Below are 576,716 nucleotides of genomic sequence, written 5' to 3'. Positions count from 1 at the left end.
ACAGATTGTACGATTGTCAAATCGATCTCATACCCGGTGCACAACCCCCTTGTAGCAGGATCTATGCCCTTACGGAACCTGAGAACCTTCACCTACGACAATACTTAGACCAGTACCTTGCCAATGGCTTTATTCGCCCATCCAAGTCCCCTGCATCTTCAGCTTTGTTCTTCGTACCTAAAAAGGAAGGTGACCTCAGAATGTGCATAGACTACCGCGCATTGAACCAGATAACTGTCAAGAATCGATACCCGTTGCCTCTGATCCCTGAACTACTAGACCAAGTGAAGGATGCTTGTACCTACACTAAGTTAGATCTCTGAGGGGCATATCATCTGGTACGTGTAAAGAAAGGCGACGAATGGAAGACGGCCTTTTGTACCAAGTACGGATTATTCGAGTATCAGGTGATGCCCTTTGGGTTGTGCAATGCACCAGCAGCCTTCCAGTATTTTATGAACGATGTCCTTCGTGAACTCATTGACGTCTGTGTTGTCGTATACATAGACGATATTCTAGTGTACTCCTCCTCAGAATCAGACCATGTTAAGCACGTATGTGCAGTCCTTGAGAAACTATGCCAGCACAAGTTATATGCAAATTTGGAAAAATGTGTTTTTCATGTTACAGAAGTTGAATTCCTTGGTTTTATCCTGACTCCGAAAGGAGTCTGAATGGACTCACGAAAGGTGGACGCAATTCTAAAGTGGCCATCACCTAGTTCAGTTAAAGGGTACAAAGCATGCTCGGATTTGCCAATTTCTACCGCAGATTCATTCCGGACTTCTCACATGTTGTACATCCCATCACAGCACTTTTGCGAAAGAACAAACGCTTCTTGTGGACCGAAGAGGCTGAACAGGCCTTCCAAGAGCTGAAAGCGAAATTCACGTCTGCGCCTGTCTTAAGACATCCACGCCCAGAGCTTCCATACATAGTGGAAACTGATGCATCCAGTTTAGCCATGGGAGCTGTCCTGTCCCAGAAGGATCCTGAAACTGGTCAACTTCACCCAGTGGCATTTTGGTCCAGAAAGTTCTCGGCACCTGAGTTAAACTATGCGGTTACCGATAAAGAGTTATTAACCATCAAATCCGCCTTTAAGGCTTGGCGACACCATCTTCTCTGTGCCAGGCATACCATTACTGTAATCACCGATCACCGGAACTTGCAGTATCTAAAAACAGCCAAAGCCCAATCATCGCGCCAACTTCGATGGGCATTGTTCTTTGCCGAATTTGATTTTGTGATCACTTATCGACCAGGCTGTAAAAATGGCAAGGCAGATGCCTTATCCCAAATAGGAATGGAAGAAGCATGTGCGAACCCGGAGCCGGTGCCTATAATTTCTGAACAAAGAATTCTTGGCATAACTACTTTACAGACACTAGAAGAAATTCATTTAAAAATCCAACAACTCTTCGATCCAGCAGCCCTGCAGGACTGGGTAAAGAAAGGCCCAGATTACTCAGTCATCAATGATCTACCCTAATATCAAGGACGACTATTTCTACCACACAAGGAATTACACGAACTTGTCATCTCCAATTATCACGATACCCTGATGGAAGGTCACCCAGGTATCGCAAAAACTGAAGGTGAAATTAAGAGACAATTCTGGTGGCCCACCTGGCGAAAAGATATAAAATCATTTGTGATGTCTTGCGGCATTTGCGCCCAAAACAAAAGTCAGAAGAAAAAACCAGCTGGCCTTTTACAACCTTTGGATATTCCACCTACACCATGGCACACCTAGTCTTTAGACTTTATTACAGATCTACCTCCATGTAATGGATTTAACACCATTCTAGTTATCGTGGATCTTTTTTCCAAGATGGCCCACTTTATTCCTTTGAAGGGATTACCTTCAGCTTCAATTCTGGCTAAGGAGTTCCTCGAAAACATCGTTCGAATACATGGGTTTCCTTCCATATTGGTCTCTGACCGAGGTAGTCAATTCATTTCACATTTTTGGAAGAAATGTTGCCAATGGGCGCAAATCGACATAAGGTTATCAACCAGTCACCATCCCCAGACCGATGGTCAGACGGAGAGGACCAACCAGACCCTTGAACAGTACCTACATTGCATGCTTCACCAGACCGAAAGTAATTGGAAAGATATTTTATGGATTTCCGAATATGCATACAATAACTCTGTACATTCAGGAACTGGACAGAGCCCCTTTTATACCATATATGGACACCACCCCCGAACCTCAGAACTCGATTCGCCTCAGCACTTAGAAATTAGTCATTTGCAGTTAGTCATTTGCATTCTACTATTACACAAGCCTTCAAGGAAGCAACAGAACATTTGAAGCAAGCAAAAGAGAAATACAAGAAAAATGCTGATCTACATAGAAGTGAAACTCCACAGTACCAAATTGGAGATCAGGTTTGGCTAGCTACAAAACACATACCTCTGAAAGGAACTCAGACTTTTAATCCTAGATATTTAGGACCTTACACCATTAAGGCCATTATCAACCTAGTGGCAGGCATCATGTTGCCTTGAGAAAACCCAGCAACCCCTGCTAGGGGCTGTCTGGGTTCAGTCCTGGCGCCAATGGCGCCAGGCTCATATGGGACATCAGTCTTGGCGCCATAGGCGCCAGGCTCATAAGTGCACACTTACCTGTTGCAGACCATGCTGCAAGAAGATCCAAGCCCATGTGAGGCCTGGAAGGGACTACTTTACCTCAGGGACTATTTTGTTACTCGGGTGTGGTCGGGGAGGAATACCTACCTGGGACTACTTTGGAGGCTATTTAAACCACGCCCAAAGAGCAGCACACGCTTCGCGTTATTCTGCATCCAGCAGCGTAGAAGCATCCAGCCTTCTGCCACGCCCGCCTCGAACCTGGAGCACCTAGAAAGAAGGAAAGAAGCAAAGGTTAGAACAAGAATATTACCTGATTTCTTACCTGATCCCGGATTCATCGCATCGTCAAACCTGAGGAAAGACTTTTTTTTAAACGCGTTGCATCGCCAACAGCAGCGCCGCGCCATACTCACTGTTCCACGCAGCATCTCTTCGATCCGGTGCTGTCTCCATCTTTACATCGCCGAATTCCGGCACCTAAGGGGGACAAGAAACAACAAGGTGAGCAGAGAGAACAGACAGAGACAATCTCTTTAGCCGCCATATGCTTACCTGATTTTACCGCCTGAGGTATTATTCATCAGCACGCCACCTCTTCTTATGCCGCACCTGTGAGAAAAGGAGAAAGCAGCAAGTTTAACCCTGGGCATTATTTACCAGACAGTGTTGGGTAACACAGACCTTTACCGGAGCGCTTTCAGTTGTCAATCTTCTTATTGGGTCAAAGCTGCAAGATAAAAGAGGAATTGGACAGGAATGAATTCCAGACATTTTGAACTTTTTGTCACGCTCGGCCGCGGTTGGCGACTGTGGAGACGCTGGCGATGGGGCGGCCATTGAATTGGACGTCACGCTGACGGCGTCCGCATCCAGCGGTCTAGTTTTTTCCGCGCTTCCCCGGCGGAACCTATGTAACGTCACCTAACCCGGAAGCCCGCGCGTTGCAACCTTCGCGTCAGGCTTCGGGTTGGTACGCTACAGTTTTCCTTTCCGTGGCTTCGCCACCGCATTCCCCCTGCTGCTTCGCTCCTTCCTCTCTTGTTCCTCCTTCCGTTCCTCGTCCTCTCCCTTTGTCTCTCTCTCTCTCATTGACTACTGAGAACCCCTCTTTAGCACTCTCGTTGGGTCGCGTTCCCTACTGGCTCCTTTCTCTGCTTGCCGTTCTGCCTTCCTAGGTAGACACTCCTGTCTCTGCCCTATTTAGCGGGCGCCTCGAGCTCCATTTCGACGTTATCCTGAAATGCCCTGCAGTCTTGACCAGAACCACTACTGACCTGCAAAGAAGGGGTTTTTTGTGCCTTTCAGGCTTTTTCCCCTACTCCGGTCTACCCCGGTTCGGGGGCCCCCTTTTTTGCCCCGAGTTTGAGGGGCAGGGTGGCTTCCTCTCGGGGTAGGTCCTCTCATCATACCAGAGAACAGGAAGTCTGGAAAAGGAGATTCGGAGCTGAACCGGAAGAGATACCCCAAGGTGAGCAGGAGGGTATTGAAGATAGAGGGGGATCAGGGGTGAAGTTAGAAGAAAGTGGGAGTACACTTGACACTTTTACGAACTATATACTTATGGCTCTTCGCCAGGACCTTTTAGAGTCAGGATTCGTCTACAACTCTTCCAATACCTTCAGGCCAGTGCAGTAACTGGTCATCAACACGCCCCTGCATACTTCGCAGGATGGAGGGCTCATCCTTCAAGAATATAAGGTGAGATTGCTGAGATGGCACTTCAGTGGTGATTAGAGGGGAGGACAGTGGGGGTGCTATCACTTGAATCCACAAGTGGCTAAATCCATCTCTCCACTTGTAGGAGAATATTTCTACGAGTCAAGCAAACAAGAATTGGTGGGCAGATCCAGTCAGTCACCGCTGCACTACGCATCACGTGGGTGGAGGCCGCAGCAGTCCGGGTCCGACCGACGCCCCTGTGGGAGCCAGGTGAATGTAACAAGGGTAAGGAAACAGGAATTGGCAACAAGGTGGAACGTATGGTAGAAAGTAGCAGAGGCCAGAAACTCTGAGAGGAATCACGGAGCGAGGAAGGACAACAGAACGTAAGGAGAGAGAAAGCAGGTAAGCGTAAGCGAACGGAGTAGAGGCCCCGCAGTGGAGATAAACAGAGAAATGCGGTGCCCCATGAAGGCCAAACCTGCGGGGAGGGACCGGAAAGGGAAACGAAGGAAGGAGAGGCAAGGAACACAGCATTGTAGCAACCGAGGGGAAAAGCACAGCCGCAGAAGAGGCTGACCGTAGCGGGTTGCAATGCACAGTAAACAGGGAGGGCATGGCTAATAAGCCTCCCTGTTCACTGCTGCAGCAACACTAGACCGCTGCTCACCAAACATTGAGAAACGTGGCGGATCCCTCAATGGCGGCGTACAAGCCGCGATCGGGACCGCAGAGTCCATGGCAGGCGGCGCATGACAGTATGCCCTCCACCAACCCCACACCAACACTTGTGTATAGGCGCGTTACAAATGTCATATCATATCACATCCCCCTGGCTTGCCGGGGGGAGCCCTATGAAACTTCCTAAGCAAAACAGGGGCTCTGAGATGAGAAGAAGGTTCCCATGAATCTTCCGCCCTGGAATATCCTTTCCAATGTACCAGATATTCCAGGCGACTCCGCCTATAGTGGGAATCCCAAATTTGGGACACCCCGTATTCATCTTCAACCTGAGGCAGGGGAAGTAGCGGAGTAGATCTGGCAGGAGAGCCCTGAACTGCTTGTTGAAGTAAGGAGGAATGAAAAACCGGGTGAACCCGTTGCAAGCTAGGGGGCAATTTTAAGTGGAAAGCAACTGGGTTAATCCTAGCCACAATCGCATATGGACCAATGAAGCAGGGGGAGAGTTTGGACAGGTGAGTCCACCGAGGTAAGAATTTGGTGGAAAGCCATACCCTGGTGCCCACCTTCCACTCTGGCACGTCCGTTCGGTGACAATCTGCTTGAGTCTTGTATACTACTCGACTTTCTACAAGACTGCGTTTTGCAGTCATGTGAGCCTCCTGAATCTTTGACAGAGTCTCTACCACTGTCGGCAGGTTAGAGGTAGCAGGGATGACTGGGAAAATAGTATGAGGATGAAAGCCATAAGTACAGAAGAACAATGTGAGACTTGATGCAGAATGTCAAGAATTGTTATACGCAAATTCCGCCGTCGGAAGGAGTGACACCCAATTGTCTTGTTCGTGGTTGATGTAACAGCGTAAGTACTGGTCGAGCGTGCCATTTAATCGCTCAGTCTGCCCATTGGTCTGAGGGTGAAAACCTGAAGACAGTGCTCTTTCGATACCCAAATGACGGCACAAGGATGACCAAAATTTAGAGATATATTGACTGCCTCTATCAGAAGTGATTTTATCCGGGAGGTCGTGAAGACGAAATATATCTCTAAGAAACACTTCTGCAATTTTCAGTAGCTGTGGGCAATCCGGAAAGAGGAGAAAAATGGGCCAATTTTGACATGGTATCAATGGTTACCATGATACAGGTACAGGCTTGAGAAACCGGGAGGTCCACAATGAAATCGGTGGAGATGTGACTCCACGGACGTAATGGCAAGGAACTCTGTTCGAGCAAACCCAAAGGCTTGGTGGTGCAGTGTTTACTGCTGTTACAGATTCTACAGGACTGTATATAATTCTTTACCTCTGACCGAAGACCTGGCCAATAAAAATATCTCTTAATCAGGTCCACAGTACCTGAGGGACCCCTATGTCCGGCCATTTTGTGATCATGACACCACATCACGACGGTATCAGGTAATAATATCCCCATATATATATGGTCGCGGTAAATAATATAGCCGGGAAAATGTGGCGATATTATTTGGGTGACCATATATATGGGGACAGGGGCAAAAACATTAAAAAAAAAATAAAATAAAAATACAAAAAAAAAGTTCAGGGGTTGCGGGGGTGTCCCCCGTATGTTCCATGCAATAATATTGCCACAAAAAACGGCCATTTTTCGGCGATATTTTTGCATGGCGAGATTTTTATGGCAACATTATTACATGGAACCATCACAACTTGCTGTCCCGAGGGAAGTTGAGGGTATGTATAGTCGATGATCATAGAACAAGAGACCATCCTTTTCTGTGAGTTTCTCTTTTTCTTCTCCCTGCTCTGATAAAATCGTAGCCTCCTTAACCTGTTGGAGAAAGCTGGCCGCCTGGATTAACACTCGAGTCCTGGGAAAAAATCTTTCTGGGGGCTGTAGACGTGCTCCTCCCGACACACCCTTTCATGATAATGCGTCGGCTAGTAGATTCTGACTGCCAGGAATGTATGTGATTCGAAAGTCATACTGGGCAAAAAAGAGTGCTCATCGGGCTTGGCGTGAATTTACACAGTCCATAGTTTGAAGCACCTGTAGATTCTTATGGTCCATCCGGATAGTGAATGGATAACTACTCCCTTCTAATAAGTGCCTCCATTCTTCACATGCCAGTTTCATGGCCAGAAGCTCCCACTCTATGTCTGAATAATTCTGTTGACTTGGAGTAAGGGTCTGTGATAAATAAGTGATGGGATGTTCTTCCCGATTTTGTTCTTGCAGCAATACCTCTCCCACAGCTGATGCCGAGGCGTCTGTTTCAAGTATAAAAGGTTTACTTTGGTCTGGATGGCGCAAAATGGGAGCCTTACAAAACAGTTCCTTTAACTGAATGAAATTCTCTTCAGCCTTGTCATCCCAACAAAAAGGAACGGAGGACGTCTTCAACAGACGAGTAATTGGAAATACCACCTTTGAAAATGAGGGTATGAAACGTCTGTAGAAATTCGCCACTCCCAGAAATGTCTGCACCTCCTTCACAGATGTGGGGGAGCGCCAACTCAGAATGGCCTCCACTTTAGTTTTATCCATTTGGATGCCTTGAGGGGATAGAACGTACCCCAGATAGGGTACTGAGCTGACCCCAAACTGAATTTCTCCCTTTTGACCAAGAGCCTGTGTTTCTTAAGATGGTTTAGGACTTCGGTGAGATGAATCTGATGTTGCGCTGGGTTTTTGGAAAATATCAGGATATCATCCAGGTATACAATAACGGATACAAACATGAGATCTGAAAATACCCGGTCCATGAACCTCTGAAACACTGCTGGTGCATTGACCAGCCCAAACGGCATTACGTGATACTCAAATAACCCAAACGGAGTGCAGAATGCCGTCTGCCATTCATTACCGGATTGGATCCGTAAGAGGTGGTAAGCACTGTGCAGGTCCAGTTTTGTGAAAATCGTAGCCCCTTGTACTGCATCCAGGATGTCTGTTATGAGGGGCATGGGATAACGATCCCTGATGGTAACTTTGTTTAATCCGCGATAGTCAATTCATGGTCGAAGATCAAGGGAGTCTTTTTTGGAATAAAGAACAAGGGTGCCCCAGCCGGAGATTTAGATGGACGATTAAGTCCATTTTGTAAGTTTTCATCCAAATAGGACCTGAGAGCCTTCTTTTCAGATTGAGATAAAGAGAACATTCGACCAAAGGGGACTAAAGCGTTAGGAAGGAGGTCAATCGAGCAGTCCTCTGGCCTGTGTAGGGTTAGCTCCAGGGGGTTCCTTTCAGCAAAGACCATTTCAAAAGATGAGACGTCCATGGGAATGGAATGTACACCAATGGTACTGACGGGTGGAACAGTATGTGCCTTTGCTTCCATGTAAAGCAAATCTTTCAAACAAGCCTTTTGACAAAAACCTGAATCAAAACTGATACTGTTCGTGGACCAGTTGATCTGTGGGTTGTGCTTGCATAACCAGGTAATGCCTAACATAAGGGGAAAGTGTGCTGCACGAATGATATCGAACTGAATCTCTTCCAAATGTTGTTGTATGGACATCTTCAAGTATTCTGTAGTCTGTGTGATGGGTCCAGAACTAAGCGGATTCCCCTTCCACCTTCTGATCCTCTTTCCGGTCGATTCTACGTAGACCCACCTTATCTGCCCATATGGTATCTATGAAATTGCCTGCTGCCCCACAATCCAATAGGGCCAAAGCATCAACTTTGCGTTGATCAATAGTTAGTAGTACCTTGAGTACCATAAGGTGTGGATCCTCCAATGGGTGAGCTGGACCAACCGATAATGACACATAGGGACTGGTAGTTCTCCCTCGGCTTCCTGTCCCTCCTAGGACCGAGGGTTCTCATTTCCCAATTTCCAGGAGGGAATCTCTGTGCAATTCCATATCTGATGCTGGTCTGAGCCACAATACGCGCATAACCCCAAATCTCTCTGTCGCTTTTTTTCTTCAGGAGTCAAAGAAGGACAAGTAGTACCAATCTGCATGGGTTCTTCGGAGTGCATAGAAGTAGAGGATGAGGAAGGAGGGAAATTGATAGGGAAAGTTGATAGGGAAAGTCGGATTGCGGATTCTTCGTCTTTCTAGTCTTCGTTCATGAAGCCAATGTTTGATCTCTAAGGCGGCTGCCAACAATTCAGAAAAAGATGCAGGTCTGGGAGACCTGGCCAACTCATCTTTTATGTCTTCCCAGAGCCACCTCCGGAAAATGACAAATTGTGCTTGCTCTTGCCACCCAGCTTCTGTGGCTAAGTGCTTGAAAGTAGAGATGTAAGTGAGAACGTCTGTCTGGCCTTGGCGCACATCCAGAAGGTCTTCACCAGCTGCGAACGTTTTTTCAGGCCTCTCGAAATTCTGTTTCAGTCTTATGACAAAGGCCTCGTAGTCTTGAAGTACCAGATCCGCTCCGGTCACCAACGGAGTAGCCCATGGTAAGGCATTTCCGGACATATTGGAGATCATAAATCCCACCCGAGCGTGACCGGTGGGAAAGGTGTTGGGACGAAATGTGAAATGGATACTGCAAGCCTCCAAAAACTCTTTTAACCTCTTAGGTGTTCCGTCATACTTCCCCGAGGGTAGTGCCATGGGTGGCAAATCTACCGGTCTGGGTTCTCTTGCAGTCATCATCTGTTTTAGTACATTGTTTTCCATTCTTAATGTCTGTACCTCAGCGGATAGATTTCGTACCTCAACTGAGAGGTTTTGGACAGCTGCCACCACCTCCTGTAATTGTTCAGCAGTAGCCATCCTTGGAACTGATTGGCGTTGCAAACTGTCAACCTTATAAGGCTGAACTTCCCAAAGTTCCAACTTTCCCTCCTCCTCTTCCTCCTCACCTGACAAGTCAGAGTCTAGAATTGATGATATCTGGGGTCTCCGGGCTCGGTAGTCCTTCTTCTTTTTCTTTTCTTTTTTTCTGAGCAAGTGTCTCTCTCCCGGAAGGAAGCCACCGTGTTATGCTGTTAATAAGCACTACATGCGCCCCTCTCCCGAGAGGGACAGAATGAGGAAAAAGCCCAAAAGGGCACCAAAAACCCCAACAGCAGATGTGCATTCTCAGGCGTCAGACCACGTAGTGACAGAGTGGAATTTGGGCTCCAATGGCTTCCAGAGGATGTTAATACCAAATAGCCCAACAAGCACAGCATAAGAAATGGATCGTGGGCAGTGTTAAGGAGCACTGTGATATGCAGAGCCAAGGGTAAGGAAACAGGAATTGGCAACAAGGTGGAACGTATGGTAGAAAGTAGCAGAGGCCAGAAACTCTGAGAGGAAACACGGAGCGAGGAAGGACAACAGAACGTAAGGCGAGAGAAAGCAGGTAAGCGTAAGTGAACGGAGAAGAGGCCCTGTAGTGGAGATAAACAGAGAAATGCGGTGCCCCATGAAGGCAAACCAGCGGGGAGGCACCAGAAAGGGAAACGAAGGAAGGAGAGGCAAGGAACACAGCGTTGTAGCAACCGGGGGGAAAAGCACAGCCGCAGAGAGATGCTTACCGTAGCGGGTTGCAAAGCACATTGAACAGGGAGGGCGTGGCTAATAAGCCTCCCTGTTCACTGCTGCAGCAACACTAGACCGCTGCTCACTGAACGTTGAGAAACATGGCGGATCCCTCAATGGCGGCGTTCAAGCCGCGATCGGGACCACAGAGTCCATGGCAGGCGGCGCATGGCAAAACTCTGCAAAATGCCTTATGTCCTTAAACTGGTTGGACCAACCAGTCATCTGACCTGGTCGAGGTACATCACCTCATTTTAGTCATGAGAACGAGCATCTTTGCATTTCCTCTGCTGGAGCTAGCTGTGCATCATAGCGAGGATGTTCCGCTGGCCAAATGGCTGGAACTCTTTGTGGGCGTATTTGAGGTTCTGCTGAGACTCTGGAAATCCGCTGTGCTGCTTTTCACCAAGAGACGAGCCTCCAAGAACACTGATGTTCTACCACAAAGATGAAAAGTGCCTCCTGACTTCATCCGGGGCCAATGCAAGATGTGCATCTGAAAAGTGATCTTGTTTTGTAGAACTGAATCTGATGGTCCCCAATACAGTCTGACATCTCCAGAGGAACCTAACGACAATTGGCCATGATCGCCCGCGATCCGACAACCTCATATGGTGACCATGACAGTGAGGCTTGTCTTCCCCAGTGATTTTCTGTTGCCTTGATCTTTTCTACCTTTGTAGGGGCTTGCAGGCCTGAGCTCCCTTATTTCTCATGAACATCCCCCTTCTGATTTGAATTTACATTGGGCACAAAGTCCTGCTTACCGTAGTATTATCTGGGGTTGTCCAGGACGCTGGTATCTGGGTCAGTATTTCTGTGGGTTATCCTTGTGAGCACCAGGGGTGGTAGCTGCACCCGCTTTCACTGGCACTAGACTCAAGACCCTTAAGTCCTTATTACGCATGTCACATTTTCCTTGCACTATCTTTCTTCAGTACTTTCCGTGGACTAGCTGAGTGGGCCCTCCTGGACTACTCATCCCTCCCCTCAGGAATCTTCTGGGACACCTAATGGACTAACAGATGTGGCACAGGCGGTATGCAGTCATAAAATTGCAGCGAAAATATCACCTTTACAAAAAATCACAGCAAAACTGCTGTGGTTTGACCCGTTAAAGGTGTACCCCATTACACCATTTAAGGGTTGCGGGGGTGTCCCCGCTCCCTTTAAATGGCATAATGGGTCCAGGGGTTGCAGGGGTGTCCCCTGCATCCTTTCCATGGATCACCGCAGCAAAACCACAGCCTTTTTGCCACGATATTTTGTGTCCACTGCCATTTTTGCCGCAATTTTAACTCATGGAACCACACAGGCTAGGGCTGGACTTCTGAAGTTTTAGTATATGGTGCTGCATGTCTTATAATTGTAAGGCCTATGCATTGATATGTACTTAACATCTGTTCTCCCTACTTTGGTGAATACATAAATTGTGTAGATAACTGCTTGCGATTCTAAACAAGAATGTAACCCAAACTGGGTTACCTAACTGTAATATAGTATTTTTGTACTGAAGTCATTTTACTTATCTTATAATATTTGAAGTGTGCATTGGTGTAGTATTATAATACATGAGTGTTATTATTATAACGTACCTTTGTGGGTCATTTACTCATCAGTTCTGCTAAGTGTTAACTGTACTACACAACAGTTCCCCTTCCTCCTTTGTTCATCCTTGCTTCTTGGCCAACGCTACTTACGAGAGTGGCTTCGCTGAACTCGGGTTGTGAATAATTTTGCTAACCTTAGGTTGGTTTTCCAAGCTCTGCCCCCAGTAGTGACTTTCGTCTCGCTAACTCCTCTGTTAGTCGACCCACACATTCAGCAATCGAAGGGACTCCCAGACATTGTCCCAAACTTCGACTCCAGCACTTGCACCTTTTCTTAAGCACAGCAGTCTTTTCACAAAGGAGCCACCTATTACTAAGTATTTCTGCACTTTGAACAACTCCATCCAGTGGCCCACATATCCCAACCCCCTTGCTGATCTCCTTGGTCCACAATTGACCTGTCCCCCACTATCAGTTGTGCCCCCGCCCACAATGGGAGTTTCTGGAACATTGTCAAGAAGGCTGAGGTATGAACAGGTAAGAATACGTCATTGTACAACACCTATGGAGGCCCCTACGTCAGCCACGTCTATCTTGGATCTCCTCTCGCCTCCACCTCCCCAAATCATTTCTACCCACTGCCTTCATTAGCGAGTCCCCCAGTCACTTTTCAAGCCACATCATCAGGCTTGACTTGAAACCAGCTTCCAGTGTTACATCGCCAGGTATAAACACTACACCAGGTCCGTGAGCCCCATGACAATTGTTGGAGCCAACTGGATAGGCTAACAGGTACTCAAAAGGAGTTGCAGAAGGGAAGGAGCTCCTGCAGATTTTGTCCTGTTACCTCCATTCAAGTCACAAACACATCATGCAAATAAAGGATCCAGCTGGCTCAGTCTTCCTCTGATGGGACTCCCTTGACCCGCATCGGTTCTGCAGGCGATCTGTGGGAGTCCAAGCAGCATTGGGCGCCCCTGGTGGAGAAACACCTGAGCAAGTGATGTTCAGGCCCTGCAGGGTCCAGGCCGCCTTGAGGCCTGCGCATCTAAGCCATGGGAGCATTGGTGTGTTGACTGGCTCTCAATGAGTTGATCAACTGTCATAACTGCAAATCGAGTTGTTTCGCCATCTTTTTGTCAACTAAGTAAATCAAAGTCATACAGGTTCTAAACAACAGCATTCCCTAAACTTACCATTGACATGTGATGCTGACATGACTGTGGGCCACTGTTTCGCCCATTCATCGGGTTCCGCCTGTGATGTCATAGTCGGACAGAGCGGCACATACCTGGATACCTACAGAAAACTACAGACATAGATCCTGTGTAAGTATAAACTGTTATAGCTCTCTTATCTGTTTCTGTCTGGGTGGGTGAATGCTGAAGGAGTATGGTGTCCCAGAGTGCGTGTAATGTCATGAGCGGAATGTGTATGAGCATGAATACTAGAATGCCCAAGCCAAGGTTTCTCTGGGAGTGAGCTGGAAATATGTAACCTGGGTGGTGGGCACCGGTGGGTCCTCTCTGTAACATCTTATGAAGACTTACCTCAGTCTCTGGAGAATGTTTCCTCATAGCAGAAACAGCATCAAACAAATCATGGAAGGGTCACACGCAAGAAGGGGAGAAATGACGGAGTAGTGAACAATGGCATACATATGTAATGCAAGCACTGCCACTGTCCTGTGCATCAAGATAATTCCCCCCTATGCCACACCGCATAATAAAACCTACACCATCGGGCATGCCTGTCCATGACAATGTGATGCCACGAAACCTACGCATAGTCCCACAAGTACCAAGATTGGACTGCAGGTACCGGAATGCATAAGGTAACCATTCAGACACACTACATGGCACAGATCTCCAGGGTAAGATGGATGAGACTGCACAACAGACTGGTACAATGTAGTGTTTCCAAGGCATAACCTCATTACAGGCTAAGTTCATAACCACAATCACTAAGTGAACTTAATTTAAAAAAGCGTAATAGAGCTAATTCATGAGCTGCACTGATAAAATGGCCATTACAAATCCACCAAAGGTGTCTGTAAGGGTTCAGTATGGTGGGTCAGTGTTGGTACAAATGGGGGTTTCCCCTATGTTGCCTATTATTTCTTGACCTTCAACATAACTGAGGGACACAAACCCAGTAATGCAATTTCCCATGTTGCTACACGTAAATTGGCTCAAACTTTGTCATGCCATAACTACCGACGACGACCACAAAAGTGATTGGTGGAAGGTTTTGAACAAATCTGTACCACTGGCAATGCTCTGGGCAACCTTCCACACCACTGTTTTTTAGCCCGTCTGTGCCATTGCAAAAGGGGTCCAGCCATAAGCAAATCAGTCAGGTACTGCCACCAATGGTAGCAGCCCAGCCCGAACTGCTAGGCCAGGTCCCCTCTGCACGGAAACACAAGCAACCCCAGACATGTTTCCGCCTTGTTGGGCCTCCTCAGTGAGGTGCAGCTTGGTTCCCTATGGCGCAGCGAGCAAGCGACCCACGTCTGGGCATACCCTCTCTCACATAGTGAGACAAACTGTGACCACAAAAGTGATGGGTGGAAGGTTTTGAACAAATCTGTACCACTGGCTGGTTGTACTACATCTTTCATCCATCCACATTGTTTTTGCAAATGACTCCGGCTATCCTCTGCTCCTGTGAGTAATGGCACCAGTCCGATCGCTCAAATGACACAGGAAGTGGCATATAATGGGGGACACAACAGGACAAGTCTCCATCTAGAGCAATCAAAATAGTCGTTGTGTGTACCATACTACACAACATGTGTACCAGGAGACATAGCCCAATGCCCCCGGCTAGTGAAATGGCATCCCCAGAAGAGGAGGATGACATACATGATGGGGACCATATGTTGCCACGCACAAGCTTATTGGGAATTGTTTCTGAAGACATGTGGTAACACCTCCTGCACAATTGTAAATACTGGAAAAAATGGCTTGAACAATTCCACAAACTCTGGGAAAAACGTTTTGTTCTGGAATTTTAAGACTGCAAGTGGATCCATTGAAGGGATGTCCCTGATTCATCCCTCGACCTAATGTAGGCTCCCTCCTCCCTAGATCATGCTCCTCATTGTCCCTAGTGTTGTGATATAGCTAGAGATCAGAATCCCTACTGTGTAAGCTATCAGAGATCGGAATCCCTACTGTCTAAGCTATCTTATTCTGGTGGAGAGGGCCTAAGGGCCATAGCCCTATCTACCTTGCTCCCGCCAGCGTTTTTCTAAGGATTGCCTAATCTCCCGGTGTCCCACAATGTGAATAATGATGTTCTAGATGGTGACTGTTTCTACACATATTTTCCCTCTCACGTTCTTGCGCTTCTTTCCAAGCTCTTTCTTACTCTCTTTCTTCTCACCATTCTGTCTCCCTCTCTTTCTCGTTCCCCACCACTGGTCTTCCAAGTTCCTCGCTCTGTTTCTTTTTGCCTTCACTTCATTCTATCTCCTCTCTCCACTACTCCTTCCTGTCTCTTTCTCTCTCCTTTTCTGTTCCTCTGGTCTTCTCATTCTCTTCCTCTCCCTCTCTATGCTCTCCTTTCTCCTACTACTCCCTCCTGGCGCTGACCTCCCTCCCCTTTTCACTCTCACCATCCCTCTGTCATACATATTTCCACTCTTTACTCCCACTCTTTCTTTCCTCTCACAACCTGCTTTCTGTCACACTCCATCATACACTCTCACAACCTCAATCTTTCAGGTATGGTACCACTCTCTTTCACACCCAATACTCACATATAGCAGCTCCACAAACCTTTTTAACACTCCACGTTGCCTTCCACCTCGTCTCCCGATCCACCTTCGCACCACCTGACCTCCTTTCCCTCTGTCCCACGAATACAGGCCATTTATATCTCTGAGCTCTCAGTACTCCGGTGCCCCCCTTCCCTTTCATGCCTTGCTTTACCTGACCGTTTGTGACAATTATGCCCTAGGCTTTTCCATGGGGCAGGTTATCACAGTGCTCATTTAAAAAATAAATGTAGGGCATGCCCCCTTTTCGTTCGTGTATGTCCGTGGAATCTCGGTGGTCCTGGCAAGTTGGCGTGCATCGGTCGTCTTGCCTTCTGCCGGGAGCGATTCAAAATCCCCTCTGACGGGGTCATACCACTGACCCTGTCACAATACTCAAATAAAATAAGTTTGACACCCAGTCATTAATGACTTTCTTCTCCTCAATTCACAATTAAATGTGTCTTTTTTTGTTTAACCTAACATCACCCTTGCACATCTGCCATTCTCTTCCCCAACACCCTTGCTCTTCCTTCTCCCTCCTGCCCTCCCTCCACCCTTATCCCCAAAACCCTTGTCCTCTGTCCACCCTCATCCCCAAGATCCTTGCCGTCACTCCATCCTCAACCTCAACAGAAATGTTGCTGCAAAGACAGTGTCAGGAAGCAGGAATTTGCTGATGCTTGCCTCTTGCAGATCTTTCTATGCCAAAGGGGGCCAAGTAAAGATATTAAGCACTCAGTTCCTCTTTTGTGAACTAAACGTTTGGGAGGAATATGAATACTCACAAGATCCTTCCCATAGTAGCCACAAAAACAATGTAATGATTAGCACAAGCACACAGCTAGAGTCAAGCCTTGAGGACTAATAAACACAAATAACATGTCCTACTTAAATGTAGAGGACCAGCAGTCTGTTCTCCGATAGAAAAAGTGGGCCTAGAAATGGAGGTTTGGGCCGTTCAGAAGCTAGCAGTCTCTAATTAAAATAGCAGGAGGCCTGCGGGGAGTAAAAGGGGGTGAGTTGTCAGCAACGACCATAGTATTCACGTGTTAATACAGTTTCCAAACTTCCATAAATAGTTAATCACACAAAAGAAAAACAAAGTTCCAAGCCACTCCATAATATATAATGACAGTTATCCAAAACACAAGTTCAATTCCAAGCACCAGAACGACTAGGCAGCCAGTGAGTATAGATGTCCAAAAGTGCTGATACACAGTGTATCCAATCAGGAAACAAAATGCAGACAACCAAGGGTGAAAGGTCAGGCAGGGAAGGGAAAGAACACAGAAAGAGAAGGCCACAATAAAAATAGGACACAAGATAGACGTGGGATAACAGCCCTGAGTATCAAGGCAATACTCCAAGGGAGCCAAGACAGTAATGGGCTGGATGACGCAAAACGTCCCAGCAGAGATCCATTGAGTAGCACCACCGTTTATTGCGTTGGCTACACTTAATGTGGCAGATGTCGATTATGTGACACAGCCTGCTGAGAGTAGTAGTCGTTCCATATCTCTAATGCAATATGAACCTCACACTGCCTGTTTTCCAATCCCACCACTATCAGGACAAATGTACACTGTACGATATGATCCAAGTGTAGACAAACAGCCTGTGATTCCTGACAGTATCCCTCTGCCATGACTGTGAAGGGCAGTGTCTGATGAAAACAGGGCACTACGTGAGGTGCATGGACATTTGTTGCTGGCTCTCAAGAGCAGTTCTCCGTGCCATATCCCTTCCAGGGGATTAGATACTGTAGACAATTTTGATAACATTAGGAATCAAGGATTTCTGCAATTTCATATTCTGGTTGGTTGCCCATGAGTATGGGACGGCCGGTCTCCTTGGTAACCGTGTACCGAAAAGATACTTCTTCAGCAAGAATATATAAAATACTTAATGGATCCACCAAGTAGAAGGGACCTGCAAAACTGCAGTGACAGGATTAATGATCCTGCTTACAAGATATGATCCCATGTAACTTCATTTCAATTTGTACCAACAGCAGGTGGTTGGTAAATAACCACACAATCTCTGGCACTGTGCTCTTTCCCCGGACGTTTTGCGTTTGGCTGCTCGCTTCTTGTAAACCTGTTGTGCCTCTTGCAAGGGCTCCCATACCTGTGCATGGACTCTTGGCAGGTGCTTAGCAGTCTTTATTGGTGGCATAAATTCAGGAACAGTAGGTGGTTGTATCGATAACATATGTGGAAATATCCGTATGAAACAAAAAACAGAGAAACTCGGGTTTAGGTGTGGTCTGGATTATTATATGCTTATTCTGTGCTAGGTAGTAAAGTACATCAGTGATCCTGTTGTTGCAGACAATAGCAACATAAATACAGCTCAAGTGTAATGTTTAGTCTCTCCATTTGTCTATCAGTTTGGGGATGGTAGGCCGAGGACAAACACACCTCCACTCACATTAGGTTTGAGAATGAGGACAGAATCAAAAAGTGAGTTGGGGTCCCGAATCTGTTACCATGACAGAAGGGAGACCATGCAACTGGAACACATGGCAGAGAATCAGCAGCACAGTGGTCTAAGCAGCTGCGGGTGTTCCGACACGTTATAAAGTGGCCCATTTTCAAGAATGAGTGTACAACAATCAGAATGGTAGAACAGGCCTAATCCATCTGGCATTCGTCTATAAAGTCAAGGCTAATGGTGTGCGATGGATCAGGGGTGAAAAGGCATAATCTGGAGCAGACTATGATTCTTTTCCATTTTAGGGTTTTGCTTGGGCACAGACTGAAAATGTGGATATCTACTCTTCAACACCTTTATAGAGACCTGGCTAGCAACACCAGTGGCATAATAGGTCACAGGTCTTAACTGTTCATACATGCCCTTGTAGTCAACCATTGCGACACCAGGCCCCGACATTATGCTTGATTTCAGGGTATGGCAAGAACAATAATCTTGAAAGTATGTCAGCCCATTCTGGAAAGTAACGCTGGGTGGGCCTGTTGTTGCAGTTCCCACCACTTTAGTTACTCACGCTCTCTTTTGGGTGAGGAACAGAAACACACTACCCTTTCCACAGCTAAGACAGCTAAGATAGTAGTATGGTCTAATCATGTTCCTTTCTCCAAATCATACAAATTGGCCAGGGCATCTGCCTTAGTATGCTCCCGACCCAGCCACCACACGTCTGTTTTGTGTCACGGATGGCTCAGAGAATACTTCAATGCTCTGAGACGGTTCAAGGGTTTTTATTTAAGACTTCAATAGGCCCTATGGCCGTCCCTCTCATCTAGAAAAACACATCAACCCTAGCCCAGGTGTCCCTAACCCCAGATAAGTATATAGTGATTATTTACCCCCTACTGCCTAGCGTCTGATTTATATTGGAAAAGACCTAAAGGCATTGTTCCTTCTCTGTCAAAACTCCCTCAGGAACTTCTTAAGAGGCCCCTACTCTATACAGAATTCAGTGATTTAAACAGCTATTGGATTGTGCCTTACAGACAATCAGCCCGATTCAGTTTCCTTCCTATCACAGCCACTTATTACTTTCCCTCTAACTGCCTGGTGTTCTCCTCTCACTACTCTCCTCCTTCAATCACACTCACTACTACTTTCTGTAACACTTACCTTGTACCTTGCAGGAGCGCTGGGACTCTACAATGTCTCTTGTGGCCTCGCTGTGCTGGTCTTGCTATGCTGGAATACACCCCACCCTGTGTGTTGGAGTGCGACTGGACTGTATCTGCGGCCTGGCCTGTACCTTCCAAAACAAGAACACGTGTGTTAGAAGTGTATTTGACCTTTCAGGATACCTCTTCTCTTGGTACCCTTGCCCCCCCAAGGAGATTGCTTACCTGTTGTATTAGGATTGGTGGCTCTCCTTCCTGCTGTCTGTTGCAGGGGCTCTTGGGTTCTGGCTTGGTATCTCTGTTCTCTGTTCAGTTGCCTCAATGGAGAAGCCCAGGCCTGCTGTGGCTTATAGAGAAGGATTACCTTTATGTTTGTTCATTGTTTTGTAATGTTCTTTTAAATGTCTTTGAAGTTGTCCGTAATGTTGTTCACATCCTGTTAATGTCCATAGTGTTGTTCACAGTGTCCTTATAACTGTGTTCTTTCATATGCACGTGTTGCCCAGTGCTTTCTGTGTGCTCTAGTTGCCTTCTTACTTGTCCTTTTTCTTGCAGGTGCGGCAATGAGGAGCTCTGGAGCCTGCGTCCAAGAGGAGCTGTGAGGCGGCGGACCCGGAAGAAAGCTGCAAGCCGGACCGAAGGGGAAGCTGCTGGCAGGTGAGCCAGACCAAAAAGGAAGCCGCGAGCCAGCGGACTGAGAAGTAAACTGCAAGCCGGACAAGAGGGGAAACTGCTGGCCGCTGGAGTAATGGAGGAGCAGCGGTGGAGCTCGAATTACTCTGACTGAATGCTGTGGTCGCAATCGATGAGAAGCATACAATCTGGTGAGTGGTTCAGTTTTATAGGGGTTCTAGGTACTTCCTCCACTAACCTCTTATCTTCTTCTTGTTTTCTGCAGGTGCGGGCATGGTCTGGAAGATTCGGTAAGCGTTATGCTGGTTGGGCAGAAATAACGCAAAGCGCTGAAACACAGCAGCCTACCCATGCGTAATAGACTGCATCAACTTGAACGTGCTGGCCAGGCTGTCAGCCATCTTGAGTGAACTCAGTTGTAGGCACTTACCATGCCAGTTGGATGACCCGATGTGCACCAAGCGTGCCATTAGGCGGTCCAGCCCGCCTTTTCCCACCGTACTGGCCCTCAGTATGAAATGAGTGTGTACGGACGCGTGTGGTGTGGGTGCATGAAAGTGGAATCCCTGTGGTCATGACACTTTCTCGACTCTGTTCGTCATCCTCCTCTGTTCCTCCAATGTCTTTCGCTACTTCTTAGCCTTCTCTCCACCCTTTGATGTTCCTTCTGTCGTCACCAGACTACAACTCCCTCTTCCACACTACAATGCCCTCCTCCACACTACAACTCCCTCCTCCACTTTTCATGTCACTCCTCCAACCTCCACTATCACTGCACCCCAACTCCTACTCAGACACTTTCATTTCACTCACTTCACATACACTTCCTATACTTTCTTTCCTAGCCACGTTCATAGCCCTCTCCTGCACCCTCACAACATAGTACCACTTACACTTACTAACCAGTACCTCACCTGCTCCAGACATCACCTCCACTTCTCCTTCCTTCCTCCTGCTGGTCTCTTGGTCTGCCAATTCCTCCTCCAGGGGCGTAGGAGATACACACAATCTGGGGAGGGGAGGCCAGGGGACACCTTGGGGACCTTTGTACAGACACAACCTAACCCGTTCCAAACTGCCTTGGGAAGAGTGACAATCCTTAAAGCCCCTATGGAGATGTTTTGTTAAATATTGGCAGTTTAGAAACAAAGTCATACTTCAATAAGTTGCAGATGTCTCGTCTATTGCACAATATTGAAAGATTGTATTGGCATTTTAATTTTTGTATTTTATTTAATTTGTAAAGCGCTTTCGCCAAAACGCTGAATACAACAAAGAGATGGTTCAATTCATAAAGTAGTCAAAAAGGAAATAAAGGAACACATGTCTAGTAGATAGAACAGCCGCAGAGCAATACAAATGAGCCTGCAGAAGAAGAGGTTAAGGGTCAGAGTTAAGAAAGAAGGGTTTCAAATGAGAGCAAAATAAATGGAGGGTGGTGGAAGATCTGATGTCAAGAGGAAGTGAGTTCCAATGTTTAAGGGCGAGGAGAGAGAGAGTGAAAGCGGGATTGAGCGCACAGTGGTTTTGGGTCAGAGAAAAGGAACTGGGATGCTGATTGGAGGGGACGTGATGGGGTATAGAAAGAAAGTAGAGAAGAGAGATAAGGGGGTGCTAGACTATGGGTGCTTTTGAAGACAGTAGAGGAAGCGGAAGAGGAAGCAACGTTCAAATGAAAGCCAGGAAAGGATGGCAGTATGGAGTAATATAAGTGCAAGCAAAAAGGCAGCAAAGATTGGGGACAGCAGAATTAAAGATAGAGTAGAGTGGGATGAGACGATAGGCAAGAAGACCAATGACGAGAGAAGAGCTGTAGTGAAGGCAGGAAAAGACAAGTGTAGGAATGAGTAGTTTGGTAACACGTAAAGTGAAGAAAGGTCGAGCTTTCCAGATGTTGTACAGTTGGAATCTAGATGAATGCAAACAAAGTTTAACGAAATCAGTGTTAGAAATAAAGTATTTGTGCACTGCAAGAACAACATTTCAAACATTTGAGATGTTACAGCAGGGATTTTAAGTAATCAGTTCTCTTAATCACTTTGAAACTCTCAATATAGTTTTAGGTGGGGCTTTGATATTTGTCAATATACGATTGTTGTACTTTAATGTTTTTAAGGGTTAAAATAAAAATGGCTTGTCTTTCATATAAAAAAAGTGCAAAAACAACATTTGAATAGGGTTGCTCCAAATGAGGCAAAACAGTTCAGACATATGTTCCTGCCTTGCCGGATTCCTGTAACATTGGGTGCCATAGAGGGAAGCTTATGGTTGTCTACAAAAACAGCTTTAGAGCATTATATCACTGACAGTACATTAGTAGAGAAAGCCACACTGACGGTGTCCTATAGCACTATGGCGGCAACGTTTGAAGAAAGTGTGTTTTCTGTTCTATTGCCATGCCACTGCTGGGGCCCCAGAGCACTAACCTGGCACTACTTGTGGAAGCTCACTCAAAATGCTGGCAATAACACATGGTGAATGAAAGGAGACAAACACAGACACATCCCCACACCATTCACATGCATACACCATTGACGCTCTCACACAACATTCACAGGCTGCATTAAGAGTGTGGTTATTGATTAAAAATCTCACTTGTCCATAAGCAAAACATAAACCAAAAAAAGCTGTTTTTCGCAATATATTTTGTTTTCATACATACCACAAACTGATTTGTTTGTAAAGGTATGAACACACTTAAGTAAGCAATACAGTTTTATGAAATACATACAATATGACAAATAGGATAAAATGTAAGTCCACCTAGACCCATCAGCCCCATCTTGCTTCGTTGACTGCACTGCTGTTTCCCTCTCTTTCACAGTCTCTCTTTAGGGGTATAGCCACAGGGTAAAAATTGTCAATTATTTCATTTTCAGTGATAATCATGCAAATGTGTTTTTAAAAATCTGATTTTATGGCGTCAATCAGTACACCTGACAAATTATTTCACTATTGTTCGTATTGCTTCCAGATCATGATACTTTATGTATATTGCATATGGCAATAGGATTCAGTATATTCTGAGACATAGGCTTTAAGTCATCGCAAAGCATTAAAGCTTCTCTCAGCCTCACAGGAAGAAGCTGGAAACAGTTAAGAGGCTCTGTAGTAGCTATTCCACCTGTGCCCTTTCTATAGGAAACATCCTTCAAAAAATGTCTACCAGTTCTGAGAGTGAGGAATACTTGTAGACGCTTGATAAGGTTGCTGTGCAGAGAGGAGGAATTAATCCATACATGTGTATTTAACAATCATTTTGGAGCTGCTCCCTGGTTGATGGAAGAGTGGAATGGAAGAGATTGGAAGGTGGGATTGTAGGGAGCGTGAAAGAAGGGAGTGGACAAGTGGACAGTTACAGATTAGAGTGAGAGCATTGTGTTCACCTTGCAGGTTCCACATTCTGGAGCATTGAACATGAAGGCTGGAGGGAAGTGGCGCTCTAGAAGGATGCTTAGATGGAGCAGCTTTGGAGGGTGTGGGACCCTGGAGATGTATAGCAAGGCTGGACGTCCCTTGAACAGGCTGCAGCAGTCTCCTTTTTTTATTCTCGGGATAAAATAAATTTGGCGATGAGCCATTTACGGAGAGAGCCTGTGTGTTGGTGCAACACCAGATCTGCTGAATCACTCTTGCACATCTCTGCCACAGTATGCAGCTTTTGGATTAAGGTAGAAATAGCAGTGTCCCGCGAAAATGAAAATAAGGAAGGAGAAATCAGAAAAGCTCATTGCCCACGCAGCAACCCAGCCAAATGAAGCATGAAAGAAGGAGTTTGAACAATGTAAAAGGTTGCCTGTGCAACCCAGATAAACATTTTTTTATTAACCGGCGTTGCAAGATGTGATGAAAGAATCTGACGTGCAGTAAAACATATGTGAGAAGAGTAAACAAAATAAAAATAAAATGAAAGTAGAAAACACAGAGAAGCGTCCACAAGGATAAAGTTGAACTGGACATGCAGGCCACAACAGAAAACGTCCCACCCAACCCAGGACAACCTTCCATTGCATAGATTGAATGGAAAGAATACTTGACAAATTATCTCAAGGCCGAAGAACATGATGGATTGACAGCTGAAAAAAAGAAATCATTATTGCTCCATGATCTGGGCCCAGTATTATGCGCAATGGATCTAGGAGAATTGGATGAGCATGAAAGGACAATTAAACAACTGAGTTTGCATTGTACCCCTGAAATGAATGTAGCTCGAAACAAATTTATCATTTATTCAAGAATAAAAAAAACGGATAAAAAGATAGAAGAATATGTTTCTGCTCCTAAGACGCAGCACGCGCGCAGATTTGGGCAGGTTTCACGACAGAAGAATTGAATAGAGACCAAATCATCATAGATATGATTGCCATCACTGTGCAGAAAAGACTATGGATGTGTGGTGACCCGTCTTTGGCAGAAGCAATAGGGATTGCAAAGAAAATGGAGTACATGCAATTGTGTTCCAGAGAAATCTGAACGAAGAAGAAACATGCGATTCAAGATAGAGTGGAAAGTGAAAAATGTAGAAGATTGCACACAAGTAAGCATAGTCAAAAAGAAGTTTGATAACATGACAATGAGAACCAAGGATATGAGGTAGAAGATGTCAGAAAAAGAATGGAAGAAGCAGTGGCGTTCAAAGACTAACAATGAAACCCAAGTTGACCGAAAAGAATGTTATTGGTGTGGAAGAAGTGGTCATTTTGCTAACTCTAAATGTTGCCCTGCATTAATGCAGCACTGTGCCATTTGTAATATGAGAGGACATGTCACTGTAGTGTGCAGAAACAAGAAGGTTGCAGTGTTGAAAGAAGAAAGCAGCTCGGAATAGGAGCATGTTATGATCATCAGAAAACATGAAAAGTTGGAGCATCCAAGTTGTCAAATCATTAAACAGCTGAAACATGATGATATGATAGCCAATAGGGATCCCCCCCAACCATTGAATAAGGAAGCAGTCAGGTAATTCTTAGGACAGGCAGAATATTATAACCAACTAATTAGGCATTTAGTGAGCATCACACAACCAATCAGGATGTTGTTAGTTTGAGAGGAGTGGTGACTGTGAGGAAGCTTTGAAGGAAATCAAGGAAGGAATTTACAAGGCACCACATTTTGGAGGGTTTGAGATTGGCAAGACGGTCAAATTGACTGTGATGCCAGTGAAAGAGAATTAGAGGTGGTCATTTCACAAATAACTGTTGGAGAGAATAATTTGCCAAGCAGCAAGGGCGATTTCGGAGGCAGAGTGGAAGTGTTCTGTGATAGAGAAGGAATTGCTGGTTTGTGCATGGGGATTACATTATTTCATCAAGTATTTGTGGGATAGTCCTCTCATAATATGTACTGACGACAAACCGTTAGTTGAATTGCTAAAGGGATGAGCAAGGAAACACCTTGGTTGACAATATTAAGCTTCAAATTACAAGAATATGATTTTCAAACAGGGGCGAACCAGGTAGCTAATTTCCTCTCGCGATTGCCATGAGAAGGGCCAGTAAGGGGAAACCAGGATGTGTAAGAAGAGGTAGTGGCTTTGTTACAGTAAGCACTGTTGCAAGAAAAGTGGAATAGAGAGATGATCTCAGACAAGTTGTTGCTGCAGGTAATGAATTAAACCAGAGGAGGTTGGTACAAGAATGCCAGCTTAAGTAAGGCCTTGATTCCATTTTGGGAGGTAAGCAAGGAGTTATGGAAGGAGGAATGTTAGTGTGAGGACAAAGGTTAGTGTCTCCAATGTTATGGAGGAACAGGTAGATCAGGTTGGCACATGAGGGACACCCTGGAATAACAGCAACTAAGCATAAGATGCATGCAAGATATTGGTGGATGGGAATTGATTTCAGTGTAAACAGGATGGTTCAGAATTGCTGCCCATGCCAAAATGTAGACAAAATCTGCAAGGTGAGGAGGGAAGAGATCACTCCTGTGGGACCCCCTGGGGGAGCATGGAGGCAAGTGTGCATTAGTCACACTAAGGAAACACACAGTTTCTTCATTAAAAAAGATGATTTTAGATGAGCACATGTGTCTGGCTTGGCTTTCAAGCGCATGTGAGTGCACTGTGTCATGCTAAAAAACACATAATGTGCCACACTGGGTGGGTTATGTGTCTACTGCTTTCTAGATGAAAAGAACTGAAATCTTTAATAGGTTTTCTCTGTCAAGCAGGTGCAGAAGTGTTCTAAAAATAAGAAGAATATTCTTCGGTAAATCCTTCTCTTTCAATTATTTCTTAAAGTAGGATCCTCAGGGTTCATTGATGTGGGGATCCTTAGTCCGAATGCTCTGACTCTGTATGATCTTGTTATACTTTAGGTCAGGGCATTTAACAGCCAACCGGTTTCTGTGGTAAGGGGTAATTAAACCTCATTCATCAGGGCTTAATTGTGGGCATGTAACTAGAAGCCCTCTTCTTCAATATTGCAGCATTGTCTGCATTACTACGATTCATCTACCTGTAAGGATGACAGGAGGGGAGGGGGAAGAGAAAACAGGGGAAAAGTTCCCAATTTACGACCTTAGGTATGGATATTCTGTAACACACTGCATACGTAGTATAGTAAAGGAGGGGGAATCTTACCCTTTCCATGTAGTTAGTAGTTTTTGCACGGACGGGTGAGGCGGCCTGGGACCTAGGGGCCAACTATAGTATTCAATACATTTTGTACTAGTGCATGGTCACAATAGACGAAGCAGTCACTAATGTTCTAGCATTGAGAAAACCAGAAATTGCAGTTACATCACTGCGGGAGTTGCCGCGCACTGGCGTACCAGCTCCCGTTGCAAATACACCTCGCGGACGGGATCCGATCATACGCTCCCGTCCGCGTTCTCATCTCCGTCAAGCGGTGGCTGTCTCCCGCTATTCGGGGACAGTGCCGACTGCAGGGGCTTACCAGCCGCTTGTGTCTGCTGGGTCTGGAGGCCGCGCGCGAGGAGTTCTTGACGCTGCGGCTCGCCATTCCCTTGTGTATATGGTTGTCATGGCGCCGACACAGCGTCACGTGTGCATTCCCCGAAATGGCCGACCCGGCTGGGACGTCCGTCCTCCATTTTAGGGTCAGGCAGAATTGTGAGTGTGTGAGGCCATCGTGTAGTAGGCCAGCATCTGTACAGCATAACAGATGCGCAGATGCGCAGATCCTGGCAGATCATGCCTCACTGTGGTGCATTTAAAACACCTGATTTTCTGCTGATCATGTTGTGCCACCCCAGTGGCGGGGAGGAGGGGTTGATTTGGGTCGAGTGATCAGAATCCTGCAGCAATGGGGAACACTCGATTTGTGTACAAAAAGTCTTGTTGTTCCTCTTCTTCATAGTGTGGCCAGAGTTTGCCAGCTAGTTGGTTCATTAAGGCCAGTCTTGTCCGTCTTCTAAAGAGAAGGTCATGGATGTTGCCACCCCTTGTGGGTACTTTTATTTTTTCAATAATGGACCATGTGATGTCTGATGGGTTGTGGTGCTGTTCAAGAAAATGTCCCACCATTGGAGCAGTGGTTTTTGCAGTTCTTATGCATGACCTGTGTTCAGCAAGGCGTGTTCTAATCGGTCTCATGGTCATGCCTACGTATCGCTTTTTGCATGGACACGTAATGATGTAGATGACATTACTGCTATTACAGTTGGTAAAATTCTTTTGGGTCCATGGCAAATGCCATCCAATATCTATGCTAGTTGTTCCTGTAGTGCTGGAGCATGCACTGCATTACCCACAGGGTGTATGGCCAACTGCTGGACTCTGGCCCCATAAGGTGTTGAGTCTAGGTTCTGTGTCCTTATAAGAGTGTACCAGAGAGTCTCTGAGGTTTTTACGTCTTTTGATGGCAAATCTGGGGGTGTCTAAACATGAGTTGCTGACGTTCAGTATGGGCCAGAGTTTCAGGACCTCCTTTTTGATCTTATTGGTCAATGGTGAAAAACTCAATACAGCTGTAATTTGGTTAGCGGATTCTCTCTGTTTAGTATGGTGTTCCAATGTTACTTCTCTAGGGATATTCCTAGCTCTTTTGCGAGCTAGTTTCACTAGATGTTTTGGATAGCCCCTCCATCTCAGCTTGGTGGCCAAGACCGACGATTGGCGGTTGGAATCCGTCAGTTGTGAGCAGTTCCTGCGAAATCGGAGTGACTGTCCAAAAGGTAGGTTCTTTTTGAAACTGGCCAGGTGGTAGCTCATGTATGTGAGTAGTGAGTTTCTGTCTGTAGGTTTGTTGAAGAATGTGCTTGTGATGGTCTCCTTTCTGATCTCCAATGTCAGATCAAGGCAATGCACTGTTCTTTTGCTGTGGGTTTCAGAGAATTTCAGAAAGGGATTTTGGGTGTTGAGCCACGCCATGAAGGAAGACAGATCTGTTTCATCGCCTGTAAAGATCAAAAGAACGTCGTTGATGTAATTTGACCAAATTTTTATTTTAATCAGCCAGGGGTTATTTAGGTTATAGATTTTTTTCTTCTTCGAAAGTGTGCATTGACATAGTTGGTCCATATCACAATTTGAAATGTGGGATGAAGTTCCTATTAGTGATGGTTGATTATTCTTTTTAATGGCCTGAGGTGATGTTGGTGAGTAATGTGAACATGAATAAGGTGATACAATTCTTAGACCAAGTTGTCAGGACGGATGGTATAATGCATGATAATGGTGCTCACTTTAAAGGAAGATCCTCCGTGGGATATGCAAGACAGGTGGGCATAAAATGCACATTTTCAGCTAACTATATGCCAGAAACAAATCGGTTAGTAGAAAGGTTAATAGTTTCATGGTAGAGACAATAGTGCAGGCTGTAGGGAATCGTTTAGAGGTCAGGGAGGCTGTGGAGGACTGATTGTGCAATGTGAGGATGTCTGCCCAGAACCTAATGTGAAACTTAATGCTAGCTTGGGTAAATGCTAAGGGAAGAAATGAGAAGCTAAATATTCTAAAGTACAAAGGTCTACAACACAGATTGATGATGTCAAGACCGAATTTCAAACTGGTGAATGTGTGAGAAAAAGGAAAGTACAACTAGATAGAAAGAGATTGTCTAATTTTTCAGTACAAGGGAAGGTGAAAGAGGTGTTCCCAAAATCTGTACAGAATTTTAACAGCATAGCTAAATGGACGATTGATGTCCTCATGCAAAGTTTTGCGTTAGAAAGAGAGACAGTGTGAGCGCAAATAAAGACTGGTGCTTTCAGTAAGAGGGTGCAATAGAGGGAAGAACAAGTGACCCAAGGGGAAGGGAGGTTTTATTTTTCAGGACAGAGCCAAGAAGGAAGGAGAGTGCGCAAAGAACTGGTGTGGACTGAGGACTATTGTATGCATTAAGTAAACTTGGGTGCAATGTGACTATGGGTGGTGGCAGTAATGTGATGAATATTTTCAATTTATTTGATAAGAATTGTATGTGTTATTTTAGACTATGTTTTGTAAGTTGTGCATGGAGTTGCTACGTTGACATGTTAGGTTTAATTGATTTAAATATAAATAGAGGATATATTTATAACTTTCTTTGGGAGGTGGAAAGGTTACTGGTCGGTTACATGTTTAGAAATGCTGGAGGGGTGTGGAGCTAAAAAAAAGGACAGTTACTTGAAGTGGCTTTGGGGGGTGTAGGACACCACATATGTATAGTATTGAAGTGAATAAGGTTGGACTTACCTTGAATCGCCTCTAGTAGTCTCCTATCTTCTCCTCAAGATAAAACAGATAGTGGTGGTAAATGAAAATGATCAAGGTGTAGAAGCATATGAATGGAGGAGTTGGGCATACATATGTACACCATGACCGCAATATAGGTCTCCAGATCCAATTACTCATTTGCCTATTAACATGCTTGCTATAACACTTTAGACTTCACTTAGAACATGCATTGATAAAGCCAATCGATGTTGCTCATGTATATGCATCCTTATAGGCATTGACTTTGTAACTCTAGGCATGCATGCAAATCACCAGATATTTCCACCATAAGCTCAGAAAGTATCACAATTTGTCAAGTATTGGCATTGGTAATCAATAACAGGTAATGCCATCAAAAGCCTGGGCCCTCCCATTTCAAGGTTTTGTTATCAAAATCCGGGGGAATCATGCCTTGACTAGGTATTGCGAACTATACACTGGGTTCTTGCACCATTACCATCCAATGGAATTCACTCTGCTATTGACACTAGGCACAATTAGCAATCAAGTGTTTCCACAATGCCCAAATAAGAGTCGGATTCCGTTATTTCCAATTAGGACATTATGCCTAATTAGGACACCAATGGCAGGTTTTGTGATGTCCACTTTGCACAGAACGGCTATACCAATATGCCGAATTATCACATGCAATGAAAGATTCAAATAGGCCCAGCTTACACAGTAAGTACACAATCCATTAGTTGTAGTTGTCACAGTAAAGCAAGGCACTGTTATAACCATCATCACAGTAAACTCAGTCTTCAGTATGCTCAGTTAGCACTGCACTGCAATATTCTGTAAGAGCTCTGTGTGTGATGCAGCAGGATGTATGTGTGTAGTGCTTTCTGAGTGTGCATTGTGTATGGGAGGCATGGTATCACAAGTATGTACACTGACACAAAAGGTACAATTTGTAAAACCTTTATTAAAGTTTCTGGGTTTGAGAAAACTCCTACGTTACCCTATAACTAGGATGGGAGTAGTCTCAACCATCAAACAATAAATAAAATAGTCTTAGTGGAGTCTGTCAAATCAAAATGGCCTATGCTAACAAAACCTAATCCCTTCCCTATCTCTTGTACAAAAGGTGTATAAAGGAGATATGTATGTTCAAATATAAAGAATAAATGTGGCTGGATCAGCTCTCCTCCCATGTTAGACAGCACGGAGTAAGGCAGTCCCCGTAGGCAGGATGACACACTCTGGCTAGGGTTTTTAACACAATAACAGTTCAAAACACGGATCAAGGCCCACCTGGCCTTTCACGTTAAAGTCTCTCGTTCCAGTCTTCCAAACAACGTTCAACCAAAGGTTCACGCCGGTCCCCCTCTGTCGGGCTGAGACCTCTTCCAAAACAAAAGTTCAACAATACTGTTGGGGTCAGACCTTTCACAAAAAAAGTTCAACAATACTTGCAGGGGGGCTCCCTTCCCCAAACATATTACACTTCGGGTCTCCCTCTGTCGGGCACAGACCATTTCCGGATGTTGAAGACTTTCGAATGTGCGTGGCTTTCTCTACAGACCGCTGCAGGACCCCTTCGACTCAAACTTCTACGTTCAGCTTTTTACTCTTCCCTTCTCTCAGGGTTAATTTTAATCACTTTGCTTTATATAGTTCATTCACTTGATCGCTACAAACAATTCACCTTTCACAGAGACTTTCAAGTGGGCTACTTCCTTTTGCCGGACCATTCCGTTACTCAGTACAGCTGCTTTCACAGCTGTCCTTACTTCCAAGTTCATTCAAAGGGCTGCCTGTCTTCGCGTCTCATCCACACGCATGCAGCATTCACTTGCGCTATAATGTTGCAACTTCAATCTTTCATGAACACACACCGGTCTCTCAGATTGCTTGCCAGCTCACTGGCTGTGTGCATTTCTTTCTTGTTTCACGAGTCAAGGTTAGTACCACAGGCTTGGCCTCACCTCCCCAACTCTGCCGTTCCCCCTGGGGGGTCGCTTGCATCCTTGAAACACAATGCAACCTTCTGCTTTGGCCTTCTCCACGTGTCTTTTGCAGCCTTTAGGAGGCAACAACCTCTTGTAGGGAACTCCTGCGGTTCTCGACATTCTGCTCTCGTCCCTTGGTCCATCGCTCTGCTCCAGTAGGTTTGCCTTTGCCCCGGAAGTTCTGCTCTTACTCGTGCTCCACCTTGCTCAGAGTGCGTCTCTATGTTCCACCTTTTATCTGTGTGAGAAGAGCTAATGGGAATGAGATGTATGCACTTAAAAGTCAAGTGCCTGACCCAATTTGTGGGACTTGTCCAGTGTGATGTATAAGAGTTAGTCTTGTTACTCTCAGTCACCCTCTTCCTCAGCCCAGTGATTGTGTAGAAAGGGGGGGTTGAGACATCAGAGAATCCTAAAAAATAGGATGGGTTAGGTATACAAAAAAGGGGGGAATACCACATTTCACCATCGGCTGCCTCACCCCCAATCCCTGACGACCCCTCACCCAGGTGATCCTCCTGCACTGGTCCACCCCCAGGGTCTGGATCCAAAGACGGTGGCTGTGCCCTGGCCACCTGACAGAAAGAACCCCGGGCACTAGTAGGTGAGACACCCTTTGGTTTCTCACAAGTGGCACCGTGGGTACACCGTGCTGCTATGTGTGAAGTGCAGTGCTGGAATTGTGTGTGCATTGCAGTTCCGAGAGAGAGAGAGAGAGAGAGAGAGAGAGAGAGAGAGAGAGAGAGAGAGAGAGAGAGAGAGAGAGAGAGAGAGAGAGAGAGAGAGAGAGAGAGAGAGTTTTTTGCATTGCGTGCAGGGCTGTGCGCCTGCATGTAGTATGGGGATGGTCCAAGTACAGTAAAGTGTCAGAGGCAGTGTGTGCATGCAGTGTAGGGCGTGCTAGTCTAGAGCAGTGCTGGAGGTAGTGTGTGCTAGGCAGTGTTTGGGTTGTGTGCATGCACGCACTGCAGGGGTTGTGTGAGCACAGGGTTAGAGACAATATGTGCAAAGCAGGTTTGGAGTTGTGTACATTCGTGCAGTGTGGGGATTGTGTGAGTGCAGAGCAGTGTTGGGGTTAGTGGGCATGCCTGCAGTCCAGTGGGGCGGTTTAAGTGCAAATCAGTGTGGGTGTGCAGTGGGGTAGTCTGTATGTGCAGTGCTGAGCAGTGTGGGTGTACAGTGCAGTAAGATTCTATTACAAAAGCATTCAATTGATTGAACAAATTAGAACATTACAGCAATTTTTGTGTATCTCATCACGTTTCTACTCTGAATCATAGTGTATGATGCAACCTTTTGGTGTTAACGCTCAAATCTTTTCACTTTCTTTGAAAAGATGCCCTGCAGATATTCTTTGGAGTTTTGGGATTTTTCCCTCTCGTGTCTGACAGGAAGGTGGAAGGGAGTGGGACAGCACCCAGCTGGGCACCACTCTCTGCCTGGACAATGACGTAATGAGCACTGCAAGTTAGAGAAAGCTTTGTCCGTTTACATTTTGACCACTTGGAAAAGGAGTGTACATTTCTATAAATAATAAAATGGCCCTGCTTTGCAATTGAAAAAACAAACAGCCCTTCTTGCCTCTTGCTCAGATTACAGGGGGGTGGGGGGATCATCCTGTTTGACATTGTAGAAGGGTATTATCACCCCTGTCCGCTCGTTTCCTATGCAGTGTACTCCTCCTCTGACCTCGCACTAACAACCTATAACTTCCTGCTGCCCTCTTTATGCTTCCCCCTCCTCCTGCCATTGGATTACTTGCCCTGATCAATCTGGTTTTGTATTCCCCACCGGAGAGGTATTGAAAGCAACACTGTGAGTGGCTATTTTCTTCCATGACGGTGTACCTGAACTGCCTGGCGGCAGGGATGGTCTCAGGACCCCGCTCTTAAAGAAAGGTTGGTAGGTTTGTGTAATCCTGACTCCACCCAGAGGCCCAGGCAAAACCTTAATCCCCGTTTTATATTTGCTACAAAAATAAAACAACTAAGTGCACTTCTAAGTATATTGAGTCTATTGATCCCTTGACTGTGAATCCTCCCTACTAGTACTAGAGGTAGGATGCCCCTTTTATTTCTTGCGGCAATGTCCCTTGCCTGACCCTTATGGTGTGCGTGTTGGCGACCAAGAGTCCAGGCCCCACCACAAGCTAGTTGATGTTGGGTCTTGGGTCAGGCTGAGGAGGAAACTCTGGTCTCCCCCACAGCACAGGGTTGATTAGCAACACATTGGCAGATTGACAATGCTGGCCCTTTGAGTAATTGTCTGGGAAGTGTCATCTTAAGCACGGTGAGCCTTTTAAGCACACACCTGCCCTATTACAGTCACCATTCTAACAATGTGAGGTTTAATGTTACAGACTACTGAGACACATTCTTACTCTGTACATCCCAAAAGAACAGGTAGGTAAAGGTCCCACTAGCTCCACTTGCAGAACCATTGGTGTGTTCGCTTTAGCACACATGTGCGAAGACTGCAAAACAATGGAGAAAAAGGAGGTGGTGAAGCAGGAGAGGGTACAGGAGGCGGTAAATGAGGAGACGTTGGGGGAAGTTGAGAAGCAGGAGATGTAAGACAAGGTTAGACAAGGTGAAGATGAAGCAAGGGTTGGAGGAGTAGAACAGGTTGGAAGATATGAAGGAGAAGGATGAGGTGTGAAAGCAGAGATTGGAAGAGGTGAAGATGTTGCAGGGAAATTAGGTGAAGCGGCAGAGGTTGGAGGAGGTGAAGGTTCAAGAGGAATGGTGAAGGAGAAGAGGTTGAAGGTGAAAGTGAAGAGTTGGAGAAGGTGATGCAGGAAAGTTTATAACTCTTACCCACAGTGGTGCAGGCCTGGGAGATCCTTTGAATAGCCTTATCAAGGTTGTAAGAGCTTTCAAAAATACAAAAGATGACATTGACATAAAGGCACATGGTGTGGTGGGGGGCTTTTAACCTAAAACTAGGTGATTGTGAAATGGAACAGCAGGTGGCCAGAGCTGAGAATCTAGCCTTTGGCATTCCAATCCCAGTTATATTAGATTAGAACTCAAACCATCAAGAGATGTTTGTGCTCTAGTCTGGTGGAACTTGAATTCCGATCAGTAAATGGAAGATTTCCTTCAGACACTCCAGGGAGAGTGACCTACTGTAATATGAGATCTAGATCCACCATTGACTATTTTTGGGTCGATGTGGGTGTCCAGCCCCAGGTGGAGGACCTTTTGAAATCAAGGCTAGATTAGAGAGTGACCATGACGCAATTATATTAACATTGCAGGTTAGTGGTAAACTCAGGGAAATGGTACAACGTAATACTTAGAAGAACATAGACCTGTTCGCAAGATAGTGAAGTGGGAATTGGTCGATCATGATTCAATGCCATCACATATTATTACACAGTCTCTAATTATAATTGTTCTTTTATAATGCGCTTAATACTGGGGACCAGTTTCTAAGCGAAAGCCCGGGGTTCGAACATGTGTTGCTATGCGTTGTCTTGCTTCCAAGACAAACGAGTTGCCTGTGAGGTATCCTCGCGGGCTAGCATGATATAGAATGTGTACTAGACTTGCAGTCTTCACCGGGAAAAATACTGTTTGTACTGGGGAATATTATGAGGATAGCTTCTCATGATTTTACTATCTGTAGTAAGGTTAATAGCCATCGGGTAAAGAACGAGAGAAAAGATGCCGGTTAGGAAATAAGATTCTCGGGACTGCATTAAAATAAATATGATCCGGGTGAATACCCAAGTAGTATGGGCTAGACAAAACTATACAAATGCTGTGAAAGAGAGGAACTAAGCAGTACAACAAGAAAGCTGGTCAACCTTAGAATAGGCTGCTCTTTCTAACATTCGAAAGGTGTTTTGGAACATATCAGCAAAAGGCATGCACCGATCAACGGGTTCTCTTGTTCCAACTATAGTTATTGTTTCATGGAGATGCTTAGAACACTAAGGGGCTGATTACGAGGTGGGCAGTGATAACAGCGGTAATTCAGCCGAATGGAATTACTGTTACTCGTGTTGTGTTCGACGGAATTACCGCCACATTACAAGGGGATGGGAGTGCACATAGACCATCGGCAGTAACGGTAATTCCGCCCAGTGGAATTACCACTGCAAATAAACTTCAAATGGTTATTCCACCAATCATCGGCAGAATTAATGTTATCGCCAGGTAACTCAGTGGTAATTCCCCCACGGAATTAGTGCCGGCGGAATTAACGCCATGCCGAAAACAGCAAGTCAGGCAGGGGCCATCTTTAAAAATCCAATCCATCCTGTATCCCCCATTTCCTGTTGCCATCCGAACACTGCCACGATTGGGAAGATGCCACAGAAGAAAGGCAAAGCTAAGGTGGCAGACATAAGGCTGCGTAATCAGAAGTTCAGTGAGGCTGACCTGCAGGTCCTCACAGATGATGTTGTGACCCATGCCGATGAGCTATATGGGACATGCACCAAAAGACACCTGTGCAGAGGAAGGCTGACATCTGTGCCAACATCAGGGACAAGGTTGTGGATGTGGGCAGGTTCCCACGGGACTGTAACAATTGCTGCAAGCGCTGGAACGACCTGAATTCCAGGGTCCGCAGCCTCCTGGCAAAACACTGCTGTGAGACATCTGCCACCTGTGGCACTGTGGAGCTGCTTGTCCTGACCCCACGAGTGGAGAAAGCCAGCAGCATCCTCCATATGGATGGGAATGAGGGTGTTTGGAGTGCAGAGGTCAGAGCCAGCAGCCACGGTGATGCTGGTGAGTATGAATGTTCACTCTCCCATGAGAATGCACTGGCCAAATGCACTTCCCATGTATGTGTCCCCCAGCAAAGAAGGGCCAATGGACAGGGAAACGGCAAACCATGTGGAAATGTGTACATGGTTACTGCTACCACATGCATGTGCAATGGCAGGAGGGAGACTGTGCAAATGCACATGCACTGTAGGGGAATTGTTCATGTGAGCCCATGCAACCCTGATAAGCACCCGTGTGTGCTGTGAAAGTTCAAGTAGCAAAGTGAACCCCCTGAGCCACCACATGTACATGCCATATGTCCAGCCCTACGGCATGTGCAGTGTACACCCTCTGCAGACACTACTTCCACCATGCATTACTAATTCTCATTGGTCTGCACGTGGACAGCGCGCCATTGTCTACCCAATGGATTCACAGTCTACTCAGTGCGATGAAGCAACCTATTAGCATCCCAGAGCACGTCCTCTGGCACAAGCACATCAGCCTCCATTGCATTGCGCTGCACTGCTCAGCCACCAGATACAAAAAAAAGGGGAGAAGAGCAGGAGCGATGCACCAGGGCCAGGGAACAGCAGCTCCAGGGCAGCTGTGCCAAGTGGATACACTGCCACTGCCCCCCCCCCCCCCCCCAAGTGTTGCAAGAAGCTCCTCCACCAGCAGTGCACAAGCCACTACTGGCACAGCGCCTGATGATGGCACACCACACACAGCAGCAGGTGCTGAATCCCTGGCAGCTGCAACCGCCACTCCACAGCCGGCCCCTCTGTTGGTTTGGGATTATAAAGAAAGTGAAACAGGGGGATTGCCCACCCAATAAAAACAAATTTAAAAAGTCTTCTTTTTCGTTAACATTTTTTGGTAAAAATGTTCGTTATTTTCCATTCGGTAAAATCACAAGTAACCACTTGAACACATGCAAGGACAATGCTTTTTATGTGAACATGAAATATTTAATACCTAGCTTCAAAAGAAGTGTGCAGCAGGTGAAAAGAAATGTGTCTAGAAAAAATGGTCTATTAGTTCTTGCCGCAGCAGACGACTGTCCCTGCCTTCCTCACATTCACTGTCTGGCATCACTACACCTACAGAAAATGAGTCGTGTTCTGGGGAGACATGTCGTCATCAGAGGTCAGGGGGACATGTCGCCTGAGGCAGATGTTATGCAGCATGGCACAGACGACAAAGATTTGCCCAACCTTCTCTGGCCTGAAGATCAGGGCGCCTCCAGTATGGTGGAGACACCACAAAGGTCTCTTCAGTAGGCCAAAGGTCTGCTTGATGCAGAGCCTGGTCCTGACACGTGCCTCAATGTAGGCAATCTCCTCTGGCGTATGTGGATTGCACATTACCTTTTCGTGCATCTCCTATAATTCATGTGGAGGTGGAATGACTCATATCAGTCTATATAAGGCAAAGAGACAACTAGATCTTTGTTCTAACGTCCTGAAGAAGTTGGAGAATCTGAAGGATACATTTGCAGTCCTTAAAAATACAGAAACATATGTTGACTATCATAAAGTGTTCAAAATAAGAATGAATAGGGAACAACACCTGTATTTCTGATTGGGTTGAGATAATTACATAGATTACTGTAACAGTGATAAAAAGTTACGATATCAATGAAGAATTGAAAAAGAATTTTTGCCAATGTGGACTCTATGGGAACATATGAGTGACTGAGAGAGAAATGTGTGTATGAGTGAGATGTTGTCTATGAGTTGATGTAAAATGTCTATGTTTATTAGAAATTGGTGAAATGAATTATGAGAATGGTTTTAAACATGTAGAGATTTTTTTGTATTATACTAAATAAAAATTATTTTTTGAAAACGTTAAAAAGATGTTCTTGTCATCCTGTACCCTCTGGTTAAAAACCCTTTATATATTATGCTACTGCGAGGTCCTGTGAGGTGGTTGATGTCATGTATGGGGTAAGGGGGCAGGTACTGTGTGCAGGGCCTTGACAGGGCATGCATTGATTAGTAGTTGTAATAGTCCCTCTCCCTCTTCATGTAGAATTTCACTTGTGATAATTACCCAGTATCCATGTCCGTTGCCCTCTGTGGCTCTCCATGTCTACAGGCAGTGTGCTGTTCCGCAGGACCATGGGTAGACCCAGGGAAAGGGGGTGAAGTAGTGTGTGATGGTGGGGTCAGCATCGCAGTTCACCTATACATTCATCGAATGATACTTCTTCCAGTTGCGGTATACTTCTTCTGCTGCCTGAGGGGCAGGGGGGGCAACCAACACCACATGGGTGCAGTCCAGATCAGTAATTATGTTGGAGAGGTGGGCTGCCGAGTAAAAACATGCCTAAGTGGCATTCATCAGTCCAGCCGCCTGCCCAAGCACAAGCACAACTGCAAATGTGGGCTGAGACATGCCATATAGCATGCCCACAGTGCTAGGAAATGAAGCACTGACTCCAGCTTCAGCAGCGGGGGTAAGGCCGTTCTAATGTTGATTCTGCTCTGGATGTCGTCATCGATCGGGGTTAGTAGCTCTGCAATGGTCTCCCTGTGCAGCCAGTACAGGGTTATCAGCTGGGCTTCAGTTAATGCCCAGGGTGAGGGCCAGACCCAGGGAGTGGGTGCTCGCCTTGAATGGCGTCTCCCCTTCCTCTCTGCTCCATGTACTCTGTGGTGCTGTTCCTGCCTCTGCACTTCCATGTTGAGCGGGAGGTGTTGCATTTCCCAGTTTGCAACTGCTAGTGGCAGCATGTTGTTGGGAAATGTGTGCGGGTCAGGTGTGGGCTTTATCTACCCTTTCTGAGTGGATTCAGTGAATCTGTGACTTGATTTTCATCACCTGTTCTGCAATTAATATAGCACCATCTAATGTGATGCTTGCAGTGCGAGTATTCCTTCCGAGTTGGAAGGAAACCATCTTGGTTCCATGTCTCAAGAAGAGAGATCAAAGCGATCCTAATTGTTATCACCCAATCTTGCTTCTTGATACATCAGCAAAATTGTTTGGCAGAGTGTTAGACTCCAGAATATAAGATTGGGCAAGAGAGTATAAGGTTTTATCACATTTTCAATACAGGTTTTGCGAGGGAAAGGTGATCGTTGACCAAGTCCTGATCTAAAACTGATTCTTGAGTATGTGTATGGTTAGTCCAAGATTTATTTGGGTATCATGGACCTCTCTTCTGCATTTGATTGTGTCAATCGCAACAAGTTTTGGATCATCCTGCGTGAAGCAGGAATGCTTCTCTCACTATTATCATCATAATTGAAATAGAGGTTTCTCAGCAAGAGTTTTCTGTGGCCAGAGAGGGGAACGTACTCCCACATTTTCCCCTTTTGTCAGGATAACACAGAGCTCTGCGCTGGCTCCATTACTGTTTAATCTTCATGTTAACTCTTTATTTGAGAATTTAGGCAAAACTACATCTGATAGACCATAAATTGGGGGTCAAAATATTTGCGCTCTGGCTCACACTGACAATGTGGTCTTAATTGTGGAGACTCATAAACCCCTTCAAAGCCTCGTGAAAGGGTACACATCTTTGACGAATCAGAGGGGTCTTAAGCTAAATGTGGCCAAATCAAAGAATGTGTGTAAGTCTAAACGTTTGTTACGTACTGTAGTGGTGGCTAGAGCACATCTTGAATGGGTTAGTTAATTGAACGACCTAGTAGTAACCATAAGTGATGACTTAAATTGGAACACACAGATTAGAAATCAGGCCACAAAAATAGCTTATATTATGTCAAACTGCACCTGTCATGGTGCAATGGTTTTCTAATGTGTCCCTTTGGTTGCAACATATGGAAGCCCAACTAACGACTGTGAGATTGGCACATTTTTGGCATAATCCTGTAGCCATGAACATAGAATCCAAGGTCGTGGTCAAGAATGCCTTCATTATAATGTGTAGGGCAAAAGCAGAGGAATCATGTCCTCGATTAACTGTAGGCTTTTCCTGTTGGTTACACAAAAAGGATTTTGGGTACGCAGACTATTTGGGCTTCGTCTGCCCTGCAGTTGCACGTTTTTTGTATATCAAATTTCGCTTGGGAACTTTGAACGTCGCAAGGTTCACTAGTTCATGAAACAGCCGCAAGGTAGCATAGGCCCAGATTGCACTGAGGTAGATGAGACCCTAGAACATTGTATTTTATGCCCAATTTCTTTTTTTATTTTTTTATTGTTGTATTATTAGTTTGCATAAAACCTTATACAACATATAGCACAAAAGAAAAAGACATTTATACCTTTCATACAACCAATACATAAGCATATAAGAATGCACTGATATATAAGATGGAGACAAAGTTATCATACCATACAAAAAAAAGAAACAGAGAAAGAAATTTCATCTAAAACATCTAAGACGTCAGCATTTTACAAAATTCTTAAAAGATTCCTTCCCAGCCCTAAAATCAAATTACATAGAAGTTATATGCCTTGTTAATATCATTACCCGTTTTTACCCTATAGGTACCTACACAATTAATTCTTTATTTTTGGCTTCCAATTCCTCCGTTATATTTTTATGCCCAATTTATAGAGACCTCACAACTGTCTATTTAATGCCAATTTTAAAGCACTATAACGACTGCACCTTACGATGCCATGGCAATATTCAAGTCAACATACGACAATAACCTGGTATTTTTTGTGGCAAAGTACATACGCAGGGCCTGGCTGAGAAGACGCACAAGGGCCAGGCATATCACACACACAACTTCCTAGAAGAACCAACTAGAATGCTGATTTGACCCCATTGAACTTCCATAGATACACTTGAACTCTATACTGATATTATTGTCCAGTCCTCCGTGTGATCTCCTAGATTCTCTAGGACTTTATTTTACAAACTACGCAGATGACACTCAGCTCCTTTTGGAGATGAGTGGTAACTACGAGAAAGACGCTGAGCGCATTTCTTTCGTCTATGACTCTATCAAGTCATGGATGACTAAAAACGGATTCTGTCTAAACAGTTCCATTACTGAACTGCTGATTTTTGGGTCTGTTAAATCACAAGCCAAATTAGACGTACAATTCTCAAGAGTTCACATCGATCAACATATGATCAAAGTGGTGCACCAGGTGAAGACACTTGGCCTAATACTAGACTCAACACTTAGTACTGATGCCCAAGCTACTAATGTGATTAAATATTCCCAGTACTTTCTAAGACTCCTACGTTTGATGAAACCATAAGTATCTTCCACAAACTGGGGTACTCTGGTTCGAGCCTTGATCCTGCCGAGGCTGGACAACTGTAAGGCCTTACTGCAGGCTGCTGGAAAGGGCTGTGTAAGGAGATTACAGATATTGCAAAATGATGCAGTAAGAATTGCAAAAAATATACCTAGAAGAGACCCTAATATACCTAGTAGAGACCCGATCTCTGAATACCGTAGGGGGCTTCCTTGGCTACCGATGGAGGCAAGAATTCAGTTTAAAATAAACCTCATCACCCATGGATGTTTGTTTGGTCAAGGCCTGCTTTATCTAAAAAAAAAGAAAAACGCATCCTGGCTCGAAAATCAGTCAGTACCCGATCCACAGACATGCTATTGTTAGTCTGCCCGAATATAAAACGTGCTAGAGGAAATGGACGCTCATTCCCTGTGTTGGCAGTACATTTCTGGAACAAGCTCCAGCTAGGATTACGGTTAGAAAAAAATGTACTCACCTTCCGGAAGTAGGTGAAGACGATCTTGTTTATCTAGACAATTCTCCCTCCTATTGACGGTTGGGAAAGGCTCGTCGGCTGATATGTTTCTGGTTGACTTCCCGCCCCCAGATGCCTGAGGGCTTTTGGCGTGTAATAAGTACATACATAACATAGTATGCTTGGCTATGTATTTTAAAGCGGTTGGTCGGGGCCTATCCATGCACAGTCCCTTTAGTGCCGAACCAGGTGGTTACATAAATGTGAATTATTTCAAAGCCATCAATTTAACTCTAATAAAGGCAAACAGAACCTGAGGTTAAAGGCAGTCCACTAATGTCTCCTTCCCATGTTGCATGAATTGACCACAAGATGAATTTTAACATACATTTTAGCTTGACATTTGCTTGTACTATGTAGGTTTTGAGCAAGTTATCAATGAAGCACATTGTGATGTTATTTTTTATTTTTTTTATTTTATTGGCTTTATTTAGTTTCAAATATATACAAACTTTTAGCCATCATTTTCAAAAATATATAAACAATACTCATCATATCTTTGGACCTACTCGCCCAGTTGTCTTCCTTCACTATTCTAGTTCAATTACAGTTTCATTCGGTCCTTTAAAAATAATTAGCAAAAGTTCACCAATGCCAAGGATAGTGAGATATGATTTCCTCTCAAAGGTTCCAACCACCGGTCTTCAATTGTTCTCCAATTTGTGTTTTGTCTCCAAGGTTTTATCAATTGTTCACATGGCCGATATGTACGCATGCATGGTTTCAAAATATTTGATCGTTCATATTTTTATTGTATCGCTGAAGACTCAATCTCGAATAAAGGTTATTGAATCGACAGGTGTCCTGGTGTTTTTAGAAACAGGGCCACGTTCACCCGAGCACTGATACTGTGCAACTTTGCAAGTGCAAAGTTTCTGCGATCTGGCATTGCTGCTATTTTTATCCCTTTCATTCGGATCATCAGATGGACGCACTGCAGAGCCCTACGGTCTCTCCTCCCTTCTTACCATGCACTTGCACCGCAGAGCCCTACGGTCTCTCCTCCCTTCTTACCATGCACTTGCACCGCAGAGCCCTACGGTCTCTCCTCCCTTCTTACCATGCACTTGCACCGCAGAGCCCTACGTTCTCTCCTCCCTTCTTACCATGCACTTGCACCGCAGAGCCCTACGGTCTCTCCTCCCTTCTTACCATGCACTTGCACCGCAGAGCCCTACGTTCTCTCCTCCCTTCTTACCATGCACTTGCACCGCAGAGCCCTACGGTCTCTCCTCCCTTCTTACCATGCACTTGCACCGCAGAGCCCTACGGTCTCTCCTCCCTTCTTACCATGCACTTGCACTGCAGAGCCCTACGTTCTCTCCTCCCTTCTTGCCATGCACTAGTAGAAATGCCGTCTGGCCTAGTCTGCTAGTTATTTTTTGTTCGATCATTCGGAAACTTCAAGGCCCAAGAATGACTACTGTATGCCCTTGCTGCGTTCCCGCCTTGAAGCACTTCACCTGTTTATAAGCGCTGTACCACTATACAATAAATAAATAAAGCGGTCCGCAGTAGGGAGCAGCATTTGCAGCAAAAGGGGGGAGTGGGCTAGAGAGGACCCTTGGCATCAGGGGACGAAAGGCTCCTCCTTTGCATGCGCGGCGTGGCGCGGCCGCGAGCACGTTTGCGCAATATATCGCAGGGACAGCTGTGACTCATCCCCCTGCCACAGACGCGATCAGATGTTCCTGTGGGAACCGCGCCAGGAAGCCCTGGATGACTCACGCATTGCAACGCCAACGTGCGGAGATGCGGTGAAGGGCACCGCAGGCCTCCAGTGCGTCGGCGCAGGATCTTTATCACCGGGGAAGTGGGGGGTGGAGGGAGGTGCAGGTGGATGGGGCAAGTGAACCCGCGCCTCCGTGCGAACCTGATCGCTTCTGTGAACGTCTCGCTCACTGGGCAGAGATCAAGACCCACAATGCCCTCTGTTGTTTAAATGCATTTCTTTAAATAATAAAAAGTAAACACTTGGTGCAGGAAGTCACTGAGCAACCTCATACACTTTACACTTTACAAGACGCTTTTCACTGGAATTTTCCCCAAACCATGCCCATTGTGCGTTTCCTACTCGCACAGGTCTCCAAATAATATTTTAATTCTGACTGTTTTAATAAATAGTGAATGTAATGAGTAAAGTAGATTTTTACAGAAGAGCAAAACATAGTTTAATTCGAAAACAATGTGAAGCTGTAGTATAATGAAGGAGATTCAGGCTGCTGAATTTGACAACGTTATTAGTTGTTCTAACAAACAGGTAGTTAACTCTGAAACTGTGTCCACAAAAATGTTCATGGACTGGGACAGTAAATGATGAGGGCCTGCGGTGTCCTGTGCTGCTTTCGGGTGGAATGGCAGTCTTTAATTCCTTATTAAGAAGAGCGCCGGGAGTGCGGCCCGCTCCTGTGGTTTGGCGCCTTCCGAATGTCTTTTCGCCCACTTTTTGCGGCAATCGCACTGTTTTATGGGAAGTCTCGCGAGACTATGTATTGCCGCGAGTGCGCCAGGAGCTCATGTTCCATTGGGGTGTAACGTTAATGGAAGGCATAAAAGCCTTGTGTAAGGCTTTTATGCCTTCCATTAACATCACACCCATTTTCATTGATTTGTATGCCGGAGGGAGAGGAGGGGCAGAACACAGCTTGCATTTCGGCTGCCTCCCCTCCTCTCTGCTATACAAATGCCCCAGCACTTGCAGCGGCATGCATTTTCATGCCGATGCAAATGTTGGGGATCCCTTTCGAGCCTGTCGGCTTAATGCGCAGGCATAAAGCAAGCAGGCTCCATAGGGAGTTATTGCAGGCAGAGTTTAATTGTAATTGTAAACGCTGCCTACCATGCTTGCACGGAAGAGTGCAAATGTGCAGGGCAAAAGGTGGCGTACATGTGTACATCAGGAGCCAACCAATACAATGCATACAAAATGAAACTGAAGACAAAATTCAAAAGATAACCACCAGAGAGGACGAAGAGCAGAGGATATGGTGGAATCACAAGGAGAAAGATGGCTTTTTAGATAAATAGAAGAATTAAAAATAGAACAGAATGGGATTAGTTGATAAGTAGGTAGGCTGAGAAAAAGAGAGGAGCAATAGTCAAGATGAAAAATAATTATACTGGAGACAAGGAATTTTGTGTCTTTGAAGATTAGAAATGGCTGGGCCTTGCGGATTTTAATTAAATGAAAAGGGCACAAGCATGCAATCAGAGAAACATGAGAAGCAAAAGAGAGCGTACGATCAAAAGTAACACCAAGATTGCAGGCTTTAGTGGGGAGATGTATTTAAGAAGGAGGAAAATAAATAAAAACGAACGAGAAATAGAGGGAGGAAAGAATAGAATTCCAGTTTTTGAGCAATTCATTGAAGAAAATAAAATGTCATCCAAGATTACATGGAATAAAGACAAGCGGGAGGTTAGAATTAAAAGAATCTGAGAAGGATTAAAACATTAGAATTGTGAATCATCTGCATAAAAAGTAATAGGAAATGTGAAAAGAGGACATTATAGCTGATAGAGGGATGTTGTAGAGTGAGAAAAGAAGAGGACCAAGAACTGAGCCCTAAGGAATCCCATTTTCTAGTAGAAGTGCTGAAGAAGAGTGACAGGTCCAAGAAACCAAATAAGAGTGATCAGCAAGATAGGAAAGAAACCATTCGTTAACAGAACCAGAGATGCCTTGCAAGGAAAGCCTAGAAGAAAGAATAGCATGGTTGACCGTGTCGAAAGCTGCCGATAAATCTAATAAGATAAGAAGAATGTTTATTGTAGCCAGCAGAAAGAAGAGAATGTGTGACATTTAGTAGAGCTGTTTTAGTTGAATGAAAGGGATGGTGTCCAGATTGAAGAGGTGGAAGCAGAAAATGAGTATTCAGATAGGACACCTGAGAGCAGACCACTCTTCAAAGAATCGTGTTCTTCTTCGTGGTTGGTCTAAGGTGATCTTTCCTTGGACAAACACTTAACTGAATGGCTGTTTGTGTGATGCAGAGAGATTTAAAATGGATTGTTTTCTGACTGCTAGCTAGTTAAGAGCACTTAGTGCTGGTGTTAAGTGTTCCCTCCTGTCGAGTCCGAGTAGGATTCTTGCTGCTGTGTACTGGAAGCATTGAAATTCCCTTGTAAGGAAATCCATTATCCAACATGAAAAGATAGCATCAATTTGTGGTTTCAGGGTAAATCCACTGTCCGTAAGGATCCTGTGATTTTTGGGCAGGTGCCCATTACAGTCGGCCAAGTTATTCTTGCTTCTGGATCAACATTAGGTGAAACGATCATGATTTCGATCTTGTCAGGTTGAGTTTTAAGTTGTCACTGGTTATCCATGTACTCACTTGTGCGAGGTAGTAGGCGTGGGTGGGATTAGTGTCCTTATTGTTGATCATTTTGAAGATGATTTGTATGTCAATCACGTAGTTGTTGTAGGAGGCTGTGTTTTTTTTAATGAGCCTCAAAAGTGGGCCATGAATATATTGAAAAGCAGAGTGTGCATATAAAAAAAGAGGTTGAAACAAAGTGTAGGTGTATTATTGCAAGAATATCTTCTGGAAGGCAGAAGACCTTCCTCCAGCACCACTATGCCCAGAATGTGTAAACCGTGTTCATGAAGTGGTTAGGTGAAAAGTCGGGAGGTATTCTTAATAGTGACAGGATTGATGATTCAACTTATTTTATAAAGTCTGACAAAATCAGGTAGTACCTTTTGTATTCCAGTGATATGAAGATGTCAGGTAGCAAGCCAAACCAAATCCCCCTCCGTTATAGGTAGAGGCTGCTTGCCGCCGAGCATCGGCATACAGCTTGGAAGGTTCTTGTGCAATATATAAGTGTGGTGAGATGGTGGGTCCATACTGTTGGGGGTTTAGGTTCCGAGATGGTGGGTGTTGAAACCACGAGATATACGTATGTGACCGCCCACCCCTTAATTGCTCTGGTGTATGAAGGTACTGGTTGTCAGATAGACACTTTGGGATGAGCAGCATTGGAGGGCATAAGGACTCTAGAGGTTGTGAGCATGGCAGACCTAAGGCTTTTATAGTAGGTGGTGGGGGGCCAGTCTCAGCGGTCAAGTGTTTTGGAAGAAGGGCTGTACATGATGAATAACCCAGAGGACTACGAGAGGGCATGGGGGATACCATAGCCAATCGCCCTCTAGGTATCGATTTCATTCAAGATTATTTGTATCACAATGTTAGATTTGAACTCCATATTAATACTATCTAATCTCTCATAGTCTGGATAAAAAACCATTTCAATATCTCTGGACTCCAGTAATCTTAATTGTGGAATTTCATGGAATAGTTTAAGGACATTTGATCTATTCATAGTAACCTCATACTGACCGATCACTATCCTTTCTAGAAGGAATTTCGAAGGTACAACAGTCGTGGAGCTCACCTCCCCCATTTGATTTTTGATTTAGATGCCTGAGGTCAAATTGGATGGAGACTTGGGTGCTACTATCCCAAGAACGAGGGGGACAAGCAGTCGATAATGGCCTACTTTCATAGGGTCTCACTATATCGCCACTGAATGGCATTGTTTTTCCCTGATATTTTCTTTATGTAATATTAAACCTCTACCACTGCCTTACATTGGCTCGTACCCCATTTCACGGGGGCTGTTTGATAATGATGTGAATGTGGTGGAGATTGTAAACAAACTCTTGTTCATTACCATTCTTTCTCTTTGTTCGAACAGGAAGATTATCCAATCTACTCATTCTTGGGGTAATCAAGTTAGACATAGGGGGAGAAATACACCTTTTTTCACAATACACACATTTAGATCCAGTGTCTTACAAATCCCATTATCTGACAAATCACAATTAAATCGCCTATGAGTTATAATATCCAATTTCATATGCATATCTTTCTCCATGTTCATTATATTCTCTGGGCAATTGGAGGTTGTAAGCAGTGATTCACCAAATTGCTTTATCATTAGAGCCAAGTTAGGCACACCGACATCTGTTCTCCCGATTTCACTAATTTCACAAGTAATTAGTGTATTTTCATTTAACTGAGCAACCTGAGACCCCGAACCAACCCCCATATCAATTGGTATATCACAGACATTGACATAAACCTGGTCAGTTGAAGCATCCTGTTTAATCAACTGCATGCTCTGATTCAGCCGAACAAGACTGGTCACCCTTTCCACATTTTTTGTACCGCATAAGCTTCAAATTCCTCCCACTGCATTCACATCAATTATTTCAATTAGGTTTTGTTCTAAAACAGATGGTGATGATAATAAATGGAAAATAGGAAACAATTTCTGTGAGCACTGGCCCTGAACAGCCACTTTCTTTCTAATTCCTGGCTGTTTAGAAGCTAGAGTTCTTTTATTGTTCATGCCCATCGCTAGAATGGGACAATCTGTTATTTTCTCAATGGTAGTGAGGCTACCACTTTCCTCTTTCTCAGGGACAGATGTAGGATTATGCGGTGCTCCCAGCCCTCTGTTTCAGGCCTTTGAATCATAGCAGGCGTCTTAGCTCTGGTCACATTTATTGATTATTCAGTGAAATGTAAATATCTTCGAAATGTTTCGCTTTCAGGGATTTCTTCCCCTTTTTACTAGATTTTTTTTAGATCCCGATTGATTGGCACTTTTATGTTCTAGCACAATTTGTGCTACTTCTTCCTCCTTATCTGGCTCAGAAGACATCAAAGCAACGTTTTTTGAATTTCCGAATAGTTCAACTGCTCCAGCAACATCCCAAACTGAATTGTGCAGCATTTCTAGGTTTAACTTAATATTGCTTAAGTGCAGCGTATGTGTGTATTCCAAGTGCATACTATCATATAGTGTAGAGAAAGAACTCACAACCATATTCAACGCTGACATTTCTTGTGTAGTTAGTCTGATCTGGTTATCTAGTTCTGGAGAATATGGTACATTATCTGTTGAGGGAGACCTGAACTATTTTCATGGTTTTTCCAACTCCTTGTCCTGAATACTAGTCTGGTGTTCTCTTAGACGTGAAAGGTCAACTTCTTCCTCAAAAGGTTTGGAGGGATTAGGCAATGATTCTCCCTTGGATGGTAAATGTATCAAATCTACTTGTGGAGTCAATTCCAGAAGGCTTACATTACTAATGGAGACTGATTTCAGTGGATCAGAAAACTTGTCCAAGCGGGCTAGCTTTCTAATACCCGTACTCATCATTGACTGTAATGAACACAAATGAATTATGTTTTTGTAGGGTTTAGTTTCAGGTAGGCACTTGACATCCAGGCTCGGATGAAGGAGCAACAAACAGTGCTTGAGTGCATGAATATTATTGCTGCAATTGATCTTCTGATGAAGTTGTGTTTCATCTGCATATTTGTGTATCTCGTTGTCGGGGCTGGAAAGGAATTGGCCCAGAAAACCCTCTTATAAAAATCATGCAAAGGAACTTCAAAAGCATTAAGAAAGAACAACTTGAATCCTGTATAAAAGACTTTACAACCAGTATTGAAGAAGAGGACTCTTGTGACACATTGAGGAGTACCCTCCTTGACCATCTAAAAAAGCTAGTAGATCAAAATGCTCCCTTACAGACCAAAACCTTTAGAACCAAAAGCAAATTGCAAGAATGGTTCTCTAAAGAACTATCCCAGTTGAAAGGAGCCAAAAGAAAACTGGAAAACGCATGGAAAAGAAAACCCACAGCAGAAAATAGGGAAAAATGGAAAACCACAGAAATGTGCTACAAAAAAGAAATAATAGAGGCCAAAAAGCAGTAATTCAATAAACAAATCTTGCCAGCAGACAATGTGTCAAGCAAACTATTCAACATCTTGAAGTCCTTAGACAAACCCCTTGCCATCTGGCCACCTTTCTCACCCTCGCAACAGGAATGCGATAAAATCCAGAAAGCATTTTTTGAGAAACTAGAAAAGGCTAGAGACAAAAATCACAAAAAGCCCAACTAAGCAAACCTAAAACCATAAAAATGCCGGCAGAAAAGCCTCTTGAAAACATACAAACTTTCAACTTCTCGAATATCACCGCAGAAGAGCTGAAAAAAAACACTTGCCTCTATGAAACCAACATCCTGCGCGGAAAACATCTTACCAGCCAAAATAATTCTCGAACACCCAGATATTTTCGCCCCTATACTGGCTAAAATTGTTAATACCGCTTTCAGGGACCAGTTAGTCCCTCAGTCCATAAAAAAGGTCACTGTAACCCCCTTGATAAAAAATATAGGCATGGATCCGAGAGATCCAGGCAACCTAAGACCAATCAAGAATTGTAACTTCTTGCTCAAAATCATGGACAAGGTAGCTACCGCTCAATTACAGGCACACACTGAGGCCTCAGACTCACTTCACCCCCAACAGTCAGGGTTTAGACCAGCACACAATACAGAATCAGCTATGCTGGACTTACAGACAAAGATGTTCAGCATCATTGACAGGGTAAAAACGGGACTTCTTATCCAGTTGGATCTCAGCGCCGCATTCGACCTACTAGACCAAACTTTAAGATTGAAGACACAAACATCAAAGTACTTAAGAAGGTGAAAACCCTAGGTATGATGATGGAAGCATCCCTAGGAGCTGAAGCTCAGACTCAGTACATAAAAAAAAAAACATGCAATTACTATCTGCAACTCCTTAAAGCCATTAGACCCTATCTTTCAGAGAACAACTGTGCCACAGTGGCCAGCGCAACCATCCTATCCCGATTAGACTACGGGAACGCATTAATGGTAGGAGCTAACAAAAAAAGCCTACAGGCGTATCAGATCATCCAAAACAATGCGGTTAGGATAATCAAAGGCAAATCAAAATCTGACCACATCAGCAACTCTAGGAAGGAGCTACACTGGCTTAAAGTGGAAAGCAGAACCCACTTCAAGGCTCTTACAATAACTCATAGATGCATCCACGGGAAAGCCCCTGGCTACCTGAAATCCAAAATACGGTTTTATGCTCCAAGCCGCACCCTAAGATTTATGGATCAAAATAGGATCACAGTAGCGCCACACAAACGCAAGCTGGGCCTGTGTAAATCCTTTCCTGTTATCACAGCAGGTATCTGCAATAATATGCCAGTCAACATAAGGAAAGAACCCACTACCTGCGCTTTCGTGAGCTAGTGAAAACCTACCTCTTCGACTGATAACACCACCTATGACTCACTGATCCTTAAGATATCTCTAGTTGAATTGTCCCGTTACATATACGTTCAGTCTTTCGTGTCCTTGTTTCTGCGCACCGATACTCGCGAGTTACCGGCGCATTACAAATAAATAAATTAAATAAATAAAAAATGAATATCATTGCTGCAATTGATCTTCTGATGAAGTTGTATTTCCTCCCTTGGCCCTCTTCCTGCTCCCACATGCAAGGCTAAAAACCTTGGGGTCATCTTCGTATCCACACTCTCCTTCGCCCCTCACATCTCCGACTTGTGAAGTCACACTACAAGCTGCACCCCTCAGAGGTATTCTTCCTTTCCTCTCCTTCCCCCAGAAGCTCACTGTCTCCAGAGCTCTGGTTCTCTCTAGACTGGACTATTTCAACAGCCTCTTTCTAAATCTGCCTGCTTCTACTCTCCGCCCTCTGCAACTTATCCCGAACAGGACTGCGAGACTTGTCCTTGGCCTCAAGCCCAGGGATCGTATCTCTCCAGGATTGAAATCTCTGCACTGGCTCCCAATGGCTGCAAGGATTAAGTTCAAAACCCTCTGCATCGTTCACAAGGCCTTCTGGGGCCCTGGGCCTCCATATCTTCAACTCTCTCTCCCTAAATATCTTCCTTCTCGAGTTCTCCGCTCATCCACCTCCAACTCCCTAAGAGTCAGTCGCTTCTCTAAGCAACGAGTTGGTGGTAGATCCCTTTCTTCGGCTGGGGCCTCCCTCTGGAATAGCCTCCTTTAAACTTGAGGAGAACCATCTCCGGTTCCAGAAGCACCTCAAAACCTTTCTCTTTGCTTCTGCTTTTTCTCCTCTTTCCTCTGCTGACCTCCTGGGTGTTACCGGAACTGCACCGGCTACCTGGACACCCTCTGATCTCAGACCCAGGCCCCCCCCCCAGCCAGTGTCACATACCTGCACTGCCCACCTGACAACCCCCTCACTTGCAGACTGTTTCTGTATCCCTACAGTCCCCCTACCAGCCCTTGACACCTGATGTCTGCACTTACCCATGCACTTGCCACATGATGGCCATTACCTTACTTTATTGTTTATCTATTCCCATGTACTGCAATGTCCCTGCCACCTTCCCATGCACTTGCGCGATCTGAATGACACCTGGCCTAGTAGGATCGATGTCTTTGTTCCCCTCCCTTGCCTCGTCGCGCCTTGAAACACTTGTGTACAGGCGCGTTATAAATGCCATATATCATTCCTGCAGTAACCATGTTAATCTTTGGTGAGGAAGCACCAGCTTTTTTCTCCGCCTGCCTTAGACTGCTTGTCCGATATAAGTCTGGCTTCACCTTGAGTAACTTTATGCCCTGGGAAATCTTTGGTAAGTGCCCAAGAAGATCAGTGCTTTGTTCACTGGGAATTTGGGGTTTTAACGTTCCTCTGGGGTAGCACCCACTGAGAATTGTTTGGGTGTTTATTTGTGCGTATTGAGCCTGTGCAGCTCCACAGCACTTACACAAGCTGACTGCAGGAGACCTGTGAACTATGCAACACTCACAAACCTGAATTGATCTCCAGGTCCTTGTAATGAATCTGTGTAAATAAAACATTGTGCCCTTAAAAGGAGAAGCTCTCGATTCTCACATCAGCTTTTGGGGTTTGAGCAGGGGAAAGAACTGGGATGTCCTCATTAAGGCCATGACAATTCCAGAGAGTTTCTAATCTCTTCCCTTTTCCTTGTAGGTTGCAATGAGGGGCGAGGGCAAGGCTGTTAGGATCCCTGTGACTGTCCACTGCCTTAGGGTGGTGAGGATGGTCTGGGGCCACAAAGTTAGACACAGGACTTTATCACATAATGCATAAAAACATGTATATTCACTGTGTCAGTTTAATTAAGGTGAACTTAATTTTATCAAAATAAATGCATTTGATAGGTGATAAATAATCACAAAAAGAGATGCATAACATCAACATCCAACAACCCACAACCATCCACAATTGCTCCCACATTTACATCAATCCCATTTACCATTCATGGGTCAAGCTTTTAAAAAAAGAAGTTATTCCTTCATAAGGTGTTAAAGTCTAAATAAACCAGTCTGTATTTAGCAGAAAAATATTATGTTGGGTGACCAAGCCCTCTGCCAAGCCTGGAGGACTGACAGTAGGGTGGCCCAAGGGAACGGGGTGCCATCCCAAGCTAGTAAATTCTAGACCCGGAGGACGTAAACTGGGGATCCCCAGACCACCTCTACTGAGTCCCCACTCAAAGGCATAGGGCAATCACATGAGCACTGCCACGCGCACAAATGTCACCCATGGTAACGCGGTTAGCAACAAACCCCTTTCCTAGCATTAGCTAAGATAGTGGAGTTTTTGGAGAGCTAGTTCAGCCCCCTAGTCGGACTCCGACACAAACAGTCTGCATAGGAATTACTGCAATTCTCTGTCAGGACTTTGAGTTGCAGTGTTTTGAATGCACTAGTTACTGCAGAAGTACATTTCTTTCCTCGCAAAATCTGCCAGAACATACATTCACAAGAATGAGTCAGGCTGGCACAGACCAGGGTCCAGCAGATACAAAGTTGTACTTAAACTAAATTAATGATCCGCACGTGCATTCTCTACAAGGGGAGCATAATAAACACTGTTCTCACATTCCTTCTAGCATTGCAGGATTACAAAGTCACCCCTTCCCCACGACAAAAGCTGTAGATTGGCAACTAACAGCTTCCGTTGCTTACCAAATATTTACAGGCTGGACAAACAGGGGACCCAGTTTAAATCATACATCATTAGGGATCCAACTATGAGGGAAAGAAACCTCACACATACCTAGGGTTGCTTTAGTACCCACGATGGTGGCAGGTCTTAATAGAAGTTCAGGACTGCTCTATTGACCACAGACACATGGCTCAATTACAGAACAACCCAGCCCACACTACACAAGTTCAATCCAAGCCGTTAGCACCACCAAGGGGGGAAGAGACCAGATTACAAAAACAAGCTTGCGCACAGGGTTGGAGGAAGAAGTTTGGTAGCAACAGAACATAAAGGCTGGAGTGAAGAGAGAATTGTTTGGAGGAAGGGGAGAGTTGTTATCAGAGAGAATCATTTGGAAAAAGACAGTGGTTACCTTCAGAGCGAAAGATTTTTGAAGGAAGAGGAGGGGTAGAATTGTTACCATCAGAGGGCAAATTATGTGAAGAGAAGGGGAAGACTTGTTACCTCCAGAAAGAAAATCATTTTGGGATGGACGATGAAGGTAATCGTCAAGATGTTGCGATAGCATGAGATAGTTGCCTTTAGGTAAGCCGCAGAGGAAGAAAGAGACGAGGTGGTTTATAGACAAGGACTCACTAGCAAAATGAAATGGTGAGGACCCAAAGGGGGAGAACAGAGCAGGGGGTCAGTGAGACTACCAGAGGTCATAAAGGCTCAGCTCCAACAATGCGAGAAAGAACTGGCCCAGGAGAAAACACCCTTATGGGGAGAGCTCTCTGGCAGCTAGCAGTGATAGGAAAAGGAAACTGGGGGAAGTTCTACTGAAGACAAGAGAAGGAAAACTCTTACCACCTGAAGAGAAATACTGAGGAAGTTGGAGGATGAGTGCTGTTACCATAAGGAAAGGAGTGTTGCGAGGAGGTTGGATGATCATTTTTGTTCGGAGGAGGGAAATTGCTTGGAAGGGAGAAGTGATGCTTGTTGGCTAAAGGGAGAGACGGGAACAGACCATTAAGAGTTGGCGAGTGGAGGACAGATACCCCTAAATAAACATTGTGACCAGGGAGGTTTCACCTAACCAGGCTAGCCCAAGGCAGATTATAGGCTTTGGAGGAGGAACGAGGCAGTGATGTTTCACCGATGGGCAATGACAAAAGGGGAGGGGCTAAACTTGCGATCGAGGCCAGAGTGAAGGGAGAAAGTCTGCGGATAAGGATACCCCAAAGCCACTGCCTGGAGGAGCTGGCCCTTAAGGTGCAAAGTTCAGCTGTTCTTATTCAACCTGCTGTAACCTACGGGCATTTACAAGAGAGAGCCCGCTGACAACGGTGGGTGCCCAGCGTGGAGCGTCCACCACTAGGTTAAGAAAACCTGTAATCTGCAGACAAGGATATTGATACAAACTACATCCCAGAGCCAGAAGAGGCCAGGGCATTGGCCATTCTAAGAGATTTTCAGTTTTTTGTTACCACATCTTTGAGTGTTCCCAAACCCCTCTGTATACAGAAAGAAAACAATTGTGAGAACTATATATACGTGTCAGTCCTTTCGTGCCTCCCACCGGCTGCCCTGTCAAAGCAGTTAGTTCTGTTATGTAGAATCCCACTGTGCACTGCTGCCATTTGCATGGTCTCCAAGTGCTTGCCAACCAAAGTTGTTTGAGCTTTCTTTTACAGTCCCATTTTAACAACCCGTCTGGTTTCGACCATCCGACACTTGAAGTGATTTGTATGGTGTGGTCTTCATCAGGGCATTTCGTTGTCATGGTTGGATGGGTTTCATATAATACATGGCAGGGGTTATGGCTATTTTGAGAAAAGAAATTATACATAAAATCATTCAATTTGTAATATTTTAACGTGCACATACTGAATTTCACTAAAATCCAATGGATTTTAATATCCACACACCCATATTCTGCAACATTTTTTAATGGATGAAAAACCAAACTTGATACTAAGGTGTATTAATTAACCTAAACATCATACTCGGTGAGATGAGAACAATACCAAAAACCTGGTATTCTGCTTAACCCGTCACATGGGTGACAGGGATCAGAAGTAAGACCCAAGCGAAAATTCCAAAGAGGAATTAACACAGGATGTACCAAAACAATAAACTGTGTAAGGTACATGGATTACCAACTCAGCCTTTAGCGTTTCTAAACTATTCAAAGTATCACAAAATTCCTGTTCCAGACCTGTTGGCTGCCTTGAGTGTTTCCCCACATTCTTCTTTTTGCCAGTCTCATGCTTAAGGGATTCCTGCACCCTTCTCCTCTGAGCCAGTCTCTGACATCCGCTTCTGATTTGATTAATTCTAAGGTAACCTTTTAGTTTTAGGCACTGTGGTGTCACTAATTCCCAGTGGAATCCAGAAGACCTCTCCAGGAACATTCAGAAGGGTGGAGGAGGCTTACCTAGTATTACACTTCCCAGTACCCCAAACTGGTATCTTGGTTCTCTCCAAGCCTCTGAGGGTCTCACCACGTAGACACCTCATTGATTCACCACCTTATCTTTCCTGTTCCCACCATGGGTTCAACATCTTTGGACTGGAGTCTTCTCTGTAGCGACTCCCCTGGGCTACCTATCCCCCTGTTCCTCTCCCACCTCTTCACCTATCACTTCCTTCTGATGCTCACAGAACATATTGCTCTCCTCTGTTAGTTCCACCAGACATTAACTACCAACCTCCAGATAGACATTGCCACCTCCTCCTGGTGCCCACCGACCTTGACTTCTTTCGCTACATTTTCCTGATGATCAACAACCTCTTCCATATCTTTTCTCACACTCCTCCTCCTATGTATTGTTCTCATATACTCTCCCCACATCCTGCAGATCTCCTCCATCTTCCTTAACTCTTCTGTTCACCTCACCGTCCAGAAATGTATCTACCTCCTGTTGATGTTTACTACTCTCCTCATTAATTCTTACTTCCTCCTCCTCTGCTGCCTCCTTCTCACCCTACAATGTCCTTCACATTTCTCCTCTGTCCAACCTCCCTCTACTCTCCAGAGTCGTCCTCCCCAGTCTCCTCTCTACTTCCATGCTCCTTCTCTCCATGCATCTTCAAACTCTTGCTAGTAGCTCCTTCTACTAACACCCACAGTGTCTGAGAGTCTAGATTTACAAAGCCCTGAAACCCCTCCTTCTGGCCCGTACTCAATCGCAGTGTCTGAACCCTCCATGATAAAATGGTGAAGGACTAGGAGCGGCTGATATAAAAAAAGTCACCATGGCTCCAAAACTGATTGGGAAGACAATCTAAGTCTTTAGATACCTGGTCCGCCATATTGAATTTTGTGTGCCTTTTATCTCATCTGCAGGGAGCCTTATTACTGGAGTGGTCTGCAGGCCTACGCAAATTTGCACAGGATATTTTCACAAATTCTTGCTGCCCGTAGGCAATCATTTCATGAGTCCCTCTTTCTTAAAGACAGAGCTGCCAGCAGGGGTCTTCTAGAAATAATGGCAATGTGCTGCAGGCAGAACCCAGAGATGCTGTTAATGGAGAGGGATATGTGAGGGTGACCAGGAGATCCTCATCATACCACCTATGGGGCCACCACGCTTTAGTTTAGGAAGTACTAGCCCCCTTGGTCACACCCCTAAATTTCCCCATAGTTAGGCAGGGGGCTTCATCACACCCTTTACAGACATTTATCACAAGGGAACAGGTGTGGGAGAGCCTTTCAAATAAGGTATCAGACTCTTAAAACATATGGATATTCCCCAATATCCAATATGGTCACAAGGCAAAGACATACCGCTCAACAATCCCAATCGTGTCTTTACTGATAAAGTAGGAATATTCAAAACCAGATCATAAAATCAGCAATGAGTCAATGGCAGGACAGAACATTTTAACAACTCTCACAAGGATTGTGTGAATCGAAGTCAAAGTTCCTCCGAGTTTGTAGCCTAGAGCTAGAGTGTGGATCACTGTTTTAGAAGGCAGTTGTCTCTTAATGTTGTTTGGTTAGGAGTCCCAGACGAAATCAAGGATTGTTTTAACTGGTGGCTGAGGTATTAGTTATATTCATTAAAAGACGGCCAAGGAATAAAACATGTTTAGCTATATGACAAATAATGTAGGCCATGTTACAATATAGTATTAGTCAGGCTTTAAAGTAAAATGGAAACCCAGAGAGTTATTGAAAATAATTTCCTTTATCTCATTTTCTGAACTTGAAGCTTCGAAAGTCAATCCTTCATTTGTTATGCCTAGAGTTGTGGGGTAAACTAGTGCATGACATCCATTTTTAAATGTGGCTCAGCCCTCGATTCCAGAACATAATGCCATTTGAACTCACAGCTAGTCATACAACAGGACTACGCTGCATCAAAGGGCCACCTCCAATGTGCCGAACTAGATGTTAAAGGTATTTGTACCGCACACCGTCACCAACGGAATTGGTCCCCAGGCGCTCTGGCGGATCTGTAAATGATAAGGTGGGGGTGGGTTAGTAAGGTGAAGAGGGAGTAGGATAGTGAGAGGAGTGGTGTTCTGTTGGCAGCTTCAACTCGGTATACACCAGATGCCGCGCTTTGGTGCGGGTATCGGGTCTGTGATAGGCCGCGTGTGCTGTTGGTCCGGCTTATGTGTTGTTGCAGTGTTGTGAAGTGCGTGCGGCTTGTTGTGCGAGAGATGGTTGTTTGAGTGAGATAAATATGCAGAGTTTGAGCTTATATTGGTTAGTGGGTTACCTGACCTTTTGCATGCTAGCATTTGCAGTTATGTCCCAGTGTGGTACCAGTTGACCCCCACAACTCTATCTGGATGCGGCGCGGGCCAATGTCTAGAATTCTATCTGGGCGTGGGCAAGCCAACATTCACAGTCCCGTCCAGATGCGGCGCAAGCTAGCGTCTAGAAATCTGTCCAGGTGTGGGCATGCTGTTATTCGCAGCCCTATCTGGATGCTGCGCAGGCTGGTGTTCACAATTCCAAGTGTGGCCCACGCCAATGTTCAAGTTTCATCTAGGCGCGGGCTTGCTATCCTTCAATCAGTCCCATCTAGATGCAATGCAGGTAATGTCCACAATTCTAGGTGTGGCCTGTGCTAGTCTTTAGGTTTCGCATAGGTGCAGGCATGCTAACGCCCGAAGTCCTATCTAGATGCGACGCATGCTTATATTTCACTAATCTATCTAGGTATGGGTATGTTAGTATTCAGCTTTCACCTAGGTGCGGGCATGCCAACACTCAAGGTCCTATCTAGATGCGATGCAGGCTGACATTCTCAATTCTGTCCAAATGTAGACATGTTAATATTCACAACTCCATCCAAGGGCGGGCATGCTAGCATTCAGAGTCCCCTCTAGATGCGACGCAGGCCAATGTCCTCAACTCCATCCAAGTGTGGCCATGCTTATATTCTCAATTCTATCTAAATGCATCTGCCGGTCTGGATATGGTGCGTCCGGTACGTGTGAGTGGGCTAGTCACTAGAGGGCTTTCGTCTGTGTCCAAGTATGTGTTCAGTCTCTGGAGCCTTCCTTTTGTGGCCGTTTTCCATGATATCTTTATGCTCTGTCGGGTGGTTAGTTCTTTGGTTTGAGTGTTTGTCCAGGTTGAGAGTGGCCGGGATTGGAGTTATTTACATTGTTGTTTTAGTGTCTGCGCATTCTGGTGCGTCTCCGTTGTGGTTACCCTGTGAAGAGCCATGATTTGTGGAGTTTCCTGAATGCTAGGTGGTTTGTTGTGTTCCGTATATTCTTAGGTAGGTCATTCCAGGTTTTGGGTGCCTGGTGGGAGAAAGAGGATCTTCCAAGATTTTTCCTGTTGTAGATAGTGACATACAAGCTATGTCACTACATTGAGAAAAGTAAAGTTTGAGTATATCTATTGTAATATTGCCAAAGTGGAATTTAAAGCCATGTGTGCAACCAACACGGAACAAACAAGCTGGAGTAATTTTGCATTTGATATCCCTTAGGATCCTTGGGTAAGTTACATGCAGGCCAACACCACCTAGGAGGGAGGTTAGTGTTGTTTATGCGATGACTGATCGGCACAAGCTTTAGGCCACCAGATCACACCCTCAGTGTAAATCTAGGCCATAGCAGTCTGTTCTAGAGGTCCAACAGCCAGGAGGGTCTTGCCATAACAGTGCACATTACTTCCAATGTTCAGCTTTACGATCTTAGTACCAAAAGGGGGTTGTTCGGGGCTAACAATACAGGATTCTGGCAGATTGAGAGCTTGCTAGTGCCCGCTGTTCTAACACGTTTGCAATCTAGAACCCACTGCAGCAGCATTTGCCAGTACCACGATGGATTTAAACTGAAGGAATTAAACATTTGAGTTTCACCACTGTTTGCCTTTTGAGAGAAGATATTGAGTGCTAATGTCCCTTGTGTCTCGTTTATTGGCTTCCATTTTGCATAGAGTGCTCCACCAATGTAGCTGGTGCCTGGCTCTGGCGTATTTTAGAACGGTGTTAACCTATGCATTCTCAAACTTTTCTCACGTATAGCCGTTACATGGACAGAAGGTACCATGCGTTACATATTCTGCTTGTCAATTGGTATGTCCATTTGATCTCCAACAAATGTCATTGTATGTGTACAAGTGGTTTGGATTGAGTGCAGGCAGGACGCACAATTGCCACAAGGAAAATCTTCAAATACAGGTCGTCATTGCTATGCTGCTGTGATGTGATAGTACTTTTTTTTTACATAGTAAGTGGACCAATTACGCTCTCAGGTATTTACGCCTTCATGCGCAAAATAGGTTTGTTCGTAAGTAGCCCTGAGCTTTCAATAAGGTGCTAGTTGTTGAAAAATCAATTCTCTCAGGTCCTCCGAGACGGTGGAAGCACAGACTATGCAATCTTCCTTTTTTAACTCTTCAAGCATACCCTCTTGTTGTTCATCATCGCACAAGTCTGTGGGGATAGCCCTGATAGCCAAAGCCGAATAGCCACAATGGCCAAAATGAACCTTCTGCCCCAAATTTAAATAAAAGAAATTAACATTTGAACATCTAATCCCGCACTCCATCACCTGCTCTGCTAGGATCGAAAAGAAATCTGTTTGTCAGGATATTTTAAGGCATAACTTTGAACTACCTAGATTGTTTCTGTTTGCCAGTTGACAAGGGCTTCCAATACTTCCTTTCCACGCATGTACTCTACTTACTGTCAGCGGAGCAGCAATTACTACAGGCTCTTCTGAACCGCAATCTACACCATACATCAATGAACAAGAGGTAGCCACCTGCCATATTCAGACCAATTTCCAACAAATCTCAAGGAGACCATGGTGATGCTGGCAAGATAGCTCAGTGGTTTTAGCACCTGCAGATAATAGGTTAAACCCCTGTAGGAGTAGACGGTCATCTTTTGACGGTCGATACAATAACCACTATTGGCTCAGGCAATGATAACACCTACTACTCCTATTGGTCTGTGATGTTTGCTATACGAATAGTCCTACTCTTGACCAAATTACTTAGAAAGCCTTCTTTTGATCCACTGCAACTCAAGATAATTCCTGCTCTATATCTCCTGTATCCGACATGCATCGGGATAAGGGACTCGGGCAACAAATTAAAGTCTTTGGCTAAACTAATAATTTCCTTGAATCATCTTTGGTTGGATTTTTTTGCAGCGTCTACCTTGATGTACTCTAAATCCACTTCCGGGTGCTAGGTCCACTTTAGCTTTACTTTATCTACTTATTCAGTTTTGGGAACTGAAATATGAGCACCTTTAATTTGTATGAACACCTCACTTATAATTGTTCTTTTAAAACACGCTTAATACCAGCAAGTGGTTTCTAAACGCGGGATCGGGATTCAAACCTGTGTTGCGCTGCGTTGTCTTGCTTCCAAGACGAACGCGTTGCCCCCGAGCTATCCTTCCTCACCAATAGTATGTTTTTGAGGTCACAAAATTTGCAAAGGAATTCCTTGGCAGAATTTCATGGACAGGCATGCATATCAGAGTTTCGCTTTGTGTGGCACAAGCTCCTTTTCTGAAGAATATTTAAGTAGAACGGCTTCTGGTGGGTTGTCCATTTCTGAAATTCCAGCTTGAATCTTTGTTCTCATACTCCATCCCCTGTACTCCTTCACCTCATTCACCCTTTCCCAATCCTGAACTCCTTCCGGCACATTCTGCCTCCTCACCCTTTAACTCTTTCGCCTCTCAACAGCAGTTCCTCCCCTTTCTACCAGTTGAGCCAACTCCCTTTTCTTGAGCTGCCGCCTCCCACTTTCTAAGAACCATTGTGTGCCCCCTTCCCACTACTTCCTTCTCTTTTTGCTGCAACTTCAACAGTTTTCCCTCTTGAAGGATTCCAGGCCTTGGAGGGAATTTATAACAGATCATATAACTATCTAACACCATCATATAACTATCTAACACCATCTAGAATTGCTAAATAAACAGTGACAAATATAACAAGTACTAGTCTAATCTAAAGTAGTGTAGCCAACTTTAAACATTATTCGTAGGCGTGGGCAAACTGGGGTGTCTAATAAAATTCGCAAGGATATGCTTTACTTTCCGTTCCTAATATCACCCTTTTTATTCAGAGCAAATATAATAAATTGTTCAAACACTGTCTCTTTTTTAACATAGTGTTTGTAAGGGAACAGCCTCTTTTGTGGAGAGATTCATTGGTTAATTCCGGCTCAAAATGAGGTTCTTTTAGCAAGATTTTCCAACTTTACATTTGGTTCCCAATTCAGTTCTGGTTCCGCAGAATAGTCAGAAATTACACTACTCTCCCCTAGCCCACATATCTTTAAACGTTCACTGCAGGGGCCATTTCTTTTTTTTTAAAAAAACTTTATTTATAAAGATTTGCATCGTGGACAGACAATCCAAAAGAAGAACGGATAAGGTAGAAGCTACTGCACAAAAAAAATACTTCCGTTCCATGCAACATAATTTGGCTCCATTGGAATCCAAACGTAAATGAAAAACACAGTGGCTCTTTGTCAAATACAAATATACTAAGTCACCAGTGGCACGACACTTTGTGTCCATGAGACATAACATATCACAATTGAAATGTACTATATTCTAGTTGGTGCATAGGCCACATACTTTGGCAATATTGGTAAGAAATTAAACCAAAGAGAGCTCTACTGGATAGATAAGTTGGACAGCCTTACCCCAAATGGAATGAATGAGGATTTTCACCTGGGATGCTTTCTGTAACTGCTAGATTTTCTCGATTACTGCTATGAATGTTATATTGTGATGTTTCAGACATTGCTGTCACTTGCTTTTACAGTACAATACCACAGATTTTGGGCATGATTGGCTATGGACTTGTTTAAGTGGAGAGGGCATATCTCCCATCATCTATACCCCATTGAAGTCTGAGGTTAGCAGACACCTTTTGCCATTTAGATGCCGGCATATCATAGATTGAGGACTAGTCAGCAAGCCCCTTATGGTATTTGCATTACACTTAGATCCAGTATTGATTCTTCCCCACACGGCTTTATATATAAGCAATGGAAATGCGGTTTCATTATTGTTTTTAATATGATTGCATACGTTGTAAACAACATAGGCACAACTGCTACATACATAACTGATGTTACATCTAGGCATCCTTTCACTGTTTAACTTGGTAATTCTCCCATTCACATATCAGGACGCACCCATACATACTCCCGTGAGTCGGAAAGAATGATGACTTCTACTGAGCACTGCTCAATTTGAGTTATAAGCAAATACATCTCTGTACAACATCTTTCGTTACAGATGCTTGCATGTAATGTGCAATGTTTACTGATAAGATCATCCGTTAGCGCTCATCCCCGGATGATTTCTACTCTAATCCAATAACGGGCGATTGTACACAATGTGCATCGTTTACATACAAGGTCATCATCCGTGAGCGTTCACCGTTCACGCCCGGATGACTTCTAGTTAAATAGTGGCTATTGCGCTGCTATGAGCAGGACGGCTGCACACGTGATAAGCAGTACGGCTTGACCGTGCTCTCAGCAGGTAACTCTATAGCCCTTTTGTAAGCAGGTATTGTGTGGACTCTGGATAAGGGATTCTAGTTGCATGCACGGTGAGGCTCGCACTAACAGCACCTTTGATATTTTGGATTGAATTTCAGAGCCACGCTGGTTTCCTGAGATTAAGGCTAGTGAATGCTGCTTTCTAACCAGAACACTCCAATTCCTGAAGTGTGTCCTTTCAATATTGTCTGTACAGATCCTAGCAAGGTAGGGTTTTCTGGACCCCCTTTACAGTTTTGTAATGATTTTGACGTAGTTCCTGTTTTATCCTCATGGAATCTATGTCAGACTTTGATCATGGCCACCTTTTTACGTTTGGAAGGGTACCAGTTCCCCAACATAGGATTTGCTTGAGTGGTGTATAAGTTGAATATCATATACTTACAGACTTGGAAAGGATTACCATACTAATCATGACAGATTTATACCTGTATGGGCATCATACTATACTGATGTAAAAGTATTAAGAAAGATTCTAATATGATATAAATGTGTTTTTCAGATTCTATCATAATAGGAAGAATATTGATGACTGAAGGAAGATTGATTGCTCCTGATGGAGGGGATTTTCTTTCACGAAATACTTTGGGCTTATGAAATTGGACTATGTTCATTGATTTGCTTGTGTGCAATATCACTATATGTTTGAATACTTTCATGTACCACATAAGCAAGTAAATATACAGATTCTTCCCCAGTTTTCTTGCAAAAACAGAGTGGGTGTGATTATTTAAATATATATATCTTCAAGATAGACTAATTGTTGTGATAAAAAGTTTGGGGTTCCCATTTGGGGGATCACACATTCAATTTCTTCACGTAGAAACTGAAACTTTGACTGGTACCCAGTTGTTATAGGTGTACATGGGACACGAGTGTCCTACAAACACTGTGCATTTTTGTATATTCGTATTGTGCTCAACCCAGTGCTACGGTTGTTTTGCTCCCTTGCACAGATCACTATTAGTAATGTTTGACCAATATATTTATTTTAGGTGTTTAGGTAGTTTTTAGACAACAGAAACCACTCTTCGCAAGTTCACCATATTAATAATATATTTTGGGATTGGAATTCAAGCCGGTTCCAAAGGGAATTACAAAGACCAGGCACAAAAAGAGGCTCGGAGCCTGTAGTACTGAAATGCTAGCTTGAAGTCACGACCAAGCTTTGCCTCATCTTGCTCCCAGGAGACAAATACCCTATCCGGGTAAAAATCATACAAATGGTCTATCCCTAATTTTGACCAATAGGACTGTAGGTTTCAAGCCCCGAATCCCCCAAACACACAATTCTGGTGTGTACAGTGTCTGTATCTGCAGGAACCTACACAGTCTTCCCCCATGCGAAGTGTGTGCACGATAAAGGGTCAAACCGACACTGGTCATTAGCCTTCCCGGTAACAAGGACACCCTGTAGAGAGTAGGGATGAATCAACCTCGTCTCTGTTCGAACATGTGGAAAGGGCTGCGAGTCAGGCATCCAGAATGATGCAAACAAGACCGGAGCCACCAGGTAGTATAGTTCCATGTCAGGAGCATTTAATCCCCCTCGGTCATGTGGATTAGTCAGAGTTTGCCCTGTGGTTTCAGGTGCCAAGCAAGCTTTATCAACCATGATCTAAGTTCTTTGAAAAAATGAACCCCAGACCACACTGGGATATTTTTTTTTAAAAAAAAAACATCATTTAGGAAGTATTACCATTTTTATGACAGCAATACGACCTACCAGGGAGAGTTGAAGAACAATCCAGCGCTTAAGTTGCTCAGCATATGCCAGGTGATCGTCTTTCAACAACGTAGCCTGACGTCTACCGACTTTAACACCCAAATATTGAACCAACGACGTTTCCCACCGAAAAGATCCCACCCCTTGTGGCGTACGAGTACCATCTGTGAAGGGGAACAAAATAGAATCCCCCGTTGCAAGACACTTTAAAGAGCAACACCACACAATTTCCCAATTGAAATTTGTAATTTTGAAGATAATTACAAGACCAGCCAGAGGAGGTAATCTAGAACAAATATTAACACGCAGAGAAATTTTCTGGGTCCACAAGTTAGATGCCTTGGAACCTAGAGGAATAAATGAAGAATACTGTCTGAATGCATTTCTATGAAGTGAACTACCATTAGCACACATGGACCAAGTAGGTGAAATAAAGTGACATTTACCACTCACAAAAATGGATACTGGGGTTGTAAGCTGTATCCCCAGAGAAGGGAGAGTAGGAGAACCAAATTGAATGTACTAACAATATGAATGTAAATTACGTTGTGATTTGATGGAAAGATGATCTAAATTCATTACATTTTACATAACTCCAATATACCACAGATACACGACCTTAGACTATCCAACAGAAATACTCTTTCTGATTTATTCTAGATCATAAGGGAGATAGAAAGTAGTCAGATGGAACATCATTAATAAAATACGGAGACACTGGGCCTATGTTAAAACTACGAGAGAGGGAATCTAGCTCAAAGTACATAACGATGAGAACTATGACCAGTGGTCTCGATGAGTAAATTGAACTCTTCGACCAACATACGAGCATTACATACGTAATTTTGCCATACATAATGCCAGAACCGTACATATACAGAAAGTGCATTTGAAACTACGACTCCCACAATTCATAGTTGTCATGTGACTAAATCACATGTAATTATATGGTGAAGTAGCTAAGACGGGTTGACCAGGAGTAAGCAGGACCTTACATATGCAGAAAGTGCAATTGAAACTACGACTCCCACAATTCATAGTTGTCATGTGACTAGATCACATGATAATATATGGCCAAGTTGCTAGGAAACGGGTTGACTAGGAGTAAGCAGGAAGGAGGAGAAACAGGCTCGCAGACAGCAGAGTACATAACTCAGGTACAGCACAGAGCTTTTTCTACTTGGGGAAATATCTCAAATAATTAACACGCTGAGCACAGCGTTAACTCAATCAGTCAACACGCTGAGCATAGCGTTAATACATAGTATCTCCCAATAGGTAAACACGCTGACAGTGACCCTGCGATACGATAGGAAGCAAGAAAGAGGATAGAGACGCCTGCGGCTGAAAACAGTCACCATTACAGGTAAAAATATGATGTAAAGTCACATTAACCTAAAATTGACTTATTTAAGAAAATGGAAATGCAATACATCGCGCTAATTCGATTATCGATACAAGGAAGAAACTTGAACTGACCATGGCACACTTCCATAAATTCTGAATGTGACCCCATGTCAAGTATAAACCGGTGAGTTTCATAGATAACATTACCAATATTGTCTGGCCAGTGCAAGAAACATGTATAATTATATTGTGAATACTTACCTTTTAGGCCACCCACTTCCAAGACTCCCTCCATACTGAATATTCGATTTGAAATTTGGAACAGGCTTGCACTTCAAATTGGTGAATAGATGAACCCACAGGTACAGTTGTGCACTATTCAGAGTTACAGACAATTATCTATTGCTTCATCAAATTGTTAATACACACATTATACTATTTACAGATGACTACTAACGAATTGGGAATCATGAAAAGATGACGTTTCCATAATCTCACAACGGAATAGTTGTTACAGAAAAATCCTGAGGATACATTTATCAAAAAGGATATATTGTATTTACTCCACATTGAAGAATTGTTTTGACTTTACAAAGAAGAACTGTTGAAACTATTGATTACTGTATTAGTTAGAAATAAGTTGCTGCTCCTGAAGAAGAGAGGCAAATCTCTCGAAACGTGTTGAGCTCATTAGTAATTACTTGTTTTAAAATTTGTTTTAATTTTTTTAAATTTTGTTGAATTGTTTTGAATCTGTTCTGCTTTTGACTATTTGTTAAATTGCAATTGAGTTATTGAGTGAATAGAACTCAAAGAAACGACAATATTATTTTGTGTAATACTGAGAAATACTATTAGTAAAATAATTTGAACTTTAAATTGTGAAAATTTGTTGATTGAACTTTACATTCAGTGTTTGTCTACTCTGACTGCTGCCAAATAACTTTTGAAATACTGAGACAACTAATATTTGAAACCACTAAAAATACTAAGACTTGTTTCGAAAGTGTTCTTTCCACTATTGAATGGTGTGCAGGGGACGGGAGTTCCTATTACTGATAGGAACTTCATTTTTTTCATATTGTTGTTGACTTATTGATACCAGAGTCAGTTTTCTTTCTCTCCGGCACCCAGAAAAAACTGATTAATAGAAAAGGGTCAGTGAATCAGAAAAACAAGGAATACTGGAAGTACTTTGTACAGAACATACATAAGATAGGGTGTGCTTTCCCTGCTTTTTTCTTTGTTAAGGGGAACAAAATAGACCTGGTCCATTTCACCCGAAGGCCAGAAGCTTTGCCAAAACGTTCTCCCGGGTAAGTGGGGCTAGATTAGATTCAGGATCTTTGATGTGCAACACAATGTCATCAGCATATAGTGAAATTAACTCCCTTAGCCACCCAACGCGAGACCACGTTGCAGATGAAGTGTCCTCAAGCGGACCACCAGAGGTTCCATGACCACCCCATACAGCAGCAGTGATAACAGGAAGCCATGCCGCATGCCACGTCCCAAAGAAACCGAGGCACAGTATCTTCCAAATAAACCTATCCATGCCGACGGTGCATAGCAGTTTTACACAATTCAAAAAATACTGGGGAATCTCCACTTTCTCCAAGATCAAAAAAAGATATTCCCACCATACTGAATCAAATGCCTTCCTCATATCCAACAGTGCACCTAATGCCTGAACTTTAGGGTCAATTTGTTCCAGTATTGCAAAAATCCGCCTTAGATTAAGGAACATGGAGTGACCCGGAACAAAGCCAGACCGATCCAAATGTACATTCGAGGACAATTAAGGAAGTAATCTATCAGCCAGAATTTTAAAGAAAGCTTTGGTGTCAAGATTAATCAGGGAGATTGACCTAAAGGAAGTGCAATCTGAAGGATCTTTGCCGGTTTTAGAATCAATGCAATATCTTCCTGCATCATGGGGGCCAAACACCCAGAACTCACTACTCTTGCCATACTTTCACCAGGTGCCCTGGAACACATGATCCAAACTCTTAAAAGAACCATGGTGATGCCATCTGAGCCCAGGGCCTTAGACGATGGGAGGTCCTTGATCGCCACAAGGATGTCATCAGTGGTGATGGGAGTACCTAGTGCAGGGGTCTGCAACCTGTGGCGCCCCACATGTTTTAAACTACAACTCCCATGAGCCTGCACCACTGGCTTGGCTATCTAGGGCTGATGGGATTTGTAGTCCCAAACATCGGGAAAGCCAAAGGTTGCAGACCCCTGATCGAGTGCATCTTTGGCTGTGCTGTCAAGAGTTGCTAAAGGGTCTAGCATATAATCTCTCATAGCATTTTTGGAACACTCCCAATATTAAGTTTCCGACTGTAGGGACCCATCCTCTGCTTTAATCATTACAGCGTCCAGCATGGTATTACCCAAATTGTTCGTTTACAATTGTTCGAATGAACAATTGACCGAATTTAAAGGGTCACAATTGACCTTTTCACAATTGACCGAATATATATATCGGTTTGGTTATATATATATATATATATATATATATATATATATATATATATATATATATATATATATATATATATATGGGTTTTGGGGTGTTTGGCGTTGGGTGGGGGGGTTCCCCCCACATATATGGTACAATTGACCTTCACAATTTGGTCAATTGTGAAAAGGTCAATTGTCATTCGAGCAGTTGTAAAACGAACAATTCGTATTCAACTGTCCAGCATAACTCTTTCACGCAGCAAGTTAGCCAAATGCCTGGCCGTCGTACCCTCTTCTTCATATTTATATGCCATCTGAGGGGCAACCAGATATCTCACCTCTGTCAGTCTCGACCCTGAAGCGGTCTAATGCTGTTTTTATAGCAGCTAAATTAGTCTCCAGAGAGTGCTCAGCACCTTGTTGTAAGTGCTTCAATTCTGCCTCCAACGCCTGTAATTGCCTACGGAGTGTCTTGAGGACACTGTTTTCCAAGGCAATGCAACATCCATGTAGGTAAACCTTGAACGACTCCCATACAGTCCCCATCAAAGACACAGATATCACGTTGGTTGCAAAGAACGAGTTGGTAATGTCCAAAATGTCACCCACGAATATCACATCTAGTTGTTGGGGAGAATTCTCAGAAATGTGCTAATTCCCTTATACCTTAAAGAACCCCAGCTCTTTTGCTGGACTTTAGTCCTTTTAATTTCTAACCTGGAGAGAGCGAGACCTTTTTCATACTCTCACATCTATTTTTTCTGTGATTTGGACTCTGTTTCTTTTGACTTTGGAGACTGACCAACTCCGGAGGCATCATCTTTGCACTGTGACACACAGCACCTTCAGTGCAGTGGCACATTGAAGTGTTAGATTTCCCAAAGGTTTAAATACTTTCTCTTGGTGAAACTACTGTTTCCAAGAGCAGTGAAGTGAAATTGACTTTACTTACATTGTGTAACTCTTTAGTCCCAGCACACACTATTTTACTATAAGGAGCTGGAGGGGTTACTTAGTATCCCCTTTGTCTAGTTTCTCATGTAACATTTTTATGTTACCCTTTCTAAAATTAATGGCTGGTGGCAGTGGTTTACCTTTTACTACCATTGTGTGTTTTTACTGTGGGCTGCGTTTGCAGCCGCAGTAAGGCACCCATGGGTGCCCAATTTGTCAAAATGGCCCGGTCTTCTTATTTTGCCATTTCTTGTTAGAAAGGTCCTTCTCGAAGATTTACTCTGTGCGCCAAACCAGGTTTGGTCCCTTTGTTTGTTTTGTCTTTGGCGGGATACAGGAGTGAAGCCGGCCTCTGGCTCCAGTATGTCTGGCAGGAGCAGTAAGTGAGGGAGGTGCCTGAAACTCCCAGTGCTCAATCCCCTAGGTTACAGGAATGCACCCAAAGGCGATTGGCCGGCTGGCTGTTCTTGGAGGACAGCCACCCTGCTGTGCGATTGACAGCTAGGCTGGAATGAATGGGAGAAACCTGCATAAAAGGCAAGGCTTTTTGGCTTGGAAGGCAGTCGACGACTGGACGAAGGAATCCGAAGAACTTGGAAGCAACGCCTGCTGCAACTCCTGGACCGTTGGTTTGCCAGTGAAGCCCTGCTGCTGTGCTGAAGCTCCAAATTCGCAAGGACGACTTCTCCCCTTGGGTTGGTGGAACCAATCAACCCCAAAGTGAACTCGTATGGACATCCTCTCGAAGCTGGATGTACTTCCACTGCTGCTGGAACCGAAATGCCAGGGAGAGGAACACCAGATCGAGTGCGTTGCTTTTAAGTCGTACTTGAGCACCAGGCAGATCCTACGGACTTCCCTGAAGCAGGACTGACCAAGCCTGAGCCACCTCAGCAGAGTGCTGGACCCCAGATGCGATGAAAGTCTGAAGTGGTATCCGAAAATCATGGTTTTGCTATAGACAAGAGGAGCTGAAAACGCAAAGTGCCGCTGAATTGAAGTTTGCCCTTTGCTGCCGCCGACCTTCCCATTGTGTTGCAGGAGTCCCCAGACGTCCTCCCTCCTGTCCCCACGACTGAGGCCCAGGAACAGTGGGATCTGCAGAGCCACACAGGAACAGAAGCCAGCTGAAGCCATTTCTTCTAACCAAGGGTACTGCAAACCTAAGAGGACTTACCTCTTGTTGTGTAGCCTTACTTGTTCTCAGTTGAGACTTGTCTTGGTTGCCATTGCAGAGTTGCTTGCAGCTTTGCCCCTCACAAGCCGCCCAGCTTGTGGCCCTTCAAGTGAATCTTATTTCTACAAACTTTTCTAAAAATCCCTGAGACTTCTACCTCCAACCTCGTGCTTTAGCCTTTCCCCCAGGAAAGGGTTAATTTACTTTCCATTGGAGGGTTTTAAAAGTACTTACCAGTTCATGAATTATTTCTTAACTTGTTTTTATTCAATATCTAATCCTTTACACTAAACTCAGTATTGATCTAAATGTACCAGTGATAAATAAACGTCCACAGTGTCCTAGCTATTTAAGTAACCTGAGGGTGTAGGAAGTGTCTGTGTGCCATCCCCAATGGGTATCATCTGATTTAGAGAAACAGAGTGCGTTTTTGAAGTATATTTTAATTGTTACATGTTTTGCTCCCTTCTGAAGGCTTATATAACTGACTGTTAAATAAATTAATAATTGTTTAATCAAGAAACCTTGAGCGCAAGTGTTTATTTGAATAACTATCACTCTGAAACTCTGTGTTACAACCCTACTGCTCACATTGACCCCTCTTGAGATAAGCCTGGCTGCTCAGCCACACTACCAACCTGTGCAGTACAGACTTATACCAAAGGTTGGGTTCCTATTGCCAGGAGGTCAAGGTTGCTGTAGTCTTCCAAAGGATACTGCACACAATCTTGCCTAACACTGGTAATGCCTGCACTTTGAAACACCAATGAGGTCTATTAATCACCAGACTCTCCAACCCGAATTCCCATACTGCCGGGGAATGATCAGATAGTGTTCTAGGGAGGAGGCATTCCCTTGTAGCATGCACTAGGTCAGGCCCTACTAAAATGTAATCGATACAAGACATCATATCATGGGCCGAAGAATAGAATTAGCAATCTCTGGTCTCCGGGGTTGGAATGTACTCCAACGATCCACAAGACCTAAATCAACCATGCACCCCTTATCTCAGAGTGGGGTAGTGGGCGTGTGCCAGTCACAGATCTATCTAAGTCGACGTCTGTGCTATTGAAGTCCCCAACGATCACCAGACTAGTATGGGAGTATGTAATGCACTTGTCTAATATGGTCTTGTAAAAGGGGGGATTGCCTACATTTGGGCTGTAGATATTAACAAATGTTATCTCTTTACCGGCTAGTACCCGAGAGACTAGAAAATGGCGGCCCTCCAAGTCTGTTAATGCTGAGGTACTCCGAGTCCTAGGGACTTCTGTAGAAGAATAATGATACCCCTTGAATATGAGAAAAGGGTATAGAACCTAGTACCACCCCAAGATCTTGCTACCGCCTCATTGCCCCCCCCTATCAAGTGTGTCTCCTGGGGTACTAATATCTTAGCACCATGGCACTCATTGTGTATACTGATCATGCACATATTAGCATGGTTGTTAAAACCTCTCACATTCCAACTAAGAAGTGTACAAGTGTCAGGTAACCGTCCCTCGGAGTCCATCATTGCAAAAAGAATAGATCCATTTCAGAGTCATTTCTTTACTGCCACATGCCCCAATACTTCCAAACAATGGCCACCACAATGCAAACCATTTTTTACATATAATAAACACCCACCCGACGGTCCACCACCACCAAACCCCAATTTGCAGTGACATCCCCAACATTAATTGTGGAACCCCAAGAACTTAACAAAAATGGGTAACAACCCAGAGACGCCAAGAGCAGCACCCAGCTACTCCCACGATTGGTGGGGGCGGGTGGTGTGGGGGTTCGGGAGGAGCCCTCACCCAAACACAACATATAACTATGCCAGGATGGACCAAAGTTACATTCTTGAATCTATAAATCAATCCTCTGGTACCCTTGTACAATACGACGCAAACATTCAACAGATATACGTTGAATTGATTGATTAGAATCAACAAAACAGTCCAGAAGACAAAGACAAAAGCTATATACTAGACACAAATGCACACTGGCCAATAGCGCGATATATTTTCGGTCTCATCTTTTAGGCAAGGGCTCCAGGAAAGAGGACTTCTGCCTGGTGAGTAAAAAAGTGGTCTATTAATGTGAACAAAATTGAATTGTTGTACACTAGGAAATATTGCGCTCACCCAAATAATTATTTCAGATGTTTAATAAAAACAAAAATTGACCTTATCAAACAAAGCTGAATATTTTACTTATTAATCAAAAGAATTGCTGTACCAAAAGAAGTTCAATCTCCACTTCTACTGATCTGTATGATTCACAATCTTAAGATACATATGACTAGATATTATGTTTATGTTTATTTATTTGTATAGCGCTCCAAACCCAGAGGCAGAAGGGCGCTTAAAGAAGATGGTTACATAGTGAAATATATACAGTTTCAATATACAGCAATTTACAGAGTTCACAAGCACAGTTGAGCAGACGGAGGTGTATATACATCTCTGGGGAGTATGTGCTATTCTTTATTCAAGAGCCAGCCGATGACATGTTTCCTGAAGACTTGGAAGGACTCAATAGTTTTAATGTTGAGTGGTAAGGTGTTCCAGAGTTGGGAGGCAAGGACTGTGAAGCTGGCACCTCCCGCTCATTTTAAGGAGAATCTAGGCACTGTCAGGCATAAAGTATTAGAGGATCTAGTGGTTCTCGTGGCGGGTTTCATGGTAAATTTAGTAGTGAGATATGGTGGGGCTAGATGGATTAATGCCTTGTATGTGAGGCAGATGGTTTTCAGATACATTTTTTTTGACGTATGGCAAGCCATTTGCACGATTTCCTAACAGTGGAGATGTGCTCTCGCTTGGGGATGTTGAGTGTTGCACGTAGTGCGTCGTTTTGAAGTACCTGTAATTTGTTAATGCAAAACAGAGGGGGGTCTGGGAAACTCTCTACCAGCACAAACACAGCCCATTGACTTGTTCTTGGGTGGATGGCCCCTGGGAGAGTCTCAACCAAGTCTTTAGCTCACTGTTCTTTTCACAGAAAAGAAATTTCCCCACATATCAGTCTTTGTCCTGCCCAGGGGCAGTCCAGAACTATGCGGGTCTTCTGAGCTAAATCTTGAAACTGGAGCTCTTCCTGGTGGGCTGGCAATAGTCAGAATGTGGTCTCAATGTCCACTTTCACCAATAGCGTTCATATGGTCGAGTGCCTGTTAAAATGATGTGTACCACACTGAGCATTGGTCTGGGTCTAGCCCGCTATTGACAGACACTCCCTTAGTTAAAGATGGTGAATTAATCGGAACTGTCCTTCTTTCTTTGGCACCACCCCTTGGAGGGAAACTACGAATTCTTCAAATGGGGCAAAATCGAAAGGCCCATCCATCCTCCCTAGCTTCATCTCCTTTTACATTTTTTCCTCCACTATATGTCTGGTTTGGTGGCTGCTTACTCCAGGTGTTTTGGGATCACCCCGCTGAGAACATTGTGGCTCGGTATCTTGAACTCCTCTGAAAAACCCCTTAAAAGTGTCTCAGCTGCTACTGTCATGATATATGATCAGCAGTGGCTGCAATGTCTCGAGCTTGATCGGGGTTGGGACTGTTTCCCACAACCTAGGTCCCCTCCTTCTGCTTTGATTACCCCGCTGCTTGGAGACCTGTTGCTGCTCCTTGTTTCCACACCGTGCGGGCATGTGGTCACTGCCCCATTTGCTGCACACGTACCTGAACTTGCAGTTTGTTCCCCAAGTGCAGCCCCCCCCTTATCAAATTTCCAGCAGGTGGTTTTCTCTGACCCGAAACCCCTAGACCATGCACCACCGCGCCTCGAAAGGGCTGCCTCCCACTTTTGCTATACTGATAACTCTTGCCCCTCCAACTCGAGTACTGCCTTCTGAATGACTGCTGCTCCACCTCTGCATTGTTCTTGTCCCCATTGCTGGATATCATCTTGTGAATGTATGCCGACACATCATCCCAGTTCATGCTGGTTAAACATCTGCATTTTTAGCCTGAAACCCTCAATGTACTTGAGCCACGCATCACCCACATACTATTCATGTGCCTCGTCGAAGCGCTGCTCATATGTTATCAACGTATAAGCGTCCTCCAGGGACCTCAACCATTATGGATGTGTACCTCCTGAAGGTACACAGCCAGATCATAATGATCCTCTCCTTCCTTACTCTTTCCTGCCTTCCTTCCCATCATCATCCTTCTTGGCCTCTTTCACTATGTCCAACCAAGTCTGCTCCAGCGCTAGCAATGTGTACATATAAATAAACACTGTATTCCATATCTTCTTTTACTTCCAAGGGTACGTGCCATACTAGGTCTGCTGCCCTCATGGCCATGGGTGGGTACCCTGGGTCCCTTCTAACCCCTACTGCCGAAGCCAGTGCGTCTGCTCTCCCTTCTCGAGACCCCAGGCTTCTACAGGGAAACCCGCTGCTAGAGGACCGGCCCCATCCTTTTTCCCTTGGAGACCCCCCGATAGAGCACTGAGTAAGTCCTTTTTTCCTTGTTCTCAACTACAAAGTACAGGAGCTGCGGTCCTTTCTTGCGGCATCTGGCTCCGTAACCTCTGTCTTCCACCTGTGCACCCGTCCCCACAGTCGCTACATAATTTCCCACTTTAGCGACCCTACTCTCTTCTGCCAGCTCTAAGTTAGCGTTGCCTTCTGGTCTAGAAGGGTTTGAGAAGATTTGCAAACTGGTCCCGTTTATGTTAAAGGTATTTATATAGTGCACTGTCACCAACAGAATTGGATCCGCAGGCGCTCAGGCGGATCTGTAACAAGAGGGCAGGCGGGTCAAGTTAGTCGAGTGAAGAGGGAGCAGGAGAGTGAGAGTGAGAGAAGTGGTGTGCTGTTGGCGGCTTCAGTTCGGTTTTCACCGTGCGCTGAGCTTTGGTTTAAGTATTGGATCGGAGCAAGACCTTGTGTGCTGTTAATGCAGTTTGTGTGTTTGTTGTTGTTGCAGTCTGGTGAAGTGTGTGCGGGATGCTTGGCAAGAAATGGTTGTATTCGTTATGCAGAGATTTGAAGTTGGGTTAGTGGGTTGTATGCACTGGTTCTAGAGAATCTTGTTCTATTTAAATAGCATTCCTGTGGGTACGCTTAGTAGCTGGTTACATTTCTTGGCCCTCTGTTAGGTTAGATGGCACAGGGCGTTCCCTGTTGTGTTGTATGGGCCTTAGGTTGGTGGGGCCGGTAATGTCTATTCCCCCCCCCCCTCTGGTGTTGGTGCTGTGGATTGGCCGCCTGCTATTCCCTGGCTGTCTAGGTTGACGGTGATCTGCTGGGTTTGGGTGTGATTCGGGGCCAGAGTATTATTGATGAATCATCCTTGACCTTTCCGTCTTGGTCGAACTATGTATTCGGTCATTAGTGTCGTCCTGTTATGGCTGGCTCTCAGTTTGTAGTTTGGTACGTCGTAGAATGTCTTCATTAGATTCTGGTTGTAGTTGATAGATTGTTGCGGTCCGGGATTGGTGTCTTCACTCATCATTGTCACCAGGTATGTTATGTTAACTTATAGAGCGCACGGTCGCTGAGGCAGCATGGCGCTAAAGGGGAAGCCAAACATGAAACACCACTATAAAGACAAGAAGCAGACAGCTCAGAAAAAATATGCTTTTAACGCTTTACGAAAAGCAAGATGATTTGACAGCAGCTTCACATGACAGGAGAGAAAGTTCCACAATTGAGCTGCTGCAATCGAGAAGGCGCGACCGCCCACATGAGTCCATCGAAAAGAGGGCACACGCAGCATGCCTGCTGCCGCTGACCGCAGAGAGCGGTTAGGAACATAATGCTCGAATTCAGCACTCAGGTACTCTGCACCCTGATCATGTAAGGCACTGTTTACAATGCATAGTTCCTTAAATTGAATGCATTGGAAGCCAGTGCAGGGAACGCAAGACAGGCGATATGTGGGATCCATACGGGGCCACCCTGGCAGACAGATTCTGGAGACGTTGTAAAAGGGCTACCAGCCCTCTGGGCTGCGCTAAGTACAGGGAGTTGCAGTAATCTAGCCTACTCAGAATCATAGCCGCCACCACCGGGGGGCGTAACCTTGTTGGGATTAGGTGGAGCACCTTAAGTAGGATTTGCAGTTGAAAATGCCACATCTGGCACACCACAGAGACCTGTGCCACCATGGACAGATCATCAGACATGATAACTCCCAGATCTTTTACCTTGGTCGTAGGTACTGGAAGCAAACCCGGTACTGGCAGAAAACCTTGACTTTCTCGCCATTACCGAGTCATGGTTGCACGAAGCGGCAGGACCAATTGCTCTCATTAGCAGTCCCTGACGACTACACAATACTTAGACAGGACAGAGATAAGGCACGAGGCGGAGGCATTGCCATTATGTCCAAATCCAGCCTCTCTATGAGACTCGCTCCCTCCCAAGTTACCCAATCCTGTGTAGTCCTCACAGCTAAACTTCCATTAGTCAACTCGCAGACCCTTACTATTCACCTTATCTATATACCCCCGGCCCCATCAGGACCTTTGAGGAAGGCATCTATACAATACTCTCCAATTATCTTAAAACCACCTCACAATTACTACTTTTAGGTGACTTAAGCTTGGTTTTCAATATATCACATCCACTGCCAACATCCTGTCTGAACTTGGCCTAACCCAAAAAATCAGCGTACCTACTCATAACAAAGGGAGAACACTTGACTGGGTGGCCGATTACAACTGCACTGCCAACATCACCTCCATCTCCCCCCAACTCTGGACAGACCACTTCCTCCTGTCTTTTGCACTTACGACTACTAGACCACTGCACCCCCCATTGCCCCCACTTGCCCCACCTTGCCTAATGAGGAACAAAAAAAATATTACAGTGGACAAACTTATCCCGGCTATTCTCCCTACCCTCAACTCGCTTGCAGACAATTTAGATCCAGGAACGCTTGGTAAGGAGTACAAAAAAAATCATGCTAACCTCGCTTGATATTATTGCCCTAGTCAAACTTAGACCAAGCAAGCCCAAATCCCACCTGAACAAGTGGTTCACCCCACAGCTAAAGAATCTATGACAAATAAAAAGGAACTGCGAAACCTCCTGGAGATTTCTCCCTTCAGAAGCTAACAGAATCAAATTAACGGAATTCTCATCCCAATACAAAAAGGAAATTTGCCTGGCCAAACATAATTCTTACAAACAACGTATCTCTCACGCTAACTCTAGCATGAAGGAATTGTTCACAATACTAAAGGAATTAGAGTCTCCTATCCCCACACCTGACATTTGTACCAAAGACAAAATCTGGTGCTCAGACATCCAACAGGCACCCTCCAATAAAATAACCACCCTCCAAAAAAAATAGCCATAACAAAGCATCCCTAAACTAAACTCTCTCTCTATCACTGTCACTGTCTAATAACACTACTCTTGACCTCCCCCCTAAGGAAACGATATCCGACTCCTCCCCTGCCCGTTTCAACTTCACTAAAACCTCCATTCTTGAGGTAGAAAAAGTTATTCTTTCACTCAAGCCTTCTAATTGCCAAGGCGACCTCTGCCCAGCCCAGTTCATAAATGATGCTGCAAGACAACTTGCCGCTTTTATCTCCAAGCTTATCAATGCCTCACTTGCATCCGGCACCAACCTCAAACAATCATGGGTGCTCCCAGTGCTAAAAAAGCAAACCCTCGACCCACTTATACCAACCAACTACTGTCCCATTAGGACAGTACCCTTTCTGTTAAAAAATACTTGACAAGGTTGCTTACCTTCAAATCCAAAAATATCTGGAACTTCACCAACTCTTAGGTGCTCGACAATCAGGCTTCCACCCCCAACACGGAACGGAGACTGCCCTTATTGACCTGAAGACCTCAGTCGATGAGTTAAGAGACAAGGGGAAAACAGCCCTCCTTCTCCTGCTTGACCTCTTGGCTGCATTTGACCTCGTGGACCACAACGTCTTATGCAGCCACCTAGACTCATCCGCCCACTTCTCCAAAGAGGCCATAGTCTGGATCAAGTCTTTAAGTGACAGGACCATGAGGGTCTTCTCCCCTCAGCAGGGGCAGACCCCATCCCTATCACTTGCGGGGTGCCCCAGGGTTCCTGTGTCTCCCCTACATTGTACAATATATTCACTAAGCCCCTTTTCGATGATCTGGACCATCTTGGTATCACCTACACTAATTATGCTGATGATACTCAGATTCTCCTCCCACTTTCTGGGGATTACGTTAAGGATTTGGCCTTGGTGAATAGAGTGTACCTCATCATCCAGGCATGGATGGTGACCCACGATCTATGCCTGAATGATGACAAAACTGAGCTCATCATCTTGGGTACCCCCATTAATCTCAAACTAGGCCAGGATTACTCATCCTTCATAATCGATGATAACCTCATTAAAGTGGCCAAGGAGGTAAAGGCCCATGGGTTCTACCTCGAATCCATTCTCTCCTTTACCAAACAAGTGAACTCCATGGCCTGTGCCACCGCCTACCCTTGTAAGTTTATTAGAACCGGCAAACCCTTTCTCTCTGACGACAGCTGCATTATCCTGGCCAGAGCCCTCATCCTCTCTAGGCTAGACTATTGTAACACCCTCTACGTTGGTGCCAATAAATCGACTATCCAGAGGATCCAAATCCTCCAAAATAATGCCCTCAGAGCGGCCCTCGGTGTGGCTAGAAGAATCCATATATCTGAGATTAGGCGCCAAAGCAATTGGCTCTCGACCTATAACACAATCCAGCTAAAAACTGAATCCCTTATCTACAAAGCACTGAATAACGCTGCCCCCAGCTATCTCACGGATAGATACTGCAGAAGAACATCCAACAGACCCATGAGACTAGTTAACACCAACTGCCTCACCATCCCCAGATTTAAGTTTAAGGTTGGTGGCTGTAGCTGCCCCGTCAAAGCGGCCCAGTTCTGGAACTCCCTGCCTCCTTCAATTAGAGAAGATCAATCCTACCTGAACTTTAGACTTAACTACATCAACTGGCTCAAGTCTACTGATCTGGCTCAAGTCTACCGATCATTAAGTCCTGCTCGCCCCCCTCCTGCTATACCGACCAGCCAATTTACCCACGGCTAACTCACAGCCTGCTGGTTTTCGATTGCTCTTCAGTGCTTTCATTGATTTTACTTATTTACTGTACCTGTATATGTTCTTCAGTGTACTTATTGACTTATACATGTACTATCTCTGCTCATCATGTTTAACTTCTTGTAATCTAACCCTTGCATATCCTTGTAACTTCTGCACCCTGATACCTCCAGGTCTGGTGCGCAATACAAATGAATAAATAAACAAACAAACCCAAGGAGGACGGCCAGAAAGAGGAAATCTAGAGTGAGGGATCAGGATAGGAGCCTACCACCAGCACCTGTTCTATCCCCATTCAGTTTAAACCAGTTGTGTCCCATCTACTCCCCCACCGCAGTCAGGCACTTATGCAGACCCAACGACACCTGAGACTGATTAAGATCGAGGCGACTCAGTAATTCGGTATTGTCAGCATATGACTAGCACCCGACGCCGAAGGGGAGAATGAGATGAAGCAACAGAATTGATATCGATGTTGAAAAGAATGGGGGACAGAGCAGACCCCTGGGGAACACCACAACTAAGGTGACAGGAATGGTACGTGAATGGTGGTAGAGAAAGAATTTTGGATCTATCGGCAAAAAAAGAAAAAAAAAAAAAGAGCCGAACCAGGCCAGTATCTCCCCCGAAACCCCAATATGAGCGAGGCGGGCGAGCAGAGTAGCATGGTCCACGGAGTCGAACACCGCTGGAAGATCTAAAAGAATCAGGGCACCGACACCTCTCTCATCCACCAGCCTGGCCATATCATCCCGTACCGAGACAAGAACACTCTCCGTGCCCCTGCCAGGGCAGAACCCAGACTGGGCCGGGTCCAGCATCCCGGAGGATTCCAGAAAAGAAGACAGAATAGGAGAAACCAGTGATTCCAAGAGGTTCATCCAAAAGGGAAGAAGAGAGATAGGGCGATATCTATGAGATATGTGTGTGCCCCTGTGGGCGTTCTTCTAGTTATGCTGTTAAAAGCAAGAATTTGAGCAGTTTCCTGAATAGTAGGTGGTTTCTTGTGTTGCTTATATTTTTCGGTAAGTCGTTCCACATTTTTGGTGTGAGGTGAGAGAAAGAGGATCCTCCGAGTTCTCTTATTGTAGGGTTTTGGTTCCAGGCGAATGTCTTTGCTTGATCCGAGCGTTCTTGTTTGGTGATGTAGGTGTAATTTGTCTCTCAGGAAATCTGCGCCTTGGTTCTGGATTGCTCTGTGCATGATGCACATTGATTTGAATTCGATTTGTTGTTTTATTGGTAGCCAATGTAGTGTTTTTACCACATGTGTGATGTGTTCTATTCGGGGAAGTTTGAGGAGCTGTCTGGCTGCTGCATTTTTTATGCGTTCTGTTTTTTTTTAAGAAGTCGTCCACGCATACCCAGGTATAGGCTATTGGCATTATCTACTCGGGACGTGACGAGAGCGATGATGGTTAGTGTTTTGTTGGAAAAAGATAGTAACAGTAGGATCCTTTTTGCCGCTCGCAAATTATTTCTTGAGTATAGCGTTTACTTGTGGCTCGAGGGTACGTTTGTTTTCCATCAGGACTCCCAGGTTTTTTTTACAGTCGACGATGGGGCTGGGGTTGTACCGAGTTCCCTTGGCCAGGGGATGTAGTGGTTGTCTCCTCCATTTTTTGTGAGGATTATTCTGTTTTGCCTGGGTTGAGGTAGTTAGAGTTCATCCAGTTGAATGCATCACAAAGGCAGCTCTGTAACGCTCACCTGACTCCCACGGAGGCGCTGGCCTGGTTCGCGCTGCTGTGACCTCTTCTAAGATGATGCGCAGGGTTCGGAAGACGGACTGGACCGGGCCCCCAAATCTGGCTTGTCTGGCTCGCAGAAGTATCCTTCTTAGGGTCTGGAAGGACGAGCTCTCCATCCTGCTTCTGATGCAGGGGCGCGTTGGTATCCAGTTACTTCACTGGATTTTCGGATTGGTGAGAACCAAACTTGCTTGGCTACCGCGTAAGTTGTTTGATAAGAGGTGCCCCTTATGTCCATGCATTAATGTACTAATGCTAGTGTCTTTTTCCCCATAGGGGCCGGGGTACGGAATGCCGGGGAACAGGCACCGACCCGAGATGAGAGGTGAAATCCTTGTAGAAATCAGGTAAGTCTTTAATGAGCGTTTTTTGGTAATGTCTTTTCATTCGCTCATTAACGCTGATGTCTTTTTCCCCTTAGGGGACGGGGTCCGGAAATGCCAGGATGCGGCGCTGAATCAACAGGTAAGTCTTAACATGGAGATTTAGCTTTCCTTATTCCCTTCTCTCTCTCACCTTTTGTTCTGGTCTTTTTCTCCCTAGGCGCTGGGGCGTGACTGCGAATCCGGATGATCGCTGCTGAACATGGAGGCGCCCTGTAAAGGTGAGTGGAATGCGGCGCTGCAGCGATCGACCCGATGAGCTTTTAAATAAAAGTCTTCCTTTTCAGGATTGTCGGCGAGATGTCTCCGGGATGCGGTTTTAGCTGGTAAGGACTTTTCCTTCTTCTGTTCTCTTCTTCTCTTCCTTTGCAGGTGATCCAGGATGCTGGCAGGCGTGGCAGAAGTCAGGATGCAGGAGCAGACACGGTGAACGTCCAGCTGCTAGATGCAGAACAACGCGAAGCACGTGTGGCTGTTCGGGTGGGGTTTAAATAGCCTTGGAAGAAGTTCCAGGTATGTATCCTTCCCCGACCACGCCCGGATGGTAAATTAGTCCCACAGGTAAAGTAGTTCCTCTCAGGCCTCAAGGAGGCCGGGATCCTGCAGCATGGTCTGCATCAGGTAAGTGCACCCAAGCACTTCCATAATGAGCCTGGCGCCTATGGCGCCAGGACTGATGTCTTTTATGAGCCTGGCGCCATAGGTGCCAGGACACTGTCCAAAGGGCCCCTATATGGGGTTGCTGGGTCCTTCCTTGGGGACTGGATGTCCGCTTTCGGGGACGCAGGGCTTGAACCGGCTCCCCGGGAGCGGGCATCATGACAGCTCTCAAGTGTTGTGTTTTCTTCTTGAGGGTCTTGCATTTTGAATACTATTTGTGTATCGTCGGCGTAGTTGTAGCAGGTGAGGCCATGTTTATTTATGACTCTGATTAGCAGAAAAAGGTAGATGTTGAATAATAGCGGGGAGAAGGATGATCCTTGTGGTATGCCGAATGTGGATTATCTTGTGTTGGATTTCAAAGGTTTCATCCGTATAGTTTGTTCTGTTTGTTAGGAAGGATTTGATCCGCAGTATGGTGGTGTTTGTTATTCCCAATCCTTTTAGTCTCGTGATGAGGGTGTCGTGGTTAACTGTCAAATGCTGAAAGGTCTAAAAGTATCAAGGCCGTACTGTTGTCTGAGTCTGCGTTTGCTTTTAGGTCATCCCATATTGAGAGGAGAGCTGATTCCGTTCCTCTCGGTGGTCTGAAACCAACTTGTGCCTGGTCTAGTAGGCAGTGCTCTTCTACAAAATCTTGGGTTGTTTTGTACATGTACGTTTAGAGCAATTTAGCTGTATACGGGATGTTGGAGACAGGCCTGTAGTTGGAAAGGTCCTCTATATTTCCAGCTGTGTCTTTGAGTAGTGGTCTGATGTATGCTAATTTGAAGGATTGTGGCACTTTCCCTGTTGAGATTGAAAGGTTGAGGAGATTCCTGTGGTATTCCAGGGGGGTTCCTTGTGTGAGGATGGATTTGTATATGTCTGGTGGGCAAGGATCCTCAGGAGAACCTGTTTTGTTGCTTTGATTTACCAGTTTGACGAAGGTCTCTACTAATATTTCGGGGACGTTTCGTAGTTTGTTCAGGCGTTCCTCGTAAGGGTCGGTCCGTTCCGTAGTCCAATCAAATGGTCCATTTTGTATGGCTCGTTGGAGGGTGGTGATTTTATTTTTGAAGTGGTCTGCTAGGTCATTGCACAGTTTCATCGATGGTATTGGCGTGTTGTTGCAGCCTGGTGGATTTTTTATTTCATTTATGATTTTGAAGAGTTCTTTATTGGTCTTTGGTGCTGTGAGGATTCGGTTGTCGTAATATATCCTTTTTGCTTTTTGTATTTCCATTTTGTAGAAGCGGATATGTTGTTGAAATTTAAATTTATTTCCCATGCCATTTGAGGTCCTCCATTATAATTCTTGTTTTCGGTTCTTTTTTTCATGAATCTGTTAAGGATTTCAATCAGGCACACACCTAGCTCTCGCCTAGCATGTAGTGCGCAATGAGACCCTTATTTATTTGTGTCTATAAATTCAATATTCTGAATGATATACCGCTCATATTACACCCTTCTCAAAATACCCCCCAGGTCACAGTGTACCAGGAATCAGGCTAGTTTGTAAAGGTAAATATTTATTTAGTTAATATTCAAATCGCACATCAATTTTAATATATATATATATAGCAGCAATCACCAAGCAGTGACAATACAAAATAAGTAAAGCAATTGAATTCACTTATATTAATGTAGAACAGAAAACACAGGAAAAAGGACAGTTTTGGTTTGTGAACAGACAGCGTTTAGGTTAATATTTCCCCCCTGCAAAGTTATTTAAGGTACACATGAGCAATCCTACACAGATGTCAGTAATCAGCAGATATTCAGGATTGAAAGACGAGGTCTATAGTTTAAAGGCAATCTTCCCTCCCCAAACAAGAGAGAAAACCATTTTTGGAATTTGACACTTTTAAACTGACAGGTGAAAATGGCTTTGAAAAATAATGCAAAAGGGTGCAAAAATGCTTAAATGGAGAAATTCTTAGGAAAGCATCACTAAACAGGTCCTAACAGACATGAGATACCATATAAACAACAGTACACACTTTAGATCAGGATGAGAGTTGAGAAACACTTTGCATGGGAAAAAGGCACATGTAAACTTTTGAAAACTGCAAATTTGCGGCAAAATGTCACTATGCGATATTTGAGAAAAACGGGTCAAACACACTGTTCTGTGAGGCGGTTTTTGGTAGTGGATGTATCTAAGGGTCTTAGTTATCAGTAAGAGTTGAAATTCCGTTTGTATCTATAAATTGGAAGGAGTTATGGAGGTGTTAGCGAGAGGCTTTTTTGCAAAATAGGCGCGAAAATGAAAACAGAAATTCGGTTTTAAAAATGACAGATTGGTTTGATTACACTATACTAGGAGTATGAAAAAGAGAATGCCACACATGAATCTTCACAGTTACGTGGCCAGAGTAACCCTTCACGTGGTGAATACTCGATTTCTTTCTGGGATCTACTTTAGTTATTCAAAATCACTAATGACTTAGGGTTTGGTAAAACAAATGAGGAAAATCAGGGTAAGAATGGTTTTGACAATACTAGGGTTCTGAAATTAAAGATGGGATGGGTTGAGATGGTATAAGACAATGCAAATATACTATGGGTCACTGTTTTTCCTATTGATACTTACAGTCCCTTGTAATTAAAATTGGACCGTCGTGGTTCTGGTCATGGATCGGGTCAGGTCTACCGGCAGCAGGGCACTTCTGGAGGGATTGGATCAGCGGCGCGGTTCTGGTCAATTTTGGACTGCACCTAAGACTGGATTTTGGATGGGCCCTTCTGGTCACTACACACGGCAGATTGCAGGATGCAAGTTTCAGCGGGCAAGCCTTAATGGTAGCAAGCCAAGCTGAATCAGAATTATTCTTTTAAGTTTTGGGCTGGTTGAATTTGGGCCTAGCTAAAAAGAGTTCAGCAATGCTAAGGCCTGGATTCTGCAAAGAAATCTGGACTCCGCTGCAAGGTGAAGAGTTCTGGACAAGATGAAGAAGTAAGGAACAAAACGCTGCGTGGAAATCTAGATGTGTCCTGGAAGCAGTCTCTTATGTGTGGTGAAGTTCCTATATTTATACTATCAATATGACATCACAAAGTTTATGGTGTGGGCAGAATTTAAAAACACACCCCCATGGCTGTGAGTGGCCACAGGCACTTGCCTTGTTTTGGTTGGCAGTCAGAACAGAGCTGTCATCTTTATGATGGAATTTAGAAACTCCCACATTGATTTTGACCAAAACGTAACTTCTGCACAAATGTACATTTCTAAAATTATGTACCCTAATAAAATTGGACATATACATTTCATATTTGATGGGCTATATTCACATTCAATCCCCATCTCTGTGCAAGCTGTCTCTCCTTCTATGGAATTTTATCAATTTTAACCATAACAGTTTGGATTAATAATTTCTAATTCGGTACATCTCTGGGCATTTATCAGTGGATCATGTACATACAAGCTTAGGCTTGCAAAATTAGTAGTTCTGCTACCATGAGGGTTTTTTTCTTAACTTTGCTTCCTTAAGTGGTACAGGTTTCATCAATGTCTTCAAAGCAAAAGCCTGAAATTAGGTTAACATCTACCAATTTTCAGATTTATCCTTCTTTAGTTTGCACAGTTAAAGAGTTTCAAACCTAACCACAAATCCATATTTAAACACCAAAAATGTCCTTTGAACAGAGTTTTTTTTCCTCTCCTTTCAACAGACAACAGCTGTCAGATCCCTTTGATCAGGGTGGGGTGTAGAGGGAAGCATCCTGCCCCTCCCCAACAGAGCTTTGTTCTTGGCTCAGCCACAAGACGAATGTCTAATGAAGTCTATTGTGCTCCGTATGCGAAAACCTCCAGTAGCTATTAGCCTTCCTGTAGCAAGGGGTTGCCAAACAGAAGTGTCAAACTTTCCCAGGCTGGCCACGGTCCAATCAGAATTAAGCAGTTAACTCCAATACTGGGTTGCTTTAAAATTCACAATAAAGTCTTCTTTAACACATATAAAAAATAAGCACAGTTCATTAGGGATTTGGACATTTAAAAGAATTAAGCCCTTCACAAACATGCTTTAAATAGGCGAAATTTGCACTTGAGAGAAAAAGCACTTTTAAACTGGGTTTGACATCTAATTTTCTTATGCAGCTGTCAGGCAAGGAGGCCTGGATTCCTCGAACTGTACTGGATGATCTGTGGTTTCAGCACACTTTAATTTCAATAGTTCACTTGGAGAATGCCTGAAATCAGCACCAAAACAGCACTTTGAAGGTTGCAATTGATTAAGAGAACTGTATGTTAAAGGCATTTTTGGATTTTAGCCCACTTCTGTGGCCTTTGACATCAACTTTGCCTGTTTGTGGCATGGTGATGCAGCCTTTTTGTGATTTATGCACCATGAGCAGTTTTGCAGATTTGGTGCGCACAGGAGTTGGCACATCCATTTTTGGCAGTTTTCTTTCCCACATTGGCAAAGGGGTGCAGTGTGGTGCATTGGCATGGGTTGAAATATCCCACAGTGCTGAGTAGTGGGGTGAACCATTTTGACGTTGCTCTTTTACATGAAGGGGTGAAAGGTCTTTCTTTGGTGATTTCGTCGATTGTTGATGTGATCCAAATGTGGAGTAGAGCTACTTTTTTGTCTAGGTCAGCTTCTTCCATAATTGTTGCTTGTGGTTTGCTGAGTTCCAGAAGTTCAGATGGGTTGGAGTTTATGGTTCTCCAATTCCTTTTCATGGTGAACGGTAGTTTGTCTTGTCGCTTGTTTGTTGGGATGGTTAGTGTGATTACGAAGGGAATGATGAGGTGGCTGCTCCCGAGTATTTGGATTGGGAGTGCTGTGGTAATTAGTTTTTGTAGATTCATTGCTGCTAGTTCGCTGGTTAGAGATTTTTGTGTGGTTCCGATTTCTTCATCGAACCAGATATTGAAGTGTCTAAGGACGATCAGATGATTGTGCTTGATGGCTATGGTTGGGATTGCTACCGTGAAGGCATCCACGAAGGTTGCATCGTATGTCGGCGGTCTGTATATCATTATGAATTTCAGGTTTGTTTTGGGGTTTACTGATCGGCGTAGGATTAAGGATTCGCATTAATCAATGTTTAATGGATCTTCCACTTTGATAGCCAGGTGTTCCTTGTGGATGATTGCCAGCCCCCCACCCCTTCTTTTGGTTTTTCTGTTTGCTTGGACGAATTTGAAGTAATTAGGCAGGCAGTTGTTGAGGGTGATCTTGTAATTGTCATCTAGCCATTTTTCAGGTATAAATAGGATGTTGATACCCACGTCACATAGGAGGTCGTAGATTTTGGTGCCATGTTTGGACATCGATCTTGCGTTGATTAAATTGCAGTGGATGTTTTGGGTGTGGTTTTGTTGATTAGTTGGTCCTTGTTTTGGTTTATAATTGTTCAGTCGGGGTGTTTCTGTATTGACGTTGATTGGATGAAGATCAGCAAAGGCTGTTTCTTCATTGAGGCTGTCTGCTAGATTGGTTGCTTGGCTGTTCAATCGCAGTGCTTCTCTAGTGATGCCGATTGGTTGAAGATCAGCGAAAACTTCTTCAATGAATCGGTCCATTAGGTTAGTGATTGGGTTGTTGTTTACTAGAGCTTCGCCGTCTTGTGTGGTCTGTTGTTGATATCAATAGTTTATGGTCAAATAACCATCTGCTCAAATATAAAGAGGCAGTCTTTGATATTCTCTCCCAGCAAGGGAGCAGCTCTCTGAAGTGGGTTGTCGATGTGAAAAGTTATTTGGGACAGCTGGGTTTGGGGGAGTATTGGTCCATCCCCTCTGTAATAACATCTACGTCTAAGGAAGTGATCAAGAGTGCAGTGGGGGCTAATGCCCAGCGTGATATCCTGGGGAAATCCAGGGTCTCAGAGCAACTGGACCAATACCTTGCTATCAAGAAACGGGTCAGTTGTGAAGAGTACCTGGATTAGGTCACCTCCGGGTGGGAAAGGGCTGTGTACCTAAAACTCTGCATTGTCGTTTTCCCCACAGCCGCACTCTGGCACCAATTAAACAATGCTGTTCCCGCAACATGTTTTCTCTGCGGTGAGGCGGCCGACACTGTGCAACATTACTTATTCCTCTGCCCAGTGACTAAGCCCTTGAAGCGTTTTTTGAAGCCCTTGTTTTCAAATCACGGCTGCAGGACACTAAGAGAAGCAATGGCTAAGTGCTTGGATTCTGCAGACGTTTTGGCAGTTTCTGCTACCAGCAACTATCTGAGCTGGGCAGGAAAAATTCACATGAGAAAGGCTAAAGGTATTAGCTCAATGTCCTGTTGAAGAGGAATCTACTTGCTATCAAACTGCTTCTATCATGTGATACGATGAATTTGTTCTTGAATGTAAGTTATGTGATAAGTGAATATGATGCATTTTGTTTTTTTTATTGGGTACCACTTTTATGACTGTCGAAATAAAGCTGCTGAAATTAAATGAAAATGCAATCTTCTTCAACATGTATTTCCACTAGCCCCCAACGGCTTCTTAACTTAAAGAGTTAATCTGCTGCCGCTGCTTCGGTGATTCCCACTTGCCATTTGCTTCTACCGCCCTCACAGAAGCCTTCCTTGCTCTTTGAGATCTCTTGGCTGCAGGAGAGTCATGTTCTTCTTCTGGGCTTTTCCTTTTTAAACACAGATTCCAGTCTGTGTGGCGCTTCGTAATACTCCATCACCTCGCTCTCTCTTCTCCTTTGGCTGCGAACAGCCACTCTCCGGTGGAGTGTCTGCGATAAAATCTTCCCCCAATGTTTCTTCCAGCAATACCATGCCTTCTTGCTCCCCCTCATCCCTAGTTGTTGCTTGCGCTATGGGCCAGCCCATGCCTTTGTCTCTTGCAGCTGCTCTGATTCTCCTCAGTAGGTCTGCCATCTTCTCTGTACTTACCATTATCCTCTATTTCACCATTTGCTGAGCCCCTGCAATGCTGTTGTCGCAGAGTGAAGCAGCAGTGTGTGACTCTACTCGCCTTCCCCTGGCAAATGTGTTCCTTCCCACTTGCTGCCGATTTTTCTTTTTTTTCTGTTTTTTGCCAAATGCTGTGCTGTCAAAAAACAGCAATTCAGTCCCACGCGTTCTTGTTTCTCTTCCTTCTCCAGTTTTTAAATTTTTTAATTTTTTTACAGTACTTCCACGCCACTTGATACCCCCCCAGCACTAGCGCTCCTCACTGCTAACTGCCGCTTTTACTTTGTCCTTTATGCAAGGTGCAGTGCTGCAACAACCACAACAATTCACTTTCTTGGCTCCTATTGTGCTCCCAAGTACTGCGAAGAGGAAGATGCCTCCTCCGATAGGCTCTTGTCAGTCACCATGCTTTTCTTCCCTAAAAATGGGCACCACACAGGCACTATGCTCTAGGGTTCTTTTTTCTAATTAGTGGTCTATTGCTAGTTCTCGGCCAGAGGCTGTGGATTTCTCTTGCTGCCTTCCCCTAAAATGGCCACCAGGTTGCCCCTCATGCTCGTGTGTCCTTTTTTCTTAATGATGTCCCCCTGTTCAGGCATCCGTTGCTTAACAGGGCATTAGGGCCAAACCCGCTTCCTCCTGCTCATCCGAACAGTCACAGGAAAGCGGGGTGCCGCAGTCACTCACTGGATCCTCTGCATCTTCCAGGGATGATGCGACCGCTACCCCACCAGGACCATGCACCGGGTTCTGCTACTGGGCCCCACATGGCCCTTTTCTCTTCGCCCATGCAAATGTGCTCTGTGTCTGCTCCTGCTTCCAGACACTCAGCACACGTCGGCTCCAGCGAGCTGCTTTGCCAGAAAGGACTTTGGCACGATCTACCAGGGCAACAGGGCTGATGCACTGCCCCTACGGTAAGCTTACAAACTGCTGCTCGACAATCACAGGTTCAAAGTTGATCCTGCTGCAGGGGGAGCATGTATGGAAAAAGACTACTCCCCCTGCGCAGGAACTAAATATATGGGCAAACATTTATTGTCCCATTTCCCCTTCCTGAGGTTCACCGCCTCAGTGACCCGCAGCTCCATGTTCCTTCTTGCCCCGGCAGAAGGCGGGGGCTCAGCCCCTGCACCAGGTTATGCCTTGCCCCCTTAGCCCCTTTGGGGCCTCACCATGGCAATTTGCGTGAAAGCTCTCCAGGCACACAAACTCAGCCATTTCACAAGCCTGATGTGAACAAGTGTCGACACTTCACTTTCATTTATTGTAGTAGTCATTAATGTGGATCCACACTTTGTCCACTTCCCTTTGCATTGTTTCCAGCTTCGCCTACCTTTCAATCATACATCCATCATAAGTGAGTGAAAAAGCTTATACTGCAAACACTTCACCAAGGATTCTTTTGGCGCAGTGGTTCTGCTAGGAGTGTCTTTTACTGTTTCCTAACGTACTCTAAGGACTGAACATACCGGTGATCCAAGTGGAGGGAGTTCCACATTAGTGGTGCTTGATTAGCTAAGTGTCTGACACCGCAAGATGCGATTTAAGCAATGGGAGAGGCAAAAGGGGGCAGGTGTACTTATTACTGCACCACTCCATACCTGGGCGATATTGGATTATCCCTCGAGCCGTATGCAAAATCCTAAGGTACCTACCTTTCAAGACAAAGAAACACTGACTCCCTACTCCTCACCCGACAAGCCAACCAGGACCATCAATAGCACTACCGGAGTGCACCCCGCACCAACCCTCACCCAACCAAGGATGCACACCAAAGAGCCTTGATAAAGACCCACACGGTCGAAACACGTGTCGGCACCACACGTTAATCAATGTCTAGAATATCTGCCACTAGATGGAATAGTGTCCAGTGAAAAAAGATGGACAGTGAAAAACATATGAAAAAATAAACAAGTGTCAAACAAAGAACTTAGTGGATTACATCTTTTTAACCCAACTGAGTGGGCCAAAAGCACTCTTACAACCATAGCAGCGCCGATGCAGTAGAAACTAACACCTAACTACTACGACACAACAAGCGGGCACCACGAGCACAGGCCTACTAGCTTCTACCGACAGGCTGCAGGTACCATTAAGAATAAAATAATAAAAAACAAAGTGCAGCCACCCACAGTTCCTAGTGCTCTTGAAACTCTCCCATTTACTCATTATATAACATGTGTGTGTAGACACCTGGGTAGAAGAGACCCTTTAGTGCCAGGGCCCCCTATAAGAGACCACAGTAACTGGCAAAACTCATTTTCCGTGTCCAACAAATATGAGTAAAACAAGAAGTAATTTCCTGCTCAGCATAAGTATCACACCAAAAGCAAATCATGTCCACATTGCTGTTCATGACTTTTTTATTGTATATGGTTATAAAAAAACCTTTCACAATTGACAAATTCATCTTTTGTAAACACAAATAAAACTTAAGAAAACATTTTTTTCCCTTCAATCAGCTTAAAAAAAACAGTCAAACAATCAATTTTCTATCCATATAAAACCAATATCCTTTCCTTTCAATGTAACCATTTCAAGTACTTAACAATCCCCAAAGAAAGTAAATAGTGCAAGGGGAAGAGGAGAGAAGGACAATAGGTACATGAGCGACAGTAATGGAAAACAAAGGGAAGAGGACAGAAGAGCCAGATAATCAGAGCACGAGAAGACAGCAAACAAGCAAAAGAACAAGTTACTTTCTTACCTGGTAACGTTCTTTCGATGGGATGGTCCGACGACGTATTCCATATCTATGACATGTAATCACCACAGCTGTGCTGCTTCGGAAACTTTTCCGGCGTCTGCGTCCTGCGTCGATGACGTCGATGCGCCGACGGCGAGGACCTCCTCCGACGTCCGACGTCATCTGATGTGATAAGTAGGACGCACGACGCCCGTAGCCTCAGTTGTAGTTTTTTCCCCCCAGAACGTGTGACATAAGTCAACTGCCAGTCAGACACAAAGCCTTGCTGAACGTAAGCTGCAATCGCAAAAGAAATTCTGCAGCGGGGAAGGCAGGGCGGGAGCGATATGGAATACGTCGTCGGACCATCCCATCGAAAGAACGTTACCAGGTAAGAAAGTAACTTGTTCTTCGAGGGGATTGGGTCCTCCGACGTATTCCATATCTATGGCAGACTCCCAAAGCAGTACCAAAACAAGGAGGAGGGAAAGAATTTAGAAGCAAAAATTTAGAATAGCCAATCAAATAGCAGAGCAAAGGACCGCCTTGCCAAAGGCCAGATCCTGCCCTCTGATGGAATCGAGGGAATAATGCCGTACAAATGTATGTACTGAAGCCCAGGTGGCTGCATCACAGACGTTGCGAATAGGAACACCCCTCTGCAGGGCAGTAGATGCAGCCACACCCCTGGTAGAATGGGCCCGCAAGCCAGCCGGTGGGTCCTTACCCGCCAAGCGGTAACACTCCGAGATGGCCAAAATAATCCAGCGGGACAAAGTCTGTTTCGTCACAGCTTGCCCCAAACGCTTTCCAGCGTACCCAATAAAGAGTTGATCGTCCACTCTGACCCGGGACATGCGTGAAACATAAAAACTTAAAGCTCTCCTAGGATCAAGCCTATGGAGCCTCTCCTCTTCCTTACCAGGATGCGGAGGAGGATAGAATGCCGGAAGAACAACCTTCTGGGCTAAATGAAATTCCGTCACTACCTTCGGAAGAAAAGAAGGACGAACTCGAAGGACAACCCTGTCCTTGTGAAAAACAGTGAAGGGTGGCTTAACTGAAAGTGCCTGTAACTCACTCACTCTGCGAGCGGAAGTAACCGCAACTAAAAACACAGTTTTCAGAGTTAACAGCCTCAAAGGGCAAGAATGTAAAGGCTCAAACGGAGCACCCATAAGAAACCTAAGAACAAGGTTTAAATCCCAACCGGGCACCAGGAAAGGTGACGGAGGGAACACATTAGTGAGCCCTTTCAGAAACTGTGAAATTAAAGGTATTTTAAAGTAAGAACACTCTTCAGACGAGCGCTTAAAGATGGACAGCGCCGCCAGGTAACCTTTAATGGTACCCACTTGCAAGCCCCTGTGGGCCAGAGAAAGCAAAAAGGACAGAACCATGGGGATGTCACATGCAAAAGGATCCACATTCCGAACTCTGCACCAGTCGCAGAACTTACGCCAACGGCACAGAGACTTCGTTGCTGGCCTACGGGCCGAAAGCAACACCTCCATCACGTCTTCAGGGAGGTCCCAATCCATATACCTCAACCTTTCAGAAGCCAAGCGTGAAGGTTGAGGGATCCGACCTCTGGATGGAGAACCTGACCCCCCTCCCGTGAGAGCAGATCGTCTCGGTAGGGAAGACGACGTGGAGGGCAGATGGACAAGTCGAGAAGGTCCGGGTACCACGTCCTCCGAGCCCACGCCGGAGCAATGAGGATCATCCGGGAACCGAACTTCCGTAACCTCCGCAGCACTTGCGGGATGACGGGGACTGGAGGAAACGCGTACATCAGCGGGAATGACCACTCCACCACGAACGCGTCTCCCAAGGCTCCTTTCGGAGGAAATTCCCGCGAGCAAAACCTTTCGCACTTCCGGTTGACACTGGAGGCGAAGAGATCCACTAGAGGGGTCCCCCAAAGGGCGAAGATCTCCAAGAGAATCTCCTGAGCCAACTCCCACTCGTGAGAGATCGCGCTCTGCCTGCTCAGAGCGTCCGCCGTCACGTTTTCGTCTCCGGCCAGATGAACTACCGAGATCGAAACTTCCTGCTGGATGGCCCAGAACTCGAGCTGCATCGCCTCCCTGCACAGAGGAAGTGACCCTGCCCCCCCTTTTTGTTGAGGTAGTGCATGTCCACTGTGTTGTCCGTCAGGATCAGGACATTCTTTCCTCTCACAGTCGGCAGAAAAGCCTTCAGGGCTAGCCTGACGGCCCTCAGCTCCAACAGATTGATATGGAGTCTGGACTCCGACGGAGACCAACGACCGCTGACTGTCAGCCCGTTGGCATGAGCTCCCATCCCGTGAGGGATGCATCCGTCACGATCGTCACCTCCGGCCAGGGAAGCCAAAATGGAGCCCCCTTCATCAAGGTGCCTTCGACGGCCCACCACAGAAGGTCCCGGGCGACCGAGGGCGGCACCTGAACCAGGTCCGACATCCTGCCGGAGGACTGCGACCATTGCGTCTTGAGTGCCCACTGCAAAGATCTCATTCGCAGGCGAGCCTCTGGCACCAGAAGAATGCAGGATGCCATGAGGCCGAGCAACCTCAAGAACTCGAACGCTGGAAGCGTCTGGGCATGCTGAAACTTGTGCACCATCTGCTGAATGTGAAGAGCCTTCACCTGGGGAGGAAAACACTGCCCCAGGGAAGTGTCGAGCACTGCTCCGATGTACTGGAGCCTCTGTGTTGGCGTCAAATGGGACTTCTTTAAATTGAGGGAGAAGCCCAGCCTGTGAAGGGAGTGGCAGGTGACGGACAGATGATCCAGGACTTGCTCGGGAGAGCTCCCCCTGATCAACCAATCGTCCAGGTAGGGGTAGACGTGAATCCCCCCTTGCCTGAGATGCGCTGCCACCACCTCCATGAGCTTGGTGAAAACCCTCGGGGCGGAGGTCAATACGAACGGCAGGACCCGAAACTGAAAGTGCGAGTCGCCAACCGCGAACCTCAGGTACTTCTTGTGCTTGGGATGGATCGGCACATGCAAGTAAGCATCCTTGAGGTCGAGTGACACCAACCAGTCCTGAAGCTGAAGGGCCTGGAGGACTTGAGAGAGAGATACCATCTTGAACTTGTCCTTCCTGAGGAGTTTGTTCAAACCACGCAAGTCCATGATGGGTCTCAATCCCCCGTCTTTCTTGGAAATCAAAAAATAAGGGGAATACCATCCCTTGTTCCTCTCCGCTACAGGCACCAGTTCTATAGCGCCTTTCTCCAGCAGGGCTTGAATTTCCTGCGCAAGGAGCGGATCCGGACACTTCAAAGAGAGGTTCCCCGGTGGATTGTCGCGAGGCCTGTGCCGAAAGGGAAGACAGTAGCCGTGGGTTATGATCTCCAGAACCCACACATCTGAAGTAATGGCTTGCCACTCTACAAGATGCTGCGCCAGCCTTCCCCCAACCGGCGAACCATGGGACATGGCCTCATGACTGAGTAGGAGCGGCTGCGGCGTTACCTGAGGGCAAAGAGGCAACTGCCCGAGCGGCCTTGGCACCACGGGTACCCTGTCGTCCACCTCTGGTACCCCTGCGTTGGCCTCTTTGACTGCCAGCTCCTCTCGCTTTACTGAAGGACGAGTAATAGCGAAAGGAACCACCCCTCCACTGCTGTCCCCTAGGACGAAAAAGCGGAGGTTGGCGAACTGCAGCGCCCAACTACTTCGCTGCAGCTTTTGAGGTCTGCAACCTCTCAAGGCTCTCGTCAGCCTTGCTGCCAAAAAGGTGTTCACCGTCAAAGGGCATGTTGAGGAGCCGGGACTGCACATCAGGAGCAAACCCCGACTTCCGCAACCACGCAAACCTGCGTATCACGGTGCTCGCCGCCATGGACCTACTGACGCATTCAGCCAAGTCCAGACCCGACTGAACGGACTCACACATGGCATCCTTACCATCCTGGACCATAGCAAGGAAACCATCCCGTTCATCCCCTTCGGGAATATGTTCAGCCGCTAATGCAACACAGTTCCACAGAGTGTGCGTGAAACGTGACAAGGCACAAATGGAGTTGGCCGCCTGAAGCGCCATACCACCAGAAGAAAACACTTTCTTCGCCCAGCCATCAAAAGGTTTGTCGTCCCTATCAGGAGGGATGGTAGGGTACGACGCCTGCTTTGCCGGGGCCGTGGCCGCCTGCACCACCAAACTTTCCGGAGTGGGGTGCCTGGTCAAGTAGCAGGGGTCGCTACTGGCTGGACGGTATTTACGCGACAAGGATCTGCCCACCGCCGGGAGACTCTCCGGAGCAGTCCAAGCCGCTGCCACCCTTCTCTGTAAAGCCATATGGAACGGCAGTACTGGGTCAGTTGGGGGACCAACATCAAGGATGTCCGTCAGATCATCCTGCACAAACTCCCCTGGGGGAGCAGACCATCCCAGATACTCAGAAACCCTAGCCATAAGGCGCCGGTACGAGGAATCGGCATGGGAGCCAGGCTCAGGCCTACAAAATTCCACCTCCGGAGAGGTGTCCAGTCCACTGGCATCATGCAGTGACTGCCTCAAATCGTCAAACTGACTATGGCCCGAGACAATTTCATCTGGCACCTGACTAGGAACCAGGCCATCAGAATCCTCATCCGCCTCTGAAATATATTCCAGGTGGCGAAAAGGCACCCGAGAGTGCTTGCTCTTAACCAGAGCCTTCCTAGGGGGCACACCCGTGACACGGGGCACCTCCGACACGAAAGGAGTCGATGGCGTCGAGCGAATCGGCGCCGACGTCGAGAAAACCGGCAACGGCGCCGAGAGGATCGGAGTCGAGGAAATCGGCGTCGACGTCAGATGCAGGGCCTCCAGTATCGGCGGCGTCGACACAGCCCTCGAAGCCGGAGCCCCGAGCGTGTCTCTCGACGACCTGATCGTCGACGGCTTCGACGACTTCCTCGAAGCCGGAGCCTCGAGAAAGCCTGTCGACGCCCTCGACGCCTCAGACGTCGATGTCTTCCTCGAAGACTTCACAGGAGCACACGGTCTCGAACGCGTCGAGGACCGGGACCTGGAACGGGTACGGCGAGAACGAGCCTCCTTGTCCGAACGGGACCGCTCCCGTGACTCGTGCCGACCACTCTTGCGAGCGGTGTCTCGACCTCTCACGGCCGACCCCACTCGGGGGCGCGGACGGCTGAGTACCCTGCGACTCAAGAATCGCCAACATTTTCTTCCCGAAGGAAGCCCATTCCTCCGGCATCGCACGGCTGGTGGGGTAACCGACGTGCCGGGCAGAATCCTCGGAAGAGGACCTGGAAGGCGACCGGTGTCGGCGCTTCCGAGAATGCCTCGAAGAGGCTGAGGAGTGGCGAGACCCACTCCTAGAAGAAGACCGACGAGACTTCCGACGATGACGCGGAGAGACACCCCTCGAATCATCCGTCGAAAACCCCGCCGACTTCGACTTCCGGGGCTTGGACACCCGACCTACCGACAACTTCTTCTTACGTTCGCGTAAGGCTTTGGACGTGAGCGACTGGCAGTCGATACAGTCATCCGTGTCGTGGGCCTCCCCGAGGCACCAGAGGCAGGCGTCGTGCGAGTCAGTCACCGACATCTTGGACCCACACTCCCCGCACTTCTTAAAGCCCGGACGCGGGGTTGAAGACGAAGTGGAAGACATCAACGAAGGAAATTCACAAACGAACAGGTTCGAAGAACCAGAAAGAACAGAACTCCAAAGAGTCGAGGCTTAGAACCGAGAAACACGAAGCAACACGTTCGCGGAAAAAACGGAACTGAGGCTACGGGCGTCGTGCGTCCTACTTATCACATCGGATGACGTCGGCGCATCGACGTCATCGACGCAGACGCCGGAAAAGTTTCCGAAGCAGCACAGCTGTGGTGATTACATGTCATAGATATGGAATACGTCGGAGGACCCAATCCCCTCGAATTACAGATTTCATGTCAGCAGTTTCTCCATTACCAAGAAACAAGGTCGCCTTTGTACCCAGGGCCTAAAGCTCCAGCTTACAGTACTCCAGCATTTGTATCACCGTAATAGTCTTTTGTTGGGACTGACCAACTATCAATATTTCCCATAAATGATTTTGTACCCAGTATGTTGATTCGGATACAAATTTGCCAAATAATTGTTGTCTGGCACTTCTAGTTCCTTCACAATCCATCATTAGATGTTTGATTGTTTTTCTGGATTTTTGCAAATATGGCAGAGGTATAGCCATCTCCCCCTTCCCTCTTTTTGCCAACAATTTGCCTGTATGTAATAAATTCAATTGCAACCTTAGGAATGTATTCCTAATTCTCCAATCGGGAAATTTGACCAGGTATTTGCTTATGAAACCCAATTTTCGATCATTTTTTTGTAAGGGTTTGGCATGAGGACCTGATCTTACTTTTCCAATGGTCTGTATCCAATCCCATTCCTCCCATTTCCTTTTTGCCTTTGTTGGGTTCACTCGCAGCAACTCGATCCCCATCTCTCCCTCTGCAAGTAGATCTTTCACCATTGAGTTCAATTTACCCAGAAGTTTTGATCTCCCCCCTTCTGAGTGTTTTCTCATGTCTGTAAACAATGAGTTATCCCGGGCTGTGGCAATTTGTTGATCAATTTCCATCCAGCTTGGTATTTTAGAGATCTGAGACCGAGCTCAAATCTGAGATTGTCCATTGCCAGATTAGAGCCTGTTTACACAAAAGGCCTTCCCATTTCTGCCACATGGAATTCCATAGCTGTGGTTTAGCTTCAAGACCATAAAGCAGGACTGGGATTACCTTCACCTGATACAATTTCAAAACAGGGATGATGGAAAATGTTCCAAATTTCCATAGTTTTTTTGTTCATCTGCGCTGCAAGGTGTTTTATTTTTAATTCAATGTCCAACTCTACCTTGCAGATTGCTGGGTGCGTATAGATTTTGTAACCCAGGTAAACCAGATCCTCCACCTTTGTTATCACCCCACCCCCCCCCATTGACCAGCTGGTGAAGGCGATGTCTGTTTTTTTGTCTGAAAATCATTACCTTGAATTTGTTTGGGTTTAGTGAGAGCCCATTTTCTGCAGCATATTGGTGCAGGCCATTGAGTAGATTTTGTAACCCAATTGCCGTTCTATCCAGTACACCACGTTAACCACATATGCGAGCCAGTGCATTATTGTCCCATTTAACACTGGACTCGCGAACAGCGCTAGGTAGTTCCCCCATGTCTGCTGTATACATATAAAAGAAAAAAGGGAGCCCCCAAGCACCCTTGTCCTACCCCCAGTTCACTCTAACTTGTTCGGACATGTGCCCCTCTGCATCCAGTCTCACTCTGATCTCATTCTTTCTGTGAAACTCAATGAGCATCCCCAATAGACCATCCGGTAGGCTCTTTGCACTCAACTTACCTGAGAGCCTTTCCCTGTCTACCTGGTCGAAGGCCCTGGAAAAGTCTACCCATGCTCCATACAGTTGTTCCTCGCCCCTCTCCTGCGGCCTCTCACTAAGATTTATGACCATACCATTTATTGTGGTTGATAATCCCCTCCTGAAGCACGTCTGACACTTGGATAATACCCCAACTCCTCTCTCCCAGGTCTCCACCTCTCCCGAAAAATCTTGCTGTCTGTGTCCAAGAGGGCAATGGGACGGTAGTTCACGGCCAGCGCCCTATGGCCTCCCTTGAATAGGGAATGACAGTAGCAGTTTGCCATGATGGTGGGAGTTACTTCTTTAACAGGATTTCTCTGAAGAGCCAATTGAGCAATTTCACCCACAGACTCGAGTTATTCCTTAAAACCTGGTAGGTCAGACCATTTGGCCCTGCTGCTTTCGAGGTCAACCCTTTTAGGATTAGATCTTCAATGTCTGGTTCCTTGAAGGTCAGGTGCCAAGCTACCTGCGTATTGTATTGGCAGACAGTTTTTTCCAGCTTGCCAAAAGCTGATGTTAGATAGTTAATCCAAACTTTCTCTGGAACCAGATTACATTGTTGGAATGTATTTTGTTCCTTCCAACTCATTTATTACGGACCAAAGACCCTTTGCATTCCTCTTGGCCAGTAGCTCTAATATGTGCTCCCCTTCCTGTTGGTATCTTTTCATGTTCCTTGACACTGACCATTCCTTGTATGACTTTAGGGCTTTTCTTTGCCTCCTCATTTCCCAGACTGTTTTTTTTTTATCTGTCTTAAGTTCTTATTAAGTTTCTTTTTCTTTTCTATTGTTTCCTCATCATACATATGTCGGTGTACTTGTTTTGCTCCCCCGCTATTAGTCTTTGCTGGTTGAGCCAGCCAAATGAACTTTACAAAGCTTAATGGGGAACAGCTCTCTTTTTGAATATGTTCAGGCAGCGCTGATAACCTCTCATTAAGGGCTTATCCCCCTGCTTTATATTTAAATTGCTGAACTTTTCCCTTCTTCGCTTCCAAACACTGGCTATTTATTACTTGAGTTCCTGATGTTATTTCCGAGAAAAAGAGCTCTAGACGACGGTGGTCTCCCCCACCCCCTTCTACGATATTCAAAGTGGCTATTTGTTCAAAGAGCAAGCCAGAGAGAAACAGATAATCCAGTGTTGATATGGAACTGCCCTGGATTATAGAGGGTTTGGCTGGGGAATCTCCTGGCAGATTTCCATTGGTCATTTTAAGGTCCCAATCATTTAGGAAATATACCCATTGGTGACCATTCTTCGAGATCCTCTTCCCCTTTGACATTGATTGATCCCTTGACAAATTAATACATTGTGTGTTCAAATCCCCTCCCAAAATGATGTCCACACCCTAGTATAGAGTTTTCATAGGCCCCAACAATCTGGCCAACTGATTCAAGAAGACAATAAGGTCTGTCCAGGTCGGGTTCCAATAAATGTTACAAAACAATAGCACTCCGTCACATTTGTCATTCTTCAGCGTTGCTTTACACCATTGCAAGCCCTGCATATGCAATTCTACAGTGCTGATAGCCTTACATTTTGCACATTTAAATGCTAAAAACATCCCCCCACTCGGCCTCCCTCTTGCTTTCTGGGAGGCACCTTGCACCTCTATATGGTAACCCTCTACTGCAATTTGATTTGTTGTCCACGTCTCTTGCAGCATTAAGACATCCCCCTCACTAACAAGATAGTTTTTCATTGCCCTTGATGAAAAATGATTGGGCCCCCTAGTGTTCCAACAAATAACCTTCAAACCTCCATTTCTAAAGAGGTTGTTGACCTAGCCCCAATTTCTGCAGAACTTCAGTGAGGATGCCCGGAAGTAAGGCCAATGTACTATCCTTATTATTATCTCTTGAAAACATACAAGGGCTAGTCGAGGTTTGAGGTAGTGTTACATAGTTATTCCCCCCCCCCTCCCTGATTTTGGGAGCACTTGGGCCCCGCTTGCCTCTTTGGTTGCAGTGGTTCTGGTTGGGTTTTTGGCACTACCATGTCCCACTTCTTCAGATCTAATTTAGGTTCTTCAATAGCCACATACACCTCTCTTGAGGCGCAGCCCACTTCTGCAACCAGGGGGTAATTTGAGTCAGGGAATCTTACAAACTCTACATCATTGCTTTTGATTAGGAAATGACTTGGAACTTTCTTTAGCACTGAAAGGATCACCCCTTCCCACCCCCCCCCCCGATTTAAACATTTTGTTTGCTTGTTATTTGTAGACATTAATAACCAGATTATCGGCATTGCAAATGGAGATACTGTTCTGCTCTCACTTTATTCTTGTGCTCCTGAATCGTCCTTTGATGCTGTGATGCTTAGGTCTGTCTTCATTACCTCTTTTAGTTTCTTGGGTTTTCCCCATTCAATCCCAGGTTCTTCAATCAATCTAAATTTGCCTTCACCAATTTTTATTCCTTCCACAGGATTAAGTTTTTTTTCCTGTGCAGGTGTAATTTTTAGAAATATCGGGGCAATACTCTGGTTTGTTTTCACTGCTCCAGTGTTTACATCCTTTACTGATTGTTTCACGGCCCCTGCCTTAGTCTTAGCATTTAAGAAAATCGGGGCTATTGTGAGAGCTCTCCTTAGATTAGGTGCTTCCAAGTCCCCTGCAGCAGTCATCTTTACTTTTTCCGTTTGTGAGCTTCTTGAGGTCCTGGTTGGAATAGACTCCTATGATGTACATGACATACTTAAACCTTCTTGGGCTTCTATACTTCCTTTAGCTCAGGGGTGCACAACTGATTTTGACAGAGGGCTGAAAGTACCTTACATGATGACTATAGTGGGCTGAAAAGTAAATGTGGGCGGGGTGGTAGGCGCAGCAGGTGTGGTGTGAGGCTTTTTCAACCCCCAATTTTTATTAAACACATGGAAAAAGAATACGTTTTTGAGGTAACGATTTTTATTTGTATTTCAAACTTACATTTTGTACTACACATTATTCATTGTTATCATTTATTTATATTAAGCTATTGCATATTGTCTGTATAATTAAATTATATGTTTTATTGACCCTTGATTGGACATTCCGTTATTTTGGTCTGCTATACTTTGCTGTTTGGGATGCCCAAGGGGAGTATAGCCTTTGTTGAGTCAGGTTTCCACAAAAAGTGTGCCTGTTTTAGCTTTATTATTGGGTTCACTCTTGGAGTGCGACACTATGCCCCATGGCCCCCACCCCCCAACCAAACACTATACCCCATGGCCCCCACCCCTCAACCAAACACTATGCCCCATTACACCCACCCCCAACCAAACACTATGCCCCATGGCGCCCACCTCTCAACCAAACACTATGACCCATGGCCCATTACACCCACCCCCAACCAACACTATGCCCCATGGACCCCACCCCTCAATCAAACACTATGCCGCATGGCGCCCACCCCTCAACCAAACCCTATGCCCCATGGCCCCCTGCCCCCAACCAAACACTATGCCCCAGCCCCATGGCGCCGACCCCTCAACCAAACACTATGCCCCATGGCCCCCACTCCCCAATCAAACACTATGCCCCATGAACCCCACCCCAACCAAACACTATGCCCCATGGTGCCCACTCCCCAAACACTATGCCTCATGGCACCCACCCCTCAACCAAACAATATGCCTCATGGCACCCACCCCTCAACCAAACACTATGCCCCATGGCGCACACCCCTCAACCAAACATATGCCCCATTGCCCCCACTCCCCAACCAAACGCTATGCCCCATGGCACCCACCCCTCATGCAGACACTATGCCCCAAGACACCCACCCCTCATGCAAACACTATGCCCCAGGCCCCCACCAACCAAACACTATGCCCCATGCCACCAAGCATGCACCATGCATACATACTCATACAGACCCGTACCCCCACCCCCAACTCAGCACACAAATTCACAAGCATACACCATGCACCCATATAGACCCGAACTCCCACCCCCCAACTCAGCACACAAACCCATAAGCATACACCAATACACTATGCACCCATACAGACCCGAACCCCCAACTCAGCACACAAACTCACAAGCATACACCATGCACCCATACAGACCTGAACCCCCCCCACCCACCAAACAAACTCACAAGCATGCACCCATACAGACACGGACCCCTCACCCCCGCATCTCAACATACACTGAACGTGCACACAAAAACAAACAGGCAGACCCGAGTCACACCCCATAACCGCATCTCAACACACACTGCACTTGCACACTAACACATTCAGGCAGATCGGACACACACCCCACCCCCGCATCTCAACAAACACTGCACTTGCACACAAACACATTCAGGCAGACCCGGCACCCCCCCCCCCTCCCCCTCCGCATCTCAACACACTGCACTTGCACACAAAAACAAACATTCAGGCAGACCCGACACACACCCGCATCTCAACATACAAGCAGCACAAAGATCCGAGAGAGAGACACACACACACACACACACACACACACACACACCCCCCCTCCCCCCCATAATAAATCTAGCTGGAACGCTGGCGAGGTCCAGTACTACGGCTGGCGTGGGTGCGGCAAGGCTGAAATGCCTTCCGGCATCAAGCCTTACTGGCCACGCCAGCTGTAGTGCTGGCCCTCCATTGGTGCAGCACACATGCACTACGTGGTCGTAAGGAGCTACGTGGTTCGTGTGCCCTGAGCCAATGAGAGCCAGTGTTTTGTCCGGCTCAGAAGACAACAAAGACTTTTCCTAATGGAGGGCGGCCGATGCTGCTTGCGGGCCACCATCCATTAGGAAAGTCTTTGTTGCTGGCGGGCCGGACAAAACGGCATTGCGGGCCGCAGGCCGTATGTTGTGCACCCATGCTTTAGACTGTACTTTTGTCTTCTTTCTTGTAACCTCTTTCACCTGCGGGCCATCCATTGAGTCATTTGAATAGACTCCTGATCCCCCCGGTATTTGAGGCTTGTACATTCACCATGTTCTTTAAGAATGAGTTGGTGCCGGAGTTCTTGTTTCTTTCCTTTCACCTGGTTCTTTGATTTTTTTTTTACCCCATTTCTTTTGACAGGCTTTCTCTTTCCGTCTCTTTTGCCTCCTTACTTCCTTCCTTCCTTCTCTCCTTTTTCCCACATGGAGGGCCACTTGGTACAGCTGCTTCCCTCTTACCTTCCACAGGGTTTTCCGTTTTACAGGGAACAGTACCTACTGAACTTTCTTGGTCCGTGCCATCCTCTTGAAAACCTTCCCCTACGTTAGCCAATCTGCGGAACACCTCTAGGACTGATTCAGAGAGGTATCATCCACCTGGGAGTGCTGAACCTCTTCCACGTCCTTTTGGACTGTGTCCTGTTTTTATTTGGTTCCGGATATACAGTTGTGTTAAAATCTCTCGTTTCACAGCCATGCCTGCCTCTTCATATTTTTTTTGGAGCCACCAGTGACCATTGGATTGCTGAGAGATCTAAACCTTGCTTTACTGATTCCAACTTCAGTTCTTGTAGTTTTTGTGTAACATTTGTATTGATGGCATTACTGCAGCCAACTACTGCCCCATCCATAGCGGCCACCTCATTTGTAATTTATATTAAGGAGCCAGTTTGCAGCTGAACTTCACTCTTCAGTATTTCAAACATTGAGACCAGCGAGTTGAGTAAATAATTTAAAGCACTTAGTGTGTTGTTATGTGGTTGGTTCTTATCACATGCTTTTTCTGTTTGATGGTCACTAGCTTCCAAAAATACCGGCTGTTTCCGCCAGACTTTTTTCCTGGCCAGGGATCAGTGAGTCTTGGTTTCCCTCCAAACCGGAGAGATTTAGTTTTTCCACTGACTGAGTGCTTTTGTCCAAGTCTATTATTGTGCTTGCGGAATCACTATTTCTTCTAGGTCTTTCATTTATATTTGGCCTGTTGCTCTTGCTGGGTGTAGGCTCTTCTTCACTTAATGGTCTCTTTTTCCCCAAAGTGATCCTCAATTATTCTTTGTAGCTTACTCATTATGGTAAATTCTAAACCTCTTTTCCAGTTCTCTGACAATGTGTTTCCATTTTCCCGCGGATCGTTTTTCTTACAGGCATCTGGACCACTGGCTCTGCATGGACATGGGCTTGTATGTGGTGTCTTTCTGTTATATCTGCCATGGCCCCCCGCAGTTGGATCAGGGAGAACTACAGTACAACCAACTTGGGGACTACTGACGACCCTTGGCTCTTCCCATTCTGGGGCTCTTATGTCATCCAGGATCAGGTTGCTCCGCAGTTTCATTGTTTATTTGTGTTTTGAGTTTAACTTAGTTGGCTAGTGAGCCAAAGTCTGAATCTTATGGAATTGCTTTCACTTGTGTTGTGCATAAGCAACCTTAAGTACAAGTCTTAATGCAGCCCATCCAAGGGTACCAAAGATTTTTAGATTTCCTTGTATTCTTTGGCCTTAAAGTGGGTTAGAGACTTCCCCAATGCACTTATGTGTTCCCAAGAGAACCTCTTGCCAGCAGCGGGATCTAAGGGCAATCGACCTAACAGTCTCCCGATGCGTTCGGTTGAATAAAATTTCAATGTGCACGTTTTTGAGGAAACCCCCACTGTGACCTAAGCAACCTTAACGTGAATGACAGTGGTTTCCCCTTTAGACGCCGCCAAGCCCCACGGTGTCGTTATAATGATATCACGTTTGGGCTCCGTTAGTGGAGGCGCAGCCGCAAGATCAAAAGAGATAACCTCCAACAGTCTCTGGTGCCGCCTCAGGTTGAAATTGATGCCAATAAACAATAAGAGGTGCAAATTTGTACAGATCTGCCGAGGCTGCTTCAATGTTGTTGTAGTGCCACTCACCCACGCACCTCAGCACAAAAACAAAAGAGCTTCAAAAAGTCGCGTTTCCCTTTTCGCGTTCTGGCTTCTCGCCGCAAGGGCTGGGGGCGCAGCTTAAGTCCTCCACTTCCTGGTGGGCGTGTCTTCCCCCCACAGGCTTCTTTTAAAGATGCATGCAGCCATTTTGAAAGAATGCTTTTAGGGCACCGTCTGCCGTGTGTGTGCCGTACGATAGGAAAATCCACATGCACTAAACTCTCTGCACAGCGAGTGCAGGGTCTGGACCACTTCAATCCGATCACTCTCGCCACAATAATTCAGCAATAGAACAGCAAAACAGCTTCGAAAAGTCGCATTGGCCCTTTTCGCGTTCGGGCTCCTTTTGTAGACATTTTACTGTTAACGCGAGTATGGCGACAAATGAAAAAAGAAGCCTACTATACTCAAAATACTTGCATGCTTACATCATTATCAGAGATCCAGGCGATATTGTGTGATGTATCCTCATTCCCCTTCCTATAGGAGATATATTTATAGAATGAGGGCGATTTACTCACTGCGTGTATGGTTTATACACTGAGTGAGAGACGTAGTGGTTTATAAATAAAATATTACTGAGGCAGAAAAATGTATTTACAATATGCAGACTGGATGCAAACAAGACCACCGAAGATCATGCTGAGTGACCCAAAATACATGCTTGCAGTGTTGCACAATTTCTTTTTAATTATTAGGGTATGTGAGCATTGATCTAGCTTCGGTCAGTAAAGGAGCACTTTACAAGTCAAAGGGGGAAGAAAAGAGTGAGGGAAGCAGATTGCAGGGGATCAATGCAAGGCAGCAGCAAACTAACAGGGACCGGGGGGGGGGGGATTTGGCACAAAGGGATCTACAAGTAACGAGGGATGGAAACCAAGGCGAGCAGATCGTACAATCTCAGGTTATGTGGCAGGAATGGTATGTGGATTTGTGCGTTGAGGAGAAGCCATTCCTTAAAGAGGTGGTCTTGAGCGCCGCCGTTCTGAAATGTAAAAGCAAGGGGGCCCATCTGGTTTTGACAAGGAGTCTGGAGGCATAGACTGAGAAGGCTTGCCCGTTTCCTTCCTGCACTTGCAGAGTTAAAGTCTATAAACATCCATGGTTCTCTTAATTGTGTGGGTATGCGGAATGTCCATGTGTTTGGCAAGAGGGGGCTGCACCAATGAAGTTATTGAAGAAGACCCTGCTAGCTTATAGTGTTTGTGCAACATCATCCAATTTGCTATATTGGGAATTGGTTGGGACTGCAGCTTCATCAACGTGATTGACAGTGACCATACAAGCCAGGATTGTGTTTGCAGTGACCACAATTGGCATAGATGGTGGCCAAAAATCAAAGTTCTTTACACAGAGAGTGTTGGCATTTATTATGGACTCATGAAGTGATGTACACTGGCATATGTTGTGAACCATGAAAATGTTGTCAAACACCCCTGTTTTTTCAAGCATTACCCTTGAGAATCAATTGCAAATTGCAACACTTTATAACACATTTTTCCCAAAATAAGCTGTAAAATGGACCATTTCAACAGATTTTAAACATTTTCTTGGGAAAAACACCCAATTTTACCTACATTACTTTCACATACTAAATTTAAGATACTAATGACCCTGCACTAAAGATATTCCCCTGCCACCACTGACCTTTGAATCATTTAAAACTCTAGTGCCCCTCGGGAGCTGCACACACCAGACACAAAAAGCAGTCTCTGCTATTGCCATATGCATAAGGTAACTCGCCACATAATGGCAGCTGAAGCATTTGGGGGCCAGGCATCACGACCCCATGTTAGATGTAAGATTGGATCAAACCCCTTACTTTCTCCTAGTGCAGTCCACACCACGTAGTGGAAGCAGCAGGACCATCATAACCATTAGGCATGAGTGGTGGTCCATGACAGTCAGTGTGGCACAGAATACACTTTGAGAAGGGCTGTGCCATCAGCAGGGCTTGCAGGGGGTCATCATTTTGTGTTACTCCACTGTGCATAGGGTGGTCTGCTGCACAACCAAACTTGCAGCAAAATTGTAGAATTCCAAAAAGGGTTTATTATGAAATTGAAGAGTAATTTATGTTCCCAGATAGCCTGAAGCAATTGCTCTGCCCAAACTTCAATAAAATGATTTAACGCTAGAACAAACCTAGGCATTGACCTTCCATAGCAACATGCAGGAATGTCCACGTGTATGTCTGTTTACATCATAGTGGGCCTGTGCAACGGGAATGGCTTAACATAGGAGCTGGGAAGGTTAGTCCAGAGTTGAGCCTCATGTTGGCATGATCCTCAGGATATGCATGTTCCATAAGCAATACATATTGAATTTTAGGTGGATGGACTGGAACCAGGCTTTCTTCAAGCCTTTGGTTGGCTGACATCTTCATGATGGTGGGGTGAACTTTGTTCCTGTTGAATCCCACTTCTAAAACCATTTTGTGATGCTTTTATGATGATGCTCGAGGTGAGAGATTGCCTGGGTTTTAATTAAAACGAATGTCGCGCTTGTTATCATCGACAGTCTTATTTTAAATAGGTGTAATTTCCCTGTATTGGCTGTTAACAACAACTCCCAGCAAGCACATTCTTACTCTACGAGTCTGCAGTTGTTTCACACTACAATTTGCATGAGGCTGCATGCTAACTTTCAATATTCTGTGGCAGTATTGTGACCCCCCCAATACTTAACATGGCATTTAACCAGGCAATCATTTTCCTCTCAACTTTTCTCTTACATGCACTCCAGCACAAATACGACTGCTTATTTGACAAAATATAATATTTGTAGCCTATCAATGTTCAGTCCTTCTCCATTAAGTTACCATATCATGGCACTTACCATGTGGGATCCATTAGTTTTCCTCCTACCGGGGAGCTTCCTCAGAACCTTTCCTTACCCAGCATCTGCTCCAGAACTCCTTCTGCCTGGCTGCAAGGCTTGCACTTCTAGCGTCAGCTCCGGTTCAGTGTTTCTGACTGACAAGTGTCTCCAGTTTGTTCACGCAGTCTGGACAAGATTCACACACCTCACCTACCTTCCGTCTTGCAAGATGTACTCTATTTCACACTGTTGAGCACCTTGATAACATCTGCATCAAACTCCACTATGAAGTATTTCATTCCAGCCGTCTCACCTCTGGTGCCTCTGTAGGCACATTGCAGGTGGATGGGCTTCTTCCTGTTCCCCACAACTGGGGTCTTGCAGATGGCCTCACATGTAGCTTTTTCCTCACCCTGAAGGCTTCCAAACAGTTCAGTCGGGCACAAGCTGCCTGGGACTCACTCCATGATGCCTTAAATCTCCACAACCGTATAGCTTCACCTAATCAGGTTGACACCCAGTTGCCTCTTCCTGTGCTCTTTTCGGGTGCTGCAGGTTCACTGTGCCAACTGATGAAGAATTTTAAAAAGACTGCTCAGCTGGTTTTTTTCATGTGTTACATGGAACAATCAAACACCCCAGCATGTTTAACCTCTGACCATTCAGACCTACTTTCTTTAAAAAAAATAAAAAAAAGACCCCCTTCCATTCACACTTTAGCTTAGTCACATGCACTTCATTCCCCATACAACACTTCTTGCTCAAATATTATATAAAACCTTAGGAAAAAAAAGTTATTTTCTCACCTCTATTTCAGTTAAGGACCTGTCCGCAATAAAGAATATGGCACATGTAGGGATCCTGCAAAAAGCAGGAACAGTTACCATAAATGGCTTCCTGGCACCAACTTTCTTTCTCCATTGACCAACTATATGCTTTTTAAAAGAAATCTTAGCAGCAGTGTCTTAATAGTTTATCTACCAACCATACAGATCAATTTCCATTCTCTGCACTTTACCAAGTTTCTGAGCGTTCCATCCCCTCAGCAATGGTTATGGCATCTTGCATCAATGGATTTCATCAGATTGAAGTGCTCTTATATTTACTACGACCAAACGTTACGATTTTCACATTCTAGTGAAAATCTGACAATTCAAAGCCCCCAAACAAGTCTTTGGAATTGAAGAGCCACATAACTTAAATGTTGCAAAGATACTAGGCTCTGCATTTGGTTCTCAGTCAACTGTCTTTCTGAAATAGCATATTTCAGCAACTTTTGCAGAATATTGTGAAACACCACTACCAACTTTTACACTACATTTTGATGGTTTCTTTGCTGTTCCACCAGAAGCTATTTGTACCCAAGACATACAATATGCAACAATACAGTGTTTTTGTGCATCTCTGAAGTAAGACAACGATGAGTGTCTGTAAAATGTAAAGGATAGCTGCATAAATAGATGGGATAAAAAAGCTCTGCAAACAGTTTTCAGTGCAGCTCGGTGTTGTACAGGGGAGTGCCGTGTATATTGTATGCTTGCCCCATCATTTGTTGTGTAAGGAGTGTTTCCAACTCCTCCCAGGTTTGCCTTGGGCCTCTACATCTCGGCCCCATACCATCTGGACCAGCTTGCTACCACCATCAGCATCGCCGCTAGGACACTGCTCCCCCCCATTGCCAGGCAACCGCTGACAGCGCAAGGCCACGCACACCTGCCTCGCTTTCATCCTGCTCGCCGCGGCTTGAACAACAAGCCAAATCCGCGGCGTAGTGGGACAAGTGAATTGCAATCGGACTGCAGCCCTGCAAGTGTTTCCAGCTCCTGCCAGGTCTGCCTTGGGCCTCTACATCTCGGGCCCATACTATCTGGACCAGCTTGCTACCACTATCAGCATTGCGGCTAAGAGAACGCCCCCCCTATTGCCAGGCAACCGCTGACAGAGCAAGGCCATGCCCACCTACCTCACTTTCATCCCGGCTTGAAAAGCCAGCCTTCAGACGAAGTGGGACGTCACCGTCTGCAGCTGTTCGTGAAATACCCCTATAGACATGACCCTGCTGGCCCCTTCTCGTCTCTCATTATCTGCAGTCTGGACCACCAGAAAGGTATAGCTTATCCTTGCAATGACTGTCACAATACCTACCACCCCGCCACCTGGCCTGCCTCACTCAAACTGTCACGCTAACACCACACATCCAAACCCTAACCTTATGTACCCACAAATTGTTGATACCTCTAATACGATTAACCTGGGCCTATAGAATGCAAGATCACTCTGCAATAAAACAGTTGCAGTGCTGGACCTTTTTCTACGCTTACATCTCCACTTATGCATACCTGAAACTTGGATTCTTCTCCACAACTATACAGTAGCTGCTTGTCTCACTTCTCCCCTTTCAACCTTTGCCCATGTACCTCATCCCAATGGAAGGGGTGGTGGTCTTGGAGTTCTACATCGCAATAACTGTGTGTCTATCCCATCACTTATCCCCTTACCAGAATATTCCTCGTTTGAGTTCCTGTATAAGATCTTCTCTGTTCCCTGTGCCATATCCTTTCTTATTGTTTACCGCCCACCTGTCCCATTCTATGAGGACAGCGACCACCTTCTTGGTCCCATCCTACCTAGTCCTACCCCACTTTTTCTGCTTGGAGACTTTAATCTCCATCTCTCCTCTACTCATTCCACCTCTCCCTTCCTCAGCATACTTGACTCACACCTGCTCTCCCCACTTCCTACTCCTCCCACTCATACTTCTGGTTCCACTCTCGACCTGATTTTTATTTCCTCATTCACTGTTTCCTCTTCCTCTGCTCTACCTGTCCATCTTTCTGATCACTCTTTACTCTCTGCATCACTGCTCCCACTAAATTCTCCTAGTATCTCTAGTCCTTCCTCTTGCAACACATTCTTTAGGCGTGACCTGTGCAACTTCAATCCCTCCATCTACCACAATACCTGCATTAACTCCCTTCACTCGCAAACTTTTCTTCCCTCTCTGCCGACGAAGCTGCCTCCACCCTTTCTTTATCTCTTGCCTCCAGCCTCGACCAACTCTATCCTCGTTCTCCTTTTCAACCCACTCGCAAACCTGCCCAACGCCAGCTTTCTCCCTATCTCTGTGCTATGTGCTGCTTTCTTTGTCGCCTAGAAAGGGACTGGCTCAAACTCCATTTTCCCAACAATCACGCAACATACTCTCCGTCAAGTGTATAAACTCTGCCAAACACTTATTTCTTTGACCTCCCTTTGTTCCTTATTATTAGGTGTGGTGTGCTGTTGTAGCCAGCTCCTGTGTGAATGCCTATGTTTTCTTCACTATTCTGTAATCACTATTCCTACTTGACTCTTCAGGAGTCTTGTGTATTAAGTAATCCTCCCTTTGTTGTTATAGCCTTTTTGGGTCTCTGATCAACAGGGTTTGCTGGCGGTAGCCCTCCAGAAAAGATGCGTATTGCTCCATTTTACGCATGTAATTATGGCCATTACGGAGCATTTCATTTTCTTCTGCGTACCGTTTACGCTGTATATATTTTCATTAAAAAGCATACTTTCCTCCACTAGAGTGCAAAAGGTTTCTTTGATCTGCACTAGTCTGCCGTGCTGGGTCTCAGAGTTTACGGAACAAGCCCCTAAAAATGAAATACAGGCCATAGGTGTCCTCCAGGGAATGTTTTGCTGTATTCCCTGACTTCTGGTAAGATTCCCATGCGGTCCAGGAGCTCCGCGTGAGAGGAGTAAAACCTAGAAAAAGGGAAACAAAGAATTCACCCATTTCATAAGAACAGTAATCGTCTGTGGGAAGTGCATTTATGGATCAATAATGTCTTGCTTGGTCAAGTGCTCGGGGAGGAGGAACCTTTATTGATTTGATTGGCCAGAGTAAGCCAGGGACGTGGAGGTAAACATTAAATAGCAGCGTGAACAGTGAATAGCAGTCTGGACAACTACTGGGAAGGGAAGACTTAAACTTAAAGTACAAGGTGAAACCAGGCTCACCACCAATCATGCTGTGTCAAGTTGTGAACGCTTTCTCCACACCTTGGACCTTCCTGCAGAGCTAACGGAAGAACACATTCGCCCATGCTCCTTGGCTGGTGCAACCTGCTGGCGAATTTCAGGCATTTGGAGTTCACCGCTGTAGCAAACTGATCGATTTGGGGTCTGCCCCACTTGAAGAAGATGCGGTCCACCTGTTCCTGCCAGAATTCCCACTCGTTGCAGGAATGCAACTCCCTCCTGAGGTAGTCGGCAATGGTGTTCTTCACTCCCGCCAGGCGAAAGGGGATAAGCAACATATCTTGGTCCTCCCTGCTTCCTGATGTAGAACATTGTGGTGGTGTTCTACGTGAAGATCCTCACCACTTTGCCCTTCAGGGACAGAAGGAATGACTTGAGGGTCCAGAACACTGGTCACAGTTCCAGGATATGATGTGGAGAGCCTTCTCTTCTGGCAGCCACAGGCACCTGGCGTACAGACGTCCAGTGTGGGCTCCCCAGCCTTCCAGAGAGGCGGATGTGGGGACCATCTCCTTTTATAAGGGATTCTGAAATCCTGTGCCCCGGGCGATGGAGTGGAACGCCCCACCACCTTATCGCTCGACGGAACTCCTCATCGAGACGGAGCTTGTCTGCAAAGTTTCTGGACACTTGTATCCAGCGAGCGTCCAGGAACTCCTGAAAAGCCTGCATAGCCCAATAAAGTAGATGCACGAAGACATCATGCCGAGCGGCGACTTGATGGTCCGCACCGTGGTGGTCTTTAGTGACAAAACTTTCGGCATCTGCGTCTTGCGTCGATGCGCCGTCCCCAAGGACCTCCTCCGACATCACCCGATGTGATAAGTAGGACGCACGACGCCCATAGCCTCAGTTGTAGTTTTTTCCCCCAGAACGTGTGACACCAGTTTACTGCCAGTCAGACACACAAGGCCTTGCAGAACGCAAGCTGCAATCGCATAAGAAATTTTGCAGTGGGGGAGGTAGGGAGGGAGCGATATGGAATACGTCGTCGGACCATCCCATCAAAAGAACGTTACCAGGTAAGAGTAACTTGTTCTTCGAGGGGATTAACAGCCGGTGTATCTTCCCCAGAATCGCTGATACCCTCTCCCACGAGGGCGTCCAGGCAGGAAGCGTGTTGAGCCTGGCTCCCAGAAACAGTGCATTGTGCGATGCAATCAATACTGGATGGTCCTTTCCATGTGTCCAACTGCCACTTCTCTTGACTTGGCACGGATCAGCCAATCTAGGTACGGGTACACGTGTATCCCCTGTAGACAGATGGGCCACCACTGGTGCCAGGCACTTCATTAACACCCTGGGTGCCAACTTCAGGCCTAAGGGGAAGGCTTTGAATTGGTAGGGTCTTCCTTGCACCACGAAGCATAGGAACTTCTGATGCTTCCTCCTATGTATGGGGACGTGGAAGTACACGTCCTCCAGATCCAGCAACGTTAAGAATCTGCTTCCTCCAGTCAGGAGAGCACGTGCTGCAACGTGACCATCCTGAATTTTTGGGACTTGAGGCAGTTGAGACGCTGCAGGTCTAGAATGGGCCTCCAGCCCCTGGTCTTTACCAAGAGGCCGGAGTAGATGATCCTTCTCCCCATGCGTCCAACTTTTGTCCCCTCGCTGTCTGGAGGACGAAGACAAGGGGTTAGATGATCTCTTCCTCGCAGCCGCCGACAGTACTGAGTCAGGCAATGAATGCGTCCGTAGGCACCTGGGTGCACACTCCGGCACCCAGTATTTTTTCTCTAACCTATCCGGCTTGGCTGGGGCCAGGTTCTTCATCAGAGCCAGGCCGTCCTCCCAAATGTCATCCAGGAGGGGTACCGCCATGATGGTCTTCCTCTTTGCTTCTGGTAGAGGAAACCTTCCTTTTTGGTCTCTTCAGGCGTCAGCTGGAAGAGCTTGGATGCTCTGGTGACCGTGGCATGAAACATTCCCACCTTGTCTGGAGAAGACGCTCTCGGCTGCTGCAAGCCATGTGCCATGATGATATTGTCCGTCGTCACTGTGTCCGTCCCCTGGTCCTTGAGTGGTGAGGGAGCAAGGTGCACAGGTTGATGAGGAGTTGCTGGGTGGAGTTTCCTCTTTTACGTCAGGGGTTGATCCAGGGCCACAGGAGCCACTGGGGTTAGAGGCATCCTCTTGTGAATTTCCGACACTGTGTGGAGGGTCGAGTGTGTCCAGCGATAAATCTCTTGGAGCTTGTTCGGCAGTCCTATTAGGCCCGTGCCGCTACCATTTCCATCATTGCCCCCGTTTCCACCATTGTCCCCCACGTCCTCATGGATCCTGTATATGCCTCTGAGTAAGACTCGTCCTGAGGACTCCTTGGCACCCCCGCGTCCCTCTTTATTGCATCCCGAGGGGGTCTGATTTAGGCTTAGCTCTGGCATCTTTTCTGGTGTCTTGGCCCCGGTAGAGGCCTTCCGCCTCGGGGGCAGGGACACTCTGGGTGCAGCCAGGGCTACCTTGACCGGGTCAGCCTCTCTGGCCTTCAAGAGAGCAGCCGCTACCATCTCGGTAGTCGACAATGACTGATTTTTCCTGCGCCGCCTGGGCATTCTTAGGCAGGTCGATCACCTTTTATTGCACCTTAGGCTTCTCTGGCTTCTCCCCCAACTTAACCGGGTTGGCAGACTTCCTCTGAGGAGGAGCTGGATCGATGGAGGCAGATGGTGGAGTTGATCACACCCGGCCTATTGCGGGACCCGCTTGTGCAGCGACCCCAAAGGTAAACAAACTTGTTGTGCTTGGCCTGGTCTTGGGCCCCCACGGATGGCACGCCCTCAAAGGACTTAGAAGCCCACTCCTCGGACCAGCCAGTCCTGGGTGTGGCATGCCACACAGCCAGTCTACTGTGACGTTCTTTCATGGTTTTCTTGCTGAACCCGAGGCAGATCTCGCAAGCTCCTTCTCAGTGGTCCAGGTGGAGACAGAGGCACTGAAGGGGTTTGTCCTCAGTCCGCAGCTGGAACAGAGCTTGAAAAGGGAGCTTCCCTCTTTCTTCTCTTCCAACATGGTCCGGAGTGTGGAGTAGGTCCGATAGCCGTCTGGAACTTTTGGCCAAAACCTCAAACGATCCTTGTCCTGGAGGGTGCCGAAATTCACTGACAAACTGGTCCCCGCTTGTTTGCCGATGTAGAGAAAGAGCACACAGGCTCTGTTTGACAAAACTAGGACTTTTTCTCGAAAAAGCACGAAAAACAGAATAGCTTACGGAGCAAAACTCAATGACTCCCAACACTTGAATGTGCGGTACACATCTGAAGTTGGCTGCCAGAGGAGGGGCTTAGGGAGAGGGCAGTCATTGGCCAGGGGCAGTATGACCGAGTTCAGTAATTGGTTTAGACGAGAAATACAGTTTGTACATGAAAGTGAAACAGCCTTTTCTTTTACCGAGGATTCCCACCCCGATACTGGCAAGGTTTTTACCCAATATAAGCACATGGAATTCGTTATTGACCTCTCTATCAATCAGAATGTTCACAGGGCAGTAAATATCTACTGGTATTGACAGATTTCTTAACATTCAGACTTCAAAAGCAGACGGGGAAACAACGTAGTTTCCAGGCAAGATGTCTTAACTAAGACACTTCCTCTATAAGTGAACTTTTTTATTTTAACTTCAACATCCTACTTAGCACACCAACGAGAAAGCTGAAACATGGGAAAATGCTTACGCTTCTTAATAAACTGTTTACTTTTACATGACCCCCTAATGCAGGTTCATGTTAAATCTGCTAAAGTTTAACCAAGTTTGCAATTGAAATGCTTAACGTAGCAAGACAAACTTGTTAAATACTACAAAACACTAATTTACCAACTCACTTTGTCTATCTACTTTCATTATTGAACAAAAGTTTCCTACTTCAGCACTAAAGCATGTATTACAATTACTATCAAGTGCGGATAGCCTTGTAGACCTTGGGAGGGGTCATTATTGCTTGGGATAATTATCCTTTCCCAATTTATCGGCCTCAATGAACTTGGTGGCAGGTCATTATCCCGCAATAACGACCATCCCTGGTTCTAGAAGTCTATAGTGTTGCACTACAGTGCTAAAATACAAATATCCTATACATGATGCATTCAAATGTCTTTTAATCGAACGTACGCTACACTGTGTATGAAGCCAGTTAACATTGCATTGAATTCTTGGTATGCAATTTGTAGTAGATGAAGAGGTAGGCTACACAGTTTTGCAAGATCAATGGTGATAGTTGCACTTGTAGCAGCATGCACACTGGGCCAAGTACACTACTCGTATGTATTTTGCAAAGACTAGGCAGGAATGAAGACAGTAAGCCTACATTTAATCAGTGCCACTGTTCCGACTAAAGCTATACACTCCAACTCCCTGGTCTACCAATATCAGTAAAATACAGATGAAGCAATCTTACTGGCGAAAAAAGGCAATGCGAACAGAGGCCAACACAGGCTGGCCCTCACAGTTGGGTGATATGTCAAGTAGGGTTATTCTTTAACGAGGCAGGCAGAAGGCAATTTAGGAATGTTGGAACGCATGCATGCTGCTACTCAAATTTATAAAATAAGCTGGCTTGGCCTTTTCTCCAGAAGTGTGACTTTGCCGATGCAAGGTGTGAAATGCCAGCTGCTTTTTGGCATTGGCAGCTGAAATATGTACTAATAGAAGGAACTAGATTCTGTCAAAGCATGGAAGAGCACAGGGTGTGGAGTGGGGAGTTAGGGACATGAGTTATAGAAAGGGGAAGGAGAGCGAGAGGACGTGTGCGAAGCGCAGGGTTACACTGGTACAAACTAGATAAAAATAGGCCTGGCAGCAAGAAAAGGGGTCTACCGCAAATCACTTTTGGTAAATATGTAGCAAACTGCACAGCAACGTAGAGTCGGTTAACATTGGCAAAACTACCATTTGCATAGTGCATTAGGTAATTAAAATGGCCAATATTGTTCCACGAAAATGGGCCACGCTAACTAAATAGTCCTGCTCTTCAGGCATTGCCATATTGGCCAGTCCGGGTATGATGGGGAGGAAATGCTGGAAGGCGGGAGAGAGAGCACAGAATGTATGCAGGGAGAGTGGATAAGCAGTGCACAAGACAGACTCCCACGGGGCAGGTTAAATACAATTAACACCAGCTGTACTGCACACTACAGTCATAGCGCTTTGTTTTTGCAATTAAGTGGCACTTAAGCAATACTTATACGCCGAAACTTCTTCATTGGCATACAGCTAGGAGGGCGATGACATCGGAGGAGGGACACAGCTGGTGGGTGTTATTTACCCACCTATTAACTGCCCAAGACACATGCTGATTCCTACGGCCAGTCCACACCCTTTACTTGCCCCTCCCAAAACACATCGCCCTGGGATTCAGAGCTAGCTGTATCTATCAGGAATATCAAAATTTGGGCTGCCAGTGTTATTTCTATAGTCTGCTGAGAGTAATTGCTTAATTTCAGCAGTACATGCACTACTAGTGTAATAAAAATATCTTAACTAAGTGTGCCTTCAGCAACACGATATACATCACCGGCTTGTACTGTAGTGCTCTTAAAAAATAAGCATCGCTAAAGCCAACAGTTTTGCTTGTTATTAAATATGCATTAGTCCGGCACTGCAATCATAGGATCTGTTAATTACACAATTTTTCAGCTGTTGCCATCTGATGGCAAATGCCTATCCTATGAAGACACAAGATCCAAAACTGTTGGCTTTGCTAGTGCTGGTCTATTTTGCTACCACTTGCCCAGCCACAGGACATGCAGATCCCCGATTGGGTCTACACATAACCGTGGATGTCTACACACCCGGTTGAGATACATGTGACCTAGTAGGGTCTTTCAACATGTCAAGGAGTGGCACCTGACATATCCCTGTATGCTGTGCTGGGAGATCCTCATTTGATTCTTAATATGGTGGACGTGGATGCAGATTTCATTTAATACCAACCACATATACTAATGAACACAAGGTTTCAAGACAATCCTTCAGCATTGAGGGTTGCTGGGAAGCACAGACGATAAGTAGCCACCCATGCAGTTTTACCTTGTCTCAAGTCGCTCCGTCCTGAAGAGGGCTGGTCGCATTATGCTGGTGAGAATGTGGACCCCTACAAAGGCCCGAAACTCTTGAGTCGACGACAGAATTCTTTTGGGTGTGGTTACCCATTTCGTGTTGACGGATTGGTTTATTAACCAAATTGGTTCTCCTCCTCTTGAAGTATATGCGATTGATTTCAGTTTATGACGTAGTTGCACTTCATTCCCTAGTGTATGTTTTCCATACATCTCTTTGCTGTAATGGTTACATTGCACATGCTGTGTGATTTGTATTAGTTTTATTTATTTTTCTTGTCAAGTTCAATTTGCGTTTTGTGTACACGTGTTTGCTTGATGTTCTATGTACACAAGGTATATCTGTTGTGGGTGCGCACCCTTAGATGCCCACTTTATGATTCTTGTTAAGGTGGTTTATTTAATCAAACGTACAATTTGTGGTCTTATTGAAGTCCAAATTAAACCAGTTATGGGCAGCATTAAACAACGACATTTATGCGTGTATGTATTTTTGTCGATTTGTCGAGGCTCCTATAGGACCTATGTCCAGAGCATCCAAATTCATTTAACTAACGTTCTGTTTAATCCATGAAACTATGATACCTGTATTGCTACCTCGGCCACTGGGCGATTATGGCCGTAATAAAACCTGTAGAGCCACTACAGAACAAGGCCAGCAACTGAAACGAGACTTCCTCCTTGGCCCCACCCCTGTACACCATTGGCAACAGTTAGGAAATATGCAGTGTAAAAACCATAACGAGGCAACCGGACTGAATACAAAACCCTACCCCCAGTATTTGGGGGCTATGTTAAAAAGTACATTTTTCCACAGACATCAAATGAGAAATAATGACAGCTGGCTCCAAGGCAGGATTAACTCATGCTGCCTATTGAATGGGGAAGAATGGAGAACCCAAAAATAGATTCCATATCTTTCTCATCAGCCCTAAACTGGGGCCTTGCAGCAGCTCATGCCGGTTATAGGCTGACCCAGATAAAATTCATATATAAAAAATAAAAATAGGTTCAATTTGTAGCAAGATTTTTTTTAAACAAATTTAAAAAAACAAACAATTCATTCACCCAAGGAAGGCATACATACTATGGAAAGATCCTTGGCAAGGACAGAAAACAAGTTTTCGCCAGATATCAGATTCAGTTTAATGCATGCAGTGTAGTAGACAATTCTTAGGCACTTGGCATATACAGTAATCCTGAGTCAGTTATAGCATTGACAAACCGCTCCCCAGCCACACAAGATGAGTTGTATTGAAGAAATATACTATACGATAAAAATGACTGGTTTGTACTCAGATTTCAAGTAATATTGGAAGATGTTTCCCATAGGGACTTTTCACAGCAGCAAACAATCCACCAGATACATTTCATTAAAAAATGGGAAAACCCTGATCCCAACTTCTCCACAGAGGTCGAAGCAATCTGTGTTCGTGAACACCTACCTAAGCCGATGTCAAATCGACCAGCAACTTGGAGGAAATGGAAACGTGCTCTACTTGATGGATTCTTTCAGGTGTGGTTCACTCATGAATTACTCAACAGTGTGTTCTTGCCTTCTTTCACATTAAATTATTACCTAAGCCACAGATGCACGGTAGATGGGACGTGCAAGGGCACGCACGAAACGTGCTACACCAAACCTTTTTGCAACTATTGTGGCCAGTGACAGGAACGTGTTCACGAAGGGCATCATGATTTGGTGATCTTATTAAAGTCTGAAAGTGTGCGATTAAGGCACAGCTATTTTGTAGTAGGTGTGTAGAAATTGGAGTATGCGTTTAGACAAGAATCAATCTGATTCAATTACAAAGGGAATACTACATTTTAGTTGAAAACGCCCTGAGATTTTTTAAAGCTCTGGCAGGCCTGGGATCGGGAAAGCCCCAGCAAAGGCTTCCACTTCCGCTTTGATAGTCTGAACGGTGCCCTTGTACTTTTCATCACATGCAAGTTTTTCTTTGAATTCCTTCAGGGTAGCTTTGGCCGGCATGTCATTCTGTATCTGCAGAGTCAGCTCTATGCCTGCAAGTAAAACGGAACAATTAGCCCATAGCAAAACTACATCAGCATTAAACAACAATACTGTTCAGATCTAAACCTCGCTGCCAAGTTTCCCAGTTCCATTCATGCCACCTCGAGCCAGTCCTGGTTTTTGCTTCCAATTGCATGCTGGAACTTGTGGTTTTGTTTTTCACATTGCAAGGGTGGGTCTACAAGTTGCAGCATGCAGTGTGGAAAAAAGACTGGCTCAAGTTTGTGCGTCATAAATAGCATTATGAATAGATGTTTTGTTTCGACCTATACCTGTTAAATTCAAAGTATTTCTCCAACTTAATTTCTCTATTGTGCAAACATTTGCCTAATGTTTTTCTACAATTTATCAGCTCCACATAATTTTTTGCTCGTTATATCTGTTTTGAACAGTTATTTTTTTTGCATTATCTAATTTTGCGAAGAGATTTTTTGTTTGATCTATTGGAATAATAAAACATAGCTCTGTATCTGTTGTAGATTGTGTCAATAATCACAATTCACTTATTGCATTTCTGTAGTAGGTCAGGTATCATACTTTTACTAAAAACTGATTTATTCAATATAGTCAGTCTAATAAACGCTGGTTGTTTACAAATTATTTTTACAACCTTATCTACACGGGAACACTCTACTGTTCACTTTTGGCTCAAAGATTCTGCATGGAACAGAGAAACTTGACAGCTATGTCTAAAACACATTAAATCTGCATTATACTGCAGTGGTGATTCAAAGCACAGTTCTCACTACTGCAATCTAATTAATTAGGGTTATGGTCTCAAGTTACTGCTCCAGCACATATTCTCTCTCAACTATCACACCACAAGTTGCATCCCTTTCTAAGGCAAAATTACCCAGGAATGTATTATGCACGTTACACAGTAACTACATGCCATACTAAGTCTTACTCAACATAGGGCACTACATGCTTTAACAGAAACTGTTAAGAAATAATCTAAATTCCTTTACTACAGGACAATATTGCAATATTGTGGTAATCTGGGTACTGATGTTAGCACATATATGGGTACTGTATCGCGAGTGCAAACGTAAGGCATGAAAAGCAAGGTGTTCACTATTTACGCCTTACTTCTACATGTCCGAGCCGTTTGCAGCGGATGTATGTGATTTCTCCAAATATATTTCTTCTAATGGAGATTTCACCGGAAAACGAAATCTACTTTTTCTACTATTTTTTTATGCGGTGAGAGACCCCCGCCGCCCCTCGCCCTCCCTACCCCAACTTATAGCCTTAACCCACCTATTATGCATTGCACATATACCATTTCCCCTACCTTTTTCAGTGAACTATATTCTGTGAAATCTCATTAGGAGAAATGGTATTCGAAGAACTTGTTTGCAGCCATTTACATTCCAACCGGGCAGTCTTCCTCCGCCTTCAAAGGGAACGCGCTTTGAACGACTGCAGGCATAAAAGGAATGGCTTCCCATGGAATTTCTAGCACTTGCTAAAACCAAGCGTATTTCATAGGAATCCACAGCCATGTGGCCTATAAAGCGTCATTTTCAGCAGCATTTACATTTTTCGCAAAACAATAACAAGACCAGTAAAGACCATTTCATCCGATTTTCTTTTCAACTTCTGCATTCCGTTTTGTTACAGTTAAAAATTGCAAGTAGGCGACTCAACATTAGTTTAGTCTAGTTTATTGTTTGCTTATCAGGTGCTTATACAATAAGAAAATACTGTTTCAAAGTGCCGGCATGGAGGGAGCAAGGGTGAGAAATACATTAAAAAACAATATTTAAGGAGCAGTGGGGCAAGTGGGAGAGGGACGAACCTACTATGCCTTGTGAGTATTCAGGATGTGCAAGTGCAGCAAGGAAGAGGGAGCAAGTGCTGAGGAGTCTGCGCTTGTGGGTGAGCCACAGATGAAGTGATAGGAATGTTGAGTGCTACACGGACTGGCCGCAGAAGGTGTAAGTGTGTCATTTCCTGAGTGGAGGGTGTGCAGATGCAAGTGCTGTAGATAGACAGTAGCCTGGGCAGAATTGGTGTGGGAGGTCGGGCCCTGAGGATGCATAAGGGCCCAGGACACTGATTCAGCAACTGTGGCATTAGCAGGGAAGAGAAGGGAAGGAGGAGGAAAAGAGGAAAGTCTTAAGGAGCTTTTGGAATTTAAGGCACAGGGGGAGGCTGTTCCATTGGAGGGAGTCCGCAGAGGAGAGTGAACGACCCCCTGCCAACATCACCTAAGTGCTGGCAGTCCCCTGCATGCAATTGGCACTAAAAAAAAAAACTCCCACATGTCTTACTGTTGGGTAGGATATTCCGAAATATGAATAATCTTCCTCACCTCTGTCAACCCCAAGATTTTTTAGCTTGGACTTGGTGATAATTTGTCCCTGTCCCTAGGTGAGTGGGAATCGTCTCCCCCCACTCTCATCTGGTCCTTTAGCCTTTTAATAAGTGACCTTTATACATCTCTCCACAGTGTGTGATTGGATTTGTGGTTACCTTTGGGCTGCAAGTGTTGCAGTGTTGCCTTTGGTCTTCCCATTTGAATTTCCCTTTAATGTACTTGGATGAATACTGTTCCCAAGGGGTAAAGTGGGATTTCCATCCCCTTTACAATTTACCCAGTGAGCCAGCACAACCCACTTTATGTGGAGTGCAGGGGAGATACAGTGTATCTCCCTTCTCACTTGGCTGGTAACATTTTTGTTACATTTACAAGATAACTTTAATGGCTGGTGGTAGTGATTCTACTTTAGTGACTTAGTCAATGTTACTTGCAGGCTGTCAAATTAGCCGCTGTGGTGCACAGAAGGGTCACCATTCTCAGAATGGTGGGCTCCTTCACCCTAAGCAGGAAGGATCATGTTTGGATTTTTGTATTCGATGGGAACTCCTCAAAAAGCCTGCCAAGGATCCAGAGTGTCTGGGAAGACAGGAACTACGGGAGGAGTCTGAAACTCCACAGCCCTTTGTCTTCTGGCATGCCTGCATGCAACCAGTTCCAACTGGGAGGTTGTCTCTCCTGAAAGGACATCCATCCCCCAGGTTTGAATGATAGGATGGGTTCCATTATAAAGTTCAGATTCTGGAAGCTGAAGAGGTAGTCAGCCACTGGACAAATTCGAAGAGTAAGAAGAAACACAGGCTGACTTTTTCCAGCGACCAGACAGCCTGCTGTGTAACCAAAGCCTGCTGTTAACCTTCTTTCCAAGCGACTTGGGGTTCCTGAAGATAACGACTAAGAGGCTGGTGAACCCCACTTGTCTCAAGAAGACCTGCAAACGAGCCATCGCTCCACGTGCTGTGAACTTGTTGGCTGCAAACGCAATAACAGCGAACCTCGAGCCCAGGTGCAGTGCAATGTCTTCCGAAGTCAGATTCTTGCTGAAACGTCACTGGATGTTTCGTGGTCCTTCAGAAGCAAGATTGGAGTCCTTGACCAGATTAGCGAGGAGAATCCAATCAGCGGCGAACAACTTTTTGGCACCTGCAGAAAGGGCACCAAATCAGAGTAGCTAGAAGCACCAAAGATACCTTTGTTGGGAGCCTTCACCATTGATCCCTGGTTCAAGATCCTATCCAGTGTCCTGGCTTCAGTCTCCTTGACCAAGAATTCAAGGACTGGGTCCTGTAATGCTATGTCCTGAAGGCGCCCATCTGCAAACTTCTCTTCTCTGCTGAGGTAATGTGCTGGCTTGGGTAATACCTAGTTGAAGTCTTGTGTGAATCCTGTGCAGCTTTAGGGGTGACTTGTGTTTGGGAGTTCGCCCATTCCGTTTGCCCAGGCCCAACGCTTCGAAGTCCCTGTATCCTTTTTACCAATTCTGAAGAAGAAACTCGCTTGTTTGTCGAGATATCCTTTGGAACGGACTTTTCCTGCATTTGTTGCGTCCCTGACCTGCCAAAAGCTGGCCACTAGACCATGCGTGTCCTCCCTTCTGGCACTGAGATTACTCATGCTCCAAGAATAGGGAATGAATTACAAGGCATGGGTCTTTGCCTTGAAATATAACCAGTACTTACGTGTTAATGAGTTGGTTTGGTAACTATCTCTGAAATGTGATCATTTACAAATATTCTTACTTCTTTGAAGGTGTTCTGCCATTCTTAAAAGTAAAAGGTGGTTATTTTACTTACCTGTGAATTGTCTTGCACTCTAACAAGTAACGTAGTTGGGTTCACTTTATCTCTGTGTAGAAAAAGTGCATCGTTGGTTTGGCCTTACCTGAACTGCGTTAGAAGACTTCTAAAAAAAAAAAAAAAAAAAAAAAAAAAAAGTCTACCTTGCGTTTACCTACCTCGAATAGAATGTGCCATTCTAAAAGTGTATTGCTGGGTTTTGCTTTCCCTGAACTGCTTTAGAGCACTTCTAAACGAGCTTGAGTAATTGCTTACCTTAGCTCTGTTTCACCGATCTTAAAAGCAACATTGGTGCAACTGTAATAGTTGATTACCAATAAGCTTTTACTCACCTTGTATAACTTCAGGTTATCCTAAAAGTAGTTGTGGATTCCTACGGTTCCATGAATTGTGTTTCACTATTCTAAAAAGTATCTGGGTTAGTTACATATCTGAACTGTGTTCTAAAAAGTAATCTGTAACTAGATCTATTCTTGAGTGAAGAAGGTTACATCTTTTCCAAGGTTTCCACCTGTAACACTGTGGTATAACTGTTTTATTCTTGTTGCAGATTACTGAAAGTTATGACCAAAAGGGTCTACACTGCCCTTGAATTACTGAAAGTAATCACAATGTAACTAACTCCCCATGAATAGCTTTATTGCTATTCTAAACGTGTAACTTGAATTATTTATTGTATTCTGAATAAGGTTTATGCTTTGGTTTGTATACCATAAGTATTGTGATGTGCTTTTAGAATTGTGTTTATGCTTCATGACATAGAACTTACTGTCCACAAGAATTATCTTGGCCTATTTGTATTTAAAAATAACCCATTTATTTTTTTACAATAATTCTGGGTGTGTTTCTTTTGAACCATATGTATGCTTCAAGTTATTTGTACTTACCTATAGCCCTCTCTCTTTACCAGAATAAGCCTGGCTGCTCTGTCAATGCTACCAACATTTTAAGGTGGTACAGCCTTATACTAAGAGTGGAGTTCTGGATTGCCTCAGAGTACAGTTTTATAAGGCCCTCAAGTGGACTTTAGAAAACTGGCCCCAACACTTAGCAACCTGTGAGCATCTTGGGTTTACGAAGAGAATCTTCTGTTGAAATATTTAGCAAGGTACACAGACAAATTCACGTTTCTCTGCATACCGTACAGCAGAACTTCAGATAAGTTACTTACCTTGAGTACCACTATGGGCCATAGCCGTGTCAGGATTTCCGACTGTCACTGGGAAGGGAGAAGCCCATGGACCATAAAAGGTTGGTTCATATGCATAAAGCGAGGGACATTTTGTGCTCATATTTGCAGCTCTGATTATAGACGTGTGGGAATAATGTATCAAGTAGAGAACACTTACAGTATGCCACTACAACAAATCCAGCATCATACAGATTAAGGGTTGCCAGGTGAGTGCACATTTTACACTGCATGCCTGCCAAGGCCTTATAACGGTTTGCTTTTTCTGGACTGATTTACCGGCTTCCTGCTTGATGTGCCCCAATCAAGGAGTCATCAATGAAACGTGACCACATGGTGTTCCAAAGATAATGTCCTTTGCGAGATTTCCTTCACACGTAGCAATGTGCTTACCTGGGTGGTGGTGATTAAGTCGATGTTGGAGGCTGGGCGATGGGTCTGCCTGGATGTTAGAGGTAAGATGCTACCAGCCACTCCATGATGTAGGACCCCAGACGGAGGATGCAAAAGGTTAAATTCACACGCCTGCACCAACAAGTAATTTAAGGATCAGTACCAACTCCTTTCGTGTACCTCAGGTAAATAGATTATAAGCCTGGGAGAAAGCCAGCTCAGCAGGCCCCCTCAGCAGCTCAGAGAAACCCATTGCTTATTAACATGACCAGCTTATATACACGCATGCCATGGAGGTTTCACTGGTCCCCTGAAGCAAGAAATTCCCAATGCGGATCAAAGAAGCTCTTAGGAGAAATGTCCCTGGCTTAATACAGTAAGAATGGCCTGTTGATTCTTCAGAAACCCACATGTGTGACAAGCAACAGATTTGCACAGGCGCCTTGCAGACCCAAGGGACATGGAGGACTTGTTTAAACAAAGATGTTAAGCAGCAATCAGTAAGCATGTACGCTGACGTGAACCCACACTGCTGGTGTTCACGGAAGCCTGCACAAAAGGAGAACTCCCTCACGTACATACCAAACCGAGAACCACCCCAGGACCAAAAAAGTGCCCACTACAAAGCCAAATGGGAATCCAGGACGGCAGCCCACATTCAAGAAAGCATGGACCCGCCAGCAGATTGGGAGCAAGAAGGCCCACTGTTAGGGAGAATTCTCAAAAATGTGCCAATTCCCCCTCTACCTTAGAGATCCCCAGCAACTTTGCTGGATTTTAGGACTTACTTTATTTTTGACCTGGAGAGAGCGAGACCCTTTTTCCCACTCAATGTACGTTTACTGCAATTTGAACTCTGTCTCTTTGTTAAAGTATGGAGTCTGACAATCTCCATAGGCATCATCTTTACATTGTGTCACACAGCACCTTAAAGTGCAGTTATTCAAGCGCAGACTTTCAGATTTCCCAAAGGTTTAAATACCTTCTCTTGGATAAACTACTGTTTCTAAGAGCAGTGAAGTGAAATTGACTTTACTTGTATTTGTAACTTTCTAGACCCAGCACACACGATCTTAACAATAGGGTGCTGGAGGGGTTACTAAATATCCCCTTTGTCTAGTTTCTCATGTAACATTTTTATGTTACCCTTTCCTCGATGAATGGCTGGTGGCAGTGGTTTACTTTTAACTACCGTGGTGTGCTTGTAGCACAGGCTGCATTTGCAGCTGCAGTAAAGCACCCACAGTGCCATTTTTGTCAAAATGGCCCTGGTCTCCTTTTTTCGCCATTTCTTTGTGGAAAGGTCCTTCTTGACATTTACTCTGCGCGCCAAACCAGGTTTGGTCCCTTTGTCGTTTTGCCTTTGGTGGGATTCACGAGCGAAGCCCGCCTCTGGCTCCGGGTGTCTGGTGGGGGCAGGAAGTGAAACTCCCTGTGCTTAGTCTCCTAGGAGACAGATGCATGAATTGGCCGGCTGACTGTCCGGCAAGGACAGCCACCCTGCTGGGTGACTGACAGCTGGGCTGGAATGAATGGGAGAAACCTACATAAAAGGCAAGGTTTTTTGGCTTGGAAGGCAGAGTCGACCACTGGACGAAGGAATCCGAAGAAGAACTTGGAAGAGACACCTGCTGCAACTCCTGGACCGTAGGTTTGCCCGGTGAAGCCCTGCTGCTGTGCTGAAGTTCCGAATTCATCTCGGCTAGAGAAGCCCTGCAAGGACGACTTCTCTCCTTGAGTTGGTGGGACCAACTGTTAGGGAGAATTCTCCGTTTAGGCTGAATTTCCTGACCTAGTGAGTCCCCCAGCAACTTTGCTGGATTTCTGGAGTTTGTTTTTTTCTCCTGCCAAGAGTGAGACTCTTTCTCCCACTCTTGGACATGATTTATGGTGTTCCTTTGACTGTTAATGTGTTTTATGGGCTATGGGGTCCTTTACTCCATAGGGTCTCATGTGTTTTTACTATGTGTGTTACACAGCACCCTCCGTGCAGTGACACAGGGGTGTCATAGTGACACCCCACCATAGACTCCATACCCTAGGACTGACTACTGTCTCCGAGGGCATGTAAAGTCACCATTGGCTTTACTAGCCCCAAATTATGAACAGAAACCAGTACAAACCATCATATTGTGGACGTACTGGTCGGGGCAATTCGATTGCCCCGGGGTCTGTTATTCGAGGGGGCACGTCTTCGTCCCCCCTGATCGAGTTTTGGCTGGTGGCAGTGGATACTACTTTTTATATTCGAACGCGAATATATCCCTATGGGATTTTCCCATTGTTCGAGGCTACCAACTTTATTTAATTCTCATAGCCTCGAACGTACCGCCGGTTTATTTATTTAATAATTTGCCGGTTGGTATTTTTTGCCAGGACTCGATTCTAAAATGGCGTTTGTGTTCTCTTCTGTGACTCCAACCCAAGTCGAGCCCTTTGTTCCACTTTTTGGCGGGCTTCTCCACAGAAGCCTCCAAAAGTGGTGCCACTCTGTCTGGGTACCACAGCGGGTGTGGGAGGGGGTTTAGGCACCCTGGACTGAGTTACCTTGGTAACTCAAGTCGCACTCTTGTGTGATTGGCCCAAGTGGTGAGCCGGCCGGCTCACCACTTCGCATGTTTGATTGACAGCTAGGCTGAGTGAATGGGGGTGTGCTGCATAAAAGCAGGGCTTTGGGGACTGGAACTTCAGAAGTCGCCATAGGACCTGAGAATCCGACGAGGGAGAAGCTGAGCCGACCTGCTACGACGAAACCACCGGTGGAGCCCCGCGGAACCGACTCACCACTTCCCGACGACAGAGAAGATCTCCCGGCTGGAGAGTCTTCTTCCCCTAACTGGTGGGCACAACCAGTTTACCTTCTTTTCCTCGCATCCCAGGACGTCTTGTGGTCGAATTGCCCGTACCAAGCACCCCGGCAACCGGATAGCCACTTACCACTGGACCACGAATAAAAGGACTGCTCCTTTTTGACCTGAGAACTCCGCGGCTTGTTTCTTCCCTGGCAGTTCAACGGACTCCTGTCTTCCTCCCCGACGAGATCTTCTCTTCCCCCGGACGAAGCACCGACTTTCATCCGCTGCCAGGACCAACTGCCCCCGCTGGAGTATTCTCACCACTTTAAGGTACCGTGTCCGCCAGGCCTCCCTTTCTAAAGATGGCTACAAGGTAATAATAATCCCTTAACCTTCTGGACTGGGCTGGCCGCCTTGACCATCTAACTGGTCCCTTTCTTTTGGTCCAAATCTTTCTGAACCTTCGAGACTTTTGTGCACTTTTCAACCATGTGACCTTGGACACATTTCGTTCTGATCCTCTGAAAGTGGATCCGGCTTTCTGAACCCTAACTTCACGGTTTGACTCTGCCTTCCTCTCTTGCTGTGTTCTTTTGAAAGTGTTGGGATCTGTTTCAATTTATGCTCTGCTTTTCTCTCCCTTTTAAACCAAATTATTAGAGTGCCATCTACGTTAAGCGCTCACCACTGTCTGAAAATAAGTGGGGCTTTACTTAAGACTTGTCTAATATTCTTTTAAGGGAGTGTATATCTTTTAGTGACCGTGTTTTTGAACTGCCTAATATTAGTGCCTGTGTGTTTTATTACATGTGGTTTTAAATAAATAATAATTATATCTCTTTTACACCAAGCTCTGGTCAGTGTTTGCTTGTTCCACTGTGTTCTTTTGACCTATTGTGAATACTCTGTATACTGCCTAACTCTTCTTGAGGGAAGTCTGACTGCTCAGCCACAGCTACCAAGTGAATCTGTGTGGTACAGACTGCTACCAAGTGGGTTTACTGCCAAACACCTGTAGTCTTAAATCTTTTGCAGTGGTCCCAGAGGGAACTGCACAGGTTTCTGCCTAAAACCAACCAACTCCAAAGTAAGCCACCTGGACATCCTCTCGAAGCTGGTTGCATTTCCACTACAGTTGCTGCTGGAAACCGAAGAGCTAGAAAGAGGAACACCAGATCGTGCGTTGCTTTTAAGTTGGCCAAGAGCTCCAGGAAGATCCTTTGGACTCCCAGGAAGCAGGACTGACCAAGCCCGAGCCACCTCAACAGTGTGCTGGACCCCAGATGCAAGGAAAGCCCATCTCAACTGCCAGGAGTTCGCGGTGGTGCTATTTGCTGAGACGCGAGGAGCTGAAACCGCAAAGTGCCACTGAATAGAAGCTGGTCCTTTTTCTGTCGCCGACCGTCCCGTTGCAGTGCAGGAGTCCTCCAGACTTCTTCCCTCTTGTCCTCACTATTGAGGCCCAGGAACACAGGATCTGCAGAGCTGCACAGGAACAGAAGCCAGCTGGAACAGTTTTTCTTCTAACCAAAGGTACTGTAAAGTCTAAGAGAACTTACCTCTTGTGTAACCTCACTTGTTCTGAGTGGAGACTTGTCTTGTGTTGCTTCTGTAGAGTTGCTAACAGCTTCCTTACCTCACAAGCCTAATCAGCTTGTGGCCCTACTTTGATTTCTTCTTTTCTACAAAGACTTCCAAAACATAGTGCAAGACTTTTACCTACCTACAAGAATTGCTTCAGCTCACCTAGACTTTCATCCAATTGACTTTGGCCTGGACTGGCTCCCTGAACTGTGTCGGTCTTTCTTCCATGATGGGATTAACTTACTTGACTTTTGGTAATCCCAAATGCAATTACCTGCTTCAGAAATGTTGTGAGATCTCTTGTTTTCTTCTAATAATCTTTTTCTTTGACATACTCTCAAGTATTGCCCTAAATGCAACAGTGATATATTAATGTCCAGTGTCCTAGCTATTTTAGTCACCTGAGGGTGTAGGAAGTTTCCGTTTACCATCCCAAATGGGTACTTGCTGATTTAGGGAAACACTGTATTTTGGAGTGTATTTATGTGGTACTATTATATTGCCCCTTCTGAAGAAGGCTTACTCAAACTGACTGTTAAATAATTGTTTGATCAGGAAACCTTGTCTGTAAGAATTTATTTGACTACTTGTCATCTGTGTAACTCCCCTAAAGCTCACATTGACCCCTCTTCAGACAAGCCTGGCTGCTCAACATGCTACCAACCTGTGTAGTACAGACTTATAACACAGGTTACCCCCCCAGGCAGAGTAGCAAATCACAGCACCCACTGGCCACATGTGCCCACATGAAATCGTTCAAACACTTAACAGCCCTTCAAATGATTCTACTCCAATATAAAAGGAGAGTGAAGCAGAGAGCAGTGTGTGAGGTTAAGGATTGTGCGTGTTGGTGCAGCATGAGAGAAAGGCAGTGGAAGAGGTGCAGAGGAGCACAGTGGAGGAGGGTGGAATGAGTAAGAGCGGAGAGAAGTTATGGATGAGCAGCAAGAAGGGGGGGGACGTCAGAAGGTGAGAGGAGGTTAAAAATTGTAGTAGGAAGGAAGGTGGAGTGAAATATACCAGAAATGGAAAGGAGCAAAGGTGAAGGGAGGAAAGAGGAGCAAGAAAGGGTTGGATGGAGAACACAATGAGAAGAGAAGACCAAGAAAGCTGAAGGAGAACATTAAGAAAGGAGAAGGAGGAAAGGGTACATAGGTGGGGAGAAGTTAGAAAAGAGTGGCAGAGAAGCCAGACGGGAGGGGGAGCAGTGAAACAATAAAAAGAGGAGATAAGAGATGGAGGACCAAAGCAGAGCATTGGAAGACATCAAGAGGAACAGGAAGAGGGAAGCAGAGAAGGGAGCTAAAGGCCAGAGAGGAAGGGAGTGATTAAACCAGAGTAAATGTCCTGGAGCGACTTCTGAGCTGGTGGAGGAGCAGTATCCAGAGGGGTCTGACATTTAAGCCCATAATGAATCTTGCAAAATGTCAAAGTGTCCAACGTCAAGACGACCCAATGCACTAGTGGTGGTGCCCATTCGCCTGAGAAGAGACATCCCAACATCATCTATGAAAGCCAATCAATCAACTTCATTGGCCAAGAAAGAGGCTTTGGTGGCCACTTAAAACTCCAAAAACTGAGCAACGTTTTACCTGCCAGGGTACACATTCGGGAGGGAAGGAAGGACTGAACCACAGTCCTATAAAGAAGCCAAACTTGTGTTTTATTAATTTCCCACTAAGTGACCTCAGTTATATATAGTTCCTCAACTTTCTCTTTGTATAGTAAAAAAATAAAATAATTTAAGCATAGAACTTTGCTGCGAGTTGTCCGTTGATCCCTCTGCCATGACAGGTGGGCACGTTAACCTTAAGTGGTGGGCAGTCGATTAAACCTACTGATCCCTATAAGGAAGGCGTGGTTTCAAACGGTGAAGACAGACATGTGACCACAGTTCAAGGGTGTTTATTGAACTTCAATGGTTTGGTTAAATGCCTTTCTAAACCTAAATCCAAGGATGGGAGCTACTACCATCAAATAATAACGCAGTCCTAGTTGAGTCTGTCAAAATAAAAGAGCCTATACTAATAAACCTGTTGCCAATCCTTACTTCTAAATTATGATATGGGATCTATAACACGCATATACACAAGTGTTTCAAGGCGCGACAAGGCAGGGGAGGGGAACAGAGGGAATACTGACAAAGATCTTACTAGGCCAGGTGACATGGAGATCGCGCAAGTGCAGGTGAAAGGGGGAAGTGCAGTACATAGTATAGACAGTAAGGAACAAGTTACTTACCTGAACTGTTCTCCAGCATGGGTCTGGCATGGATTCACATGCTCATGAATATTCCTCGTCGTCAGGCTGCGAATCATCGGTAAAGAAAAAAATCAGTTTTGTTTCTGAACTGTCTTTCACCTAATAACCAATCACTGGTCTCTGGGTCATACTGCCCCCAGCCAATGACTGCCCTCTACCCAAGCCCCTCCTCAGGCAGCCATCTTCATATTTGGTAGCACGTAAAGTGGCAGTAGGACCCAGAGAAGAGCCGCAGAGGGGTAGGCGGGAGGGTTTGCATGTGACTCCATGTCAGACCCATGCTGGAGAACAACAGTTACAGGTAAGAGACTTGTTCTTTCTCCAGCACTTGAGGGGCCATAATCCGTAGAGGGTTTATCTTCTGTGCACGGCACCAGACGGTAAACCTCTTCCATTTATGCCCATAGCACTTAAGAGTCGAAGAAGCCCTGGCCTTGGCAAGTACCTCCTTGCAGTCTGCTGGGATCTCGTAGCCTCCAAATTCTAGCACTGCAGGAGCCAGGCCTGCAGGTTCAGCGACCCCAGGTCGTGGTGTAGACTTGGGCCTCCTTCCCTGGCGAGAACAGCTGCATCCGCCGGAAGCTAGATTGGAGGGAACGCTGACATGTCCAGAAGGTCTGGGTACCAAATTTGCCTCGGCCACGCCGGTGCGACGCGGATCATCCTGCACCGGGGCCGTCTGAGTTGACTGATGAGATGCAGGAGCAACGGCAATGGAGGGAACGTGTAGAGACAGGCCGTCCCAGGGGAATGAGAACGTGTCCCCTATGCACCCTGGCTGGGGAAACCTGCTGGCGAACCTCTGGCACTTGGTGTTCGTCGCCGTCGCAAACAGATCCATCTGGGGATTGCCCCATCGTCAAAACAGTCGATCCACCTGGTCCTGCTGAAGCTCCCACTCATGGCAAGAGCGCAGCTCCCTGCTGAGTCAGCAACAGTGTTCTTTACTCCTGCCAGATGGAAAGGCACCAGAAACATTCTCTGGGTGACGGCCCAGTGCCACAGATTCTGCACTTCCTTGGAGAGCTGGGGATCTGGTGCCCCCTGCTGCCGAATGTAGAACATTGTGGTGGTGTTGTCCGTGAAGACCCGCACCACCTTGCCCTTGAGGGATGGCAGGAATGACTTGAGGGCCCAAAACACGGCTCGGAGCTCCAGGACGTTGATGTGTAACAACCTCTCCTCTGGGAGCCATAGGCCTCTTGCGTGGAGATGTCCTGCATGTGCGGCCCATCCCTCCAGGGAGGTGTCCGTCATCACAGTCTCCTAGTGTGCTGGGGTTTGGAAGTCCGTGCCCGCAGTGAGATGCGCGCGGACACCCCACCACCGATCGTGCGACGGAATGTCTCGTTGAGGGCGATCTTGCCCTCGAAGCTTCCAGTCATTTGAATCCAACGGGCATCGAGGAACTCCTGCAGCGGCCGCATCCGCAGTCTGCACAGCCGAACGAGGTAGATGCATGGCATCATGCCGAGCAGGGACTTGATGAACCTCATCCTGGCATTTTCCAAGGTCAACAGTCGTACCTTGCCCAGGATGGCTTTTATCCTTTCCTTCGACGGTGAAGATAGGCGCGCCACCGGGTTGAGTCTGGCTCCCAGGAACGGAGCATCCTGCGATTGCTCCAAGCAGGATGTTCATCGATAAACCAAGTTCCGTGAGCAGGCGGACGGTCCTTGCTGTGTGTTCGACAGCGAGTTCCTTTGACTTCGCTCGGATGAGCCAATCGTCCAGGTAGGGGTATACGTGGAACCCTTGCAGGCGCAGGCGCGCCGCCACCGGTGCCAGGCACTTGAAGACTCTTGGGGCCGACTTCAGCCCGAAGGGGAGGGCCTTGAATTGGTAGTGCTGCCCTTGGACCACGAAGCGCAGGAACTTTAGGTGCCCCTTGTGTATGGGGATGTGGAAGTAGGCATCCTCCAAGTCCAACGACAACAGGAAGTCTCCCTCCTCCAGCTGCCCCAGTACGTGCTGAAGGGTCACCATCAAGAACTTCTGGGATTTTAGGTCTTTGTTGAGGCAGCAGAGATCTAAAAAACAGGCCGCCAACCGCCGGTCTTCTTTCAGACGAGGAAGTACTAAGAGTATACTCCAGCGTCTCTTGGGGACGAGCTCTATGGCACCCTTTCTCAGCATTGCTTGTACCTCTAGAAGTAGTTGAGGGATGTGATTTTCTTTCCTGGACACAGGTGGAAAACGGGGACACTTCCTTTGGAACTCCAGGGTGTGTCAGTGGGCCAGTGCTTCCAGCACCCAAAGGTCGGTGGAGATGGTCTTACACGCGCCGATGAAGCTCACCAGCCGGCCTCTCAGCGGGGTGCTCGGGTGGGGGCCAGACGTCACAGTCTGTGGGGTTCAGTCTTGCTTCGCCGAGGCCTTACCACCTTAGGCCCCTTGGCGACGACGATTTCCTCCGGCCTTGCTGCGGCCTCTGTAGGCTTCTTGGAACGACAAGCAGGCCGCTTGACGGTAGGACGAAGAGCTGCCACCAAATCTTTTGCAGGCACCGTGAGATTTGCCTCCGGCGGACCGAAAGGACGGCCGTCGAAGCGTGCCCAAGGCATGGACCGTCTCGGTGTCTGCCTTGATGGCCTGCAGTGACTCGCCCACTGCCTTTCCGAACAGGTTGTCCCCGTTGAAGGGCATGTCTAGTACCCTACTCTGTACGTCTTGACGTAATTCGGTGGCCCTGAGCCAACCACGCTGGCGAAGGCAAACGCCATTGCCCATCTGGCGAAAGCCGGTGTCGGCGATGTCTGTGGCCACCGTGACTGCGTGGTCCGAAGCCACCCCACCTTCTTGCAAGATTCCCAGGGCCTCCACCCTCTTGTCGTCCGGGAGGAAGTACAAGCAGGGGGCGATTTTAAACCACAGCTCCCCATCGTAGCAGGCTACGATAGCGAGATCAGTGGCCGCCTTAATGGTCATCGCGGCTGAGATGACCCGACGCCCCATGGGGCGTCCAGCTTCTTCCCCTCGCCGTCCGGCGGGGAGGTGGAAGTCGATGCCGTCGCCCCAGCCGATTTCTTCTTGGCCGTCGCGGAGACCAGAGTCCGGGGACGGCTGCGCCCTGAGGCACATAGGAGCAGAGTCTGGGACCCGGTACTTCTTCTCGTACTGGTCTCTCTTCACAGGGGCAGAGGATGTGTTCTTCAGAAGGGACAGCCCTTCATCCGAGATCTCGTCCAACAGCGGGACTGAGAGTACGGTTTCCTCTTTGCACCCGTCGTTGATAAAGGAATCACTCCTCCTCCTCCTCCTGCTCTTCGGGGCATAGCTGAAAAAGCTCTGAGGCCGTGGCGAGGAATGAGCCAATTTCGAGCCCGTGGTGGGGGCGATGGGAGATCCGTTCCGGCCTCACCGTCCTCGTCATCTCCGTCTCGTCTCTCGGCCGAGAGGATGGAGGAGAAGGATGGAAGGGTGGTGGCGGATGGGTTCGCCTCCGCTTGGATGGAGGGCTTCCCGACGGTCCAGGAGCCGCCGGATCGTCCGCAGGAGGCAAAGGCAACCTATTCCGTGCACAGGGTGTGCAGGGCAAGAATGATGTCCTCCGATCCATCAGTCGGTAGTGGTTGCGACGGGAGCGTCGGCGTGGTGTCCTCCGGTTCCTCTTCGATCTGCCGTTCCTCGTCTGCTCCCCCCGTTGCTCTCCACGTCCGCCTCGGCGGGGTCCTTCCCGTAGGACCCGACTTTGAACTTCTTATCAAGGACTGCGTTGAGGCCAGACAGCTCGTCCTCGGAGGAGATATCGGAGTCCGGTAGGACTATCGCACCCCCCCTCTCAGCTAGTGTTTTCATGGGGGTCGTTTCAATGGGCAGAAAAGACGATTCCCTCCGGGTGGGCACGGAAACTCTTGGCCTGGAGGTAGTCTCCACTGGTGTCGCCTCTGCAGGCTTCGCCAGGGATGCCGCGACTCCCTCAATCAAGGCCTTAGCCGGGTGAATCTGGGCCTTCACGACCTTCAGCGCATCTGAGGCCATTACCGTGGGGGGAGGGTCACTGCCTCGATCCCCCTTGGCGTTGCCAGCCGGGGCTTCCCCCGAAGCTTACCCGGATTGTCCGACTTCCTTTCCGCCGAGCCGGAGCATTGGCTCGTGGTTGGCTGCGTTGGCGATGTTACGCCCGGCCTGGCAGCCGAGGAGCCCATACCAATGTCACTCCCGGTGCCCGTGTACTCGCAGTGCTTTGCCTTATGTTGGGCCCCCCGTCGCCGGAGCGCTCTCAAAAGGTCTTAGAAGACCGCTCAGATGACTTCTTCTCACCTGCTGCCGGGCTCTTCGCCTCCAGCCAGTAAGCGAGTCGTTTGCGACGGTCCTTCATGGTCCGGACGGACATGTCCTTGCACAACGCACAGTCCTCCTCCATGTGCGACTTGTCGGAGTGCAGGTAGTAGAGGCACCGGGAGTGTTCATCCTCCTTGAAGACGTTCTGTAGTCCACATCCTGGGCAGATCCTAAACAGCTTGGATCCAACGGGTGTCAAGTCTCCTTTGTCTTGGGCCATGTCCACGCGGGGTAAGCCTCAAAGATCTTCCGGAATACTCCAAGAAGTGAAATTCGATGAGAATTCGCCCTTGGGGGGCGTAGAAATTTCCGAAACGTGCCCCCGTTAATCGGAAGAAGAATCTGTGGAGCTTGGGGCTTAAATTGACCGAAAAATAAGAGTAAACTCTCTGGAAAGAGCACAGTACGCAGTCAAAACTCAAGACCTAAGCACGAGGACTCCCAACACTTGAACGTGCAGTAAAAATCTGAAGATGGTTGCCTGAGGAGGGGCTTTAGGTAGAGAGCAGTCATTGGCTGGGGGCAGTATGACCCACAGACCAGTGATTGGTTATTAGGAGAAAGACAGTTCAGAAACAAAACAAACTGATTTTTTCTTTACCGAGGATTCCCAGCCTGACGACTGGGAATATTCATGAGCATGTGAATCCATGCCAGACCCATGCTGGAGAAATAAATAAAACAATAAATAAGAAGTGCGGCCGGAAAGTGGCAGGTGGTGCAAAGATAAGTGCAGAGTGCTGGTAGGGGGCTGTAGGGATAACAGCCCAGAATGCAAGGGTTGCCAGGGGGCAAATACAAAATGTTGTGGGACAATAATGTATGCACCAAAGAAAGGTGTTCAAGAAATAAGTATGTCAGGATAGTTGAGCAGTTGGCTTCCCTTCCCCACATTTTCAGCATAGGGCAAGGCAGCACGTTCAAGCTTTGCACACACTCTGGCTTCTTCTCCCATGAGGATACAGTTCAAAGCATAGGTTTCAGGGCCTTCTGCCAAAGTCTCTTTCTCAATAACAGTCTCTTACAGCAAGAGGGCCTGTCGAACCAAACAAGCATCCAAAGTTCCTTTCTTCTCAGGAATTCTACATGCACAAGTTCTAGCTTCCAGTGTTCATCATGGGTCTCCCTCCAGGCTCGGACCCCTTTTTACCACAATATTCACAATTGGTCTCCCTCGTTCGGGCTTGGATCCCTTTAGCACAATATTCACACTAGGTCTCCCTTGTTCGGGCTCGGATAACCAATCTCACTTCCCATGAGATATATATATAAGAATACTTTTGAATGTGCAATGGTTTTGCGTCAACTGTTGCAGGTCCACTTTGATTAATTTCACACAATGTTCTTGCCAATCTTCTACTTTTGTTGCTGCCACTTCTTGGCTGGATACCTTACAGAAACCATTCGATTAAGTACCCTTGTGGTGCCGGACCACTGTCACTGGTATTGTATCTTCTCCTTCAACGTTGAAGCATTCATCAGCAATTAATCTTTCCTAGAGTCTTTCATCACACGCATTTCAATCAATGTTGCCGCTTGCAACCCTGACTTCAACAGACCGGTCTTGCTCTCCCCAACTCACCGGCTGCGTTGATCTCTCTGGCGCGGCCTATGATCTTCGAGCCAATGACGGTACCATAGCGGCTGCTGTTCCTCCCCGACTTAAGTCAGTTGTGCAGGAGGGCCACAGGTATCTCCGACACACAATACAGGATTCTTCTGTCTGGTTTCCTTGCCTTAAGCTTTCTAATCTGTAGGGTTCTGGAAAATAACGGCTTCTCGATGAAAAGGTCAAGGGTATATCCCCCCCCCTGGTTTGCAGTCTTCCTTCCTTTGTTCAGCTGCTGTCGGGAAAGTACTGTTGCTTCGTGTGCTTTGCCTCGCTCAGTGCGCTCTCGTGCTCCGCCTTTTATCCAGGTGGGGAAGTTTAATGGAAGTCAGGTGTGAGTGATTACTAGTAATTGCCTGACCATTGTAGTGGGACATGTCGGGTACACTGCTCGGGTGAGCGTTTTCTCCTAGGGTGGGCTGTCCGTGTGAACGTTTATGTAGGGAAAGGGGTGGGGGGGTCAGAGTTCCTAGGTATCCTGGGGAAAAGTTGTTACAAGGAAGGGGATACCATCTCACCCTACGGTGTCCCACTCCAAGACCCCTCACCCAGGTGATCCTCCCGCACTGGGGCACCCCCAGGGTATGGAGCCAAAGAAGATGGCTGTGCCCTGGCAGAGGGAAAGGGAAAAGGAAAGACCGACCCCTAGGGACTAGCGGGTGAGGAACCTTCCAGTTTCTCACATCCCACATAGAAGCAAATATCTGCCTTCACTGGAAATATGATGTCCGAGATTCTTGAACTGAGGCCATATCAAAGTTTGAATGGAGCAGCCACTAGTTATTGGGACACGGTTCAATGCTTCAACCCTCCTAAGCGCAGTTTACGCAGATAATATTTCAATAAACAGGTCCTTTGTTCCATGTTAGGTCTAACCTTGGGAGGAATCTGGAAGAACGTAAACACCAAACTGAAAGCAAGAGAAAAAGATAGAGAGGAAGCTTTGCTGCTGCAACTTAGCAAGACCCATTTGACAGCAAAGCTATGCCTTTGCCTTGATTCGAGACCAGAAGGGTCCGCAGATCAGGGCTCCCCCATACAGAGAGAACAAACTGGGTTGAAAGACTAAAAAAGCCTTGCTGCTGATTCCGGTTTGGATCCGTCACAAAGATGGGCACACTAGTAATTGATAGAATCCAAGGTCCATTACTGAACCACGACAAAGAACTTGGCAAGTTTCCTTGGGCCTTGTGCTGGACCAACCAACACGGACTACGCGATTTAACCTCATCAACAAGGACTTACTTATTCATTTTATAAAAACATGGGGGGTATACTGCAGTATCAGGACATCAAGATCAGCCAATCAGTCCATCTCTCCCATTAATTTCTATGAAAGAATGACATCCGGTTGGGTGGATTCAAGGGCACCCAGTGACCCTTACCGTTAAAGCCAAACTTGGAACACTAACACTTCCTTATTACAGGGCACATGTACCTGTATGCCAAATTACCTTCACAGAAGCTTGTCCATGCAAAGAGGTTCCCTTTGCCCTTAACTGCTCTACCACTAGACTGGCTAAGGAAAAGCTTGCGTGACACCCAGTTGTCTAGCTGAGGGTCAGTCTCCTGGCACCCTTGGGCCCAAGCAAGAGTAACACCATCATAATAATAGGTATTATGAAAGTATACTCAATAGTTAATAAAAGTTAAGATATTGGGGTGCAGGCTAAGAAAATTTGATTCAAAAGGCCCAAGTGTTCTTCGGTATAGAGCCTACTTGTTACAGTCAACTGCCAGTCAAAGGTTAACCTGACCTCTTGGACTTGTGAGGAAAACAGTTGCAGTTTGCAAGAGCCAGGCCTTGCAATGGGGACTCATTTTCCCATGCACAGGTGCTCACCACTCACCCAAACACCAGCCAGCTGCCACAGATAAACTGGAGCACAGTATCCCCGCATGTAGAGCCACGAAGCAAGAATACTTCCACCAGACTTCAAATGTCGGTTCGACCTCTTAAGCACACTTCCCCTGCTCCATGTGTGAATGGCCAAAAGGGAGCTATATCAGAGGCCAGTCCAAAAAGTGAGCATGCGCTAAATCCCAGAGACTAGATTAGGAAACCCTGGGAAGAGTAATTTCCCTTAGTTAATCACTGAGGCACATTAAAGTTCACCCCCATCCGGACACTTATTAGATTGCTCTGAGGGCAGAATATCCAGGTTTCTTGTGAAGAGATAGAAGAACACCAACGGAAGTTCATCCAGAGCTCATCTTGACTTACTTACATAAACCTCCACTTACAAGACGCCTGGTTGAAGCATATTAACGGAGTCTTGCCCCCGACCTCTGGACAATCCTGTGTGGATCAATAATATAGAACAAGGAATTCAGGCCTCGATTGGGCTAGCACGGAACTTGAGCACTTGCTAAGAAGGGACTATGGGTAGCAAAAACACTATTTTGAGGCACGCATCTATTTGTGTCTACCGTTGCATGTGCCACGACTACAAATCAGAGGGAGGGCTAACAGGGGATGTTAAGTCCACATCTGTCTCTAAATTATGATATTTTAAGATTAGCTGGAACGTTGCTGGCGTCAGAAATAAAATGCATGACCTAGGGTGGAGGACTCCAGTTTAAAGAAATTATTAAGGGCTCGATATGCATTCAGTAAATGCAAAAAGGTCACCTAAGGAACACTGAAGGGAGGGCCTGGCAACATTTGTGCAGAGCTCCCTTTCGGTGCAAGTTTTGAGATATAATCAGACAAATTGAGACTGATGATCATCATGACAAACACAAATTCCAGGTCTAACTAAATATTGTTAGTAACCAATGTTTACATCCTGCCCAAGTGAAAGTAGAATACTACTAGGAGATTTTAATGATAAACTAGGGTACACCTATGCTCAATCTGAGATCAATGTAATAGAGGAAATGAGCGGAATACCAAAAAGAAGCAGTCTTAATACTAACCAGGACATAATGGGCAAATTATTGACTGCTTTCTCAATAGACATTTGTTGGTGAACTAAACAGCAAACGCAAAGTGGATATCTCGCCTAAATCCACTTTCAAATTAGGAAATCTGTCATTGACTATGGCTTTGTGGACTGTTTCTCGTGTCACAGGATGAACAGCTTTATGATCCGAGAGGTCAGAGAGCAACCACAATCCACTAGTTGAAGAGTGGATGATGCAGGGCAGCCGAGCCTCAAGTCCATATAAGCAGGATGGGCTTATGCACTTCCTGCCCACAAGACTAGGTGGGAAAGAAGGTGGTGAACATCTTTCAGGATGCAGAAACACAGGGGTTATTACTGTGGCAATCCTGCTGAAGGTGCCGACCCTGGTGCACACTTCAGACACTCGAGGCTAAGGAGGGTGCTCTGAATGCTGGTCACTTGCATGTAAAAAAGTAAGCATTTAAGAAACTGTTAAAATATAAAAAGCTACAATTCATTGAACAATAATGGGAGCAGCAGGATAAGGCAATACATGAAAATGTTAAAGCATTCTGGAAACTCATCAAAAGGGTACGGTGAAAAGGGGGAGGGTTGCCTGAGCACTATCCCCGCCATCAGTTTGGATGGCACATTTCCAGACGGTTCTGTTCAAGGATGAACCGGACTATGTATAATCTAAAAGATGTAAGGCCTCATGAAAAGTTATTATTCAACACCCTCTCTCCCTGTGCCTAGAGATACAAAAAAAATGGTCTGTTTTTCTGAGTGGTTCAGTCTTTTGAAGGTAATACACATCTCGGGTGTTTAGGCTTCTCTGCTGCATTCTTTGGGTTTTGGAAGAAAGCAGGAAGTTCTATGGATTGGTTTATGTGAAACTTCGAGATGAATTTTGCAGAAAAAAAAATAAAAAACGAGAATGTGTGTGCACTACCACCTTGTCCTTGTGAAAAATGACAAAAGGATCTTGTACTGAAAGTGCTTGTAATTCACTAACTATTGATGTTATAGCAACAAAAAAAGCAGTTTTACATCTTAGATGTTTAAGACTGGCTTTGTGCATGTACTCACAGGGTGCCCCTATGAGCTTTGTAAGCACAATATTCAAGTCCCAACCAGGAGTTGGATTTGAAACTGGTGGGTATAACTTTAACACCCTCCCTTAATGCTTTTACCACAGACACCTTCACCATAAAACTTTACTTTGTGGTGTGGTGTAGGCTGAGAGAGCAGCTAGGTGCACTCGTAAGGAATTGGCGACTAAGCCGGAGTGTAAAAGATATAATAAATAGCGTACTATATGTGACGGTGATCAGTCAATTGGATTGATGGTACGCGGTTTACACTAAAAGACAAACATTTCCATTTGTTAAACCAGCAGTGTCTTGTATTGGGCTTGCGTGCTTCCTTTAGAATGTCCATATAGCTTTGGGTTAGATGACCAAACTATGACCTCGAGAACCAAGCAGCTAAGTTCAGGGTCTGAGGGCATGGGTGGAGTGTTGTCCCTTGGTTCTGTGACATGTCATATGAGCGTGGTAGTTTCATTGGGGCACAAAAACATTTTCAGTAGGTGTGAAAACCATGTTCATTTTGCCCATACAGGAGCCATCAGGATCAAGGCTACTTGTTCCTGGTGTAGCTTGTGGACTAACGTGTTGACAAGTGGAGTTGGGGGAAAAGAGTATGCACATTTTCCTGACCAGTTCATTAACAGAGCGTTCCCTTTGGATTTTGTCTGGGGAAACCTGGATGCGTAGTCCTGGCATTGTGCGTTTTCTTGTTTAGCAAAGAGGTCCAAGACTGGAAACCCCCAGTTTGCGAAGACGACGTGTAGGACATCTGCATTCAACTGCCATTCTTGTTCCGATGACATTCCTGCACTTCTGCCTAGTACGTCTGCTAGAGGATTGTCCCCCCTCCCCCGCCTGGAACATGTGCCAGGATAAACATGTGTTTTAGTGCCCACAGCCAAATGTTCTGGGCTAGTTTGTACAGCCTGGAGCGTGTGTTCTTCCCTGCTTCTTTGTAGAATATCGCTGTGGTGCCATCTATTAGTATGAGCACTGTCTTCTATACTAGCTGTTTGAATGCGTATAGAGCTTTGAAGACTGCTAGCAGTTCTAGAAGGGTGATATGTTCCTTGGTTTATGCTTGTGTCCACACCGGTGCGCAGTGTGTTGGAGAAAATGAGCGCCCAACCGTGATAGCAATGAGTTTGTAGCGAGTGGCCTAGATTGCTGGGGTGTTGAACGGCTTGCCCTTTAAAAGGTTTTCCTTTGTCCACCAATGCATAGATGGAACAAGAGGATGTAAAACCACCACTAGATCATCTCACTGACCGCTTGCTTGCAAACATCATTTTGTTAGCCACGCTTGCATTGGATGCATGCGCAACCTGGGCGTACGGCACAAGGTAACTGCAGGAAGCTGTAATTCCCAGAAGGCGCATGGCCTTTCGCACCGTTACCTGATGACAACTCTGTATTGAGGGATTTGAAACAGCATGTTTTGCACTCTTTCAGAGGGGGAAGACTAGGCAGTCTTCTGTTCAAATAAGTGCCCCTAGAAATGGTTTTACCTGACTTGGCACTAGACTTCACTTTTTCTCGTTGATTGAGAAATCTTACTGGAACAGCAGATTGACTGGTGTATTTTGCTGACATCTGAGATGCGTCTCCTGTTATTAGCCAGTCGTCTAGGTAAGGGCACACTGGAAAGGACTGCCTCCATAGGTGTGCGTCCACCACTTACAAGGACGTTTGTTAACACTTGTGGTGCTCAGGCTATGCCGAATGGTAGCACTTAGAATTGCTAGTGCTAGTCTCACTTTGAATTTTAGGTATTTTCTGTGCATTGACAACATTGAAATAAGAAAGTATGCATCTTTCATGTCCAATTTTGCCATGCAACCCCCCTGTTTTAACAGAGGAATTATTTCCTGCAGAGTTGTCATCCTGAATTTCTGTGGCTCGACAAACGTGTTTTTAGGGCCCAGGTTTAAGACTGGGCGCACTGCTAGTTCTTTCTTTGGAACAAGGAAGTACACCGAATAAATAGCTTGTTTTTTTTCCTCCCAGAGGTGGAACCATCTCTATTGCTCACTTCTGTAGTAGTGTTAAAACTTCTTGTTCTAAAAACATTCTTCTTGATAGGAATTCTACAAACAACCCCTGGCCACGTTCATTAAAATCCAGCGATCCAATGCTATCCCCTCCCATGTTTGGATGAAAGAGGTTATGCGATCCCCTACTGGGAAGCATGGGAGGGTACTTGAACTGGAGTGTCATTTGCTGGAGGGGCAGTAGAGGCTGCAACTCTGCCTGACCTTTACCTCTCCTAAACCCTCTTTGCGGACTGCTTTGAAAAGGGGAAGCTTGGTTTTGGGGATTGTACCAAGACGAGGGGACTCCAAAACCAGACTGAGGCCCTTTAGAAACCCTGGCTCCGAAATTAACGCAGAGTATCGAAGGTGCCTCGATGGATAAAAGGTTTATTAGAAATTTACCCTAGTGTTTTTAGGGTTACATGCTTTTTTTGGTTGTCTCCAACTGGTCATCTACTGCCTTGCCAAAGAGGATAATCTTCAATAGGCATGTTTATTAAAGTTGTCAGTCTCTGGGTTGAACCCTGAACCCAACGCCATGATTGGAGTTTGAGCAAGGCGCCATCAGCTATCATACTACCAGAAGTGTACTGAATCTAGTCTTTTTTAAAAGATTCTGGGCTACTTGTTTCCCTTCAGTAGAGATTTTAAGCAGGGTGGACAGAACTGGTTCGGGGAAGGAATCCAGTGGTTTGTGTATTTCATCCCACTGATTATCATCATAGCTCACAAGTAAAGTAGTACTATTTGCTATGTAAGTGACATGTGCCCCAGAGGTGGTCACTCTTGCCCAGAATACATCATCCTTTGCAATCTTTATTGGGTGGTGCTTCAACACTAGACAGTGGAGCGCGCGCACACACACAACCTCTTCCTAGTGGTGGTGACAACTAGTGAATCAGGCTTTACATGACGTTCAAAGAAAAGAGTGAGTGTGATGGCTAAAAAAAAAAAAAAAAAGATTCTCTCCTGTGGTTGACTGTACGAGTAAGTGAAAGTGTAGTTCGAGATGGAACAAGTTGCTGCAACTATTGTTCTCCAGCATGTGTCTGGCATGGATTCACATGCTCATGAATACTCCCCGTCAGGCCGGGAATCCTCAGTAAATGAAAAACACTCACAATTTCTCCTCTAAACCAACCACTGTCCTCTGAGTCATACTACCCACAGCCAATGACTTCCCTCCCCCTAAGTCCCTCCCTCTGGCAACCAACTTCCGATTTGGTAAGCACGTAAAGTGGCAGTATGACCAAGAAGAGCCGCAGAAGGGCAAGAGGGAGAACAATAGTTACAGGTAAGTAACTTGTTCCTTCTCCAGCATAAGGTCGGAAATGGATTCACATGCTCATGAATAAAGAATACATAGCAGTACAACATTACACAACCACAGGAGGTTGCAGGCTCAACAGAAGCAATTACCCTTACCTCTGAAACAGGCTCACCTCAAGCTAACAGGCTGCATAGCACTGCTTGGCTGACTGTGGACTCCTCCCTGGAATACCGACGATGCAGTAGAATAGTACGAAGGTTTACGAGCAGCCCTGCAAATGTCCAGCAGAGGCACACCAGACAGAACGCTGTCATTGCAGCGATCGCTCTGGTGGAGTGGGCTTGCGGACGGCCGGTTAGCAGTCGGTTCGCCACCGATGACAACGCCTGATGCAGCCAGAGAGCCACCTTGGGATGGAAGCCTTGGACAAGGCCTTCCCATGGTTCACAGGACCGAAGTTCACAAACAGTTGAGAAGTCTTCTGAAAACTTTGTGCGTGCCATGTAGAACTTCCGGACAGGAGCAATGTCCATCGAGTACAAGGCCCTCTAAGCGGGTGACGAAAGTTTCGGGAAAAAAAACACTGGTAACACTCCAGGTTAGCTGAGGTGGAATTCCGAAGGAACCTTTGGCATACTCGAGGGGGGCATCCGCAGCACCACCCTCAACTCGTGGAAAGTCAGATAGGGTGGTTTTGCAGGATAGGGCCTGGATTTCACCTACCCTCCCGACACAGGTGATGGCCACAAGGAAAGTTTACTTCCACAAAAGGAACGAGAGGGGCCTGATGCATAGGCTCAAAGGGGGCCCCTGTAAGCCTCGTCAGCACCACGTGGAGTTCCCACACCTGGACAGGAGCCATCACCGGCAGGAAAGAGCCAAACAGTCCCTTGAGGAATTCCTTGACGAGATGGTGGGACCAAAGAGAAGACCTTCCCGGAAACCTGGTATAGCCGGATGCACCTTGATAGAGGCGTGCCCCAGTCCCACCCTGGCCAAGGGAAACTAGTATGGAAGAATCTGCGGGGCCGTGGCTCCAAGGAGTGATCTTCTGCGACTGGCATCAGGTAGCAAAATGCATCCACTTGTGACCGTAGCACTTAAGAGGCGATGACGCTCTGGCCTTGGCAAGGACCTCCCTGCAGTCCGCTGGCAACTTGTATCCACCAAACTCTAGGGCTGCAGGAGCCAAGCCCTCAGGTTCAGCGATCCTAGGTCGTGATACAGGATTGCCCCACCTCCTCTGCCGAGTAGATCCGACCACCAGCAGCTGGACCGGAGACAACGGCGACATGCTGAGAAGGTCCTGGTACCAAATCTGCCTCGGCCACACCGCAGCAATGAGTATCATCCTGCATTGGCACGGTTTGAGTTGATTGATGACTCGCAGCAGGAGAGGCAACGTGGGGGGAACGCGTACAGAAACAGGCTGTCCCGCGGGAAGGAGAACTCGTCCCCATGCCCCCCGGTTGGAGGAATCTGCTGACCAATTTCTGGCATTTGGAGTTTGCCGCCGTCGCAAACAGATTGTTCTGGGGCCTGCCCCACTTGAAGATGCGGTCCACCTAGTCCTGCGAAGTTCCCAGGGAGTCGGTAATGGTGTTCTCGACTCCCACCAGGTGAAAGGGGATGAGAGACATCTTGTTCGACGGTCCAGTGCCACAAGGCATGCGCCTCTATGCAGAGCGCTGGGGATCGAGTGCCTCCCTGCTTCCTGATGTAGAGCATTGTGGTGGTGTTGTCCGTGAAGATTCTCACCACCTTGCCCTTCAGGGACGGAAGGAATGACTTGAGGGCCCAGAACGGTGCCCGCAGCTCCAGGATATTGATGTGAAGATCCTTCTCCTCCGCCTGCCCCAGTCCTCTCTCGTGCAGGCGTTCTCTGTGGCCTCCCCAGCCAAGCATCCATGGTGACAGTCTCATGGTACGGAGGGCTTTGGAACCCTGTGCTCTGGATAACTGAGTAAATGCCCCACCACCTTATCGTCCGACCTAACTCCTCGTTGAGCAGGACCTTGTCTGCAAAGCTTCCAGACACTTGTATCCAGCGAGCGTCCAGGAACTCCTGAAAAGGTTGCATCCATAACCCGCAGAGCTGGATCAGGTAGATGCAAGACGACATCATGCCGAGCAACGACTTGATGGTCCGCACCGTGGCGGTCTTCAGTGACAACAGCTGCTGCACTTTCCCCAGAATGGCCGCTACCCTCTCCTCCGAGGGTGACACTAGGCAGGAGAACGTACTGAGTCTGGTTCCGAGGACCAGCACGTTCTGCGATGGTGTCAAGCAGGATTTCAGATAATAGATGGAGAACCCCAGATCCGTCAGCAGCTGGACGGTCGTCTCCATGTGTCCGGTGGCCAACTCGCGCAAACTGGTCCCAATGAGCCAGTCGTTGAGGTACAGGTACACGTGTATCCCTCCATAGGTGCAGGTGGGCCGCCACTGGTGCCAGGCACTTCGTGAATACCCTGGAAGCAGATTTCAGGCCAAAGGGGAGGGCCTTTAACTTGTAGTGCCATCCCTGCACTACGAAGCACAGGACCCTCTGGTGCTTCCTGTGAATGGGGACGTGAAAGTAGGCGTCCTCCAGGTCCAGTGGACTGAAGAAGTCTCCTTCCAGTTGGCCAAGCATGTGCTGCAACGTGACCATCCATAATTTTTCATACTTGAGTAGACTCGGGAGCCCCAGAGTAGTCGTGGAACCAGCTCTATCGCCCCCTTTCACAGCCTGGCCTGTACTTCTCCAAGAGTTGAGGAATGTGTTGCTCCTGCCAGACCACCAGAGGGATCTAAAGACACTTGCTGAAACTCCATGATATGTCCATGGGCGGGAGCATCCAGAACCCATCTGTCGGTGGAGATCTTCTCCCACTCGCCGACTTATCACGTCAGCCACCCACCGGGCTACATGGGTGGGGGCCCGACGTCCTGTCCAGTTCAATCCTGTTTCGGTGCCTGTGTTCTGGCTTGGGGGCGACGACAGCGCCGGCCACCTCCACCGTAGGCCTTGGAATGGCCTCTGTAGGCCTCCTGGGTCATGGACCTGAGGGCTGACAGTACGACGAGGAGCATTCTTTCGTCAATCTGTCACTTTTCTCCAGAGGAGCGAATGGAAGAGCAGTGTTGCTGGAGAGTGCTCAGTGCACGAGCAGTCTCCGTATCTGGCTTGCTCCCCTCCAGGGACTCGTTCACGGCCTTCTCAAAGAGGTGATCTTCGAAGGGCATGTCCAGCATTCTCGTCTGGATCACTTGATGGAAATTTGTGGGCTTCAGCCAGCCTTGATTACGGAGGCAGACATTGTTCCCCATCTGCCGGAAAACTGTTGGCGATGTCCAACGCCACTGTGATGGCATGGCCAGAAGCCACCTCTCCCCTCCTGGAAGAGGGCGATCGCCTCCATCCTCTTGTCCGGTAGGAATTCTAGAATCGGCCCTGCTTGCACCACAGTTCCCCGTCATACCTGGCCAGGATTGCCAGTGCGTTGGCCGCCTTGATGGTCTATGCTGCGGTGTAAATAACCTTCCTCCACACAGCGTCGAATTTCTTTCCTTAGCTGTCCGGGGGGGGCGAGGAGAGGGGGGGACTGATGACGACTAGGATTTCTTCCTCGCGGTCACTGAAACCACAGAGTCCGTTGACGGTTGAGACTGCAGACACCTGGGTGCAGACTCCGTCACCCGGTACTTCTTTTCCAGTCTATCCTGTTTGGCTGGGACTGTGCAAGGATTCCTCAAGAGGGCCAGGCCTTCCTCCCACATGTTGTCCAGGAGGGGCACCGCCATGATGGTCTTCCTCTTGGCCTCACGCCTCTGGTATAGGAAACTCTCCTTATTGGCTTTCCTCCTGCATAAGCTGGAAAAGTTCAGAAGCTTTGGCAACCATGGCATGAAACGATCCCACGTCAACTGGTGGGGACACCCTCGGTTGTGGAGATCCACCCGCTGTGACTATATAGTTGTCGCTGTGCCCGTCCCTGTGTCCTCTGGGCGTGAGGGCACTTGACGTGGGTGCGGAGGTAGATACGGGTTCATCAGATGGCGCTTCCTCTTTCTTGCCATAGGCTGATCCGGGGCCACAGGGCCCAGAGTCTGCATCATCCTTTTCTGGATTTCTGACACCAACGTGTGTAGGTTCGAAAGGATGTCCAGGGATACATTTCTTGGCTGGGCTAGTGTGGTCATAACACTAGGCCTGGCACCGCCATCCTCGTGGACCGTGTGCAGGCACTCCAGGTCCTCGTCGTCCGTGGACGAAACTTCCATGGCCTGTGACTTCATTGCACCCCCCTTTTTGCACCCAGAGGGGTCAGAGCCGGGCTCAGGGATGGCATCCTCTTCTCTGCCACCCCAGCTGAGGCCTCGTGCCTCAGAGGCAGGGACACCCTGGGCGCAGTAGGGGGGTTCCATGTCATTTTGTCGCCTGCAATTTCATCCCCGGTCATTTTAACGTGTACATTCCAACGAAAATGCTCATCGTTTTGGGGGTTGAGGGGGTTATGGTAAACCCTCCCGACCCCACCCAAAGCCCCCTCCCACACTTATTTTTGGCTATTGCCTACACGCCCAAACCCTTATCTGCCCTTTCCCACCCCCCTAAAAAATTCGATGAGCATATTCGTTGTAATATGCACGTTAAAATGCCATGGGCTGAAAATGCAGGCGATGAAAGGACGTCGTACCAAGTAGGGGCTACCTTCACAGGGTCTGCTTCCTGGGCCTTCGAGAGAGCAGCCGCCTCCAGCTCAATCGAGGAAGATTTCTCCTGCACCACTTGGGCAAGTCAGCCGCCTTCTCCTCCGTCCTAGGCTTCTCTGGTTTCTCCCGCAGCTTAGCCGGGTTATACGACTTCCTTTTTGAGGAGGAGCTCGATTGCTGGCATGTGATGAAGGCAGATTTTGAAATTGCTCACGCTCTGCCTATCGCGGGACCCGCTTGCACGGCGACCCCGATGGAGCAGACTTGTGGTGCTTGGCCTGATCTTGGGGCCCCCATGGATGGGGTCCCTTCAAAAGGACATAGAAGCCCGTTCTGGGTGAGGCATGACCCTGCTTGGGCAGAAGCCTTGGCACTTAACCACGCCGCCTGTCTACTGAGTCGATCCTTCATGGTTCTCTTGGAGACGCAGAGGCAAATCTTGCAATCTCCTTTGTGGTCCGGGAGAAGGCAGTAGAGGCATTGAAGGTGTTTGTCCTCCACAAGCATGTTCCGCGGTGCAGGTGCAGGTGCAGGTGCAGGTGCAGGTGCAGGTGCAGGTGCAGGTGCAGGTGCAGGTGCAGGTGCAGGTGCAGGTGCAGGTGCAGGTGCAGGTGCAGGTGCAGGTGCAGGTGCAGGTGCAGGTGCAGGTGCAGGTGCAGGTGCAGGTGCAGGTGCAGGTGCAGGTGCAGGTGCAGTTCCTTCCTTCCTTCCTTCCTTCCTTCCTTCCTTCCTTCCTTCCTTCCTTCCTTCCTTCCTTCCTTCCTTCCTTCCTTCCTTCCTTCCTTCCTTCCTTCCTTCCTTCCTTCCTTCCTTCCTTCCTTCCTTCCTTCCTTCCTTCCTTCCTTCCTTCCTTCCTTCCTTCCTTCCTTCCTTCCTTCCTTCCTTCCTTCCTTCCTTCCTTCCTTCCTTCCTTCCTTCCTTCCTTCCTTCCTTCCTTCCTTCCTTCCTTCCTTCCTTCCTTCCTCGTCATGGTCGGAGGTGTGGAGTAGGCCTGATGGCCTTTTGGAAAATTGGATGAAAATTTGACGATCCTTGCCCTTCAAGGATGCTGAAATTCACAGACATATGGGTCCCAGATTGTTGGCACATGGAGGGAAGAGCACACAGGCTCTTTCTGACAAAAATAACTTTCAATTGAAAAAGCATGAACAAAAACATAGAATAGCTCACGGAGCAAAACTCAAGGACTCCCAACACTTTAACGAGCGGTTAAAATCTGAAGATGGCTGCCAGAGGAGGGGCTTAAGCAGAGGGCAGTCATTGGCTGGGGGCAGTATGACCCAGAGTACAGGGATTGGTTTAGTGGAGAAGAACAAGTTACTTACCAACTGGTAACAATCTTTCGACTGGATGTTCCTCCATCGTATTCCACATCTTTGACATGCAATGTCCACAGCTGTGCACTTCAGAAACTGTCAGCAGAGGGCGTCCTGCGTCGATGACATCGGGTCGATGTCCCTCAAAGGCCTCCGTCGAGGGAGACGTCATCAGATGTTATAAATAGGACGCACGGCGCCCGTAGCCTCAGTTTACGTTTTTTCCCCTCAGAACGTGTGGCACCAGTCTAATGCCCGCTTGACTGCACATAGCCTTGCGGAAACGTAAGCTGCAATCGCATAGGAAATTCTCCAGCCAGAGTGGCAGGCTGGGAGGGCGATGTGGAATACGTTGGAGGAACATCCAGTCAAAAGAACGTTACCAGTTGGTAAGTAACTTGTTCTTCGAATGGATTGTGTCCTTGTTACGCTCACCTGGGTTCCACAGGGGCGCCGAACGAAGCTGGACTGCAGCGGTTTCCACCAATGTGACTCGTAGTGTAATGATGAGTGACTGCACTTGCCCACTCAGTTTCGTCTGTCTGGCACGTAGGAGGATTTTCCTAAAGTAGTAAAATGATAATTAGCTGACCATGGTAAAAGGAGTTAAGTTTGTCTTTTCTGAAACCACCTTGTGTTCCCCTGATCATGTCTCACCTTATTGTTAGGAAGGATGGGCTCTGCATCCTGCGTCAGCGTGCAGGGGTGCGTAGAAACCAGTAAACTTCACTGGTCCGTAAGCTTATGGCAGAGTTTTCAGACAACGATGACTCTGAGGTAAGTTTTATGCCAATCCAAAGTATAATGCAAGTCTTAGAGGTCGATTGTCTTATAGTTCACTCTTGCTCCTTTTATATATTTCTTCCCTTGCAGAATGACCCAAGGTGAATGTTCCGTCTCCGAAAGGATTGAGGTAGCGACAAGGTAAGAGTCAGTTTTGCACCAAGCACTAATCTTAGAAAGCGATATTGTTCATTAAGAGATTAACCAATTGTCCCCTCTATATTTTGCAGGTGTGGAGCTTCTCCGGAATGAGGGACATAGGATGACTAGTGACACCTCGAGCGGTAATGTACCAAGTAAGTGTCTTGCGGTATGAATTTGAATGTCTTTTGCAGAGCGCAGCTCACCCGTTTCTTTTGCAGATGCAAATGCAGATGCTCCAAGCGGCGATTCCAACAGCGCCTCGCGGGATCGTGTGGATGAAAGGAGCATTGGTGAGTATGCCGCGGACCTGCTGCTGACAGTGCAGCTCTGTAACAGATGTTTTCTTTTCCTCACAGGTGCGGCAACTCCCCGATGAAAGCGACAACTAATGGTGTTGCTCCTGTTCTAATCTGCTTTTCCTCTTCTCTTTTGCAGGTTCGGTTCACAGAGAACAAGAAGGATGTAGCTGTAGACTCGATGCTGAGCTGCAGGCACGGTGAGCGTTACGCTGCAGAGATGCAGAATAACGCGAAGCGTGTGCTGCTCTCCGGGCGTGGTTTAAATAGCCACCATAAAGTAGTTCCCAAGTAAAATAGTTCCAGTACCACACCCAAGAAAAATAGTCCCTGGAAGAAAGTAATGCCTTCAAGGCCTCACGATGGCCTGTACATGATTTCTCTACAAGATGTCCTGCTTAGTTTTTAAAAAGGCAATATAAGCCTGGCGCCAACGGCGCCAGGACTGAGTCCATAAAGCCCCTAGGCGGTCCCTTGAGCCTCCCTGAGTTCTCATGGGTGCCTGTACTCTGGGCAGATGGGTCTGCTCCCGATGTCTGGGGGCAGGCATCGTGACAGTCCTCCAACGTATTGTACATCTTTGACAGACTTCCAAAGCAGTACCAGTAAATGGAGGAGGGAAAAGAATTTAGAGTACCCAATCAGATTGCGGAATAAAGACCCGCCTTTCCAAAAGCCATATCCCGACCATGGATTGTATCCAGGGAGTAATATTGAACAAAGGTGTGGATTGAGGCCCATGTGGCTGCATCACAAATATTCCTTATTGGAACCCCCGCTGGAGGGCTGTGGAAGTAGCCACTCCCCTAGTGGAATGAGCTCGCAACCCTTCAGGAGGGTCCTTACCTGCCAATCAGTAACACTCCGTAATGGTGAGGATAATCCACCTGGACAAGGTCTGTTTGGTAGCAGCCTGGCCCAATCGATGTCCAGCATTTCGTACAAAAGTTGATCGGCCACTCTGACCCTGGACATCCCAGAAATGTAGAAGCTCAGCGCTCTCCTAGGATCCAACCGATGGAGTCGCTCCTCTTCCTTACCAGGATCAGGAGGAGGGTAGAAAGATGGAAGAACCACCTTTTGACTCAAATGATATTCAGATACCACCTAAGGTAGAAAAGAGGGACGTAAACGCAGTACAACCCTGTCCTTGAGAAACACAGTAAAGGGTGGCTTAGATGAAAGTGCCTGCAATTCACTCACTCTGCGAGCGGAAGTAACCGCAACCAAGAACACAGTCTTGAAGGACAGTAATCTCAAAGGACAAGAGTGCAAAGGTTCAAATGGAGCACCCATGAGAAAAATTTCAAAACCAAATTCAAGTCCCAAACCGGCACCTGGAAACGGGACAGCGGGTATACATTAGTCAGTCCTTTAAGAAACTGAGAAATCAAAGGAATCTTAAAGTAAGAACATTCTTCAGACGAGCGCTTGAAAGATAGACAGCGCTGCCAGGTAACCCTTAATGGTACCCACTTGAAGGCCATCGTGGGCTAAAGAAAGTAAGAAAGACAAAACAATAGGAATGGAGCACTGAAAAGGATCAACATTGTGACCTCTGCACCAGTTGCAGAACTTACGCCAACGGTACAGGGATTTTGTTGCAGGCCGCCTGGCCGAAAGCAACACCTCCATCACGTCATCCAGGAGGTCCCAATCCTTATAGCGCAACCTTTGAGATACAAAGCGTGAAGGTTGAGAGTCTTGACCTCTGGATGGAGACCCTGACCCCCTCCACTCTGACTCCCCCCTCCACCCCTTTTTCGGTAGGGAAGACGGCGTGGAGGGCAGATGGATATTTCTAGAAGGTCCGGGTACCACACTCTACTGGCCCAATCCGGAGCAATGAGGATCATGTGGGAACCGAAACCCCGTAACCACCGCAACACTTGAGGAATGACGGGGACTGGAGGAAACACGTACAGCAGTGGGAATTATCAATGCACCACGAACGCGTCTGCCAAGGCTCCTCTTGGAGGAAATTCCCTTGAGCAGAACCTCTCGCACTTCCGGTTGACACTGGTGGCAAAGAGATCCATTTGCGGGGTTCCCCAAAGGGCGAAGATCTCCTGAAGGACTTCCTGAGCCAACTCCCACTCGTGAGAGATATTGCCCTGCCTGTTCAGAGCGTCCGCCACCGCATTTTGTCTCCTGCCAGATGAACTTTCGAGATCGAAATTCCCTACTGGATGGCCCAGAACCAGAGCTGCTTTGCCACTCTGCACAACGGGAGTGACCCTACCCCCCCCCTTTTTTTGTTGAGGTAATGCATGGCAACTGTGTTGTCCATCATGATCAGGACACTCTTGCCCTGTACAGAAGGCAGAAAAGCCTTCAGGGCTAGCCTGATGACCCTCAGCTCTAAAAGATTGATGTGGAGTTTGGACTCCGGAGACCAATGACCGCTGGCTGTCAAATCGTTGGTATGATCGCCCCATCCTTGGAGGGAAGCATCCATCACTACAGTCACCTCTGACCTTGGTTGCCAAAACGGTTCTCCCCTAATCAGGTTCCCTTCGTTGTCCCACCACAGAAGATCCTGGGAGACCGAGAGTGGAATCTGAACGGGATCAGACATCTTGCCTAAGAACGGTGACCACTGCATCTTGAGAACCCATTCCGGGGATCTCATCCGCAGCCTGGCCTCTGGCACCAGAAAAATGCAGGATGCCATGAGGCCGAGCAACCTTAAGAACTCGAAAGCCGGGAGACTCTGGGCATGTTAAACCTTGTCCACCATCTGCACAATGTGATGAGCCCTCACCTTGGGAGGCGAGCACTTCCCCAAGGACGTGTCTAACACAGCCCCGATTTACTGGAGCTGTTGGGAAGGTGTCAGATGAGACTTCTTGAAATTCAGGGAGAAGCCCAGCCTGTGGAGGGTGCGGCAGGTGAGACAGAGGTGATCCAACACTTGCCCACTAGAGCGTGCCCGGATCAGCCAGTCGTCCAGGTAGGGGTAGACGTGAATCCACCTCGCCTGAGGTGCCACCACCACCATTAGCTTGGTGAAGACCCTCGGGCGGAGGTCAATCCGAATGGCAGGAACCGAAACTGAAAGTGCGAGTCGCAAACCTCAGGTACTTTCTGTGCTTGGGATGAATAAGCACATGAAAGTAAGCATCCTGTAGGTCCAGAGAGACCAACGAATCCTGAAGTTGAAGGGCCTGGAGGACTGGAGAAAGAGTAACCATCTTGAACTTGTCCTTCCTGAGAAGTTTGTTCAACCAACGCAAGTCCATGATGGGTCTCAATCCCCAGTCTTTCTTCGGGATCAAAAAATAAAGGGGAATACCATCCCTTGTTCCTCTCTGCTACAGGCACCAGTTCTATAGCGCCTTGCTCCAGCAGGTTAGGATTTCCTGCGCAAAGAGCGGATCCGGAAGCTTCAAACAGAGTTTCCCCGGTGGATTGTCGTGAGGCCGCTGAAGGAAGGGAAGGCAGTAGCCGTGGGCTATGGTATCCAGAACCCACACATTTGAAGTAATGGTTCGCCATTCTTCGAGATGCTGAGACAGTCTGCCCCCAATCGGTAAACCATGGGACATGGACTCATGACTGCCTGGAAGCGGCTGCAGCAGCTGCCTGAGCGGCTTTGGCACCACGATTTCCCCAACCACCATGGGTACGTTTTCGATGCCCCCTTTGACTGGCGGCCCCTCTCGTTCTACCAAAGGAGTAGTAACGAAAAGAACGTCCCCTCCATTTCTGTCCCCTAGGACGAAAAGGCAGAGGTTGACGCACAGCTGTGCTTCAAGATTTAGCAGCAGCTTTTGAGGTCTGCAGCCTCTCAAGGCTCTTGTCAGCTTTGCTGCCAAACAAATGTGCGCCATCAAAGGGAATGTTCAGAAGACGGGCCTGTACATCCAGAGCAAAACCATACTTCTGCATCCATGCAAATCTGCGTATAACTGTGCTCGCAGCCATGGATCGGGTAACACTGTCAGCCGTATCCAAACCAGACTGAAGGGAATCGAACATGGCATCCTTGCAGTCTTGCACGAGAGCAAGGAACCCATCCCTTTCTTCGCCCTCGGGAATATGCTCAGCCCCTAAAGAAACAGTTCCACAGAGTGTGTGAGAACCTTGCAAAGGCACAAGTGAAGTTGGCAGATTTCAAGGCCATGCTCCCAGTAGAAAATGCCTTCCGGGCCCAACCGTCGAAAGGCTTGTCGTCCCTATCGGGGGTATGGTAGGGTACGCCACCTGCCTCGAGGTGGCCGTAGCCGCCTGAACCACCAAACTCTTGCGAGTGGGGTGAGTAGATAAATAGCTGGGGCAGCTAACGGAAGGGCGGTACTTCTTTGTCAACGATTTATTAACAGCCGGAAAAGATTCCGGGGACTGCCAAGCAGCTGCCACCCTTAACTGTAAAGTGAGATAAAATGGTAATACCGGGTCAGAGAACGGACCTTGATCTAAGATGTCCGTTAGATCATCCTGCACAAAGTCTTCAGGAGGACTGGACCAGCCCAGATACTCCGAGACCCTGGCCATGAGCCTCCTGTATGAAGACTCTGCATGAGCCCCAGGCTCATGCCCACCAAATTCCACTTCCGTAGAAGTGTCCACACCACTCGCATCATGGAGGGTCTCAACTCCTCCAACCGACTGTGCCCAGAAAAAAAGTGGAGCCACATCAAGTTCACCAGGGTCCTCAAACTCAGACCTTTCTTCCTTTTCATATAGGTCATCCAGAGGGAGTTGAAACCGAGGTCTTGTGACAGGAGGGTCTGGAGTCCAAACCTGGCCTCACAGACTACGCCGTAGCCTTCCTAGGAGGATCCACCACATCGGTACTCCAATGGCAAATTTCAGGCAAAAATCCCAGAAGGTGCCGAGAGCGCCGAAGACTTCGATGCTGAGAGCGTAGGCAACCTCGATGTCATGAGCGCCGAAGGCTTTGGCGCCGACGGTGCCGTGGGCTGATAAAATGGCAACGCGTCGAGGTCCGAGTCGGATGGACACGGCACCAACCGAGTTGACATTGAGCCCTTAGTAGGTTGCCGGGGACGAGGACCGAGACCTAGAAGCACGTCTCTTTCTACTCTCCGAAGCCTTGTCTGAAGGCATGCAAGCGACAGTACAAGACCGATCCTGGCCAGCTTTGTTAGAAGGCGCAACCGCACCCGTGCCCTGCGATTGAAATATCGCTAACATTTGCTCCTTAAAGGCAGCCCATTCCTATGGAGTGGAGGACTTCATCGGGCATGCCACTTTCCTCACGGCTCCCTCCTCCGAGGACGGGGAAGGCGACCGGTGACTGCACTTCCGCTAATGCCGCGAAGAAGAATGGCAGGAACCACTCCGGGACCGAGAACCCCAGGCCACAACCCGACACGGAGAGTCGCCCCTCGAGTCGTCGGTGGACACCTCTTTGGACTTGGATTTATGGGACTTCCTGGGCTTAGAACCCCTACCTACCTGGAGCTTCCCCTTCCGATCCCGCAATGCAAGGTATGTGCAACAGGTGTCCACCTGTACGCCTGAATGAATGAGGTGCACCGAAAAGGAGAGCCCGTCGTCCAAAGTGTAAGCCAAGGGGTCAATTCACTGGAGTCTGCCCAGTGGCAGAATCTGGTCCATTTGTGTTTGTACTGGGGCCTGGTGGCTTTGCTCCTGGCACCTTGTATGATCTCTAGATTGGCCTGCGAGTGGCTAAGGTGCTGAAACGTTAACTGCTCAGGTACCATGCTGTGAGGGCTAGTTTCCCTGTCGCAGGGTGGATGACGCTGCCGCCCCGTTCCGCCAGAAGATATGCTGGGCCCGTCGGAAGGTGTATCAGGGGCACCTCCGAGAGGCCGAGTAGCTCCGAAAACCATGGCCTGGCTGGCCACCACGGAGCTATCAGAATGATGAGGAGTCGGCGAGACTCCTTGATCTTGCAAATTACCCTGTGGATCAGAGGAGTGGGTGGAAAGGTGTAGGCTTTCATGCCGGTCCACTGGAGGTGAAATGCATCGCCCAGAGAGTCGGGGCCCCGACCTTGCCAGGATGCGAACTGGGGACACTTCTTGTTGTGCCAGGTGGCAAAGAGATCCACGTGGGGGTGACCCCACCCATTGAAGATCTCCTGAATAACAAGGTTGTTTAGCTGCCACTCGTAATTGTCCGCTCCCAGCCTGCTGAGCTGGTCTGCTTTCAGGTTTGATTCCCCGGGAGGTGGACTGCCGAGAGGTGAATGTCGTTTTCCAGGGCCCATTCCCACATGCTGATCGCCAGTCTGCACAGCGGAGGGGATCTGGTGCCTCCCTGCTTATTGACGTAGTACATGCTGGTTGAGTTGTCTATCTGGATGAGGACAACCTTGCCCTTGAGAAGTGGTAGGAATGCTCTGAGCGCTAGCCAGATGGCGTTCAGTTCCAGCCAATTGATGTGGTATTCCTCCTCCTGTCGAGTGCAGGTGCTGTGGACCGAAAGATCGTCCAGGGTGGCTCCCCAGCCCTCGAGCGAAGAGTCTGTGGTGATGGTGGACTGCGGCGAGGGTAGCCGAAAGGGCTTGCCCGTCCTTGGGTTGCAGTCCATGAACCACCATGTTGGGTCCGGGTGGAGGGATGGAGAAACATTGATCTCGGATTGCAAGCCCCGCTTCTGATTCCATGAGGTCGCGAAGTGCAACTGAATCCTTCTCATCCTTAGTCTCGTTTGCGGCACGGATAATAGGACCGATGCCAGGAGACCCAAGAGATGTTGGTACCACCATGTCGAGGTCACCTCTCTGCTGAGGAAGTGGGCTGTGGCCCTCTTGATGGCCGAGATTTTGTCCTCCGACGGGAAGACCTTCTCAGAGCACAAGTCCCAAATGAGTCTCAGGAATGTCAGTCTGCGTAGGCTGCAGGTATGATTTCTTGAGGTGGAGCGAGAAGCCCAGATCATGCAGTGTGTTCATAAGGGCATGGGAAGAGTGGAGAAATGCTTCTGGAGATGTAGCCCTGACGAGCCAGTCGAGGTATGGCTAGATGTGGAGGCCCTGCACGAGGAGGGCCGAGTTGAGGCCAAATGGAAGGACTTTGTATTGAAAATGGTAGCCCAAGATCCTGAACCATAGGAAAGAAAGATGGGGCTGCCAAATCAGGACGTGTAGGTACACGTCCTTCAGGTCCAGGGAGCACATCCAGTCTCCCTTGTCCAATGTCTCCGCAATAAAAGCTGGCGTAACCATCTTGAATTTTTGCAGGGAGAGGTTGAGGGTGGAAAGGTCCAGCACAACTCTCAGACCCTCCTGGTTGTTCTTCTGAATGGTGAAAATCCTGGAGTAAAGGCCAAAGCATCACTGGGAGGCTGGAACTTCCTCCAGTGCCTGGCTCTCTAGGAGCGACCGGATCTCCACCAAAATAGTTGCTGAACCAACCTGTGGGAGTGGAGGGGAGTAGGGAGTAGAGGCTGGGATAGGAAGGCGGTACCCCGTGGATACTACGGAGAGGATCCAGGGGTCCGCGAAAATCTGGTGCCAGAAATGTGCATGGAGAGCAAGCCTGCCCCCCACCGGAAACACGTGGACCCGAAGGGGCGTGTCATGCCTTCTTTCCCTCAGAGGCCGATGCTGAGGAGGGGAACTGGAAAAAGCCCTTACTCCCCCCCCCCTTTTTGTTGTTTGTGCCGGTTCTGAGACGGCAAGCGGTCCAGCTGCCTGGATCTGCGTTCCTGGAAGCTGCGGAACCCGCCATCTGTATGACCCATTTCCAAGCGCTGCTAAGATTGGGTGTACAATTTGGGCGTGATCTTTGTAAGAATGGATAAAGACTTTGCAGTTTATAAGCCTTTTTTCTTTTTGTCTAGCTCGTCGTCTGTAGAGGAGTGGAAGAGGTTCCCACCCCACCCCCCCTCCCAGATTGCGCTCCTGGACATCTGGGTTGAATTTCATTGCCAGAGCCAGGCTGTTCGCCTCATGTCCGTAGCAATGCAGATGGCACGGCCTGCGGTATCGATACGAGCCACTGTGGATTCCATTAGGTCATGCGCCACCAGCTTGCCTTCAGCTAGCCCTGCCCTAAAACGTGATTGGCACTGGGTGGGGAGTTCCGGGAGGAAGTCCACAATTTCCTGCCATAACCTTTGGTTGGCGGCAGCCAGCATGGCATCTGCATTGGCCTGACGAAGGAGAAAGGATGCGTTGGGAGTAGATTTTCTTGCGGTACGCCTCCAAGATATTCTCCTTGCCTAGCAGCGCTGTAGAGGAGGCGGCTGAGGACGACTGAGGCTTGGAGTATAGTGATGCGGCAGCGATCACTGAGGAGTGTGGCTGAGGATGGGTCGAGAGCAAGAGTGTATCCCCCCCTCCATCTGCCTGTACTTTGCGTCCAGGCGTCAATTGACCGGCTGGGCCGAGTGGGGCTTGAGCCAACCCTTCTTGGCCAGGGAGACTACATCGGTTTGCAGTGGAATCCCTGTGTTGGCAGAGGGGCGTCGCGTGAGGACTTCAGCCAGAACCCCTCTGCCGGCTGCTCGACCTCGGGTTGAGGGGGGGCAGGGGGGTTTGGGGAAGCCCAGGTACTTCGCCAAGCCAGCAAGACGTTTGTGGAAGGCCCTGGCTGAGGATGGCGTGTCTGGACCATCCCCCTCGTCTGTATCCCGCATATCTGGAGGATCTTGTGGAGGAGGAGTAGATGGTGCCGGAGGGTGGGGTACAGGGACCGCAGCTGGAGGATGAGGAGGTGGCAGAGGTTGCAAAGTTGGCTGTGGAGCCGGAGGAGGCGGCTGTACCGGGGCCAGGCAGCCTGATGGAGGCGCCTGTGGTGCCGCTAGCATGGCAGGGAGGACTTCCCTGATGGCGTCTTTGATAACCCCCATCTGAGGAGACCTCATGAGGCCAAGGAACTTCTCAAAGAGCACTTCCTCACTGGCCAAAGAGGTGGCAGGAGTGCCGACAGGGTAGCGGGGGGGGGAGGCTGGGGGGGGGTGAGCTGCTGCATACCCTGTATATATGGACGCAAAGGAAAGCTGCCCTGTGCAAATGAGAGGTAGACTGTAGGCCACGTACCCTGTTGAGGCCAGTCCCACCTTGACACTCGTCCTTTGCTGAATTACAGGAATGGCGTCGGACAGGTGCCTTTTTCTGGCGCGGCAGCCATTTTGTCGAGCTGCCAGCCACATGCTTGCGACGTGGTGCTCAGCCCGCTGGGCCTGCCCTTGTCCAAGACTCTTGCGTGTGGATCACAAGGCCTACCCTGCTCCTCGGCCCGGTAGGTGTGACACCCTCGACCTAGGGGGTCGGTAGAGCTGCGTTTAGGTGCCTCCTCAGACGTATTGCTGGTATTAGGGTGTAGCCCCTCGGACGTATTGCTGGTATTAGGGTGTAGCCCCTCGGACGTATTGCTGGTATTAGGGCAGAGCCCCTCCTGTGTAGACCCGGTAAGAGAACCTTCTGGTGCCTTAACACTGCGCTCGGGAGGATCCGAGGATCCCTCGACCCAAAGGCCGGTAGCTGTAGCAGCCTCGGTGCACGTGCCGGTAGAAGGACCTGGCCGGACCCTCCCGTGCGGGAGAGGACCTGGGAAGGAGTCTCTCCTTTGCGGGGTGCGCTGGAAAATATCTGCCCTACCTTGGGCCTGGAACTGTGGTCTGGGCCAAGGCAACGTAGGCAGAGGGCGTGGGGGTCTGAAGCTGGGAAGAGCCTTTTTCAGGATGGACACCTGCTGAACCCTGTAGAAGTCGACATGCGCCGGGGAGGACCGAGTACCTGAATGATGGATATGACAAAAAAAAAAAAAAAAAAAAGAGAGAGAAGTAGTATCTGCGCGTGGAATTACATGGCCGAAGCCAAACCCAGGAGCGCTGGTGAATTCGGCCCGTTCCCGTCGACGCGGAAAAGGGGACTGAGGTGTGGCAGCGGAGTCAGGGCAGCGCATGCTCCGTGGGCCGTGCCTCTAAATTTAAAGGGGAAGACTTTTTTGGGTGAAAAAGGTTCAGTCTCCCGTCCCTTGGTTGGGACGCCCATACAGTATGGAGGAAAGGGGACGGGACGTAAGAGTACCTACAGTTCTTAGAGAGATGCTTAGTATCTTTCCCAAACTTTTATAGTCTGAGAGATTGGCACACACCACCTTATGTGGAGTGCCAAAGGGATACTTAGTATCCCCCTTCTCTTTGCTCCTGTGACACGTCACAGACAAACTCTTAGTTATGGCTGGTGGCAGTGCACGTCTTACCAACTATTGGGTGATTTTTCTACCGCAGGCTATGTACATAGCCTCAGTGGTGCACAATAGGGTGTGTCTCTCTCTCTTTGGCGGGAACCCGTGGGTGTCCCTGCCTAGGCTCCAAAGTGTCTGAGCAAGTAGGAAGTGGGGGTGAAGGGGAGGAGCTGTCCTTTGTCTGCCAGAGTGCCTGAATAGGACCAGCTCCCACAGAGGGTCCGGCTATCCTTATTGGACAGCCAAACGTCCCTTTCTGTAAACTGCTGTGGAAGATTGCAGAGGAGTGAGTGCCGGAACTGTATAAAAGGTGAAGCTCCTGGAGTGAAAAGCAAGTCTACCACTGGAAGCTGAATTAACCGAAGATGACTATCAGACGCCTGCAGACCCTTTGCAACACCGTGAACCGATTACTGCTGTCCTGATCCCGTTTTCCGTGCGACAGATTAACTCAGAAGAGGATTCCTTCCCTTTGACTGGTGGGACAAACCAACTCCCAAAACACGCACTTTGCTTTGAGCCATCTCCCGAGGTCCTGTGAGTTCCCAGAGCCGAGAAACCCCAATACCAGGAGACCCAATGCCCACTCTGAGTGTATCATCGTGGAAAGGCTGAACTCATCCAAATCTCTGCTGAGGCCTAAGGACACTCCATAGATGCAATCAAATTCACCCAGCCACCCTCAGCAGAGTGTGGGACTACGAGAAGCGGAGAAGATTGACTGGGCAAATTGTGTCCTTTGTTGGTGCTGCAGAAAAGGCACCAAATCCACAGAGTGACCAAAGAAGTTTATGAAAGCCGTGCCAGAGACTGCTGCTGCGAGATCCCGTCCATTGTCCTACCTTTCGTAGTCAGACCAAGGAATCCGGAGGTCGGGTCCAGCGCTGCAACATCGAGGAGAATCCAGCCACAAAGTCTTCTTTAAACCTAATTTACTGTGGGGAAAAAGGTACTGCTCACCTTGATCTGTGAAGTCCTTCCAGAGCATTGGAGTGCACCCAGAGGTGTCCAGGGTAATACCCTCTTACCTTCGACTCAAGCTGCTGCTTGTGTCCCTTTTAGTGGGCCCTTAACAGGATCTCCAATGTTGGTTGAATCTTGCTACATCGTAAAGACTAGAGACTTAAGTATCCACAGGAACTTTTCGTATTCTGTGCTTGTCAAGACTTTGATCCCTCTCCGAACTGCCTTTAGCTAAGGTTGAGTTTTTGGACTTAAAAGACTTGCTGTGCAAAGAAACCATCTCTAGAACCTTAAGCCTTGCTAGTATAATACTAACCGGCTATTTCCCTTCCCAAAAGTCACTATCTTATATGTGTATGCAGAGTAAATGTCTTTACCGTATTTCTGCTAAACTTCACGAGTGCATAGGTGTGCTGTTGCGCACACTGCCGGATGCAGCAGCTTGTGCGAGCTCCGGTGGAAGCGGAGGCCAAAGACGCTATGATTCTATAAAATATAGTCAGATTCCATGTAAAAATATACTGGTGCTCTTCTGAAGAGCTCCACTACATGTGGGCAAATAATCAGCATAATCGGAGTTCATTATCTGGACATAGATCGAGCGACAGGAGAGCCGCGCGTGAAACGCCCTCTGGGCCCAGAAGCGCGAGAGACAATGTTGAGCCCGGCGCAGAAGCCAACGCGCCATCTTCGCTAGCCGCCTTGCATCTGCTGTCTGGGAAGCAGCCAGAATACGGAACACAATAGGAGGCCAGAGGCGACACGTTTGTACTCTTCACCCTTGGTCAAGACTGCTGGCGCTCCGGGTTCTCCCCGTCAAGTGCCTGCTGACAGGAGGGCCTATCCAGCTCCAAGGTCCAGATGTGGCGCAGTACCGATCGCGCAGCCGGTCAGACACACGCAGCGAGGGGGGAGGGGGGGGAGTGGTCCTACATCAGACAAACTCGTCCATTATGCAATAAATCCACCCCATTGACATTAAAGTTACGTGGCGTCCCCGCAGGAGGTGACCCAACTGTGCAGAACACAGCGACCTGTGTCTAACGGGATGATCATCCCTCCACCAAATAGCACGTTTCCCGACCCGACTACCAGGAAAAAACCCCTATAACAGTGCCCGACGGTGGGGGCAAGGACGGATTTCAGCTCCAGAGACCGCCACGTTGGTGCCGGGGGACCCACGGAATACGCTTGAGCTGCTACGAGGCCTGCACACATAGGCCACTACCGGCCCATCCACCCGAGGTGAAGCTGACCTGGGGACACAACGCTGCGCCTTCCCAGTGTGCCCAGGTGGGTAGCCCAGGACGCCCGGTCTCAAGCAAGCACTGTGTCACAGCACATTGTAGAGACAATCATGGCTAGAATAAATTAACAACGCTGAGTGGTAGTATACCAGTCTATCAACGCTCAGAACTACATGATGAATAGATCCACGCCGTAGACATTAAAGTTAAGTTGCGTCTCCGCTGGAGGTACCCAGCCTAGCGGAATGCAGCGGCCTATGTCGTGCGGTATGGTCATCCCTCCATTCAATAATATGCTCCACAGCCCGACTACCAGGAGATATCCGTGGGGCCCCCTCTGCGCTAACATCCATAACCGTGCCCGACAGTGGGGGCAAGGACGGACTTCAGCTGCAGACACCGCCATGTGAGCACTGGGGAAACCACGAAGTACGCTTAAGCTACAACGGGGCCTGCACACATAAGCAACTACAAGCCCACCCACCAGAGGTGAAGCTGACCTGGGGGACACTCATCGCTACGCCCTCCCAACACAAACACCACATAGTGCCCGAGTGGGCAGCCCAAGACGCCCAGACTCTGGCAAAAGCTCAGTGTTACAGCACAACATGGAGGCAATTACGGCTAGATTAAATCAATCATAACGCACCTCCATGAGTGGTATTACTCCATACTGTCACCGCTCAGAACTACGTGACACCATACTGGGGATTAGAAGACCCTGCCCTGACCTGTATGTTATTGGACGCGTGAGGAAGCGGGGGCACGGGAGTCAGTAGAGTGCCACCACGCCTGCATGGTGGACGCCTGCTCGCTGCGCTTGACGGTTATTTCGTAAAGAAATACTGACTAGCCCCCCCAAAGAACCCAGGTGCTGGGAAAATCACGAGAACTTATAAAACTTAACTATTGGAGTGTGAGCTGGGGCATTAACGGCAAATACTGAGAGAACCCCCAAGAGAAGAAGCAGCAGAAAAACTTACATCCATCAACTTACATCCATCAACTGGGTGCTATACAGCTGTACCAGTATATCCTGAACCTCCGAGTGATCAGAGAATCCTTAGTTACATTATCAGGACAGGTCGCAGACAGATGGCAAGCGGAGGAAATATCACAAAGGCAACGCTAATGACCGGCATGCACCAGGGGACCTACACCGCTTAAATTTTGGCTTCCCCATTGACATACGATGAGCAGAGAATAAGACTAATATCATAGAGAACCGCGACAGAAGATCCTGCAATCTGCATAGGTCACATCTGTCCTGTGAAGTACAGGAGGGACAGGAACAGAGCCCGGAACGGGCTTGAAAGCACGATTGCACAACCCAATATCACCACTGTGCACATTTGCTACGCTTGGCAGCGCAGTGGGAAGATATACAATGCCCAAGGGGGCACCGTCCAAAAAAGTGAAAGGCACAATAGAAAAAGTACACAACACCAACAACCAAAGGCAGTGACGGGAGTAACTTGGCCCTCGGATCAACCAAGCAGAACGCTGTAGGAGCCACGTCTGCCACTATGGACCCACAAGCGGTCTTTTGCTTCGATGCAACAGGGCTTTGCGACTCTGAATGACAAACTAGACGGCATCAACGTAAATGTGACTACGATAAGAAACCAGCTGGAAAAGGCCACAAGTCACATCACCAGAGGTGGAGACCCGGATCAGCACCATGGTGGACATGCTTCAGGCACTACAAAGCACTGACACAAATAGATCTGGGAAACTCAAGTGTGAAGACTTGGAAGCTAGATCCCGACGCAATAACCTGCGAAAAGTCGGCGTGTCCGAAGACGCGTTGAAAGGCCAGATGGAGATAGCTGTTGAGGAATTGCTCAAGGAATTTCTGGGTGACCCTGGCTGGTCCTCAATGTTCGTCGTCGAAAGAGCACACAGATCTCTCGCACCTCGCCCTAAACCGGGCGCTTACCCCAGACCTATTATAGCCAGACTAATGAACTACAGGGATAGGGACCAGGTGCTTCGTACGGCAAGAGGCAAGCAAGAACTGAGGCTGGGTTCCAGCATCATGCGGCTCTTCCCAGATTACACACCGACAGTGTAGCAGGAACGGCGCTCGTTCACGGGGGTAAAGAAGACGCTTCGCGAGAGAGGAGTCCTGTATGCAATGCTATACCCAGTGAGGCTACGCCTACAGCATAACAACAAGACATACCTATTTAACTTTCCCTGAGGAAGCTGTCTCCGTCGAAGCTAGTATCCCGATGCCATCCAAACAGGCAGCTGTCACCACAGGTGACGACAGCAGAGCCTCACCACAGTATGGACGAGATGACCAGACCATTTGATCCGACACTACACTTCAAACATTGTACATGAGACTACAGCGACATAAACCCATGATTCATACCTTATACCTATATATTTGTCACTGGCGACGCATTGTCACAATACTGAATGCCACGGTTTATAATATGTGCTGGAAACGAACATGTGGGCAATTTAAGGGCAGACAAGTCAATCTCCTAGGCCTCGGCACCCGTGGACGCATGGCTTTATTAAGTGGGAAAAGGTTTGGGTGGGTGAAAACTGCATAGTCAAATTTTGGGGGACTAGGAGGGAGGGGGAGTGGGGTAGCAAGACTAGGTTGGGTGTTAATGGTGAAAACTCACTGACAAACACAAGATGGTCACATGGAAATAACACGGGACACTTGATCATTATGGTTTCTATTATTGAACACTGCGCAGCGTATGGCTGAGGGGGACCCAAAGGGACTTCAATGAATAAGTTGGAACGTAAGAGGTCTGGGGATGCCAGTGAAAACTCTTAAAATAATGTCATATATTAACAGATCTGGTGCAAAGATGGCATTCCTCCAAAAGACGCATTTAATGGGTCACCAGGCAGACAAGATAGCACCCGGCTGGGGCAGTCAATGCTTCTACACGTCCTATTCAAGCCGAGCATGGGCGGTACTCACGTTGATACATAAAACATTACCATACATGCACTTAGCGGCTGAGTGCGATCCAGAAGGGAGCTATGTGACTGCACACAGAAAATTAGCTGAGATGGAGGTGCTCCTCATTAATCCGTACGGTCCAAATAAGGATGAGCCCGACTACAACAACAGTGTTTCGCAAATGCGCCAAATATCCCATCGCTCACATAATTATGGGTGGGGACTTTAACACAATATTAAATACCCGACTGGATCGCACATCTGACAGCCCCAGAACACTCACACAAGCTGCATGCACGATACAAATTCAATTGACAGAACTAACTATGCGTGACATCTGGCGCTCCCTGCACAGTGAGAAGCGGGTGTACACCTTTTACTCATCAGTGCAGGACATGCACTCAAGGATCGATATGTGGCTGGCAACTCAAGAAGTCCTGGGGTGGGTGTCTGACCACCCACTCTCCCGTGGTGTTGACCTTACATATTCCCGAAGTCTCCCCACGGAGACCCCCCCCCCTGGAGATTTAAAGCTGTCGCTCTATTAGATCATGTTTATAAGACTAATCTGACCAAGCATCTGGACGAATACTTAAAAAAAAAAAAACGAGGGCACGGTAGAGCCAAGCGACGCCATAGCAGGCGTTCAAGGTATATATTAGGGGAATCGCCATGTCAACTGAGCTGGGAGTGCTCAAAGACATTCACAGAGCTTGGGAGGCTTGAGTGAGATATAGCTCAACTGCAAGAACAATACGCCGCAGACCCAACTGCCCAGACAAAACTAAATATTATAACAGTACAAGGAAGCAGCAGAACGGGAAGTCCGTTATTTTGACCGGCCGGTGACCGTTAGGCAATACGGAGAGCAAGAACACCCAGGCAAACTCCTAGCTCGGATGGTGAGAGGGGAACACGGTAATTCCAGTATCCCATGTATTACACGGCCAGATGGGGTGGTAGTCACAGACCAGGAAGTAGTAAGTAAAGTCTTTTATGACTTTTCTGCATCCTTGTACTCCCCTCAGAGCGTTGCCATGGAAGAAGAAAGACGTATATCTGGCACGGATTCCGACCACCCTATTGTCCCCAGAGAAAAGAGAAGCACTAGAAAACCCTTTGACTCAGGCAGATAGCAGAGGCTATCAAATCTCTACCAAACGGAAAGGCACCAGGGTTGGACGGACTGGGGGCTGAATTTTATTACGAATTTGCTACAATCCTCATACCTTGACTTCTAGCTGTCTGGTCCGAGGCCTTGGAAACCGGTGTGCTGCCAGAAACAACCTGAGAAGCAATCATTACCCTACTCCTGAAACCTGGGAAGAGCCCTGAGGACTGTGGCTCTTATAGGCCATTTTCACTAATAAACACAGATGCAAAGATTTTCGCTAATTTTCTGGTCACGCGACTGAACCCTTTGATGCCCTACATGGTCCATGAGGACCAAGCCGGCTTTGTACTGGGCAGATCCACAGCGACTAATATCCGTTGCTGCTTCAACATTCTTGCATCGATACCTTAGGACGCTCAGGGAGTGGCACTGGCACTTGATATGCAGAAGGCCTTCGACACGGTCTACTTGCCCTTTTTATTTAGGGTCCTCAAGAATTACAGATTCGGCCCAAACTTTGAGAGAGGGGTCCAGATACTGTACACAAGACCTTACGCCAGAATCTGTGTTAATGGGATCCTATCAGCATTTCTAGAACTTGCCGGTGGCACCAGACAGGGCTGCCCACTGTCCCATTTACTGTTCGCATTGGTGATAGAACCTCTTGCAGATATCCTGAGAACTCGGAGTGGGATGTTGGGAATCTTGATAGCTGGCAGGATAGAGGTCATTACGCTATATGCCGGCGACATAATGTATCTAAAAGACCCAGCAAACACCATTGGCAGGGCGCTACGACTCGTCGGGGAATATTCTGGGCTTAAACTGAACGCAACCAAATCTGAAATGTTTCCACTCACGGAGGTCACCCATAAACCCACAGAGTTACATGGGCTTCTATGTGCCCCCACACGGGTGAAATATCTGGGCTTACAAATATCGCGCAACACGCAAAGCATCCGCTCTCGAAATTATGCAGCAATTGTAGACGCGCTTTGTGCTAAGCTTGAGGTGTAGCGGTCAATCTCGCTCATGGGGAGATTAGCCCTGATCAAAATGATAATTCTGCCCAAATTGTTTTACCTGTTCACCACTATCCCTGTGTGGCGGGCAGAACATTCTTCTCCAGAATCCAAGGGGCATGCACAACATTTGGAACGGGACACCCAGTGTGAGGTAGCGTAGACTTACTCAAACGTACCCCCATGCAGGCTTGGGATACATGTTCACCGCCAACATCACTTAAACCTCAATTTCCACATTATATAAAATTGCGCAAATAGGCTCCACCCCTAGATGTTAAAGGGAAGTGGGAATTTGACCTGGGCTATACTATCAACGACCAGCAGTTGGCTAAACTGTGTGCACTCACAAGGAATGTCTCATAACTTGCGCTATCGCCTCATACATTACAAGGTCCTGCACAGAGCCTACTATACCCCGGCCAGTATCAAAACTATATATCCCACAGCGGACGGGAAATGTCCCAGATTCGGGAGTGAATAGGCTGGCTTGTTTCACATGTTGTAGTCGTGCACACGCTGTCTAAATACTGGGCAGACGTGTGCAAAGCACATGATGCTAGGGCAGATTAACCAATGGTATGGGATCCATGTATATGCATGCTGGCCACAGTGAGCAAAATTAATCCTACTTGGCGTAAATTGCTCAATCTTAGTCTGATACTAGCAAAAAGGGCAATATCGATGCAATGGAAAGTGTAGAACCGAAGGGACATGACATGGACCAATGACTGGAGAGGTATATGCCGGCTTACTAGCCAGCTATAGCCATCGCAGAGACATATGGGGCAGATACAGACAATACTTGGCTGATAAACGTGGACTTGGACATACTGTAATGACGTATCCAAGTGCACCCAATTGCTGTATATTCATATGATGACATTAATAATGTCAAGTTATGAGGTCATGTCTGTGTAAGTTAAATAAAGGTTTAAAAAAAAAAACTGAGTGCGTGTTATTACCGATAATACGATAAAACTATCTTTACTGTCAAAAGCCGTAACAAAAGTAACCGCAAGCAACTACAAATTATGCAGTGGCCTTTGAAAAGTAAATGTATTTCACAATTGGCATTACTACAAGACAGTTAAACAGCGGGTGTATATTACGAATATGAGAAGCCTGACTGCTCTGCCACACTACCAAGGTTCCAGCAGTAGTACAGACGGATACTAAGATTTGGGGATCTACAAACCACTGGGATAGTTTACTAAGTCTTACTACCAAGTAGGACTTAAGAAAAACTCCCCTAACAGGAAGTACCCAGGTCTTGAGTGCGGATCGGTTACTAGGATAATACAGAGACTCATTATGCTAGGTTATCCAAAGAGGACGACCAGGGATCAGATGGGTTGAAGTGCTTTGGATGAATTATCTGCTAATATTACGGGGCGGCACGGTGGAATAGGACTAAAGAGGGTTGCTCAGTCATAGCTCGATAACAAGGTAATGGCTAGATGTGTGGCAAGTACGTGTGAGTATGTTTAGAGGATTGTCTGTCAGTCAGGGAGAAGAGTGGTGGTGTAACAGCCTGGTGTCCTCCATGCACTTCTACCTCTGACCTCTTGCAAACGGAACCCATTTCACTTTCTCACATTGCCACTGCTACTCCAGGACACTCTGCATGCACTCTCATGCAGACGCATTGTGCAACAAAGTTCTGGGAACTGGCAAATGAAGGGAGAAGTCTGGGAAGACAACTCATTGCCATAATCTATGTGTTAAGGGATATGGGACGGCAAGAACGTTAAATTCAAAGATGGGGCTGTTTAAAGTTTAAAAATAAAATTTAAAAAAATACCCGTCACCCCTCACCAGGTGCTCATTTCACCTTATGGTTGCCAGGCTGAGAGCCATCTCAAACCCCACTATAACCTGCTCCGCTTGCTCTCGTTGTCCAGCTGGGACTTTTTTTCCACCAGGGCAGGTAAGTGTCAAGGGGATCGGGGCAGGTGCCAGAATCCCTGGTAGTTTCTCAGAGTTCTACCCTAGTTTCTCCCACAAGCTTCAAACTCCTCTCAGTGCACACAGCCACATGTCAAAATGTAATAAGACTCCATTTACTCTCCTGTCCCCTACTGCCACCTGGTTTTGAGGCAGCTCCTTAACTGCAGAATGATGCTGAAGCCCTGCAAGGGCTTCTTCATGATGAAATGAGGAACAGGAAAGACAAAAAGGTGGACAGCAAATTCCTTGAAAGTTCCCAAAATAACTAGGTGAACCATTCCTTGGCCTAAATGGGTACCATGGCTGCAGGAATGGGAAGTATGAGGACAATGAAAGAAATGGTGTGTGGGCCGGGAAATAGGATGTGCAGTCCAATAGCGCTGCAATCTCAAAATGTATCAGCTTTGGCCCCCTCCTACCCCCCCTCACCTCCCCCTCACTCTTACTAGGTAATGATGTGTGCCCAAACTCCTTGGAAAGCTGTGCTAAGAGATAAATAATTAACATGTTGGGGGAGAAGCAGATATGCAGCATTTCTCATTTCAGTGGCTATTCTTCCAGAGATAAGGAGGAGTGGTCAGGGAATGTTATGTTCATGGCATTGATATTATACACCGCTGCCATTTTTCACAGTCTCCAGGGGCTGAATGACGAAAGGTACTGGCAAGACAAGGTCAAATTGAACAGTGACTAGAATAGCAGAGGGCAGTCCTACAATTGCAACTTTTCTAACAGTAATGCAACACATACTACTTGTAAACTTAGAAAGATAATAAGTTTGAGATCTTAATTGGCCGCAGGCGTTAAATCATAATGTTCTTCTCCTTTGTCCTTCGCCAACTATCTTTTGACCTACAAGTAGATGCTGTGATCAAAAGGTGCCTTTTCACTTGTATAAAATGAATCATTGCAAAAATCTCTTGGGTATAGTCCATCTTCAGGTTTTCGTTTAGGCTAATGCATTATCAAGAATTCAATATTGTGGCCTATTTATTTAGGTGTTTAATATTAGTCTACACTTTTTCAGGCTGGAAAAATGTGAGCTTATTTCTCAGGCTCGACTTTCGTTGGGTTGGCTGATAGACTAGATTCAAGCCTGTGCCCTCACTTATCTTGAAGGTTGCAATTGACCTGGCCCCAAACTATTTGTCTTGTTTGCCTCAGACATCACTCAGATAAAGTGCAAAGGATATTTTGCTTGTTAATGAGTATGATCATTTCACACTTTTGGATGCAGTTTGTGGAATGGGCTTCCAATTTGCTAGAAACAGCTCTACTCTACAAGCTTTTATATTATAGAGAATTCCATACTTATCTTCCTTTTATGTGCCTTAAACTAGACATAGAAAGCACGGCTGGGTGTATTTTTAGATCTTAGTAGGGATATATTATGTATAACACTTTTGTATTATTGTTTCTAGGTTTGTGTGTCTTAGCCCATGCCCACCACCACCTTAAAGTATCTTCTTCAGGGACAGAATGCACCTTTAGTGCTAACGGGTAAGAGCTGACCTATTGATTCTTCTGGAAACAAGAGTGTCCGACCAAGCGCGGGACAAGTGCAGAGTACTGAGCTGGAAGCCATAAACATCTACTAGCCAGGCTTAAGTAGCAAGCATTATCAACACCAGTTTCACTGGAGAGCATCTGAAATGAAATTGCCAATTTGTTTTTCCTTTGTCCGGGGTGGAAATGAACAGCAAAAAACAGGACTGAGGGGCAGAATCGAGCAGAATAGAAACAAGGAAGAACTAGTCAAGCAGGATACGGTCCTCAGATAGTGGAACGGTGGCACTGTATTCACAAGAGAAGTAAAAAAGAGCCTTCTAAGCTGCACAAGGGGACTAATTGCAGTGCACTTGACCTGGTTTTGAAGAAGCAGTTTCTGAATAAATCTAAAGGTACTGCCGCTTCCGGTTAACTGAGAACAGGAGAGGCACGTATATAAAGTAAGAAAGTATTAAAAACAGTATGGCTTAAACACTAAAAAGCCATCAAGGGCCAGCGAGCAAGGAAACGCTTCCACGTCCAATGAAAAAATGAAAGCAGAGATGGACGGGACTTGTATTCTCCAAGTGGTAAATGAAGCACAGTAGGGTTCGTTGAATTACTACTAATGACCCACCAGACAACCATAGATTAAGAAACATGTGGCTGAAAAATATCCCATGCAGGGGAGATGCGCACCAGACGTCAAAGCACACCCCACAAACAGTTACCTACACATTAGGCATGTTGGTAAACAATTGTGTTTATCAAAAAGTTGGGTAGCTACAAGCACAGTAGAAACGCAAGTATACAATGCAAATCAAGGTCTGGAGAAATGTTCTCTGGCACAACCTGCAAACAAGGTATTTTAATGAGGTAGCACCATACACAGAGCATACACAATATATGCAGACCGAATAATTAGCTTCCTGAACTTTGGGTAATATGTACATTTGTCTGCTCTGAAGTCACCCAAATACCCCATCCCTACAGTAGTCTGCCAATTTATTTATGGCCCGTTTGACTGATCAGGACTTGCTGACCAAGTCTTACTACAAACAACTAAGGTGTGACGGGGGCAAGAAGAGTAATAAAAAAGCAGTAACGTTTCCAACTACACCACTTCAAACAGCAAGACCTAAAAAGGAAACTTGCCAAGATAAGATCTGACTGGCACAACCTTTGCCTAGATGAGCCAATAGAGGGTATGCTTAAGAGCCTCACCTCGGTGAATAAAATGAGCAACCTTCTTGAAATCATCTTCCAAAAACCCCCTCGAGGTCAGAGCCGGAGATCCAAGTCTCAATCCACTGGGCCGTAAGGCACTCTTGTCACCTGCAAGATAAATGAAAGAAAACATGAAAATCCTTGCTGCTCCCGAGACAACCTGAGAGTTAGAGGGGGGAACAAGAAGGGATTATTGAATTACACATCCATCTCTGGGACATCCATTCATTAATAGGAATGGAGAGCCAGAGTGCTCCTTAAATTGAAAATAGTTGAATCCAGGAGCCAGTTTCCAGCCTAATTGAAGTGTTCAATATAGAGGACCATATGGCTTGATATATTACAATCTTCTGGTAACTAATGACACTAATAACACACTGTCTCACAGGCTCAAATTCTATCCATAGAGGAATGTGAAGACTATGGGACTGTTAGGGAAGTTTCTCCACAGCCCTCTGACAAGAAGTGTAGGACGACTTATCCTTAGAAAGATAGCAGCATGTCCATCAAATTAGTCCCAACTCCAACAATGGATAGTGCAGCTGAGCAATCCAGCTCTACTCTTAGGAGGATGGACTGGTACCAAAGTACATTTAGACAGACACACGTATAATAATATAGCACAATTCTTGAAGTGAACAACTTGCTGGAGTCAGACACTTACACGATTCGAATGTAGCAATGCATTCATAACATGTTTATAAATAGATACCCAGCTACAATAACATGTTTATTATTTACAGTTGTCACTATGTATATGCCCTTACATGCCATCCATAACACATGCCATCCATAACACAAACATGTTTATTACTTACAGTTGGTTACTAATACCGCTAAAGATGCACTTTTTTGTAACGGATTATGATATCCAAATAAGGCAACTACAATACAAATTTGCAAATCTTAATATTGTACAATAATCTGAAGATTAATTCTCAATAAGGTTTTAGCTAAAGCTCAAATTTATAACACCCCTCCCCCCTCCCTATCACCAGGGGGATGTCAGTACACGTATTCCATGTACGACCATCACTCAAACCCAGTGCATCATCTAGAACTATCTACTTTAAATGGACCACTAAATTAGCAATCACCTTTTCAGAACTCCTATTGGCAATCGCACCCATACTTGGTCACCCTGATCTACTCTTGATAGTCTAGTATTACATTTCTTATCATTTGCTGCTTTATTTTTTATTCTTACTCTCCCTCAACTCTTTCATTCCACTCAATGAACTTCATTCCCCCCAACCAGACGGGGACATACATGAGTAGCAGCTTTCCTCTTTAATATTTTGAAAGGAATTCATTCCGTTGAGGCATGCAGTGTCAATCTGTAGGTTAATGCCAGTCTTCCTAGGTCATCTTCCCAAGTCCTCCCCGCTTGGATCGACATTTAAATTCTCTGCATTAAAATTCTATTCCACTCCTCAACTAAACCATTGGTGGAACACTGATGATTTATGTCCATATTCATTAAAAAATAAATCCACAATAGAAATGAACTGGACACCATTATCTGGTAATATTTTCTTTGGTATGCCTTCTCTCTGAAATAGGTCATTCATGCATTTAATTACAGCTCTTGAATCGCCATCAAACACAGACCTTACTTCTACCTATTTGGAATACATGTCTGCCATCACAATTACATATTTTTTCTTACCTTCCCTGGAGTGTAAGGGACGAAATAGGTCAACAGCAACGTATTATCAGGAAATATTTGGAAGGTCAACGTGCTTCAAAGGCTGGGTATGCATTTGCAGGGCCTTGTCAGATAGGGAGCAAGTACTACACTATCATCGCTTCCACTTGTTTATCTAAACCTGGCCACCAGTAGTCTAAGCAAAGAAACCCCTTTGTTCTAGAAACTCCCACATGGCTATCATGAGCTAGTTGCAAACGTTTCATCCTTATGCCGGCTGGAGGAATGATTCGACTAGATCTCAGTACATGAGAACCTTCAATGCTCAGTTCATCTCATAGCGTATGAAAGGCACCCAGCCCCAGATCAGGGGTCCACAGACCAATTTTTGAAGACTAGGCCTTTTTCCATTTTGAGTTCCAGATCACCATCCTGGGCATTATCCCACTCGTCTTGATTTAGATTCTCCACAAATACAAACACTTGTAATTGTTCATCAATGTCTTCATCTGATGAGTTAATAGAGAACTTGGAGAAAATCTGCTATGATGTTGTCTTTACCTGAAACATGTTTAATAGTAAAATCATGGCCTTGTATTCGACATCACCCAGTTCATGATCCGCTTTAAACACCATCTAATCCCTTTGAAATGAATACTGCTACTAAAGGTTTATGATCAGTGAGTATGGAAAATCTTGGCCCCCACAAGAAGGTTCTGAATTTTCTTACTGTCCATGTTACCGACAGAGCCTCCTTTTCAATGACTGAATACCGTTGCTCCACCTCTTAGTGACCTGGAGGCAAAGGCCACTACCTGGTCACCTTAGTTATCCGATTGTAAGAGCACAGCTCCAAAACCAGTACCACTAGCAACAGTCATTATACAGGTGTCTTTGCTTGTGTCAAAGGGAGACAGAATAGTAGCATTAGCAATGGCTTTCTTTATGTCACGGAACTCAGTTTCACAGGTACTGTTCCAATCAAATTCTTGACATTTCTTACACAGATTTCTAATATATATATATATATATATATATATATATATATATATATATATATATATATATATATATACACACATCTGTCTGAGACATGTTCTACAAATCTTGAATTATACCTAAGAATGTCAACCTCTGGTCTATTCTTGGGAGGAGAAGATTGTAATATAGCTGAAACCAATCCTTCCCTGGGTGATATACCATTTTCTGATAAACAATGGGCAAAATAGTCAAATGATCGAGTCCCTAAAACATTTGGACTTTTGTAACATGAGGCCCACAGCACACAACTTATCTAAGATGATATTCAATTTAGAATCAAAGTCTTTGATCAATGTGCCCATTACCAGAACATCATCCTGGTAGTCAAACACACCTGGGATGTCACCCACCACTTCCATCATCCCCTGAAACCAAGCAGCTGCTGAGACTGATCCAAATAGTATCCTTTTAAACCGAAAAGGTGCCATCTTGCGTGAAGAAAGCGTTGAGGCTTCTGGATTGGGGATTAATTTGATCTGGTGGTAGGCAGACGCTAGATCAAGCGTAGTAAATGCTTTGGCTCCAGCAGTAAGTCTGAACAACTCACCAATGGTTGGGAGTGGAAAGCGATCAACCACCACACATTTGTTAAAGGATCGAAGGTCTATGCATAGACTAGCACTTCCATTTGGTTTCCTAACCACTACTACTGGGGAGCACTATTCAGAGGCTTCTACTGGTTCTAATCTTCCTTAATTAATTGGTCAATTTCTTTTTTTTGTTTTTATTGATTTAGTTGCATTTTTTTTTTGTTACAACTTTTCAATTAACATGACATAACAGCACAATCTGAACATGATAAATCAAAATAATGTAAAAACAACTTAATGTCATTTCTCAGAAGATCATTCAAAATGTACAACCAGTAAGTACAATAAGTATAAAGCACTCTAGTATTCACAAATGACCAGAATATCATCGAAGAAAAGTACACAGTATCTAAAATTTTTAGCATACTCAATTCGAATAAAAATATTCAATCATGTATTCATGAGTTTACCCTGATCTAAATTTAAGGAAAGAAGAAAATTTACAGTGGCTATCTGGATTTTCAAGTCTGACGAGCCAAAAATGCGGTCCCAACAAGCATTCGAATCATACATTGCAAATCTAGGGCAATATTTATGAAAATGCAGTTGTCGCTGACCAAACAAACTAGGACATGTAGTAATTAAATGTGCTAAAGTTTCTGGAGTTTTGGTTTTTTGACAGAACCGACAAAAATTTTGAAGTGGTCCTATAAGCTGGCGTGTACAAAGGAGATCTCTTGTTTCCCATATATGTAGCCGGAAACGGAGAATTAAATTTCTACATTTCGAAGAAGGAGCTCTTGATAAATATGATTGTGTAATGCCTCTTTTATGTGGTGGAAAGCGAAAGCTCGAGGCGTGTTTATAAGTAAGACATTTCTGATGGTTCATAATCCAGGAGGTCTGATGGATTTTTAATTTAGCCTTATCCGGATTTTGCAGAAGAGTTTCGAGTGAGATATCTGCCTCTGCTAAGATCTTATATACTGCTAACAGCCATCTTTGGATAAAGACGTGATCTGTCGTAAAGATGTAGTTCGACAATATCTTAAGTAGATTGTCTATCTTAGATGATATTAAACATTTTCTGAAAAAAGAACATTGTTTCCAGTTAAGGTGTGCAGATAGTGAAGAGAGACCCAATTCATAACGCAACCACGAAATGGGGATACACTGGGGCAGATGCAGTACATGCTTCCAAAATTTGCCCTCCCATTTATCAAGAGTAGTAGATGGTATAGGAGGTCCAGCTTCCAAGCCATACAAAACTGTGGGAATAACTTTCATGTTCCAAAATGTTAAAGCCGGGATCATGGAGAATTTTCCAAATTTTGCAAGGAGAATCCGTGATTGTGATATCGCTGTTAGTAATTTAACTTCAATTTGAGCCATATGTTTCAGTGGATGGAGTGAGGCTTCGAAAATAATACCTAAATAGGTATACGACGAAATCAAAGACAGAGAAGTGTTATTATCAATCAACCAATGTTTGCGAGTGTGAAGGTCAGAATGTGGGTTGAACATCAAGACTTCAGTCTTTGAGGAGTTAATTTTTAAATCATTCTCTGCGACAGAGGTCTAATGCTGATAAAAGTTTTTGTAAACCATTGGGGGTCTTTGAGATGAGGACAATATCATCAGCATAAAACAATGCTTTTATGGGAATACCATTAATTTTCGGAGAATCTGATTGAATAGGTTCGAAGGTATATTTGATGTCTTGGATATAGTAATTGAAAATGGCTGCCGCCAGCAAACAGCCTTGTTTAAGGCTACGTGAGGTGGGAATCGGGTGGGAGAGTAGACCATTCAATGTCAATCTAACCTGAACCGTGGTGGCAGAATGAAAATGATAAATGAGGTCGGTAATAGAGGGGGGACATTTGTCATGAATTAGTTTAGACATAAGTTTGACTCTAGAAATTGAGTCAAATGCAGAATGCAGGTCCACGAAAGCAAAGTAGATCTGTTGTTTTTGAATGTGACACAGAGATTTAATAGAGTTTAAAAGAAACAAATTAACAGCTGTGCCCATTCCTGCAACGAAACCTGACTGAAACGGATTACGATGGAAATGGTTTAATGTCCATGCCGAAAACTCCAGCAACAGAAACTTTGCAAAAATCTTACTTGGAGAGTCGAGGAGCGCAATGGGGCGATAATTCGCAGGAAGTGAACGGTCTCCCTTTTTGTAAATTGGCACGAGAATGGACGTGTGCCATGAAGAAGGGAGAGTTCGAGTGGTCAGGATGTTTTGAAATAACAAAAAGAGAATTTTTGCCCAATGGTTTATGTTAGATTTGAGCATTAAATTGCTGATACCATCGGGTCCTGCAGCTCTCGAGCTTTTAGCCAATTTTATATAATGAATAATTGTTTCCAATTCACAATTCAGAGACCAATGCGAGGTGGACTGCATTTGATATTTAAACATACTGAACGCTGGATCGAAATATAATATAGAGAAGTGTTGGACCCATTGCGCTTCTTGCACTCCATTGGCTTGTGCCTCTAATTGTTGATTACAATGTTTATGCTTAAGTAGTTTCCAAGTACCTGCAGAATTCTTTGTAGCTTTAGTATTCAGCATTCGCTCACTGTCTTGTTGGAATAGCAAGGCTCTATGCCCACGGACCCAGTTGGTATAGCGGGTTTTTGCCTGCCTTGCGAGGGTAAACCGAGAGCTTGAAGACAAGGAAAGCAAAAATTTGCGTTCCTGCCTATAACTTATCCTTCTATGATGTAAATCATGATCAAAAGAGTGTAAATGAGTAGTCTACCTCTGTTTAGAGATAAGAATATTATTCTGGAATTGTTGTAGAAGGTGTGTATATTCAATCTTAGAATTAGAATTGGAAGCCATAGATGGATCAAGTGATTGTTTTAGCGTCCAAAACATTCTAGAGGACAGCGTGATGCGATTGCCAGTGGAATTGATAAGATGTTGAACGGACCTTCTAGTATAAGAAGGCACTATAGCCAGGGGTCTTAGGAAATGTAATGTCAGAAACTTGTGGTCACTGTACAACTGAGAAGTGATGTTTAGTGAAGTGATTTTGTCAAACAAATTTGCGTCAGTATATATGTAATCAATTGTACTGGAGCTTGAATCCCGGCACCAAGTTGTTGAAGCAGGAAGATCCCCAGGCACAGCTCCGTTAATCATCATGAAGTTATTATGAGACATAAAGGTAGTCCAAGTCGAAACCTCCTGAGCAGTAGATTGAGAAGTGGGGTTAAAGCAATCAAGATTAAGATCGCCAAGGAGAAGAATGGCAGTGACATCAGATGCCTGAGAAACTATTTCAAGCATGTAGGAGAGTTCTCTGAGAAATGAATTTAGAGACAGTTTTGCCGGGTTCCGGTATATGTTAAAGATGGCCATATTACCTCCACATCCAATTACTCTAACTAATTGAATATAGATGTCGAAGGCACACCATGGGACTATTTCTAAATCAGCAGATTGTTTAACTGCTACCAGGAGGCCCGACATTGGACGGCCTCTCTCGCCTCTCACAGCCGAAATAAGTGCAGTTGCATAGTTGTCCTTAACAGGAGGGGTTAGAAACCATGTTTCCTGAAAAGCCAGTATATCATAAGAGTGAGTAAACACATCAATAGCATGTTGTAGATGAACATGGCCTCTAGTATTCCAACAACCTAGTGAAAAGAAACGATGATCCGGAGTAGCTTGAAGTTATAAATTATGGCAGCCCTTTTTGGAAGATTGGTATACTCGTGTGGTTTGAAGGGATTTACCTGAATCAACAGCAGATAGATTTGTAGGAGAGAACAAAGATTGTGATCGGTCAGGGTCCTGAGAGATGAGAAATCCCATCTCAAACAATATCAGCTCAGCATTCCAAAGCAATTTCGCCACAGTAGCTGAAGGAATCCATAGACGGACAATGGTGAAGTCAACATCAGCAATAAATTCCACCAGGTCAATATCAGTTGACGAAATGTGTTCCAAAGTAACAACATCATTCAAAATATTTAAAACACACTGCCTATTGAGATTATACAATGGGTGGGAGCCACCACGACATTTCATAATTAATGAATAGCCGTTTGGGGCACGTAAATTGGAATTTTGAGATAAAGTTTTAGGAAGTGCTTTGCTGAGATTCATATTTTTGGAGGAGTGCAAAGAGGCAGGGCGAGGAAGGGGGTGATAGTTCAGCGTTGGCGGTGCAGGAATAGTGGCAGACCAGGGGTGGGAAGTGGGAAAAATTCGGGATAGGTCCTGTGGTACAGTTGAGTAATGGGGGACAGGTAGAGAAGAGCCAGGGCGTAGATCACTTTGGGCGTGAGTAGTGGCAAGCGCATTGTTATTGGAAGCCCCAATATATGAAACACCGTGGGTGTCCAAAAAGGTGTTCATTAAAGATTTAAGCTGGGAGGTCATCAAATCAGGATTCTGTAAAGTAGAGCCACACGGCATGTTATTAGGGGCTTGATGTTGAACTGGGACAGAAGGTAGCAAGGAAACTGGCGGAGGTGGCATCACGCCTATAGGCGCCGTTCTGAAGAGATTGTTGTTTGGAGCCTGGGGAGCCGCAACAGTAGGCTGAGTAGAAGCAGAAGTCGGAGAAATAGACTGATTTTTCAGGGAGAGATATTCATCAATAGCATTTTTGATGAGAGTAATTATTGCAGTAGATGAGGTGTCAAGGCAGGGTATGGGACCAGAGTTGATCAGAGCAGGCAACAAGGTTGTGGAGGAAGAGGCAACCTCTGAACATGCAGGGGGCACCGAAAGGTCAATTTCTTTTGTGACCTCTATTCTGAGAGCTAGTGGGACACACCTACATTTTGCGACCACTGCGCTTGATCCTTTCCTTAATCTAATTTTATGATATTTACCCTTAAAGTAACCCACATTTTCTCTAAATACATCAGTGGTATTATTCTCTGGGGATGAGGTTATGGTAGAGACATAGCCAGGAATTTTTGGATTGATTGTACATGAATTTGTACCGCACTCCAATGACACAAGGGCTTACTGGTGCCGATAAAAACAAAGAAAATAACAGCTCCCAAGCTAACGGAGCACAATATCTTCACATAATTTCAAAGGAAACATCACAAGGAGAACAGATCTAATAAAATAGAAATGGTTAATTTCTTTTTAAAAATTTCGACTGACTTCAGGTCCCCTAAGATCCCTCGGAAGGGCATTCCAGGCTCTTGGGGCAGCATTATCAAAGGATCCCATGAGAGCTTTATTACAGTTACAGCCGGGGGGGGGGGGGGGGGGGGGGGGGGAGTCATTAATTGTTTGGTATTGTTCGATCTTAAGGCTCTCGCATGGTTTTATAACCAGCCGATCTATTAGGTAGGAAGGCACAAGTTCCAAGTGACATTTTTGAGTAATAAGAAGTAGCCGGAACTGAATTCTAGCCCTCACCGGACATCAATGCAGACCTCGCCTTGCATCCGAAACATGGTCACTTCATTTGAATCCAGTAACCACACTAACGGCGCTGTTCTGTATCACCTGGAGGCGATCAAAATCTGTTTGCGAGCTGCCAATAAGCAAGCTGCAACAATAATCCATTTTAGAGCCGATTATAGCTTGTGCAATGGTCTCTGCGTTCTTTTGTGAAATAAAAGGCCGGAGTGACACAAGTAGTTTGATGTAATAGGTGGATGTCGAGACCAGCTCGCTAATCTGTGCCCCCATGTCACGTTGCTGATACCATCCCAGCAAACCACATCTTTTGTCAGACAAACTTTATCTCTGGTTAGTTTACCTTTGCATGTTAAAGTTGCATGAAACCACCCTACCAGTGTTATTCTTGAGCCACTGTTAGGGAGAATTCTCAGAAATGCGCTACATTGCTCCCACCTTAGAGACCCCCAGCTCTTTTGCTGAACCTTGGGACTTTGTACTTTTAATGCTGTTGGTTTTCTGTGTTTTCTTTTGGTTTTGGAGTCTGACAAACCCCATAGGCATCATCGTTTTACATTGTGACACACAGCACCTTCAGTGCAGTGGCACAGGGAAGTCTTTTCGATTTCCCAATGGTTTAAATACCTTCTCTTGTATAAACTACTGTTTCCAAGAGCAGTAAAGTGAAATTGACTTTACCACTAGATGTCAGCTTATGCATAACATGCGATCTAAGCAGATGCACAAGCCTCAGAAATACACACACACACACACACACACACACACACACCTTGAGAAGGTTCTGCGTCTCCCGGGAGACCACACAACATGTTGATAAATGTTTGGCACATTAATGGCAACAGACATTCCCAAGATTTGAATATGGCATGGCATTCATAACAGGTTTATAAATACAGTTAGCCTGCTATGATAACATGTTTATTATTCACAGTTGTCACTGTTTATGCCACTATATGGCATCCATACCAACATTTTTTATTACCTACAGTTGGTTACTAATGCCTCTAAAGATTCACTTTGTTGTAACAGATTCTAATATCCAAATAGGTTAATAAAATACACATTTGCAAACCTTAATATTGTACAATAATCTGAAGATTAATTCTCAATAAGGTTTTAGCTAATGCTCCAATATATGGGATACATTACTCAACGTAATCACATTTCTGGTGCTTCTATTGGCTTAGATTCACATGCTCTGCATAGTCCGACATCTAATAGAAGTCGCAAAGTATTACAAGGTTTGTTTTTTAAACTCGGAAACGGACGTCGACAGGGCGTGATCAGTAATACTATCCCCTAGTGTGACATGTGCTGTACTCATGGTCCTTCATGCGTTGAGCTTCCCCAGATTGATGGTTTCTGACATGAGGTTGCATGAAGTATAGCGCGAGTACAGATGTTGTAAAGCAGAAACAGAGAACCCCAGAAAACATATGCGCCTTCTAGTCCGTAGTGTTGTGTAAAGGAGTGTACAGAACTCCAGGTTGCCGCTTTACAAATGGATTTGAGGAACATTTGCAATAATTGCTATGGAAGCCCCTATACCGAAAAAAACAGTGCAGGGAGCGGCTGCCTGAGGTGTGATAGTGTGCTCTAGGCTTGATGGGCAGATCTCTCTTGGCAAATGTGTAGCACAGTGTGATGCAGTTTACAATCCACTTTGAAATAGCTGATGTAGAGACTGGATCCCCTAGTCTACCAGCTGCCACTGAAGTGAAAAACTGGTTTGTTTTCCTTAGTAGTTTTGTCTTTTCTAGATAATAAATCACTGCTCTCCTCACATCAAGTGTGTGGAGGCTTCTTTCAGCCACGTTAGTGGGGTTCTGGAAAAAGGTGGGTGTAGTTCTATCGATTGGTTCACATGGAACTTTGAAATAAATGTAGACATAAATCGTGGGTGAGTGCGCAGGACCACCTTATCCTTGTGAACCGTGACAAATGGGTCTTGAACGGAGAGGGCTTGCAGTTCACCAACTCTTCTTATTGATACGATTGCCACCAAGAAGGTGGTCATGTAAGTGAGTGTTTTAAGGCTAGCCTTATGCATAGGTTCAAAGGGAGGCCCCATTGGTCTAGTAAGTACCACATTCCTGTCCAATTGTGGAGCTGGGTTGGAAATAGGGGGGATGCAGTCTTAACCCCTTCCATAAATGCTTTGATTACTGGAACTTTCCACAACAAAACTTTCTTCTGGGACGTGGTGTATGCTGAAAGTGCAGTTTTCAGATCCATCGCCTACAAAAGGCACAAGTCAGACTAGTGTTTGGGGCTCCTAAAAACACCCTAACCTCAGGCAGCCGCTCCCTGCACTGTTTTTTTCGGTTTTCTTTCCTAACATCGACAGTGGTCTGTAAGATCCGCAGTCAGTGTATTTTTTTGCCCGGCTTGAGGAGCGGGATGACTGCTTCCCTCAGAGTCTCCGGCAGCTTGCCCTGTTCAAATGCCTCAATTAACATTGCCAATAATGGTGGGACCAGGTCTGCCATATATGTCTTATAAAATTCACTTGGGAGGCCATCGGCTCCCGGCGCCTTATTGGTGGGTAGGTTACAGATTACTGAAGAGTTTTTTTTATGGGGATGTGTGTGGGTACAACCTCTTCTGTTGGCGACCTTAGATTAATTTAAACACTTTTCAGCCGTGTCGCATTCGTGTGGCAATTGTTGGAGGAACCAATCCCCTACCTCCTTGGTTTGAAAATAAAACAAAGTGGCCTGCCACACAATGATTGCGCCACACATGTTTCCAAAACCAACTTCCTTTATATTTTGCAAATTTGGTCATATACAGCAAATCTTAGTGCAGGTTTTAGAGTTTTCCATTTGAAATCACAAAGCCCTCTATTCCTAGTTAACACGTGTTTCGGCTGCTCTAGACCCTTTTTCAAACCAAATAGGGCAATAACGCAAAGCAATCATATTCTGTGTGCATAGTTGATAGACAGATTCATATATTTTACCACAAATTCATATATTTTACCACAAAAGGAAAAAGAAAATGGATGGAGAGTTGGGTTTCAAATTTGTTTCACATATTTAAAAAATAAACAAAAAATATATAAATTCAAATCAGAGAAATCGTACCCAAACAGTAAAGGAAAAATAATGTCATTCATTAAAAGTAAATATACATGCTTAGCTGTAGATAAAAGATAAGTAACGTGTCAGTGCCTCATATATAATTCATCACTCAATCATTCCAATATGTGTCTGCGATGCGTACTATGATGCATGCTCCACATTAACTATCGGACTGAAGACAGTCCGTACATCCCTCCGTGTTACCATTCGTACCGCGATGTGGGCGTAGAAAAATGTCTCCTTATCCCTGCTTCACGGCCCACAGTGTCCGCTTACCTTGATCACTTCTAATCCTGATTCCTCGTGTCGGCCTTGCTCTGAAATGAGCCGCCGCGCGGGTCTTCTTTGTAATCTATAGTGTTGTCATAGTTACTTACACAGTCCCTTCTTGGTTTCTACTCGCTTTTACAAGGTGGCCATATTGGAATGGTGCGATTTTCGAGATCTTACATTATAACATTGGTAATGCCTGAATTTAGCAATGTGTAGATATGCCAGTCTCTTATATATAGCAGTATATTACAGTTTAACATTTTTAATAACTTTTAAATTTACATTGCTTTTCGTATTCCCTCTCTCCCTCCCTCCTGGTCATTTCTTGGTAGGAGTTCATCAATATGCAGTTGGCCCTTCCCATTTTCCACCAGAATAACAAATACAGTGTCAACAATTAGCCTTTCATTCATAGGTTCATAAAAAATTACCCATTTCATTGTCCTGATTCAAACCAAATTCTATTGTCCTAAATTTACAAATCAGTCTTGCTCCCATCTGCCTGAGTTTTTCCTCCAGGTTTCCCCCTCTACTTCAAGTATATAATTATGCTAAAACAATTCTTTTTTGTTTTCTCTGTTTTTTATTTATTATTTTTTATCCTGTCCATGTTATGTATATTTACTTTTACTGAATGACATTTTTCCTTTACTGTTTGGGTACGATTTCTCTGATTTGAATTTATATATTTTTTGTTTATTTTTTAAATGTGTGCAACAAATTTGAAACCCAACCCTCCATCCATTTTCTTTTTCCTTTTGTGGTGAAATATATGAATCTGTCTATCAACTATGCACACCGAATATGATTGCTTTGTGTTATTAACCTATTTGTTTTGAAAAAGGCTCTTGAGCAGCCGAAACACGTGTTAACTAGGAATAGAGGGCTTTGTGATTTCAAATGGAAAACTCAAACCTGCACAAAGATTTGCTGTATATGACCAAATTTGCAAAATTTAAAGGAAGTTGGTTTTGGAAACATGTGTGGCGCAATCATTGTGTGGCAGGCCACTTTGATCAGGTTACAGATTACGTATTCCAGTTCCTCCAGTTCCAGTGGTGCCTCAAGCCTTTCCCTTTCAGCTTCCCCAAGCCTGGGTAGGATGATATCTACCAACACTTCATTTATGTCCCTTTCCTCTGCTTCTATTTTATCGGTGTATAATTTACAATAGTATCTATGAAAGCACTTATTCACCCCTTCTTGTGTGTCTTCTAGTATGCCATCCCCCCAGAGCATCTCTCGAATCACTTGTCTTAGGGTCTCACTTTTACACAACCAGGCTATTAATCTGCCTGGTTTTTCACTTTCCGCATGTTGTCTCTATTTTCTGTAGTTGAGGTTACATAGACTCTCCCAATGGGATTTACACTTTTCAGTTAAGAGTCTTATCGCCTCTGTCTTTTCCGGGGTGTCCGGTCTCTCCTGCATTTTCTTTTCCATCTCCCTTTCTGTGGTTTGTAAATCGGTCATTATGCCACCCAGGAGTCCAGTGGACTTCGATATTGCTGCCCCCCTTATCACTACCTTAGTGTGCCTGCTGACCTAACACTTCCCTCATTCAGTTTCGAAGTATTCTCGTATTGCTTTCCTTAGCTCTTCCCTGAACATGGTATCTTTGAGAGCTTCAGCTCGCAGTTTCCATGTCGGTATCCTGGGCCTAGGAGGTGACATCTGCCATGTCATCGTCAGTGACGTATGGCCTGACAGGACTGCCGCTTTGTACTCCGCATGCTTAATCTGCTCCACCACGGGGCTAGACACTAGTATGTAGTCTAACCTGGTGTATAAGTCATGTGAGGCTGCATAATGGGAGTATCCCCTGCAATCGGGGTACAACTTCCTCCATATCTCTGTGAGCTGAAGATCTCGCATGAATGTGGTCAGGGCCCTTGCTGCCGGGCTAGGCTTAGTTATTTTGTCATCTGATCTGTCCATCTTGGGGTCTATTGTGCAGTTAAAGCCCCCCCCCCAATTATGACTGCTCCTTCCATGTATTGGCTAACAATAGGGTACAGGTTCCTGAAATAAGGTGGGGTATCGTCGTACGGGGCATAGATATTAATCAAGTTGACCATTTTATTACCCACCATCCCTTTATCCTGTACCATTCTCCCGTCTTCTCTTGCTTCTTGCTGTATCAATTTGAACGGGACGTGGGATGCAATCCATATAAGGACCCCCCTGGCATAAACTGAGTATGTGGCTCCTATTGTGGTCCCTTTCCATTTCCTCTTCAGCAACTGTAATCGCTCTCTAGTTAAGTGTGTTTCCTGTAGCATTGCTATGTCCATCTTTTGCCTGTGTAAATACGTCATAACTTTGTTGCGCTTGATATAAGTTTTTAGCCCGCGCACATTCCAGGTTAAAATTCTAAGGTCCCCCATTTCAGCTATATCCTACTCCGCCCACCCTTCTCCCCATCCTCTTCCTGTTCAATTTCAGCTGGGATTCTAAGCGTCTCGTGCTGTGTTCCTGTATTATCTTTGTTATTCCCCTTCCCCCCTTCCCTCCTCCAGCCCACACTCCCCCCCCCCCAACTTCCCATCCCACCCATTCTTCTCCCAACAAAAACACCCCTACCCCGCCCACCCCCAACTCCCCAAACAAATGCCTAGCTCCATCCCTGGATCTCAGGCTCTCCCGCATCTAGCCCTTTTCTACGGTTCACACCGATACTCAGAACTCAGCAGGGTGATATTATTCTACTACTAGCCTAAGCTACTGGGGGTGACGACAAGCTTCTACGAATGTTCCTGCGTATAGTCTTTACACCGCTATTTTCCTGCTATGAAGCCTCAATCTATTACGACCACTTGTCCTCTCGTAGGTGGCCCGATAATGTGGATCCCCAACTATGAACCATGTCAAGTATAGCATGCCTGCCTAGGTCCACAGTACAATACAACACAACCGCCTATAATATTCACTCATCTGCTTTACTCTGTGTCTGGTCATACGCATCCGCTGAGCAGTTCTGTGCATCCATCCACACTGTCGCTTCTTCAGGGGTGTCAAAGAAATGCGCCTTGCTTTTATGAATTACTTTCAGCTTTGCTGGGTATAGTAACATGTATTTGTACCCAGCATCTCGCAGCCTTCTTTTCACCGACACATAATCCAGCCGTTGTTTCTGTACCAGAAAGCTGTAGTCTGGGTAGGCCGTGATGGTTGCGGAGCCCCTGTTGATCGTTCCACCTTTCCGAAAATGGTCCAATATTCAAATGCGATCTTTATAGTTCAGGATCTTGGTGATCAGCGGTGTGGGGGGAGCCCCCGGTCTTGGCCGTCTGGTCAGGGCCCTATGCGCTCTTTCCACCACAAATCCTTGAGAGAGCACGCCACCTCAGATTTATTGCAACAACATGGGTTCTACATAGTCTGTTTGGTCCGAGCCCTTCATTCCTTCAGGCAAGCCAACGATGCAGACATTGTTCGGCGTGCCCTCCCTTCTGCCTCCTCCGCCCTGGTCTCTAGATTATGTACCTGCTGTCGAAGTGTCGCCACCTCTCTTGCGTTGTCAGCGGTAGTATTTGTGTTAGCTACCACATCTTTCTCCAGTGCCCCAGTGCGTTGCGACAACTTTCGGACATCCTGCCGCAGAAGACTCACATCCACGGAGACCGCACCCATCTTTGTTCCAGCGAGGACCTCAGTTCGGCTATGGAAGCGTCCATCCTGCTCGCCCAGGAAGTCTTCAGTTCAGCAATGGCATCCAGGTGGTTGTCCCGCGTTTGGGTCCCCTCTGCTTGTGCATCCTGTTTCTTCGCTTTGGCTCCCTCCGGCATGCGGGAGGCCTTGGCGAATTCCTCCATCATGGGCCGTTTGGTTTTAACTTTACTCGTCTTGGACGCCATATTAGTTTTCGTCTTGTACGGGCTTTGCCAGGGAATGTTCTTGTAGTGCGCCTGACCGTTGAAACCGATCTACAGGTATACCAGTCTTCTCTCCGTCACCACACTGCGGTTCAGGCGCACCTGCTTTCATTTCTGGTTGTGTTCGTGGTCCTGGAACCCCCACCGCACTCCTGTGAATAGTCTGCAGGCTCTTCCGTGTAGACAACCCCGTTCGTGGTAGTGGTTTTCTTTCGCCCGCTGAAATACCAGTTCCATGTATTTTGTGTCCGTGGGGTAATAGGGCGGGTAAGGGGGTGCCACTGTGTGGGTTTGTTGGTAGTAAGGTTCCGGTACACATCCACACTCAGGTGGGGTTATAACCCTCACTTGCCTCTATGAGCCATTCATGATGTTGAAAAGTTCCATAGATCAGGGGCCGCTTCTGTTTCTGGCTGTCCTCGCCTCAACATGGGTTATCAGTATCACGTTTCCTGGCAGGTGCAGCTTTCATATGGCCTTTAGCATGCCGGGTGCCTCCATGTGCACCATTTGCTCTTAACAGTGGCCACCTTCAGCAGGCTCCTCTTTCCCACTTGGGGGGCCTGCACTTGTCACTGTTCAGGTCATTGGTTGCTGTTGCGTGCCCATCACGCTTTGTGTCATGCCAGCTTCAATTCTCGTGTGCCCTACAGTTCCCCCTGCACGAGTGCCTACAAGCACTGCTGTTTGTCAGGGCTGCCCTGATGATGCAGCTCCTCTCTGGGCCATGGACCGTAGCTACATTTGTAGCACTGTTAATCCAGTTCGTTCGGCAATATCTGGGTGGAGTGCTTCCCAGCTTGCCCGCACACTCTGAAACACACTGCCGGAGGTCAGTCTATAACCGCGGGCGTGTCCGTTCTCATCAGTGCTCTCGCTGTGTCTTGCTGAAGGCAGTTCTTGGGAAGTGTAGGCTTTTTCGTTGCTGCCTGCGCGTGTGATATGTTTAACCCGCTGCGGACCTCGCACACTTCAGGTCGAGTGTTCGTTGCTGCCGTATCTCCTCAATACACTCGGCTGATGCCGTATGGCTCCCTGTGCACCTCCAATGTGGAGCGGCTTGCAGCTCACTTTTCGGGCACTCAGCGGTCTTCCTTTGTCGTTAGGTGGCGGCCATCTTTTCCTCCACGTCGGTCTAATCTTGGTGATCTTCTGCAGCCCGTAATGTCATTACCGTTCCATGCTGCCTCGCCACTTTGTTTCCCTGTGTGCCTTAGGGCTTCATGCTCACAATACTTCAAACTGCGGTGCAATTGTAGCGTTTTTCATGCGGTTTTCCAACAGGATTTATCCGGATCTGCAGGAGCACCCTAGAAGGCATGTCTGCCTACATGGCTCCTTAGCCACGCCTCCCTCCCTGCACTGGTTAGCGGTGGAGGATTGTGTAAAATGTAAGAATGGCTGTCTGGTGTTTAAATGCATTAATGGCCTTGCACCAAGCTACTTAAGGGATAAGCTGAATCTGTACTGTACTACCTGGGACCTAAGGTCGGAAGGCAAACTGTTGCTCGCTATTCCAAGGACAAAATGCGTCTCAAGAGGAGATTGCAGATTCTCAGTTGCTGGACCCAGACTGTGGAATAGCCTCCCTTTGAACTAGGAGGGCTAAGGAACAAGTTACTTACCTGTAACTGTTGTTCTCCAGCATGGGTCTGGCATGGATTCACATGCTCATGAATATTCCCCGTCGTCAGGCTGGGAATCCTCGGTAAAGAAAAAACCAGTATCAGTTTCGTTTCTGATCTGTCTTTCGTAGTAATAACCAATCACTGGTCTCTGCGTCATACTGACCACAGCCAATGACTGCCCTCTACCTAAGCACCGCCTCTGGCAGCCATCTTCAGATTTGGAAGCACGTGAAGTGGCAGTATGACCAAGTGAAGAGCCGCAGAGGGGTAGGCGGGAGGGTTCGCATGTGAATCCATGCCAGACCCATGCTGGAGAACAACAGTTACAGGTAAGTAACTTGTTCCTTCTCCAGCATGGGGTCTGGCATGGATTCACATGCTCATGAATAAAGAATACATAGCAGTACACACATGCACAACCACGGGAGGTGGCAAAGGCTCAACATTAAGCATCACATCAACTCAACATTAAGCATCTTACCTCCTCACCAGGCTCACCTCAGGCGAACAGGTTGCGCAGCACTGCTTGGCCGACCCTGGACTCCTCCCTGGAATCCCGGTCGACGCAGTAGAATTTCGTGAAGGTGTGCGTCGACCTCCACGTAGCAGCCCTGCATATGTCCAGCAGGGGCACACCAGATAGGAACGCCGTGGTAGCTGCGATCGCTCTGGTGGAATGGGCTCTCGGACGGCCAGGCAGCGGTCGGTTTGCCAACCGGTGACAGCACATGATACAGCCGGAGAGCCATCTGGAGATGGAAGCCTTCGAGAGAGCCTTCCCCTGATTGACAGGTCCAAAGTTCACAAAGAGTTGTGACGTCTTCCGAAAACCCTTCGTGCGGTCCACGTAGAACTTCAGCGCTCTAGCTACATCCAGCGAGTGCAAAGTCCTCTCAGCCGGCGACGAAGGCGACGGGAAGAACACAGGTAACACCAAGGGTTCGTTGAGATGGAAGTCCGACGGTACCTTGGGCATGAAGGAGGGGTGCGTCCTGAGCACTACCCTCGTGTCGTGGAAAGTCAAGTACGGGGCCTTGCAGGAAAGGGCCTGGATCTCTCCCACTCGTCGTGCGGAGGTGATGGCCACAAGAAAAGCTGTTTTCCACGATAGAAACTTCAACGGGGCCGAGTGCAGAGGCTCGAACGGAGGTCCCATGAGCTTGGTCAGCACCACGTTGAGCTCCCACGCCGGGGCCGGAGCCTTCACCGGCGGGAACGATCTGAACAGTCCCTTCATGAACTCTTTCACCAGACGATGAGACCACAAGGACGTCCGGCCCGTGGTTCTGGTGTATCGGGAGATCGCAGCAAGATGAATCTTGATGGACGCATGTGCCAGACCAGCTTTGGCCAGCGTCAGCAGGTACGGCAGTACTTGGGGAGCCGTAATCCGTAGAGGGTTAATCTTCTGTGCGTGGCATCAGACAGAGAACCTCTTCCATTTGTGTCCGTAGCATTTAAGAGTCGAGGACGCCCTGGCCTTTGCAAGAACCTCTCTGCAATCGGCCGGTATGTCGTATCCTCCAAACTCTAGTGCTGCAGGAGCCAGGCCTGCAAGTTCAGCGACTTCGGGTCGTGGTGGAGGATGGCGCCTCCTTCCCTGGAGAGTAGATCCGCGTCCGCCGGCAGCTTGATCGGCGGGGACGCTGACAAGTCCAGAAGGTCCGGGAACCATATCTGCCTCGGCCACGCAGGTGCGACGAGGATCATCCTGCACCGTGACCTCTTGAGCTGGTTGACGAGCCGGATTAGCAGAGGCAAGGGAGGGAACGCGTAGAGGAACAGGCCCTCCCAGGGGAACGAGAAAGCATCGCCCATGCTCCTCGTCTGGGGAAACCTGCTGGCGAACCTCCGGCACTTGGTGTTCGTCGCCGTCGCGAACAGGTCGATCTGGGGTGTGCCCCACCGTCGGAAGAGGCGATCCACCAGATCCTGCCGTAGTTCCCACTCGTGGCACGAGCGCAGCTCCCTGCTGAGTGAGTCGGCGATGGTGTTTTTTATCCCTGCCAGATGAAACGGCACCAGAAAAATCACTTGGGCGACGGCCCAATGCCACAGGTCCTGCGCCTCCTTGGACAGCGCTGGGGACCTGGTTCCGCCCTGTTTCCTGATGTAAAACATGGTGGTGGTGTTGTCGGTGAAGATCCTCACCACCTTGCCCTTGAGGGACGGGAGGAAGGACCTGAGGGCCCAAAACACTGCACGGAGCTCCAGGACGTTGATATGTAGGGACTTCTCCGTCGGGAGCCAGAGTCCCCTTGCGTGCAGATTTTCGGTGTGCGCTCCCCACCCTTCCAGGGAGGCATCCGTGGTCACAGTCTCCTGGTGGGCTGGGGTCTGGAAGTCCATGCCCGCCGTCAGATGCGCGCGGGTGCCCCACCACCGTATCGCTCGTCGGAAACTCGCGTCGAGCTTGATCCTTTCCTCGAAGCTGCCCGTCGTCTGGATCCAGCGCGCATCCAGGAATTCTTGCAACGGGCGCATCCGGAGCCTGCACATGGGAATGAGGTAGATGCAGGAAGACATCATCCCGAGGAGGGACTTGATGGACCTCACTTTGGCCGCGTCGGCCACCAACATCCGTTGCACCTTGCCCAAGATGGTCCTGGTCCTCTCCTCCGACGGGGAGGCCAGAAGGGACACTGTGTCGAGCCTCGCTCCCAGAAACAGTGCGACTTGCGCGGGCACCAGGTGGGATTTGGCGTAGTTCACGGAGAATCCCAGGTCCGTGAGGAGTTGGACGGTCCTTGCCGTGTGGACCACGGCGAGCTCCCTCGTCTTGGCGCGGATGAGCCAGTCGTCCAGGTAGGGGTAGACGTGGATCCCCTCGCGGCGCAGCTGCGCCGCCACCGGTGCAAGGCACTTGGTGAATACCCTGGGTGCCGACCGTAGTCCGAAGGGAAGGGCTTTGAACTTGTTCAGACGTCGCAGGTCCAGGATGGGGCGCCATCCTCCCGTCTTCTTCTTCACGAGGAAGTATCTCGAGTAGACTCCGGAGCCCCGAAGCCTCTTTGGGACGAGTTCGATGGCGCCCTTTCTGAGCATCGCCTTTACCTCCAGGAGAAGTTGAGGGACGTGAAGTTCTTTCCTGGCCACGGGGGGGGACGCGCGGGCACCTTCTTTGAAACTCGAGCGCGTGGCCCCGGGCCAGGGCGTCCAGCACCCAACGGTCGGTGGAGATGGACTCCCACACGCTGACGAAGCCCGCCAGCCGGCCTCCCACCGGGGTGCTTCGGTGGGGGCCCGACCCCAAGGCCGGTTCAATCCTGCTTGGACGCGGCCTTGCCGCCTTGACCTCCTTGGCGACGACGGCGGGGTCCGCTAGACTTGCCTCGTCCTCTGTAGGCCTCTTGCGACGACGAGCGGGCCGCTTGACGGTAGGAAGCGAAACCGCCGCCGGAACCTTTGGAGGCGCCCTTGCCTCCGCCGCTCCGAAAGGGCGTCCGTCGTTGCAGGACTCCAAGGGCCCGGGCCGTCTCAGTATCCGCCTTGATGGCCTGAAGGGAATCGTCCACTGTCTTCCCAAACAGGTTGTTCCCGTCAAAGGGCATGTCCAGGACTCTGGTCTGGACGTCCTGCCGGAAGTCCGTAGCTTTGAGCCATCCACGACGTCGAAGGCAAACACCGTTGCCCAGCTGGCGGAATCCAGTGTCGGCGATGTCCGTCGCCACGGTGATGGCGTGGTCCGAGGCCACCTCACCTTCCTGCAGGATCTCAAGGGCCTCCGCCCTCTTGTCGTCCGGCAGAAAATCCAGCAGGGGAGCCATCTTGTACCAGAGCTCCCTGTCGTAGCGGGCCACGATAGCCAAGGCGTTGGCCGCTTTAATCGTCGTCGCTGCCGACGAGATGACTCTACGCCCCATAGTATCCAATTTCTTTCCCTCGCCGTCCAGCGGGGAAGTCGATGTGGAGGCCGCACCCCCCCCCGCTTTCTTCCTGGCTGCCGCGGAGACGACGGAGTCCGGGGTAGGCTGCGCCCGGAGGCATAGGGGGGCCGTGTCCGGGACCCGGTACTTTTTCTCGTACCGGTCTCTTCTAGCTGGCGTCGTGGAAGGGTTCTTGAGGAGGGAAAGGCCCTCATCCCAAATGTCGTCCAACAGAGGCACTGCGAGGACCGTCTTCCTCTTGGCCTCGCGCCGCTGATAAAGGAAGCCTTCCTTTTTCTTCTCCTCAGGGCAGAGTTGGAAAAGCTCGGAAGCCCTGGAGATCATGGAGTGGAAAGATCCGATCTCGTCGGGCGGAGAGGCCCTGGTGGGAGGCGACGACGGAAAATCCTCGTCGTATGCCTCGTCGTCCGTACCCGTCGCTGCCGTGTCAGTCCCCGTATCATCCCCTCGGGTGGACGGGGAGGAGGGCTGGAAGGGGCGCGACGGTTGAAAAGGAGGTGGTGGATGGATCCTTCTTTTCTTGGTAGGGGGAACACCAGAAGGTCCCGGTTCTGGATCCCCCGACGGGAGAGGTTCCTCCGTCGGTAACGGTAGCCTCGTCCTTATCTCGGAGCATAAGGACTGTATGGCCAACAAAATGGCCGCCGAGTTGTCTTGCGGCGCTGGCAGAGGGGAATCCGACGGGCGAACAGGGGCCCCGTCGGTATCCTCGACGATGTCGTCGTCGTCACCTGCGTCGGGGTCCATTCCGACGGGCTGGCCTTCTTCCACGCCTAGGCCGTGGCTTAAGACCTCGATCAGTTCCTCTTCTGAGGTTGAGGCCGACTCTACGACGACGCCCTGCCCCCCCTTCTTCTTCCCCACGGAGGGTTTCACGGGGGTCCTATCGATGGGCACAAAGGAAGACTCCCTCCGAGGAGGCAGGGAGATTCTGGGCCCTGAGGTCGCCACCACTGGTGCAGCCACCACAGGCTGAGCCAGGGCCGCCGCGACCGTTTCGATAGAGGGCTTGGCCGGATGGATCAAGGCCTTCACCACCTTAGGTGCGCTCACCGCCTTATCCTTGAGGGAGGGGGCACTGCCACGCTCCTCCTCTGCCTTAGAGCTCGACCGGGGCCTCTCCAGGAGCTTCGCCGGGTGCTCGGCCTTCCTCTTACCCGACCCAGAGCGTTGGCTCGTGGTTGATGGTGCCGGGGAGGGTGCGCCCTGCCTGGCGCCCGCAGAGCCCGACCGTTCGGCGCTCCCGGTGCCAGCGGACTCGCGGTGCTTGGCCTTATGTTGGGCCCCCGTCGCCGGGGCGCCCTCAAAGGTCTTAGAAGACCGCTCGGATTTCTTCTTCTTCTCGCCAGACGGGCTCTTACCCTCCAGCCAGTTGGCGAGACGTTGATGGCGGTCCTTCATGGTCCGTTCCGACATGTTGCCGCAAAACGCACAGTCCTTCTCCACGTGCGTCTTGTCCTCATGAAGGCAGTAAAGGCAGAAAGAGTGTTCGTCCTCCTTGAAGACGTTCTGCAGCTGGCATCCAGGGCAGACCCTGAACAGCTTTCCGGGCGTCGAGCTTCCCTTCTCCTGGGCCATCTCCGAGACAGGGCCTGAGAAGCTTCTGGAGTCCTCCGAAGTGTAGCTCGACGAAATCTTCACCCTTGAGGGGCACAGATGAATCCGACACGGGTCCCCGTTGATCGGATGTAGGATCGGTGGAGCTTGAGGCTCTTTTGACCGAAAGAATCGAAGTTTTTTGTAAAAAGCGCGAAAAAAATAGCACTAACGCTCGAGAGCAATAGCACGAGGATCCCAACACATGAACGTGCGGTAAAAATCTGAAGATGGCTGCCAGAGGCGGTGCTTAGGTAGAGGGCAGTCATTGGCTGTGGTCAGTATGACGCAGAGACCAGTGATTGGTTATTACTACGAAAGACAGATCAGAAACGAAACTGATACTGGTTTTTTCTTTACCGAGGATTCCCAGCCTGACGACGGGGAATATTCATGAGCATGTGAATCCATGCCAGACCCCATGCTGGAGAACTCATTTCTGGCATTCCGAGCAGGCCTTACAACCTATCATTTTAACTAACTGCTTCTCGTCCTCGTCATGACACTACTATTGGGCGACTGACTTCTGCACTCTGTTACATTTCCATCTGCACTGGGATTCGATTTAGTTAGTTGTGTGGGCGTTATAAATAATAAAAATCCAAGTGGACTTGTAAGGAATTGAAGACCAGGCCTGAATGTAGCAGATGAGTCAGGTACAGGACAATGTGTCTTGGTGTGCATTCAATGGGATTGATGCTTTGGCCATTGCTCCAGATGACAAAGCGTTTCCATTTGCTGGAGTAGCAATGTCTGGTGTCAGGTTTCCATGCTTCCCCAAGTATTGGGGGGGGGTTTTATCCAGAGCCTGTTCCCCTTGGAGCGGTTCTGCGGGTACCTTGAGGCGTAATCTGGGCATTGTGCATTCCCCAGAGTCGCCGAGTACGTCCGAGTGAAGATGGAGTTCCCCCTTCAGGGCCTTGAACACTGCTAGCCGTTCCAACAGGTTTGGTTGGTTGCTACCGCTGGGGACCACACACAATGCACCGTCTGATGAAGGAGGTGAGCCCCCCCCGACCCCGTCAGATGCGTGCGTGGTGAGAAGTTCTACTACGCAGGCGGTGAAGGTCTTTTCCCTGCAGAAGGTTTTCCTTGACCACCACTGCAGAGAATGACCGAGGGCTGCCAAGAAAACCACTAGATCGTCCCATTGTCCACTGGCCTGACACCATTGGCTCGAGAGCCACTCTTGCATGGGGCACATGCGCAAACGTGCGTGTGGAACTAGGTGAATGCAGAAGGCCATCATCCCTAACGGTTGCGTGGCTTTGCGCACAGTCACTTCGCGACTGGCTACATAGTGAGGGATCTGGAACAGCATGTTTTGAACCCTCTCGTTGGAGGGAAAGACATGGCTGTCTTTGGTCCAAATTAGAGCCCCCAGAAACTGTTAGACTTAGCTGGGGTCTAGGCTGGACTTTTTCTCGTTCATCGAGAACCCTAGACTGAAGAGCAGATCTATCATTTCTGGGTGTTTTTTAGGCATGTTCTGGTCCAGTTATCAGCCAGTCGTCGAGGTAAGGGTAGACTGGTATAGACTGCCTGCGCAGGTTAGCAGCTAATACCGCCAGTACCTTCGTGAATACTCGGGGAGCCGAGACAATCCCGCAGTGAAGAACCTTGAACTGATAGTGCGCGTCCTCTATCATAAACCCTAGGTCCTTTGTGCGCTGGCAACATTAAACATTGAAATATGAAAGTATGCATCTTGTTGCCATGTAAGGCCCGTGCAACAGCAGCGGGATTACTTCCTGCAAAGTTGTCATTCTGAACTTTGGGGATTGACTTTTGTTCGCAAGTATTACACAGGGCGCATGGTGAGATCCTTTTTGGATACAAGGACGTACACAGACTAAATGCCCTTGTTAACGTGATGAATAGGAACGACTTCTATGGCGCCCTGTTCTTGAAGGATCTGCAACTCTTCCAGCAGGATTGTTACGTTCAGCTGGTATCCACGGGGACGCCACCCAGCCCTGGTTGGATGATTTGCACTCTCGAACCCTCTCCCTGTCCATTGGTAAGGCCTCTAGTTAAAGATGGGTCTGCAATATAGGAGAGCTGGATTCAATACCAGATTGTCTTTATGTTTTCCCACCTCCCTTGGCCTCCACTCCTTCCTCCCCCTTGGGTCCTCTCCTCACCTTAATATTGTAAAAGGTGGATTCTCCGTCCTGCTCCGCGTGGCAGGGGCGCATAGATGTGGGAGGCGAGCAGCGACCAAGTTACTTCACTGGTGCAAGCCCCCCTGTGGGAATCCAGGCCTACTGCGACTCTAGATTTGCTGCTTTACAGTCTCTATATGCAGCTCTTATGTTCCTCATAGTTCGAATAATGTCTTGCTTCTTTCCTTTTAGGTATGGAAAGGTATTTTGGTGTTGTCATGCAGTTTGAAGATGAGCATGGGCCGGTAGGCGAAAGCGCGATGCTGTCCGGTGAGTAATGCACGATGCTGTTTCGTCTTTTATATTGCTAACCTGTGTCTTTTCTCTCCTTGCAGGTTGCGATGTTCCTCGCCGAGCGCCGTAATGTTCCAGCAATGATACTGATCAGGAGATGACTACCCAGGTAAGAATTGTGTGGCTTTCTTAATTCGGGAGGAAATGTGAATAAACGCTTACTAACACTGTCTTTCTTTCGCCTCTTTCCAGGTTATGGTATTCCAGGATGCATGCAGTGCTCGATGATGGAGTTCGTACCTTCAGGTGAGTGGAACAGAAGTCGCCGATGGATTGAAGACAAACTTTACTGTTCCAGGAAAGTTTCGTAGTTTTCTTTCTCTCTCTGCAGGTCCTTGGTTTCAGGTAAGCTGGCATCAAAGAACTGGACACGGTGAGCGTTACGCTGCCCACAACACAATAACGCAAAGCATGTTCTGCTGTTTGGGTGCGGTTTAAATAGTCTCAGGTAAAGTAGTCCATGTAAAATAGTCCAAGGCCTGCCACACCCAAAAGACTAGAACGCATAGCTCAGTTCCTTGTAACTAAGCTATGTGTGTGCCTCCATGTTGGCTGAACCCTCCCCCCCAACCCCAAGTTAAATAATCCCAAGTAAATAGTCCCATTCTAATGTTGGTCTTCATGATGGTTATGAGCCTGGCGCCAAAGGCGCCAGGACTGACTCCAAGAGAGTCTTGGATGAGGTTTTAAGGCCTTTGACCTGGCCCTAACTGGAAGGCTGACTTGCCAGTGAGGGCCAGGGGCAAGGGTAATGACAAGATTTGCAGGTGTGCTGGTGATAGTCTTCTGCTCTTTGGGAGGATGATATTGAGGTGGCCGTTGGTCTGAAGTGATGGGGACGCGAACTGGCGAGTCACTGATGCGGAGGCCGGGTAGCCTCTTGGGGTGGAGTTTCTGCCTCTACCCTTGCCCTCTGCGCTGTCCCCTTTGTTGATACTGGCTGGCACCAGTTGAACCTTGTCCGGAGGACCAAGCAGTACCCCCTGTGCCATATTGTCCTTGTGGTGATCTGGAGAAGGACTGTCCCTGAAATTAATGGCGTGAGTTTGACCCTCCCCGCTGTTGAAAGGGTTTGGATGTGATATGATGGAGGGATTTTAATGTCTCATGTTCCTTCTTAGCTGTTTTGAAAACCTGTTCCTGTGGAGTTAGTGTGGGAACAGACAGTTTCTGCACCTTTGGTAAAATGGGGCAGGGGGTCCTCCTCCCTAGGCCTCTTGGGAGTTACATATTTTTCAGAAAAGTCTATAAACTGGGACATTCTATCCATATAGCTTTCAAACCTCTGCTTAGTTCACAGGGAGGAAACAGAGGGGTCTGGAGGGAGGAAAGGCTCTTCAGAGGGATGGGGGGGGGGGGGGGTCGAATTACCAGTTAAAGCTTTAGAAAGGGCCTGGGAACTTTCAGAGTACTCCTCTCGATGAGAGCGGGCACTCGTGGGCCGTTCCGCTGCCAAAACAATAGCCTCGAGACTCTTGTGTATTTTTGGCGGCTGTATAGTGGATTCTGATGCAACTGGAGGCGTTGTCGCGGTAGTCGACCCCCCCCCAGTTTGACGAGCCGGTTGGCGTTTGGTGCCTCTTCGACACATCCGTCCAGGGGGCTTTATGCTCTTCCTTAGGAGGTGCGCGAGTGCCACTGTCGCCGGGGTGTGATCTCCCCATAACATCAGCAGTGGCCTGTCTGTTGGAGACAGGCATCTGTGAACCGCAAGGTTCCGCCGAAAGGTCTATGGCCTCCACGTCAGCGCCATGGCTGCCGCTAGAGTCCTCATCACGATGGTGCCAACGGGGAATGACTTTCGGCCTGCATTGCGAAGGCCGCTCACCGTTTTGTCCACCTATCTTTTAACGTCTTAGGACGAGACAATTAGCAGGACCTACAGGATCACACGTCGTGGTCACGAGGCAAGCACCTATTGCATTTGCGATGGGTGTCCTTCCACAGGTATTTTCCTTTGCAAGACACACAATTTAAATGGAGTCCTCTCCAAAGCAGAGGTAAAAGGCAGCCAGACCAGAAAGGGAAAGAGGGGAAAAGAATGCATTCTCAGGAAAGAATCAACCCAGGGCCCCACTCTCCCTACTGTACAGGCCTAGCTGGACGGCCGAGGCCACGCAGTCGACAGACGTCGAACGATGCACCAGTCACCGAACAGCAATGATGTCTTCCTTGCTGTTCAGGGATCCCTGCTAAAAGAATCCAACAACATGTTCGGAAGACCCATTAGGTGGAAAGGAATGAGGAACGTGTTCGGTTTCCCTGGCAAGATTGGGACTTTGATTTATAGTTGTCCGCAGCAGAGTATGATGGGGACCGGTATGACGTACGGTAATCACTTGATGTTCTGGAGAAGCTGGAATGATTGAAAGGACTGGCAGGGTTGCTGCATTGTCGCAAGAGAACGTGCCGTCTGTGTTTTCCTTGGTTTGCAAAGTGTCGTCCACTTTCTTGCCAAATTAGTCTATGCCATTAAATGGCATGTCTACCACCTCGACCAGAAGATGGTGGCCTTGAGCAAATCATGCCTGCGTACGAGAGCACTGTTGCCAAGCAGTCTGAAGCCAGTTTCAGCTATGTCCACTGACATCGGAAAGTACATGTTCCGAAGTCACCTGGCCTTCCCGAAGAAGGGTGAACGCCTATGACTTCTTGTCAGCTGCAAGGAAGGAATTCAAGAATCGGGCCCATCTTTTTGTAATTGGAATGGGTTATTTATAACGCGCCTAATACACGGGTTTCTAAGCGCGGACCTGGGGACCAAACCTGTGTTGCTCCAAGACGTCTTGCTTCCAAGATAAGCGTGTTGCCCCTGAGATATCCTCCCGAATCTTTTGAACCAAAGTTCTGCCCTACCTTGACAGAATAGCCATTGCTTTAGCCGCCTTGATGGCGGTAGCGGCTGTCAAAATGACGAGTTTCCCAAAGGCCTTCAGATGCTTGCCCTCTCTTGGGGCATGGTGAGGAGTGGTTGGACAAACATTTGCAGGCTGCTGCTGACACTAAGGAGTCTGGGCTGGGTTGTGACCCGAGACATTTAGGAGCGGAATCGGTACCTTGTACTAGTTATCAGACTTCTCCTTTTTGGGGGTTAAGGAGGATGGATTGGTCATGATCAACAGACCGTCTTCCCATAGGTCTTCTAACAGAATTGCGTCATCAGATTTCCTGGGTTGCTCACAACGCCGGTAGAGGAATCGCTCCTTTTCCATTCTTCTGGAACCAAGCCAACCATCTTTGTGGCCTTTAACATCAGTGCATGGATGGATCAGCCTTCATCTGGGGGAGAATAGCAGAGAGGATCATCCGGCTTCTCCCCAGGCCAGCAAATTCATCTGTGCCGGTGGTGTGCGCGGAGGCATCCACCAGGGACACATCATCCTCTGATTCAGTGACAGTAAGATTGTGCACAGGGACAGGCGGTAGCTAGTCCTTGGACGAGCCAGTGCCTCGATCGAGCCACCAGGGACTTGCAGTGTGTATGGACAGTCATCCTATCTTGCAGCTCAGACATCAAGGACTGAAAGTGGTTAGAACATCAATGAAGATGTCCTTAGGAGGGTCCACGATAGGGGACATATGCGTCAGGTAGGACAGCTGGAATGGAAGGAAGCACCCCCACTGGTACAGGAACTGCTGTGGGGGGCATGGACGACTTCGAGCTAGACTGCACAACCTCCATATCGTCAGAGAAAACCTCTACAGGTCCTTCAAGGTCAGAGTCAAGGGTGGGTTGAAGAACTTCAGGTGGGCTCACCAACAAGCTTGGTGTAGCCGCCGTGACCCCTACGGTCAGTGGAAAAGGCAGTGGAGCCGTGGGTAAGAAGGCAGCCAGAGTGGATGGTTGTAGGGCACACGTTGCGAGCAACGAGGAGGTGGTAACCGTCAGTGAGGTCTGCAATAGCAGATACAGAGGCTTAGCAGCAGAGGACAGGCAACAGTGTGGCAGGCTTTGCCTTGTGGTTTGTCGATGGGATTGTGGTCGATTTGTCCAGGGTCATTGTTGGAGTGTCCCTGAGTCATCGACGAGGACTTGTCTCGACACGTTGACAAGCCACAGACAAAGACTTGGATCCTTGGCTCGTCAGCAACGATCTGCCGTGGGCTGTCGAGAGTCGTTGCCAAAGAAGCAGACTTGACGCGTTTAATCAACAACACTGTCGACGAGGCGTGCTTCTTTGATTAAAACGCAGAGGAAAATCTACCTGCTTGCAGCCTGCTGTTTTAAATTCCAGCATTTAGCTTTAAAGCCCCAACGCTGAATTGCGCTCGCTTCCTGGAGGAGGCGGAGCGCGGTCACGATCACGTGACTGATCACGTGACTCATTCTGGGCTTTTACTCTAGCACAAACCACCCTTGCGGCATTAAGCCCGCTGCGGGGACAAGGGCGCTGCTGTTTGGGCTGTTTGGCTGGTCGGCTGGGCACGAAAAGATACGGTAAACACCCTGCGGAAGTCACGTGCAACCAACGCGATCATTTTAGAGTACCACAGGTAGGTCACTTATTTTGAAAATCATTTGTATATCTGGGGGATATCCCAAAGCTAAACAAGTTATATGACCAAAGGATAGAAAGTCACTAGGATCAGCCCGGAGAAACAAGCTAACATCACCAGTTGTTATTTTGTTTTTGCACGTATGCTGGGGTAGGGAGACTGTTGGGGGATTGACCCCTTTGATCCCACCCTGCGAAACAATCAAAAACTTAGATTTAAGCTCCAAGGAAAGGGAGACTGCTGGGCTTCGACCCTTTTGATCCCGAACACTGCAAACAACTGATATAACCTGACAACATCAGGGGAAAATATACTTATAGTCCCATTTGAAGGTTTGGTAGCAGTGTTCCAAACCAACACACACACAATCTCCAAACACTTAATGGCAGAAGTAGTGTTACCGACTAGATTGGGTGACCACCCTCTACTAAACAAGCATATAGATGACTTGACACAATCCGATGACAATGATAACGAGTCGGTGCTAGTTAAGGAAAGCATGACTCCGAATGAGGGAATGAAAGATTCTAATCAAGGAGCAGTACCCGGTCCGTTCATGATAGAGGTCAAGATCTGCAATCAAACAGGGTGGAAGCTGCCACAAGAAGATATACAATTAAACTCCGAGAGCAATGAGGTCAAACCACACAGGAATAATCTCATATTCCATCAAATTGACAATACAATTCAAATGGACCAATCATCTCAGCCTCAGGAAAGTTTAGTTGAGGCAAAGCAGACTAAGGAAGTCCTGGCCCTTATGGCAAATGAAACATCCGACTAAAATGATCAAGACTTAGATGCTACAAGGGGAACTGACCTTTTAAAGGAAGGTGTCTCAGAGAAGCCACCACCTGCACTAAAGATAAGACCAAAAACAGTAGAAGAAAATATTCCTAAGGCAAAGGATTTAATTTAACTATCTGAGGACATTCCCAGGTTAGAACCCAACCCTACGGCTGAAGATTTAGCTAAAACAGCGAAAGGAACCCTTAATGGAACGAAAGGTAAAATAATAACCCCTAAACCAATCAGAATGGACTTTATAAGATATACAGACCTAGAAAAAAAAATATGGAAACCCAGGACCCTATCCTCAGGGGATGTTCAAGACAGAAATAACCATTTTTTTGGGAAAGAATCCTTACTAAACTGGGGACAGGCATTTCTGGGAATGTACCCAAAAGGAAATCAACTCATAAAAACATCACGGTAAACGAAATCCCCGACGCTGTCATGCTGGAAAACTCAATCTTAATAGATAAAGAGCCCCAGACTGTAGAGACGGCCGTTCAAACCATGAAAGCAGAAACTAAAAACCAGTTAAATCAAACAGACAATGACAAAGACTCAAACTTGAACATGCTACCATCAACGATAGAAGCACCTCAGAAAGAGGGGGAGATGACCAACAAACTTAAGACAGGGGGAGAAAAGTGTGAAAAGGATGACTTCCTGATGATTACAACAATGGCAGCGATACTGGCCCCTTACATGAAACTACATGAAGATGCTACGGATACTCTGAAGGACCACACTACAATGCTAGCAATGGTTCATTCTAAGACAATCTTCATTGAAGGATTCATATCGGCCATCCAAAAAAATATGCAAAATGTTGAGCAAAGAATCTCCGATATGTTACACACCATCTTAGAACCAATTATGAAAGAGAAGGGAAACCGATGGAAAAACCCTAGGAGAGATTCTCTAGGTGGTTCGGACTGCTCCGCTTTTCAATCAAAAGAATTAGCAAAATTGCAACCACAAATAGAAGAAAATGCAAATGAAGAGCATTTGAAAGAACGTACTGAAAATATGATTGAAAAAGGGACCTTAGAAGACCCAAGTAATCAGGTTGAATGTCCAATTCCAACTCCGAGGAAAGGAGAAACAACTAAAGATACAATGGACACATTAAAAGGAAAGGAAACAAAGAAAATAATGAACTGGCGCCAAATACCTTAAAAATCCCTGCGGAAAACGAAACTCAAAGAGGAGCCACGGCGAACAACGATCAGAAAGTAAAACAGATTACAAAAAAAGGACAACACACCCCTCAAAAAACTTTGGACCTTTCGTAGCACGAAAAAGATATTGATGTATTAAAAATGGATAAGCAGAACTCAAAATTGTGCGAAATCTTTAAAAAAAAAGGACATAAAACAGATGGAAGGTATTACTGTGTTGCAACGAAAGGAGCAAATGGCCATGAATGATAAAGCGAAAACTACTCAACCATTACAGAAACTAAAAAAAAAAAAAAAATCAACCGCCGCGGAGGGTATGTAAATCAAATAAAAGCAAATCATTTTTCAAATGTTTGAGTACACCAAAGGAAGCAGCAATTATTGTAGTAAATTGAAACATTGGTAGCCAGGGAGAGGCCAATACGCAAATAAGTACGAGTCCAAAGAACAAAGAAGCAGTAGAAACGGACTCCGATCAGGAGTTAATGGATATGTCCACTTACTCCATCTCGGATGACAACGTTTCAACTGATAGAGACTCAGAAGAAGAGGAAATTGAAATAACTGATGAACAAGTACAGACGGAACGCCAAAGGGGAGTTAAACCAATGTTGGATGAAAAGAGGATAAGTGGGGAAAACGCAAACAAAGCTGAAACAACAAAAAAAGGAAAATAATATAGTCAAGCCCGAAATTGCAAGCAAGAAAAAATTAAAGACAACGATGACGGGAAGCTCAAACACACCAGTCAAAAGTCCAACAAGAAATATGGAAAGTCAAAATATAAACAGCCTCATTCCTATTTTGGAGATCAAGGAATACACCACAGAAGAAAGTGAGCAGAACAGTGTAACTGTTGATTTCCGGACTAGTATTGAGACTACCGAAACGCAAATTAAACCTGGAAAAAAAGGGCAGAGGTCTTCTTTTGGAACGATTAGTACATACCGATGATGGTCTGATCCTAAACCGGGCAAATGTCCTAAGGTTATTCCACCATATACCATCCTTGAGATTAATCAGCTCTAGTGATATAACCCTGATAGAATTTCCTGACAAAAGGTATATGGATAGTATTCGGGTTTCTACATGCTCCCAGGTGATTCACCAGCTATTACTATCCGAAGAGAGGACCATAAAAAAGATGGGGTTCAAGATAACCGAAAAAAACAAGAAATAGAACCAGAGGTACTGGATCAAGAAACTATCTCAAAGAAAGCTTGTTTTCAAGAGGCGTATGATACGCATAAAAAAGCCATGAAACAATAGCAGGTAACCCAACCTCAAGACGGAGAACAGGAGAGATGGGTATGGTTGGCCAACCTAGCAGCAGGAAAAATAAAGACGCTATAGGGCCGGAAAGTAACACAAAAGGAAACATGGACCCTTATTTCCTGGAATACAAGGGGATTCAACCACCTTCTAACAAAAAATGAATTTGAAAAAGAGATGCCAGATGTACTATGCCTGCAGGAAACGTGGTTGAGAGAAACTCCCCTGATCGAAGGCTATTCAGTAAACATAAACCCAGCAAAGAAAGGAGAAAAAGGAAGACCAATGGCGGGTCTGCTGATAGCGATAAAAAAAAGACCTAAACTGGAATGTGATCCATTCTTGGAACTTGACTCCATATATTCAAATCTTAGTCCTGGAAACACCGCCATCCCTAAACGATCAACATCACCAGCACGTTGTGCTGATGAATATATACTGGGTGCCAGGAGTTAGAGGAAACAAATCCCTTCCAAGGGACGTAGCAGAGGCAATTGATGATCTGAAAGCGAAATGGCATGACCCATGGATAATATTGGTGGGCGACCTTAATTGCACTTGTTTGGACGAAAACAAGGTACTCTATGATGTACCGAAAATGGCCACAACCAAACACAAAAGAGGTGTCAACTGGAGGTCCACGTTAAAATCTAGAGATTCCACAATCCTAAATTGAGTCACGTTAGGCGATATTCCAGGGAAACCGACGTGGCGAGGGCTGAAATCCAAAGCCATCTTAGATTACGTTACAATTTCAACTAATATGTCAGCGTTTATTCAAAAACTTGAGGTGCAACCGACCAAGGCTAGTGACAATGCTATCAAACTTACCTGTTCTAGCTTTCTCCCTAAGAGCGTAAAGGAAATATACCCATTCAAGATAGAAATCAACACTGGGCGAACTCGAGTAAAAATGAATCCAGCCAAACTAACAACACTGAACGATAACTTGACATCCACCCTAAACAAATTGTATTTGCAGCTACCTCTGCAAACCATTGATTATGTTCCACTGCTAAACATCTTCCATACTAGAATTAAACCTGGGACTATAAAACCAATAATGTCACATTGACATATATTCTATCAAGCCGTGGTTGATAAGAAAAAGACTATGAGGAAACAGTTAAAATCACTGAAAGATTTGAATGAGGTAAATAAAACTGATAAAGTACGAGAAATAAAACAAACCTTCAGAAATTGGAGAAAGTTGCCCAAAAAAACAATGTTAAACCACGACTCCCAGCCAATGTTAAGAACGATATGTGAGAAATACAGCAGAGACCTGGGCCTTAATAAATAATAAAGAGACTTTGCAAGATGCCCTAATAACAAATCCAGTCACAGAGAAACAATGGCAATTATACTATAAACAACAGCCAGTTCTAAAACTTCTTACAAATGATTGGATTACACCAAAAAGGGATGAAAGTTTGCTGACCATAGACAGTGAGACATTAGAAGACATGATTAAAAAGCTAAAGAACTCTAGAGCACCGGGGCCAGATGGCCTGACAAATGAAGGTCTGAAAAAGGACCCAGCGGAATGGGCAAAAATCCTACACCAACTGTTTAAATATATATTGGCTTCGGCGAAGCTACCGACTTCATGGAAGACTAGCATTGTGGTGCCAATCTTTAAAAAGGGCCTAAGAACAGTCCCAGAAAATTATAGGCCAATGGCCCTTCTGGATGTGGCTGGAAAAATCTTTGCCTCCATTCTATTAAAATCATTGACAAATTGGGCAACACAAACAGGCCATAAGGATGAATGGCAATCTGGGTTCGTAAAAGGACAAGGCACTCCATTAAACCTCTTTATTCTAAATCTGTTGAAAGCTCGAACCCTGACGAACAATACGGCAAAATTCTATATAGCTTTTGTTGACCTATCAAAGGCTTTTGATGCAGTTGATAGAGAGAGGATGTGGAGGAAACTAAAAAAATGGAATTGCCCAGAAATTCTACTCTACAACATAAAGGAACTACACTCAAAACACCTCAATTAAAGTGAAATTAAATAAAGCCGGCCTGTTATCGGATACAATTCCTACGACCATTGGGCTTAAGCAAGGGTGCCCCTTGGCTCCAGAATTATATAAACTATATTCCTCAGATATGGAAAAAGCCTTTGTAGATATAAGATCCTTTCCAGCAAAACTTGCTAATATAGCAATTGGACGATTGATCTATACAGACGACATAGTTTTAATCGATCAGACTCCTATAGGGCTTCAACATCAACTAAAAGCATTAGAAACATATGTAGTCAAAAACAAAATGACCATCAATCCAGAAAATCTAGGATTTTGACGCTTACTAACACCAAAAAGAAGAAAAAGATAAACTCACCTCAATGGTATTTAACCAACAAAAAGATAACAGAAGTGACAGCTATCACGTACCTGGGGGTTTGTATCAATACCGACAGATATGAAGCCCCGAGATGTCAGGATTTAAAAAACAAACTTGGAAATCTAATAGGCCAAGCTAAGATTCTACTGGCGCGATTTTGTCGATTTTCCATGAAACCACTGATAGACTTCTATCGTGCAAAAGTAGTGGCAATCCTAACCTATGGATCACAAACTTCACTCCTATTGGACAACAAAATATGGTCACGTCTAGAAGGCAAGTTCTGGAGATCTATTTTGGGATTGCCTAAATCTTTCCCAATTCAATTAATTAGAAGAGAGCTGGCACTATCCTCTCCGAAAGTCATTGTGGAGTGGAAGATATTGTCTTTCTACAGAAGATGGCTAGAACCGGCAACAAAGGGGGGGGGGGCTTTGCAGCCATAAAAAAAAGCAATGGCAGAGAGGTCAGAACCAATATTGACTGAATGGGCCAAAACATGCCAGATGATTCTTCTTAATTTGAATGAGACGGAAGAATCCCTCTTAAATAACCCAGATCAAGTGAAAAAAAAATGTACACCAGAGATTGGATTGATACACTGGATGAGCTCACTAAATATCGAGGTTATGAAGAATTCTGGGCAGTCCCGCGAAAACTGAATATACTACCCAAATACCCAACTCTTTTCCCCAATTGGTTCTTGAGGCAAGGCTTCTTAAAGCTGCGTTTGAATCTCTGGCCAAGTAGAACCAATCATTATAGAAAAAGAGAGGGAGACGACCCAAAGAATTGTAGATTATGTAAAAATGTACTAAAAGTTGAATCATTGAAACATTTGTTGCTGGAATGCCCTACTGTGAGAGGTGAACGACAGATGTATTTAGGTCATATCTGGCAAGAATACAGATTCAAGGACATTGATCTTTGGTGGTCATACCTGCTGGAAGGAGATAAGATCTCAAACAATCTTGCGGTCATAACATTTATCCAGTTCATTTTTGAAAAAATTGAGGGACAAGACGAACCTCCTGGAACAGAGAAAAGGACCTGAAATCAAGCAGACTTTTGCAGTGCCAAACACTAAGCAACATAAAAGAAAAGAAAGAGAAAGGAAATAAGAAACAGGCATTTTTATAAATGTCTATTAACATTTTAGCATATCTGCAGAACAGAAGTTTGGGAAAATGATATCCTTGTTTTTTGGGCTATTTTTATTGCATTATTCTTGATTTTTTTAAATGTTCTTTAAGTTTTCTTTAACGATTGAATTAACTTTCGTCTTGATTTTGTATAGTTGAACTTGCTTTTTTGCCTCTCTCTTATGTCGTTTTCTTCTCTTTTATGTTGTTTTCTGCTCCGTGTTCGGTAAAAATAGCTAAAGGTTTTCTTTGTGTAAACCAAAGAGCTATAATAATAAAAAAATAATTAAAAAAAAACAAAAAACGCAGAGGTGGATGATGAGGCTGTGGCCAGAGCGGACGTTGAGACCTTTTTGAAAGAGGATGACTTGGCCTTCCGAGAATTCCTCCCACAGGCCGTATTCTCCTGCGATCTCGACCTCTTGGAAGAGGGAGCACGTTGGACAGGCCTGCTCTGCCTGAGTGAGACAGGACTCCAGACTGAGGCAGAGTCATAGCCCCCTCCCCATTCCCCTGCATCAGCAGCCCAGGAGCATTTTGTTCTAAAATGACTAACAGCTTGAACAGTCTTGGATTTCTTGTACAGGCAGAAGAGGCAGTCCTTGTGGAGGTCTTTCAAGAAGACATTCTTGAGGCCACATCTGCACAGGGTGTTGAAGAGGCTCTTCCTCTGGTGTCCATCATGGTTGGATGAAGGCCTCACAGTAGAAGCCGATAAACCGCTCCAACAGGCCAACATCCATCAGAACAGGAGCAACCCCAGACATCTCTGGAGTCTAGGATTCATAAAAACCTTGTGAAAATGAAAAAAACATTGAATATTCTGAGAGAAGTAAAAAAAAAATCTGAAGATGGACTCCCGTGTGGAGCAAATGGAACCCTTTCTACTGGCTGCGGGCAATATGACCAAAATGGTTATACTGGAGCTCTAAAGTGACTGCATTTTCAGTTTTAAAAATAAACTGCTTTATGTGACCACGGATTCCCAGACGGACAACAGGGATTATTCATACAGCATGAGAATCTATTAAAGATCAAGCATTGTTTTTTGCAATTGTGTCAGAAGCAGCCTCAAGCAGTGCATTTCTCAGTTACAAGATGCGGCTTGACCTTTTCTTGGGTTCTTCCCTTTAGCAGAATCGTGCTGAGTAGATGGCAGGTGGCATCGTCTTCGTGGCAAATTCATGCACTCTGATATGGGTGTGATCCACACACTTGAAAGTGACCATTTCCCTGTCTTGGCTAGCTTGAACTGTTGCCTGCCCCGATCGCCCTTCACGTTTGATGGGGAGCAAAGAGTCAACTCCTCTATTAACAGTGTATCCTGGAATGACCGTAGGTTGTCGTAAATCATGGTACCCATGCAGGAAGCATTGACCCATTATGCCAAGGACAGCATGGAAAGGCTGCTCGCCATTTCTAACACGTGCGGTTGACACCATTAAGGGTTTTGGCAATTTCATTGAGGCAATTATCGCTAAGACATTTGTCAAAAGAAATTCCAATGCTTGGAAAGACCCCATTCACTTGTTTGATGAGCTAATAGTTAAGAAGAGGAAAAACATGCGTTCCTCTCTTCGTGAGCTATATCGAATGTCATTGAACCCTGCTGAGTTTGCTATGCGAGTCAGTCAGTCCAAAAGTAATTATCGTAAATGGGCGAGGCACCATAGGTAACAATTGGACCATCTACGCTGGAGATCCTTGGTAGGCTACGCATTAACTATAATGCTTGCCAATTTTGGAGGGCAACTGAGGGTGACTCCTCATTGACTCGTGATGTAGTAGGTGTCACAGAACTGGCATGGATTGAGCACATCACTAGTGCTATGGGCAACAGAGATACGATTGTCTGCCTCCCATATTACACCTCGTACAAATGGGTGTATTCCAAAAGGCACTGTTGACATCCTGAAGTTGATTGGAAGAATTCAATCTTCCAGGGCTGCGGGCCCGGATGGTATATGTAGCTCCATGATCAAATCTGATTCTTCCAACTGGGTTAGCGCTCTCGACTGACTTTCGCTGGATTGAAGAAACCTAATCAATACCGTCTTGGCGCAACAGCATAATTCTCCCTATTTGGAAAAAAAAGACAGTCGCACCAATCCCAGCAATTATCGCTTGTTAGTGATGCTGGGTGCACCTTCAAACATCTTCACTCGTTTACAGTTGGATGAATTGTGGAATTGGGCTGTAAGCTCTAGCCTCATCCCTTTCAACCAGACAGGCTTTCAGAAGGGCTTGAATACTACCACTAATTGCTTCGCCTTGTTAACAATCATCCAACAAGCATGGTGCATATGCCAGAGGCCTGTCTATGTGGGATCTAATGATTATAGTGCTGCCTTCAAATCGGTTAACAGGACCAGGCTTTGGAACAAACTTGTCACCAGGAACATACCGGCGGGGCTTCTTACTATGATAATTGCACTCCATGAAGGAACCAGAGTTAAAGTCGGACTTGACAAAACTGGCATGACGTCTCACTGGATTGCAATGCACCAGGGTCTAAACCAGGGGTGTATTGTTCCTCCCCTTCTTAAAACCTATACATGACTGATACGGTTTGGCCCTGATCAATCCCTCCGATATACCTCCAAAATTGGGGAATCTCCCTCTACAGTGCATGGGGTACGCAGACGACATAGTCCAGTTAGATCTTACCCCACTGGGTTGCAGGCCACCTTAACCAAACTCGAGACGTTTTCTGATATTAAGCATCTGACAATCAACATCAACAAAACCAAGGTCATCGTTTTGACCCCGCCCAACGCCAATACGCAATCTACGAACTGGCGGTTGGATTGGAGTATACTTGAGGTGGTTAAGGAATACAAATACTTGGGTGTCCTATTTGACAAGATATCGGGCAGCCGACACCTATCTGCTAGAGCTTAAATGCTCTCAGGTCTTGGGTGGCCTGTGTAAGCTGGCACGCTGTGAAGGAGGGGGCTGTGGGAGGTTACTCCTTACGGATTTTGATCCAATTGTACACAGCAAAGATCTTACCCATTCTTTGTTTATGGGGCGGAAATCTGGGCGCTTTCTAACTTACAAGCTTTGAACAAGCTGGAGTCCAAACCGTTGAAGAAACTGTCACCTGCCAGAGTGCGTTTCAGTGGACTTGATCCGCGTCGAATTTAACATGGCTCTGTGTGAGGCAAGATTCCAGGTGTCCTACGTGAACACTTTGTTAGGCAAGATCGTATGCAGTTCCCGTTGGGTGCACTAAAATAACCTTGACCTCCTGGCAATAGGGACCCAACCTTTGGTATAATACTAAACTACACAGGTTTGTAGTGTGGCTGAGCAGCCAGGCTTAACTCAAGAGGGGTTAATGTGAGCAGTAATGTTGTGACAAGAGTTTCAGAGTACAGTTATTCAAATCAACACTTACACTCAAGGGTTCTTGATAAAACAATGTATTTAACAGTCAGTTGTATAAGCCTTCTTCAGAAGAGAACAATATATATGTAACAATTAAAATACACTTCAAAACACCCTGTTTCTCTAAATCAGACGATAGCTGTTGGGGATGGCACACAGACACTTCCTACACGCTCAGGTGACTTAATAGCATACGGAGTTTGGTGTAAAAGATAAAATGGAGGAATAAAACAAAAGGTTAACAAATAATTCATAAACAGGTAAGTACTTTTGAGACCTTCCAATGTTCAGTAAATCAACCCTTTCCTGGGGAAAAGAAAGCACAGAGTCAGAGGTAATAAGAGTCACTCAGGGAGCCAGTACAGTCAATGTTAATTGCACAACGTCAAGGGGAGCTGAAGATCTTCTTTGCAGGTAGGTAAAAAAGTCTTGCATGATGCTTTTAGAAATGTTTGTAGAAAATAGAACACTTGAAGGCCCACAAGCTGGGAGGTTTGTGAGGGGCAAAACGTTAGCAACTCTGCAAGGTAACCAAGACAGGTCTCAACTGAGAGCAAGCAAGGCTACACAACAAGAGGTACGTTCTCTTACACTTTACAGTACCTCTGATTAGAAGAAAGGATTCCAGCTGGCTTCTGTTCCTGTACAGCTCTGCAGATCCTGTTGTTCCTGAGCCTCAGTCTTGGTGACAAGAGGGTGGACGTCTGGGGACTCGTGGTCTGCAATGGGATGGTCAGCGGCAGCAATGGGCAAACTTCAATTCAGCGGTCCTTTGCGTTTCAGCTCCTCGCATCCGACAGCAAATAGCAACACTGCGGTTCTCGGATACCACTTCAGACTTTCCTTGCTTCTGGGGTCCAGCACTCTGTTGAGGTGGCTCGGGTTAGTCCGGCATCAGGGAAGTCCGGAGGACCTTCCTAGTGCTTGGGTCCAACGTTAATGCAATACCCACAATCTGGTGTTCCTCTCCCTGGCACTTCGGTTCCAGAAGCAGCAGTGGAAATACAACCAGCTTCGAAAGGATGTCCAGACAGGCTTACTTTGGAGTGGATTGGTCCCACCAACTCAAAAAAGGAGAAGTGTCTTTGCAGGGCTTCTCTAGTCTAGGAGAATTCAGAACTTCAGCACAGCAGCAGGGCTTAACTAGGCAAACCAACGGTCCAGGAGTTGCAGCAGGCGTCTCTTCCAAGTAGTTCTTCGAATTCCTTCGTCCAGTGGTCAACTCTGCCTTCCAAGCCAAAAAAGCCTCAGCTTTTATGCAAGTTTATCCCATTAATTCCAGCCTAGCTGTCTGTCAGGGCGAATTCTCAGAAATGTGCTCATTTCCCTTCACCTTAGAGGCCCCTAGCAACTGTTTTTCCCCTGGAGGGAGAGTGAGCCTTTTTCCCCCTCTCTCAGGTATTTTGATGTGTGTTTTACTGTGTTCTTTGGTTATGCAGTTTTAGATAACCCCATAGGCATCATCTTTTTATTGTTGTGTCACACAGCACCTTTAGTGCAGTGGCACAGGGGTGTTCTTTGGACTCCCCAAGGTTTAAATACCTTCTCTGAGACGGACTACTGTCTCCCAGAGAATGTAAAGTTAAATTGACTACTAGTCTTTTTAAGTTCATAGACCCAGCACACACCATCTTCCTATAGAGTGCAGGAGCGGTTGCTTAGCATCCCTCCATGTCTAAACACTCTTATAACAGTCAATTGTTAGCCTTTCCTATTGAAATGGCTGGTGGCAGTGGTTTTATAACGAACTACCATGATTTTTCCCGACCAGTGAACACTGGTAGCTAAAAATCGGGTCAGCCATGTTTTCCAATATGGCGCCCAAGAACCCTCTGTAAAAACAGACTCCGGTCATCTTTTTTCGCTGCTTCTTTGTGGAAAGGTCCTTCTGGGTTTTAACTCTGCGCGCCAACCCAGGTTTGGTCCCTTGGTTTGTGAGCCTTTGGCGGTCTTCGGGACTGAAGACCGCCTCTGGCGCCTGAGAGTCTGGGGTGGGCAGCAAGTGAGGGAGGTGCCCGAAACTCTGTGTGCTTAGTCTCCTAGGAGACCCAAATGCACTCTGGCGTGATTAGCTGACTGTCTGGCAAGGACAGCCACCCTGCTGGGTGAGTGGCAGCTGGGCTGGAATGAATGGGAGAAAACTGTGTAAAAAGGCGATATTCCAGGACTGGAAGGCAGAGTGGACCACTGGAACAAAAGAACTGAAGACGAGCTGAAGGAAGATGACTGCTGCAACTCCTGAACCGTTGGTTTGCCCGGTGAAGCACTGCTGCAGGTCCCAATTGCCTGAAACTCCATCGACAGGGAAGCTCCTTCAAGGACAGCTTTTTCCTTTGAGTTGGTGGGACCAATCAACTCAGCAAACACCTGGACACCATTCTCAGAGCTGGTTAAGGTTAAACAGGGGGAAGGGTACCAGTTTGTGTTTGGAAGCCAGTTACTTGAGCTGAAGTGACGCCATTTTGTTTGCTCCGACGACAATCCCGTGCAGAGGAGTCCCCCGACATCCTCCCTCTTGTCCCCATGACTGAGGCTCAGGAACAGCGAGACCTGCAGGACCTACCAGGAACCAACGTCTTCAGGTGCATCTTTTTTGCTCAACTTTAAGGTACTGTGCCATTTGGTTGAGAGATCCTAACTATCGCGGTGGAAGTTCGTGAAACTTTCCCAGCTTGCAGGCTTAATCAGCTTGTGACCCGGCATATTTTTCTTCATCATCAGAACTACTTCTGAAAACATTTACAAAGACTTCTCCGTTTGTACCAGAACCGTGCTGTCCTATCCAAGAACACTAGACTATTGACTTTGGCCTTGCCTATTGAATCGAACTGACCCTCCTGGTACACTGAACCTTTGCATTATCTAAAAGTAGTGTCTTTCTAACCCTTTGTACAAAGCTATGCTTTTCATTCCTATTTGAAAGTACTGAAGTGCCATTTGGCTCCTTTTTCAGGGGAGCGCAAACTGTCTTTATAACTTAGAGTTTGATACTGTAGTAGATTGGTGTTTAATATTGAATTGATTTCGACTAGTGAAAGTTTTCTAAATGACTGTGTAAATAAATGTTTAAGTAATTTTACCAAGAAACCTTCAGTGTAAGTGTCTACTTGAACCACTGTGATTGTGCCACTTCTGTGTAACCTCTGCTACTGCTCACATTCCCTCTTGAGCTAAGCCTGGCTGCTCAGCTTGCTACCAAAAGTGTGTGGTACAGACTTATGCCAAAGGTTGGTTTTGGCTTACGCCTCTAGCCCTAATTGTGTGTGGTGTTCCCAGAGGGTAATGCCTGTAATTCTGCCTAACACTGTCAATCACACAGCAGGGTGGCTGTCCTTGCCGTACAGCCAGCCGGCCAATCACCTTTGGGTGCATTCCTGTAACCAGGGGGATGAAGCACTGAGTTTCGGGCAGCTCCCGCCCTTCCTGCCCCTGCCAGATAAACTGGAGACAGGGGCGAGCTTCACTCGCTCGAATGTCCTGCCAAAGACAAAACAAATAAAAAGAGACCAAACCTGATTTGGCATGCAGAGTAAATCTCAAGGCGGCCCTTTCCAACAAGAAATAGCGAGACCGGGGCCATTTTGACAAAATGGGCACCCATGGGTGCCTTGCTGCGAATGCAGCCCGCGGTAAAAACACACAATGGTAGTAAAAAGTAAACCACTGCCACCAACCATTAATTGTAGAAAGGGTAACAAAAATGTTACATGAGAAACTAGACAAAGGCGATACTTAGTAACCCCTCCAGCACCCTATTGTAAGTTAGTGTTGTGCTGGGTCTACAAAGTTACAAAATGCAAGTAGAGTAAATTTCACTTCTCTGCTCTTGGAAACAGTAGTTTTACCAAGAGAAGGTATTTACACATTTGGGTCATCTAAGAGACTTGCCTGTGTCACTACACTGAAGGTGCTGTGTGACAATGTAAAGATGATGCCTATGGAGTTTGTCAGACTCCAAAGTTAAAAGAAACAGAGAATAAATCACATTAAAAGTACATGAGAGACAAAACGTCCTAAAGTCCAGCAAAAAGAGCTCAGGGTCTCTAAGGTAGAAAGGAATGAACCCATTTCTGAGAATTATCCCCAACACACTCATTGGAAATTGGCAAAAGCCCATTGTGGCTCCTTAAATCATCATATTCTGGAAGCAGGGCTGTTAAAGGCTCGCTACATGTCCAAAAAGTAATCCGGCTAATATTGTTGAAGTGGCGGACCATTAGCATTCTATGGATCTGGACGACTGAGCCTCAATTACCATCGTCGTAAACTCAATGCGAGGCATCTCATTTTCCAAAATTACTGTGAACGACAGATCGCAAAGCTCTCTGGGAAGAGCAACTGTGTACTGTTTGGCAAGTATCTCTCATTCCGGCAGCATTGCCACAAATACATAAATCAGTTTGTGGGCAACTCCCTGGTGTGGGACTATCTGCGGATCAAACAATGCAGGAAAGTCCCTGGAGATAATTGGAGCCTGGACTAATTTGCCTAGATCTCGTCGCCACTGTAGTTTATGCGGTGAATCCATGCTTGAAAGTGCTTAACACCTCCTTATGAGCTGTGAAGCAGTTGCAATCCTTGCCATGCTGCTGGTATACAGGCAGACGCGAATGCAGGGCTGTGGGGACTGTTTATGGATGGCAATAACGAATCTTGCATCATTTATTTAACTATCTTGTAGAGAAAATGGACATCCATCTTGAATGACCTTCATGCACTTTAAATGGCTGACATAGGTTGTTTAGATAGTAAGCGATTTTTCTATTTTTTTTTAAAGTGTGAAGCTTTTTGTGTTGAAAAGTTGTCTTATTTGTATAACTATGTAACACGTTAAATAATAAAAGAAAAAGATTGATCCAATGCTCAAGAAAACTAAACTGAATTATTGCAATTCTCTCACTCACTGTTACAGTGGAAGAGGAAGCCAAGAGGGTGTGTCGGGGGTGGGTTTGAACAAGTCACACCGCTGGGGTGGGACTTCATTCCACTTAACAACCCCTCCCACACCCCCGTCCCCATGCCACAGGGACCAGAGAAACTGCATTATTCTACTTCAGTTGGGCATCATCTTCAATTCTTCAAACTCAAATCCAGGTTTGGCAAAGTGAACAGGCGCTCAGTTTATATGCGGGATTGGGGCTAAGGGGATAACTAAATTACAGGGTTGCTTCCTTTGAAAATCTCCCATCACAGGGAGGCTGCCACAGTCTACTTTCACAGGCCTTCACTTCAGCCCCCCCTTCCCCCCGGGTATTCTTTCAGGTGTGAAACACCAGTAAGAAACCAGCTCATATTTGGAATTTAGTAACGGCAACCTGTACTCTGAGGATGACAGTACGAATGACCACATATGTCAAACTACTGTAACCTCACTCGTCCTTTCCTATGAAATGTCTTGCCAATGCATTCTCCGGGATTTACAAAGTGCTTTCATGTAGTAACAGCCCGTCAGAACAGCAGGCTGTACCCCCAATGGAATCAAACAAAGGTTGACACTAACCCATGACCTGCATACTTTTGTGGAGTCCAATCTCAAAACTGACAGACAGGGAGCCTTTGGGGCATTGGGATCCTGATGAACCTGGGGTTGCTGGGCCACAAGCTGGATTTGCTCCCCTGCTGGGGCACACTTGAGGGATCATCAAAAAAGCATATGCCAAAATGGGTCAAAGAACAAGGAAGGACTCTTGCCAGAGATGCAAGATGGCTTTTTTTTGTCTTGCACCTGTTTTTGGGAATTCATACAAAATGCCACTAAAAGAAACAATGCACTATTGTGTTAACTCCTTGTGCACCCTTTGTGTTCACAAATATCCCTGCTCCAAGCATTGGTGCTGATTTAGTCTTCAGATTCCCAGCACGATACAAGGACAGTTTCCACTAGGAATGCATTGGTATCTGAACGCTTTAGAAATTACTTCAACTGGAATCTCTCAAAGCACAGCTGCTCATTATGCCTAAGGAATGTACCGACAATATGAATGCTATGGTTATTGTAAAAATAAAAAAAAGCCCTCCCTCAACCTTAAAGGATTCACAGCAATTAGGTTCAATTTATTAAGCGCTGTGTTTCTGGCACAATTAGCATGCGACTCACATGCAGACAGCAAAAGGAAGGAACAAGTTACTTACCTGTAACTGTTGTTCTCCAGCATGGGTCTGGCATGGATTCACATGCTCATATTCCCCTTCAGGCTGGGAATCCTCGTAAAAGTAAAAAACAGTTTCACTTTCGTTTATAGATTGTCTTTCTCCCATAAACCAATCACTCAGCTCTGGGTCATACTGCCCCCAGCCAATGACTGCCCCCTAAGCCCCTCCTCTGGCAGCCATCGTCAGATCTGGTAGTATGTTAAGTGGCAGTATGACCAAGAGAAGAGCCACAGAGGGGCGGGAGGAAGGGATTGCATGTGAATCCATGCCAGACCCATGCTGGAGAACAACAGTTACAGGTAAGTAACTTGTTCCTTCTCCAGAATGGGGTCTGGCATGGATTCACATGCTCATGAATAAAAAATACATAGCAGTACATATACAACCACGGGAGGTGGCAAGGCTCAACAGAATCCATTACTGTTAACTCCTCACCAGGCTCACCTTCAAGCAATGCCCTTGCCCCGCACTTTATCTCAAAAACCCAGGACATCCTGTCCACCCTCTCCTTCCCTGCCCCTCCTATTCCCTCTCAGTCTGTGCTTGTAGGCCCCCCCTTTCACCGCCCCCCCCCCCACCGTCCTTCTCTTCCTTTCCTATTTTCTCCCTGGACGAGGTTGCTAGACAAGTACAATCTATGAAAGCCTTGTCAAAACAGGCTCATCCCTGCGCCTCTAAAACCATCAAGGACCACATTGACACCCTCGCTCCGGCCCTTGCCGATTTTTGCAACCACTCCTTTGCCTCAGGATCCTTCCCCCCTCCCTTCTGAAGCGCTCCCTTGTGCATCCTCTTCTCAAGAAACCAACAGCTGATCCTGCCTGTCTGGCTAACTATCGCCAAATTTCCATTACCCCCTTTCTGGGCAAACTCCTTGAAAAGCTGGCAATCTCTCAGCTTAACCTTCATTCAGATTCCGTTGGCTGTCTCCATGACCACCAGTCTGGCTTCAGAACGGCCAGAAGCACGGAAACTGCTCTCCTGAACATCCGTGAAGATCCGCTCTCCAACCTGGACTCTAACATTCCCTCTGTCCTCATCCTTCTTGATCTCTCTTCTGCCTTCGACACGGTTAACCTGGGTATCACTGATCAGGCTCTGGCCTGGCTGACCTTTTTCCTCTTTGATCGACCCTCCTAGGTCCAACTGGGGTCCTTCCTATCCATCTTCCTCTCTACCTGTGGGGTTCCCCAGTGGTCTAACCTCTCACCCCGGCTCTTCAATCAATACTTGCCAACTCTCGCCCACTTCATTGCCATTTTCTGCTCAAATTTGCAGTGCTACGCGGACAACTCATTTTCCGGTTGCCCTCCTCCGACTGCCTAGGTGCCATTCAAGGTTGGTGTGCCGCCAATGATCTTTGAATGCCAACAAGACTGAGATCCTCCTCATCGGCATACCATCTCCATCCTTTTCACTCACTCTCTGGCCGGCCTCTCTTTGCCCTCCTCCCACCGCTACCTGCGAGGCTAAGAACCTCAGGGTCATCTTTGACTCCACACTTTCCTTCTCCGCCCATATCTCTGAGGTCTCTAAAAAATCCAACTTCCTACTGCACCTCCTCAGAGGTACTCTGCCTTTCCTCTACTCCCCTCAGAAGCTCACCGTTTCCCAAGCTCTGGTTCTCTCTAGGTTGAACTATTCTAACAGCCTCTTTCTAAATCTACCTGCCTCTACTTTCCGTCCTCTGCAACTTATCAAGAACAGGACTGCGAGACTTGTCCTTGGCCTCAAGCCCTGGGATCGTATCTCTCCAGCTCATAAATCTCTCCATTGGCTCCCAGTGGATGCAAGGATTACATTCAAAACCCTCTGCATTGTCCACATGGCTTTCTGGGGGTCTGGGTCCAAAATACCTTCAGCCATCCCTCCGCAAATACCTCCCCTCTCAAGCTCTTCACTCCTCTACCTTTAACTCCCTCCGGGTCAATCGGTTTTCAAAGACACGAGCTGGGGGTAGATCTCCATCTTCAGCTGGGGCCTCCCTCTGGAACAGCCTCCCTGCCACTCTAAAACTTGAGAACCATCTCCCGTTCGGAAAGCACCTCAAGACCTTCCTCTTTGCTTCGGTCTTCACTCCCCCTCTCCCCTGCTGATCTGCTCTCGCTTGGCACTGTGCACCTGGCCACCCTCAGTCCCCTGGGACCAAGTACCTGCTCACACTGCCACCCTCCTGCACTGCCTCCTGGCCACCCCTTGCACTGGGGACTGCATCTGTACCCATACCCCCCCCCCCTCCGACTCCCCATTTTCTTCTTTTTCTGCACTCATCAGACTTACTCAGTCTGCTGCCTTAAACACAGCACTTGCTGGCTGCACTACCACTGTTTATTGCCCCCATTTTCATTTTTATTTATTATTTATCTGCTCTCCTCTGCAATTTCCACTCCCCCCGCTCCTTCCAGGCACTTTTCCCCCCCTTTTCCCTTTCCCATGCACTTGCGCGTTCTCAATGTCACTGGGCCTAGTAAGATCGTTTTTGTGTTGTTCTCCCCTGTTCCCCTCCCTTGCCTAGACGCGCTCTGAAACACCCGTGTACGAGCGCAATACAAATAATTGATTGATATATATATATATATATATATATATATATCAAACAGGTTGTGTAGCACTGCTTGGCCGACTCTGGACTCCTCTCTGGAATCCCTGTCGACTTAGTAGAATTTCGTGAAGGTGTGCGTAGACCTCTACGTAGCAGCCCTGCAGATGTCCAGCAGGGGCACACCAGGCAGGAATGCCGTCGTAGCAGCGATCGCTCTGGTAGAATGGGATCTCGGACAGCCAGGCAGTGGTCGGTTAGCCAACAATGAGTATGCAGCCGGCGAGCCACCTGGAGATGGAAGCCTTGGACAAGGCCTTCCCATGGTCCACAGGACCAAAGTTCACAAAAAAGCTGAGAAGTGTTCCGGAAACTCTTTGTGCGGGCCACAAAAAATGTCAGCGCTCGAGCCACTTCCTGCGAGTGCACAGTCCTTTCAGCCGGCGACCATGACGTTGGAAAAAAACAGAGGTAACACCAAGGGTTCCTGGAAATGAAATTCCGACTGAATCTTGGGCCCAACACGAATGCCCTACCAACCTAACTAAGGAATGAAAAATCATACACTACCTTCAGTAAAAACCTAAAAACCTTCCTGTTCCGATAATGTTCTACTACCTGTATGTATAATTATGCTATTGCACTGTAACCATAGCAAAGCATAATATTTGACCCGTACTGTCCTCTGCCGGTTCCATGCGATATTTTCGCCGCAAAAATATCGCCATACAAAAATGACCATATTTTTGCGGCAAAAATAACACATGGACCCTGTGGGGGACACCCCCACAACCCCATCATTTTTTTATGTGCGTGGGACACCCCCCCGCACCTAATATTTTTGACACCAAAAATATCACCTATGGCCGTTCCCGACGACCATATGTACGGCGATATTTTTGGTGGCGAAAATATTACCTGATACCCCTCTGCCACTTGTCACTTTCAATGCTGCACTATGAGTTTTTGTTTTCTGTATTACCACTGCAACCGACTAAGTTTAAGACTTAACTGTATCAAGTTCAAGCTCGCTGTAACAGCGCCACGATGCCCCAGGGCAGTTTATGTGCGCTTTATAAATGCAAATAAATAAATGAAGGAGGGGTGCGTCCGCAGCAATACCCTCGTCTCGTGGAAAGTCAAATAAGGCCGCCTGCAGGACAGGGCCTGGATCTCACCTACTCTTCTGGCAGGGATGAGGACCACGAGAAAAGCGGTCTTCCAAGACAGGAACTTGAGCAGAGCTTGATGAATAGGCTCGCAGGGAGCCCCCATGAGCCTAGTCAGCACCGCGTTGAGTTCCCACGCCGGGGAAGGCACCTTCACCGGCAGGGACGATCGGAACAGTCCTCTGATGAACTTCTTGACTAGACCGTGTGACCTGGAGATCTGGTGTAGCGGGAGCTAGCCGCCAGATGCACTTTGATGGAGGCGTGCGCCAGCCCCGACTTAGCCAACGACAACAAGTATGGAAGGTCTTCGGGGCGAGGGGGTGGGGGCCATGACCGTCGGAGGGTTAACCTTCTGCGATGAGCACCAAGTCGCAAAACACTTCCATTTGTACCCATAGCATTTAAGAGTCAACAACGTGCTGGCAAGGACCTCACTGCAGTCCGCCGGCAGCTAGTTAAACACAGCACTCTAATGCTGCAGGAGCCAGGCTTTTAGGTTCAGCATCCCAGGGTTGTGGTGCAGGACTGCACCTTCTTCCCTGGCAAGCAGATTCGCGACCACTGGTAGCTTGACTGGAGGGGACGCTGAAATGCTGAGAAGGCCCGGGTATCAGATCTGCCTTGCCCACACTGGTGCGACGAGGATCACCCTGCACAGACACAGTCTGAGTTGACTGATGACTTGTACTAGTAGAGGCAATGGAGGGAACGCGTACAGGAACAGGCTTTCGCGCGGGAAGGAGAACCCGTCCCCCCCATGCTCCCCGGCTGGAGAAACCTGCTGGCGAACCTCTGGCACTTGGTGTTCACCACCGTCGCAAATCAATCAAGCTGGGGACTGCCCCACTTGAGGAAGAGGTTAGCGCAGTTCCCTGCTGAGAGTTGGCGACAGTGTTTTTGACTCCCGCCAGGTAAAACGGGATGAGAAACATGCCCTGGGCGACGGCCCAGTGTCATAACTCCCGCGCCTCTTTGGAGAGGGCCGGAGATCTGGTGCCACCCCCTGCTTTCGGATGTGGTGGTATTGTCCTTGAAGACCCTCACCACCTTCCCTTGAAGGACAGAAGAAATAACTTGAGGGTCCAAAACACAGTCTGTAGTTCCAGGACACTGATGTATCGCGTCTTCTCCTCCGGCAGCCACAGGCCTCTGGCGCAGAGAAGTCGGGTGTGGGCTCCCCAGCCCTCCAGGGAAGCGTCCGTGTTCGGGAGAATTCTCAGAAATGTGCTAATTCCCTCCACCTTAGAAACCCCCCCAGCAACTTTGCTGGATTTTGAGGACTCGATTTTTTTTTTACCTGGCGAGAGCGAGACCCTTTTTTCCCCCCACTCGCTCATGTATTTTAATGTGATTTCTGAGCGTGGTTTCTCTTTTGGTTATGGAGCCTAACAAACTCCATAGTGTGGGATATATTGACCCACTCAGCTGTGCTTTACCCCATCACTTTGCTGCACTGGTGCAAGAAACAGCAAAATGGCTGTGCTGGCTCCCGTGCGCGCCAGGATCTCAAAATTGCGTTTTTACAACCATAAAACTAAAATGGCTGCAACACCCTGCCACACACACATTTCAGGTGGGGTGGAACTGAGTACACACTGCAGTAATGTGCCAGTGTGCTCTGCAACATTTAAAATGGAAGTAACTAGGCAGCATTGCCTTGGTGAAAACCCCAAAATTCCTTTGCAGAATTAAACCTTTTAAAACCCTTTAAAATTGCTGTTTTGAGGCTAAATCCATCCATTTACTATGAAACTGCTGTAATTGAAAAGGTCCTGCCATGCCCAGGAGAAGTAATTGTGCATTAGCAAGACGAGGCCTAGTTCCTGAATGACCGGTCCAGTCATCTCAGGGAAGGAAGCCGGAGGTGTGAGAGACCATATAACTTCTATCAGGCTGAGGAAACTCCCAGCATCCAGCTTGAAAGGAGATGCCAGTTGGAAAGAAAATAATGACAAACAGTGACTCCCATTTGTTCTAAACACTATTTTATAAAGAACTTCAAAAACTTATATCTCAGTTGCCAAAATTGGCAAAAATGTGGAATTTTGACAGTGTAAAAGTGAAAGTGAGGGCTGTATTTTGAAACTTGGAAGAATGTATTGACACACTCTAGACAGAAACGGTGATAGATGTTGAATTACAAGAAAAGTATTAATACTGCAGACCTACATTTATGTACATAGATTCCTCATGACAATCCCCACCCATGTATAAAGTTGCAGAATTTTGAGTAATATGAATCCCCTTGAAAAGCAGGAAAAACTGTCAGACGGTTGAAACCAAGCCTCACAGACTTTGGGTTTGGAGTGAAATGTGAGAAAAAAAGAATATGTAACCTGTGTATCTGATTTACTGAAAGGTTGTAATTGTGTAAATGTGTGTTTGTGGCAAAATTAGATTTTAGTTCCAGTAACTCTGGGAGGTCTCTGGACACAAAAGGAACAAGTTACTTACCTGTAACTGTTGTTCTCCAGCATGGGTCTGGCATGGATTCACATGCTCATGAATATTCCCCGTCGTCAGGCTGGGAATCCTCGGTAAAGAAAAAAATCAGTATCAGTTTCGTTTCTGATCTGTCTTTCTTAGTAGTAACCAATTACAGGTCTCTGGGTCATACTGCCCCCAGCCAATGACTGCCCTCTCCCTAAGCCCCGCCTCCGGCAGCCATCCTCAGATTTGGTAGCACGCCAAGTGGCAGTATGACCAAGTGAAGAGCCGCAGAGGGGTAGGTGGGAGGGTTCACATGTGATTCCATGCCAGACCCATGCTGGAGAACAACAGTTACAGGTAAGTAACTTGTTCCTTCTCCAGCATGGGGTCTGGCATGGATTCACATGCTCATGAATAAAAGAATACATAGCAGTATACACATGCACAACCACGGGAGGTGGCAACAGGCTCAACATTAAGCAATACAAAAACTCAACATTAAGCATCTCTTACCTCCTCACCTTAAGCGAACAGGTTGCGCAGCACTGCTTGGCCGACCCTGGCCTCCTCCCTGGAGTCCCGATCGACGCAGTAGAATCTTGTGCAGGTGTGCGTCGACCTCCACGTAGCAGTCCTGCAGATGTCCAGCAGGGGCACACCAGACAGGAACGCCGAGGTAGCAGCGAACGTTCTGGTCGAATGGGCTCTCGGACGGCCGGGCAGCGGTCGGTTTGCCAACCGGTGACAATGCATGATGCAGCCGGAGAGCCATCTGGAAATGGAAGTCTTCGAGAGAGCCATCCCTTGATTCACAGACCCAAAGTTCACAAACAGTTGTGACGTCTTCCGAAAACTCTTTGTGCGGTCCACTTAGAACTTCAGCGCTCTAGCTACATCCAGCGAGTGCAAAGTCCTCTCGGCCGGCGTCGAAGGCGACAGGAAGAAAACTGGTAACACCAAAGGCTCGTTGAGGTGGAAATCCAACGGCACCTTGGGCATGAAGGAGGGGTGCGTCCTCAGCACCACCCTCGTGTCATGAAAAGTCAAGTATGGAGGCTTGCAAGATAGGGCCTGAATCTCTCCCACTCGTCGTGCAGAGGTGATGGCCACGAGGAACGCTGCCTTCCACGACAGGAACTTCAAAGGCGCCAAATGCATAGGCTCGAATGGGGCTCCCATGAGCCTGGTCAGCACCACATTAAGCTCCCACGCCAGGGCAGGAGCCTTCACCGGTGGGAATGTTCGGAATAGTCCCTTCATAAATTCCTTCACCAGGCAATGAGACCACAAGGACGCCCGTCCCGTAGTCTTGGTATATCGGGAGATGGCCGCCAGATGTATTTTTATGGAGGCGTGAGCCAGTCCAGCTTTGGCCAGCGACAGCAGGTACGGCAGCACTTGAGGGGCCGTAATCCGCAGAGAGTTAATCTTCTGTGCACGGCACCAGACAGAGAACCTCTTCCATTTATGACCGTGGCACTTGAGGGTTGAGGACGCCCTGGCCTTTGCAAGAACCTCTCTGCAATGAGCCGGGATATCGTACCCTCCAACTCTAGTGCTGCAGGAGCCAGGCCTGCAAGTTCAGCGACTGCGGATCGTGATGGAGAATGGAGCCTCCTTCTCTGGAGAGAAGATCCGCGTCTGCCGGCAGCTTGACTGGTGGGGATGTTGACAAGTCCAGAAGGTCCGGGAACCACATCTGCCTCGGCCACGCCGGTGCGATGAGGATTATCCTGCACCTGGACTTCTTGAGCTGGTTGATGAGGCGAAGCATCAATGGCAACGGAGGGAACGCGTATAGAAACAGGCCGTCCCAAGGGAATGAGAAAGCATCGCCCATGCTCCTCGGCTGTGGGAACCTGCTGGCGAAACTCTGGCACTTGGAGTATCGGCGCCGTCGCGAACAGGTCGATCTGGGGTTTGCCCCATCGTTGGAAGAGTCGATCCACTTGATCCTGGCGCAGTTCCCACTCGTGGCACGAGCGCAGCTCCCTGCTGAGTGAGTCAGCGATGGTGTTTTTAATTCCTGCCAGGTGGAAGGGAACCAGAAACATCCCCTGGGCGACTGCCCAGTGCCACAGATCCTGGGCCTCCTTGGATAGGGCTGGGGATCTGGTGCCTCCTTGTTTCCGTATATAGAACATTGTGGTGGTGTTGTCAGTGAAGATCCTCACCACTTTGCCCTTGAGGGACGGAAGGAACGACTTCAGAGCCCAGAACACTGCTCGGAGCTCTAGAATGTTGATGTGGAGAGACCTCTCCTCTGGGAGCCAAAGGCCTCCGGTGTGGGCCCCCCAACCCTCCAAAGAGGCGTCCGTCGTCCCAGTCTCCTGAAACGCCGGTATTTGAAATTCCGTGCCTGTCGTGAGGTGAGCACGGATGCCCCACCATAAGATCGCCCAACGGAACTCCTCGTCGAGAGGGATCCTGTCCTCGAAACAGCCCCTCGCCTGAAGCCAGCGGGCGTCGAGGAACACCTGTAGCAGACGCACCCGAAGTCTGCAAAGGGGTACAAGATAGATGCATGAGGACATCATCCCGAGGAGGGACTTGATGGACCTCACCCTGGCCACGTCCGTGGCTAGCAGGTGCCGCACCTTGCCCAGGATGGTCTTGGTCCTCTCCTCCGAAGGGGAGGCCAATTGCCCCACTGTATGGAGCTTCGCTCCCAGAAACAATGCTATCTGCGATGGGACCAGGTGGGATTTGGGGTAGTTGATGGCGAACCCCAGCTCCGTGAGCAACCGGACGGTCCTCGCCGTGTGTTCGACGGCGAGTTCCCTTGTCCTTGCCCGAATTAGCCAGTCGTCCAGGTAGGGGTAAACGTGGATCCCCTGCAGCCGCGCCGCCACTGGTGCCAGACACTTGGTGAAAACCCTGGGTGCCGACTTTAATCCGAACGCTAGGGCTCTGAATTGGTAGTGGCGTCCCTGAACCACAAACCTGAGGAACATCCTGTGCCTTTTTAGAATAGGGATGTGGAAGTAAGCATCCTCCAGGTCCAAAGACGACAGGAAGTCGCCTTCCTCCAGCTGTCCCAAGACGTGCTGGAGGGTGACCATCCTGAATTTCTGCGCCTTGATGTACTTGTTTACGCAACGCAGGTCCAGGATGGGGCGCCAACCGCCTGTCTTCTTCCTGACGAGGAAGTACCTTGAGTACACTCCGGAACCCCGGAGCCTTCTGGGGATGAGCTCGATGGCACTCTTGAGCATCGCCCTTACCTCCAACAGCAGTTGAGGGACGTGATTATCCTTCCTGGCCACGGGAGGAATGCAAGGGCATTTCTTTTGGAATGCCAGCGAGTGCCCGTTGGCCAGGGTGTCCAACACCCAACGGTCGGTTGAGATGGACTCCCACACGCCGACGAACTTCGTCAGCCGGCCTCCCACTGGGGTACTTCGGTGGTGGCCCGACAACACGGCCGGGTCAGTCTTGCTTGGAGGCGACCTTGCCGCCTTGGCCTCCTTGGCAATGACGGTGGGATCCCCCCTGCTTGCCGCGACCTCTGTAGGCCTCCTGGGAAGAAGAGCGGGCCGCCTGCCGGTAAGTGGAGGAGCCACCGCTGGAACCTTTGGAGGCACCCTGTCTGCCTCCAGAGCTCCGAAAGGGCTGTCGCTGTTGAAGCACCCCTAGGGCCCGGGCCGTCTCCGAGTTGGTCTTGATGGCCTGTAGAGACTCGGCCATCGCCTTACCAAAGAGGTTGTTGCCGTCAAACGGCATGTCCAACACTCTGGTCTGGACGTCCTGGCGAAAGTCTGTCGCCTTGAGCCATCCTCATCGTCTGAGGCAAACTCTGTTGCCCAGTTGGCGAAATCGGGTATCGGCAATGTCCGTTGCCACCGTTATGGCGTGATCCGATGCCACCTCAACTTCCTGCAGAATTTCTAGGGCCCCCGCCCTCTATAGGAAGTCTAACAGGGGAGCTATCTTGGACCAGAGCTCCCTGTCATAGCGGGCCACGATCGCTAAGGCATTGGCCGCCTTAATCATCCTCGCCGCCGACGAGATGACTCGTCGTCCCATGGAGTCCAACTTCTTGCCCTCGCTGTCCGGCGGGGAAGTGGATGTTGAAGCCGCCGCACCCGCTGCCTTCTTCTTAGCCGCTGCCGAGACGACAGTCTGGCGTGGGCTGGTCCCTAAGGCACAAGGGGGCGGCATCGGGGACTCGGTACTTCTTCTCGTACATGTCCCTCTTGGCGGGTGCCGTGGAAGGGTTGAGGACAGCAAGCCCCTCGTTCTAGACGTCGTCAAGCAAAGGCACCGCGAGGACCGTCTTCCTCTTGGCCTCTCGTCGTTGGTACAGAAACCCTTCTTTTTTTGTTCTTCAGGGCAGAGCTGGAAGAGCTCAGATGCCCTGGTTATCATGGCGTGGAAAGAGCCAATTTCGTCGGCTGGGGAAGCCCGCGGGGAGGCAGGGGGGGGTGATGACGGGATGTCCGCTGTGTCATCGCCGCCATCATCGTCCGTCCCCGTCGCTGTGTCCGTCGCCGTATCCTCTCGGGTCTGGCGAGGACGAGGGGTCCACAGGTACGAAGGGCGGAGCAGGGAGGACTCTCCTCTGCTTGTTCGGAGGGCTTCCCGACGGGCCCGGTTCTGGATCCTCCGTCGGGGTCCATGGTAATCTCGTCCTTATCTTGGTACATAAGGATTGGATTGCCAACAAAATGGCCGCCAAGCTATCCTGGGGCTCGGGTAATGGCTGCGACAGAGGGGATGGCCGTTCCACTAGGCCCTCTACGTCGCCATCCTCGATCACGTCAGCAGGGGCCGCCCCCTGGGATCGAACCCTCTCGAACCTCTCGTTGAGGCCTATGAACCTCTCCTTGAGGCCTTTCTCTGTTTCTACCAGCTCCTCCTCAGAGGCTGATTAAGAGTCTGTAATGGCCACCCACCCCCCCCCTCTTTTTCTGCCGGGGGCTTCACGGGGGTCTTAATGGGCTGAAAAGAGGATTCCCTCCGCGGTGGCAGGGATACTCTGGGCCCAGAGGCCGTTTCCACTGGCGTAGTCTCATCCGGCTTCGCCAGGGTTGCAGCGACCACTTCGGCAGAGGCGTTTGCCGGATGGATCAAAGCCCTCACCACCTTAGGTGCGTCCTGGGCCTTCGCCTTGGGGGAAGGGTCAGCACCTCGCTCCCCCTTCGAGATTGACCGGGTCCGCTCCAGCAGCTTAGCCGGGTTCTCGGACCTCCTCTTCCCCGAACCAGAGCTCTGGCTCGTGGTTGAACGTGCCGGGGAAGTAGCGCCCTGCCTGGCAGCCGAAGAGCCCGACCTTTCGGCGCTTCCGGTGCCCGCGGACTCGGTGCTTGGCCTTCTGTTGGGCCCCCGTCGCCGGGGCGCCCTCACAGGACTTGGAAGCCCGCTCAGACTTTCTTCGCCTTCTTACCTGCTTTGCCCTTCTCCAGCCAGGCGGCGAGGCGGGAACGACGATCTCGTTTGGTCCGTTCCGAAAGGTTCTTGCACAACGCACAGTCCTTCTCCACGTGCGTCTTGTCCTCATGAAGACAGTAGAGACAACGCGAGTGCTCGTCCTCCTTGAAAACGTTCTGCAATCCGCATCCAGGGCAGCACCTGAACAGCTTCGATCCGGGCGTCGAGCTTCCCTTGTCCTGGGCCATGTCCGTTGAGGTAGGCCGCAGATCTTCCGGAATCCTCCAAGAAGCGTAAACTCGACGAGAACTTCACCCTTGAGAGGGGTAGAAGAATTCCGAAAACGGCTACCCGTTGTCGGAAGTAGAAACGGTGGAGCTTGAAGCTCTAATAAACCGAAAAAATGAGAAAATCTCCTGAAAAAGCATGAAAACGCAGCATAAAACTCGAGAGCTAAACACAAGGTCTCCCAACACTTGAGCGTGCGGTAAAAAATCTGAGGATGGCTGCCAGAAGCGGGGCTTAGGGAGAGGGCAGTCATTGGCTGGGGGCAGTATGACCCACAGACCAGTGATTGGTTACTACTGAGAAAGACAGATCAGAAACGAAACTGATTTTTTCTTTACCGAGGATTCCCAGCCTGACGACGGGGAATATTCATGAGCATGTGAATCCATGCCAGACCCCATGCTGGAGAAAAAAAAAAAAAAGAAAAAAAAAAGAAAAAAAAAAATCACCCATAAACATGACATTTTTCTGAGATCCAACCGGCGAAGAGCTAGGCAGAGACTTCTACTCTTGCCCAATCGTATTGTTATAGGTGTGTGTAGTAAAGCCTGCCCCTGTCATATACTATGAGGATGTCACCTGGCATTATAAATAAGAGCCCCTGACAATGCACAGGACACACACCGATTCCTGACTGGCGTCCTGTCCTGTTCCGGTCTTTATCTTACATTATTCATCTAGATTCCAGATCCCAACCACAAGGCTAAAACCTTGCTGATCCTGCTTCAGCTAGGCCTCAATTCTAAAATCCCAAAAACCAAAGGAAGCTGTGGCGTTTTGGGAAGCATCCTGAATTAACCTGGCTTGCTGCTCACTAAATACATGCCTACTGCAAACCTGCCATTCAGCTGATTCTTTGCATCCAGTGACCAGAAGTGCCAGTCCAGTGCCTTCTGGTGACATAACAGCCCAGCTGTCTTGCCAGACACTTTGTTGTGTAGTGACCAGAACCCTTGACGGTCCAATATCCTAAAATAAAGGACTAAGTATCATCCCTACCCCATAGAAATCCATAGTCTGCATATCCTGCTTTGCCTCTATCCCATCTCCAAGGCATCCTATACTTATTCTAATAACTTGTAATATTGTAAAAATCATTCTTGCCACTCGGTCATTGATTTATTGTGATAGCGCCAACATCTTTTTAGTAATTATGTCTTGTGTAAATCCTAAGCTATCAATTCTATTTGAGTGATCGGACTGGTTCCGCCAGGGCGGCACAGGGGAACTAGGGTTGATTCCGCGGATCCAACCTGGAACGTACTGTGTCTCAATCTGGTAGTCTAGCCTGAATGGTCTCGCGTAGAGTAAAACTGTTCCTTGTCAAAACTGATTTCTTGGCCTTTTCGAGCCTTTATTTTCTCAAAAACGCACCTCACTCTATCTAGCATAACTCACTCAATTTAACAGCTAGAGACCTCATTTCACTTCCAGATTGTACCTAAGATCTATAGCTACACCCCAACTAAAAAACTCCAAATCAGTGAATTGCACCCGTTTATCAAAAACAGTCTGGTTAATTTCAGGCGTAATTGACATTTTTGAAAAGTTTTACACATGTGATTTAGATTATAAATGTATTTTAAACCTTCTATTCAATTTCGAATTGTATGCCTTTGCTCAATCTATTGCTTACGCTTGCTAGTATCTTTCCAGTGTTGGTCCACTAAAGAATTGTACTTCAAGGATTTTTGCACACATTAGGCCTCATTACATGGAAGGCGGTAGCCATGGCACTATTAGCGCCATGGCTAACCCCTTACCGCATTCTGGGTCCGTGTTCCTGGAATAGGGACTTACTGGGTCATTCGACCCTGGAGGACCCGTTAAGTCCCCATTCCCCATTCCCATTTGAGCCCCCATAGGGCTCAATGGGAATGGGGAAGGAGCTAATAATGGTACAGCAATTTGCGGTACCGTTTTTAGCTCCGGAGTCCCTTAGCAGGTCCCTTCCATAATGGCGTTAGGGGAGGGACCCGCTAAGGGACCTCGTAGTAGGGCGGTAAGGGATTACCGGCACCAGTGCCCTTACAGGTGCCGTTAATCCTTTACCGCCTACCATGTAATCAGGTCCATTCATTGTTTGGTTCAGCCATTTCGAGTGTCATTTTAACATTGAAAGGGTTTCAAATCCGTTTTTCTCTCTTGTTTGAAGGGGGAAGGTTGGATTCAAATTTTGTTTCCTATTCCCGATTACCTGCTGCTTCTATATATCAATTCAGAAGTGATTTGTGGGTTGAGGGAATTTTGCAGGTGGAATTCCTAACTTGAGTGCTATCTTTCTGAAAACCCAAAAGTATTTCTATTCCCTGGTGTTTTCTATCTGTGTTGCTAAAGGGTTGAATTAAGTGCATTGCCTACTTCTTATTTGTTCTTGTCACCACACTGGAGATTGTTGTCCCATATATTACAAAGTGTGTGATTTTCTTGAATTTCTAAATAAATATTACCTTTACCTACCAGCCTGGTTACTGGTTCATTGTGACCCGGGGTATTTAAAAAGGGGGTGTGATATGAGTGGTGTATCTCTCAAATATTTAACCTATATATAACAAGCATTTCAGTTGCATGCTGCATACTAGGCCGAGACCAGGGCGTATCGCCTGATTGAAATCCTTAACAATAGGCATAATCTATTACCTTGTGTCACACAGCACCTTCAGTGCAGTGGCACAGGGACGTCTTTAATTTCCCAAAGGTTTGAATACCTTCTCTGGGATAAACTAATGTTGACTTTACTTAACTTTCTAGACCCAGCACACACAATCTTACAATAAGGTGCTGGAGGGGCTACCTAGTATCCCTTTGTCTAGCTTCTCATGTAACTTTTTTATGTTACCTTTTCCTTACTGAATGGCTGGTGGCAGTGGTTTAATTTTAACTACCGTGGTGTGCATTTACCGCGGGCTGTGTTTGAAACTGCAGTAAAGCATCCAAGGGTGCAATTTTTGTCGAAATTGGCCGGTCTTTTTTTCGCCATTTCTTTGTGGAAAGGTCCTTCTTGAGATTTACTCTGCGCGCCAACCCAGGTTTAGGCCCTTTGTTCGCTTTGCCTTTGGCATGTTTCATGAGTGAAGCCCGCCTCTGGCTCCAGGGTGTCTGGGGTGGGCAGGAAGTGAGGCAGAAACTGCCTGTGCTTAGTCTCATAGGAGACCCAAATGCACTCTGTAGTGATTGGCCGGCTGGCTGTCCGGCAAGTACAGCCACCCTGCTGGGTGACTGACAGCTAGGCTGGAATGAGAACTGAATAAAAAGGTGAGGCTTTTGGCTTGGAAGGCAAAGTCGACCACTGGATGAAGGAACTGAAGAACTTGAAGAGGACGCCTGCTGCAACTCCTGGACTGTTGGATTGCCCGGTGAAGCCCTGCTGCTGTGCCGAAGCTCCGAATTCGTTTCGACCGAAGCCCTGCAAGGACGACTTCTCCCCTTCAGTTGGTGGGACCAATCAACCCCAAAGTAAGGCACCTGGACATCTTCTCAGAACTAGTTGAATTTCCACAGAGTTGCTGCTGGAAACCAAATAGCCAGGGAGAGGAACACCAGATTGTGTGCGTTGCTTTTAAGTTGGCCAAGAGCTCCAGGAAGATCCTCTGGACTCCCAGGAAGCAGGACTGACCGAGACCGAGCCCCCTCAACAGAGCTTGGGACCCCAGAAGCAAGGAAAGTCCATCTCGTCAGCCAGAAATAGCAGTGTTGCTATTTGCGAGGAGCTGAAACACCGAAGTGACACTTGTTGGGAAGTTTGCCGGTTGAGAGCGGTGACCGTCCCTTTGCAGTGCAGGAGTCCTCAGAAGTCCTCCCTCTTGTCCCCACCACTGAGGCCCAGGAACAGAGAGCTGTGCAGAGCTGAACAGGAACAGAAGCCATCTGCTGCACTTTTTCTTCAATACAAAAGTTACTGTAAAGTCTGAGAGAACTTACTTCTTGTTGTAGAGTTGATTGCATCTTCTACTACTCAAGTCTAAACAGCTTGTGGCCCTACATTGATTCTTCTTTTTTTCAAAGACTTCTAAAACATTGTGCAAAGACTTTTCCTACTTCCCTAGCGGAAGTGCTTCAGCCCATATAGGACATTTGCCCATTGACTTTGGCTTAACCTGTTATAACTGAATGACTCGGCTTGGTGGATCAAAAAGTATTTGCCTGCTTAAGAATATTTGTGATATTGTTTGCTCAAATAACCTTTTTCTTGAACCAATTTCTAAAAGTATTCTAAATGCAACAGTAAGATATGAATGTCCCCAGCACCCTAGCTATTTAAGTCACTTGTAGGTTGTGTGACTGATTTTAGAATATTAAGAGTGTTTTGAAGTGTATTGCAGTGTTCATTTTATATTGCTCCCTTCTGAAGAAGGCTTACTCTGACTGATAAATTAATAATTGTTTATTCAAGAAACCTTGCGTGTAGGTGTTTATCTGAATACTTGTTTGTCACAGTGAATCTCTGTGCAACTCCCCTACAGCTCACATTTACCCCTTGTGAAATATGCCTTGCTGCCCAGCCCCACTACCAACCTGTGTAGTACAGACTTCTACCAAAGGTTGGGTTTCCGATTACTGGAGTCAGGGGTGTTGTAGTGGACCCAAAGGGTACTGCATACAATCTTGCCCAACAATGCCGAAATACGGATCCCCATAAATCGGATGAAGAAACTATGGAGCACACGGGCTCAAATTAACAAAAAGAAATAGGGTTTTCCTAGCCAAAAAGCGCAAAAAAAAAACCCTGCAGAAATCTCTAAGTGCAAAACACGGGCACTCCCAACACTTGCGGTAAAAATCTGAAGATGGCTGCCGGAGGAGGAGCTTAGGGAGAGGGCAGTCATTGGCTGGGGGGCAGTAGGACCCAGAGCTCAGTGATTGGTTTATGGGAGAAAGACAGTTTATAAACTAAAGTGAAACTGTTTTTTCTTTTACTGAGGATTCCCAGCCTGACGATGGGGAATATGAGCATGTGAATCCATGCCACACCACATGCTAGAGAACTGGTTGCACAGGTCAAGCAGTCCATTCAAGTATTTTAGCTTCCCTCTATCCAAACAGTGAAGGCACTGCAATATTTTCAGTGAATAAGGAGGAAGCTGTACAGGTTTTCCAGCTGCCGTGGGAAGGACATTGTGCTTTCGGGAGCGCAGTGGATGTTCCTCTGTGATATTCTATATACCCATAGTCTGATCCTGGGATAAATGCTCTGGATTTCGGGATGGCGAAGGTAGCAGATAGAAAGAAGTAGGTGAAGGAAGGTCAAGAGTTTCAAACAGCTCGACGAGGAAGAGTGGGTGATGGAAAGAGGGAGAGGAAATGACAATTGTTAGGTAGGATTTTGTAAAGTCCAACTGGTGTGAGACTTCACAAGACTTATCTCTTGGTATTAGACAGACCCAACTCTTAATATAGGCCTGTACTACACAAGTTGGTTGAGTGAGCAGCCAGGCCTATCTTGAGGGGTAATGTGAGCTGTAGAGTAGCACAATGAACTCAGTAAATCCAAGGCACCAAGTAAACACTTACACACAGTCATAGAGGGACTCGGCAGCAATGGATTCCACACGATTCAGCGGCTCTTTGGGTTTGGCGCCTTCTTCTCAGTGCCAAAGAGAAACGAATAACCCCGGTTGGAGTTTCCTCGGTCCCGACTGGTGAGGGGACTGTGGATGAAGATTTCCTGCTTCGTGGGCGCCTTCTAAGACCGCCAGAGGTTTTGGCCGGATTTGTTCACGGCAAGAAGATGCCCTCTATGGTCAGGGGTCCCCAGGAATTGGGATTCTGCAGCCTAAGAAAGTCACAGCAAGTCGGGGGATGAGCCAAAATGAAGCAGGTCTCGAGGCTAGTTGGTCCCACTAGCCCAAGGGAAAAAGGATCTCCCTATGGAAATGAAAACGGGTCAGTCCTCTATGGCAGCCACTCTCCCAGTTGGAACTGGTTTCTGCCAGGCATGTCTACAAAAGGTCAGTGAAGTTTCGGGCTCTTCCCTCACTTCCTGCCTTCCCAGACACACTGGAGTCTGGGCGAGCTTCAGAGTTGAAGCCCACCAAAGGCAAAACACACAAAGGACTCAGACCTAGTTTAAATAGAGTAAAAGCCAAGAAGGAACTAATAAACAAGAAATAGTGAAAAAAGACGACATGGGTCATTTTGGAAATCAGCCCGATAGTACCTGCACAAAAGGTAGTAAAAATAATCACTGCCATTAGCCATTCAAGTTAAGTGGGATAAGAAGTTACTATGTAACCCCCAGCACTCCACACAGGGCGGTGTGTGCTGGACCCACAAAAGAAAAGCTAAGATAAAAGCTATCTCACTATTCTTGGGAACGGTAGTTCACCCAAAAAAAGGTATTTAAACATTTAGAGAAGTCCAAGAGACTTTATGCGGTGGCACTGCACAGAGGGTGCTCTGTGTCACCATGCAAAAAGCAGATGCCTATGGAGTTTACCAGGCTCAATTACACAGTTAGAAATCCAATTCAGAGAAACACACACGAGTGAGTAGCGTACATCACTACTCAGGAGGCTAAAAATCAAAAAGATCCCAGATTCTAGCAAAAGAGCTGAGGGTCCCTAAGGTTAAAGTGAATTAGCACAGAAACTGAATATTCTCCCCAAAAATGCGTGTGTTGTGTAATTTATCATAGGGGTGAATTTTTCCAACAGCATTATCAAGTGCATTTTTGTAGCATACTTAAAATGGGATTGACATTTTTATACAGGTCAAACAACTCCAACCCACCCCCCCCCCCACCTTTAAAGGATTTTTGAAAAAAATTGTTACGGTCCAAGATATTGAAAGCATTTACAGAAAAAGTGCAACTATGAAGCAAAACCCAAACTTATAGAGTGCACCTGGGCAAGGCACACAATTATCTTCTACAAATGTAGTTCATCTAGTAAGGGAATTATCTTCACAGATGACATTTTAACACATTTCTTTTCATCTTATACTGGCTTAGTGTGTTCGCCATTAACATTTCTTGCAAACTGTCTTTCTATTTTCTGCGAACATGTATTTTATTGTGTTTATAAAGTGCTAGGACCATTGCTTCCCTGCAAGTTTGGGGCTAACTACACAAGCGTTATTAACCCCAAGTGCTAAGGGTGTCTATGATCGTCCCGAATTCCTAGAAGGAGAAGGAATACCTCTTTAAACCAGTAAATGGCTGCGAGGCACATTTGGATCGCTAACATCCAAACCAACCTATTGTGCCTTAGTGAGTATGTTGGGGAGAATTTTCAGTCTTGGTGCTAAATTCCTCCCACCTTAGAGACCCACAGCTCTTTTGCTGAACTTTGGGACTTTGTACTTTTAATTCTATGTGTTTGCTGTGTTTCTTTTGACTTTGGAGTCAAACTCCATACGCATCACCTTTAAATTGCGACACATCACCTTCAGTGCAGGGCACAGGGAAGTCTCTTATATTTGGGAGTGTTTGGCCGAGTGTGGCCACGAACGCACGTTGCTGCAAGGAGTCCGTTTACCCTGTTTTTTTTTTCCTGGAGGAGGAGGAGCCATCTGAACAAAACACTCGCCACTAGCGGAGCCTGGCAGAGTTTTTGCTGAGTGTTCGGCTTGGTTGAGTGGAGCTTGTGGAGCCCCCAGCAGAGTTATGCACATGTGTGATACAGAAAACATGGAAATCATGTCTGATTACCCCCCCCCAATGGAACCAACGCCGGAGGCTTCTTCTATAGCCAGTGTTATGGGCGCTACGAGTGAGGCATTCAAGGTGAGCGATATATGCAATACAAACTCCAAATTGTCCGTATGTCCGCTAAACAATTTGCATATTATTGCGGCTCAAACTACCTCATCACACATGACCGCGCTACCGACAGTGCCTTCCCAACCTTGCAGGTCCCCCAATTGTACAAATGAAACACTTCCATACCCACTAACTAATCCGGATTCACGCCCCGGCAATAATGAAATTAATTCAAGGAACAAGAGCGCTATGCAAATCACACAAACTGTCCCCTCTGCTGCGCAAGTTTCAGTGACCTCAGTGCATATGCAATCAAAAAAGATGCCTGAAAACATTGACAGTGAAAACAGCGAACATAGATCTTGGCAACACGGGCCACAAACGAATACACCGTTAATAGTGTCCTTAGACTTTCCGGCAATTGCACTGCAGCCTAATGACTTATGTAAGGTAACTGAAAGTATGTCAGCACTCAATCAAAACTCAGTTACAATACAAAATGATGCGTTGCCGGCTATAGCAGAACAGAGTTGAACATAATGCTTCTAAAACTGAAACGAATCTGCCTCTTCCTTACGCAGCCAAGGGGCAGAGAATGTGTTTATCTTCAACGTCTGAAAGAGTGGCTGACTTCAATACTTCCACACCCGCTCTTTGCTGTTTCTGGTGAAAATCACTGATCGTTTGACTTTGATATAATGCCGCAGCAATTAGAAGGCCAAGACCAAAGATGCCTTAATGATCCACTGCTAGGAGGCGGAAAGTCAAAACAATGAGTTCTCATGCCCAGGAAACAGCTGTCCATGCCTTACCATCTTCCTGAAAAATTTATATGGCATACAGGACGATGTGAACAAGGGCACCCGTTGTACCAGGAGAGGCCACCACAAAGTAACAAACTTCTACACTACTTGTTTGCACGCCTCACCATTAGGTGACCCAGAAGTCTCGGACCAACAACTGCTAGACTCGGCTTCAAAATTGGAGGCCTTAGAAAGCTGTTTGAAAAATAAACCAGTGGGCGCTACATATTCAACGCATCCACAGAGTTCAAGCATCTTTGGCCTCAATTCAAAACCACGTAAAGCACCTGCTTACCCAACAGTAACCTCCCAAGAAAGTTTTTGGGGGAAACCAATCACCTTACTAAGGGATGCCTCGAGTCAGGCCTCAATTGAGAGATCAGAACTCAAAAGAAATTTACAAGACAATGCTACACAAACTGCATGTGCATTGGGAAATGATACTCATGATAATTCCCCTTCAAAAGTATCTACCGAAAACAACGTTGTTATAATAGCAACTATGTCTACTGTCATGACGCCATTTATGAAGTTATCCGAACAATTGGCAGATCAATTGAAAGACCAGGCGACGGTGGTAGCCTTGATGACCTCAAAAATCATATTTGTTGAAGCCTTCATTACAGCCATACAAAAGGACCTTGATGAGCCAGTGGCAACTCTGCCTCATACTATCCTTGATCCGATCATCAAAGAAAGAAAACCGCCGGTTATCAAGATGTTTTGAATCAATTGATGTTGAATCAAGCGTTCACAAAACCAGTAAACAGCTAACGGATCCATTTGAAATTTCAGAGCAAATCCCAACAGGGACTAGGTCACACCACAAACCCAAGGATCCTGCGATTAATGCTATGCCACCTCCTTCTGAAATTAATGGCACGCCTGAAATCGACAGGTTGCATAGCAAGGAAGTTATAATGGGATCAGTCGCAGCACCTGGCATAGGTCTGGCACAAACCTCGAGTGACAATTTGTCTTCACAAATATGTGCCACTTTTGTTAAAGGAGCAAAGTCAATAAATTTAAAACCGACAACCAAAAAAGCCAGAAGCAGGGCAAATGTCAAAATAAAAGCCCCAGATGCAAAGAAAGTGCTTACCATTCAAAATCCAAAGGCACAAGTATCAAGTATCGCGCTGCCACAGACTAATCTAAAACACTCGCAAAAGCAAAACAAAAGAGTGACTCCCATGAGTTTTCTGGAAAAATTATGCAGTCAATTCCAAAGAAAATAACAGCACCGAAAATAATTCATGTCGGATCCTCACACAACTAGCATGATAACTGTATCAAACAAAACCGATTTGAAATGCAGACACAACCAATTAACATCCAAAAGCGTTGTGAAATAGAGGAAATCAGTGACAACATACAATCATCTAAGGACACAAATGGAAAACAACGGAGTTCACAAGACATGCCTCGCCAATTCGTTGATATGGAAAATATAAGTGTGCTGGAAGAAACTGTCAATGAATCTGATGATTCAACATCAGACATGATGAACTTGGCAACTTATTCTGTAGATGACTGTACACTGTCGAGTGAAGATCTTGAAGACAAAGAGGAAGGCAATGTGAACGCCCCTACAAACCAACTAAATATAGATGATTGTCAATCGAACCCACAAAACAATTCTGATCAAACAAGAGCTCCAAAAGGACTATTTCGATTACATATGGAACAGTCCTTGACAAACCCCACACCTATAAAGGCACGTGACCAATGTGAGGAGATAAATACTTCAATTCAAAAGACTTTGAAAATAAGTAAACCGGTTCCTAATATACAAAAAGACAGTCTCAAATAAGGGGCAAACAAATTCTGCAACCAACGAAGCAGTTTTGAATCCTGCACCCAGCAAACAACAATATTCACAATGATTCTGAGGCTGATCTTACCGAAGGCTGCTACCAAATCTCGCCTCTAAAATTACCATCCCGCTCAACAAAGCAAGCGGTACACAAATCACGAAGTCTTGGATTAAACTCCAACTACCTCGAAGATGGACTTCTACTTGAAAGGAAGAACACAGAAGAAGATGGCCTGATCATGAATCGAGCCAATGTCATTAGACTATTGCACTATATCCCATCCCTTCGGCCATTAACATCTAATGACATAGCGAGAGAAGAAGACACATTGGACCGAGCACTTATTTACCCAATGACTCCTTTAATTACACAAACCTTAAAACAGGAAATATCCCAACTAAGATAACTAGGCTTTGACCTAACTGAGTCGAAAATAGCACGTGGTCCACCGAAAAATATCCATTCCTCTTCAGAACTGAATCCAAATTCTGAACAAAAAACCGCTTATGGGCGTTCAAACAAATAGCCAGCCAGAAATCATGGAAGGAGGGATAGCAGAAGTGACACCTACGACCGACGACACTACAACAATGATCGGCATCGAAATCCATCTCATCATGCAGACCGTTATAAGTCGGACAGATCTAACACACACCAGCGGAGAAACACCTACAAAACGTAGAAGATCACCATCGCCACATCCGAGGACTGGCCACAGCCAAGAAAGAGCTTCTAATAAACACGAAACAAGGCTCCCAGTGGTTGGCACAGAAGAGAACTGGAAATGGCTTATGGGGCTGGTGCCTGATAAAATTAAGATGCCATAGGATGAACTCCCACCAACACTGACACCCCTAACAATAGCATCATGGAATACAAGGGGTTTCAGTCATTTGTTTCAGGAAGGATCGGATCAAAAATCATGACATTTTCTGCTTCCAAGGAACATGGATGCACATTCCACCGATAGTCGAAGGCTATTCAAGCCACCTTAATCCAGCAATTAAAGGGGCTACTGGCAGACCAATGTCAGGTTTACTTATTCTCATTAACAATCAGCTTGACTTTACAGTAATCACAGAAATCATGCCATCCTCCTTAATTCAAAACAGTTGGATCCATTCAAACTGCGACACAACAAACGAGGAAAACACTCCTAGTCCTGAATGTGTATTGGAATCCAGCCTCTGTTGCAAGCATATATTTTCCAGACCAGATTGAAAAATGGCTAGTGCATTGTAAACAAAAATGGATAGATCCATTGTTCATTATCTGCAGTGATTTGAACTCGAAATGCTGGGATGAATCTAGAGGCCTCATAATACTCAATAGCTTTTCATTAACACCACCAGAGAAGAGAGGCTATCAGTGGAACATCGTTCGTCATGAATGCAAACAAATTGAACCTACTGAAAGCAAAACACTACCAGAGACATTCCAGCTAACATCACCAGAAAACAAGGAACCGGTGGGCACATCATCGATTATATTTACATCTCAGCCGAACTGATCGCCGCAGAAAACAAAATGGTGGTCATACGAATGGATAAGAGTGATCACAATTTACTATCAGCCAAATTATTACCAACTCAGAATAACATAACTTTCACAAACATGAAGTTGGTAGAAGTCAACATGGGAAAAAAAAATCAAATTAAAGTCCTGTCCACTCGGCTCCCTCTACTGACTGAAGATTCCTCCATTCTTGTAAACCAGCTGATCTCAACCGGTGCCAAAGAACCTCTGAACTACCTTGGACTGTTCAGAACACATGAGAAAAAAATCAAAATCTTCCCATTTGAGTTCCATCATACACCGGCACGCCTTTGACCATCAAGTGATCCTACGAAAAAAAGCATTGAGGAAAGGCTTAAACAAGCTAAATTGTGATAAATCAGTGTTGACCTCAACTAAAAAAACAAAACAATTACGACAGCAATATCGGAATTGGTTGCAGCTTTATAAAAAGACACTAGACCGAAATGATGCAGAGAAAGGAACAAGTTACTTACCTGTAACTGTTGTTCTCCAGCATGGGTCTGGCATGGATTCACATGCTCATGAATATTCCCCGTCGTCAAGCTGGGAATCCTCGGTAAAGAAAAAAATCAGTATCAGTTTCGTTTCTGATCTGTCTTTCGTACTAGTAACCAATCACTGATCTCTGCGTCATACTGACCACAGCCAATGACTGCCCTCTACCTAATCCCAGCCTCTGGCAACCATCTTCAGATTTGGTAGCACGTGAAGTGGCAGTATGACCAAGTGAAGAGCCGCAGAGGGGTAGGCAGGAGGGTTCGCATGTGAATCCATGCCAGACCCATGCTGGAGAACAACAGTTACAGGTAAGTAACTTGTTCCTTCTCCAGCATGGGGTCTGGCATGGATTCACATGCTCATGAATATAAGAATAAATAGCAGTACACACATGCACAACCACGGGGGGTGGCAAAAGGCTCAACATTAAGCAATACAAAGAACTCAACATTAAGCATCTCTTACCTCCTCACCAGGCTCATCTTAAGCGAACAGGTTGCGCAGCACTGCTTGGCCGACCCTGGACTCCTCCCTGGAATCCCGATCGACGCAGTAGAATCTCGTGAAGGTGTGCGTCGACCTCCACGTAGCAGCCCTGCAGATGTCCAGCAGGGGCACACCAGATAAGAACGCCGTAGTAGCAGCGATCGCTCTGGTCGAATGGGCTCTCGGACGGCCTGGTAGCGGTCGCTTAGCCAACCGGTGACAGTGCATGATGCGGTCGGAGAGCCATCTGGAAATAGAAGACTTCGAGAGAGCCTTCCCTTGATTCACAGGTCCAAAGTTCACGAACAGCTGTGATGTCCTCCGGAAACTCTTCGTGCGGTCCACGTAGAATTTCATCGCTCTAGCCACATCCAGCGAGTGCAAAGTCCTCTCGGCCGGCGACGAAGGAGACGGGAAGAAAACAGGTAACACCAAGGGCTCGTTAAGATGGAAGTCGGACGGCACCTTGGGCATAAAGGAGGGGTGCGTCCTAAGCACCATCCTCGAGGCATGGAAAGTCAAGTACGGTGCTTTGCAGGATAGGGCCTGGATCTCTCCCACTCGTCGTGCGGAGGTAATGGCCACCAGGAACGCAGTCTTCCACGACACAAACTTCATAGGTGCTGAGTGCATCGGCTCGAATGGGGGCCCCATGAGCCTGGTCAGCACCACGTTAAGTTCCCACGCCGGGGCCTTCACCGGCGGGAACGACCGGAACAGTCCTTTCATAAACTCTTTAACCAGTTGATGGGACCACAGGGACGTCCGTCCTGTGGTTCTGGTATATCTGGAGATCGCCGCCAGATGAATCTTAATGGAGGCATGGGCTAGCCCAGCCTTTGCCAGCGATAGCAGGTACGGCAGCACTTGAGGGGCCGTAATCCGTAGGGGGTTGATCTTCTGTGCTCGGCACCATATAGAGAACCTCTTCCACTTATGACCGTAGCATTTGAGAGTCGAGGACGCCCTGGCTTTTGCAAGAACCTCTCTGTAATCGGCCGGTATATCATAGCCTCCAAACTCTAGCGCTGCAGGACCCAAGCCTGCAGGTTCAGCGACGCCGGGTCGTGGTGGAAGATGGCGCCTCCTTCTCTGGAGAGAAGGTCCGTGTCCGCCGACAGCTTGATGGGAGGGGATGTTGACAAGTCCAGAAGGTCCGGGAACCAGATCTGCCTCGGCCACGCCGGTGCGACGAGGATCATCTTGCACCGGGAACTCTTGAGCTGGCTGATGAGTCGAAGCAGCAACGGCAACTGAGGGAACGCATACAGGTATAGGCCGTCCCAGGGGAACGAGAACGCATCTCCCATGCTTCTCGGCTGGGGAAACCTGCTGGCGAACCTCTTGCACTTCGAGTTCATCGCTGTTGCGAACAGGTCGATTTGGGGTTTGCCCCATCGTCGGAAGAGTTGATCCACCTGATCCGGCGCAGTTCCCACTCGTGACACGCGCGCAGCTCCCTGCTGAGCGAGTCGGCGATGGGGTTTCTTTCTCCTGCCAGGTGGAAGGGAACAAGGAACATCCCCTGGGCGACCGCCCAGTGCCACAGATCCTGTGCCTCCATGGATAGGGCTGGGGATCTGGTGCCTCCCTGCTTCCGTATGTAAAACATTGTCGTGGTGTTGTCCGTGAAGATCCGCACCACCTTGCCCTTGAGCGACGGGAGGAATGATTTGAGAGCCCAGAACACGGCTCGGAGTTCCAGGACGATGTGCAGGAGCCTCTCCTCCGGGAGCCAGAGGCCTCTCGCATGGAGATCTCCGGTGTGGGTGCCCCAACCTTCCAGGGAGGCGTCCGTCGTCACCGTCTCCTGGTACGCCGGCGTCTGAAAGTCCTTGCCCGCCGTGAGGTGCGCTCGAACGCCCCACCACTGAATTGCCCGCCGGAACACCTCGTTGAGGGGGACCCTGTCTTCGAAGGTGCCCGCCGCCTGCATCCAACGGGCGTTGAGAAATTCTTGAAGAGGGCGCATCCGGAGTCTGCAGAGGCGCACCAGGTAGATGCAAGAGGACATCATCCCCAGGAGGGACTTGATGGACCTCACCCTGGCCACGTCCGTGGCTAGCAGGCGCTGCACTTTGCCTAGAATGGTCTTCGTCCGTTCTTCCGACGGGGCCGCCAGGCGCCTCACTGTATCGAGCTTCGCTCCCAGAAACGGGGCCACCTGCGACAGCACCAGGTGGGACTTTGGGTAGTTTATGGCGAATCCCAGGTCTGTGAGTAGCTAGATGGTCCTCGCAGTGTGTTCGACGGCAAATTCCCTCGTCCTTGAGCGGATGAGCCAGTCGTCCAGGTAGGGGTAGACGTGAATCCCCTGCAGGCGCAGCCGCGCCGCCACTGGTGCTAGGCACTTGGTAAAGACCCTGGGGGCCGACTTCAATCCGAACGGCAGTGCTCTGAATTGGTAGTGGCGTCCCTGGACGACGAACCTGAGGAACTTTCGGTGACGGGAACGTGGAAGTATGCATCCTCCAGGTCCAACGACGATAGAAAGTCGCCTTCCTCCAGCTGTCCCAGTACGTGCTGGAGGGTGACCATCCTGAACTTTTGTGATCTGATGTATTTGTTCAAACGACGAAGGTCCAGGATGGGGCGCCAGCCGCCCGTCTTCTTCCTGACGAGAAAGTACCACGAGTACACCCCGGAGCCTCTTTGGGACATACTCGATGGCGCCTTTCCTGAGCATAGCCCGTACTTCCAACAGCAGTTGCGGGACGTGATTTTCCTTCCTGGCCACAGGTGGAACGTGAGGGCACTTCTTCAGGAATTCGATAGAGTGTCCTCTTGCCAGGGTATCCAGCACCCAACGGTCGGTGGAGATTGACTTCCACACGCCGACGAACTTCGTCAGCCGGCCTCCCACCGGGGTGCTTCGGTGGGGGGCCGAGACCACGGCAGGTTCAGTCCTGCTTGGAGGTGGTGGCCTTGCCGCCCTGGCCATCTTGCCGACTGTGGCGAGGCGCTCCCTGCTTGCCGCGACCCCTGTAGGCCTCCTGAGACGAGGAGCGTGCCGCCTGGCGGTAGGACGACGAGCCACCGCTGGATCCCTTGGAGGCACCTGGTCTGCCTCCGGAGCTCCGAAAGGGCCGTTGTTGCTGAAGGGCTCCTAGGGCGCGGGCCGTCTCCGTGTCCGTTTTTATGGCTTGGAGGGACTCGTCCACCGCCTTCCCGAACAAGTTGCTGCTGTCGAACGGCATGTCCAACACCCTGGTCTGGACGTCCGGACGGAAGTCGGTCGCCCGGAGCCAACCCCGTCGTCGTAGGCAAACACTGTTGCCCAGCTGGCGGAACCCGGTATCTGCGATATCGGTTGCCACCGTTATGGCGTGGTCCGACGCCACCTCGCCCTCTTGCAGTATTTCCAGGGCCTTGGACCTCTTGTCGTCCGGCAGGAACTCCAATATGGGGGCCAGCTTAAACCAGAGCTCCCTGTCGTAACGGGCCACGATCGCCAGGGCGTTGGCCGCTTTTATCGTCGTCGCCGACGAAATGACCCGCCGCCCCATGGCGTCCAACTTCTTTCCCTCGCCGTCCGGCGGGGAATTAGACGTCGAGGCTCCTGACCCCGCCGCTTTCTTCTTCGCCGCCGCCAAGACGACCAAGTCTGGCGTTGGCTGGGCCCTGAGGCACAGGGGAGCGGTTTCGGGGACCCGGTACCGGTCCCGTTTGGCTGGTGCCGTGGAGGGGTTTTCGAGAACCGACAGGCCCTCCTCCCAGATGTCATCGATTAGGGGCACCGCAATGACCGTCTTCCTCTTGGCCTCCCAGCACTGATAGAGGAAACCTTCCTTTTTCTGCTCCTCTGGGCAGAGCTGGAACAATTTGGACGCCCTGGCGATCATGGCGTGGAATGAGCCAATCTCGTCGGGCGGCGAGGCCCGTGCGACGGGAAACAGGAGACCCGTTCCGTCATCGTCGCCCTCAGAACCCGTCGTCGAGCCCAGCGCACCGTCATCTCCCGACTCGTGGGAGGATGAGGAGGGAACTGTAGGCCTTACGGGGGCAAGCGGAGGAGAGGGTTGGGTCCTCCGTCGTTTGTTCTGAGGACTTCCCGACGGGCCAGGATGCGGGTCCTCCAGCCTGGGCCGTGGGAATCTCGTCCTTATCTCAGAGCATAAGGACTGGATGGCAGACAAAATGGCCGCCGAGCCATCCTGAGGCCTAGGATCCGGCTGCGCCGGAAGGGAAGGCCGCTCTTCCTCACCCTCGGTTATCTCCCGAGGATCTTCCTAACGGGATCGAACCTTCACGAATTGGACTTCGAGGTTCCTCACGGCCTCGGTCAGTTCCTCCTCCGAGGCCGACTCCGAGCTCGAGGAGGGCACCGTGCCCCCCCTCGCTTCTTCCATCATGGCGGCCACGACGATGGGCTGAAAAGAGGATTCCCTCCTTGGCGGCAGGGAAACTCTAGTCCCAGAGGCAGTCTCTGCTGGCGGTGTCTCTGCCGGCTTGGCCAGAGTCGCCGCAATAGCCTCGATAGAGGCCTTCGCCTGCTGGGTAGGGGCCTTCACCACCTTAGGTGCGTCCCGGGCCTTCTCCTTCGGGGAAGGGGCGACGCCTCGCTCCCCCTCTTCCGAGATCGGACGGGGCTTCTCTCGAAGCTTACCCGGGGTCTTGGACTTTCTCTTCCCCGAACCGGAGTGTTGGCTCGTGGTTGACGGTGCTGGGGAAGGTGCGCCCTGCCTGGCGACCGAAGAGCCCGACCTTTCAGCGCTCCCGGAGCCAGCGGACTTGCGGCGCTTGGCCTGGTGTTGGGCCCCCGTCGCCGGGGCGCCCGCACAGGACTTAGAAGCCCGCTCAGACCCTTTCTTCTTCTTCTCACCCATCGAGCCCTTCTCCAACCAGCTTGCGAGACGGGATCGACGGTCCCTCATGGTCCGCTCCGACAAGTTCTTGCAGAACTGGCAGTCCTTCTCTACATGAGTCTTGTCCCCATGAAGACAGTAGAGGCATCGCGAATGTTCGTCTTCCTTAAACACATTCTGCAGCCCGCATCCAGGGCAGCTGCGAAACAGCTTGGGTCCGGGCGACGAACTTGCATCCTGGGCCATCTTGAAGAAGGCCGCGAATCTTCTGGAATCCTCCAAGAAGTTGATTCGACGAAATCTTCACCCTTGAGGGGCGTAGGAAAATCCTGCAACGGGTAGCCGTTAACAGGAGTAGAAACGGTGGAGCTGGAGGCTCGATTAACCGAAAAAATGTGAAAATTCACCTAAAAAAAGCGCGAAACACGCAGTAAAAGCTTGAGAGCTAAGCACGAGGACTCCCAACACTTGAACGTGCGGTAAAAATCTGAAGATGGCTGCCAGAGGCGGGGCTTAGGTAGAGGCCAGTCATTGGCTGTGGTCAGTATGACGCAGAGATCAGTGATTGGTTACTACTACGAAAGACAGATCAGAAACGAAACTGATACTTTTACTGAGGATTCCCAGCATGACGACGGGGAATATTCATGAGCATGTGAATCCATGCCAGACCCCATGCTGGAGAAATGTTATATACCATCAGATCATCTAATACCGCAGACATGTGGAGATTGATAAACCAATTACAGGTAGATCAAAATTCCTTGACGTCAACACCAATTCTTTCGGGAGCCTGGATCTCTCATTTCAAGACAATCTTCTATCAAGAACAGGATGACATACCAATGTCACAAAAAATGAGAAATGGCACAATAGATACTTCAGCAGACACCATTGAGAATGTCATCAAGAAACTGTCCAAATCAAATGCATATGGCCCAGATGGGACAAGCAATGCTGTTTTCAAAGAAAATCCACAGGAATGGGCGAAACTATCAATTCTATTCAATTACATCACATCGACCCAAAAGATACCAACTTCATGGAAAGAATCGATAATTATACCCATTCGCAAAAAGGGCAATCGTCAAATTCCAGCTAACTATCGCCCTATAGCATTGTTAGATTCCATGGGTAAAGTATTTGGCAACTTGTTTCTTCAAGCATTACGAAATTGGGCACCATCATCCGGCCATTTTGACCCATGGCAATCAGGCTTTGTTCAAGGTATTGGGACAGCGCTCAATATATTCATCTTAAACCTGTTGAAAAGCCGCACGGAGATCAGTAAAGGTTCAAAAATATACACAGCTTTTATTGATTTAACTCAGGTGTTTGACAGCATCTCGCACCTTAAGTTATGGACTAAACTAGAACAATGGGCCTGCCCTGCTTCCTTCACAGATCCCATTAAAGAATGTCACCATCATACCACCGTAAGAGTCCGGCTGAATAAAACAGGCTTACTAACTGAGCCAATTCCAACCAATAAAGGCGTTAAACAAGGCTGCCCGATGGCTTCTGAAATATTTAAACATCTTCATCTCCGACATTGATTCTGCAGCTAATAACATAAGATGCTTTCCACCATCTATAGCAAACATCCAAGTTAGCCGCTTAGTCTATGCAGATGATGTGGTTCTTATAGACCAGACTCCAATTGGTCTTCAAAGACAACTAAATGCTTTACAAACGTACGTCGAAACCAATGGACTCAATCAATCCGCACAAATCTGCAATCTTACCCTTTGGGGTTCAAAAGAGCCAGCTGCAACAAAAACGATGCGTTGGTCGCTACTTGGAACAGAAATCCCTGTAGTACAATCCTTTCTATATTTAGGAGTTTGTATCAACACAAGTAAGATCGACGCTCGACGACTGGAAACATTAAGAAAGAAAGTGATGAACCTCACAGGTCTAGGAAAAATCATTTTGAAGCGCTATTGTGGCTTTAGTCCAATTCCATTGATTAAATTTTATAAAGCCAAGGTGATTCCGATTCTCACCTATGGTGCTGAAACTTCTTTCAATTTCAAAGTTAAAAACTAGGCAATTCTCGAAGGTCATTTTTGGAAAAACACCCTTTGCCTTCCGAAAGGCACGCCAATACAGGCAATCCGTAGAGAACTGGGTTTAACCTCTTTGCTAGCCATCGTAGAGTGGAAAACATTGTCCTTTTACAGAAAATGCATTGAGGAAAACCCCAAAGCGGGTTTTTAAATGTCTAAAAAAAGCCCTTTTGGAAGACCATGACCCACTTCTGACTGCATGGAAAGCTGCATGTCAGACTCTTAACATCACAGAAGAGCAAGTGGAAATTCTCATCAGTAACCCGGACAGAGTAAAAAAAAAAAAAAAGCTATATTCCTGTGACTGGTTTAGGACTGAGAATGAATGGCTAACCTGCAAAACTTATGGGAAACCATGGGAAGACAGTAAAAAACCAAATTCCCAACCTAACTACCTGAAATTGTTTCCCCATTGGTATTTCAGAGATCAATTTCTCCGATTTCGACTTAACCTGATCAAAACAAGAGAAACTACATGGACACAAAATTAAGCTGCGCCCTTGAATTGTAGAGTATGTCAGGACCCAGAGTCAATAGAAAATCTGTATCACTTGATGATGGTCTGTCCAACTTTAACATTGCAAAGGAACACCCTCATGATCCCGATCATCACAAAGTATGGATACAAATCAAGGGAGCTATGGTGGACAATGTTACAATCTGGGGAAAGAACTTCAATATCCTTGACCGTAGTCAAACGCTCTATTCCATCCAGAAGCAGCTATCAACACTTGAAGACCTGTGACCTTGATTCTGAACGCTAATTGAAACTTATTTCAGTTTTTTTTTTTGGAGTATACTTGATAAAAGGTTGTCAATTGTATATCCAAATATCAAATAAATAAATATTTCCCAAAGGTTTCAATACCTTCTCTTGGTGAAACTACTGTTTCCAAGAGCAGTGAAGTGAAATTGACTTTACTTACATCTTGTAACTTTCTAGACCCAGCACACACTATCTTAGGGTGCTGGAGGGGTTACTTAGTATCCCCTTTGTCTAGTTTCTCGTGTGTTTATGTTACCCTTTCTACAATTAATGGCTGGTGGCAGTGGTTTACTTTTCCCTACTATTGTGTGTTTCTACCGTGGGCTGCAATTGCAGCTACAGTAGAGCACCCATGGAGGCCCATTTTGTCAAAATGGCCCTGGCCGTCTTTTTTTGCCATTTCTTGTTGGAAAAGATCCTTCTTGAGATTTACTCTACGCGCCAAACTAGGTTTGGTCCCTTTGTTCATTTTGTCTTTGGCGGTATTCACTGGTGAAGTCGTCTCTGGCACCAGCATGTCTGGTGGGGCAGGAAGCGAGGGAGGTACCCGAAACTCCCCGTGCTTAGTCTATCTTGGTTACAGGAATGCACCCAAGGGTCCTTGGAGGACTGCCGCCCTGCTGTGTGATTGACAGCTAGGCTACCAATGAATGGGAGAAACCTGCATAAAAAGCAAGGTTTTTTGCTTGGAAGGCAGAGTCGACCAGTGGACAAAGGAATCCGAAGAAGAACTTGGAATAGACACCTGCGGAAACACCAGACAGTTGGTTTGCCCGGTGAAGCCCTGCTGCAGTGCTGAAGCTCCAAATTCGCTTCGACTAGAGAAGACCTGTAAGGGACGACTTCTTCCTTTGGGTTGGTGGGACCAATCGACCCCAGGATGAGCTCATCTGGAAATCCTCTCGGAGCTGGCTGCACTTCCACTGCTGCTGCAGGAACCGATTGCTAGGGAGAGGAACACCAGAATCAAGTGAGTGTCTTTAAGTCGGACCCGCGCTCTAGGAAGATCTTCCGGACTCCCATGAACCAGGACTGACCAAGCCCGAGCCACCTCAATAGAGTGCTGGACCCCAGATGCGAGGAAAGTCCAAAGTGGTATCCGAGAACTGCAGTGGTGCTATTTGCGAGAGTCGCAAGGAGCTGAAACACAGCAAAGTGTCGCTGATCTGAAGTTTGCCCATTGCTGCCGCTGACCTTCAATTCGTAGTGCAGGAGTACCCAAACGTCCTCCCTCTTGTCCCCACGATTGAGGCCCAGGAACAGGATCTGCAGACCTACACAGGAACACAAGCCAGCTGGAAACAATTTCTTCTAACCAAAGGTACTGTACAACTAAGGGCACTTACTTACCTCTTGTCGCGTAGCCTTGCTAGTTCTCAGTTGAGACTTGTCTTGGTTGCTCTTGCAGAGTTGCTTGCAGCTTTGCCCCTCCCAGCTTGTAGCCCTACAGTGATTTCATTTTTATACAAAAACTTCTATAACATTATGCAAGCAGCTCACCTAGACTTTTGCTCAACGAATATTGGCTGTCCTGGCTCCCTGAAAGACTCTTCTTACCTCTGATTTTGTGCTTTACCTTTTCCCCACGAAAGGGTTAATTTACTTTGCATTGGAGGGTTCAAAACGTGCTTAAGAATATTTGTTAACCATTGTTTTATTCCCTCAACTTATTTTGACACTAACCTCAGTATTGCTCTAAATGTACCAGTGATATTAATGTCCACAGTGTCCCAATTATATCTTCAAAAGAGTTGGACTTTTGATGACGCATGTGCAGTACCCAGACAGAGGTTACACAGCATCTACAGTTCCTAGCAGACAATATACAGCAACAAATACATTCTGCGAGACGGCAGCAACGCTTGTCATCAAAACTCCAACTCTTTTGATTAATCCTTGACGAGGAATAGAAAATAAATTAAGGTGAACGCAAGGCACCTTACGCAAGAAATATTAACCCGAGACACTGAAAATATAAGAACAGATTTACTACTTTGTCAAGAAAAGGTTCCGATGAGCATGACTCCACCAAGAGCCCCCTGTTCCTTTTACCAGTCCTGAGGAAAGGAAGACAACTACTACAACAAAAGTAGAGATTTTGCTCATGCTGGAAACACGAAATGTGTTGACTTGATATGTGTATTGTAATGGGAGCTACACTGTAAGTCACTTAAACTACTAACCCTCTCACTGTGTATGTAGCACCCCACATGAACTTTATAGGATTGTATAATATGATGAGTCAGTGTGGGTACCAAGAGAACTGATTTATAACTTGGAGTTACAGAAAAAAACTCAATAGCCTCAAGTAGGCTCATTTTAAATGTGTGATAAATAAAATTTCGATTGTTGTAAAACAAAAGAGTGGTGATCTTTTGAATGTTAAATACAGATTAATTAGGCAATCTTTTTAATGTGGTGTACAACATACCTGTAAGTGTTGAAAGCGAGGGGTAGCCCGTTTCCTTTCTATATCTACTTTATATAAACCCTCATGACACAGGCTCCCCGTAAACAAAAAAAAGAGGGTCCCTCCACCCCATATTATAGTCTCAGGAAGAATCTATGTGCCATGATAAATGGGTATTTACTGATTTAGCGAAACTAAGTGTGTGTATTTTGTAGTATATTTTTGTGTTACTTATTGTTGTATAGTACCTCTGAGTGGACGGCTGATAGAATGTTGGTGCGTCAGTGTTGATGTGTATGTAAGTTCTTGTTAAAGGTTCCAAGGTAGTCAGTTGGGGACCTCTAGCCTGGGTGGTGGGACCCAGTGTTTTATACTCTACAGTTCATCTTAAGTAAACTGTAATGAAGTCGTATTAAAGAACCTAGAAGGCCTGCGGATGTACTTCATTTCACTTATATATTGCTCCCTTCTAAAGAAGGCTTATTCAAATGACTTAAATAAATTAATAATTGTTTAATCAAGAAACCTTGAGTGAAAGTGTTTATTTGAATAGAAAAAAGGGGGTTCCTGGATACCTTGCAATTCTCTTTTTCATAAAAATTAGATTCTCTGCGCTCTTTGCGGTTTTAACAAGTGCAGGTTTATTAATCCGTTAAGTGTGGACACATAGTCCTAGTAGTGGTCAGCCGACACGTGCTTCGACCTCGTGGGTCTTTATCAAGGTTAATGGCATTGGTTGGTCTGGTCCCAGGTGTATGCATACACCGAGGAAGCAACCGCTCCAGCACTCCCTTAGACAAGGCCCACAAGGACCAATGCTGTGTACACACAGGACCCGCACAGACCACATTCAGAACCCCACCCGGGGCCAGACCCAACCAATACCATTAGCCTTGATAAAGACCAAGGTCGAAACACGTGTCGGCTGACCACTACTAGGACTATGAGTTCACACTTAACGGATTAATAAACCTGCACTTGCTAAAACCGCAAATAGCGGGGAGAAACTAATTTTTCAGAAAAACAGAATTACAAGGTAGCCAGGAACCCCCTTTTTTCTAAACACACAAGGAGGTGTGGGCTTCACCTCAACAAAAACCTGTGACCTTGCACCAATATCTATAGCAGCACTAAATAGTTGGAGCCTAGTGCAGGAGTGTTCTAACTCTAGGGCCCAGTCTCTTTCTTGTTTATTTGAATACTTGTCACTGTGAATCTGTGTGATAACCCTACAGCTCACACTGAACCCTCTTGAAATAAGCCTGGCTGCTCAGACACTTTACCAACTTGTGTAGTACATGCTTATACCAAGAGCTTGAGGCTGGTGCAGTCTCCCACAGGGTACTGCAAACAATCTTGCCTAACAGTGTAATATTATAGAAGTAATTGAGTGATGCAGTCATCTGCACATCACCATTGCACGTTACATTTGTTGGTTACTCCTTTTAAAAACACAACATTTGCTGATGTAACTGAGCGCAAGATCAGACAGCATGGAAACAAAGTAGGTGGTTAGTGGTTGAGCAGGTCCAGTGGGAAAGGTGGCAAGGGGTGTGTGAATACAAAATGGAGATAGGACAGGAAAGGAGACTGATCCAAGGTGGTCTTCCCTCAAAACCAGCCTGTTCATATTTTGTCTACTGCATTATCTTTTTCTTTCTGTGTTCCTTTGCAAGCGGTGACCTTTGAAAATTCGGCATCCGTGTTCTGCTAAAATAAATTACTATTTCCCCACTTGTTCTGCTGAAAACGCACCTGGGCAGGTATTCTTGTTGCAGGCAACAGAACAGGCTTCCAGCACCTTCTCTGCTCTCCCGCCATCAGTTCCTTTGTTGCGCAGGTCAACGAGGATCAAATGGTTGTCTGAACCACCTGTAAAGAACAAACATGTAAAGTACCATCAGGCACAGGAAGAAGCAAAAGGGTACTTACCAAGGATGGAGTGGAAAACGAAACATGCTAGGCAGTAATATTTGTGCAAAGGATAAAACTCAAGTGCATCATGCTGCAGTGTCTCAAAGCGTTTGAAATACATTTTGGTACTATAGAAAAAATAAAGTAATCATTCCCTTCTCTAGAAACCAGTTTTCAAAAGGCATTGTATGTCATTTACAATGTATGCATTTTCCCTTGGGAAGCAGATGGTTACATGTATTCACTTCCTTGTTTATCTGTGACAGTGTCCTCTAATTGGTCAGTCTGTCGGCAATCTGTTCATCCATTCCCACAGAGTTCTACTTTACTGTGTCCATTCCTCACAGCAGTAAGCATAGCTGTCTTGGCATTATGATGTAAGATGGCTGACAGCTGTGTAGGCAAATGCTGTAGACAAACTAGATTTGGAATGTGGAATTGGTGACGAGAGGCCTGAATTGTGGGGTTTCGGAAGGGTTAGAGTATGACGAGGGAGGGCCGAGAGTTTGTCCGTGGTATGGGAGTACATAGAATGTGGGAGTTATTATTCTAAACGTCTGGCGTTAACTCTTAGTTGGAGAGGGGGGCCTCTTAAAACCTACAACTGCAGACCATTTTTTGGGTACCTAAAGTGCTATTCGGTTACCAGTTAGCCATGCAAAAGAGACTACCTCAAGGAGTAGCCTAGATACAGCCCCTGGTGAACTTTAGGGAATTGTTGTCAGTGAAACTACTGACTACAACAGTTGACTTAAGTTAATTTTCCTAGAAGCCAGATTGGATTTCTTGAGTATCATGGACATTGGGCCTCGGCAAGCTAAAGCTGGGTTTATTATGGGCATGTACGGAACTAACTGGAACACTGCTATGTTGAGTACCTAATCAGTGCTCCCAAGAAGCAGTGAAAAGGGGCTTAAATTGGAGTGCCCTACTGCTGCTCCAGAACACGATAAGACGTTGCCCCGTACCAAAGGATGAGTTCTCCTGGGACCCTGTTACAGCGGTAGGTGCCAGTTCAGTTAGATGGCTTGACGCGTCACTGGAGTGTTTGGCCGGAAGCTCCATTTAGAGTTTCAACATCGATACATGTATCGGATTACAAGTTGCACAAGTGAAGGGATGGATACTGGAGAAAATCCAACCCCTCTTGTCACAACCAACTAATGAATAGGGCAACAATAACTATGTAGATAGTTTTGGGAAAAATACCTATTCACAATAATTTGGTGCATGCTTTGAGCTCAGTTAAGAATGGTTGTGTCAACCAGTGTTTAGGACTTTCCAGAATAGGGGGCCAGCCATATCATTTTTAGTTTGTCAATTTTATCTATACTTCACCCTTTCCTTTGTTTACCAGAAGCATGTGCCACTTGCATCTCCCAGTCTTGGATTAGAACACCTGAGTTGGCTTGGCAGCCCCAGAATCATTCAGGAATTTACCCACGATACCATAAACAGACAGAAGGTAATTTAAGCCTACATACCAACCAGGATTGCCCGAGCAGGATCTTCATAATCTCAAACCTCCAACACTACTCAATATCCATCTTCCAATACTCCAAATGTGTGCTGAGGTAATGTACGCACTGGTATTCCAAGGCAAACTCTTCTGTGTTACCTCTATTCAACTAAGTTCCTTTATAATGGACTAACACGCATCCATACGAATACAAGCATTGGGCCCGGTCTAGCTCCCTCCCCGTCTGCAAATATATTTCCCCGCCCTTGTTCATGCTATTTGTTAGTGAGATTTTTACACAATCCTCTGGTGAGGGTAGTGCAATCATCTAACCTAATGGTGGAGCAGTGTGCGAACCAAAAAGGAAAGAACAGACTCTCCAATGGGAGCTGTAGCAGAGCAGTCAGGCTTAACTTTATGAGGGAGGCTGGCAGGGAGGTACAATTAGTCCCAACAGACACCACACAATAGCACCCCACACTGGTATGGTATGTTATGTTACTTGGGCATTTATATAGCGCTCCATTTATCATTGGTATGACCTCAAAACGCTGGTAGGTTGAACGCCCTCGGAACCGTAGTTCTGGTCAGTAGAGAGGTAGAGTTGTAGGGTGTGTGGGTGCACCCGATATGTGAGCAGCTGTTGTAATTGCCGGGTGGTAGCTGCATCCTAGCGTTCGGTGTGGTGCAGGAGAAATCATTTGTATGTGTGCAGTCTGGTGGGTGGACACCTAGACTGGACTCTGGCTGCGTTAGTCCTGAAGCACACATATGTGAGCAACTAAGCCGGAATGTGCTCGGCTGGCTGAGATTTATTAGGGTGATGAGGTGTTTATGGGGTCATATTCGTACGTGAACACCTAGGCTGAATTAATGAGGGGTATAGCTCTGTTCTAGTTGAATCATGGTGTGAAGTAAAGAGTAAGCGTAGTGATGGGATATGATGGTTATCTTTAAAGCGCCTGAAACCAGGCACGTGTACAGGGTGGCAGGGGGCATAGCGACAAGGACATAGACAGGGGCTGGGATTATAGCGACAGGAGTTATGGGGGGGGATAAGGATATGTAGCAACAGCATGGGAAACCGGAAGCCAGGGTACACAGCCACTCCATCCATTCCAGCCACTCCATTATCCACTTCATGCACTCTATTATCCACTTCATCCCCTTCCGTTCCATCCATTTCATCTCTTCCAACCATTCCATGCACCCCATTTACTCCATCCGTTGCAACCGTTCTAAGCACCCCATTCACTCTCATTCATTCCATCCACTCCATCTACTACATCCACCTCATTTATTCCATCCATTCCACCCACCCACCCCATCCATTCCATTCCCTCCACTCCACTCATTCCATCTGCTTTGCCCACTCCATCCACTGTCAATTCTCTGTACATATCTTCCAAGCATTCTGCATGCATGCATGCATGCATGCACGCACGCCATCCATTCCATCCACTTGCCCCATATGAGTCGATCCATTCCATCCAGCATCCATTCCATCGATTCCGTCCATCCACTCCATCCACCCATCAACCCATCAACTCCATCCATCAGTTCTATTGACGTCATCTATTCTCTATAATTCATGCATCTAAAATATACACTTTATAATAAAGTCACACACAAAATATTTATGATAGGAGAAAGTACGTACTCCGTTTACACAAAACACATTGCAGAGCATAGTGTAGGTAAAAAACAGTAAATGGCCATTTAAGGCCCAACTCAATCAGTAACCTAAAATGTAGCCACCATAACTGGTGGCAGGCCCCCTACATACAAGCTTTCAGATGTAAGTTAGGAGAAAGACCCTTAGACAATATTACACACAGTAATGATGATATAGGATTCAGAATCCCAAGGTACCAAACAGAACTTTGTGCAGGCTTCCGATTACCTTCTGCATGAAGTATTATACTTAACACATAGGACTATAACACAGTATGGTGGTTGAGCAGAACGGAAAACAATGTCTAACACAGCCAGGCGGGCTACAAAAGTCCAGGAGATCTTTTAGATACAGTCCCTAGGTCCAGAAGGACATTACACATCAAGGGAAGGAAACCGTATCAACACACAAGGATACAATGTATTATCTTGGGAGGTGGGAGTGAGGGGGAGGGGGAGGTGGGAGCGTGGCCAAGATGGCAGCCTGAACAGACGTGGCTGGCGAGGGCTCCTGCCCAATAAACAAAATGTTATAAAAGCTCATGAATGCCCTTGCAGATGGACGGCGAGTGAGTACCCTTAATGAAGTGAGCAACTGGTAGCAGAGCAGCAGTGGTGAACTGTCCAGGGTGGTAATCCTGTCGAGCGATGGAGCAAGGAAGGGAGCTGTGGTTATAGCAGCAGACAGTGTACCTCCTGGGCCCTGAGAGCCTGGCCAGCACAGTGCACAGCAGACCAACATACGGTGGGTGAAGGAGCGGCGGGAAGAGCAGAATGCACAGGAAAGCCGTCCTGCTTATGCCTGTTCGGTCTTCAGGCGGGCGAGCGCTGTGAGCGCTGCAGCAGTGGGTCGTGCAGGCAGGTGAGGAGCACACTGACCACTGTGCCGACTAGCATAGGGCCCTGGAGCAGGCTGGAGCTGTGCAGAGCAGCAGAGGGCCGGGCAGGGGAGCAATAGGCATTAGAGCGTGTGAAATCCGCAACAGAACTGCGGATTAAAAGAGGAAGGTGGGTGCCAGGAGCAAGCATGCCAGAGAAAGCGGAGCAGTCCAGAGTGGAGGACTAAGTGCAGCTCCTCTGCCCAGACCAGGAAAGCACGTAGGACACTAGGTGGTATGCGGGTGCAAGAGCACTGGGAAGCGCTGGAAGCAGCAAGGAGCACCAGGGGAGCTGCAAGCAAAATTAGCATACAGTGTGGAATACCTTCCCTGCAGAGGAGCAATAACCAATCATTCTGAGGGGTACAAGGCAGTGACTGAACTAGCGAGGGGTGTTGGGCGCAGCCACCCAGCTCTCAACAGCAAACCTACCAAGCAAACTCTCCTACAGTGTAGGGTTTTAGGGGGGCGGGGGGGTAGCAGACTCACCTTCATGCATAGAGCGCAGCACTGGAGGCGAAAGCGAAGTAGGAGGTGTGGAAGGTGTGCAATAGCCCAACACCCCAAGTAGATGGAGAACACCAGGATCGGGAGGTGGTCAATGATGTGGTGAGTTAGAGAGGGACCACAACACAGTGGACCATTTGTGCAGGAGAACCTTAAACACAGGATCACTTGGACGAGTACAGGCAGAGCAAGACGGGCGGGATCAGGCTCGGTACTAAGGAACAGCCGGGCGGAAAGACCAAAGTCTAGTTAAGGTTCCTACACCCCAACCTGACAAGTGAATAGTATGTAAATGGGACAGAAGAAGGGGCAGGTAGCTAAGATCCGAGTTTGAGGTGAAGGGCGGCAATTGAGCATTACCAAGCAGCTAGCATTTCCATTCCTGAAGCAGGGCAAAGGGGGAACTGAATAAATGCTGCTCATGAAGGAGGACCTGGATGCTGCACTGTGCAGATTTAAAGTGATATTACACAAACAGTTAAGACTGAGGTGGCATACCTCAAAGAAGATCTTTCGCAGGCAATCATGGCAAACAGGAAAACCATTGGGGACCTGGGAGAACAGGTGCTGGACATGGAGGGCCAAATAACAGTCGCAGCGGAGAAGCTTAAAGAACTGTCACAGCAGGCGCAGGCAGCGGAGGAGAGAATATCAGCACTGGAAGAGAAATACAAAGACATGCAGAACCGATCAAGGAGAGGGAACATTAGGATTAAAGATCTGCGGGAAAGGGCGAAGGGGAGGGACTTGGAGGAATGAGTCCTAGAAATGATTAAAGGCTTGATGGACGATGGCCAGGCGCTAAAATTGGACTTGGACAGGGCTCATCGAGTGGGCAGGAGGAACGACCCAGGGCACGCCCGAGGGACATTCTGGTGATGCTGCACAGCTTCAAGGTCAATAAATGATAATGGTGGCCGCTAGGAAGAGGGGTAAGGTGCACCTCAGGGGAATTAAGGTCCAGCTCTATGATGATCTGGCGCAAGTGACTTTGGTCAAGAGGAGTGTGTTTAGGGCAGTAACAGAGGAGCTAGTAAAAAAACTCAAAATACCAGTGGCTCTTCCCGATGAAACTGCGGGTCAAGATGGGAAGTGAGGAAAAGATTATACACAGTGTGGAGGAGGGCCTGAGAGTGCTGGGGATAGGGCGGCAGAAGTGGCCTTACTGCTCGGTTCAGTTCCCGGTGATGGAGCATAAAAGCTCCTACACCGGGAACTGGGGGGTGTGGTCCCATATTTACTAATTTCATGTGGCTGGTGAAGGAGCATAAAAGCATCACATGACGACTCAAAAAGGGTGGACCACAAAGAAGACATCACGATAATGCCTCCTGGTAGAAGGGGGTGGCGGGTCCCAGTTTCACTAATTTCACGTGGCTGCATGAAGGGCAGGATAGTTCACGGAGAAGGTTGGCCCGCGAGGTGTTAATATTAATTGCAAATTGAAAGTCTGTATAGTTTGTATTTATTGTTACCCAAATTGACACAAAGGCTATAAGGGGGGAGGGGGGGTTATCGGAGGGAATGGCAGGTTAATAGGGGAGGGACAGGAGACCCAGGTGGGGTCAGTTCAATGATGGTGGTCCTGTCGGGAACCTGGACGAGGGGTCCAGAATTACTACTAAGGGCCTCAGGTCTAATATCAGGCGGGATCAGCTTCTGGACAAATGGTTGGGAGACGGGTGGGAAGGGAGAGGTCAAGAGGGGAGGGGCAGAGAGAGTGGGAACTGATAGCTCGGGCATGGTGAAGTTGTGACTTAGATCATGGAATGTTAGGGGACTAAACAGCCTGAGTAAGAAGCTTAGCATATTAAGAGAACTTGCCAAGAGAGGAGACCACACAGTATGTTTGCAAGTAACTCATCTTAGAAGGGAGGATGCATTACTCACCGTAATAGCATTTCTGATGATTGTAAGGATTATCCCAGTCAGTTTCACGTACATGCTAAAACTAAGCAGGCAAGGGTGGCAATACTACTGCACAGGGGGATCACATTGGAAGAGATGCAGGTCAAGAGGGACCCCAGGGGAAGATTTGTTACGGTGAAGGGGAAACTGAAGGGACAGTTGTACACACTACTATGAGCATATGTGCCCAACCAAGGGCAGGAGCAGATATGTGGCTAAATGAGCCAGAGGCATTTGGAGAGGGAGAATGGATGGTTGCGGGTGATTTCCAATCTGGCCTCGCAGTGGGACAGGTCAGGGGGAGCGTGGGGACACGCAATGGCAACACCGTTGAAAAAGCTACGGTAGAGACTAGACGGGAGGGACATTATGGCTGTGTAGAGGATAGACCACCCACAGGAAAGAGTACTCCTTTTACTCTGCAGTACACTAAAGTTATTCGAGGACAGATTATATTTACGCGACACAGGGGATCTTGGTGGCATGTCGCGAAGCGACTATAGGACCATACCCCAGTGGCGCTGGAATGGGGGGTGGAGAGGGGTCCGGTGGGAGAGAGAACATTGCCTGGAGGATTATTTTCTTAGAGATAGGGGGACCCAAGACCTGATGGCGGGGGAGAGGACACATATGGCAGCAAACAGGGATCCAGGGTGACAGAAGGGGAATGGTGGGACAGGGGGTTCAAAATTCACATCAAGAACTTTATAATTCAGATATTGAAAGACCTGTGGGAGGCAAGGAGAAGGAAGGCCAGGGAACGCAAAAAAGATATGGAGAGTGGAGTCAATGCATAAGAAATCGCAATCAATGCAACTACCTGGACAGCTAGCACACATGAAAGGGCAACTGAAACAGCTGCCCAATAGATTGGTGGAAAGTAGCATACTTCAGAACCAACAATCCTTCTACAAGCATGGTAACAAGGTGTACACAATCCTAGCGAGGCAGTTGAAAGCAAGGGGGCAGAGACATTATATAGCAGGCTTGTGGGACCAGAGGGAATGGCTGGTGACAACGGAGGGGGGCAAAAGGTGCCCGATTGTTTTTCTTGCGGGTTATACAATGAGGAACTGTGCGATTGACAGGAGCAGGACGCTTACCTGAGGGCATGGGTGGGACCAAAGTTATCAGATGAACAGAGGGAATTTCTAGAAGCCCTGACCGAGGGAGGAGCTGCGGAAAGTCATAACCAGGTTGAAACTACATAAAAGACCCCCCCCCCGCCCCACCTCCTGGAGATCGGAAAACCGAGGCTGAGACCAGAGCTAGCAGTCTCAGTGGGTGCAGACTAGCGGTTCACTAGACACAAATACCCGAAAAACTGTGTGGAAAAGCAGCAGGAATGACCATGCAACTGGGCCTTAGAAGCCAGTCAAATATGCTGCGGGACTGCTAGTTTATCGGGGTGCCCCAATTTGACTCCATTTCAGAGGCAGGGCCCCAAGAAGAAAGGATTAACAGGAACCTCTCGGAAGAGGACGTGGCAGCAGAAATTGAGCAGAGTCTAAGAGAAGCCAATAACCAGGAAAAAAGAGCTACAAATCAAAGGCCGACAGGCTGTAATCCACGGAGGATACCTACGGGAGTTGTACAGGACTTGCTGTCCTCCACCCTGTTACAGCCTGGGAAAAAGAAAAAAAAAAAAAAAAAAAAAAAACAGACTTTTACCCCAATTGGTGGCCCATTACGGAACATAGACCTGCGTTTAGGGAGCGAGAAACACCTCTTACAGACCATTTCCATATACATGACATCAATATGAAAGCATTCCTTGACAACGGAATCAGTGAAAATAAAGACGTGATAAGTATTAATGGAAGTGGTGACAGTCTGATGCACCAAACGTGTGATGCATCTGTGAGGGGCTCACTGTTACGCTCACCTGGTATCCACAGGGACGCCACCCAGCTGGGGTACTCGCTGGTATGCTTCTCAGCTTTGCCCCGATTTGGTCTGCGGGGAAGGTTCTGCCTGAAAATACAGGAGGACTGTGTTCAAGACTGACCGACTGGGGTAAGTATCCTCCCTCCACCCCCGTACGCTTTCAGTCCCTCTGGCGCCCTCTCCTCACCTTGTGGTAGAATTAGGCGTGCTCTCCATCCTGCCTTCTTTGCAGGGGGTGTTGTCTTTCATGGGCGAGTGCGGTCCAGTTACTTCACGGACACTGGCCCGTTTGATATTGTTCCGGTAGGTCTTATTGCTGTTCTTTAGTTTTGTTGCTATCCTGCATGACTGTTTAAAAGGTCTCTTTTTTCGACCTTTAGGTATGCGGAGCTTCAGAGCGTAGAACTGGCTTGGTTGAGCCGCGCTGGTAAATGATCATTAAGAGCGCTATGATGTGGTAAGTAAGCGCTATGCGCAGCGATGCAAAGTCTTGCCTTTGCTAACCTGTGTTTTCCTTCCTTGTAGGTCGCGGTGTTCTTCAGCGTGAGTGGAATGTCCGGAGTGGTGCCAGTCGAGAGGCGACCAGCCAGGTAAGCCTTTTGAGCAGTTCGCAATTTGTAAATGTCTCTACAGCTTTCTTTAATGTTGCCTCTATATTCCTCTTTCAGGTTGTTCTGTCCGGGAGGCGTGCAGATTCGAGGAATCTGTTCTCAGTAGCTGCAAGTGTTTAAAGATGAAGACTGCAGTTAAGATACTGCTGCTAATGATGTTCCTTTTGTCTCCTTGCAGGTTCTGCTTCTCCGAGGTTCGAGGGAATAGCTGGACACGGTGAGCGTCACGTTGCAAGCTGCAAAGAAACACGAAGCATGTTCTGCAGTCAGGGTGTGGTTTATATAGCCCAGGTAAAGTAGTACCAGGGAAAGTAGTTCCAGGCCTGCCACACCCAAAACACTAGACCGCATAGCTTGGTTCCTAGGAACCAAGCTCTGTGGATGCCTCCATGTTGGCTGACAATACAATAAAGTAGTTCCCAAGCACATTGTTGTTCATGGTGTATGAGCCTGGCGCCATAGGTGCCAGGCCTGGCCCCATGAGGGCTTTTGAAGAGGATGCCAGGCTCTAGAGACCCGAGTCCTGACTCCACCTGGCCAATGGGTTTGCAAGAGGGGGTTTTGGGCGAGGGTCGTGACACTCACCAACTAAGCTGACTGATTACATGGAAAGAGTTGGAAAGGTGGGAGGAAGCAGGCTTGCAAGAGTCGTTGCACCATATGCTGCACGAAGCAGACGAGCACATTAAGTTAACATCCCAATCAATATCTGCATTGAGTTCAGTCCAAAGCTTGTTTGTCGAGCTCTAAGACAATATATAAATGGAAGTTAGATTGCATATTTTAACCTTGAGCGAAATTAAGTTGAATCTGGTTGTACTAACTGATATGGTGCAGGCGAGAGACCAATAGGAGAGAGTCGACAAATGCAAACAAGGTGGAATCAGGGTCGGGAGGAGCAGCTCCTCCGAGCAGGATCGAGTCAAAAGGACAAAATTCACATGAAGAACCAGGAAGCCAGTTGTGGGCAGGGGCTGTCATACCAGCAGACCCAGGCAGTGCGGAAACGTGGGCAGTCCCAGACAGTGAAGTCCATCTGGAGACTAGTGAAGCAAACGCCAGACCGGGAAATGAACCGAGCAGTAAGGTGAACAAAGCTGGGGACGAAGAACGAAAAGGAAACCTAGAAAAATAACCCCCTTTGCCTATGGCTAAGGAAAAAGGAATTGGCCAAGGCAGTGAAGGGCAAGAAAGGTTCCACTATTTCCTCCCATAAAATTCTTGAGGAACCTCACGATAATGTTTAAGATTATTGAATTTATACAGCGCTTTAAGCCAAAGCGCTTTACAATATAACAGGTACAAAAGGGAGAGAAGCATATTTACAAACATGAACAGGTAATTAAAACAGTAAGTAGAACTATTTACAAGGGGGGGTAGGTGAAGGGAGTTACGGTGTAGGATTTGAGGTAGGGGGAGCGGAAGGGAAGGTAAGGGGGAGTGTTCTGGTGTCCTCATTGCCCTTAAGTAGTATTTGTTACCAATTTCAGGTCAGAGGGGAAGGAGAGAGGCTGGGGGGAAAGGAGGGGGCAAGGGTAGGAGGGGAAGGGAAGTCGGGGGGGGGGGGGTGAAGAAGATGGGCTTTCAGGGAGTGGCGGAAGGATGAGTAGGTAGGGGTGGAGCAGATGGGGAGCAGGAGGGAGTTCCAGTGTAGGTGGGCCAAGAGTTGGCAGGACCGGAAGCATGAGGCGGCACATGGGGCTGGGGGTACAGTGAGGAGGTAGAGGTTTGCTGAGCGGGAGGGGGAGTAAAATAAGCGGAGGGAGGAAAGGTAGGGGGGGCGACGGGTCAAGGAAAGATTTGTAGACAAGACAGATGAATTGAAATTTCAGTTGTGAGAGGAAGGGAAGCCAGTCAAGTTGAGAGAGAGAGGAAGAAATACAGTATCGAGGGGAGGAGAGTACAGATAGAGGAGTGGTAGATGGATTTTAGGGGAGTTAGGTGAGAGACAGGGAGTCCAAAGAGGAGACAGGAGCAGTAGAAGAGGCGGGAGAAAATAAGGGAGGAGACTAGGAGTTTGGAAGCATGGAATGTGAGAGAGGAGCGGATCTTGCAGATGTTATAGAGGTGGTGGCGACAGGCTCGAGAGGTTAGCGAGATGTGGTTGGAATGATAGTGGAAGCCTTCAATCATCCCCAACAGAGTAAAAAGAAGAAAGCAACTAAACCATTGAGGATGAGTGTGCAGGACAACGATGAAGAAAGGGGAAGTAATGTCAAGAGGGGTTGGGGCGGGGGGGGAGGCACTGAGGAGTGTGTCAGGACATCAAACTCTGAAGGGGGCGGGTCCCTGGGGCTTAAATGGCTAAATGTACGTCAGACTCTGCTGTACAAACTGTGGACAAGTGGGTACCTGCCAAAGAGCCAATTGCTTGTGAAACGAGAGGTTGGCATAAGGCCACTTCTAGTGGTGTGTTCTGTAATGGAGAAGGGATTAGGTTGGCGGTTGTAGTAGAGCGCGTGGGGAAAGAGTGGTCAAGTGAAAGCCCATTGACGGACGAACCAAAGGTCTGTTTGAAAAACTTTACCAACCCCTCCCTAGAAAAAGCCCCAGTTAGAGGGCATCAAGAGAGTGTAGTAGCTCACAGGGGACATCATAGGGGCAGAAACAGGGAGTAGGGTGGGACATATCCGGGACTCCCATTAAGAGCGACTACCTTAGGGGGTGGGGGGGGGGTTGCCCTTCACCATCTTAAAGGAATGGTTCGGTCAAAAAAAGTTATTGCCCCTACGGGTCGGCTATGTGTTTTCGTCCATTAAACGCACGCGAAAACAGGCTGCCATTTTGTGATAATCCTATCATTTCCCCCATCACCCTGGCTGACCTGCTTTTGCAGCACTAAATCAGATCCCCTGCCCCTGAGCCTGTCATCAGCAGACGCGTACCGCCCATTTCACAACGCCAAAGCACGTCTCGTGTCAACATTCGCTGCGCTTCAGCTAATGACGTGTCGCCATGGAAATGTCAGGACGCCTCTTTCCTCAATAAGTAGAAACGGACCGTTTCACAACACACAGCAGCAGATTTTCGATTCCATTCCTCTCTCTGTGTTACTTTGAGTATTCTGTGACTCGTTTCTGTGCTCTGGTCAGCTACCTTCGTTGCTTGTAGCCCGTGTGAACAGATACCAGTACCACCGCTAGCAATTATTTTAGTTTGTGTAACACACAATGGATACAATAATGCCCTACATGTACGAGCTCGAGTATACCGAGGAGGAACTAATGGAAAGGGAAACGCGCGAAAACGATGGGTCTTCGGATGGCAGTTGGGAGGACGATTCAACAGCTGAAGAGCCTGGACCTAGTCGCATGGACGGTGTTTCCACCTGGTGCACATGCAATCGGTGCGAGCCAATGCCAACCGAGGACGAGAACTGCTGCTGCTGTGAAAACTCGGGATGCATGGGCTACATTTCGGAAGGCGAGCCACGACCGCAATGCATCACCGAGCTGCCAGACTTCAGGGTAGCCTGCCTCACACGGTCCGTGTTGAGGATAATGATGGTGCTTATGCACGAACTTCGAGCAACTCTTCGTCCTCGTAATCCGAGTAACGAGTAAGTATACTCTGCTTGTCATGCCACTCCTATTTCATGGTCTTGTACTATATCCAAAATTACATATACATATCATTGTAACGCACGAAAGTCATTCAATAGTGTGCAGTGTCTAGATAGCATTTGTCCGAGCAGAATGCCATTAGTTACAAGAATTGTCATTGACAACAAACGTTTATTAAACTTATCTTGGTCATTTAAAAACAGTTTGTTTCATTCCTTTTCACAGGTGGTACAGGCTGGTGGCCTATCGTTCCTTTACATGGTGGCTTCACGGGAGGCTTGGGCACCGGGTTCGAAGAGCGATACCCGCCTGTGCCGTTCGTGCCATAAGAGAAACGTTCCAGAGTGACAGCGGTCAGTACAGGGGATTTTCTCTCGCTGTGCTGCAACCTGAACTGTACAATGTGTAAAGTTTAGTATTTTTGTGTCATCAAAATAAGCTACAAAATAATTTTAACAACGGTTGTTTCGATTTTTTAAATCAATCAAGTGTGTCTCCATTCAAGGATGGACATCAGACACCTGTGCTCGGAATGGGTGAAGTTCAGGTCGCTGTGAAGCGGGGTGGTCACTATCTAAGCTAACATAATATATTTTCAATAATGCATGCACTAAATAACACTTGTTCAAAGTCGGTTATGTCTCTATAAAAGTCACACATATATCAATACTATCAATTAACATTGGATTATACAGGCCTTAGGTCAAGGGTCTTGACCACTATAATACACTGTTTGAAGTGTGGGTCTGTGCTCACAAGAATCTCCGATATATGGCATTTGTTATTGATAGGCAACGATATACTGCAGTAGGGGTCTAATGTTAGTTGGGGATCTGCTAGGTGGGCATCATGGCGTGGTCAGTGGTCTGGCACATGAAGAGAATACCTTGCAGGGACACAGGGTCAGAATGGCAGTAACTTTCCACTGGCGAGGGTGCGTGGGCAAGGACACGTTTGTGGAGATGAACGAGCCATGTGCTTGGTTCAGGCCGGTTCACATGCAGGACCTTGATCTCAGAGTGATGCGTTACATTTATTAGCTGTTGCAAATACCTCTGGAGTTTTCCAGTCAGAGTGGGAACGAGGCTGTGGGCCATTTTCTCTGCGCGCTGTACTATCGCAGTGAGGCCTGGTCACCAAAATGTAGTGGAAAGGGGGTACAAAAATGGATGCCCCTTGTCCTGCTCAGTGTTCCCATCTACGCGAATGTCATGCAGAGTTAACATCAAATAAGGGCAAGGGACGGGCGCAAACGGCCAAGGTGCCAAACAGCATGTACACTTCAAAAGGTATCCCACGCCCAGGGGCCATCGCTCACATGGCCTTCTCAGACCCAGTGTCTCCAGGCAGGCCTCCCCTGAGGCAGGCCGCCCCCCTGCAATCCACATGAGTGTGTCTCCTTTCAGCAGTCTTCCTGTGCCTTATCTGCACGCCCCAGGCCCATCCATCCCACCCCCTCTATCAAAGGCGGTTCGCACCCGGGGATAACCGCTGGCATGGGAGGCTGTCACGGGCGCAAACGGCCAAGGTGCCAAACAGCATGTACACTTCAAAAGGTATCCCACGCCCAGGGCCCATTGCTCACATGGCCTCCTCAGACCCCTTGTCTCCAGGCAGGCCTCCCCCGAGGCAGGCCGCCCCCCCCTGAAATAAACATAATACCACGACATACACACGTCATTCATTCACAAACACACCCCTGTTTCTAATACTTTATAAACCACTTGATATGTCTCATGAGAACATCTTTGTGCTTTGCAAGTCAACTCCTGAACCTTCTACCTGAGAAGCACTGAGATCTATGCTAATCTGCTCGTCGCTGTGCTATCTGTAACCGCTTCAAGCAAACTCGTCAGTGTGCTACCTGTGGCCATCTACCTGTTCTCCTGCAACATACTGCTCGGCCTGCTGAATCCAACTGTTTGTTGGTCAAGGTAAGGGCATGTATCCTAGTCATATTTCGGTCATTTTTACATTTCAATCTATTTGCTATTACAGTACCCAATAGAGCTATGGTCATTGGTCTCATTGCTATTGACTTGAGTTTCAATTGTTATCCTATCAATAGATCTATTTATTTTCATCTGTGTCAATTGTCATCGAATTGCATCCTTCGGGGGTCCAGTCTATAATGTAAGCATGGTTCCTTTTCGTGCAAGACAGAACATCCAAGGGACGAGTCACATGTTCAGAGTTTAGTCACATAATTTAAAAAATGCCTAATTTATGCAAATACTAAGCCGCACATGATGAACTGGTATAGTTCCGGCAACCAAAACAAACCTTGCATTGAGCATGGTATGGGTCATTTACTTTTTTATGACATTTTTATTCATCAAGGTTTTATAATAATCTTGATATTTACTTTTCAGAATTTTCAACAATGCCTGCCTGTTCGATTAGCGGTTGCCCTTCGAAGACCCATGCTAAATCTGAAGGCACTACAATGCATGTATTCCCGAAAACTGTTGATCGAATAAAAGAATGGGTCAGACATTGCGGATATCCACTGGATGAGCTGGAAAGTAGAGTCCAACAAGTCTTTGAGGACAAGAGGGGTGATCGATACCGCATCTGCAGCCGGCACTTTCCCTCGAACATGTACACCACATCTTGGGTAACAAAGAAGAATAAACGGCGATCGACACGAAAATTGCTTGCAAACGCTATTCCCACTCTATTCGTCCACAATCCACCACTGGTGAGTCAAGTGTCCGTTTTTAGCTTTAGGCCTTGCGATAGTGTGTAGGTAGCCGAATGGATTCATTGATATTTCAGGTGTTTCCAATTTGTAATACTTTCGACATTGATATGAGTATAGCTTTTTGAATAATGACATTTATCAATATATTATTTTTAGATTTCATTACCCACAAACAAAATCTATATATGGGCACAGGGAACTGTGCTATATTGCGCATTACTCAAATATTCTGTCTCCTTACATGGCAATTTTAAACATTGGCATTTCATTATCAAACAATAATTTACCTTTACAACTTCTTGACTATCCCTTGAATCTGAAGCAAGAACATTCTACTTCCGTCACGTGCTCGCAGTTATCAACCACTTCTAGCGCGTATCAGGTAATCATACTTGGCTATTCCGCTACAGACTTGTTTTATGCATGTCAAGTAATAGTTTGTATGTATCGTGTGATTATTTTACCAATTGTTTGGTTAGTGCTTTCCAATTGATATACATCTTAGTTGTCGTCCCCTGGTGTTTGTTTTCAGTTATAATTAGTGTTATCCATACTAATGCAAGTACTGTCTTTCAGGGAGATGCAGAAGCGTCCACCACATTGACATCAGCCCTAGAAGTTCTTCGGCAGCCCGAGGTATGGATACTGACAGCTCAACTGACCTCGATCATCAGGACTGGAACACTTGTCGTTTGATTGTTCTACACCAGGTTTCATTTGTGGTTAGCCGTTGATATGTACCTGTGCGGTCGACCCCAAGCGTGTGTTGTGTTTTCAATATTGTAATCCTTACTAATGCAAATACTATGTTTCAGGCAGTTATTGAATCGTCAACCCACGCACTTGATGCAGAGCCTGACATTCAAGTAATTCCGGTGGAAGCGGGACCATGCGGATACGAATCTGCGCAACAGCTTTCGGAAGTGCGCACCACATTACAACAGCCCTACATATTCTTCAGCAGCATGAGGCATGGATACTGACAGCTCCATCGAGCGTGATCATATAACGTGATTCCATTTGCTATACTTTCTTCCCTATTAATGCAAGTACTGTGTTTCAGGGAGATGATGGAGCTTCCACTACAATCACAAGATCCCATTTAGATGATGCAGATGTAAAGAAATCGGAGAAATAAGTCGATTAAATCTGATCATTTTTAAATATTCCTTGATTCTTTTAGACAATGCAACATTTGTGGTTATCTCTTTATATGTACCTGTGCCGTCTACTCCAAGTGTGTGTTACGTTTACCATATTGAAAACCATACTAACGCAAGTACTGTGTTTCAGGGAGTTGCTGATGCCTCCTCTTCAATACAATCATTCGTGGCAGTCCATGTAGAGCCAGAGGTATGGATACTGACGGCTCCATCGAACTAGGTCATCAGAGCTTGAATACTTGTTGTTTGATTGTTCCACACAATGTTTAAATCGTGTTTGGCTATTGAGATGTACATGTGTGTTCGTCCTCACGTGCGTTTTGTGCTAACAATATTTTGATACACAGTAATGAAAATACTATGTTTCAGGGAGTCGATGGAGCCTCATTCCGTGCTGTCTATGCGGATACAGAAAATATAGTCGTTGCAGCGCAAGAGGAAGGGGAGACATGCGGATACATATCGGGGCAACAGCGTGCAGATGTTGAAGGTCGAGTCAAAAAAGTTGCAAAGAAATAAAGAAAAGAAACAAAAATAAGGTTAGTTACAAACAGTTCATAACTTTAGAAATGTTTTTTGTGCTGGGGACTATTTTATGTTTTTTTCCAGTCAATTGTACTATACTTTATCTTGTGTTTAAAGTGAACATCCCTTTTCCAATCTGTCCTCTAGTTACCCGTGGGTCTACGAACTATACATATACAGACAGTGAAGCGAATGAGAGATGTTGCTTGCCAGACCATTTACACTGTGGAGGAACTATTAATTCAGACGCGGCATGTTGAGACTCGGGATGCTCATGTCCAATGGTCAGAACATGAAATTAATGTGTCTGGTGAATCCTGCAAAGTTGTATTGGACCATTGCTACAGTACGACCGCACCGCTGCAACAAAATGATACTGGATGTATTGAAGATAGCTCTGAAGTAGTTGCAGATCAATTCACACAATCTACACCCACCAAAAAATTGGCACCAAAAAAGCTGTCGACATTGTTGTGTTCTCCCATCAATGTTGAGGTAGCAGATGTTGAAATGACAGAATGAACCAGCAGCAGCATTCACCGACGCATCAGAACTTGATAGCAGCGATATTTCTTTCAAATGTGGTGATATGTCCTCAAAGTCACAGGCCGAAACAACTTTGACGCAGGATGACAGTCTAATGAAAGAGGACAAATACATAGTATTCGACAGTTGTTTGATGGATATTATAAGTATGCTGAAATGTGGCCATTCCGTCAGAGGGAAAGTATGTGGGAAGCCATTGATTCATGTACTCGTCAAAAACAAGGCAGTAACGTCACAATACATGCCGCCTGTAGATTACATCATACGTTCTCATGGTCTGCACAACCGATGCTGCGGAAACTGCCAGCAGGCAATCTACTGTATGCAGCTGCAGAACTTTTTAGTGGCTCCAGTTTTAGAAAGTTAAAGTCTTTCTTTCAGTTTGTGGGACTCCATTTCATTTAAAAAAAAAAAACGCAGTACTACAAATACCAACATGATTATCTGTTTCCGGCCATTAGTGATGCTTGGAAAATTGAACAATTGTCTCTAGCAAGTACATTCGAAGGCAAACGATTCAGGCTAGCTGGCGATGGACAGTGCGACAGCCCTGGATTTTCTGCCAAGTACTGCACCTACCACTTTCAGGACATGGATAGTAAGAAAATGGAGAGTTCGGTTGTCGTGCAGGTAACGCAATGTACATCCTCAGTGGCCATGGAGAAACTAGGATTTATAAAATCAGTGGAATATCTACAATCGAGGGGAATGTACATCGACCTCATAGCCAAGGACAGACACGTTTCAATTGCCAAGACAATGAGAGAGCAGTTCCCACATATTAAACATCAAATTTGACGTATGGCATCTTGCTAAATCAATCAATAAGAAAATATCAGCTGCAGGGGGAAAAAAAAAAGGTTGGGAAAGTATTTCCGAGTGGTCCCAGTCTATCAGCAACCATCTTTGGTGGAGCTCCAAAACTTGTGAAGGGTCAGTGGAAATACTACTTGAAAAAGGGCGGTCACTGATGCACCACTGTACCAAGGTGCACCGCTGGTCAGAAAACCTACATTTCCACCAATGCGAACATGGCCCTTTGTCCCCAGTGGAGGCACGGAAGAAGAAGTGGTTGGATCCATCTTCACCGACACACAAAGCCATTGAGAAGATTGTTTTCGATAAAACTCCATCAAGAGATTTGAGGGGACTGACAGAATTCTGTCACACAGGAGGTTTGGAGGTGTTCCACAATATGTGCCTAAAGTACAGGCCAAAGCGCTTGCATTTCAGCATACAGGGCAGGAGACCTAGGACTCTACTTGCCGTCTTGGCCCATAACGAGAATCTCGGCCGTGAACAATCTAGGACTAAGGGTAATGTAAGGATGCCTCGCTACACTAAGGCCTTTTCAAAAAGCAGTAAGCAATGGGTGATGAAACCAGTCTATGAGGAAATGGTGTTCGACTTTGTCAAAAGCCTTATTGTTGCTGTATTAGAGAAGCACAGATATGGAATTTTGAACGTTTCTGTGCAGAGCACTGATCCATTGCCACCCAACATTGCCACTGTGCCATGTCCACCCAAAGGAGAGCTGGTTGTGAAGTACAAATCCCGGTTTAAATAATTGTAATACGATTGTCTTTTTGTAAATACATTTTATTGTACAGTGTGTATACAAAGTACGCTAACCCTAACCCCTACCTCCACCATCCTGGGTGCCGAACTACCTGGGTGTCATCTTTGAATTCTCTCTATTCACCTCATATTGCTGACCTGGTCTATATGTGTATGTACATATTTTTGTTGATGCATCTAATTTCCGCAATCTCTTATAAATGCTGGGCACTGTTAACCGAGGGGAGGCTTGTGTATTGCAAATAATAAAACAAACAAACAATAAATCTCACTTTCAACTCAACTCCTTGGGTACTTTATACTTGCCCTGACCTTCCCCAAAAAATTAAAAGTCTCAATAGTTATGGTTCTTTGGGGCTTCAAAGCTCGCAGACAACAAGGACAAAATTGGGGGCCTTAGAACGCGCCAAGCGAGCCGTTGCAGATGGGAGAGAAGCCAGTTCGCATTTGCACATTGAGGCCCACTACATAGATGGATTCGAAGCTTCAAGTTCTCACAGATGGCTTTACTATGGGATGTTGCAAAGAAAGAATGTATGCTCATTTCTAGTGAAGGTCAGCGGCTTGGATTTTCAGCTGGCAGTATAAGGTTCTATTGTTTTTTGACCTTGAGAGACAGGGACCATGCAGAAAGAACTTCATTTGAAGGGGGACTTGGGGGGGTGCAATAACGTAAAAGACGATAAGGCAGAAAATTCTTAAACTAGACAGAGTTTCATGTTAGTTCAGTATACGAAAAATCGTTGTCAAGAGCACAGTGATATTTACGGACTGCATTACGCAGAGACACAATGGAAATTGCAAATATAATGTAACTAACTCTTTAGACGCTTTTATACCGGAATGAAGAATTAATGAATGGATGCATTAATGAATGAATGAATGAAGAGCTTTGAAAAGGTTTGTGGGATTGTCCTTGTAGCGGGCACATGGGCATGCAGGTCCACATTCCACACGCATGTAGACAAACAGTCGTTTCTCATTGTGTACTAACCTCAATTTATTTCGTTAGTTTTCGCATTGATTTTAGAGCCGAACATACTCCATTGCACTATCCTTGAAAGCAAATAGTTTCAGCTCGGCCTTAATAAATAAAAAGAATAATAAAGATCAGCTGGCGAGACTAATTATAAATGTTATGTTTTCAAAACAGGTATATACTGCCCTTTTGCCACTGCCACCAGTTTCAGACACCGGCAGACGTTTTTTTTTAACCGCCAGCTGCAGCTTAATGTAAACAACTGCACAATCCTGATGATCTTATGGGACGATCGCCAAGGGCCCATATGCCCTTACGCGGTACTAGCGGCTAGAAGCAACAGATCAACCTTTACGCTAGCCTAGCGCCTACTTGATGGAACAGCCTTGCGGTTCAACGTGCGACAAAAGTGCTTCTTTGAACGAAAACCAACACCCTGTGTACCATAAAGGAACAGCGCGTGACTCACGATAAAATTTTACGGATTTGCGGATAGAGATAAAAGAAAATAAATGACTTTCGGAGTTCATATGGCAATTGCTGAATATTCTCTAAACATTTAATGTCAAATAAATGTACTTTACCAAATTTACTGTGTTGCTGTTTGATTTTAAATTACAGTTTCATATTCCGAATTGTGGCGCGCTGTGTTGTGAGCTGATCTGTGTCGGTTTCCGGGTTCTGTGTGAAGTCACGTAGAAGACGACTGGGCGCGTTTGCCTACGCAGCACAGTAACGTCACGGAGAGAGGCGGGGAATATGAATGTTTTGATAATGTCAGGCTCAGGGGCGGGGGATATGATTTAGTGCCGCAAAAGCAGGTCAGCCAGGGCGATGGGGGAAATGATAGGATGATGACAAAATGGCAGCTCCCTGGTGCCTGTTTTCGCGTGCGTTTAATGGACGAAAACTCGGGTAAGGTCCATAGGAAGTTTTTCTAAAATCGAGCGACTTAGGCTTAAAAACACATAGCCGACCCGTAGGGGCAATACATTTTTTTGACCGAACCATTCCTTTAAAGAACGCTTGGAATAGTGACACAGGAGTGAAGGGGGCTGCATTTAGGGGGACGAGGGAGTGAGGCAAGCCACACAAAGCAGCTAATAACATTGGCGCAAGGTGAAGAGGAAGGATAAGGTTACTTGCCTGTAACTGTTCTCCAGCATGGGTCTGGCATGGATTCACATTATCATGAATATTCCCCATCAGGCCGGGAATCCTCGGTAAAAGAAAAAAATCAGTTTCAGTTTCATTTCTGAACTGTGTTTCTCCTAACAACCAATCACTGGTCTATGGGTCATACTGCCTCCAGCCAATGACTGCCCTCTACCTATACCCCTCCTATGGCAGCCATCTTCAGATTGGGTAGCACGTAAAGTGGCAGTAGGACCAAGGGAAGAGCCGCAGAGGGGTAGGCGGAGGCGGGAGGGGTTCACATCTGAATCCATGCCAGACCCATGCTGGAGAACAGTTACAGGTAAGTAACTTGCTCCTTCTCCATGGGGTCTGGCATGAATTCACATGCTCCTGAATAAAGAATACATAGCAGTACACACATGCAAACTACGGGAGGTGGCAAGGCTGAACATAAGCATCTCTTAACTCCTCACCAGGCTCACCTTCAAGCGAACACGTTGCGCAGCACTGCTTGGCCGACTCTGGTCTCCTCCCTGTGGACACAGAAGAATCTCGCGAAGGTGTGCGTCGACCTCCATGTAGCAGCCCTGCAGATGTCCAGCAGGGGCACACCAGACAGGAACGCCGTTGTAGCAGCGCTGGTGGAATGGGCTCTCGGACGGCCAGGCAATGGTCAGTTTGCCAACCAGTGACTGAGTGATACAGCCAGAGAGCCATTTGGAAATGGAAGCCTTGGACAGGGCCTTCCCATGGTTCACAGGACCAAAGTTCACAAAAGTTGAGGTTTTCCGGAAACTATTTGTACGGGCCACATAAAACTTCAGCGCTCTAGCCATATCCAGCGAGTTCAGCCGGCGACGAAGGAGTTCGAAAATATACAGGTAACACCAAGGCTCGTTTAGACAAAAGTACAACGGCACCTTGGGCATGAAGGAGGGGTGCGTCTGCAGCACCACCCTCGTCTGTGAAAAGTCAAGTAAGGTGGTTTACAGGATAGGGCCTGGATCTCACCCACTCATCGTGCAGAGGCGACGGCCACGAGGAAAGCTGCTTTCCACAACAAACTTGAGTGGAACCGAATGCATAGGCTCGAATGGGGGTCCCATGAGCCTAGTAAGCACGACATTAAGCTCCCATGCCCCATTTGACGAAAAGGTTCTCCAAAAGGTCCTGCCGAAGTTCCCACTCGTGACACAAGCAAAGCTCCCTGCTGAGAGAGTCGGCAACCGTGTTCTTTACTCCTGCCAGATCAAACGGGATAAGGAACATCCCCTGGGCAACGGCCCAGTGCCACAAGTCCTGCGCCTCTTTGGAGAGCCCCAGGGATCTGGTGCCCCCCTGTTTCTGGATGCAAAACATTGTGGGGGTATTGTCTGTGAGGATCCACACCACCTTGCCCTTGAGGGACAGCAGGAACGATCAGAGGGCCCAAAACATTGCCCGTAGCTTCAGAAAGTTGATGTGCAACGTCTTCTCCTCCAGCAGCCACAGGCCTCTGGCGTGAAGGCTTCTGGTGTGGGCTCCCCATCCTTCCAGGGAGGAGTCCGTTGTGACCGTCTCCTGGTGTTGTGGGGTCTGGAAATCCACGCCTCTGGTCAGGTGCGAGCGCACGATCCACCACCTGATCGCCCGACGGAACCCCTTGTCGAGCGCAATCTGGTCTTGGAAGCTTCCGGATACCTGGACCCAACAGGCATCTAGGAACTCCTGCAGTGGGCGCATTTGTAACCTGAAGAGCCGGATGAGGTAAATGCACGACATCATGCTGATCAGTGACTTGATGGCCCTCACAGCGGTGATCTTCAGTGCTAGCAGCCGCTGCACCTTGCCCAGGATGGCCGCTATCCTCTCTTCCGACGGTAATGCCAGGCATGATACTGTGGTGAGTCGTGATCCCAGAACAGAGCGTCGTGCGATATAGTCAAGCAGGACTTTGCATAGTTCACAGAGAACCCCAGATCTGTCAGTAGGCAGACGGTCCTCGCTGTGTGGTCAACAGTGATCTCTTGATCTGGCCCGGATGAGCCAGCCATCCAAGTAAGGGTAAATGTGGATTCCCTTGCAGCCGTAGATGGGCCACCACCGGCGCCAGGCACTTGGTGAAAACCCTGGGCGCCAACTTTAGTCCAAAGGGAAGGGCCTTGAATTGGTAATGCTTCCCCTGCACAACGAAGCGCAGAGATGTGGTGTCCTTTGTGAATGGGGATGTGGACGTATGCATCCTCCAGGTCCAACAACAACATAAAGTCTCCCTCTTCCAGTAGTCCGAGCATGTGCTGAAGAGTGACCATGCAGAACTTTTGGGACTTTATGTATTTGTTTAGTCATCGCAGGTCGAGAATGGGTCTCCAGCACCGGTCTTCTTTCGAACGAGGAAGTACCTTGAATAAACTCCAGATCCCCCAAGTTGCTTTGGGACCAGCTCTATCGCCCCTTTCCTTAACATGGCCCGCAGCAGCTGAGGGGCGTGGTTTTCGTGCCGGGCCACCGGTCGTATTCGAGGACACTTCCGTTGGAACCCTAAAGTGTGTGCTGGATGCCCTCACCCACGGACACAACGGAACTGGTCTCCCACACGCTGACAAAGTTCGCCAGCCAGCCTCCCACCGAGGTGCATGGTTGGTGCCCGAGGACTTGGCTGGTACATTCCTGCTTGGAGGTTGACGAGCCACAGTGTGGCCCCCGACTACATCCTCCTCCACCTGAGGCCTTGGCGCGGACCCTGTTGGTTTCCTGGGCCGAGGAGCGGGAGGGCTGACGGTAAGAAGAGGAGCCCCCGCCGAAACTTCCCGAAGATCGGATAGACTTCCTTCCTGAGGACCGAAAGGACGGCTGTTGTTGCTAAAGCGTGCCCAGGGCACGTTCCGTCTCCGTGTCCACCTTGATGGCTTGCAGGGACTCATTGACCACCTTCCCAAAAAGGTGGTCCCCATCGAAGGGCATGTCCAGAAACCTGGTTTGGACCTCCCGTCAGACGTTTGTGGCTTTGAGCCAGCCACAACGCCAAAGGCAAACACTGTTGCCCATCTAGCGGAACCCTGCGTCTGCGATGTCCGTGGCAACCGTGATCCGACGCCACCTCACCCTCCTGCAGAATCTCCAAAGCTTCTGAACCTTTATCGTCGGGGAGGAAATCCAGTAGAGGGGCGAGCTTGAACCACAGCTCTCGGTCGAAGCGTGCCCCGAGGGCGTTGGTGGCCTTGATGTTTGTCGCTGTGGAATAGATAACTCTCCTCCCCATCGTGTCCAACTTCTTACCCTTGTTGTCAGGAGGGGTGGCCGATGCAGAAGACACCCAGTCCGGTGACGGCTAGGCCCGCAAGCACTTAGGCGCAGAGTCCGGCACCCTATACTTCTTCTCTAGGCGGTTCCTTTTTGCTGGGGCTGTGAAGGGTTCTTAATGAGCATCAGCCCTTCATCCCAAATGTCATCCAAGAGAGGAACTGAGAGTATGGTCTTTCTCTTCGCAGCACTGGTACAGGAACCCCTCCAGCTTCTCCTCCGGCCTGGACACCATCGCGTGTAACGATTCAAACTCGTCCGGAGGGGAGGATCTGGGCAGAGGCGATGGGAGGTCCCCCATCCCACCGTCGTCATATGTGCCCATCCCCGCCTCATCTGCACGGGGCGGTGGTGGAGGAGGTGAAGGATGGCAGGGAGTAAGTGGGTGCCTCTTCCTCGCCGGCGGTTCCTCCGCCAACCACGGACCAGACGGAAGCCGGGCCGCAGGCAGGGCGGTTGCCGGCACCACCGGCATCCTCCTTTATATCTCGGATACCAACATATGAAGAGTCAAAAGGAGGTCCACAGAGGTCTCTACGAGGAGGCTGAGGGGCAGGCGTAGGCAGCTAGGGCACAGGAGCAGGACTAGGGCCCAAGTCGTCCAGGGGTTCCTCGATGGTATCCTAGCGTCGCTGCCCTTATTGTAGTGAGGCACTCCGCTGTCACCCTCGTCGCCACCGTCCTCCTGGATGGTCTGGAAATAAACAAGCTCATCCTCATGTATGGACATCTCCGCCCCGCCCTTGAGGCCCTAAAATTCCCCCCCCTTATTCGCGGGGACAGCCTCGGGGAGATGACCGGCAACTTCTTCTCCGGGGTAATCCATGGGTATGAACGAGGTCTCCCTCCTGGGAGGAAGGGGCACCCTTGCCGACAGAGGGGTGCCCCGCGGGTCTGCCCCTGCGACCTTCGAAGGGGACGCTACCACCACCTCGATGGAAGGCGCTGCCTTCGTCTGGTGTACCTGGGCCTCACAGTCAGGCCAGGTCCCTTGTCCTGCTTGGTCTTCGTGGTCTTCTCCGGCTTGGCCTTCTCCTTAGGGGATGTGTCGGGCCCCCGCTCCCCTTTGGCCCCATCCATCGCGGGTAGGCAGGACGCCGTACCCTGTTTGGACTTTTCCTTGGTCGTCTCCAGGGCCACCTTCAGCTGGCCCGGGTGATCAGACTTCCTCTTGGATGACGATCCAGAGCGTTGACTGTAGACCGATGCAGGAGAGGTTGAGCGTGCCCTGCCCGCCGAGGATCCCTCTGCAACAGTGCTCCCGACGGTAGTGGCCTCGCAGTCCTTGGCCTTTTGTTAGACCCCTGTAGGAGGGGGGCCCTCAAAGGACTTAGAAGCCCGCTCAGCTTTCCTGGATCAGTGAGCGGCATCCCCCCACGAACCACCCAGTGCAGAGGCCTTGGCCTGCCGCCACTCTTCCAGCCGTTTATGCCGATCCTTAAACGGACGCTTCGAGAGGTCACAACAAAATGCACATTCTTCCTCCTTATGGGTTGGATACAGGCAGTACAGGCACTGGGAATGTTTGTCGCCCAGGTAAACATTCCACAAACCGCTGTCGGAGCAGAGCCTGAAAAGGGAAGGGGAATCCTTCTCGTCCGTCATGATCCACGCGGTGTAGGCCTTGAAGAATATTCTGGAATCTTCTCCGAAGAAACATGGTGAAATCCGCCCTTGAGGGGCTCTGAAGAAATCTGAAAACGGGTCCCTGTTAAATCGGAAGGATGATCGGGAGCACGAGGCTCGATTGGCCTAGTGAAACTCTTCCAAAAACAACGCAGAAAAAAAGCTTGATAGCTAAGCACAAGGATTCCCAACACTTGATCGCGCAGTAAAAATCTGACGATGGCTGCCATATGAGGGGCTTAGGTAGAGGGCAGTCATTGGCTGGGGGTAGTATGTCCCAGAGACCAGTGATTGGTTGTTAGGATAAACAGTTCAGAAATTAAACTGATTTTTTCCTTTACCGAGGATTACCAGCCTGACGGGGAATATTCATGAGCATGTGAATCTATGGCGGATCCCATGCTGGGGAATTTATACTTTCCCCAACTAGTACACTGGGGCGAGAAAGCCCAGTATGCTTGAACCGCCTAAATGTGATGGCGATCTTCAATGAGGTGGTGAGGTTGGTGGGCATATCCTCAAGGGACACACAGGGTGTCACTGACAGTTCAAACAATAGTGTATGCATGCTACACTTCAAATCCAGTCTGCTAAGAGACCCCGTACTGTCTGAAGTGGGAGACCTGGTCAGAATGGGGTTTCGAGTTGAGGGAGTGGAGAACGGGGAGGAACAAATGTGATGGGTGAGTCAGGGAACCTAAGAGTGGTGGTCAAGGATGGGGAGGATAGAGAAGTCAATGAGTGGGGAAGTGAGGAAAGTGGGTTTGCAAAGCACTGGTCAGAAGTAACGTCAGTCCAATATGGAAAGGGGGTGCTTTGGCGGGAGCGGTGAAGATTGGCGCCCATAGCAAAAGAGTGACATGAGCGTCACTTCATGGAACACCAGAGGTAACGCCCACCTATTTAATAACCAGCGGGTACTAGATAAACTGAGACAGTGGGTTTATTTTACTTCAGGAAATCTGGTTGACAACCTCACTGATATTTGACGGTTACCGGGTTTTTCAGTAAAAAGCTAGGATGAGCGATGCAGGGAGTAGGGGGGAAATCAATATGGGGGGGGGGCTACTAATGGCAATGAAATTGGGGCAGGATCTGATAGCAAAAGAAGTGCCCAACCTCCTGTTTGGAGCAATGGGGGTGGAAGTTCTGGGCCGAGAGGGTAACAGCCCTATGCTAATAATCAATGTATATTGGCACAGGGGAATCTCAGCGCTAGATACCTTTCTGAAGCCACTGATTGGGTCAATCATAGATTGGCAAAACTCGAACCCCAAAAGGAATACCAGCTTAGCGGGCGACTTAAACGCGAACTGTCAAGTGGTAGAGCCCAAGGGTGAAGAGTGGTAAGTGACCCCTGACATGATACCCAGTGACTACAAAAGTCAGGTAGGAAGCGAAAGGCTGCTGCTGTGGGCCTGAGCAAACTAAATGGCAATGTACAAAGCGATCCGGGGGGGAGGGGGTTGATTTAAGTGAGTCAACACTAGATGAAGTCTTTGTGGACACAGAACTGTTCCTCTTATGTGAAGGTATGGACATATGCGAGAATACATGTAGCAACCACGCTAGGCTGAGGGTGAATTTCAACACGTCTGTATGCAAGGTGGAGGGAAGTGCATGTGTGAATGTGGTCTCTTATGGGCCGGGAAACAGACTATGGTGGACGCCTCCCCGGTTCAAACTAAACCAAAACTGAACAACCCTGATCAAGGACACATTTTACGAGTGGAAATTGAAGGTGTTCACTGTTAAAAATGTTGAACGATTGAATACTTGCAGGCTAAAAATAATGGAAGGGCAAGAAAAGGTGGGTGAATTAGATCCAAAAAGACCCACGGACACCAATACAATGAGGAGGTATTACGGAAAAAGGCAGAAATGAGACGCAAGTTACGAGAAATAAAACACTAAACACACAGGGGTCTGGAAAGACAAGAGGGGTAAAGTGGTGAAACAGGCGTACAAAAGCCTCTCCAAGGGTAACACTGCGAATTTGTTAAAAAAGGATACAGAACTAATGTTGGTTATTTTGATAGGATTCAATGGTGTAAGGGCAGCCCAATTTACAGGGGTACCCGTTAATTATACAGGTACCCCTAATCACGCTTACACCAGAGTAACATACGCCCCTCTAGGGAAGTAAGACCAAGAGTCTGTCTTGCAAGCATAACAAGTTTATTCTTTACAGAAATGTAAAGAATAATTGTCTCGGGAGGATAACTCCGGGGCAACATGCTCGCATTAAAAGCAAGGCGACACAGCACAACACAAGTTCCTTCCCCGGGTCCGCGCTTAGAAACCTCTGGGTATTAATAACCTATCATATCAAATGAGGATAGGAGCAAAGTACTCTGCTGCCTGAACGGTCCCCTCAACCATCCCATTCTCCTGCAGACTGGAGCCAGGCAGGAGCTTATATGCTCTTAACTTGCTGTAGTGGCATCTCTGGATACGGGCATGGCTTTACCCCACCTCGTCCTTTCTGTTTAGGACATGCTACTTTAACATATTGCTAGCCCATACAAGAACACACTGTAGCTCCTGTTTGCTACATTATGAACTTTTATATATAAAAACATTTTCCTGTCATGCTCTCCCTATTTCTTTCGTTCATTCTCCTCATTTTTATCTGGTCTTCCAATCTCCTCAAAACCTTGTTTTCCATAATTCTGCATTGTGTGCATGAGCCTTACCCTGCCTGGGCCCTTTCACAGACAGCTGCCGAGTTACGTGCTGTTCTGCCAGAGCTAGTGAACACCACGGCAATGCCTGTATTCTATTATTTAGCGCATGTTACATTCCTTTTGGCAGAGAGCCTGCTTCTACCGTGCTTTGAGAAAAACTCAATAGGATTTTACAAATGTATTCAGCTAATAGTTATTTGCACCTTATATTTTAATAACTGCCTTCTCTTAGTGCCCACCCATGTCTGTGTGTGTGATTATATTTGCATGAAAAAAGCTTTCTCCGAGTGCATCACGCTCCCCCCCCGGTCTTTTGTAGTGCCTAGAAACAGTCAACAGACAGAAGTATTGCCCAATTCTAAAGCGCTTGTGGACGCAGGAAGGTGCTAGCTCCTTCCCAACAAGGGCCTTTTGGGAATTGGAAAACGCAATAGATGGTGCAAATAGAGTAGCCTATTTGAATGTCGTGCCGTAGGGAGTCTGGTGGAAGCACTTTGGTAACCTATATATGCAGTCGGTGGAAAAAGGAGGAGTGTGTGAAGGGGGAAAATTGTAGGGGTAAAGCTTGAAAGGGTATCTAAATTGACCTCATACAGATAAAAGAAAAGATTCTGAAATGTAAACCATCAAGGGCCCCTAGCCTGAATGGATTAATAAATCTTATCCAGATCACCGGGCAGTTATGCTGCCTTGACTCCAAGGATGTCTTCGAGACAGGTTACGTTCCAGAATAATGGAACACACGATTAGTGTTGCCCATATTTAAAAAAGGCGACCGTGAATGTCCTAGGAACTACAGACCTATTATACTACTGGACATGGATAGCAAGATTTTCGTGGCGCACATATTGAAATCTGCAGGACTGGGCCCGACCAGTGGGAAGGCCATCCAACCTACAAACTGGCTTCATAAAAGGCTGTTCAACTAGCCTGAATGGGCTGGAGGTGAGGGAAATTCAGGAAGTGGCATTGTCGGAAAAAGCAGGCTGTACGTTTACGAGTTCGGTGGACCTTCTGGCAGCCTTTGACCGTATGGACCGAAGTAAGCTCTGGAGAAAGTTAAAGGGATGGGGCTTGCCAGAGGACCATTGAATAGCATAACACAACTTCACGAGAACTTCCGAATAAAGGTCTGACTGAATCGGGAGGAACACCTTTCTAGGACGATAAAAACAGAAGCCGGTTAAAGACATGGGTGTGTCCTAGCCCCTTGGTTATCTATGTGTCAGATGTAGGCAGTTCATGGCAGGACGAGGGTTGGCGCCTCCGAGTTTGGGCAAATTAATATCTCACACAATATACGCCAACTTTTTTTTGTTTTTGATAAGACCATGATTGGCCTTCAGCGCCCAAGGGGCGCTTTTGAGGAGCATGCCCATGAGAACGTATTGGTAATAAACCCGGAAAAAAAAACACACATTTTATAATTCTCAAATAAGAGAAGGGCATGTGCGGTCAAGTGGAGAGTGGGGAAATAATGAATCCCAAGTGCCAAATGTGTCACGTATATGGGCTTCCCAATAGTTGCAAATAAAGGTAACGGTAACCTGTCCATAGTACTAAAACCAAAGTCTGCGGCTCTTCTAAATCAATTGCGAAGACTGGACAGCAAGTTTGGGCGATTCTCTATAAAACCGGCGATTATGTACTATAATGGAAAGATGGTACCAAAACTAGCCTACGGCCTTGAACTGTGGGGGACAGATTCATTTGTGCAATTAGATAAGATGGAAGCAATTCTGTGGAGAAGTACATTGAAGGTCCCAAACTGCGTACCATTGACTGCAATTCGTTTTGAGCTGGGCCTTTTGTCCTTAAAAGTAAGAGTACTATGGAAAATACTAACATTGCTCTTTAAGGTGTTAACTGGACTCGAGGGATCCCTGTACAGCAACCCAGACAAGTACAGAGAATGGTTAGTCCAGTTGAACAACATCACAAGTTTACTGGGTAAACTACTTTAATATCGAAATATGCTATTGGGTGAAGTCAGCCTAGATATGGAGAAACTGATAAAACCCATGATAGTAAAAAATAAATAAATAAATAAGCTTTGTATGATCTTGATTGGGTAATTACTCTGGAACATTTCCATACCTATAAGTCACTCTCACACTTGTCTCATGAACACAAACCTAGAGGAGAAGTGGCCCCTTCTATGCTGCAATTCCCAAATAAAGCTTATAGCAAGTAGTGACATGTTTTAGATGGAACCGCCTTCCCACAAGGGAGGCGATGAGTAGATAGAAACTAGTGGAGGTAGGCGAAAGCTGTAGGTTCTGCAAAAAAAAGCAGAGTGGCGCGAATACACCAAGCACTTACTAATGGAATGCCAAGCTCTGTCGAGCACAAGAGCAAGGTATTTCGGCAAATAGCAGAAAACATCTTGAGTTAATGGAGAAGATCTCGGGGAAAAGATGTTTGTCCCCACAATCAACCCGAATCAGAATTGCAGTTGCAAGCTTCTTCAAAGCGTTGAAGCTTGAGGCTCATCAGAGTGAGAATTGTAGTAGAGAAAAAGCAAAGTTGGGGTACTCATATGACCTGGAAAGGGGGACCTCCGTGACTAACGACTGCTAAGTGCTCTGTGTATTGATGAAAAACCATATGTTGCTGCTGTTGCCCAATGCAGTTTGTTTTATACAAAGTAGTGGGTGAAAGGGAGATCTACTCTTTATATATGAATAGGGATCAATTTATGTTTTAATGTTAATTTTTTTATAAAGGTTCATAGTTTTATGTACGTTCTTTTTCTATGTTCTTTTGACCCATATAATGCATTTTTAGCAAAAAGGCAATATATCCCCGACAGGCAAGATTGTGTGCAGTACCCTTTGGGAGTTTACAGCAACCATGACCTCTTGGGCAATAGAGAACCCCAACCTTTGGCACTACACAGGCTGATAGTGTGGTTGAGCAGCCAGGCTGATCTCAAGAGGTGTCAATGTGAGCTGTAAGGTTGTAACACAGAATTTCACAGTGACAGTTATTAAAATAAACACTTGTACTAAGACTTCACTGTGTCACTGCACTGAATGTGCTGTGCGTCAAACTAAAGATGATGCCTATGGAGTTTGTCAGACTTCAAAGTCAAATGAAACAGAGTCCAAATCAGATAAAAATACGAAAGAGTGGGAGAAAGGTCTCACTCTCTCCAGGTTAGAAATTAAAAGTCCTAAAGTCCAGAAAAAAGAGAGCTGGCGGTCTCTATGGTAGAGGGGAATTGGCACATTTCTGAGAATTCTCCCTAACAACCCCCATCATTGAACATGGCCTACATCACGCTGATTGCGAAGTCAGGTAAGGATGAGCAGCAATGCTCCTCCTATAGGCCAATAGCACTTATCAACTTAGATGCCAAGCTGTAAACGCACATCACAGCAGCAAGACTGGAGGGCGTGTTACCCACCATGATTGAACAAGATCAGTCAGGATTCATTCAAGGGAGGAACACATTTGATAATGTAAGGAGAATACTGCATATTGTGGACAAACCCGCAAGGGCGAGATCCCGGCACCTCAACGCTTCTCTTGGCACCGAGAAGGCGTTTAACCACGTTAACTAGAGGTTTATGTTGAAAGTGCTGCAAACGATGGGTGTGAGCCCATATTTCCCAGAATAGTTCAGGCTAATTATCAGAACCCAATCGCCAGTGCGAAAGTGAACGACGAGTTTACCAAGCCATTCCTGATAACCACGGTAACCGAGCAGGGGTGCCATTATCTCCCCTGCTGTTTGTGATGGAGCCCTTTACGCAGAGTATTGGAACCAATAGGGGGCGACACAGGGGGTAGGGTGGGCAAAGACCCTGCATAAGGTAGGGCTTTTTGCTAATGTCATGCTTATGGTGACCAACCGCCAGTGCCTCCAAGAGATTATAGGGGTAATCAGCAGCAGACTTTTCAAAGTCTCTGGTGAAAAGGTACATTTTGAAATAGACCTTGGGGCTGAAGGAGGAGGAATATCTTAAAAGCCAGATGCCGTTTGGTTGGGCCAGGGGGTCAGTGAAGTACCTGTGAGTAAATCAGACCACAAACATCAGAGTGCTTTATAAGGCGACAACAACCCCAGTTGTTGGGTCAGATCAAGAACAATCTGCATCGATTGCGGGATCTGTATGTTTCCTGGCTGGTCAGAATAGCGTTTGTCAAAAGGAATATGCTCCCTAGGCTCATGTACCTGCTTCAGGCTCTTCCCATCACTCTCCCTGGAGGGGTGCTAAAGGGGATACAGGGTGAAATTATGAGATGTGTGGAAGGGGGAAAACGCTGCATATCAGGAAGGGTGTTTTGTACAAGCCCTAGCAACAAGGGGGAGTTGGATGCCCAAATAGAACATCATAGTACTGGGTGGCACAACTGTGGGTATTGGCGTAGTGGGGCAGGGGAGGTGGCATGAAACACTGGGTGCAAATGGAGCAGGCAGTACCGGGGGAACATATGTGGAAAATCCCCTGCATGAGAATGGACAAACCCATAGGATTAAAGGAAAACCCCATGACTAGATGTGGGCTAGCAATCTGGGATAGAACAAATAAACTCTGATTTGGCACTGTGTCCATCACGGAGAACACCTATATTTCAAAATCCATTCTTCCCCCGGGCATAAAGTGCATCAGGTTTGCAAGAAGGATGGAGGGGTGGGTGGGGGGGGGGGGGTTGAGGGAGCAGAGGAATCTGTTCGATGCAAACAGTTTCAAGACTTTTGAAGAATGGGCTAACTGAAGGGGATATGTTTGCTTACAAGTAGATCAAGCACTGGGCCAAATACCCCGCTATGAAGGAAGGGGCAAACAGAATTAATAGAATGGGAGCAGGCAATCATTCATAGTGAGATTAACAGAGGGCTTATCTCCACCCTAAATAGGCTCCTCTCTGGGGCGAGGAACAGGGTCCGTTGACAGATAAGGGGCAATGGGAAATAGACGCTGGCAGGCAACAAGCTACTAGAGGGGTCTTTGGGCTGTTCAGTGCAAAATCAGGAGCGGTAGTATAAAGTCCTACATAGGTGGCACTATACACAACAGAAGTTGAACAGAATGGGGTGATCCAACTCCCTGCTATGTTGGCGAGAATGGGAGGTGACGGTGGAACATGGTGGGGGTGCCCACAGCTAAGAATTATTGCCAAGAGGTGAAACCGAAGCTCAATAAGATATTGGGGAGAGGACATACTTTTGACCTAGTCTTGGCACTCTTGAACATATGTGGGATGGGGATGCCACACTTGGGGGGGGATGAGCGGGAGGGGATGAAGGCAGTGTTATGTGCATATTTGATGTTAGGGGCCAAGAGATACATTGTAAAGATGTGGAGACAGAAGGAAGCACCCTCCATTATACAATGGTATTATGCTTTGTGGGACATCTTCAGTATGGATAAAATGACAGCAATAGTACAGGATGGTGGGACACGGTTTGGGAGAATAAGGACTCCCTTTATAGAATATGCATTGAGACACTAAACGATTGTGTAGCCATGCAAGACTGCATATATTGGACATCCTACTGGATGAAGAAAAATTACTGGAGGACAGAAGATTACCAGGTGCTGTTAATTACTGTTAATGTTAATTATGGTGACATATCTTGGCCTAACCTGAGGGGGAGTGGGGGGGTGAGGGGGGGAGGGTGGAGGCGAATTATAGTAATTCAAAGAGATGCAGATATCGGGATGTGGTGATGAATAAAGTTGTATGGGTTTTTAATTAGCTGATGATGTAATACGGATGTGTTGAACTGAAAGGTCTTTAGACATGGTATTGTTGAGTCCAGGGTGTGATATTTTGTAAATAAACACTTGGTTGAAAAGAAAAGTCCCTAGAGCCTCAGGGGGAATCACTAAAGATCCAGGGCTTGGTGGCAAACTCCAGGGACCTTAGAAGGACCCTACAGTACAGTTGAGTGCCACTTAAGAGCTCTAGTGTTGAAGAGTGGCCTATAGGAAACAATAGGAACAGGCTAGTTTCTTTCCACAGTTACCAAGAAGACAGAAATAGTCCCCAGGGGACACCAGTGAAGACCCAGTGGAGGGTTCAAGACCCAGCAGCCCCAGGAGCAAAGAAGCAGAGCAAGATTCAGGCCACGTTATCCAATGGGGAAACGCAGTGGAAGGGGATCTGCAGAACCAAACAACCACAGACCACAAGGACCCCTGAGAGGGAGTATCTGGAATAAGCCACCAACCCAGGTTCCAGAGGCAAGTACATACAGTGGTTGCCTCTAGAAATTCAGTTCCCAGAAGGAGAAAATGCAGTAAGTAGCAACTTCTATCTAAAGGTCGAAATGGAGGTTCTGCTCATGCAGGGCTTGCACCCTGAGCCAACGATGACCCGAACGGCCTAAAAGAATAACAATCGTCCTTCAGTGGAGTGGGGCCCACCATCCAGAAGTGGAATCCACAACAGAGATGGCTCCAGGAAGAAATGGCCCCTGCGGTAGGACAACTGATGGCGACAGACGAGCCAGGCAAGCACATTTGGCAGGTTTGGGAAGTCCCGAACCCCTTTCCAGGCGGAGGCAGCTTTCATGGCGGGATGGTAACAGTGGTAAAACGGCCCAGAAAATAGCCCTATGATGGAGGGCCTATCCCCAGCAGATGAGCAGGACAGAGCAAGATGAGGAAATCTCGGTAAGGGCACTCAGCAGCAAGGGATCGAAACCGGAGATATGCCCAGGACATTGGATACAGCCAGTATGGCCAAAAGAGGGTCTAAAAATGCAGCAACATCGGAAATCGGACGAAAATCCACAAGCAGGTAAGCAGACCTGCTTATCCTCCAAGAATCCAGCAGCCATGAGCTCAAGAACAGGGTTTCCCCTATATATTACTTCACTCACAGGGGCTGACCACCAACCAATCCCATTAAAGGATTTAAAACAAAGGTATTGACAGCCACCAATCAGGTTGGCCTAAAAAACGTCAAACACTCAGGCCCACCCATAAAGGAAGTGTAATTGCCTGGCCAGCGACTGGTTTAAACCACTCCAAAGCACCTTTGAGGCTGCCACCTTGGGCTCAAAATGTGACAAAAACAGCCATTTTAAGGCCTGCCTCGTGGTTTACCTGAAACACGAAAGCCCCCAAACAAAATGGCAAAGGGTAGGACCTAAGCGACATTAATATCCCAATGGCTACCATAAAGGCACATTGGGCTACTAATGCAGTAAGGAACAAGCTACTAACCCATAACTGTTCTCCAGCCTGGGTCTGGCATGGATTCCCGTGCTCATGAATAATCCCAGTCAGGCTGGGAATCCTTGATAAAACAAAAAAAAGTTCAACTTTCGTTTATAAACGGTCTTTATCCTATAAAACAATCACTGAGCTCTGTGTCATACTGCCCCCAGCCAATGACTGCCCTCTCCCTATGCCCCTCCCCTGGCAGCCATCTTCAGACTTGGTAGCACGCCAAGTGGCAGTAGGACCAAGGAGAGCCACAGAGGGGCAGGCGGGAGGGTTCGCATGTGAGTCCATGCCAGACACATGCTTGAGAACAACAGTTCTAGGTAAGTAACTTGTTCCTGCTGCAGCATGGGGTCTGGCATGGATTCACATGCTCATGAATAAAGAATACACAGCAGTACATAATTACACAACCACGGGAGATGGCAAGGCTCAAGAGAAGCAATCTCTCATCACCAGGCTCACTGTCAAGCAAACAGGTTGCGCAGCACTGCTTGGCCGAGTCTGGACTCCTCCCTAGAATCCCGGTTGACGCAGTTGATTTTCATGAAGGTGTGAGTCGACCTCCAAGTAGCAGTCCTGCAAATGTCCATCAGGAGCACACCAGACAGGAACGCCGTTGTGGCAGCGATCGCTCTGGTAGAATGAGCTCTCGGACAGCCAGACAGCGGTCGGTTTGCAAACCAGTGACAATGAGTGATGCAGCTGGAGAGCCATCTGGAAATGAAAGCCTTGGACAGGGCCTTCACATGGTTCACAGGTCCAAAGTTCACAAAAAAGCTGACAGGTTTTCCGGAAACTCCTCGTTCGGGCCACAGAAAACCTCAGTGCTCGAGCCACATCCAGATATTTCCCCTCCGTAGTTTCTTATGGAATCCCATTCTTTTTGCTTTGTTTTTATTGTGTCATGACTTTTTGAAGGAAAGCCAAGACTTCAACTTCCAATTCCCTGCCTTTAGTTCATTGTTATGGGAAAATTAACCAGTCCTTCAGCCTATCCGTACTAGGAAACGGTTTCCCTTTTGAATTCTTGTACTTTTTAACCCTGGCCATATTGTTCGTCCTTTCTGCTTTGCTAGGTCAGGAAATCTCTTATAAGGTCATGCACTTGCCCCGGGAAAGCCGCTACTTTTACAGGCTCTGGGTGCCTTTGTGTGTTGGGACCAGGAAGGCTGGTAGGACGGTCTAGTCCCAGTCCACATACGTGGTGCCAGAAAGTCTAGGTGTGGGGCAAATGAGAAACCAGTAGTAGTCCTGGATTGGGCAACTATTGCCTGTTTGAATGTTGCAGATCCTTAGTGTTGCTGGGCCTGCACTTTCTTCCAGCACAGATTTTGGATAAGAGGACCTTTGCAGCCATTTCTTCAGATCATCATCTGAGCCAATAATACCTTGAAGAGCAGCATGCTAAAGATCTGAAGACTCCTGAAGTGGCCCAGCATCCCTTCCAGTAGCCAGCCCAGTGAAGACCTGCTCCTCTGCCTGATCTAAGACCCAGAGCGGTGATTCAGCCCTTGGACTAGTGGGACCAACTAGTCTTGATGCCTGCTTGAGGACCCTGCCCTTCTGAGCCTTTGGAATTATCCCTGGTCTGACCAGTGGACTGACCAGCTCTGCCATGGGCTACCTCACCAGAAGGGTCACCGTTCCACGCTGGAGTCCAGAACCTGTGCCACGAGTCACCTTCTCACCGAATTTTAGCATCCCAGCACCAATGGATTCTGTCCTGGAGCAGCTTCTGTGACCGCAGCGGAAAGGACACGTGACATTGCTGTGGTGCGGAGACAGCCACTGGAACTCTTCTATTCATGAAGTATCCTGAAGAAGCCTGCATCAGTGGTTACTCTGGCCTGGTGAACAGATGTATAGAAGGCCAACCTAGTTTCGTGACCGGGACAACTCTGGGAGCTGTAGCCAAACCAGTTCAAGGTAGCAAGGCGAGAGATCAAGGGTAAGTCTCAAGAGGTGGTGGTGAGCCTGTAAGTGGTCCTCAAGTACACAGGGAAATGTCAAGGAACACACTTCAACATTGTTTAAAAATGCCTATTTATTTTTGGCCATAACACACTATGAAAAATGACTATTAGCATGTAATATCACATTAGACTAAATAAAAGATGCATATATAAAGTCACTGGAGTAGGGCAGAATACATCAACCCCTGCAAAGACGACAAGTATTAGTATGCAGCACTACAGGTCCACAGATACAAAACTAACTTTAAAAGTCCATCCCTAAGATGAATGTGGCCCTGAAGTGACTTCAATCAAAAGGACAGTAATGGCATGTATATATCACACTAGTTATACTTTGCAGAAAGGAAAGGTTTAAGGAAGAAAAAGGTTAAACACGTTCTCAGTAAATGTGAGCACAGCTAAATCTTCCAATGAAATCTAGACAGGCCTTTCCCAGCAGTAGCAGTTCACAACAAGCTACCCCCTACCTACGAGGGACAAACAATATCAAAGTCAATGGCCTAGAAGAGTCTTCAGGGAGCTAGGATAGCCCAAGTCAATTGGAACACAATCTATGGAGCTGAGGCACTTCTTAGATCAGAAACAGTCTTGCACAAAGTTACAGAGTTTGTAGAAAATCACTTGTAGGGTACAAGCTGATAAGCCTGTGAGAAAATGATTTGGACTCCACTGTAAAAGTAAGCCAATGCAATTCCCAACAGAGTAAAGCAGAGCTAAAAGGCAATAAGGTAAGTACCCCAAGCCTAAGCAGTATCTCTGGTTTTAAGAAGAGTGGTCCAGCTGAATTCTGTCTTGCTACAGCGGTGCAGACCCTGTGTTTATGAGCCTCAGTCGTGGGGACAAGAGGAAGGATGTCTGAAGGGCTCCTGCGGTGGTACTTGGGCAGGTGTCGGCAGCTATGGGCACTTTTCGGTTCAGTGGCACTTCGTGGATCTCAGATACCGGTTGGGCTTCCTTCACTCCTTGGGTCCTGCACTCCTGTGAGGGGACTCAGGATCTGGTCGTCCTGCTTCTGGGGGGTGCTTAGGAGACTCCTTGAACTTCTAGCCAGATTTGTTAACGCATCAGACGTTTCACTCGACTACGGGTTACTCGACCCCTGGCATTTGGTTCTTACAGCAACGAAGAACTACAGCCAGTTGGGGAAGATGGTCCAGTGGAGTTAGTCTCAGGTTTAGTTGATCCCACTAACCCAAGGGGAGAAGTCTTACTGTCCGGAGCTTCTCTGTCGAAATGAAAAAGGGGTTTCAGCACAGCAGCAGGGCTTCACCAGGCAATTCAAAGGTCCAGGAGGATGCAGCAAGCTTTGTCACGGTTTCTTCGTCAAGAGTTCCTCCCAGTGGTCGACTGCCTCTAGTCCCAAAACCCTTGCCTTTTTAGCAGGTTTCTACCATTCATGCACACCCTAGGCTGTCAATCACACAGCAGGGTGGCTGTCCTGAAAGGACAACCAGCCAATCAGGACTGGTTGCATTCAGGCATTCCTACAGACAAAGGACAGGGGGTTTTGGGACCCTCCTTCACATCTGGTCCTTCCAGAGACACTGGAGCCAGAGACGGGCTTCAGGGCTGAAGCCCGCCAAAGGCAAGACAAAGGGCTCAAATCTGTCTCAGCGCACAGAGTAAAACCCAAGAAAGAACTCACAAACAGAAAATGGTGAAAAAATAAGTCAGGGGCCTTTTTGACAAAATGGTCACCTATGGGTGCTATAATGCAGCCAAGGGTTCAGCCTGCGGTAGAAATGCACAATGGTAGGAAAATTAAACCACTGCCACCAGCCATTTAACGTAGTGAAGGCAACATAAAAACGTTACATGAGAATGTAGGAGAAGGGGCTTCTAAGTAACCTCCCCAGCACAACACATAAGTTGGTGTGTGTGTGCTGGACCTACAAAGAGAAAAGGTAAGTAAAGTTAATTTCACTTTACTATTCTTGGGAACTGTAGTTAACCCAAGAAAAGGTATTTAAACCTTAAGAGAAATCTAAAGGATTTCTCTGGGACACTGCACTGAAGGTGCTGTGTGTCACCATACCAAGAGTAGATGCCTATGGAGTTTGTCAGACTCCAAAAACTGTGAAAACACATAATCCAGATCAGGTCAAAACACATGAGTGAGAAAATCCTAAGTCCAGCAAAAGAGCTGGGGGACTCCAACATTGAAGGGAATTCGCACAGAAATGAGAATTCTACCGAACACTGGGCCCTACTCCCCCCACCTCGTGATTCCCACCTTCATCACCCAGTCCCATGAATTGAAATAAAAGGCTTACATAGCCATCATAAGATGAGAAAACTAGCTCCAATTGACAAGTGGTGCACGGACTCTTCACGTCTTCGTCAGATGTCGTCCTCCAGTGGTCGACTGCCTCTAGTCCCAAAAACCTTGCCTTTTAAGCAAGTACACATTCATTCACAGCGCTAGGCTGTCAATCACCCAGCAGCGTGGCTGTCCTTCAGGACAGCCAGCCGGGCAATCAGAACTGGTTTCACTCAGGCACACCTAGACTGAAGTCTGCCAAAAGGCAAACTGCACAAAGGACTGAAACCAATTCAAACTACAGAGTAAAAGCCCAGAAAAAACGAACTGACAAGAAACTGAAAAAAGAAGACGGGCCATTTTGAGAAAATGGTTACTGTTAGGTACTGTACTGCAGCTGAGCTATCAGCCTGCAAATACATGGCACAAGGTAGTAAAAAAGAACCACTGCCACCATCCATTCAAGTGAGTTAGTGCAACTGAATGTTACATGAGGAGTGGGATAAAGAGTTACTATGTAACCCCCCCAGCACTCCACATAGGGTGGTGTGTGCTGGAACCACAAAAGAGAAGTTAGGACAGAGGCCATCTTACTATTCTTGGGAACAGTAATTAACCGAAAAAAAATGTAGCTAAACATTAATAGAAGTTCAAGGGACTTATCAAGGGGCACTGCACAAAAGTCCCACTCACTCAAGAGTTAAAATTAAAACGCCCCGAGTCCAGCAAAAGAGCTGTGGGTCTCTAAGGTTAAAGGGAAGTGGTACAGAAATGAAAATTCTCCCCAAAACAGTCCATGGTCAAACCGGCAAGACCGAGGGAAACAAAACCTATATTAATTGTATATAAACGCATAGTCACCCTGGTGTCCATGCTCTTTATTTACCTCGGGGAAGAGCAATACACCCTACTTAGCTAATCCCTAAATGGGCCAGGGGCTACATAAATCTGATAGAGAAAGTGGCAGAGTTCATCTTGCCTTTCAGAACAGACATGTCAGAAGCTATAAATAGTTGCCACTAAATGGTAAAATACCAAGGCAAGGATTCACATACCAAGAGACTAGGCTCCTAGGCAGTTTTCATTGCCGGGTAGGCATTCACCCAACTATTCACCCTGCACTTGGCAAGCTGATCTTTTGCCCATTTGCTGGAAGCCTAGCGAAACTCTTTACAGCTATTATCTAGAACTTGGTTAATCCAAAACCAAAAGCCTTGCAGTCTGCTTTAAATTGAACAGAGATGGTCAGGCAGACACCCAGGCACCCCCCACCCCCAAGAACCCCAACACATCCAACGAGGCCCCTCTGTAAACACCAACGGTCCAGGTAGGACAAAGTGAGACAATAGCAAAGGGCTTACCCTGATTTCATTCAATCACAAACTGCCCCTCCCCCGCCTAATCAGTAGAATACCTGGTGCTCCCCTCGTTGCAGCAATAGGTTTGAACAGAGTTGCAGGTAGAATTTCTGCTTGTTGCAACAACATGCTGTCCGATAATAACTAGTGCAGTCCAACTGGTGTGGGACTACACAAAACGTCTCTTGGCATTCAGTAACCCACCTTTTAATATAGGCCCGTACTACACAAGTTGGCAGTGTGACTGAGCAGCCAGGCTCATTTTAAGAGGGGTAATGTGAGCTGTACAGGGAAATCAGTAAATACAGTTATCCAAGTAATCACTTGAAGTTATATAATACATTTATTTATACACAAAGATATTTAAGGCATTCTTTAAAAAGTAGTAACTAGCTGTAACCGTAATCCCAAGCTAGGATTCAATTCAACAATTTAATAATAAAGCAGGTGAGCAATTAATTCATATCTTACACATGTTCCAGCACCAAGAGGTGACGTCATGTGAGGTATGTTTAATACTTGTTTTGCAGTATTGAGTTAAGGAGGGAAAGGTTAGGGTTAGATCCGAACAGACTGATAGTCCAGTCTATAAACAGTTCGAGTCTCCCAAAGATATGCAGGCAGTCTTTTATTCCAGCATTAAAAGTGTTCAACAATTAAAATATGTAAGGAACAAGCACTGCCAAATACAATACCTTCAGGAGGAGACCTTAAGGGAGCCAAGACAGCCGGAGTCATTGGGCAAAGTCAAAGCTGATGCTCTTCTTATAAAGATGTTCTTAGATAGTCAGTATTCAAAAATAAATCACAGCAACTCAAGAGGCATCACCTTTAAGAAAGCGCAAGTGTGTTGGGGTCATCTCAGAGTAGGATTAAATAGCACTCCCAAAAGGTAGGAAGCGCCCCACATGGCAAAAGGATATCATACCCAAAGCCCCACAGTACCTTTGAACTGAAAAAGTTGACTCGGTAGCAGCAATGGATTACCATCGATTCACTGGCTCTTTGTGGTTTTGGTGCCTTTTTCTCAGTGCCAAAGAAGAACAAAGAGCTCTGGTTAGAAGTTCCTTGATCCCTTAGTCCTGGAGTTTGGTGAGGGGTCTCTGGATGCAGATTTTCTGCTTCTGTAGGGTCCTCTGGATGCCCATGAAGTTTTGGACAGATTGGTTCTTTGGAAGACAATGCACTCCCAGGTGGTGTATTGCGATTCTGCAGCCATGAAAGGTCGCAGCAAGTCGGCCAAATAGAGTTTGTCTTGAGGCTAGTTGGTCCCTCCAACCCACGGGAGGAAGTCGTCCCCCAGGTCTTCCCTGTCTGAAAACGGGGTCAGCACAGCTGCATGGCTTCACCGGCACTTCGCAGGTACTGCTGGCGTCTTCTCTTGAATTCTGCTTCGGATGTTGTCCTCCAGCTGTCGACTCCACTCTTATTCCCAAAAACATTGCTTTTTATTAAAGTTCCAATTCATTCACAGCCCTAGGCTGTCAATCACATAGCAGGGTGGCTTGTCCTCCAGGACAGCCAGCCGGCCAATTAGAACTGGTTTCACTCAGCACGCACACCTAGAGACAAAGGACTGGAAAGTTTCGGGACCCTCACTCACTTCCTGCCTTTCCAGACACTGGAGCCTGGGCGGGTGTTAGGTAAGAATAACTGGAGTCCAACAGGTGTGGGACTACACAAGTCGTATCTCTTGGTATTCGGTAACCCACCTTTTACTATATTTATTTTACAGTTTTAAAAAATATAGAATTGTTTTTTATAACATGCTTAATACCTGGTTAGGTTTCTAAGCGCGGATCTGGGATTCGTACCTCGGTTGCTCTGCGTGGTCTTGCTTCCAAGACCAACACCTTGCCCCTGTGCTATCCTCCTTTCACAATATCAGCCTGTACTACACAAGTTGGTGGTGTGACTGAGCAGCCAGGCTTATCTTAAAATGGGCAATGTGAGCTGTACAATTGAAACCAGTCAGTACAAGTATCCAAGTAACACACACTATTATAAATATTTATTTATAATATACACAAGGTTTAAATTAACATTCTTTATAAAGCTGTATCTACTAGTAACATTCAATAAAAGGTTTGGATTCAGTTTGTAAAGAACAATAAAAGTTGGTACATACTTTAGGCCAACACATTTTCCAGCACACAAATGATTCAGTTAAGGTCAGTATTGCACTTCTTTTCAGTTACCAATTCAGTTATTGAGTTGTAAAGGAAGGAAATGTTAGAATAAGACTGAGAACATACTTTCAACGGTTTGTAAAACAATTACAAATCTCCTAAAGTGAGGCAGGTAAACTTACCCCAGCAATAATAGTAATCAAAATGATAACCTATGAGGGAACAACAAGTATTGCCAATGTCAGTAGGTGACAGTAAATGGGTAACCCCTATTTTTTGTTATCAGGGGACAGCATTCCGTAGGGGAGGAGACCTGAAAAAAGAAAAAGGAAGGCAGTTTGTCTGTCAAAATCCGCAACTCTCAAATAAGAAAATCACTTTGGTGGACATATCACATGATCACGTACTAACCCCCCCCCCCCCTCTTAGAAAAGAACTATGTAAACTAAATTGTATTTACTTTTTATTGTGCAACATCTAATTTGGCAGTTTCATGATGTTTTTTTTTAAATATTTTCTCTATGCAGCTACAATTTTGAATAAAATGTTTTTTTGAATGGTACGAAGGCTCCTAATGACCGGTCTACATAATCCTTGAAGTATTCAGGTGATAGGTGGTGCACTAACTTGAAGAAGTTGAATTAAGAGTGGGCTAACTGCATTCCTTGTTCTTTCTTATTTTTTCACAATGTCAGTAGGTTCAGGAGGAGTGCCTTTAGGGAGCTAGGACATCCAAAGTCAATAGTTCTGATTCACTTTTTAGATCAAGTCTTGACAAAGTTACTAAGTTCAGAAGAGATCACAGTAACTCAAGTGAGCTACTTTATAGAGTGCACAAGCTGATAGGCCTTTGCAGATGAGTTGGTATCAAATCTAAAGTGGAACAAAAGCACTTTGCAGGATAGGAAGCACAATTTATGGCTAAAAGGTGAACATCCCAAGCCCCACAGTACCTCGAAAAAATAAATGTTCCAGCTGGGTTCCTCCTTGCTACAGCTTGCCAGACCCTTGTTACTGGACCTTGGTTCTGGTGACAAAAGGAAGGTAGTCTGGCGGGCTCCTGCGCCAGTACTGAGAGGGACTCCTCAGCTACGCATTTCCTTTGTTTCAGCGGCACTTCAGAGTTTTGGTGCCTTTTCCTCGGCGTCAATGCAGAACGAATATCCCTGGTTGGAAGACGCTTGCTCCCTCGGTCTTGGACTCTGGTGATGGGACTGTGGATCAAGATTTCCCATCTCTGTAGGGTCCTCGGGATGCCCACGAAGATTTGAACAGATTCAAACTTTGCAAGACGATGCACTCATCAATGGTCACAGGACCCCTGGCATTGGGCTTCTGCAGCTCTGGTGAGGCACAGCAAGTCGGGGGTTGCGCCAAATGGAAATGTGTCTTGAGGCTAGTTGGTCCCAACAGCCCAAGGGAGGAAGTCGTCCCGTACGGGTCTTCCCAGTGAATATGAAAACTGGGCCAGCACAGCTGCAGGGCTTCACCTGGCACTTTGCGGTCCAAGTGGGTGCTGCTGGTGTCTCGTAATGTTTTCTTCGGATTTTCCTCTCCAGTGGTGGACTCTGCCTCTAGTACCAAAAAACCTCACTTTGTATGTGCTCTCCCATTATTCACAGCCTATGCCGTCAATCACAGCAGGGTGGCTGTCCTTTCAGGATAGCCAGCTGGCCAATCAGGACTTGTTTTATTCAGGCACACCTAGAGACAAAGGACAGGGAAGTTTCGGGACCTTCCCTCACTTCCTGCCTTTCCAGACACACTGGAGCCTGGCCAGGCTTCAGGGCGTAAACCCGCCAAAGGCAAAAAAACACAAATGGCTCAAACCAGTTTCAACTAACAGAGTAAAAGCCCAAAATAAACTAAAATAGAAAATAGCGAATAAAGATGACTGTGGCTATTTTAAGAAAATTGACACCATTTATCAGGACCTCTCCCTCTCAACCCTACAGAAAAGAAGGGCTCTCCGACCTTTAGCCCTCTTCCTCCAGGAGCGTCAAGTCAAATATAGATGGCTCTTCCCCACAGCATTGCAATTTTCTTATAATGGCTCCCGCCGGAGAATATCCCATTTAGAAGATGCCGCTAAAATCATGCAGAAATCCTCCTCCCCCGAAGGAACTACCTCCCCAGACTTGGGTGCTTCAGGGAGCCCTACGTCAGCCTTTCCTCCCCAACCCAGGCGACCCTCATGGTCCAGGGCCTCCCGAAACAACAGAAAAAGATAGCCGGAGTCCGAGCGGCCCTAAATATCCTCCGCTCCTCCGGCGTCCCGGACGCCCGACGCCCTTTCAGCTAAACCCAGAAGCAGCAACTCCGGCCCAACACAGTCCTATGTTCACCCAGTGCGGCGGGCTTCTTTCACGGCCTATGCCCCCCTCCAAGGTCCGCTCCATTTTAGAGTCCTTGGATGCGTACGTTACTTTTTCAGATACAATTGGCCCTGTTGGCCTGGGGTGGGGTTACACCCACAATGTTTCCCACCCCGCCAGTTAAAAAGTTGGCCTCCCGTTGGGGGCCTCCATTAAAACTGCAAGTGCGGTACAGATCGCTTCTACACCCTCTTCACGATGGCAGCTAATGGACAACCTGGAGTCCCCCCTCCATCCCCCAAGCATGGAACCTCTAGCTCCCCGATCCCGGAACACCAGACGCTGAGATGCCTTTCCTGGAATGTTAACGGACTCCACTCTCCCCCCAAGCACAAATCGATTCTCCAGAAGCTACAAGATGAGGAGGCCGGAGTGGTGTTCCTTCAAGAGACTCATCTCCTCCCGGCAGACTTCGGTCGTCTCCGATCTAGCATGTATCCACGCCAGTTTTTCGCCTCGGGGAACTCTAAAAAGGGGGGCACAGCAATTATGTTCCGGAAAGACCTGCACCCCCAGATCTTAGACTCCATGATGTGCCCAGAGGGCCGCTTCGTGGCCATTAAGTGCTTCCTACTGGGGGACCTCTACACCCTGGTATCGGCATATGCACTCAATTCGGGACAGGCAACTTTCTATGATTCACTGGGCTCCTCCCTCTCAAGCTTTGCGGAAGGCCAGACAATAATTGGAGGGGACTTCAATGGGGTTCCAGACCCCACTAAGGACAAATCCCACCCCCCTGCTCCTGGCGAGTTTGGTCAGGCCCTCAGTCTGCTGCGGCTCTTCAGAACCCTGGAGGTGGTGGATACATGGCGGGTGCTTCACCCCACCGAGAAAGATTACTCTTTCTTCTCGGGCGTTCACCGAACTTATTCCAGAATTGACCTCCTAGCTTCCCCCCAAACTCTCGCCCTCGCTAATGAGGTATCTATAGGCCAGCGAATTCTATCAGACCATGCTCCGATAATAATGGAATTAAGCATTCAGAACACCCACGCTAAGGCGCCACGCAGATGGGCGCTCTATGACCCGATCCTCGATGATATGTCAATCAGAGACAATATAACTACCATCATCAAGAACTTCTTTGAGGAGAACCCAGCCGCGGACACCTCCCTAGCCAATAACTGGGATGCAATGAAGGCTGTAGTTCGGGGATCCCTGATAGCCCAAGGCGTAGCATACCATCGAAACCGGAAACCCGTCCGTTTATCCTTGGAGGAGGACTTGCGAGCAGCTGAGGAAGCCCAGAAAAAGAGTGGCTGGTCTCCCAGAACGCAAAGAGCGCTTCGTTCGGCCAGGAAGAAACTGGAGGCCCATTATGCGGAACACACTGCGCAACTTTTGGCGAAGACCAAACAATTTTACTATGCCAAAAGCAACAAGCTGCTGGTAGCCAAGCTAGCTAAAACAAGACGGACTAACACAATTATAGGGCTCCGAGACCCACGGGGGGTGATGCATCACTCCGAACAGATGAAACTACAACTAGCTTCGGACCACTTAACCCAGGTCATGACAGCGCCCCCCCCCCCCCCCCCCCGAGATCGGACGAAGCAGGAGGCATACCTGCGAAACGCAGCCTTAACGCGTCTCTCAGACTCCACACGAGAGCAGTTGGAAGCCCCAATAACAGATGAAGAAGTCGACGAAGCCATCAAGGCCCTCAAACCGCAAGCCCCGGGCCCAGACGGATTCTCCCCGAGGTTCTATAAGATATTTAAGCTCCAGCTCATCCCCCACATGGTGGCTCTTTTCAACTCTTTCCAGGTTTCGGGTTCCGTAACCCCCACAATGCAAGAGTCGGTGACGATCCTCCTTCCTAAGCCGGGGAAAGACCCGAGGGATCCGGCGTCATACAGACCCATCGCCCTACTAAATATTGACGCCAACCTGTATTCGAAGATTTTGGCTAACCGCCTGGCACTTATTCTCCCGGAAATAATCCACCCCGACCAAACAGGCTTCATTCTTCATCGAGCAGCAGGGGACAACATCCGGCGGACTCTGAATCTGGTGGACATTGCCCACCGCAACTCCCAAGGCCTGGCCTTAATGGCCCTGGACGCAACCAAAGCCTTTGACAGAGTCGATTGGTCCTATCTGGAATGTACCCTGGAAGCATTTGGGTTCGGCCCGACAACCCGAGCCATGATCCTAGCGAACTACAAGCAGCCCAAAACCATCCTCAGGATCAATGGCGCCCACTCAGCCCCGATATCTCTGACCTGTGGGACAAGGCAGGGCTGCCCGCTGTAACCCCTACTCTTCGCCCTCACGATGGAGCCCTTCGCCCAGAAGATCAGGCGGAATGAGTCCATCAAGGGACTTCAGGTGGGCCCGTCCCACCACAAAATTGCTCTCTACGTGGACGATGTACTACTGACACTCACAGAAGCCAGTACCTCAGCGAAGCACGCCCTGGCCGAAATAAAGGAATTGGGGGAGGTTACCGGCTTTACTGTTAACTTCGCCAAATCAGTGGCCATGGGAATCGGCCTCCGCCCAGAGGAAAAAGAGGCGTTAACGGGTCTATGCCCGATCGAATGGCGGGACCGCTCGATCCCCTACCTAGGAGTTTATCCCGGCGAACCCAAGGGAGACCTATCAGGCGAACTTTCCCAAACTGATCAGGGAGCTGGAGGGAGACCTGAAGCGCTGGACCACGCAAGAGATCTCACTAATGGGCCGGATTACAGCCGTCAAAATGAACTTGCTCCCTAGGTTCCTCTATGTCTGCTCGTCCCTATCGGTGCCTTTCCCGGCCCAGACCCTCCACCACACAGAGGAAGATATCGAAATTCATATGGAAAGGCAAAAAGGCCAGGATCCCCCACAAGACCCCGATTGGTAACGCCAGGCTAGGAGGCCTGGGGGTCCCGGACCTGCAGGCCTATAGCGCAGCGGCGCAACTATCACACATACACGCCTGGCAGTCGAGCACAGCCCGCCCCAGATGGGTGGAACTGGAGCAAGCCCAGCTTCCGCTCCCCCTCCGGTTCCTCCCTCACATCCAACCCTCCCTCAGGGCGCGTTGGAAGGACGTCCTACTGACAACGAAGCAGACCCTAAGCTCCTGGGACTGGGCTCTAAAGCAGAAAGGAATCCCGAGGGGCCAGAGCCCCCTCTCGCCGATCTTCCACAATCCCAACTTCTCCCCGGGAACTCATCCCCGCAACTTCCAGAATTGGATAGACGGGGGCCTTGAAACCCTGGGGCAGATGTACTCGGAAAACAAACCCCGGATCTTCGAACAGTGCAAGGAGACATTTCGGCTTCAAGAGAGGGACAGATTTACGTACTGCCAGCTCCGCCACTGGTGTTCGCACCCCCGGACCCTCCAAGCGGCAACTCGCCCCCCCGACTCCTCTGGTGCTAACTCTCGCGGATCTGCCGGCTAGAGGAAGAACTTCAGCCATATATAGACGCTTCTTGGGGGATTTCCTGGTGGCAAAAACCCGATGCATGGCCCAGTGGGAGGCGGACCTAGGCCACCCGATTGAGGACCAAACATGGGTGGACATATGGTCCCGCACCCACTCCTCCTCCACCTGCGTCACCAACAAAGAATGTGTATACAAACTCACCCTGCGTTGGTATTACCCCCCTCTCAGACTCCACCACATGAATCCACAAGTGGACCCCGCCTGTTGGAGGCTGCACTCAGCCAGGCTCTAACCTTCACATGTGGTGGACGTGCCCCAAGATCCAGCAATTCTGGACCAGGTGTCTCTCAACCATTGAACAAATCACCGGCTCCGCCCTCCCACTGGACCCTGAAACAATGCTGCTGGGGATCCTGGTCCCCGGAATCTACCCCCGCTCCGGCAAGAGGGCTAAGCTCCTCACACAATGCCTCTTGGCGGGCAAGACAGTTCTGGCCCGTTTCTGGAAGTCGCAAGATGGCCCCTGCCTAGCCCACTGGTGGGGAAAACTGTGGGACATCTTGATAGCGGAAAAGGTCACCGCAGCGAGAGCAGGGACTCTGCACCGCTTCCAGAATGTATGGGCCCCAGTGCTGGACTATGATCAGCGATTTCCCGCAATGACGTTCAAACCAATCAATGCCCGTTGGGCCCTGAGGGACCGGGAGGGTGCACACCAGGCGGAGGTGATAGACTGAATCTCTGGCCCGGGAAAACCGGAATGATGGGGGGAAAAGGACACAGCCAGAATCTTTCTTTTGCTATGTTATACTGCCATCCGATACTGTTTGTAACCTATACTGCCTTGCTATAAATAAACATGTTTTAAAAAAAAGAAAATTGACACCAATGGGTCCTGAAATGCAGCTGAAGGTTCAGCCTGCGGTAAAGATGCACACTGGTAGTAAAATTAAACCACTGCCACCAGCTATTTAAACCAAGTTAGTGTAACAAAAAATGTTACATGAGAAGTGGGATAGGACTTACTAAGCAACACCCTCAACACTCCACATAGGGTGGTGTGGGCTGGTCTCACAGAGATAAAAGTAAGACAGGGATCATCTTACTATTCTTGGGAACGGTAGTTCACCCAAGAAAATGTATTTAAACATTTAGAAAAGTACACTGGACTTTTGGGTAGCACTCCACCCAGGGTGCTTTGTGCTACTGTACAAAAAGCAGATGCCTATGGAGTTTGTAAGACTCCATAAATACAGTAAAACACAAAAACCCTAGTCAGGAAAAACACATGATGAAGTGACAAAAAGGTCCCACTCACTCAGGTGGAAAAAGTCACAAGCCCCAAGTCCAGAAAAAACCTGGTGGTCTCTAAGTTTGAAGGGAATTAGCACATAAATGAAAATTCTCCCTAACACTGCGCCATCATGTTGAAATAGGAAAGAGGAAGATCATCTAAGGGCGAAGCTGATTTAAGACAATTAACAGCCACTACAGCATCAGTGGCACTAATTAGATGAAGAGTCAAAAAGAAAAGTCCACTGAAGTGGCCTCCAGGAATAGCATAAGTGGTGTAGGGAGACTAAAGGGGCCAGCAGAACTATTGATATTATTTCTGATGGTCTCAATAATATTCATGAAGTAACTAGATTGTTGCAAATTTCTGGTAGGCTATCATAGCTGATGCGACTCTAGGGTCCAGAAGATCTTTTACCGTCCGGAACAGTCGTTATGGGATATTAACAGCAGACAGAATGGTAACCCTAAAAGAAGACCGATTTGCCACCTTGATGGCCCTAAGGTAAGAAGCCAGTTCTATCCTAAAGAACGTTTTTACTGCCGGATCCTGACTAACACGTCATTTACGATTGGCCTTACGAACTCGTCTAGAGTAACATGCAATTCTGTTGAAAACCAGGGAGCTGAGGGCCAGCAAGACTTCTTGACCAACTTGAGTGGTGCCATGGCATGAGCAGCCTCCGAGCATGCAAACTATAGCCAAAATAAGGGGGTTTCCCAATGTTTTATGGAGTGAAAGCAAGAAGAATCTTTCCCAACAGCCAGGATGTACCACGTCTTGAGCAGAGTAGCAGGCCTGTGGGATCCTGCCTCTGCAACCCTCTCAGATGAACGTTGGGAAGCAACTGGTCCATTCCAGTACTTTGTGGTCCCCTACCTCCATAATTGTGCATGGGAATGTCACCAGACTTAGTGCAGAATTGTACAGGTAGCAATATACAGCGGTTTAAAGGACAAAGGACATAAAGTATGGACATTTTGGGGCTCACATGGCTATTTTGTCTTTACATTGACTTATTGCCCAGTCTCAAAGGGTTTCCAAATCAGCTATAATCAAGGATGTTTGTCTACTCCAATAACGACATGCAGCGTAATACAGTTTTCTGTCCAGCTAACGCCACGTTTATTTTTAAGTGCAAATATGCCAGAAACAGACATCCTCGGACATCAGAGCACATGAAACTTTGCACCAGTGTAACTATCAGCATTGGTGCCCCAATGTCAAGAATACGCAAAAAGAATACATGTGTTGCTCTATTGCTAATACTGTTCAGAATTGCACTTTCACTGCTGCAATATGTAATATAGCACCTGGTATTTACTTGAAAGAAACAGATTCTCCGAGAATCCAGGAATATCACCAATGTTTAAGTCTGCTTAGTTTCATTTGAATTTTTCACCAATTCAAAGAGCTATAGGTCAGAGCTGTATAAAAATGTAGGTATGACGCCTGCACAAAAGTAATTTCAGCAGGTCACAAGACCGGTGAGACAAGATTGTACACAAATAGCATCCTGTGTGACACCATGGATTCTAAGCTTGTCTGAGGTTATGGAAGTCTTGCCAGATGGATGCACAATGGTGGAGAACAAAAAGGAAGACATGACAACTCACTGCTACCATGGAAAACACATCAATGGTTTAAGCTTAGGAAGTAGGCTTTGCGTAAAGAACAAAATTACTTTCTGCAGAGAGAAAAATCAATAAATGAACAAGTAGCAAGAACATTATTGCCTCATGTACCTGCTGTAACTTGACCAAGTTATGAATGATTTATCAATGCATTTAAGGAGTGTATCCTCATACAAAACGCACTGTTTTAGGAGACCAAATATCTGAATAACATGAATGTATAGAACACCCTTAAGAATCCACTATTACTTTCCAACAACCTCTATGTTTTTGAAGAAAAAAACTTTTTTCAAAATGACCTTTTGCAAATTTTAGAGCAAAAGATACAGCACACATTTCTACAGCAATTGTGACACTTATGATGATGATTCCTTCACCTAGTATGGGGATCTTAAGAACAGCATATAAGCGTCTGCATTTAATCCGAAGTAAGGAACTCAAATTGAAAGATCAAATCCCTAAAAGTGATATGGAGTGAGCACACAGCACTTGGAGGCTAATGTGAACTTGAGCATCCAGATGCTGAAGAGGAATATACCAGTCTTTGTGTTAATCGTTTCATTTAATGGGTAAAGCAAAGACTCCTGCTTATTTCTTACCAGTGACAATGTGATAGCCCAGCTCCACCATAGCTTCCGACAGTGCTTTGCAATTCGCCACCACTTGAATTTGATACATTTTGAATTCTGGTGTCATGGCTTGCTTCAGTGCCACAGCAATTCCTAAACAGAGAAAAGGGACATTATACACATGCCAGTATCAAGGAACAAAAACGACTTTTCCACTTCAAAGTGAACAATGGCATCAAGGCTCTTGCACCCAAACAATATGAGTATTCAAGTACTAGAGGAATCCAAATCATATGAATGGGTGAGGGCAATGTGACAATGCTGTAGAATCTTGTTGCATGTTTGAAGTTAGGTGGGTGTTTGCCTACTTAAAGAATATGGAAGCCATGTTTGGGTCATCAGAAGAAGGAAAGCTCCGCGGAGGTGCACATTATGAAAAGAAGACATAAGTTTGTCTGAAAGTTAAGAGACAGTCCTTCAAACGGAAGGTTAGTGTTCGGTATGGTGGTGTGCAACACAACCTTAACTCTTGCCAGGTGGCAGGGTTTTTCATAGTGTTGGATTGCTGGAAAGATTTTCTAATGAGATTTGCTCGGGACTTAATATGACTGAACAGAGCGCCATCCTTTTATAGCTCTAACGTTTGCCATCCCTTTCCCTAGGAAGTTATACAAACCCTTAAGCTAAGATCGCTCTATGGTAGTGGTGGTCAATAAATCAGTGGGATACAGGAAGGCCATATTAAGTTAAAGATATGCTCATACTGAGGTATTATGAAGTTATACTTTAAGCCAAGTTAATATGTTGGTGCAGAATACATGCAACCCATGTTCAGTAGGAGCATTGCTAGGGCTTAACTAAACCAGTTACGGTCAACCCAAGCCAAAGGTGACCAAGGATCCTATGGTACCAAGTTTAAAAGCTCATAGCCAGAGGAGTTCTTTCGGGAGTGTACAAGCTCAACCACAATTAAGTCTCTTGTAGGAAATAAATGGAAGAGATGGACCAGTTTCTTATTGGCTGAGTGGCTATTGCAGTCCCCAAAGATAAGACTAGGACCCAATGTTACGGATAGGTCGCACTGGTAAATATAGGACTTGGCTTCAATAACACTCTGCTGACTTTCGAAGGCAATCGCAGTATGAGGAACCAGGCAATTGTATCAGCAATTTGACTCCTTGCAGAAAATGCACGACTCCCCCAAGAGTTATTGGCAGTGGCAGCTCTAGTCGTTAAAAGAAAAAAAAAATTAAAAAGCATATCTTCAGTCAAGACCTACTGTACAGATACTGGTGATGCAGTTGTGCAGAAGATGTACTAGTGCTGAAGCTGGGTGAAGCAGTCCGGTTGGCTTTAAGGCGCAAATCTGGTTTCAGATATGCAATCTGTCCAGCAGAGGATATTCCTTTCCCATCTGAACTACTCAAGAGTCCCAATGTTATTTTTGGGAGTCTTTAGGCTGTTCGTTTATCGATGGTAGTAACCGCAGGTGTTGCCAGTGCTAAATATTTGACGCTTCGACCTCGTCCTGCCCAGTCCACAAGACATAGCCGTTAAAGATTCCCGTCCTTCCAGAAAAGCCAACAAAATATAGGTAATAATATAGTATTGCAGGTTTGAGTTTAAGTGGGAGGGAAAAAGTCCAATTAGACAAAGTATAAAAGGGAGGACGAAAAAGAGGGTTCACAGGTATAAGTGGTCACAGGGATTCAGGGGGTGGTGAGTACACACGTAAAGGGTATTTGCAAGGTAAAAGTAGGTCAAGGGTTAGTGAAAAGACATTTTAAAACCAAAAAAACAGGATTGGAATAATTAAAAGGTCCACTAGATGGCAGTCACAGACTATAGAAACAGACTGCATGTAGATGTTACGGTACACCCTGTTTTGGTGCTGCCGTTTGGCTGCAGGCTGGTTTGGAGCGACCGCTTCGGCGTGGCAGCCATTTTATCATGGCCATTTTATCATGACCATTTCGGCGCACAAGCCTTTCTGGTGCAGGCGATATGGCACGAGGGACGTTTGGACGTGGCCGACATTGCAGCCATGCCTAAACACCCTTGTGCCAAACAAAATGTAACTTGCACAGCATGTGAACTGGACTAGCACTAGCTGCTCTCTATCTATATCTCTCCCCAAACTTTGCCTCATTTACAAAACAAACACCCCAAGGATAGCAGGGCTCAGTTGGACCACGTTAATGGCTTCATCTGGGCAGAGATGAGGTTTTCTGTAGATTAAACAGACTAAATGTGGTTGCCATGGGGTAGTTGCCAATGTAATTGTGGTGGTCAATGGGAGGCAAATGATGGTCTTTGCATCTATAATGCCCATGAGCTCGGATGAGGCGTGCTTCTTCAGTAGGAACTTTTGGGAGGGCTTCTGCTAAATCTACCATGTTAGCACTTTAAAGAAGTCCTTGCAGCGGATTGTCTTCAGCTGGATGGCAGCACACACCAGCTAGCAAGTTAAATCCACGAATATAGGTGTCAATTGTTCTGTGGGGCATTGCTGATTTGGCATTTTTGAATCTGATGCTCAACCACTCAGTGGCGTGGCCAGGCTCTTGACTGGGGTCGCCGAAGTGGGGCACTGACTTATGACGGGTGACGAAGTATGAGAGCGTGCATGCGCGCGCACACCCGACCCCCCCCCCCATAGTTTGGGATAGGGGGTGGCCAATCAGATTTCAGGGGTAGCACGTGCCACTCCCTAGACATGCCACTGCAACCACTCTAAATATCTCAATGTCCATCTTACTGTTCGTTCTAATGCAATAAGCCATTGAGCCGGTCTGCTCATTTTTAGGGATTCTGGTGACAGCTTAAAAAGGGCGGATAATTGAGAAAACTAAAGGGCTAACAATGGGCTGGGGAATAAAATATTGCACAATAGGGACAGGTGGGTTTCCACAACGGGGTGGGATGGGTTTGAGGGGGCTATGGGTGATCCAGATTGGCATCACATTCAATGATAAAGCTGTAAGGCTCTGCGATATCTTTTGGAGCGCTAGTTGTAGGGCATCTGCACAGCTACTCATAGTACGCGTTACGCTTCATGTGGGGGCAACAGAGCTACTGGCAGGAAGTCCAGGCATGCACACTTGCAGACACTGGTGCAACTGAAAGGCTAGTAGTGGTACTAATGAGAACAGTCCTGGGTCTACCACTGCATCTACTAGAACTGGTGCAAATACTATACTGCCGTTACTACTAGTGCTGGCAACACTAAAAGTAGTACTATCAAAGAACAAGTTACTTACCAACTGTAACGTTCTTTCGACTGGATGTTCCTCCCACGTATTCCTCATCTTGTGATAGGCTCCCATAGCAGTATCAATTTTTGGAGGCGGGAGTACTAATTTCAGTTTGTGGACAGAATGCAGAACTGCCTTTGCAAATAAACCCTCGTTAGAGGAGGCAGTGTCCAAACAATAATGTTCAACAAAAGTATGCATTGTTTTCCAGGTTGCAGCTGCACAAATATCTGCTGCTGGGACTCCCCTCTTTATAACCGCAGAAGTAGCCATTCCCCTTGTAGAATGGGCACGAAAGCCCATCTGGTGGTTCCTTTCCCACTAATCTGCAGCATTCAACTATGGCTAATATGATCCAGCGGGAAATGGTCCGTATTGTTACAGATAAGCCTAATTTATGACCAGTATAACCCACAAACAGTTTGTCATCTTGTCTTAATTTAGCCATCCTTGAGATGTAAAAACTAAGAGCCCTCTTGGGATCTAATCTGCGTAATCTCTCCTCTTCTTTGCCCAGATGAGAAGGAGGATAAAAGGTTGGTAGTACTATTTTTTGTGACAAATGGAAGTCTGAGACTACTTTTGGCAAGAACGAAGGTTTAACTTTAAGGACTACCTTATCTTTATAAAAAATAGTATATGATGGTTTGCATGAGAGAGCCTGAAGTTCGCTAACCCTGCGGGCTGATGTTGAGTGCAGTGGCTCAAAAGGTATGCAAGTCAAGAATTTTAATGCTAAATTTAAGTCCCAAGTTGGTACATGAAAAGGTACTGGAGGTTATACATTAGTAAGCCCCTTTAAGAATTGAATTATTAACGGTATTTTGAAATATGAAACCTCTTCCGAGGAGCGCTTGAAAATGGACAGCGCAGCAAGGTATCCTTTGATTGTTCCTATCTGGAGCCCCAGATTAGCTAGATGTAGTAGAAAATAGAGCACCATTGGGGTGCCACACTGAAAAGGGTCCACATCCTTGTCTTTGCACCAGTTACTAAACCTGTTCCAGCGACATCGGTACAAAGACTTTGTTGCTGGTCTTCTGGCCGAAAGCGAGATTTCCATTACGTCATCCGGAAGATCCCAATCCTTGTATCTCAACCTCTCAGAAACCATGCGTGAAGGTTGAGTGTCTTGACCTCTGGATGGAGAACCTGACCTTCCTCTTGCGAGAGAAGATCCTCTCTTTGCTGAAGACGTATTGGAGGGCAGATGGCATGTTTAGAAGGTCCGGGTACCACGTCCTCCTGGCCCAATCCGGGGCAATTAGGATCATGGTTTTCCTGAACTTTCTCAACCTCCTGATTACTTGAGGAATCATGGGGACTGGGAGAAACGCGTACAGCAGTGGAAACTTCCACTCTACTACTACAAATGCGTCTCCTAGAGCTCCTCTTTGAGGAAATTCCCTTGAGCAGTACTGATCGCACTTCCGGTTGATCGCGGTGGCAAACCGATCCACTTGAGGGGTTCCCCAAAGGGCGAAGATCTCCAGAAGGACTTCCTGAGCCAGCTCCCACTCGTGAAAGACCGTGCTCTGCCTGCTCAGAGCGTCTGCTGCCGTGTTCTTCTCTCCGGCTAGGTGAATTGCCGACAGATTCCTTCTCGTATTGCCCAGAACCAGAGCTGCATTGCTTCTCTGCACAGTGGCAGTGACCCTACTCCTCTTTTGTTGAGGTAGTACATGGCCACCGTGTTGTCCGTCATTATCAGGACATTCTTTCCCTATACAGAGGGCAGAAAGGCCTTCAGAGCTAGTCTGATTGCCCTCAGCTCCAACAGGTTGATGTGTAGTTTGGACTCCGATGGAGACCAACGACCGCTGATTGTCAGATCGTTGGTGTGTGCTCCCCACCCCGTGAGTGAGGCGTCCGTCACTACCGTTATCTCCAGCCATGGTTGCCAAAAAGACTCTCCCTTGAGAATGTTGTCGTTGCAAGCCCACCATGGAAGATCCTGAGCAACTGAGCTCGGGACTTGCAGAGGATCCGACATATTCCCTGAGAAATGGGACCACTGAGTTCTGAGTGCCCATTGAAGGGATCTCATCCTCAACCTGGCCTCTGGTACTAGGAAAATGCAGGATACCATGAGGCCGAGCAACCTGAGAAAATCGAAGGCTGGTAGATGTTGGACATTCTGAAACTTCGTTACCATCTGCTGGATGTGGAGAGCTCTCACTTCGGGAGGCGAGGCTTTTCCCGATGAAGTGTCCAAGACTGCTCCGATAAACCGGAGTTTCTGGGATGGTATCATGTGGGACTTCTTGAAATTGAGGGAGAAGTCCAATTTGTGGAGGAAGTGGCAGGTGATCGAAAGATGTTCCTGAGCTTGTTCTGGAGAACTTGCTCTGATCAACCAGTCGTCCAGATAGGGATATATGTGAATACCTCCTCTCCTGAGACTTGCTGCCACAACCGCCAACAGTTTGGTGAAAACCCTCGGGCGGAGGTCAACCCGATTGGCAGAACTTGAAACTGATAATGAGAATTGCCAATCGCGAACCTCAGGTACTTTCTGTGCTTTGGATGGATTGGCACATGAAAGTAAGCATCCTGAAGGTCCAATGATATCAACCAATCTTGGAGTTGGAGAGCCTGAAGGATCTGAGAAAGAATCACCATCTTGAACTTGTCATTCCTGAGGAACTTGTTCAAGTTTCTCAAGTCCAAGATGGGTCTCAGTCCTCCGTCCTTTTTTGGGATGAGAAAATATGGGGAGTGCCAACCCCTGTTCCTCTCAGCTACAGGTACCAGTTCTATGGCACCTTTCTCTAGCAGGGTTAAAATTTCCTGCAACAGGAGCGGATCCGGAATTTTGGCGGAGTTGGCTCCCGGTGGATGATTCGGAGGCCTTTTTAGAAAGGGGAGACAGTAACCTTGGGCTACTGTTTCCAGTGCCGAAGCATCTGAGGTAATGCCCCGCAATTCCTTCAGATGCTGAGAGATTCTGCCTCCCACCTGTTTTTTGTGCAACAAGGTCTCTGAGGGATTTGGAGGCGGCTGCAGGAGTGGCTGAGGGTACAGATGCCACTCCTGAGGCCGATTTTGCACCTCTTCCTCGTGCTCCACGAGGGAAGTTTCTTTTGCCCCTTTGAGAAACCTGTCCTCTTCCTCTACCAAAAGAGGAGTAGTATCGAAAAGAACGACCCCTCCAGGAAGATGAGCCGGAATAGGGTTTTAGAGGCTGGCGCAAAGAGGCGCTAAGTGATTTAGCTGCCGCTTTCGAGGTCTGAAGTTTTTCTAGGCTTTCATCAGCCTTTCTGCCAAAGAGCCTCGAGCCATCAAAGGGCATGTTGAGGAGTCTAGCTTGCACGTCTGGTGCAAACCCAGACTTCCTCAACCACGCAAACCTGCGTAGCACAACGCTTGCAGCCATGGATCTGCTGATACTGTCAGCAGTATCCAGTCCAGACTGGAGACATTCCCCCATTGCCTCCTTCCCGTCTTTGACTATATTCAGGAAGCCTTCCTTTTCCTCGCCTTCCGGAATATGATCAGCCGCTGCCGAAATACAGTCCCACAGGGTATGGGTAAACCTGGCTAGGGTACAGGTGACATTTGCCGACTTAAGTGCCATACTGCCTGACGTCAAAACTTTACGTGCCCAGGCATCAATTTTTTTATCCTCTCTATCTGGAGGGATAGTTGGATAAGCAGTTTGTTTTGAAGTAGATGCTGCCTGAATGACTAAACTCTCTGAAGTCTGATGTTTATTCAAATATTCAGGATCCGTTCCAGCTGGTCTATATTTTCTTGAAAAAGTGCTATCTGCAGCAGCAATAGTTTCTGGTTTCTCCCAGTTTTTCTCCACAGTCCTTTGAAGGGCCCTGTGAAAAGGGAGAACAGGATCTTGCATGGCACTGGAGAGGTGCTCGACTCTCGAAGAGTCTTCGACGGTTTTACATCGACTCAAGGTTTTTTGAATTCCTCGAAGCCTAGGCTTGCCGTACAGCAGCACTACTTCTGACAGCACTATCAGTACCTCTCCTGCTATTACAGCACCCATTGTTGGTAGCAGTGGCAATACTGCACTTTTAGAGATGATAGAGGGAGTGCAAATGTTAGGACAGTGAGAAAGGGAGAGCTACTTTACACCGATGTGAAGCCACCACAGCGCACTGACAGTTCAGCACAGTCAAGGAACAAGACGTCCCTGCTGAATCCCTCACTTACATGGAAAACCGTAGCAAGTGGAGGAAACACTGGCGAGCAACATCTCCTTTCACTCTGATGTCCGATAACTGGGGCATTGCCGATGTACTGTCCACCGTTTATTTCAACTTATATAACTAGAAAAATACTTTCTATGCATGCTTGCTTTCTGTGCTTAAACATCCTGTGCCGAAATGGCCCTGCCAGCCGTGCCGAAACATCCCGGGCCAATTGCAGCAGCCAAACACAGATCCTTTTACTTTTTTTTTTTTTAATAAGTGTCATTTTTAAGACTCTCCATAGTGTCTTTTTAATGTCATACCCTTCGAAAACCTTTGGCATAAACTGCCTATTGTTGAATAGTTGTCCTTGGGGCTCCCCGTTTTAACTTTCTCTGGCCAGCCTTGTGAGAATTACAGTTCCCAAGGATAGAACAAATATTTTATCTTCTCTAAACTTTATTTAAATGAGGCCAGTACACCCCACCTTATGTGGAGTGCTGGGGAGATAACATGAGAAAGGGGATACATTGTAACTAACATTTCTGTTGCAAGGACAAGCTTACCTTTAATGGCTGGTGGCAGTGAACTTTTTTTCCTAATTCGGTGTACCTTTACCGTGGGGTGTTTCCACAGCCCTGGTAAAGGCACCCATGGGTGCTCATTTTACAAAAATGAGCCCAGTCTTCTCTTCTTGCTATTTTAGCATTCCTTTCTTGGATCTTCTCCTGCCATCCAGGGTGGAAAGTCCTGTGTGCGATTTCCATCTTTGGCAGGAGACCTCAGTCAAGCCCGCCCAGACTCCAGAGTGCCTGATGCAGGAAGCGAGGAAGGAGTCCAAAACTCTGCAACCCTCTGTCTTCCAGCATGACTGTGAGAATCTAGTTCAAACTGGGAGGCTGGCTGTCCTGAAAGGACTGCGTACGCCTCAGGCTTGAATGGTGCACGTCTGATTGGCGGGGTTCCTGCATAAAAGTCTGACTGGACCCAAATCTGAAGAGGAAGATTAAGAAATTTTGGTGGCATCCTGCTGGACCACCAGAGACGTGAATAGAGTCTGAAAAGCCCCCTCACCAGAGTGCTGGACCTTGTAAGTGACGAGAATGAGAATCCGACTAGCGGTATTCAGTCTTCTTCTGACTCCAGAAAAGGGTGCCAAAAGCAGTCGCATTCAGCCACAAATAAATGCTTGCCTGGAGCCTTCCCCATTGATCCCCGCTTCAGAAGCCTTTCCAGTGTCCTGTCTTCATGACAAGGAATTCAGTGACCAGGTTTTTTGCTGCAGTTCCTGAAGTCTCCACCGCTGCTACCTCGTCTTCTGTGCTGAGTAAACCATATGAAGAACCTCTTGCCTAGAGCCTTCTTCATGATCCCTGCTGCAAAAGTCCTTCCAGTGTCTGGTCTTCATGATAAAGTAATTCAACGACTTGGTGTTTGGCTGCAGACCTTGAAGTCTTCTTGCAAAACGTCTGTGCTAAGGTACTGTGTTTGCTGGGGTATTTACTTACCTTAAGCTTTTGTGATAGCTGTAAAGCTTTGGGGTGTTTCTTGTGATTGGGAGTCCTCCCATCCAGTTCACACAGGCCCACTGCTAGAATCCTCCTATGGTGTCTTCTCAGAAGTCCCTGGACCTCAACTACCTTTAAAGTGAACTACTTACTTGTTGAACAGTCTTCCACAGGAACTCTGACATTTGCCTGCAACAGAACCCTGTCTCACCCTGTCTACAGCTGTCTCCTAGACTACCAGGGCCCTTCTGCCCCCGGGTGACCTCATGCAACAGAATAGTGAAAGACTGGAGAGGTAAAAGATTCTGTCTGGAGAAGAACAACAAGTGTTGGCAAGTACTTACTTGTGAAAGAGTTAGTTGGTAACTAACTCAGAGTGAGCAGTTACAAAAGTTCTTACTTACCCTGAACGTGTCTTGTGCCATTCTGAAAAGTATATGTAAGGTTATTTTACTCGCGTGTGAATTGGTTGTGCCTCTTCCTTAAAAAAGGTAATGCTGTTCGCTTCACTTTACTATTTCCGTTAGGATATAAATGTATGAGTGCCTCAATTGGGTCTTTCTTCCACTGACTTGCTGTCAGCCTGTCTAGAATAAGTCTGCCTTAGGTTATACTTACCTTTAATGACATGCATTACTTACCGTAAAAGCATTTCTGATGATTGTATCTGCTTAGATTCACATGCTGTGCATATGGTCCGACATCCAGTGGTAACCGCAGAGTATTGCGTCTTGTCTTTCGGGGACCGAAAGGGGACGTCGGCATAAGCGTGTCTGAAACACTATCCCTATCGTGACGTGTGTAGTACCCAAAATCCCTCACGCGCCGAGGTCCCTCCGATTGTATTTTTTCTGCCATGAGGGAGCCCAAGGCTATAGTGAGTGAGTACATGAAGAGAGAAAGTAGTAAGAAGTCTATGTTCCTTCCACCCCGAGTGGGGAGGCAGGGAGGGCGCATGTGAATCTAAGCAGATACAATCATCAGAAATGCTTTTACGGTAAGTAATGCATGTCTTCTCATGCTTGTTAATCTGCTTAGAATCACATGCTGTGCATAGACTAGTGAGCAGTACCCGGAGTTGGAGGTGGGTTGTGAGAAGGAACAGTAGAAAAAAGATGTCTTAGTACTGATTGTCCCACCTGAGAATCAGACCTAGAATGAGTGTCTAGGCAATAGTGTTTTGTAAAGGTGTGTACAGAACTCCAGGTTGCCGCTTTGCAAATGGACTCTAGGGGAACATTTGCAATGAATGCTATGGATGCCCCAGTGCCTCGGGTAGAATGTGCTCTAGGCTTGAAGGGCAGTTCTCTCTTTGCAAGAGTGTAACATAGTGTGATGCATTTGACAATCCAGATTGATATTGCTGATTTAGAGACAGGGTCCCCTTTTCTACCAGCTGCCACTGAAACAAAGAATTGTTTAGTCTTCCTCAGTGGTTTAGTTCTATCCATGTAGAACATGACTGCCCTGCGCACATCTAGTGTGTGAAGGCTTCTTTCGGCCATGTTAGTAGGTCTGTGGAAGAACGTGGGTAGTTCGATTGACTAGTTCACAGGGAACTTCGAAATAAATTTTGGCGCAAATCTGGGATGTGTGCGCAGAACTACCTGATCTTTGTGGACTGTAACAAAGGGGTCCAAAACCAAGAGGGCCTGTAGTTCGCTAACTCTTCTGATAGAAGTGATAGCTACTAGAAAGGCTGTCTTGTAAGTCAGGTCTTTCAGACTAGCTTTATGCATAGGCTCAAAAGGGGGTCCCATGAGCCTAGTTAAAACCACATTTAGATCCCACCCAGGGGCTGGGTGAGCGATGGGGTGGATACATTCTTTTAACCCCTTCCATAAAGGCTTTAATCACAGGTATTTTCCACCACAACACCTTCTGCTGTGACGTGGTGTAGGCTGACAACGCCGCTAGGTGAACCTTTAAGGAATTGGAGACTAACCCAGAGTCCAACAGATGGGTTAGATATAACACAATGTGTGAAGGCGAGCAATCGGTGGGATTGACGCCTTTGGAACTGCACCAGATGACAAAACGTTTCCATTTGCTGGCATAGCAATAACGCGTGTTGGGCTTTCTTGCCTCCCTCAGTATGTCCATGCATCTTTGAGGGAGTTGCAGATGTCCAAACTCTAAGACCTCAGGAGGCAGGCTGCTAAGTTCAGCGTTTGTGGGCATGGGTGCAGAGTCTCCCCCCGTCCTGAGACAACATGTTGTACGGGCAGGGCAGCTTGACTGGTGGGGAGAGGGACATTTCCATCAGGTGCGCGAACCAAGGTTGGTTCAGATGGGAGCCACCAGAATCATGGCGACTGGTTCCTGGTGCATCTTGTGTACTATCTTGTTCAGAAGGGGAGTCGGGGGAGGGATTGGGGGAGCGTAGACAAATTTCCCCGACCAAGTTATCCAGAGACCGTTCCCCTTGGATCGGTTCTGGGGGTACCTGGAGGCGTAATCTTGGCATTGGGCGTTCTCCTGAGTAGCGAACAAGTCGATCTCTAGAGAGTGAGTGCCCCCTGTTTGTTCAGGTAATACATTGCTGTTGTGCTGTCGGTTAGGACCAGCACTGCCTTCCCTTGCAGTTGCTCCTGAAAGGATTTCAATGCTTTGAACACTGCTAGTAGCTCCAGTAAGTTTATATGGTTGGACGCTACCCGAGGGGACCACACTCCGTGCGCTGTCTGTTGAAGCAGGTGAGCCGCCCCCCCCCCCCCGTGAGAGATGCGTCTGTCGTGAGAGTGGCTTCCACTGCAGGGGTGGTGAAGGTTTTCCCCTTCAAGCGGTTCTCCCTCGACCACCACTGCAGAGAGAGAACGAGGGCTGGCGAGACAATTAACAGATCTTCCCATTGTCCGCTGGCCTGACACCACTGGCTGTTGAGCCACTCTTGCATGGGACGCATGCGCAGCCTCACGTGGGGAACCAAGTATATGCATGACGCCATCATCCCTAGCAAACGCATAGCTTTGCGTACCGTCACCTCTTGACTGGCTACATACTGAAGAACCTGAGAGAGCATGTTCTGAACCCTCTCGCTGGAAGGGAAGACTAGACCGTCTTCCGTACGAATTAGAGCCCCCAGGAACTGTTTTACTTGGCTGGGGACCAAACTGGATTTCTTTTCGTTGATAGAAAATCCCAGGCTGAACAGTAGGTCTACTGTCTTTTGGGTGTTCGAAAAACAAACGAGTCCCCCGTGATAAGCCAATCGTCGAGGTAAGGGTAAACTGGAACTGAAAGTCTGCGCAGGTGTGCCGCTGCCAGGACCTTGGTAAACACCCTTGGCGCTGAGGCTATGCCGAAGGGGAGTACCTTGAACTGGTACCGTTTGTCCTGAATCACAAACCTTAGGAATTTTCTGTGCGCTGGCAGCATTGAAATATGAAAGTATGCATCTTTCATATCCAATGTTGTCATGAAGTCCCCCTGTTTTAGCAATGGGATCACCTCATGCAGCGTTTCCATGCAAAACTTCTGGGGCTTTATGAACTTGTTCGCTGGGCGCAGGTCTAGAACAGGACGCATGGTGAGATCCTTTTTGGGTACAAGGAAGTACACTGAATAGATACCCTCGTTTACCTGAAGAATCGGGACGGCTTCGATGGCGTCCTTTCCCAGCAGCGCTTCCACCTCTTGGATCAGGATCTGCAGATGTTCCGGTGAAAGGCGTTGATGTTTTGGCAGTCTGAACTGTGGAGGTCGGGCGAATTCCACGCAGTAACCGTGGGCGACCGTCTTTAAGACCCACTGGTCTGAAGTTATCCCCTTCCATGCCTTGAGGAAAGATGTTAATCGCCCCCCGACCGGGGAGGGGACCTGGACTTGGTGGTCATTTCTGACCCGAAGTTGACGCTCCTCTGGAATTGGAGCCTCTGCCTCTATTCTTTCCACGCTTCTGACCCCTCGGGGGGTAGTAAGTGGGGCTTGCAGCAGGTTGAGTTGAAGTTGCCCGTGCCGAAATTATTTTGAGCGGCGCGGGCTTGCCCTCGGAAGGACCGTCGAGAATTACTGCCCCTCTGAAGAGGGTTTTCGGGAAATCTGGTGCAGCGACATAGTCTCGTGCTCGTTCTTGGCTGTCTCCAACGCATTGTCTACCGCCTTCCCGAAGAGGTTGGCCTTTTCGATGGGTTTGTTGATAATGGATGCCTGGGTCTCAGGCCTGAAGTCCGACGTGCGCAGCCACGCTTGTCTCTTTAGGAGAGTACCCTGTGCGAGAGACTTGCCTGATGTCTCTGCGGTGTCCAGGGTATTCTTTACAAAATTCTGATTGGCAAGTTTGCCCTTTGAGAATGGTGAGAAGCTTGGCTCTGGTTGGTTCCGGAACCTCCTGAAGGCCTTCCCGGAGTAGGTTCCATTGGGCGTCGACATATCTTGCCAGTAACGTTGTGTTATTGGCAATCCGGATGGTATAGGCCACCGCCGACGTAACCCGTTTGCCTAAGGCATACAACCTTTTGGACTCCTTGTCCGGGGGTGACTCTCCTGTGACAAGGGGAACCCCAGCTCTCTTGCGAGTGTTGGTCACCACCAGCGTGTCTGGGATTGCGTGTCCTTTGATATAAAGCGGTTCGGTGGGGGAGGGCAGGAAAAGTTTTTCGACCCTTGGGTTCACAGCCCTAGTCTGAGCGGGTGTGAGTAAGGAAGGGGCCAGCTGTCTCCTTACAGAGCTCAAGAGAGGGATCGACTGGCTTGCCGGAGGCTTTTCATTAATAATGTCCTCCTCGAAATCTTGTTCGGGCAAGGCTTCCAGCGGGGCTATTTTAAAGAATTCCGCTGCTTTTTTCAACTTGTTGTTGAAAGCCATTTGATCATCCACCGGGGAAGCTTGTCGTATCGGGGTGGATGGGGGAGAGTCAAGGCAAACTATATCAGAATTGTGATCATCCTGCTGGGTGTCCTCCCAGTTGTCCGTTGCCCCTTGATCTTCCCCATAGTTGTCCAGAAAAGAAGCCTCCTCTTCTTCTGTTTATATGTCTCTATACGTGTCCATCTGGACATCTTCTTGATAGTCAACTTGGTGTTGGACATCTAGACGTTGGGCACCTTGTGTTTGAGGGTTAGGGTCTACCCGAGCTCTTTTCGGCGGCAGTTGATCAGAAGCCCTGAAAAACTGCTCCAGCCGATCCATACATCCCTCGAATTGCTCCGTGGTCCACTTGGATGACCCAAATGGACCTAGCCGAGTAGGAACCGGGTTCTCCGCCCTAAGGCGTTGAGGGGATCTCCTCAGGGTGCTCGAGAGGGGTACCTGGCTTTCTTCGTAAGAGTCTTCGGGATCGTCTTCCAAATCCGTGGAAAACTTTTTGGCGGATTGGCCCACAACTGTGGGCGGAACCGGTACTAGGCCCGCCGCCGTAGCAATCCTATTGATGCTCTTACGGATAGTCACTGAATCTTCAACGCCTCCGATGATGTGTCGGCAGTGAAAATGTCTTCCGCGGCTCCAGAAGGGCCAGCGGATGGCTTCTCGGGTAGAGGCCTACTCGCAGTTTTCGGGCCTGTACGGGCCTTGGAAACCTTGGAACCCGTCGAAGTTTCTTGTTCAGAAACTTAGGCGTGTGTAGTTTGGGGAGTAGCGCCCTTGTTATGTTTGTTATGCCCAGTCGTCATGCGCTGCTGCGGATGCGGGGAAGGCTTCGGATCAGATCGATCCGATGGCGCTTTCGTCTTCTTCGACGAAGTCGTCGAGGAGGGCGCTTGGGTTGTGTGCTTTGTGCGGTGCGATTGTACGCCCCTGTCACCTGGTGTGGTCCCTGTAGCAAGACCGGAGTCGAGCCTGGAAGGGTCGGTGACGGGCGTGGCGGCTCTAGAATAGTCCGCCTCAAGGTCTATAACGACCGCGTTGGACGTTTGGTCATCCGATGTACCCCCGTCACTTTCGGCTCGTGGCGTGGGGAGGGAGGCTCCACGCGTGACATTCCGTACGCGCCCCACCGCTTCAACCGGCGCTCCTTAAGGGTTTAAGGAGTTTACACGCCGAACACTGCTTCGTCGTGCTCTAGGGGGAGACAAGCGTTATACGACGTGTGCTCGTCTTTCCACGGATATCTGACCCTACACACAGGGCAGAATTTAAATGGAGTCCTTTCCATAGCAGAAGGGAAGGGTGACCAGACCAAAAAGGAAAGCAGTGGAAAAGAGGAAAGACATCATAGCAGTATGGCAAACCCCGAGCCCACTCTCCCTACTGTGTAGGCCGGCCAGAAGGCCCGACCACGTGGAAGTCCGAATGCCAGATCTTAGGCGCCGGAACCCACAGCCGTAGACGATTCCCCCGTAGTCTTCGTCGAAGATGTTCTTGATGGGCGAAGTGACTTAACGGGGATTAAACCGACAATTCGGTAAGATAAGGAACAAGTTACTTACCTGTAACTGTTGTTCTCCAGCATGGGTCTGGCATGGATTCACATGCTCATGAATATTCCCCGTCGTCAGGCTGGGAATCCTCGGTAAAGAAAAAACCAGTATCAGTTTCGTTTCTGATCTGTCTTTCGTAGTAATAACCAATCACTGGTCTCTGCGTCATACTGACCACAGCCAATGACTGCCCTCTACCTAAGCACCGCCTCTGGCAGCCATCTTCAGATTTGGAAGCACGTGAAGTGGCAGTATGACCAAGTGAAGAGCCGCAGAGGGGTAGGCGGGAGGGTTCGCATGTGAATCCATGCCAGACCCATGCTGGAGAACAACAGTTACAGGTAAGTAACTTGTTCCTTCTCCAGCATGGGGTCTGGCATGGATTCACATGCTCATGAATAAAGAATACATAGCAGTACACACATGCACAACCACGGGAGATGGCAAAGGCTCAACATTAAGCATCACATCAACTCAACATTAAGCATCTTACCTCCTCACCAGGCTCACCTCAGGCGAACAGGTTGCGCAGCACTGCTTGGCCGACCCTGGACTCCTCCCTGGAATCCCGGTCGACGCAGTAGAATTTCGTGAAGGTGTGCGTCGACCTCCACGTAGCAGCCCTGCATATGTCCAGCAGGGGCACACCAGATAGGAACGCCGTGGTAGCTGCGATCGCTCTGGTGGAATGGGCTCTCGGACGGCCAGGCAGCGGTCGGTTTGCCAACCGGTGACAGTACATGATACAGCCGGAGAGCCATCTGGAGATGGAAGCCTTCGAGAGAGCCTTCCCCTGATTGACAGGTCCAAAGTTCACAAAGAGTTGCGACGTCTTCCGAAAACCCTTCGTGCGGTCCACGTAGAACTTCAGCGCTCTAGCTACATCCAGCGAGTGCAAAGTCCTCTCAGCCGGCGACGAAGGCGACGGGAAGAACACAGGTAACACCAAGGGTTCGTTGAGATGGAAGTCCGACGGTACCTTGGGCATGAAGGAGGGGTGCGTCCTGAGCACTACCCTCGTGTCGTGGAAAGTCAAGTACGGGGCCTTGCAGGAAAGGGCCTGGATCTCTCCCACTCGTCGTGCGGAGGTGATGGCCACAAGAAAAGCTGTTTTCCACGATAGAAACTTCAACGGGGCCGAGTGCAGAGGCTCGAACGGAGGTCCCATGAGCTTGGTCAGCACCACGTTGAGCTCCCACGCCGGGGCCGGAGCCTTCACCGGCGGGAACGATCTGAACAGTCCCTTCATGAACTCTTTCACCAGACGATGAGACCACAAGGACGTCCGCCCCGTGGTTCTGGTGTATCGGGAGATCGCAGCAAGATGAATCTTGATGGACGCGTGTGCCAAACCAGCTTTGGCCAGCGTCAGCAGGTACGGCAGTACTTGGGGAGCCGTAATCCATAGAGGGTTAATCTTCTGTGCGTGGCACCAGACAGAGAACCTCTTCCATTTGTGTCCGTAGCATTTAAGAGTCGAGGACGCCCTGGCCTTTGCAAGAACCTCTCTGCAATCGGCCGGTATGTCGTATCCTCCAAACTCTAGCGCTGCAGGAGCCAGGCCTGCAAGTTCAGCGACTTCGGGTCGTGGTGGAGGATGGCGCCTCCTTCCCTGGAGAGTAGATCCGCGTCCGCCGGCAGCTTGATCGGCGGGGACGCTGACAAGTCCAGAAGGTCCGGGAACCATATCTGCCTCGGCCACGCAGGTGCGACGAGGATCATCCTGCACCGTGACCTCTTGAGCTGGTCGACGAGCCGGATTAGCAGAGGCAAGGGAGGGAACGCGTAGAGGAACAGGCCCTCCCAGGGGAACGAGAAAGCATCGCCCATGCTCCTCGTCTGGGGAAACCTGCTGGCGAACCTCCGGCACTTGGTGTTCGTCGCCGTCGCGAACAGGTCGATCTGGGGTGTGCCCCACCGTCGGAAGAGGCGATCCACCAGATCCTGCCGTAGTTCCCACTCGTGGCACGAGCGCAGCTCCCTGCTGAGTGAGTCGGGGATGGTGTTTTTTATCCCTGCCAGATGAAACGGCACCAGAAAAATCCCTTGGGCGACGGCCCAATGCCACAGGTCCTGCGCCTCCTTGGACAGCGCTGGGGACCTGGTTCCGCCCTGTTTCCTGATGTAAAACATGGTGGTGGTGTTGTCGGTGAAGATCCTCACCACCTTGAGGGACGGAAGGAAGGACCTGAGGGCCCAAAACACTGCACGGAGCTCCAGGGCGTTGATATGCAGGGACTTCTCCGTCGGGAGCCAGAGTCCCCTCGCGTGCAGATTTTCGGTGTGCGCTCCCCACCCTTCCAGGGAGGCATCCGTGGTCACAGTCTCCTGGTGGGCTGGGGTCTGGAAGTCCATGCCCGCCGTCAGATGCGCGCGGGTACCCCACCACCGTATCGCTCGTCGGAAACTCTCGTCGAGCTTGATCCTTTCCTCGAAGCTGCCCGTCGTCTGGATCCAGCGCGCATCCAGGAATTCTTGCAACGGGCGCATCCGGAGCCTGCACATGGGAATGAGGTAGATGCAGGAAGACATCATCCCGAGGAGGGACTTGATGGATCTCACTTTGGCCGCGTCGGCCACCAACATCCGTTGCACCTTGCCCAAGATGGTCCTGGTCCTCTCCTCCGACGGGGAGGCCAGAAGGGACACTGTGTCGAGCCTCGCTCCCAGAAACAGTGCGACTTGCGCGGGCACCAGGTGGGATTTGGCGTAGTTCACGGAGAATCCCAGGTCCGTGAGGAGTTGGACGGTCCTTGCCGTGTGGACCACGGCGAGCTCCTTCATCTTGGCGCGGATGAGCCAGTCGTCCAGGTAGGGGTAGACGTGAATACCCTCGCGGCGCAGCTGCGCCGCCACCGGTGCGAGGCACTTGGTGAATACCCTGGGTGCCGACCGTAGTCCGAAGGGAAGGGCTTTGAACTGGTAATGACGCCCTTGGACCACGAACCTGAGGAATTTTCGGTGCCCCTTTAGGATGGGAATGTGGAAGTAGGCATCCTCCAAATCCAACGACGATAGGAAGTCTCCTTCCTCCAGTTGACCCAGGACGTGCTGGAGGGTGACCATCCGTAACTTCTGCGCCTTGATGAACTTGTTCAGCCGTCGCAGGTCCAGGATGGGGCGCCATCCTCCCGTCTTCTTCTTCACGAGGAAGTATCGCGAGTAGACTCCGGAGCCCCGAAGCCTCTTTGGGACGAGTTCGATGGCGCCCTTTCTGAGCATCGCCTTTACCTCCAGGAGAAGTTGAGGGACGTGAAGTTCTTTCCTGGCCACGGGGGGGACGCGCGGGCACCTTCTTTGAAACTCGAGCGCGTGGCCCCGGGCCAGGGCGTCCAGCACCCAACGGTCGGTGGAGATGGACTCCCACACGCTGACGAAGCCCGCCAGCCGGCCTCCCACCGGGGTGCTTCGGTGGGGGCCCGACCCCACGGCCGGTTCAATCCTGCTTGGACGCGGCCTTGCCGCCTTGACCTCCTTGGCGACGACGGCGGGGTCCGCTAGACTTGCCTCGTCCTCTGTAGGCCTCTTGCGACGACGAGCGGGCCGCTTGACGGTAGGAAGCGAAACCGCCGCCGGAACCTTTGGAGGCGCCCTTGCCTCCGCCGCTCCGAAAGGGCGTCCGTCGGTGCTGCAGGACTCCAAGGGCCCGGGCCGTCTCAGTATCCACCTTGATGGCCTGAAGGGAATCGTCCACTGTCTTCCCAAACAGGTTGTTCCCGTCGAAGGGCATGTCCAGGACTCTGGTCTGGACGTCCTGCCGAAAGTCCGTAGCTTTGAGCCATCCACGACGTCGAAGGCAAACGCCGTTGCCCAGCTGGCGGAACCCAGTGTCGGCGATGTCCGTCGCCACGGTGATGGCGTGGTCCGAAGCCACTTCACCTTCCTGGAGGATCTCAAGGGCCTCCGCCCTCTTGTCGTCCGGCAGAAAATCCAGCAGGGGAGCTATCTTGTACCAGAGCTCCCTGTCGTAGCGGGCCACGATAGCCAAGGCGTTGGCCGCTTTAATCGTCGTCGCTGCCGACGAGATGACTCTACGTCCCATAGCATCCAATTTCTTTCCCTCGCCGTCCGGCGGGGAAGTCGATGTGGAGGCCGCACCCCCCCCCCCCGCTTTCTTCCTGGCTGCCGCGGAGACGACGGAGTCCGGGGTAGGCTGCGCCCGGAGGCATAGGGGGGCCGTGTCCGGGACCCGGTACTTTTTCTCGTACCGGTCTCTTCTAGCTGGCGTAGTGGAAGGGTTCTTGAGGAGGGAAAGGCCCTCATCCCAAATGTCGTCCAACAGAGGCACTGCGAGGACCGTCTTCCTCTTGGCCTCGCGCCGCTGATAAAGGAAGCCTTCCTTTTTCTTCTCCTCAGGGCAGAGTTGGAAAAGCTCGGAAGCCCTGGAGATCATGGAGTGGAAAGATCCGATCTCGTCGGGCGGAGAAGCCCTGGTGGGAGGCGACGACGGAAAATCCTCGTCGTATGCCTCGTCGTCCGTACCCGTCGCTGCCGTGTCAGTCCCCGTATCATCCCCTCGGGTGGACGGGGAGGAGGGCTCGACGGGGCGCGACGGTTGAAAAGGAGGTGGAGGATGGATCCTTCTTTTCTTGGTAGGGGGAACACCAGAAGGTCCGGTTCTGGATCCCCCGACGGGAGAGGTTCCTCCGTCGGTAACGGTAGCCTCGTCCTTATCTCGGTGCATAAGGACTGTATGGCCAACAAAATGGCCGCCGAGTTGTCTCGCTGCGCTGGCAGAGGGGAATCCGACGGGCGAGCAGGGGCCCCGTCGGTATCCTCGACGATGTCGTCGTCGTCACCTGCGTCGGGGCCCATTCCGACGGGCTGGCCTTGTTCCACGCCTAGGCCGTGGCTTAAGACCTCGATCAGCTCCTCTTCTGAGGTTGAGGCCGAATCTACGACGACGCCCTGCCCCCCCTTCTTCCCCACGGAGGGTTTCACGGGGGTCCTATCGATGGGCACAAAAGAAGACTCCCTCCGAGGAGGCAGGGAGATTCTGGGCCCTGGGGTCGCCACCACTGGTGCAGCCTCCACAGGCTGGGCCAGGGCCGCCGCGACCGTTTCGATAGAGGGCTTGGTCGGATGGATCAAGGCCTTCACCACCTTAGGTGCGCTCACCGCCTTATCCTTGAGGGAGGGGGCACTGCCACGCTCCTCCTCTGCCTTAGAGCTCGACCGGGGTCTTTCCAGGAGCTTCGCCGGGTGCTCGGCCTTCATCTTACCCGACCCAGAGCGTTGGCTCGTGGTTGATGGTGCCGGGGAGGGTGCGCCCTGCCTGGCGCCCGTAGAGCCCGACCGTTCGGCGCTCCCGGTGCCAGCGGACTCGCGGTGCTTGGCCTTATGTTGGGCCCCCGTCACCGGGGCGCCCTCAAAGGTCTTAGAAGACCGCTCGGATTTCTTCTTCTTCTCGCCAGACGGGCTCTTACCCTCCAGCCAGTTGGCGAGACGTTGATGACGGTCCTTCATGGTCCGTTCAGACATGTTGCCGCAAAACGCACAGTCCTTCTCCACGTGCGTTTTGTCCTCATGAAGGCAGTAAAGGCAGAAAGAGTGTTCGTCCTCCTTAAAGACGTTCTGCAGCTGGCATCCAGGGCAGACCCTGAACAGCTTTCCGGGCGTCGAGCTTCCCTTCTCCTGGGCCATCTCCGAGACCGGGCCTGAGAAGCTTCTGGAGTCCTCCGAAGTGTAGCTCGACGAAATCTTCACCCTTGAGGGGCACAGACGAATCCGACACGGGTCCCCGTTGATCGGATGTAGGATCGGTGGAGCTTGAGGCTCTTTTGACCGAAGAATCGAAGTTTTTTGTGAAAAAGCGCGAAAAAATAGCACTAACGCTCGAGAGCAATAGCACGAGGATCCCAACACATGAACGTGCGGTAAAAATCTGAAGATGGCTGCCAGAGGCGGTGCTTAGGTAGAGGGCAGTCATTGGCTGTGGTCAGTATGACGCAGAGACCAGTGATTGGTTATTACTACGAAAGACAGATCAGAAACGAAACTGATACTGGTTTTTTCTTTACCGAGGATTCCCAGCCTGACGACGGGGAATATTCATGAGCATGTGAATCCATGCCAGACCCCATGCTGGAGAAACAATGTCTCATGAAGAGCTCCGCTATAGGGCGACCAGTTATCTGGGCGGAAAAAAAACAATCTGAGGGACCTCGGCGCGTGAGGGATTTTGGGTACTACACACGTCACGATAGGGATAGTGTTTCAGACAAGTCTATGCCGACGTCCCCTTTCGGTCCCCGAAAGACAAGATGCAATACTCCGCGGTTACCGCTGGATGTCGGACCATATGCACAGCATGTGATTCTAAGCAGATTAACAAGCATCAGAAATGGCAAGTACAAGACTGAAAGGGTTGAATTGATTCTTGGTTTGTGTTGATCTTAAAACATTGTATTCTAAGAACTGAACACTTTTGTGGACTGGTTTGGTGCAAGGAAGAGAGGTAGTTCATTTACACAAGAAAATCTGTACTGAACTAAGATTTGCACCAGGCGATTAGAGCATAGCAACGTTTCCCGTACAAGTAGTAGTACACCAGGGCTATGATCCAGGCCCATTTATTTGGGATTTATTTGCATCTGAAGTCCTTAAAACTTGATATTGCAGTTATAAATGATGTTGCTTGCATGCAGGGCACACCACATTATTAGGAAGGAGCTAGAAGGCTTCATTATTTTCTCTCGCCCACAAATATGTGAGCATAAAATGTAGTTAATAATATGAAAAACCAAGGTGATGCTGTTGGGACAAGGTTGCAGTCTGATGCGCTAGTAAAAAGGAATCAACTTGTTAGACAGTCCGATAACCTGGGATAGCGATCCTCTAGAAATGGGACTTTGCCGATGTGGCTCAGCAGTTGCTCATGGTATAGTTCTATTGAGAACAGGTTGTAGGTCTTCCCTGAGGTCCTTCTGTTCACCATACTTTGTGAGGGGGGGAGGAGGCAGGTCTACATGTTTGCAGCAGACCAGGCAGCTCATAGACCCCAGTACCTGGTAGGCCTCTTGTCTACCAACCCTACTTGCATTTTCAAGAAGGCCTTTGAAGACACAATCACTGGATAACTATTCTGGGGCCAATTGGCTTGGTTAAATCAGAGCTGGCTTTCTGGACAGCACTTAAAACTTATGGTCGGATACCTAGCTGTATAAAAAGATAAGACTGTCCTTCAAGAAAGGAACTTAGACAGGAGGAATGTGTGTGGCCGTGGAACTACAGTGGCAAGTTTTTTTGGCAGATGTGAATTTTCCACATTAACCTTCCATGGGTTCAATTTCATTTTCATCTCCTCCACTTTGCAAGTTTAGGCTTCGGGTTCTCCTGTTTGCAAAGGACAATGTAGACTGGAAGCAAAGCCCAAATCCATGTGGAGTCTGCTTTTAGGATAATGTTTCAAGAGAATTTACAATGCATACCATCCTTTTTTGGAGCTGTCCTAATTAAAGCTGTAATGCTACCCGGACCAGACTTGATCCTTTTTTTTGTCCCAAGTACCACCAACTAAGAACAAAATGTTTATTTCCGGGCTTTCAGGATGTGTGTGTAAGGGAATCTTCTCAGAGTCAGATTATGGATTAAGGGTAGATTCACAATGTATACAAAAATATACAGGACCAGGGGCCAAAAGCATAGCATGCAACTTGCATTCGCATACCAACTATTACATAACTGGACAGTGGCCAACATGAATATCTGGTACTGGTGGATCCTGGACATACATTAGGGCTCCCTGTATTAGTGATATGTTGCTGGCAACAGGTCAGCCACCCTTTTCAAGTGCTACCCAGATACCCTTCCTTCAAATAATTCTGAGGGTAAAGTGCACATTTACAAGATGTAAATGTGTATTTGTGTTGGATAAGATTCATTTTTATGAAAAATCTTCCTCACCCGTGTCATCCGCAGAACATTTTGCTTGGGCTTGATATTTATTTACCCTGTCCCTGGGTGAATGGGAAACCCTTTCCCCTCTCAGCCGGTCTTACTCTTTTAATGAGGGACCTTTTTATGTCTCTCCATAGAGTCAGATTTTGTGGGTTTCTTTTAACTTTTGGGCTTCAGGTGTTTTCCTATGGCAGCGCCCAGCTCCTTATGGGCAGTGTTGCTGGGTTGCCTTTGGGCTTACCTTTTTATTTTCTCTTGCTGTACCGGGGTGAACTACTGTTCCCCAATAGTAGAGCGGGATTTGCATCTGCCTTTATATTTTATATAGTGTGCCAGCACACCCCACCTTATGTGGAGTGCTGGGGAGATACTGTGCATCTCACTTACCTGGTAAAAATTGTTGTTACAATTACAAGGTCACCCGAATAGCTGGTGTCAGTGATATTACTTTAATGACTTGTAATCACTTTTTACTCGCAGGCTGTTAACTCAGCTGCAGTAATGCACAGGAGGGCCACTATTCTGCTAGAATGGTGGACTCTTTTTTTTTCAACATTTCTTGGTTCCCCGTTTCTTGGTCCTTCCCCTACCCTTAAGGGCAGGAAAGGCCTTTGTGTGATGTTTGTCTTCAACAGGAACTATGTGAGAAGCCAGCCGAGGCTTCACCGTGTCTGAGAAGACAGGAAATGGGGGAGGAGTACACAACTCTGCAGCGCATTGTCTTCTGAGTGCCTGCCTGGAACTAGTTCAAACCGGGAGGCTGGCAGTCCTGAAAGGACATCCAGGCCCCGAGGTTTGAACTGTTAGGGAGAATTCTAATTTCTGTACTTGTTCCCTTTAACCTTAGAGACCCCCAGCTCGTTTGTTGGACTCTGGGCTTTTTAATGTTTACTCCTGAGTGAGTGGGAACCTTTTCTCACTCGCTCGTGTGTTTTCCTGACTAAGATTTTCTGTATTTCTTACTGTTTTGTGGATGTGTCAATCTGACCTGCTATAATTCTGCTGTATAAACGCGCATACGCTGTTAACTCACAACCTACCCACCATTATCTAGCTGGTTATGACTATACTACATATGCTAGTCATTGGAGTCAAATACGTACTGGCTCATACGAACTAGCCCTGTTAAGACGCTAAACTGGTCTCTTGTATCAACCTAGAGTCAGTTGGTGTTCTATATTAGTAACTAACAAATGCAATACCTTAGACTGACCAATGGAGCTTGACTGTATAACAAACCCTTCACATTTATTGCCTGGCGAACTAGCCTATTTAGCATTGCTGCTCTCCCTGTGATTTATTGCCTGGCCGACTAGCCCACTGAGCTTTGCTGCTTTCCCTGTGATTTTACACTTGTATTGCCTGGCCAACTAGCCCACTGAGCTTTGTTGTTCGCTTCCTGAGATATCCACACGGTCTTAGATTATAATGTTTATTATCATCCTCCATCTAACCGCTCCCTGGTCTAGAACATCTCCAACAAGCCCATTTCTACAATATACGGCAACAGAAATGCTGAACAGTAATACTAGACTGTCCGTGACCACCCCAGATATTGAACGGTTCTCAGGAAAGTCACCCATTCCCAACTACACACCTACCTCCCATGTGACCTTACACTCAGGAACTCCAAACTACGCTCGAGACTACCAAAAATATACGAACTGCCTGCTAGGTACCATACTGCATGTGCCCATCATAGCAATCAACATGAGGCCACCTCTAACAAACAAAACTACCCCCTCCACCAAGCACTGCCACCAATCACAACCACAAAACAGACAAATATTATAAACAACCATCTAGGCCAGCTAAAACACAATAGCCCTGCCCTACCTACTCAACTAACATCAAGCCTTGCCCTTAAAGTAGCTCTTATTAATGCCAGGTCATTAATAGCCCATGCTACAGAAATTTCAGACATCATACAAATAGGTAACTATGACTTCTTAGCCATCACTGAAACCTGGCTACACCAAGCAGCTGGCCCTGCCCGGATGCTTGCGGTGCCAATCAACTACACTATCTTTAGAGAAGACAGAACCAATTCATGCTGAGGAAGCATAACTTTCATAGCCAAAACTAGTCGGTCTATAAGAATAGAAACACCTCTGCACACTAAATCTTGTGAGTCCTTAACTGTCAAGATTCTCGCATCTAATTCCAAACTATCACCATACACCTTATCTATAGGCCACCAGGCCGCATCGGCTCCTTTGAAGAGGACATTTCTACGATCCTCTCAGACAACTTAAAAAAACACATCAAAAGCCCTTCTACTAGGAGACCTGAACTTGGGCTTTAACAATCACAAAGATGTACAAGCTACAAACATAGCCAATGTCCTTTCAGAGCTCAGCTATACCCAAAAAGTGACACAGCCTACCCACGAGAAAGGCTGAACACTTAACTGGGTGGCTGACCATAATTGCAACACAACCATCACATCCAGCAGTCCACAAGCATGGACAGACCACGCTCTTATAGCCATCTCTATTGACGCCAAAATCCTCCCATCACAAAATAACCCATTAGCACCCCCTACGCCAACAAGGAATAAAAAGAATTAATTACAGACATATTATTACCGTTCATTCTCCCTACTTTAAACTCGCTGCCAGACACACTAGATCCATCAACCCTAGTTAATGAATTTAAGACAGTCCTGGCCAATGCCCTGGATACTATTGCCCCATTAAAAATGAGAAACAGTAAACCTAGAGCACACCTAAATGCCTGGTTTACCCCATACCTAAAATCTCTAAGAAAAGAAAAACGCATAGTGTGAATCCTCTTGGAGACTAGCACCATCAGAGGGAATAAAGCAATCTTTATCAATACCTCTACAAAATCCAAAACTGAAATACGGCGAGCTAAAAAAGAAAGCTTCGACAACAGAATAATGCAAGCCAAATCAGGCACCATGGAGCCCTTTACAATACGAAAGGAATTGGAGAACCCCATCCCGGTACCTGACAAATGTGTCAAAAATAAAACATGGTGCTCCAACATTCAGATGGCTCTTAGTGACAAAATTGCCACTCTCCAAGTTAAAAATCGATGAGAAAAAACTAAACATACCTCCCACTACCACCCAAATCGACAAAATCACACACTACTGCCAAACCAGAACAATTCAACTTCACTAAAGTCTCCATACCGGAGGTTGAACAAAATACTATCGCTTAAACCATCAAATTGTCGAGGCGATAATTGCCCTGCACAAATAATAAAAGACGCTGCAAGAGACTTATCTCCATTTATCTCTAATCTTAGCAATGCTTCATTCACCTCAGGTACCATACCTAGCAATCTTAGGGAATCCTGGGTCCTCTTCCTCCTTAAGAAGCTATCACTGGACCCGGCTATACCTACAAATTAGAGGCCCATCACCACGGTGCCATTCCTACTAAAGATATTAGATAGAGTGGCCTACTTACAGATTCAGAAATTCCTGGAACTGCACCAACTCCTAGGCACCCGGCAATCAGGTTTCAGACCACAGCACGGAACTGAAACAGCACTTATTGGCCTTAAGGCCCAGGTCGACGAGCTTAGAGACCAAGGAAAAACTGCCCTACTTCTCCTTCTGGCTCTCAGCAGCATTTGATCTGGTGGACCACAAAGTGCTCTGTAACCACTTAGAATCAGCAGCGCACTTCTCGTCCCAAGCCATAGCATGGATCAAATCATTTTTTAAGTGAGAGAACTATGAGGTCTTCTCCACCTCAGCAGCTGCAGACCCTGGTCTCATCACGTGTGGTGTACCCCAGGGATATTGCGTCTCCCGCACCATGCATAACATCTTTACCAAGCTCTTGTTTGACGATTTGGACCTTCTAGGTGTCACCTATACTAACTATGCAGATGACACAGATTCTCATCCCACTTTTTGGGAATTACAAACAGGATTTGGCCTTGGTGAATAGGATATAGCCTTGGTGAATAGGATATACCTCATCCAGGCATGGATGGCACTTCACGGTCTGTGCCTGAATGATGCCAAAACGGAACTCATTCTGGGGACTACACCCAACATTAAGAAACTCAGCCAAGACTACACATCCTTTGTTATAGATGGTCATACAATCAAAGTTGCTAAGGAGGTAAAAACACTAGGTTTTTACCTCAATTCCAGCATTACACTGGCAAAACAAGTGAACTCTAGGGCATCTTCCACAGCCTACACTTGTAAGCTGATCTGATCAGATTAGCGAAACCATACCTCCACAATCAGTTGCACCACTTTGGCAAGAGCACTGGTGTTGTCCAAACTGGATTACTGCAACGCTCTCCATTTGGGAGAGACTAAATATATTAAGAAAATTCAAATACTGCAAAATAACGCCCTTAGAGCAGCCCTAGGAATCTCCAAAAGAGAACATATCTACAATTAGAAGACAATCCAACTGGCTCTCTACTGCTGACAAAATTAAACTTAAAACTGCATCCATAATATTCAAATGCCTCAACAATTCGGCACCTAGCTACCTGACAGAGGTTCAAAAGAAGAGTGACATCCAGACCCACCAGAGCAGCCTATACAAACTGCCTATGAGTTCCCCCCTTCAAAATGAGTACAATCTGAGGGAATAGATTCCCTGTCAGAGCAGTCCAACTGTGGAACGCGCTCCCGCCCACTTTAAGGGTTGACCAATCCTACCCACACTTTAGATTAAACATTATCAAGTGGCTTAAAGAAAAGGATCTGTAGCTCCAGCATTACCTGCTACTCCCAGTACTTGACTTTGTAACCCAAACTGGACCCTGCTCTTCAGCTATGGATCCATACTTGTAATGCATATGTATTACGTGCTGTACTGCTGTATTGACATGTATCTATGTGACTATGTAACCCTGTAACTATGTAAGCTTAAAATATTCTTGTTTTCACGCCCCGATACCTTCGGGTCTGGCGCGCACTATAAACAAACAAACTTGAATGGCTGGTGGCAGTGGTTTATTTTTTACTAGCTAGTGACATGTATCTGCAGGCTGATAGCTCAGCTGCAGTGCTGCAGCCAAAGGTGACCATTTTCTCAAAATGCCCCCCTCATCGCCCCCTCGAACCCACCCCTGCCCCCCCCCTCGAACCAACCTCCCCCCCTCCCTCCCCCCCCCCCCCCCCCCCCCCCGAGACCTTTTTTCACCATTTCTTATCAGTTTCCGCTGGGCTTTAACTCTGTTTAAATCAGGTTTGAGTCCTTTGTGTTTTGCCTTTGGCGGGGTCCAGCCCTGAAGCCCGCCCAGGCTCCATTGTGTCTGGAAAGCCAGAAAGTGAGGAAGGGCCCGGAAAATTTCCTGTCCTTTGTCTCTAGGTATGCTTTAGTGAAACCGGTTCTTATTGGCCGGCTGGCTGTCCTGGAGGACAGCCACCCTGTTGTGCGATTGACAGCCTATGGCTGTAAATGAATGAGAACTTGCATAAAAAGCAAGGTTTTTGGGACTAGAAGCAGATTTGACCACTGCAGGACAACATCCAAAGCAGAAGACGAGAGAAGAAGCCAGCAGCATCCTACTGGACCGCAAAACGCTCAGTGAATCTCTACAGATGTGCTGACCCAGTTTTTTTTTTTTTAAATCAACAGGGAAAACCTGCACGGGACGACTTCCTCCCTTAGACTGGTGGGACTAACTAGCCTCGCGACAAACTTTTGGCGCAACCCCCTGCTTGCTGTGACTTACCAGACTGCAGGTGAGTGAATTAACGCGGTTTCAACTTCGATACAAGCACGTAACTGATGAAGGCAGTTCACCAGCTTTTGGAACTTTCGTCTGTGCTGGCCTTAACAGCTAAGCCCATAAGTGAATAACATGGACTTCTGTTCGATTCTGGCATAATCACGACCGGATAAGAAGACACACGCACAGATGTGTTTTATTTGAACTTGAATACCGGACGCTAAATTACTGCAACAATCCAAGTGTCCCACACAGCTCAATAGTCCAAATTACAGTTTATGGACTGCAGATGTGTCATTTTGTGTCAAATGGGGAACAAGATTGATGTTCCAGAAGTAACCTTAGTCCTGAAGATGGCCCAACATCTATTTCAGTGACCACTGTTGACATAAGTGGTACACCATCAAGGGCCGAAACATAGGTCGATTGATAAGGGAAAATCTAATTTCTTTTTCCTATGTCTTGTACGCATATTTACAACAACTGTTATGCACAAAAGATTCTTCAAGTTAGAGTACCCCTTTGTTAGAATAGGAGCATGGTGATTGAATGGTATGATTGATGATCATTAGAAAATGTCTTTTAATGTGTTTTTATGAAAAATAATTAAAGAGATTTATATTTTGCAAAGTTGCTTTGCTTTAGTAATTCCCCCTATAAGGTGTTTACCCTGTTAATGAATCAAACAGGTTAACCTTTACCCTTACCTGTATTACATACAGGACTTTAAGAGAGGGGTAGTCAATCTGTAATATATATTTTCCTGTGACTTACCAATGCAGCAGCATCTCAATACCCAATACCCCGGGGTGGGGAGGTGGGGGTACCTCGACCATCTGCGAATGCATGGTCTTCCGAAGTGCGAATCCGGCGAAATCGTCGCGGGCATCCAGAGGACCTTACAGAAGCAAGAGATCCGTGTCCAGAGTCCCCTCACCAGAGTCCAGGACCTAGGGATCAAGGCACTCCTAACCAGAGCTTTTCGTCGTTCTTTGGTGCCGAGAACAAGGCGCCAAAACCACAAAGAGCTGTTGAATCGACAGAAATCCATTGCTGCCGATTCCCTCTCGAGTGCTGCCGCAGGAGCCCGCCCGACCTCCTCCCTTCAATCACCACGACCAAGGACCAGGAACAAGGGTGTTCGGCAGGATTGTTCGCAGTACCCTTTGGGTGCACTACAACAAACCTGACCTCCTGGCAATAGGAACCCAACCTTTGCTACAAGTCTGTACTACACAGGTTGGTCGCGTAATAAAAAGTATAAATTTAACAGTTTGAATAAGCCTTCTTCAGAAGGGAGCAATATAAAGCAACACAAATGTACTCCAAAACACACACTCTACGTTTTCTAAATCAGCAAATACCCATTTGGGTTGGCCCACAGAGTACATACACCCTCAGGTGACTTCAATGGTTAGGGTGCTGCGACATTAATATATCACTGTTGCATTTATATTATTATTGAGAGGAGTCAAAGAAAAGAGGTTTCAGAATAAGGCAAGTCTGTTAACGCTTTCCTAGAGGGAAGGAAAAAACACATAAGCAGAGGAGAGAAGAGTAATTCAGGGAGCCAGGCTAGCAAATGTTAAGTTAGCGAAAATCAAAGTGAACTGAAGCCCTTCTTGCAGGTAAGAAAGTCTGGCACAATGTTTTAGAAATCTTTGTAGAAAAAGTAGAATCAAATGTAGGGTCACAAGCCTGTTAGGTCTGTGAGTAGTAGAAGATGCAAGCAACTCTACAGGAGCAACCAAGGCAAGTCCCAACTGAGAACAAGCAAGGTGGCACGACAAGAGGTAAGTGTCACGCTCGGCGACCGCGGCCGCGATCGCTGGTGCTTATGGAGACGCTGGCGCTGGAGCGGCCATTGACATGGCCGCTACGCAGCCGCACGTTCTCCGGCAGCGTTCTAGCGTTCGGCCGTCTTTCCAACGGCGCACTTTATCAGGAGCGCCAACCCGGAAGTCCGCGCGTTGCAACCTATTCGCGTTAGGCTTCCGGGTTAGTACGCTCCTGTCTCTGTCCTCCGTGTTCCACTTACCTCTCCCCTATTATCCCCTAAGTCTTGGCTCTTCTCTACTAGCCTTGGCTCTGCTCTGCTTGCAGTCTAGAACTTCTCCTCGTGGTATTCTACTCCCTCTCTTTCCCTTACCCTCTCAATCCTCCAAGCTTCTCTTCTATCCTTGGATTCCGCTTCAGATTGTCCTCAGCCATTCCCCTGGTCTTCCCTTCCTGGTCGGATGGTCTTGGCCTGCATATCATTTCTATCCGGTATCCAGCCTGCGTACTCCATCAAAAGGGTTTTTTTTATGCCTGTTGGCTTTTTCCCCTGCATTGGTCTGCCCCGGTTCGGGGGCCCCCCTTAGGCCCCGAGTCAGAGGGGCAGGGTGGCTTCCTCTCGAGGCAGACCCCATCTGCTTTCCAGAGAAGAAGCTTTGAGAAGGAGGAGATTTGGACTCCAGACTGAAGAAGAGTCAGCAGGTGAGCAGGAGGGCATAAGGGACACCGTGGTTGGAAAGGAATCCGTTAAATCAGGGAGCAAATCTGACAGTAAGTTCTTAGACTGTACAGTACCTTTAGGTTGAAGAAAAGTGCAGCAGATGGTTTCGGTTTCTGTTCCTGTGCAGCTCTGCAGTGTTCCTGGGCCTCAGTCGTGGGGACAAGAGGGAGGACTTCTGGGGACTCCTGCACTGCAATATGATATGGCATTTGTAACGCGCCTATACACAAGTGTTGCAATGGAACGGTCATGGACCGCAACCGGCAATCTTCAAACAAGTGGTGTTTCAGCTTCTTGAGTCTACCGCAAATAGCAACACTGCGGTTCCTGGCTGTCGAGATGGGTTTTTCTTGCATCTGGGATCCAGCACTCAGTTGAGGTGGCTCCGGCTCGGTCAGTCAGTCCTGCTTCCTGGGAGTCCGGAGGATCTTCCTGGAGCTCTTGGTAAGCTTAAAAGCAACACACCAACTGGTGTTCCTCTCCCTGGCTATCCGGTTCCAGCAGCGACTGCAGTGGATATTCTGCCAGCGTTGAGGATGTCCAGGTGGCTTACTTTGGAGTTGATTGGTCCCACCAATTCAAAAAAGGGAGAAGCCGTCCTTGCAGGAGCTTCTCCATCCATTCGAATTGGAGTTTCAGTACAGCAGCAGGGCTTCACCGGGCAAACCAACGGGCCAGGAGTTGCAGCAGGTGTCCTCGTCAAGTTCTTCGGATTCCTTCGTCCAGTGGTCAACTGCCTTCCAAGCCAAAAAGCCACGCCTTTTATGCAGCTTGCTCCCATTCATTCCAGCCTAGCTGTCAGTCACCCAGCAAAGTGGCTGTCCTTGCCGGACGGCCAGCCGGCCAATCACCCAAGAATGCATTCCTGTCTCCTAGGAGACAAAGAACAGGGAGTTTTGGGCACCTCCCTTGCTTCCTGTCCCTGCCAGACACTCTGGAGCAAGAGGCAGGTTTCAGGGACCAAACCAGGTTTGGCGCGCAGAGTAAATCTCAAGAAGGACCTTTCCACAAAGAAATGGTGAAAAAAGGCGAACGCAGCCCACAGTAAAATCCCATAATGGTAGCAAAAAGTAAACCAATGCCACCAGCCATTCAGTGAGGAAAGGGTAACAAATGTTACACGAGAAGCTAGACAAAAGGGGATACTCAGTAACCCCTTCAGCACCCTATTGTAAGGTGTGCTGGGTCTAGAAAGGTACAAACTGTAAGTAAAGTCAATTCAATTTCACTCTACGGCTCTGGGAAACAGTAGTTTATCCCAGAGAAGGTATTTAAACCTTTGGGAAATCTGAAAGACTTCCCTGTGTCACTGCACTGAAGGTGCTGTGTGACACCATGTAAAGATGATGCCTATGGAGTTTGTCAGAATCCAAAGTCAAAAGAAACACAGAATAAATCAAATTAAAATTACATGAGAGAAAGTCCTAAAGTCCAGCAAAAGAGCTGGTTTTCTCTAAGATAGAAGGGAATTAGCACATTTCTGAGAATTCTCCCCAACATTGTACACTGCCCTTTTTAAAGAAAGCGGATTTAAAACTTACTGTAAAATAATGATTTTACTAGAAAGCCTGGAGTATAAGTGTTATTTGGAGACTTGTACGTGTGGATTTCAATGCTACATCTCTACAGCTCACATGTACCCCTCTTGAGAAGTCTGGCTGCTCAGACAAAAAAAAGAAATAATGTTTTAAGGGGAGGTTATTTGAGATTTTGTTTACTACTTTAGTGGCCTACGTCTGACTTCAATTCCCTCTTGGAAAGTCTAACTATCCCTACATTTTTATTCACTAACCCTAATTGGCGTTGATGTTCCGCCTATCTAGGACATGGATAGAGCAGAGTCTGTGCCCTAGCCTCTCTCACAATTTTCCCATTTCTAAAATACTCTTTCAGAAATATGTAATTATTTACTGCTTCCTTCTATCTTAAAATCAAAAGGTCTACATGTGTCAACAACTTGTAAAGCAGTGTTAATCCTTTGTTTAAAACAATAGTTATTTATTCCCCATCAGTCTGAGGGTCTTGGGGGTTCAGGATTCTAACCTAAACCTATAAAATATGGTGGACAGTTTTCAGCTAAGTCACACTACCAACTTGTGTAGTATAGACCTATACCAATAGGTGGGTTAACCAATACCAAGGGGAGACTGGTGTAGTCTCCCACAGGGTTACTGCATACAATCTTGCCTAATAAGTGTATGTTAGGCAAAGTTTGTATGCAGTACCCTTTGGGAACACTACACACAACTATGACTACAGGTGTAAGCAAAACCAACCTTTGGTACAAGTCTGTACTACACAGTTTTGGTAGCGTTGCTGAGCAGCCAGGCTTATCTTGAGCAGCCAGGCTCATCTCAAGAGGGAAGGTGAGCTGTAATGATGTTAGAGGTCTACAATCACAGGCGTTCAAATAAACTCTTACACTCAAGGTTTCTTTGATAAATACGTATTTATCTGTCAGATATAAAACATTCAATAGGAGGCAATTATAATATACACACAAATACACTTCAATACTATTTCAGAAATACTTTTCAAGAGGAGTAAAAGGCAAAGATTATTAGAACATGAAAGGTTACAATTATTCTTAGACAGGGCAACTATTTAGAGTTCACCAGAAGAGTCAATTCAATTCAATAGGCTAGGCCAGTCTTGGATAGGATAAAGCAGTTCTGGTAGTTAAACGGAAAAGTCTCTGCAAAAGTTCTTAGGAATAGTTTGTAGCAAGAAGAATCATATGCTGGGTCACAAGCCGATTAGGCCTGTGAGTTGGGAAAGTTTCAAGCATTTTCACTGCGAGAGGCAAGTACTCGCAGTCCGGTTTTACAGTACCTTACAAATGAAGAAAAAGAGGCAGCTGATGACTTATGTTCCTGCTCGTTCCTGAGCTTCAGTCGCGGGGACAAGAGGGAGGACGTCGGTGGTGGTGGCGGGGGGAGGGGGGTGGGCGGGGGGACAGCGGGGGGGCAGGTGGTGGTGGCGATGGGTAGGACGACTCCTGCACTGCACATTAACAGTCGAAAAGCTCGGCAAAACTTAAATTACCGTAGACGTAAGTGAAGCACACAAACTGGTGTCTCCCTCCCTGGTTCTACGGTTTCCTGCAGCACTCAAGTCAACCAGCTCTGAGGTGAGTATCCAGGTGGCTTACTGTTTAGTTGATTGGTCCCACCAACTCAAAAGGAAGAAGTCGTCCTTGAAGGGCTTCTCTGTCCAGGTGAACTTGGCAATTCGGACCTGCAGCAGGGCTTCACCGGGCAAACCAACGGTCCAGGAGTTGCAGCAGCCGTCCTCTTCAAGCTGGTCTTCAGTTCTTTCGTTCGAGTGGTCGACTCTGCCTTCCAAGCCGAGCGACTCGCCTTTTATTCGGTTCTCTCCCATTCGTTCCAGCCGAGCTATCACTCACCCAGCAGGGTGGCCGTCCTTGCCGGACAGTTAGCCAGCCAATCACGCAAGAGAGCATTTGGATCTCCTAGGAGACTAAGCACAGGGAGTTTCGGGCACCTCCCTCACTTCCTGCCCACCATAGACACTCGGGTGCCAGAGGCGGTCATCAATCCTGAAGCCCACCAAAGGAACAAAAGGGACCAAACTAGGTTTGGCGCGCAGAGACAAACTCTAAAAGGACCTTTCCACAAAGAAAGGGTGAAAAGACGACCAGGACCCGTTTAAACAAAGGGGGGCTTAGACACCATCTTGAAAAACATGGCTCCCGCAACATTACCGCAGCTACGAATAGTTCGCAGTCAGGAAAAATCATGGTAGTTTGTTGTAAAACCACTGCCACCAGCTATTCTGAGAGGAAAGGGTAGCATTTGATTGCTACATGAGTATCTAGACACAGGAAATACTATGTAACCCCTCCAGCACTCTCATAAGATAGGGTTTGCTGGGTCTACGCATTTAAAAAGACTAGCGAAGTCAATTTCACTTTACTTGCTCTAGGAAAAAGTAGTGCATCCCAGAGAAGGTAATTAAACCTGGGGAAAGCCTGGAAAGGCTTCCCTGTGCCACTGCACTGAGGGTGCTGTGTGACACAAATGAAAAGATTATGCCTATGGAATTGTTTAGACTCCATAACCAAATAAAAGAAGAGTAAAACACACATCAAAATACGAGAGAGTGGGAAAAAAAGCTCACTCTCTCCAGGTAAAAAAATCAAGTCCTCAAAATCCAGCAAAGTTGCTGGGAGTCTCTAAGGTGAAGGGAATCACATTGTTGAGAATTCTCCCCAAAAGCGTAGATTAAGTAAAACAGAAAGACTTCACTTTACCTTCAAAAGTCAGGGCAGGTACAAGATGGCATAAAGTGGGGAATGGTGTCTACAGAGGAAAAAGCAGCAAAAAGAAAACCTCCTCCCCCCCACGCCCTCATCAGCAACATGAATATAGAGTTTGTCCCCCTCCTCGTCCTATATTGCTTGGGCCTGTAAGCTGCCCTCCAGATGGAACCGCAGTGTGTGGGTTTCCACTGGATACAGGTACAGAAGGTTAAACGTCCACACAATTAAAGAAATTCCCGAGACTTTCAAATAGCAAGGGGCCAGAGAGACTGCAAACTCGAGATTGAAGCCTTATTGGAAAGTCTAACATGCCTTCCAACCCATCTGTCACTGCCAACACTGCTCTTTCACCATCCTGAAGCCACCTGACATCACAGTATTGTGTTTTTTTCTAGGCCAAGGTGCTGCACATTTGTTTTCTTGAGGAATCCACACTTCATCTTTTCTGCTCTTAATTTCAAGGCCTGGCGCCACATCAAAAACTGGAAAGTTGTGGCTGTTGGTAGCAGGGGTGGGGGTTCACAGTTGTACTGTGTAACAAGAGTTAGGGGCTTGCGTGAGAAACCAGGTTTGATCCGTGGACGAAATTAGCAAGGATTCTGGCCCCAGCCACCGAGCACCTGACAAACGCCTTGCTCCGTCTCGAAAGGCCCTGCAGGCCACTGAGCATATCACCTGAGCATGTCAAGTTTGAGGGATCCCTCAGCCTGCTAATCAAGATACCAAGGCAGGTGAAATTGGCAACTGTGGCCCTCAAATTTTAAGCTGTCATTCCACTGAATCTTACATTGTTGGCTCGCATAAGCCTTAGCAGGTTATGGTAATGCAAGTTTCCACACCACCCCTCTCCTTCATTTGCAAATTTGCAGCTGCTTCTTTTGTTCCACATGTGGTACAATGCATCTATGAGAAAGTGGGCAAGAGGGACGCCATTTGGGAGTTGCCAGGGGTAGCAGCCGATACCCCTGTGGATCCTCCTCTGCTACCCCTAGACCTGTTGCAACCTCTGGGCCACTGGACTAAGAGGCAGTGCCAAGAGCAGAGATATCTGTTGCACCTGCAAAAGGAGGTTTTAAATGCAGCTGACTGTGCCACAGCTTTTTTTCACATGGAATCTAGATCTTGTTAGCTGGAGAAATAACAGATGCAGGAAAAACCATGAAGCAAACAGGTTGGCAGTCCATTAGTGAAGAATGCCTGAATGGTTGGGTTCCGGAGTGGGGCTGTCTGTACAGCTCATACACAGTATGGTAGCAGCTGGAAGGGCATGGGGCTAGGTCGAGCTAACTGGGAATGGGTAAGAGCAGACTGCACTATTAAGTGCCAGCACAGCATGAACGCATCTGTGTTTCTCTTTTTGTTGGCTTTGCACATCTAGTGAGCCACTGGGCCTGTGATGAGGGGTGTGCCACGGCAGCTTCTTCCACCAATCCTGCCTGCGCACTGTGTGACCAGACCCAGATCTTCAACACCTGCATCACAGGCACACTGTAGATAGATGCAAGGTGAGAATTTACATGAAGTTGCCCTCTGCCTTTGAAGTAAACCACTGGTTGTTTCCTCAAGTAAGAACAAATATATATTTAGAAGGATAGCTCCGGGGCAACACACTTGCTTGGGGAACAAGAGGATGCAGTGCAACATCGGTGCAGTTCCTATTCCAGTGTTCAGAAGCTGGAGGAGGCTGGCATTAAGCAAGATATAAAGGACCAAAGAAGATACTAAAATGGCCTTTTCTTGGTCATGGAGATGCTGCTGCGGTTTACATTTTAAAATTAAAACCTGCAATTAGTGTGGCCTGCAACACATCCTTCCCCCTCTACCTATTAAATGGTATGGAAACTGGTACTGGAGACTTAAGATGTACTAGTGAAATACAGATATTGGAAGAGTGTTTGAGACGTAAGGTGTTGGAAGAGAGTTGAAATGCATTGAATGCAGATATAAGATGTTTGAGGAGGGTAATTGAAACTCACACTGCTGGGGGTGTTGGAGGGTACTGGAGATTTTACATGCTAATTTGCCAGAGGGTGATTGTGCTGGAGAATGCTGGATACCCAAGTTGCTGGAGGGTGGCACTGTGTAAACATGAGGGTGTTGGAGAAAGGCATCGGCGATGTAAGGGGTGTGAGTGGGTGGCAGACATTTAAAGCTGTTAACGGAGGGCCCTTAGCGACTCACATTGGATGGAGGAATGCCTGTGGTGAAACTGGTTGGGGGATATTCAGGCTGTGTGTGACTGGCGAGAGCGTGTTGCTGTGCAATGGTTCTAAGTGCACTAACGACAAGTAAATTCCTGAGCGTATTGTCCAAGTGCAAAAGCATGTAGTGGCACAGCCTCCGATTGTCTTCTGGTTGGACTTGTTTTTGTCAGTTGCTGTTTCCAGTCTGTGGCTAGACACTTGGCAGGCACTAGAGGTCTGCGCTTTGGGGTTCAAGCCTCTTCAAGATGCTCTGTTTACAGTTGAGGCTGAGCGATGAACAACAGATCTGCTTACATTCAAAGTAATTTGGTAATATGGACCTATACGACATGCATTACTTACCGTAAAAGCATTTCTGATGACTGTCTCTGCTTAGATTCACATGCTGTGCATATAATCCGGCATCCAGTGGTAAATGCGGAATATTGCATCTTGTCTTTCGGGAATTGAAAGGGGACATCGACATGGGCGTGCCTGTAACACTATACCTAACATGACATGTAGTGTACCCAAAACCCCTCACGCGTCTAGGTCCCTCCGATTGTATTTTTTCTGCTGTGAGGGAGCCTTACGACTATCGTCAGTGAGTACAGAAACGAGAAAAAGCAGTAGATGTCTATGTTCCTTCCATCCGAGCAGGGAGGAAGGGTGGGCGCATGTGAATCTAAGCAGATACAATCATCAGAAATGCTATTACGGTGAGTAATGCATGTCTTCTGATGCTTGTTAATCTGCTTAGAATCGCATGCTGTGCATAGACCAGCAAGCTGTACCAGAGTTGGAGGTGGGTTGTGAGAAGGAACAGTAGTGAAAAGATGTCTTAGTACTGCTTGTCCCACCCGAGGATCCGACCTAGAATGTAGGCAATAGTGTTTTGTACAGGTGTGTACAGAACTCCAGGTTGCAGCTTTGCAAATGGACTCTAGGGGAACATTTGCAATGAATCCTATGGGAGCCCCAGTGCCTAGAGTAGTGTGTGTTCTAGGCTTGAAGGGCAGTTCTCTCTTAGAATGAGAGAAACAGAGTGTGATGCATTTGACAATCCACCTTGAGATAGTAGATTTGGAGACAGGGTCTCCCTATCTACCCGCCGCCACTGAAACGAAAAACTGATTCATCTTTCTTAGTGGTCGAGTTCTTTCCATGTAAAACAGGACTGCTCTGCGTACATCCAGTGTGTGCAAGCTTCTCTCTCCCATGCTGGAGGGGTTTTGAAAGAAAATAGGTAGTTCTATGGACTGGTTCACATGGAACTTTGAAATTAATTTAGGCGCAAGCCTAGGGCGAGTGCGCAGAACCACCTTATCTCTATACTGTAACAAAGGGGTCTAGAACCGAGGGCCTGTAGTTCATTGACTCTCCTTATGAAAGTAATAGCTATTAAAAAGGCAGTCTTGTAGGTGAGATCTTTGAGACTTGCTTTATGCATGGGCTCGAACGGAGACCCTTCAAGTCTAGTCAACACCACATTTAGGTCCCATCCGGGAGCCGGGTTAGAAAAGAGGGTGAATTCTCTTCACTCCCCCCATGAAAGCCTTAATAACTGGTATCTTCCACGAGGACGCCTCCTGTTGTGACGTAGTGTAGGCTGAAAGAGCAGCTAAGTGAACTTTTATAGAGTTAAAAACCAGGCCCGAGTCTAGTAAATGAGTCAGATACAAGACAATATGGGTAGGAGAGCAGTCAATGGGGTTGATGCTCTTAGAATTGCACCAGATGACAAAATGCTTCCATTTACTGAAATAGCAATATCGTGTATTAGGTTTCCATGCCTCTCCGAGTATGTCCATACATCTGAGGGAGTTGTAGGTGCTCAAACTCTATGACCTCAGGAGCTAGGCAGCTAAGTTCAGTCTTTGTGGGCATGGGTGAAGTGTCTCCCCTTTGTCCTGAGACAACGTGTTGTACGGGCAAGGCAGTTTCATTGGAGGAGATAGTGACATCTCCATCAGATAAGTGAACCAGAGTTGCTGTGACGGGCCCACATCGGGGCCACCAATATCATGGTGACTGGTTCCTGGTGCTTCTTGTGCACTATCCTGTTGAGTAGGAGAGTCGGGGGGGGGGGGGGGGGGGTCTGGGGGTACCTGGAGGCGTAGTCCTGGCATGGAGCATTCTCCAGAGTTGCGAACAGGTCTTCGTGTAATCGCCATTCCTACTCCATGGGTAGTGGAAAATCTCTGCGGAGTACGTCTGCCAGAAGATCAAGTTCCCCTGGAACATGTGACAACAGGAACGTGTGTTTGAGAGCCCACTTCCAAATGTTCTGGGACAGTTTTGACAGCACTGGAGAGCGAGTGCCCCCCAGCCCCCTTGTTTGTTTAGATAGTACATGGCTGTGGTACTGTCTGTAAGGATCAGGACTGTCTTTCCTTGCAGTTTTGTCTTAAAGGCTTTCAGAGCTTTGAATATCGCGAATGGCGCCAACAGATTTATGTGGTTGGATGCCATCTCTGCGCCTTTTGCTGAAGCAGGTGAGCCCCCCCCACCCGTGAGAGATGAGTCTGAAGTGAGAGTGGCTTCTACTGAGGGGGTGGTGAAGGATTTTCCTTTCAGGAGGTTTTCCCTAGACCACCACTGCAGGGAGAAAACGAGGGCTGTCGAGACAATCACTAAATCGTCCCATTGTCCGGTGGCCTGACGCCAATGGATGTTGAGCCACTCTTGCATTGGACGCATGCGCAACCGTGCGTGAGGGACCAAATAAATGCAGGACGCCATCATTCCTAACAGTTGCTTGGCGTTGCGTACAGTCCCCTCCCGACTGGCTACATATTGAGGGATTTGAAAACATTTTTTGGACCCTCTCGTTGGAGGGGAAGCCAAGGCCGTCCTTTGTTCGAATTAGAGCCCCTAGGAACTGTTTGACTTGACTGGGGTCTAAGCTGGATTTCTTCTCGTTGATGGAAAATCCCAGGCTGAATAAGAGGTCTTGAGTGTTTGACAGGCATGTTCCGAAGGAATCCCATGTTATTAGCCAGTCGTCGCGGTAAGGATAAACTGGGATGGATAATCTGCGGAGGTGTGCTGCTGCCACTTCCAGTACCTTTGTAAATACTCTCGGTGCTGAGGCAATGCCGAAGGGTAGTACCTTGTACTGATAGTGCTGGTCTTCTATCATGAATCCGAGATATTCTGTGCACTGGCAACATTGAAATATGAAAGTATGTATCTTTCATGTCCAATGTTGCGAAGTAGTCTCCCTGTGTGAGTAAGGGAATTACTTGCGGCAGAGTGACCATACAAAACATTTGTTTGACAAATTTGTTAGCTGGATGCAAATCTAGTACAGGGCGCATGGTGATATCCTTTTTGGGTACAAGGAAGAACACTGAATAAATACCCTTGTTTACCTGTAGAAGAGGTACGACTTCTATGGCATGCTTTTCCTGCAGGATCTCGACCTCTTGTAGCAGGATGCACAGGTGTTCCGGAGTCAGGCATCTTTATTGTGGAGGTCTGAACTGGGGGTTTCAGCAGAATTCGATGCAGTACCCGTGGGCGAAGGTCTTGAGTACCCACTGGTCTGTTATCCACTCCCATGCTTGAATAAATGATGTTAGCCGGCTCCCGACCAGGGAGGCATGGGAGGGGACCCGTATCTGCTGGTCATTTCTGACCTGAGGCTGGGGAGCCTCTAGGGGTGGAATTTCGGCCCCTTCCTAGTCCACGTCGTTGACCTCTAGGGGGATACAGGGTGGTGTAGCTGGTTCCCTGGGACGAGGACCAGTTATTTCCCCGAGACACATTGGTTGTGAGGGAAGCGCTGAACACGAAAGGAACATCTTAAACCGCTCCCTCACCTTGTAGAAGGCCTCTGGGTGATTTGATCCACGGTCTTGAGGGTGTCGTGCTCATTTTTAGCCGTTTCGAGCGCTTCGTCAACTGCTTTCCCAAATAAGTTAGTCTCCTCCACCGGCTTATTTATTAGTGAAGCTTGGGTTTCTGGTTTGAAACCAGAGTTTTGTAACCATGCGTGCCTCTTTAGGAGGGTACCTTGTGCTAAGGTCATGCAGGCTGTCTCTGCTGCATCTAGAGTATTTTTGAGAATAATCTGATTAGCCTGTTTGCCCTCAGCTACAATGGAAAGCAGGTGAGCCCGCAGCGGTTCAGGGACTTCTTGAAGGCCCTCTTGTAGCATGTTCCATTATGCGTCTGAATAGCTAGCCAACAAATTTGTTTTATTAGCTATGCGTGTGGAAAAAGCTGCAGCAGTTATATACGCCCTAGGGAAAAGGGTCACCTTTTGCACTCATCAAGGGGGTGCTTCCCCTGTGGACAGGGGAACCCCCGCCCTCTTTTTGGTTGTAGTTACCACCAGAGAATCTGCGGTAGCATGACCCCCAGATGTAAAGTGGATCAGAAGGGGAAGGGCAAAACATTTTTCCTACTCTAGGATGGACTGCCCTTGTTAGGGCGTGTGTCAACAAAGAAGGGGCCAAGCGTTTGAGTTCAACAAAGGAATAGTCTGGCTAGCCAGTGGTTTTCCTTTCAGGATGTCTTCGACAAAATCAGCCTCTGGTCCCGCTTCCTGAGTAGCAATCTGGAAATGTTCAGCTGCCCGTCTCAAGATAGCGTTAAACACCATCTGGTCGTCAACTGGGGGGCCTGTCGAGTGGGTGTGGTAGGGGGGGGAAATCCATGTGCTCATGGTGCTCATCCACAGGGTCCCCAAACGGATATTCATCCAGATTAAATTGGTCTACAGGGATCTCATCGTCAGTGAGGTCGTATGTCTCTTCTTCCTGAAAAGGATCAAAAGTTTTTTGAAACATTGCAACAGGTGGGGAAAAAAAACGGAGGTATTTTGGGTGTGGACTTCTGAGAGTTCCACAAACCTCTCCAACCTATTCATACACCCCTCAGACCTCTCTGGTCCATATTGAGGAACCAGAGGAGTCTTGGGGTGGGAAAGGCTCTTCTAGTTGGTCTTCTGCTGCAGAAGGTCGAGATTTTTCTTTTAACGTCGAAGAGAGAGACACAGGGCCCTCTGAAAAGTCCTTTCGAGGTTCTGACGGTTGTGGCGTGTCTGACGTATCTTTAGGCCTATCTCTAGGTTTCGAAAAGTCCTTGGGTTTATCTTTAGGTTTCGAAGAGTCCTTCGACCGTTTAGTTCTGATTTGACGCTGAAACCATCCTAGCGATGCTTTCGGTAATATCTGGTGTCACAGTAGAGTGTTTGGACTGGGCCTGCGGTTGCGCGGTTGTTTTTGGCGTAACTGGGGCATTCTGTTCCGCCGATGCCTTCTTCTGTTGCATCTCGACGGACACTTGAATATTGGTGGTAGTGCCCTTTGATTTAGATGGCCCGGTCGCATGCCGCACCTGCGGTTGCGGGGTGGGCTGCCGATCTATCCGGTGTGCCAGTCGGCGCGATGGAACGTTACGACTGTTTCATTGAAGACGAACCGCGGCTTGTGTCTTTAGTGTGGAAGAGTGTGTCCTTGTCGCCTGGATGTACAGTCCCATAGCACGACTTGCATCATGCCTGTTGGGGCCGGACACGGACGAGACAGAGCACGAGCGCTCCGCAGTGAAGGCTACGTCCTCCGATTCGGAGCCCTGGTCGTCACTAAACCCCTTGGTGGCTGCAGGGGAACTACTCTCGGCTTGCGACATTTAGTAGGCCGCACACTGCTTAACACAGCACTCCTTTAGTGTCTTCGGACGCAGGAGTTTACAAGTCGCACAGGCCGCTTCGGTGTGGTTAAGGGGAAGATACCCATTACACTTAAGATTTGTCTTTTCATGGGAATTTGGCCTTGCATGAAGGACAAAACCTAAATGGAGTCCTCTCCATAGCGGAGGAATAATACAGTGAAGACAAGACCAAGGGAACAAAGAGGAAAAGGAAAGGCATTCTTAGAAAGGAAATGTCCACCCCGACCCCACTCTCCCTACTGTGTAGTCAGGCCAGAAGGCCCGGCAACGTGGTCAGCAGGGCTGACCGGATCACTTTCCGTCAAAGGTCCGTGGAGCAGGCTTGGGCGTAGGTCAGGAAACAGCTGTTGAGGATAAGGGACAGCAAGATAATATCCATCAACGACCAAAGGTCGAAAAGTATAACAATAGCAATGTCTCTGAAAGAGCTCTGCATAAGGCGACCAGTATAATGGGCAGAAAAAACAATTTGAGGGACCTCGATGCGTGCAGGATTTTGGGTACACTACAGGTCACGTTAGGGATAGTGTTACAGGCACGCCCATGTCGACGTACCCTTTACATTCTTGAAAGACAAGATGCAATACTCAGCGGTTACCACTAGATGTCGGACTATATGCACACCATTTGATTCTAAGCAGATTAACAAGCATCAGAAATACTGATATTAACACTACATATGGGGACAGGCACGGTATCAAGCACAGACAAGCAATACAGTTAAAAAACCTTTACTTATCAGGATGGTGTAACGCTTAAGTTGCCCAACTCTAAGTAGGGAATGTTCCCTACCTGAAAGTAAACTATGGGAAGTCTAGGTTCATTAGTCCAAAATAAAATATGGTCTGTGTCAAAACCTATGCTTGCCCTCACTTCTCTATGATAATGTGTAGGGGACTGAAGAAACTTAAAAATGTTCAAAGTAAAAATAGAATGGTAATGAAGCTCTTCTGTATCTCCCATCCCCATGTTCAGGGCACTCGGGATCACAACGTTCAATGGGCTTTACAGGATTCAAAAGTTCCCAGTACCTCGTTTCTCACCATGGGTCTCAGGCTTCCCTCGCGCAAGCTCAGACCTCTCTTGGAATCAAAGTTCCTCGATTTCGTTAGGCTCTCTTTTCCTAGATTCAAAGCTCTTTAGATCATTCACTTCAATGGGCTTCCCTTGCCCAAGCTTCAAGCCCTTCATTGGTTTCACAATGTTCCAATTGCTCAAACACAACAGATCAACTTGTTTCTTCAGGGGGGTCCCCTTCCGCACATGCAACATCCTCTGAAATCAGGGTCTCACCACCTGCCCCTGAGATATTGGTTACCAACCTATCACAAAGTTCACACATGTATTTGGGCTTTCCTGATCTAGGTGCAGTCATACCGCACTGTCCACCCATTACAGGTCACGCAACCAGGTACCCAAGGCTTTAGCTATGCCCTCTGCTGGTCTCTTTATGGTGGGGTCTCTGAGGCCCTCCTAGATGCCACCCAAATGCTTACTCTTGTTTTGGGGTCTTGCTCTCCTGGATCCATCTCCCACCTCGAGGCCACCCAATGCTTATTCATTATTTTCCATACTTCTTACTACTTGGTTTCTAATTGAAACAATCTTTCAGGAATTTTGCTCACACTTCATTTTTCTCGCACAGCCTTCCATCTGCTATTTCACTCTGAAGGTCTTTCTCAATTACTTTCCTTCGTTGCAGTTTTATATTATGGATATTTCAATTGTCCTTAAATGTCAGACATTCGACAAGGACCCTCCACCCAGGTGATCCTCCCTTGCTTGTCTGAATGGCCCTCCCCTGGCCAGCTAAGTAAAGGCTAGACAATACAGAAATGGTGTCTGAATAGACTCAGACACTCTCGTCCCCTGTACACCTTTTTGCTAAAAATCAGCCAGTAAATATTAATGTGTTTTAAGTCTAGTGATTAATAGTTAAATTCAAACAATTTTCAAATCAATAAATTCAAAAGAGCCAATTGTGTGGGGAATTATTTGTATTTTCAATGTGATGAGCACAACGTGTTTCGGAAACACTTCCCTTCATCAGGTGCAAAAAAATCTAAGCTGACATAAGTATCAATTAATCTTTAATGTAAGCTACAACACATGCATATAGTATGGTAAGAAAATAGTCTGATAGTTAAACCAATTTGAGTATTCATGGAAAGAAATAGACAAAGTCACACTGCCTAAAGAACCTTTACACTCAAGTGTTAAAAATCCCATATGGAAGGTATTAAATAAAGGTGAAGAATTGAAATTAACAAAAATGGGGGGGGGGGGGAGGGGGTGAAACTCTGAATAATGTGCTGTGTAGCCAAGTGTGTTAGCCTGCAGAACGTTAGAATGGAGTGGATGATAAGTGACTGAACCCCCTTCCAAGGAATTATTTGTGGCCGTGTTGAACGGAAATTAGCTGTAGTCATAGGAAGGCAGATATGTACACTGCCTCTAGATTACATGAAGTGCAGCTAAGGCTTGTCGCAACGCCTAGTGTGAAAAAATAGGAAACGTCTGAATAAACGCTTCATGCAAAAGCGTATCTTCCATACTTATATCCCCATTATATTTTATAATTTATCACCCAGAAGGCAGTATCCAGACCCAGGATTCCTAATGGTCAGCAAAGGTAGACTGCAAATGCAGAAACCGAAGCAGCTGCATTAATTATTGGAACTGCAACACAACAAAAGTTCCACATGACAAGCCAAACACGATACGAGATCGTAATTGCACTAACTTAAAACGGGGTATTAAACTCAATTTATGGCCTCCGCGTATGAATCGGACTTACTTTTGATATCCGTTGAATGTGACTAATGTCAGTGAGTGCCAAGAAACACCTACATTAACAGAGCTGTCGGCTAGAGAACATGAGATCCGTGGTGTGTGTATATGTAACTATGGCAACCCGTGTAGTCATGGAGAAAGGACTGATGGTTCCATAAAAAAGAAATGGACTATGTATCCAATCAAGTGGTCGATGTAGAGAATAGAACCACTAATAACGTGGTATGGAAAAAACGAAAACATAAAAAATTAAATTGAACACAAAAAATTTAGAAAGTTGGTGCATGCGATTAGTAAAATAACAATTAAAGCAACTAAAGTCCCCCGGATAACCCCCTGAGAAATAATTATAAAATGGGATTAAAGACCTGTCACAACACGGTTCATGTGGTACAGAATAACATGTAAGAAAAATATTAATTCTCATATTTTCATTTCTTTCAACTAATATTACAATTGTGAATCCATAAGATGACAGAATTGTATTGAACATAATCGCTGTAAGTAGGGAACACATGTGAAAAAAGAGAATACCATTACACAGATAATAGGATGCATACAATACATCCCAGAGGCATGAACGAAGAGTTCAACCTCCAAAGCCTTCTAGGACTTAATGACCCTGATCAAGTTCGCAATCTTTCATAACTATACACCACTTTGCTTCAGCACCCGAGTAAAGGATCCCCGGGGATTACCTAGGGAAATGCCCTTAGATTTTCACACGTTCCATTCTTGAATAAAATGTATAACCATATTTTTTCATTAGTGTACTGAGGAACAATGCTATGCGATTCCACTTTCTGTTTTGTCAAGGGGTAAAAGGGTGTGTGCCATCACTTCTGGTAATGTCACTTGAGGATGGGGCCAAATGGCATCACTTCCTGTGATGTCAAAGGTCATGCAATGTCACTTAGGCTACATCTGGCATTTTCGTAAAAAGACATCCCTGAAGAGCGGGCAAGAGGGACAGAGGTGGCATTGGGAGCTTCAGAAATGGGACCTATCAGCAAATAGCATAGGATAGGAGTGCAGGGTTTCAGATAGTTTTGCCTTTTAAGTCCTACTCCCGCCTTCCCACTACTAACCAACCCCCCACTAAGATCTACTAAACAAAGCCAACCCCCCCTCCCCAAGAAGGCCACCAAAGGCCTAATCATTAGCACATCAACACTAACCAAGCCATGACTAAGCCCCCTTCTTTGGCCCGGTCGCACTCTCCCAGATCGGCAGGTAACCAGACCCAAAAAGCTGTAGACTATCAGATCTCTGGCTTCCTTATTGATAACATGCTCCCAAGTTTCTTTGGCCAAAACCATAGAAAGCGGATTCACTCAAGAACTGTATACATTTGAACTGCAACCATCAACACCACAGGTTTTGCATCCGCCTTTCACACTGTTCCACTAATTAACCCCCCACCCTCCCTTTTTTCTTACAGAACCAAGTGCAGCAAAGCCGCCATTAGTGGCAGACAGGTGCTATACAACACCACATCCATTACATCAAATTACACTAAAATTGAATCAGACTACTGAATTGTTACCGCTCCTGGCTGCAGCGTTCAGGTAATGCCTGAAGGTGGCACTCAGCGCCACCGCTTTGCAAGAGAATGGAGGCGAGTAAATGGCCACAATAGATGGCAGATTCCAGTTACCTCCTAATGTCAATTGCCAAGAATCGGTGTAAGGGGCACACCTCCCTTTGTCACTCAAGCCGCTGGAATGTCCTTCCACAACACATCCGAAACATTGATGACCATTACACATTTCGGAAATGCTTGCATTCAAACAATATCATGTAACCCATCAGTCTGCCATTTAATTCCCTTGCTCTACTCCATGAATGGAGATTGTGCCTTGGTGCCCTCACGAGTGAGATTAGTCGTACTTTACAAATCCAAACAACCCAACATATATCCCATGGATTGAAGTCAAGAAGCATGCTGTGTGTTCCATCCAAAATATAGCCCATCGAGCATGGAAAAGCACACCCAGGCTAGAAGCCAATTAGATTGGTTCTTTCACCAAATCAGCAATCCATTTTAAGACATAATATAGTAATTCTTGGAACAGAAATTGATGCAAAAGGGTGAACACCGTCTGAATTTTGGGATGCGTCTTTCTAGATTTGTTGCAGCTTAAGTTCCTAATTTGTACCAGTTGCTAATACAACACTTGTTCACTGGGGTATTTCAAGTGCTAAGATTCAAGCTTGTGGCTGTAAAAAAAGGGCAGTAAGGTCAAGAAGAGGGACAATTCCAGCGTATAGAGACAGATCATTGTGTCTCACAGCCATTCAGGCACACTGCAGGATTAGTGGTGTTTGTTTGGGGAGGTGTAGGGATGTAGTGCTTGCTCTTATTTTTTAAACAAATAAAAGTTTCCTATGGCACTTTCAATGTGTGGAGAGCTAGTACCATTTAAAAAGTTTAACAAGGTGTAACGAGCTCAAAATGAGCAAAAATATACATTGCTACACAACCAACTAAAGGTGGTTAGTGTCATTTGATATGATATGATTGTGTATAGGCGCTATATAAATAAACAGTTTCAAAGCGCTTCTAAGCAAGGGAGGGAACAAGGGAAAATACAATTACATTCCTACAGGCCATGAACAGTAAGGATGTGAAATTAACTATCGTACTCAGCCTGACCACGTTTCAGATAGTGCAAGAGCTAAGACATAGATAAGGAAGGGAGGGAGGGGGAGAGTGGGAAGGAAATGGATACAGACCGGCGACTACCGTACTAGGACTGACGAAATTTCTGGTAGAGCCGGAGAAAAACAAAAGGTGAGGGAGAGGGGTGCAGAAAGGGAGGGGAGGAACAAAGCAAGCGACTATCGTACTAGGCCTGGCAACATTTCAGATAGTGCTGGACGGGGGAGCAACAGACGAGGTTGCTATCATACTAGGTCCCGGGACAATTCTGATAGAGTAAGTGCATAGAAGAAAGTAAGGGGAGGAGATAGGAAAAGGGAGTGGGGAGGGAAGGAGAGAACAGAGTAAGCAGTCAAAAGAGTGGAGAAGCAAGAGGGGAGAGTGAATACAATTGCAGAAGTCAGTAGTAACACATAATGTTGCAATCCAGGATACAAGATGAAGATGGGAACAGCATGATGCAGGGCCACCAGGAGTACAAGATGCAAATGAAGTCCAGCATGAGAGTTGAGAAAGGGTGACACACCATAAATCAATGAAGTCCATAAAAGTAAAATCCAGCATTGGCCTCAAGACGGTGATGGTGAAACCAGAATGTATCAGGACAGACTCCTATGTGTGGGAAGGGATGGGGGCACAAGGGAACACCACAGGGGGACCAGGGAGGGTGGGGATGGCCTGTGGGGACAGAGGGTGTAAACACATGTTGATGCATGCTTACCTGCTGTCTTAGCAGGAGGGGGGAGGATGGGGTGTGAACCCTGGATCCTCCAGGTCCGAACAGGAATTGCCTTTTTCTTTGACTGCCCTTCGCTTTGGATGCCCAGGCGAGAGACGCCCTTGATCTAAGAGTCAAGAGCAGGAAGGAAGAGGCAGGGCTAAGAAGGTGGATGGTGCTTAGGCCAGGTGACCTAGATCCACTTACACCTGCTCCCCAGCTGCAAAGGAAAAGAGGCTGGAGGACTCCTTAAGTACGGAAAAGAGCGGCAAGCAGGAAGGCACCAGGTGGGTGGGGCTTGCTAAGTGGTGAAAAAGGTCGGCAACCAGGAAGGCACCAGGTGGGCGCGACTTAAGCCAGGTGACCTAGATCCACTTACACCTGCGCTTAGTAAGGGTGAAAAATCAATACTTTGCCAGATCCACACGAGTTACAATCTAGTTTCCAACGTGCAAGAGGAGAGGGTTTTTGTTACCTTAAAAGAGCGCAATGGTTTATAGAAATAAGTGATCACTCCTGTGCATACATTTTTGCAATTCATCCTAGGTAAGTGTCTTACCAGCGATGGCGTGGTTGTGAGGTCCCCCTTGCAGCCCAGGGAAAACCGCCTGGTTTATAAGCCCCTCAATGTTGTAAAGGACCTCTTTCCCAGTTTTGGGGTCAACACTGCGGACACCTATGAAGAAAGGGGGGGAAGGCGGGAACATAACACATTAATGTTCTTAAAAGGCACAAAAATAAGATGTTTCAGAAAGTACTAGAAAGCAAGCTTTCTAAATTCTTAAACGTTTAATGGAAATTCAGCCTGGAACAAAACTGAAGAGACAAACCTGCCCACCTTTTCTATAGAAGATTACGCCTGCACGACAGCCTCGGAGGGTTTTGTGGGTTGTAGTGGAAACCACATCACAGTGCTCGAATGGCGATGGCACCACTCCAGCTGCCACCAGCCCACTGATGTGAGCCATGTCCGCTAGGAGATAAGCCCCATTCTCATCTGCAATTTTCCTCATCCGGCCGTAGTCCAGGTTACGCGAGTAGCAGCTGACACCTAACAAAGCACAAGACAAAGACTTAATGGCAGTGTTTGGAAAAGCACCAACACAAAGTTCATGTGCTCAATTAGAGAAACCATACTTTGCAACCACAGAATGTTAGGGAACACGATACAGGAAAGGTGCCCTATCCTATGGCCTACCCATCCAGAAGAGTGCACTAGAGCAATCAGACCCAGCTCCAAAAGCACATACTACTTTGCAAAAAAGGCAAGGGGATGCCTTGACCCACGTGTGCCCTTGATACAAAAAGGCCAAAAAAGGGCCCTGTTAAGGACCAAAACTATGAGTGAAAAAAAGATGTGTTTTGAACATTTCTATTACTTCTTGTGCAGTGATGTTATGTTAAAGGCTCTTATACCACACACTGTTGCCACCTGGGGGGGTGGGTCTTTTGGAGCTCTGGCGTATCTGCAATGCAGTGAGGGATAGTTAGTAGGATTGAGCAGGAAAAAGAGCAAGAGAGCTGGGATGTGCTGTTGGCAGCTTCAGTTTGGCTACACCTTTCACTGGGCGTCAGTGTGTTTTTCAGTTGGTGGCCGCCATGTGATGTTGGGCAAGATGCGTTATAGTTGGCTTGTAGATGGCGATTTTCTTTTGTATGAATTCCATTCCTTGGCCATGGATTGATCTGTGCGTTATACACATTGTTTTGAAGGGGATTCGTTTTTTGACTGGGAGCCAATGTAACCAACCTTAGCGCGGGTGTGATGTGGTCCCTTCTTGAGAATTTGGGAAGTATGGCAGCTGCATTCTGCATTTGTTGCAGTTTCCTCAGTAAGTAATCCGGCAATCCGAGATATACGCTGCTGGCGTAGTCTATCCTGATATGAGGGAGATGATGGCCAGTGTTTTGTGCGTTGAGGAGAGGAATTGTAGAACCTTTTTGATTGTGTGAAGATGGAAGAAGCATTTCTTAATTATTGCATTTACTTGTGATTCTAGAGTTAACTAGTTGTCCATTAGGATTCCAAGGTTTTTTTATTCCTGTGGACGGTGTGTGGCGTTCCAGTTCTGTGGGACACAGGATGCACTTGTTTCCTTGGTTGTCCAGTGTAATCACGATTTCAATCTTGTCCAGGTTGATTTTGAGGGTACCGTCAATGTGTGGCTGTAAATAATTTCGGACTCAAAATCCCAGATTCTGCAAGGCCACCTAGTGGCGACATATGGAATTTTAAACAGCAATACGACATGAATAAAGAGCGTTAACCTTGAAAAAGACCAGAGTACACAGAGAAACACATGTTGTCTCTAAGGCTAGTTTACATATCGCTGCACAAGTAGTAATAAAAGTTTTCAAAGCACATTTTTATTCGCTCTGAGTTTTGGTCCCTAACAAAGCCATTTTTTGGCATCTTCTTTCAAGGGCGAACATGGGTCAAATCATCCCCTTGTCGTTCTTACTAATCTGTGACGTTTGGCATCGCTACATGTGTCTAGACCTGGGCTGCCCATCTCATGCTCAATGGTCTTTGGGCTAGACTGAGTGGAGTTGCTTAAGTGGAGCCCAGCTTATATCTTTGTACTTTACAAAAAAACACAAATTCACACTGAATACATTCTTCTGGCCATTAGCTTTATCCATTGTTCACATGCACATGTTACGACCCTATGAACCAGCAGACAGAAATGTGCCCACTCTTTAAGTCCAACAAGGAACCTAGGCTCGACTCCCTGCATCCACCCAAGCCATTTAGGCCACGTAAATGAGCAAAAGGCAAAGTACTCCTAAACCCCACTCATGCAAGCATGGGGTGATGAAGAGGGTATGCAGAATAGGTCAGTCAAAATGACACAGTAAATAAGCCACTTAAGGGTTCTGCTGAATCAACCACTAGATCAAAAGGTTAATGCTTTTAGCAGCAATGGCCTCATTGCCCCGGCAAAACTAGTACAACATCTGAATAGAGATCACCCCCTAAATACTACCCCCACTTTGATTAGCTTTATCCTACTCTGCGCCATCTATTTTTGTAGCAGCACAGACAAGTCCTTCCAACCACACATCTGCCATCCTCTTAACACTCCAGAGCGGCTGTGCCTTCCCAGAGAGCAGTCTCCTTTGGTCTAGGTGTGTTCAATATCTTCCAGTACAATAGCCAGAGATTTAGTTTGAGGGCACTGAATTCCCTTCTTTACAGATATTATAAGTTACTCACTGTAGTGACTACCGTACTCCTAGGACTTAGTCCACTTTCCTCCATACTGCATGGGCATCCCTTCATAGGGACGGGAGACAGAACCTTTTTCACCAGAACAAACCTTCCCCTTTAAATTTAGAGGCACGCGGGGGTGTGGCCCTGGGAGTAAGCGCTGCCCTGACTCCGGCGCCAAACCTCAGTCCCCATAGATGCGTCGACAATAGATTAACATTGCCTAATGACACCAGTTTTATTAGGGGGGAGGATGGTGGGACGTATGGAAGAAAGGGGACTAAGGACTAAGAGTATGTTAGTCACTAAGGTGAGTAACTTAATTACTCTTACGCCCCCCTCCCCTTTCCTCCATACTGCATCGGCGATTACAACCGAGTGTAGCCCCAGGGTGAAGAGGAGACCCTCCTTAAACAAATAGGTTTCCAAGAACCGCCTGTCCGAAAGCCGCGTCTGATCTAGAGCCGGCGTCCAAACAGTAGTGCTTGCAGAAAGCCGAAGGGGTGGCCCATGTGGCCGCCCTGCTTTTCCCAGGACACAAGCCGCTGGAATGCAATGGCCGTTGCCTTGGCTCTGACCGAGTGGGCTTGCGTGTTGGCCGGCAGTGGCTTATGCTGTCCCTTGTAAACTTCTTTGATGGCAGAGACCATCAAACGCGCTACGGCTGCCCGATACTTGCTCCGCCGAAGGTGACAAACAGTGCGTCCGACTTGAGGAAGCCGGTGGTGCTATCCAAGTAGAATTTCAGGGCACACCGGACATTGCGGCATTGCAGAATTCTCTGTGCCTCGTCCTTGGGCTCAGCAAAAAACGTAGGCTGCACTATTTCCTCGTTCAGATTGAGTGCTGAAGGCACCTTGGATAGGCATGCTGGCTGCGTCCGCAGGACTATCTTATCCTTGTGAAACGTAGTGTAGGGCTCCGAGGCAACCTGCACCTGGATTCGCTGACTTTGCAAGCCGAGGTGAGGGCGACTAGCGAGGCAGTCTTGATGACCAGCCTGAAGTCTGCGGAAGCCATTGGCTCAAATGGTTTCTGTGCCAAGGCCCCCAAAACTATGTTAAGGTTCCACACAGGGTGTGGCCTCTTGATGGGCGGGTAGAGTGGCGAGTCCCGTCAAATGCTTTTTGACAATCGGGTTGCAAGAGGAGAACACTTCTTCCTCTGAGTTTTTGTAGGCCCCAATGGCTGCCAAGTACATGCAGAAAGTGTCTATCTGCACGCCCGAGTGGGCGAGGTGCGCAGACAAGGAAAGCACATCGTCCAATGTCCATGCAAGGGGGTCAATATCCTTAGTCTGCCCAGTGGCAGACCCTAATCCACTTGCTCTTATACTGGGTCCTGGTAGCTTCTCTCCTAGCCCCCTGTATGATCGCTTGATTAACCTGGGAAAGGGTGAGGCGCCCTAGCATGAGGTGCTCAGGAACCACATTGTGAGGGCTAGTTTCCGTCGCATGGGGTGGATGACTCTGCCCCCTGCTGCACCCGAAGATGTGCTAAGCCCTTTGGAAGGCAAATGGGTGGTCTTTGGGAGGCCGAGCAGCTCCGAGAACCATTGCATGGCTGGCCACCATGAAGCCATTAGGATGGCGCTGAGGTGGAGATAAAGAGCGTTTATCGGCGGCGTGGGGCGGAAAGCGTATGCGGTCATGCCGGTCCACTGGATCTGAAATGCGTCGCCCAAGGAGCTGAGGCCCTGTCCCTGCCATGAGGCAAACTATTGGCACTTCCTGTTGTCCCAGGTGGTAAAAGAGGTCCAACTGGGGGTGTCGCCATCTGCTGAAGAGCTCCTGCAGTGCAAGGTCATTCAATTGCCACTCGTAATTGTCCGCTCCCGGTCTGCTGAGCCTGTCCCTCAACAAGTTGTATTCCCCCGGAAGGAGGACGGCCGTTAGGTAGATGTTCTCCAGGGCCCATTCCCACATGCTGACCGCCAGCCTGCGCAGCGGTGGGGACCTGGTACCTCCCTGCTTGTTGACAGAACATTCTGGTTGAATTGTCTGTCTGAATGAGGACGACCTTGCCCTCGATAACCAGAAGAAAGGCTCAGAGAGCTAGCCAGATGGCTAGCAGTTCCAGCCAATTGATGTGGTACTCCTGCTCCTGCCTGGTCCAGGTGCCACGGACGCTGTGGTTGTCCACGGTGCCCTCCCCCATCCCTCGAGAGAGGAGTCCATAGTGATGGTGACCTGTGGGGTATGCTGCCAGAAAGGTTTGCCCATCCGCAGGTTGCAATCCCTGGACCACCATGTGAGGTTTGGGTGAAGAGAAGGAGGAACATTGATCATCTCTGCCTGGGAGCCCTGCTCCTGGTTCTATGATGCTGCGAAGTACAGCTGTATCCTCCTCATCCTGAGTCTCGTGCGGGGGATGGGCAGTAGGACCGCTGCCATGAGACCCAGTAGGTGTTGGTAACACCAGGCTGATCACTTCTCTGCTAAGGAAGTGCGCAGTGGCCCTCTTGATGGCCGTGATCTTGCCCTTCGAGTTTTTCCTTCGGAGCATGTTTCCCAGATGAACCCCAAGAAGGTCAGATTCTGCGTGGGCTGCAGCTGCGACCCCTTGAGATTGAGCGAAAAGCCCAGATCGTGCAGTGTGTTCATAAGAGCGTAGGAAGTGAGGTGCACCGCTTCCAGAGATGAAGCCCCGACGAGCCAGTCGTCGAAGTACGTGTATATTTGGTGGCCCCGAGCCCTGAGAAGGGTTGCCACTCTATTAATCAGCCTGGTAAAGACCCCGGGGGCCGAGTTGAGGCCGCAGGGAAGCACCTTGTATTGGAAATGGTAGGCCATGATCCTGAATCGTAGAAAAGGACGATGAGGCTGCCAAATCGGGATGTGTAAGTGCACGTCCTTCAGATCCAGGGAGCACATCCAGTCTCCCTTGCACAATGTCTCCGCTATTAAGGCTGGCGTAACCATCTTGGTAGGGAGAGGTTGAGGGTGGAAAGGTCCAACACAACTCTCAGGCCCGCCTGGTTCTTTTTCTGAATGGTGAAAATCCTGGAGTAGAAGCCCAAGCCTCGCTGGGAGGCTGGGACTTCCTCCACTGCCTGGCTCTCGACAAGCGACCAGATCTCTGCCAAAAGAGTTGCTGTCCCAATCTCTGGGAGTGGGGTGGAAGAGGGAGGAGAGGCTGGGATGGGTAAGTGGTACCCCGTGGATACAATGGCGAGGATCCAGGGGTCTGCGAAATTCTGGTGCCAAAAGTGTGCATGGAGAGCAAGCCTGCCCCCACTGGAGACACGTGGACCCCGAGGGGTGCATCATGCCTTCTTTCCCTTTGAGGCTGTTGAGGAGGAGGGGGGGACTGGAAAAAGCACTTACACACACTCCCCCACCTTTTTGTTGCTTGCGCCAATGTTGGGTCGGCAAGCGGTCTGGTTGCCTCGACCTCCACTCTTGGAAGCCATGGAACCTTCCGTATGTACGCCCCTTGTCCGAGCGCTGCTGTGACTGGGTGTACATTTTGGGCGTGGTCTTTGTAAGGATGGATAAAGACTTCGCCGTCTGTGAGCTGTTTTTCTTTTTATCCAGCTTCTCGTCCTTAGGAGTGGAAGAAGTCACCCCCTTCAAAACGGACAGTTTAAGATGTGTTCCTGGACATCCGGGTTGAATTTTGTAGCACAGAGCCAGGCCGTTCTTCTCATGTCCGTAGCAATGCAGATGGCCCGGCCAGAGTTGTCCATGTGGGCCATGGTGGACTCCATGATGTCTTGTGCCACCATCTTGGCCTCTGCTAGTAACGCCTTGATTCGTGATTGGCTCTGCGCCGGAAGCTCTGGGAGAAAATCATCAATTTTCCGCCAAAGCCTCTGGTTAACAGCAGCCAGCATGGCATCTACGTTGGCTTGACGAAGATGCAGGGACACGTTGGAATACAGCTTCTTCCCGTACGCCTCCAAGAGCTTCTCCTCTTGCCTAGCAGCGCCGCGGACAAGGAGGCCGAGGATGACTGAGGCTTGGAGTATAGTGATGCTGCAGCGATCACAGAGCAGTGCGGCTGAGGGTGGGCAGATAGCAAGAGTGTATCCCCCCTCCATCTGCCTGTACTTTGCGCCCAGGCATCGACTGACCGGCTGGACCGAGTGGGGCTTGAGCCAGCCCTTTTTGGCCAAGGCAACAACGTTCTTCTGCATCGGGATCACCGTTCTCGCTGCAGGACGTAGCGGGAGGACTTTGGCGAGGACCACCCTCTGATGGTTGATCGACCTTGGGTTGAGGAAGGCCCGAGTACTCTGACAGCCCTGCAAGACGTTTGTGGAAGGCCTTGCCTAACGACAGTGTGTCAGAGTCATCATCCTCATTTGTGTCCACCTGGGGGTCCGGCACCGGTGGAGGGGTGCAGGGAGGCAGAGGTGTGGAGACCGGAGGCTGGTACAGAACCACCTGCACTATCGGTTGGGGGGCCAGAGTGGGCGGCAGAGGCTGCACAGGGGCTCCTGTACCGAGACCTGCGGCGCCAGAGCCATTGGCGGGAGCACGTCCCTGAAGGCGTCCCCGAGGATGACCTCCATCCGAGGAGATTTCATAAGCCCAAGGAATCTTTCGAAGGATCTGGCTTGTTGCGTGCCATGCGTAAACAGACGCAGCGGGAACCTGCCCTGTGCAAACAAAGGATAGACTGTAGGCCACATACCTGGTTGACATCAGTCCCACCTTGACTCGTTGACTCGTTCCTCCACCTGCTCCCTTCCTTGGTATGGTATCGGACTGGTGTCTAATGTCTGGCACGGTGGCCATCCTGTCCAGCTACCTTCCACGTGTCTGCGTCGTGTTGTTGACTCACTGGGCCCAGCCCCGTCCAGGATCATGAGGCCTACCCTACTCTTCAGGCCGAGACCTGGTAGGTGTTTCGCCCTCGGCAGATCTGCTGGTAGAACTGCATATAGGCGCACCCTCAGGCATGTTGTCAGTACTAGGGCGTGGCCCCTCGGGTGAAGACCCGGTAAAAGAACCTTCCGGTGCCTCAGCACTGTCACCGGGAGGAACCACTGACTCCTCCGCCTGCTGGCCGGTAGCCGACTTAGATGCGGTACTCGTGCTGGTATGAGAATCTGAGCGGTTGCTCCCGCGAGCCGAGTCCCTGGAAAGGAGTCTCCCTTGCGGGGTGTGCTGGAAAAGAGTGGCCCTACCTTGGGCCTGGATCGATGATTGACAAAGTCCTTCAGGTCCTCTGGAGGCGATCTCTGGAAGAGCTCCCTCCACCTGGCAAGTCTGTTCTTCAGAGACCTTGAGGAAAGCGCAATGCATGCGGTACAAGCTTGCCAGCCGTGGTCTGGCCCAAGGAAACTTAGGCAGAGGGCAGGGGGGTCTGAAGTTGGAAAGAGCCTGTCACAGGATGGACACCTGCCGAACCCTGTAGAAGTCGACATGCGCCGGGGAGGAGCATGAAGCCCGAGGACTGAGTACTTGAATGATACAAAGACAGTAGTATCTGCGTGTGGAATATATGGCCGAAGCCAAACCCAGCAGCGCTGGTGAATTCGGCCCGTTCCCGTCAACGCGGAAAAGGGGACTGGTGTGGCGCTGGAGGGCAGAGTCAGCACAGCACATGCTCCCAGGGCTGCACCCCCGCGCGCCTCTAAATTTGAAGGGTAAGAAGGTTTTTTTTCTGATGAAAAAGGTTCAGCCTCCCATCCCTAAGAGGGGATGCCCATGCACTATGGAGGAAAGGGACGGGATGTAAGAGTAGATAGGGCATGGATTGGACAAACATCTGGCAGCCAAAACAAATACTGCATCGAATAAGGCGTGAGAAAACAAAGGGGAGAAAAAGAGTAACAGACTGTCCCCATTCGTTTTTAACCATTATGTCCAGCACTTTGAGAACACACGAGGGACAGTGTGAGAGGAGAAAATGAGGAGCTGAACTGTACCTCTGCTCTGAACCCCTTTAACCAAGTACAAACGCATGACATAATTGCCTAACGGGCACTTTCCTGGCAATTACAGATTGAGTGAATAGGCTCACTCATTCAGCTGACTGCGTAGTAAGGTTCTGTGACTAAAGCATGGTAACCATGAATTGCTTAGCCAACATGGGAAAAAGTGAGCCCTTTAGCACAAAGTATACATATGAACTCAGTGGAAGAGAGCAGAATGGACAGGTTAGGACCAGTATGTACTAAAAGTGTTGGCAATAAGAGTAAGAAACAAAAAGACCTGTGGGTGAAGCACGATCAGAAGAACGGGCAGACCTGGATGGTGGTCACTGACGACATTGCATACACCTGTTTTCAACCATTTTATTTACACTGCACCTGTGGGTCTAGGTTTTACATTAGAACATTAAAAAGGTTAATGGAAATTCTTACTTGGGTCCAGAACAGGCCACACCTCTACCGTTTAGTGCGTCACATACCTGCAATTATCAGCTTTGGGTGGAACAGGCGAGCGTTTTCCTCCAGTCGGTCATAGTCAATATACCCGGTGTCTGGATTCACCTAAGAAATAAGTGCAAGAACATCAGCAGACCATTACAAATGGAGGACCAGAAACATTGATCTGCATTTGTCACAGTGGTGCCAGTGGGATGAAGTTCTTTCAAGGGTCACAATTGGTGTGTTATTTTTTTTATTTTAATTTTATTTTTTTATTTGTTTAGTTGATACATCAACTTTTCAAATACATGATTAAGAAAATTTAAAATGACAATTAAATTTTAGATGTCTAAAATTCATCATATTTTATACAAAGCAAATTCAACCTATACAAGAAAATAAAACATTCAAAAAAGACAATAGCTCTTTGCCGCTTAGTTAGGCATGCACAACATAGTTAACTATTGTGTTATTCGGCGCAAGCTACAGCAGGTAGAACAATATCCAAAAATTGCACAATTGCAATCTGTATTGCCATTCTTGGATTAGAAAACAATTGTTGCCAAATTGGTGTGTTATAATGTGCCGCATGCTTTAACGAGGCTGACCCACTGCAAGTTTGCCCTTCCACCAAAAATGAATCCCAGATCTAACAAAAATAAATAAATTGGGGCACTGGAAATTCTCAGAAGGCTTGGTTTCATTTGAAAAATAAAAAATAAATTGTTTTGAATTCTACTTTCGATGCAGCCAGTGTGCGTGTTTTTTAAAAAAAAAAAAGTCAAGTGCAGAAATGTCTTTATTTTAAAAAGGTTCTGCCAAATACCACAAATGCTTCACGGAGATTAAATGAATATGGGGAAAAACAAACGAATCCCCCTTGAAATGTTTTTTCGCAGGTCAGGTGTTAAAAAAAAAACAACCTTGCCATAAAAAGTCCTGCTGTAGTAACGTTGTACCCAGTTTTCCCCCATATGTTGGGGTTATTTTTCTATACATTTGTGGTTTAAATTCCACCATAGTGTACTGGAGGCAAGTCCTATACCAGTAACAGCAGCCTGTCTAGCAATGAGAATCCCTGGAAACCACAAATTTTCAAAACAGATAACATTACACAGGTTAGAATCACTTGATGTGATTTGAAAATTGAAAACTGAACAAAATATGAAAAACAAAAACAATATAAAAAAGTAAAGCAAGTGGAATGGAACTGCAACACTAGCCCTTCCCTTTGTTACAGTAACACTGCATTTGAACTTACAGAAACTGGATTCAGGTTTACTACCTGTATTGCAATTGTATCACTAACAAAAAACCCAAATCACTGTTCAAAAACAGTTAACCACATACAACAAGACAAAAATGAGAACAAAATCACTGCACCATGTTGTTGAAAGGTGACACATGAATGAAAGCCAGAAAGGCTGGAACATTAAAGTTATTGACCAATTTGTTTCCCTAATTGGCTCCAACTGTAAATGGCGACATACACCCAGACTATGTGGGGGGCGTGCATTTATACTTCTGTACCTATAGGTAAGGTCTGTGATGTCCCCCAGAAAGTAGGCCAGCTTCTCCAAAGACTCTTCTGGCCCCAAGCCAAGACTACGGGACTCCTGCTGGAGCCGCAGGAATGCCACCCTTACCGAGCCCCCCGCCATCACTGCTACAACAGATTAGGTGAATCACCTCCGCCCAAGGCCTGCATAAGAGATTTAAAGAATCTATAGCGGCAACATCAACTCTCCACCACCCCCCGCTCCCTGTTTACTCAAAGCTCAATCTCAATAGGCCATCTGCTGCCTATTGTGCATAAGTAGCAAGCCTGCTACTTTGTTAGTCTACGGAAGATCATCCGTCGCCACCCGACCATGGCGACTCCTGTTGCACCTGGTCTTCCTTGCTCCCTGAAGGTGTTCTTGGGTAGTTTGTCCCCGCAGAGGTCATCTTTCTTTGTTTGGGTGTTCTACTGGAAGCTGGTTGCACTGCAACCGACCAGACTAAATCCTGCATCTGAACAGAGACCTCTGCACCCGCGGGCCTCCTTCAATGGGACCAAGCATTGCGTCCCCAAACGGAATCCAGAAGCTCTGCACTGGTCTCTGGGGAAATCAGAGTCAGAGGGTTAAGTTAACATACCAGTTTCTCTCCCTCCTTTCCTCCATAGGGTCACATCAACATCCCATCCCAAAATCACTCTTTCCCGACTGATAGGTGGAGCCCTGGTCAAGGATCCCTTCCTAGGCCTAGCCTAGTGACTGATGGGATGCTCTTACCTGAACTTTATCTAACGTTTTGACTCTTATTCATAACCACTGGCATCAATCTCTTCATAAACCTACCTGTGAAGTATATACTTTTGAACTAGTGACTTTTAGGCACAAGGCCCCAAACCATCTTAGGGTTGGACTTGATAAGAGCTCAGGAACCGGTTTTAGGATTATCCTGAAGTGATCTTTCTATTCTAATGCAGCAGAGTACTTCAGGTTATTGCAAATGAATATTGAAATCAGAGGCTTTCATTCATCTCCTAAGGGTGAATATATTCTAGTGTTGGCGTGACAATATTTGCCTAGATGTTTTATTGGCTTAATCCATCTTAAAGGCCTAATAAAGGATTGTAGATTTGTATACTTCGCAGTCTAACTGGAATTATTGGTGTTGCTCTGTGTGAACTTAATTGTAGCCCTCAACCACTCTCACACCTTTCAAGACTAAAACGTGCCTCTCTGCTACTTGCATTGATTGGGTTGTGCTAAACGGTCTCCCTGTTCAACATAATAGGGTGACCTCCCAAAATCCTCCAAACTGTGAGGTGGTCTATGCCTCATCTCTTTGCTGCGTCTTTCTTGATTATTATTTTTCATGTTTTAAAGTATTTGACCGTGTCTTTTACTACTACTGAAATGCTAAACAAATGTACATACATGTTTACAGTATATTATGGAGAGTATTTAATTGGGCAACTTTATGGGACTAACCATACCTGGTACCAGCCCTTCCCCTTCTCCCAGTGGAGCTTCACTGCTCAGCTACATGGCCCATTTATAGAGTTTTAGTCAAACTTGATTGACAGCCTGTCTTCCCACTAACTAGGTCTCTTTACAAAAATTGTTTATGAAACAACCATGCCAAAAAGGATAGAAAAACCTAGGATTAGTGTGGTAACTTGTGTGTAGCCTGTGTCCGTTAAGGGGGCAGGAGTGTGATGGATTGTGCCTAGAGGGACATCAAAGCTGATGTCACTATCAGAACTCTGGCAGCATCTTGTGAACCTGGGGTTCTACCAGTGTCAGCTGGAAGGGGACCGCTTTGGGTGGTGGGCTCCAGTGTATACTGTGCCCTATATGTAATGTGTAAGCCTTCTCTTATCTGTAACCCTGTGACCGCAATTGGAGGTATAAAGAAGGAACCTACATCTACACATGTGCTGACGTCTTTGTTGTAGCATGAACAGCCCCATGGCTAACTCCAAAAGTTAGCTATTAACACTACGCTTCAAATTGCTTTTTTTATATTTTAGAGTCCCAGATTAGCAGGCAACAAAAGACCAACTACTACACAGTTGTCCATGCTCCCCTCTGCAGATACACTTGGAACTTTTGTCCTGCAACACCTTCACAACTACAATTAATGTTAAGACTGACACAGCTGTGCACCTTTTTCACAAGGTGACTTTATGAACAGTAAGGGGCAAATTATTTAAGCGCAAATGGATTAGAATCCTACAGGCATATCAACTTGCAAACTGAATAGGATGAATACATCTTTTTTAGTAGGCTACCCATCTTCATGGTGGTTGACCTGTTCCAATAAAATGGTAGTTTAATGATAAACGAGTTAAGACATGATTTTCCTCCTAGTCATCCGAGCACTCATCAAGTAAGCAGATACCCCAGAACCCTGCTGGGTAGTCTACACTTCCAATTACAAATACCCCCTGGTGCCAACGAGGTTCACACCAGCAGAGTTTTTCCCACCAGGGAATGGAATCCTTCCAACGCCACCGGCAGGCCATGCTAGAATGCCAATGCAACCCCCTTTGTTGGCTCTGTACAAAGGTTTGAGATTACAGAAATTGCGGACCCATTGCCCATCAGCATTTTAGACTGTAAAATGTGGTCCATTTGCAGAAACCCATGGAGAGTTGGGCACCAGGGTAATCTCATATGGCGAAAAGGTCGCCAGAAGACTCTGGATTTAGCACGGTTAGGAGGGGCAGGAACATCATCCGCCCTTCCATTAAGCAAAGAATTTTCCAACCATACATTTGCAATGGTCAGAGTGACAGGAATACAGTCCAATTGTCAATGTTTCACAACTGACCGGAGTGGGACCACCTTTTGTAGCCCAACCCTGCGTGGCAAAAACATTAATTATCTGCTTCAGCACTGTATTACATAAAGAGGACCCTGCAAGGCAGGCAAACTAATAATGTCTAACCACAGCCCACAAGCTACTCGGAAAACGACCCCAGAGTGGTGTACAACTTGATGGCTGAAAGCTCACTTACTACCATGGCCAAATAAACCTGAAACTAGAGGACATCGCATTTTTTCAAAATCTTTCATATGAGAGAGAGAGAGAGAGAGAGAAGGCTCACCCTAGAAATGCTAATTTGTTTCCCAGATTATAGTATTAAGTTTCTAATTGCATCTGGAAGAGAGCCCGTTACGTTTATTGGAAGGGTTTATAAGCAAGGGAAAAAGGTACAAAATGTCCAATAGTGGGAAGCAAATGTAAAAATATCTGGTCGCAGATTGGAATGTAGTCCTATAGCTCACATGATTGCATTTACCTTGGCGCCTGATAGGGTACTTTTAGTATGCCAGGCACCCACTATTTTATACAGCTTGCATCTTCCACCCGGAGCCAACAGGCACATTAATGCCAGAACACAGCACATGTCTTCTAACTTGGTCGCACCCCGTTTACAAAAATAAATAAATAAAATATATTTCACTCTGTGAACATTACCATAAGATTTGTTTTTCCCCTTGGGAGTCAAAAATGTACTTCTGCTTCCAGAGCAGGCCAAGAAAGTATTTTGAGATATTTATCACCTTTCTTGTAATCAACCATTAATTGCAGCATGAAAATAAGCATTTCATCATATAGGTGGTTTTCACATGAGGCAGTACTACTATAGTAGAGGTGCTGCACGGCTCAATCATCTGTTTTTGTTTCATGGGTGTCTTGGCTTCATTTAAAGGGAATAAAATGTGCAAGTATGCTTTTGATCTTTAGCCCTGGCTGCAATACAACTGCACTCATCTATGAAGAACTTAAAGGTTTACAGTGGCGAATACAAGTTTTGTTTATAGAAGTTAATAGTAGGTGGTTCGTTTTCGCTTAGTCACAAACATCCCTGCCAATCATTGCTCTATGCCCTATGCCAGATTCATGCCCTTTACATAACTTTATTAATAAAAACTAATGTGCAAAAGGGCCCTACCTTCCAGAAGACTCACAGCTTCAACTGTTGGTTTGGTCTGCAGCAACAACCGCAAAGTTCATGCTGGTAGGTTGATGAGGTTAAGAGTTAAAGATGCAACATCTAGTATGACAACTTTGAATATCTAAGTTATTTAAGGCTTGCTTGTTTAATGTGCAGCACCAGAGTCAAAGAAATGGTCTCCCCACATGAGAAACTGGCAGCAGGTGCAGCTAACTCAAGTACATTTTAATTTGATTAAAGTCCCCCTAATCTTCGGTCCAATCGATTTACCATGTGAAAAAGTACATAAAACCAGTCTGGTCATGCAAGGCGAGTGAGAAAATTCCCAGCTGGTATGCCACCGACTGCAAAACATAGTAGCAAACGGAGGCAGCAGCCATACGAAAAATGGCTGCTCTGTCCGTGCATGAACAAAAGGATGAACCGGATACAACCTAGAGCAGAGAAACTCAATCGGAGCAGGAATTGAGGTTAAGAAATTTTTTCCACACCCTTTGGAGAGGGGTGTAGGAAGACCTATCCTGGGGGGGTAGGGGGGAAAATGGCAGTTCAATTCAGTCGCAACTCTCAATTGATAATGTGGCTGAGCAGTCAGTTTACTCTTTGGATGAGGGAAGCGTTGGTACTAAACATACAATACTTCGATTGTGTGCCTTTGTAAGGTTACAAATACTTTCAAATAAGCTCTATAACAAGACATAAACAAACATCACAGTAAATATATTAAACAGTGATCCGCATCAGTTTTACTGCACCTACAAAAATACAGAATGCAAAAATGCCAAATGTTTTTTACGGATTACACCGCAATTATACGTAGACAATTAGGACAGGCTCAGTGTTAACCATCAGATAAATACTAAGAGGTACAGTACTGGGCCTACAGAGATCCCAGGTACCAGTCAAAATCCCGGTAGTAACATGTAATCAGAGACAGTTTAGCTATCGCAGTCAATGGCAACGAGTTACTGTAGTGATTTACTCTTCTAAAATGGTTAGAACAAAGTGGCAAAAGCTCTCCCATAGAGAACAGGGCAAATAGACTTGCTTCCGTTATGGGTAAAACGTAGGCAAGTATTTCTTCTTACTCAAAAAGAGGATGGGGAGGACTGGCTTCACTGGTTTAAACAGAGTGCGCCTTAGTGGGCTCCCGATGGGCCCAGGTAAGCAAAACTTATTTTTGCTGTGCCTTACAGTCCACTCACGCAAATGCCACAAAAGTAAATACCCAGGGGTAGGATACCACGATGGCTACTAATATATATATATATATATATATATATATATATATATATATATATATATATACACACACACACATATATATATATATATATATATACATACATCTATCTATCTATACATATATATATATATATATACACACACACATATATACATATATATACACATACATATATATACATATATACACTTTGGGCTGTTAACGTAGTAAAAATGTTTGCAAAACTGGTGCAGCAAAAAGGAATAACAGCAGATACCAGCCTGCTAATCAACAATTCCAGGGTGCTTAAAAAGCCCTGCTTTGGTGGGCAAGTGGGCTACCGCAGGAGAGCACTATAGGAGATCTCCATCGCTGTAACTCCCTCGGTGCACAAAAACAGTCCAATCCAAAAAAGCCAGCAAAAGAACCACAAAAAACATGGAAGTCTGTCCCAAACAACAGGGCTCTATTTAAAGAAATGAAAATACTTGATGTGAAAAGTAGCACAGGATAGCTGCACACAATGATCACCCAGCTAGTGCACTTTAACACAGGATCACCCTACAGCCCAACCTCATTGGGCACACTGATTAATTGGCCACAACTAAAGGACAAAGCATATAACTCTCCTCTGACACTGCCCCAGTCAAAGCATCTGATAAAAAACTCCCCTACATTGGGGAATTTAGTCCAGGACCCGCCTCTCAAACAGGACCAGCTCCCATAGCTTCCCCCAACAACATTTAATTGGAGACAATCCAAATCGGTCTACTTATTGAATCCCCTTGCCCAAGTAAGATTTTCATCTTTATGATAAATGTTCCTGACCCATGTCGACCCCAGAACATTTTGTTTGGACTTAGAAATGATTTTACCTTGTCCGTAGGTGAGTGGGAATCTTATTTCCCCCCCTCACCTAGTCTTACTTTTTTATGGGTGACTTATGTCTCGCCATAGTGTATGATTGATAGTTTCCTATAACTTTGGACGGACTAGTGCACTATCGCAGCACACATTTAAAATTTAGTGGCTTCCTCATAATTCCCTTATTATTTCTTGGGTGAACTACTGTTCCCATGAAGTAAAGTTGGATTAATATCCCCTTTACATTGATTTTAGTGAGCCAGCACACTTCATCTTATGTGGAGTGCCGGGGGAGGGGAGGGGGATACAATGTATCCCCCTTTATTACTTATATGATAACATTTCTGTTACAATTGCAAGCTTACTTGAAAGGCTGGTGGCAATGGTTTTGCCATAGTGACTTTTTAGTCTTATTACTTGCAGGCTGCTAACTCAGCCTTTGTAATGCACAAAAGGGCTACCGTATTGCTAGAATGTTGGGCTCCTTTTTTCACCATTTCCGGTTTGCTTGTTGTTCGAGATCTTCCCCTGCTTCTAGGTGGGAACGACCTCAGTGGAAGTTTTGTCTTCAGCTGGAATCCTTTGCATTCCCGCCAGAGGCTACAGAGTCTCTGAGAAGGCAGGAAGCAAGGGACTTCAAAGCTCTGCAGCCCTTTGTCTTTCACCTTGCCTGAAAGGAAACAAGTCCCAATGGGGGGGATGGCTGTCCTGACTGGACAGCCCAACCACCCCATTCTGTAAACTGCAGGGAGAGTTTGCCGGAGTTGTGATGTAGGTCCTGATAAATACTCCGATCCTGGAAGCTGCTGACAAGTCGACCACTGGAGGTGAATCCAAAAGGGGAGGATTAAGAAACTAAGTCTGTAGCGATTTCCAGCGACGAGAGCCTGCTGTATAACCAGAGCCCGATGCAACCCTTCCTTCTAATCGAACATGGGTCCCAAAAACGACTACTCCTACCACAAGTCTGGTGAGACCCACTACTCTAAAAAAAACCTGCATTTTGAGCCATCCCACTATGTGCTGCGACCTTGCTGGGCTGCCAACCGCCAATACCCTGGGACCTTGAGCCCGAGTGCAGTGCATGGTCTTCCGAAGTCCGAACCTTGCTGAAACTTTGGTGGACTCCTGCAGGATCTCCCGAGACCCGATTCGAATCCTTGAAGTCCCCTCACCAGCGTGCAGGACCGGATTAGCAAAGAGAATACGACCAGCAATATTAGTTCTTCATCTGGGTAATTTAAAAAGGTGCCAAATCTACAGAGCCACGAGAATCTGTGAAGAAACCTTTGCTGGAAGCATACGACAACTGCTGTTGCAAGTTCCCGTCCAGTTCTTTTGTGCATCCTGTGAGCCTGAGTGGACGATTTGTGTGGTAGCAAGTTTGTCCATACCACTTACCCAGGCCTAAGGCTGGAACACATATAGGGAGCCTTCTGTGAAGTCCCTGAAGACTTTAAACTAACTCTGAAGCAAATACTTACTTGTTAAAGATCTCCTTTGAAACTTTACTTTCTTGCAACTGAAACCTCCCTCACCCTGCCTACAGCTGGCACCTAGACAAATGGGGTCCCTCTTCAGCCTCAGAACTTGTGCAATAAACTTGGGGAAGATTGGATAAGAAAAGGATTCTGCCTTGAAATTATAACCAGTGTAAAGGCACCTACTTGCTAAGGAAGTTAGTGTGGTACTATCTCTGTGAAAGAAGAAGTTACAAAGTGTCCTTCAGCTTACGCTTGCCTTTGAGTTGCATTCTGACCCTCTAAAAATGTGTAAGTTACTTTGCATGGTGATTCCCCAGCCTTCTAAAAAGTAATAAGTGGTGGTACCGTTTTATCATTGCTTAACTGAATGAGTAACAGTTTACCAATAGGGATTTACCTACCTTGAACAACATTAAAGTGCAATTGGGTTTTTGCTTCCCGTGGAACAGACTTAAAACAGTCTAGAAGGTAATACTTGTCTTGCCCCTCTTTAAAGTATAAGGTTTTACTTACCTTGAATAGCTGCTGCTCTTCTAAACTTGTAACAAAAGGGCTGTACTTTCACTGGAACTGCTTAGAGCATTTCTAAAAATAGTCATAGGGTCAATTACTTACCTTGACATACATTGTGTTTTCCTTAAAGTGTAATTGGCCTTTGCGTTCATCGATTTGCTTAGTGCAATCAAAATTAGTGTTCATACTTAGAGTAGCCTGAGGGCCCTGCAGAAAGTATATGAGTCCATTTACCAGCTCTGAACGGTATCCCTACATATTCTCCCCACCAAAAATAAATTGTCGTACATATTGTCGTTTGTCTCGCCAGAGGCGATATTTTTGGGTGGGATAATTTGTGGGAGCGGGGGTTGCGAGGGTGACCCCGCACATTTGAAAATAATGCGGGGGTGCCCCTCGCAGGGTCCATGGCTCAATATTGCCACAAAAATATGGCAATATTTTTGTACCGCAATATTTTTGCGGGGATATTAAGACATGGAACCCTCTGAACAGAGTTCTAAAAAGTAATGTAGCAAGGAGTATACTTTTAACAGGGTTGGTTTATTATGCAATTTCATTACCGAGTATCACTGCATGACTGGCAGGGTCAGCTACCCTTGAAATACTGATTGTATTCATAAGGTATATCCAACCTGCTCTTATTCTCAAAGAAAAGTATATTACTATCCTGAATGTATAACCTTAGGTTTGACTCGACTTGTTTCTTTCTCCTCCAAATGAGGTTATACCTTTGTTTGCATACCATAGGTATTGAGTTGGTTTTTATGATTGTGTTTATATGATGTGACTTACAGTACTTACTTACCCAAGAATTATCATCTACTTGCATTTAAATAAACCCTTTATTTTTACAATACATAGTGTTTCAGTGTTTCTTTGGACCATATGTATGCTACAATGTCTTTGTATGAAGCTACAGCCTTCTCTCCCTCCCAAGATAAGCCTGGCTGCTCGGTCCATGCTACCAACATTATCAGGTGGTACAACCTTAAGCCATGAGAGGAGCTTATGTACTGTCTAAGATGTATAGTTTTATGAAGCCCTTAGTTGAACTATAGAAAAACTGTCCTAACCGCCATCACTGCCAGCCCCAGCATATTTCTACCATGACTGGACCCACGTGCAGACCTGCACACAGCCTCCTTATTTAGCTCTCCGCTTCTCCTTCTAGATAGCCTGGCGCATCAGTCACAAACTGTCCGCATGGGATCGCTCGAGTTTACATCCGTTCTAGACCCACTGCATGGTCCCATAAATATCAACCAAATTAACAGATTTCAGAAACAACTTGAAATCCATCATTTTTTTCCTATGCAATCCACGGAGTGGAAAAACTTAGCAATAACTGGAGAAGAAACTTTAATTTGCATCTGTGACGGATACAGTTTACATTTTTTTTTTTAAAAACATTTATCCTTAGTTATATTTTATTTCTTCACAACATACAACACTAGAATAGTTTATAAATGTGTGATCACAAGAAACAAAAAAGTGTTTTTGAATTATTCTCAACCACTGGCACTGCTCTGGGCAACCCTTCCACGCCCCCGTTTTTTTTAGCCAGTCCGCACCATAGCAAAAAGGGGTCCAGCCATATGCAGAAAGCTAAAAAAATAAATAAAAAACAAAAAATAAAATTAAAAAAAAAAGTTCAACACACACAGTGATGTGAAAGGTTGCCTAGAGCAGAGCCAGTGGTTTAGATGAATTCAAAACCATATCCACCCATCACTGGTTCTAGTTTGCGTCCCTGTGCGAGAGGGGATTCCCAGATTTGGGTCCAGAGCCTGCTAGGCCTAGAGATCCAAGCTACTCCTCACTGATGACGTCCACCGGGCCAAACTATGGGACCATAAGCACCCATGTATGGGGATGCTTGTGGTCTTGTGCAGAAGGGATGTGACCTAGCAGTTCGGGCTGGGCTGCCTGCTTTTGGGGTGGGACCAAGGCTGATTTGCATATGGTCTCTCCTCTCTGTAATGGCTTGGCAGGCTAAATAACGATGGTGTGGAGGGTTGCCCAGGGCTGTGCCAGAGGATGAAATTAATTCTAACCCTTCCAGCCATCACCTTTTGTTATACAGTACAGCACCTTCACCAGATTAGGATTCTCAAATAAATTAAGGTAAACGAGGAGAGACTAGGAGCTTTTAAGAGGGGAGGTGAAAACAAAGATTGATGCCACATTTTGTTTCATCGGCTGTTACCATGGTGCAGTGCTTTTCCTTGTTCTTAGCCCTTCTCAAATGCGTGCGTGAAAAGAAGGTAGAGAGTCTCCTCATAGTTGCTTCAATGCACTTTGTGACAAATGAATTCTGGAGAAATGCAAGCAGCCGCCAGTACTTGGACAGACTGAACAGAGAGGAGGTCAGCTCCCCTTTACCTCTCTGGCCTGATGCAAATTTAAAAAGGGACACTATCTTGTTATTTCATGGTTGTTTTGCAAAGTGCAACATGTGCTGCAAGTGTTTTGTCTGCTAATTGTTAGTTTGCCAACAGCAGGAACCCCTGTGGGGGTCCTCTCCGAGACCTTCCGCAATGTCGTAGTTTCAGAAGGTAAGGCTAGGAATTCTCGCTTTTCGGGTGAAGGATAGGAATGGATGTGGTTCTCTAGCTTCCAACTGACTAATCATCATGCACAAGTCTCACTGAATGTAATGGGTACGAATGGGAGGCAGCAGTATTGTCCGATAGTTTGGAAGGATTCCTGATGTCTTTGATGGGAGTTGGATTTCCATGGTGTTGTGTGGATCACAGCTGGCTAACATCTTGTATTGTAAATTGCTGGTGTCGAATTCCATTTTTGGGAATTCGGCGATCCCATTTATAGGACCACTACACTTTTCTCACCACACCACCAGATTTAGTATGATCTCTGACCTCTTTTGTGGGCAGAGGGACTTTTACTGAAGTTCCCAGTCGCTACAACCCTTCCATATATAGTCATTTGGTACCCCATATAGCTCCTAGGCCAGCAGTGCTTTTTAGGCACCACATTTTGGCACCTAAGTGATATCATCACCCAACTCTGGAAGTACGCCTGTGGCTACCAATAATTTCTTTTTTAAAACCCTGCTCTTGTTTTTGGGCCCTTTATAGGGCAAATATTTGTCTTGTATTTGTAGGGCAAATACAAGGCAGGCCTGAAATGGCTGTTGTGGACACATGGGCTCACGCTGAGCTCAGCTCTGCACCTTCTAATGTCTGGTTTTGACCAGTCTCTCGCCCTAAAATGGACAATAAACTTCTTGTGGGGGTGGAACTTAGTTTTGTGATTTTTGGAGGCAACCAAAAACATTTATCAGGTGTGTGATTAAAGGGCCGATTTAAGCCAGCCAATGAGTAGGTTTATTTAGTGGATATCTTACCTTCAGTTATGGTGGATTTTTCTTAGAATGCTGCAGGTTTCCTAAGCTGCTGCAAGATTTTAGTACCGAAAAGCAGTTCAATGTCGCGACCAAGTTTGGCTATACTGGCTGTGCTTGTGTGTATAAGTTCCAGTTTGAATTTTCTGCTGGTGGATTTCCTTCTTGGTCTGCCTGCTCCCGCCCCCTGCCCTTTTACTTTGGCTGGGCTTTACATGCTGGGAAATCTCAGGGCTGTTTTTGTCCGGTTTGGTGTAGGACGCTGCTTAAGGGTATTGGAAACTCAATACCCCACCTCTTCTGTTCATTTTCGCCAACCTGGTAGGCGCCTACCATAGTGTTCTTCGTAGGACCATGTTCTGCTTGCAGCTGCCCTCCAAACAGTTAGAAGATGGAGGAATCTGACCAAGCAGATTCCTCCATCTTCTAACAACCAGCTCTGCCATTACTGCTATGTCTGGCTGGTGGGTCCCACTCCAGAGAAGACAAGACTATGCTTTTTAGCTGTCTGGGTCGTCGTTGACCAGGGTTTTAAGTCCCTGACTGGATGTGGTAAGCCGAAGTTGAAAAGAAAATGTTTTAAAAAAATACACCAGGTTGTTTTGGATTTCATGAACTGTATTTCTGGGAACCACGAAGGTGAGTACTTACCTCTGTGCCATGGGTTTGTGGGTTTTTCATGATGCTCATCGTCAGGTCTGCGCCCCTGGACAAAGGTTTCTGAAAGTCCCCTTCAACCGTGTTTTTGCCAAAGATTTCTATTTGCCAGAATCCTGCTTGGCTGCATCACTTTCTGGTGCTGCTGGATCTCGAATCTAATACAGGAGCCTTTCAAGAGGGCATTCCTCTGGGGTCGGTTGCAGTCTTCACATCTGTATGGTAGAACTGGTACTTTCCTTCCTTCTACCTATAATCACGGTTGTGCCTGCCTACTTGCTACAGTTTACCCTAAGGGGGACTTTTGGATTTAGCTGGAACTCTCCTAAAGTGACTTGGAGGTATACTTTGCCAGCCTCTGGACAATTGTCCTGCAACTACCACCAACCACCCCCCACACTCAGCTCCAGGGTCCACTGAGTTATGCTAAATAGACTGGAATTTTAGCTTTTCCCTTTGATGATCTGTATTTTTAAATTACTACATTACACTACACTACTTCCCCCCATATGAAATGTATTGTTGGAATGTACTACTGCAGCATGTTACTGTACCTATTTTTCATAGGAGTATGAGTTGCTGCAGAGTCTAAATGTATTCAGACTTTCGGCGTCCTCTGTATTTGTGTTCACAAGTGTTCTCCCCTTGTTAGGCAAGATTGTATGCAGTACCCTGTGGGTGCACTACAATAACCTTGACCTCCTGGCAATAGGAACCCAACCTTTGGTACAAGTCTGAACTACACAGGTTTGTAGTGTGGTCGAGCAGTCAGGCTCATCTCAAGACCCAGTTTTACAAGTACATTTATCCAAATAAACACTGACACTCAAGGTTTCTTGATAAAACTATTATTAATGTATTAGTCAGTTATACAAGCCTTCTTCAGAAAGGGAGCAAAACATGTAACACTTAAATATACTTCAAACCACACTCAGTTTCTCTAAATCAGATGACACCCATTGGGGATGGCACAGAGACTTCCTACACCCTCAGGTGACTTAAACAGCTAGGACACTGTGGACATTGATTTATCATCACTGGTACATTTCGAGCAATATGAATTAGGTGTAAAAGATAGAAGAGAAATAAAACAAAGGTTAACAAATAATTAATAAAAGGCAAGTACTGTTAAACACTTCGCAAAGCACAAAGTCAGAGGTAAAGAGGAGTCTCTCAGGGAGTCAGGACAGCCAATGTTAATTGCACAATGTCAAGGGGAGCTGAAGATCTTCTTTCCAGGTAGGTAAAAAGTCTTGTACAACGTTTATAGAAATGTTTGTAGAAAAATAGAACACTTGAAGGGCCACAAGCTGGAAGGCTTGTGGGGGGCAAAGCTTTAGCAACTCTGCAAGGTAACCAAGACAGGTCTCAACTGAGAGCAAGTAAGACTACACAACAAGAGTTAAGTTCCCTTGGACTTTACAGTACCTCTGGTTAGAAGAAATGGTTCCAGGCGTCTTTTGTTCCTGTGCAGCTCTGCAGATCCTGGTGTTCCTGAGCCTCAGTCGTGGGGACAAGAGGGAGGACATCTGGGGTCTCATGCTCTGCAATGGGAAGGTCAGCGGCAGCAATGGGCGAACTTCGGTTCAGCGGTTCTTCAGCATTTCAGCTCCTCGCGTCTGACAGCAAATAGCAACACAGCAGTTCTTGGACACCACTTCAGACTTTCCTCGCATCTGGGGTCCAGCACTCTGTTGGGGGGGGGCTCAGGCTTGGTCAGTCCTGCATAAGGGAAGTCCGGAGGATTTTCCTAGTGCTCGCGTCTGACTTAAAAGCAACGCACACAAAATGGTGTTACTCTCCCTGGCTGTTCGGTTCCAGCAGCAACTGCAGTGGAAATACAACCAGCTTTGAGAGGATGTCCAGACGGGCTTTGTTTGGAGGGGATTGTTCCCACCAACTCAAAAGGGAGAAGTCGCCCTTGCAGGGCTTCTCTAGTCGATGCAAATTCAGAGCTTCAGCACAGCAGCAGGGCTTCACCGGGGCAAACCAATGGTCCAGGATTTGCAGCAGGCATCTCTTTCAAGTTCTTCTTCGGAGTCCTTCATCCAGTGGTCGACTGCCTTCAAAGCCCAAAAGCCTTGCCTTTGATGCAGGTTTCTCCCATTCATCCCAGCCTAGCTGTTAATCACACAACAGGGTGGCTGTCCTTGACGGAAAGCCAGCCGGCCAATCACCTTTGGGTGCATTCCTGTAACCAAGGGGATTAAGCCCAGGGAGTTTCGGGCACCTCCCTCACTTCCTGCCCTGGCCATACATACTGGTGCCAGAGGCGGGCTTCACTCATGATTCCCGCCAAAGAGAAAAATGAACAAAGAGACCAAACCTGGTTTGGCACGCAGCGTAAATCTCAAGGACCTTCCTGACAAGAAATGTCAAAAAAAGAAGGAAGGGCCATTTTGACGAAATGGGCACTCATGGTTGCGTTTCCATGGCTGCGAACGCAGCCCGCGTTTAAAACACACAATGGTAGTAAAAAGTAAACCACTGCCACCAGCCATTAACTGTAGGAAGGGTAACAAAAATGTTACCCGAGAAACTAGACAAAGGGGAAACAAAGTAACCCCTCCGGCACCCTATTGTAAGATAGTGCGTGCTGGGTCTAGAAAGCTATAAAATGTAAGCAAAGTCAATTTCACTTTACTGCTCTTGGAAACAGTTTTACCAAGAGAAGGTATCTAAACCTTGGGGAAAACTAATGTGCCACTGCACTGAAGGTGCTGTGTGACAATGTAAAGATGATGCCTATAGAGTTTGTCAGACTCCTAAGTTTTAAAAAGAACACAGAAATTAAATCACATTAAAATTACATGAGAGTATAAAGTCCTAAAGTCCAGCAAAAGACCTGGGGGTCTCTAAGGTAGAAGGGAATTAGCACATTTCTGAGAACTCTCCCTAACACCCTCCCCCCTGCCCCTCCATTGCTAGGTCCTACATTTGCTGCATGGCACCCATTTGTCTATATTTATAATACTATGTCCTAGAGGTTTAGAATTACTGTTAAGATGGATTCAGAATCAGCCCTCTGGACTCTGAAAGGCCACCCTATTCTGATGAACAGGGAAGGGCACTAATATCTACCCAAACAATCTGGGTAGTCCGAAGGAGCATGAAAGCTTAGAGTGTGAGAGTGGTGAAGGGTTCCTTTAAGCACACACAGGGCACTTTTAACACAAGTTAGGCATAATGTATAAAACTACAATTATTTAGGCTTTGGAAAAACTCTTAGCAATGAAACACCACAAGTATATCACACACCAAATTACACTAGTACTATATACATATTCACTTCACTTGTGGAGTGATGTGGCTACAGAGAAACACTTAACACAAGTTAACTAACTGCAGTGCAGCAAAGGAAGTGAATAAAGAAGAAGGCAAGAACCAAATTAGAGAAATATATAGGAAATAAAAGGAGTTCGAAACACCATACACAGTCTTATTGAAGAAAGCCCTGTACCATAAATAATTCCTTCCCCAGCCACAAAAGAGGGGGCCTAGTGCCCTTAGGGTCACAGCTCTCCCAATACAGTTCTTTTCATCAGACCCAACGCTTAAGAGTACAAACACGTGTTGGAAAAGACAATTGCAGTTGCAAGTGTCTCAAAGTTGAAGTTTCTCTCCCAATCCAACCACCTTAGTAGAAGCCAGGGGAGGATTCTTGACCAGAAAGCAATGATCAAGAAAGGGGGCAAGGACTTCATACACATTAAACATAGTGTGTAGTGTGGGGGTGGGTGGGGGGGGGGGGTTTCAGGTACAATTATTACTCATGACCTGTACTCATTTTCACTCACTTTGGCAGCTCCTGAAATCTATGTGCATCCCTTAAAGCTGCAAAAGTCGCAGTTTAGTCAAGGATGCAAACTGGGGTCAACACGAGCCCACCAATGTAAGGCTCTTCACCATTGAAGCTGGCAGGGGTTGCCCAATCATGTACAGCCTACAGCACAATATCTGGCAAGCAACACACACTTTGGCATGGTTGCCAACTGGGAGCAAACAAGGAAAGGGTTTACCACATACATGGCAAATCCAGACAGGGCAGGGCAGGAAGAAGGCCAAAATACAAGATGGCCAAATGATAGGCGAAAATCTCTGAGCACTGGCACTCTACAAGGCATTAAGATGCATAATACAAAAATCGCACAAGACTATTAAAAGAAACATTCGAAGAATATCTACTGCCACCAGCCAGTCTTGCACACATCATGCAAGTAAACACAAAATTACGAAAAACTAAGCTATAGGAACAAAGTATGACTACCACACCTTCAGGAAGGGGCCAGCCTAAAATAATGCACTATGGAGAAAAGAATTCTCCTCCACAAATAGCCATAGGACTGGTCATTGCCCGCAAAACAATTAAGATTAGAAAGGTATATGAAGTAAAAAGGCTTCACTTGCCTTCAAAAGATGAGAGATACACAACAGGAACACGTTGGGGGCTCTATAGAGGTCTCTGGAGGGGACAGCAGTAAAAAATAAAATATGTCCTAATAATTACAGTAACCATTTTAAGTATTGGCTCATGAGGCTCTGAAGACTGGTGAATGCTTTATTTTGCTGTGTCTAGGATCTTTTGTTCAACCCCCTGCTGAGGGATGAACCACCACTAACCTTCAGATGGGCAGAGCACCCGACAAAAAGAAAGCCTAAATCGCTCTTAAAATGGTAGCGTGTCAGAGCAGGCAGGCTTAACTCCAGGAGCAGGATGTAGGCGGACAGAAAACGTTACAATGAGTCCGTATACAGATCCAAAGAAAATACACCACACTGGTAAACTGAAAAATATACACAGCCGAGTCACTTGCGGCATCTGCAGCGCATCACCTATGGCTCAGGGCCAAAAGAAAATTGGAACTCAAACTGTACAATATAGGCTCCACTTAACTAGCGTTACTGCTAATCAAGTAATGTGCAATTTTGTATACTTGCACATAAGCGTGTATTGGAGCAAATGTATTTTTCTAAATGTTAAACTTTGTAACGTATATCGCTCATGCTGTTCTAATGTTTCCCCAATAAGTGAATTATGAAATATTTCTCCTTATTGTAATGTCCTATAAGAATTTTGATATGCATAATTTTTTTTAGATTCAGTGTAAAAGGTCGATTATACAATCAAACAACTTAATAAAAAAAAGTAAAAACTGAAAAATACACACATTTACTTTGACACACATACATACATACATACACATCTTAGTTCTTCAGTAAAACAATACACAGTAAAAATACCTCATGTAGTATATAAACACTCAATGTCAACTTGAGCATATACTGCCTTGTATACGAGGTGCAGGTGACATAAGACCTGATCTTTGAAGCATAGTGCCATCATGCTCTGCAGTAGCGGCTCTGTGGGTAGATTCCAGGTAGCTAGAGCAGGACATGGGTTGACAGAAACCAGGCAAATCATGGTTGGATGACCGGAGAGGCCTGCAATGGTGGTTTTGCGCATTGATATCCGGATGGATAAATTTGGTAAGGGCAGGCCCAGTCGCATTTGATGTTAGTGGGGCAGTTGCGCTTGGGAGTGCGGCGTTGCAGAGTCTGTGAATTTGGCAATGACAGTGGTTTGCATCTCCTCGGGGGGTAATGATTAGGCTCAGTTATGTGTGCTGCTGAGCTATTGTCTCCAAGATGATATATACAGACAGACATCTTCTGGTCTTAGAGCGTGGGGTATGTCAGGTCTGGTGGAGAGGAGCATGCCAGGTCGAAGCATACGATTAATAGTGATGTCGTGCCTTAGGTTTTCAATTATTGGCATTGGGTGTTAGGGCTGATGGGGGGGGGGGTGGGGGAGAGTAGTTGTGGCCACCTTGATGCCACAGGAGGCTACTCGGGCTTTGTAGTCAGACAAGGGTACGGCGAGTCAGCAGCTGCTTAGCAGAGCCCGTTGGTCGCTAAAGCTGGCTTTCGGCCCTGACTGGTCCCATTTCCGTGATTGTGCCTCATTGGCCGGCTTCTGTGGCCAGCAGTTATTTTGAGGTAATTCTGTATAAGCCGAACTCTGGCCATTGGTGGAGGGCTTCAGCAGTCGATGTTTAGAGAAAAAGCCAGGTTTACAATGCTTTACGGAAGGCCATGTAGTCCTGGTTGTGTCAAATGTGGGGAGGCAGTATGTTCCACAGTGTTGGCGCCAAGGTAGAGACGGCTGACCCTTCAATCCTGGCTGAATTGGAGGCAAGAATCACTAGTAAGAGGGCCGTGCTAGATCTTAGGGTGAGCTTTGGGAGGGCATAGTCTTTTCTTGTAGGTATGTCAGGACGGTCTTGTGTACTGCTCGGTGGGTGATGGATAGGATTTTAAAGTGGCCCTTCGTCCAATAAAGGGACAGTGAAGGGTGCGGAGAGCAGGCGAAATGTGATCCCTTCGTCCCAGGGAAAGGAGTCTGGCGGCAGCGTTTTGCGCTCTTTGGAGTTTGTAAATTGGTAGGCCGGTGCACCCAGATAAATTGAGTTCGCATGGTCCAGTCTGGAATCGACAACGGGCATAATAGCAGCCAGTCTGTTGGGGTAGGTGAGGTAAGGGAAAATGCGGCTCAGGAGTCTGAGGTGGTAGTGACAGGATTTGGATACATTTCATCCATAGGTCTATAGCTCTGAAGCAAGCTGCTAGGTTGGGTCGTGATAGAAGCTGGTTTTCGGGGATTCTCAGGATAATTTGGGTATCGTTAGCGTAGCTATAGCAGGTAAGGTTGTGCGCACATATGATTCCCTGGCAGCGGTGTCAAGTAGATGTTGAAAAGGAGTGCTGAGAGGCAAGCACCTTGGGGTACACCAGTATTCGCGGGGCGAGCGGTCGAGAGAAAATGGGGGAGGAAGACGATTGGTTTCCTGTTGTTGAGGAAAGAGGTAATCCAGTCTCGGATTCCTAGGGAGTGGAGTCTGTCGAGGAGGATGGAGTGGTTAATGGTGTCAAAGGCTGCTGAGAGATCCAGGAGCACAAGTGCTGTGCATCCCAAAGAATCCACGTAGACTTTGAAGTCATCCCAGATCAAGATAAGAGTGGTTTCTGTTCCATGGCGCGGTCGGAACACTGATTGAGCGGGGTGAAGTAGGTTGTTGGATTCTGCTAAAGGGTTGAGCTGAGAGTATGCAGACCGGTCGATGAGCTTTGCCAGGAATCGGGTGTTGAAGATGGGCCTGTAATTCTTTGGCTGGAGGAGAGCGAGAGAGGTTTTTTCTGAAGTGGTTTGACATGCGCTACTTTGAAAGGTTCTGGGAAGATGCAAGAGGTGAGGGGGTTGAGTATGGACCGTGCTTGTTCTCCTGCACAGGTGGAAAAAGATTTCTTTAAGGAGAGAAGCAGAACAAGGGTCACGGGGGGACCCAGAGGGTCTGCTGCTGGACAGTTTGAGGAACTCGAGATGTGTTTCAAGGAGTTGAAGGATGGTATTTTGTGTGTTGGAACAGTGGAATCTTGAGGAGCGGGAGTTGGGCGGGCTGTGAGGTTGGAAAGTTTGGAATTAAGGCTGGCCATCCTGTTCAGTGCTGTGGAAGTGTTGGGAAAGGGCGTCGTAGATCATTTGCGTGGACGTGGTCACAACTCAAATCCATTACGTACTACACTTTACAGTTAATATGGATTTATCCTTCCTATAACTGCCTGAGTACATTCTAAAAATCCCTCTCCCTTTAACCTACCTCATGCTTCCTTGAATCCGTATTAGTTTGATCCATTAGCCACCTCCCCCACATACATCCGTTCCTTTGCAGACTATGGCCTAAATACCACTGGCCACACAATAGCCAGATTACGGAGAAATCTGTACTTAAACTAGTATACTAGTATAGTGGTGTTTTGGCACAGTATAAACGTCTTGTAACTTAACAGCACCAAAGGACTTCCCATCAATGATCAGCCATTGTCAACACAGAGTTACTGACTACCAAATGAAAAAGCCACAAGCGAACAAGCAAAGCCCATGGGACCTGAACAGAAAGCAGTGAGCTATAAACGATTGTCAAAAAAAAAAACACTTGCTCTCATTTAGCAGTTGGTTAATAAGAATCAACTTCACAAGCAGTTTAGCACTAGTAGCCACTCACAGATTCTCCCACTAGGCAGACAGGCTCCTTAGGTTTATTGTTGTCTTTTACGTTCGCTCTGAACACCTGCTCACATCAGTTGGTATTAACTAGACTCCACAGGACAATATTGGAGTTGTTTCTAGAGCTGGAATGTGAAGGTCAGAGTGTGGCTACAGAGGCCCAGGTGGCATAAGAGTGAGGACACCCCATTAGAACATAATCAACATGCATTTTAATGGAAAACTCATGCCGAGACTTTAGCCATGGGTGGGCACAAGGCTGCCAAGAATGTGCTGCAGATGTAGAGGCAGTGCATTGGTATTCTCTAGAGCACCAGAATAAAAACTGATGTGTATTAAACAATCCTGCAGGGGTCGGTTTTTCCTCAGTGGTTGCACTGCAGCAATCGTTACAAAGAAAATATGTTGTAATCTAACCCGCAGAAAGTAAAGGCAGCATAAATTCAAGGAGCACACAGTCAAATTCTTAAGCAGATTTTGAACGAGGATTTGATTTCTGCGCCATCAATCTTCCCTACCCTACCCCAAGTCCAGCCAATTGGAATAGGAAACCTAAGTTTGAAGGCCATGCTTCTACCTCAAACAAGCAAGAAGCCAAGTGAGCACACTAACACAGTAGTCTGGTCTGGTTTTCAAGTATTTATTTCAGAGAGTAGTACAAAATGGGCTTTTCACTTCAAATGAAAAAAGGGACAATAACATGAATTAGAAAATAAAAATCGCAGTGCTTCTATGGATAAACCTCGACGATTTTATAGGAAGCGCCTCTCGCAGTTTGGATTACACCCAATCCAAGTTCAACAACATAATTCCCCTTCTTCCCCCACTCCACCGCTCTGCCCTTCACCACCACTTTACATAACCCCACCCAAAACCTCCTTTTTCTCTCCACTTCCCAGATCTCTTCCCGCCTCCACCGCTTCTCTGCTCATTTCCACTTTTCAAATCCTTCCAACCGCCTCCTTGCCTTCTCCACCTCTTAAATCTCTCGCACGGTCTCTATTCTTAGCCTTGCCTTCTCCAACCACCACAGTTCTCCTCTTAAATCTCAGTCTGTTAGGGTAGAACTTAATTTTAAGGGTTCAGCAGTCTATTTACAGACACCTAAACTATTTGCCTTTTCCCCATGGTTTATTTTAGGACCCCAAGCCTAGTTTTGTGATCAGAGACTACTGACGTCCCCCTTCCACTGCAACCCTTTTAAAGTACGTTGTCTTTCGTAGTTAATAAGACTCCCCTAGGACATTTTTTTAAAGCACCCCATATTTGCTCAAGGGTAATTCTATCACCAATATTGGATTTAGGGAGCAGGCTGGTGGCTGCTGCGATTTAGTTTTGGCTTCACCACGGGGGTAGCCTATTTACCACATTAGTAGATCAATCAGTTTATTGGGGGCCACCACAGTTTTTTTTTTTCTTTTTAAGTGTCCTACTTGCTGTCATTTTCTTTGAGCATTGTTTTGTTTGGGTTTGGACTGGTTTACCCCAATCCCTGGCCCTAGACATGGTAATAAACAAACTGTGCGGCCCACCCTTGATGTTTCACAGTTCTTGGGGCCACCCAGATATGCGAGCAGCCAAAACCTTTGTTTTAAACCCCCTTGATAGTGTGGGGGTGTATGAGGCCAGTCCTTGTGTATAGAATATCGAGGGGTACCCAGTTATACACTTCATTCTGTTTGGACTGAAGTGCAGCAGGGTTACCTGCTGGAGGATTTTCACTGTAAAGCCGTTGTTGCCTTTTTAGGACCGACCAAATGTGTCAATAATGGCTGGACCCTGTGAAATGGGCTTCGATCTGGCTTGGATTTTTGGCTGCTGGGTGCCCTTTCAAGGCTGTCCTCTTCATCCAACTAGTTCTTGTTGGCTAGATCAGGCTTCCTGTGTTTGGACAGTCTTCAGGACAGTTTTACTACTTTTTCCAATCTAATGCATGGGTCTCCTGCCTTAGTGTTGGAAGCTGCCATTGCCTAAAAGGGTGGTGGGACTACTACCCCCATCTCACCTGCCAGTTTGAGCCATCCTGGATCGCCCAGACCACTGGCTTCATCTGAGACAGGCCTCTGCTGGTCGGCCGCCTCGCTTTGCCCCTTGAGCTGCCGTAACCTGCTTAACCAGCTTTTTTCATCCTTTTGAAGCCATCTCAATTGTTACCTTCTGGTTTGTGTACGGTTCCATTTGATAATTCCGCTGCAAAAATATTGTGATACAAAAATATCGCCATATTTTTGCGGCGAAATTCACAATGGACCCTGCGGGGGACTCCCCTGCATCATTTTTTAATGTGCCGGGGACACCCCCGCAACCCCTGCTCCCACATAATATCCCCAATAAATATATCGCCTATTGTTAGGCAGAAACCTGTGCAGTTCCCCTTTGGGAACACTGCAAAAGAATTAGGACTACAGGTGTTCGCAGTAAACCCACTTGGTAGCAGTCTGTACCACCCAGATTTACCTGGTAGCTGTGGCTGAGCAGTCAGACTTCCCTCAAGAAGAGTTAGGCAGTATGCAAAGTATACACAATAGGCACTCAGATACAATAGCACAAGCAAACACTGACCAGAGCTTTGGTATCAAAGTATATCATTATTTATTTAAAAACACACTGTTTGAAACACTCCAGCACTCTTATTGTAAAACACTCTAAATACAGTTACTATTATAATTTATACAACCCTTATTCCTTATTAGACAAGTCTTAGTTAACACCACTTATTTCCAGACAGAGGTGAGCGCTTAACTATAGATGGCACTCCAATAAGTTCATGAAGAAGGGAGGGAAAAAGACAGAATATGTGAAGATACACCACTCTAAGGTTTAGGAACACTTAGCAAGGCAGAAGAACAAAAGTCACTTGTGAGCCAAAGTCCATAGGCTGGGCCCACTCTTAGAGAGACCAGAGCACAAATGCGCCCAAGATCACACAGTTACACTAGGCTTTGAAAGTCTTGCAGAGTTCGAAAAGAGTTTAGAGAGGCTCATAAAAGTTTAGCCATGGTGTCCCAGGCTAACCCAGGTTCGAAAGCCGGGGGCTAAATCTACCCCGTGCAGTCAGTGGCAAGGGAAGCCAGGCGGAACACGGTACCTTAAGTGGGAAGGATCCTCCAGCGGTGGCAGTTGTTCCTGGCAGCGGGTGCAAGTCTCGGCAGGGGAAGAGAAGATCTCGACTTGGAGGAAAGATGAAGGTCGTTGCACTGCCAGGGAAGAAACCAGCCGCAGAGTTTTCCGTTTAACGGTATTACCCTTTATTTCGCGGTCGTGGTAGAAAGTGGTATTCCGGTTGCCGGGGTGCTTGGCACAGGCAAGGCGGCCACGAGATGCGTCGGGAAGGCAAAAAGACGGTGAAACTGGTTATCCCCACCAGTCAAAGGAAGAAGACTCTCGGCGGGAGATCTCGGTCGTTGGGAAAAGTGGTGAGACGGTTCAGCAAGGCTCCACCGGTGGTGTCGTCGTAGCAGGTCGGCTCAGCTTCTCCCTCGTCGGATTCTTAGGTCCTGTGGCGACTTCTGAACTTCCAGTCCCCAAAGCCCTGCTTTTATGCAGAAAACCCCCATTCACTCAGCCTGTCACTCAAACATGCTAAGTGGTGAGCTGGCCGGCTCACCACTTTGGCCAATCAGAACGGAGTGTGACCCGAGTTTCCTAGGCAACTCAGTCCAGGGTGCCTAAATTCCCCTCCACCCCTCCTAAGTACCCCAGACAGAGTGGCACCACTTTGGAGGGCTTCTGTTGAGAAGCCCGCCAAAAAAGTGGAACAAAGGGCTCGACTTGGGTTGAGTCACAGAAGAGAACACAAACGCCATTTTAGAACCGAGTTTTGGCAAAAAATACCAACCGGAGAATTAATAATAAATAAACCGGCGGTAGGTTCGAGGCTATCGTAATTAAATAAATAAAGATAGTAGCCTCGAACAATGGGAAAATCCCATAGAGAAATATTCGCGGTTGAATATAAAAAAGTAGTATCCACTGCCACCAGCCAAAACTCGATCAGGGGGGACGGAGACGTGCCCCCTCGACTAACAGACCCCGGGGCAATCGAATTGCCCCAGCCAGTACGTCCACAATATGATGGTTTGTACTGGTTCTGTTCAGAATTCAAGACTAGTAAAGTCAATGGTGACTTTACATGCCCAGGGAGACAGTAGTCAGTCCCAGGGTATGGAGTCTATACTGGGGGGTCACTATGACACTCCTGTGTTACTGCACTGAGGGTGCTGTGTAACACATCAAAAAAACACATGAAGCCCTATGGAGTAAAAGACTCCATAGCCCATTAAACACATCTAGAGTCAAAGGAACACACTCAAATCATGTCCAAGAGTGAGGGCAAAAGAGTCTCACTCTTGGCAGGAGTGAAAAAAATAAACCCCCAAAAATCCAGCAAAGATGCTGGGGGACTCACTAGGTTAGGAAATTCAGCCTAAACAGAGAATTCTCCCTAACACCTATGGCAAACCAAACGGCCATATTTACGGTGATATTTTTGTTGGTGATATTAATACCTGATACTTTGTGTCCCACTCCACAGAAGGCCCATAGTTCCTTGTCCTTTAGGGTCATTGCAGGTCCACAGTTAAAGTCCATTGGTATTTGGAACATTTAAATTAATCTGCAGGAGTTGTGCTCAACAGGTTGGTCCACCTTCCTGGCACAGGCTTTTCAATACCTACTACCATGAGTTGACTACTACCTTGGGCTGGTGGCTTAAATATATTACTCACCCTACGGGTTCCCTTGGATCCATGGTCGAAGATCTCTTCCGCCGCCCCTTTAGCCAAACTACCTCAGGAAAAACACTTCCAATGATCCAAAATACAACAGCTATACTACTACTCTGACTCAAAAAGGAGCCAACACCGGCCCTCAGTACACACCACTGGCTACCAATGCAAAAAAGGATGCAGTTCATTTGCATCGCCCACAAAGCATTTGACGGTCAAAGAGCAGAATCCAACAACATTTCAATCTACAACCACAGAGCTAAAAATCAAGAAGTGACCGTTATAAACCAGAAGCTTTTGCAGAGAAAGACAAAGGCTCTGCCTTTTCCCCTATATTGGTCAAATACTGTAACACGCCACCAAGCGAAATAAACACGCACACCATTTAGGACCACTTAAAAAATGCAGGTAAATCTGAAAACCTAGCTCTTCAATACTGGACATATACCCTACCCTATGTTAGGGAGAATTCTCATAAATGTGCTAATTCCCTTCACCTTAGAGACCCCCAGAAACTTTGCTGGATTTTGAGGACTTGATTTCTTTTGTTTTGAGGACTTGATTTCTTGAGAGAGAGCGACCTTTTTTTCCCCCACCCTCATGTATTTTGATGTGCGTTTGCGAAACACAGATGTTTCATTTGGTTATGGAGCCTAAACAACTCCATAGGCATCATCTTTTCATGTGTCACACAGCACCCTCAGCACCTAGTCCCAAGGTTTAAATACCTCCTCTGGGATAAACTACTGTTTCCCAGAGAAAGTAAAGTGAAATTGATTTTACTAGTCTTTTTAAATTCCTAGACCTAGCACACCCTATCTTACAATAGAGTGCTGGAGGGGTTACCTAGTATCCCCCTATGTCTAGAAACGGTTACCTAGTATCCCCTATGTCTAGAAACTCATGTAGCAGTCAAATACTACCCTTTCCTCTCGAAATGGCTGGTGGCAGTGGTTTTACAACGAACTACCATGATTTTTCCCGAGCGCGAACACCATTAGCATGAAATCGCGGGAGCCATGTTTTTCAAGATGGCGTCTGAGCCGCCTTTGTTTAAACGGGAATCGGTGTTTTTTTTGCCATTTCTTTTTGGAAAGGTCTTTCTAGAGTTTGTCTCTCCGTGCCAAACCAGGTTTGGTCCCTTTGTTCTACGGCTTTGGCGGAAGACCGCCTATGGCGCCCGAGTGTTTGGGGTGGGCAGGAAGTGAGGGAGGTGCCCGACACTCCCTGTGCGTAGTCTCCTAGGAGACCCAACTGCACTCTGGCATGATTGGCTGGCTGACTGTCCGGTAAGTACAGCCACCCTGCTGGGTGAGTGGCAGCTAGGCTGGAATGAATGGGAGAGAACTAAATAAAAGGCAAGTCACTTGGCTTGGAAGGCAGTCTCGACCACTGGAACGAACAAACCGAAGACGAGCTGGAAGTGGACTGCTGCTGCAACTCCTGGACCGTTGGTTTGCCCGGTGAAGCCATGCTGCAAGTCCGAATCGCCAAGTTCATCTCGACAGCCACTGCAAGGACGACTCCTCCCTTTGAGTTGGTGGGACCAATCAGCTCGACACTAAACCACCTGGATACTCATCTCGGAGCTGGTTGCATTTTCCTCAACGTGCTGCAGGAAATCGAATAACCAGGGAGAGAGACACCAGCTTGTGTGCTTGATTTACAGCCACTGGAACCAAAGTTTTGCCAAGCTTTTAAACTGTTCAAGTGCAGTGCAGGAGTCCCCCCCCACCCCCCGCCACCCCACCTCCACGACGTCCTTCCTCTTGTCCCCACGACTGAGGCTCAGGAACAGCGAGATGTGCAGTAACTGCCACAAACAGAAGTCTTCAGCTGCTGCTTTTTCTTCATTCTAAGGTACTGTGAAAACCCGACAGGGTACTTCCCCTCTCGCGGTAAAGTGCTTGAAACTTTCCCAACTTGCAGGCCTAATCAGCTTGTGACCCAACATATGATTCTTTCTTTTACAAACTACTTCTGAGAACTTTGGCAAAGACTTTTCCATTTAACTACCAGAACTGCTTTAAACTATATAAGACTTTAGCCCATTGACTTTGGCCTAACATATTGCATTGAATTGACTCCTCTGATTAACTCAAAATATTTGCACTGCCTAAAGACTAATTGTAATCTTTTATTGAAGTTTTATTAACCTATGGCTTTGTTGCTCCGCCTTCAAAGCATTCTAAATGCCATTGTGCTCCTTCTTCAAAGTAGTCTACATGACTCAGAAACTTAAAGTGTAAAGTACTGAAGTATATTAGTGTGTGATATATATTGCCTCCTTCTAGAGAATGTTTTATAACGGACTGTGAAATAAATTAATAAGTGTTTTACCAAGAAACCTTGAGCGTAAGAGTATTTGAATACTTGTGATTGTAGACCTCTGTGTAACATCATTACAGCTCACATTCCCCTCTTGAGATGAGCCTTGCTGCTAAGCTCCGCTGCCAAAAACTGTAGTACAGACTTATACCAAAGGTTGGTTTGCTTACACCTGTAGTCATAGTTGTGTGTAGTGGTCTCAAAGGGTACTGCATACAAACTTTGCCCAACATCCGACAAGCAGCAGAGGCTACACTAATAGTTTGACTTTCATACGCAGACACAATCTAAGTAAACAACATATCTGCTACCGTCTGTGCGCCTATAACAACGCATGACACTCGGGGACCTATAACGGCTAGAAGACATCAAAGCACAGTCAAATCCGTAAGAGAACACCTTCCCTGTCTCTGCGAATACCTAAACCACAACACCAGGCATCTACCACTAAAGCAAAAAACCTCTCACCATAAACTTAAGACCACAATACCAATAATTAGAAAGCACTACTGAAACCACACCACCACCCCATGCAGTTTCACCAACCCTTAATTTCTCACCACCCTATCCCCAAACTTTGGGCATCAAGCGTACACCTCCAACTACAAGAAAAATACTCACCCCCAGGTTGCCCCACACTGTAAGCACAATACCACTCCTCTGGACACAAATCCTTTGATGCCTCCCTTCTTACCTAGCATGTTTACAAGCAAGCAGATCTTGGGATACATCTAACCTGCAACCTCAGCACAAAGTACTGCAAGCTTGCCTCACTTGCCTCTACAAACCAAACCCACGCCTTCTCTTCCAGATCCGCTAGAGTACCTGGAGTCCACGCAATGGCACACGGTACAAATTCCAACAGGTTATCAATGTAAACATGCAATGGAATGTGCAACAAATATGTATGTTAAGTACTATCTAGTAGAATTGCAGAGGAGTTCTCCCCCCCAACTGCAATCAGTTGTTAAGGACAGATATTTGCATATAGGCACACTGCCCGCTCCACAAAATACAGCATCCCCATATTGTTTGAAACCCCAGCCAATGTCTGCTCATATTCCAACAAGAACATTCACGGGCCTAGTAAATCGCACAACACCCTGCATACAACACATTAAACAGCAATAGTCATATCTGCCAATAATGGTCATTAACCCGCAATTGTAAAGGGACAGTAGCATGTAATGTCCTTCTCAAGCAATGTACTGCCCATCATGGATATTCAGACCGCAGTCTGCCAAAGTCCTCAACTATCTAAAGAGATTTGCGATAATGACAATTTTTGACAGACTCTACAAATATCACTTAGCTACTGGAGTGTTCTCTAGTGTGACTGGCTTTCTAAACTGGGGTTTATCCAGACCTATGGCCTATGGAACACAATTGATGTGTAAAACTTCAACCAGTCCTAAAGATAAGGTGTGCATCAGTCACTTTTACTCACAAAAGATAGGGAGTACAAATACTGCCAATATAAAAACAGGAAACAAGACAAAGGAGGAGTTTGTGCCCCTGCTTTCATCCACAAAACTCCCTGGATATGTTTGAACCAGTAGTACGCATAATGCAAGAGAAATACTATTACTGCCTGGTCTGAAGATATACACATCTTTTAATGAGCATGAATAACTAGGTGAAAATAAATATTTAGTGCAAAAAACAGATTTACAGTTAAAATATTTTTACTCTTATACAATACTCCCATTGCAAATGGGACTTACTTTTTTTACTCCCTAAAAAATAATTTTACTCCCAACTTTAAAAAACGGAGTAAAATACTCCCACTTCAAAATCTTATCTGGAGCACTGCCTTCAACTGCTGGGACTTCCCATGTTTACCTACGTAAATTAGGCGGTTTTCAAGTAAAATGAAAAAGCAGAAAAAGTTGTGTACACTCAAAATTTCAGTCATGATTTTTATCATATGTTTCATACCAGAGCCTAACCACACCCAAAGTTGGCCTGAATGCCGACCTGGGGCTGTAACAGGTTTTGCAGGAGACAATAGTGCTGTAACCAAAGAAATGCAATATAGTGTCTTTTACACTCACACATTAATAATGCCCTTGCTCATTTAACATTTACGTAGATTTATTCTCTTGTAGAGATAATATATCAGCATTAAAAATAGAATAGTAAATCATATACAGGCCTAAAAACAATAAATTTGTATTTGGATATTGATAATGCGCACAAAACAGAATAAACCATATAACCGCGCAGATGACAACCAAGTTGATAGAAGGTAAGGATAAATCCAAACCAGACCCCCAGAATACAAAGGTCTCTCTACCTAAACAGGAAAGTCTTTAGTGCTCGACGAAAGTGAAGTGAGCTCATTGTCCTTAGCTCGAATGGCAGGGAGTTCCACAGCCTTGGACCAAAGACAGAGAATGTCTTGTCACCTCGGGATTTGTATACTGAATGAGGAATAACCAGAAGATTACCATCACTGGAACGTAACTCTCACAGGATGAATTGGCTCTTGTGTAAAGGGACGATGCCATTTACACATTTGAAAACAATACAGGCTGTCTTGAACTTGATACGATCTTCAATTGAAAGCCAATGCAACTCACAGCAAAATACACGTGAGCATTTTTGCTCAACTTGAATAGCAATCTAACAGCTGCATTCTGTGCTTTCTGTAGTCACTGGAGCTGTTTAGAAGGAACACCCCGCAGTTGACTCTTGCAATAGTCTAGGTGGGCGCTAGTTAGTGCACCCACCACAGACGCATGATCTTCTTTGGGTATGTAGGGAAGTACTTGACGCAGTTACCTCAAGGCAAAATGCACCGCTTGAATCTTAGCTCCCACCTGGGCTTCAATACCAAGGTCCTCTTGCCGTACACAACCCACATTTTTTTAACTTACATACACATTTTAGGTTTATGCCCAAGAGTATGGGAATGGGCAGTTTCTTAGCTGTGTTCAGCAAGTGCTTGGGTCCGAACAGAATAAGTTCGGTTTTAGCAGCATTGTGCTGCAGGTAGTTCTTTGACATCCAACCACTTACTTCTTCCAGACCACTGTCCTAATCCGCTAAATGCTTAAGTTGACAATTCAGATAAACATCTGGGTGTCCGCGTAAGAGTGGAAATCCAACCCATAGCGTCTCAGGATTTCCGGGAGAAGCTGAATATACAAATTAAACAGCAGTGGGGAGAGGGAGGATCCCTGTGGGACCCCATAGTTCAACTTAATGAGGTCCGACAGGAACTCCCCCAGTCTCACACGCGGTTGACGGTCGGTCAAAAAAGACCTAAACCAGTTTAGTTCTGAATTTAGAGACTCTTCCTACCTCCTGTAGTCGTTCCATGAGAATGCTATGATTCACTGTATCAAACGCTGCAGACAAATCCAACATTACCAAGAGTGAAAGTTCCCCTTGGATCACGGCCTTTAGCAATTCCTCCTGTACAACCAGGAGGGCAGTCTCGGTCCCATATTTTGGTCGGAATCCAGATTGGAACTTGTCCAATAATGATTCATGTTCGACAAAGTCCTAGAGCTGATTGGTAACAATCTTTGAGAAGTTTTGCTGGCCATGGTAGTCCTGCAATAGGACGATAATTTTGCAGAATCTCCACATCTAATGATGGCTTTTTCAGTAGAGGCGAGACAATTGAAAGCTTTAAACTCTCCAGAACAATCCCACACGGCAATGACTTGTTAACGAAGGTAGTAATGAATGGCGTGAGTTCCTGTGCCAAATTCTTGGCTACATAAGCCGGCAGAGAAGAAAGAATCAATTGTGGTTTTAAGAGTCCTGATAGGTTGGAGTATATCTTCAGTAACTAGAGGAAAGTCAAAAGTAGGCGCTAACATCTGATTTTGTAAATCTGACTTGGCTGCTAATGGATTATGTGAATACGCAGATGGATTTATAGTAGCCGCCTGCTCAATATCTGCTCTTATCTATTCGATCTTGTCTACAAAGAAAGAATTAAAAAGATTAGCCCACGCCGCAGAAGAATCAGACCGTGCTTCTTTGCAGTTTGGATAGCAGAACTTGGATATAATAGAAAACAATTCCCTTGGTTGATAACTGCCAGCTTTTAATTTTTTACCCAGGAAATCTTTCTTGGGCAAAATAAAAATAGCCAACTTATATTCCAGTAAAGCACACTTAGCTTGTGTTTTATTCCCCAAAGTTGGCTTCCTTTGCCAAGTTTGGTTGGTACTACCGACTCATTTACGCAAATATTGCAGGTTTTCTGAAAACCAAGGTTGGGAAGCTTTCTTGGCTTTCGGTTTTAGGTGGGCCAGTTTATTACAAATAGTACTCCAAGCTAATGCCCCTGCTGCAAAAACAATTGCATGAAAGTGCGTGGTCAGTAAACGCAAGTGGCCCAGCAATTTCATTGCCAGTGATTTTATCCAGATCCTTGGCTTTCTGAGAATATATAGCTGATCTATTATTAGTATTGGGCTTAACCCAATTAGGGAGAATCAGTGAGAAAAACAAAATGGTCGGACCAGTAGACTAGCATATTATCCTTCATGGTAGCATATTCACCTCTTGCTATAATGACATCTAGGCAATGGCCCCTTTATATGCGAGGGTTGAGCTCCCTGTGAGTGACGACCATGAATATTCAATAAGCCCCATAATTCTTTAGCATCTGGTTTTGGATGGTCATCTAGCCAGATATTCCAGTCATCTACTAGGTGCAACTCCTTGTGTTTGCTCCCCTCACTACTGTGGAAGGCATCAAGGTTCTCCAGATTTGTTTCTTTTCTTCCAGGGGACAGGGGTGGGGGGGGAAGGGGGGGTCTATAAGCCAACACTAAATGAATGGTAGCTTTAGGGGAGATCTGAAAAAAGTCATTTTCCCCACTTGCGCATCATCACCCCAGTCCAGGGCATGTAGATGGGAAATAGGCAATGCAGCCTTGTGAATGATTGCACTACCTCCACCTTTTTTTCGAGGTCCTATTAATGTGTTTAATTAGATAATCATCCAGAACTCAACTCAACTAGGGGAGGATTTGGAAAACCACATTTAGGTAATCAGTAGTAGGTCTAAATCATGAGCATTAATAATCTCTGCAATTTCAGAAGTGTGTGCCCCTGCGGATCCGGCATTCACTAATGCTACTTTGCAACTTTGCACAATTCCAGCCATTGCTGTAGAAGATCCCATTGTGGGCTTAAAAATTCGCAGATCTCCAATTTTGTTTAATGTTCTAAGAGTAATGCAGCCATGAGAGTGGTCTACTTTTTTCATTTCAATGGCATTATATGTTAGACAATTCATCATGCAAATCAGTCGTATCTAATAAAATGGAGTCAGTCACCTGGAGTGCAAATCTTGTAGGTCGCAACCAGCAGTGTCTCCTGCCGACTGCAGAAACAGGCTAAAACAGGCTTCATGCCAGCGCTTTGCACTGACGCAGACCAGATACAGCTTGTGTCGCGAACTGGTAATGTAGAACGGGTGCGCAACACAAAAGGCTCATTTGTAGTTCTATGCTACAAAACCCTTCGTTGCTCGTTCATGGAAAATATGTAGCCACGGACACGGCGTGAATTCAATGATGTTAGCAAGGTGAGCAGCACCCGAATAACAACAAAATCACAATACTTTTCCCTCAAGTTCCCTTAATGCAGCACTCACTAAAAATAGAGAAGTTTCAAAATTATTAAATTTAAATTCCATAAAACTAATAAAAGCAAATAGAATCCTAGTAATTAGCTCAAATTCAACAGAGCCCGCACCAAATAGAAATGCTCAGTAACTGACCGCGCCGACACATAAAATAGTGGAGTACATGTTCTTCTAAAAAGTTAAAACTACCTACTACCAATCACAAGTGTGTATGTAGCGACTGTGGTCCAGTAAAACAAAAAACACTCACAATTGTGATGCTGTGGATTGGCAAACCAGCGGACAAATGAGATTATACAGACCAACCTCTTGATAACCCATTAGGTGGAAAGGGTTAAAACCATTAAAAATACTATGGCTTCTATGGGTAGTTAACTAAGAACAGCCTAAAAGACCTAGAGCCATGGATCAAAAAACCCAAAAAGGCAAATCATTTCACGTCACCCTGCAAAGGATTCCAATCGCCCATTTCTGGGCTTTGATGGATCCACTTATCCTGGCCAGAGAAGTACGAGGGGCAACACAGGTTATATATGGCCACTGCATCGAAACTCAGTACCACCCTAAACTCAACGGAACACACGCACAGGAAAGATTGAAAGGCTAACCTAACAAAATTACATCATGGTGTCTCTTAATAGTTCTACCCTGCAAAAGGAAGAAAAAACAAAAAAAAAAAACAAAACACAGGTGAGAACTAAAATAAAGAGGCTTATTTCGGCAGCCAAAATATTGAGACAATCTAAAAATGTTAAAAGGTTTTACAAAAGTAGCGTTTGAGACGGCACTAAGGAAAGCCCACTTTGGGTGAACAGGGTTACACTACTACCACACAAGGGTTTGTTAGAATGGCGAGTAGCCAGGCTTAGTCCAAGGATGGAGGAGGTGTGTAATGAGGTACAAGAAGGAACTCAAAGCATACACTTAGTCCAAGAAAACACTGATACACTTACAAGTTAAATAAAATTTTTTTTTTTTTTTTTTTTTTTTTTAAAAGAAAAATTAGAGTCTTTTAACAAGACACTTGTTACTTTCGTACTATAACAGTAAAATAGAAAAACCACTCAATATTCTTTGGGTAGTAATCCACATTTGTGGTCACATTAGAATAACTTATTTTTTATTATTTTTTTGTTTAGGAACGAATCGCATAGTAAAACCATCTGAAACATATATGCAAACTTTTCAAAACTATTATAAAACTTTTAGTAACTTTTGTCCCAGCGGGCTTAAAATGTCCAACCCTGACCTTATGAGAGTCTCACAATGTTCAGAGGGGACACTGGGCCACCAGTGACCATCAGTTGAGCAAGAAAAGGCGGAAAAACAAGAGTACAAAGTTTAGAGTGGCAGAGTCCAACAGGATCTCTTCTGTGTTTGCAGGCAAGTACAAGTCAGGTTTTACAAATCAAGGAGAGTAGGAGGTTTCCTTGAAAGATTGCCACAAGGACGAATGCCCTAAGGCATGATTAGATTACAATGGGTTGTCCACCCCAAGGTAATGGGGTGCGAGATACAAGCCATCTACCTGCAGCCCCCAGGATTACAGGATCAAACAAGCGGACTACAGGTAACTTTTACCAGGAGCAGGGCAGTAACTTCAAGTGAAGAACCAGTTGCTGCCGGACGGTTTAAGCGGTGAGGTGACAGAAGACTTGGGTGGCTCTGGCGACAGCTCTCGCGAAGACAGATGCCCAGCAAAAGATCTTTGCGGTTTTTGCTCGTCGACGTCTTTTTCAGGCTTGGATGAAAAAGGACAGCTGCTGCGTTACTCTTCTCGGTCCACGTCAGCACAGACCCCGGATATTGTGTGAATTTCAGATCGTGGAGGTTGCAGATTTTCCGGGATGGCACAAATTGTAGTTCGTCTTGAGACTGCTTAGGCCCACAAGTCCAAGGGAGGAAGTTGTAGCGTTTGGATCTTCCCCATCGCTTAGTTGACCGTTAGGTAGAATTTTCATTTCTGTTCCAATTCCCCTCAAACTGAGAAACCCAGCACTTTTTGCTGAACTCTGGGATTTGTCTGATCTGTTCTATATGAGTGGAATTTTTTCCCCACTCATTCTTTTGCTTTATCTTGGAAACCCTGTTTTACTGCTTTTGGGTTTTAAAAATTGTACTTCAATGGAGTCACTACAGGCCTCGAATTGATTTTTGCAGCACACAAAGCCCTCTGTAGTGTTGCTCGGGAATTCCCTTTTTATTTTCCCATGAGAACCCATGTACTTGGGGGTAGTGAGGAGTCATTTACCTTGACTTTTCGTTTGTTGGACCAGCACACACCACCCTGTGTAGAGTGCTGGCGGTGGGGGCTACATTGTAACTCCTCCCCCACTTCTCCTGTAACCGTTGCCCGTTACAGTAACTAATAGACTTAAATGGCTGGTGGAAGTGGATATTTTTGTACCATGTGGGCGCAGGTTTCTTGCAGGCTGTTTTTTCACAGCTGCAGTGCAGCACCCATTGGTGACCATTTTCTCAAAGTGGCCCAGTCTTTTTTCACAATTTTTAATTTTAAGTTCCTTCTTGGCGCTAGCATTACAGGTGGTGGTGGGTCCTTTGAGTTTTGACTTTGGTGGGCTCCTTTGTGAAGCCCTGCCAAGGCTCCAGTGTGTCAGCCCAGGCAGGAACTGAGGTAGGATCACAAAACATCTCTGGCATTGTCGGTTGGAATGCCTGGTTGGATCCAGTTTGAACTGGGTGGCTGGCTGTCCTGCAGGACAGCCACCCGCAGGTGATTGACCGCTCTGTTCCAGCATAAAAGGCAAGGCTTTTTGGAAAGAAGGCAGAGTTGACCACTGAAACTGAAGATCTGAAGCATAAGACACCAAAGACACCTGCAGCACTTCCAACAACCCCAGAAGCACAGCTGAAGCACTACTGCTGTCCTGACCCTGTTTCTGAATTGACAGGGAAGCTCTGCCAAGGACTTCTTCCGTTGGGCTGGTGGGCATAATCGGTCTCAATTTGAGCTATCCCCCCCTGCCAACCCACCCCCCACCTGAGGTCCCGAGACCTTCCTGGGCTGCAAAAACCCCAATACCCGGGGTACCTAGACCATATTGTAGTGCATTGTCTTGCCATGGATGAATTCTGCGGAAACTTCGCATGCATCCTTGTGGACCTCCAGAAGCAGGAATTCTCTTGAGATCCCTGACCAGAGTTCAGGACTGAGAAACAGAGCAGATGCCGACCGGCGGTAACAATTCGCTGTTAGCGCTAACAAAAAGGCACCAAAACCGCAAACCGATGTGTGAGTGAGCTGAATCCTTTGCCATCGAGCCTTTCTCTAAACTGCTGCCACAGACGCCCATCCAATGTTACCCCTTTCGTCATCACGACCAAGGAGCAGGAAACCGGATCAGCAACGGTGCATCGAGAAGGCGTCCAACTGCATTTTCAACTTCACCTCCAGGTACTGTGGGGCTTAGGATATACAAAGACATTTTCGGTGCTGCTTTGCTTGGGGAGTGCAGTTTTCATCATTTGGATGTTAACGTAATAACCATTGCCCAGATCTTGCAGCCTGTACTCTTACAGAAAAGCATCTCTTGAGCTCCTGGGATTTTTAAAAGGAGCAACTAACTGGTTAACTGTGCTCAGAAGACAGTCAATGAGAACTTGTGCTTTCCAATTGATTTTGGCATCCATGGTTCCCCAAAAGACTATCTTCCTCATCCTACTGGCTTTGGCAATGCTTGTTCCCGCCAAGACCTGAACTTTGAACTCATTTCTAGTTAGGGATAAAACTGCCTAAACCTCCTTGTGAAGTGATAGTGTTACTTACCAGTTACAAACTGTTTCTATCCTTGTCTTTCCTTGGAATACAAATACGTGTTTTTACTGGCCTTACTAAAGCCACTCCGTGTGTGGAAAGAAAAGTACATGAACGTTTACTCACCTGCTTTATTTTTCCCTTCTATTTCATCCAAATGCATATAGAATGTTATTGGTAGTTGCCACATTTCCTTAATTGCCCGATTGCCTTGTGTATATATTAAAATAAATAACTACTTTTGATATAAGTGAGTGTTTCTTTGGACCTATGTATGTTGGGTTTTCTTTCTGTTGGTTCACATTGCTCCTACTGAGATAATACTGACTGCTCTGCCACTCTACCAACTTGTGTAGTACAGGCGATAAGTCTTATAAAGTCTAACCCCAGTTGTACTTTAGAAAAACGTATCTGACACCGAGGTCAGGACAGCAACGGTTACGCAGCAGGCACTGGCGGTCGCTGGCGGCATCATCCTTTGTCCTCCTTCGGAATCTTCTGTTCCAGAGGTCGACAGTTTCAGCTCCAAGCCCTTGGAAGGTATCGGGTAATATTATCCCCACCAAATATATGGGATACATTACTCACCGTAATCGTATTTCTGATGCTTGTATCTGCTTAGATTCACATGCTGTGCATAGGCCGACATCTTGTGGAAGCTGCGGAGTATTACAGTTTGTTTTTCGAAACTCGAAAATGGGCGTCGACACAGGCGTGCCAGTAATACTATCCCTAGTGTGACGTCCACTGTACCCAAGATCTCTCACGCGTCTAGGATCCTCAGATTGTATTTTTTCTGACATGAGGAAGCATGAGGAGTAGCGCGAGTACAGATAATCCAAGCAGATAGACAAAGGTAAGACTACAAGCAATCATGCGCCTTCTCTCGGAGGGGAGGAAGGGTGGGTCGCATGTGAATCTAAGCAGATACAAGCATCAGAAATACGATTACGGTGAGTAATGTATCCCTTCTGAGGCTTGTGGAATCTGCTTAGATCACATGCTGTGCATAGATTAGCGAGCAGTACCAGAAGAAGGAGGTGGGATGTGAGAAGGGTCATGAGCAAACAGGTGTCTTAGAACCGCTTGTCCCACTTGTGTATCTGTCTTGGAATGAGTGTCAATGCAGTAATGCTGAGTAAAAGTGTGATGCTCCAAGTAGCTGCTTTGCAAATGGTGTCGAGGGGAACATTTGCAATGAAAGCCAGAGTGGCCCCAATGCCTCTAGTAGAGTGGGCTCTTGGTGTAAAAGGCAGAGTTTTTTCATAAAGAGAGTAACACAGCTGTATACAGTTGATAATCCTCTTCGAGATAGCGCCTTTAGAGACACGATCTCCCTCTCTGCCTGTAGCTACGGAGACAAACAGTTGATCTGTTTTCCTTAGCGGTCTGGTTTTATTTACATAGTAGAGGACCGCCCTACGCACATCTAGGGTGTGTAGTTTCACCTCAGCCGAGCTTTGCGGGTTCTGGAAGAAAGCCGGAAGCTCGATGGACTGGTTTACATGGAACTTTGATATAAATTTAGGTGAGAACCTAGGGTGTGTGCGTAAAACCAGTTTGTCTTTGTGGATAGTAAAGAAAGGATCCTGCACTGACAGAGCCTGAATTTCACTGACCCTTCTTATAGAGGTAATGGCTACTAAGAAGGCCGTTTTATAAGTCAGGTGTTTGAGACTACTTTTATGCATGGGTTCGAAAGGGGGGCCCATGAGCTTAGCTAGCACCACATTAAGGTCCCATCCTGGCGGTGGGTTCGAAATAGGAGGGTGAAGTCTCTTTACTCCTTCCATGAAGGCTTTAACTACTGGTACTTTCCACCACGACACCCTGTTATGGGATGTGGTGTAAGCCGAGAGGGCTGCCAGGTGTACTTTCAGAGAGTTAAAAACCAATCCTGCATCCAGCAGGTGGAGCATGTATGTCACAATGTTGGAAGGAGTGCAATCAACAGGGTTGATTTGTTTATTCTGGCACCAAATAACGAATCTCTTCCACTTGTCAAAGTAACAGTGCCTTGTGTTTGGTTTCCTGGATTCTTTTAGGATGTCCATACACCTCTGTGGTAAATTGAGATGTCCAAACTCTATGACCTCAGGAGCCATGCTGCCAGGTTCATTGAGTTGGGTTGCTGGTGCACTGTTTGACCTTGTTGCTGGGACAGTAGGTTGTACCAGGCTGGAAGTTTGATGGGCTCGCACACCGCCATCCTGCGTAGGTGTGGAAACCATGGTTGTCTCGCCCACATGGGAGCAACTAGGATGAGCGTCATCGATTCCTTGTTCATCTTGTACACCACCTTCCTGATGAGAGGAGTTGGTGGAAAAGCGTACGCAAACATCCCTGACCAGTTCATCCACAGGGCGTTCCCTTGGGAGTCTGGCTGGGGGAACCTGGATGCAAATCCTGGGCATTGTTTGTTTTCGCTTGTGGCGAATAAGTCTATAGTGGGGAAACCCCACTGAAAGAAGAGATCTCCTACGATCTTTCTGTGAAGGACCCATTCGTGTTCTTCGGGGAGGGAGTTTCTGCTTAGAGCATCCACTAGGGAATTGAGCTCCCCTGGAACATGTTGCGATGACAGGAAGATGTTCCGTCTGAGTGCCCATATCCAGATTTTCTGGGCAAGCTTGGACAGATTTGGCGAACGAGTCCCTCCTTGCTTGTTCAGATAGAACATGGCTGTCGTGCTGTCCGTCCGGATCTGCACCGACAAGTTTAGTAGATGGGGCTCGAACGCCCGAAGCGCTCTGAATACTGCCAGAAGCTCTAGCAGGTTTATGTGGTTCTTGGCTACTGAGTGAGACCAGAGACCCTGAGCTGTGTGGTGGAGAAGGTGAGCTCCCCACCCAGTCAGGCATGCATCTGTAGTCACCACTGCCTGTACTTCGGGATCGTAAAAGGGTTTTCCCCTTGCGAGATTCTCTCTTGTCCACCAGTGTAGGCTCTGTACAAGTGTTGGCGAAACGACCACTAGATCGTCCCACTGACCACTTGCCTGAGACCACTGTTTCGCCAACCATTCCTGCATGGGACGCATGCGCAGTCGCGCGTGGGGGACCAGGTAAATGCATGACGCCATCATGCCCAGTAACCGCATTGCTTTGAGTACCGTTATTTGTTGACCGGACTGATAATGTGGAATTTGCAGTAGTATATTCCGAATTCTCTCTTCCGAAGGGAAGGTCAACCCTTTCTGAGTATCTAGGATTGCTCCTAGGAACCGTTTTGAGGTGCTTGGCACCAGGCTTGACTTCTTCTCGTTGATTGAGAAGCCTAATTCGTGGAGGAGGTCGATAGTCCTTTGAATGTTTGTCCTGCAAATTCCTGGGGTTTCCCCCGTTATGAGCCAGTCGTCCAGATAAGGGTACACTGGGATTGCCTCCCTGCGTAGGTGTGCAGCTGCCACCGCCAGTACCTTGGTGAATACCCTTGGTGCTGAAGCTATCCCGAAGGGCAGTACCTTGAATTGGTAGTGGCGACTGTCCACCTTGAAGCGCAAGTACTTTCTGTGCGCCGGGAGCATGGAAATATGAAAATAAGCATCTTTCATATCCAAGGTTGCCATGTAATCCCTCTTTTTTAGGAGGGGGATTACCTCTTGTAGCGTGGTCATACGGAATTTTTGGGGCTTGACATACTTGTTGTCAGGCCGTAAGTCCAATACTGGGCGCATTGTCAAATCTTTCTTTGGCACAAGGAAGTAAGTTGAATAGATACCCTTGTTTACCTGGTGTCCTGGGACGAGTTCTATCGCGTCCTTTTCTAGCAGAATGGCGATCTCCTCGAGAAGGATCTTCTGATGTTCTAAGGAGTGTACTCTTTGTCGTGGAGGATGGTTCCGGGGACGCTGCAGTAATTCTATACAATATCCTGTTGACAGCACCCATCTGTCTGAGGTGATCCCTTCCCAAGCCTGGGTGAAGTTGGAAATGCGTCCCCCTACTGGGGTTGCGTGAGAAGGGACCCTGAACGGAGCGTCACTGCTTTGGTGGAGGCGTGCCACCTCCCTTGTTGGGGCTGCCTCTGCCTCTCCCACGACCTCTTTTGTTACCCCTGCCGTAACTTTGGGTAGACTGTTGGCTGTTGTTCCACTGTGTACCCTGTCCCTGGGCATAGTTGCCTCTTTGTGAATTTTGGCCGCCTGGGCGACGAAAATTACTGTTCCCCCTCCGGTTAGGGGGTTTGTTGGTTAGTTGGCCAAGGGATTTCAGTGTTTCGTATTCGTCCTTGGCGTTTTTCAGTGCGTCTTCGACCGCTTTCCCAAACAATAGATCGGGTTCCACCGGCTTGTCTATTAAAGAAGCCTGAGTTTCTGTTTTGAACCCCGACTGCCGTAACCACGCATGTCTTTTGATAACAGTACCTTCTGCTATCAATCTCCCTGCGTTGTCCGCGGCGTCGAAAGTTGCTTTCAATATGCAACCAGACACGGCTCTCCCTTCTGCCGAGATCCGAGCCAATTGGCCCTTTAACGGTTCAGGAGCAGAGGCTATGAGTGCCGCGACCTCTTCCCATTGATGGCAGTTGTAGCTGGCCAACAGGGTAGTGGAGTTAGCAATCCTTGCTTGGTAGGCGGACGTTGAGGCTACCTTCCTGCCAAACCCGTAAAGTTTCTTGCTCTCCTTGTCGGGAGGAGCTTCTGACGAAGATAAGGGTGTTCCAGCCCTCTTCCGAGTGTTGGTAACAACTAGGGAGTCTGGTTTAAGATGTCCTCTTATATAGAGAGGGTCAGACTGGGCTGCCCGGAAAAGTTTTTCGACCCTGGGGTTGACTGCTCTGGTGAGGTTTGGGTTCACCAGGGACGGATCTATTCTTCGTTGGATGGATTTAAGGATAGGGATGGTCTGAGTGACCGGCCTCCTCTCTCCCACCAACTCTTCCGCGAAGTCCCTTTCCTCCTGTACACCGTGGGTGTCGATGTGAAAATGTTCTGCCGCGCGAGCGAGAACCTCATTAAGGAGGGGCTGGTTATAGACTGGCGAGTCGGTAATTGGGGCTTCGTTCTCTACCGGGGAATCTACTCTGTAAATTTCCTGCTCATCTCCTCCCTCCTCCTGGTCCTCATCATCCGCATAGTATTCCGTCCCGGTTTGTTCCTCCATAATTTCAAACTCCTGGTCCCCCTCAGGGAAAGGCTCTCCTTGGTACCTGGGGTGTGGAGTAGAGTAGAGTAAGGCTGCACCTCAAAGGGTTCAGGTCTTTCGAACCGGGCCTTCTTACTTAGGGGGATAGGATCAGTGGAACCTGATGGTGTGGCCCCGTGAGGGTCATACGAGAGGAAATGCTCTGGATTTTTGTCGTAAGAATCTGCCAAGGAAGACATCCTTGACATGACCCTGTCTATGTCTTCACTGGACCATTCTTTGGAACAGGGGATGAGTTTAGTAGGCAATTTAGGGGACTTATCAAGGGTACCCTTGCTGGATGTTGATCTCCCAGTAGACTTGTATTTGTCTGTCTGCTTCGGGGGGGAAGGATGGTCTTACAGGCGTGGAAGAATGTGCTTTCCGCTGTTTCCCCCCCTCCCCGTGCGTGGAAAAATGTTTTCCCTGTCCCTTGGAGGCCCCGGAGACTTTCGACGCCTGGCGTCGAGGATCGGAAGAGGTATCTGTGTTTTTCGAGCGTGGGGCCTCGCTGGTGTTAACTGCGGGCTCCGTCTCTTGGAGCGCGGCCTGGGGGTGGAAGTCGTCTTCGTCCTCCGACGATCGAACTTTCGTTAGTCTAGGGAGCGAGGCACTCTTGGCAAGAGTGGATGATTGCCTTGCGTCATGAGGCGATCTCGATCGAGAGCGCCCAGAGGACACCGAGTCGGACCGTTCTATCTGTGCCTCTTTCCGAGAAGTCGACGTCGTCGAGGTTCGGTTGGACTTAGTGTGCTTAGTGTGTGTAGGGTGTATAGCGCTTGCGTCGCCGGGGGTCTTCCCCATAGCCGCCCTGCCGGACGACCTTCCGAGGTCGGGGACCTGCGCTCGGCTGTCTTTCGACGCCGTAATGCCCTCGCCGTCCGAAAGTACGGCGTCGCTGCCATCGCTGAAGGCGCCCTCCGCTGCCATGGCCGCCTGCCTGGCGTGGTGGGCCCAACGCTTTATCGAACGGTCCTTAAGTGTTTTAGGTTTAAACCTACTACACGCTCTGCAGTTCGCTTCGGGGTGGTCCCTCGGCAAGCAGAGATTGCACGTGGCGTGCCTGTCGACCCAAGGGTATTTGCGGTTGCACTTGGGGCAGAATTGGAAAGGGGTACCCTCCATACACACCTTGAGGCAGCGGGCTGGTAAGTGTAGGAAATATATAAGGTGTACCTATATACCAAGAGTGAAGAGTATGTACCACCCCCCACTCTCCCTACTTGCAGGGCCGAGGCCAGCGGCCTACCAGGCCCGGGCCGAGGCCAGCGGCCTTCCGAGGCCCAGATCCGTCGTGCAGCAGCCGACGGTCGATGTTTTCTCCAGCCGTCGTCGAGTGTCGACGTTGGGGTGGGGAAGGATGTCAATAAAGAATTATAAATTTAGATTATTAGCAAAAGTATGGCTAAGGCCAGGGGACTCCGCAAAATGCTTCCGACCAGTATGGCGGAAAAAAAACAATCTGAGGATCCTAGACGCGTGAGGGTTCTTGGGTACAGTGGACGTCACACTAGGGATAGTATTACTGGCACGCCTGTGTCGACGCCCATTTTCGAGTTTCGAAAAACAAACTAATACTCCGCAGCTTCCACTAGATGTCGGCCTATGCACAGCATGTGATCTAAGCAGATTCCACAAGCCTCAGAAATATATATATATATATTTTTTTTTTTTCTCTCTGTCCTGGACATTCGATTTATTAAAGTATATTTTTGTTGGCTGACAACTAATGGTTTCCTGCCTCAGTGTGTGTCCCCTGCTCCCTTTTAAAAAATATGGGGGTTGCGGGGGTGTCCCCCGCAGGTTCAATCGCTTAATTTCACCACAAAAATGTGGCGATATTTTTGTACTGCGATATCTTTGCGGGGATATTAACACATGGAACCCCTTGGAATGTATACACGAACACCGGCTGAGTCTACAATCATGACCCATGCACCATTCAAACTTGGGGGGGGTAGGGGGAGATATTCTGCAGATGAGATTTGAAATTGGGAGTATTTTACTCCCTATTTTTTTCAATTTGGGATTAATTTATATATTTAAGGGAGGTCAATTCCCAATTAGAGTATTTTTAAAAAAGTGAGTAAAACATGTTTTAACTGAAAAACAAATGTTTGTAATATTTCTTTGCACCTAGTTATTCATGCATATTAAAAGATATACATTTACTTCTTCCAATCAGGCACTTAAAATGGTACTTTATTTCTGTAGTATTACGTGCACTACTGTTCCATTCATATCCATGGAGCTGCGAGGGTGAAAGTAGGGTTCCAGGTCTTAAAATCGCAGCAAAACTGGTTGTGAATACAAAATATTGCTGCAAAAATGCAGTGGTTTTTTGCACCACAATCCTGTAAAGGATGCGGAGGACAGCCTCCGCAACCACTGCTCCCCTTAAATAGTATAATGGGGTAAACCTTTACCGGGTCAAACTACAGCTTTTTTGCCGAGATTCTTTTTACCGCCGACATTTTTGCCGCAATTTTATTACCCGATACCGAAAGCAGGGGTGCAAGATTCTACAGGTCTTTCCCATTTTTTTGGTGGGAGTAGTTTTTTTTTTTTTACACTATTTTAATTGTTTGGGAGTATTTGCCAAATTTTAGGGTGCTAAAGTGGCTGACACACCCCTTATCTGGAGGGCTTTGGGGGGTGTATAATGGGGACAACCAGCCTCACAGTTTTAACTGGTTTCAGTCAGGCAGCACTGCAAGATCAAGGACAGGAGAGTTGATGACTTCCCCCACTTCCTGTCACTCAGAGAAGCTTTGCAGGCTTTCCCTAGGAAGTGCAGTGAAGACAAAAAGGACCAGAGAATCCTCCCCTACGGTAGGAGGCATCAGAAAGGAGAAGATAACTTTTTCAGATTTTAGAAAATTACAGTCACCATTCTGGGTAAAATGGTGTCCCTCGAGTCTTACTGCGGCTGCAAAAACAGCCTGCGACCAAAGTCCACAAAAAGTCATGCAAAAAGGTACACTGCCACCAGCCTCAGAGGGCTTGTCACAGTATCCTAAATGTTACTGGAGAGGCGAGAAAAGGGATACAATGTCTCCCCTCAGCACTCCACATAAGGGGTGTGTGTGCTGATCTTGCAAAATAAAACGCTGGTAACTACAAGAGTTAGTCAGGAAAATGAAGAAACAAGAAAGTGGAAGATCTAGGAGCTCCCAGTAACCCTGCAAGGAAAGTGCTATGTGCTGCTGTAGTAAAATGTAGATGCCAGAAAAGTTGGAGGAAAGCATGACTCCAAGAATAAATACCAAAAAGAGTTCAAAAGGGTTCCCAAAAGCAGAGTAAAAGAATGAAAGTGTGGAAAAAGGTTCCCACTCACTCAGGAAAATAGTACAACGCTCCACAAGTCCAGCAAAAAGTGGCGAGGCTCTCACAGGTGGAGAGAATTTCACACAAAAAGGGACATCTGATCTAACAAACTACAATTTGAAAAAAATTGTCAAAGTGCCAATTTATTTGCCCCATGAGCAGTTTATGGTCCCAGGGTGAATGCATCAGAAAGGGGTTTGCCGCTTGTTTCAAAGGCAGTTCAGCTTTGTAAATTTGTTTGGTTTCCAAACTATTGAAACGCATTGCAAAAATAAATAAATAAATTGGGGAAATTAACAAAGAGCCAGTTTTGAGCTTAAAGACTAAGTACAGTCTTAGCCTATCCATTAAGTCGGCTTGATTTTCTTACCCAGAAAGGTCAAGCTCTTGTGCGCAGGCAATGTCCTCCAGGCCCTTCCCTTTTGTGGTTCAGCGTAGTGTGCTTCGGTTAACTCCTACGGCCTCTCCTTGGCTGCTAGAACAACTTCTTATTAAACGCTAAGTCCCACCCGTTTCCAACCAATCACAATCTAACAGATAATGTAATTCATGTAATCATCAGGAACATTGGAAATCGAACATTCCGTTTGATGGTATTTGAATTGAAGCCATTCTTGTGGCTATTAACTTTCATGCTTCAACAAGATGGGCTTTTGCCAAATGATAAACGTTTTCTGTATCTCCAAATTAAGCATTAAACTGTGGCTAGTATTTTATCAAAGCTGGCAAAGACGTGAGCTCTTTTTATTGATGTAAATATATTCCAATGTGGATAGGTTTTTGAATTTTGTGCTCTCTGCTGTTATATTTTAATAATGGTGCACACAGGTTGCTAGGCCCTCATTTTGAAAACCAACTACCCAAGAAACAATTTTATCCGTAAACCTAGTCCAATCTCTCATCTTGTGATGTAGTATAGACAGAAAATAAATATATCAAGGTTTGGAGGTTTCCAGTGAACACATGAACCCCATAAAGCATTCTGAAAACTTCAGCAATGTTGTGTGTATTTAGAATTGCGCTAGAGAAGAGAATGATGACAAAGTCAATAGTTGGAATTCGCATTTGTGAAATGTATCTCTGGAAATACTAATAGGAATGTTTCATATGTGGCTACAGATTGATGTGCCCTGGCTTGGGGTTTAGAGCGGTTTATATTATAGGCAAATAATGCAGTGTATGACAATATCATACCAAAATGCCCCATTTCATCCCAGGATGAACAAAAAGTCTCAAGTTCATGGCAAAATAGAAAAACCACATTTCTTTAGGTAGAGAGATATTTACCTGAACAATCTCCATCAACTTGGTTGATCTCTCCCCACTTTGAACCGTTGTTGGGTGCCTCTGGGCTCCCCTGATGTAGCTGCACTTCACTCTGATCAGGCCCCTGTGGCTCATTTGGGTTCCCCTGTCCCAATGTCCCAATGTCACACTCAACTCTTTAGGGTACCTGTGACCGCCCCACCCCACCCCTCTCCTTCTGGTACCCTTAGTTCTCGTGGGTCTCTGTGACCCTTCTGGAGGTTTGTGCTGCTTGAGTTTCTCAGGCTCCCGTAACCCTTCTTGTCCCGTGCTCGCTCTTCTCAGGTACCTGTGACACTTGGATGAGGTTAGGGTAGACCTTCCCTCTTCCCCACTCATTCTTTAGTCTCCTCCCTCCGACCTTGGGAACCTGCATACCTGCAGTGTTGCGCTGCTTGCTCTAGTGAGGTCTGTCTCGTAAGCAGCGACAGCGTTTTCCACAGCTTGCCGATCTTCCGCACTGGATACTAGCGGTCATGTTCAACTCGTCTCAGCTTTGTCTCTCCAATTGGCTCTCAGACAGAGTGGAAGACCCAGTCCTCCCTTCGTCCCTGGACTCCGTGTCTGTTTGTTGGTTCCAGGCCAACCACGTCTTGCATGTGGTTATGCCTCCAGGTCCCGTTCACACTGCCTCCGTCTCTACAGCACCACCCGCTTCCTTGTCTGGCAGACAGCATCTCCCTTGGTCGTCCGCTTCCTTCAGCACTGCAGCCGCTGGTCTGCACGGCTCAGCCCCAACGTTCTAGCACCAGAGTTTCACATCAGGCTTCTCCTCCAAACACAGAGGTAATTTCAGCATTTCTTACTCCCATGTGGGCAGATAGTATCTTGTGCATAAAGGAGTTCCCCATGGGAATGGGAGTCCTTGTCACCTTAAGGGGAGTCACTCCCAGTGAGGTCTTGCTTTCTCAAACCCCTTCAGCGGTTTTTTGCTTGGTGGGCTCAGCTCCCTAGCACCAAAGGGGGATGCTCCCCTAAAGAAGAAAGGACGAATTCATCACAGGACTTCTGCCTTTGTTGCTAGGCTGAAGTTTGCCTCTTCTGGAGCTCCACCGTGAACCTGGTTATATTTAAGCTTTTGTTCTGCAACTAGTAAATACCTACCAACTTTGTAACATTATTTTACATGGACAAACTGATTGATCTAAACTCTCTCAGTACTTCAAAATATTAACCACATGGAAGAGTGTTTTATTGGTTTAGATTGTTGCCTTGTGTAATTTGGAGACAATTTTCAGTTTTTATTGGTCTATTCTGAATTGGGGTACATATCGATTACTGTAGTTATTATGTTGGTGCACAACTTTACATATAGAATACTTTTCATTAATACAAGTTTCATTTTGTGCAAGCAAGTCAGCCTTTGATGCTCTGCCAGCAATCACTGAGTCAGGAATAATATAAGGGGGGGGGCCTTCACATGCACTACAGGTTAGTGTAACTAAGCCTATAAAAGGTCTATGAACCTGCTAAAGAGAACATCATGTTTCATCCAAACAGGGTTTTAGCCCTACATCCTTTAGAGGGTGACATTGAATATTGCAGAGTAAGAATAGCAACATCAGCCGGCGTTAATCGCCTCAGATCAGTCAATTTGAATGGTGCACTACACTCATGCTCAAAATACAATATAGAAACTTACAGCCATGAAACTGAACAGATCACTTAAAAAAAAAGGGGGGAAAGTCATATTGGATCGAGGAAGCCTTTTGAGTCTTCAAGAAGCATTAAATGCCACCTTTGCATGAGAGTGGGAGCAAAGAATTTCTGGATAGGGGTCATCTGCTAAAACGCAACATAGTGTGGGGAGTTCATGAGAAATGTGTAGACCTCCCTGAAGACAGATATGTCAACTTGAAAAAGATAAATGCATGAAACACAGCTTGCATTGCTTTATTTAGGATTGCATATATGACTAGTGACACCTTGTCATGCCCCATGGCCAGTATGTTTTGGTTCTTCCCAGCAGACCCAGATAAATAAGAATATCTAGGAGAGAACCTGCAAGAAAGCTCCAGCTGGCAGCAAACCCCAGCTAACAGACAATCTCAGCAGCCCATGTGAACCAAGCTACGAGGACTACACCTCACCACAGAGCACTTTGTAGAGCAGTAGAATGTAGTCTCTCACAAAGACCAAATAGTTACTAGTTACCAGGCTGCAGAATGATACAGCTGTCAATCGGGCATCCCAAATACGCCAGGGAGCCTGCATGCCAAGGGAGACACTGAGGCTGATTGTTGCTAAAGTGGGCAGCCATCGCCAAAAACCGGCAGACTGGGCATCAGAAAGGGGTGGGGCTTAAGACCCCACCCACCTGTAAAACCTCCCAGGGGGGAAAAGCGAGCCGGTGTGTGAGGTAGACAATGGAGAGGAGAGAGAGAAGGGGGAAGAATAAAAAAGGGAAGACAAAGCAGGAAGGTACAAGTTATTTGGCGAGATCAAGGAAGGAGAAGGATGAACAAGAGACCAGGTAGAACGGTGGAGAAGAGCATGGAGGATAATTGCTGAAGGAGTGTGCATGATAAGGTATTGGTTGGTGAAAGAGGTACTTGGTTGCAAGTGTGAGTGACACAGAATAAGGAGTGCATGGTGTTAGGCAAAGTTTGTATGCAGTACCCTCTGGGACCACTACACACAACTAGGAGTACAGGTGTAAGCAGAACCTGGATAAACTACTGTTTCCCAGAGAATGTAAAGTGAAATTGACTTTACTAGTTTTTTCAAATTCATAGACTCAGCACACACTATCTTCCTATAGAGTGCTGGAGGGGTTACCTAGCATCCCCTATGTCTAGAAAGTCATGTAGCAGTCCCCTGCTACCCTTTCCTCTCGAAATGGCTGGTGGCAGTGGTTTTACAACGAACTACCATGATTTTTCTCCCGACCGCAAATACCAGCAGCTAAAAATCGCGGGAGCCATGTTTTTCAAGGTGGCGCCTTAAGCCCTTTTGTTTAAACGGGTTCCGGTCTTCTTTTTTCACCATTTCTTTTTGGAAAGGTCCTAGTGTTTCTCTCTGTGCGCCAAGCTACGTTTGGTCCCTTTGTTCGTATGCCTTTGGCAGGCTTCAGGACTGAAGACCGCCTCTGGCGCCCGAGTGTCTAGGGTGGGCAGGAAGTGAGGGAGGTGCCCCAAAAACTCCCTGTGCTTAATCTCCTAGGAGACCCAAATTCACTCTGGTGTGATTGGATGGCTGACGGTCCAGCAAGGACAGCCACCCTGCTGGGTGAGTGACAGCTAGGCTGGAATGAAAGGGAGAAAAAAAACTGTTTAAAAAGGAGAGTCTCTTTGCTTGGAAGGCAGAGTCGAACAATGGAACGAAAGAACCGAAGACTAGCTGGAAGAGGACGGCTGCTGCAACTACTCGACTGTTGGTTTGCCGGGTGCAGATCTGAATTGCCAAGTTCATCTCGACAAATAAGCCCCTTAAAGGACGACTTCTTCCTTTGAGTTGGTGGGACCAATCAACTCGTAAGCCACTTGGATACCATTCTCGAAGCTGGTTAGGTTTAACCAGGTCGAGGGACACCAGCTTGCATGCTTGAACTACAGCTACTGGAACTGAAGGGACTCCATTTTGTCAGCATTTTCCGACGATCCTGTTCAGTCCCCCGACGTCCTCCCTCTTTTCCCCACGACTGAGGGCCAGGGCAGTGAGATCTGCAGGAACTGCCAGGAACCAACGTCTTCAGCTGCATCTTGTTCTTCATATTAAGGTACTGTGCCAACCAGATTGAGAGAACTTACCTCTTGCGGTGAAAGTTCATGAAACTTCCCCAACTTGCAGGCCTAATCAGCTTGTGACCCAACATATTTATTTTTATTTATTTGCCTTTGTATAGCGCACTTGCTGTTACAAGAATTTTGTAGGAGGTTTTGATTCATATTTTAACGGGCGGCCAACGGTCCCTTGGTTACAGGTACAAACTACATGAAAATACAGGTATGTTCAGAGTTGCATACAGATAGTTAATACAATGACGTCATTATACATTATACATAGTGATTATTAAAATTTTACTTTCAGACAAAGCTTGGTTTTGATTGCTTTGCGGAATGCTTGGTGAGACTCGATCATTCTTAGGTGAGTGGTGAGTGCATGCCAATGGGTGGCAGCCAGTGTAGGAAAACTGAAGGCCCCCACCCCGTCCCCTGCCCCCCTTCGTCCCCGGCGCGGACTTTTAGAATCTTAGGTGTGAGAATCATGTCGCAGTAGCCCTTCCTCAGAGGTCTTATGGCAGTATGCTTGGTGATTATTTGAGCCAAGTACGGGGGTGCAAGTTCATGGAGGTGTGAGTGAGGGCAAGGGTTTTGAAGACAATTATCTTTGACCGGGAGCCAGTGGGCCTGCCTTCTCACTTCGGAAATGTGGTCTTTTCTTGAGGTCCCCGTGGCTGCCCTGCGGGCGTTGTTTTGAACCAGTTGGAGTTTGGCCAGATTTTTGCAAGAGGTCCCTGCGAAAAGGGCATTACAATAATCCAGTCTCGACCCAATTATTGCCCTAGCAATGGTGAGGCAATTCTGGCGTGATAGGAAGGGTCTAGCTACGTTAAGAACTTTAGAATAATAGGCTGGCGAGGAGGCGATGGCATTAACCTGTCTATCCATGGTCAAATCCGAATCCAAGAATACTCCAAGTGTCTTAACGTTGTTGGAGACCTTGATGGGAATATTATCAATGGTAAAGGATATGTACTGCTGATCGAGGTTGCCCAGGGTAGTGAGTGACCCTATGAGCAGAAGTTCAGTTTATTCACTGTTGAGGCAAAGCCAGTTGTCTGCCATCCTGGATTGGATAGTAGAGTAGATGGCGTTGAGTGTGTTCATATCTGCTTCATAGTCCCCAGTGAGTGGTATAAGCACCTGCGTGTCATCCGCATAATTGGTATACGATATGCACAAGCTGAACAAAGGCCTTGTGGAAAGGTTGTATAGCGTGGGCGCAATACAGGAGCCCTGTGGAACTCCACATTTGATGTGGCTAGGGGTAGCACAGGCTGAGTCAGAGAAGACTTTCATGGCCCTCTCTTGGAGAAAGGATGTTATCCAGTCACACGCTTTAGGGGAGAAGTTGGCCTCAGTTGTTAGATGGCGGCATAAGAGTGTGGTGGTCCACCAAGTCAAAGGCTGCGGATAGGTCCAGGAGCAGAAGGAGCAAAGGTTTGCCTGTGTCTCCAAGATCGTCCATTTGATTCTTTAGGTCTAGGAGAGCCGTTTCGGTGCCATGTCCTGGGCGGAAGCCAGATTGCCGCAGGCCGAGGAGAGACTTTTCTCCAAGGAATTTTTGGACTTGCAGGTAGGCGTCTTTGTCCAGGATTTTGAGTAAGAATGGGATGGTGGTAATGGGCTTGTAGTACCCTGGGACCGTTGGGTCAAGGGACGTTTTTATTTTAGGAGTGGGCGTGCCCACGCTTCCTTAAGTCCAGTTGGAACGTGGCCAGCCTGGAAGGATGAGTTAATGAGTGCGGTTAGGAAGGGTGCTAGGATGTGTGCCGAGTCTTTAATGAGTTGGGCTGGGCAAGCCTCCCCCTTGCAGTTAGGTTTGATGGATTTGAGCAGGGTGATAACTTCCAGATCTGTCATATCTTTAAAGTCAAAAGGTGGGGAAAACTTAGCCTTGGTGGGCGTGGGCGTTTTCCTGTGCAGGTTGGCTATGAGAAGGTTAAGAGATTTTTGATGGCCGCGAATTTAGTTTGTAGAGAATTGAGATGGTCTATCATGGCAGACTGAATACCGTTGCACCAGCTTTCGTCCTTGAGGAGAGAGGGTGGAGGAGTGGATGGTTTTTCCAGCTCCACTAAAGATGGCGAAGATTTCTTTGGACCCTGATTTGGCGTCATTAATCATCGAGTTAAAGGATGCGGCTTTGGCTAGGGTGATGTTGGCTTTGTATGCTATGGAAATGGCTTTGAAGGCGCTTCTGGTGGCTTCAGAGGGGTTGGTTTACCATGCAGAGAGTGCAAGCCTCTTCTGAGAGCGTTGGTCAAGCAACTGTTTTGAGAACCATGCGTTAGAATGTTTGGCTTTTTTAAGGGTGAGTGGAGCATTGGCATCAACAGCTTGGGTGACAATCTGTTTAAAGGTGTTATATAGTGGTGGTCGGACCATGGGATAGGAGTGTTGGCAGTGATTTGGATAGAACAGTTATGATGGCTGATCCAATCGAGAATGCATCCTTTGACGTGGGTAGGTTCAGAGATTGGATGGGGGTGGATAGGGCTTTGAGGGTTTTGGCATGGGAATCCTTGGGGTCATTGAGGCCTAGGTTTAGATCGCGCAGGAGTAGGACTTGGGACGTCTTTTAAATATTGTCAGACAATGAGAGGATGAGGGTGTCCTGAAAAAAAATCGGTGATGGGACCTGGAGGTCTATAGACAATATGCACAGTAATGGTGCAAATGTGGGAGACACTGATTTTTTAGTGGGAGGTAATCACAATTGTGGCCGAGTTGCCCTTCAGCCTCTCTGATAGCAACGGTTTCCCTAGCAATAAGGGCCACTCCCCTGCCTCTCTGGGAGTTAGTGTTTTCTGAAAATAGTGTACCCTGTAGGGATGGCGAGAGATAGTACCGGGCCTGAGCCTTCATTAAGCCAAGTTTCTGTAATTATTAGGAGCTCGAGGTTTTCCTTGATGAGGTCATTTTATCAAGGGCATGGGCAGGTACTGAGCGTGCGTTGACCAGAGCACAGCTAAGATTGTGAATCATTAGGGGTGTGGATGCAGGTAGCAGGAGGTGGTGGATGGCCCCGGCAGGAAGTTATCAATGCAAGCGTACAGTGAAATGATGGGCGTGTCAGAGTGCTCAGGCATAGAATACAGTGCAGTATCAACATTTGGCATGGCGCCTCAAGCGCAGGTACAGAGTAAATGGCATTGTCATTATTTAGCAGGGGCGCCTCAGGAGGCACAGGCATGAGGTGCATGATATTGCCAACAGTTGGTAGGTGATTGCATGGGTATAATGTATTGCACATATATTGTGGACATCTGGCATACAGAGATTAGATTCAAATGCTGTGGCCCATACAACGTCGCAGGTGTGGGCAGAGACCATGCTTCAGCTGCGTGGGCAGAGGTGTGTGCTGCTGGAGGGGCAAAGCATGGATGACCAGGTGCTGTTGCTTTGATGCCAGCCGTGGAGTTCCCCAGTGGGTAATCCTGCATTTCTAAAGTAGATCGTGCCAAGTGTCAGTGTTGTTACTAGGGGTATCCTGTAACGGTGAGTCTTTGAATTTCCGGGCTTCAGGGCCCGAACCACAGATCGAAGAGGATCACTGTGGAGGCAGAATGAGACGGGTGGACATCTGAGACCGACCCTCGAGTTGCGGTCAGCCGGGCTCAGGATGTAAGTGAGGGGCATGGAAGGACGGGTGCGCGACCAGAGTCGTGCGTTTCTAGAGCGGCACGGGTGGGGGAGGTGAGGGGGGGGCGGACGGGGGCGGACTGTAGGCTTCATACCTCCCCTATTGGGGTACAGATTACGAGCCGTTACGCTCTTGCAGCAGCTTGTGGTCTTACCTTGTGTAAGATAGTTTGCTGCCGCCTTGAGCGCCATCGAGCAGCGTAGAGCTTGAGAGAGGGACGTCGGCCTTGCCTGCCGGCTCCTCTCCCCTCCCTTTAAAGCAGGAGGGGAGGGCACAGAAAGGTGTGGGGCCCAATCTGGGCTCACGGATGGTGTTCTTGTTGATGCCGTTGCCATGACTACCATGGCGCCAGCCATCTTAATATTCTTCGAGCCTCGTGGGCCTCAATAGAGACTGGTGAGGATTCAAAGGGCATCAGATCCTCGGTGATGGAGTTGGTCATTGCAGCGGCTTTAGCAGCAGTCAGCTGGGGCTCGCCTCGCAGCAGAGCGGCAGAGAGGGACGTTGGCCCGTGTGACCCGTCTACGAGAGTTGCCAAGTTCTTGAGGTGATTTGTTACATACACAAAGACCCATCCATCCTATGTACACGGTAGCTTTCACTACTATGTGTTGGTCCATTTCTCTGACAAATTTAAAAACAGTTTGAATATTTCAAACAAAACAATTTCTATATTGTGCAGAATCACATTTTTGGAATAAGGCATGGATAAACCCTTCTGGAATAATAAAAGGAAAGGAATTAAGCTGTACAAGTGATTTTACTGCATTGTAGAGTACAGGATACATGTAGTCAAAAGCAAACTGTTAAGGCAGTCAAGCCAAGAGCACATATGAAGTCACAAAGGACTTCGCATAGCCTCAAATCTCGCAAATTTTCATATTTTAACCAATCAGCCCATCCTTTGACAGTGACAGAGCATATACTACAACAGATTTATGGCTGTTCTCATCTAAGAGTTAATCTCGGTGTCCTATAAAGCGACTTGTGACGCATGCCAATATATTTTTGCTGGAAGAGTTTGGTGCCAAGGTCCAATAAGCCAAACGTAATAAAATAAAGATAGGAGTTAACTTCCAAATCTTGACACAAGCACTTTAAAAATAATAAACCACAGTATAGTAGCAGCTGTGTAGGTATTTTGGAACCACTGGATTAAAACAGGCAATCAACTGTTCAAGGTGGGATGCAGAAACTGAAAAGGCAAAGAGATCGGATGCAATGCTGAGGAGGGTCTCAACGGACCCCCCCTCGTATTGCAAGAGTGGCAGAAAGTTCTGTGATCACCCTGTTGACTTAAAGTTAAATATCAAAATGAAAAGTGCCAAAGGTACCAACTGCTGGCCAGTGCTCAGACTTCCTAAATTAAAGCAAGACACTGCAGCGGAGACCACTCTAAAGCCAGTGTACAAAGCAATCACCAATGTAAACAATAAGCAGCACAGTGCACACCCCCAACCATAACTGCGGTGCACAAGTTACTCTTCCCATTTAACATTAGAAGTGCCACACATGAAGCCCACAACTCCAGCATGTAACAGCCCAATGTAGCAGAAGTCATGAGAAGTAGTAATGCACAATCCACTGTACAAAGTATACTTGGTGCTCACACAAGGCTTGCTGCAGGATACCCATAGTAGCTCCAGTGCACACGCTCTCATCTTGTAGCACAAGCCATGCTGCCCATGTTACTGACAACATTTTTTTTTTTTTAAAACCACTTACTTTGTATGGCATGGACTCAAAAAATATTGATGTTGCAGAGATTTTCTTCTTGTCTGTCATGAACCCGTGAGTAAGGTGTCCACCATCAGGCAAATCCAAACCCATAATCCTCCCATGAGGCTCCACTAGCGCGGTGTAAACTGCAAAGTTAGCAGGGGAACCTACAATAAATCAAGTCAAAAATCATCCTACTGCTGGTGGAGCACTTTGTTTCATTTCTGCATCGGAGTTCACCCGGCACAAAAAGGATTCTGCAGTTTGGAAGGAAGCACAGGTGTGGCATAATTGCCACAATAGGAGTTACCTTGCATCAAAGACAACAGTCACTTGCAGCAATAAATATCATCTAACACTAGAGTATTAAGTTAGAAAGACATCCAACAACGCCAAACAATTTTTAGGCATTGCAACGGGGCAATGGCAGACTATACACCTTGCAAAGCTTGTGCAAGAGAAAAAAAAAACCATGCTCAAATCCTGAAACTCGTGCAGACCTCAATTAAATGTGTTAAAAGACGGAATGCAGATTCTTTCACTGGCATAAGAAAAAGCACACATACGTGGAAGAAGGCCCTAGACTGAGCAAACACCATCGCAGGCATCATAAATATTCGCACTAATATTTTCTGCAATAGATTTTCATTTCACATTTCAGGGACAAGGGCATTAGTGTAGACCAATAATTGCTCCGTAATCACTGTTCAGCCAAATAATTAATTCTGGGAAGTAATGATCCTGCTTTTAGGAGAGTCTCACTCAACCTAGTTTTCAGGGGAATGAGAGGCCTTAAGCTTTTTCTGAATCACCTAGTGGGTGCAACGACAGAGCAGTCAAAGACAACGTGTAGGAGGGCAGCACAGTGGTTTCAAGACAAAGTTAGAACTTTAAATAAGGGAAAGTCCATGCAGGTATGTTAATTAAATATATCTTCTGTTGAATTTGGACAACGTCCCTTGCCTGATGCTAGGGGCAGCAAAGTGGGGCCAGGTCCCTCCACAAGCTAGAGGATGATGTGCAATGGAGAAAACATCCTGCTTGCCTAATATCTGAACCATCTGCTTCGAATGGTTATGGCCCTGGAGTACTCCCAGGGTGGATTTGTTGCATGAATTTGCTTCTTGGTTTTAGAACTGCTCCTGGATCTTGACTGTTCAATGTTTTTTTTTTTTTTTTTACATTTCGTAGTTGATTACCTGGAGGACTGGAACACTAGATTTCAACATCAAAATCAGGTACTCCTACTGGGTGCACTATCCAAGGGTTTACATCATCCCCAATCTAGCTACTTATGTAGTAACCCATGTCCTTACAGCCTCTGGTGAAGCTACCCTAGCTCCCTAGAGATCCTTCATCCAATTCCGTGACCTCGTTGGTTGTATCTTAGAGGTTGAAAGGTTGGCGGGAAGATTCATCATCACCTTATTGGGTCCCACACTCCAGGCCATGTCAACTGGATGCCAGAAGGGAAAAGGAGAGCAATCGGTCAATTCGAGGTGGGTTGAGAAGAAAAGGGGAAGGAGGTTTCAAGAGACTAGGCAGAACAAACGGACCAGGAGGTTTCAAGAGCGCCTGGTGGGCCCCAAGGCTGCTAATAGAGGTAGCAAGAGGTATGAGTGGCTAAGATGGAGCCTACGATGAGAACAGAGAAGGGGAAAGTGAAAAAGATCTCATCCCCGGTCCAGGAAGTGAGGAACCCTGTGTTAGGTAGTTTTACTAAAGTCTGCCTAAGGTAGGACTATAGAAGGCTCCCGTTTTAGTGTACAGGGCTCCAAATCTTAGTATAGGCCTGTACTATCCAACAGGTTTGGTAGCTATGGCTGAGCAGCCAGGTTTGGTCTAAGAGGGAGAAGGGCTACACAGTAGGACTCTTGCAGTAGTAACTCAATTCAATGGTAAACCTTAAGTTGGAATGCAGGAAAGTGAAAGTTCTTCAGGTTAACAAAAGTATTCATAAACCAACAATCATAAAATACTGGTAAGTAAAATAACTTGATACACACTTGTCAACTAGCTGGAAGCAATTTAAGGTAAGCAATTCACTTGGCAAATAATATTTGGAATCACTGGTTCAAGGAAGAATGAAAACAACCAACCTACACAGAGCAGGTAAGACTTGTGTTACATTCACAGAGGCCTTTCAGCTTTAGCAGTGCATCCCTATGTAGTTAAGAGTGTCTCAGTCAGATTGGGGGGAAATCACAAATAGGTAGGGCAGCAGCTGTAAAGAGTCAAGAGTTCCAGATGACGACAGGTTTAAAGTAAGTCCACTTTCTATGTTGGGGAAAAATGATCTGAGGCTTCAAAGAAGTCTCCCTGTAGGCCAGTGGTATTCAAACTGTGGGGCGCGACTAAAAAGAACAAATCTGGTCTTCGGCATGCAATGAATATAGTGTGTAAGGGTACCATTTACTTGCATACGGCCATCATTACACTAAATTTCTTTCTGTCTAGATCCTAGACAAAGAAACGTAATTTAATGATAGCCGTATGCAGGTTAATGGTACCATTACACACGATATTCATTGCATGCTGAAGACCAGATTTAGCATATAATGGAATAGCCACAACATACAGTATTGTAGATCTCTACAGTATCAAACCCTCCTGACGCTAACACAGAAGGAATGATATACTTGTGATGGGCAGGGCTGTATTGGTATGTAATGTATAAAACAAAAGAAACAGCAATGTAAACCGCATGAAGTATCAAACGCTTCTGATGTCAACAGAGAGAATAGGTGGACACTTGTAATGAGAGCTGAAATGGGAAAAAGAAAGTTATGACCCTCGTTAGTTTCTAAAAATAACCTTCACAATTTTGGTATACTGATGATCTGAGAAAGCGAAGGGCTGACAGTGAACGAAGATGGTGGTCAAATTATTGCCCTAAACTGTGGCTCAAGCTGATACTTCATCAAATCATATACAAAAAAAGCAATTTTTTGGCTAATAAAAAGACTATTCTTCTACTAAGAAGTTTGGCAAATATTACATATAAAGTTATGATTCTTTGGAGCTTCACTCGCCAATGTCTTCTGCACCTTCTGACCCCTCTCAAAAGAAGTTTCAATTCCTGTTTTTAGGCTAACATAGAAACTCTGAGAAACATTCATTTTCACACCCCATATACAGATGTGAATGCCATTTTTTCCAATCACCATCGTTAGTGCCTAGATCCTGCTTTCTGACTTCAAGCATGCATCTTCCACCCACTTTGATAAAATCCTTCACATATGCTACCATATCCGCTCTCCGAGGATACTTGCTCAGCTGCAAAGTACAAAACAGAGAAATAATTGCAAACCGATTATCAATAAGATGCGGCCGAGACTCAGCCAGACTCCCGCAGTATTACGGCTAGCACGCACACAACCTGCAGTGATTGGATTCAGCAGCCCACATCAGATTCCTGATAGTCCAAACCCTACTAAATAGCAGTGGCTGTTTAAAAAGTATATTTAATACTGTTCTCTTTGGGTAAAGGGTCATCATAACCTGCACACTTCTGACATACTGAAACATTCCTTTCAGCTTCTTCAAGTTCTAGTAATCTTGGGAATGGTTTCTTAGCATACTGCGCGTTAGTGTCATTCTCAGTTTTTAGAACATGAATGGATCATACAGATACACAGCAACCATAACAGATGTCTGGTAAATCCATGCCTGCCTTCTGGGCACCACAGGGCCAATTGCAAACTGTTTGGGCTCCCTCACTACGCTCTGTCCCCATAGCATATATGGGGGAAATATGTATGCCCCTCAAAAAAAATAAAAAATAAAAGATCACCATCCGCCGCTGGCCCTAGGACTGTGGTGGGGGGAGCCCAGGGACTATATTCTTACTTTTTCACAAGAAAAGGGTAGGTAGTATAAAAAGTATCCCCCTATCTTTGGAAACAATTGTTTTTGCAAGGAATTGAAAATAAAATCCAAGAGGGAAGCTCTGGGAGCTTCCAGTTGTACTGCACATAAAGGTGCTGTGCAAGATAATAGGATATCACAGATTCCATAGAAAGAGATGGAGGAAAGTAGACTCCATAACAATAAAACCAAAAAAGGGGTGCCCACAGTACAAAACAAGAATGGGCAAAAGATTCCCACTCACTCATGAGAGTCAGAAAAAACCCAATAGTCTAGCAAACGGTGCTGGGGGATTCAACAGGTGAGCAGAATATTGCACAAGATGGAAATTCTACCCAACATCCTGCTCTGTGGCTCTGCCGGTCACCAGATGTTTCATAATCCTCAGCTGCCTTGAGACCTAGTGAAGACGACCGACCCCCCCGCCCTTCCCCCTTTGATTCCCCCCCCACCATCCCATCCCACCCCACCCTGATAGACAGGAAAATAGCAGGCAACTGATCAAGACGAAGGACCGAACTATTAAAAACCAACAATAGACTTGGTGATGAGAAGAATTTGGGAAACCCATAAACTGCCAAGACCCAGAAACTGAGTCTCTTGGGAGAGAAAGGGAGGTGAACATCCTGCCAGAGACACTAAACTAAGGAGGGTTTGAGGCCCCCACAAACTTGAAGTAAAAAGACTGAGCACCTCTAGAGAGGAAGAGAGGTCTGTTTTCCAGGCCCCAACCTCTAAGAGGAACCCGGCTGGCAGAGGCACCAGGATTTCAAATTGGTCTCCTATTCCCTAAGTTTAATGTAGCCCATCCTGTATAAAGTCCCAAATAAAATCACAATTTAGTTTTATTGTCTTGGCTGCTTCTTGACCCTTGGTCGCTACATGGCAGCTGAAATTGAAGTCCAGGTTAACTTTTTCGGTAAAAGACAGACTTGCATACAATTTGAAAACATGTCCTATATTTAAAATGTAGGAACAAGGCATTCTTTAGAAAGGCAGGGTGTCAATGTCAGCTTTTACTGTCCGCATTCCAGTGCCAGGTTTGGCTTTGCTCTGCTCTACCCTGGCCTTTGCTTCTTGAGACAATACGCTTCTCAGATTAATTAGAACCGTTCGGTTTGGATCGGCAGTACAGGTGCCCAAATTGGACAGGCAGTCTTGGAACCCCACCCTTCAATTTCCCTTGGATCTATCCAATCCCATCCGTGCCATGTGAGCTTATACTGCAGAGGGACGCTTCACCAATTTACTCTTCAGCGCTCCTTTTTCTTGTGCCCATCTTATGACTAGAGCCAATGCACTACAGTTGTAAAATATTACACTATGAATGGAATGTTAGGAATTGTTCCAAGTTGAGGGGTGGGGGAGTGTGTTGGGGGTGGGAGTAGAAAGTGGTTCACCTTTTAAAGTTCAACCTCACCACCCGTGCAGTGCCCTTGAAAATAAGAATTATGCTCTCCAACTGCCAGATATTCTTCCTTGGGGCACTTCATCTGCTGCTCATTCTGTATTATTGGCCCTCCAGATAGGGCTTCTGTACCTGGATTACAGTGGTCAGCAGCATGCATGCTCACTGTGACAGTGCTCGTTGGCGCCCAATCAATTGTCTTTGTCTCTTGCTGCAGCCAGTTTGCTCAGTGCTTCTTCTCCCACAATGCTCGGCCATGCGTAAAGTAGCTGGGGCGTCCAGAAGTCCCGTTTGTGTGCTTTCCAACAGTTTCACGGTTATGTGTTTCAGTCTGGCCTCAGTCTGCCGTTCTCATTAAGAAGCCCCTTCCTCTTGCGGCCTTCTGCCATTTCTGATCCGTGTGGCTATGGTAGTGGGATAAGGCATGTTAATAAAATAAAAAGTGCATAGGAGTCCACCCTACCCGTTAAGTTCTTAGGTTACAATGTTTGGGGGGAGGGGTGCATCAGAGGCACTTGGCAAGTCTATCGGCCCAACTGGGGAGGGGGGGCGGGGGGAGGGAACACATCAGCTTCTGATTGGCTAACCAAAATAACAATCCTAATGTGGTTCCGACAAAGTTTAGTCTATGCCCAATTTCAAAGATAGGGCCACAGTTGGGTGATATTTGAAGACCTCTACAAAAATATATGAATTTAGGGGGTACTGTTGGAAGAGAAAGTACTGCCGAAGTTTCTATGCATTGAAGGTGAATAGCTGATGCTGTGGAGCAGTGCCTCTGATAAGAGGCAGATGCTGCAGTTCTAGTAATACGAAAGGGCAGTCAGTATAGCTGCTGTATTTAGTGTAGCACCTGAGGTTTTTGGACCCCCCGCCCCCAATTTGTTTGTAGCAGACTGTTCTCATGCTCTGTACTACTGCTATGGTTGCGGGTTGTTCCCGCCTCTTTGTGTCGGCTACGCAAAGGACAAGCAGCAACACTAATTGGAAGCAGAAGTTTGTTGAAGCTTGTGGCCAGACTCTGCCCCTAGTTCAAGGGAGGGAGAGCGCTTGTTCCTTGGTTTCACTCTGGTCAGTTATAAAGAACCAAATCTGGTGAAAGGAGGCAGAGCATCACTATCAGATGGGTCTTGACAAAATGCAGTTTAGCAAAGCTCTTCCAAAAAGTCCTGATAAGAAAACTATGTCAAACCAAAGAGGACTTCTCCCCCACTTAGGTTGTTCGACCAAGTACAGATTCAGATTCTCTGGTTAAAAAGGGAATTTGGGAGCCAATTGAACAATCAGCTGCCTGTCAAATGGGAGCATCGTTTTCAACATTTGGCTGGTGCACAATTACTGAGAGTATGCCACATGAAAACATTTGCATGCTTCCTCCTGGTCTCTCCGTCCAGACACCAAATCACCCAACCAGCCACTCCAAGCCGGGTAAGCAGCCAGCATCATAAATGGCTACATCCAAATACCTGCAATCCCTTAAAGAACAATGAATAGCTGGTGGACTGTGTACCTGGAACTCCTGCAAGCAATGCAGCCCTAAGACCCAGCGGGCTACAGCATGCTATCACCACTAATGTTATAAACATAAAGCGATCACTGCCACTGACCCATGGGTTTCATATAGAAAATCATGCAGGGTTACTGGCACAGGGAACTAGATGTCTTCAGGGCACACCAACCCATAGAGGCTTTGTGTTGGGGAGAATTTAAATTTGTGCCAATTTCCCTTAAAGACCCCCAGCTCTTCTGCTGGTCTCACAGCTTTTTATTTTTAACTCCTGAGTTAGTGGGACTCGCGCATGTGTTTTTTATGACTAGGATTTTTGTGTTTCTTACTGTTTAGTGGAGTTTGGTAAAGTCCATAGGCATTTGCTTTTTGCATTGGGACACACAGCACCTTTTGTGCAGTGCCACTAAAAAGTCCCTTGGCCTTCTCTTAACGTTTAACTATATTTTCTTCGATGAACTACTGTTCCCCAAGAATAGTAAGATGATCCCCATCTTACTTAACTTTTCTTTTGTGGGTCCAGCACACACCACCCTATGTGGAGTGTTGGGGGGTTACATAGTGACTCCTTTATCCCATTCATGTATCATTCTGTTACACTAACTTAATTGAATAGCTGGTGGCAGTTGATTCTTTTTTACTACCCAGTGACATGTATCCACAGGCTGACACCTCAGCTGCAGTGTGGCACCCAAGGGTGACCATTTTCTCAAAATGGCCCCAGTCGTCTTTTTCACCTTTTCTGGTTAGTTTCTTCTGGGCTTTTACTCTGTTTGCATCAAGTTTGAGTCCTTTGTGTGAATTGCCTTTGGTGGGCTTTAGCCCTGAAGCCTGCCCAGGCTCCAGTGTGTCTGGAAAGCCAGGAAATGAGGGAGGGTCCCGAAACTTCCCTGCCCTTTGTCTCTAGGTGTGCTTGAGTGAAACCAGTCCCAATTGGCAGGCTGGCTGTCCTGGAGGACAGCCAAGAGCTGTGACTGAATGGGAGCTTGCATAGAATGCAAGGTTTTTGGGACTTACAGCAGAGTCGACCACTGGAGGACAACATCCGAAGCAGAAGACGCCAGCAGCACCCTCCTCGACCGCAAAGTGCCTGGTGAAGCCCTGCAGCTGTGCCAACCCCGTCGTCAAATCGACTGGGAAGACCCATAAAAGGACTTCTTCCTTTAGACTGGTGGGAAATAGCCTCGAGACAAACTATGTTGGCACAACCCCAGACTTGCTGCAACTTTCCAAGGCTGTAGAAGCCCAATACCCAAGGTACCTCAACCACATGTGAGTGCATTTGTTAGGCAAGATTGTATGCAGTAGCCTGTGGGAGACTGCACCAGCCTTGTCCTCTTGGCAATAATTAACCCAACCTTTGGTATAAGCACGTACTACACAGGTTGGTAGAGCGACTGAGTAGCCAGGCGTATCTTAAGAGGGGTCAATGTGAGCTGTAGGGTTGCAACACAGTTTCACAGTGACAGTTATTCAAATAAACACACACAAGGTTTCTTGATTAAACAATTGTTAATTTATTTAACAGTCAGTTAAATAAGCATTCTTTAGAAGGGAGCAATATATATGTAACACAAATATACTTCAAGATACAGTTTCTTTAAATCAATCAATAAATACCCATTTGGGATGGCACACAGATTCTTCCGGTTAGGGAGAATTCTCAAAAATGTGTTGCCCAGAGCAGTAAAGTGAAATTGACTTTACTTACCATTGTAAATTGCTAGACCCAGCACACACAAATAGAGTGCTGGGCTGGAGGGGTTACTTAGCACTCCCTGTGTCTAGATACTCATGTAACATTTTTATGTTACCCTTTCCTCATTTGAATGTCTGGTGGCAGTGTTTTCGTTTTGAACTACCATGGTTTGCATCTACCGTGACCTTCGCGGACCCGGTGAAAGCAACCGTGGGAGCCATCTTATTCAAAATGGCATAGAGCCATCTTTGACAAAATGGTCCTGGTATTTTTCTTTTGCCATGTCTTTGTGAAAGGTCCTTCTAGAGATTTTCTCTGCACGCCAAACCAGGTTTGGTCTCTTTGTTCATTTCGCCTTTGGCGGGGTAGGCACGAAGTGAGAGAGGTGCCCTAACTCCCTGTGCTTTTGGGTCTCCTAGGAGACCCAAATGCACTCTGTGGTGATTGGCTCGCTTTCCAGCAAGGACAGCAACCTGAGTGACAGCTAGGCTGAAATGAATGGGAGAGAACTGAATAAAAGCAGAGTCTTTTGGCTTGGAAGGCAGAGTCGATCACTGGACGAAGGAACCGAAGAAGAGCTTGAATGGGATGCTTGCTGCAACTCCTGGACCGGTGGTTTGCCCGGTGAAGCCCTGCTGCAGTGCCGAAATGCCAAGTTCGCATCGACAGAGAACCCCCTGCAAGGACGACTTCTCCCTTTGAGTTGGTGGGACCAATCAACTCCAAAGTAAGCCACCAGGACACCCATCTCAGCGCTGGTCGAATTTTCCTCAGAGTTGCTGCAGGAAACCATATAGCCGGGGAGAGGGACACCAGATTGTGTGAATTACTTTTAAGCTGGCCTAAAGCTTTTGGAAGATCCTCCAGACTACCACGAAGCAGGACTGACCAAGCCTGAGCCCCCTCCGCAGAGTGTGGACCACAGAAGCCAGGAACCACGCTTATTGCTATTTGCTGTAACCGCAAGAAGCGGCGGGGCAAGGGCGCGGTGTTTGGCGCCGTTTTGGTCCCCGGAGGGACTTCCTGTTTGTGGCCACGCCCCCCTGGACATATCCCGCTGCCGCCAGTCCCGTAGCGGTGAAGCCCGCGGCGGGGCAAGGGCGCAGTGTTTGGCGCCGTTTTGGTCCCCGGAGGGACTTCCTGTTTGTGGCCACGCCCCCCTGGACATATCCCGCTGCCGCCAGTCCCGTAGCGGTGAAGCCCGCGGCGGGGCAAGGGCGCGGTGTTTGGCGCCGTTTTGGTCCCCGGAGGGACTTCCTGTTTGTGGCCACGCCCCCCTGGACATATCCCGCTGCCGCCAGTCCCGTAGCGGTGAAGCCCGCGGCGGGGCAAGGGCGCGGTGTTTGGCGCCGTTTTGGTCCCCGGAGGGACTTCCTGTTTGTGGCCACGCCCCCCTGGACATATCCCGCTGCCGCCAGTCCCGTAGCGGTGAAGCCCGCGGCGGGGCAAGGGCGCGGTGTTTGGCGCCGTTTTGGTCCCCGGAGGGACTTCCTGTTTGTGGCCACGCCCCCCTGGACATATCCCGCTGCCGCCAGTCCCGTAGCGGTGAAGCCCGCGGCGGGGCAAGGGCGCGGTGTTTGGCGCCGTTTTGGTCCCCGGAGGGACTTCCTGTTTGTGGCCACGCCCCCCTGGACATATCCCGCTGCTGCCAGTCCCGTAGCAGTGAAGCCCGCGGCGGGGCAAGGGCACGGTGTTTGGCGCCGTTTTGGTCCCCGGAGGGACTTCCTGTTTGTGGCCACGCCCCCCTGGACATATCCCGCTGCCGCCAGTCCCGTAGCGGTGAAGCCCGCGGCGGGGCAAGGGCGCGGTGTTTGGCGCCGTTTTGGTCCCCGGAGGGACTTCCTGTTTGTGGCCACGCCCCCCTGGACATATCCCGCTGCCGCCAGTCCCGTAGCGGTGAAGCCCGCGGCGGGGCAAGGGCGCGGTGTTTGGCGCCGTTTTGGTCCCCGGAGGGACTTCCTGTTTGTGGCCACGCCCCCCTGGACATATCCCGCTGCCGCCAGTCCCGTAGCGGTGAAGCCCGCGGCGGGGCAAGGGCGTGGTGTTTGGCGCCGCAGGTGTTCGGCAGCCGCGGAAAGAGGCACTCTCTATGAGGGCTGAGTAGGCTGTCGGTCGGGGCATCAAGTTAAGTAAGTGTCGGCAAGTGTTACACACCCTTCTGACTGTCCGTGATTGTCTCCTACATGGGGCAGAGCTTGAGAAGTTTGCTGGGGTCCACACTGAGCTGATCAGCCCAGCTTCCTCAGGACAGTTGCGGGGGGCCTCCGCTATGTCTCTTCTAAAATCCTTGAGGTCCTTTAAGGGCCGAGCCGCACCAAGGAAACAGGCCAGGAAACCAGATAGCTTCTTGGCATCCACCCCGCCCCCACCCCTGAACTGTTCCGAGTCCGAGTGTGAGTCCGCCACTAACCCTTCCATACATACTCCAGCGCGAAAGCTCCTGGCTGTTAAAAGAAGATGTCAACAGGGAGTAACAGCCAAAGCAAAGACCCTCACTTCTTCATGCGCTGACATCGACCTGGCCCATAGAGGGCCAATCCACACTGCGGAGGGTCTGAAAGCATCCATCCCAGGTTCACAATGTGGGGGGGGGGGCCCTGCAGCAATCTCGCTAGCCTTCCAGCACTGAGGTGCAATGTCAGCCCACTAAGTCTGGAATTCAAAACCATTGCCTGCAAGGACATTTTACTTGCTGAAACTGGGAATCCAGATGCTTTGCTGTTGGCTAATGCTCCTGGGACTTGCATAGAGGGGGCTTATGATGTGTTAGTTCTTCCACCAGCATCCCTGGCACCTGTTGTACCAGTTATCACCTCACTCAGCCCGCACCCTGCAAGCCCACACTTGCCCCTTGATCTCCCGTCCATCTTGGGATCTATTCTTGACTGTCCCCCCCGAATCACCGCTGCTGCTACCCTGGACCCAATGAACACAGAAACTGTCAGAGCAACCGAAGATAATCACCCTCCCAGTTCCATCTGCAGCTCGTGGAGTGAGAACCAACCTGCATCGACCCTAGGGTCCAGTTCCTCTCTTAATATACCATCATTTAGGGCGCTCAAGTCCATCATCCACGGCAGTCATCCCTCCTTTGCCCCAACATCCAAGGAGGTGCACACTGTCGGAAGCTGCCCTTGCGTACAGTTGCTTTCCGAACTAGCTGTCATTAAAAATCTACTTTTGGTACTGATCGATGCCCAGGGGAGGAGTGGGGAGAGGAATGGTGGAGTGGTCTCGCTGGGGGAGTCTTCCAGCACGCCTCTTGCTGGTAAGGGACCCAACCCACCACAGCAACCTCCGAACACTGTATCCTGCGAAGGGTCTGTTCTTGCTCTAACGAGCCTCATTCCGGATGTGCAGCTGACGCACTCTTAACGCTGCTCGAGGTTACCCCCCCTGGGTGTACCAGGCCAAGTTTGCCGGTGGAGGATCCCCCTAGCTCCTTGAGAACAAATCCTTTTGGGGAGGGAGATACAGGAGCTCATGGTATTTGTTCAAGGGTGCGCAGCCCCAAGAGTCATGCATTTGGGGGGAAAAGAACTGCCACTGTTTTCCTGCATGGGGTACCTAAACTGCCTTTGGGCAGGAGAGAACCAAGGGATGCCCTCTCTAACAAATGCTTGCATTGGCTTCGTATAACTGGTAATTGTCCCTTTGTGGTCAGGGAAGCTATGGTTGGGTGTGTGAGATTGGTTGGCGAGGGTATAAACTCTTTTGACTCTGTCAAACTGGTTTTTAGGAATGTTCGAATGGCCAGGGAAGTTTTGAGAAGCTCTGAGGGCTATGTGCGGACCCCACGCAGTGGGATTGCAATCAGCTCGCGCCCATATCCGGGAGCAGCTGCTTCACCTGGAACTGTCACCTATAGTAATGTCCTGTCCGGTGCAAACTGTACACCTCTGGGAAAAAGGCCTGCAGGGGGATGTAAGCGAGTACCTAGAGTGGGCAATCAGTCTTGTGTCTCTTTGGACTAGTAAAGGGACATTATGGGATGTAAGGGGGGGCCTATGGTTGACCCTTTTCTCCCTCCTAGAACCTCTGATTTAACACATTTGGATATGGAGCACAGATGGTAATTTTTATGTGTTGTGATTTTGTATTTCTTGTGTTTGATGGATTTTTTTTAAAATCCGAATAAACTTGTTTGACTGACTGTAACCGCAAGAAGCTGAAACGACTAACCCATGGACTTTGGCTTAGCCTACTCTATGACTCTTCTTAGAACATCTAAAAATACTTACTTGCTTAGGAATATCTGTGGTCTTTTGTGTTAATAATCTTTGCCTTTTACCAACTATTAAGAGTTTTCTGAATGCCAACAGTGAGATATTAATGTCCCCAGCACCCTTGTCATTGAAGTCCCCTGTGGGTGTAGGTTGCGTCTCTGGGCCATCCCAAAAGAGTCTCGTCTGATCCAAAAACTCAGTGTACAGTATTGAAGTGTATTTGTGTGTTACTAGTACATTACTACCTTCTGAAGAAGGCTTTATAACTGACCGATAAATACATTAATAATTATTTATGCAAGAAACAATTGAGTGTAAGTTTATTTGAATAACTAACTGAATCTCTCCACTACTGCTCACATTTCCCCTCTTGAGATAAGCCTGGCTGCTCAACACGCTACCAAAACTGTGTAGTGCAAGTGTATAACAAAGGCTGGGTGCCTATACAACGTTGGTTGTAGTGTTCCCAGAGGGTACTGCATTCAAACTTTGCCTAAAACTTCCTACACCCTGAGGTGACATAAATAACCAGGACACTGGACGTTAATATATCACCGATCCATTTAGAGCAATACTGAGTTTGGAGTCAAAGAAAAGGTTTTAGGGAATAAAGCAATGGTTAACAAATATTCTTAAGCAGGTAAGTACCTTTTGAACCCTCCGATGAAAAGTAAATTAATCCTTTCCTGGGGGAAAGGTAAAGCAAAGTCAGACGTAAGTAGAGTCTTTCAGGGAGCCAGGACAGCCAATGTTAATTGAACAAAAAGTCTAGGGGGACTGAAGCAAGGACTTGCACAATGTTTTATAAGTCTTTGTCGAAAATGAAATCACTGTAGGGCCACAAGCTGGGAGGATTGTAAGGGTCAAAGCTGAAAGCAACTCTGCAAAACCAACCAAGCCAAACAGAGCTAGCGAGGCTACACGACAAGAGGTAAGTCCCCTTAGTTTTACAGTACATTTGGTTAGAAGAAATTGGTTCCAGCTGGCTTCTGTTCCTGGGTAGGTCTGCAGATTCTGTTCCTGGGCCTCAGTCATGGGGACAAGAGGGAGGACATCTGGTGACTCCTGCACTACGAAATGGAGATCGGCGGCAGCAATGGGCAAACTTCAAATCAGCAGCACTTTGATGTTTTAGCTTCTTGCGACTCTCACAAATAGCACCACTGCAGTTCTCGGATGACTTTCCTCACATCTGGGGTCCAGCACTATGTTGAGGTGGTGCAGGCTTGGTCAGTACTGCTTCCTGGGAGTCCGGAGGATCTTCCTGGAGCTTGAATATGACTTAAAGACTCACTCACTCTGGTGTTCCTCTGCCTGGCAATCGGTTCCTGCAGCAGCAATGGAAGTATAACCAGCTCAGAGAGGATTTCCAGATGAGCTCATCTTTGGGTCAATAGGTCCCACCAACCCAAAAGGGAGAAGTCGTCCTTTGCAGATCTTCTCTATCGAGGCGAATTCGGAGCCTCAGCACAGCAGCAGTGCTTCACCGGGCAAACCAACGGTCCAGGAGTTGCAGCAGGTGTCTCTTAAGTTCTTCTTCGGATTCCTTCGTCCAGTGGTCGACTCTGCCTTCCAAGCCAAAAGCCTCGCCTTTTGTGCAGGTTTCTCCCATTCATTCACAACCTAGCTGTCAATCACACAGCAGGGTGGCAGTTCTGCAAGGACAGACAGCTAGCCAATCACCTTTGGGTGCATTCCTGTAACCAAGTCGATTAAGCACAGGGAGTTCAGGCACCTCACTCACTTCCTGCCACTGCCAGACACGTTGGAGCCAGAGGCAGCCTTGACTAGTGAATCCCACCAAGGACATAATGAACAAAGGGACCAAATGGGCACCCATGGGTGCTTTATTGCAGCTGCAATTGCAGCCCGCAGTTAAAACACACAATGGTAGGAAAAAGTAAACTACTGCCAACCGCCATTAATTGTAGAAAGGGTAACATAAAAATGTTACATGAGAAAGTAGCCAAAGGGGATACTAAGTAACCCCTCCAGTACCCTACTGTAAAATAGTGTGCGCTGGGTCTAAAAAGTTACAAAATGTAAGTAAAGTCAATTTCACTTCACTGCTCTAAACAGTAGTTTCACCAAAAAAAAAAGGTATTTAAACCTTTGGGAAATCCAAGAGTCTTCCCTGTGCCACTGCACTGAAAGTGCTGTGTGTCACAATGTAAAGATGCCTATGGAGTTTGTCAGACTCCAAAGTCAAAAGAAACACAGAGTCCAAAATCACAGAAAAATGCATGAGAGCGGGAAAAAGGACTCGCTCTCTCCAGGTTAGAAATTAAAAGTCCTTAAGTCCAGCAAAAAGAGCTGGGGGACTCTAAGGTAGAAGGGAATTCGCACATTTCTGAGAATTCTGCCTAACAACATTGTCTTCCGAAGTCCGAATCCGGACAGATCTTCGTGGGCATCCAGAGGACCCTACAGAAGTAAGAAATCTGCGCCCAGAGTCCCCTCACCAGAGCCCAGGACCGAGGGATCAAGGAAATCCTCTAACCAGAGCTTTTCGTTATTAGTTGGTGCTGAGAAAAAGGCGCCAGAACCACAAAGAGCCACTGAATCGACAGAAATCTATTGCTGCCGAGACCATCTCTCGAGTGCTGCTGCAGGAGACCACCAGACGTCCTGCCTTTCGTCACAACGACCAATGACCAGGAACAAGGGTCTGCTGCATTGCATCGTGAAGGTAACCAGCTGGAACAACTTCATTTAAAAAAAAGAAAAGTTAAACATTTTTTTTTTTTTTTTTTTTTTTAAAAGTGTACTGTGGAGCTTGGGGTGCTTTATCCTTTTGCCATTTGGGGTGCTTCCCATCTTTGGGCGCGCAATTTAACCATACACCAAGTTGACCTCAATTTAACTGCACTGGCCTTAGAGCTTGTGCTTTCAAAAGGCGGCGAATCTTGAGTTGGTGTGATTTCTCTTTTGAACACTGACTATATAAGAACATTTTTCTAAGAAGAAGAACTTTGACTTGGTCCATTGACTTTGGCTGTCCTGGCTACCTAAATGCCTCCTTCTGGACCTATTGGCTTTGGCAGTGCTTGTTCCCTTACAGGTTGTAAATGTTTAACACTTTAATGCTGGGATAATAGACTGCTGTTGTGATTTAAGTTAGTCAGTCTTGTATCGTATCACTGGCTAGGAGTGCATGCTGATGGAATGTCGATTGTATGCACGATAGGCAGCTCAGGAGGATGTCGAGTGGGTGTGTGAGTGTTCTATGAATGTCAGGTAGTAGCTAGACCGGAAATAAGTCCCTAGTATGGGTGGTTGCGCACTACTTAAATAGTTGGTCTGAAACTGGATTGGACCAGGTGGTTAGCTGCAATAGTAAGGCAAAGAAGGGTAATTTTCCCGGTACCCCTTCCAAAAAGAGTGTACACATGTATTAGGAAATGTCTCACGAGTTGCGCTCACCCCCACATGTATGTTGGAGATGGTTTTAACATAGGTGCATATACATCCAATTTCTGTTTACAGAAACAAGTGACAAGGAGCTGTATAAGTAAATATAATATCCGTCAGGTAGTTTTAAAGGTTTATTCCCGTCCTCAGGGCGTTTAGATGGGTGATAGTAAGAGTTCACTACTAACATACATTGTAACAGAGTAAAGTGGCATTGTATGTTAATAGTGAACTCTTACTATCACCCATCTAAACGCCCTGAGGACGGCCCAGAGAGGGCTGAAACACGTGTTGGCGTGACGTGTGATGCTTGTGAATAAACATTTAAAAACTACCTGACGGATATTATATTTACTTATACAGCTCCTTGTCACTTGTTCTATGAATGCCAGTTGGGGGCCTGAGCTGGGAGTGAGGATGGCCGGTGGGTCGGTTATTGTGTCTGTTCCTGTGATGTACACTCATGTTACATGAACCTGTGTTGTACATATTACGAGTAACCGGATACTGTACAGATGTATATATGTACAATAAAGCCTTCCTGGACTAAAGCACGTGGCTCCACAGCTGGTCTGTGTAAGTGTTGTAAGAGCCCTACCGTAAAACATAACTGCCTGCATCTCTTTGGGAGAATCTAACTGTTCTTACAAACTATGAGTCTGTTCTGATCTAACCCTAACCTTTCCTTCCTTAAATAATTTCATCTTGCAAAGGTGATACTATATACATTCTCTACTGACCTCATATGAAGTCACCTCTGGGGGATTGGACATGTGTAAACAAATGAATGAATGAATGAATGAATGAATGAATGAATGAATGAATGAATGACTTGATTTATTGTTCAATTTTTTTTTATTGAATCCTACCTTGAGATTAATGTTACCGCTAATTACTGCTTTTTAAGGAATGCTTTAAATATATAACTAAGTGTGTAAGCGTTTACTTGGATACTTATATTTACTGATTTCATTGTACAGCTCACATTACCCCTCCTAGGATAAGCCTGGCTGCTCAGTCACACTACCAGCTTGTGTAATACAGGCTTATATTGAAAGCTGGGTTACCCAATACCAAGAGATAAGTCTTGTGTAGTCCCACACCAGTTGGACTGCACTTATTACCAAACAGTGAGGAAAAAAACAGGTCAATTATTCATACTGGGTTCAAATGTCGTCCAAAATCAGGAAAATTACAGTGGGAGATGACACATGAAGGCTTGTTCTGGAGGAGCCATTTTCGGTTCATCCCTAGGTCTTGAGTCCAATGTCAGCCTTTTCTGTTAGACTGCTCAGTACGACAGAGTTTCAATTGGCAGGAATTGGTCAACCATACAGCATACTGTTGGGAAATTCTTGCAGTTCAGAATTTTGCAAAGAAAGGTTCCATTATACAACACAACTGTGAACAGAAACTCTTTCTGCAAGTGAAGCCCACAAATCTGACTGATCTAGTCATCGCATTCTGGTAAGGTTGCCTACCGATTTAATTGAAGGTTAAGGTGGAATGCCTTCTAGGGATGCAAGGTGGCAGTAGGTGCTACAGTCATTGTAAAGGTCGTTCATATCGTAAGAGAATGGCATTTATAAGGGTACACCTATGTGGGACCTGGACTTTAGCTCCATTAGTTAGTTCACTTTTTAAACTGAAGCCAGACCCTCTAGTGACTTTTTCATGTTTTTTCTAGACCTCCACCTCTGGAAAAAAAAAAAAAGGCATTTCAGCCACTTGTAATGAGCAAAGGTTTTTCCTGCAAGTTCAATGACATGAGCAGAGTTTGTATTAACATCTCACTTTGGTCATCCCAAGTTGGTATCCCTCAACTCGAGAGGACCAGAGATGACCCAATCCTACCTTTATTTCCTTACTCAGGAAGGCCCCTTGAAACAATTCACATCGGCTGCTGTTAACCAACAATCCAAGTCTCATATTTCATGGACTGCTGGGCATGTGAAGGTCTTTCGCAAACATAGATATGTGCACCTAGCAGAGTTTGGCCCAACAGCTCTGCCTGGGAATCCTGGGTTAGCTGGGGCAAGCAAAGGGGTAGAAATCCTATACAGACACAAAATTCATGTCATGAATGTTTTAGCAGATCTGGCCACTAGGGGATCCCATCGCACTGTCAACCTTCACAGATCAGCTATATCGACACATCACAATCTAGTCGCAGGTCTTCAGTGGGTCAACATCCTTTTTTCTATGGAATGTTAAAAGGGATAAGGATTACACCTAACCCCACTTCCTCTTTTCCCTTAAGTAGGATGTGCATTTGGTGTTTCCATGTTTTACTATTGTCCTGTCAATTCCAGCTCCCCATTGAAGGCCTCATCAGCTACACTGATGTTAATGTGTCTAGTGGCCTTTCGGAGTACTTCGTCTTTCAAGTAGTTATGTTGTCCTTCAGGAGTTTTTCATCCACCATACAAAACGGCTTCTAAAGTAATTTGGCTACCCGCTTTTGCCGATTCTGCTCAATTATGTGTTGGCAATTGTTTAAGACTGTATCAATCAATACGAGCAGACCAGACAACCTCAAGATGCACTTATTTCTTTTGCAAACCCCATTAACTAGTATGGGACCAACACCGCCCGCTTAATGCTCAAAAGGCAGCCCCTCAAGCCTGATCAGTCTAATGCCTCGGTTCTTGAGTACATTTATAGCAAACTTGTTGTGCATGCTTCATTAGTTATTTCATGGGTTTGAAGTGTGCAAAATAGGAGTCATTGTGCCATGCAATGAAATACAGATTAGTCCAAGCAAACTGATGGCTGGCAGGCATTGACCGCATTACCCCTTCCCCTTCATCCATATTACTCAATTACTCAAGATAGAAAAGGCACCTGAGGCTCAAAATTACTTATGCTCAAGCAAGGCACAAAGCAATATCCTAGAACAAATTAGAACCTGAAATTCCCTTGCGAATGCAGGCGTAAGAATCACCAACCTGTTAATAAGACAATGGTTACCGCAGGTTTGGCAGACGGAACGGTGCACCAGTAATCTTGCATGCTCCAAAGGACAGATGGCTACAGCCAGACTCAGAAGGCCTGACTACTAATGCACAAGGGATAGCTCTGGCTGTATGTGAAAGAGCCCACCTTTGCAGATGAACAGCAAGATGACCATGCTATAGGAAATATGATGCCATCCACACTCATTTCTTACAGATCCAAGCAATGCTCTTATCTACATAACTCAAGTTACATTTATACCTAGTACCATTGCGTCGTGGGCCATCTTTAATGGATCAAAACCTCCGGGATCAAGGACCGACAGGTGGTTGCTGCAAAGATCGGTGCAAGAGGTTTTGCCCCTGGGGAAGTGGACAAAACCTGAAGAGATAAATCCCATTGCTGAGCGCCAGTTTTTGAACAGAGGATTTCTATTGGATTTATGGCATAATATTTCCTGGTTGGCAACTATTGGCTCAGATGATTTAATTCATGTGGAGCTTCCCGAATTCGATAGCCCTACAAATTGGGCCCCGATTGAATTCATTTTTCCCGTTGTGGTGGACCTTTTGAGTTGAGAGCATTTCAGAATGAAAGGCACTGGGATAACAGCTGACAGTCTGCCGCAAGCAAATAATCAGTGTACCGAACACCTAGGACTCTTTGCCTGCGCCTTCTTATCCAAGCAAGCCATCCAATGTCGAGTGTTCTTACTATGGAAAGATCCAGCCTACTTGCTTCTTTTGTTAGACCTGTAGTCAGTAGGGGGCCAGAGAGAGGTGGTTCAGTGGATTCCTGACATGCTGCCTGTTAATTGTAACCAACGCCCTGAATGTCTCGGGAGGATAGCTCAGGGGCAAACATGCTCGTCTTGGAAGTAAGACGACACCGAGCAACACAGGTTCGATCCTCGGGTCCGCACTTAGAAACCTCTGGGTATTAAGTATGTTATAAATATCATATCACCACCTTAAGGGCCAAGGGGACACGCAAATGTTAGAATTTGTACTATATAAAAGCCAAAAAAATAACATCACATGTATTGATAGAATTAAATGACTTCGCTGGATCACAGTGTCACCACTCTTTCACACCTCATCCTCTGGGCTTTACGATTCTCACGTCTAGTGATGCTTTCGTTCTGCAGGAAAGCTGGGAAACCAAGGCCCTTGATAGTTCTAGTATTTTGTGCCGTGTTGCAACACAAAAAGATAAGAGGCCATCCGATTGGGGGCATGCAATAAGATCTAGGACAATGTATAATTTGAAGTTGTTAATAGTAGTTCCTCCGTCTCCACATGTATTATCTGCTACATGTGAAGAAACTTCTGTTTGTCGAATTCTGATTGTGAATTTATACGTCCGACCAGTTGGATCTGCTTCCAGAGGCATACAAAAAAATAATTGAAAGCACATTATTGTACTGGTATGATCGGCACAGATAGTATGGTTGTCATTGCTGGTGATTAGAATGCCCGTTTCATTCCCTTCATTCTTTTGCCCAGGTAGATAAAGGCAAATATGATGAGCTATGTGAAATTAACAAGGAATATTATGGGGATTATGGTTAGGGGCAATTTGAAAATATTTGATTGGATATGTTTGGATAACAAAGGGCCAACACTCTTTAAGGTCCCGAAAAATCTACACTAACAGGAAAGTATCTCGTCTTGATGATGAAGAAGTTGATTCTGAGCAATGGAAATACTGTAGCACTCCATTTATCAAACAGTGCTTAGTGACCATGCTTTATTGTTTTGGACCCTCCCTTTGGTTCATCCCCATGAGATTAAACAAACTAGCTCCAATATGTCTGCAATGGCCAGGGTAATCGCATTATCTGGTTGGACACTAATATTACAAAATTGAACTCATTTATAGGTTAGGACCACTTGCAATTAGAACACTGGCTGGCCGATAATGAATGGGACCTTTGCGGCATGATGGAGAAGCTCATAAGGTGTTCGTATATGAGCTCAAGGGGGCACTCTCATAGGGCCTTTTGATAAATAAGAGGAAAAAAAACATACCGAAGAACTACCGCCTCTATTAAGGGGAATTGTCTGTGTTCAAGCCGGGACATAGTAGCACAACTGGCCTCTCTGCCCACCCATTACAAGAAGTGGCTTCGACAGCATAAGCACTGTCCTGGTAATGCCAATTGGAAGTTTGTATTCAGCCTACTAAGGCGCAATGACCATAAGAAATTCTGGTCTACCTATAGGAAGTTTTTCTGGAGATGGCTCTCGGGAGTTTAATCAGATTTCAGAGAAAACATGGACTAAGGCTATTACCGAACTTTATTAGGATAGTAAATTATTAGTAAAATAGCCCATCTGTAGCAAATTGGGAAGAATGAGGTCTGGATTTGAAAGTAGTGATATCCTCGAAGTCGTAAAAGAAAAATTGAAGAGTTCTTGGGCTTCAGACCCTGATTGGATCCAACATGGTCATTAAAACAAATCCAATTTTTGGGGCGTCCATAATAGAGCAGCTCTTCCAACAGATATTAAGTGGTGTCATCCCTCTTAGTTGGGGGGATTCAATGCTTATCCCGGTGTTTAAAAAGGGAGCCAGGCTCGATCCCTCAAATTCTAGGCTTCTGGCCATGCTGGATACCAGTTTAAAAATCTTTTCCACTATTATTTTGGAAAAAACGTAATAAATGGGTAGAAGGCAATGGTATATTAAAAAAATTCTAAACAGGATTTAGAAAAGAACAGCACCATTCATATCATCTGTGAACATTATGCTATGGCAGAGGTCCCAACGTGAGCAAATGCATTTGATTCAGTTTCACACTCTTTACAGTGGAGCAAACTGAGCCGATGGGGATCGATCCTTTGCTGCTCCATTATATTAAAACCATGCATACGGACACCTTGGTCGGAATACGAGTGAAACAGAAAAGCACCATCACCCAGCACATAGCCATGAATCAGGGATTGAAACATGGTTGCGTACTTGCACCTGTTAATTTATATATTTCAGATATGAATGAGGAAATCAGGTCTGTTCGAAAAGTTCCTCCCTTAATTGGAGGTGAATCTGTTCTAGATTGGCTATGCCTATGATGCGGTTCCGCTTGATTACACTTTCATTGGCCTACAGCACTCCATTGACTCACTCGACTCCTATACACCTCTGTCAATAATATGAAGATTCATAAAACTAAAATCATAATTATAGGCGCCAGACCTTCAAAAATAATACCATATAATTGGAAATTAGGTGAAGTGGCCATTAAAATTATAAATAGTAACTTCTATTTGGGTACACCAATAAATCATGCTCTATAGTTACTTTTTACAGGGATTTTGTAATCCCTTAAATCCTAAAAAACTGGCTTCTTATAAAAAGATTTGCTAGAAAAGGAGGGTACAATATGGGGTGTCTATAATCAGCATTACCGTACAAGCATAATTCCTGGAGTGCTCTACGGTCTGGGTGCATTACCATTACGTCGCGTATCATGGCTGGAAAAAAATTGAGGGAGAGATATTGCGTTCTATGCTGGTGTGCCTAGCCGAGTCCCGGTAGAGGCATTTGAGATGCGAACTGGGCTTACCCTTGATTCACTCTTTAGGGTTGCTTCAGTGTTGCAGGCTGTTTCTTACTTTACAATTTTTACAGCACGTGCCTTTTACTGTACTGGGACTTGTTGCTTAAATTATGCTAAAGAGAACCCCAATTATTTCCTTCGAGAATAGCGATTGACAGCTTTGACTCACTTGAGCAATATAGGTGTTACAATGGAACAGGCTCAGGAATTGCCCAATGTTCACTTACACTTAAAACAATAAGACAGTTTATATTAGCAGCTTTATCCCAGGCTATCGGCTAAGAAAAGAAAAGAAAATCAATACTGCACAAAAGGCTTTTCAGCTGAATTTACCCAGCTCCTACTTAACCAAATTGGTCAATCTAAGAATTATTACTCATCTTCGATTTAATATGCTCCCCACACGAGAATATATTGCCAGCTGGTCGATCCATAAAGAAAGAATTTGGATTATCGAAGTCATCAATTGAGACGCGACACTCTCAATGACAAGACAAACCAGCGCCATTGCCTCAGCTTCTGCTCTGACTACCAAACTCATCTACGCCATAAAACCCTACCTCACCACGCCCAACTGCCTCTCCATAGCCAGAGCTACGATAGGAGCCAGATTAGACTACTGTAACGCCCTCCTGGCAGGCACTTCGTCAAAAAACCTAAACAGGCTCCAAATAGTGCAAAACAATGCCCTCCGTGCTGCACTACACATTCCCAAAACTGACCATATCTCACAGGCCAGAAGACGCGTCCACTGGCTCCCAGTCAAGGAAAGGATCAACTTTAAAATCCTCACCCTCACACACAAATGCATCAATCACACAGCACCCCCCTACCTATCTGAAACTATAACCAAGAACTCCTCCATCCGCCCCAGAAGAAGTCATCACGCCAACCAACTCCAAGTACCCACTGTAAAAAGAGCCAAAGCCGGCGGCATTGGCTTCCCTCACATAGCACCTAAGCTCTGGAATGCCCTCCCCAACTCGCTCAGAGCAGAACCATCGCTGTATCTCTTTCGCAAATCCCTCAAAAACCACGCTATTCAACTAACTCCTCCTTCCCTACACCCACTTCAGCTCGCACGCATCTGATACGAAAAGTTCGACACGAAATGCTTGCTGTAATGAAAATTGCTTTGTAACCATCTTCCTTCCATTGTAACCAGACTATGTATGTATTCATGTAACAGCGCCACGATGCCCCCGGGCTGACGTGCGCTTTAAATAAATCCGAATAAATAAATAAATAAATAAATAAGACTAGTCGCTATGTGCTTAACTAATGGCCGGAATTGAAAGTATTCCATCTAAATGGCTATCATAACTTAGGGGCTAATGAGGGATTTTGGAGTAGTTTATATGGGGCTGAATCTTTGGTAATCACAGCAGATGCATTTAACATCTGGAGGGAGGCATTGAGACCGATAATTGATGGTATTAAAGTGCAAGTACAAATACAAGCTCTAGGTAATTGATTTGGTTAGATGCCCCATTTTATGGAAGGAGAGTTATTTTATGATTAATATATTTTTGAACATATTGTATTATTGTTTTTAGATGAATGCTTATAATGCACGTTTGTATTATATACTTCTAGCGCAAATGTTTATCACATGTTTTCCTATGGTTTGAGAGATAAGAGTAGTGTTATTAATGTATCAAGACCAATCCTCTTGAGAGGGAAGAGGCATTCTTTTCACGTCTGTTTGCATGGAGCTGGAATTTGCCTTCACACTCAGCAGTTCTTTTGTACCCATTATTGGTCATAGGTGGAAACACTTGATCACTGCAGAAAGATTACGATACACCTGAGACTCAGCCCAATTTGGGAAGGACAGAGTGAAAGGGTCCACAGAAACGGTTTTTTTGGATCGCTGTATTTTTTCCATTGCTGCACTTTAATTAAAAGAATAGCATAATATTCACTTCTGTGCCATTAATAGGATCACACCCATCCATCATAAATTTACTTTGACTAATCAGCATTAGTACCAGTTGTTATGGATATTTTCCTAAGGCACTCTCCATGGTCCAGGTGCATCAGGTGCATCAGGTGCATCAGTCTCATATGTCACAAAGTACCTTTGAGTTCGTCAGGCTTGCAGAGGGCTACTCTGGCAGAGCAGCCAAGGCCGAGCTCTGGAGGGGAGATGGAGTTCACGAAAGGTACAGTAAACACTTTAATAAAACCCACAAGAAGATGGTCCATGCAACATATTTTTTAAATAATATGATCGTTTTGCACAGAGGAAGCCATGGAGAGTGGAGGGGGGGGGGGGAGAAACGCTACAGTTATAGGTACAAGCTTTGTAAAAATGGAGTGAGATATGAAACAGTAGATGCAAAGTCTAAAAGGTTCTTCAAAGTCCTGTAAAGTGTTTTCAGCAAATGGAAGAAACCTTTAAGAGGCAAGTGATATTTTCCCAACTTCAAGGGAGACATGCAGCAAGGTCTTTTAACGGGAAAGTCCTACCGGTTGCAGGCCAAATGTTCTGATCCGGTCATTGACCCAAAGAGAAGGGACCCGGAAGGGACCCCGCAGATGAGGATCCAGTGGAAGCGGAAGCCAGCAGCAGTGCCAGACTGTCATAAAATGGACCCCATGTTTCAGGTGCCAGACCTAGTAAAAACTGGATGAGCAGTAACAGGGGTCCAGAGTGAAGCTCTGCAGAGAGGATTAGCTGCTGCTTTCCACCCATAGACTTGTATGAGACCCCCTTTGCTTTTGCCATGTTCTGAATCTTGTCCTGACTTTCTTACACTTTACTTCCCTTGTCTTTTTGCTCAGTCTTATGGGTAAACTGATGAGTCCATAAACCTATCAGTCCTGAGAGACTAGCTCCCAGTGAATGTCTATGGTTACAATTGCACACATCACTGAAGTGTGGTTAAAATGCATTATAACGTTTTCAGTAATGGCTTTTTGGTTACTGTTACAATATGGCTAGAATGAGCTGGTGGAAGCGGATATTCCTCTACTGTTTTTGTAATTTTGCTCATTCCCTTTTGCGTTTACCGCAAATGGCCAATAAGGGTGGCTTAGCAGCCCAAGATGGCAGTGCCACGAAGTTTGCTTGTCCTTTGGCCTTCTTCCTGCCTGCTCAGATTAGTCAATCTCTTTCCCGGGAAAGCTGCTGCTTACGCAGCAAAGGGGAGGTTTGTGTGAGCACCTGGATGTGGGGGCTGGAACTGTCTGGACCCAGTACAAATTCGGGTGCCTGAATGCCTGTTGCTGGCCAGTGGCGATCCATGATTTGGTAGCCACTGCCTGTTTGAATGGTGTAAATCCTTACCATGGGTGGGCTTGGGTGTGCCCAGTCCCCAAATGTTGGATAAAAAGCAGGCTGCTGCCAAATCCTCTATGAAGAGCAGCCAGTTAGTGGCTCGAGGACAACCCCAGCAGCTGACCAGCATAAACTTCAATGCCGTCTCAGTGAAGCCCTGCTCCTCTGCCCGATCTAAAGAACCCCCTCCGACCCACTCCCCTTGTCGGTGCTTCTACCCCTGGACCAATGGGAACAACCTGCTCTAAGATCCGGGCCTTCGAAAGTGTCCCCAGAGTCAACTGGTGGACTGACCAGCTCTCTCCTGGGATATCTCGCTGCAGGCATCGCCATTACGAGTTCAACCTTGAAACATGGAGGATGGTCAACTTGTATAACAAGACACCTGCATTTTCAGCCTTTTTGCATGAATAGAAGCTCTGCTGGGCCCGCTCTTTGGTCGTCCATTCAAGAACACTTGATCTCGCCCGAACAGACAGCTAATGGAAAGCCCAATTGTAGAAAAAAAAAAAACTCCATCGTACCTACAGCACCAGAAACACCGGGTCCTAGTGGACAGGGACCCAGTGAAGTGCCACGGCTCAAGAGACCACCAGCGTATGATCCCACAGTAATAAGGAGAGGGACGAGATATGGCAGACATGTACATACAACTGAAGGAGGTCAGATGGGTCAACATGTTTATCAGAATCAGCAGAGGGGGGGAATAGGGGAAGGGGGGCGGCGGCAGCAGCAGCAGCAACAACTGGGAGAGGGGGAGGTCAGGGTCAGCAGGTACAGGGGCAATCGGAATAATCATCAGGCTCTGTGACAAATTAAGGGTATTCACCCTTTTTCCCAAGGGGGGAGCCTCCCCCTTCGAGGCGAGTCCTCCCACAATACCCCTTCTCTGGGGGTCTAGAACTGGGAGAGATTCCCTCTTGGGGGGACAAGGACTCCATTCCTGTGAGGAACTCCCTAGACCATCCAACATCGTAGCATATATGGGACTTTCAAATGTGAAGACATTATGCGATCCAGCGATGGGGCTGAAGACAAAAGTAAAATACCTTATTGTGCGATCTGTCTCTTTGAGGAAACGTACATATAACAGACAAGTAGACTGAAGATGAGAGCACACTGAGAGGCAAAGCACAGAGGAGCGTAAGCAGGGGAAGCCCCCCCCCCACTCCCCTGACAACGTGATGCCTGGAGGAGGTGGAGCCACGGCAAGCCTGCGACTGATGGAAGTCCTGAACACCAGAGGGAAACGCTGGAGGCCTGGCATTTCCGAGCAGAGTAGCAGAGAATGGAATCCTAATCCCAGTGGCAACTTGACTACGACAACTTTGTGGTGCACGGTGGGCCCGTCAAACAGCACCAAAACCACCCAGCAGAGGTGTCAATGAGACGCCTGGTTACCCTCACTGATAGAACAACGAGAGAGGACAGAGTGGAGGGGTTACCAACAATATTGAAAAGCACGAAATACAGAGTGGAGGTGAACCCAAGCAAGCGCTGAGCCGGATGACGCACGCCTGCAAATACAGGAGGTAACAGGGATAACCGAGAGGCCGCTGGGGCATGGTTATGGAGCGGGAGAAACTTGTCCTAGGGTAACTGACGAGATACTGAAAATAATGCCATTTAAGCGGAACAGTGTCAATGCGATAGAGAACAACAAGTAAACCTGAATGAGAAGTCATTTTGAACTAGGCACAAATAACCTGGGAAGAGGGGAAAGTACCCCAAGGTTTAGGAAGGAAAGAGTGGAGCAAATCAGAAAGGATTCTATAAATATGAACTGAAATCAAGTGAACTAAATAGGAGATCATCCAACGGAGCAACCCCAGGAGAGGGAGGGGCGGAGGAAAGGGGAGGGGGGTGGATGGGAGATGTCATGTCACAAGAAAGTATACCCAACTCAGGGCCTGGGTTACACGAGTCAGAAAGGCATACACGCCTAGATCAAAATATAAGAAAGAGTGCTAAAAAGGAGTGTTGCGAGAAAGCCCCTGAAGTGGGGGATAAAACCCATCGTGAAAGAGTTACATGAACTTATCGAGAAGGTGGCAGGAAACTAAAGATATACTAAAGAGAACTTTAAAGTAAAGGAGACATTGCCATAAGGGAGAACCAGGCGAGGGGAGATATTCTCTTGATCTAATTCAAGTTAAAGATAGTGACGCTGCAGGTTAAAAATAGTTTTGAACCTTGGACATATTCCTTTGAGACTTCGTGACCACAGACTAGCACCTTCAAATGTTTACATAGGCAAGGATAACCCCCCTAGCAATAGGGAAAGATAAGCCTTGGTTATTTTAATATACACTAGCAAAGATGTCCCTCAAGTCTCCGGCTCTTTTTTCCAACCCACCACAGGTCCTAGAGCTATTGCATCGAATCCATTGATTTTGAACTAGTGCTAACAGGAGAGCCATTGGAAAAATTAGTGCCCATTCAGGGGGCAGAGCAGGGCACACGTCCAAACAATGCACAAATGCCACCACATGGAGGGCAGGTCCAAAAACACGCTGCCTGTGGTGCAGATTAAACAAGTCATTTACCTGTAACTATTGTTCTCCAGCATGGGTCTGGCATGGTTCCACATGCTCATGAATATTCCGTGGTCAGGCTGGGAATCCTTGGTAAAAGAGAAAAAACTGTTTAACCTTCAAGCTGTCCATCTCCTCTAAACCAGTCACTGAACTCTGGGTCAAGTACAGTGGCAGTATGACCAAGAAGAGCCGCAGAGGGGTAGGAGGTAGGGCTTGCATGTGAATCCATGCCAGACCCATGCTGGAGAATAGTTACAGGTAAAGAACTTGCTCCTTCTCCAGCATGGGGTCTGGCATGGATTCACATGATCTTGTATAAATACATAGCAGTACCATATTACACAACCACGGGAGGTGGCAAGGCTCAACAGAAGCAAATACTCTTACCTAAAGCGAACAGGTTGTGTAGCACTGCTTGGCCGACCCAGGATTCCTCTCTGGAATCCCCGTCGGCGAAGGAGTGCGTGGACCTCGACGTAGCAGCACTGCAGAAGTCCAGCATGCCCCCCCCCCGTCAGGAACGCTGTCATCGCAGCAATCGCTCTTGAGGAATGGGCGCTCGGACGAATCTAAGTGATTTGCCCGTGGCTGAAAGTACCGCGGGCAAATCGTTCGCATGAGAAAGGTGCAAACTACCAAAAGTTGGCACCTTTCTCATGCGAACACACATACACAACACACCCATAACAGCCCCCCCCACCCACACCCTCAGCACACCCACACCCTCAACATAAACAAACCTCCCTTACCTTCATCTTCACGCTGGTTCCTGCAGCGCAAGTGCCCTTTCACTTCCGTGATCGGGAACTGGCGCTGCAAGGTCCTTCTCTTTTTTTGTTTTTGTAACGGAAGGCTGTGGGGGTGTCCCCCGCAGCCCCCGCTCACTATACCATAAAGACCATAGACCATAATGTGGGGACCACCTTTGGTGTGCGAACCTTTGGTGGAAGCATTTTTAGAACTTTTGGTCAATGCAACCATTTTTTTTTTTTCTCTGTAATTTCGACCTAAACCTCTCGGACGGCCGGGCAGTGGTTGGTTCGCAAACAGACGAGTGTGTGATACAGCCGGAGAGCCACCTGGAGATGAAGCCTTGGACAAGGCCTTCCCATGGTTCACAGGACAAATTTCACGAACAGTTGAGACGTCTTTCAAAAACTTAGTGTGAGCCACGTAGAACTTCAGAGCACAAGCAACATCCAGCAAGTGCAAGGTCCTTTCAGCCAGTGATGAAGGCTTCGGAAAAAACAGGTAACACCAAAGGCTTGTTGAGGTGGAATTCAGACAGTACCTTTGGCATGAAGGAGGGGTGCGTCTGTAGCACCACCATCGATTAGTGAAAAGTTAGAAATGGCTGTTTGCCGGATAGGGCCTGAATCTCACCCACCTCCCTGGCAGATGCGATGGCCACAAGGAAAGCCATTTTCCACAAGAGGAACTTGGGAGGGGCCTGATGCATAGGCTCGAAGGGGCTTTGCATGAGCCTAGTCAGCACCACGTCGAGTTCCCACGCCAGGGAAGGAGCCTTCACAGACGGGAAAGATCAAAACAGTCATTTGAGGAACTCCTTAAAGAGACGATGGGACCAAAGAGAATATCTTCCTGGAGACCTGGTGTAGCGGGAGATAGCCACCAGATGCACCTTGATAGGTGTGCGCCAGCCCCGCCTTGGCCAAGGACAACAAGAACGGAAGAATCCGCGGGGCCGTGTCCCTTAGAGGGGTAATCTTCTGTGACCGGCACCACGTAGCAAAACGCTTCCACTTGTGACCGTAGCACTTGACGCTCTGGCCTTGGGAAGGACCTCCCTGAAGTCTGCCAGCAACTCATACCATCCAAACTCTAGGGCTGCAGGAGCCAAGCCCTCGGGTTCAGCGATCCCGGGTCGTGATGCAAGATTGCGCCGCCACCTCTGGTGAACAGATCCGTGACCACCAGAAGCTTGACCGCAGGAGACATTGACAGGCTGAGAAGGTCCGGGTACCAAATCTGCCTCGGCGACGAGCATCATCCTGCATTGACACTGTAAGTTGATTGATAACTTGCAGCAGGAGAGGCAATGGGGGGGGGGGGCGCATACAGGAACAGGCCTTCCCACAGAAAGAGAATGCCCCACTTGACGAAGATGCGGTCCACCTGGTCCTGCTGAAGTTATCACTCATGGCAGGAGCGCAACTCTCTGCTGAGGTAGTCGGCGATGGTGCTCTTGATTCCCACAAGGTAAAAGGGGATGAAGAACTTTCCTGTTCCGAAAGCCCAGTGCCACAAGCTCTGCGCCTCTTTGGAGAGTGCTGGGGATCGGGTGCCCCCCCGATTGCAGATTTCGAACATTGTGACTGTTGTCCGTGAAGATCCTCACCACCTTGCCCTTCAGCGACAGAAGGAAAGACTTGAGGGCCCAAAACACTGCCTGCAGCGCTAGGACACTGATGTGGAGATCCTTCTCCTCCGGCAGCCGCAGGTCTCTGGCATGCAGACATGCAGACATTCAGTGTGGGCTCCCCAGCCCTCCAGGGAAGCGACATTGGTGACCGTCTCCTGGTATGGGGGGGGTTCAAACCCTGTTCCCCTGGCAATGTTGGAGTGTACACCGCACCATCTCGCCGCCCGACAGAACGACAAGGAGTTGTCGAGAGGGATCTTGTCTGCAATGCTTTCGGCCACTTGTATTCAGCGGGCGTCCAAGAGCTCCTGAAGAGGTCGCATCCGCAGCCTGCATAGTCTGATAAGGTAGATGAACGATGACATCATGCCGAGCAGTGACTTGATAGTCTGCACCGTGGCGGCCTTCAGTGCCAACATCTGTTGCACCTTGCCTAGCAGGGCAGATATCCTCCCCTACGAGGGTAGCCACAAGGCTGGAGACAGTGTTGAGCCTGGCTCCCACGAACAGTGCGTTCTGAGATGGCATCAAGCAGGACTTTGGATAATTGACGTAGAATCCCAGATCCGTTAGCAGCTGGGCAGTCAGTTCTGTGTATTCAATGGCTACCTCAAGTTCGCCCGGATGAGCCAGTCGTCGAGCTACGGGCATACGTGTATCCCTCGTAGAAGTAGATAGGCAGCCACTGGTGCCAAGCACTTCGTGAATACCCTGGGAGCAGACTTAAGGCAGAAAGGGAGGGCCTTGAATTGATCGTGCCTTCCCTGCACCACGAAACGTAGGAACTTTCGATGCTTCCTGTGAATGGGGACGTGGAAGTAGGCATCCTACAGATCCAGCGACTTCAAGAAGTCTTCTTCCTCCAGTTGGCCGATCAAGTGCCGTGACCATCCTGAATTTCTGGGACTTGAGGTACTGGTCGAGATGTCGCAGGTCTAGAATGGGCCTCCAGCCCCCGGTCTTCTTTTTGACTAAGAGTAGACTCAGGAGCTCCAGAATCGTCTTGGGACTAGCTCCATCGCCCCCCCTTTCTTATCATGGCCCGTACCACCGGCAGAGGGATGTGCTGCTCCTAGCGGTACACCAGAGGGATTCGTGGACACTTTTGCTGAAACTCCAGGGTATGTTGTGGGCAAGAGCGTCCAGCACCCATCTGTTGGTGGAGATCTTTCTCTACTCGCGGACGAACACCATCAGCCAGCATCCCACCGGGGTGCATGGGTGGGGGCCGGACGTCCTGGCCGGTTCAGTCCTGCTTCGCACTTACCACCTCCATTGAAAGCCTTGGAACGGCATCTGTAGGCCTCCTGGGTCGTGGACCGGGAGGGCTGACGGTATTACGAAGCGCCTCCCTAAAACCTTACGTCAATCAGCCAGACTTTACTCCGGAGGTGCAAAAGGAAGAGAGGTGATGTTGGAGAGTACCCAGGGCACGAGCCATCTCTGTATCCGTCTTGATGCAAGGACTCGTCGACACCCTTCCCAAAAAGCTTATCCCTGAAGGGCACGTCCAGTACCATCGTCTAGACCTCCTGATGGAAATTGGTGGCCTTCAGCCAGCCCGATGACTAAGGCAGACACCGTGCCCCCATCTGCCAGAGACCTGTGTCTGCGATGTCCAGGGCCACTGTGATGGGATGAGCCAAAGCCACTTCCTACTCATGGAGTAGTGTGGCCACCTCCACCCGCCTTGACGTCGGGTAGGAAAGCCAGAATCGGGGCCAGTTTGAACCACAATTCCCCATTGTACCTGGCCAGGATCACCAGCGCGTTGGCCGCCTTGACGGTCAACGCAGAGTAGATGACCCTTTTCCCATGGCGTTCAACTTCCCCTCGCTGAACTAAGGTACCGAGGACGATGACGAGGGGTTAGACAATCTCTTCCTCACAGCCGCTGACACCACCGAGTCAGTCGATGGTAGGCACCTGGGAACGGACTCTGGTCCCTGGTACTTTTTCCTCTAGCCCATCCCGCTTGGCCGGGCCGTATTCTTCAAGAGGGCCAGGACTTCCTCCCACACGTCGTCTAGTAGGGGCACCACCATTATGGTCTTCCTCTTGGCTTCGTGCCTCTGGTAGAGAAAGCCTCGCTTGGCCTCCTCGGGGGTCAACTGGAAGAGCTCAGAAGCTCTGGCGACCATGGCATGAAACAATCACATCAGTGGGAGGAACTGACGCAGCAGAGATAGTGGGGAGTCGGCGGTTGTTAGGGAGAATTCTCAGAAATGTGCCAATTCCCTCTAACTTAGAGATTCCCCAGCAACTGGATTTTGAGTACTTGATTCTTTCAATCTGGAGAGAGCGAGACCCTTTTTCCCCCACTCTCTCATGTTTTAATCCGATTTCTACACTGCGTTTCTTTTGGTTGTGGAGTCTGACAAACTCCATAGGCATCAACTTTTACATTGTGTCACATAGCACCTTCAGTGCTTTCCTTTGGGAAGTCTTTCAGATTTCCCAAAGGTTTACATACCTTCTCTGGGATAAACTACTGTTTCCCAGAGCAGTAAAGTGAAATTGACCCTACTTACATTTGTAACTTTCTAGACCCAGCTAACACTATCTTACGGGGGTACTTAGTATCCCCTTTGTCTAGTTTCTGATGTAACATTTTTATGTCACCCTTTCCTCACATAATGGCTGGTGGAAGTGGTTTACTTTTTACTACCATTATGGGATTTTACCGCGGGCTGCGTTCGCAGCCACGATAAAGCACCCATGGGTGCCATTTTTTGTCAAAATGGCCCTCGTCTTTTTTCGCCATTTCTTTGTGGAAAGATCCTTCTTGAGATTTACTCTGTGCCAAACCCGGTTTGGTCCTTTTGTTCATTTTGCCCTTGAAGGGATTCACGAGTGAAGCCCACCTCTGGCTCCAAGGTGTCTGGCGGGGGCAGGATGCAAGGGAGGTGCCCAAAACTCCCTGTGCTTAGTCTCCTAGGAGACAAGAATGCACTCTTAGGTGACTGGCCAGCTGGCTGTCCGGCAAGGACAGCCACCCTGCTGGGTGACCGACAGCTAGGCTGGAATGAATGGGAGAGAACTGATTAAAAGGCAAGGCTATTTGGCTTGGAAGACCGAGTCGGCCACTGGACGAAGGAATCCAAAGAAGAACTTGAAGAGGACACCTGCTGCAACTCCTGGACCGTTGGTTTGCCCGATGAAGCCCTGCTGCTGTGCTGAAACTCCAAATTTGTATCGACAGAGAAGCCCCTACAAGGACGACTTCTCCGTTTGAGTTGGTGGGACCAATCAACTCCAAAATAAGCCACCTGGACATCCTCTCAAAGCTGGTCGAGTATCCACTGCAGTCGCTGCTGGAACCGGATAGGCAGGGAGAAGAACACCAGTTTTGTGTGTGTTGCTTTTAAGCTGACCAAGAGCTCCAGGAAGATCCTCTGGACTCCCAGGAAGCAGGACTGACCGAGCCCGAGCACCCTGAGAGCGCGGAACCCCATATGCAAGGAAAGCCCATCTCGACAGCCAGGAACCGCAGTGTTGCCATTTGCAGTCAATGCGACGAGCTGAAACACTGAATAGCCACTTGTTTGAAGTTTGCCGGTTGCGAGCGGTGACCGTCCCATTGCAGTGCAGGAGTCCCCATAAGTCCTCCCTCTTGTCCCCACGACTGAAGCCCAGGAACAGCGAAATCTGCAGAGCTGCACAGGAACAAAAGTCATCTGCTGCACCTTTTCTTCAAGCTAAAAAGGTACTGGAAAGTCTAAGAGAACTTACCTCTTGTTGTATAGCCACTTGTCCTCATTGGAGACTTGCTTGGCTGCGCGTGTAGAGTTGCTTCAAGCTTCTTTACTTAACAAGCCTAATCAGCTTGTGGCCCTACTTTGATTTCTTCTTCTACCAAGACTTTTTTGACATTGGAAAATACTTTCTACTTACCTGCAAGAAGTGCTTCAGTTCCCCTTGACTTTTGCCAACTAAACATTGGCTGGTCTAGGTTCCCTGAATGACTTCTGCTTATGAGTTTTGCCTTCCTTCCAGCAAAGGGTTAACTGACTTTGCATTGGGGGCGGGGGGGGGGGGAGGGGGGGAATTGTTTTGAAAGTACTGACCTACTTAAGAAGAACTGTGTGAATACTTGTTTTATTCTGAACTCTCTTCTCTTTAACACTACTCCCAAGAATATTCTAAATGCAACAGTGATATATTAATCACAACAGCACCCTAGCTATTGAAGTCACCCGAGGGTGTAGGTAGTGCCTGTGCGACATCCCAAATGGGTATTTGCAGATTTAGATAACCAAGATTGTGCTTTTGCAGTGCATGGTTTTATATTGCTCCCTTCTGAAGAAGGCTTACTATAACTGACTGGTAAATAAATTGTTTACTCAAGAAACCTTGTGTGTAAGAGTTTGACTACTTGTCACTGTGCATCTCTGTGCAACTCCCCTACAGCTCACATTGACCCCTCTTGAGATAAGCCTGGCTGCATGACACGCTACCAACCTGTGTAGTGCAGACTTACAAAGGCTGGGTTTTTATTGCCAGGTGGTCAGGGTTGTTGTAGTGCACCCAAGGGTACTGCATACAATCTTGCCTAACAGTGCACACAGAAGCGTGCGGTCGTAAAGTGGGAGCGGGTAGGGCAATGGGGCCATGGGATGCAGGCAAAGTGATCTAGTTGATCACTGCCCTGCATCGTAACAGGGGTCAACATTTTTGTCATCGGCATTACGGGCGGCGCAGTGATCACATAGATCCGTATGTATGTGTGAACATCAGGGGAGGGGGGGGGGTGGGAGTATCAGGAAGGGAATGACAATAGCCCTTAAAGGCTTGGGGGATTGAAGGGACATGGAAAGGAAAGGGGGGATACCATGCCTTATCCTTGGGTACCTCACTTCTCTCCCCAGCTAGTCCTCCCTCAAACAGCCAACCCCAGGGTCAGGATCCGGTAATTTCTGCCTTTTCCTGGGCACCTGGGAGAAGCTAATCCAGGGAAAGGAGCGAGGCTACCCTTTGATTCTTCACACTCTTTCCATCTGAGGAGCAGGTGAGTGCGCCCCCCTCCGCGACCCTTGCCGCGTGTATTTTGTATTCCCCCCCCCCCCCCGGCCCTGCGTTTCCCCGTGTTTCCCTGCCTCTTCCTTCCGCAATCGTTCACCCGCCCGCCTCCCAGCCCGCCCCCCACCCCTGATTGGTCACCAAGTCGGCCTTGCTGGGTCTAGCGACCCGAGCCACTGCACCTACTCCTCTTTCCATCTGAGGAGCAGGTGAGTGCGCCCCCCTCCGCGACCCTTGCCGCGTGTATTTTGTATTCCCCCCCCCCCCGGCCCTGCGTTTCCCCGTGTTTCCCTGCCTCTTCCTTCCGCAATCGTTCACCCGCCCGCCTCCCAGCCCGCCCCCCACCCCTGATTGGTCACCAAGTCGGCCTTGCTGGGTCTAGCGACCGAAGCCACTGCACCTACTCCTCTTTCCATCTGAGGAGCAGGTGAGTGCGCCCCCCTCCGCGACCCTTGCCGCGTGTATTTTGTATTTCCCCCCCCCCCCCCCCGGCCCTGCGTTTCCCCGTGTTTCCCTGCCTCTTCCTTCCGCAATCGTTCACCCGCCCGCCTCCCAGCCCGCCCCCCACCCCCTCCCTAACCCAGCCCCCGCCCCCGACCCGCCCATCCCTCCCTTCATCACTGCTCCGTCCAGGGCAGCCCTCTGCCCGGCAGCCCCATCGGCTAAGGACCTGAGGCAAAGGACGGCTCCTACAGAGACGGCTCCAGGTTGTATCTGCAGGTATCAGCAGGAGAAGCAAGAAGAAAACATCAAGTAAGTGTGGGAAGGGCGGGACCAGAAGCAATTATTTCACACCATACTACCCTACCACTCAACTAAAAAAGCATCACCACTGTAAATCCAGTATATTTGTATTCAGAAACTCTGCCCCCTGCATGTAAAAATTGCAGTTTAGAAGCGTACCCTTTTGCCTAAGTGTGTATTTAGAAGCTGTGCCCATTAGCCTCTCTGAGGAAAATTGCATTCAGAAGTGTTCCCAAGTACTATTAAGTGTTGCGCCCAATAGCCTCTCTGAAGAAAGTTGCATCTAGAAGTGTTCCCAACTGCATTTGATATTGTGCCCAATAGCCTCTCTAAGGAAATTGGATTAGAAATGTTCCCAATTGCATTCAGGAATTGCGCCCAATAGCCTCTCTGAGGAAAATTGCATTCAGAAGTGTTCCCAATTGCATTTGATATTGTGCCCAATAGCCTCTAAGGAAAATTGGATTAGAAGTGTTCCCAATTGCATTCAGGAGCTGCACCCAACAGCCTCTCTGAGGAAAATTCACATTTAGAAGTGTTCCCAAGTACATTCAGTAGTGTGCCCAACTGTATTTAATAGTGTTCCCAATTGCATTTAGGTATTGTGCCCATTAGCCTCTCTGAGGAAAGCTGCATTTAGAAGTATTCACAAATGCATCTAGCTATGTTCCAAATTGCATCCTGAAGCTGCGCCCAATAGCCTCCCGCAGGAGAGTTGCATTTATAAGTGTTCCCAATTGCTCTTAGAATAGCCGCTCACCTAATCCCAATTGCATTTAGTAAGTAATCCCAACTGCATTCTGAAGTTACGCCCATTAGCCTCTCTAATAAAAAAATTGCATCCAGAAGTGTCCTCAATTACATTTAATGATGTTCCCAATTGCATCTAGGTGTTGCGCCCAATAGCCTCTCTGAGGAATGTTGCATCTTAGAAGCGTTCCCAACACCATTTAGTAGTGTCCACAACTGCATTTAATAATGCTCCCAAATTACATTTAGGTGTTGCGCCCAATAGCCTCTCTGTGGAAAGTAGCACTTTAGAAATATTCCTAATACCAGTTAATAGCATTCGCAACTGCATTTAAAAGTGCTCCCAATTGCATTTAGGTGTTGCACCCAATAGCCTCCCTGAAGAAAACTGCATTTAGGAGTGTCCCCAATTCCATTTAGAATCCTAAACCTAACTGCATTAGGTGCTGTGCCAATTAGCCTCTCTAAGAAAACTGCATTTAGAAATATTCCCAATTGTATTCTGAAGCTGCCCCAATAGCCTCTCTAAGAAACTAGGATTTAAAATTGTTCCCCAAAATTGCAATTAGAAGCTGCGCCCAATATCCTCTCTGAAAATCTCATGCTATAGGAAGGGTCTCCGGTCTGGAGTGGGAGGGAGTTGGATGTCACATCTCATGTTGTAGGAAGGATCTCAGGTTTGAACAGTTGAACCGTGACATCACCGACCTTAGAACTACAATCAGAAAACCCTCCTAAACCAATCATAAAACTCGCACCAATCATGAGTGCACCCACTCCACCAGAATCAGTCAGAAACACCATCTCCGATCTGTCTTCCGTCCCTGCCCACCTCTCCCAAACCCCCCCCTCCCTCTCTCGCACCCCCTGCTTTTCCCCTCTCCAAACACCAAGCAAGGGGGGCACGATGGCGAGCCACCCACCCCAAGACCACTCATCCCCAGAACCCCACCCCCGACCCACCTGCATTACCCATACCCGCTCCCCTCGCTATCATACCTGACACACCCCACCCTGCAATCACCCGACTCCCGCCCTCCCCTTATACCCCTGCCATCATCCCCTCTCGACCTCACCCCTTCCCCTCCCTAAAAACTGCACGACTAGCCCTAGCAAGAACCGAAGCTGCCTCCCAATCACCCTCCGACCCCCCCACCCTCTCCCACACACCAGTCGCAGCAAGGAAACTAAAGAGGAAACGTTCTTGGTCCCCCTCAATCTCACAGCACTCCTCGCCCCCCCTATCTCGAACAATCACATCTATCCTGCAATCCCCCCTCTCCCCCGTGGCTTCCCCCCGCCTGAAACCCCTCTCCCTCGATTTCTCATCAGCTGCAACTGAAACTCCTAACCGGCAACATCCCTCCCTCAAATCCCCCTTCCAAAACCCGTCCATCCTATCACACGCAGCCTCCCAACCCCTCCCAAAGCCTGCCAATCTCTCTGCTCGCCCACTATTCCCATCTATCACCACCCAACCTACCCCCCCCAAACTCTCCACCACTGCACCCTCCCCCTCCACCACAAAGATCATCCCCAACTGCCGTTGTGAACTGCATCCTATTTAACGCCCGATCAATAGCAAAAAACAGACATGCCATCTTTGACCTCCTCACCTCTGACAAACCAGACCTAGTTTTCATCACCGAAACCTGGTTCTCTGACGACTTCGGCCCAATCGCCAATGAAGCCTTTCCCCCCCCCCAACTACTCCCTCATCCCAATGAACCGTCCGTCCAGGGGAGGAGGGGTAGCACTCGTCTACAAATCTCTCTTCCGCGCCTCAATCATCGATAACCAACCCTCCATTCCATCCTGCGAATCTCTCCTTGTTAAACTATCCCTCTCCCCATCGCTCACACATAGCTTCCTAATAATCTACAGGCCCCCAGGCTATGATAGACACTTCGCAAATAACCTTTGCGACTCTATTGCCACCCTCCAACTAAACCATCCCAACCTCACCCTTCTTGGAGACTTCAACATATGGCTCGACATCCCCACCAACCCTATGACATACTCCCTGGCTGACGGATTAGATGCAATTAACCTCCAACCCCACATAAACGGACCAACCCACTATAAAGGACACACTCTCGATGCCATCTTTAGCTCCAACAACCTGATTCAGCTAATGCCGCCCCCCCCTATCATCTGGTCTGATCACTTCATTCTCTCCTTCACCATCCACTCACCCGAACCCCTCCCCCTACTCATATCCGAACCTCCGAATATAGGCAAATGCTGGAAGAAACTAATAATCACCCCAGACTTAGCCGAGGCTCTCCTCCAGTCTCCACCACCATCCTGCCCTCTCAACAACCATCTCACCCCTGAGGCCCTTGATTCTTGGCTTAGCGCATCTCTGATGCGCCTCACCCCCTCCTGCAAACCATCAACCCGCCGTGGCCCTTTCCCCAGATGGTTCACTCCTGAGCTGAAGACCACTAAACGACTATACAAACACCTAGAACGCAAATGGCATAAAGAGAAAACCCATGAGAGCAGGACCACCTTGGCCCGACACCTGTATCGGTACAAAGCCGAAATCCGGAAAACAAAAAAGGCCCACTACAACTCACGAATCCTAAACTGCAAAAACCCAAGTAAAGAACTCCACAAAATTATCTCCGAATTCACCAATCCAGCTTGTAACACAACCATCCCGACTGCATCACAATCACTCTGCGACTCACTCTCCCTCCACTTCTACTCCACGGCTATAGAAAGGACAAATACTCTAACCTCCAAACTAGCACTCTTACAGCCACCAGACAATCCTCAGCCCGTACCACCCAACCCGTCAACTGCAACCCCCACGCAACCAACGTTCGATTCCTTCAGTCCATTAACAACAGAACAGTTTCTCAAACTCCTATCTGCCCGCAAAGCATCCGGATCACCACAGGATCCATGCCCAGCCACTACCCTTAAAGAAATCTTTGCCTCCACCTGCGCAGGAGAACACGCAAGATCTATCATAAATGCTTCCCTCACTTCCGGTACCTTTCCAGACGCATTCAAACTGGCGCACGTCAAACCCCTGATAAAAAAACCCTCGCTCGATCCGCTCGAGCCCAAAAACTACCGCCCCATATCAAACACCAGGTTCCTCGCCAAACTCATTGATCGAACCGCCCACTCTCAACTTAACGCCTTTGTTGAAGCCAACAAACTCCTAGACCCCGCCCAATCAGGCTTCAGAACTTGTCACGGAACTGAAACCACCCTAACCTCTATCTGTGACGACCTTAAAATGACTGCTGACGCCGCGGGATGCGCCGCTCTAATCCTCCTCGACCTATCAGCCGCCTTTGACACGATCAATCACTCAATACTCCTTGATCGCCTCCACTCCCTAGGAATACGTGGAACCGCCCTCAAATGGATAGCCTCATTCCTCAAGGACAGGCACCAAGTAACGACACTCTCCAACTATACCTCCCAAGCACGACCAGTCAACACAGGAGTCCCACAAGGAGCGTGTCTATCTGCCCTCCTCTTCAATCTCTACCTGACCACCCTCCCACCGATAATTCGTGCACACAACATCCTATGTTACAATTACGCCGATGACACACAACTAATTCTAAAACTCTTGAACACAAATCCTAACTCACGACCAGACCTGGCAACCTGCCTCCTTAACATTGAACGATGGATGACCCAAAACCACCTCCTGTTAAACCCCTCCAAAACAGAAATCATGATATGCGGCAACCCAGATCTTCTCCCTTACCCCCTACCCTGGCCAACCGCCATGGGCAACTCACCGATACCCTCCAACACAGTGAAAAATCTTGGATGCACCCTAGACTCTGACCTAACACTCTCGCGCCAAGTCAACAATGTCTCAAAGTCCTGCCACTACCACCTCAAAAACCTTAGGCGCATCTTTCCATATCTATCATTTCCTAACAGAGTCTCTGCGGTACAATCAATCGTCATCTCACGGCTGGATTACGGCAACCCCCTATACCTCGGAATCCATGCCTACCAAATGAACAAACTTCAAAGAACACAAAACGCGGCGGCCAAGGTGTTACTTTCGCTTGGTCCAAGAGACCACGTATCCCCAGCCCTCAAGACACTGCACTGGCTTCCAGTAGCCCGTAGGGTAGCTTTCAAAACCTTATGCCTCACCCATCGAGCAGTACATAAAACTGGACCACAATACCTTCAAGAAAAACTAATAGCTTATCACCCCACTCGCACCCTCAGATCAAGCACAGCCGGCCTCCTAGTAATTCCTAAGACTAACTCAGTCAGGCTAGGCGGAGCATCATTCTCAGCCCTAGCCCCAACCCTGTGGAACTCTCTCCCACCCCACATCAGGCTAACCGAGGAGCTAACAGCTTTCCGCAAGCTACTGAAAACCTGGCTCTTTCCCTAAACCCAACCGGCTCCGTTCTAGCATCATCAAAATAACACCGACCCAGCGAAGCACCTAAAGCAATAACAAAAACCGATTGTATCAAATATTCACAAAATGAAATTAAAACGAGTAAGGTAGATCTAAACAGTGAAGTCAATAACACGAATTGATCACTGGAAAAAAATAAATAAATAAATAAATAAAATATAGAGCGTGGACGAGCTTGGAAAGCCGATGAGTGTGTTGAACGGATGAGTGAGAAGGGCGAATGAATAAAGATGAGACTAGACAAGTATAAATGAATGGGGAGGATGGAAGCGGTTGACAAGTGCGTCTAGAAGACGTTTGGGTCTGGAGACCCGATGAATAATACGAGCAAAATCAATAGAGGTGACGGATGAGTGTGTAAACCAATTGACTGTAGAAAGCGGTCCGAGTATGGAGAGCGGCCATGTGTAAAAAGTGGAGGAAGGTGGAGAATGGAAGAGCATGCAGAGCGAAGGAGCTTGTTGAGCGAAGAGAGAACAAAGAGCAGAAGAACGTGGAAAGCAGATGCGCGTAATGAGTAAAGAAAAGTAGCAGCGACTGATTGGGGGAGCGACAGGGTATGGAGAACGGAAGAATGTGGAAAGCCGAGGAATGTGGAGGGTGAGAGGCCTGAAGTGGGAGACCGACTGAGTACCAACGAATGGAATGCGAGTGGAAGATGAACGCTGCTGACAGTTGATTATGGAGGGCGGATGACTGTGGAGGGCGAATGACTGTGGAGGGCGGATGACTGTGCAGGGCGGATGACTGTGCAGGGCGGATGACTGTGGAGGGCGGATGACTGTGGAGGGCGGATGACTGTGGAGGGCGGATGACTGTGGAGGGCGGATGACTGGGCAGGGCGGAAGAGTGGGCAGGACGGATAACTGAGCAGGGCGGTCAACTGTAGAGGGTGTATACCTGTGGAGGTTGTATGCCTGTGGAAGAGGACTGTGGAGGGCGGATGACTGTGGAGGGCGGACGACTGGGCAGGGCGGATGATTGTTGGAAGGTGGATGCCTGTGGAAGATGACTGTGGAGGTGCAGAGCGGATGACGGCGGAGGGCGGATGACGGCGGAGGGCGGATGACGGCGGAGGGCGGATGACGGCGGAGGGCGGATAACTGTGGAGGGCGAATGCCCTTGGAAGATGGGTGTGGATGGCGGAAGACTGTGCAGTGCGGATGCCTGTGGAATATGACTGCGGAGGGCGGATGACTGCGGAGGGCGGATGACTGCGGGAGGTTGGATGACTGCGGGAGGTTGGATGACTGCGGGAGGTTGGATGACTGCGGGAGGTTGGATGACTGCGGGAGGTTGGATGACTGCGGGAGGTTGGATGACTGCGGGAGGTTGGATGACTGCGGGAGGTTGGATGACTGCGGGAGGTTGGATGACTGCGGGAGGTTGGATGACTGCGGAGGGCGGATGACTGCGGAAGGACGGTGAGCGTACAGAACGAACGAATACGAAGAGCCAATTAATGTGCTGAACAGATGAATGTGGAGAACACATGAGTGTAGAATACGGCTGAGTGAATTTGGAGAGCACATGAATGTAGAAAACGGTTGAGTGTAATGTGGGGATGACCATGGACCGCGGAGGAGCTTAGGGGACGACTGAGTACAGCTATCGGCTGAATCTGGCGAACGACGGAATGTAGCGAGCGGCTGAGTATGGCAAGCAGCTGAGTATGCCGGGCGACCGAGTGTAGTAAGCGACTGAGTATGGCGAGAGAATGCGTATGCGTCAAACGAACGAGAAATAAGAGCGAGAAAACGAGTACACAAAACAGATGTACATTGTACGGAAGAGTGAACGGAGCTGACGAATGCAGAACTGACAAAGTGGCGGATGAGCATCTGATGCGAATGAGTGCATAACAGATGAGCCTGGGGAGCGGGTGAACGCACGAAACAAATGAATGAATGGACCAGAACGCATGATTATGCTAGATGGAGGAGTACGCTATACGGATGAACCCGCTGACCCGATGAATAGAGCACAAGAGCAGATGAGAAACAAAACACATCTCACGGACCGGACCTGACCCCTGTGGATTGCGTGATGTGCAGTCTTTGATGTGGAACGCAAGGAACCGTTGTAAGAGCATACTTCATTTCACACCCCACGCTTACTCTCTCCTTACACCACCACTCAAGTAGAACACAGAGATACTATGACACCATTCGGTATAACTGTTCTCATATCAACATCCACCACTCACTCCCCATCACTCTAAATAAACATTGCTGGTTTCCCACCCCCAGCCAAGCGTTCTCGTCAGGTCTAACGCTGCCTCAATCGGACTGGATAACTCCCGCCAGACCGAACACATACTCCTGATTCCTCAACCACCACACCTATCGCTAGGAAGCAGCTACCACAAAAATGCCGCACCAGCTGCACACATACCTGGTGCGCACACGCACCTTTGACCCTCTCTAATCTCTCCACTGACCAGAACCTCGGTTCCCAAGGGCGTTCAACCTACCAGCGCCTTCAGACCATACCAATGGTATATAAGGCGCTATATAAATGCAAAATAACAATAACAATAACAATAACACAGTTTACAACATACGAAAGTCGCAGAGCAGAACACAAATGCAAGTTTCCTCTGGGCCTTGGGTTACTACCGGCAATGGATCTCAGGATTCGCTGAGAGAGCCAAGCCACTACAAGATTACACTCAAATACTGTTGAACCATTGCAATGAACACAAGAGGCTTTCACAAGATTTAAAAAACTAATTAGCTGAAGCCCTCCCCACCCCCAGTTATGTTTACCGGATTACAAAAAAGGATTTACCTTATATTGCCATGAAAAAAAAAGATTTGCTTTAGCGTTTCTTAGCCAGAAACACTGGATTCATCACAGACACTTAGCATATTACAGTAAAGAAATGGATCCAGTTGCGGTAGGCATGCCGCCTTGTCTCAGAACATTAGCAGCTGTAGCCCTGGTGGTTGAACAAGGCGAAAATATTGTATTAGGTTTGCCATTAGAGGTGGCCGTCACACATGCAGTGGTATCAATAATTGAAAAACAAAATGCAGCACATTTCGAGGGCAAGCAAATATGAGCTGTTTTTATTACCTTCTTCCAATATCAAAGACTCGCTGTTCGGTCTTCAGCCCAGCATCATTGTAACCAACTCCATTAGAGGGAGAGCCACACTAATCCACCCCCACACAATTGCGTGTCAGTGACGGATTGTTTGGGAATGCCTTGTGCAGACCTCTTCGATGTACCACTGCCAGACCCAGAGCTCGGGTACTTTGTGGACGAATCTCATTTCAGAAAGGAGAATGGCCAAGCCGTCTCAGGTTACCCAATATGTCTGCCTCGAGAAGTAGTGGAATGTGGGAAATTGATGCAAGTAAAATCAGCACAGGGCCGAATTAATGGCCCTTATGAGAGTGTGTTACCAATCTTAATATTTATACTGATTCGAGTTACGCCTTTGGCTTAGCCCACGACTTTGGTCAACTCTGGAAGCAGAGAGGCTTCATGACTTCAACTGATACACCCATTGAAAACAGTCAGTTTGTGCTAGCAATTCGCTCGGGCAACACTGTGGCATCCAATAATGCTTGCATCCAATGTGCCGCACAACAGGCACTGAATGATCTATTAGTTGCAGAAAAGATTTTGCGGATCGAACGGTCAAAACTGGTTGCCATCTTAAAGGGCAACAATGTGTACATTTTGCTGGTGCAAGCCCTACAGGAGGGGGACACTGTATAAAACAGAGGATATTGCGCATATCCAAGAGAATGCGCCTGCAGATGAAAGACAAATGGATGAGAAAGGGGTGCCGGTTGCAGGAGGACTCCACTGTGGCGATATGAAAGGGTTGGTTAGTGGCTCCAAAAATAGTAGTGCCACACCTAATCAGGGTGCAACATGGGCAGGCACATGTGGGGAGAGATGGAATGACAATGCTAGTGGGACAATCCTGGTTTGCACTAGAGCTTACAACTAGGGCTGAAAAAGCCTGTCAAATATGTGCAATATATTTACAAAATAACCTGGGGAAAAGTGTGTCGATCAGACCAGGGGCCCACTCTCCACGATATGGCCAGTACGTAGGGCTACAAAGGTATTTTCTCCAAATGCCAAAATCAAATCAGTGGCAATACCAGCTATTAATAGTGGACATTTTGTAAGGATGGGTGGAGGCGCACCCTTGTAAAAAGGCAGCTGCAGTGAGCGTCGCAGAAAGTTTTTTCAGGAATTTGTGCCCGGATTTGTGAAAACTTATGTATTAACAGTGAACAGAGAACTCATTTTGATAATAACATTATCAAAACACTGTTGCCCACGTTGAAGGTCTAGCATAACTTGCATTGCCCTCACCACCCCCCAAAATCAGCGCAGGCAGTTGAGACGACATGGAGTATTGAAAAATAAATAGGCCAAACGTTGCCAAGGAACAGGGTTGAAGTGCCCAGAGGTGGTCCTGCTAGTTCTGTTCAGAACTGGGTTGAGTCTGTATGAAATCCTCTATGGAGGACCTATGAGATTACCTGCATCACCACCCGTGAAAAGTGTACCCGATAATTTGCAAATATCAAATGATCGATTGTTGGAAAATGTTAAGACACTAATGTCCTCGGTCAGTCTCATTCACAATCAGGCTCAAGCTGCTCTGCCAAGGTAACCAGGATCTCCAGGTCATTCCTTACAACCCAGCGACAGTGTCCAGCTAAAGGTCCACCAGAAAAAGACTTCCCTAGCCCCAAGGTTGAAGGAGCCCCTGCGCAATTCTACTGACTTCTAAATCAGCTAAGCCAGTGTAAACTGGTATTACCACCACCACCCCCCCCCCCACAGTTAGCTGCTATTGTCTGGCGAATTTGTATTTCTGTATTGGCTTATTTTAACAGTTTTAGGAGAACCGGACTCTATTGTGCAAAGCATATTAGCAATTAAGAACTTTACCAACGATGCAGCATCGGCTGGTGTCAAGGCTTGGCCGTGGTATAAGAAACATATGATAGTGCAACTTGCATCTCAATGGATCATGGGAAAGTGGTTGGGAGTGCCATCATGATCAGCCGAGTGTCCGGTGGGAGGGGGCTTGGGGTAGTAAAATCTCCCTGTGAGGTTATACCTTAATGAAGGAGTAATGAAGACTATTTAAAGGTTTTGAACTCACCAATGGAAGAACCCTGAAGGAAACCCGAACCTAACCCTGGCAATGGAGATACGAGTAGTAGTATTACTAATACATCTACTACGCTAACTGAAAAACTAAGGATATTGTACCCTGAACTGCCACATGTTCATGATTTGATGCATTATTGCCACTCTGTTCTATTTATTAGGAGAAGGAATAAAAAGGGATTTCTAAAAATCATACATTGGTATAAGCAGTGGATTGGAACCTGTGAGGACAAGAAATTGGTGGTAAACTTGCCCATGGCCATGCACTGGGGACGGGGATGCCAGGGTATTGCGAGATGGGCGATCTTAATGCTTTGTTGGGGAAAGAGAAGGGATGCCAATTTACAGCTGGAGTGTTATTTATTAACCATAGTGGATGGGTCTAACAGTACCAGGTCAGTGAAGGTGTGTTTGAATTCTACAGACTCAGTGTCATTTTTCAAACTGTTGAGAGAACCGTATGTGCACTATGTAAATGCTGAATCAATCACTGGAAGTAGAAAATTTAATAAAATACACCCCATTATATAATCAAAGGTTATGGTAATCTGGGTCAAACCCAGAAAGAAGGGGTTATAGACACATGGTGTTGATGCAGCTGCAATGGTTTTGTTTACTGTTCTTTTGCCTGCCTTTCAGGTGATGACCCATTATCAGATTTGTATTTGGCAGCAGGGTGGGGAGGCCATATCCGATTAGCGCAACAAGATGTTGTTGGAAGGACGGCAGAAAAGGGAAGGGCTAAAACGTGGTGCGAGGCCAATACTGCACTTGCAACATGGTGCATATACAAGGTTTCAAATTTAGAGGGTCAATTAGGATTCACTAGAGAAGGGCACTGGGCTCATAACTGGGGCAGAGCCTACAAGCAGCAAGGGACAAATCGCGAGCTCCATGTCATAAGGACCTTGAGTCCGCTTACTGAGGGGGCCCTCCGAAAACTAATGGATGACGTGATAGGAGCTGGAATTGGACATGGCGTGCGAAGGTGCAAGATTATCTGAACGCCTAGTTGATATCGATGTGTTAAGATGTGCAGCATAACAGTTGGCCAAGACTGTTGAAGGATTCCGGCATACCAGAGCGCTTGTGGCAGTGCAGAAACTTCTGGAAATACAGCAGCTGGTACTGCAAAGACAAAAAGCTTGTTTATTCACGGCACATGTGCCAATTCAGGGACAATGGGCACTGGCCAGCAGAGTAATGCCTAGACCATGGGCAGGGTGCACCGGGGAATGGATGACAACAGAAGTATGGGAAATAAAACTACCCGACAACACCTCTGGATGTCTTATCCCTGCCCCAGGACCGGCTCAATCTGTGGTTTAGCATTGGTTCAAATTGGGAGTTATGGCCTCTCCAACTCCCACCACTGCAATGCTTAAGTAAATTAAAAGGACAGTGTTGGTTGGTTGGGGACAGGATGTGTTGGGAAGGTGAAGGTGTTGGGTATAGTTTGGTAGGACGAAGGTTGTTTCAAGGAAAGGATCAATGTGTAGAGTTCGTAGCGCCACCAGTGTATGATTTGCATTTCACCATTCATACTAGTAACAAGCAATTTATTGTCTTTTGGCCAGCTACAGAAAGAAGGAAGATAAAAAGGTTTATGTTAAATTTTTGAAGGGGTGGCCAAAGTTAGTGCCATAAAGGTTTAAGGATCTGGAAGGAGTAGAAGAAGTACGAAATGTGACGGGTCTGACAAAGAGCTTGCAGGTGTAGGAGATAATGTACAGAAAAAAAAACACTGTTTGAAGTGGCTCATTGCAGAGCCAATTTGTATGGAGCGAGATCTTTCATGTGCTGTAAAGAAAGTATATGAGCACCCTTACCCTTACAACCAGCGTCTTATTCTTCTATTGGCAGGGGATATTTGGTTCTGCACACAGTGTCAACATTCAGGAGCAGTGGTAGTACAGAACCGACCCTGCAGCTCCCCTTCTCTTAAGTCTGTCTCAGATACCCAGCCCTCTATTGTTCCAATAGAAATGCACAAAGAAAGTATGATGCTGCAACTGGAGCTGGGGAAATTGTTACAAGCAGGATGACTATGTATTGTACAAATAGTGTGGTAAAAGTAGACGGTTCGCCTGCACAAACGAAAAGCAGGAATGGTCCATAGTAAGGTTAGGTTTAGCATAGAATTCCCTGTGCAAATGAAAATCAAATACATTGGGGGATTAGATAAGGTAGGTTAGTTGCGCATTAAGCGCAAAGGGGGGGGGGGGGGTCTGTTAACACAGAGGACCGCAGAGGGAGGGGGAATCTGGTTTGTAGTGTAAAAGGTTGCCATAAAGTCTATTGGATGACTACGATCATAATGGGTAAATAAACCATGATCTGGGAGAAATCCAGGAACAGTATTCTAGGCCTGCAGTATTATTTATTATCATTTGCTAGGAACATCCCTGCCTATTGGCAATATGTGCACAGAGAGCTTCTACAAAAAAAAACGGACATGCGCTAAAGGACTGCCAACGCTGCACTTTTGGGAGCCGTTGGGTGCAGCCCACCTGTACCTCCATCTTGAATTGTACTAGCCTACCTCTGTTATGACAATGGACCCTTGGCCAGATGTGCGCCAGCGGGCATCAGCCCACACGCCTCACCTGAAGACAACACCAGATATTGTCAGACCCGAGCAACTGCGTCAGAAGCAGAGAAGCATGCGGTAATGGGAGAACGAACAGGAACTGCAGAAGGACTACAACTGTATACAATGGGTCTCATTGGTCTTACCTATGGGGGGGGGGCTGGATGATCCAAATGAAAGATATGTTTAGTGTAAGGGGCCAAGACTATAAAGGAAGGCAAACTGGAGGCAGGTGGTGGGGGGGGGGGATGGGGATAATTAGTTTGGGCGGTGGGTTGATGGGATTCCATCTGTTGATGATGGTTGCAACCAGGCAAACCTAGTCTTGCCTTTTCTGTTTCCAGTACGACTCCAGAGTCCTTTTCTCCGATTATACGTACATAAGACTTACAAGCTTGAAAAAACATGAAGGAAAAAGATGAAAGTAAATAATCTTGATTCACTTTCAAAATGTAAAACCGTGGCCTGCTATGGCTTGGCTGCGGTTCCCAAGCTCCTTGGACAGTAGTGAACTGCAATAGTTGGACAGGAATTACCTGAATATGGCTGAACGTTCACTCCCCATTTTTGTGGGTCCAATCCATAGGCCTGCAAAGCTCTCTTCTGACATAGTCTCTCCAGCTCATCCACAAACTCTGTTCCCCCGTAGTACCTGCAGACAGAGGTATCGCTTGAATACAGAGAATATAAACCGAATACCTCAAGTATTGCACTGTGTAAAACAAGGTCAAGTTATATCGGTATGACAGTATTTATACTGTGAAGGTCTTTGTTATACTAACAAAGACCTTCATTTACTTTATACCGGTTTATCGAGGTTTATCTCCCTTTGCATTCAAAGGACAGCGATGTATTGTAAAGCAACAAAGCCAAGACAGCAGTGCTAATGCACTGTAGGAATGTTAGCAAAACGGGTTCACTAGAAAATAAAAATATTGCTGGGCCGTCTCAAAACGGCGAGCTGTAAATTAATCTGGCTTCATTTTCAGCTGGCAATTGTAACTTTTGAAAATGTAGAAGCAAGCACACAGTGGCATTTTATACTTTGTATTTAAAGCGTGCTTCCAAGATTACCCTATGTACAAATAACAATGGCAGTAATGTTATTTTTCAACAGAAAGCTTAAGAAACATTTGAAACAGAGATCCAAGTTCCACTAATTCAGTATTCCTCTCTGTACATGTATCGATTGTAAATAAAGTTTGCTAAATTATATTTTTTTAGCCACAATGTCTTAGTACTGCTGGGTAACATTGGTAACTAGACATCTATGTTTCATGATGCTTCATGCAGCAACAAATGCTGTTTGGGCACCTCCCAGTTCCGTTAGTATTGCTTCAAGATTGGTGCCAGTCAATTATTCTGAAGCAGGCCTCGAACTTGAGCAAAGTGGGGGTTCAAAATAAACTGGCTATTAGTTGTATTAAATTAACAATAATTAAACCTTTATAAAACCTTAAAATGTGTAATTTAGTAATTATGATATTGCTCGACAAGTTGTAAACATGCAAAGTGGAGCAATGAACCTTTCATTTAAGAAACCGCCAAAAATAGCTGATCTAGGCCTGAGTGCACTACCTTTTAAGCCTCAACTTGCAAAACTATGCCAATATGTGCTGCATTTTACATACAATTGATAAGATAGTGCTGTAGTTAAGAAAAATGCAACCGCCCATCCTGACACTAAGCACCTCTTGAACACAATATATTCTGAAGTTGTATGTACATGAGAAGGAAGGCAAGGCAATCGGCACTGGCAGGTTGAAGGAGTCTGAGGTACAGGCTTCTATCGCTTTCCTTTAGAAAGATGCCACCTGATGTTTCTAGTCTGAGATCCCATATTCCCTCCAGAGAGAATGCCAAAGAAAATACCCTTGTTTAAGGAAAGCCACTGGCTGTTCCCTAAACTTTCTATATGGCCTGTAAAACAAAGTCACTGTTGAGCTGGTTAATACGAACATAGTACATTTATAGCACTTAAAGCTGTAGCACAGGGCCAGGGAAAAGCTACTCCAATAATCTTTCGGGGGGGGGGACAGATCAGTCAGTGCTGTGGGGCGGGACAGATGGACAGACCAGTTTCTTCCATTCCCGGACGCTAGAATAAAGAGAAGAAAACGAACTATCCCCAAGCTATGCATCTTCTAAACCTTACACTAACTAGCGTGCTCGTCAGTCGGTGAGTCCAAAAGGAAGATCTGTCCTCTATCCAAAGCTACACGATGCTGTCCGTACCACTATCGAAACAACTTAAGCACATGAGAATGACTCCCTGTAGTCTGCTTTTCAGCAAAGTGACTTTAGTAACAATCTTATAATTCTTGGCAAATACTTTGAACCATTCATACAGTTCAGAAATAGGGCTCTCCAGTTTCTTTCTAGTGTCCTGGATACCTTGCTTTCCCCTTCTGAGGTTATTCTTGGTTTGCTCTTTATTTACTACACTTGATACTTTGTCTATAGAAAATGTCCACTGTTTCTCCTGGCTGGGCCAATCATATGGATTCTCAAATAAACTCTTGCTCCTCTCTTGATACTCACTTTCAAAAAGAATGCATCTTATATTCACTTTTCTTTTACTCGGATGAATGTTCCAGTAATGAGTCTCACTGCTTTCCTCCTCTTTGTTATTACTGGGACGAGTATGAGAGTACTAGTAATGATCGTCTTACTTCTCTCCTGTTCCTTCTTATTTATGTCCGCATATAAATTTCCACTCTCCTTAGGGACTATAGAGTTGCATTGCTCACTGGACGAGTATGATTATTATGCTCATTAGGTTGGTTATCCCTACCGAGTCGCCTGCCTTTCCAGTTACCTCTGACTTGGGATTAGCATCAACAGGCATGCGATTAGGAAAGGATGCTTCCTTCGGTTAGTCAGGTTGACTTCTTGCCTCTCGCCTTCTCCCCCTCATTCTCACAGTCCACTCATTGTCACGTCACCACTTACGAATCCGTAGGAGTTCAAAAATGTTTATTTTCATAACAGTAATCAACAGCGAAAGCATACTTGAAGCAGCATAAAAAGCAACAAATTGGAGACCCAGATCCGTTCTCTCAGCAGGTCCCGCTGGTGATGCTATGCGGGAATGATTCCCAACTGTTCAAGGGGGTCCGCAGATACTGGGAACCGGTGGGCCTAGCTACCCTTGAAGATATATGGCAGGAAGGGGAGGTAGTGGAATTTCAGAGGCTGCAGGATGAGACAGGGGTACATAGAGGCCAGTACATTACTTATACCAGACTTATGAAATGGGTGAGGGAGAGGTGGCCCGAGACGGTGCTAGCGGAAGAACCTGATGCCACCCTGGAAATGATGTATGATGTCTCGGAGGGTGGGCACAGAATATCTAGGATATATGAGCTCCTGAGTGCGAAGGCAGGGAGGGAGTTGCTCCAACTGAGGCATGATTGGGAGGAGGTGGGAGAACCCATGACTGATGGACAGTGGGATAGAGCTCAAAAAGGTACCATAAAAGGTGTCCCGGAACGCGAGACTCCAGCAGATCCAGTTGTACGTCACCCACAGAGCTTACTTGACCCCCGGAAGAATAGCCAGGTTTGGAAGCTCGACCATACAGAAATGCCCCAGGTGTGGAGAGGAGGCGGCGGGGCTGCTGCACATGTTCTGGGCTTGCCCTGAGGTGCACAGATTCTGGGATGAGATAAAGACTAAAATAGCCGGTGGGGGAGTGGTGCTTGATGTGGGGGTCTGCTTGGGCGTGCATGCTGGGGGTTTTCCCAGGCCACTTAACTCAAAGCATATCAGCAAGATGAAGGACTTGGCCTATATCTTGGCCAAGCGCAGAATAGCGATGTGCTGGAAAGCGGCCCATAGGCCTAGGGTGGAGACATGGTGGGCAGACCTCTTGAAATGGGCGGAAGCAGAAACTGGTTTGGTATGAAGCCATCACTAGGGGCGGAGAAGAAGTGGGCCCCTTGATAGCCTGGAGGCAACTGGTGACCTCAATGGCAAACCCTCACCAGGTCACTCAAACAATGGACGACGCGGACGAATTGACAAGTACTGAGATACCTGAGAATGCTCATGCAGATATTATATAATGTGATGTTTTGATACTGACTTCTGAACGTCCTAATGTTGCAATGTTTGGTGTGTTTGTTCAAAATAATAAAAATTGTTTAAAAAAAAAATCATAAACTACTATTAAACAACTCATTAAAAGAAAAAGAATAGAGATATACAAGTGAAAGAAAAGGAAACAAGAAAACAGAAAAAAGGCAGAAATTCATACTGCAAATACAAGAGTATCATAAGTACAATGTATACAACCATGAACAATGACAGATGACAGTAATCCACAGAATCAGGGACACAATAATCCCAAACGAAAGATCAAGACTATCCATAAACATCATAAAAACATTTCCAAATATCCCAGAATTGTTCAATTTCATCTTTGCATTTATAAATGGCTTTTTCATACATCGAGACAGTTAGAAGCTCTTCCACCCATTCATCAATATTAAAAGAAAGGCTCAACTTCAAGGATCTCAATATCATTTTTTTTGCAACCATACATGCACGCAGCAACCAAATTTTCTTGCCAAAGTCAATATCGTCCAGTATGGATATATCTCCAGAATGAACAGAGAAGCACTCATGGGGATTGCAATGTCCAGAACCAGACTCAACCGTTCACAGACCTTTTCCCAAAATTGCATTGTTTTAGGACATGACCCATTTCCAGCAAAGGTCAGAGTCCAAAAGATGTCTCCTGAACAACCTCTCCGGAGTCCAATAGGCCCTAAACAATTTCGTTTGAGAAGCCCTGAGGCCCCAATCCAAACTCACCAGGCAAGTGTTCTCACAGCACCTCCTCCAACATCTCAAGGCAATATTTCCCCCCCAACTCAGCAGCCCAAATGGTAGGCAGCCGAGGATCCCCTTTTCTTGTAGCCTATAGGAATCCATACATGGTAGAAGCAGGGTGTGCTGCACTCGAGCATATCTCCACAGCTGCCCAGGCGGCACTTTGAACAGTCAATTGCGGCATCTCAACACAAGCTGAAATTATCACCTTCAGGTTCCTGAATTCGGCAAACGAACAGTTCGCCATGTCATGTAATTGTGCAAGACGAGCATACGAAATCCAATTGCCATCTTCAAATAAATCTTTAAAATATTTTACACCAGCCACAAACCATTCAATCCAAAAGAGGGATTTACCTTGGTACTTCAATGCCGGGTTATTCCAAATGGACGCATCTGGATGTAAATAAGGATCAGTACCCAGCCGATTCGAGAGATTGCACCAGCAGTCCTGCAAAAAAGAAGTGAGTGCACTGGCCATTTTGGACTTACATCTTTTAGAGGACAACAGGGCTTTAGGATCCAGTTGGGACACTGCACTACACTCTCATGACACCAGATCGAAGAGCCATCCACTTTGCATAAATGGCGAGTGGAGAATGATAAGTAGAAATCCGGGATGTTAGGCAGATTCATACGACCCAATTTCAATGGGAGCTGAAGTTTCCAAATCGCAAGCCTTGGAGGTTTCCCACTCCAAATAAAGTTTGGCAAAAGTCCATCAATCTCCTTAAAGACATGCTTTGGAATCCTAACGGGAAGCATACTCAGGATATAATTTATCCGAGGCGTTAGATTCAATTTAATACAGTTAATCCTGCCCCATGTTGACAACTTCAAGAGACCCCACCTCCCCAAATCTGTTTTGAGTTTCGGGAGGAGCCATGCAAAATTCATGCCAGGTAGCTTCACTATATCTGCTCCAATCCAGATGCCAAGATATTTAATTTTGTCTGCACACCACCTAAATTGAAACGGAGCACAGGTGTGCCGGAGACAGATTATTGATCGGCAGGATTTCAGATTTGCTCCAGTTAACCTTATAGCCCGACAACCCGGAGAAACAGGGACATCTTGCATCAGGTGTGAAATAACGACAGCAGGGTCTTGAAAGGCGACCAACAAATCATCCGCGTAAAGCCAAAGCAAGTTGTCCCTGCCATTCCCAATAATGGGCTGAAGATTTGCATCCATTCTCAAGCACACCGCAAGTGGTTCCATAGACAAGATAAACAGGAGAGGCGAGAGCGGGCAGCCCTGTCTCGTACCGCGATGAAGGCTGAAAGCATCAGAGATAAGCCCATTCGTCAACACACTTGCAGAAGGATTGGTATACAATAACTTGACCCAGCGTTGGAAGTTTTGCCCAAAGTTCAAAAAATCCCACTCCACTCGATCAAATGCCTTTTCAGCATCAAGAGCGATCACCGCAGTAGCAACAGGCTGGTTGCGACCCTTCTCAATGGTCATCAGCAAGCGTCTCATGTTGTCCGCCACCGCCCTGCCAGAGACAGAACCCACTTGATTGTCATGTGCGAGATAACCTTTTCCAGTCTTCCAGCCAAGATTTTAGCCAATATTTTGCAGTCACAGTTGATTAAACTGATCGGGCGGTAGTTTCCACATCTAGTAGCAGACCGGTCTTTCTTTTTAAGTACCGTAATCAATGCATGTCTCCTAGTGCTTGTTAGAGAACCGGACTCAAAAGCAGCATTAAACACATCACACAAAGATGCAGTGCAGAATCATGGAGGTCCTTGTAAAATGCATTAGGCGGTCCATCCAAGCCAGGAGACTTGCCCACAGGCAACTTTGAAATTGCACATTTTATATCTTCGACATCCACTCTCCCCTGAAGGGCCGCTGCCTCATCAGATGTCAGGCGCGAGGACACATGCGAGTCAAGAAAACTCTCAAGGTTAACTCTTTCACAGTCTATTTCAGATTCATAAAGTTTTTCATAAAAACCACAAAAGATATTGTTGATACCTTTCTGCTGGGTTTCCACTGTGTTGTTCAAAGTCCAGATTGCGGTAGTATAGCGATCGTTTTCTGCCACCTTCAGCCTGTGTGCCAACAATTTCCCAGCTTTCTCAAAATAATTAATCATTTGCCTGAACAGGGCATAATCGACCTGGCTGGAAATGAGTTTGTTAAGTTCATACTTGGCCTTTCTCAATTCAGACTTCGTTATTTCATCTTTGCTTGTCGCAAACAAAACATCTAGGCGTTTAACTTCGGTAGAGAGCCTCTGAATTTCTTTCGTCCTCAATTTCCTTTCTTTCCCAATTTTGGAGATCAGCACTCCCCGGACAAAGCATTTCAACGCCTCGCAGACTGTTGATATTTGGACATCGGCAGTTCTGTTAATCCGGACAAAGCTGTCCATTTCCTCCGCTATTTCCTGCCTGACCCGGTCACTCTTCAGTATATAAGAGTTAATTCTCCATCTCGGTACTGCAAAGACAATTTCAATGAAACAGGCGCATGATCAGACAGGGCAATAAGACCAATAGCCGAGTCATAGCAACTAGAGGTAATCCGTCCAGAGGTCAAGAAAAAAAAAAAAAAAAATCAATCCTCGAATAAGTATCAAGACAATGCGAGTGAAAGCTGTAGTCTCTGTCTGACGGGTGTTCCAGCCTCCAAATGTCAGCCAGACCGAATTCCCCAATTAAATTCTCCATGGATCGTTTACATTTATTCGGAGTCCTGACGCAATCCCCATTTGATCGATCGAAGGCCGAATCCATGACCTGATTGAAATCACCTCCAACTATAATGGAATCCATGTTAAAACTCAGAAGCATCTGCGCCACTTCATGAAAGAAGATCGGGTCATCCAAATTTGACGCATATATGTTACACAGGAGAATGTCTACACCTTGTATCCTCACCAACACACAAATAATTCTTCCTTCTTTATCTCCTTTGCTCTTAAGGACTGACATTGGCAGATTCTTTTTAATAAGTATAAACACACCCCTTTTCTTACTTGAATGAGTTGAAAAGTAAGTGTCCCCAACCCACCCTCTTTTCAACTTTTCAGCCTCAGAGTCTTTCAAATGCGTTTCCTGTAGGAATGCAGTGTCAAAGGAATTAGAACGTAGATGTGATAGAATTTTAGTCCTCTTCACCACATTGTTGAGTCCATTGACATTCCATGAAAAGATGTTCAGATGATCCACAATTTTAGTGCCCACAGTACAGTCCATGGTCTTAAACATAGTAAAACTTATGTAATCCGTGTCAGAGAACAGGACAGGGAGAGAGAGAAGACGAAAAAGGAAGGAAAGGAAAAAAAGAATAGCAAGCACATGCCCCAAAAGGGCGCTAGACCACTAAGATATACTGGTAACGGTAACAAGTAGATGGCACACTGCACAGACAAAGCAGCAGGGCAACCAAAGGTAAAAGGTCACAAAAACACAAAACTATCAATAAACACCAATCCCAAGTCTCCCTTCCCCACCCTAACTTTACTCGCAGCGCCTAACCTTACGGCATAACTCTATAAATACAACATATCACATGGACAACCCGTGATACAACAAGCATGCAATTCAATAAGCAGACCCAAATATTTTCCACCGTTTTGGTGCATTGCATAGCATAGCAGAGCAACCCCATCCATCAACAAGGAATCAGCACCATGGATCCTACGAAGTCTCACAGTATACCGAAAAAGGCTCACCAACTAACATTCGAGGCCACTGACCAAGCATCAGCCATCTATTATCAAAGATACAGTAACGAGCCATTTCATGCCAGGCATCGCACCAACCTACAAGGCGAAGGCATAGAGACCATTGTCAGACCACAGGCAAGAATCCGTTCCCCCGGGCAAACATACCAAAAGCCTGGAGAACATACTACCCGACACAATCCACACTCATCAGAAGACGCCACTACCCATTCTAACCACACGAGTGATTCAGCAGCAACATTCACGGATATAGCTGAGCACACACTGCATAACAGCTAGACCTAGTACCCCCAAGGCCCGTCAACTAACAGGCAGCAGGGTGGAAATCGCCATATACACATACATGGAAATAATGAGCAGCGGCTGGCCGTCAAGATGCTTTCAAAATGTCTGAAGACATACATAATGCTTGCTAATGTCCAAAACTGCAATCCAGCAAACATGCGTCAGCACACTAGGCAACATAGAATTAGTTGTTATAGGAAACTGCCTAAAACAAACACTTTCATGAATGAAGAACCACTGCTCAAAACCACGAACTATGATGTAGGTTTTCCATTCCCTGGTTCAGTCACACTAGAAATCCCTCTATATCCCAACAAACGTCACACTGGACAAAGACATTTCAAAAAGATGGGGATAACAAGTAAGGATTGATCCGTGACTAATAGAAAGCAGCAAATGTTGGGAGTAATCACAACGCATAGTATTCAGTGCAAGGTGAAACTCAAGCAATTAGCACAGACACGCTGCGTCAACCAGCCCACGCGATCAAAGAGTCCAGGTCGACACTAACACCAAGCCCTCCTCCTCCTCCTCCTCCTCTCAGGCAGCAGCTGCCTCACCTCTACCCACTTTCACCCCCAGCGGGTCCTTTTCCGAATCCGTAGGCGGTCTGACGTTTCCTTCCCTCAGCTCTTCTGCCTGCACACTTTCCCCACATTGCATTCACTCAGCTGGTTTCCTTGTTTGCAAGCTGCGCCTCCTGGTCTGGTTCAACGTTTCACACAGCTGATTCGAATCTCTCAGGCTGCCGACTCGGACAGGATTTTGCCCCGTCCTTTTACAACGCTTAGCTGGGCCTTACACGGCAGAGCATTCAAGTCCTTTCTGTTGCCCGAATGCTCTGCATGCTTCGGACAATATTTTTCGTCACAGGATTGTACTCATTTCCTTTGTCACAATAAATGTATGTTTCTGCACCAAAGTAACATACATGAATTGTTTCTTGGATGGAAGCTGTTGGAGGTAGGATGCGTGTAACAAATAGTTCTTTGAAACTGGAGTCTGTCCTCAAGGCAGAGTTTCTCCGAGTGAGGTCCCGGATGCTTCTACCTCTAGTGAGGGTATTTACCATGCACTCTATTTTTATAACTGGGACCCCAAAACATAGAACATGTGGCTAGTAGGCCTGATTTAATATAGTTCATGCAAAACAGAGTGAATAAAGCCAAAACAATAACTTAGGGATTTGTGCTGCTCACAGAATCTGTGACATTGTGGAGCTGGTTTACCAACATGCCGTTACCTAGGCTTAAGGGGAATTTTTTAATATTTGCTCAATAGCAAGAAAACCGCGGTATACTGTCATCTTGACAAAAGATTACCATACCAATGCAAAATTAATATTGTAAGATGCCTAGTGTAATATTTGAGATAGATTGTCTCGGGAACAGAATGGCCCTGTCATAAAATAACACTATAATGTAGTAAGCAAGCATTTATCTTTTACTTTATTATCTAGCTTCTTTGTCTGAGCAACAGACCAATGTGCGTGTCAAAAAGGGGAATTGAGCATTACCTTCTGTCCTGCACACGCCCTCGCAAGAGCACATGGTGAATGAACTGAGAGAAATCATCAAAAGGGGAAGCAGATATGCGAGAATAGGGAGTTAAGAGGCCAGGGACCATGGCGAGAAGTACCAGAGCAGAGATGCTCCAGTAAGCAGTTCCAGGTGGAGATTTACACAGATCAAACAATTCATGTAAAAAGATAGGAGACAGCGGGGGGTGGGGTGGGATTGGGGGAGGTCGGAATCAATGACTACAAATAACAAATTACCAGAGGTAAAAAGGAGGCAGACAGTAAAGAGCAACAATGTTGATTTTTTATTGCAACATTGGTATAAACTTGTGTTCCAACAGTTATTACACTGTATTCCCTAATCTGCTTAGTCTTGGAACATGTGCCATCCCCCCCAAGAATACTTCGCATTTTGTGGCAGATGGACATCACCAATAGCAATTTATGATGGTGTGTTAAGAGGTGGCAGAAAAAGAGGAATGTACAAAAAACACGTGTGAACTACTCGCTTCGGAAATGCTAGAAGTCCTGAATTCCACAAAAACAGAAGTGCAACACTAAAAGTTGGAGAAAAAAAATATTTATCGGATATTGGAGGTCATTTCAAACAGGGCATACACAGGAAGAGACAGTGACTGATGCAACGTCTGTGTATGATATATTTTATTTGTATCGCCCTCGTACATAAGTGTTTCAGAGAGCGACAAGGGGGAACAAGGGAGAACAAGGGAGAACAAAAAAAAAACAACGATCTTACTAGGCCCAGTGACATTGAGAACACGCAAGTGCATGGGAGAGGGAAAGGGGGAAAAGTGCAAGGAAGGGGGAGAGGTGAAAGGTGCGGAGCAAAGGAAAACTAGGTAAATAATCAAATAAAGGCAAAAAAAAAAAAGTGGCAGTGCAGCCAGCCATGTGGCAAGTGCTAGGTTGAGACAGCAGACAGGGTATGTCTGATAAGTGCAGGGGGAAAAAAGGTGGATGATGAAGGGGGGGGGGGGGAGGGTGGGGGATCTGTATGGTTACAGATACAGACGCCAGTGCAAGGAATTGCCCAGACGCAGTGCGGTTGGTTGGCAGGGTGAGGAGGTACCTGGGCCCGGTGCCGAAAGAGAAAAAAAGATCAGCAAGGGAGAGGCGGGGCAAAGGTAGAAGCAAAGAGGAAGGTCTTGAGGCGCTTCCGGAACCGGAGATGGTTCTCAAGTTTCAGAGTGGTAGGGAGGCTGTCCAGAGGGAGGCTCCAGCCGAAGACAGATCGACCCCCAGCGCGTTTCTTTGAAAAACAACAGACCTTGAGGGAGGTAGAAGAGCTAAGAGCTTGAGAGGCGAGGTATTTACTGAGTGATAGCTGAAGGTATTTTGGACCCTGGCCCCAGAAGGGCTTGTGGACAGTGCAGAGGGTTTTGAATGTAATCCTTGAGTCACTGGGAGCCAGTGGAGAGATTTCAGGGCTGGGGAGATACTATCCCAGGGCTGGAAGCCAAGGACGAGCATTGCAGTCCTGCTCTGGATGAGTTGCAAAGGACGGAAGAGTAGAGGCAGGTAGATTTAGAAAGAGGCTGTTACAATCGTCCAACCTAGAGAGAAGCAGGGCTCGGGAGAGAGTGAGCTTCTGGGGGAGAAGGAGAGGAAAGGAAAGTACCTCTGAGGAGATGCAGTAGGAAGTTTGACTTTTTTGAGATGTCAGATGTGGACAGAGAAGGCAACTGTGGAATCAAAAGATGACCCCCCCCCCCAAGGTTCTTAGCTTCGCAGGTGGGGGTCAGAGGAGGGCAAAGGGAGGCCGGCCAAAGACTAAGGAGGTTGCCGGTGTGCCAATAAGGAGGATCTTGGTCTTGCTGGCATTCAGACAGAGATCATTGGCGGCACACCAGCCCTAAATGGCAGTTAGGCAATCAGAGATGAGAGAGGGAGAGCAGGTGGGTGAGGGAAGCCTCAAGATAAAGTTGTGTTGTCAGCATAGCATTGGAAATTGGAGCAGAAAATGGCAATGCAGTGGGCGAGAGTTGCCAGGTATTGGTTGAAAAGCCAGGGCGGGAGGTTAGACCCATGGGGAACACCACAGGTAGAAAGGACCCAAGTTGAACCTGGGAGGGTAGATCAGAGAGGAAAGAGGTCAGCCAGGCCAGAGCCTGATCAGCGATACCCAGGTTGTCACGGAGACGTGTGAGAGAGAGTGTGAGAGAGTGATTCATTAAATGAGTTTGTAATATTAAATATATGGAAGGCATCCCAAATAGAAAATGAAATGCAGCACTGGGGAAAAAGTAGTCAGCTTGGTAAAAACGCGGGTATTAAAAAAAAAAAACACATTTAAAAAATTGTTTTAAGGAGAACCCAAATGGGCTCTTTACGCAATAATTAACATTAAATGAAGGTGGACAATAATCAATCCCACTAGACACTAAAGCCCCAACGGGGTGGGATTACATGAAGTACTCCACCCAGTTTGGTCCGAGTGGGAACAAGGGTCAAGTGGTCAGTTTGGACCATTGCCTGGCGGTCAATTGGACCGCAGGCGGAAATACATCTGCCAGAAGAGGGAGACCATGTGGAGCCTTCCCACCAGAGTACACATTTGTGGCTTCCTTGAAACCGGCAACAGACCCTGCAAAATATGCTAAGTTTTAGATCAGATGGGAACTTTTCTAAAATGTGGTGTATACATTCTCCTTACCACAGTTCCACAATAGCAAATCAGAATTTGGAGCTGGAAATACAGAGGTAGGCTGAATTAGCACTGGGCACAGGGCAAAGTAATTAGGTTGTCCACTTAGCTCTCATCAGCAGTGCCGAGTCCATGTTCCTCTGGTGGGAACCTGTGTCCAATATCGTAATGGCAACTAGAAAGTGTTCCACACTGCACATCACACCTTAATGCTAGGTATTGTGCAAAAGACAGGACTAGTCTGCATAAATCCTAGGCTGCAGAGAGCTCAAAGTGTCCCAAGTTACAAATTAATTACTTCATCAATCCTGAAGTACTATTCTCGAAAAAGAAAAGTGACCCCCAACTCAGTACTCATGCCCTGGCTACCAGAGTACTCTGAGCACACTTCTGCAACAAACCGAAAACTCCCAGATGCAACTTTTCTAGATGTCTTCACAGTATTTATCCAGAATGATAAGTGGAACACTCTGCACAACCTACGCACCTTTGGCCTGGGTAACCCTCAGAGTACTTGTTGTTCATGCAAGAGCCCAACGCCTCCAGAACAGCTCTGCTTGCAAAATTCTCTGAAGCAATCAACTCCAAGCCAAACTTCTGCCGATGCTTCTCCTTCCTAATAATGTTATACACCTCAAAACACAAGCAGACCAGTAATTAATGAGGTACATCAATCATATGCTTCTACCAACACCTTTATTGTGGCAAACACCATTACCTCTGAATCATTTGTTTCCAACGGCTCCAAAACCATCTTGTTATGTGAGGCCCAGAGACCTTCACCTGTGTGTTCTCCATTCACAACAGGAGTATCAGCCATTTTGAAAAAGCTAGTATCTGAAAGAGACAAAGAAGGAAAAGTTAAATTAAGTGGTGATGCACCGGACTCAAGCTTTGAGGGAAAACATACTGTTTCAAACATCAAACCCACGCCAAAAAACAAGGATCATTGAACCGAAAGCTGCAGTTGGCTACAGGATCACTACAAATCGCTCCTCTCGCAGAGTCAGAACAGGCAGGCGTAGGGCAGCACCAGCTGTAATCAGTCGGATGTACAAAGGTTGTTAGAAAGACCTGCCTCTAAAAGTGCGCTATCCACTTTCCCTTTGTCACGGTACTCTTAGCAGACAATTGGCTATTGCTGCGCCATATCTGCCTGCTATGAATGTACTAAGTGAGTTTGAATGAATGGAGGGGGGCAAAAATAGGATGCTCGTTTATGGCTTGGCAGGCCTCAAAATGTGTACTTGCCACTTACTATTGCGGACTGGCTATGAATTTGACGCTTTGTGAGTAGAAAATGGAGTGTTGAGTGTATGTAGAGAACGAAGGGGGCAGGGGAGGTAAGGAGGAATTTTTAGGACCGTCTATGCTGAAATTTGGACCTGGCTACAAATAGCTTCCAGGCGTCATTTATGTTTGAGAAAAACACACTTTTCCCCATAGGCATCTCCTAGAAATATACTTTTCCTATGTAAAAAAGAACAAAGAAAATAATAATCGCAAACCACTGTGAGAGGCATGGTATCAAGAGATGAGACAGACACAAGTGATACAGTTCAAAAGGGTACAAGTTACTTACCTGTAACTATTGTTCTTCAGCATGGGTCTGGCATGGATTCACGTGCTCATGAATATTCCATCGTCGGGCCGTGAATCCTCGGTATAATTCAAGCTGTCTTTCTCCTCTAAGCCAATCACTGAGCTCTGGGTCATACTGCCCCCAGCCAATGACTGCCCTCTCCCCAAGCTGCTCCTGTGGCAGCCATCTTCAGATTTGGTAAGCACATAAGTGGCAGTATGCCCAAGAGCAGCAGAGGGGACGGCGAGAGGGTTTGCATGTGAATCCATGCCATACCAATGCTGGAGAACAATTGTTAAAGCTAAGTAACTTGTTCCTTCTCCAGAATGGTGTCTGCCATGGATTCACATGCATGAATAAAGAATACATAGCAGTACAACATTACACAACCACGGGAGGTGGCAAGGCTCAACAGAAGCAAAGACTCTTACTGCCGGAACAGGCTCACCTTCAAGCAAACAGGTTGCATAGCACTGCTTGGCCACCCTGGACTCCTCTCTGGAATCCCTGGTGATGCAGTAGAAATGTGTGAAGGTGTGCGTAGACCTCCACGTAGCAGCCCTGCAGATGTCCAGCAGGGGCACACCAGACAGGAATGCCATCGTCGCAGCGATTGCTCTGGTGGAATGGGCTCTTGGACAGCCAGGCAGCTGTCGGTTTGCCAAACGATGACAGTGTGTGAAGATGGCCTCCAGGGGAGGAGCTTAGGCAAAGGACTGTCATTGGATGGGGGCTGTATGACCCAGAGGACAGTTATAGGTTTAGAGGAAAAAATACAGTTGGTAAAAAAATTTTTTTAAAAAAGCTTGAGAATTCCCAGCATGACGACAGAACATTCACGAGCATGTGAATCCATGCCAGACCCACATGCTGGAGAAACACTCCTGTCTCAGTTAGGTCACACAGTGGCTTGTGTTAAATAATGTTGGCGATGGTGTGTGTGGGCCTGCTGGGGGCGTCTGGCTACTGGGGGCTCTCAATGTCCACGGTGGAGGAGCAGACTGGGTACGTGAATAGACAGCCCCGAAAATGAAAAGCAGAGCTCACAGGAGCAGAGGAGGCAGAGGGAGAGCCCCTGTTCTACGATCACAGGGCTGCGAACATTCATCCCTGGATACTGGTAGCCAGGTGCTCGCCTGCCGAGTCGAGGGGAGGCCAGGAGCAGCAGCAGCTAACTTGGCCGTGGGCTGCAGGGTTTTTGGAGCGCAAGGCAAGCCCGGGGGCCCAATTTGGGAACTACTTTACGAAGCATCTTGGAACCCAAGGCATACGGGGTCCTGCTGAGGTAATTCATGGACAGCAGCAATAAAAATGTGGCTGGAGGAGCCGTTTAGGGTACGGACACTGGTGCTGTGAGGGGCTGGCATTCCCTTTGACCACAGGGCAAATTCACCCAGGTGAATCAGATTCTGAGGTGGACTGCAGTGTGTGATATGGACAGGTACAGCCCCTGCCACGTCTCTGGGTGCACAGAGGCGTAGGTCAGAATGGGGAAGCACAACAAAATGGAATCTAAACTTCCCTAAGGCAGCCCCTCACAGGCGAAAATTACAGCCCGGGGTGCACTCAAAATGGAGATGGCTGACCATGGGGCAGAGCCCTCAACGGGCACAAGTAAAGATATCAAGAGTATCCTGACCCAGTTGCAGACAGCGTTTCCACGATAGAGAGCAAAATGGGCACTCACCTGTAAAGTCCATCAAATGCAGGCCCCGCCTCAACAGGCACAGTGACAGGTTAGATGAAATAGTGTCCTCTGCGGCAACAAGGGAGGTGGCCCAGATGAGGAAGGCAGTCAAGGACTTGCAGGAAAAGCAGGAGGACTTGGAGTCCAGATCACGCCAGAACATCAGGATAACTAGGCTCCCGGATGTCACAGGCAGGGCACCCATGGAGCAGCTGGTGGAGTCGCTCTGCAAGTGTTTTTTTTCCCCCTCAGTCTTTGAGGCAGAAAGAGCCCATTGTATTCTATGGCGGCGACCCCCCCCCAGTTCTGGGAGCGCCACCCAGGCCCATCATCGCAAGGCTTTTTAACTATAATGACAGGGATCATGCGCTGCAGAGGTCGAGAAAACTGAACTCCCTCAGCTACTGTGGTGACCAGAAAGGTGCAAGCATCTGGGAAAAACTTTATTGAAGTGAAGAAAAGGCTCAGAGAGAAAGGATTTAAATATGCTATGCTGTTCCAAGCACGCTTACGTGTTAAGCACAATGGCAAGGCCCTCTTCTTTCAATCGTCTGAGGAGGTGACGGACTTCCTGGACACTGCAAAGGAGATTGCTGGGCTGGCAAGGGGCAGAGGTGGGTCATGGGAGGCCCACACACAGAGCCCCGGACTGAAGCTCTGGCCTAGCTGCAACACCCGATTGTGATGTTTCTCGGGAATGTTGTAAGGGGATCAACCTCATGGTTGGCTACTGGGATTAAGGTGGTGGGGTGGCAAGCCTTGTGAGGCTCCCCATGCTATGGCTTTCGGTTGTAATCCGGGTGGTGGGGGGTTATAACTGGCATCTTGGAGTTGTCTGTGGGGGGGGGGGTAGGGAAGGGAGAGGCTATTTTGCTGGCCTGGTTGGTGGGCATTTTAAAGGTTGTCTTGGGCAGGGATGGGCTAGTTCAGACGACATACTGCCCTTAGTCGTTTACTTGCCTCAATGTGGCTGCAAGGAAAGGGGGTGGGGGGCTACTCCCGATCAGGAGTCTCCGGTAGACTAGTCCCGACTGGATGAGTGGAGGGATGCAGGTGGCGGCCTGTGAAGGGACTTGGCTACGCAATACCTGGGTGGTTCTATGCAAGGGTTATTCTCTCACTACAGGGGTAATAGGTGGTTGGGCGTCACGTGCATGATGTGGAACGTTCGTGGTTTGAGTTTTCCCTCAAAAGCGAGAATGGTCCCACTTTACAAGCAGAGGCACCATATGGATATGGTCTTTCTCCAAGAAATGCACCTCACGCTATCAGGAGAGGCAGCATTCGCCAAATCTCAGGGGCGATACAGTTAATTTTATTCATACTCTGGGTACTCTCGAGGGGTGTTTATTCTCATTAGGGGTGCACTGGGTAGTAAGGGGTTCAGATGGCAGAGCCCTGATCCTGGTGGGGCAGGGGCAGATATTCAACTTTGTGAACTACTATAGGACCAAATAGTGACTCTCCAGATGCTCCTGAATTTACACTAGAAACTACATAGAGTTGATCATCTTCCTTTGCAAAAATGGCAACCATCCCCCATTCCCTTTCTCCTGCTTGAGAGAAGAAAAACATACCGCTCTGGTGTTAGATCAATTTTAGGCCCAGTACAATCTTTCAGCCAAATATAACATACTGATGTCATTGTCGACTATGTAATCGTGGACATCTATAGCAGGTCTATTCAGAAACCTGGTATTCAGAAATGCAGCTTTAATGACATTGCTATTTGCTCCATTCGGAGAAGAGAACAGCTTAGCACTACAATTAGTTTGAAATGCTTTAGAGTGAGTCAAGATTGAATTAACAGTAGGCATAACAAGAGTAGTACATTTCAAAGCTGCCGGTTGATTATTACATTCCTCAGCTTGTTTGATTCTAAAGACTGTGTAATCTTTTTCTGTGGCTAATGTGATGGGTCTATATTGTCATTTGACAAAAGTTCACTGGTTTAATCACTAGCAATGCTTAGGTAAGAAGAACAAGTTACTTACCAAACTGGTAACGTTCTTTCGATGGGATGTTCCTCAGACGTAGTCCTCATCTTTGATGTTATCAATTCCAGCTTGCTGGCCTCGAAAAAAAAAGGTCAGTAGAGGGCGCTGCGCGTCGACGTCCCTCGAGTCGGTGTCCCTCGACAGCCTCCGTATCGGCGCCGTCATCATGACTCGCGTAGCGTCCGTTGCTCAGTTCCATTTTGAAGTTCAGATTTGCTTTGCATTAATTGGTTAGTAACCTTGAAGGAGCGTAAATTGCAACTACAAGGGAAGTTTTACTGCGGGGATGGATGGGAGGGGCGATAAGGAATACGTCGGAGGAACATCCCATCGAAAGAACGTTACCAGTTTGGTAAGTAACTTGTTCTTCTAAGGGATTGTGTCCTCCAACGTATTCCTTATCTTTGATACTCGACTCCCATAGCAGTAGTATAAAGAGGTGGTGGGAGTAAAGATGAAGATTTCCCTTTATAAATGTACAGAATGCAACAGAGCTTTCCCAAATCTTGTCTCCTGGCTAGAGAAGGAATCCAGGCTGTACAATTTGTTAAAAGTTGTGTGGACGACCATGTGGCAGCCGCACATATATCTTTAATTGGGACCCCTCTTTGGAGAGCCGAAGAGACTGCGATACCCCTGGTTGAATGGGCTCTAAGATGTTGAGGGGGTTCTTTCCCTGCCAATTTGTAGCATTCTAGAATGGTTAAAATGATCCATCTTGAAATGGTCTATTTTGTGATTGGCAATCCAAATTTGTGCCCTGCAGATCCTACAAACAATTGGTCTGCTTGCCTTATCCTAGCAAGTCTGCTAATATAAAAACTCAAAACCTCAAAGCATGCCTTGGATCCAGCCTGTGTAATCTCTCTTCCTCTTTCCCTGGATGGAGGAGGATAGAACGAAGGTAAGGTTATTTTCTGAGTAATATGGAATTCAGAGACCACCTTTGGGAGAAAATTGGCCTTCACTTGTAAGACAACCTTGTCTTTATGAAAGATTGTATGAGGAGGTTTGCAAGATAGAGCTTGTAATTCACTCACTCTTCTAGCAGAAGTTAAGGCCAATAGAAAGACTGTCTTAAGAGTGAGAAACTTTAGTGAACAAGAATTAAGTGGTTCAAAAAGGAGTACCCATTAGAAACTTTAAGACTAGATTTAGGTCCCACAAAGGAACCTGAAAAGGTTTTGGTGGATAAACATGTGTTAATCCTTTCAGAAATTGGATTACTACTTAGTTTGAAATATGAAGGCTCCTCTGCAGTACACTTAAAGATAGACAGCGCTGCAAGGTACCCCTTGATCGTATCAATTTGAAAATTTGCTAAGTAAAGCAAGAAAGATAACAGTATGGGGTTGCTGGTGGTACTCTCGTTCAGATTGGAGTTGCCATTGTATTTCGGTGCTGGACTGCCCCTGGGCAGGACAAAGACTGATATGCAAATGGATATTTCCCATCTGTGAAAGGCACAGTGAGTAAAAGCAGTGGCTGCGAACTCTCAAGTGGTTAATAACCACTGAACAGGTTATCATGTCTGTTCTTGCGAGAGAGGGGCGCCCGCTACCTTTGTAAAACAAGAAAGATAACACCATTGGTGTATTGCATGAAAAGGGTTCAATATTCTTTTCTCTACACCAGCTGAAAAATTTACTGGCAGCGGTATAAAGTCTTTGTTGCTGGCCTTCTAGCTGAAAGCAACAACTCCATGACATCATCCGGGAGATCCCAATCCTTGTAGCTCAACCTTTCAGAAAGCAAGTGTGAAGGTTGAGGGTTCTGATGTCTGGATGGAGAACCTAACCTCCCTTCTGTGAGAGAAGATCCTCTCTTTGCGGAAGACGAATCGGAGGACAGATGGACATGTCCAGAAGGTCCAGGTACCACGTTCTCCTGGCCCAATACGGGGCAATTAGGATCATGGCTTTCCGGAATCTTCTCAACCTCTTGATCATTTAAGGAATGACAGGGACTCGAGGAAATGCATACAGAAGTGAAAACTCCCAGTCCACTACGAACGCGTCCTCTAGAGCTCCTCTCGGGGGAAATTCAACAAAACTGATCACACTTCCTGTTGATGTTGGTGGCGAACAGATCCACTTGAGGGGTTACCCAAAGGGTGAAGATCTCTTGAAGGACTTACTGAGCTAGCTCCCACTCGTGGGAGACTGCTCTGCTTGCTCAGAGCGTCCGCCGTAAAATTCTTCTCTCTGGCTAAGGGAACTGCTGATAGAGAGATTCCTTCTTGAATTGCCCAAAACCAAAGCTGCATTGCCTCTCTGCACAGTGGCAGTGACCCTACGCCTCCTCTTTTGTTGAGGTAGTGCATGGCCACTGTGTTGTCCGTCGTTATCAGGACATTCTTTCCCTGTACTGATGGCAGAAAAGCTTTCAGCACTAATCTGATTGCTCTCAGCTCCAACAGGTTGATGTGCAGTCTGGACTCCGATGGAGACCAAAGAACGCTGATGGTCAAGTCGTTGACATGGGCTCCCCACCCCGTGAGAGGCATCCGTGACTACTGTTTTCTCCAGCCATGGTTGCCAAAACTGTTCTCCTTTCAAAATGTTCTCCCGACAGGCCTACCACTGAAGGTCACGAGCTACTCTGTCCGGGACTTGTAGGAGATCTGACATTCTTCCTGAGAATTGCGTGGGTTCTTAGTGCCCACTGGAGGGATCTCATTCTCAGGCGAGCCTCTGGCACTAGGAAGATGCATGATGCCATGAGGCCTAGCAACCTCAAAGTCGAAGGCTGGTAGACGTTGGGCATTTTGAAACTTGGTGACCATCTGTAGAATATCTTGAGCCCTCAACTCTGGTGGCAAGGCTTTTCTCCAGGAAGTGTCCAGGACTGCTCCAATGAACTGGAGTCTCTGTGATGGTATCATCTGTGACTACTTTAAGTTGAGGGAGAAGCCCAGCTTGTGAAGGAAGTGGCAGACATAATCTAGCTGGATCTGAGCTTGTTCCGAAGATACTGCTCTGATCAACCAGTCGTCCAGGTAGGGGTAGACATGGATCCCTTCCCTCCTTAGACTTGCAGCCACTACCGACATTAGCTTGGTAAAGACCCTCGGGCTGAGGTCAGCCCAAATGGCAGAACTCGAAATTGATAGTGAGAGTTAACAATTGCGAACCTCAGGTATTTCCTGTGTTTGAGATGGATTGGCACATGGAAGAACAAGCTCTTACCTGGTAACGTTCTTTCGATGGGATGGTCCGACGACGTATTCCATATCTATGACAGACTCCCAAAGCAGTACCAACGTATGGAGGAGGGAAAAAGAATTTAGAATATAGAAATGTAGAATGTCCAAGCAAATTGCAGAGTAAAGGACCGCCTTGCCAAAAGCCAGATCCTGCCCATGGATAGAATCTAGGGAGTAGTGTCGTACAAAAGTATGGACCAAAGCCCATGTGGCTGCTTCACAGATGTTACGAATAGGGATACCCCTCTGCAAGGCACTAGAGGCAGCCATACCCCTAGTAGACTGGGCCAGTAAGCCAACCGGAGGGTCCTTAATTGACAAGATAATCCATCTAGACAAAGTCTGCTTAGTCACAGCTTGTCCCAAACGCCTTCCAGCGTAACTAATAAAGAGCTGATCGTCCACTCTGACCCGGGACATGTGTGAAATGTAGAAACTTAAAGCTCTCCTAGGATCCAACCTATGGAGCCTCTCCTCTTCCTTACCAGGATATGGAGGAGGATAAAATGCAGTGGAACAACATTCTGGCTTAAATTAAATTCCGACACCACCTTCGGAAGAAAGGAAGGACGAACTCTAAGGACAACCCTGTCCTTATGAAACACAGTGAAGGGTGGCTTAACTGAAAGTGCCTGCAACTCACTCACTCTGCAGTTTTAAGGGTTAACAGCCTCAAAGGACAAGAATGTAAAGGCTCAAACAGAGCACCCATAAGGAATTTCAGAACAAGGTTCAAATCCTAACCAGGCACCTGGAAAGGGGACAGCGGAAACACATTAGTGAGTCCGTTGAGAAATCAAAGGAATTTTGAAATAGGAAAACTCCTCAGACGAGCGTTTAAATATAGACAGCGCCGCCAGGTAACCTTTAACAGTACACACTTGCAGGCCCCTGTGGGCCAACGAAAGCAAAAAGACAGAACCACAGGAATGTCACATGAAAAAGGATCCACATTCTGAACCCTGCACCAGTCGCAGAACTTTCTCCAACGGCAACGGTACAGGGACTTAGTCGCCGGCCGCCTGGCCGAAAACAGCACCTCCATCACGTCTTCAGGGAGGTCCCAATCCTTGTACCTCAACCTTTCAGAAGCCAAGCGTGAAGGTTGAGGGACCGGACCTCTGGATGGAGAACCTGACCCCCCCCTCCCTTGAGAGCAGATCGTCTCGGTAGGGAAGACGACGTGGAGGGCAGATGGAGAAGTCGAGAAGGTCCGAGTACCACGTCCTTGGGGACCATGCCGGAGCAATGAGGATCATCTGGGAACCGAACCTCTGTAGCCTCCGCAGCACTTGCGGGATGACGGAGACTGGAGGAAACGCATACAGCAGTGGGAAGGACCACTCCACCACGAACGCGTCCTCTAAGGCTCCTTTTGGAGGAAATTCCCACAAGCAGAACCTTTCGCACTTCCGGTTGACACTGGAGGCGAAGAGATCCACTTGAGGGGTCCACGAAAGGGCGAAGATCTCCAGACGAACCTCCTGAGCCAGCTCCCACTTGTGAGAGCTCACGCTCTGCCTGCTCAGAGCGTCCGCTGTCTCGTTTTCGTCTCCGGCCAGATGAACTGCCGAGATCGAAACTTCCTGCTGAATGGCCCAGGACCCGAGCTGCATCGCCTCCCTGCACAGAGGAAGTGACCCTGCCCCCCCCCCCCCCTTTTTGTTGAGGTAGTGCATGGCCACTGTGTTGTCTGTCAGAATCAGGACATTCTTCCCTCGCACAGTCGGCAGAAAAGCCTTCAGGGCAAGCCTGGCGGCCCGCAGCTCCAACTGATTGATATGGAGTCTGGACTCCGACGGAGACCAACGACCGCCGACTGTCAACTCGTTGGCATGAGCTCCCATCCCGTGAGGGATGCGTCTGTCACGATAGTCCCCTCGGGCCAGGGCAGCCAAAATGGAGCCCCCCCTCATCAGATTGCCTTTGACGGCCCACCACAGATGGTCCTGGCCGACCGAGGGCGGAACCTGAACAGGGTCCGACATCCTGCCAGAGGACTGACCACTGGAGCTTGAGGACCCATTGCAGAGATCTCATCCGCAACCTGGCCTCTGGCACCAGAAGAATACAGGATGCCATGAGGCCGAGCAACCTCAAGAACTCGAACGCCGGGAGCGTCTGGGCAAGTTGAAACTTGTGCACCATCTGCTGAATGTGAAGAGCCCTCACCTGGGGAGGGAAACACTGCCCCAGGGATGTGTCGAGCACTGCTCTGATGTATTGGAGCCGCTGTGTTGGCGTCAAGTGGGACTTCAAGTTGAGGGAGAAGCCCAGCTTGTGAAGGGAATAGCAGGTGATGGGCAGATGATCCAGTTCTTGCTTGGGAGAGCGCACCCTGATCAACCAATCGTCCAGGTAGGGGTAGACGTGAATCCCCCCCTTTCCTGAGATACGCTACCACCACCACCACCAGCACCAGCATGAGCTTGGTGAAGACCCTCGGGCGGAGGTCAATCCGAACGGCAGGAACCGAAACTGAAAGTGCGAGACGCCAACCGCGAACCTCAGGTACTTCTTGTGCTTTGGATGGATCGGCACATGAAAATAAGCGTCCGCGAGGTCGAGAGACACCAACCAGTCCTGAAGTTGAAGGGCCTGGAGGACTTGAGATAGAGTAACCATCTTGAACTTGTCCTTCCTGAGGAGTTTGTTCAAACCGCGCAAGTCCATAATGGGTCTCAATCCCCCGTCTTTCTTCGAAAGGGCAATACCATCCCTTGTTCCTCTCCGCTCCAGGCACCAGTTCTATGGCGCCTTTCTCCAGCAGGGATTGAATTTCCTGCGCAAAGAGCAGATCCGGACTCTTTAAAGAGATTCCCTGGTGGATTGTCGCGAGGCCTCTGCCGGAAAGGAAGACAGTAGCCGTGGGCTAGGATCTCCAGAAACCACATCTGAAGTAATGGCACGCCATTCTACAAGATGCTGCGCCAGCCTTCCCCCAACCGGCGAACCATGGGACATGGCCTCATGACTGAGCTGAAGCGGCTGCAGCAGTGCCTGAGGGCAAAGAGGCAACAGCCCGAGCGGCCTTGGCACCTCGAGTACCCAGTTTTCCACCTCTGGCCCTCCTACGGTGCTCCCTTTGACTAGAAGCTCCTCTCAATTTACTAAAGGACGAGTAATATCGAAAGGAACCTCCCCTCTATTGTTGTCCCCTAGGACGAAAAGGCCGAGGTTGGCGAACTGCAGCGCCCAACGACTTTGCTGCAGCTTTGGAGGTCTGCAACCTCTCAAGGCTCTCGTCAGCCTTGCTGCCAAAGAGATGGTCACCATCAAAAGGGCATGTTGAGGAGCCGAGCTTGCACATCAGGAGCAAACCCAGACTTCCGCAACCACGCAAACCTGCGTATTACAGTGCCTGCCGGCATGGACCGGCTGACGCAATCAACCATGTCCAGACCCGACTGAACGGACTCACCCATGGCATCCTTGCCATCCTGCACGATAGCCAGAAAACCATCCCGTTCCTCCCCTTCGGGAATATGATCAGCTGCTAAGGAGATACAGTTCCACAGAGTGTGCGTGAAACGAGACAAGGGACAAACGGAGTTGGCAGCCTGAAGCACCATACCCGAGAAGAAAACACCTTCGCCCAGCCGTCAAAACGTTTGTCGTCCCTATCAGGAGGGATGGTAGGGTACGACGCCTGTTTTGCGGGGGCCGTAGCCGCCTGCACCACCAAACTCTCCAGGGTGAGGTGTGTGGTCAAGTATCAGGGGTCGCCACTGGCTGGGTGATATTTCTTCGGCAAGGACTTGCTCACTGCCGGGAGACTCTCCGGAGAAGTCCAAGCCGCAGCCACCCTTCTCTGCAAGGCCATATGTAATGGCAGTACCGGATCAGTTGGTGGACCTTGGTCGAGGACATCAGTCAGATCATCCTGCTGAAAATCCCAGGGGGGGCAGACCACCCCAGGTAATCCGTGACCCTCGACATCAGGCGCCTGTAAGAGGAGTCGGCATGCGTGCCAGGCTCAGGCCTACCAAACTCCACCTCCAGAGGTGTGCAACGAATGGCGCAGGTCCTGAAGTTGGCTGGGACCAGAAAGCAGGTCATCAGGAACCTCACCTTCCTCAGACCCCTCAAACACCTCAGAAATATAATCCAGAGGCTGGAAAGAGGGGACAGAAAATGGAACAAAGACATGTTTTGCCTTGGCCAGAGCATTTCTGGGGGGTTCCACCGTGCCACGGGGTACCCCGACAAAGCCACCTCGAAAGGCGCCGATGGAATTGACGTAGAGCGCAGCGCCAACAGCGTTGACACGGGCCTTGAGGGCGGAGCCCCGAGCGTGTCTCGACAGCCTGGGCGCCGATGGCGTCGACAACCTCCTCAGAGGCGGAGCCTCGAGAGTCCGACGACAACCTCGGCGCCGCCGATGTCTTCTTTGAAGACTTCACAGGTTCTCGCGGTCTCGAGGGCATTGAGGACCGGGACCTGGAACAGGCATGCCTAGAGCGACCATCCTTGTCCGACCGGGACCTCGAAGGCACCCGGTGGTCGCGACGACTGCTCGAGCCCGAAGGCGGACGGCCGGCGTCCTCAGACGGCATGGACGGACCGGAGCCCTGTGATTGAAAAATCGCCAACATCTCCTTTCGTAAGGAATCCCATTCCTCAGGAGTGGAATGCTTGTTGGGACAAGCAACCCGCCGACGGGCGAGTCATCGGACGAGGACAGCGACCTGTGACAGTGCTTCCTTGAGTGCCTCGAAGAGGCAGAGGAATGGCAGGACCGACTCCCAGACCGAGAACCCCCAGACTCACGACGACGATGTGTAGAGTCGCCCCTCGAATCATCCGTTGAAAGACCAGTGGACCGTGACTTCCGGGGCTTGGCCACCTTCCGGACCGCCAGCTTCTTCTTACGCTCCCGCAAGGCCTTCAATGTGAGCGATTGACAGTCGACACAGTCAGTCTTCCGTATCATGGTCCTCCACGAGGCACGCGTCTTGCGTGTCCGTCAGCGACATCTTGGACCTGCACACCGGACACTTCTTAAACCCGGACCGCGGGTGGAAGAAGCCGGAGACATCATACAATACGAAGAAACAGGTTCGAAGAACCGAAAAAACAGGATTCAGTAGAATCAAGGCGCGCTGAGATCTCCAAAGTGAACACATTTGCAGAAAAAAAACAGAACCGAGGCTACAGGCGTCGTGCGTCCTACTTAGAACATCCGGTGATGTCGGCTCGACGGAGGCCCTCGAGGACGGCGTATCGATCGACGCAGGAAGATTTTCCGAAGCAGCTCAGCTGTGGTGATTACTGTCATAGATATGGACGTCGGAGGACCCAATCCCCTCGAAATAAGCATCCTGAAGGTCTAGAGATACCAACCAGTCCTGAAGCTGGAGGGCCTGAAGGATCTGAGAAAGGGTTACCATCTTGAACTTGTCTTTCCTGAGGAATTTGGTCAATTCTCGCAAGTCCAAGATGGGTCTCAGTCATCCGTCCTTCTTTGGTACTAGGTAGTAGGGGGAATGCCAACCCTTGTTCCTCTCCGCTAAGGGTGCCGGTTCTTTGGCACCCTTCTCTAGCAGATCCAAAATCTCCTGCAGAAGGAGCGGGTCTGGAAGTTTCAAAGAGTTGTTCCCCGGTAGATGACTGAGGAGTGTGTAGGAAGGTCAGTAAGTAACCTTGGGCAACTGTCTCCAATGCCCAAGCATCTGACGCAATAGCCTGCCATTCGGCCAGATGTTGAGTTAACGTGCCCCCTACTGGTGTCTTGTGAGGGGAGACCTCAGAGGGGTTTAAAAGCGGCTGAGGCAGATGCCGAGGGTAAAGTGGCTCCTGCTGCTGCGGCATTTGTACCTTTGACCGGTCCATCACGGGTGAATCGTTTCTGGCCCCTTTGAGCTGGCTGTCCTCTGCCTCTTCCGAATGAGGATTAAAAAAAACGAACGGACCTACCCCGCCAGGAAGTTCCTGAGGGGCGATTTGGAGTCTGCCGGATTGCGGCCCCAAGGGATTTCGCTGCTGCCTTGGATGTTTGTAATCTCTCCAGGCTGTCATCAGCCCTTTTTTCCAAATAAAGAAGTGCCGTCAAAGGGCATGATCAGAAGTCTGGCTTGTACACTGAAGCAAAACCAGACTTCCGCAACCACGCAAATCTGCGGATTGTGGTACTTGCCGCCATGGCCCTGCTGATAATATCAGCAGAATCAACGCCTTTTTGGAGAGAGTAGCACATTGCATCGTTTCCATCCCTGAGGTTTAAGAATGCATCCCTTTTTTCTCCTTCTGGGAGACAGTCAGCCGCAGATGAAGCACACTCCCAAAGTGTGTGGCTGAATCCTGCTAGCGTGCAAGTGGCGTCGATAGACTTAAGTGCCATACTACATGCCGAAAAGACTTTTTGACATGGCATCAAATCTTTCATCATCCCTGTCCTGTGGAATAGTAGGGTATGACGACTTACTGTTAGATGAAGTCGCTGCTTGTACAACTAAACTCTCTGGAGTAGGCTGCTTGCTCAGATATTCAGGATCTGAAGCTGATACTCTATTTAGCAGAACGTTTTTTTATTTACTGCAGGGGTTTCCCAATTAGCAGATATTTTTCTTTGCAGAGCAGTATGAAAAGGAACAGTATCCTCCTGTGGACCTTTATCTAAAATATCAGTAAGGTCATCCTGCTGAAAAGAAGGTGTAGTTGTAGTACATCCCATGAATTCAATTGTTCTGGCCATCAGAACCCGATAACGAGTCTCGGCATGCTTTCCAGGGTCTGGTTTAGCAAACTACTTCTGGAGACGTATCTAAACCACTTGCCTCATGTAGAGACTCTTGAAGGTCTTCTAACCTGTTCTCCTCAGAGATTAATTCCTCTGGCATGGATATTGTAGTCCATTGCAAACCAAAGAGTCTTTCATTGTCGGAATCCTCCCCTTCCTCATATATATAGGACAAGGCTCTAAAGTAGTCAGACCTAGGATATGGTTTAAAACCCATTTCTAGAGAAGGAGCTAAATTTGTTGTCACTGCCTGAGAAAACATCGAAGTTGTCGACGTGGACGGCATAGGCTTCGACAATCCTGAAAAGGGCGTCGAAAAAGTTTGCAATGACCTTGTTGCACTCGAGAGGATCGGAATCCTACTCGGCGTCTTCGAGATCGTTGATGGCATCCTCAGCGTCATGGTCGGAGCTTTAGACACCTCTACTGCCTGTGACGTAGTGACAGTTGTAGATTTGTCTTTCATCGGGATCGATAGTGGCGTCGAAGACGGCGTCGATGAAACAGATTTATGCGTCGAAGGGCCCTTCGACAAAGGAGTCGATGAAGCAGATTTGTGAGTCGAAAGAATCTTCGACGACAGTGGCGATGATGCAGTCTTATTGCCTTTACTCGAGGGTTCACGACGCTCTCGTACTTTCTCTCACCGGGTTCAACAACTCGCAGCGTTTTGATTTTTCGGGTCTTTCACCCAGGGTATACGTCTCTGAAGGGGTCGAGGCCGCTTTCTCGAAGATGCTAAGCATTTTTTTTTTTACAGAATTCCTCCCACTTAGCCGGAGAGCTGTGTTTCGTGGAGCAGGTGACCCTTTCTGGGGAAGTAGAGGAAGAGGGAGATCTACGACGCCTCTTCTTAGTTCGTTTTGATCTCGAAGACTGATGAGAACCGCTGCGAGATCTTGAACGGGAATGTTTCTTTCATCGACGAGGAGATGAATGTCTCGACTCAGTCGAAGAAACTTCGAGGGAGTAGAAGTTTTAAAGCCCTTACCTCTTTCTAACTTCCCCTTACGCTCCTTCAAGGCTTTCGCCGTCATGGACATACAGTCCTCACATTCCAACAGTGATGCTCCGATCCCAGGCACCACAAACAGATCCTGCGAGGATCCGTTAACGACATTTTCTTCCCACAGTCAACATTTCTTGAAACCGGACCGTGGAGTCGATGGTTCAGATGAAGACGCCATCGTGTAATGGTAATCTTCGAAGAATAAGAAGATTTTTCTGAAGAAAGGAACCTAGCGTTACGTCTCCGAGGCCCACGAAGGGCGGAAAAAAGAACTGAGCAACGGACGCTGCGCAAGTCTTTATACTCATGACGTCGGCGCCAATACGGAGACCGTCAAGGGACACCGACTCGAGGGACGTCGACACAGAGCGCCCTCTACTGAAAAATAATTGAGGCCAGCAACCTGTAATGGATAACATCAAAGATAAGAAATACGTCGGAGGACACAATCCCTTCGAAAAAGTGTTACTAGAGCTAGATAGAAAGATATTAACACCATGTGAATCATCAAGTGGATGTTTGTGAGTAGCGTCATGAGGCAAAGAGGGAGTCTAATGCATAGTAGGCTGGTTTCCTTAAAGACTAGCATCTGATTTACATGGCAGGGCTGTCGTAAATGTCCATGCAGTCCTGAATAATCAAAGGGTTGGGTGGTGGTTGGTCGGCACTGGCTAACTGACCTTAATCTTCAGTATCCTTCCTTCAACACATTCACTGAAGCAGGAAAGGGGAGGGGGGGCGGGTTTATCTGGCATCAAGGAATCAGACTCAGTTTAGCAGCGAGTTATTTGCCTACAATAGCCACCCGGGAGGCTTTTTGTGCAGAAGCCCGAGTCCCACAAGGTATCCCATGATTGTGGCAATAAGAGTATAGCAAAAGTATAGCCCTGCAAGGTTAAAGCAATAATACCTAGTACCAGGCCACCATAATTCTGGAGAACAGCAATACTCCGAGGTTAGCCAAACCCAATCAAGGTAAGCTTGGAGAGCGGTCAAGTCTTATTCCGGTCAAGTCTTATTCTCAGGAGAAAGTGAGCGGGGTCAGGGATACACAACGAATCCACACAGTGAAGCACACACTTCAATTTAGCAAGTATACAAATACTCTATTATAGGCCCAAAAACACACCAAGAAATGAAAACTGTAGGTAGCAATATCACAACACTCAATTATCAAACATATATAGAGTCACCTTTGGGTTTGTACGAATGCATACAATAACTTGGTAAAAGAAGGCAATTACTGACACAGTAGAATGAAACCAGTTCACAAGAATTATACCCAATCGTTCCAAGTTCAATCCCCATGATGTATGGGGCCACGTGCCAAAAAAAGTCACAAGGTGTCTTCATAGGATAGGGGACTGATGTAGGCAGAGTTCTTGTGGTGGTGAAAAATGTTCCAGAAGATACTTCAACAATGTTACAAGTCAGTAAAATAATTTCCCCATCTTAAAAAAAAAGGGTACAGTTTTTAGATCAAACTGCAATAGAATGAAATAAACCAAAGTTTATTCTTGGGGAAGATAGGGAGGGACAGCAGAATATTTTGCAAGTATTCAGACTGACCCCCACCCACTCCCAAACTCAGATTTTCCCAGTTGACTTGGTGGGTAGAGTATGGGGGAGCAGGTCGCGGGCTGACTGTTTTCCTGTCGTTCATTCCGGTGTAGGATATCTATGGGTTGTGGGTCTGAGGATTTCTCCGGTCAGCTGCTGGTGCAGAATGCAACCCTGGGCGAAGAAAAAAGCAGGATTCAATGGTGCAGGATTCTTCTAGACATCTCACAGGACGCAGGGAAGAGACTTCTGCTGCTGGTGACTGCATGTCTGGGGAGGATAGCTCAGCGGCAACGTGCTCACTATGGAAGTAAGACGACACAGAGCAACACAGGTTCGATCCCCAGGTCCGCGCTTAGAAACCTCTGTGTATTAAGCGCTTTATTTATAACCCATCATATCATATCACAGCCACGATGGCAGGCGTCTCGCAGTTGAAGACCTTCCAGGACAGGATTCTTGATGCTGGGAAGCTGAAACTTGGCAGGAAGGAGACTTGTTGCACGAGCTGGCGACCACCGATGGTCCGGCGAAAACACAGAACAGCAATGCTTCTGGCGAGGTAGCCCACTGGAGAGCTGTTCAGTCCACTGGGTGGTCCAGGGACACTTCTGACACCTCTGGGCAGCTGCATCCTTGAGCATGCAGTAGCGTCGAGACTGGTTGGTCCCACCAGTCCAAGGTGGAAAACACTGCAGAGGGCCTTCGCAGATCAGGTAGTGCAGCACCGGGTCAATCGCAGGAAGGGATGCAAAGCCTCTTTGGGAGTCGTCCACGATCTTCAGTCAGCTGCCCTTCTACACATGATACTTGGCTCCAACACTGATCTGAAGAAATCGCACCAGAATTCCTCTTATCCTAAATCCTGGCTGCAAGCAAGTCCAAGCCCATGTAAGGATGGAAGGATCTTTCTAGACCCCCCCTGACATTCCTACGTGAAATGGATCTTGCGTTTACCCAAATGGAGGGAGACGTCCACACGTCTATCAATTCTAATAATTCGGCCTTCGTATAGTCACAAAAAGATGAGACAAAGCCATTTGGTGAGACCTGCAGACTCCATTTTGGGTGACCCAGAAACAACATCTTTTTCTAGGCCCCGATAGGATTTCGCAAAAGCAGTCTCTCCCTCTGCCCAGCACACAGCCAGCCCTGCCAACCCCCTCCTCTACCGCCTTGAGAAAGCTCTGCTCAGACCCATTTCTCACGTAAGTTCTTGGCCACGTATTGTTGCAAATACTCTGTATCTTTCTCTCTTCCTCTGAGCTTGTTGCCCTGTGTGCGACCGGAGTAAGCTCTGGCCTGCGTGCCCATCCGTCTCCACAAACCCGCCTGTGCCACCCCGACCCCCACCTTTGGAAGTTACAGCTCACAGACCCTTTGCCGACATTCCCCTCTCCCACTTTGAAGTAACTGCTGGATGACCCTTCCCCTCCGGACCTCCCTCAATGGCCCACCATATATCCTTCTGAAAACCCAACACCCACCTATCCACTCGTTTGAATATTGAGGCACCAGGGGGGGGGGGGGGGGGGTCTGAGTAGACCACAAATACGGCCTTAAAATAAGACATCTGAAACGAGGGCACAAGGTACCCGTGCCCACATGAAGACATGGGTCAGAATGTACATATATTTATCCACATTTATAGCCCCCTCCATTAGAATAACGAGCCCATTTCGAACATTCTTTTGCATGCCAATGGTAATTGTCTAGTTTAGATTAGCTAGAAGAATGGCATCTCGTGAACCAATTTCGACCTTCACCCTGCAGAGATGAGCCCAGCTGACCACGTGCTGCGAGAATGACACCCGTGCCACAGCCAATCCTGCACGGTCAGCACCTACAGTTCAATATAGTACTGAAAATTGAACCCAATGATATTGTAGAGTTTGGTATTTGGAATATAATGTCATCAATGACGCTACTTTTCCTTAGAATGTGCTGCCTGTGTAATGTCGGGCAGAGCGCTCTCCGGGCAACAGAGGTCTCTGTATGCACAATTATATTGATATAAATTTTGTTCAACTTGCAATACATCTCCTGGTCTCATTCCTTACAGGGGTGCATCCTTTATTTGGTTTTTGCATCGTGTTGGGCCCAGGCACCTTCAAAGTGGTGACCAGCCGATGTGTTATTTCTTGACTCACACCCCCCCCATACTTTGCGGCGAGATCCAGTGCTTCCCCAGGAGGATCAGATGCCACCTACGGCTTGCAAACATCCACAAAAAGCATACGCTTCTGAGCAGGTTCTGTGGGTCCCAGCTTTGCGAATACCCAACTGCTCGCAGGAGCCGGGCAGGGTCTGAAGCAGGGAGGGCCCCCCACCCCCTTTCTGGATAGACCGCGAACGGAGGCCCTCGGAATACCACGGATATGTGAGTATTGATTGCAGGAAGAATTAAAGGTGGGAAGTATAAAGGGTATGGGGGCAGATTTAATGAGGGGAACAGCCTTATGGGTTAGGTGGTGTACGAATGAATAGAGTGATTATTTTTCTTCGATGGTCATTAGGATTCTATTTGAATAAGGTGATGAAATATGAGGAGACACAGGAACCTAGCTCCAAAAGGGGGTGGAAGGGGGCGCTGCATAGTACTGTCCCGACCAATGCAGGAATATAAGTGGAGAATAAGGATAAAGTAGGAGCCTCACATATTTAGAGGGCTTGTGAACATAGCAACAGTTTTTTTCCTCTTAAGTAGTCTATAATCTTTTGGAGGAAGGCCCAGCAGGGGCGGAATTGATGTGAATGGTGGAAATGTGCAGGGAAACAGATCTCTAATTAATAAAGGGTTAGGGTTTATGGGACAGATTAAAGGTTTCATGTTTTTTGTTCAACATTGTTAGTAAAATGTGTCTGTCCATTATGTTGATTATCATTGCAATGCATAAGTAATTGATCTATTCATGAAAATTGGAACCACAAGTGTAATATCTAAGGTTGAAAGCTAGTGCTGCAAGCACATAGGTGCACACACTTGAGAAGAAAAATAGCGACACCATGGGCTTAGACACCGCTCTCGCATATCTGTAAGCACCGCCCTTGTTATAGCGACAAAATAAATAATATCATGGGCAATGGATAACGGAAGTGAAAGAAGAGGGGCAACCCTGGGTCTGGCCAGAAGAGGTCTTTCGATAAAGTGGTGTTAGAGCATGTAGAAACATATTTTATGGCCAAATATAAAGGGAAAAAGCTCCGAAAGAGACACAATGTATTAGATTTATGGAAGATATTTGAAGAAACGCCTACTACAAATAATAAAGCGAAGGAACCAGAGGCCCTAGTAGTACCAAAGGATGAGGGAGGGGAAAAGGAAAAGGCAGGGGCAGAAGCAAAAACGAATTGTGCCCACTGCTCACCAGACCCGCTGAAGGGTATTGTGACCTTTTTTTTTTTTTAATATACCACAACCAAGTGCTCCGCCCACCCCAGCAGCTGCACCACCTCCCCTGCATGTCCCAGATAACCCCACAGGTGCCCGGGATTTAGAAATATTAATGACAAACACACAGGCCGAGTTAACACGACTACGGACACCCTGTGAAACCACATTGCCAACTCCAGGGGAGGGCAGCCGCAGCTGCCGCCCCCATTACAAAGCTCCACTGCACTGCCAGAAGATGAGTGGAAATCTAGAGATTACACCAATCAGGAATGTTCGGGTAGAACGAGAGGGAGAGACAATGAGTGTGGGGTATGACACGGTAGCATCAGACGGGGAAGAGGAATTTTGATGAGTTAGAAGAGGGATCAGTGGGAGGGACACAACAGATCAAATGGGCAATGCCACAGGGAAAAGAGACAGGAGAAGAGGGTTGGGAAGGAAGGCTATGCAATGGCAATAGCAAAAAAGAAAGGAGTAAAGGGAAGGGAAGGCGAGGTCAAAACTGAAAATGACCCTCATTGGTGCCGGGCGTCCTCATTACATCCCTTGGGCACTGATGGATATAGCTAATTTACTAAAGGCACTGCCTCCACTTTGAGGGGGGTGGGTGGGAGGGGAGGCGGGAAAATTGATATATGCTTTAGAGAAAAACTCAGTAGGGTTCCCCCTAGCAATTGGGATATAAAAAGCCTCTTGGTATTGGCAGTGGGTGACCAAGAAGGCGAGTGTCGGTGAAGACAGGGTTCCCGGTTGTAACAATGGGCATGGCGGGGCATCCTTTAATAAGGAAAGAGCACAGGTGTGGGATGCTCTGTGGAGGACCGTCCCCGAGACACCAGATTTACACTTGGTGATGCAATGCACTATGGGTGATGAGGAAGAGGCTCCGCAGTTCATTCTACGGATGGAGGCTATGTGGCGGGCGAAGACGGGTACAGCGTGGGACCAATCCACCTCCCTGTTATACTTAATTATCAAAAAAGCCCCCCAAAAGAGGTACAGAAGGCCCTTGATAAAACTGCTGGGATAGAAGCCAAAGGCTGGCCATAAATTCAGAGTATAATAGTACACCACTGTAGGAGGATCAAAGAGAGAAAAATGTAAAAAGGCACAAAGAAGATTAGCAGACGAAGCAAAATTGGTACACAGCAAGTTAGTGAAGGTCACGGCATTAAGTGCAGGACCGCCCCACAAATGGCAGGCAGATGAAGGGGAGGGAGCAGTAGCATTACAGGCCAGAATGTAATCTACATGGGTGGACAATGGCCAAGAGCAGTGGGGAAGAGAGGAACAATACAGCGGACACCAGTGGCAGGGAAGGCCTGCAAGAGGAAGAGGTAGGTACAGAGGGCAGCGCGGAAGAGCGTATGGAGTGCCGGGACCGAGGGGAGGAGGGCAAGGTGCAGGTTGGTCGTGCAGATGGTGTGGCCACTTTGCTAGGGAATGTGTACCATGGCCAATTATCAAAATAATCAGAGACACCAATATGGGCAACCGCACTCAGGGAGGCCCTATAGGCTGTCAATGGGGAGGGGGGGGTACGACCAGGGCGAACAGAACGATAACCGGTACACGGCATCACCCAATTTATGCAGACCGCCACCGCAAAATATACAGACATGTCAAAACCAAATGACCCACACTCATGCCAACCCCTTTGTTATAACTGCAAATGGTGCACCAGCCCCGTTCTGGGGACCAGGTGTGCGCTGCGACAATGCTTTCTCATGCCCCGGAACCGACACTCACCCAGATTAGGACAGCCCACAGAGAGCCCTTGCATGTCCAGTCCCATCAACTACCTTATGCCAAGACGAGGAACCACTGGTAGGGGCAGAGATGGGAAACAAGCAGTTCATCTTTATGGTGTACTCGGGGGCGGAGAAGTCATGTCTATACAAAGGCAAGTGTCCGCTATCTGGCAAAAATCACCTTTACTGTACCATGAAGACTCTACTGTAAACATATTGGGAAGGTATCTTCTCAGTAAGCTCAACATGACCATTGCATTCACAGAAAGGGGTGTGGTGTGTTCTACACCCAGCATGTGCCCCCTACGGGCGATGTTAATAATACAGACAATAGCCAATGAAACAGCAGTACGAGGAATTCCCACTGATGCAGACATGTTCGTATATGGCATACAGGCGTTGGCAAGAGAAGTGCCAAAAATAACACAAAAAGAATGGAGAGTACCTTCTGATTTTGTTTTCCACCTTGTAGCCACCCCAAACATACTACCTGGTACTGTGCTCTCTTACTAGACTTGCAGTGAGTGCAGGTCTCGGCAAAACGTGTTGTGGCGATTGGACTGGACTTGCACGTGTGTGAGTGGCGAACAGTGCTATGCATAGACCCAAATAAGGCTTTGCACGAATTGACAGATGAGGATTTGTTCACCGACGATGGCCAGGATGGAGAAATAATAATGCAAATATGCATGCCTTGTGACATAATGGTACAGAACAGGTGAGTTACCAACCCCCTCATGGCTGTCGTCAGTGCACCACCGTCCTTCTGCAATACGGATTTACTGCAGGTGCCATCAAATTTATGGACCACTAACCCCCATTATGTAGGGTTATTAGAAGAAGTGATCCCCATAAGAATAAAAAATAAAGCCTGGGGTAGTGTTGCCTAGAGTAAAACAGTACCCTTTATCAGAGAAGCAGAGGAGGGAATAGAAGAAACAATACATGCACTATTGTAGCAAGTTATCTTTGTACCCTCAACCTCCCCATGCAATATTGCGATTTATCCGATGGGAAAAGTGTGGGGGGGGGGGGTTTGATGGGGGGGCGGTCTTGGAGGATGGTGCAGGATCTTCGTCCTCTGAACGACATTGTTCAGAAAGAGTTCCCCCTCGTGCCAAACCCGGCGTCCATCTTGTGCAGTATCCCGAAAAAAAGCCAATTTTACTGTGGTGGATTTGAAAAACACCTTCTCCATACCCCTTGATCCAGATTCACAATACCTGACAGCATTCACATTAGAGGGGGGGAGGGAGGGAGGGAGGGAGGGAGGAGGGGCGGGGGGGTACCAACATTGTCGGTTGCCCCAGGGGTACAGTGAGAGCCTTAGCATTTATTAACAGAATACTGCACGGCAACCTTGGCAACATTGCTGTTCAAAGCACAATAATTCAGTACGTAGACAATCTACTAATATGTAGTGAGGGAGAAGACATGTGCAGAAAGGATTCCATCCAATTGATAACCCTGTTGTCCCACAAGGGATACAGGGTAGACAAATCCAAGCTCCAATATTGCCTTATAGATGTATTATACATGGGGCAATTGATAGCAAAAGATGGAAAAAGAATCATTCCTGATAGGGCTGAGACAGTAAAAGCAACAGCAAGACCCCACACAGTGAAAGAAACACAAAAATTCCTCGGCATATGCAACTATTGCTGAGCATGGATATTAGATTACGCTGCCTATACAAGACCATTACTCCAAGGGCTCAAAGAGGCCCAGAAGGTAAACAAAACCATAACAAGGACCCCCAAGATGCACACAGCTTTCACCACCCTAAAAGACCGGATTTGCACAGCACCCGTTGTTGCAACACCAGATTATGACGGTAAGGTTCAGCTCCATTCAAACGGTCCAATCAGGGACCACTGTGGGTTTCACTCATGTCCCACAACTAGACTCTCTGGCGCCACGGATGTGGAGTGGAACTTGCCTGTCGCACTCACTTCCTGTGTCCACACACAAATGCATGCAGTAGCCTGCGAAAGCAGCAGCTATCCAGGGTGAATCATGACCTTATATGAGATTTCCTGGCCTGAGAAGGCAGAATGAAGGCTAAAACAGCAATATGGCCAAAGAACAAGCCAAAAACTTGTGGCAAAGCCATTTTAGAGCACGAGCCACGTTTAGTAGACAAATGCGGTAAACGTGAATGTGCACGCTAGAAATATCGCAAACAAATGGTAAAAATGTTTCTGCTGCCACCAGCTTGTCTTTGGGGTGACACAAAGGTATCCCCACTGCATTATAAGATGCTGTGTGCACTGTTAAAACAGGTGAAAAGTACAAAAAAAAGGACTGAGAAAACAATTTCCCAGCACTGATAGTCTGAAGGACTGATCAGCTTCACTCCCCTAGCATTTTTGCTCATTTTGTCATGGGCAAACAGAAGGCTTTGCCTTCCCTGTAAAAAGTCAGGACAGGTTTAAAAACAAAAAGCCAAAAGTTTAGGGGTCCATAGAAGAACAGACAGAAAGTTTCCTAAAGAGAAATCTTTCCTAACACTTATGCGGATGTACAAAAAAAATGCTCATGCCGGGGCCCCCAATACACGCAACAGGCCACCTTTCCTCCCTCCCTCTCCAATCACTAGTTCTCAAGCACACTTCCCTTGCAATCTCCTCCTTCTCAGTGAATTGAAGCATGCTGCCAACTTTCCAAAAAGTACCACTTGAAAGCCCACCCTCCAGTGACTCAAGCCACAGATCATTGCTGTGTCTGGCAGAGGCAGACTCTAGCAAACCAAGATGTTCCACTATCTACACGTGAACCAAGGACATTTGTCATGGAGCAAAGAATGTTCCTGGTGTGATGGCCAAAGTATTGGGAGTGTGGCGTGGGGTGTGGCAAAGAAAGGAATTGATCTATTTGAGATGGGAAGAGAGATGAAGGATGGTCACGGAAGCTGATTCACTTGAGGGTTTAAAAGGATGGGTAAAATGAGTGCGGAGATCTGAAGGTGAATTACTAGGCAATGCGTAATGAATAGACAGACAAGAAAGTGCAAGTAACAGACTACTGAGGTGGTTGGCAAGGAAAATAGGCCAAATGAGACAGACCTCTGGAAAGACTGAGATAAAACACTCGAAAGCATAATGAGGACTGCACTTCAGGGACCTTCAAAAATCCACAAAAAAATAAAATGTTGAATGATAAAAAAATAAAAATAAAACGGAGGCAAATAAGAAAGGCAATGCGTTTAGCACCACAAGGTGCTTGGACACACGTCTAGCAAGATTGCTCAGCAGGTTCAGTGACTTACTTCGACCTCTACCTACCCTTCATGCCACTGCACCAGTCAGGCTTGTTCTGCCACTTTATTTCAAAAGAGTCGTTTTGAAAAACGGTTTTGTTAAATCACCCCAACACACGCGAGCGGCTGCTTTGAAAGATGTGTTGAAAGCCATTATGCATATCAAATGTATTGACCAATGTAAGAGTTGAGTCCTTCAATAAACAAATATTCAGAAAGCATCCCACTATATTGGTTCTAAAACTGCAGAGCTATAGTCTACTCTGCGGTCTATTTTGTAAACTAAGGAACCCAAGAACCAAACCATGCACTTCACACTTATGGTCCATTCGTTTTCCCACACAAGTCAAAATTGGGATTACCCAGTAGTGATTTATTTCTGTGTGCTGTAGCCAAAGTCTAACTCTTTTGAGTTTATAGGCTACCCTACTTGTCAATCATGTGTATAGTGCACACTTGTGGGGAGGCAGGAAGGCGGGTATGTCGCTTGTGTTGCGAGGAAGCAAGATGTCAGGTCTGGGTCTTATGTTGTGCACGTGGCATGTCGGGTATGTTTTATTTTTTGGTGGTTGGGGAGGCCACTAAAAATTGTACTTCAGGAGCGAGGAAGCCAGATATACTTTTTTTTTTTTTGCCCACCTGGCTCATGTTTGACTCGAAGAGCAAAGCCAGAACCCCTTCCTCTGCTCTGCCAATGAATTGTGCTTCCACACATCTTTACACGTATTGAAAACTAAAGAAGGAATGGGAGATGTAACCCATCGTCAAAACTGAAAATTGGGGAACCCAAAAACTTGCACTCAAAAATCGCATCTTTTCCATTTCACCGATTGATGCAATCCCAGTCAAATGTTTTACTCTAACAGTTATTTGGATGTGTGCGTCCACAAAGTATGTGTTAATCCATGAAGTAATACTGCCGTTAGTCTACACTTGCACTTCGAAGAAAAGGCAGCACAGATTGCCATCTTAATCTCAGTTCAGAAGTCTCCCTCAGCTGCCTTAGCAACTAGTTCAAAAGGGGCCCAATGAAGTTATCCCCCGTTGACTTCAGTGCACTTTGAGACAGTCATGCAATTGTGGAGGTTTACATTTAGTGCAAAAATCACACATTGCCCATGTTCTGTCGTCATTAAAAAGGTCCACGTTGCGCAGGTTTCCTAGATTCTGTGTAGAGAAATCATACAGAAAGGCCTTCAGCCTGGCAGGCACTGAAAGAACTTCCCAAAATGCCCATTGTATGTTACAGCCCATTTATTGCTCTTGAAAGTAAACAGATCTTTTGCCTGCAGGGTACATATATATTTACAGTGGCTGGTCTAGAGTGAACCCGACGGGAGGGAGGCTAATATTCGAGAGGGGTCTGTGCCCGAAGAAGGGGACCCAAGGGTGAATAATAGTCACCCAAGTGCAATCTGAAATAACTTTTTGTTTGATTAGTTGAACTATCGGATCCTCAGAAGAAGGAGAGAACCTCTGAAGACCCTTATAGAACTGTTTGAGGGGTCTCTGCCCGGAACAGTGGGACCCAGGGAGGAAAGAATCATCCAACTTGCAGGCAGAAAAGGAACCTTTGTTATTTTGAATGCATCAGGCCCTCGAAGGCAAGAGACTTATTATAGAGAGCAATTTGGCCATCGAAGATCCTGCTAACTGAAACCGGAACTATCGTCTTGTGGTGGGAAAGCTAGAGTGTGCTGTGCTCCAGAGTCCCGCCTTGTCCCGTGCTCAAAATGTGGAGAAGGGAGACCAGGACTACTGCATCCCAGCATGGTTTGTGAACACTTCGCTATGTCTTATGAGCCATATCTCAGACTGTTGTATTCAGCGTCAGGATTGGTAATAGGTTTTTCTTAGTATAGGGCCTTTTTATTTGACAAGACGCTATTAGGACTGCCTTATTTTGATTTTATGGTTGTAGCGTGCTCCCATCTTAGACTTCGGTTTAGATTAGGCATTTTTCCACCCTACCTATACAGTTTAAAAAAAAAAAAACACCATTGAACTGTGATCACTTGTGTATGTCTATTCTTGATACCTTTCCTTCCTGACACACAGCGCTCTGCAACTAGTATTTAATCAAAGGAACTGGTGTACGAAGAAGGAAAACCTCGGTCATATAAGGATAGCTTCTGCAGCTGCTCAACTCACTGAATGATCTTGAACTCCTTGAAGCCCTCCCTCATTGCACGCCGTTCGTGCTTTCAGCCATCTACGTGAACAAGTAACCAACTATCCCTTCTGTCCTACTCTGCCAAGTTAACTAACATTGTACAACACCACCAACTTTACATAGCTTTCAGCTTGGCCTTTGCTCTCGCTATACTAGTACATTCTCTAGGATCAAAAGGCCGATCTAGGTCTGTGCTTTTCTAGGCCTCCAGCAACGGAATGCAGATCTTTCCACTTAGATTAGGATTATATTCAGGACACTCAAGAGCTCCCCCATATACCATGTCTGGGTCGCTAATAGTCCTGAATTTATTTATTCTTTTCACTCTTGTAATTTTAGTCCTGCTTTTTCCATCATAAATACAGATCTAAAAATCGAAGAAAAAACAAACAAAAACATAAGTGGAGAAGCTTTGCACACATGAAATGTATGAACTAGAAATTCTCAACGCCAGTAACTCGCTCCCCACCAACAGTACATTTCCCTCCTTGTTTTACTTGGTCTTCAGCCCAGACTACTTTAACCTGAAACCTGGGGTTCCAAGAGGACCACCTTATCCCCACTGTAGGGAATAAATAGTGAGCACACAAGGGAAGTGGCATGAATGACCCAGGAGATCACAACTGCACATGGGTTTGCCTTGACACATTGCACATTCGTTGTACCATGATTCTGCTGGACACATTTTTTAAAAAAGCAGCCGCCACCGACCACCACCACCACCACCACTTCTTCCCCAATAGAGATGCTATCCAGCCAGTGGCCTCCTGGGGAAGTCAATGCACCAAGACAACATACGAAACTCTAGAAGAGACTGAGTGACCATAACTGGAAGTGGGGGGCGGAAAGAGGACCACCCAGGGAGACTTTCTGAAAACCCTCTGTAAAATTTAACTTTTTGGGTTTATAATGAAACTTTTGCAAATAAATATACAAACAAAACATTTGCTAATCACAAATAGAATAACATTCAATTAGGTTAACATTTTGTAGATAGCATCAATTTTGAAATCCCTAAATCGTTAAAACATAAAAAATAAAAAAAATAAATTGTCCCTCAAGCACCCAACACAGAACTGAAGGGATTAGATCGACAAATTTCCTGATGAACAATGGTATTATTTCATTAAACTCAGATCATTCAATGAGTGGATGCCTTGAAAATGTTCTCTGCATTACAACATCCTGTTATTCTGGCCCATTTCCACTTCTAGGGCTCTGGCCTGCCAAGAGCTGCAGCAAGGGAAAGTGAATATGTCATGTACAACTGCCTATTTTCTCAACAAGAGAATATTCCCAAGTAGCGCTGAGATGCATGAATTGGTGGAAAATGTAATGTTCATGAGTTATAATCTTAATACTCAAGATTACAATTTAATTGCAAATCCAATTGATACAATACAAATTATGTTTCTTTAAACTGAAAGGATAACTGAAGTGCCCAACTATGTTGAAATATAATTAGTTTCAGACACGTATTGAAGGCCACAAACCAACCAGGAGGCACAATATTGTTAAAATGAGCATTTTCTCCTCAATTTGGTCAATTCATGGTTTTATTTTTTCATTTGCATGGTGCACAAACAGCCCATAGGCATTGTGGCGCTAACACAGAGGTAAGTAGGCTGATTAGTTACAATGGTTCAAAAACAGAAGTGTTCAAGATATAACTGTGGTGGATTAGTTACAGTGGTACAAGAAATGATTACATTGGAGCACGACAAGGCACATACGGTGTAAACCATTCATGGGTTGCAAGAGATATGGGCACGCATTCGGGAGGCACAGAGTGAGGGTGAAACAGGGGTTAAAAACAGGTTTTGAGTGCTTTGCAGAGTGCAAGGTGCGAGGGTTCATTTCTGAGGGCGAGTGACAGGGAGTTCTATTGTCTGGCAGCAATGTAGGGGAAGCTAGCACCACCTGCTTTGGCTCGTTTGACTCTGGGGATGAGTCGGTGGAAGTAAGGTGTTCTGGTGAGTCTGGATGAGCCTGTTCTCATTACTTTTGAAAACAGTTTGGGTGGGGGGGGGCTGTGAGATTAACGGGTATGTGAGTGATGGCAAGAGTTTTGACTAGGACATGTTCTTTGATGGTGAGCCAGTGGGTTTGGTGTCTGGCAGCAGATGTGTTCTTTTTTGAGGATGTTGAGGGCAGCACAGAGTGTGATGTTCTGGATTATTTGGAGTGTTCTGGATTATTTGGAGTTTCTTTAGGTTCTTTGCTGTAGTGCTGGTAAGGTGGATTTTGCCGTAATCCAATTGTGCGCCTACAAGGGCTCTGGCGATGGAGAAGCAATTCTCAGTGGATAAGAATGGTTTGGCTGCGTTGATCAGCTTGGTGTAGTAGGCAGCTGATGCGGCGATGGCATTGACTTGCCATGACATGGAGAGGGTGGCATCGAAGTAGACTCCTAAGGTTTTACCGATGGGAACATGGGGATCCGCGAGTTGTTGATTTTGAACATAGTGCACTGGTTGGAGAGTTTGTTTAGAGATTCCTGGAAACCTAAGCGGATCGCCATTGAGGCAAAGGCGGTTGGCTGGCATCCAGGTCTGAATAGTGGCGTAGACTATGTTGGCGTCAGTTTCGTAGTTACCGGACAGTGGAAGTAGGACTTGGGTGTCGATCAGCATAGTTGGTGTAGGCTATGCCAATGGAGTCTAGGATGTCAAATAGGGACTTAGTGAAAATGTTGTAGAAAGTGGGCGAGATACAGGATCCATGAGGGCGTGAGCTGTGCAGGCCCGATCTGAGAAAACTCATTGCTCTTCCTTGCAGGAATGATCTGATCGAGGCTGCGGCATTAGGTGAGAAGTGTGCTCAGTCAAATGCAGCAGATAGGGCCAGGAGAAGTAGGGCAGGCTTGCCTGCATCTTGTCTCATCAAGTTAGTTTTTTGGTCAAGCAGAGCAGATTCTGTGCCGCGACCAGGGCGGAAGCTGTATTGATGTAGGCCCAAGATATGGTAGGTTTCAAGGAAGTGTTGAACTTAAGTGTAGGCAGCTTTGTCGAAGATTTTTAAACAGGAAAGGGACTGTAGTTATGGTCTGTAGTTTGGCGAGGCAGGGTCAAGTGATAGCTTTTTAGAGGCGGTCGTATCCAGGCTTCCTTATGTCTAGAGGGGACCAGTCCTGATGCAAAGGAGGCATTGATAAATGCTGTGAAAAATGGGGCTAGTGTGATAGCACAGTCTTTAATGATTGTGGCTGGACAGTCATCACCTTTGCAGTTCAAAGGTTTGAGGTGTTTCAGGAGGCGGAGAACTTAGTTCTGTGACATCATTGAAGGAGACGAGGGGGAGGTCTTGGGTCGGGGGGGGTTTGTGGTGGGAGTGGTTCGGGGTAAGGGCAGTGCGCACTGGTTGTTTGGATTCTGCACTGCAGAAGGTCAAGTTTGTCAAGCACAGCAGTTTGGAAGTTGGAGCACCACGATTGGCCTTTGGCTATATCTACGTGGTAGGAGCTGGTGATTCTAGTTCTCTGAAGATGGCGAAGATCTCCTTAGTTCCAGGTTTGGCATTGGTAATCCTAGTGCGATTTGGATGAGACGATTGCTTTTTTGTATTGGGTGGCTATCTTGTTAAATTCAAGTTTCGTAGATTCAAGTGGGCTGGTTTACCAGGGGGAATAGGCCGGTGCGTTTCAAGGAGCGGCGTTCCAAATCGCTCTGGGTTAAACCAGGCGTTTGCAACAGACAATTCCCAGTTGCACTGCGCCAAGTATAGCAAAATAAAAATCGGGAGTCCGAGTGGTTTGTATGTAAGAACAGCCTTTAAAGTCCAAGGTTTAGTACAAGCAACAGCCTAACATGTGTTTCGAGCCTTCCACGGCTCATCAAAACAGCCGACCAGGTTTAACCGCAATTGCAAAGCATTCAGAGTACTTTTTGGGCGTTGTCACTTCAGCTTAAATTTCAGGCTCGATCCCTATTAAGCCTCAAATGAAGAGCCGTGGAAGGCTCGAAACACGCGTTAGGCTGTTGCTTGTACTAAGCCTTAGACTTTAAAGGCTGTTCTTTCATACAAGCCACTTGGACTCCCGATTTATTTTGCTATACTTGGCGCAGTGAAACTGGGACTTGTCGGTGTTGCAATTGTACTTACCTCAGTGGAATTATACTCACAGTATATCCACACTACCCAGATACCTGCAGCCTTGACCCTCTTTGTCTAATTTATACTTACAAGTGCTGTGGATCGTGACTTTTTCTGCCAATTTGTTCGTTCCTTAAACCAGGCGTTTGCCTGTCTGGTAGTTCTAGCTTTCCTTGCCGACAGTGGCGCTATGGCATGGACAGCATTTAGTGTAAAGTTGTAAAGATCAGCTAGAATGAGGCGATCAACGGAGAAAGGAGGGTTGAATGCAGGGGTTTCTAGGTAGGGCAGTAATCTCTCTTTGGTTAGTTTATTTGAGCTATGAGCTGGGGCTGGTGGTAGTGGAGTGGTGAGATTTTTGTTTTGTGGGTATGGGGATGGAGAAGTGGATGATGTGGTGGTCAGTCCAGGGGCAAGGGGTGTTGGAACAGATGGATAGAGAGCAATTTTGGCCAGCTATCCAGTCTAGAATACGGCCCTTGGAATGGATGGGGTTGGTGATCGATTGGTTGAACCCCAGGGTGTCTAGAGCTTTAGCAAAGTCTTCTGGGTCATTGAATCAGAGGTTCAGGTCTCCTAGCAGAATGGACTTCGTGGAGATTTTTAGCTTGTTGGATAGTAGGTGTGCAAGGTTCTCATGGAAGTCAACCATGGAGCTGGGAGGAGCGGGGCAGTAAACGATATGTATGGTAATCGTGCATTAGGGGAGGTGGTGATTTGAGGGAAAGACGTCACTGTTACCTTCGAAGGTGCTGGTGACGTGGAGAGATTCCTTGGCAATGATGGTAACCCCACCGCCTTTGGTGTGTAGGCGGACCTCGACGGTAGATTGTAGCCTTGCGGTAGGGCTAGGGATAAGGCAGGACCGGAGGCTTCATGTAGCCAAGTTTTGGAGATGGCAAGGAGGTCTAAATTGTGTGCAGCGAGCAGGTCATATTTCCAGAGTGTGTGCTGGGAGGGAGCGGTCATCGACTAGGGCACATTGGAATGAGTCTAATGGTTTGGTGGGCTGCATGGGGGGGGCTGCTAATTGCACCAGTGGTGGTGGTAGCAGAGTGGCTGGCAGGGCAAGTTGTACTCGACTTGAATTTGATGTGGGTGGAAGTAGTGATGCTGGTGGTATTGGTGTCGGTGGGAGGGTGGCTATGGTAGGTGCGGCAGAGGGTATTTGGCTAAAGACGCCTGTGTATGAGAATTTGGGCTGCCTGGGTTCTGGACTGAGGATGTGTGGGGCTTGGCGTGTATTGGGGTGCAGGGTGTGTTGCATTGGGCCAACTTTAAGGGCGAAAGGTTGAATAGGTGGAGGGGATGGAAGTTGCTTTCTGGGATGGTGTGGGGGAGTTGTGTGTTTGAACGTGTGTGAAGGATGGTAGTAGGTAGGAGGGCTGGTAGCAGGGCAGTGATGGTGGTAACCTTGTTAGGCTTGGCGCAGTGTAGGAACCAAGTTTGCAGGGGGTGGCGGGGACTAGGTTGGAGTGGAGTTTGATATACAGATTCTTATACTTGGATGGCCGGAATGAACTATGCATATTGGCAGGGTGGTAGTAGCAGGCTGCAGCAGTATGGAAAGGAGACAGCAAATGAGTCTTGTGATCTACGTTACTTCTCCAACTGAGCTGGGTAGTCAGCTGGTGGCTGTGTGAATGTGGGTTGGGAGCATGTGTGCAAGGGTAGAAGCTATGTAGGTTCAGGAGAGATGCCTGCGTCTGTTACAGGGCCTAGGTTTGTGCGTTTGAATGGGCCTGGAGTGGTGTTGAGGTTGGGTGTGCAGGGGAATGGGGGGGGGGGGGGAAATCAAAATGGATGGGTTGAGCAAACCTAGGTCAATTAAAAACACAGCTAGAATCAATTTAAAATGCAGCTAACATCAATGTTAAACAGCTACAGTCAATTGGGAAGGTGCTTGTGAAGCACTGCAATGAATGGGTACAGAGCCTATGTGAATGCGTGTTGAAGAGCACATTTGTGTGCGAGATCGCTTGTGTGCAGCAAGTTCAGTACACTGTTTTAGGCGGGGTCACTCATCCCTTTATTTTTCATATTTATTTAAAAGAACGAGGATGTCAATTTCGATCTGAAATGACCTACAATAAACCACATTAACAGTTGGTGGTGGCATTCCCACGAAGGGTGCCTGTACAACAGCATTAAGATGAGAACAAGTGTTGAGACAGTTTATGGGGGTTTATACAAAATGTAAGTGGGGTGTTTCTACCAGGTACAGAGCAAACACAAATTATGTGAACAGGTGGGGAGGATTGTGAGTGGGGGGGTGGGGGGAGTCAGGGGGAGCTCACTCTTTAGCAAGTAAGTGAGGTTTAAGCAGAGCTTTCAGGAAATCCAAAGTTGGGCTCCCTTTTATGGCAAGCAGGTTTCAGCAGAGTGTGGGGTGAGCAGGGTGAAAGAGTGGGAGAGACGGCAGAGGAAGGATATGGGATGGCGAGTTTGAATGCAGAGGAGGATCGAAGGGAACGAGATGGTGGGTAAATGGATACAATCAGACCGGTACTGAGGAGTAAGACAATTGATAGCTTTGTAGACTAGGAGAAGGAACTGGAAGAGAGCGGTTGTGGATGGTGAGCAAACCAGCATGTTGTCAGCAGGTAGCAGTGGGCATGGGGGCTGGGTAGGATGCGAGACAGCAGGCAGCTTAGTTGAGGACTTGGTCTAGGAGGGAGGAAGAAGTAGACTTGAGCAGTAGTCCAGTTTTCTGAGCACAACAGTGGAGAGTAGTGTTTTTGTAGAGTGGTTAGTACAAAAAAAAGTATTTTCTGAATGTGTTGAAGTTAATACAAGCAGCAGAGGCAGTGGTAGTGATGAATTGTTGCAGTCATAGATTGCTATCAAAGAGGGTGGTTGAGGCTTGGGAGAAGGAGCAAGGTGGTCAGCCAGGAAGGACACTGAAGAAGGGAGAGTTGGCATTGGAAGCTGAGAGAAAGAGGACTTCACTTATGAAAAGTTCAGCATGGAGCAAATGAGAGCCATCCAGTGACGAATTGCAGTGCGTTTGTTCCGAGATGGCTAGGGTAAAAGAGAAAAATATTGCGCGTCATCAGCAGAAAGGTGATGGTGAAAGCCAAAAGGATGAGAAGTCATCCTAGGGCACATACATAGAAAGTGAAGAGCAGATGTCCAAGGACTGATCCTTGAGGCGCACCAAAAGGGAAAGTGGTTGGGTCATAGGTTTGCAAGTCTTAAGAGATTTTTAAGATCAACCTTCCAGGTTGGAGGCGATTCAGGCATGAACAGATTTGTGAAACCCAAGGTCGGCGGAATAAGGAGACGAAAGGAGTACTTGACAGTGTTGAAAGCGACAGAAAGGTCTAAAAGGAGGAGTATAGAAGAGTGTGGAATGGTGAGCATTACAGAGAATGTTTTGAGACATGCATAAGTGCAGTCACGGTGTGAACCTTTTACTACAGAAGCCAAATTAAATTGGATTTCCAAAGCCATTACCCTCAAGGTACTTGGTGATCTGTTTGAAGACCACCCATTCAAGGACATTTAAATATTGGGAAGGATATAAACTGGACGATAAAATGCTGGGACATTTGGGTCCGCAGAGGGTTTCTTCAATAGAAGACATTTAAAGGAGGCAGGGAAGAGTTCGGCAGAGAGAGAGAGGTTAAACAGTTAGGAGCAATAAAGGGCAAGTGATTAAAGCAAATCTTCGACCATTTGGGGATCAAAAGGGTAAATAAGAGTGCTGGATGGGTAGGCACTGCAAAGGATGGGTGCTAATTCAATTTAGAATACTTTAGAAGAGGCACGATGAGCTAACAATATAAGGAATTGTTGTAAAAATAATAAAGAGAAAAATCGGTCTCCATCTTCTTTAGGATAAATTTGTGTTGCTTAATGGTGTTCTGCACTCCACTGCCCTTGCTGAGCTCCGCACATCAAATACTTAAATAAATAACAAATATGATGCCAGCAATATTCTGCATGTTATCAGCCTACTTCCCCTTCACAGTTTGATCTTGTATGTTCAGGGGCCTGAGCTTTAACTTTAATTTTCAATGCTCCTCTTTAATTAATAGCCTATATAATTTAGTTGTTTTTTCAATGTCTTTCGGAGGGACGATGTTGGCAAGGAGTTATAAATAGAAACCTTCTCTCCTAAGCTACATGACACAATCCAATGTGCCCTCAGATGGTGCACTCTACGTTACGCCAAAACAAGTGTATCCAATAAACCTTTCAATGAAGGCCATTTCTAGGAAATCACATATTGATAGATGCTCATTGGGTTATCGTCCAACCATTTGGTCAGATTGAATAGCTTTCCTGGCCAGTATTGTTCTTAACTCAATTAATAGTAATCCATGTCTCAGCACTTCTTGGGCTGGTATGTGTGCCCAAAGCCTTCTGATCTTCACCCACAATTTAAATTGGCGTGACTTCAACTGGCATGTAAGCGGTTATGAGGCTAATTGTTTAGGTTTCCTATACCACCGGTTAGGAAGCGATGCAAGGTTTCCTACTGTATCAGATTTAGGTGTTTCAATCATTGGAACACCTTTCTCTTCTGCAATGTTTTTTCTGTACGTCACATTCAAGAAACACCAATTTCTTGTTTAGTTCTAGTAGGTATGTTTCATCTTTCAGTAGATAAATCTCATCTAAAATAGTTTTCTTTATGCACATGTATTAATACAGCTCTTTGTGTTCTTCTACCTGGTGGAAGGTTCATGCACCGTTCCACAGGTAATACAGATTTTAAAGTCCGAGATTGGCATATCCTCTGCTTTTTTATACAAAATTTACTTACAAAGAAAGATTCACTGTCCAAAACAAATAAAATATTCTGAGAAAAAGTTAAAGGTCATTTTTCCCCCCCAACCCCAGTCATGTATAGGTCTTAAAATGCATCACATATGCTTACACGTTAGAAGCCATTTTTGCCTACAAGTGCAGGATGGTGAACTTCCAATTCCAATATTCACAATGTACTTTTCTTTTTCTGATTACTTTTTATACAGAAAGTTCCATTTTGATCATCACGACAAAGATCTTTGTCGAGGTTGCAGCAACCTCTCGTGTGTGACAAATTCTTTAGGGCGATTTTTTAGAAATGCATCATCTTCATTGTACTTCCTAGACTGCTCAGAACTTCGCAAATTCAATTCCACATATCTAGATCATATGTAAAATGTGTTAAACAGTGATCCCACTTAAAATTATATTACAACAGTGCATATTAAAAAAAAGAGTAGTCAAATGAGTTGCCTTTACTCTTCCTTTAAAAACTGTGAATACAAACAATAATGTGTTACCACTGGAAGTATTCTAACCTATAATGCAGTTATACGAGGATACTCACAAGTCAAAGTGTTCAAGTGATAGCATAAAACTTGCCATAATCACTGTAAAGATTTCTCAGCCCACGTACGATTCACGGAAGCGCAGGGTCTACACCTGCTTTGATTAACCTCAACGCACCTCCCTAAACACTAACTTGAACAAGGTGCTGGGATTTCTAATTCAGGAAAATAGATGCAATAGCCTGTTCTTTTTGTTTAGGATTACTGGTGTGATTGGCCTGGGATCAGACTGATAAAGTCCAGCCATGGTAAAGTCTGATGACATGAAAGGGTGTTTTTGGGAGTAGAGGACTACTGGTTCATATAAACTCGCACAAAAATCAATGGGTCAAGAAACTGTAAAGTATAGGTACTGCACACTACATCCATAAGTAAAAGGTTGTTTTTCTGAAATACCTTATATTTTAAGGCCAGCACATTTCATTTTAGAGCAGCGTCATTTATCAAAAGAGGGTTTGAAGTAAAAATATTATATGCTGTATATACATTTTATTTTTTGTAATACATGAATGGATTTTAAAAGAATTCTTGTGTATAGTTAATGTTAAAGGATATTTGTACTGTGCACTATCACCACCGGAGTGGTCCCCTGGCACTCTGGCGGATCTGAAACAAAGGGGGTGGAGGGTAGGCTAGGCATGTTAGTAGGAAAAAGTTTGGAGAAGAGCAAGGGAGTTGGAGAAGAGCAAGGGAGCTGAGAAGTACTGTTGGCAGCTTCAGTTCAGTTAACACAGTTCAGCGAGCATATTGGTGTGGTATTTGGTTCGGAGTCCGTCGTGTGCTGTTGTGTGTGGGTATGTGTGGTGTGTTTGCTGTTGCGGTGTGGTGAAGTGTGTGCAGGTTGTTGCGGTTTTAAAGGTGTGGTTGTGTTTGGTAAGAGTGTGTGAGGAGTGTTGAGGTTTTTAGTAGTTTTTGGGGTTGGTTAGTAGCCTTTTTAGGAGAAATGCACAATCCTATTCTGTCTCCTTCGCGATTTAGAGAAGGTGGTCTTCCTTTCGGTGATTAGGTTTCAGTACGATAAGGCTGTCTCAGCTCTCTGTCAATATGCTAAGTCAGCTACTCTGTGTTTCCATCTTTGCGTCTGGTCACCCCCTTTATCATAGTTTGTCGTTGCTGCAACCTAGTCCTTTCGATCCGTTTGCTCGTGACCTACACCCGCGCCCTGAATCGTTTCAGATTTGGTGAGGTTTTTGGTAGTGTTCGGCTTGTTTGCCATTGTTCTGTCCTCGTGGGGTTGTCGCTCACGTTCTGTTCCATCTAGCACTGTTTTTCTTGTAGGGGTTTCTGTTGGTCAGCCCTAGGTGTTGTCTGTGGCATCGTATATTCTGTCAGTCTGTTCTTTGCGTTTCCCGTTTGATTGTTTCAGTTTGGTTCTGGAGGTGTTGAAGAGCCAGGTTTTTAGAGTATTCAAAATTTTAGGTGGTCTTTGGCATTTCTTTCGGGAGGTTGTTCCAGGTTTTTGCGGCTAAGCCCCCAAGATTTTTCCTGACGTATGGTTTTGGTTCTCGGCAGATTTCATTGCATTATCTGAGGAGTCTCGTTGGCTTGTAGATTGTTATTTTCTTTTGTAGGAATTCTGCTCCCTGTCCACTGACTGCACTGTGCGTTCTGCACATTGCTTTGAACGTGATACAATTTTCGATTGGAAGCCAATGTAGCATTTTTAGCGCTTGATTGATGTGATCTCTTATGGATAGTTTGAGGAGGAGTCTAACTGCTGCATTTTGCATGCGTTGTAATTTGTCAGAGTTTTGTGGGTGAATGAGAGGAAAGGTAGGATACTTCTTATTGAAAGGAGGAAGAAGCATTTCTGAATTATCGTGTTTACTTGTGTTTAAGGCTAGAGCGTCGTCGATTAGGACTCAGTCAAAACTTGTGCCTGGCGAGTATGGGACTGCTGAAGGGCGTACTGAGTGTTCCTTCATGTTCTTAGCCGAACACGGAGCAGCGGTCTAGTCTTGCAACATGGCCTCTGCTATAACTGTTCACAGTGCTTTCAATCAGTGCATTGCAACTCTGTATTAACGCTCCGTGGGGAAGAACCGTTCCCTGTTCTTTCCATCTGACACCCTTGCCTGCCAAAGCCCCTCTTAGCCCTTCCCTGCTGCTGTACGCTTTGTTGCCTCCGCGTCCAGCATGTCCATCTTTCCTTCCTCTTGGTTTTCACCGAGTCCTGCGCGGCTCCCTCTCCATGCGGTGCTGGCTTTGGCTTGCACTGGATTTCCTTACCTGTCGCAGGCTCTCATAGCTTGCTACCCGTTTACCTCTTGGCAACCTGCAAACGTCTGTCCTCGTGGACTTTGGACACTGCTTACCTCACTTGATTTGCGTGTCTTACAGTGTATGCTGGGTCTTGTAGTGCTATACTCTATGTTACCATCTGGAAGGAGAACTTCACGCAGCTACAACCACTACAGTCATCTACAGCCACCACTACAGTCCGCTCCAGGGTTTTTCCACTATTGCTTTTCCCTGGTTTAGGGTGGGCTCCTCCAGAGTCCCTGCTGCCGGGCAGACTGTCTTTTAGGCAAAGTGGCCTCCGGGGAAGCCAGTCCCCATCTCTTCAAGAAGAAAAGGAAAAACACCAAAGAAGAGAGCTACCAGTGCTTGGAGAGACAGGAGAGTCGAGTCATCCTCTGAAGAACCATCAGAAGACGTCACAGACACTTCAGGTGAGGAGTGGGCTAGTGAAAAGGTTATTGCGATAGGTGTTAACCCATCAGAATCTGAGAGACTCCCAGGCTTTTTACTACCTTAGATGGAGAAGGCGCAGTTCCCAGTTCAGTCAGCCAAGGTATGTAGGTGTTTCTCTTGGTTTCTGAATACGATCACGATTTCTGTCTTCCCTGGGTTGATTTTTAAGTCCTTGGCGTTCATCCAGTTCGATTTCTTTTAGACATTCTACTAGGGTTGAGTGATCGGCTTGTGTGTCTTCGATTTTGTAGATGATTTGAGTGTTGGATGCGTAGTTGTAGCGTGTAATGTATTTTTTGAAAATCCTGATTAACAGAGTCTGGTAGAGGTTGGTGATAGTGAGGATCCTTGTGGTACACCACAGTCTTTAACTCGTGGAGTAGATTTGAAGGGTTTTATCCATACTGATTCTCCTTGTCTGCTAGAAATGATTTAGTCCAGAGTAGTGCCATGTCTGTTATACCTATATCTTCTAATCTTTTGATTAGGGTGTCATGGCTTACTGTGTCAAAAGCTGCCAAGAGGTCGAGCAGAATCACGGCCGAGGTTGTGATGTTAAAAAAAAAAATAAAAAATAAAAAAAAAGATTCCCCAGGGGACCACAAATTACTATAATGTTATGCGGCTACCATCTTGAAACTAGCATATGAGCAGCTGCTATTTCTGTGGCTGTTCAGCAGGATTGGTGTCTCTGCCACTTTACCTTCCTTTAAGACTTGTCCCCTACCCAACTAATCTAGGGTGCTCGTCGTTTTGTCTAAAGTCCAAGTTAAGCCCGTCCTCCATCCAAAAGCTAATCCCGACTGACCCTACAACTTACCCTAAAAAGTTAATACCAGGATAATGACTCCCTTCTCCTGAGATTGCTTAGCCAGCAAATGTCTCGACATGTGATTTTCAAGTAGCTTCTTGTTATTTCCCGTACAAGTTCTTTCAAGGGATTTCACCACTTCCCTTCCTTTACCTGTGTGTACTTTCAAGTTCGTCCCTCTAGGCGCTCAGTTCTCCACACATTTACTTACTCTGCTCTTAATTATTGTAGGAAATGGTTCCTTTCCTGACACCAGTTCCCCCAATTTAGTAGCTCTTGCATTACTATTTGGCATCTCTTGTGGCATCATCTTCACACTGGGACATGTGTATTGTACCCAGCAACCTTCAATCCTTTTTATAAGCATTCCCTCCACTGGGGATATTTAGGTTGAGTTTCCTTGGGATTCTCACTTTACGCAATGTGTTTACTGTCACTGTAGGCTTTGTCCCCTTGTGATTCTAACTTTTCTTAATATATTCACACTCACTGGGAGTGGGTAGGCTGAGTCCCCTTGGGCTTTTCACTCTTCCTAATGTATTCGCGTTCACTGAGAGGCGTATACAGAGTTCCCTTGAGATTCTCACTTCCCTCGATGTTTTCATAGTCACCGAGACGAATAGTCCGACTTGAATCCTCATATACGATTCCGTGCTTATTAAGCTTCTCTTGTCACCCGAGTGTCCTGCTCTCCCCATTGCTTGTATTGCACTAGCCTTTGGCGTTCCCTCTCTGGTTTGTCAGAATGGCCGTTGCATTCGTTACAGCTTCTCACGCCGACATGTTTCAGTGTCTGTCTCCCACTGTGGTTCGGTATGGAAATGTGCTTTTTCCTCTGCCTCCTCCCCAGCCACCACCAGGTAAGAACTTGTTTCATTGGGACTTGGACACTTACCAGCCACAGCTTCTCCCTCATGCTGGTTTCTTGAATGTCGCTGCAGTGACCGATAGCGCCCCTGCAAGCTTAGTCATCTCTCCCCATCTCCACCCCCCGCAACCTCACCCCGGTCCTGGTGCTTCCCCAGTTCCCATTAGCAGTCCTTTCTTTGTGTCGGACTCACGCTCAGCATAAATCCTTTGGGTCTCTTCGTCCCACTATCAGGCAGTTCTGAATTTATTTTCTCACTCCTAGGTTTCCACTCGTCTCTATTTAAGTCTTTCTTCTGCAGAGATGGTGCAATAGCCGAAATTGGAAGATGCTGGTGTTCTGGTAAATGATATAGCTTCTGGGTGTCCGTGTGATGCAAAGGGAGTGCCTTGTCGGAACAGGAGTCCTTTGCTCCCAGGAGGGGGAAGTCCCTCTGTGTGAGGTCCCGCTTGCTGCTACCCCAAGGGGGTTGTTGCGTAGCGGGCTCAACTCCGTAGCGTCAAAAGGAAAGATTCCCCCAGGGAGAAATTACTGAATCCCTTGATTTGCCACAAGGTGGGGGGGTTGGGGGGGCGGAACGAGAGTTGGAGTGAATTTGTGAATGTGGCATACTGAGAAAAAATATTTAAGAATTTAGTTCACTTTTATGCTTGCTTTCATCTTTTTTGGTTGCACCATTTTAAGTGAGATATAGTGATGCATTATTCTCCTTGCAATTTCCCTTCACTTTGAGTTCAAGTATATAGTCTGTTTATTTCTCAACCAGCACATAATTTCATTATGTTCAAACACCACATTATGTGTAATTAAGTAGGTTTTTACCATATATGCTTTTACAGCTGAGACACAGAAGCAATGGAGGTGTGAGAGGAGAGAGGGTGAGGTTAGAAGAAGTGAATCATGGATATAAAAGACCCAGAGGAATGTGACAGAGTGAAAGTTGTACTGTGAGAATATAGATGGTGGAAGGATATAGCGTAGTGCGAGAATATAGACGGTAAATGAGATAGTTAGAGAAAGAGGCAAAAGATTGAGAAAGGAGTTGTAGAAGAGGAAGTAGTCAGTATTGGAGGGAAGTGGTAAAGATTTCATTTTTTTTTTTTTTAAAAAAACAAAAAAACAAAAAAGAAGGAGGGTACTACCGGGGCTAGGCATTTGGTAAACACCAATGGAGCGGGCCGGAGGCTGAAGGGCAAGGCCATGAACTGGAAGTGCTGTCCCGTGACAGTGAAAGGACCCGTAAATGAATCAGGATTTGGAATTACAAGTCCATGGTCTAAAGACAAAAGGAAATTACTTTCCTGCAGCTAGGTTAGGATGTGCTGGAGGGTTACAATCCTAAAGGTCTGAGACAGCAGGAATTTGTTGAGACGACGCAGGTCGAGTATGCGTCTCTAGCCCCCAGACCTTCTTGACAAGGAAGTTTCCTAGTACGCCCCTTGGCCTCGCCGATGAAAGGAGCAAGTTCAAATCGCCCCCCTTAGAGAGGAGGGACTGAACTTTGTGCAGCAGTACTGACAAGTACTTTCGACCTTTGACAAGGGACGGTGGGTGGATGCTCAATGAATTCCGGCATGTGTCCTTGCTGGATTAGCATGTGTCCCTGCTGGATTAATATCAACACCCCTTCATCTGTGGTGATGGAACGGCACTGATTGATGAACTTGGAGAGACCCCCCCCCCCACTAGGGTGTGAAAGTGAAGTGGTGGCATTGGAGCCTGGTCAGGCATGCTTGGTGGATTGGCGACTGGGGCGTGAGGAACCGGAGCGCCAATTACCCCTGTAGCATTTGGACTAGTCTTGTGGCGTTAGACCGGTAAGCCAGGGGACCGATAGGAGGGCCTGTAGTTGAGGGACTTTCTTGAGAACTGTGTCTTGCCTGACCGAAAGGACGTATGCAGCTGTTGAAGCATGCCCAGGGAGCGGGTGGCATCAGTGTCTGCTTTGGTCTAAAGCTTGTCATCAACCTTCTCGATGAACAGGTCCACCCCATCAAAGGGCATATCCACTACATTTGAGCTTTGCACCATTTCCCCCATATGTCCGTAGCCAGTGTCCACAATATCAACAGCTACAGAAATTGCGTAGTCTGAACCGGCCTCCAGTTCGCAAAGGAGGGCGAAACATTCATCCTTCGTTTCAACAAGTAGAAAATCCAATACAGGGTCCAATTTATACTTGGAACTCCCCCGTCATAGCGGGACAGAATAGCTATAGCATTAGCCGCCTTAACAGTGGTTGCAGCAAAGAAGATGATATGGTTACCCAAGGAATCAAGCCTCTTCGGGCGGAAACTAGCATGGAGAGAACGGATTAGCTGAATGCTTTCGGGGTGCAGCAAACTTGGATGCGTCAGAATCAGGAGCCATGCACTTCACAATTGTGTCCTTCGGAGGGGCAGAAAAATGATTCCTTATGGTCAAGAGACCATCTTCCCAGGTGTCCTCAAGGATGGGTTTGGCAACCACAGGCTTCCCTTGTTTGCTCCTTCCAAATGGTAGAAGAAAACGTTTGCTCCACTGGGAAGAGAACAAACAATTCAGCAGCCTTGTGTGTAGGTGCCGTGGATCACAAATATTATATCAAATACATCAGAAAACATCTTTTTGACCTTCAAATTCCACCTCACTGATCGGTTGCATCATATGTCCTTAGACCATAGAAGGTCCAAGCACAGCAGGAAGGTTGCCAGCGTAAAAAGTGGATGAGAACGCGTAGACCTTAGCAAGGCTGAACGTGCAGAGTCTGAATCCCCAGATTAGGAAACCCCTCGCAGAGACATCGACAAAGACGACTGCACTTTTGTCATCAATGAGGTGGTCACAGATGCCAATGGAATACGGTGCACAGTCAACGAGTAGTCAATGAAGTCGTCAGAACCGGCGTCGACAAGACTGTTCAGGGTCGAGTAAGACAACCCGAGTGTTCTGCATGGTCATTGATGAAGTCGTTGATGGGCCAGCAGGAGGAGTCAACAAATGATCTTTTCCGAAGACAAGTGCCAAGTAAAAGACGCAGATGGGCGCTTCATTGAAGAAGAATTGACCGATTATGCTGTCACCAATGGAATCGTGGACACTGGCGTCGACAAAGTGGCAGCCCGAGCTTGGGTTGTATGTCACTTTTTAGCCCTTTTCCTCATGTGAAGAGTCATAGTGGGACCTCGACCTCTTGGATGAGGAGGTACGCTGCTGGGGTCTGCTCTGCCAAAGGGAAGCATTGCTAATGACAGGTTTTATCAGGTTCCAGCGCCATTGTCTAACCAAGTCACCAACCTCTGATGGTGGTATTGGAGAACGCCTGGCAGATGGAACAGTCACTGATCTCATGGTCATTAAGATCCTCTATATAAACATAGAAGTGACAGGTAGCACAAGCCCTGAAGTCTCTTCCTGGTGTCAGCCATAGCATCAGAGAAACAATTACAAGGCCTCAACCAAAGGGAGACGAAAAAGGTACCTGCGGAGGCGTCAAGCAGCCGCAATAACACCACGGGCTGGTGGTGAAGAATCAAAGAAACAGTAGAAAAACAATGAACCAAATCAACAAATTGTCAAAGAATGGAGAGATTACATAAAAAAAAAAAAGTTTAAAACCTTGCGGTAAAGAAGTCTGAAGATGGCCTCCATGGGTGGAACTAAGAGCCGTCAATTGGCTGTGGGCTAATAGGACCCCAAAAAATTAATGTGACAGATTTAAAATGTAAATTTAGACTACGTTAACGAGGATGGCAGCGCGGAATAATCAAACAGCTTGAAAATCTATGAAAAATCCAATGCTGGAGAAGTTAGATCGGGCCGTGGCCTTCAAGTCCTACCAATGCAGAGAGGCTATCTTAGACAGTAGCGGGTTACCAAGCTGAAGAATTCCTGCTAAGCGTGGCCATTAGGGAAGCCTGGTTAGGGTGAAGGGAGCCCAGAGGAGGTCGAGGGACCAGCCAGAAACGCCCTTTGGGCAAGTCCACCTGCAGTCTTGAGAAGTTTGAAAAACCCATTTGAAAATAAGAAAAACCCTTGAACTATCTATCAGACTTAAGGCTACCATTGTCAATAATATCACTTCCGAACAACTGTTCAGTAAACATACTGTAGACCTCAAGAATCTCTCTGGGTTGAAAACACATTGGCATTAGTGCAACACTATTCAATAATGGCATTAGCGTAACACTATTCAACAAAATAAACTTGCTCATGGATGTAGTGTGCAGGTCCTATATATGTAAATAAATTCAGTGCTTTGATGAATATCAATCTTTTTTTCGACTATGTCAAACCTATGAGGATACGCGAGCATTTGTATGTGGAAGAGGTGCAATTCTTACTTTTTGTAGGTGTCTGGGGAAAAAAACTAGAACAAAGAATTTCACAGAGCATGACGTTTTTTGTAACCATCCAGGTATGTATACTTCAAAGTATCATTTTGACGATTCAGGACATTGTTCGTGTTAATACCACTCAACAAAGCACCTGATCTATAGGCATAAACCCATCCCGGTTTGAAAATTAAATGAATCTATAAAATGAATGATGCCATCTACAGGTTAGATATAATGAGCATTATCAAGACTTCGCAGGTCCACTGAATTTCAAGTTTTTTGTAGTGTTAAATCGGCACAACTTAACTGCATCTTAACTACGTTTTTTCAGTGAATTCAAAAGGTTTTTTTTTTTTTTTTTTTTAAAAAAGGCCACTAGCCATGGTGTTTTAGCCATGGCCATTGCCCACCTATTTGGCTGTGTCCACTGTAGATGTTCCCCCCCAATAGGTTTTTTTTGTACCCATTAGGTGGCCACAGCCGGATGCCAGGCATTCGGCCATGGCCAGAATGAGCACAGCTGTGTATCTTTTAAAACACTTGCTTTCTTTCCTGCTCACTAGCCATGGCCTTCGCCCAGGACCATCGGCCCTGGCCCCTTTACATTTTACCCAAGTAGCTTCCTTCCAGTCCCACTAGCCATGGCCTTCGGCCGTGGCCACACCACTAGGCTTCTTTTGGGCACACTAACCATGACCTTTCGCAGTGGTGCCATGACATTTTCCACCAATAAATTTAGTTGGGGTCTACACTTTCCATATTGCACCATTTGGTTCCTTAAAGTAACCCAGTAGCCATCGGGTCACACCCACCTCGCTGTAGCAGTAATATTCCACTTTTTTTGTTATTAATCACATTTTCTTTTTTTTTAAAAAACATTTCCTCATAACCATGCTTGGTACAACTCTTATAACAATACCAATGTGCTACTAAAAGCGCTGGTTATTCATGCAATGATAACCCCCATTATTTGTAAAATAACCCTAGTTATTCATGACGCACTTTCATTCCCGATCGAGTTTTCTACATACAACACTGGTTATGCGAAAATATTCCATCTCTGACCTTGTTCCACAGCCCCCTGCCAACCCCCAATTTCACATGGTGTCCTCTTTTCCTCCCCCCACCTCTAGCCTGACGACATTTCATCCCTTTTACACCTCTAAATGGCATTTTTCCACTTTTCGTTTTCGGCTGACCCAGGCCATTTTGAAAATAACCCTGCCCTCACATCGAACAAAAATAATAAATGTTTTTTTTTTAAAAAAAAAAAAGGCTTTCTTCTTTTCTGAAAAGCCTCTCTGGCTGCAAAGCACCATCAAGGATACAGCTATAATTTTGGGAAGGGGGGCAGGGGGGGACGGCACTTCAAATATTTTAACTACTGGATGGAATAACCCCAGACACCGTGCCCAAGTGGTTTCATACCTGGTCCAATTCCGTCCACCGGTTTTTGCTTTGCGCATAAATGTGGCCCATTCCCTTCTTTGGGGAAATGAATGGGAGTAGGCATTTTTGCTTTAATAACATTTATTTAACAAATCTTTCCCAACCTTTCCAGTCTAGGGGGGGCAGAATTCAGCCAAATCTGTTATGCAAGTTTAATGTTATTAGCAATTACATTTTAGGGTTTCGTATGGAACTTGAAATATTGATCGTGGATTACTCCCCGTAGTAGCATTTCTCATGATTATATCTGCTTAGATTCACATGCTGTGCAAAAAGTCTGACATCTGGTGAAAATCGCAGAGTACTGCATCTTTCTTTCAAAGATCGAAAGGGGATGTCGAGATAGGCGTGACTAACACTATCCCTAACGTGAGGTGTAGTGTACCCAAAATCCCTCACACGTCGAGGTCCCTCTGGTTGTGTTTTTTCTGCCGTGATGGAGCCTTCTAGTCAGCATGAGGTAGTACACAAGGCAAGAATGGTGGGCGCATGCAAATCTAAGCGGATAAAATCAGAAATGCTATTACAGTGAGTAATGCAGGTCTTCTGATGGTTGTGAATCTGCTTAGTATCACATGCTGTACTCGCGAGCAGTACCCAGAGATGGTGGTGGGATGGGTGAAGGAACAGCAGTAAAGAGATGTTTTAGCACCGCTTGTCCCATCTGAGAATCAGACCCAGATGTTGTAGTCAGGCAGTAGTGTTGTGTAAAGGTGTGTACAGAACTCCGGGATGCCGCTTTGCAAATGGACTCAAGAGGAACATTTGCAAAGAATGCTATGGTAGCTCCTGTGCCCCGAGTGGAGTGCACTCTAGACAAGAAGGGTAGGTCTCTCTTGGCAAGAGAGAAACACACTGTGTTGCAGTTTACGATCTACTTTGAGTTAGCTGATTTGGAGACAGGCTCCCCTTCTCAACAAGTGGCCACTGAAACGAAGAACCAATTTGCTTTCCTTAGTGGCTTTGTCTTTTCCAAATAGTAGATAACCGCTCGCCTCATATTCAGTGTGTGGCGGCTTCTTTCTGCCACGTTAGTGGGGTTCTGGGAAAAAAAGGTGGGTAGTTGTATGGATTGGTTTAGATGGAACTTTAAGATAAATTTAGGCGCAAAGCAAGGGTGTGTGAGCAAAAACCACCTTATCTTTGTGAATCGTGACAAATGGGTCCTGAACTGAAAGGGCCTGCAGTTTACCAACTCTTCTTATAGAGGTGTTCGCCACCAGGAAGGCGGCATTGTAGGCGAGTGCTTTAAGGCTAACCTTGTGCATTGGTTCAAAGGGAGGCCCCATTAGTCTGGTAAAAACAACATTCAGGTCCCACCCGGGTGCTGGGTTAGAAATGGAGCTGAGGCCCCTTTAGTCCTTCCATAAAAGCTTTAATTATCGGAATTTTCCACCACGAAACCTTGCTCTGGGACGTAGTGTATGCCGAAAGTACAGCTAAGTGGACCTTTAGAGAACTGAAAACCAGACCTGAATCCAACAGGTGGGTTAGGTACAGGAAGATAGGTTTAGCATTCAAGGTTTAGGTGAGCATTCTAGAGGATCGATGCCCATACCGTTACAACAGATGACAAAGCGCTTCCATTTGCTGGAGTAGCAATGCCTGGTGTTTGGTTTCCGTGCTTCCTAAGTATGCCCATACATCTTTGAGGGAGTTGGAGGTGCCCGAACTATGTGACCTCAGGAGCCAGTCTGCCAAGTTGAGAGTTTGAAGGCATGGATGAAGTGTTTCTCCTGACCTTGAGAAAGCATGTTGTATGGGCAAGGTAGCTTCCTGGGAGGGGAGACTGACATTGCCATGAGATGGGAGAACCAAGGCTGGCAGGCCCACATCAGGGCCACCAGAATCATCCCGACTGCCTCTTGGTGCATCTTGTGCACTAATCAGCTGAGCAGGGTAATCGGGGTGGGGGGGGGGGGGAGCGTAGACACATTTCCCTGACCATGTTATCCAAAGACCATTCCCCTTGGAGCAGTTCCGAGGGTGCCTGGAGGCGTAATCTAGGCATTGGGCGTTCTCCAAAGTGGCGAACAAGTCAACCTCTGGGAAGCCCCATTTTTCAAAGACGTTGACTATAACGTCCTCCTGTAGTCACCACTCGTGCTCTACGGGTAGAGGGAAGTCTCTGCCAAGTAAGTCTGCCAGAAGATAGAGTTCCCCTGGAACATGCGACAGGAGGAACATCTCGTGTTTGAGAGCCCACTTCCATATGTTCTGGGACAGTTTGGACAGCCCGAGATAGCGAGTGTCCCCTTGTTTTTTTGTTTTAAGTAATACATGGCCGTAGTACTGTCCCGTGAGGACTAGGACGATCTTCCCCTGGAGGTAGGTTTGGAAGGTCTTCAGGACCTTGAGCTAGCAGTTCCAACAAGTTTATATGATTGGATGCTACTGCTGGTGACCACACGCTGTGTGCGATCTGTTGAAGGAGGTGAGGCGCCCCCCCCCCCCACCTTCACCCAGTCATAGACGAGCCTGTGGTGAGAGTTGCTTCCACTGTGGCGGTGGTGAAGGTTTTCCCCTGCAGAAGGTTTTCCCTTGCCCCCACAGCAGAGACTGAACGAGGGCTGCAGAGACAACCACTAGATCGCCCCGCTGGCCTGACATCATTGGCTCGAGAGCAACTCTTGAGTGGGGAGCGAGGAACTAGGTAGACGCAGGAGGCCATCATCCCTAACAGTTGCATGGCCTTTCATACGGTCACCTCGTGACTGGCTGCATAGTGAGGGATCTGGAACAGCATGTTCTGAACTATCTCGTTGGAGGGGAAAGATGAGGCTGTCTTTGGTCCGAATTAGAGCCCCCAGAAACTGTTTGACTTGGCTGGGGGTTTAGACTTGACTTTTTCCTTGTTGATCGAGAAAACTTGACTGAAGAGGAGACCTACAGTCTTCTGGGTATTTGTTTGGCACGTCCCGTACAAATCCCACGTTATGAGCCAGTCGTCAAAGTAAGGATAGACTGGGATGGACTGCCTGAGCAGGTTAGCAGCTACTACCGCCAGTACCTTCGTGAACACCCATGGAGCTGAGACAATGCCGAAGGAGAGAACCTTGAACTGAGAGTGGGTGTCTATCATGAACCTGAGGTACTTTCTGTGCGCTGTCAACATTGAAATAAAAATGCATCTTTCATATGCAATGTGGCTATGTAATATCCCTGCAGCAGCAGTCATTACCTCCCGCAGTGTTGTCATTCTAACTGAGATTTGACATTCTTGTTCGCTGGGCGCAGGACTAACACACGGCGCACTGGGAGATCCTTTTTGGGTACAAGAAGTAAACCGAATAAATAGCCTCGTTTACCTGGCGAATGGGGAGGACTGCTATGGCGCCCTCTTCCAGAAGAACTTGAACCTCTTCTAGCAGGATGCACAGGTGTTCTGGTGACAGACGTCTGCTCTTCAGGTGGGTGGTATCGAGGTAGTCGGTGAAACTCGATGCAGTAGCCGTGGGTAACGGTCTTTAACACCCACTGGTTTGATGTGATCCCCCTCCCCCCCCCCCCCCAGGCGTGAATGAATAAGCGACCCCCGACCGGGGAGGTGTGGGAGGGGACCCGGCGAGTCACTGAGGAGGCCGGGGAGCCTCTAGAAGTAGAGTTCCTGGCTCTATGAGGACCTCTCCAGTTGATACTGGCCGTTACCGGAAGAGCCTTGGCCGGAGGACCAGGGGGTACTTCCTGAGCCATATTATTCATGGGGAGGCTGGGAACAAGATTGTCCACAAAACCAACGGCGGGGGTTAGAGCCTCCACGGTGGTTTAAGGGCTTGGCTGTGAGATTTCAGCGTTTCGTGCTCCTTTTTGTCGGTCTCCAGGGCGTCATCAACCGCTTTCCCAAAAAGGTTGGCGTCCTTGTTGGGTTTATTGATAAGCGACTGGTTCCGAAACTAGGGCTTCTCTTAAGTAAAGTCCACTGGGCTAGAGTACGTCCAGCAGTCTCAGTAGAGTCCAGAGTATTCTTTTATATGTTGTGGGTAACCAGTCTGCCCTCAGCCGGTGGGCTCTGGGACCTCTTGAAGGCTATCCTGGACTAGGCCCCATTGGACATCGCTGTAGCTTGCAGGAGAGTTGTATTGTTTGCGATCCTTTTCGAATAGGCCGCAAATTGTTTACTGAGGGCATAACGTTTTTTACAATCTTTATCCAGAGGGGCTTCTGATGTGGACAGTGGAACCCTCGCCCTTTTCCTAGTGGTTTTAGCCACCAGGGAGCCCTGTGTGGCATGCCCCCCGTATGTATAGTGGGTCGGAAGGTGATGGGCTGAATAATTTTTCATTGACGCCCCGTTTGAGAGACAGTGACAAGGAAGGAGCTAGGCGCCTCTTTATAGAAATGACAAAGGGAATGGCTTGGCTAGTTGGAGGCTTCTCCTTGATGGTATCCTCAACATTGCCAGAGTCTGGGACTGCCTCATGTGTAGCAATCTGAAAATGATCGGCCGCACTTTTTAAAATAGCATTGAACAACATTTGGTCATCTACAGATGACAACTCCCTCTGTTGAGGCGAAGGGGGGTGAAATCTAGACAAATGATTTCCGGGTCAGGGGTATGTGTTGGTGATAGCCAAGGGGCCCTGATCCCATCCCACGACTGATTTTGATCCCAGTCTGTGTCTTGATCAGCGGTGTCCTGAGCAAATTGATTAACGTCCTCATGGGTATCCTTCTGCTTTGAGACGTCCAAGATAACCTCCCGGTGGTCTTGTGCAGAGATGGGAAATGTCTGCAATTTATGTGGAATGAGTCCTCTTCCTTTGGTCTTTTGGGAGTGATGCATTTGTCAGAAAAGTCAATGAATTGGGCCATTTTGTCCATATAGTTTTGAAATCTTTCCCTGGTCCATACGGAAAATACAGAAAGGTCTGGAGGTGAAAACTATTGCCCAGAAGGGGGAGATTTTCCTAATAAGGCCTTTTAGAGAGGCTGGGGGCTTCAGACTACTCCTCTCCACGAGAGGGGATGCCCTTGTGTTCTGTAGCTGCCGAAATAATAGCTGCAAGGCTTTTCGTGGATTTTCAGCAGCTGAATGGAAGGTCTCGACGTGCCCGACGGCGCCATCGCGGTCTGTGACCCCTGAGGCCTTGGTTTGCGTGTGCGCCCTTGGACGGGGTGTTAGCAACCGTATCTTTTTTTGGGCGAACACCCGTTCCAGAGGAAAGACCAGTCACATGCCTTGAAGACTGTTGCATGGAGGGCAACAAAGTTTTCAGCAGCCCTGTGGTCATTGTGCGCTTCTTCGACGTCTGTCGAGGAGGCCTTAGGGGTTGTGCGTTTAGGCATGTGTGGTGCGTTTGTGCGCTTGTCGCTGGGTGTGAACTCCCCATGACAGAGGCGGTGGCCTGTGTCGGGCCCGGGGCGGGCATTTGGGAGCCTGAAGGTTCTGTCGAAAGGTTGATGGCTTCCAATTTGGAGCCATCGTCTGAAGCGGCAGCCAGACCAAAAAGACCCAACTCTCCTTACTGTAAGGGCCTGGCCGGAGGGCCGCGGCCGCGCTGTGGCTAGTTGCCGAGCAGTTAACAGTCGGCAAGCAGTTGTGGATGTCTTCAGTGGCAGGAAGCCCACGAGGCACTCGTCGAGAAGTTTAGTCGTGAGGGATTTTGGGTACACTACACGTCACGTTAGTGATAGTGTTACAGTGTCGCCCATGTTGACGTCACCTTTCGGCCTTCGAAAGAAAGACGCAATACTCTGCGATTTCCACTAGATGTTGGACTATATGCACAGCATGTGATTACAAGCAGATTCACAAGCATCAGATGGATATACACACACACACACACACACACACACACACACACACACACACACAATTTCACAGCACACAAGAAGAGATAAACATGCATTAATCCAGTTATACTGAATAACAATGAGGGACTGAATAACAATGAGGGACTTGGATTAATAAAGGACCATTTTAGTAGATTGGTAGTCTAGGTCTTGCAAATTTCCCACAGATGGTTGCTGGTGGCAACTTGTAATACGACCTGGTTAACATGAATGACTGGGGTCACCTTTACTTTACCTGGTTGCCCTACTTAAAAACAAAAGTAATAATAAATAAACATATGGGAAGGTAGTAAACCAAAGGACTTAAAGAAATACTTCTAAATTGGCAGATTAGTACAGTTGATGGATATGCAGAATGAGAGATGCTGTTAAGTCAAATGAGTGAAATATAGAAACTATGGTACTTACACGCTCATCTGATAAAACACAAATGTTTAGCCACAAAGAACATGAAATGTACACAATTAGAAATGATTATGTGGATGAGTTAATTATTATGCTACCAACCACAAACTATTAGAAGCATAAAAGGTCCTTTTCAGTCAGTCAATACGATCACGGTAAAGGTTGGGAATTGAATTTCTAAAGCAAACTGGTCTTTCACTACCAGCTTGGTTAATTGTGATAATAACTTGTCCATCTGGTATCAATAGGATGCCTGGGAGACAGAAAAGGACCAGGGTGGCCCTTTTTGAGACTGGGATGTTCACTGCTTGAGAGATCAGAGTATCAAAAAGGAGTTTACCCGTGGTGCGCAGGACCAGGGTTTTAGTGCCTTCTACTTATTAATTAAGAGGTTTGACTGACTGGTGGACTAGTGCCTTTTCTCTTAATAAAACAAGAGTTGGGAAAAACTAACCCCGTTGGCTACTGTGTAGGCATGAGAAGGGCTTTTGCTTGGCACTGCCATAATGGTACTACATGGCCATAACATAGCAACAACCTGAAAATGGTGGAATTACATGAGTCTATCATAGCAGTGCCTCTTAACTGCATATCTAATACCAATACACAAGCCAAAACTTGGAATTTGTCAATGGTTGTAGTAGGATTTCAGTGCAAGGAACAGATCTAAATGAAGTTGATGAAGGCACACTAGGTTAAGACATTTGTATTACCTTAGTACAGCATTTCCAGCTGCAATTTAGCCATTAGCTCAGTTGACAAACTATGTAGAATTAACTCTGGGAGGCCGAACTTTGATGTACCTGGTGGATAGAGCTACCACAAAGATTCCAGGAGGCTGTATCATGGATGGGAAGGGGCAGGTAGTGTGTTGTCATGGCCATACGGATTAGCATTGCCATCAATAGAGAAATGTGGGGCGGGACACAGGTTGTTGGTTATTTACCCACCCATTAAATCTCCCGCCGAGCTGTACACCCATGTAGGTTTGGTTTTATATGTGGGGCTTAACTGCCACCAAACAGCCCAAACAAAAACAAAAAAAACGTTGACGCAATAATTAGGTGTGGTATGAATTGGAAACTGTGCAATTTATGTATAACTTTATGATTTTTTTTACTAGGAAGTAAAGCTTCAACCTGTCACGCTAACCATAGATTGCAACTTTATTTGTTTTATAGAATTTGATAGAGCTGGTAAAGTTCACACTTAAATACATCTCCTGCTTTGATGTTCTGCAGACAAAAAATCAACGGAAAATTCAAAGTGACTCTTCCCAGCATAGAGTGGCTTGGTCGTAAAGTGTGATCAACTGTCGCTACTATAACCGATGCATTCTATATATTGCATTTGCGTCATAAATGTGACACTAGTTCAAGATCTGCCTATCTGAAGATTGCAGCTAAAAACCAACTACTTAGAATAATGGCATAGGATGTTTTAAAACATGCATTTATTTTAATAAAATAACATGAGTATTAAGATGGATTATTCGAATCCGGCCTGGTGGACCGATTTTCAGGAAGCCACCATAGTTATAGTTAACGGGGTAACTCGGGTTAGCCGAACCCAATCAAGATAAGCAAGGAGAGTAGTCAAGGTTTAGTCTCATGAGAGGCAAGTGGATACAGGGGTCCACACAACGAAATGCACAATGATTCTACTTAGACAGGTAAGTACGAAACTACTATATTATAGGCCCAAAAATGCACAAGAAAAATGAATAAAGCAGATAATATCGCACAACACTAAATATAACATATATACAGTCACCTTTGATTACAGAAAGGCACACAATTCACCTTAACACCTGAAAGGAAAGTAGTTATGCAATAGGAAAAATAGAAGCCCTCACTTTAGAAGTCCAATCCCCAAGTTGAATGATGCGTTGTGCCCATAAAGTCACAGGAACAAAGTTTGGAAATGTTCCTGTGGTGGTGAACATTTCTCCCGAAGACTTCAATGCGTTTACAGTTAATTTAAAAGGTACTTTTCCTATCTTTTAGAACAGCTTTTAAACTAAATGTTAAAAAAAGCAGAGGAATGGAATAAAAACGTTTAGAATGGAGGAGGTTGGAGCAGCTCCAAGTACAACGATTACTCACCGTCCTTACTCAGATTTTCCCAAGTGACATGGCAAGTCGTCTGGGAGTAGTTTTTCCTGCCATTGGATCCAGTAGAAGATGCCCAGGAGCTGCAGGTGAAAGGAAGATTCCAGTCGGGTCCAGGAGCGGAGTGCAACCTATTCTGAAGAAGAAATGCAGCAGGCATCAAAGCAGGGCTCTTCAGGATACTGTACCAGACTAGGGATGGCCGGTTCCAGCGACAACCGCTGCAAACGGGTGACAGCAAGCGTCTCTCCAGTCGTGAACAAAGACGGTCTTCCAAGACAATATCCCTTGATGCACTTCTGGCGCGGTAGCCCATTTTAGAGCAAGTCAGTCCACCAGGGGGACGGCCATGGATGTTTCAGAAGGCTCAAAACTGCAAGAACGCTAGCAGACGTTGAGACTTGTTGGTCTCAACCAGTCCAAGGGTGGGGAAGCACCGATGACGGCCTTCTGAGATCAGGTATTCCAGCAAGGCTTCACCATGGCAATTGCAGGAAAGGCCGCCAGCCCTCTCCAGAAGTCGTCCATAGGTCTTCAGTCAGCTGTACAGCTACACAGGATACTTGACTTTGTTTCTGATCCGCTTGAATGGCTAGAGAACTCCTCCCCTTATCCTAAACTAAAAGGTGCGTTATCAAACAACCCTCCAATAGCAAGGATCCGCACCACTCACTCATCCTGCAGTGGTCTGTAGAAACTAAAAAGAAAAGTGAAAACTCTGTGGGTGGTCTTGGACCAAAACCTAAATATGAAGGTACACGTAAGCAGCCGATTTCCTCTACAGCCTATCATATCAATCTGCTGGCCCAACTTAGACCTTTTATTTCTCAAACCAACTGTGAGACTATTGCTAGGGCCATTACGGGGGTCTAATATCGATTATTGTAGTGCTCTACTGGTGGGAGCTGCAAAAACTGACCGCCAGATTAGACTCAAAAACACCATGGTTCGAACCATTGTAGGTCTAAAAAAGACTGACCATGTCTCTGAGGCCAGACAGGGTCTGCATTGGCTTCCCGTAGCAGCCAGGATCCAGTTTCACCTGCTGACAGCACGCACAAATGTCTTGTGGGTTCTGGCCCATGCTAACTGACAAAGAAAATGCAATATTAGAATGCGGAGGTCAAATAACTCAAATGTTATGTTATATTATGTTACTTGCCATTTATGTAGCGCTCTATATATCATTGGTATGATCTCAAAGCGCTGGTAGGTGAAATGCGCTCGGGAACCGTAGTTCTGGTCAGAAGAGAGAGATCGTGTCATGGGTGCACCAGGTGTGTGCAGCTGATGTAATTGCCGGATAGTAGCTGCATCCTAGCATTAGGTGTGGTGCTGAAGATATCAGTTGGATGTGTGCAATCTGGTGGGTGGACACCCAGACTGGGCTCTGGCTGCGCTAGACCTGAAGGATGCATATGTGAGCAACTAGGCCGGAATGTGCTCTGCTAGATGCATTTTATTAGGGTGATGAGGTGTTCATGGTGTCGTATTCGTATGTGAACAGCTAGGCAAATTAGTCAGGGATATAGCTGTGTTCTAGTTGAATGATGGTGTAAAGTAGAGTATTTTGTATTTGTATTTATTTTATTTATATAGCGTTTTAATCCAAAGCGCTTTACAGTATAACAGAATACAACGAACATGAAACAGAAGAAGCAAATAATGTATGAATCAAAACACTAAAACAGTAAGTGGGACAATTTACATACTAGTATGAAGAAGAGGAGGGAGTGGCGGGAGGAAGGGAGAGAGAGTAAGGAGAAAAGTGAGACAGTAGGACGAGAGAAAGACTGAGTGAAGGGGGAAGGTAAAGAGAACTAAGATGGAAGTAAAGAAGGGGTGAGAGGGAAAAAGTTAAAGGAGGGAAATGAAGGAGTGATTTCAAGGAGGTGCAGAAGGAGGTATAGGTGGGGATGGAGCGGATAGAGAGAGGTAGGGAGTTCCAGTGTAAAGGGGAAAGAAGTTGAAAGGAGCGGAAGTGAGAAGAGGCACAAGGGGGAGGAGGAAACAGTAAGAAGTGATCAGCAGAACGAAGAGTGAGAAGGGGTATAGAATAAAAGAAGAGAGGAGAGATCTGGAGGGGCAAGGTCGTGAAGAGAGTTAAAGACAAGGCAAAGAAATAGAAATTTAAGTTGGGAGTGGAAGGGAAGCCAGCCTAGGTAAGAGAGTGAGCTGGAGATGGAGTCCTGAGGAGGGAGAAGACAGAGGGTGCGGATAGCAGAGTGGTAAAGGGACATGAGGGGGCGAGATAGGAAGCAGGGAGACCAAAGAAGAGTGAAGAACAATAGAAAAGTCGAGAAAAGATGAAGGAGGAGATTAAAATTTTGATAGCATGGAAAAGAGAAGAGCAAACTTTACGGATATTGAAGAAGAGGTGGTTGCGACAAGCGTGGGAGGTCAGGGAAATATGATGGGTGAGGGAAGGGTCAAAGTGAATGCCAAGATTACGAGCATGGGAGGAGATGGGAAGATTAGAAGGGGAAAATTAATAGAAGGAGAGGGAGGAGGAAGTGTGTTAGAAGGAAAGAATAAGACAGCAGTCTTGTCAGTGTTGAGAGAAAAGTAGTGAGATGACATCCAGTTTTTAATGGCATTAAGACAGGAGGAGAGATTTAGGTGTAAGTCATGGGAGAAGGAAAAAAAGGAGAGAAACAGCTGGGTGTCATCGGCATAGAAATGAGCATAGCAATGTGATATGATGGTTATCTTTAAAACGCCCGAGCCAAGTATGTGAACAGGATGGCAGGGAACAGGGGGACACAGACACAGATACCTGGGGCTGAGCTTACAGATACAGGAGGGGGAGGGGGAAATACAGATATATAGCAACAGCATGGGGAGCAGGAAAGCAGGGTACACAGTTATACACAAGTGGGGCATGTTAACATTTACATTTAAATTTCTATCCTGATGCGATTCAGGCCAATGTTCACAGCTCCACCCAAGTGTGGGACATGCCAACATTTGCATTGCTATCAAGAAGCGACTCAGGCCAACGTTAACTATCCTGTCAGTGTCTGGCGCAAGTTAATTTTCACAATTCAATTGCAATTACTAATTACAATCCTGTCTGGGGCAGGCTAATGCAAATTCACAAATGCAGCCTTACTCAAGTCAAAAAAAGGGCAGTCTTTAAGGCAGCTCCCAAGGCATGGAACGATATCCCACCCAAACATAGAAATTTCGACTCCATGCATTTTAGAAAAAGGGACTCAAAACCCTGCTATTCAAATAAATAGTTCATATTGGCCACCTTCTGTTAATCATTATAAGATCTGTCTGACTATTTGTCGCGCCCTCACGCCCCCGGGTTTTTTGTTTGCTCTATACAAATAAAATAAAGTCCAGGACTGCTGCAGGTTTCTTTCGTGCATGCACACTAGACTCTTTGGCATCAAACAGTCCCAACCCACGTCCTGGGTCTGTTTGTTTTTAGGGACATTTAAAAGTGACCTAAACTCCCAAAGTAAAAAAAAAAAAAAAAGACCAGGGTGATACAAAAGTAACCCCACTGCACTGTGTGAGGAAGGCATGGCATCGAGCAGTAGACACAGATACAATGGATACACGTTTTGAAAACAGTTATTCAACGATTTGCTTGGGATGGTAGAATGCCCAACTGGCCCAAACTCTAAAATGGGAGGAATCTCGACCATTAAACAATAACAATCAGTCAGTCTGGTCAAAATAAAAAGGCCTATACCAAGAAAACATAACCTTGCCCTCCTTCTCAGAGTTACAAAATGTGTAAAGGAAAACAGTGTCTCAAAAGAAATGTCAGAATGACTTCAGTAACTGCTCTCTTCCCCCCGGTTCAACACCACTGGGTCTACAGAGTCTCTTAAGAAAAGATAGTTAGGTGGATGGCACAGTTCCCTCAGTCTTGCATACTTTGGCTAACTGGTACAATTTCAACAGTTCAATCATAGGCTTCCAATTTCCGATAGTTCAATCACTTTCTTTAGGCTTTAACCACCTTGCCATCAATACTCATGTCACACGTTTCTTAATTTCTCACAGTTCTGCACACGCTTGCCTCTGTGGTGGTGGGGGGGGGGGTCCCTTCCCCACACTAGGGCATCTCTTTTCACTGTCAAAGACTTTCGAAACTGCAAAGAGTTTCCATAGACCTCTGCATGACCACTTCAACCTCTCTTTCACTAATCTGCTTTTGCCCTCTTGGCGTATATTCACAGTTCACATCCTTCATCTTGCATTTGTTCAACTTTATTTCCTTTGATCTCCGCTGTAATATATCTTTCACAATTAGTCATAACATTTCACAGAGACTTTCGAATGTGCGATTTAACATCGCAGGACCACTCTGCTACTGCATCCTTTTCCCTAAACAATGGTTCGCTTCAATCACATTTTAATCAGCATACATGTAACATTCAACTTGCAAAATTAGTCACTTTCCCTTTAACAACAACCAGACTTTTGTTCCCCTCAATTACTCACTGGTTGTGTTAATTGGGTCTTTCATCTTTTCTTGCAGCTCAAGGCAGTTACCAAAGCCTCCTCTGCACTTCCCCAAACCCCTGTTGCGGGCTGCTTTCTGGCACCCTGAAGGTTTGTTCCCCCCCCTCCCCCCCACTCGCTCAGCTTTGCTTTTCGAACACTTGCAGCTTCCCGAAAGCATGGACATCTTGCCTGGCTTTCTCTTGATCTGCTCAGCTGTTTTTCAGCCTGTTGACCTTCCAGCTTCCACCGTCCGGTCCGCATCAGCCTTGGAAGAGTTGTTCCTTCACATACCCAGCCTCACTCAAAGTGTGGCTGTGCGCGCCACCTTTTTTCCACAAAGGGAATGATAATAAACGGCAGGTGTAAATTGTTAGAGCTACATGCCTGACTGCCTGGCCTCATTACAGGGTCAATGCAAGCCAGGGAGGTAATATTGCTAGCCTCGTTCCTCATTTTCCCTTGGTGCAGTACTTTTGTCAAAATAGAACGGGGAGTAATTATGGGAGTTGTAGTGTCCCGAAAAATATGGGAGAAAGTGGAAATAAGGTGTGCAAGCGAAGCAAGATAGGTGTTAAAGAGCCAGAGAGGTTGGAGCCCTGGGGGACACTGCAGGTGGAGAAAGAAGTGGGAGAGGAGAAAGAGCCCAGAATAACCCGGGGCGGGCGATCATTGAGGAAGGAGGTCAGCCAGTCGAATGCCCGCTCCGAGATACTTAGGGTATCGTGGAGCGGTTTTATGAGGATGAGTGGTTGACCGAATCAAATGCAGAGGAGAGTTCAAATAGAATGGGAAAAGCAGGAGAGTTGGAATCAGAGGCGGGCAGTTCCTCACAGGTGTTCAGAAGAGCAGTTTCCGTGCCTCTGGATGATCGGAGTACAGATTGATGGCCATAGAGGCAGCCAATAAGTTCAGTGTGCTGGGTCAGTTGGCAGAAGACCAACTTCTCCAAGAGTTTCCCAAGGAAGGGGGTGATAGATATGGGGTGGTAGTTGGCAGGACAAGACAGGTCTGCAGAAGGTTTCTTCAGCAGAGGGCGCAATAGCGAATGCTTGAGGGAGAAGGGGAAGTTCCAGTAGCAAAGGAGTGGTTGCAGAAATCAGAAAGTGCAGGGGCAAGAGAGACAATATTGTCCTTAATGGTTCTGGCAGAGCAGGGGGAAACCTGTTTGGAGGAAACCTTCATGGAGCGGACAACTCTGGTGACCTGATCAGGCGTGATAGGAGAGAAAGGCAGAGGGAGGATGGGAGGGGGCATGGGGGAATGGGAGGGGCAGAGGGCCGCAAGTGTGCTCAGGATAGTTTTTGTAGTGGTGTGTGGCCAATGCATTGCAGACGGTCTGGGAGGGAAGAGGTGAAGGAGACTGCTGAAGGGTTGGCTAGTTTCCTGCAGATTTTAAAGAGGTCAGCCGTGTTATTGCATGCACCATTGATGTGAGCCGGGATGTGGGCCCTTTTCTTGGTGTGGGTGGAAAGTCTGTATTGCCTTTGGAGTAGGCCACATACCAGTTTGTCAGAGGATGAGCCGGAGGTCTACCACTTCCGTTCCGCAGCTCTGCACTTGCGTTTTAAGGCTGCAAGTTTGGAGTTGTGCCAAATGTTACGCTTGGAGTCGTGTTTCAGGCAGATCCTCAGGACGTCAGGCAAGAATGTCGAAGGTATTAGTAATGGCAAGATGGAGGTTGCCGACAGCAGAGTCTGGGTTAACGCATGGAATCGGGAAGGTGGAAGGTGGGGGGGGGGGGGGGGTAGGGGGGGAATGAAGGTAGATGTGAAGGCAGCTGCTGGCGCTCGTTTCATCGGACGGATATTCGTGAAATAGGTTGGCAGGGCTATGGGAGGTGCGGTCAAAGGGCCCAGGTGAGAGGAGAGTGGTCTGACCAGGAGGGAGGAACGGGGGTGATCAGAGAGGAGGAGAGTGAGAGATCAATGGGGATGAAGGCATCAAGAGTGTCCAGCCGAGTGGGTAGGACCTGAAGGGAGAATGGAGAGGGAGACCGTGGTGCAAAGGACACGGAAGAGACTAGGGACAAGGAGATCTAATCCAACAGGTTTCCTGTTGCAGTCGGTTATACATTCTGGACAGACAGCAGCATTGCAATGTTGTGCACCTGGCCTATTCTCAATGTTGAATGAAGTCCCATAGAGGTAAGGTGTCAGCTTCCCAAGGCTGCACACTATGGAAAAACACTATTTCTCCCCACAGTAGACTAATCAAGCTCACTGTCCTTAAGCTGGTGACTGATATATAGGATATTCCCTGCCTTTGTCATCCAACTGTGAAAGGACAGTACCCATCACAGCGCTTATGGGGGACATAATCGAGCCTTCAGAGAGTCCCTGGTGGTCCTTGATAGTCTTAGTCGCTAAACCGATCAGTCTTGGCACTTTTGCATGGACTTCAGGAAACTGAATTAGATATAATTATCCGATGCCAAGAATCAAGGAGCTAATCGAAAAATGTGGTTCAGCAAATATAAGAAGAAAAGAGAAAACATACACATCAATACAGTAATGATGGCTCTCAAATTGCAGCAAAGAAATGATGCATGAGTAACAAGACATTTTCAATAATGTAGCAGAGACAATTCACATTTGATTGAACTACACCCAAATGAGAAACCCCAAAAGACTAGGGGGGGGGGGGAGAAGGCATTCCATAGCGATCCTATGAAAACTTAGCCAAAGACAATTGCCAAGTATAGACAGTCCACCTAGGGGAACAAAAGGCACAGTCCATATTAATGATAATAAACACCCCAACAGTTCATTAAGAGGTCCAGCTGAAGCTGTGAGACAAAATATCAGGGATATAGCACAGGACATCCTGAACCCTTAAGACATAAGAACTCAAACACTGATGAATGTGTATAATACTTCATCGATGTGCCCGCAGGTGTTTTCGTCTGAAAGTCAATGAGGAGTCAGGTCTCCAATTGTACTGTCCCATCGCCCCCTCATGGGTGTTTCACAATGGGAGCCACTCCAAAGAATCTAAAGCCCAATAGATGTACATTGTAGAATTCCTAGAAATAGTTGGCAATGGGGTATGCAAGTCCTTGTTTTTGATAGCCCTGAGGTGCTGTAAAATCCTTAACTTAGGTTTGTTGGTTGTGCTGCCCACATACCATTTGGAACATGGGAGCACATGACACAAATTCAGTGTTGCAGTTTTGTATGCACATAGATGGAAAAGACAGAGCCTGTCACTGGAGGTTTAAAAGTGGACTGGTACAGCATACTTACACACTTTACATTTGATACACTTAGCAAAGCCCAAAGCACTTTGTCTAGCCAGGATGCACGTTTTATTGGCGCAAGAAAGCTAGAAACCATGTTATCTTTCAAAGAAGGAGCTCTTCAAAGATAAGACAGGACAAGTTGGCAGCACATCGGCCAGATCCCCGTCTGTACTCAACTCCTGACAATGATGTTTCGAATCTTACGACAGGGCCAAATGTCAAAACGAGCTCAATTTGGAAGTCTTTATTGGTGGAAATGGGCCTACAATTGTCTAAAAATGAATCACAATCCAGATGGCTAGCTTCCACGTGTTTCTTGCAGTAGCCCCTGTCCCTAAAATTCGCAGCATATCAAAGTCTTCCTTCTTTCAAAAATTGCGTCTGAATCTGACAAATTCACTGTAAGGTATGCTTATGCCCGACCTAGGGCGACAGCTGGTAGCCAAAAGAGGGAGATTGGAGCTAGTCGATTTTCCAAATACAGTGGTATGGAGACCATCAAACCCCTTGGTTAGCTTCACATCAAGAAAGACAAACACTGTCGTTCTCAGTGTAGCGTTGGTTGAGGAAGTTGGACAAAAGTCAAGCCATTCTTCAACAGCGCCTTTCCAAAGAATAAAGGTCATCAATGTAACGTAACCAACATGTGATCTTTTCTGTGTTGAGCGAATTGGCCTCACTCCAGACAACATTGTGCTCCCAACAACCCATGGTAAGGTTGGCATAGGACGGAGCAAAGATAGCACCCATACCGATGCCTCTGACAAAAATACACATTGAATAAGATGTCATTATGATTAAGACAAAAAGCCATAAATTCAAGGATCATTTGCATGTGCTGCAGATTGTTCAGAGATCGCATATCCAAAAAGGACTTGCATGCTGCCAGACCAACATCGATTTATAAAGGAACACTGCATCGAGAGTCACTAAGAGCATGTCCCCTTCCCATGGTAAGCCGTTAATAGGAGTCAAAAAACCCTTGGTGTCACAAAGGTATGAAGGTAATGTCGAGACCAAAGGCTTGTTTCATCAATTAATTCGGCAACATTCTCAAGTAGAGATCCACAGTGGGTAACAATGGGTTTCCCTGTAGGGTTAGACAGTGGCCTATGCACCTTGGGCAGGAAATATATGGTCGGAATCACAGAGGCGGCAGGTGACAAGAAATCCAACAGCTCATAATTCAGGATGCCGCGGTCCACCCAGTTTTTCAAAAGAGCCAATAGTTAGTCACATTTTTGGAAAAGGATTACATTTCAATATGTCTGTTGGCCTCCCGGACATAATCTTGGCGATCCAACAAAACAATATTAGAACCTTGTTAGACGGTTATAAATCCAGGGAGATTTTGAAGTTCCATTAGGACAATTTTTGGACAGTCAGGTTGTGGAAGAGATTGGTATATGTGGGTCTCATTTGTTTGAGATCAGCAATCACTAGGTCATTAAAGGCCTCAAGACAGCCTACTGGCAAGGGTGGGTTTAATTTGGATTTTGCACAGATCTTAGTTGCTTTGGAGCAATCAGTATTAAGACTTGTTACAATTCAAAAGGAATCCTCATCTGCAACATTGTCAGCTAATTCAGCTAAATAAAGGAGGACTGGGCAGTCACTGATCGCTAGATCTGTGTCCCCGTCACAGGGAGGTTTAGACCTCACAGCTCTACCAGGATTGACTCAAAATGTTTTAGTGAGTTTGAGCTTGCGGACAAACTGATCAAATCCAGTCTGGTTTGTGTGTAATCATAGTTCGTGGTGGGTGGGACAAACATTCAAACCCAACTCCAAAAGCTTAGTCTGTTCAGCTGTAAGCATATGTTTTGGCAGATGGATGACTTGCAGTGTTTGCATTCACTCATTTCTTGCCCCGATTGCCAGAGTTCGTCAGCCGTTCTGCTGCGCCTGTTCCTGAGATCCCCCGACGGTCTCCCTGGACGGATTTTCCACTTCTGGGCACAAATTTGCGTCCCCTTGCGTTGCCTCTGCCACAGCCCCTTGCCCCCTTTTGGGTGTTCACGCATCTTCTCTAAAACGGTCAACTTGATAGGGGGAATTTCATGGTCACTCTGAGGCAGATACCACATCGGACATACTCATGGTAGGTAAGCTGGGAATCAAGCATCTTACTAAAGGTGTACACCCGCCCTCTGTCGTAATCGATCTTGTCCCTTAGAACTGTGCGTTTCTTTCTTTGTTGGATCTCTTCTTCATAAGCCACCAATAAGATTTGGATGTTCACCCTCAGCTTTTATCTCCTTCCGTAGTGGGCACATCTGGCAACTTGGATTCAATTACTTTCATCTGGTCCAAGATTTTGTGCCAATCTGATTTGGCAAATTTTACCAGTGAGAGATTTTTTTTTGCTGAACCCACTTTATTGACTTGGTACTGTTGCTGAACCCACTTTATTGACTTGGTACTGTAAGTGACTGCGCGTTTATTTCATTACTATATATGCTGTTTATTTTTGCCATCTTGAAAATTTACATCTGTACCCCTTATTGTATAATCTTAGACATTGTTCTTAAGGATTACTATCCTGGCATGTTTTAGTGATGCATATATTTATTTGCACTTTGCATCTTAACCTGGTTTTTGTCATCAATGACATTAACTGACCTCTATACTGCAATATGCACTTTGAGAGCTCAGGGCTCAAGCAGGGCCAATACCTTGTCACGCTTGTTCTTTTTAATGTATTTCAGTGTTTTGTTTGCATATCCCATTTATGATGAGCTTTTAGGTTGTTCTACATACACAGCTGTGATGTTAACTCCCCATGAACATACATTCCCTAAGGCCAGTGAACTCTACTCAACTCATTAAGGAGCCCTCCAGCCTCTTTTCCTTTGCAGATGGGGAGCAGGTGCAAGTGGATTTAGGTCACCTGGCCTAAGCACCACCCACCTTCTTAGCCATGCCTCTTCCTTCCTGCTCTTAACTCTTAAATCAAGAGGGTCTCTCACCCGTGCGCCTGAAGCAAAGGGCAGACAAAGAAAAGGGCAATTCCTGTTTTGACCTGTTCGGACCAGGAGGATCCAGAGCCTGAAACCCTGCTCAGACAGCAGGTAAGCATGCACCAACATGTGTTTACTCCCTCTTTCCCCACGGGCCATCCCCACCCCTCTGATCCCCCGGTGATGTTACCTTGTGCCCCCACTCCTTCTCGCACACAGGTGTTGCCCGTTTTGCTCGATTCTTGTACCCTGCTCCCCATGCAGCCTACTTTTGCAGGAGTCTGTCCCGATGCATTCTGTTTTCACCATCACTGTCTTGAGGCCAATACTAGATTTGACTTTTATGGACTTCATTGATTCACAGTGCGTCATCCTTTCTCATCGTGGCCCTGAATCATGCTGTTCCCATCTTCATCTTGTATCCAGGCTTGCAACATTACGTGTTACTACTGACTTCTGCAATTGCATTCACTCTCTCCCCTCTTGCTTCTCCACTCTGACTGCTTACTCTGTTCTCTCCTCCTCTCCCTTCCCTCCCCACCCCCTTGTCCTATCTCCTACCCTCCTCCCCTTACTTTCTTCTGTGCATTTACTCCATCAGAATTGTCCCTGGACATTGTATGATAGCAACCTTGTCCGTCTCCTCTGCCCCCCACCCACCTCCAGCACTATCTGAAATATCGTCAGGCCTAGTACGACAATCTCTTGTTTTGTTCCTCCCCTCCCTTTCTGCACCACTCTCCCTCACCTTTTGTTTTCTCTGGCTCTACCAGAAATGTTGTTAGGCCTAGTACGGTAGTCGCCTGTCTGTGTCCATTTCCTTCCCACTCTCACCCTCCCTTCCTTCCTTATCATGTCTTAGCTCTTGCACTATCTAAAATGTCGTCAGGCCGAGTACGATAAGTTAATTTCACATTCTTACTGTTCATGGCCAGTAAGAATGTCATTGTATTTTCCCCTTGTTCCCTCCCTTGCCTTGAAGCGCTTTGAAACACATTGTGTATAGGGGCTATATAACTAAACATCATATCATATTTACTTACCTTGCACCTTTCGAAAATGGCAGGCTTCTTCACTGCAAGTTGTGTAGGTGCTTTGCAGACCATAGAGGGTGTGTGCCATTTTTAACATGTCACATGCAGAGGGCTTTTGTTTTAGTGTGATCAAGAGCCTGGTTGGGCACAAAACCCGTTGCTGGCTGCCTCCTACCCTGAATATTACTGTGAAATAAAGAGGACATGATACAGGCATCAGAAATACGATTAAGGTGAGTAATGTATCTGCTTAAGATTCATATGCTATGCATAGGCTGACATCTAGTGCTAGCTGCAGAGTACTATATTTTTTGTTTTCGAAACGGGGCTTCGACAGGGCGTGCCAGTAATACTATCCCTAGTGTGGCGCCTACTGTACCCATGGTCCTTCATGCGTCAAGGTCCCTTGGATAGTTTTTTCTGACATGAGGTAGCATGAAGTGTAGCGTGAGAACAGCTGTAATAAAGAAGATGATGGAAGAGGAAGCCAGAGAAACACATGCACCTTCTACTCCACAGGGGAAGAAGGGTGGGTGCATGTGATCTAAGCAGATACAAGCATCAGAAATATGATTAAAGCGAGTAATGTATCCCTTCTGAGGCTTGTGGAATCTGCTTAGTTCACAGGCTATGCATAGACTAGTGAGCAGTGTCTGGCGAAGGGGGTGGGTTGTGAGATAACTGGCTAATAGCATTCTGTTATTAGCTATCCTTGTTTGATAGGATGCCGATGAAGCCATCTTCCTGCCCAGGGTGTAGATTTTCTTACTCTCCTCGTCAGGAGGGGCTTCCACCCTCTTTCTTGTAGTGGTAACTACTAATGTAGAAGGGGTATGAGGGGGCCGGTCTAACATCTTCTCGATGCAAGGGTTGATTGCCTGTGTCAATTGGATGTGAGCAGGCAGGGCTGAACGCGTCTCTGAACCGATTCTAACGGGGATAAATTGAGTGGCCGTTTTCTTGTCCCCAAGGATGTCCTCCACAAAGTCTTTGTCGACTTGGGCTTTTTAGGTGTCTATTTTGAAGTTCTCTGCAGCCTTTAGGAGCAGGTCATTATGTTGCAACTGGTTGTCTACCGGGGAGTCAGCCACCGGTGGTCCAAGTCCACGTGTCCCCTTTGTCTTCTGGGTCTGTGTATGTGCCATGGTCTTGAGAGCCTTGAATACTATGGTAATAATTGCCTTGACTTAGGTCCTGAAGAGACCAGGTGGTAGCCTGCGAGATGTCTTGGTGGGCACTTTTGGCAGCGGGCTGAGTGACTGCTGCTGCCCCGCTTTGTGGGGTTCCATGAAGATTTGGGAGGACCTCAGGTGGTCAAAGAAATGTATAAAACAGGACATTCTTCTCATGACTGCCCAATAGCTCTGTGGTACTTTGTGAGGAGCTTGGCTTGGAGGGGGGGGGGGGAATGTGCTTGATGTGATGCAACTTGGTAGTGCTTGAGCCGCCGGGTGTCGTCCCTGTAGCAGAACCGCTGGCCTGCCTGTTGGGGGTTGAGGGCTTGCACGAGGGAATCTGACGGATCGAGATCGTCCTCGGCATCACTTAGGACATTGGTGCTGCCATCGCTGGAGGCTCCCTCAACGTCCATGGCGGCCTCAGCCTGCATGGTGTGTGGGGGGGCGCGTTTGGTCTTGCGGTCCTTTAGAGTTTTTGGCCTAACAGTTGGCAAGACTGGCACCGTTCCTCAGCGTGGTCCCCGGGAAGACAAAGGTTGCACACCCGGTGCAAATTCTGCCAGGGAAACTTCCTGTTACAGGAAGGGCAACATTTTAAAGGGAATGTTTCCATGATGTACGAGGATGGCAGCTTGGCGAAATAAGTGGGAGTAAGAGGGAATATACATTCTCTTAATGAGACTAGAATATAAACCTCCCCCTCTACTGTGCAGTGCTGAGGCTCACTGGGGACATGAGAGGCTGTAGACAAAGGATAGTTGAGTTGAGAGTTGCTGTCGTTGACAAGTGAAACTTGTCCTTGAAGCATCACCGAAGATCTTGCGGTTAACAGTCGTCGAAAGGACAGAAGGAAATACTAGAATTAAACTTTACTAAGTAATGGCGTCAGCCAAGAAGGAACTACGCGATATGCATCCAACTAGGATGGCGGAAGAAAAACAATCTGAGGGACCTTGACGGGTGAAAGACCATGGGTACAGTAGATGTCAAACTAGGGACAGTATTACTGGCACGCCCTGTTTGAAAACAAAAAAGGTAATACTCTGAATCTACCACTAGATGTCGGCCTATGCATAGCATGTGATTTAAGCAGATGCAGATATATATATATATATATATATACACACATACATACACACACATATATACATACATACAACACTGGAGCTGACTAAAGGATATTGGCAGGTACCTCCGACTCCTGCCGACCGAGAAAAGACCTCAGGATCCGTTTCAATTCAAGGCACTGACTTCATGGAGCCCCAGCCACATTTCAGCGGATAACAGACTGTGTATCTGTGTATTAAAACCCTATTCTACCTTCTGGGGAGCTTACCTAGATGACATTGCAGTTCATAGTGACTGTTGGTCCGAACATCTCCACCACCTATACGAGATCACCCGGGCACTAATAAAAGTCAGCCTCAACGCCAATACATGAAAATGCCATCTTGTCCAGTCCACAATAAAATATCTGGGTTTCTTTGTTGGCAACAGACTTCTTCAACCGCAAAATGAGATGGTAAAAGGTGATCTTTAAAACACCTACTCCTAAGACCAAAATAGAACGGTCTGCCTTTTGAGGCTTCGGAGGTTACTATCAGAGATTTATCCCCAATTATTCAAGCATTGATGCCAACCTAACGGATACATTGCAAAATGTACAACCGTAGAAACTGATCTGGAGAAGGAAGATCAGGAAAGTTTCCAGGAAATAAAAACCATCCTTTGCAGCGAGCACGTCTTTAGGGTGCCAGACTTTAACAAAGAGTTCTTATTGTAAACAGATGCATGTAAGGATGGCCTAGAAGCTGTACTCTCTCAAGAATATGAGGGAGAGAAATACCCTATACTATACACAAGCCAAGAACGTTTTAGCCAGGGAGCAGTCCTATGCTACCATGGAACTGGAAGCTTTGGCCATAAAATGGGTTGTCACCCATTTACAATATTACCTAACTGGCAGGAAATTTACATTAATTATTAATCACTCTACCCTGACTTAGATGGGTTTGCGAAAATCTTTAATGCCAGAGTAATGAGATGGGTCCCGGATTTGCAACCCTTCTGTTTTTAAGTGGAACATCGAAAAAGGACAAGATCTGGGGCATGTCGATTTCCAGAGTCGATTTCCCATCCATCAAGAAGGGGAAGCCACAGGGATAAAGCGAAGGGTATGTGACAGAATCAAGGAATTTAGCCCTTCTCCCCAAGGGGGTGCCCCCCTCCCTTCAGCCGAAGAGGGTGCCCTCCCCCTTCAAGAGATTTGGGGCAAGGACTCCCTCCAGTTACACATACCATGGCCTACATGGGGGCATTTCAACATGCCAGAGACTATAAAGTATCAGACCTGGGGAAATGAAACTCCTAATGGACATCGTTATTCTATGAAAAAGAATCATGTCCCTTTAATTCAGGATGTCCCATTCACTGGGACGACGGTAAAATGTGTGTCCAGAGGAAGGAAAATGAAGAGAGAAGAGAGATGAGAGCAGATGCAAGCTTGGGGAGGCCCCAACTGACATAACCCTGAAGACGAATGGAACCAGGTAGCGCACGACTTTCGAACTTGCAGAACAGGATGCCAGACTTGCGTCGGACCTACAAGACGAGAACTCGACACGGCAAAAGCCCAAGAACAAGGTGGTAGCGAGAGCACAGGAAAGTACATGGTGGAGTGCTGATCCGCAGAACGTCTGCGATACCATCTGCAAGAGAAGACCATGGTGTGGGATGGCGAATAGCCGAACACTGACACCATAAAGAGACAGAAGAACGAGAGAAGGTGGATGGCAGACAAGAGGTGGCACAAGAGCGGAGAAAGAGCTCCCAAGGAAAGCAACTTCAAAGTACGTTCCCCTTTAAGAGGGAAGGTAACAGGGAGAACGCGAAGCCCGGGAGGATTCAAGGGAATAATTAGAACCCACAGTTAACTCATCACAGTAGAAGTTATGAAACTAAGTTAACATTGAAAGAAAGTGACTACAAAAAGATTATAACTAACGAGAAAACTGTTGAAAAGCTAAACAATATGAGAAAACAATGTATACAAAAATACCCTGGAAAAAAGGGGAAAATAACTGGTCCTCTTGTACCAGATTATAGCACACAATTATTGAGCACAGACCTAGCTTCGAGAAGCTGTATACAACAATACAGATACACAACGAAGCGCTTTGGCTTTACAGGGGTATACAATAGTACAGAAGCATGGCGGAGCGCTTTTCAGAGGTAACAGATATAATGCGGGGAGGTAGGATACAGATGAGCACAGGCAACCATAAAGGTTGCGAAGCAAGAGAAAGAATTGTTGAAAAGCTGAACAATGCGAGAGAAAACCAATGCATTACAATAACCTGGGAAAAGTGGAAAGTAACTTGTCCTCCTGTACAAGACCGAAATACTAATAAAGAGAAGGAAGAGACCAGGGAAAACTCAAAAAACACGATTGGGGAACTTAAAGAGACTATTTATGGATTGAATATTAAAGACTGAGAGTAAGAGTTCTCTGAGGAGAAGGGAGTCATTCTCCTGTCCAAAGTTACTTTTCATAAGTGGCAGGGTCATTTATGATAGGTTTAGACAGCGGACCGATTTGTTTGGGACACTCACGACTGACAAACGAACACCTTAGTTAGTAACATAGGTAGGGACCACCCATTGAGATAAGGAAAGTTAGGCCTTTGTGTTACTTTAATAAAATATCGTACCTCATGCCATCTGAGAGTCTGTTTCCTTCGCCACAATGCATGCTTTTGTTTGAACGATGCCTCCTATGGGTCCAGTCCTAGTAAATAATATTGCGGTTACCCACTTACTGGCCGGATGGGGGGCCAACGCACACATGAAGTGGCAGCCAAATATACTACTTGCGCTTGGCCCAAGAGCCCACGTCTCCCCAGCCCTTAAGACGCTGCACTGGCTTCCAGTAGCCCGAAGGGTAACTTTCAAAACCTTATGCATCTCCCATCGAGCACTGCATAAAACCGGACCTGAATATCTTCAAGAAAAACTAAAACCCTATCACCCCCCACGCACCCTAAGATAGAGCTCAGCCGGCCTCCTAGTCATACCGAAGACTAACTCAGCCAGGCTAGGCGGAACACCATTCTCAGCCTTGGCCCCCATGCTATGGAATTTACTCCTACCCCACATCCGCCTGAGGATTTGCCGTCCTTCCGCAAACTGCTGAAAACCTGGCTCTTCCCATAAACCCAACCCGTACCATATCATCCCAAAACAGACTAACAAGAACACCATGACACCAATCCAATAAACTACCAATGCGAGAAATTAACAACTAATAACTCCTGACTATAAACTAGAAGGACAAACAGAATTAAACGAATAAAGTAGATCAAAGCAGTACATGGGTTAATAAGAATAAATCATACGGAAACAGTAAAGAAAGTTAAACTGCTGAAATGGACAGATTACATGAGGATTGAACGAAGTGAATGGCATGGATGATATAGTTAGAATTGATGAAGCCGATAGAACAGATGAATGCGCCGAGTCGAAGAATCCATGAGTGGAAGAACAGATAGCTATATAGCGAATGAGTGTATAGAATAGATGAACATGTTGAAGGGATGAGTGCGCAATATAGATGAATGAACATATAGCGAATGAGTGTGGAAATCAAAAGAATAAGTAAATCGGATGAGTGTATAGAATGGATGAACATGTTAAACGGATGAATGTGTAGAGCGGACGGGTATGTAGAGCGGACGAGCGTATAACACGGATGTGTGTGTAATATAGATTAATGTGAAGAACAGAGGAGTGTAAACCGAATGAGTGTGTAGAACGGATGAGTATGTAGAGCACGTGACAGCTCCAGGCCATATCTGCAGGTTTCCGCAGGAGAGGCAAGTAAAGCGCATGATTGTGTGGACTGCGGATGAACTCGGAAGTGCAGAGCAGATGGGTGTCGGGAGCGCACGCGTGTAGGGAGCGCACGCGTAAACTTCAGAGAAGCAAGTAGAACGCAAGAATGCGCAAACCGGATAAATGTGCAGAACAGATGAACGAAAACAGAATGAGTGTGTAGGACAGATGAGTATGTGGAACGGATGAGTATGTATAGCCAACGAGTCTGGATAGCTGATGAATGCTGAAGTGCGGAGAGTGTGTTTATCGCCGGAGCAGACGATTGTACAGACCTGGCGAATGTATGGAGTGAATTAGTGTAGGAAGCCGATGAGGGTATGAACCGGATGAGTGTAGGGAGTGGATGAGTGTAGGGTGTAGATGACTGTAGAGAACAGATCAGTGTATAGAGCCGATGAGGGTATGAACCTGATCAGTGTAGGGAGTGTATGAGTGTAGGGAATGGATCAGTGTACGGAGCGGACGATGGAATGGAACGCATGGGTGTATAGAGCGGACGGGTGAATGGAGCGGTTGGGTATATGATGCCGATGGGTGTATGGAACGGATAGGTGTATGGAACAGATGAATATATGATGTGAATGAATATTCAGAGTAAATGAAGGTATAGGACAGGCGAGTGTAAAGATGAATATATAGAACAAGATATTACTGATGGATGCGTGAAAATCACGAGTGATTAAAACAGATGAGTGCATGGAATGGATAAGTGCACAGAGCGGCGGATGAATGCATAGAGAGGGCGAGCGCGTAGAGGGGGCGAGCGCGTAAGACAGGTGAACGCATAGCACGCGTGAGGCCATAAAGCGGATTAGTACCTGGAGCGAACGAGTGCCTGGAGCGATCGAGTACCCAGAGTGAACTGACGCGTCGCGTAGAGCAGACGAGTATGTAGAACGAACGAGCACTGACCCATTCAGTACCAATGAGTGCGTAGAATGGATGAGTGCGTTGAGCTACTGAATGCGTAGAGCATGAAACAGTCAGGAGTGCATGCCTGAGGCAGAGGGCATGCGTGAGGCAGACAAGTGGACAGTCGTGAGACGGACAAGAACGCATGCACGGAGCAGGCTAGACCGCGCAGGGCGGACCGGATTGTATTGGGCCAGACTGATGCACAGAATGGATAGGTGTGCACAGTACGGACTGGATCGCATAGAATTGTGTGACGTAAATAGTATGGTTTAGAATGCAGAGAACGTTTGAAAGAGCATATAACTCATATCACACTGCCACGCTTACTCTCTCCTTTACATCACCACTCAACTAGAACACAGAGATATTATGACACCATTCGGTATAACTGTTCTCATACCAACATCCGCTGCTCACTCCACATCATTCTAATTAGACACTGCTGGTCTCACACCCCAGCCAGGCGTTCTCCTCAGGCCTAACGCAGCCGCAGCCGTTCTGGATAAAACCTGCCTGAACAAACACATTCCCCTTATCTCCCAACCACCACACCTACCGCTAAGAAGCAGCTACTACACGGATATCGCACAAGCTGCACACATACCCGGTGCTCACATGCACCTTTTGACCCTCTCTACTGATCTGAACTTCGGTTCCCAAGGGCGTTCAAACTACCAGCGCCTTCAGACCATACCAATGGTATATAAGGCGCTACATAAATACAAAATAACAACATAACATAGCAGAGCTCAGATGTTCCATACAAAAAGGTTGGTGGCGAAGAACTCTGCAATGAAAAGTTGCTATAGAAGGGATGGAAAACTCTGTAGTGCAGGCTAGGCCCTCTACAAAGCGCAAATTAAAAGGGGGATTTGGAACAACTGGTAAACAGTGAAGCCAATAAATGATTGATAGGGAGAAGGAATATGGCAAATATGGGCTTTATTTTTGTGCTTATAGGGTACCCGGTTTCAACATTACTAAGAGGCATGCAATTTTTCAGGCAGGAAGTTCAGATATTACGTGCTTGTGCTAGTAGGGTGAGGAGGCTGTTGCAAGGCTACCAAGTGTCTCTATTTATTTTATGCTCAACATTCAAAGGCATGGAACAGAGGCTTCTATTATACAATTCTCTTTTCCTTATTTTAGTTAGCAGCAAGTAAAAAAAAACACTGCCCCCATCATGCTTTGTCCCTCCTCTCCTCCTCCTCCAATCACTGTCACATAAGGACTCGAGCCACTTCATAGACATCCTCTTTTTGCTGTTCTCAACAAACAAAGAAAAGTACCTTCATTCTTTGGATTTTCGTTGAGAAAAATGGGAATGTTTGTGTTTTTTCTTATGGGGGGGGTAGAGGGGCGTGGGGTCTGCGTGGGTTAGGCAGCAGTTTAAGGCCTGTTTTGCAGTCTTTTTCTCTTCTCAGGGTTGTTGCTGTGAGCTCCATCTCCCCCCTTCCGTATTTGTCATTGGTCTATGGCCATCATCTGGTTCACAGCCCACTAGCTGCAAGCCCCCACGCACCATACTTGGAGCGTCTTGGCACTGCAGCGCTGTGTATCGTTTCTGAATCTTGATGGTGTGTGGCACAGGATGCACTGGGGAAGCCAGCCCATAGCCGGTTTGGAGGAAGGGTCTTGCCTTTGAACAGCTTCCTTAGACATAGAAGCAGGACTGTATTTGAGGCAGTTCGATTGTGGCTAGGAGAGGAAGAATGACTTGGAGGAAAGAGAAAAAGACGGGCAGGATGCCCACTTCACAAGCAGATTTACCTGTGGGGTCTGCTGAATGCCAGTCCCAGCTGGCCACCTTTATCAGTAACTGTGTCCCAGGCATGTGAATAGGCCATTGGGCCAAGTGTGGGCATAGGCATTAAGAAGGTGGTGGAAAATATGGCTGTTAATTTTGGATTCAATGGCCACAGCAGTACGACAATTTCTGGCAGATGCTAACGACGAGGATGATTTTGGATGGCACGACATGGAGATACCCTCAAAGCCCCACAAAACTGGTAAAAAATAAAACATTTTTAAAAAAACAGTGCAATGTTCAAGAGGGCCAACTGGTGGGTTTGACCCTGGACAATCAGTCCAGCATCCCCAGGACTGACGCTGGTGGAAGAGTCAATGGCAGGTAATTTGGTTTCACCGTTTGGGCTCCCCTGCAGAAGGGACAATTGCACTTAGCATAAAAAGCAAAAATTCATGACCCTACGCTAGTCTGTGGTTCAATGCTGAAACATGGCATTGGTTGAAGCAGGTTCTCACCCCACCCATTGAATGTTGATCCCATCGCAAACACGTGAAGATTGGATGGATATGACGGATGAGGATCCAGCTACGTCTGGGGAAGTGGACGATATGGGTGAAGTAATGGTAAACCCTTTTAGGATGACTCGCCCAAATGCCACAGAACGGTATGTGTTGCCGCATCTTGAGAGGTCTGCTCAACATTTCCTCAGGAAGAAGCTGGATAACAGGTCCCATCAAAAGATGAAGGCTGAATGCTCAAATGGGAAGAGCATATGGTGCTACACATGGATCTGAAGCTATCCGTATTTTTATCTGGTTATTGGAAAGATGTATCAAAAGGGGCAGTCAAAGACTGGGCAATCTGCCAGGACTCTATACTAAAAACGGTTGGTACTCTGGTGAGAATTTTGAATCTTTCAGAGGAAGCCTGGGTTATGCAGAGCAACATTTTACTTCACTTCAGCCATGGGTCTCTACTCAGGCAGGTCAGTCCAGGGTTTGCGCATCTGTCTGCTTTCTATGCACATGGCAGTTACAGACCCCTCCAGCAGGTCTCCCGGAATGTGTCCCATGGTTCCTTCGAGAAGACACGAGACATGGACACCTTTTTTCCAAAGAGAGGGCAGGGTGTCAGGGGAGCATGGTAAGGATCTACTCCATATGATGGTAGGTATTCTCCCTCTTTCCCCTAGCACACGTTCTGGTGGGTGCCCGGATTCATAGTTTTTTCTGAAATCAGTTAGGGGTCTTCAGGCATACCTGGGAGCTAGGTGCAATCAATGGCCATCATATAGTTTTCTAGGGGAGCCGTCCGAGAACGCTCGCCCTCCTCCCCTAAGGTTCAATCTAGCCCAACAAATGCACCATCGGGAGATCTTGCAACTGTTGCAAAAGAGGGCAATAATTCTGTGTACTTGAGAGTTCCACTTTTGCTTAATCGATATCTTTCTGGTTCAGAAGGATCACTCTTAGTCTTGAGCCTAGGGGCACTCAAATGTGTTCTGTATCATCATTTCAATATGGAGATTGCGTTGTTCAGAGACGTGGTGAAGCCCAGTGACTGGTTGGCTCGTTTGGACCTCAAAGATGCATATCTAACAATCCCCATTGAAGCACAGGAAGTTTCTGAGTTTCCAGTGGCACAATCACATATTTCTGCTGTCCTCCCTTACCTTTGGGTTATCATCGGCCCCTTGGTGTTTTTCCCCCCCCAGCGGCTACAACCTGTGGGGTACTTTTGGTTGCTTATCTACCTTGATAACATTCTCATTAGGACCCCTTCTCGGAAGTGCTGCTCAAGCATCTTAATTCCACTATGAACTTGTTTAAAGTATTAGGCATTCAAGTTAACTCTGAGAAAGCAGAGGTCCAGACTTCCCAGATGCCCTAGTGTCTGGGATTTAAGGCGGACTGTCGCCTCCACCAATCTGTCCAGAGCACGCATTTGGGCTATCAAAGAATGAACTGGTTCGCACGTTACAGGCTCTGGGCCTCTCCATTCGACAGCTAGCAAAGCCCCACACAAAGGCTACACTTTCACATTTCAATTTACAAACCTGTTCCTAGTCCGGTGGAGACTGCTCTAAACAGACCACAAACCCAAATATAACATGGTTTACTGTAATTCGCCTCTGCAAAAATCATAAGAAATCCGCCCCTCTGTACAGGGAAAAATCCACCAGGTACCTCCCTCTGAAATAGCCTACCTGCCTCTCTCCATGTGGAGTCTGACCTCCTTAAGTTCAGGAAACTCTTCAAGACTTTCCTCTTTCTCTCTCCCTCTCCCTTGCTAACCTCCTTCCTCTTCTATTCTCCCTCCTCCCGCTTCTATCCTCCGTCCTTCGCTCTCATGCCCAACCTGTTCAGTCAGCTGGCTGGTCGCCTGGTGCACCTCCACAGCCCCACAGGTCCCAGGCCCCCACGCCAGCCCTGCACGTGCCTCTGCCTTACATTACTGCATTCGGAATACGTTCCATGAAAGTGGTATCCACTCTGCACTTAACCCTGGCCCCTACTGGACTTGGACGCACTTGTCCCCCTCCCTCACACGTCTGTCTGTGCACTTGCACGACCTAGAATGTACTAGGCTTGGCATGTTTGTCCGTCCTGTCCTCCCCCATTCCCCCCTCCCTAGCTTGCTGTGCCTGCATGCATACGACTAACCTTTTTGTCTCGTTTGTTCCTCTCCTCTCCCCCCCCCACTTCTTCACCCACTCTTTGTTCACGCACTTATACTAGTAGAAATGCCCTGACATGTTAGTTATTACTGTTAAATCATTCAAGGCCTAAGAATGACAACAATATCCCCGTTTCCCTTCTGCCCTGAAGTACTTCACTTGTGTATAAGCGCTTTAAGCGCTTAACAAATAAACAATAACCATTCTGCACAGGACCAGAAGGAAACAAAAAACACACACACACACACACACACACACACACACACAATACTTAAACATGTCCCTGTCTCTCTGCACAGGACAAATAACATCCATCCCAGACTTGTGCTGCACACAACAAATCGCTAAATAGCCACTGTGGGCAGGGAAATCTCATCCCACTCTAAGCACAGAGCAAATACTCAACAATGTTTTTTGTAAGTTACATCTGTCCCCTGGTCCAATACCCCTGGCTGTACAAAACAAATCCCATACTTCCCCTGCTCTCTGTACAGGACAGATACCTAAATTAGCACTCAGTTTGCCATTGCAAATGGCCAACTACACCCTCTGCACAGGACAAACTGCTCCTTAATACTGGAGCATAAGTAGTCTGTCATTCTCCACTATCCAAGTGTGTCCCACTGTGCAGAATAAAGGCTCAAGCATGCCTATGCTAATCAGCTCTCGACCATGATGCTGTTTCAAGGTCCTACCTTCCCACGTGTGCTATTGTGACATGGTGCTAAACTGAAGGGAGTTGCAATGCTTAAGTATGCCCCACAGCACAAAACATCCCAGAGCTATGCTGTTTGTAAGAGATCCACAAATTAACTCCCTGCCCCATGCATGCCTAAGCGCCCCTCTGCTAGGGTGACCAGACGTCCCGATTTTGCCAGAACTGTCCAAGAAGTAGGACCTCTCTTCCCCCTGCCCCGAGAGTTTAAAATTAAAACCCTATCCCAGTTTTAGGGAAAGGGAAGGTGACCACTGACAGTTCCGTCACAAAGGATTGAATATTGATAGAGGACAATACTTTTGAATCAAAAAAGCTTCAGAATACTGAAGGTATTTCCCCGTACCACATTAACCAGATCTCCGACATCGCAGGGTGGGCTCAAACCCCCAATTGTTCAGGAACCAATCAGACACATTACCCGATTGTCAACAAAGGCTGGTTACAAAACGGATAGAGGCCTGTAATATTAATTGAGGCAATCACAGCAAACGCGTTATAAATCTGCACATTACAAATGGAAGATAGCAGTCTAAAACCTAGAAATACTGCGCAATGGGGTGTTTGAAAATCTGGTCACCCTACCCTCTGCACGAGAAACCAATAAACAAAATAACTATCCACCATCTGTAAACGGTTATGCTGGAAAATCGTACCCAAATGCACAGGAGAGTGAAGTAGGTCCCACTGCACAAAACACATATCTCTCTGGTGCACATAACAAAACCCAAAAATACCCCTCTCGGGCGGGCAGAACAAAACAAAAACTAAAGCGTATTAATGTAATCTAGTATACTGGAAATTCGCCTGTGAACAGAGAAATCCCGTGCTCTGCCCCCACTGCACAAAAAACACCCTCTTGCACATAAATAATCCCCAACATACAATGAAATATCCCTTCTTCCGGGAAGACCAAATAAGACGTACTGTAGACCAAATTCGCTTGGTAAAGGATGGACGGTGTTCAGCAGCACTCTGCACCTATGCTGTCTTGAGCTCTGCCCTTCGGCCACAAGGCTTATGCAAGTCTTTTCCTCTTGGGCCACGACTTGCAAAGAAAAGTTGCTGATGAAGCGCGAAACCTGAGCCACGTGACTTCAGACACTCCTGAACGTGCAACCCACGTGATTACCAGGAGGCGCAGCGTTTCTAAAGTTCGTTTCTCGGAATGGTAGTGTCTAGTTCTCATCCGATAAACGGACCATAGAACCCCCCCCCCCCATCATCTTGGCCACGTGACTTTGGGCACGTTTTATTTCCTACCATGCAGTTAGAGTAGTGACTAGATCCCATCCGAGAAAAGGACCATAGCAACGGTCCGCCCACTCTTCTTCACGTGACCTCTGATATCATTCATCCGTGTGATTTCCGGAGCAGTGAAGTGCCGGTTCAGTGAGCGGGCTGGGGCTGTGTATGAATTCTGAATGCTGCAGCCTGCCCCGCGGTGCAAGTGGACTCTCCAACCTTTGGCCTGAAGGGTTTGGGATTGGCATTTTTTATTGGGATACCGGAAAGGAAACGTTTTTACGAGACCGGGAGCGTCCTGCGCGTAGCAAGGATCTGGCTACCAGGTTGCAGGAACAGCAGCAACCCGTGTGCTCCTGGCTGGTTGTAAATACAATTTGCATTTTCTTCCGGATACCCAGAACGTTCCTGCAAGACACCCGATTTCGATAAGGGAGCGGGAAATTACATTTACTTTAAAAATCATGCTCAGCTATTCAACATGAAAGGTATGGGGGCTAAGAAAAGGAACAGGGAGACAGTGTATAATGGCGTTTAACTGATCAAAGGGGGCTCATGGAGTGATTTAATGTTTCACGAGGGTGTGATTATTAGGACGGATGGGGCAAATTTGTGTGGATCTGGAGAAAGGGGGCACATTGGTGTGGTTCTGGAGGGAGGAATAGGAACATAGTGGTGTGGGTCTGGGGGAGGGATAGGGACAGTGGTGTGGATTGGGGGGAGGGTTGGGGTACATTGGTGTGGGTCTGGGTAGGGATGGAGGACATGGGTGTGTTTCTGGAGGGAAAGATGGGACCCAGTGTGTCTGGAGGGTGGCATGGGTCATCTAGGTGTGGGCTGGGAAGTGGGACAGGGCATCTTGGTGTGGCTCTGGAGGGAGGTGGTGGGGGCACATTGGTGTGGATCTGGGTGGAGGTATGGTGCACATGCGTGTGTTTCTGGAGGGAGAGATGGGGCACATTGGGTCTGGAGGGTGGCATGGGTCATCTAGGTGTGGGTTGGGAAGTGGGGCGGGGCAATCTTGGTGTGGCTCTGGAGGGAGGTGCTGGGGACACATTGGTGTGGGTTTGATGGAAGGGATGGCTGCATATTGGTGTGGGTCTGGGCGGATGGGAGCATACTAGGATGGGTGATTTTAGAGGGTGTTGGATGGGGTTATCTGCATGTGATTCAGGATCGGCACAAGGGCATCTGATGCAAGGGGAAGGCGCATCTTGCTATGTGGAGGGAGGATGGGGCATTATGGTATTGGTCTAGAGGAAGGGATGGGGCATCTTGGTGTGGTTCTGGGAGGGATGGGGCACTTTGGTGTGGGTCTGGAGGGAGGGATTGGGGCTCATTGGTCAGAGGACGGATAGGGCCATCTTTCTGTGTGGAGGGAGCATGGGGCATCATGGTATGGGTCTTTAGGAAGAGATTGGGCATCTTGGATTCTGGATCGGAGGGGGCATTATTCTGGAATGGAGGGACAGGGCATATGATGGGGGCATGGCAAGGAATGGTGGAGCATGTGGGTCAGGGCTGGAGCACTCTGGGAAGGAAGGGGGTATCTGGGTGTGAATGGAGGGATGTGGTATGTTTGGAGAGAAGGATGTTGGTTTATTGGAGTGGTGGGTGCATGTGTGTCGAAGGGATGGGGTTATCGGGTGTGGGTATAGAGAGAGGGCGAATGGTGCCATCTGAGTGCGAGTCTGGAGGTAGAGGTGAAGCATATGGGTGTGGCTCTGAGGGGTGGAACATCTTGGTGTAGGTATGGAGGGACGGATGTTGGTGTCTTTGTCTGGGTTCTGATGGTGGCATGTGGGTCAGGAGGGAGGTGGCATTTGAATCTGGAACGTGTGTTTGGAAGGAGAAATGGGGCATTTGAGTGCGAATGGTATCTGCTTGTGAGTGGGGGCATGAAGGATCATTAACAGCAGAGCAGCGGGAGGGAGAGCTGTGGGCCCGACCTCTCGCAGAGCAGTCCAGTGCGCGTGGTCAACCAGGGAGCGGGGATTCCCTTCCACCGGAGAGGGGTCCGCGACCCAGCAGATGGCCAGGGATGCTTGGCAGGGTTGGGTTAACCTGCTGGGGATGTCCCGAACCACGCACCCAAAAGGGAGCCCTGCGTAGCCCCCTCTCCTCACTGAGCCTGCCTCTGCACTGGCCGGGGGCGCGCACTCCTCTCTGACCTGCCTGCGGATGGGCATTGGTGGGCACACCCCGGTCAGCAGGAAAGCCCCGAGTGGGGGCAGCCGGGAGCCAAGGAAAGCCTGACTGCTCTCGAGGGGCACCTCCTCCAGGCAGACAGGGACCCGGCACGCCAGGCATGAGCCCTGAGCCATGGTGCAGCCGGCTTACACGACGGTGGGCGCCAAGGTTCCAGCTGCCCACATCTGTGGGCGAGGGATGGCCAGGCCCGCTAGCACAGTGGGTGACCTTCCCTCTTGCCCAGGTACCTGGAGCTGGACCCTATGCGGCCGGGCTGGGGCTTGAAGACTCTGGCGGTCCCACCCGATCCCCCCCCTGCCTGTGCTGTCTCTGGCCCACCTCGCTGTTGTCTCCCAGCCCCCCAAAAGGGAAGCGGAAGGGGTCGGGGAAGGATGAGTGGATCGGGCCGGGTGGGCAGGTAGTGCAGCGGCCTACCTCCATCCCCCTGGGAAGTGCTGTGAAGCTGCAGGTGTTGGTCAGGCTTCCCAGGCTGAGCACCTGGATTTTTTTTTTTTCATTTTTTTTAAACCACAATGGTTTTGGCCGAGCTAGACAGGGCGCTGGGCTCTCCTGCCACAGGTGGTGCTGCCTCCTCGCCCTCTCCTGCACCGGCAGGGTCAGGCCGACATCTGGAACAAAGAAAAAGTTGCCTGTGACTCTTGGCGGTGGATCACTCGACTCGTGCACCGATGAACGCAGCTAGCTGCGAGAATTAGTGTGAATTGCAGGACAAATTGATCAACACTTTGAACGCACCGTGTGGCCCTGGGTTTTTCCCAGGGCTATGCCTGTCTGAGGGTCGCTTGTACATCAATTGCCCTGGGGTTCCCTCCCAGGGCGTGGCTGTCGCAGGTACCCCATTCCATTAATCCCCTAAGGTCAGCACCGTCGCTGGATCCTTGGATCTGGTGCGCAAGCTCATTGCTGACGCATCCCGGCCTCCCCAGTTTCACCACCTCATGCTGGTTTCAGGAGGGCCGGCGCGCTCTGATGTGGTGGCAGTGGCAGCAGGCTTTTAAAAAAGGGGGCACACCTTCACCCTACCCTGGGGCACCTGGCCGAGCTGTGTGTGGCTGTCTTTGGTGTCCCACGGCTGCCGGCGCAGGGTGACCATGGAGCGCAGACCTCGTGACCATGTGGGCTTTGGTCGCAGATTGGGACAGAGCACACGTGCCTGCGCCAGAGGCACAGGGCTGGGGCAAACCCCGCCCTTCTCCCCCCCCCCCGACCCCCTGTACGGGCCAGAGGCCAGCTGCCCTGTGCTTTGTGCTCCCCGACCACGGCCTATTACTAAGCAGAGGAAAAGAAATTAACCAGGATTCCCTCAGTAACAGCCAGTGAAAAGGGAAGAGCCCAGCGCCGAATACCCATTCAGCGGCAGGCGTGGGAAATGTGGCGTACAGAAGACCATCTCCCTGAGTTCGCTCAGGGGGCACAGGTCCTTCTGATTGAGTCTCACCACGCGGATGGTGTTAGGCCGGTAGCAGCCTCTTGCACACCGGGATCATGTCTTCTTGGAGTCAGGTTGCTTGGGAATGCAGCCCAAAGCGTGTGGTAAACTCTAAGGCTAAATACGGGCGCGAGACTGATGGCCAACAAGTACTGTAAGGGAAAGTTGAAAAGAACTTTGAAGAGAGTTCAAGAGGGCGTGAAACCGTTGAGAGGTAAACTGGTGGGGTCTGTGCAGTCCGCCCACAGGATTCAACACGGCAGGCAGGTTGGTCACCTTGAACGGTGGAGGCCCTTGCGGGTCTGCGGCCCGGGCACATCCAGCCCCACCACGGCGCATTTCCTCTGTGCACCACGACCGGCTGCCAAGGCCCCAGTGAACAGGGGCCCCTCTGCTCCAGCAGAGTTCTACTGCCCCCTAACAGCAGTTTTGCTGCTTCCACAGGGCTGAGGGAGATAGACTGCCACTGCACCCTTATCCTGCAACTGACCTGGCCCCTCTTGGGGGCGGTCGCTAGAGTGGCGACGGGAGACAGTTCTCCTGATGCAACTGTGGTGAACTGCC

The 576,716-nt window shown here is 47.0% G+C and overlaps 1 protein-coding gene and 1 non-coding gene across 3 annotated transcripts; one reads left to right on the top strand and one right to left on the bottom strand.

Annotated features, from left to right (window-relative positions):
* Positions 1 to 121,119: 121,119 nt before the first annotated feature.
* SHMT1 (serine hydroxymethyltransferase 1) lies at positions 121,120 to 572,496 on the bottom strand. 2 transcript variants are annotated; one of them, XM_069645688.1, is made up of 12 exons: positions 572,195 to 572,496; positions 491,940 to 492,058; positions 491,709 to 491,854; positions 478,747 to 478,862; positions 428,702 to 428,862; positions 371,815 to 371,896; positions 363,079 to 363,291; positions 362,800 to 362,916; positions 312,600 to 312,722; positions 259,532 to 259,648; positions 176,865 to 176,975; positions 121,120 to 122,023 (listed from the first exon to the last, which is right to left on the bottom strand). In XM_069645688.1, the coding sequence occupies exons 2-12, from the start codon at positions 492,039 to 492,041 to the stop codon at positions 121,851 to 121,853; spliced, it is 1,461 nt and encodes a 486-aa protein (XP_069501789.1). In that variant the 5' UTR covers positions 492,042 to 492,058; positions 572,195 to 572,496; the 3' UTR covers positions 121,120 to 121,850. The 2 variants fall into 2 exon arrangements, with proteins under 2 accessions (XP_069501789.1, XP_069501790.1); XM_069645689.1 differs by having other exon boundaries at positions 572,153 to 572,328.
* A 2,860-nt stretch (positions 572,497 to 575,356) lies between these two features.
* Positions 575,357 to 575,504, top strand: LOC138568411 (5.8S ribosomal RNA). The gene has a single exon (XR_011302748.1). It is a non-coding gene; the product is annotated as a 5.8S ribosomal RNA (ribosomal RNA).
* Positions 575,505 to 576,716: the final 1,212 nt, after the last annotated feature.

The sequence above is a fragment of the Ambystoma mexicanum genome, chromosome 2p, assembly GCF_040938575.1.
Source record: "Ambystoma mexicanum isolate Mex_15411 chromosome 2p, UKY_AmexF1_1, whole genome shotgun sequence".
NCBI classification, from domain to species: Eukaryota; Metazoa; Chordata; class Amphibia; order Caudata; family Ambystomatidae; genus Ambystoma; species Ambystoma mexicanum.
Note: the sequence above shows the minus strand (reverse complement) of the source record. Positions and strands in the feature narration are given on the sequence as shown.

Bases quoted from the DNA above. Each gene is read 5' to 3' on its own strand.
- SHMT1 (XM_069645688.1), bottom strand. From the start codon at position 492,041: ATGGCTGATACTCCTGTTGTGAATGGAGAACACACAGGTGAAGGTCTC. The intron at 362,917-363,078 runs GTGGGCAGGTTT...CTTTCTTCATAG, and splicing joins CGTAATCTTCTATAGAAAAG to GTGTCCGCAGTGTTGACCCC. The intron at 259,649-312,599 runs GTAAGAAATAAG...TGTTCTTTACAG, and splicing joins GGGCTATCACATTGTCACTG to GTGGTTCAGACAACCATTTG.